The sequence below is a fragment of the Triturus cristatus genome, chromosome 1_2, assembly GCF_964204655.1.
Source record: "Triturus cristatus chromosome 1_2, aTriCri1.1, whole genome shotgun sequence".
Classification (NCBI taxonomy): Eukaryota; Metazoa; Chordata; class Amphibia; order Caudata; family Salamandridae; genus Triturus; species Triturus cristatus.
Genome location: NC_140580.1, coordinates 13,098,685 through 13,675,400, shown reverse-complemented (window position 1 = coordinate 13,675,400; position 576,716 = coordinate 13,098,685). Strand labels below are relative to the sequence as shown.

The 576,716-nt window shown below is 45.3% G+C and overlaps 1 protein-coding gene across 1 annotated transcript; it reads right to left on the bottom strand.

Annotated features, from left to right (window-relative positions):
- Positions 1 to 232,415: 232,415 nt before the first annotated feature.
- Positions 232,416 to 533,446, bottom strand: LOC146866641 (omega-hydroxyceramide transacylase-like). The gene is made up of 6 exons (XM_085614403.1): positions 533,324 to 533,446; positions 530,565 to 530,795; positions 285,105 to 285,170; positions 273,141 to 273,350; positions 253,560 to 253,620; positions 232,416 to 232,457 (listed from the first exon to the last, which is right to left on the bottom strand). The coding sequence occupies exons 1-6, from the start codon at positions 533,444 to 533,446 to the stop codon at positions 232,447 to 232,449; spliced, it is 702 nt and encodes a 233-aa protein (XP_085470529.1). The 3' UTR covers positions 232,416 to 232,446.
- Between the last annotated feature and the right edge of the window lie 43,270 nt (positions 533,447 to 576,716).

Genomic DNA, 576,716 nt, shown 5'->3' with positions numbered 1-576,716 from the left:
CTCATTATCAGAAATACATGATCCCTTCAGCATCAATAAATATCTTACATGCAATTCGGAATATGTGGTGTACGCTCTCCTGTGCCCATGCAAATTGGCCTACATAGGCAGTACCATACACAGGGCTAAGAAACGCATACTCGAGCATATGCGTGCTATCTGCAACAACGACAAGAATTATCTGGTAGCACGACATTTTCAATCAAATCACGCGCAAAATAGCAATTTGCTGAAATTTGTGGTGTTAGATACTGTAACTAAAAGAGTGAGAGGGGGGATCGCACTAAAGAATTGAGAAGACTAGAGTCCAGGATTATAATTAAATATGACACTTTATACCCGAATGGTATGAATATGGATGAAGAAATGGCTGTCCACTTGAGTTAAACTGTGTAGAATGTACTAACATCACTCTTTCCTTCTGTTATAGGCTTGTGCCTTTTTTAAATGTATGTGTCTTATCAAAAATTGGTTTTAATTATTACTTGTTTGTATTTGTTATAGATGAAATCTTCTAAGCAGTGACACCGGCACATCTAGAATGAGTCAGCAAGTTTATGAATATGCTGTGATACAGATTTAGGAAATCCAGCGAAGTAATAGTGATTAGGCGGTGCGCCGTACTTTTCTCGACTTTATTTTATTTCAGTAAGGACGTCAATTGGACATCCGACTTTAATAATCATCGCCCACAGGGGCATTATCGAAGATAGTCATCGAGGGCCAATTTCCAATGATATTGATCTCAAAACAATTTTTGTGTACATATGCAATTTCGTTATCTTAGCCTTGCTAATTCTGTAAGGAGACACCTTGAAAGAGTATTTCTCATTACTAACCGTTTGTCTAAATTCGATCATGTACATAAGGCCACTAGGGCATAATTGAGTATGCATGCTTATCTGTAACTATCCTTTCAGACATGAAATGCCCACTGGGGCTCTACTTGCATTATACTGACAAAAGCGCGTTTTAGGTCGTTTAAGGTAATGCCTTTACCAAGGCATTTCTGTTGAAAGGCAGGCATGTGCGTTTTTATTACATGTTGATTGCGCAAATGTTTATCATATTTTTTGTGTATTAACCTCGTCTGTGCCCATGACGAGATAGTCTCGTCATGGAGCACGGTTGCGCTGTGCCCATGACGAGACTATCTCGTCATGAACCCCACCCACTAATACAACGCCCGGCACAGGAGGGGGAAAAGGCGTGGCACTGAAGGGGTTAAGGCTCCCCATACTCACATATATAATTTTGAATTGTTGCCTTTTCACAGCATTATGCAATTATCCTTGCCACAATCGTCATATTGAAACTGCGTAACTTTATTGACAAAAATGCAATGACACTCACTAGTATTTTTTTCTATGTTTATGAACTGGCTTGCACACTATGTTTCTTTAAATAGAGTGAACAAACGCACATGCCTAACCCGTGAGCAAGGAGTGATTGGAACTCCAAAACGCATTGGGCTTTGTTATTTTGTAGCCCGTGTATGAAATAAATACATACTCTTTGTTAAATCGAGTGGCAGTTCTGGTGCATTTGTTTCCTGGGAGACGTATACTGGGACTTGTAGCAGTTGTTTTTGGATACATATATATATAGATATATAGATATATATATAGATATATAGATATATATATATATATAGATATATATATAGATATATAGATATTATCTACTGGCGGTCGTTAGTAGATGGTTATAGTTAGGACCTAGTTTCCATAAGAAACTCATTATTTGTTTTCCCAATAACTTTGGCGCCGGTCGACAAATCTTCGTGAAATTTTCAAAACTTATGGCCCGTTGTGGTCAGCTCCTATCCTGAAAGTTTCAGGGTGATTCGCCAAGCGGGAGCCGAGAAAAAAGGGGGGTCTCCATGTTATTTCCCATAGGAAACTCTAGACACAGCTACAGCCCGAACTGCTGAACGGAATTACACCAAATTTTGCATAAAGGTAGCTCTTGGTTCAGAAAGAGACCTTTTTTTAAATGGTGTAAATCCGTTCAGTAGTTCCAGAGAAATTCCAAAAATAGAGGTAAAAAAATCAATTTCCCATAGGAAACTTTAGACACGGCTACAGCTGGAACTGCTGAACGGAATTACACCAAATTTGGCAAAAAGGTAGTGCTTGGTTCATAAAGCGACCTTTTTTTAAATGGTGTAAATCCGTTCAGTAGTTTTCGACATATTAAAGGAAAAAAATATTTTTATATCTGGGCGGGACCTAACTACACAAGCACGAGCTTGACTCTAATTGGCTGCCAACACTTCACTCCAGGAAGTGTTGGCAGCTATCTTAGTGCAATTCTTTTTAGTTCTCGCCTAGCGACGCAGCGCATGCGCTGTCAATACACAACCACTGCACTGCCCTAAACCCTAAAACACTACCCCAGCATGACCCCCTACACTGCCCGAACACCACTGCTCTGCCCTAAACCCTAAAACATGAGCACCAGCACGACCCCCTACACTGCCCGAACACCACTGCACTGCCCTAAACCCTAAAACACTAGCCCCAGCACGACCCCCTACTCAGCCCGAACACCACTGCACTGCCCTAAACCCTAAAACACCAGCCCCAGCACGACCCCCTACACTGCCCGAACACCAACCCAGCAGTACCCCATACACTACCCAAACACCACAGCACTACCCAAAACCCTAAAACACCACCCCAAGCAGTACCCCCTACACTACCCAAACACCACTGCACTACCCTAAAACACTACCCCCAGCACGACCCCCTACACTACCCTAACACCACTGCACTACTCTAAACCCTAAAACACTACCCACAGCACGACGCCCTACACCACCAAAACAACACTGCACTACCCTAAAACACTACCCCCAGCACGACCCCCTACACTACATAAACACCGCTGCACTACCCTAAACACTACCCCTACACTACACAAACACCACTGCACTACCCTAAACCCTAAAACACTACCCCAGTACGACCCCCTACCCTACCCAAACACCACTGCACTACCCTAAACCACTACCCCAGCAGTACCCCTACACTACCCAAACACCGCTGCACTACCCTAAACCTTAAATCTACCCCCAGCAGTACCCCCTAAACTACCCAAACACCACTGCACTACCCTAAACCCTAAAACACTACACCCAGCATGACCCCCTACACTGACCGAACACCACTACACAACCCTAAAACACTACCCCAGCACGACCCCCTACACTACACAAACACCACTGCACTACCCTAAAACACTACCCCCAGCATGACCCCCTACACTACCCAAAGACCACTGCACTGCCCTAAACCCTAAAACACGACCCCTACACTATACAAACACCGCTGCACTACCCTAAACCCTATAACACTACCCCCTACACTACACAAACACCACTGCACTACCCTAAACCCTAAAACACTACCCCAGTACGACCCCCTACCCTACCCAAACACCACTGCACTACCCTAAACCCTAAAACACCACCCGCAGCAGTACCCCTACACTACCCAAACACCACTGCACTACCCTAAACCCTAAAACACTACCCCCAGCAGTACCCCCTACACTACCCAAACACCACTGCACTACCCTAAACCCTAAACCACTACCCCCAGCACGACCCCTACACTACCCAAACACCACTGCACTACCCTAAATCCTAGCACACTCACCCAGCACGACCCCCTACACTACCCAAACACCACTGCACTACATTAAACCCTAAAACACAACCCCAGCATAACTCCCTACACTACCCAAACACCACTGGACTACCCTAAACCTTAAATCTACCCCCAGCATGACCCCCTACTCTACCCAAACACGACTGCACTACCCTAAACCCTAAAACACTACACCCAGCATGACCCCCCTACACTACACAAACTCCACTGCACTGCCCTAAACCCTAAAACAATACCCCAGCAGGACCCCCTACACTGCCCGAACACCACTACACAACCCTAAAACACTACCCCAGCACGACCCCCTACACTGCCCGAACACCACTGCACTGCCCTAAACCCTAAAAAACCCTTCCCAGCACGACCCCCTACACTGCCTGAACACCACTGCACTGCACTAAACCCTAAAACACCACCCCTAGCACGACCCCCTTCACTGCCCGAACACCACTGCACTGCCCTAAACCCTAAAACATCACCCCCCTGCATGACCCCCTACACTGCCTGAACACCACTGCACTGCACCTTAAAACACCACCCCAGCACGACCCCCTACACTGCCCGAACACCACTGCACTGCCCTAAACCCTAAAACACCACCCCCTACACTACCCAAACACCACTGCACTACCCTAAACCATAAACCTACCCTCAGCACGACCCCCTACACTACCCAAACACCACTGCACTACCCTAAACCCTAAAACACTACTCCCAGCACGACCCCCTACACTACCCAATCACCACTGCACTACCCTAAAACACTACCCCAGCACAACACTACCCCAGCACAACACCCTACACTATCCAAACACCACTGCACTACCCTAAACCATAAACCTACCCTCAGCACGACCCCCTACACTACCCAAACACCACTGCACTACCCTAAACCCTAAAACACTCCCCCCAGCACGACCCCCTACACTACCCAAACACCACTGCACTGCCCTAAACCCTAAAACACTACCCCCAGCACGACCCCCTACACTACCCAAACACCACTGCACTACCCTTAAACACTACCCCTAGCACGACCCCCTACACTACACAAACACCACTGCACTACCCTAAACCCTAAAACACTACCCCCAGCACGACCTCCTACACTACCCAAACACCACTGCCCTACCCTAAACCCTAGAAAAGTAACCACCACCCCATGCCCAATCCCCCTTACCTCTCACTCCTTGTGGTTCCTCTTTCCTTGTGGTTCCTGCTTCATGTCATCTCTGAGGGGCGGTGCACGTCGTTGTGAGGAAACGGAACAGCCTCTGTTTCCTTACAATGCGTGGATCGTCTACAGTTTTTTTAGAACTCATGGTCCTTTACCATACATACCTTTACAATAAAATTAGTTGTAATGGCATGCGTGGTAAATGACCATGCGTTCTAAAAAAATGAGTAGTAATGACTTTGTGATGTACAACGCATGCGTGGTAATGGTATCGTGAAGTAAAAAAGTTGTTGTAATGGCTGTTTACCGATCGAAGCTGGCCCCTGTTCTTCAGTGAGTCGTTTATTTGATAAATTAGGAGGAAGGAATGTGTATTTTTTACCAAAAAGTGCATTCCTGGCTGTTGTATTGTGAAAGTGTCCGCGTGGCCTGGTTTCACTTCCGGTGAGAGAGTGAGTCTGTTTGGATCTAAAGGGGTTCTACTGTTGGACGGGGCCGGCGCGACATGTCATTAGAAAACACAGCTAATGGAAAGCGTTGTCCCCGAAGTGTGGAGCAGTGCCATGAGAGGTCAACGAGTGTGCGACTCACCGCAGTATGACCACACCGCGTTACCCATGTGTCGCCTCCAGTGTACGGAAGACAGAAGCGGCATCCATTGCAGGTCCTCTTGAAGACCGTTATGGCACTAATTCTATATCTTGGAACTAGGGCATTTTAACCTTGTTGTTCCTGCCAGATACAAAGAGAAGATCCTGTGTTATTCAGTGCCCTTGTCACCTTTTTTGTGGGTAGTAGTGCTTGTCACTTCGCTGCCCCGCCGGTGCACACGACTGGGCTCCCCACCTCGTGTGCCATCTGCAGGGCCTCTGTCCTCGGATCACTGGTTTCGGTTTCTGGAGTGGCAACAAACAGTTGCTCCCAAAGGACTAGCCTGAACACTTAGGTGAATATCCCCTGCACCAGCATTCTGTGGAAATTCTTTCCCAGCTCTCTCACGTCAACGACGATGTCATAATAGCACGGCTCCGCTCGCGACACCGTATGACGTCATAGGAGCCATAAGAGGACCTCGTCGGCGTGCTGACGTCAGTTCCACCAATTTTTTCCGTGCCACCGAGGTAAACAAGTTGGCCGACACATTTTCACATGTATACATAGTATACTAAATATATATATTACCTACTGGCGGTCGCCAGTAGGTAGTTATAGTTAGGACCACGTTTCCATAGGAAAACCTCAACATTCTATTTTGAATAACTTTGGCGCCGGTCGACGAATCCTCGCGAATTTCTCAAAATAGGTGGGGCGCTACGCTCCGCTCCTACCCTGAAAGTCTCGGGGGGATCCGTCAAGCGGGGGCTGAGATAAAAGGGGGGTCCCAAAACGCGTTTTTCCCATGCATTTTTCCATAGGACCTTTAGAACGAGCTACAGCCCGAACGGCTGAACAGAATTACTCAAAATTTGGCAGAGAGGTAGTCCCTAGGTCAAGGAAGTGCCTTTTGTAGGTTTGGTGTAAATCTGTTCAGTAGATTCTGAGAAAATAGCCTTTAAATCAATATATATATCTGAGCCCGCTTACGGTACGCTTACCGTACGCTTACGGTAAGCGTACGGTGGCGTGCGCGAGCGCGATTCTGATTGGCTCTTAGATCTTAGTAAACATTCGAATCGGCCGAAACCAGGAAGCGGCGGCCGCCATTTTGTGTATTTCACTCTGAAAAAAAAGAGTGAAAACAAGGAAAGGGGGCAATGAGGAGAGTTACAGACCCCCTAACATTTGTAAGGGGGTCAAAGAAGGACAGAAAAGTACAAAAAAAACATTTATTGATTTTAAAAAAAATCACGGGGTACGCGTACGGTAAGCTTACGGTAAGCGTACGGTAGAAAAAAAAAAAAAATGAAAATCAGATTTAAGTGTTTAGATATTAGGGGGCTCTAAAAAGAGCCTTCATCATTGAAGTGCACACCATCTCCTCTATAAATGTCTTGCATGTCATAACGCAAGTTGTTGTGGTAAATGGCACCCATACCATAGTCACGGAGGAAAGCAGAAACAGATTTGTTGACGTGCTTTCTTGCTTTGTCATCGCACCGCGTGCCCACCGTGCGTGCACGGCACTAACTGCGTAAAGTGGGCGCGCGGTGCGCGAAGCGCACCGCGTGCTCACTGTGCGCGCACGGTGCGCGAAGCGCACCGTGCGCGCACGGAACGAACTGTGTTAAGTGGGCGCGCACGCCACGAATGGCGTAAAGTAACTTAGCATTTAAAAAACCGTACAAATTCACTGAAAAAACCATAGGTTTCACACACGTTATAGTTAGGAATTAGCATTTAAAAAACCTTGCAAATTCACTGAAAAAACCATAGGTTTCACACATGTTATAGTTAGCGGAAATTTTACTGATAAAAAACCAATGAAATTCCCCCGTTATAGTTAGTGCAGGCAACTATAACTCACGCGACCGCAATCCTCTGCTGATGCTAATACTGTATTTAGACACTTATTTGCCCATGTCTTCTTCCATACATTTTTAGCTATACATATATTACAAATATTTTTTTTTCATAAAGACACATATGTCATCAGCAGAAGATTGCGGTCGCGTGAGTTATAGTTGCCTGCACTAACTATAACGGGGGAATTTCATTGGTTTTTTATCAGTAAAATTTCCGCTAACTATAACATGTGTGAAACCTATGGTTTTTTCAGTGAATATATATATATATATATTTAGTATACTATGTTCACCAAAAGCGCCCTCAGCTTTGGGAGCGCACTCGACTTTGCTCTGCCTACCGGCTTAAAGATGCAGTCTGCCGTCGTGTGCCACGTTTAATTTCTGCTGCCAACGCGTTTCAAGGTTTTTCATCCCCTTCTTCCTGGGCAATTCGAAAAATGACATCTGAGGCTCGCAGCTGTTGCATTTCCATCAATTTATTCAGCAAAATGACGGCCCCCAGTGGGCGGATACAATTATTCAAGTCAATTGCATGATGGGACATCGAGTCAATAGTGCGAGACAAACACTTTTCCTTTGGTAAGTTCAAATGTTCAGTCACATACCTCCCACCCACCCACACACACACTCAGGCAGCCATACAAATACACAGGCAAGCAATCAATAACCCATATAGACACGCATGCAGCTACTCAACAACCCATGCAGCAGCTTACACAACAACAGACAGACTGATACAGACTTTCACACAGTTTAGTCACTAACCCATTCATTGGTCAAGACACATTTAATCACTCACTTATACAGTCAGTCCCGTACCTACTAAATCCTACATACAGACACTTATACACCCACTCATTCCTCAATACAGCTTGGCATATAGATAAAACAAATTTAAACTTTACAGTCACTGGATGATGTCATCAGTGATGTCATTTGAGATGTCATCAGTGATGTCACTGACCATGTCATGAGTGATGTAATATGTGACGTTATCAGCAGTGCATTGCGGGGGCGCGAGTTATAGTTAGCTGAACTAACTATAACGCTGACATTTCTATGGTCTTGTACGAGTGAAATGTCCAACTAACTATAACGTTCCTGAAACCTATGGTTTCTTCAGTTAATATATATATATATATATATATATATATATATATATATATATATATTAACTGAAAAAAACATAGGTTTCAGGGGCGCTATAGTTAGCTGGACATTTCCCTCATACAAAACCCTAGAAATTCCCCCGTTATAGTTAATTCAGCTAACTATAACTCGCGCCCCCGCAATGCACTGCTGATGACGTCACATATTACGCCACTCATCCATAGAGTTACTCACACACATAGTTACTCATGCTAATAAAGAATCGAACATCCATTTACTTGCATATACAGTTATACACACACCACCACACTTAATTCTACAGAAACTTACACATACTTAGTCTTTTAAACAATCACTTATAGAAACACATGCTTATTCATACAGGAACTCTTCCAATCTCTCACTCTCACATATACTCACTTATATACACCAATAGTCACATATACTAGTTTAAAACATATGTAGTTACTCATAAAGACACTATTGAGACAGCCATTCACTCACAAACACACCCATACACACACTCATCCACACATACAGTCCTGCACACATGCTGTCTTCAACACATACAAACAATGAGTCACTCATTCATGCACCTATGCACTACGTAATACCCCCACCGAACCATACAGACACTCAGATACTCATAGTGATACTCAAAAAACAACTAATAACCTATATAGACACTCATGTAGCTACTCACCAACCCATGCAGCCACTTATACACAAAGTGAGAGACTGATACAGATATTTACATAATGAAACAGTACTCACTAAGCCATGTATTCACTACGATACACTTAATCAGTCAGTTATACAATCAATTTTCCAAAAACAAATCATCCATTTAGACACTTATATACCCATTTATTCTTCCATCGACCTTGAGATATACATATATAAAACATATTTAATTTTCAGAAAAACAAACATTCACTGGATGATGTCATCAGTGATGTCATTTGAGATGTCATCAGTGATGTCATGAGTGATGTCACTGACCATGTCATGAGTGATGTAATATGTGACCTCATCAGCAGTGCATTGCGGGGGCACGAGTTATAGTTAGCTGAATTAACTATAACGGGGGAATTTCTAGGGTTTTGTACGAGGGAAATGTCCAGCTAACTATAACGCCCCTGAAACCTATGGCTTTTTCAGTGAATTTCTAAGGTTTTTTTAAATGCTAATTCCTAACTATAACGTGCCTGAAACCTATGGTTTTTTCAGTGAATTTCAAAGGTTTTTTAAATGCTATTTCCTAACTAGAACATACCTGAAACCTATGGTTTTTTAAGTGAATTTCAAAGGTTTTTTAAATGCTAATTCCTAGCTATAACTTATCTCTAAAACTATGATGTTTAATGATTTTCATAGGATTTCTAAATCTTTATATTTCAGTGTATCAATTCCTTTAAATATGTTTTTTTAATATTGTTTTTCACCATTTTTTAAAGTTTTTTTAAAAATTAAGTCTTTTAAAAATTAAAAAATATTATTTGTTTTTAATGATTTTTTTTAATTGAATTTTTTAAAACTATTTTTTATATGTTTGAAAATATTTTTTAAACTATATTTTTAATACTTTGTTTTTTTCTTTTACAATTTTTTCCTTGGAGTCGCGCACCCAACGTGCTAGGAACCGCGCCCCCAACGCGTGAGAAACCGTGCACCTAACGCGTTAGGATGCGCGACTCCTAATTTTACCGTAAAAAAAAATAGCCCCAATCACTAATTTTTATTATCCCGGGGTTTATTAAAAACATTGGGGACCGTGAGGGGAGCCCCAACGCCCCCACGGTCCCAGCCGGCTCCCCGCGTCCTTCAGCAGCTGGCATTGCTTTTCCACATGGGGAGCTGCTAACATGCAGCTCCCTGTGTGGAAAAGCAATATCGTTTGGATTTTGAAAGAGAGAGGAGGTTTCCCTGCTCTCTCTTTCAAAATCCAAACGAAGTTTGCTATGGGATGGCGGGAGACTCCCGCCCTCTCATAGCAAACAGTGTCCTGGGGGGTGGCGGTCCCCAGGGCCCTCAAGGGCTCCAGGAGGGGGACCACGCAGCCCCCCTCCCCCGTTCATTTGTAAAGATTTGGCCCCGGGGGCCAATTATTAACAAAGCACGGAAGCTTGCACTTCAGGGTTTTTTTTTTCCGTCCGGATCCGCGCACCCTGCGTGCATTTCGCCGATTTCTTTTTTTAAAAGAAAAAAGGGGGGCCCTAGGGGTTCCTTCTGGGACCCCCTAAGCAACACTAGAGGGTCAGAGTATTTATACCCAGCCCCCTTTACATCTTTCACAGACTTATTTCCCTTACTTAATCAGCCTCGCTTCTACCGAGGCACAAAATGGCTCCCAACAGTTCCTGGTTTCGAATGTAGACAGACACTTGACAGCCAATTAGCATTCAGCGCGTGATTGGGAGGGTGCGCACTCGGTTCGCAGAGGGTGCGCTTAGGGTGCGCGGATCCTCCGAGGCCATAGATATATGTATCTTTTTTACTCTAATTTTCTCAGGAACTACTGAACGGATTTACACCATTTATGCAAAAGGATTGAGTCTGAACTGAGGACTACCTCTTTGCCAAATTTGGTGTAATTCTGTTCAGCAGTTCGGGCAGTACCTGCGTCAACAGGTCCTATGGGAAATTGCACTGGGAAAATGCGTTTTGAGACCCCCCTTTTTTCTCGGCCCCCGCTTGAGGAATCACCACAAAACTTTCAGGATAGGAGTGGACCGGAGCTGGCCAAAAGTTTAGAAAATTTCACGAAGATTTGTCAACCGGCGCCAGACTTATTGGGAATAGAATGTTGCGGATTTCCTATGGAAAATAGGTCCTAACTATATATATGTTATTACCTACTGGCAGTCGCCAGTAGGTAGTTATAGTTAGGACCTATTTTCCATAGGAAATCCGCAACATTCTATTTGGAATAACGTTGGCGCCGATCGACCAATCTTCGTGAAATTTTCCAAACTTTTGGCTAGCTCCGATCCGATCCTGAAAATTTCACGCCGATTCGTCGATCGGTGCCAACGTTATTCCAAATAGAATGTTGCGGATTTCCTATGGAAAATAGGGGCCAAGAAAAAAGGGGGGTCCCAAAACACGTTTTCCCCATGCATTTTCCCATAGGACCTGTTGACGCAGCTACAGCCCGAACTGCTAAATGGAATTACACCAAATTTGGCAAAGAGGTAGTCCTCAGTTCAGACTCGTACCTTTTGCTTAAATGGTGTAAAAATAAAGTGGTAACACTTAAAACATTTAATTTACAAAGGAACAAAATGAGGGGGTTCATTTTGCCATAGAAATTATGATTAGTGCTGCAGAAAGAAAAATTAGGGCACATTTTGAGTTCTTAAATCCTCTTCTATTTCATACAAAAATTCTGACATGCAGACTGAAACATGCACTTTGAATACCAGCAGCAGACTTCCCTAGTGAGCAGTAGCTTTACTACAGTGATCTAATGAGCAACTAGAGTGCTAACATTCAGAATTTATGGCATATGTGTGACATATCTGAATACCTTCTTGATGGAATCAAAGTAAAAAACTGAAAGCATTTCCTACCGAGGAGACTGTAGTAAATGAGGAAATTAGGAAACTTCATAACAAATAAATCTCCCAAGATGGCCACCAGAGACAAAAGAGCCCAAATGCAGCCCAAATATCACTCAGATGTAGCCCAAGTCTAGCCCAATGACAGAATGTCCCAGAGTGTACTTAACAACTAGAGCGCTTACTGTCTTACTTATGACAAAAGTATGGCACACCTGAAGCCATCTTGATTGGAATAAACTGGTAACACTTAAAACATTTAATTTAAAAAGGAACACAATGAGGGGGTTCATTTTGCCATAGAAATTATGATTAGTGATGAAGAAAGAAAAATTAGGGCACATTTTGAGTGACTTCTCAAATCCTCTTCGATTTCATTAAAAAATTCTGATATGCAGACTGAAACATGAACTTTTAATACCAGCAGCAGACTTCCGTGGTGAGCAGTAGCTTTACTACAGTGATCTAATGAGCAACTAGAGTGCTAACATTCAGAATTTATGACAAATGTGTGACATATCTGAATACCTTCTTGATGGAATCAAAGTAAAAAACTGAAAGCATTTCCTACCGAGGAGACTGCAGTAAATGAGGAAATTAGAAAACTTCATAACAAATAAATACCCCAAGATGGCCACCAGAGACAAAAGAGCCCAAATGCAGCACAAATATCACCCAGATGTAGCCCACATGTAGCCCAATGACAGAAGTGTGCAAAACACTTATTTTTTGTGTATTTGCAGTTTTATATAGTGCAGACTTGTCAGGTAGTGGACTGCTTTACATGAGCATTGGTTACATCACACAAGATCAAATTCATTTTGGTTGTAGACATGGGGAGATTAAGTGATTTGACCAGAATCACAGAATGTTGAGCTGAAGCAGAAACTCCAACCTGGTTCCCCAGTTGCAAAGTCTGCAGCTCTGGAAGTAACACCACATCCTCTCTCCTAAGTGCAACATTTAATCAAGTGGTCAACTGGATAAAAAAACATAAAGATAACAAATAATTTAAAAGTGCTTTGTCGCTATTTGAAAACTCAGAAAATATGTCCTTATTTTAGTCTTTTAGAGCACTAACCATAATTTTGATGCCAATAAGACCCTCTCATATATTTAATTTCTAAAGGAAATGCTCTAGGTATTACAGTTTTGATTACATCAAGATGACGTCAGGCGTTCCACACTTTTGTAATAAATATAGAATGTTAGCAATCTAGTTTTTCATTGGGATACTGTTGAGAGGCCAGGGGCACGGACTCTGAAAATTGAAGGCAGGTAGGAGAGTGCAGAGGCAGGTAGGAAGGGCAGTGGCAGCACAACAGACTATGGAGGGCAGTGGAAAGGGGGGCAGGGGCAACAAACCAACAATACAGGACTGTCAAGAGAGGCTGTGGCAATATAAATGACCATTGTGGGCAGAAGGAAGAGGCAGTAGTACAACCATACATGCCCACAGACCCGTTTCAGCCAGGAAACGTCCAATGTTTTTAAGCTCAAATGGGCTTTATTTGATCTGTCTCCTGTCTACAATCTCCTCTTTTTCAATGTAACTCAAAGGGGAAAATCAATACCCCAGTTTTTTTTTCAAAATCTCCCTCTTACCAAGTTCAAAATGTTCGCAAGTATGGTACATTGGATCATGTTAGGCAGGAGGAATTGGGGTAGGGACATGGACTCGGATAACAGAGGACAGGAGGGACATGGAGAGGTGCACCGAACTGACCCTACAGGGCAGGCACCAGGGTTTGCAGCAGCACAATACACCACACAGCGCATGCGGGACGGGAGTGCAGCGCAACAATCCATAGAAAGCAATAGGGAGGGGACAGGACCATGCACATGGACAACAGAGAACAGAGGGGAAATAGGCAATGGTAGCTAGCTGACCATAATGGACAGACAGGAGAGAAAGCTGCAGCATAACAGACCATAAAGGGCAGGAGGGACGGATCAGGGGCATTACAATGGAACAGACAAGCCAGGAGGGAGGGACTAGGGGTCTGCACATTGAAACAGAGGGCTGGGGGCAAGGGGGCAGAGCAGGAGCAGCAAGGCAGGTGGGAGGGGAGTGGCAGCTCAACAGAACATTCAGAGTAGATAGGAGTGGCAGGTCCATGGAACATGGTGGGCAAAAAAGATGGAGCAGGGACATGCACAAAGACATTGGAGGGCAGGGGGAAGGAGAATAGAGGCAGCAAGCTAAGCACAGAGGCTAAGCAGGAGGTCAATGATGGGCCATAGAATTGGGCAATGGAGGGCAGGAGGAGTGGACTGGTACATCATCCTAAATGGAGGGCAGTGGCAGCACATCCGACCATGCATGGCAGGAGGGAGGAGGCTAGTCCATGGATTCAGACAACAGAGGATAGGGAGGAGGTGGATGGGGCAGCAAGCTAACTGTTCAGAGAAGGTGGGTATTAGGAACTTTATTGTTTTTAAAATGTGTGTCTGTGCGAACTACTTACAATATGAACAAGTATGCAGCATAATCTCACTTTTATTTAGGAAGAAGAGGACGTTTGTGACTGTGACTCCGGGCTCACTTGGCAGAAACACCCCCTGACCCTCCACCCGCCATCGTAAAATGTAATGCCCGTGAAAAGGGTAGGTGGACGCCGTGTTATATAGAACATAGTCCTGAGAGCACGATTGAAAATGAAAACTAGGTATAGTACATGGTATAAACCATGCACCAAAAAGTGTGATATAAGATGAACTGGGGCGTGCAATATAATATGCAATACATTGTGCGCAATGACAGATTCATTGGAGAGCGCGCGATAGCACAGGCACTAGCGCGTGCCATGCAATATGTGCCTTGGAGTGTAATATGCACAGGGCAGTGTTGTGTAACCTAACTAGTCTCTAAAGTTGTAATATAAAATATGTGCGGGGGAGTGTAACGTTGCATATGCACTGTGACAAAGATATGGATCCCAGATTGTAATATGTATGGCATAGCGCTGTGCGTTATAACATAGGCATCGAGGAAGGCACGTTAGATGGGGCAATATCACCCGTGCGAAGGCAAGTGTGGCATGACATATTCACGGGGTGGTGTTACAGTGCACATGGGCTAGAGAGTGTCATAGCATACGCACTAGCTGGTGGAATACAACATAGAGGTGTGTGGCACTCGGCAGGCACTGGTGGGTGTAACACAGCATTAGGCTCAGCCAGGAGCACGCTGTGACTCTCAAGTGAGGTTCGTCTCCTTTCCAGAGAGTAAAATAAAAAGTATTACACATCCGGCTGTGGATGTGTGTTTTTTTAACCATGAAGGGGGTTTCTTGCATAGTTTGGTCGAATCGATAAACGACAAGGGTGTCTACTTGGAGAGTACCCACCGGCGGGGGCGCCGGGATTAGGCACGGTAGGGCGTCAGACACGTCAGAGCTTCACTAGCGGTGTAAATACATCCCACGTGGATTCATTGTATGCATAGTCGCCTTTTAATTAATATCACGCAAATCGTCATGGTGATAGGTACATACGGTTTGTCCAGAATGTCCTAGGTGTTTCTATAAATATATATTTTTTTAAAATAATAAAAAACAAAGGCTGGCCCTGGGGAATGGGGTCCACGGGGCCATAAGTGGCCTGAGGAGGGGGGCAACGCAGCCCCCCTCCTAAAGAATAAAAAAAAAAAAAGGCCATGACCAGGGGGTTGGGGTCCCCGGGGCCGATTAAGGCCTTGGGAGGGGGGCCACGCGGTCCCCTTCCAAATTAATGTTTTTCAACAAAATAAATTAGGGTGCAGGCCCTGGGGGATGGGGTCCCCAGGGCCAATAAATTAGAAAAAGAAGGTGGGCCACACAGCCCTCCTTCTTAAAAAAATATAATAAAAGACCGGCATCGCGCCGGAGGCCATGCCCCCTCCTTGCAGCACTCTGCAAACGCACCCCCTGGCCAGTTGTAAGTCGGGGGAATTAATTCCCCTTCAATACTGAGGGTCCCTGAGGGCTAACTAGCCCAACAGGTATCTCCAGTATGCGACAGGGAGCTGCGTTGCAGACAGGTGTTCTGAGGCCACACCCCTTTTTACATTTCTATGCAACGCAGCTCTGTGGCGCTTACTGGAGGTACCTAGTGGGCTAGTTTGACCCTAGGGACCCTTAGAATTCAAGGGGACTTAATCTCTCAACTTAGAACGGCAACAGGGCGCGTTTACAATGTGGTGAAGGGAGGGGACGGGGCCTGAGGTGATGTGTGCAAACACGCCCTGTGGCGCGTTTTAAGTTGGGGAAATAATTCCCTTATAATCCTGAGGGACCCCGGGGGCCAACTAGTCCACCAGGTGCTTCCAGTAAGCGCCACTGCTCTTCGTTGCAGAGAGGTGGTGCAAGCCGTGTCCCTTTTTACACCTCTCTGCAATGACGCTTACTGGATGTACCTAGTGGGCTATTTTGCCCCTAGGGACCCTCAGGATTCAAGGGGACTTAATCTCCCAACTTAAAATGGCCACAGGGCGTGTTTACACAGTGGGGAAGGGAGGGGACGGGGCCTGAGGTGACGTGTGCAAACACGCCCTATGGCGCGTTTTAAGTTGGGGAAATAATTCCCCTTCAATCCTGAGGGTCTCTGGGGGCTAACTAGCCCACCACGTGCTTCCAGTAAGCGCCACTGAGCTGCGTTGCAGAGAGGTGGTCCAGGCCGTGCCACTTTTTACACCTCTGTGCAACGCAGCTCTGTGGCGCTTACTGGAGGTACCTAGTGGGCTAGTTGGACCCTAGGGACCCTCAGGATTAAAGGGGACTTAATCTCCCAACTAAAAACGGCCAGAGGGCGTGTTTACACAGTGGGGAAGGGAGGGGCCTGAGTTGACATGTGCAAACAAGCCCTGCGGCGCGTTTTAAGAGGCAGTTTTAATCCCCTGCCCTATTATGTACTAGGGGCTTACAGAGGAGGTCATGCTAATCACAGGGGGACCCCAACGCATAGTGTTCCCTAGTGTATGTAGGTGTTTTCACTGTATTCTAAGTGTCTTTTAACATAGCACTGGCTCTAGGTCTGGTTAGTCAGACTCAGTTACCACCAGTATCCGTCTGAAAAAGTTGAGGGTACATGAAGATTTTGCAACAAGGCTTCTTTCTGTTCTTCTGTTTGTTCTTTCTGCACGTTATCCTTCTTCCTGCACTGTTCTTCGTCTTTGAAAACTTCTGTTGCTTCTTTCTGCATTTCTTTTTATTCTTTCTGTGCGTTTTTTCTTCTTTCTTCACATGTCCTGTCTTGGTAGGCATAGTTAGAAATTAGCATTTAAAAAACCTTAGAAATTCACTGAAAAAACCATAGGTTTCAGGGGCGTTATAGTTAGCTTGACTTTTCACTCGTACAAAACCATTGAAATTCCCCCGTTATAGTTAGTTCAGCTAACTATAACTCGCGCGCCTGCAATGCACTGCTGATGACGTCACATATTACATCACTCATGACATGGTCAGTGACATCACTCATGAAATCACTGATGACAGTGAATATATATATATATATATATATATATATATATATATATATATAATCCAACAATTTTATCCCAAGACGAAGGGCGCACACGTTAGCTGGTGCTTGCGGCAAGGCTGGACCAGTCCTTGAATAATTATTTTCCACCAAGAATTAATCAAGCAGAACTCTCCAGAGGTTTTTTAACTTTAGTTTAATGAGCCAGCCTTACTCCACCTACGCGTTTCGACCTACTGGTTCTTCTTTTTACATCTTTGCCTACATTTAGACTTAGTGGGGCATATTCTCAAGGATGTGTGATAACCATCGCAAAAGTTACTTAACGCAACCTACAACATCACAGTCTATCGCGGGAAATTTACGCTGTGTTAACCAAGTATTAACAAAACGGCGGTACCATGCGATAGTCACCAGATAACGCGCCAAATGGCCGTGTTAAAATCAACGCCATGCCGCAGAAATGCGAAACACGAACACCTAAAAAGCTGAGATTAGGCCAAGCGTGATAGAAAAAGCTACGAAAACCAGCAACAGGCCTGCAAATCCCACACGCCTAGCGGGAAAATGCACTATAAAAGCAGAACAAGAAAAAAACACCAGAAACAATCCAAAGTGCGCAGAACCATTAATGTACCCCGACCCAGCGCAGAGGCCAACGCTAACCCCACAACCCCCACAGACCAACAGCAAGGAACAACGGGGACGGGGACGGCCGAGGAGAAGAGGGAGAGGAAGACTGGCTGCAGTCCGCAGCGAAACCAGATCAGAGACACGGAGGTGACAGAACACTACCATTAACTGACACACAAGTAGATCACCTGGAATGCAGTTGGAGCCAAGAGGCGCTGGCATGATGTGAGAACCCAAATCAGGCACAAACCCTCTGCAAACAGGAAGGCTGCAACGGCGACAAGAGGTGGCACTCCTGCACCACAGGAGGAGCTGGAGGAAACCACAGTCATCAGTGTGGAGGTGCAAGGAGTAGGGAGTATGGACACAGTTCGAGAGGACCGGACACAACATCAACCGGGTGAGTAACGACCAGGGACTGGGGGGACGGGGGAGATGGGCACAATGGCACACATGCACAATCAAGTATAGCACACTGCACACCCACAATTACCCTGGATCATGTCCTTGATCCCCTTGGCACACTGCAGCACACACACATAGCAAGAACAGCACACCCACATTGACGACAACGTGGCACAATGCACAAAGCCGACACTACAGAACAGAGGACACAACTGGCTCCGCACATGCACAGAAACATACATGCTTCATCTGACAGAGCAGGAAACTGTGAAATGGAAAAGTACCCGTACGACCTCACATTCGTCATGTAGTCCAAATGTACACTGTGCTGCAGCAGTACTCAGCACCTCCCAAAAATTCACATGTACATTGTCATACAGTCTGCATGTAAACCAGAACTATGCGCCAACATACATGTCAACACAATGTCAACATGCATCTCCACTTCACATCGCAGAGGGGCACACAAAACCTCCGGCAGAGCACAGAAGAAAGCACATCTGTGATGCCGGAGAGGACCACCACACCTTCGACACTGACACCCGCAACAGCCCATGGACATCCCATGCAACCCACCACCAGGACCCGGGCAGCCAAGCTACTTAGAGGAGAACACAGAGCCTGCAACAGACCACACAGCAGGAAGCACCCGCAAGCACAGCTGGCTCACAACATTTCGAATTGGTACCCCAATGCCATGTGTCAGCACGCCAAAAGGAGGTTGCCGTACTGGTGTGGGTGGGCTCCGAACCCATGAAAGGTGAACTAGATCACATATGTTGGTGTCCATTACCCTTCAGGGACCACCTACACCCCACAAAGGCGACCCACACTGCCATAGACACATGCAGATGCACATTTACAGTACAGAACCACGCCCAGGGGCACGCAAATAGCAGTCACACACCCACGTTGGCTCTGCGTACTACGGCTCAGGCCACTTCTCTTACGAATTGAGTGGGTGACAACAATCTACACGTCCAGGCTCTAACCCGCTGCCTGCAGTGACATGTCTGCGTCCGCTGTACACAGCACAATGCAATGTCTTAGGGCCTAGGGCCCTCATGCATACAACAAGACCACAGGGACACACGCAGATAGCATGTTGAACTGGCTACGGGCACGTGCGCCCGGCCCCTTTATTGGCAGGGCCACATGTACAGTGATGCCTGTGCTGGATGTATGTGGGGTGAGTGTAAGCCAGTCCGCACGGAATGCTTGGTGCTGGCAACCACTTGAACAGTGGACACCAGTGCAACGGAAACTGAAAACACCTTCTTAACAGAGTCAACTGCTGAGCAATATGGAGGGACCCGGAGAAAGTCCAGAGGACACCCAACATGCAAACAGAAGTGTCCGTGAGTTGCAGTGCACTGAGGTTGGGGCACTAGAGATGAGCGGCGTCATGTGAAGACAAAGTCTCGGATTGTGTCTCTTTGAGATATTCCTGATGCGGATGCAGTGGGGTGTGTTCGACCTGCATCATCTTCCTCTTCAACATCCCAGGTCACCCACACTGCTTGAGGTGACATTGCTGCGCAACCTCTCCACAGCACAAAACTCAATCAGCAATGGCTGATGGCTTGCGGTGCACTGAGTTAGTGGCATCTGGAGTGCTAAGCAGGGTGTCAGGCCGATGATGGCATCCACGACAGGTGTGAGCAACTCCGTAAGTCTGTCAGGACCACCGTTTCTACTCTGGCAGATGGTGGTTGGGGGTGGTCCTTGCGGTGGTGGCGTGTGCCTCCTGCAGTGATGCGACATACGGGCCTGTCAGGACTCGATTTGATGTGTGAGCCCTGGTGGGGCCCTGGTGGGGCGCGGTTGAGTCCGGAGGCAGCGGACAGCACAGGGCCACAGACACATGGCGTTGATGACCCCAAGGTCATCGCCTTAAAGGCCATCCAATATCTCAGAAGAAGGGGTCCCGGACCTGACCAGCACAGAGTTAGTGGCCACGGATGCACAACGGCCGGCACATGCACCCTGCCACGGGACAGTGACTTGCTGTGTACTGAGGTAGGGCCTGGCACAGTGAGCAGGTCCTCATCGATGTCGAAGGTGAATGTGGTGGAGGCTTGCAGGGGACAGAGGAAGGTGTCCTCCAGGGCATGATGTGGAAGGTCTAATGTTATCCGGAAGCAGCAAATGGTGGAGTGGAAAGCGACAGAATCGTTTTCACCACCAATTCAGCTACATGAGGATGAAAACTACCCCCTAGTCCATAGGCTCCGACGCCACCAATGTACGACCAGAGAGTGTCCATGTCTGTCGGGGAACAGACTTAGTGGCACCGGGGCTGAGAGGGGATGCAGTCTGCGATGATGCCAGTACACTGATATGAACTCCGCCATCGCTAAATCAAAACTCTGTGACATACGAGACCGCAGTGCAGGCTGGAGGCAGAAGTCAGCAGTGGCCCACAGCCACGTGTCATTGGCTTGCGATGCACAGAGTAAGTGACACCAGGGCAGTTGTTGGTAGTGTTCGATCACCTTCGTAACGATGATCCTTTTTTCCTCCTGACTGACACGCGTCATCCCCTTACGCATCTCCTTGCGTGCGATGATATGTATCCTGCCTTTGAATAATCTGTTCAGTTCCAATTCTGTGACCTACTCGTGCGCAGCATAGGCCGAGGACGGTAGTCCGCGTAGGCCCACAGACACATGTGGTTGTAATGCTATTGACACAGACTTGGTGGCACCACATCGAAGGGAGTATAGTGACATAAACTCTGCCTTAAATGATGTTCACTGTCATGGTGTAATCAATACTCAGTTCCAAATGTGTGACCTACTTGACCGTAGTGTTGGCCGGATGCAGCAGTAGGGTTCATCAACGAGAAAAGAGTAAAGCTGGCCTGTGTTGTGGAGGCCGTGAGGGTCTGAGGAGGCTGCCAGTGTCGCGGGCCTCGGGCTTGGAGCTTGTACCGGCACGTGGTGGGCCCTCCGTGACACACGCCGGTGTCGGCAGGTGATCAGTGTGGCCTGCCTGCGCAGGGGCGGGCCTGACGGGTTCGGGGCACAGCAGGCCAGGGTATGGCAGGCGCACAGGATCGCAGGCAACTCAGCTTAGGAGGACGGCGTCGGGCTCGTGGCGGGGTGAGAGGCGCCACCCTGGCCGAGACGTTGGGCATTCGGGAAGAGGACCATGCCCAGGGCTACGTGCTTTTTATTTACACCCCTACGCTGGCCTGGCATATGCCGGGCCATCCCACTCTACTCACGTTTACTGGGGGGACGTAACAGGCAACGCCGTGGACTCCCCCACTGGCTGGGGTGACGTGGTTGCGCCCACTGTCCAGTACACTCCATACACCAGCGGTGAATGTCGCCATGGATATGGGTGTGTTCTGCATACTGCTGTCTGTCCAGCACATCGCCACCACTCTTGGCATTGTGTACTTTCCCAATCATTGTTCTCCTGCCTCCTTCACACCTGCCTGGTTCCCAACTCTCCCCACATTCCGCTAGTGTGTGGCTGAGATGCCATGCCATTGATGGCTCATGTTCACGGCTTGCCCAGGTTACCATTGTAAGTTGTTCTGTCGTGTCTGGTGGGTGGGCATGTTGAATGTTGTATGTGAGTTTGTGACCTGTGCATTGCCAGAGTTGTGAGTTGCATGGTTGTGGAGTTGATGTGTGTGGGAAGTTTATTTGGTACTTGGCAACGGGCAGTGCATTCCCAATGGTGCCATCCTGGGAGCACGGGTTGATGGTGGACTGTTGGAGGATGATGGAATCGTACACACTGACTGGGTATTTGGCGACGACGTTGGTGGAGATTCCATGGTGTTCGGATGTTGCCTGCACATTGATGTGAGACGTGTGCTTTCTGTTGCGGTGATTGTGTGCTGTGTCACCCAGGGGGGACAAGTAGGACATGTGTGCTGTGGATTGCCCCCAACACGTACGTGCATCCAGCTATGGTGTATGGTCCTGGCTTGGTCTCCAGCGGATCCTGCGCATTGTGGTGGACGTATAGATACTGGGTACCAGGCTGATGATGGCATCCAGGACAGGTGTGAGGGATTTGGATGCGGCTGGCTGTGAGACTCCTCCGACTCTGGGGGGTACCAGAGGCCAAAATGTGCAGCACAGCCAGCAGCTTCGTGTGGGGTGGGATGTTGGTTGTCAGCTGTGTTGGTGCCATCGGCCTGTTGGGCGATGATGGTCAGGGTGCATGGGATGGTTGTCCTTTTGAGCCTGTAGTGGGCAATGGCATCCTCTGGTGTTGAGTCTGAGAGGCTGGTGCATTTCCTGTGGGTTTGCAGTCTTTGTCCATGCTGCCTCTGTGGTGGTCCGGGGGGGTTGGTTGTGGGCCTGGGTGTGGTGGGGGTAGGTGTTGTTGCCCTATTGGGGCTTTGGGCTGCATGTTCAGTTGCTCGGGGCATCTGTTGTTCTTCATGTTTGGGTTTGGGCTGTGCTCCCTTGGCCGCTGCCGGTTGTCATCCCACTTTACACCAGGTCAGAGCAGGTGTTAGTTTCCTGCTGCTAACGTGCCTTATCGCATGTTTTGTGATCTTATCACCGATCTGGCTAGTCGTTGTGAATGTTGCGGAGTGGTGTTGTTTCGGCTTTTTGCATGGGAACGCCTACTCTGCATCTCATTAGCGACAGTTGCCAGGGCTATCTGTGGCGATTGTTTCTGTGGATGCTGTCGCCGGAAAACTGGTGCTATGGGCTGTTAACACCAGCTTGTGAATGGGGAGATACATTTATCGCGACTTTGGCTGCGCTAAAGTGACGTTAACTCGGAGATAGCTCCTTGAGAATATGGCCCAGTGTCTCTTGATTTCAATATCAATCCGTAATGGATCCAGAGTAGGATAAGGACTCGTATTGTTTTTTGGACAATGAATCGTTATATAAATGTGGCTGGGCATATAGCCTGAGAAGAGGTTACCCTTAGGTCCCAACAATGGTGGGGAGGGGGCACTAAGCCCACTATAAAAATATGAATTGATATTGAAGTACCAGCATATATGAGACTAACCACCTATGTGCATTACCATAATACAGAAATATATACAATATAACGGTAACAAGAGTCATTGCGGGTTAAAACATCCTTACTCTGTGATAAATTGTAAATCACTCAAAAATAAACCAGTGAAGAGATTTGTAAGTACTTTTATATATATATATATATATATATATATATATATATATAATGTTTTATATTTCTGTGGCATAAATTTATACAATGTAAAAACTACCAATCCCACAATGCATCATAATAGGCAAATTGGGAATTTTGGTATAAAAAGTGGAAAACAAAGATGGACTACTGCCATGTACCGTGATCAAGACCAGTAGGTCGAAACGTGTAGGTGGAGTAAAGATGGCTCATTAAACTAAAGTTAAAAAACCTCTGGAGAGTACTGCGTGATTGATTCTTGGTGGAAAAATATATTTTTATATATTTAGCACCAATTCCGGTTAAAGGATATGCCTGGCTAACTCACGGGCGGTCTGAGTTGGGGCTACCGGAAGACCAATATATCAAAACTCCGTTCTGCTCCTCCTAACAGACGTACTCGGACACAACACGATGCTAGTGAAGATATTTAATTGCAGGAAACAACGCGTTTCAGCTCTCGCCTTGTTCACGTTTCAACATTGTAACACACAGTGATTGTTTTTATCCCAAGCCTACTATAGTCATAGGACTAACACCCCATATGTGTAGCATTTTTTGCACTCATGGCATCCATTTTGAAAATCTTTAAGCTTATCATTGCCTAATGAGCTTAAAAACAATTTCCAAATTATCGTTGATTACCCAGGAAGTACTTTTTAAATCTTATAGTGCTGCTCAACCCGATATTTACAATATTCTTTGTGTCGTTAATAAAACATTACGAACTTTCATTCGCTATGGTATACATCATAACGGCCAATGCGTTTATGGTAAATCTAAAAAATTTTCTCTGTATTCGCATTAGTGAGCATTTCAATCCTTCCCGATGTCATATGAACTAATAAAGTTTATCTGTTTTGAACGTCAATCAAATATTATGCCCTCTATCGATAGCGATCTCGCCCCAGTGGGCTTTATGCACTGCAACTGATAAATACTGTTCATATTATTCCATATGAAGAACTGCAAAGCCTGTCAGAGAAGTACGGACTGTTTCACACTGAAGATTCCCAATACTGAGAGAGAGTTTGTAATACGTAAGGCTCTGACATGGAATTCTATGTATTGTGTTTACGTATTAATCTGCCCGTGTAACAAGTGGTATGTGGGCAGCACAATACACCGTGCCAAAAAGAGAGTAATGGAGCACGTTCGTGCAATCAAGAATAACAACAAGCAATATCCGGTAGCATGCCACTTTTTCGACTGCCACTTTCAAGATGAGAATCTTTTAAGGATGTAGTGATTGAGATGGTTGACATGGGAATCAGAGGTGGGAACAGAGAGTTATCCTTGTGGAAATTAGAGTCAAGGTACATTATTGAGTTTGATTGTATGACTCCAAATGGTTTGAACTCGAGCGAGGAACTAGCAGTGCATTTGATAGAATGAACTGTATATATATATAAAAACATTAAGCGGTGTTCGATCTGATTTTAAAACGTTTAAAAAAAATTGTGTGGATTTTTTAGGTATGAAATGGCATCTTGTTGATCATGGTACCACAATGAAATGGATGGCCCTATAATGTTTTCGGCCGATGTACATTATTAAAATAATTGACTTTTTCAAGCAAATTGATTTTGGTCTATTTGCCCACTGGGGCGAGATGGAATAATATGAACAGTATTTATCAGTTGCAGTGCATAAAGCCCACTGGGGCGAGATCGCTATCGATAGAGGGCGTAATATTTGATTGATGTTCAAAACAGATAAACTTTATTAGTTTATATGACATCGGGAAGGATTGAAATGCTCACTAATGCGAATACAGAGTAAATTTTTTAGATTTACCATAAACGCATTGGATGTTATAATGTATACCATATCGAATGAAAGTTCGTAATGTTTAATTAACAACGACACAAAGAATATTGTAAATATCGGGTTGAGCAGCACTATAAGATTTAAAAAGTGCGATGTTTAAAACTTCCTGGGTAATCAAAGATAATGTGCAAATTGTTTTTAACCTCATTAGGCAATGATAAGCTTTAAGATTTTCAAAATGGATGCCATGATTGTGCAAAAAATGCTACACATATGGGGTGTTATTCCTATGACTATGGTAGACTTAGGATAAATACAATCACTGTATGTTACAATGTTGAAACGTGAACAAGGCGAGAGCTGAAAAGCGTTGTTTCCTGCAATTAAATATCTTCACTAGTATTGAGTTGTGTCCGAGTACGTCCGTTTGGAGGAGCAGAACGGAGTTTTGAGATATAGATTATATATATATATATATATATATATATATATATATATATATATATATATATACACACATATCTAGTCCAACAAAGGCCGAAGCTTCTCAAGATGCACTCGACAGTGCATCTGCCATCTGGCATCATGGTTCAGCCCGCCTCAGCCATCCAAGTTCATTGTATTGCCTGACGCGTTTCTGTGTCCAACATACCACTTCATTAGAGGCATTTCTCCTGTGTGCATAATAAATGTATTATATTGATGTTGGGTCCAACAAATTGCCCGAAAGCTTCAGGAGGGCACAAGCAGCTCACCTACCATCCGGTGTAACCTTGCATCATTCACACCAATTCCCAGGTAAGTTCAGAGTTAGCCGACGCATTTATTGATGTTGGGTATAGTTCTCTTTTTGTTTGAAGAATTTGTGGAGTTTCACTTTCCTTGAAAATTTGAACAAATCTATACGTGTCTATGTGTATTCAAAGTTCTTGGCGGGACAAAAAGTCAGTCCTAATTGAAGAACTGATTCCTCCGCTTTAGACAACGTTTTGAATGTCAGATTGACAATGGTCAGATTATTTGTTTTTAATTTTGTTTGAAACCTCTCTTGCTCCTGGTTTGAAATGCAACCCCTTTGTTTTGTTCTCTTATGTTTTTTGAAGCTCCCTCTTCTCATCGTTCTTCTTGCCCAAATACCTTCCGTTCCAGTGGTTTGTCTTTTACACCTCTGTGCCACGTTTGTCTTAAGAGTTGAAACTCTGGCTTCAGTGTTTTCTTCTCTTGATTGTTCTGTATCCGTGGCCACATCTAATTCTGAGGTTTCCCTCTGTTCTATTGTTGTACGGTTCACGTTACTTCTCAGCGCTCTTCTTGGGACGTCAAACTTATGATCAAAGGTTACTACTCTGCCATGATCATTATCATCACATCTCGATTAAATTTCATATGTTTACGTTTTTTTCCTTATATGAGGAGTCTCTTTATCATCGATTCTCTTAATTCCTCTTGAGTTTTTTATCTTCATCTGCCGCAATTAGTGTTTCTAATTCCACAATCTCTTTCTGATATTTGTCTCAATCACTCCAGGCACATTTAAAAAAAACTTTTAACATGTCTATGGAAGATTCAGTGGTGTATTCGGCCCATTCATCTAACAACCAAGGACCCAGATTTTCATAAGAGGGAACAGTATATTTTCTTAGACACCACGGGATCTGGTGCACTTCAACATAGTGTTGTAGAGATGTTGCCTCCCACCATTTGCGCGTTTCGCGTTCATACAATCTTTTCAATTCCACAAACTTCTCCTTTAGATCGTTTTTAATCACAAGTTGTTGTTCCCTATTTGTGTTCTGAATAGTTGCTCCTCTTTTGAAGATATCGACACCCACATTCAGTACTATATGGTTTAAAAGTTCTAACTCTTTAAATCACTGTTCCCTTCTCCCTGCTCTTCTGTCGGTTGGGCATGCATATTGTACAGTCTTTGCGGGAATTACAAGCAGGGACTGGGGAGTCCTTTGACTCACTTGTCTGTCCGTGTTTATCCGTCCTCTTTGTGATTTACGGGTTCTTTAGTGGTGATGTGGCAGTTACTATCAGTGCTCCTTATTTCCACCAACGAGCCAATGCATTCTTGGGCGGGGGCCAGTTATACGTGAGGGCGGAACTCACGTCTTGTATATTTGCTGCACCCTAGAACTGCATAAGTCCATTTCTTTGGGCTATTTTAACATGCCCTACATTTTGTGCAGAGGAGAAAAAATGAATGTTTATTTAGCAGTGAAATAATCATGAACTCTGTGTAATGACGTTAAGTATTGGTAAATCGGATGATGTCGGTATATGTTACAATATGTGACTATGTTAGCACAGTCTTAAATACAGCCTTAATGGAGGACTTTGTCACTGTTAATGAATTGTGATGTCACAAAGGTGCAGACCGATGAATTGTAATATTTTGTAATACAGGGTGCATGCCACTGAACGTTGAGAAAGGCGATAGCTGAAATACGTCCTTGTCTCTGTGAATAAACAGTGTTCCCCTCTCCCATGACTGTGTTCTTCTTTTGTTAAGAAGTTTGCAGCAAATATATCTATAAATATATATATGTATACACATATACCTAAACACACACACATATATACATATATATATATATATATATATTTATATATAACCTACTGGCGGTCGCCAGTAGGAAGATATAGTTAGGACCTAGTTACTATAGGAAAATGGCAACATTCTATTCGCAATAACTTTGGCGCCGATTGATGAATCTTTGTGAAATTTTCAAAACTAATTCTTTGTTGAGATCAGCTCCTATGTTGAAAGATTCGTCAAGGGGGGGCCGAGAAAAAAGGGGGGTCCCAAAACGTGTTTTTTCAATGTTAATTTCCATAGGAAATTTTAGACAAGGCTACAGGTCGAACGGGTGAACGGAATTACCCCAAATTTGACAGGGTCTTGGTCTAGAAAGCACGCTTTTGTTTATTTGGTGTAAATCCGTTCAGTAGTTTTTGAGAAATATTGAAATGTACAGATATCGATATTTGGGAATTCTGCCATCTGATTGGCTGAGGCGTTACGAGTACGAGCTTGCTGCTGATTGGCTGCAAGTGCTGCGAGCTTTTGTAACTAGGAAGTGTTGGCCGCCATTTTGTGATTCCTTTGAAGCGAGTAAGGGGGAAAAAGGGGGAAAAATGTGGGAAAGAGGAGGGTAGGAGCACTGTAACCTTTGTAGGGTGTTTAGGGTGTTCTATAGAGGTGGTGCAAAGTGAACTAATCATACCTACCGGTGTGAAAGTTCTAGGCTATGAAAATTAAGTGAGGTATTGGCTAGTGTGTGATGTTTCTAAGGTGAGTTGTGCGCGACTCGAGGATTAAAGCGTGAGCCCACACTGTGTGTCTTATGCTGGGAAGTCATGTTCCCTGGCCGCTGCAGTACTGTTGTGGAAGGAGTGTCAGCATGTGTTTATACCTACTAGGATGAACTACTGACCCGTAGTGGTGTGAATGTCCTGGGTACGGAAAATATGTGAGGTATTGTCTAGAGTCTCATGGAAAGAGGAAGTGTTGGCCGCCATTTTGTTATTCCGTTGAAGCGAGTAAGGGGAAAAAAGGGTGAAAAAAGTGGGAAATAGGAGGGTAGGAGCACTGTAACCTCTGTGGGATGTTTAGGGTGTGCTATAGAGGGGGTGCAAAGTGAACTAATCATACCTATCGGTGTGAAAGTACTAGGCTACGAAAATAAAATGAGGTATTGCCTAGAGTGTGATGCTGCTAAGGTGAGGTGGTGCGGGACTCAGGGATTAGAGCGTGAGTCTAAATTGTGTTTCTTATGCTGTGAAGTCAAGTGCCGTGGCCGCTGCAGTACAGCTGTGGAAGTAGTGTCAGCATGTGTTTATAACTACTAGGACGAACTACTGACCCGTACTGGTCTGAAAGTTCTGGGGTATGGAAAATATGTGAGGTAGTGTGTAGAGTCTCATGCTGCTAAGCTGAGCTGCTGCCGGACTCGGGATGAACGCGTGAGCCCAAACTGTGTGTCATATGCTGTGAAGTCATGTGCTCTGGCCGCTCTGCCACATCTGTGCAAGTAGTGTCAGCATGTAGTTATAGCTACTTGGAGAAACTTTTGTTTCGAACATTGTAACTTATGTATGTTGCTTATGGGGTGTTATATAGGGAGTGCGAAGGTAAATTCGTGTGTATCAAATGAATTTGGTATTTGGAAAGTGGAAAGCACTGACTCCTATGGGTCTGATGGCGCTGGGGGCATAAGGTGAGGTGCTGCTGGAGTTGGGAATAAAGCTGATGAACTACTGACCCCTATTGTTCACTTTTAACGTGAACGTGCCGTTAAATGTTCTATAAAATGTTGCAAAAGTGTATCGTTAGGTTAAAAACAAAAATGATGAACTTTTAACCTGCAGGTGTCCTAGAAGATTCCAGAAAGTGTGGTGATAAAATAGGTTGAACTTGTGACCTGTATGTGGCGCGGAATAATAAGTAGCTTTTCGGAAGGAAAATTCAAAATTAACCAATGGAGGTAAGTTTTGGAATGTCGTTGAAAGAATGAAGTATTCTGATTTGTTCTTTACATGTATATGTATTTATGTGTGGAGCGATAGAGAAATTGTGCCATTCCTGGTTTCATTCTTGATGAAGTCGGAGCTTTACATATACTATGTGAGAAAGGGAAAATATGCATGTGTCATTTGAAATCTGGATAACCACTACAAAGGTGAGTTAGAAATGAACAAGGTGTGTTATGTGTTTTATAGTATTGATTAAGTATTTGAGGTGATGTTTTTAATTTTGAAAGTATTTTTCATTTCAAAGTAATATAGTGTTAGTAAAGTGTGGTGTTTGATATTGGTTATGAAATATGCATAAAATGTGAGCTGTTATATAAGTATTTTATATATGTTTAGGAATTTTTCACAGAGAAGAAGTGTAGTTAGTCATCTTTATAGGACTGTATTGTTTTGAAATTGATGTACAGCGTTAATTTGAGTTTGTAATGTATTTGGGGAGATAAAGAAAATGTCGCACGTTTGCAACTGATACTTTTTGTGGAAATAATGGGGTGGGGGGTGGTGGTAGGAGACATATGTGTTATTAAGTTAAAAGCGATAAAACAAAATGCAGAAATGTTATGTGGGCAGGTTGTGGTCTTATTTTTGACACTGAGAGGTAGGTTTGAATGTAAGTCAGAGTAGGTTGTAGTACAGTGGGGCCGTGTACAGTGTTTGGAAATTACATGGAGAGGAGATGGAGATAGGAAAAGTGATACGTTCCTTTTATATGTACGCATAGTTGAGATAAATATGAATATGGTTTCTGGTTTGCATTTGGGTATAGTGAAGCTTTTGTAGTTTCTGACTAGTGAATAATAAAAAGGTAGATATACTAAAATATATGGTAGTAAACATATTAATTATTGTCTGTTCTTATGGAATAGAAGTAGTTGCGGAGTGCTTCTTTAGAAGAGATGTTTAATAAATGTGTAAGAGATAAAAAAATGTAAATGTGCAGTATATTTTCTGTATGACTTTGTTGACATTAGAGAACTATATGTGATTATAAGTGATACTATTTGTCAGGCTGTGTCGCTGTGGCGGATATATGTAGGTGTTGAAGTGGTTCGTGTTTTACTGATGGTGAGCTTCACTATCCCTTTTGAGACACTCCTCAATTTATTCATTCCATTTAATATCTTTAATATAGATACAGTAAAGGGACTGTATATCAAAAGTTTGGGAATTAGAACTTTGTTTACTCTCCCCATGCCCTGCTATGCACTCTACAGAGTGTTTAAACGACTTTCGTAACATATAGATGTCTAGCTAGTAAAGGTGGTGTAGTTTGACTGGGCCCATTTATAAACCGTGCTATGAGATGGTTTATGTTTTACCCGCCAATATGCATGTTTGAATACTCTTTGCTGATAAGTGTTCCAGCAGACACCTGTTAAAATTAACGTCGTATATGGGTATAGTGGCGCCACTGGGAATGGTGGGGGTTTCTGTTTGATTTCGTATGGTTAAGCAAGGGCGGGGGTGGGGGAGGTAGTTATGTTGCTGTTTGAAACACAGAATATAGTTACGTGCAGATGTCGAGCTACTAAAGGTGATCTAGTACCACTGGGAGCACTTATAAAGCGCTCTATGGCATGGGATATGTTTTAGTCGCAAATTTGCATGTTTTAATATGTTTTGCTGATGAGCGTTTCGGGTGACATCTGTTGAAATTAAGACTCTGTTTGGCTGGGGCTCTTTCTTTTATTGTGTAAAGTTAAGCAAGGGCGGGTGTTGAGGTGGTGCAATGGTACTGTGACTATTTATAAACCGTCTTATGGTATGGTGTATGTTTGAGTTGCAAAATTGCAGGTTTTAATAGGTTTTGCTGATGAGCGTTCCGGTAAAGGTAATGTAGTTTGAGTGAGCCTATTTATTAACCGTGCTATGGTATTGTTTGTTTTTCCCGCAAATTTGCATGTTTGAATACTTTTTGTTGATAAGTGTTCCGGCACACACCTGTTAAAATTAAGCCTGTGTATGGGTATAGTGGCGCTACTAGGAATGGTGGGGGGTTCTGTTGGATTTCATACGGTTAAGGAAGGGTGGGGTGGATGTGGGGGAGGTGGGTATGTTTCTGATTAAAACACAGAATTTAGTAACGTGCAGATGTCGAGCTACTGAAGGTGATGTAGTACCACTGGGAGCACTTATAAAGTGCCCTATGGCATGGTATATGTTTTACCCAGAAATATGTATGTTTTAATACGCTTTGCTCATGAGCGTTCTGGTAGACAGTTGTTGAAATTAAGTTCTTGTATTGGTATAGTGTGTTTACTAGGTTTGGTGTGGCTCTTTCTTTAATTTTGTGAAGTTAAGGAAGGATGGGGAAGAGGGTGGTGCAGTGGCAGTGTGTCCATTTATGAATCTGTTTATGGTATGGTATATGTTTTTCTGGCAAATTCCCATGTTTTAATACGTTTTGGTGATGAGTGTTCCAGCAGACAGGTACAGAAATTACACAACATTTCTGTGGATAAGACATCTTCGTGCTGATAGACACTCTTGCACTGTGGTAGAAGGCTGATAGCGTTGATGGAAAATTATGAAACTTGGTGCCATTGTAGATTTTAATGGAAGGTTACACTGTTTGTTTGTTACTATGGTGTAGTTAGGGTTCTAAGTGGGAGAGAAAAAAGTGGGGGTGCTCTAAAAGGGGGGCAAAGCTCTTAAAGGGGTATGGGCTATGCAGGTTGGGGCGTGGTCTAAATCAAGATAAGTATCATTGTGTGCTTTAGAAAATCCTCTCCGATTATCGTAGGTTCGGAAAAAAACATTGTTTAAAGGATTTCCCTTTCTTCTACAACATGGGTAACCTAGCGTGATGTCTCCAGGTCTCAGTAGTGAGCATGCTGTCACTGCAGTGTAATAAAAAAAAAAATGTTTACTATCATTGAGAGGGCCGAAAATAGAGCCTGGTAGAGAGTCGTTTGGAGGCTGCCTGAAAATAAGTGCAGGTCCCCAAGCCATTCATGCAGCGATACGCCAATATGTGCATAGATATATCTGTCCCAGAATCAATTCTAAGTATTTATCAGCCCACCCGTCTATCGTAACTACTGGTCTTTGCATTCATTCATCCTTCCATCCACCCATACATTGATCTATGTATCTATCCATTGATGCATCTGGCCATGCATCCACTCGCCCTTTATTCAACTATACGTTCTTATTTCCGTGCATCGTTCACCCCCGATCTTAAATATGACGTATTATACTCATCCAGCTACCCTCTTAAGGCGTTGAAAAGGCTTGCGAAAAGCATTGACAGGCAGATTTTTTAATAAAGAATAACAAAGCCTTGAGTTACTCTTTGTGGAGCATACTTCAACGCCCTTCTCTGGTGGTGTTTTAAACAAAGGTACATCTAGCAAAAGTGTAATACGTTAATTTAGAAACAAAGTTTTGTCGAGTTGTTTATAGGTACACTGTTTTAAAGTGGCCGTGACTGACAGATACTGAATACCTGTACTTCTTATATTTGAGAAAGTGTACTAGAGAGCTAATTTGGGGTGGTGAAAACCTTGAGTTCTATATTTCCATGTGAAGTACAGTATAGGAATATAAAAGTAATTGGAAAGCTTTTATGTTCATATTAAAGAGGGGGTGTGAGATCTTAGTGAGTCAGGCAAAGTGTGTGTTTTCGTAGCACTAAAACAAGACCGTGTGTAAGCTGAGAGCAGGTTCGTGCTGGAGTTGCCTTGTTGTGGTCGTTTGCAGAGGCGCAACCAGAGGGAAATTTCAGGGGAGCCTAATTCTTTCAGCAATAGGCAGAGTGGGCATGTAGGGGTTGTAAAAAGCGGTGAAAAAGAACAGAGTCTCCTTTACAAAAAAATGATGTTTTGAAGACCGGTGAAGTACTCGGGTGCGGCTCTGTGTGTGCGCCCTGGAAGCTGTGTCAGAGAGTCCTGGGCAATGGGCGTTGCGCGCCTGGTGGTCTGTCTGCTAATCATCCCACGATGATGTTGCTGGTGCGTTGCAAAAAGATAAGGGAAATTCTGAGAGAAAATGTCTCTCTTTAAAGGATTTCCCTTCTCCTACAATGAGAGTCACTTGGCATGATGTGTGCACTTCTAAGTAGTGAGCAATGTGCATGCTCTCAGTGTCACTTAAGTGCAATAAAGAAAAAAAAAGGATTAAGTTTGTGAGGTCGGAAAATAGAGCCCTATAAAGACCCGTTTCGAGGCTCCCAAAAATAAAGTGCTGGTGGTCACATCCCCATAGACACCCTCTCCAGTTAAAGCCCTGGGTGCAGTGTTATGTTTGCGAAGATGTTGATAAAATTGTTAGGTAATAATGCAAATTTTTATGTGTGCTGTTTGGTTGATAATATCATTCTAAGTACATAGATTAAACATTTTAAAAATACTATTTATAAAGTTGTGTGCAGTGGGTTGCAGAGAAGATGGTGTGGGGTGGTGGGATGTGGCGGGGATGTGAAAAGTATGAGGTAGTGCAGTTATATATAAATTGTAAAGGAGAATGTAAATAATTAAATAAAAACTTGCTGTATGTTTTATGGCACTACTTGTCATCCTAGTGCTCCTCTGTCGTGCTCCATCACGTTGCAGCACTGGGTCTGGAAGAGGTAGTGGAAGTTTTGCAATTGTATGTTATTATTTTAACATAGTGAAGAAATGTGAAAAATAATTGAATCTTTCTTTTGTTTTTCAGAAAATTATTTTGTTTGGATTGAAATTTGGAAATGCCTAGAAGAAGTGAAAAGAAAAGAGAAGAAAAATATATATTTGACAAAAAGGAAAGATCTTGAACTAGAAAAAAATGTGACTAGTAGAGTAACTGTTTGTTTGAGTAAAAGCAAAAGACAATTTTTGAAAAAAATATTACGAACATTTAATGAGAAACATCACACAAAGCAAAAAGAAGAATTTTTCAAGTAAGGTGAAGCAGAGTTCAATTTCAAATACGAGGAAAAGGAAAGATGATAAAGAAATAGTATCTGGTACTCGGAGATTAAAACAATTTCAAGAAATTCGTCAGACTTTTTCGATCTAGAGTGATTCAGAATTTATTGAAAACATGCTGCAAATATAAAAGAAGAATGTTCCAATTCAAAAAGAAGCAGCGTATTGAAAGTATAGTGGATACTGCTTTCAATTTGAGACAGAAGTTGTTCATTTTGATTTTAAAGAGAATGAAAGTATTGGATAAAATAGTCAAAGTATTGAAAGACAAAAGTAGAAAAAAAAGACTTGTGAACAGAACCAACTTTAAAAAAATCTTTAGTGGACATTGGAGACATACTTCTAGTACTGAGCCTTTTTTTAATGAGGAAAGTTACTTCCAGGAAAATAGTTTATCATTTGCAGTTGATACTGGAGGTCGTTGCTACGAAGTTCAGGATGGTGTTCCTCTTCCAAAGGAGGAAATGGTTGGTAAAAGTGCAGAAGAGTTAATACCTGAAGAAGTGCAAGGGAAACGTCCACGAGCTCCTGTGTATAAGTGGAGTTGTAGTAGCATTTGTAGAATTCGATAGGAATCCATTGATATAATGCGAAATTTGCTACGAGAATATACTCAGAAAAGTATAAAACAGAAGGTTAAGTTGTTACAAGGACTAGATCCATGTAATGTAAGAAAATATACTGAGAAGTATGGGCATTCTCTGGCTTGTCTTTCAAGAAAAGTTTGCATAAGTGTTTTTCATCATTTGAGGATGTTAGCACTAGCAGTACACCGTTCAGAAATGCGGAACTTTGTAAAGAAACTGTTCTATGTAAAAAGTCCTGCATTAAGTTTAAGTGAACTGAATGGAAGTCTTTTATATGGTTCTTTATCAGATGTTCAAAAAAAGTGTGATGATATTGAAATGCGATATTTTGGTTCAGAAGAGCAGTTCATAGAAAGAGAAAATTTGACAATTACAGATGTTGGAGGAGATGAGAAAGTGATTAGCACTGATCAGTTTGAAGAAGAAATTGGAAAGTTTAATGTAGTGTGCTCTGAAATACCAAACTATGTTTGTGTTTGTTGTCGACGTACTCATTATGAAAGTCAAAGTAAGAATGTTGATTTGTATTTGAAAAGTGAAAAGGAGAACAATGGTAAGTGGGAAGAATTTGCAACTTACTTGTTTGTTGAAGGTCGATTTGAGTTAGGTAGTGATCAACGTATATGTAAATATTGTTACAACAAATTAGAAGAGAACAAAATGCCTGCTAGAACAGTGCATAATAAGTTGGAGTTAGTAGCTATTCCGCAGGAGCTGGCCAAATTAAATACATATGAGTCGGTTCTAATTTAATCTGTCCATCCTTTTCAAACTATAATTCGGATGGAGCCTAAAACAGGTAAACTGCCACCAACAGACTTGCAAAGAGGGCTGAAAGGAAGAGTGGTGTACTTACCTTTGGATTTTAAGAAAAACATTGAAACTATTGCTGGAGAGAAAGAGGAAGATGAGGCAGTAGTTATTTTAGTAAATGGTGTACCCACAAAGAGTCGGAAAATATGGCAAGAATTTGTGGATGTTACTAAAGTTGAAAAGGCTACCTTGTATCTTATAGAGAACAATATTTATTACAAAAATGTAAATGTGGATGAACAGGGAATACGTTTAGAAGATGATTTTGAAACTTCAAGTGGTTAAATGGAGAAAGTAGACAAGTCAAGGACTGGAGAGATTTATGAACATTATACAATATGTCCTTTGCATTCAAAAGAAGTGATAGGAAGTAGCATTTAGTTATTTCAAATGAAAAAAGCACAGGGAACTCCAATGAGTGTATGGGAGAAAAGCTTGGAAGCTCGTTGTTTTCCACAGTTGTTTTCTACTGGAGAAGGTGGACGATATGATGACCGACCTGTACAGATTCCAGCTTCAGAATATCGGTCAACAAGATTATATTCTGAAGATCCTAAATTTCGACAGTGCATTCCATACACATTTCACCTTTTGTTTGAAAGTGATCTGTCTTCTCTCTCGTATGCAGTGAATCATATACTTAAAACTGGAGTTCATGAATCACTTCTTTCTGCGAAAGAATTTGTGGAGAAAGTTCAAGAAACAGTTAATCAATTTGATGGCATGTCAACGTGGAACAAATTAGTATTGGTATCGTCGTCATGGAGAACTCAAGTGTATGTTACAGAACTTAGGTACACCAACATTGTTTGTCACACTTAGCTGTGCAGAGTATGCATGTGAAGATTTGCTTGAGTTTTTAAATGAAGTGAATTCTAATATAATTTTTTTTTAAATAAAGACTCCTGGTGAACTGTGTTCATTGGATCCTGTAAATGTGTGGAGATATTTTAATCATAACTTTCAAGGTATGATGTCTTTTATCTGTAATAAAAAGAATCCACCTCTTGGAGAAGTTACCGATTTCTTTTGGAGAAAGGAGTATCAAGCAAGAGGTGCACCTCATATACATATACTAGTATGGATCAAGGATGCACCTAAATTTGGAAATGATTCTGATGAAACAGTATTGTTTTTCATCGAACAGTATGTGACGTGAGATTCCAAGATAAGGAGGAGATAGAAGCTTGAGACAGCAAGTTTTACATTTCCAAAGTCACCGTTGTGGAAAGTATTGCAGAAGAAAATACAAGTCTAAAGGAAAATCTTACACCAAATGTCGGTTTGGGTTTCCCCGTCCAGTCATTTGTAAAGGAAGAGTAAATTCTTTTTTTTCTTCTGTGAGGCACATAATAACTCAGAAATTTCCAAAGAATACCTACAACTTAAAAAGAACAGAAGTGTCAAAGTATATCAATGACTACAATCCAGTCATTTTAAAAATGTGGAATGCGAACATGGACATCCAGTATGTTGTGGATAACTCAATTGCTGTTGCACGTTATGTTACATCGTACATAACAAAATCTGAAAAAACAGAGATGAAACAAATGTGGGAAGAAATTGCACAAGAGAATAGTCTTAGCAAAAAATAGTACAGCTTTAGTTTGAAAATGCTTTCCCACCGAGAAATTGGATCGTATGAATGTTCAGACCGCTTGTGTTCTTCAGGTTTATATTCAAAGTCACGAGGAATCATTTGGGTAAGTTTAGGTCTTGCCTGCAAACGAAATAGTGTTGACATCATTGGAAGAAATTGAAAAATTAGCAGCAAATGAGCCAGATAGTATAGACATTCTTAAAACTAATATGTTGGACACATACTATCTGAAAAGGAGTTAACGTCTGGAACAGCTATGTCTGTATGAAGTACTTCAACATTACAGCTTCAAAAGAAATGTTAAAGAGAATTTAAAAGAAGGAAAGTTTGCAGTAGTTGGGTGTCATGGTTGTTTAGTAAAACATACAAAGGGTAATCTTATAAACCACAAGAAACGTAGTTGTGAAACTCCAGATAAGCGAGAATTTTACTATTTAGCACTTCTGCAGCTGTTTAAACCATGGCGTAGCGAAAGTGAATTACTTGGAGAGTTTGACTGCTACGAAGATTCTTTTAATGCTTGTAAAGATAACATTCGATGTCCAATTTTCCCTACATATTTAAAAATGTTGAATGATGAAGTTGAACAGGAAAAGACTATTATAGCTGAAATAGCTCATGAAAGTTCTCAAGATAGTCAAAGTAGTAGTCCATGTAGTCAAGATCCTCTTGGATAACCAATGCTGGAAAATGAAGCAGCGATTGCTATGCATGAAGTCGAAATTGCAATGCAACAAGCAAACGAGGAGAATATAACATTGGAAAAGTTAGAAGAACAAGTAACTGTTGATCAGAAAGAAATATATGTGCAAGTGAGAGAACGGATAGAACATGGTTTGTTGCATGAAAAAAAAGAATGTCTGTGTTCATCTTTTAAACCTCTTCTGATGTACATCAGTGGTCAAGCTGGGACAGGTAAAAGTTTTTTAATTAAAGTTTTGACCAGTTATCTTAAAAAAACTACTGGTTCACATTTATGTTGTGTGGTAACAGCTCCAACTAGCTGCACACAGTGCTAAAGGAGTTACTTTGCATAGATTATTGATGTTACCAGTGGAGCATGATAATAAATTAGAATATCAGAAGTTGTCTGGAGAAGCTTCGTATGAAGTGTCAAGAGTGCTGAAGAAAATGAAACTTTTAATTATTGATGAGGTGAGCATGGTCTCAAACTTAATGATTGCTTTTGTACACTTAAGAATGCAACAGGTATTAAAAACAGATTACGACGTCCTCTTTGGGGGAAAACATTTAATCGTATTTGGAGATCTGCTACAACTAACCCCTGTAAAAGGAGAACCAGTGTTTAAAACTCTTCTACATGAAGACACTAAGAAATCTTTGGAAGTATTGGAAATGTGAATCTGTGGTTACATTTTGAATATAAAGAACTCACTCAGAACATCCGACAAGCAAGAGATGAAGGTTATGGAAATATTCTAAAAGATGTAAGAATTGGTGTTCTAAGCAAACATGGTAAACCAGCTTTTCAAAGTCATCTACTAAAGAACTTGTTTACAAATGAAAACACACCCTGTTATACATTTAATTGAGAGCTTATGAAATTGGAAAATCAAGAAATAGGTCACATTGAAGCTATTGATAAAATAGAGCATCGAGGAATAACGATTGTTCTTTCAGAAAAACTACAGACTAAATTGGATTCTTTGGAAAAGTCTGTATAAAAAACTGCTGGCTTAGAAAAAAATTTAGATGTATGTTTAAACTGTCGGGTAATTTTGAAGCGTAATATGAAAGTAGAAGAAGTTTAGTGAATGGAGCAATGGGGAAAGTTGTTGATTTTGTGAAATCTCAAAATAGAAATGGAATTGAATTTTTGAAAGTTAAATTTGATCAGATTGCAGAGGTAAGACAGATTGCACGTTCTGCCGCACGTGTTTTGCTTGTAAAAGACTTGTATGTTCATAGAAAACAGTTTCCCTTCTGTTTAGCGTATGCAATAACTATTCACAAATCACAAGGTTTAAGTGTAGATAATGCTTTGGTAAATGTTGGAAAAACTGTGTTTAAAGAGGGAATGGTATATGTTGCATTATCTTGAGTTAGAACATTGTCTGGTTTGTATTTAATTGATTTTGATGAGAACAAGATTAGTGCTGATGTTGATTGTGTAAGAGAATATAATCGTTTGAGAAGGCTTTATGATCCCCATTTAGGTGAATATCCTATTTATGAGAAATGTGTTGTGTGTTCAGAAAGCAAATATGTTGAAGAATTAACTATAGTTGAAAAGCAGAAAGAAAATCAACAGAAAAGATGTAAAGAAGCAGAAAATACAAACAAGTGATGATGTTGTTGGATACCAATTAGAAAATGCTTCTAGTGTCAACTGCTATGGTAATGTCATTCTAAATGTTATATTTTATCTTGAAGATGTTTGTGGTGAAATTATGGAAAGTCAGGAAAAAACTTTATGTTCTGCACTCAAGAATTGAGAACTGATAGAAGTAGGATTTATTCTGCTTCTGGTATTCGCCAACTGTTGGATACATGTACTGAATCTTTAACGTTCAGTGCTAATATTCAACAAGATGCACAAGAATTTCTGATGGTTATGCTTGGAGTACTAGAAGATGAAGGAATTCAGATTGAGAGTTTATTTGGACTCAGTTACAAATGGGAACATAAATGCGAACAGTGTTCGTTAACTTCAAGCACTATAGTTGACCGAGAACGATTTCTATATTTGATAATACCTGACTGCAAATCTGTACCATGTTCCAAATTACTAAAAGAAGCAGATCACAAGATGATCTGTTCTCGTTGTAAATCAACAACCCTATCTACATTATACCTACAAAGATATGGAAAATATTTGATTATAATGGTACAACGCTGTAGACCAAATGGAAGAAAAGTGGAAACCAAAATTAAAATATCTATTTCTGGAAGAACTTTTGCAACAGTTGCTATTGTTTTCCATGCTGGAAGTACTACCACAAGTGGACATTATACAGTTTATTTAAAGTGTAATAATGGTTGGAGTCACTGCAACGATACACACTTGGAAATGAAACCGAGATTGCCTTATGAATTACCCAACTCATACTTGATATTTCTGAAACAAAGACTTTAGATACACCATTCGGCTTTGTGGGAAGGTGTAAAGATACTTTAAGGAATTCATACTGGATGCTTTCAAAGTGAAATTTTTGATACATTATTTGGTGTATTGCGAAAATGTTCACAAACTACAAAGGAAAGGTAAGATTTGAAGATTGGAAATAGTATTTGATGTGTTAATTGTGTTGATTTTGTATTATATTTGTGAGAATTAGGGATTTGTTTTTTTTTAACAATCTAGTTGATTGTTTTTTCCCCTGCTGTTTATGATGAAACTACTGTGACATCACTGTGAATAGTGAAGTTAAGTAGTAGCTGATGACAGCAAAAAAAGGGAGAAAAATTGTTTTCTGAATGTTACATTATTTTGTATTATTTAAAAACTCACTGTAATGTGTAAAATATATTGCATTATATAGTAGTTTTGCAGTTTATTGTATGTAGTTGAGATTTAAAAAACCTTTGAAATTCACAGAAAAAACCATAGGTTTTACAGATGTTATAGTTAGAAATTTGCATTTAAAAAACCTTAGAAATTCACTGAAAAAAAACATAGGTTTCAGAGACGTTATAGTTAGTTGGACATTTGACTCACATAAAACCAGATAAATTTGCCTGTTATAGTTAGATGAGCTAACTATAACTCACGAGCTCACAATGCACCGGTGATAACGTCACATATTACATCACTCATGACATGGTCAGTGACATCACTCATGACATCACTGATGACATCTCAAATGACAGCTCAACTAAATATAACAGGCGAATTTCTTTGGTTTTATATGAGTCAAATGTCTAACTATAACATCTCTGAAACCTATGGTTTTTTTCAGTGAATTTCGAAGGTTTTTTAAATGCTAATTTCTAACTATAACGTCCCTGAAACCTATGGTTTTTTCAGTGAATATATATCCAGATACATAACAGGTTACATACCCCTGACTATGAGTGCCAGTTCCCTTTCTCGTAAAGAAGCTTGGGGATATTCTTGGGGATATTTCTAGCTGTGGCGCTGTTTTCCATGCACATACCCCCTTTTTCCTGGAGATATATATATATATATCCAAAACCAAGGTCCCCCACCGTCCAAACTCCGATGGAAAGAAAGGGTACAGACTCCTCTTTTCGTGCCAAACTTTTGTTTATGCAAACTCCCGTTCCAGCTAGTTTTGAAGCGTTTCGGTCACTGCCGTGACCTTGATCACACATATATATATATATATATATATATATATATATATATATATATATATATATATATATATATATATATATTCACTGAAAAAAACCCAGGTTTCAGGGACGTTTTAGTTAGTTGGACATTTCACTCGTACAAAACCAGAGAAATTTGTCAGTTATAGTTAGTTCAGCTAACTATAACTCATGCCCCTGCAATGCACTGCTGATGACGTCACATATTACATCAGTGACATCACTGATGACATCACTGATTACATCATCCAGTGACTGTGTGTTTCTATAAAGTTAAAATCTGTTTTATATATATGCCAAGGTGTATTAAATAATGAGTGGGTGTATAAGTGTCTGGATGGATGATTTAGTAGGTGCGTGACTGACTGTTTAAGTGAGTGATTAAATGTGTCTTACTGAATGCATGGGTTAGTGACATTCACACAGTTTAGTTTGTCAGTTGGTGTGTAAGCGATTGCATGGGTTGGTGAGTAGCTAAATGAGGATCTATATGGGTTATTAATTGGTTGTCTGAGTATGGGTGCCTGAGTGTCTGTGTGGGTGGGTGGGGGTGTGTGACTGTGCATAGATGTGTGAGTGGATGATTCACTGGGTGTATGGGTTCAAGAGTGCATCTGTGAAGGGCTGTATGGGTGGGTGAGTGTGTGTATGGGGGTGTTGGTGAGTGAATGGATGCCTCAGTGGTACATGTGTGAGTAACTGCATAAGTGAAAGGCAGTATATGTGAGTGTTGGTGTGTATAAATGACTATATGTGAGAGTGAGTGATTGTGAGAGTGGCTGTATGGAGCAGTGTGTGCTTGTATTAGTTATTGTATAAGATTGTAAGTACATGTTAGCATATGTTTGAATAAGTGTATAACTGTATAGGTGAGTAAATGGGAGTGAGATTGATTCTTTGCATGACTGACTAGGTGTGTGAGTAACTATGGATGAGTGGCGGTGTGTGAGTGTCTGTATAGATATGTGAGTGCATATGATAATGCCGTATTGATGGTTGACTGCATGTATGAGTGACTGTATGGGTGAATGAGTGGATGTGTGTGTAGACCTAGGAATTAGTGAGTGGGTATGTACTAACTGATATTGGTGTGTCTATGGTTTCAAAAATGGTAGTCTGTATTTTAGAGTGGGTGTATCAAAGGTTATATTAGGGTATGAGGAGGTGCATCAGATTATCACGTGGATGATGTTATCAGTGATGTCATTTGGGATGTCATCAGTGATGTCACTGACCATGTCATGAATGATGTAATATGTCACATCTTCAGCAGCGCATTGCGGGGGTGCGAGTTAGTTACCTGAACTAACTATAACGGGCGAGTTTTGTATGAGTGAAATGTCCTACTAACTATAACGTCCCTGAAAACCTGTGGTTTTTTCAGTGAATTTCTAAGGTTTTTTAAATGCTAATTTCTAACTATAACGTCCCTGAAACCTACGTTTTTTCTCCAGTGAATTTCAAAGTTTTTTTTAAATGCTAATTTCTAACAATAACATCCCTGAAACCTATGGTTTTTTCAGTGAATTTCAAAGGTTTTTTAAATGCTAATTTCTAACTATGCGTACAAAGGTAGGACATGTGAGGAAAGAGGAAGAAAAGCGCAGAAAGAAGCAAGGCAAATGCAGAAAGAGGCAACAGAAGTCCAGAAAGACGAAGAAAAGTGCAGGAAGTAGGAAGAGATGTGCAGAAAGAACCAAGAGAAGAGCAGAAAGTACTCCTTTGCCCCCAACCTTTTGCTGACGGGTACTGGTGGTAACTGACTCTGACTAACCAGACCTAGAGCCAGTGCTATGCTAAAAGACACTTAGAATACAGTGAAAACACCTACATACACTTGGGAACACTATGCGTTGGGGTACCCCTGTGATTAGCATGACCTCCTCCGTATTAGCCATGAGTTAGTGCCTGGGTCATTGCATGAGTGCATGGGTAGTGACAAGATGATTAAAGTGCTGCAAAGAGAGTGCTTGTGTTTTGGCGCAGTGATTAGATAAGGACATGGAACTGACTGGGTGATTGGAGAAGTGCATGGGTAGTGACAAGGAGATGGCTGGACTGCATCAGTAGTGCTCAGGGGATTGTAGCAGTACATGTGTTAGCGCCTGGGTCTTTGCATGAGTACATGGGTACTGACTGGATGATTAGATTACTGCAAGGAGAGTGCATGGTGAATTTATAAGTGCTTGTGTTTTGGCGCAGTGATTAGATAAGGACATGGAACTGGCTGGGTGATTGCAGGAGTGCATGGATAGTGACAGGGCGATGGTGGGACTGCATGGGTAGTACTCAGGGTATTGTAGCAGTGCATGTGTTAGTGCCTGGGTCCTTGCATGAGTGCATGGGTACTGACTGAATGATTAGAGTACTGCAAGGAGAATTTATAAGTGCTTGGGTTTTCGCTGAGTAATTGGATAAGTACACACATGTCACATCATGCCCGCCCCCTCCCTTCACCACTGTGCAAACGCGCCCCCTGGTGAGTTTTAACTTGGGAGATTAATTCCCCTTGAATCCTGAGGGTCCGCAGGGGCCAACTAGCCCACCAGGTACCTCCAGTAAGCGCCACAGGACTGCCTTGCAGAGAGGTGGTCCAAGGCCACGCCCCCTTTTTACACCACTCTGCAAAGCAGCTCTGTGGCGCTTACTGGAGGTACCTGGTGGGCTAGTTGGCCCCCAGGGACCCTTAGGATTCAAGGGGACTTAATCCCCCAACTTAAAATGCACCACAGGGCGCGTTTGCACACTTGTCACATCAGTCCACGCCCCCTCCCTGCACCACTGTGCAGACGCGCCCCCTGGTGCATTGTAAATTGGGGAATTAAGTCCCCTTGAGTCCTGAGGGTCCCTGGGGGCAAACTAGCCCACCTCCAGTAAGCACCACAGAGCTGCCTTGCAGAATGGTGTACAAAGGGGCGTGGCCTTGGACCACTTCTCTGCAGCGAAGCTTCCTGACGCTTACTGGAGGTACCTGGTGGGCTAGCTGGCCCCCAGGGACCCTCAGTATTCAAGGGGAATTCCCCAAATTACAGGGGGCGCGTTTGCAGTGTGCTGCAGGGAGGGGGCGGGGCCTCCTGCGAAATGCGGCTTATTTTTTCCCAGAAGGGGAGCTGTGTGGCCCCACTTATTTTCACACTTTTGGGGCACTGGGGACCCCATCCTCCATGGCCTGACACCTATTGTTTAAAAAAATAAAAATAAACGGGAAGGGGTATGCGTGCCCCCCCCATCCCTGAGGCCAATTTCTGCCCCGGGGACCCCATCCCTGGGGCATGGCCATATATAAAAGAAAAATTGAAATATTTTGAAAGGAGGGGGGGCTGCTTGGCCCCCATCCTGAGGCCTCTGTTAGCTCCAGGGACCCCATCCACCGGGGCTCTACCTCGTTTTTTAAATTTTTTTAAATGGTATTAGGGAGGGGGGCTGCGTGGCCCCCCTCCCGGGCCACTTCTGGCCCCGGGGACCCCATCCCCAGGGGCCTGGCATGTCTATTGGGGACTGTGAGGGGAGTCCCAATTCCCCCACGGTCCCACCAACTCCCCGCCTCCTGCAGGAGCAGGTATTGCTTTTCCACACGGGGAGCTGCTGACATGCAGCTCCCCATGTGGAAAAGCAATCTGCTTTGGATTTTGGAAGCAAGAGCTTCCAAAATCCAAAGCAGAGTTTGCTATGACAGGGTGAGAGCCGCACGGTTCCCGCCCTGCCATAGCAAACAGCAGTGTCCCGGGGGTGGGCATCCCGGGACACTGCAGGAGCCGGCCCGGGGGGGTGGCGGTCCCCAGAGCTATTACGGGCTCCAGGAGGGGGGCACAGCCCCGGGGAGGTGGTTGTCCCCGGGGCTCGGGGGTCTGTAACGGACCCCCACATTTGCATTTTAGTGTCCCGGGGAGGTGGCGGTCCCCGGGGCATTTGGGGGGACTCAAGCCCCCCCACAGTTTTTTTTTTTAAATATGCCCTGGGGGGTGGCAGTCCCCGGGGCAGCGGGGGGCCATGTGCCCCCCGCAAATATTTAAGAAAAGCCCAGGGGCATTGGTGGTCCACGGTGCTTGGTGGGGCCTTGGAGGCCCCCACACATTCAAAATTACGCCCCGGGGTGGTGGTCCCCGGGGCTGCGGGATGGCTGCGTGCCCTCCCGCATTTCATTAACATAGCCCCGGGGAGGTGGTATTTCCCGGGCTGTGGGGGACCCCCGCAGGCCCCCACAATCTTTAAATAATTAATTAGGCAATGCCCCCGGGACCTGGCCCACCCGGGGGCCTCATTTAATGAAGCGCAGGAGACCGCGCTTCATTTTTTTAATAATTTCGGCAGGATTCGCGACCCCAGTGCGAATTCCGCCGAAATTATTTTAAAAAATGCTTTTTGGGGGCCTGGGGGTCCTTGTGGGACCCTCTGAACAGGCCTAGAGGGTCAGGGTGTTTCTACCCTGCCCCCTTTTCTTGGTTTTCACCTTTTTCACTGTTTTCTTGTGATGGTTGCCAACACTTCCTGGTTTGGAGTGTTGGCAGCCAATCACAGTGAAGCTCGTGGTCGGGAGGGTTCGCGAACCCACCGTGGCCATAGATATCGAAACTTTTGTTTTTTTTTAATTTCTCAGCAACTACTGAACAGATTTACACCACTTAAAAAACGGTCACTTTCTGAACCAAGCACTACCTTTTTGCCAAATTTGGTGTAATTCTGTTCAGCAGTTCTGGCTGTAGCCTTGGCTAAAGTTTCCTATGGAAAATAACATGGGAAAAACGCATTTTGGGGCCCCTCTTTTTTCTCAGCCCCGGCTTGGCGAATCATCCCAAAACTTCCAAGACAGGAGCTGACTGGAGCTGATTACTAGTTTTTAAAATATCGCGAAGATTCGTAAACTGGGCCCAAAGTTATTGGGAAAACAAAAAATGCTTTTCCTATGGAAACTAGGTCTTAACTATAACTACCTCCTGGCGACCGCCAGTAGGTTATATATATATATATATATATATATATATATATATATATATATATATATATTTGAAGGCTCCGGCAAAAGCACGTTGGCATTTTCAGTTTGTTCCACCTGTTTCCTGTGAGTCTTTGCATGTATGTATATATGATACGTGCACCGACAAAGCTGAGGGTCCGCTCTTCAGTATTCAAATTGTATTAGCAACATAGTATGGCATGACACGATTTGGCAGTCACAGCTGCCTTTTTCACAATACAAATACATCTCAATGCTTTCTGTTTTAATACACATCATTCAGTCTTTCCACGCCTACAGAGTGAAGATGGAAAACATACTTCCAGCTTTGTGCTTTTACCATTTTACAAAACATTACATCTTAATAACGTTTTTGAGAACTTCTTATTTTAGTTATAAAGTGCAAGCGCTAAAAATACCCAGTGTTGGATAAAATTCCAATAAATAAATACATTATTTTAAACTTTTTTTAATTTATGTTTGACATAAAGTGCAAGGGCTAAGCCAAAAACTTCTCAATTTACTTCAATTACCTTAAACTTTCATATATCCATTGTTTCAACTTTTGTCATTGAGTCTTCATTTTAACTCAGTCACAAAGTGCTAGTGCCATAGCATTACTAATTATATTGTCCTCAACATTTTGATAACATACTTTCTTTGTATGCTAACACAAATGGGGACCTTATGAATATATATCCTCAGTTTTGTTTTCATCTCCATTCCTTAAAACAAAAAGGTGCTCTGGTGCTCTATATTAGTGCCTACTGAGTGTCATTTTTTTTTATATATAATAAAATCTTGCATCTTCTTCTGAGATTGTTTTTCTTATTTAAATAAGAACGAAGATCCCACCCTGTACAGATTTTAAAATATACACATAAAGATCTTCGTCTGGGTTCAGACCTGAGGGAATTTTGGTATTGAGGAGAACAACAATATACCTGGCATCTAACTGCCTTAATTTAAGCTCCATATCTCCTCCCCTCCTATTTTTTGGTACTGAATCTAACAAAAAATTCTAGGTGGAAATAAATAGCATAGCAAACGGATCCTTCCGTCAACATAACGCAAATATCCTAGAGGCAGACTGGATAGCCCATCTAAATAAAAACCACAAAGATAAGATCATCAATCACCAAAATAAGAATTCAGATAACAACGCTGCATATCAACCAAAAAATGATAACAAAGAAAATCAGTTTGAGGACCACTGGATTCGATCCAACCAGATTGAAATGATCATAAAAAAATTAAAATCCAACGGAGCGCCAGGTCCAAATGGCCTACCGTATGGTCTATTTAAACACAATAGATCATTCTGGGCATATTATTTTACACCACTGTTCAAACATGCTTTCCAAACTAACAGCATGCCATGCAAAATTATATGCATCAAACCTACTTATAGCTTTAGAAGAATGGGTTTCTTCTAGCAAGATCATCCCAGTCACACAGACAGGCTTCAGACCTGGTACAAACACGATGTGCAACCTTCTCGCATTGAATCTCTTGGTTGAAAAAGCCAAGCGAAAATCCACTAAACTGTACACCTGTTTTATTGACCTAAAAGCAGCATTTGACATGGTACCCAGACAACTGCTGTGGCAAAAAATGCCGAATTGGCACATCCCGCCACTACTACTACTACAGGCCATCGTCAATTTGTACTCATCCACATGGGTCGGGATAAAACTGGGTAACGGAGAATGTACCATGGCAAGGATTCCAACGCACATCGGCCTAAAGCAGGGATGCGTGCTGGCTCCCACTCTTTTCAACATCTTCACTGCAGACCTGGACAAGAGGTTCTCAGAAGTTCAAAGTGACCCCCAAAAATCGCTCACTGTAAAATAAGAAGCCTGCAATACGCAGACAACATCATTCTATGCAGCCAGACACCAGCAGGCCTACAGCGCTCGATCACAAAGCTAGTCGAAAATATAGAAGACCACGGCTTGTCCTTGAACCTGAACAAAACTAAGGTTATGCGTTTCTCAGCAAAAGACAGCGTCAAACAGGAAAAAATACTAGTGGTATGCAGCAGGAAACAGAATAGAGCAATGTGACTCCTACAAATACCAGGGAGTAGTGGTCGACAAAAGGTTCTCTCTTAAAGAACATCTAAACTTTAGAAAAGCTCAAGCAAACAAACTCCGTTATGCATTAAACATGTTAAAACTGAAACTACAGTGTCCATCAAACTCGCACCTACTAAAAGTCATTATTGCCAAGTTTCTCCCGACCCTTAATTACGGCTTCCAATTATTCAAAGGTCAAGACGCCAACTTCCTGCATCTCCAGCAATCCGGTTTATTCAACTGAATTTTCCAGATTTCGCAGTTCATGTTACAAGCTCAAGTTCGCTTAGAATTCGGGTTATTAAATCAACATCCTGTCAGACAAGCTGCAATAATAAAAATGTGCAGGAAATTAAAAGCAGCACAAGAGGATTCCTTGTTGGGGTATTGTTGGACAGAAATGAAGAACCAACCCTAAGGAACAAAAGTCTGGCATACCGTACTTGAATACGCACTAACAATGCTAGACATGCCCAACGCCTGGGACACTGATTATAGTTTCACTGCATTAAAAAAAATAGTCAATAACGCAGCAAAACAAAAGGCTTGGATAATGGACAAAGCTGCTCTATCAAAGAAAAAACATGGCTGGATGGTCCTATCTACATATGAGACTCGATCGCCCCAGCCATATCTTGTCCAGCATATAACTCCATCAATGCAGCATCAGCTACTCTTGGTCAGATTGGGAGCATTTACACCAATAGACCAGGTCCCAACATGGAAACAATCATGGCCAACCATGCATTGCAGACTTTGTGGACAGGCAGGTATATGGTAGTAGCAGCACAACGATAAGTACATATGTCATTTGCATATGGCTTTTAACCATACCTGCTATTTGCACAAAACTTTGAACCCTGTAATAGATGGCTGATAACTGGAGGCCTTGTAATATTAAGTTTACTTTTGCAATTTGTACATGACTTTAGTCAAGTATTTGAAGACTTTTGCACACTTAGCACCTCAAACACACAACCATTGCTAAGCACATGATTTTAGCTATGTCATTGAGGATCCAGGCGCATTCGCACTTTTCGCTCACAATCATTACAAAGAAAGTTGACGACCACCAACAATGAGCGACAACATCGTATTGTGAAATTGCAGCACTGCCTTTGATTTTAGCACATGATTTTAGAGATATGACAAAAGATGGACAAAATAGAGAAATCATTTATAGACAGATTATTGTTGACTTACGTTGATGAATGTAGAATTTGATAAAAAAGGACATTTCCTACTTTTATTAACTATTCATTGTTCCTGACAAATCGATGATTTTTAACACAAATTGTAATGGTTTTAATTAACTATATGCAATAAAATTACTTTCATTGAGACTTTTTAACATTTAGTACTGAACCTATGATCAAATACTACACATGTTCGCATCTGTCTTTGTGGTATTCATGTATATGGCGGGCCACAGGATAACTTTTATCATAATTTCTTATTGCCCTCAAATGTTACAATATTCTTACATGAGCCATATGTATGGTACAGTCTACGTAAAGTTTTGGCCAGGGACATTGCAGTACATGCACCCTGTATTCACTTCTACAAGTGTAGATGTTACGTATCTTAACAGGGTTTTTCTAAAGTGGTGGTGACTTCTCTTCTATTTACACCATATTTACATGCCTTACATTTTTTACATTTCCAAAATCCTGGACTTCCTTTCAGCCATGTCTTCTCTTTTTGCACCTCCGGACAAGTCACTAGTAATACTTGATGCATAGTCTTCGCTCACTTACAAGTTAATGTTGGTTTACTAGTTACTATGCTTCCTATTGTTGAGTTGCTCTTAACTAAATGCCAATACCTGGTCAGAATCGGTCTTACTTTCTGGTGATATAGATTATACCCTGTTATCATCCTTGGTGTGTCTCTACCACTTGCCTCCTCTTTTTTCTTTTTCTTTTTACTCTGGGCAAAAAGCAGTGACTCTCTGGACACTTTATCTGTCTTCTCCTTTGCGTGTTTCAGGGTTGCTTTACTGTAACTCCTTTCTGTGAACTTCAATTCAAGTTCCAATTGAGCCTCTTCTAAAGTACCCTTATCACTGCAATTTCTGATAATTCGCAAGTGTTCCGCGTAAGGGATACTTTGTTTCAGCTTAACTGGGTGGAAGCATTTGGAATGCAAAATGGAGTTGCCAGCTGTCGGGTTTTTGTATGTTTTGGTATGTAACTTATTGTCCTTAAAAAACACACAAAATCCATAAAGCATACCTCAGTCTTATTGATATTGGCGGTGAATCTTAAATTTAAGCTGTTTTTACTTAATTTTGAAGCAAAGGTCTGAGCAGATTCAGGGGTACCGTTCCAGAAAATAAATAAATCTTCTATGAATCAAGTCCATAGTACAGTGTTATCACTCCATTCTTTCAGATGTTCCACCGTGCCATGTGTAAATTTGCATAAATTGGGGTGACGCAGGTGCCATAGCGGTACTCCTCGTCTGTTTGTAGGTGTTCTTCCCATACATAAATAAGTTGTTTTCTAGGCACCACCTTGTCATTTTGAGTAGCATATTTGTGTGTTGGTGTAATGAAATGGGCCTCAGCCCTAAAAAATGTGACATGACTCGAAGGCCATCCTTGTGAGCAATACTCGTATAAAGAGATGTTACATCTAACGTCATTAACACAAAAGACTCTTCCCAAACAATATTGTAAATTATTTTCAGAAAATCCCTTGTATCTTGTAGATATGCTGGAGTGATCCTGACAAACTCCTGTAAGAAATGGTCAATTGCAGATACAATCGGCCTACCTGGGGGATTAGTGCAATTTTTATGGATTTTTGGGATCAGGCAAAGTATAGGTGTTGTTGGTGCCTTAACTTTCAAATACTGATACTCATCCTGTGATATTATCTACTGGCGGTCGCCAGTAGATAGTTATAGTTAGGACCGTGTTTCCATAGGAAATCCGCAACATTCTATTTGGAATAACTTTGGCGCCGATTGACGAATCCTCGCGAAATTCTCAAAATAGGTGGGGCGCTCCGTTCCGCTCCTTCCCTGAAAGTCTTGGGGGGATTCGTCAAGCGGGGGCTGAGAAAAAGGGGGGGTCCCGAAACGCGTTTTCCCCATGCATTTTTCCATAGGACCTTTAGTCCGAGCTACAGCCCGAACGGCTGAACAGAATTACTTGAAATTTGGCAGAGAGGTAGCCCTCAGGTCAGGGATGTGCCTTTTGAAGGTGTAAATCTGTTCAGTATTTCCTGAGAAAATAGCATTTAAATCAATATATATATCTATAGGCGTGCTCCGAGCGCGTACCGTAAGGTTACCGTACACGCACGCTGCCGTGCACGAGCGCGATTCTGATTGGTTGTTAGATCTCAGTAAACATTCGAATCGGTCGAAACCAGGAATTGTCGGCCGCCATTTTGTCTCTCGCAGTCTGAGGGGGTGAAAAACAAAGGTGGAGAACGTGAAAAGGGGGCAGGGTGGACAGTTCCTGACCCCCTAGCCTTTGTCAGGGGGTCCCAGAAGGACCCCCAAGGGCAAAAATTAATTTTAATTTTTTTTCGAAAAATCGCACAGCGTAAACTGAAAAATTCTGCGAGAAAAATTCTGCGAACTTCGCGTAGCTCTTACGCGTACCGTGCGCGCACGGCAAAAAAATTTTTTCAAAAAGGAAAGCTTAAAAAAAAATTTAAATTGTGAGGTAAGGTTGGCTCTTAAAAGAGCCGTTGGGTTAATACAGGGATAGAGGAAAGAAAGAATGGGAATATTATGAACGTCTACAAACGTGCTGGTCTATCTTATTGTTAATAAGGGAAACACTGGTTTCCCCAAAAACAATAAGACCACAACACGTTGTACACCTCATTGAAACCCTCCGAAATCGAGGGTTAATGTCCAGAGGAGCAGAAGAAGGTGATGCTCCCACCTCAGAGGAAGGGCTCAGCTGAGCTGCCGATGATGTACTCGGCTGAGCTTCTGAGGTTGGGCTCTGGTGACTTACTGAAGAGTTTTCTTCAGTATGTCGAGCAAAGGTCCTGGGATGTTTATCCCTAATGTGTCATCATAGAGTGATTTCCAAAGGAATACTTCTTCCTTGGATCTCCTCTAGATAAAACACGGTCACAAAGTGTGCAAGTGACCAATGGAGCATTGACCTTTTTCTGCCCCTCTGGAAAAGAGAAATACTCCCACACAAAAGAATCCTTTTGTTTCCTCCTTCTCTGTCTGATGATGGTGCTGCTAGGCTCACTCTCAGAAGAGGTCTGCTGCTCTGCCATTGTATCTCAATGTCAAATCAGCTCCTTCTCCTAGGGGATCTCAAGCAGTAATGAGGGGAATGGGTGTGGTGTGGGAAGTTTCTGGAACTGAAAGTAGTTTCAACCAATGAAAAGTGTTCTTTGTGGATCACATGACCTACCGTGCGCGCTCCGTAAGCTTACGGTACGCGCTCGTAAACAAGTACGCATGCGCAAATGTGACGCTTACGGAGCGCTTACGGAGCGCGTACGTAAGACGCACTAGCGCATGCGCATTACACGCCCCTGCGTAACCGCGACGTTGCTTCCGCGCAACGCGCATGCGTGTACGCGTACGTCACGTACGTATCACGTAAGCGCACTGTACTTATGACGTACGGAGCGCGTAGCGTCAGCTTACCGTACACGCATCGTATCACGTAAGCGCACCGTACTTAGGACGTACGGAGCGCGTAGCGTCAGCTTACCGTACGCGCACGGCCAAAAATGCATAAAAAAAAAATACAAGTTTCAAGAGTTGTAGAAGATAACTGTGATGTACAACTGTATGTAAACATTAATTTAAAAAAAATTAACCATTCCATAATGCAGGATATAGTACATATATTATTTTATACATAGGTTGGATATTATTTTTAACCAAAAATCTCAAAAAAAAATTTGCATTTAAAAAACCGTACAAATTCACTGAAAAAACCATAGGTTTCACACACGTTATAGTTAGGAATTAGCATTTAAAAAACCTTGCAAATTCACTGAAAAAACCATAGGTTTCACACACGTTATAGTTAGGAATTAGCATTTAAAAAACCTTGCAAATTCACTGAAAAAACCATAGGTTTCACACATGTTATAGTTAGCAGGATATTTCACTCGTGAAAAACCAATGAAATTCCCCCGTTATAGTTAGTGCAGGCAACTATAACTCACGCGACCGCAATCCTCTGCTGATGATGTCAAATATTACATCACTGATGACATATGTGTCTTTCTGAAAAAAAATTATTTGTAATATATGTATAGCTGAAAATTAATGGAAGAAGACATGGGTAAATAAGTGTCTAAATACAGTGATGTAATATTTGACATCATCAGCAGAGGATTGCGGTCTCGTGAGTTATAGTTGCCTGCACTAACTATACCGGGGGAATTTAATTGTTTTTTCACGAGTGAAATGTCCTGCTAACTATAACATGTGTGAAACCTACGGTTTTTTCAGTGAATATATATATATATATATATATTACCTACTGGCGGTCGCCAGTAGGTAGTTATAGTTAGGACCTATTTTCCATAGGAAATCCGCAACATTCTATTTGGAATAACTTTGGCGCCCGTTGACCAATTTTCGTGAAATTTTCAAAACTTTTGGCCAGCTCCGGTCCGGTCCGCTCCTATCCTGAAAGTCTCGGGATGATTCGTGTAGCGGGTGCTGAGAAAAAAGGGGGGTCCCAAAACGTGTTTTCCCAATGCAATTTCCCATAGGACCTTTAGCCGCAGCTACAGCCCGAACTGCTGAACGGAATTACACCAAATTTGGCAGTAAGGTAGACCTTGGTTCAGAGTCATGCCATTTGTTTAAATGGTGTAAATCCGTTCAGTAGTTCCTGAGAAAATCAAAAGTAAAATCACATATATATCTGGGCGGAGCCTAACCACACATCTCATCCTGAGATCTGATTGGCTGGCAGCACTTCATCCAAGAAGTGTTGGCAGCCATCTTGGGACCAATATACATGATAGCACCTCATTAAAAAGCATTGCAGTTAATAGAAGGTTTTAAGACTTCAGTTACATTATAAATCATTTGTTGATGGCACCATACTCATTTTAGGAATTGTGGTATGTTCTAAGGTGATTTTACCATGTGAAAAAGCCTTCTGCTGGGATATCATGAATCATGTTTGAGAGAGAACTTTTTTCGCATGCTTTTCCCACAGAGGTTTTGAAGGTGATCTATAAGCTAAACTGAGAGCATATTTTCAGTAAATTCACATTATCTTTCTCAGTCATGTGAGAATGAAGTCTGACATTCTCAGTAAAACATGTATATCCAACAAGGGCAGAGACTGTCAGTTGATTCCTTTGTGTTCTACTGCAGCTTCCCAGAGTGTTCCAAAGAACTACTAGAGCGCAAACAGTCCTACTTTTGATAAACGTATGGCACACCTGAAGCCATCTTGATTGGAATAAAGTGGTAACTCTTAAAAAATGTAATTTAAAAAGGAACAAAATGAGAGGGTTCATTTTGCCATAGAATGTATGATTAGTGCTGCAGAAAGAAAAAATAGGGCAAATTTTGAGTGACTTCTCAAATCCTCTTCTATTTCATTAAAAGATTCTGACATGCAGACTGAAACATGCACTATCAATACCAGCAGCAGACTTCCCTGGTGAGAAGTAGCTTTACTACTGTGATCTAATGAGCAACTAGAGTGCTAACATTCTGAATTTATGGCAAATGTGTGACACATCTGAATGCCTTCTTGATGGAATCAAGGTAAAAAACTGAAAGTATGCCTACTGAGGAGACTGTAGAAAATGAGGAAATTAGGAAACTTTATAACAAATAAGTCTCCCAAGATGGTCACCAGAGACAAAAGAGCCCAAATGTAGCACAAATATCACCCAGATGCAGCCCAAGTATAGCCCAATGACAGAATGTCCCAGAGTGTTTTAAAGAACAACTAGAGCGCTAACAGTCTTCATTATGACAAAAGTATGGCACACCTGAAGCCATCTTGATTGAAATAAAGTGATAACACTTAAAACATTTAATTTGCAAAGGAACAAAATAAGGGGGTTCATTTTGCCATAGAAATTATGATTAGTGCTGCAGAAAGAAAAATTAGGGCACATTTTGACTTCTCAAATCCTCTTCTATTTCATTATAAAATTCTGACATGCAGACTGAAACATGCACTTTGAATACCAGCAGCAGACTTCCTGGTGAGCAGTAGCTTTACTACAGTGATCTAATGAGGAACTAGAGTGCTACCATTCAGAATTTATGGCAAATGTGTGACACATCTGAATGCCTTCTTGATGGAACCAAAGTAAACCAGCATTGAAAATGCAATAGGTCTCGCCCTCGTTTAAGTTAAAGCAATTCTGTTTGTAATTAGGTGGCTTTTTAGCTTTGCTTTTATTAGTGTTTTTTTAAACTTTCATGTACATAACATGCATATATGTATATGTATGTATGCATGCATTTATACAGATATGCAGATTATATATGTTTATATCTGTATGTATATATATATATATATATATATATATATATACATACATATACATGCATGTGCATATGTGTGAATGTAGAGAGAGGTAGAGAGAGGTACAAAAGTAGAGGATGAGTAATAGAGAGTAGAAAGTAGAGAGTGAGTAGTAGAGAGTAGTAGAGAGAGTAGCAAAGAGTGAGTAGGAGTGAGTAGTAGAGTGAGTAGTAGAGAGTGAGTAGTAGAGAGTGGGTAATAGAGAGTGAGTAGTAGAGAGTGAGTAGTAGAGAGTGAGTAAGAGAGTAGTAGAGAGTGAGTAGTGGAGAGTGAGTAGCAGAGGGAGTAGTAGAAAGTAGTAGAGAATGAGAAGTAGAGTGAGTAGTAGAAAGTAGTAGAGAGTGAGAAGTAGCGAGAGTAAGAGAGAGTGGTAGAGTGGTAGAGAGTGAGTAGTAGAGGGAGTAGTAGAGTAGTTGAGAGTGAGTAGTAGAGAGTGAGTAGTAGAGAGTGAGTAGTAGAGAGTAGTAGAGAGTGAGTAGTAGAGAGTAGTAGAGAGTGAGTGAGTAGTAGAGAGTAGTAGAGAGTGAGTAGTAGAGTAGGAGAGAGAGTAGTAGAGAGAGTAGTAGAGAGAGTAGTAGAGAGTGTAGTAGAGAGTAGTAGAGAGTGAGTAGTAGAGTAGGAGAGAGTGAGTGGTAGAGAGTAGAAGAGTAGTAGAGTGAGTAGTAGAGAATAGTAGAGAGTGAGTAGAAGAGAGAGTAGTAGAGAGTGAGTAGTAGAGTAGGAGAGAGTGAGTGGTAGAGAGTAGAAGAGAGTAGTAGAGTGAGTAGTAGAGAATAGTAGAGAGTGAGTAGAAGAGAGAGTAGTAGAGAGTGAGTAGTAGAGAGAGTAGTAGTAGTAGTAGAGTGAGTAGTAGTAGTAGAGAGTGAGTAGTAGAGAGTGAGTAGTAGAGAGTGAGTAGTAGAGAGTGAGTAGTAGAGAGTGAGTAGTAGAGAGTGAGTAGTAGAGAGTGAGTAGTAGAGAGCGAGTAGTGGGGAGCGAGTAGTGGGGAGTGAGTAGTGGAGAGCGAGTAGTGGAGAGCGAGTAGTAGAGAGCGAGTAGTAGAGTGAGTAGTAGAGAGTGAGTAGGAGAGAGTGAGTGGTAGAGAGTAGAAGAGTAGTAGAGTGAGTAGTAGAGAATAGTAGAGAGTGAGTAGAAGAGAGAGTAGTAGAGAGTGAGTAGTAGAGTAGGAGAGAGTGAGTGGTAGAGAGTAGAAGAGAATAGTAGAGTGAGTAGTAGAGAATAGTAGAGAGTGAGTAGAAGAGAGTAGTAGAGTAGTAGAGAGTGAGTAGTAGAGAGTGAGTAGTAGAGAGTGAGTAGTAGAGAGTGAGTAGTAGAGAGTGAGTAGTAGAGAGTGAGTAGTAGTAGTAGAGAGTGAGTAGTAGTAGTAGAGAGTGAGTAGTAGAGTGAGTAGTAGAGAGTGAGTAGTAGAGAGTGAGTAGTAGAGAGTGAGTAGTAGAGAGTGAGTAGTAGAGAGTGAGTAGTAGAGAGTGAGTAGTAGAGAGTGAGTAGTAGAGAGTGAGTAGTAGAGAGTGAGTAGTAGAGAGTGAGTAGTAGAGTGAGTAGTGGGGAGTGAGTAGTGGAGAGCGAGTAGTGGAGAGCGAGTAGTGGAGAGCGAGTAGTAGAGAGTGAGTAGTAGAGTAGGAGAGAGTGAGTGGTAGAGAGTAGAAGAGTAGTAGAGTGAGTAGTAGAGAATAGTAGAGAGTGAGTAGAAGAGAGAGTAGTAGAGAGTGAGTAGTAGAGTAGGAGAGAGTGAGTGGTAAAGAGTAGAAGAGAGTAGTAGAGTGAGTAGTAGAGAATAGTAGAGAGTGAGTAGAAGAGAGAGTAGTAGAGAGTGAGTAGTAGAGAGTGAGTAGTAGAGAGTGAGTAGTAGAGAGTGAGTAGTAGAGAGTGAGTAGTAGAGAGTGAGTAGTAGAGAGTGAGTAGTAGAGAGTGAGTAGTAGAGAGAGTAGTAGAGCGAGTAGTGGGGAGCGAGTAGTGGGGAGCGAGTAGTAGAGAGTGAGTAGTAGAGAGTGAGTAGTAGAGAGTGAGTAGTAGAGAGTGAGTAGTAGAGAGTGAGTAGTAGAGAGTGTGTAGTAGAATGTGAGTAGTAGAGAGCGAGTAGTAGAGTAGTAGCGAGTGAGTAGTAGAGAGAGTAGTAGAGAGTAGTAGAGTAGTAGCGAGTGAGTAGTAGAGAGAGTAGTAGAGTAGAAGAGAGAGTAGTAGGGAGTAGTAGAGAGCGAGTAGTAGAGAGCGAGTAGTAGAGAGCGAGTAGTAGAGAGTGAGTAGTAGAGAGTGAGTAGTAGAGAGTGAGTGGTAGAGAGTAGTAGAGTGAGTAGAGAGTGAGTAGTAGAGAGTAGTAGAGAGTGAGTAGTAGAGAGTGAGTAGTAGAGTGTAGCAGAGAGTGAGTAGTAGAGTGTAGCAGAGAGTGAGTAGTAGAGTGTAGCAGAGAGTGAGTAGTAGAGAGTGAGTAGTAGAGTAGTCAGTCAGTGTCAGTCAGTGTCAGTCAGTCAGTGTCAGTCAGTCAGTGTCAGTCAGTGTCAGTCAGTCAGTCAGTGTCAGTCAGTCAGTCAGTGTCCAGTCAGTGTCAGTCAGTGTCAGTCAGTGTCAGTCAGTCAGTGTCAGTCAGTGTCAGTCAGTCAGTGTCAGTCAGTGTCAGTCAGTGTCAGTCAGTGTCAGTCAGTGTCAGTCAGTGTCAGTCAGTCAGTGTCAGTCAGTGTCAGTCAGTGTCAGTCAGTGTCAGTCAGTGTCTGTCAGTCAGTCAGTCAGTGTCTGTCAGTCAGTCAGTCAGTGTCTGTCAGTCAGTCAGTCAGTGTCTGTCAGTCAGTCAGTCAGTGTCTGTCAGTCAGTCAGTCAGTGTCTGTCAGTCAGTCAGTCAGTCAGTCAGTGTCTGTCAGTCAGTCAGTCAGTCAGTGTCTGTCAGTCAGTGTCAGTCATTCAATGTCAGCTAGAGCAGCTCTGCTGACCTGGTTCTCTGGCTCTAAAGCAGCTCTGCTGACCTGGTTCTCTGGCTCTAGAGCAGCTCTGCTGACCTGGTTCTTAGGCTACAGAGCAGCGCTGCTGATCTGGTTCTCTCTCTCTAAAGCAGCTCTGCTGACCTGGTTTCTCTGGCTCTACAGCAGGTCTGCTGACCTGGTTCACTGGCTCTAGAGCAGCTCTGCTGACCTAGTTCTTAGGCTACAGAGCAGCGCTGCTGATCTGGTTCTCTGGCTCTACAACAGCTCTGCTGACCTGGTTCTATGGCTCTAAAGCAGTTCTGCTGACCCGGTTCTATGGCTCTAAAGCAGTTCTGCTGACATCATTCTCTGGCTCTAGAGCAGCTCTGCTGATCTGGTTCTCTCCCTCTAAAGCAGCTCTACTGACCTGGTTTATCTGGCTCTACAGCAGCTCTGCTGACCAGGTTCTCTCCCTCTAAAGCAGCTCTGCTGACCTGGTTCTTAGGCTCTAGAGCAGCTCTGCTGACCTGGTTCTTAGGCTCTAGAGCAGCTCTGCTGACCTGGTTCTCTGCCTCTACAGCAGCTCTGCTGACCTGGTTTTCTGCACTCACGATGCACGCACCCGACTTCGCGAAAATATATTTAAAAATAATACAAGTTTATTATAAGTACAAATATATTATTTTTATGAATATCTTACATAATCTCTTGCCCTAATATGTATATTAAAGACACATACATATCATTTTGGAACATAAATTTTGTTTGCGGGAGTCGCGCGCCCCAGCACGTATATGATGTCAAGCGGGACCCGCAACCGCGCAAACATCTCGTACCGCAATGCGCATGTGTCGCGAATGTGCGGGAGCAGGAGTCGCGGACTGGTCGCATACCGATCGAACACATCACGTGATATTAAATGTATATGATGTAACTGAAAAACACGCAGCCATCGCACACCATACGTGGATCCTTCATGACTTTTCTAAAATGGTGGCTAGAATGCGTGCACCCACCGTGATGTGTACGCTTTGAGTGCGCGACTCCGAAAAAAATTAGATTTGTTTTTTAAAGAAAATAATATAAATATATTAAAATAAAAAATGAAAACAAGAAAATGAATCAATCTTTGTTTTAATTTTTTTGTTGTTGCAATTTTCAGAAAAATATATAATGTTAATGAATAAAATATTTATAAATAAACAGTTAAAAAAATAGTAGAAAATCAGTACAAAAAAATAGGTATAACTATCACACTGAAAAATTAGCATTTAAAAAACCTTTGAAATTCACTAAAAAAAAACATAGGTTTCAGAGACGTTATAGTTAGAAAATAACATTTAAAAAAGCTTTGAAATTCACTCGTACAAAACCATAGAAATTCCTCCGTTATAGTTAGTTCTGCTAACTATAACTTGCGCGCCCGCAATGCACTGCTGATGATGTCACATATTGCATCATTCATGACATGGTCAGTGACATCACTGATGACATCTCAAATAACATCTCACGAGAAACCAATCTGGACACCTGATCAAAATAAGTCTTGCTGAAAAGTTGGATTTTTTACCCTGCGATTGGAGTCAAACATTACGGGCGCGAGGTTCGAATGCACAAGCAAACAGACGTAACCAAAGACGGCGAGAGAGGACAAAAATCCAAAGAAAAGAAACAAGGAGCCAAACTGAAACGCAAATAGAAGAGAACAAGAATACTGTGGTCAATTTATCAGATATGGTTTTAAGTGAAGCTGAAGTGCAACTTTTAACATCAGGGCTATCATACTGCCCACAAAATGCATTCAGTTACTGTCAGACCTGAATTGATGTGTACAAATATATACAGAATTAAACTAATGAAATATCATATACAAAAGCCACAAACCATATCAACAACAACATCAAAACCAACTGTAATGTCCAATGAGAATAACAACACCCTACAAATAAAGAGATATCCAGTTAATGCATGATCTACAAGAGCTAAAGAATGAAGGGTCAGGTGTTGATAAAACATTGTCTACTCAACAATTCATTCAGGAACAGTCAATTGAGATCTTTGACTCAGTGAAGACTTCTTTCAAACTTAAATCGACATTCACGCCTATGATGTCACGTGATGCCATTGATATCTTCAGTAACAAAATCATTGAGAAAATTAGGAAACTTAATTATAAATCAAAAAGAGCACGAAGAGAATATGCAGAACATGATAGAAAGTACCAGACCCTAATTCAAAAACTACAAAACAACAAACAAATCATAATCAGCAATGCAGACAAAGGCAGCAATATTGTTTTTCAGCCTATATCTGAATGTCTAGCAGAGGCCTACATACATTTAAATGATGAATTATGCTATAAAAGAAGCAATATACTACACATAAGAGATAATCAATTCATTTCACAAAGATAGTACAGAATGGAAAAATGAAGGACTATTAACAACAGAGGAATGCCAGTTTTTTCAGAATGACCATCCAATTATGCCGGTCTATGATTTAATTCCTAAAATACATTAAAAAAATACTCCAACACTAGGCAGACCGATAATATCAGCAAGGTACAGTATATCTTCCAACAACTAAGAGGAGTTGCCATGGGTGCCTGTTTTTCACCCAGTTATGTGTGTCTTCACTTGGGCTGGTCGGAGGAGCAGGTACTCATGGGGGAGCATGGTGGAGACTGGGAGGACCATATCATCTGTTGGTTATGCTATATAGATGACATATTTGTAATATGGAATGGGTCACTTGATAGTGCAGATGAATTTGTGGAAAAATTCAATGTCAATTCTTTAAATTTAGAATTTACAGCTAATATCAATCAACAGGAAATTGATTTCTTGGACGTACAGGTTTATGTAGCTAACAATAAAATTGAGACAAAGCTATAAAAAAACTACAGCTGGGAATTCAATATTACATGGTAAAAAGTTTCATACCAGACATCTTAAGGACGGTATCCATTATGAGGAAATGTTCAGATTGTGAAGAAATTGTAGCCAACAAAACGATCTAGTCAAGTGCCAACAGGAGGCTAAACAAAGATTTCTGTCCCGTGGGTATGCAACAAAAATCCTTGATCAAGCCAACTCAAGGGCAAATCATGATCCCAGGAAATCTATTCTCTTTAGGGACAGTATGACGACCAAGAAGGCAGAAAACATTTCCAGTAACCATGAATCTGATGTGAGATTAATACTGTCTTTTAACAAGGAGAAACAACAAATCGGATCTATTCCCAGAAGGCAGTGGTCCATTATTTTGACAGACCCAATCATAGGATCAAAACTTCCCAAAAAGCCCACAATAACCTTTAGAAGAGCTCCCAACATGAGCAGTGCATTAGTGAGCAGTAGCCCTGACGTTATTCAGACTGATAATTAGCTTTCAGCAAGGACTGTTTTTTACAAATGTAGTTGTAAAGAATGTCGCTACGGGTCAAATACAGCGCAATACCGAACTGACTTTGAGAATAAGCCTGTCAAAATCACTCATTTGTATACTTGCAAAACTGATTTTGCAGAATATATCCTGGAATGCACCTGCAAATTTCGGTATGTGGAAAGTACCAACTTACAGGTGCATGTAAGGATTCTACAACATTTCAGAGCTATTGTTAATTCTGACCCTAATTACCCAGTGGCTTGACATTTCAAGCAGCACCATAATAACATTCTTAACTGTCTGACATACTTTGTGATTGACGCAGCCCCTAAACGTAGGTGGGGTGGAAATAGCGAAGCATGGCTCAGACAGTTAGAAACTCGGTACATACTTAATCTTGACACTAACTCACCAAATGGTCTAAATATCAGTGAGGACTAACGAAATGTTCTGTATCCGTATAGATCTATTTATGGACTGCTTGAATAGATTGATAGTATGTATATAATACCGGCAGTTAACTTACACCTTTCTTTATGGGGAAAAACTAATTTCTTTTTACACTGTTATTTTTAATCAAGGATTTGTCCAGCAAAAGCAGACAGTGCATAGATCTAATCAATTGTGGAGATGACAATATGAAGCACAAAAAAAGTGAATAGGTAACATCTCATAAAAATGGTAACATAAATTGGAACAGATTATGGACATATATTATGTGATTTAGATATGAACATTGGCAGTTACGGTTTATAATCATTATGCCCACTTTGGGCTTTATTCCTGCATATATTTCAAATAATATATGGGGTGGCAATTAGTAGATCCTGTACATTTTGTGAGAAAGTCACCTACACTGATGCACTTAAACATTACGATAAGAGCTATTTTATTCTAGCATATATCTTTTGCATGTATGATCACTTTGTACCTTATTTTTGCCTTGCATTAAGTTGTGCACCATAATTACCATCCTCGTTCAAAATGCATTCTAATGATAGACAATATATATATTTTAATTCTATGCTTTTACCAAGTGATATACAATTTATATTATGTATCCTAACAAGTGATATCATTTTTTAAATGCTGTCAAACTTTGGCATTGTGCCAAGGCATAGTCTTTTGTTAATGGCCATCCTTTGAATAAACTATATGACACAAGATACCGGAGTCTGTACCTGACCTGATGAAGCAGATCGGACCGTCAGGAATATATATATACTATTCTTAACTCCACATCTCGAAGATACATAGATCTAGGCTTTAAGATAAAGTAATGTGGTGTTGAGGATGTAAATAAAATTAAAATTAAAATTATCTTATCTAAAATACTTATCTTCATGATTTTGTGGTATTCAATATTCTGGATACAGCATTTTGCTGAATGATATTTAAAACTCAATACAGTAGTAGAACACAAACCACCACAACAAATAAGATAAGGTTACTTACTAAAAGCAATGTCAGGAAAGTAAGTGAGAAATGAAATAACAGTCACAAAAACAAGTGCCTATTCGCAGAAAGGAAATACAGCTACAAAATCTCCTAAGTTTAGTTTGAACCAGCATTCAAAGAGAACCTATAACTATGTTTTGAATTTTTTATCATTTTGTTTTCAAACAGCACTATATCTGTTTCTATCAAATATGCACTTTACATATTGCAAAGCTTGTCTTTTTCTGAAAAAAACAATTTTTGCCTCAAAATCCAGTTTTTATGAATGGCCTCCATATGCCAGCTTGAGATTTCCAAAATGTTAATGCACCACATTGACTGATTCTGCTCCAGCTGTATAGGTGTTACCATCACATGCCGGGGATGGCTGCCAAAAATGCCAAAGATGTCTACATTATGCCAAGGACATCCACCATTATGTCAGGGCTGCAATTGTGCTATTGTTGCCCATCATAATGCGACAGCATTATGCCAGCCATGGGCATTATGTCAAGTTTTACCAATATTTTGCCAGTCCCAACATTGTTAGGAATGGTCATAATAGTTACAGACATGAACTCCTTATATCTGGGTCTCATATATTTGGTGATCCCTGACACCAGGAATGGCTACCATGGTGTCATAATTTCTTTCAAAGAGGTACACAATACCATCCACAATCACAACATACATAACACGCACATAATAGAGCACATATTCACAGAGAATCATTTTATCAAATACACAGATACACATGCTCACACCATTCCCCAGTTTGCCCCAAACCAGGCCGTCGCATGTCTCCAGCGCATCCTCTACTCTCCTTGCCTACAGGGCTGCTAAAGCATGGTTATCACATACTTCCTCTCTGTCTCTGGCAGTCCCACACTCTAGCGACTCCACTTTAACTATTGCTGGCACTTCTTTTTTGGCCCAGTTTTCACAGGCACTATATGATAAATATGTATTTGACAAAGGGACGGTGCACTCAAGGAAAAAGTCTTTTCAAATATCCCAAAGATTGTTTCTTTATTCTTATTCAAAATCCAAGGACAGTCAAGCTCAGCCAACGCGTTTCGTTCTTATAGAACTTCGTCAGGGCTGTAAATCAATACAAATAAAAATAAAAACATACATGTATACAAAAACACCTCTTATACCACATAGAACACAACAACCTACATTGCCAACAGTACATATATATCCTGACAATACCATATATTACATACAAATAATTAAAATAATAACACAACACCAAACACATACAAAATAAGTCTCACAAGTAAATACATTATATACAATTTGTACTAAAAAAAGGGGGGGGGGACATATTTAGACAAATGTACGCTCAGGACAAAGATAAAATTATCACACGAAGAAACAACATACACATCCTACCTCAACATGCATGTTATTCAATGTTTCTAAGAAACAAAAACTACCATTTAAAGTGTATATGAATGAAAGCCTAAACCATAAGTGAATTCATGGATATACAAAAGGGAGATGTAGGGGTCCGTATGCCTGATAGGTAAAGGTGGTTCGTGTGACCAATAACTTATTCAATGAGAGAGCTATTATAATATTTTCATAAATTCTTACCATGGATACTTTAAGAAACGGACTTCACGAAACTCAAAGGGAACGGTTTCCAATGGACTCCGTATCCTAATCTTCCCGACTTTTGAGGATCTGAGTGGAGATTTACTTAAGGAATGGGAGTGTAATCTGGAGGGTGCATCTACCACAATGATGAAAATATTAGTTAGACATGCTGCAGAGAAGGGGGAGAAACTACAAAAAGAGATTGAAATTTTGGAAAAAGAAATTAATAGTATGAATGAGAAGGATCTGATTGAGAAGAACTATCTGATATTAAAACAGGTGATGGATGATCATCAACAGTATTTGAACAAGAAATTAAGTAAAATAAGAAGGGATGATAGGGACTACCAAAATGGCAGAATATACACCTTCGCTAAGAAGTTTGATGGGCTACAGGGAACTGAGGATGCCAATAAGAAGAGAACAAGAGATGATAGAGATATTAGTGAGGAAACAGGTTCCAATAGCAACCTATCCTTTTCCTCCTTGGGTAGTTCCACATCAAGCAATGTATTACCTGATGTCCCTTTAGAAGAGGGGGCCTCGTCCTTTCAAAAAGAACTAGCCAACCTCCGGATAAGCAACCGCCTCCAACAAAAAAGAGACCAAACAAAAAGAGGCGGGGAGGGAGGCGAACAAAGAATAAACAAAAAGGGACCCCTGCCGAACAAGTCAGGTGCAGTGCCCAAAGTGAGGAAATAACGGGGGGCGGACTTGGAAGGACAGGGCACCCTATGACCAGTCAGAATGCAAATACTGATTTGAAAATTATAAATCTCTCAAATAAAATTTTGGACAATGATGAAATAAATCTATTGAGTAAGGGTCTTAATTTCTGCCCCACACAGGGTGGAGATTGTGCAAATCTACATATTGACCTTTTCAAATTTACTAGGATATTAAAACTAAAGGATTTCTTTGCGACTAGACCACTTGAATCTGGGGGTGAGAGGGATTCCCAAGGTGGTGGTACACACACTATACGAGAGGTCCGTGATATACACTGTCTACTTTCCCTAAACCCGGATGATGAGGTAGATATGATCACGGTCCTAGATGATCTTGACATCAACCATAGTGCAAGCATTGATAGTGGGCTACGCCCCAAGTCAAAATTTATACCTACACACTCCTATCACCACAACATTGATGAGTTTTATAACCGAGTCACAGAGGAGTTTTATAACATCGAAACTCCTCAAAGATTTACTCCTAAAGTAGTTAACAATATTACAGCAAATGAGAGGTCAGCCCTGACGAGGTTGAATAAGGATATAAATATCGTTATAAGAGAGGCCGACAAAGGCGGGAACATCGTTGTAATGAATCGTGAGGACTACATGCAGGAGATCTCTAGACAACTGAATAATGAGGCACATTATCGAAGGATGAAGGAAAACCCCATCCCTAGCAGTACAATGAGGATCAATGCTAAATTACTGGAATGGAGGGAATCGGGCCTTCTCAGTGAAGATGAGTGCCGCTTTATGTGGGTGAATTGTCCTAATTATCCTTGCATCTATGGATTGCCAAAGGTACATAAGGGTGGGAAATTCCCTCCAGGCAGACCAATCATCTCCGGGGTGGGTTCACCAACGGAGAAAATGTCAGAATTTGTTGACCTTAAACTCCAGAAATATGTCCCTAATTTACCTTCATATGTAAGGGACAGCAAAGATATCCTAATGAAATTCAAAGATTTTGAATGGTCTGAAGACCTGATGTTTGTTACTCTAGATGTAGAGAGCCTTTATACGTGTATTAACAAGATCTTTGGTATTAAGGCAGTCGAATCCTTTCTGGATAGGGAGGATGCGAAATTTTATGACTACAATGAGCTGATTATCACTATGATTAACATCATCCTGGATAATAACTACTTCCTGTTTGATGGTGAATGGTTTCAGCAGATACACGGTACCGCAATGGGTTCTAGGTTTGCTCCCTCTTACGCCTGCCTTTTCATGGGTTGGTTTGAGAGGGAGCATGCCTGGAACAGAGATGCCTCCCCCTGGACAAATTACATCGTGTACTGGGGGAGGTATATTGATGACGTGATTTGCCTTTGGTCTGGATCGGTAAACCAACTTGAACAATATGTATCCTTTTTGAATAATAACATGTACAATGTTAAGTTTACTATGATGTATCACAAAGAACGCATTAATTTCCTTGATATCCAATTCTACATTAGACAAGGACAAATACATAGTAATCTGTACAGGAAGGAGACAGCGTGTAACGCTGTGTTACACGCGACCAGTGCGCATCCCCACTCTGTAAAGAAAAATATTCCCTTCGGTGAAATGGTGAGGGTCAGACGTAATTGCAGCGAGGAGGATCTGTTTCACACACATATCAATGACATTAAGAACAGATTCCTCAAGAGGGGATATGATCAGATGACTCTGGATAAAGCCGAACTCAGAGTCAACAAGATGAGTAGGAATATGACACTAGAGGATAAACCAAAAAAGCCTGTAATTAACACCAGAGCTAGATTTATAACTCAGTATACTTACCACAGTAACATCATTTTCAGTATATCCATGAATTCACTTATGGTTTAGGCTTTCATTCATATACACTTTAAATGGTAGTTTTTGTTTCTTAGAAACATTGAATAACATGCATGTTGAGGTAGGATGTGTATGTTGTTTCTTCGTGTGATAATTTTATCTTTGTCCTGAGCGTACATTTGTCTAAATATGTCCCCCCCCCCTTTTTTTAGTACAAATTGTATATAATGTATTTACTTGTGAGACTTATTTTGTATGTGTTTGGTGTTGTGTTATTATTTTAATTATTTGTATGTAATATATGGTATTGTCAGGATATATATGTACTGTTGGCAATGTAGGTTGTTGTGTTCTATGTGGTATAAGAGGTGTTTTTGTATACATGTATGTTTTTATTTTTATTTGTATTGATTTACAGCCCTGACGAAGTTCTATAAGAACGAAACGCGTTGGCTGAGCTTGACTGTCCTTGGATTTTGAATAAGAATAAAGAAACAATCTTTGGGATATTTGAAAAGACTTTTTCCTTGAGTGCACCGTCCCTTTGTCAAATACAAGTTTGTATATCTGGTTTTCCAGTGGAGCACAAGTGCGGCCTGCTCTGGATGTGTCTTTGCACCAACTAAAGAAACTGCATTTGAACTAGGATTTGGTGTGCTGAACATTGGTCAGCCGTACGGGGTTTTTTTGTTCATACTATATGATAAATAGACTGAGCCTTGGAAAGTGACCAATCTCCATGTGTCTTTGGAGACCAGTGATCATATTGCAGGTACCACAGGCTTTTACAGTGATTGTGTGTAAGTGTGCCGCCCTGCCATTGGTTCGTCAGTGGACACTCTAAGGCTATAGAGATGAGTAGCACTGCCATCTTCAAAAAACTGCTAGGTCCATTGAATTACATATGGTGCTGGTCTGTGCTTAAGGAAGCTACTTTCAGGTCACTGGTGATCTGGGTGCAGGTGATTGTGATAAATGTTGAGATTTTGATCAGTCCATCACATAAACCCAGCATATTTAGTGAAATATCCACTATTTGGGTTCCTCCTGCTACAATAGGAAGATGCCAATAATGATGGAGTTAGTCCAGCTGCTAAACATTGCTCAACAGACGTGTGGTGGTTGCTTATGTGAGGCACTTCTTATATTTTTTACTAACACTCCTTTATATTCACCCACTGCACCATATCTTTTTGCTCTAGTATGCACCTTGGCAGATGACCTAACTGAGTTGTACCAGAGATTCCTAGAATTGATTGTGTCATAAACTTTGAATCAAGTGATTGACATTGGTGTTTTCTTTTTCTGATTTAGTTTTGAGTGGAGGTCGCACCTCTGTCTTACTGTTCATCTTAAACTCCTTAGTTTGTGCCTAATGTTGTAAAAGTACCTGTACTAACACATCATTGTTCCAAATACATCTTTAACAAAGAATTGGGTTTGTAATTAAAAATAATTTAAAGTCCCATAATTAACTTTGTAGCTATTTCCAGAGTACAGATAGCAATATTAAATTGCATATTGCATACCAATGCTTTTCCATGGAACAGCTACTCTTAAATATCATGCACCCTGTCTTAATGGGCAATAAGGCCTACTTAGGAGTTACTTACTAATATTTGAAAGTAGGGTTTAGGTCCATCAATCGGGGTTAGTTTGACAGGTTGAATTTGCAGTCACTGTGCTACACAGGGCAGGCCTGCAGTCTGATTATACGGTCACTGCACTGAGTGGCACAATATGTGCTGCAGCCCACTGGTGAAATTTAACTTGCAGTCTCAGGGGTACACTTTAGATATGCTATACTAGTGATTATAGGTAAGTTAAAGATGCCAATGTCATCATGTTGCAAGCAGGATTACTGGCACTTTTCTACTTGTTAGCAAGGGTTAAGTGCACAGTGTTCTACAGCCAGCAAAAACAGTCAAGGCAAAAAAACCTGGGGGTACATCACTCAAAAGATGGTTATTTCCAATACTAAACCCATTCTTAAAAATAAGGATTATATATTATTCCGAGTAGCAGCTACAGACCCGTTGCTGGGCTACCTAAAAAAATGCCAAAGAAGTGCTAATCAGCTGCAGTCAAACGAGGGGGCCTAAGATCTCTTAAACTATTATCAATCTGTCTTTCAATCAAATTATAGGAGAAAGAACTGCTTTCTTGGATACAGCAGGACAAAAACCTGTTCAACTGTTTCTTTAGGGTCAGCTAGCTTTGCTGCTCTGCAGTATTTGATACCGTGCATGAGGCATGTGATTCTACTTCAGATTGTTGTCAGTAGCCAACGTGAATGGGGCCACACCGAAATAATTTAATTTTTTTTAAATAATCAGAAAACAATTGTCAACCTGGGGACTTTCCTATCAAAGTCAAGCAAATCAGTTTGTTGATTTCCACCTGTGTTCTAGTTTTTATTAGCTATCTCTGTTTATTGTTTACACTGATCAATAGTCACAGCCTATATTTTCAGTCTTATGTTGCTGACACCCAAGGTGTTGTAGAACTAATCAAGACGTGCAAGTAATATTATCAATTGTTAGCTGCCTCCCTGATATTGATAAGTAGGTGTGGAACAAATGGAAGCAACCCAATGGCAACAATACAGCAGTTTAGGTATGTATTTATTTTGTGGTTTATATAGTATGAACAAACCCCAAGCATATCAGAAAACCTTTTAAATAAACAATTTTCTGTTAGGTATTAAATCAATTGAAGATCACACAATAAAATATAACAGTACCCGTTGCAATGATAAGAGGGGAGGACTATCTATCAAATATCAAACTCATCAACCCCATTCCTGACTTCTTTAAACAGTGGTGTTGGTATCCCAAATTACATACTTAGGTTTCACAGTAGATAATTCTTCATTCATCATGAACCAAGCAGTCCAACATGTAAAATTGGCATCCATTCCATTTATGGATGTTGATACTTTCTCAGCATTCTTGTGTGAAACATAAATATGATCATATTTTTGATGCCAAGAGAAATCTTGATTGTCTCAAAGTGGTTAGGGCACTCATTTAAAATGGGCAGAGGCAAAGGTTCTTTTAAATGCTATACACCTCCACAAACCTGCTACTATCTGGGTCGCCTTTAAAAACTGCTGTTGACTATAGCGAGGAAAGCACACCTCTCTGGCCACAATCAAACGGCATTGTTGAGCGATTAATGTGCACCCTCAAAAAGAATGTTCAGTGTGCTGAGTTGGAAAAGCTTGATCTCAAATCAGCTCTTCATTCTGCTCTTTGTGCGTACAGGTCGACTCCCCATTTCACTACAGGTGAAAGTCCTGCCACCCTGATGGTCAGGAGAACCATGAAAACCAAGTTGCCAGAATATACCACTAAAAGAGTGATTGATGATGATGAACTTTAACAAGCCGATTCCTGTCACAAATGCAAAATGAAGACCTATGCAGACAAACACCGATGTGCTAGGAACACTGGTCCACATGTATCAACCAATTTTGCATTCACAAAAGGTGCGAATTGCAAAATTTGACCATTTGCAAATGCAAAATAGCGTTTTAAGATATATGAAAGGCTTTGGCAGTGCATTTTAGGGTTGTTGCAATTTTTTGTGATTACCTAGATTTGCGCCTACAAATCGGGATTCGCAATTTGCGATTCTCTAAGCACATGTACCAAGTAGTTTCTAAATGCAAACTGTGCATTTAGGAAATAACTATGTGCAATTTTTGAAAATGCACAAAAAATGCATTTTTCAAAGTGCCCATAGGGCATGTGTGTGCTTTACATGTGCACATTCTTTTTTTTGAGGGGGGGTTGTTTCTGGGGGGGGCTTAGGCCCCCGGGCACCCTTGGTTTTGCTTGACCTGATTTGCGATTACCAATTAGGTAATTACAAATTAGGTAATGCAAAACCATTCACACTGAAGGGCCTTTAAGCCCATAAGAACGATTAAAGTAGTATTACCGAATAGCAATTATCGAACTGCAATTGCAACTCTGTAGGAATCGCTATTAGGTAATCGCTATTTTCTTACATACCATTTTGCATTCCTTAAATAGCGATTACCTAAAATTTGCTATTTAGGGTATGCAAAATGGATTTTTGATACATCTGGCCCACTGTCTTTAAAGAGGAATACAGAGTCCTTGTTAGACAAAAACGGAAACGCAAGTCTGATGCTCCTTTTAGTATAGGACACATGGTGACTGCTCACAGTCCTGAAAAGCCTGTTACAAGAGATTCTTTGCCTTTCAAGCACCTGCCTCGATATTCGCCAGTTCCAGACATCTGAAGTGAGACTGCTCCACCTGAGAGTTCTGAGAGCCCATAAACTGCATCTGTGTCAACAGTGCTAGCCATGGACGCCTCTTCTGTACCTCCAGAGATTCACATGACAAGATCTGGATGATTGGTTTGAATGCCACAATGACTTATTGAAGAGTTATGAAATACATATGTTTTATTTGTACTTTTTATGTCTTATGAGTTAGAGATGACGGGACCCCTTTGGTCCCTGATGGACGCCGTTGAATAGTGACGTAAGTGATTGGGAGTGATTAATAAAATTCATGATGCAGAATGTTTGAGTTAACAGTTACACTCTGATAAATAACGATGTGTAATACCGGCTTCGCGTGTGGTGTAATCATTTGCATACTTCAGACCTGGGGAGGATGTTACAGATACCAGGAACAGTGCTCATTGAAAAGCCCATACCTTTTTCGTAGATTTATTTTTTTAAATAATTCCCTAGTTTGTAATCTCCTTGGGCCTGTCGTCATCTTGCATCTCCTACTGGGAGATCTTTGCGTATTCCTCCATGAATCCCTTCTGAATTTTCTCTGGTTGTGTCATTTTTCTTTAGCAGGTTCTTCTGCTTCTGCTTTGGTTTAAAGCTGAGGTTTGGGTGGTCACATACCAAAGGTGTTGCTTCTCATTTGTGATATTATGATGAATAACTCCGCTTTCCCTTGTTCATGAGGAATAGTGACAAGTCTCTAAAAAACGTTAAATAGAGATGCTTCACTCTTTATATTACCTATAATTATTTCAGAAACGGTCTCATTGCTCCTGATTAATTGCATTCCTAGCTGTAAGGTAGGTGACACCAATTGTTCCTCCTGAATGTGTTTTAGGGCCCACAGTAAAACATGCAGGTGCAAGGGGTCTCCACTCTATTGTATGTAAACCATAGCCTCTCAGCTACCTGTAGACAATTATTAATTCCTCTAATATTGCTTGGGAGCCCAGGGGATTTTGTTGGTCCCAATCTGGGAAAGGCGTGTGCCTTGCAAACTTTGCCCTTTGTGAAGTCATTCATCAGCATAAAAAATAATAATGCTGCCCCCTCCTCCCTTAACAATGGTAATAAATAGCATGTTATTCACTGTGCATCCACATATGTGATATTTGCTATGCTTTTCTTTCATGAGTTTTAGCTGTAAACCCTAGAACTAAACCTCTATCTCATTGCCCATAGACCACCAGCGTGAGTAGTGACAATGCAAGCGCTTAGGATGATCCAGCAGGTCCAGAAGAAGAACTTCTCCTGCAAGAGTTAATAATTCTCTATTCACTTTTCTGACATATAAAAATAAATATGTGGTTCAATAGTGAAATCTACCAAATGCAAGAACAACTTAGCAACATTCTCATTTGTATCAGATTTTGAGTGTATTTTGCTTCCTCGTCCTAAGTGCGCCGGGTATGCCCAGATGTGGGTCCTGGGCTTGTTGTGCCACAGGATTCAAGCTATCCCAGGATGCTTGTTTCCGGTCCAGGGAGGACCTGGCTTGGCAGTTAGGGCTCGACTGTTCCCATGAGGCACAGGGTCAAGATTGATTTGCATATGACCAGGTCTAAACTGGGGTGGCATGGTGAGCAAAAGAATGATGGATTTAACCCAGATCTCTTGACTGGGGTTGAATGTTTTGAATTGTTTTGCATTCCGTTCATCAATTGTGTGTCTTATGCGTCCTTGACCTAAGTGCGCCAGGTATGCCCAGACGTGGGTCCCGGGCTCACTGTGCTGTTTGATTCAAGCTATCCTGACTGATGAGGGGTGAAACTCCAAAACAGGTCCTAGGATGCTTGTTTCCGGTCCAGGGAGGACCTGGCTTGACAGTTCTGGCTGGACTGTTCCTACGAGGCACAGGGTCAAGACTGATTTGCATATGGGCAGGTCTAAAATGGGGTGGCATGGTGAGCAAAAGAATGATGGATTCAACCCAGATCTCTTGACTTGGGGTGAATGTTTTGATTTGTTCTGCGTTCTGTCCATCAATTGTGTGTCTTTTGCTTTCTCGATATAAGTGCACTGAGTATGCCCAGAAGTAGGTCCCGGGCTCACTGTGCCACTGGATTCAAGCTATCCTGGCTTATGAGGGGTGACACCTCGAAACCGGTCCTAGGATGCTTGTTTCCGGTCCAGGGAGGACCTGGCTTGGCAGTTCTGGCTGGACTGTTCCATGAGTACAGGGTCAAGACTTATTTTTATATGGCCAGGTCTAAACTGGGGTGGCATGGTGAGCAAAAGGATGGATTTTACCCAGATCTCTTGACTGGGGGTGAATGGTTTGATTTGTTCTGCATTCTGTCTATCAATTGTGTGACTTTTGCTTCCTCACCCTAAGTGCGCCGAGTATGCCCAGACAAGAGTCCCGGGCTCACTGTGCCACTAGATTCAAGCTATCCTGGCTGGTCAGGGGTGAAACCCCAAAACTGGTCCTAAGTTTTTGGTCCAGGGAGGACCAGGCTTGGCAGTTCGGGCTGGACTGTACCCATGAGGCACAGGGTCAAGACTGATTTGCATATGGCCAGGTCTAAACTGGGTTGGCACGGTGAGCAAAAGAATGATGGATTTAACCCAGATCTTTTGACTGGGGGTGCATGTTTTGATTTGTTCTGCAATCCATCCATCAATCGTGTGTCTTTTGCTTCCTCGCCCTGAGTGCACCGGGTATGCCCAGAAGTGGGTCCCGGGCTCACTGTGCCACTGGATTCAAGCTACCCTGGCTGATGAGGGGTGAAACCTTGAAACCAGTCGTAGGATGCTTGTTTGCGGTCCAGGGAGGACCTAGCTTAGCAGTATGGGCTGGACTGTTCCCATGAGGCACAGGGTCAAGACTGATTTGCATATGACCAGGTCTAAACTGGGGTGCAAGATGAGCAAAAGAATGGTGGATTTAACCCAGATCTCTTGACTGGGAGTGAATGTTTTGATTTGTTCTGCATTCTGTCCATCAATTGTGTGTCTTTTGCTTCCTCTTCTTAAGTGCGCCGGATATGCCCAGACGTGGGTCCTGGGCTACTGTGCCACTGCATTCAAGCTATCCTGGCTGATGAGGGGTGAAACCCTGAAACCGGACTTAGGATGCTTGTTTCTGGTCCAGGGAGGACCTGTCTTAGCAGTTTGGACTGTTCCCATAACGCACAGGATCAAGACTGATTTGCATATGGCCAGGTCTAAACTGGGGTGGCATGGTGAGCAAAAGAATGATGGATTTAACCCAGATCTCTTGACTGGGGGTGAATGTTTTGATTTAATCTGCAATCCGTCCATTAATTGTGTGTCCTTAGATTTTGAGTAAAGTCACTAATAATTTCAGAAATGCTGTCTGAAATACTGTTGTGCCAATCAAGGTAGTTTAATTGGCATATTCCCTTTCTGACTGTGAACCAGAGGGGTGTAAACATTAAACAACACCAAATAAAAATGTGCCCCTAATTATCATTCTATGCATGATTAAAATCTGCATGTTGGCCGGGAGGTATCAATTTTCTAGTTGGCAATTTTTAAAATTAAAGAAACAGACGATCAAGCCACTTAGGGAAGACCCCGCTCAGATTTTTGAGGTCAGAAACACGGGAACCACTCTAGCAGTACTTGCCAGATCATTTGAAGTCAAATGGAATTGTGCATTTTAAGGAACTCAAAGGGGGCGGTATGAAAGCACAACGCACCCTAGTCCTACTGCATTTCAGTATGCCATATGCAAAGCTACAGCTTTGAATCTAGATCTGTGTGAGCGAAGGAGACAGGTGCTCTCCAAAGTGGTATGAAGACGCACCTGCCACTTATGCCCAATCATGGGCACACCTTTCATGATCCTCCTCAAAAATGGTTTAGTATCACATAGAGGAGTGACTTGTAGACAAATTCCATGCTGCCTTCATATTAGTTTTTGAGAAGGTCAATGAATTTTCAGAACACTTTAATTTCTAAGAGTCTGTGCTGCGTTGCTCTACAACCCAGTGCAGAATGTTCTATTGCTTTCACTGGATCACCAGCTGGCAGCTAGAAACCAGGGTACACAGCCTGCTAAGCTAGTATTCCCCAGGTTGTAAAACAAGTTTTACTGGGCCATATTGATCCACTCTATTATTGTCGATTCTGTTCTTGTCTTAGGACTGACATTCTTAAACTCCAGTGAATTGACGTGACTGTAGTTTAGATGAACAAGTACAGGATAACTTCTCGGTAGTTCTTATACATTGCCCCTGTGTATACCTCAACATGTGAAAAGTTATATTTTGTTGAACAGGAGTGGCTATCTTTGGTTTAAGCCCCCCCTTACTATTTTCAATAGAGGTTGTAACAGTATTGACCTCACACTTAATGACAAAATAAATCCTTGGGCTATAGCGGTCAAACAACCTATCCAACCAGTGTGTCCTCTATGTAATGTAATGGTCTTGCTACCTTTATCTAATATGGGTTTCTTGTCAATCATAGAGAGCATACCATACAGGGGCTTGTCCGTCAGGTATTTGCATGCTCATCAAATTCTGCTTCTCACATTTGCACTTTTTCTGAACTCATCTGTTTCCCGTTGCTTCCCTCAATAAGCGCTCCACAAGATCTCCTGTTGATCTGTGGTAGGTCAAACATAGGAAAATGCTTTATTTTACAGCTTAGGATGTGAATCCCTAAATTTTGTTTAAAAGTTAAGTATTTCTGAGCTTTAAAGGATCTCTTATGATTTGTTCCCTTGATTCTTGATTTAACCCACTGGACACTCACCTGAGTGCCCTCTATCTAGAGAAGTACAGGACCTGTCCCCTAAACACGTTTTTTCAGCAACAGCTCCCTTGTTGGTGTCGTCAGGTGATACAGAATTGCCATCACTTCCATTTTTGGGAGCCACAACTTACTCTTATTCTTTCAAGGCAAGTTGACCCACGCTTCAAATGCCTCCTTTCTGTCCTTATACAAGAACTATAGGATATAAGGCAATGTACTTTATTTAGTAATGATTAATGAGTTAAGATGACTTTTAACCCCTTTTATTTTATAGCATACACCTTTCTCAGCTAGGCTCATTTGACTTCTGTTGAGTCAATCTGAGAAAGTAGACTAATGACAATTTGAATTTGTCTGATTGGGCATGAAGGACACTTGCGGTCCTATTACGAGTCTGGCGGTCTGAGGACCGTCAGACTTGTGGTGGTGCAGTGGATCCAACCACCACCGGACCGGCGCGCCGACTGTTTGTTTACAACCGGGGACTTCCGGCTCTCCCAGGGAACTGCCGTTTCCTGGCATTGGAGCGGCGTTCAGCGGCCACAATATGCTTGGCGGGACTGCAATGGTCCCAACAAGCATATTATGAGTTACGGTGCAGAGATGTGAAGGGGTCACAGCTGGATGGCCAGGGGAAAAGGGGCCCTCTAAAAGCAGTTACCATCAGCAGTTCCATGTTGTAAAGGCCGACATTAAACTGCTGTCAAAGTGCCATCATAATCCCAATGGGTGAAATGCCATTTGTTAGGGATTATGAGGTCCTTCTGACAGGCTGACGGGCTCCCCGAGCCCATCGGAATCCAATCGGATTAACCGGCTGGTTTAAACTCCGACCACCGTCTTGTAATATGGTGGTCAGAGTTTAAACCTTAGATGTCGGTCAGAAAGTCTCCAACCTGTGGTCGGATGATTTCCAACTGACATCCAAATCAGGCCCTAAGTATACAATTTAATAGTTCATGGTTGCTCTGACGTAGCATGTACCGACATGTCTACCATGCAATGTGAGATCTGAAGATCCAGCATGATATAGTTTATCTTACTAGTATAAAGGCCACACTTAAAAGTGGTCTGAGCCTTTCTATCCGAAGGTGAGCGACCATAACAAGCTTGCATACTATAGGAGAGAATCAGAGTGGCTACCTAAATAGCAATAAGGTTCCAACTCTTCCTAGAAGGAGCTATCATGGTCGTTGTGCCCCAATAATCATCCTCATCGTACGTGGGGTCGTTACACATCAGCAACCATCCAGCAATCCTCCTGTTCCAGGAACAAATCCAGCAATGTCAACCAGGATAAACAATCGTTATTCATGTTATGCACACCTGGTACACACTTCATTGTAAAAGAAAATACCCTCTAGTCTAAAAAGCCATCTGGCGATGCGAGGAATGGCTCTTCCTGATGGTAAAAATATTTAACAGATGTTTAAGGTCAGTTCTAAGTCTTTGTTGCAAGTGAAATAATTCACACTGAATAGAAAGCTGTCCACTCCAGAGATGAGGTTGGAAAGTTTATTGGCGCAGCAGCATATGATCTTCAAAACCCTGCAACTGCTCCAGAGTAGATTGTCAGGTCTACCTACAGAAATAATTCTGTATCCTGTCTTTCAATTGTACTCTTAAAGTAACACAGCTACAACACAAAACAAAAAACCTAGCATGACCATATATTTTCCACATCTAAATATACTACAGTTTCTGCCAATGGCTGTCAGGCCTCCATCTTTCTGATTGGCGTGCCTGTAGAATGTGCGGAATATAACGTTGGTTTATAATTTCTTTCCAAAACATGGTAGTTCCCTCTCATTTCCCTTACTGAATAACATATCTTCTGTTGCTGGGCTGCAGACTTTCCTGATTGCCTGGCCGCGACATAGCATTGAACATGACATGGCAATTCCAGTCAGTTTTCATCCCCTTTCAAAGACTAAACCACATCTCTTTCCTATGTGTGGATTTTCAGTGGGTTTGAGCAAAGATTCATGCACTACACACCAATGAATGTTCTGGATGGTTGCACTTACTTACAGGCTGTCTGCAATCTTTGGACCTAGAATCAGATGGCACCCAGAAAATCCACCAACCCTAGATTTTTCAAAAATGTGCAGACATAGTGGAATCCAGTATGATGTGCCATGCATGAATCCTAGCACCATGATTTACCTAGGACGGCCTAAAAATTTGAAAGTATGGATCAACAAAAATCATTTTATGTGACTGGAAGTCCAGAACTTCCAGCACACAATTCCCATCATCCAGGATTCCCACTTCTCTTGGAAAAAAACAGTAGTCCACATGTGTGAGTTAGGAATAGGCTGAAATCTCAAATATGTGAAGATCTTATTGACACAACAGTGATTTAACTTGGTACGTTTTGACTTCTTGCTGTCTGTTAGACCTGACATCCTTGGTGTGGCATTCACCCAGACTTTTTGCCTTCACTCTCCTGTTTGCGGAATTCGTTTTTGTTGGCATTAGGACTCTGTGGACTTTACCCTTGATAACCAGTGGTAAAGTGCTTGTGCTTGCTAACGTAAACATGCCAAAATTGGCCTAAACCTAATTGGAACACTTAATTTACTTATAAGTATCTAGTAAATGGTACTAAAGGTCCCCGGGTTCTGTAAATTAAAGGCTACTAGTGGGTTGCAGCACTTATTGTGCCACTCTGCAAAGTTACACTGTAAAACATGCCTCCGGCCTGCCACTGCATCCTGTGGTGTAGTTTTAAACTGACATTGTTACCTGGCAAAATAAACCTTTTACCAGGTCTAAACCTTCATTTTTAATATTCATAAGTCACCCATATGCCCTTAGGGCTCATAGGGCAGGATTCATGTTATTTAAAAAGCAGGACAGGGGGGGCGTGGCTAAGGCGCCGGACAAGATGGCCGCCTAAGGGATCCGCTCCGCCGCATCGGGACGCACTTTGGACTCGTCGGTGCGCTTTCCGTCCAGCTCTTCAATGGAACTTGCCCTCATTCTGAACCGGAATGTTTGGGGTCTCCGGTGAGATAATTTTTGGACTTAAGCGTGTCACGCTTAATTGTGTTTTCACTGCCGCATTTGTTTCCTCAAGACGCCCGCCATTTTAGGTGCGCGTCCCATCAGTCAAGATTCCAGCACGCTGACAAGAATGCTGCCTATGCACAGGCCCCCTCGATAGTCCCATGAGTCTCATTGACTTTATCACTATATGCAACATCTTCTATAAGTAAGGATACTGTTGGCCATATGCAGCGCGACATTTGATTACAATTCTCATTTCTATATTCTACATAGGATGTCTGTTATTGTCTGTGAGCAGCGCATTTCCTTACATGCCTGAAATTGTTCTTGCCTTTTTCAAGGAACACCTGGTTTTCTGGATTTACTCTTTTTATTGTCTTCCTCAAGTGTTCAACCACATTTCTTTATCAGCCAACTTAAAAGACAGTTTTCTTGGAGAATTTCTGTTTGTACTGCCTCCATTACAGTTGTGCATCATTCAGTCTATGCTCTGAAGGTCAGATATTTATGGGAAAGTTGCGCAAACCGAAGTTTGTTTTTGTTCCATCGAGGCGTACTTCTTTGGCATCACCTTCACCTTCCTCAGCATCAGACTCCTCTTCTAACACAGGTCAAATGGCTGGAGTCTCCTCTAACCGCTCTGCCTCGACGCAACCTAATTCAAGCAAATCCTCTCCACCTACTACCTCATCTAAACGCTTGAAACATGATCCTCCATCTCCAGACAAAACACCATCTCCCATTTCTATGGAGTTGCTTTTAGAGGAGATAAGCGCCTTGCGACCGTTTGTGGAGGAAACCAACAGCAAAATGCAACTTCTCGAGGAGAAATGGTCTACTATGGCTAACAGAGTGGCTTCGGTGGAGCAGCAAGTTTCAGAGATACAGGTTAATTCTCAATGAATTTCCTCGTTGGAAAAGTTGGATCTCACCCTTCAACAACATACTGAGGACTTAGAAAATAGAAACAGGGGGAATAACCTACGCATATATGGTTTACCGGAATCTTTGGCGGGTGATGACCCAGTATCATTCTTCGCTTCCTTTCTTCCGAAACTTCTAGATATGTCATCTACTAAATCTCTCAGCATCCAAAGAGCTCACAGGCTCGGTCCTCGTTTAACTCTTTCAACAGCTCCAGCTAAATCATGAGATGTCATCATTCTCTTTTTGAAGTTTACGGATCTTCTCTCAGTTCTTTCTGCAGCTAGATCCAAGCGTCAAATTTCCTGGTTGGGTCAGAAGGTGATTTTGTCTCAAGATGTCTCCACTGTTTCTGCGTCTAGAAGAAAAGAGTTCCTGAATCTTCATGCTCCTCTTCGAACTCTTGGTGCTAGATATGGTTTATTGGGGCTGCAGGAACATGGCGGCCGGCTAACGCGGGTCGCGGGAGCTCCGGACCTCCGGGAGAAAGATAACCACGGATGACGATGACTGACTGATCGCTAGACGCCACTTCTAAACCTAAAAGGTGTGAGAAATGAATACGTTTTCTCCTTAGATCTTCCTGAATTAAAATCCCCTTGTTATTGTTTGTCCTACGGTATACACTTGAGACGCAGGCGGTAAGACCCGGGAGGCTCGGCCACGGATGGGGGCGGATGCGTCTGCTGAGCTGAGCGTCAGAGGACGCTGTACGAGGGAGGCCAGCGGTGGATGCCGAGCAAATCTTTGGAGACGGAGCAGAGCAGCTGCGGCCAAGATCGATTTTCGCCCGCTCCAGAGCAGCAGCATTATACGGTCAGTGACGGGAGAGTCTGACAAAGGATATGTGACCTGGGGCGCATTGAATTCTCTGTCATGGCGGTCTGCAGTTGCAGCTAAAGGTTGGGAGAGCCACGGAGCATACGCTGTGTCTATGTTGTTGTTCCATACAGGTATGGACACTCTGTCAGAGAAAGGATTAACTGTAACTGTAGCTGGTGCTGAAAGTTCGGTTTGCAGCAAGAGGGGCCAAAAATTGAAGGGGATTCAAGTAGGAGAGACAGGTGAAGAGGAGGAGGGTGCAGGAAGGGGGACCTCAGAAACCGGTACAGGTCCTCTGACCGTTGAGGGGGCAGGCACGGCCATCCTATCACCTGGAAAAACTGCTAAATCTATCCCAATAGCCCAGAGAAATAGATACCAGTTACGCTCACAGATAGAAAGTGAGCTGTAGTCTGCCCTCTCTGGTGAGGCCAGCACGGTAATTCCGATTACACCTAGACAGAGGAAAAAGAAGGAGAAGGGCGGGAAGACGGGAGAAAAAAAAAAACGACAGGTTGTAGGAGGCCGAGCTCCCTTATTTAAGTCGACTCCCTCCTTAAAAACCTTCTTTAATATTATGGAGCAAGCCGCTAACTCTAAGAACAAAGTAACTCCTTCCGCCGCACCTCCCTACACATTGGATCCCTCTAGCTCATTTAGTATCCTAAGCAAAGAGGTCGACCACACAAACCTGGATCCAGTGCCCCCCCAAGTACGGACCGAAAATAGATTCTCCCCCTTGATGACTGAATGTAATGTGACGGCCCAGACGGCGCAGACAACCCTCCCTGCGGAAACTACTGAAATTACTTCGGAACCTCGAACCCTGATAAAATTAGCCCACTTGCCAATACCAAGCCCACAAAATGAAGTTAATGCGACGGACATGGTAGAAAATGAGAGGTGCTATCCAGGGGGCTCAGTAGATGGAGGTAGCCAGCTCTCACAACTTCTACAATCTCTCCGTGGGGAAATACTGTCTAAGTTTGAAATCTCCGAATCCAACCAAAAAGAGATAAACGAGAAGTGTACAAGTCTGGAGCAGAAGCTGGACGATATCAGTAATCGAACAAAGGTATTGGAGACTGAGGTTGCCACTTTGTCTCAAATCACTCAAGACCATTCTAAGGACATAGTAGATTTAAAGGCTCAGAATAAACTACTACAGACAGATATCGAAAGACTAGAGTTACATGCTAGAAGAAATAACCTCAAATTTTTGAAGGTACCAGAGGGTGCAGAGAATGGTGATGTCAAAACTCTAATTTGTAAGCTCCTAAGAGAGGGGGTGTTAAGAGATAAACCCGAAATCGACCTTGAAAAAGAAATTCAGAGAGCACACAGAGATCCTTATAGGCAGCACCCTAATAGGAAAGCCCCCAGGAAAATCTTGGTGAACTTTCAAACATATGCAGTCAAGGAGTTAATTCTGAGCCGCGCACTAACTGACAAATCCCTACAGATAGAATCCACTAAGTACCTCATTCGCTCAGATGTGGGCCGGGCTACGGCACAGAGGCAGTGGGAGCTAGGTTCTAGGATGCTTGATCTGAGAAGTATGGGAGCTCAAGTACAAATGAAGTTCCCAGCAGCTTTACGGGTTGTCTGGTGCAATAAAACCCATATCTTCACATCCCTGCAGGAAGTGGACACATTTCTGTCGGATACTAGAAAATCACCCCACGTTTAAAAAAAAAAAAAAAAAAAGTAAATAATAATAATATAAAAAAATATACATATAAATATATAAAAGGGTGATATTCCTTCTCCCCTCCGACAAAGTTGGGATGAAAAAAAAAAAAAAAAAAAAGAGGGGTGTAGTTAAAAAAAAAAAAAAAAAAAATTTTGAACAGGAATGAGTGAGGGGGGGAAGGGGAGTAAGAGACGAGAAAATGGGTAAGGGGTGAGAAAATGGGGGAAAGCCAAAGCCAAAGCCAAAAAAAAAAAAAAAGGCAAAGAGTAAAGGAAAATGGCGTATAATTTTATTACAATCTTAATATCCATGGATGTCCTATCCCGGGCGGGTCCTAGTGGCTCCCGACAGGCGACAAGATCGCCAAAGATCCTAAGGGGGGGGTTCCTCAAGGGTGGAGGGGGGTGGTAGGAGGGGAGGGTAAGGGAAGTAAAAAAGAAAAATTTCCTCATATAAGATTGGACACGAATATATGGTATGGAATAGGGGCAAGCATAGACTCAGAAGGTAGAATGATCCGCCGTAAGAGAAGCTCAGGTGGAAAAAAAAAAAAAAAAAAAAACCCAGATGAGTAGTACATCCAATAGAGTTAAAATTATCAGCTGGAATGTTAATGGACTAAGAGGCAATAGGAAAATGGCTAGAGTCTGTGAATTTTTAAACAAGACAGAGGCGGACATTTGCTTACTGGAAGAGACCCATCTGGAAGCACATGAGTGTGAGGCAGCGTTTGGAAAGTTTAAATGGATTCAAGAACTACGCTGCTCAAAACAGATAGGAAACACTAGGGGGGTTGCAATTTTAGTTAGATCAAATAAGGGGATTAGAGTTGAAAAATCGGAGACGGACCACTCAGGGAGGTGGTTAGTTATATCTCTCCTAGTTGAAGGTTCTCCATTAGCCTGCGCAGTTTATTATGGGCCCAATCAGGATGCATCTGGAGCTCTGATACATTTAAAAGCTAGTCTCTCTGCCTCGACATCCCCAGTGGTACTGGGAGGTGACTTTAACCTGGTGTTGGATGAGCATTTAGATCGCACTTCTAGGGCTAAATATATTCCTCCCAGAAAATCACTGGTAGAGTTGAAAAATATAATTAAAGATTTCAACTTAATAGATATTTGGAGGGTAAAAAACTGCAACAGGAAGGACTTTTCTTTTTATAGCCGAAAATACAGGCACCACTCGAGGATCGATTATTTTCTTTTGGACCAAGTACTGTTCCCTGATGTGGAATCTGTAATATATATCCCAGCTATACTCTCCGACCACTCTATGGTCGAACTGACCATAAATCTGAAAAAGGAAAATCAACAGAGAAGGTGGACATTGGATAGGTCCATACTACTACAAGAGGAGGTGATAAACAACTTAAAATCGGGTATAGAGGAATATTTTAGGCTCAATTCCGGAACAGTAACTGATCAGATCACTTGGGAAGCATTTAAAGCTTACATAAGAGGTACCATAAGTGCATGGATGATCAGGAGGAACAAGGTTAGAAGACAGACCGAAAGAGAGAGCATTGCTAGGATTAAACAAAAGGAAGAGCAGCTACAGCAGGCCTCTATAGATCTTCAAAACAATATACTTCTTATTCAGAGTGAGCTAAACGATCTACGGGCAGAATATCAGGCAAGTTTAGATAAAATCTTAAAAGATAGGTGGGACTCAAGTAAGCTCCAGAATTTCTCCTATGGGGAGAAATGCGGCCGCCTCCTTGCCTGGAAAGTCAGAACTGATAGAGTTAGAAACCAGATTGGGTCCATTATGCTTCAGGAGACAGGAGTCATCACCCATGATGACGCCCTTATTAGAGAGGAGGCTAGATCATTCATGCAAACTTTATATAAAGAAGATGTATGTCCCTCCATCTGGAAAATAGAAGACTGGCTAAATCAAGTAGAGATCCCACGGTTAACAGAAACAGACTGTATCTTTTTAACTTCAAGTATCAGGGAAGAGGAAGTCTCCGCCCAGATAAAAAAAATGGCTAGGGGTAAGGCAGCAGGTCCGGACGGGCTCCCAATCGAATTGTATCAGATAGATTCGGAGGAAGTCGTCTCCGCCTTGACGACTCTGTTTAATAAAATTTATCTATCGGGTGACACTATCCCGGATACCTGGTCTGAAGCAACAGTCACTCTGATCCTGAAGCCTAATAAAGACCCTTTGAAAATTGAATCTTATAGACCAATCTCGCTGCTGAATACTGACTATAAAATCTTTGCAGGGGTCTTGGCAGCAAGGTTGGCCAAAGTCATCAAAACAATTGTGCATCAGGATCAGAGAGGTTTTATTCCCGATAGGCAGCTAAATGAGCTAACCTACCAAGCTATCGCAGCAGTAGATGTTGCAGTGGCTAAGAAGCTCCCGTTGACCCTTACGGCAATTGATGCCGCTAAGGCTTTTGATCAAGTAAATTGGTCATATTTATGGTTGGCTCTAGCTAGGTTCGGACTCCCATCCAACTTTGTTTCAGCTGTCCAGTCCCTATATAAGAGCCCCAGAGCAAAAGTTCTGGTAAACGGAGTGCTTTCAAATTGGTTCTTAATCTCTAGAGGAACGAGACAGGGGTGTCCCTTATCACCTCTGCTATTTAACCTCTATATTGAACCTTTTGTATGTCAGCTCAGGGCTGACCCTGGGATTCATCCTTTTAAAATTGCAGACCTAGACCTAAAATTTGCCCTATACGCCGATGATCTTCTTATGTTTACTTCAAATCCAGACGAGGCTATTCCAAGACTGTTTGAGCAAGCGGAATTGTTCGGAGAAATCTCGGGGTATAGGGTAAACAAAGATAAAACTGAGACCATGCACTGGAACCAGATACGAGGGGTGGCCGGAGCTAAGACGCATATGAGGTACCTGGGTATAATTTTGGCCCAAAATATCTCAGAAATAGCCAAAATGAATTTGATGAGGGTTTATAAGGATGTTTGTGGTTTACTGCAGCGTTGGTCTGGTCTCTCTTTGAGTATTTTTGGCAGAGTAAATCTAATCAAAATGGTCATCCTGCCGAAGATCACTTTTTTGTTTGCGTCTATCCCACTGACATTTCCAGCACCGGATATAGCTAAAATACAGGGGAAAATAGGCTCTTTCATATGGAATACTAAGACACCGAGGATCTCCTGGAAAAAGTTGAGGAGAGGCCTCGCTATGGGAGGGCTGACCTTACCGGATTTACTTGCCTATTGTCACTCTTTCCATTTTAAAAACTTCAGAATGTTAGCCGGAAAGACGGATGCATCCTCTTTGGGTTTATTGTTTCAAGCCCTATTACACGGTATACCTCAGGGGCAAGAATATTTCCTATTTAAATATGGCGATCCACGGTTTTTTAAGAGAGTCAGGCTAAAAATCCTTGACACTGCTCTTAGGAACTGGTTGTATGTCAGAAAGATACTAAAAATTCCATACTATGCTCCTCAGGCCCCGATATGGGATTCCCCGGGTACACCAGAATGCCTGAACGATCAATTATCCCGTCCTCTTAAATTGGCAGGCCTGCTTTTCTGGCAAGATCTAGAGAAAGACTCGCGGCTCCTGAACTGGGAATCTTTATCCTGCCTGACAGGTGGGACGCTATCAAGGTACAAATACTATCAGTTGTCAGGATGGTGGGCAACTAAATCTTGGGGAGCTGAATCATTGAATCCCAAATTTGATTGTGTATCTAGGAGTGGTAGATGGAAGCAGGAGGTTTCCTTTTGGTATTGGGCCATCCTTGAGTCGGAATCAATAGCAGAACCCGAACTGCATAAGCTTTGGGGGAATGCTATAATTTCAGACTCCAACCTTATGGAATTATGGGGGGATTCATTTACCATGTTACATGCAGTGGTCAAATTAGCTGCACTTAAAAGAAATCATCTATATACTGCATATAGAGCCTATATCTCCCCAAAGAAGCTAACAAAGATAACAGGCCTTTGCCACCTTTGTCCAAGATGTAAAATGCCTGCAGCTGACGATTGCCATATGTTTATAGATTGCCCTGAGATAGTAAGCTACTGGGCCACGGTGCGAGATTTTTTAGCTGAGGTATTACATATACATATTGAAGTCACGCCAGAAATGATTATATTTGGATTGCACACAAATTACCACCTCAATGACTTGATATCCAAATTTATTTTTTATGTAGTTATTCTGGCTAGACGAGAGATATGTAGAGCCTGGAAAAGCATAAAGGCTCCAACCTTTATAGAATGCCTGAAACATATAATATATACTAGTGAATCGGACATGGCTTGCGATGGAAACAGCTATGGAAAAATTTGGGCACCACTTGTTACATGGAGGAATAGATAAAAAAAAAAAAATAAATAAAAAAATAAATAAATAAAAAATAAAAAATAAAACATTCCAATGATTTAACCTGGGCACTGTTGGTTTGATCCCTCCAAAATAGCGTGGGGTTATTCGATTTGCGTGAAAAGGAGTGGACGTTCAAAAACAGTGGTTGCTTGTGAGTTTGAGCCTCTCTCTCTCCACATCGGTCTCCAACATCAGGGCCTGGTCATTTGAACGGTGGAGAGGGATGGTGGCCACTCATCAAGAATGCCCTTCTTGGTATATGAGGAAAAGAAAAAAAAAAAAAAAAAAAAAAAAGATATGGTTTATTTCATCCATGTATCTTCAAAGTGACATACCAAAACCAAACATGGACCTTTCAAGACCCTGTGGAACTTAAAAGCTTTATCCATATTCATACTACCAATGGCATGGATACTTCTAATTCTCCTAGTGGTTGATCATTTAATCTTTATTTTTTTCCTTACAAGTTTCCTGTTAATGTCTCCACATTTCTTTTCTTTTTATCTGTTATAAAGTAGTTTTGCCTTTTGATGTTCCTTAAATGGATTTAGCAGTTTTCCTTTTATTGTTTACTTCTCTTTGTACTTGCTCTTTTTAGACAACATAAGTTCCTCAGGTTTATCATGTTTCTCTTTGCATGTTAGCTGGTCGTACTTTTCCTTATGTATTATCCTAATGTTATCTGTCTCTTTTGTTCATTCATACAGATCTGTTTATTTCCCTTCAACCCATATGGTTCCCTTCCTATTTTCTTCTCATCCTGGCGCGGACCGGACTCCCAGTTTCGGGAGGCTCGCCTTGTCATGTGTCGCCATTGCCCCGCTGTCCTTTTTTTTGTCCCCCTCAGGTATGTTATTCTCAGTCATCCTTTTTGGATATGTACTGTCTCTTCTTGTACTTCTCCTTTCTTTCCCTGTCCCTCTTTTCCTTCTCTCTCCCTTTTTCCTAATGGATATACTCCTCTTTCTTCTGCCTATATCTCTTTCCTCCTTTTCCACATATGCAGCTTTAATCTCTTTTTCCTCATGCTTCTTCAACTCCTTCTCTATGCTCCCCTTCTTTATCATTCTCTTTTTCTTTTATTTTTAGGCATTCTCTTTTATCTCTTTATCACTGTAGCTTTTGTTTCCTTTAAATTTGTACTGTTTTTATATTCAAAGTTATCTCCTGGAATGTAAAAGGTTTTATTAATCCTGTTAAAAGACAGAGAATCCTTTACCACCTCGCTTCATATAACCCTGACATAGTTCTTTTACAAGAGACTCATCTTACAGAAACCAAATCACTTACATTAAAAAGAAGCTGGGTGGGTACGGTTTTATTCTCACCATCTACCAATAAAAAAAAATGGTTTTGCCATTCTATGTCACAAGAAGTTAAAATGTAAAGCCAGATCACAAGAAAATGACACTGATGGTAGATGGATATTAGCTAAGTTGTTAATTAATTCTGTGCCTTTAACTGTCTTTATAGTCTATGGTCCTACACAACCTGATTATTCTTTTTGGCCTTTGATCACGCAAAAATGAATTCAATTTCGAGATGATCTGTTTATTCTAGGTGGTGATTGCAACCAGATTGTAGACTCGTTTCTTGATCGCAAGTCAGCAGTCCGTTTTATACCCCATAAGATCCACAAACAACTCTTGGAGACTTTCTCATCCTGATACTCTTGACTATTCCTTTTTCTCTCCTCCTCATGCATCTCTTTCTCGTCTAGATTACATATTTCTCTCTCAAGCTTTGTCTCAAAATCTACTGTCTTCTTCTATCGAACCCATAGTCATCTCGGACCATGCCCCAATTGTAACAGATCTTGATCTGCTTCCCCCACATCCAAAACCTTCCCGATGGCGTTTTAATAACTCCTCTCTTACTGATCCTCTTTTCTCCTCCTCCTTTCGCTCCTTCGCTAATGAATTCTTTATGCTTAATTGCGACTCCAGTACTTCCCTCCATCTACTTAGGGACTCCTTTAAAGCAACAGCAAGAGGGTTCAGTATTGATTTTGTCTCTAAGAAGAAGAAACATTTTCTTCAGAAACAGAAAACTATATTGGCTCATATTAAGCTTTTGGAGCATGAATTTTACATCTTCTCAAGTAATTTAATTTCACCGGATCTTACACGAGCTAAACTTGAGTTTAATAAAGCTACTACTGACAACGATCATCAACACTCCTACGTAGTAGTGCTCGTTATTATGGCAGTCGCTATAAATCAGGAAAACTTCTGGCTAATTACCTCAAAACACGTAAGGAACGTACTCTTATAGACTCTATTTACTCTTCCGATAACTCCCTTCTGCATAAAGATCAGGAAATACTTGATGAATTTCAACTTTTCTATCAAAACCTTTACACAACAGAATCTCCTCCCACTTCTTCTCTCATTCAGACTTATCTTGAGAAACTTTTTACTTCCAATCCTAATATTCTTGATCTTGAAAATGATCTTTCCCTTAATGAACTTTCCAAAGCTTTGAATACCCTCACTAAAGGGAAATCACCTGGACCAGACGGGTTTTCTGTTGAATTTTACATGCATTTTTCTAAACTCTTACTCCCTAAACTTGTAATGCTTTTCCAATCATTTTATTCATCTGATAAGACAGAAGGTACTTTTCAGGAGGCCACTATTTGCCTCATTTCTAAAGAAGGTCGTGAGCCCCAATTTTGTAAAAACTATCCGATCTCTTTAGTCAATGTGGATTATACATTATTTGCAAAATTGCTTGCTTTACGCTTAGACCCCCTTATGCCCCATCTTATTGGTAAAGAAAAATGTGGCTTTGTCAAGGGTAGACTTACCTCCGATAACTCTCGTCTCTTTCTTAATGTTTTAAAGAAAGTCTCCTCCCTTTCTATTCCTCTGGCTGCTATCTCTGTTGATGCAGAGAAAGCTTTTGATAGAGTTGATTGGTCTTTTTTGTTTGCATCGTTGCGCTGGCATGGTTTTGGTCCTAAATTCATATCCCTTATCTCCTTGTTGTATTCTGCTCCTAAAGCCTCGGTCCTAGTTAATGGTTGCGTCTCATCTTATTTTCCTCTTCAACATGGTGTTCGTCAAGGTTGTCCTTTAGCCCCACTTCTTTTTGTTCTAGCCCTTGAACCCTTTTTGACTTCTATTTGTAACAATGACTCCATCTCCGGTTTTCCTTATGGTGACTGTCAGTTGAAACTCTCTGCGTATGCAGATGAAATTCTGTTATTCATTTCTGCACCCGAAACATCTATACCCCCTTTATTACTTGAATTTAATTCTTTTTCACAGTTTTCCCGGTACAAAATTAATTCAGATAAGACTGAAATTCTCCCTCTTACAAAATGTTGTCTTCCCCATTTCTTCTCCTCCACTGGGTTCGCCTGGAATAGTTAAAAAATTAAATACTTAGGTATATGGTTCTCTAAGTCCATCGCCTCCTCAATTAAACTAAATATGTCTGCAGCCCTATCTCGAATTGAAAAATCATTCTCCACTTGGAATCCTCTCTTTCTTTCTTGGTGGGGGCGGTTGGATTCGATCAAGATGACGATAGCCCCAATTTTAATCTATATTTTCTCCATGCTCCCTGTTCACATTCCCGCTACTTATTTTAAACGTATTGACTCGTCTTTCTAGATTTCTCTGGAAAAATAAAAAATCCAGAATTGCTTTATCATCTCTTCGAAAGGCAAAATCTAACGGTGGAGTTAATTTCCCGGATTTTCGTCTTTATCATAAATCCTTTTCACTACGCCAGGCCTCAAGATGGCTTACATCAGACCCTTCTCCCTTTACTCCCCTTTGGTTCTCCATTGAACAAATATTACTGTTACCCTTCTCCTTCAATGAAGTTATTTGTTTCTCCGCCAAAACTTCTTATACTTCCCTCCCCTTATTTAGACATACTTGTTCCTTTTTAAAACCCTTGATCCACCCCACTACTATTTCCCGTGAATGTTTCTTAGATACCCCTATCTGGCATAATTTGCTTATTCTCCTCAACAACAGACCCATTTTTTGGAACGCATGGCGATTAAAAGGTGTCCTATGGGTTAATCAGCTTTTTGATGGAGTCTCACCTTGCTCCTTTCCCCAATTTCAGTTCTTATTTCATTGCCCTCAATCCTTTTTGCAGAAATTCACCACCCTTATGGCAATTATTCTTGACATTTATCACTCCCTTACTTCTTCATCTTCATCTGTTACCCAAAATCCTCTCCTCAAAATACTTCTTGCCCTGCCTAAAGACTCCCTTATCTATAAATTCTTCTCAGCCCCCAATCCAGATCGCGTTAAATCTAAACTAGAACTTTCTTGGGAATCGGATTTGGGATTCGATTGATCTGTCACGTTTTGGGATAAACTTTGGTCCAGATCCTTAAAAATTTCTCGTTCTGCTTCTCTTACCCAATCTTTGTTCTTCCTTTATCACAGACTTTATCTTTCCCCAACTTCTTTATCACGTTTCTCTGTTTCTTCTGACTCTAACTGCTGGACTTGTGGCTCTTCTAATGCTGACCTTCTTCATCTCTTCTTTCTCTGTCCTACAGTTTCTGAATTCTGGGAGACGGTTTGGTCTTATATTTCTCGCCTATTTACAATTTTCACTCCTTATTCTATACCTCTCCTCTTTGCGGGTAGCCTTTCTGACTCTCTAAACCTTTCCCCACATTGCCATGGTCTTTTTGACCTCATGCTTGCTCTTGCCTTTCAACACATCTGCTTTAATTGGAAAACTCTCACAAATCTTTCCATACAATTTTGGTAGAATACTCTCTGTCATTTCCATAGACTTGATGTTGCCTTTGCCTCCCCTCGTAACCCAACCATTAATAGAGACCTGTTCTGGTTGCCTCTTACCACCTATTTAGACCGTATGGCCTTAGGGAATACTACACATATCAACTATACTATAATGAAGGATATCATCTCTGTCCTTCATTTCTTTCTTTCTTTACCCGGTTAATATATTATATGAACTTCTATGCTCGACAATATATATTGATTCATTTACAGTATTTTGCTAGTATGCCTTACTCGTCTTTATTACCTTATTTCTTTATATTATAGTGTTAATATCCCCTCTCCTCCCCTTCATACCCTTCTTCTGCTTCCCTTCCTTCTCCCTCCCCCCGCCATATATAAAATTTCACAAATTGCTTTTACTCTTTTCTTCCTGGTATCAGCTAAGTTCTTGTTATAATACTGTTTTTGAAATTTTCCCTGTATTTTGCTGGTATCTTTATGTATTAACAATTTGATCAATAAAGATTTTCAAACCTAAAAAGCAGGACATATGTGCTTAAGTTTTACATATCCTAACAGTGAAAAAACCCTAATGTCTTGTTTTACTGTTGTAAGGCTATCTATCCCATAGACTAACACTAGGTTACCTTATCCCACTTAATAAGTGATAGTTTTTGGTTTGGGAACAGATAAAGAAATGATTATTCCACTTAAATGAATTTTGATTTATCATCCTCTTTAATGAAAGGTCTAATTTTAAATTAATATTCTGAAAATGCCACTTTTTTAGAACATTGGGCATTTTTCTGCCTAAACCAAGTGTGCTAATCTGCCAGTGTCCAGAGTCACATGCCTGTGAATGCCAGCTTACACCTAGGCCTGCCTGCAGTTGGTTATCTTAGACAATTTAGAGCCTAACCCAGGAAAGGGAAAAGGTTGGACAAAGGGGGGCATCCCTCACCCACAGGCAGGCACTGAGGATAAAAGTGGCACCTTCAGGACTTCTCATCAGAACACTCCTGGACCTGTGGAAGATTCAAAAGACTGCTTTTCTGTCTGCAGATGGAAGACTGGACCTGCTTGTCTTGAAACCAGGCTCCCCAGAAGTAACTCCAAGAGCCAGCTGGCTAACCTCCTGTTTGAGCTGCAGAGAAGCAACAAGCTTTCAGAGTCCTACCAGCAACTGCCCAGCTGACCAGCACCAACTGGACCTACCTGAGGCCTGCTGCTGGCCTCTACTGTAGTGAGTCCTGATCCCCAAATATTACCCTCCAGATCTTGGATCCTGGGATTGCATCAGAGTATACGTCTCCTGCCTCAAAACTACAAGTCCTGAATTCCAGGTGAAGATTCAGAAGTTCTTTGGCTTTTTGGCAACTGGAACAGAGTTCTCGTATCACCCATGACCATCTGTGTCACCCGCCGGCTAGAATCTCCAGCAACAACCTGCCCTTCACATCCACTTCGAGAATCAGTGTCTACAGAAGCCGTCCATGTTGGCTGCTAATGCAAAGCTCCAACGATGATTGATTCTTCGTGCCAAACAGCGATACCCAACCTGTTCCTCAAGCTGACAACAGTCTTTCTGCACTGATCGCCAGCATGAAACTCTACTGCAGCTCCCCGTGTGGAAGGGGACTCAGAGAAGGTAAACTCTTCAGCGGGACAAACCTGGGCCCTGTTTCAAACCCATGCTCCATCACGGGCCGCCTGAACTTGTAACTTTAATCCGGTTCAGGACAACCAGATAACCACAATTGTTTTTTTGTGCTTTCTTTTTGGTGCTATTTTCACCAGACATTTAAAAAATACATAACTCTGGTTCTACTGATTGGATTTTTAAAACAAAATTATGTCATTTTCTTTATTAAAATATACTCTACTTTTCTAAATTGGTTTGAGATTTTCCTTGTGTTGTGTTTTCACATTATTACTATTTAAATCCTGCATAAATACTTTACACATTTATTAAAGTTTAAGTTTGACTGCTTTTGTGCAAGCTACCACTTGGTTAAGCACAGGTTGTTTTCGTGATTTTGTGGTTCACCCTGACCACGATTGTGTTCATTATTTGAGTGGGGCTTCTACCCCTCAACTAATAAACCAATTTCTTACACTGTCCATTAAAATAAACTAACATTTGTGCGGTCCTGTTTTAAGCAGTATAATAATAATAATCTTTATTCGGCATAAACAAAATGACCATAAAAGAGACAGTTTAGAAAAACACATACATCAAGTGCATACATTCTCTATAAAACAGCCAGATGTACACAATAGTCAACACAACATTTATAATGTCTTATTGTCCCAGCAGGTGTCTTAAATTCATGCTGCTCCCAACTACCCTTTCCACAATTAAAAATATAATCGATAAAATCCTGATTTAACATTAACTAACATAAGATAACTACACATCAACCTTAAAAGTAACTCACAGTTCAAGACATTTATAGTAGGGTAACAAAGTGCACAGTTCGCAAACGATTTATGGACCTTTAGTCACTTCTAGTGGTTGTTAGCCTAAAAGCAGATATTAAAAAATTAGAAACACAAAAGAGTGTATAAACATCTGATGAGAGCTGTAAAAACAGTAAGGCAACACGTGCCTGCCTAAAGCTAAGCTTTTTTAAAAGCCCTTTGAGGAAAACTCGTCTAGGATGAGAATATTATGCACAGAGGAGGACAAAATGGAGAGTGTCCTGTGGAGACCTATTGTCGCAGCCCCAGGGTCCTCTATGTTCTGCCTGCACAACAAAGCCAGGGGCTGCAGCCAATAAATGGTGAAGTACATTAATTCTAAAACTGGTAATTAAAAATCTATCTTGAGCACCAGTTATAAGAAATAAATAAGGTTCCATGCCCTGCACTGATTTTTTTTAAATGTGTTCTCTGACCGTGGGTTTCCTGAGCTCCTTGCCCTCACGTTGTGTCGTAACATATTTAAAAAACAGGTCTTTGAAAATCGCCCTCTCTTTGGATCCTACCTATCATGACTAGTAAACAGATCTTCTCATGCTAATACAGTGAAGGTGTCCTTTACATAATTTAGGCACAGGATTTTTAGCGCTTGGTCAAGAGAAAGGCAGTCCTGGATTACCATCCTGTTAAAACCTACCTCCTCGTTGGACCAGATCTTTACCCAACACAGGAGGGGTTTGACAGCCACCATGTCAGAGATATACTTAGACCCTAATTCCTCGTGTACAGAGTACACAGGGGTACTATGAGGAACTTTCAGAATCCGCCTAAAATATTTATTTTCTATGGATTGTACTTTGTTAGCCATCATGTAGCCCCACACCTCACTACCATATAAAACTTAAGAAATACAAAAAGAGTTGTATAACTTTCAAATTATCCCCGCTGACCAGGTGCCTAATCTATGAGTGTAAATTACAATTGCTCCTGTTGACCTTTTCATTTCTAAACACTTCTCCTCTAATACATTTTTAAAACACAATTTCTCATCAAATAAAATACAAAGATAAGGAAAAACTGTGACTTTCCCTAGAATATGTGTATCTACTTCGTATGTATTGAGCCTCCTGTTCTGCTTTCCAAATTCCGTTATATAGGATTTAGTTGAATTAGGTGACAAATCCATCGTATCCAGAAAAGACACAAACCCATCCAGTAAAATCTGCAAGCCATTCTGGGCGCGTGCGAGGAGTACTGCGTCATCTGCATTTAGCAAGAGGGGAACCGGTCTTGTACCTATCCTTGAAGTGTCAGCCTGTATGGCCATCAGGGCAGAGTCAAGATCATTAATATATAGTGTGAACAGAAATGTAGCTAATATACAACCGTGTCTGACCCCACTAGAACAGTTAAAATGACCAGTGGTTTTCCCATCCTGTGTGTATCTGATTACTGCAGTGGTGTTAAAATGTAGGGCCATTAGGGTATTAGTAATTGCCGGGTCGACCCCAAGCTCTCCCAGCAGTATAGAGAGTTTGCAATGGTTCACCCGTTCAAAAGCCGCAGTGAGGTCCATAAAACCCAGAAACAGCGCCCCCTGTTTGGCTATTGTATATTTCGCAATTATGAGATATAAATTGAGGCATTGATCTGAGGTGGATTTACCAGCGTGGAACCCATATTGTACGCCCAATATTGTTTGATAGTCTCTGCCAAATCGGACAACCTATTCAGTAAGGCCCGTCCCAGAACCTTCACTGTAACGTCAATAAGGAAAATGGGGCGATAACAATGTGGGCTGTCCCTATCTCCCTTCTTAAAAATCGGTACAATGGTGGCAATAGACCATGATGCGGGCATTACTGTTGCAACTGGCGCGTTTAACACACTAAGGAGGAGAGGGGCCCATATCTCTGTATTACAACGGAAAAGGTCTGGCAAGATCCCATCTGGTGCTGGCTTCTTATTCCGAGAAAGTCCCTCAATTCCCAATCTAACCTCGTCCAGAGTGAAGGTAATGGGATCAGATCTGTGGTAGGGGTATAATTCCTGTGATGGTTCCCTTCTGCGGCAATGATTGTAAACTCCCTCAAAATGAGCCTGCCATTGCTCTGGTAAAATATTATGACTTAGCCCTGGTTTATTTGAATCTTTAAAACATGGGTTATTAATGACACTCCAAAAGCGGGTACATTCCTTTTGCTCACATTCCTCTGTAAAGTCCTCCCAGGCTTTTTTTTGCAGTAAGAGTTTCGCCCCTTGACGGCGCACGCCGCCACCCAGCACCTATCTCTCTCTGTGTATGTTTTAGGGCCCTCTTAAGGGCTCTAAGGGCCCAAGAGCACTCCCGTCAAACAATCTTGGGATATCCTTGCGTGAGGAGTTTTCCGGAACTGTTAACAAACGGTTCACTACTTGAGTTATAGCAGTAACTGCTTTAATTATTTCTTTCCCCTGTGCTTGCGGGTCTAAACATTTCAGAATCTCCTATTTACCTATACTAAAAATAATTTATTAAAAGCAATAATATCAACCTATGACCACCTTAAAGGCCTTCCTTGGTCAGTAGCAGAGACCATTCCCCCAGTTATTTTATTTGCGGTACAAGGGCTACAAGTGACATAATCAGGCGATTGTGGTTGCTGAATATACTGTGATGTATGACAAAAAAAGATATAAACCTACTCAGTGTAAAAGACACAAATATGAAATCAATAAATGTTGAGCAGCCGCTACCTTTATAGGTCAGGGGCAGGGATGGGTCCGGGTGGGTAGCGATCAGGTCCAACGTGTGTGTTAGACCATAAGTATTTAGGAGGACATTCAAATCCCGCCCTTCCTTAGTGTGTTACATGCGCAATCCCTTACTTATTGTGCAAGTTAACCAGTCTCGGTGGGTTACTACTAAGTTGGGAAACAGATGGCAATTAGAATCTCCCATTAAAATTAATTGAGACTGCGATAGGCCTTCCTCCTGGAGTTGCTCCAGGCTTGTGCTTAACTCCTCAGGGCTAGCTGATCTCTGTGATTGTAGTCTTGCATTATAAAAATTCATTAGAACAAATCGATTTGATTTTCTCATTAATGTAAGTCCATGTGCGACATTAGAGTCCCACATCAGGGTCTTCCAAATACTATGGATCCTGAGGTCTCTAAACATGATTAGGCTCCCCGTCATGTCCCTGATTTTACTGTTAGGCAGACAAATGTTTTATAGCCTCTAGAAAGAAATTAGTAACTGTCTCCCACGTTTCCTGAATACATATTGGGGCATATTACCAAGAACGTGTGATAACCATCGCAAAAGTTACTTAACGCATCCTACAACTTCACAGTCTATCGCGGGAAATTTACGCTGTGTTAACCAAGTATTCAAAACACGGCGGTACCATGCAATAGTCACCAGATAACGTGCCAAATGGCCGCGTTAAAATTAACGCCACGCTGCAAAAATGAGAAACACGAACAACAAAAATGCTGCGATGAGGCCAAACGCGATACGAAAAGCTGCAAAAACCATCTATATGCCTGCAAATCCCACGCGTCTGGCGGGGAAATGCACTATAAAAGCAGAACAAGAAACACACACCAGAAACAATCCAAAGTGCGCAGGACCATGGATGCACCCTGACCCAGCGCAGAGGCCAACGCGAACCCCACAACCCCCACAGACCACCAGCAAGGAACAACGGGGAGGGTCGAGGAGAAGACGGAGAGGAAGACTGGGTGCAGTCCGCAGCAAAACCAGATCAGCATCACGGAGGTGACAGAACACTACCATCAACTGACCCACAAGTAGACCACCTGGAATGCAGTCGGAGTGCCGAGGAGGCCAAGAGGCGCTGGCATGATGTGACAACCTAAGTCGGGCACAAACCCACCACAAACAGGAAAGCAGCAACGGCGACAGGAGGTGGCAGTCCTGCACCACAGGAGGAGCTGGAGGAAAGCTAGGCCACAGTCATCAGTGTGGAGATGGTGCAAGGAGTCGGGGGTACGGACACAGGCCAAGAGGACTGGACACAACATCAACAGGGTGAGTAACGACCAGGGACTGGGGGGACGGGAGAGATGGGAACAATGGCACACATGCCTAACCAGGTGTAGCACACTGTGCACCCACAATTACCCTGGATGATGTCCTTGATCCCCTTGGCACACTGCAGCACACACACATAGCAAGAACAGCACACCCACACTGACTACAACGTGGTACAATGCGCAAAGCTGACACTGCAGAACAGAGGACACGACTAGCTCCGCACACGCACAGAAATATGCCTACTACATCTGACAGAGCATGAAAGTGTGCAATGGAAAAGTATCCATCATGTATTCCAAATGTACACTGTCCCGCAGCAGTACTCAGCACCTCCCTAACAGTCACAATGTACATTGTCAAACAGTCTGCATGTAAACCAGAACAATGCGTCAACATAAATGTCAACACAATGTCAACATCTCCCCTTCACATTGCAGAGGGGCACACAACACCTCCAGCAGAGCACAGAAGACAACACATCTGTGATCCCGGAGAGGACCACCACACCTTCGACACCGACGCCCTACAACAGCCCTTGGACATCCCATGCAACCCACCACCAGGACCCGGTGAGGTGGACTCAGAGCCTGCAACAGACCACACAGCAGGACGCACCCGCAAGCATAGCTGGCTCACGACACTTCACCCACCCACCCATGGCACCTCAATGCCATGAGTCAGCACGCCAAAAGGAAGTGGCCGAACAGGTGTGTGTGGGGTCCAAACCCATGGAAGGTGAACTAGATCACATACGTTGGTGCCTATTACCCTTCAGTGACCACCTACACCCCACAAAGGAGACCCACACTGCCATAGACACATGCACATTCACAGTACAGAATCACGCCCAGGGTCCTGCAAATAGCAGTCACACACCTACGTTGGCTCTGCGTACGACGGCCCAGGCCACTCCGCTTATGAATTGAGTGGGTGATGACAAAGCTACATGTCCAAGCTCTAACCCGCTGCCTGCAGTGACATGTCTGCGTCCGCTGTACACAGCACAAGGCAATGTCGTTGGGCCCAGGGCCCTCATGCATACAACAAGACCACAGGGACACATGCATATATCATGTTGAACTGGCTACGGGCACGTGCGCCCGGCCCCTTAAATGGCAGGGCCACATGAACAGTGACGCCAGTGCTGGATGTGTGTGGAATGAGTGTAAGCCAGCACGCATGGAGTGCTAGGTGCTGGCAACAACTTGAACAGTGGACACCAGTGCAACGGAAACTGCTGAGCAACATGGAAGGAGCCGGAGAAAGTCCAGAGGACACCCAACATGCAAACAGAAGTGTCCCTGAGTTGCAGTGTACTGTGTTTGGGGCACTAGAGATGAGCGCGCTCATGTGAAGAAATATTTTAGGATTGTGTCCCTTCGAGACATTCCTGATGCAGATGCAGTGGGGTGTGTTAGACCTGCATCATCTTCCTCATCAACGTCTCAGGTCTCCCACACTGCTTGAGATGACATTGCTGCACAACCTCTCCACAGCACAAAACTCAATCAGTAACGGACGATGGCTTGCGGTGCCCTGAGTTAGTGGCACCTGGGTTGTTGAACAGGGTATCAGGCCGATGATGGCATTCATGACAGGTGTGAGCAACTCCATAAGTCTGTGAGGACCACCGTTTCAACTCTGGCAGATGGAGGTGGTCTTTGCGGTGGTGGCGTGTGCCTCCTGCGGTGATGCGACGTTCGGGCCGGTCAGAACTCGAAGTGATGTGTGAGCCCTGGTGGGCCGCAGTTGAGTCCGGAGGCAGCGGACAGCGCAGGGCCACAGACACATGGCATTGATGACCCCCAAGGCCATCACCTCAGATGGCATCCAATATCTCAGAAGAAGGGGTCCCGGACCTGTCAGCACAGAGTTAGTGGCCCCGGATGCACAGCGGCCGGCACAGGCACCCTGCTACGGGACGGTGACTTGCGGTGCACTGAAGTAGGGCCTGGCGCAGTGAGCGGGTCCCCATCGATGTCAAAGGTGAATGTGGCGGAGGCTTGGGGGGACAGAGGAAGGTGTCCTCCAGGGCATGATGCGGAAGGTCTGATGATATCCGCAAGCAGCAAATGGTGGAGTGTAAAGCGACAGCCTCGTTTTCACCACCAATTCTGTAACAGCTACATGAGGATGAAAACTACCCCCTAGTCCATAGGCTCAGACGCCACCAATGTACGACCAGAGAGTATCCATGAATGTTGGGGAACAGACTTAGTGGCACCGGGGCTGAGAGGGGATGCAGTCTGCGATGATGCTAGTACACTGATATGAAACTCCGCCATCGCTAAATCGAGACTCTGTGACCTAGTGGACCGCAGTGTAGGCCGGAGGCAGTGGTCAGCAGTGGCCCACAGCCACGTGTTGTTGGCTCCCGATGCTCTGAGTTAGTGACACCAGGGCAGTTGTCGGTAGTGTTCGATCACCTCAGTAACAATGATCCTATCCCCTCCGGACTGCAAAGCGTCATCCCCTTATGCCTCTCCTTGCGTGCAATGATATGTACTCTGCCTTTGAATAATCGATTTTCAGTTCCAATTCTGTGACCTACTTGTACGCAGCATAGGCCAAGGGCAGTAGTCCACGTAGGCCCACAGACACGTGTGGTTGTAATGCTATGCACAGACTTGGTGGCACCACATCGAAGGGAGTATAGTGACATAAACTCTGCCTTAAATAATGTTCACTGCCATCGTGTGATCAAGACTCAGTTCCAAATGTGTGACCTACTTGACCGTAGTGTAGGCCGGGTGCAACAGTAGAGTAAGTCAACGAGAAAAGAGTAAAGCGGCCTGTGTCGTGGAGGCCGTGATGGTGATGGTCTGAGAGGCTGCCAGGGTCACGGGCCTCGGGTTTAAAGCTTGCGCTGGCACGTGGTGGGCCCTTCCTGCAACACGTCGGTGTCGGCAGGTGATCAGTGTGGCCTGGCTGCGCAGGTGCGGGCCTGACCGGTTCGGGGTCCAGTAGGCCGGGGTACAGCAGGTGCACAGGATCGCAGACAGCTCCGCTCAAGAGGACGTCGGCGGCCTTGTGGCGGGGTCAGATGCGCTGCCCTGGCAGAGATGTTGGGCATTCCGGAAGAGGACCACGCCCAGGGCTACGTGCTTTTTATTCACACCCCTACGCTGCCTGCCGTATGCCGGGCCATCCCACTCTGCTCACACTTACGTGGGGGACATAACAGGCAACATTTCCGCGTACTCCCCCACTGGCTGGGGTGACATGGTTGCGTCCACTGTCCTCTACACTCCATACACCAGCGGTGTATGTCGCCATGGATATGGGTGTGTTCTGCATAGTGTGGTCTGTCCAGCACATCGCAGCCACTCTTGGCATTGTGTATTTCCCATTAATGATTCTCCTGCCTCCTTCACACATGCCTGGTTCCCACCTCTCCCCACATTCCGCTATTGTGTGGCTGGGGTGCCATTTCATTGATGGCTCATGGTCACGGCTTGCCCAGGTTAACATTGTAAGTTGTTCTGTCGTGTCTGATGGGTGGGCATGTTGTTTAGCATGTTGTATGTGATTTTGTGACGTGTGTATTGCCAGAGTTGTGAGTTGCATGGTTGTGGAGTTGAGGTGTGTGGGGTGTTCGTTTGGAACTTGCCAAGGGGCTGTGCATTTCCCTTGGTGCTATCATGGTAGTGCTGGTTGATGATGTACTGTTGGTAGATGAAGGAATCATGCACACTGGCTGGGTAGTTGGTGACAACATTGGTGAAGAGTCCCTGATAGTCCACTATTGCCTGCACATTGATGGTATGCGTGTGCTTTCTGTTGCGGTGATTGTGTGCTGTGTCACCAGGGGGCACAAGTCAGACATGTGTGCTGAGGATTGCCCCCAACACATGCGTGCATCCAGCTATGGAGTATTGTCCTTGCTTGGTCTCCAGTGGATTCTGCGCATTGTGGTGGACGTATAGATACTGGGGTACCAGGCTGATGATGGCATCCAGGACAGGTGTGAGGGACTTGGATGCGGCTGACTGTGAGACTCCTCAGACTCTGGTGGGTGTTGGTTCCCCCAAACAACACCCGCCAGATTCTGAGGATTCTCACAGCCAGCCACATCCAGGGGAGGGGGGTACTGGGTGTGGTGGTGGTGAGTGTTGTTGCCCTATTGGGGCTCCGTGCTACATGGCAGTTGCTCGGGTATCTGTTGTTCTTCATGTGTGGCTATGGGCTGTGCTCCCTTGGCTGCAGCCGGTTGTCGTTCGACTTTGCACCAGGTCAGAGCAGGTGTTAATTTCCTGGTGCTAACGTGCCTTATCGCATTTTTTGTGCTCTTATCGCAGATCTGGCTGGTCGTTGAGAATGTTGCGGAGTGATGTTGTTGCTGCTTTTTGCTCGGGAATGCCTACTCTGCGTCTCATTAGCGATAGTTGCCGGGGTCATCCGTGACGATGTTTGTTGCAGATGCTAACGCCGGAAATGTGGTGCTGTCGGCTGTTTGCATCGGCTTGTGAATGAGGCGGTAAATTTCTCACGACTTTGGCTGCCCTACAGTGCCGTTAACTCAGAGATAGCTCCTTGAGAATATGGCCCATTATGTGAAAGTCTCTGATGTATTGGAACCACTGCTCATCCCATAATTTACTAGCTAAATCTTCCACATTCCAGGAGATTATTTTTAAATCACCCCCCCGAACCCACCCTGAATAAAGGAGGGGGCAATGCAAACCTTCCCTGAGCTACCTGACTCCATGTAACTTTGGTCGCTAAGCTTGTAAGGGGAGCCTGTTTTTGTCCAGAATTGGTCTCCCCCGTCACATGAGGTTCAACAGGAGGTTTGACCAAAATGTCACTGACTTTGCCCGTGCCCTCCCCCATCGTAATAAGTCTATATCATTAAGATACCTCAAGGGAGTAAATGAGTTAAGAGATATCGGAAATCCCCCACAAAGAATAGAGCCCTATTCTTGGTCAACAAGACCTTGGAGATGTGTAGAACTAAAAGGTAGCCTATAAAAAAAAACAAAGGTAGGGGTTTAATTCCAGATTCAACTGAGAATGATTGTGAGGTATAATACAGGATCTTATGGGCCAATTCAGGGTATCTAAGCATGACAATCACGCTATCCCCTTTTAATGTTTTCTTGGTCCCACCGATCCAAGCAACCCTCCTAGTCATCAAAATATGCCTGTGATCAGCCATGTTCAACCTTGCATATTTACATACCCAGTAAGTTGCTTTATTATTCAACTGGTCGGTGGACTCATTCTTTGAGCTATATGTATGGTGGCAGCTAGCTGGTGGGAGGTCTATAACTGGTAGGTCGGGGCTATTTAGGGCAGACAAACTATCAGTGTTGACTGGCCATTGCCGTGGCTGGTGACCCATTTCTTTGAATCAGACCACCATTGTGGATTAGAGGGGGTCGGGATAGGCTTGACCCAGGGTTCAAAACCTATGCCACAATCCCTGGTCACTAGAGCTAACTGGAGGGGTCTGGGTAGAGGTATGGGCGGCTTCAGGGAGGGTTATTGGTTGAGCGGCCTGATGTTGGGAAACTAAGGTCTTCGAGGCCTGAATAAGGGGAGACAATGCATTATCAGCTTTGCCAAGTGTGACTCTGATATCATTCAAAACTTTATAGATTTCCTTACAAAGGTTATTCAATAGACCAGTCACTGCTTCCACATTTTTTTGTTTCAAGGGCGCCCACAGTTCTTCAAAGACCTTGGTGTCCTTAATGTCCATGCCTGCGATGCCTTCCCCTTTCTTTACTTGAACTATTTTCCTATTCACTTTCCATTGTTTTTTAGGAGCAGTAGGGCCACTTGAATCTGCACTATAGGTGGGGACCATCAAAACCCTATTCCATGTGTTCTGACCAGAAGCAGTGTTAATTTGGCTAGGGCTAGAGAACCCGGGATCCTCCTTCTTGTCCTTGACCCAGTGCTCCATCTGAATATTTTTCAGCCACCGGACCCAAGGCCTCCCCCAGCATTGGCAATGCTATTCCTGCCATGTCCAGCAATGTCCAGCGAGAGTCGCCTCTCCGCTTTATCTATTGCTTTAGTAATTGTGCCCACAGCGTTTATCAAAAAATAGTCAATGGTTCCTTATTCAGGTCCTGTAGAGAGCATTGGGTTCGGCTTTCCTCATCCCCATGGTACTCTTGACCTATAAAACCACCTCCCAAAAGTGCGGCAGAGTGATAATGCTGAACCTGAAGAGCAGAACAAGTACTCACTTGTACAAGTTCTGTGATCACTGTCCAGTGGTCAGCCACAAACCAAATCTTTAACCTCCTCGCTCCTTACCGGTGTTCAGCAAAGCAAAGCAGCTCCAGCCGTTAACGTCAGCTGCCGGTCCGGTAACAAGGAGCCATGATCGGCCGCTGACTGGCACAGACGGGCCTGCTCTTGGCCCGGGCTTCGTCCTGGCACGTCCCGGGCATGCCCGCCTGCGTCGCGCTCTATGGGAGACCCGAGCTCCTTAAGGGGCCTCCTGGCACGATGACGTGCCGCAAAGCAAGCTGGGGGCATGAGTCTTGCCACGGCGTGCTCTGGTGATAACGGGCTACCGCGCTGCGGGTGACCCGAGCTTCTTAAAGCGCCTCGTAGCGCGATGACGATGGCGGCGTTGTGCCGCAAAGCAAGCTGAGGGCTTGAGTCCTGCCCCGGTGAGCAAACATGAGTATAATATGGAAACAGTAGGTCTAGGAAGGGAGGTACTTAGAGAACAACACACCAGAGGAAGGAGTCCAGATTAGGTGACAGACAACTTTCTGCCGGGTCCCACGTCTTCTCGGCTCGTGCTCTCCTGCTTCTGGTGGGTTAATATGTGTGACAATATATTATGTGACTGCCACTCTTAAAATCCCACCTGGTCAAAAGTAAATAAACCTCATGTTAAATTGCTCTATATCTTCCTGGGGTCTTCATTCACCCACTCTAAGATCTCTAGTTGTGTCATTATTTCACTTAAACATAGCGACATGGATGATGGTAGTTCGAATCAACTTGGGTGGACATACATAGAGAAGGAGGTAAGTTTACTTTAGAAAAGGAGGTAAGTTTACTGTGGGTAAATTAAGTCGAAAACAAGACATTACATAAAAATAACCAACTTTACCGTAATACCTTGCTGGCAGGTAAGGATATAGTGACTAGAGGGGTGTAGACATTGATCGCATTTTTACATTTACGTAAAATGGATCTGGGCTTACAGAGTTGCCTTGACTGTATCGAGTGAGGAGTTTGCACACACGTCTGTTGGGAGTGCTGTCCAGTGGAAGGGCATAGTGTGTAAGAAATAACATAGCAGATTAGGAATTTAGAGGCATAGTGTCATTAGTGCCTTTTGCAAAACTAGGCACAGCACCTCATGGGCAAGTTGATTGGCTGACAAGAACCAAGCCTGATGATTACTGAGGACAGGGGAATGCATGTGAAAATTGTACCGGTTCCTTGTGGTACGGTTTAGAACTTTAAATACTGTGGCAAATGAGTAGGGGGTAGATCTGTTTTTAAGCAGTTCCAATAATCAAGATTGCTATGGACCAATTATGTGATCAGTCCTTGACTGAGTAAAATAAAATATTAGGGTAGAACTTGTCTATATTCAAGACTTCATACATAGCTGCTGTGACCGTTACCTTTGCAAAATATTACTGTCACTTTGTGGTTTTGAAAAGCATGTTGCAGATTTCGGCTGGTGGAAATATTTGTGTTGTAGATGACTTCTGCATGACTGACTGAAGAGCCATAAACTGGTAAAATGTTGTGAAGTAGTAAGAGATACTGTAGAGCTGTGGGTAAAAATGAGGAGAAGTTTAGGCAATGGCGGCTCTTACGCAATGGTAGAAGAGCGCCGCCCCACTGGATCTAGCCAGCAGTTGAAAAATAAAACCATTACCTAAATCGTTTTATGTTTCATTTGCCAGCTCTAAGCCAGCATGTTCAAGGAGGGGCGGGCTGAGGAATAAAAGGGGGGAAGACGAGTGCTATGTGTACTCTGTAAATGCGCATTTGTGTTTGGCCGGCCGTCCCAGGCCGGCAAAACTCATAAGCGCACTTAAGTTTCTCCAGCCAGGCTGCATTGAACAGCTGGGCTGGAAAAACCCCACAGACTCCCTGGTCTGAGCGGAGCATCTCTTCAGCACGCTCAGACCAATCCCTGCGACCCATTCTCACATGAGAACAGCGTGGGGATTGCAGAGGAGGTCTGTCCCAGTGTATGCTGGGAGCTGGTGTCCGGGAAGGAGGCGCGACAAGATGCGGGAGGCAGCCGCAGCGGTAGGTAAGTGGTTTTTATTTTTAATATTAACCCCCCCCCACGCGCTCCCCCTACCCCTCCACCCGCCCTACCACCTCTTCATTGTGTCAGTTGTTACTGAGTTTAGGGTATATCACACTTGCACAATAGGACAATCCAGAGGAAGAGGTAAATTCACCAAATTAAGTGGAATACATGGAGATTTAGAGTGAACCTGTCATTTGTTTAGTTATTGTTTGATTGCAGCAGTTAAAGAAAGCTTGTCACATACTGATCAAACAGATGGCAAAGTCAACATATTTTCTCTTATAAAATATACACTGTGATAATTTTCATTAGTAAATTGCTTATTTACAACATGTCCATAATATGGTTGCAGCACTAGCCCTAAACGTAGGAAAATGTGATAGTATATCAGCAAGGATGAACTTATTACACATGCTCCATTAAAATAAGTGCAGTGTCTTTATATATACGTTTGCTTTCCTGGTACACATGTACATTAAGGTTAGGGTACCAATGTACTTTCATGAGAAAATGTAACTATCAGCCCATCTGTAATCTCACATCAGGACTTCTTGGTCTACTGCATATGCCACTGGGCTGTGTCACATTGAAAGGGGATCTTCTAACAATTTTTGTTGGGTTTGTGTCTCAAATGCGATACAAACTGGTGTACACTGTTAATTGGTGATTTAGTGTCCAGCGCAAAACTTTATATGCACTGGAAAGTAGCTCTAAAGTAAGGCAAAGTAGGGCTAGCTCTGCTTTACATTGCTTTGGTACATAGGGATTTCCATGCAACCAACTATGGGTTCTGACTAAAAATGGTAGACAGGGCTTTACTCGCAAAAATAGGGCATCTTCGAAGCAGGCATGAAAAAGAAGAAATGTTTTCATTTCTCCCATTGTTTCCAGTTTTTCATGTGTGCTTTACTGTACATTAAATATCCATGTTGGAAACGTTTTAAACTGTTTAGGCACAGCATATGGAGCAGCAACAGTATCCTTCCAGTAGAAAACCTATGCGAGACAGCACAGCCACACCTTTGCACTAGTGTAAAGGTCTGTACAAGGCGCAATGTAAGGTCAAAGAGCGCGCTGGTGAAGGCTGAGAGAGAAACCGCTCCATAACTTAGCAAATGTTATGCTGTTCTGATCTTGTCCTTTCGCAAAACTCAGTGCAGCAACTATAGTTGCTGCGCTGCATTGGGCAAACTGTTAGTAAATCTCTTCATTTGTATTAGGTCTAGGTGTTTGGAATTCTCAGCCACTAAAGCATCACTCAACAGACTCCAGGTGGTTCAAAACACCACCGCTCGATTGGTCTCCAACTCTCCAGCCAGAACCGCTTCCTTGCCCCTACTCCAGGGACTACATTGGCTGCCTGTTTGTAAGCGGATTTGTTTTAAAATATGCTGTACAGCGCATAAGGCACTTCACGGCAATGCTCCCAGCTATCTCAGTGATACACTTATATGGTATCAGCCCTCTAGAACACTCTGATTCGGATCAAAATCGCTCCTTGTGGTTCCTCGGATAAATAAATCACGTTTAGCGGGGAAGGCCTTTTACCACTTGGCCCCCTCATACTGGAATCAACTTCCTCTTCATCTTCGGGAATGCACTAACTATTTGCAATTCCGTCGATCTCTCAAAACCAAACTTTTCCAGATTCCCTCGTCGACTTTGTAACTCTTCTTCAGTCTCCCTATGCTGACCTAACAGCACTCCCATAGCATGGAGATACCCCTTTGGGGGTGATTCGGGCGCTCTATAAGACACATAAATAAAGGAACATGCTTGCTTGTGTTCTGGTTCGGGAAGGGCCTGGCCTGACAGAGTGGCTGGACTGCTCCCACTGAAGCAGGTTCAGGGCTTGTGTGCATATGACTGGGTCCAAAGTGAGCGACATCGTGGGCGAAAAATGAGCGATTGCTGTGCAGCCATGATTGATTGCCAGTAGCTGAGATTAATTCAAGCATTCCATCTATCACCCTGTTGCTGTTGCAGTTGATGCCCTAAGTGCGACTGGGTTTTCCAGACATGGTGTCCATGATTACTGTGCCACTAAAACCAAGCTATACCTGGCTGCTGAACCCTAATAATTGCAAAATTGATCCTGGGTTGCTTGTGTTCCGATTCAAGGGGGACTTAGCATGGCAGTTCGGGCTGGACTGCTCCCATTGGAGCAGAGTCAAGACTGACAGCATATGGCTAGGTCTAAAACAGTGGCGGCTGGTGAAGTTTGAGGGTGGTGAGGCTGGGCTGCAAGTGGGGGACGGTGTTGGGGTTCACTTTAAGAGGACACAACATTTTTTGGTATGCCGGTCGCAATTTCCCATGCTAATCTTTTTAAAAAAACAATGGGGTAAAGTGATGCATTTTCCAGCAAAGATTTCAAAATAACAAGAACAAAAAGCAATAGCTTTTATGGGGTTTTGTACACAAATTTGGAATTTTGAACTAAGTGGATATCTCTACCAGCTGGCTGAACATAACTAAAGTAGACCAGTGCTGACCCAGACTTCCCTGATGCATTGTTTTTTTCTACTGCAGCTTTTATCTGTCAACAGTCCTTGACTTGGCTAAAGCTGCATTGAAATTTAAAATGTGAAACCCTCACATGTCCCCTGGGTCCATCGTCCTTCTATATGAAAGCTGCTGCATTCTTCAAAGCCCTTCAGGAATGAAGTAGAAATTTGTGAACACGCCAGCCATCACCTTCATTCACAATCCCTCTGCCCAATGATAAAGTATGTCCATACTCTCACTCATTTGTCCATGATTAAATACGAATGTGATACTGATGTCACTTTAGGGAATCGAGCACTGGCAATTGAGATACAAGAAAGAGTAAATCCTTTTCCAATAGGCAGCTCCGATAATGTACCCAACCCTGCCATAAAGCTTCCTATACTTTCCCAGTATTGGGGTCCACGCACAGCTGGCAATGTACCTCAAACCTGCCCTGCAGCTTCCTATCCTATTTCAGTAGCAGGACCCACGAGCAACTGTTAATGTTTGTCAGCCCTGCTCTCCAGCCTTTCTTATTCTTCATTTATACTGTTAGCCCCACAAAACTTGGTCAGTGCAACCTCACGCCAACTTGTAGTAATTACTATCCTTACAAGTGACAAAGCGCACATCTGCAAGAAAATCAGCAGTTTAGGCCCAAGTTTAACAAATTGTGCTGAGTGTGCACCATACAGGGTAACAATATCAAACAAAAGTTCACAAACCACGCTGGGAATGTATTTAAATTCTCCAGCAGACTGAAATGCCATTGTCTTTTCCTGCTGCGAGTTCAAACGTTCAGTTTGTTGCTTAGGGAGTGAACGTATGCTCTTATATGAATCGAAGTTGAGATAATGTTTTAAAGAACATCATAACAAATGACCCAAATAATCAACTCTTAACCAAATATAATATAATGTATAGTATATGTATTGTGACACAAGTCAGCAAAACAGTTGTACATAGGTATTTTAAGATGGGAGTGTTCCAGTAAAACCCGGTAAACATTTAAGAAACCGCCTTAGAAAAGGATTACAAAATCCTTTTAGCCAAGTAACTTGCTGCTGAGGCTACAGTTTAACAATAGAGAGCTTCTCCGTGTTGCTAGGCCAGCTGCTAGGATTTTTATGCTTACCTACTGTTGCGGGGATTCTGCTCATGCACAGAACTATGCGCAGGAAACCAGGACCTCAGTGAATTGTGGTGTACCAAAAACTCACCTCAGTACCCAGAAACCCTATCTGACTAGCATCAGTGTCTCATTCGTTCTCCGTACTATATCGAAGCTACCAATGATTAGACAACCCAGAACAAGCGACTTAGAATACTCTCAGGAATGGTGGGAATCAAGAACACCTTTTCGTTGTTATTCTCATAGCAGTCCACAACATGAGTAATCAGAGACACGGAAAAGTTTAAAATGTTTATTTTCAACTACGTGCTCTAAGATGCAGTATTTTGACTAACATAAGCAAACAAATGATCAGAAATAAAACCATCAGCATTGTTACAATCCCATAGAAAACAAAGGGAGAAATCATATTATAATGATAGTGGAAACAGGTCCTATAATACCTTGTGTACCACCCTCCCCTGGCTAATAAGCTAGTTTTATAATAATAATAGAAGGTCTCTAGGTTTGAATGGGGAACCCCATACCTCAAAGATCAGCTTAGGTGAATCACATCACAGGATCAGCACTGCTCTCTGTGTCTGGAAAGGTTTTCTCCAAGAGTGCCAACATCATGCATGCAATGCAATATTAAAGGCACCCGAGTTTCAGATATTTGCAGCTGTGTGCTTGTTGTGTCTAGAGCATGGGCCGATCAACCTGAATTCAACAGCATACATTGTTATTTGACCTTGACAGTTTCTGCACACATTGTTCAGACTAAGGTCGCGGTGCACGTCTAGGGATGTGAAAAACTGACTGTTCTCATGTGAAGAAAAAGCAAGCAAGCAGTTTTACAGATAACAGCTACCTGTAGTGTCGTGTACAAAAGCGGCAAAGTGGCAAGATGGCGTTAACATCTAAAAACGCTTATGCTAACATAGCAATGTGTGCAGGCAAAACCCTGTCTTCACTACACTACTTTGCCTCGCTTGACAACGTCACTGTGGTTCACTCGAGGCATTAGGGGCTGCAGGAGACAGTCCGTCCGGAGTGTCAACTTCGGATCAGGACACCAGAGCTGGAAATGAATGATGGCTTCCATACGGTCCTGCAAATAGCTGCACGGGGAGAAGATTCCTCGAGTCTGTGCAGTGTGTCTTCAAAAGTCCTGAAAACAAACTGCGCAGACTCAATGTCTCAGCTTCCTGCTTGCCTGCAGCCTCTACCCCACCCTTTACAAACTAGTCACAGGGAGGGACCCACCCCCCAGTGACAAGTTGGAAAAGGGTGGGATGACTTTCCTTTCCACTCCATGACTGACGTGAAGCTCTGGCACCACAGGGCTTCGGCCTTATGCGTCCGGTTGAAACTTTACTCTCACATCATTAGGGGATGGAGACTGGTCCTCGAGGCTATGTCTTTGCTGAGCTGATGACTTCACAGGTCTCAGGGTTGTGAGCTCGTCAGCCCAGCAATACTGTAGGCTCAGGTCAATGCATTAGTGTTGCTGGCGGTTTCACGTGACTCATGAGTCATGATCACAGCAGTCCCGGCCACGAGCAAGAGGTTTGTGTACTTTTAAAAAAAGAAAGCATATAATTAAAGTATTTGTTTATTTTTGCCATGGCCGACCCTGGGGGAGGTGAAAGTAAAGGGGGAGGAGCCCCGACGCCCTCACACAGAAACCGCCTCTGGGCTAAACTGGGGTGGCATGGTGGGAGAAAAACAATGGATTGGGATGTGCCCATAGCAATTTCCAATAGCTGAGACCAATTGAAGCATTCCATCCATCACCTTGTTGTAGTTGCAGTTGAAGCCCTAAATGTGACAAGTATGTCGAGATATGGGTCCCATGGTCACTGTGCCCATAGAACCAAGCTATACTTGGATGATGACCCCTAATCAGGGTAAAACAGGTCCTGGGCTGCTTGTGCTCCAGTTCAGGGAGCACTTGACCTGGCAGTTTAGAATGGGCTGCTCCCATTTGAGCATGGTCAAGACTGATGTGCAGGTGACTAAGTCCAGGCTGTAATGGCATGGTGTCTGAAAAACAATGGTATTTGATGCGACCCCAAGTGATTGCCAGTGACTGAGATTAATTCAAGAATTCCATCCCTCACCCTGTTGGTGTTGTAATGGACATAAAAAGAACACTGATGATATTCTAGAAAATGATCAATTGCTTTGTCAAAAATATTGATATATTTCAAATATATTTTGAAACTGTCTCTTTCACTTTAGATGATGTGTATGGTCTAGCTTAAGTGGTTTCAGCAATGAGAACAGATGGTTAGCATGGCACCTAGAGACAATTATATTTGAAGAATGTGCCTTGCAATATAAATGAATACATTAATGAATATAGAAGACCTTGCAGTGAGCTTTATGGGACACTGGCAGGTTGATCAGTTGTCAGGAACAGAAACAGGTTCAATAATACTGAGAGATCAGACAAGTGGGAGATGAGCCAGCCAAGGTATTATCAAGGTTGTAGGGGTAATAGCAAAGTGAAATTATTAACAGTATCGAAAGGTGCAAAGGAGTATGAGGACAGGTGAAAGGTCAGTGTGATGATCAGAGTAAATAAAGTTAGTCATGTGGTAGAGTGCACTTTCAGTGGAGTAAAGCACTTGAAATCCCACAACTGATTCTCAGTAAGTTAAATATCAGGCATTGCAGAAGTTTAGAAAATAAGATGTGTTGGGAGACTCCGCGGTAATTAGAAGGAGACGGAGGAGTAAGCAGTAGCTTTTTAGATGTGATATGAATACTCTATGTATGTATATGGTATTTCTGCAACACAAACCTAGCCAAAAAGCCGGGGAGCGATGTACATGGTCAAAGACTAGCATCAAGTCAGTGAGTAATAGGACAGAAAGTCATGTTGGAGATGATTAATGCATTCTGATGAAGCTCTTTAAGGAGGTGAGTCTCCAACTCTTTCTTAACTTAGAGCACAATTGGGGTGGTCCTGATAGATATGGGGATATTGTTCCAGATCTTGGGTGCACAGATAGAAAAGGCCAGTCGTCTTCTTTTTTCTTTGTTACACTTCTTAGTCTGCAATCTGATGGTGTCCTGGCTGTGAGTGTGCCTAGAGCCACTGCAAATCCATAGCGTGTTTGCAAAATAAGCCAGGGTACTGGTTGTGATGGCTTTCTAAATGATGCAGCTGGTTTTGAATATGACCAGCAAGAGGAAACAATTACGTTCCATCAGGATGGAGGTGATGCAATCCTATTTCTTCAGGTCCTGGATAAGACATGCTGCCAGTGTGTATTGTGGAAGGACATGGAGAAGGATATTACCACCATCCAGATGCAAAAGCACAAGGGCTTGAACAGCAGTTCTGAAGCTGCTTTGTGAAAGAACCAGTTTGACTGTCACAACCGTGTGATAAGTTTGGTAAACCAATGTAAGAGCCTTAATAGTCATCGGGGGGAGCCAAGACTATACTATGAAGATGATGGTATGGAGGAATAGGTTTATGGATCAAAACAATGAAGTTCTTCAGGAGGTTGAACAAAAGCTAGCCACCAGGAGAGTACGAGGTATACCCTGCAATTAGCCAAAAATAAATGTAACTCTTCACGAATAGCAAAATATGTCAGTCACATTGTGCAGGCCTTTCTGTTTACTGAAAAACAGCCTTGTAAATGTGGAATCTTCTGGAAATGGTCATGCAAGAGTTAAAAATCTCGGGTGACATTTTGGACTGCTGACCTAAAAATACCACGCCTTGGCAGACACACCCTTTCTAGGCAATGATGCAACTGTCAAGGCAAGAACTCCTGTGAAATCCAGCCCTTACCTGTGGACAGTGAAGGAAGCCAGCATTCTGCCATGGATCTTTGTAGGAGAGGTCCTTCAATCGCTTCCAGTAAACTCGGTCCTGGACAAGTAAGAGAAAAGAACAGATATCTGAGAAAAGTAATGATTATTTAAAAACTAAAGAACAGCCTAATATGAAATAAGCAATCATTAACAAGTTTTGTGGTGACATGTTTCAAAAGATATTGTTCAACAGTGTAAAGCGCAACTCGAAGTCTCAATAAACACAGAATGTCGATTCTCAAAGGTTTACTGCATTAGGAATCAAAATTTCATTAAAGACAAGGAGGACAACATTTGATAAACCTTTATTCACTACCTCTGAGCAGCAAACACTTCAAAGATACAAGAATAGAACACAACATGAACACACAATCTAATATAAAGACCGACAATCCATATAAGCTCCATAACCACCATTTCCTTCCTCTTTTGTGGCTGCTGATTTTAACCAAATTGTTTCATGAACCACTTCCCCTTAAAAACATAATCATCCTTCTGAAAATATCACTTTTAAAGAAAAAACAACCAAGTTTGCAATTTATTCTTTTACGACCTTACTTGAAAGCAATATTAGCTTTTAAGTGAAGTTGTAAAAAGACGCAGATTGTTAAGAACGGGAGAATTGATCTAGAGGATGCCCGGGTGACGGAAACAGCTGTTTATCTGGGCATAAGCATAACATCTGAGTTGGGAAAGATAGTGGCAATGAATATTGAGCCAGACATTAGGAAGGCCAAATTAGACTTTGATAGAATTATTAATTTACATATGTCTCTGGTGGGGCGGTGTAACATGGTAAAAATAATATTTCTGCCCAAAATACTTTACCTGTTTCGGGCAATACCCTTAGAATTCAAAAAACATTGGTTTGTGGCACTCAATGGTATAGTCAACAGGTTTATCTGGACGTATGGCAAAACTAGGAGGGCGTCTAGGCTTATGTCATTGCCCAGGGATAGAGGAGGCTTTGCTGTGCTAACTATAACTTACGCCCCTGCAAGGCACTTTATGACCTTACATAGTACATCCATCACTCATGATATGGTCAGTGACATCTCTCATGACATCATTGATGATATGACCGATGACATCATCCAGTGATTCTGAGTGTTTTCGAAAAGTTACCGAGTGTTAAACATATTTACTAAGGTAAGTGGCTGTGGGAGTGGCTGTATGGGTGAGTGAGGGGTTGTGTAAGTGGTGCATAGAAGAGCGAGTGGGTATGTGAGAGACTGTATACATGAGTGAGTGACTGTGTGAGTTTTGTATGGGTGAGCAAATGGGTGTGTCAGTGGCCGTAAATGGTGAATGAGACGATGCATGAGTAGCTGAATGGGTGAGTGAGCAGGTACAGAAGTGTCTGTATGGGTCAGTAACACAGGGTACATGAGTGACTGTATGGGTGCATGAATGGGTTTGTAAGTGGCTCGAACGGTGAGTGGGTGTATGAGTGCCCGTATGGGAGAGCAAATGGGTGTATGAGAGACCTTATTGGTGAGTAAGTGAATGTGAGAGATTATATGTGAGAGTATGTGCTTGTCTCAGTGACTGTATAAGAGAGTGAGTACATGCGTTAGTATATCTATCAGTAAGTGAGTGGATGCCTTAGTGACTCTATGGGTGAGTGAGTAGGTATGTGAATATCTATATGGGTGACTGATCCAGTATGAGAATGGCTTTATGGGTGTATGAGTGGGTGTGTAAGTGTTTGCATGTCTGCATGAGAGGATATGTGAGTGGCTGTATTGGTCAGTGAGTAGGTGCACGAGTGGCTGTATATGTGAGTTAGTGGTAGTGATAGTGGCTGTATGAGTGAGTTGATATGTCAGTGGCTCTTTGGATCCGTGAGAAGTTGTATCACTGTTTGTATGGGTCTCTGAATGGGAATGTCAGTAGTTGTGTGGAAGTGTGTGAATGCGATGTCGTATGTCGGGTGTAACTGGGTATGTGACTGGTTCTGTGGATGATTTCATCAGTGATATCATCAGCAATGTAATTTCAGATGTCATGAGTGATCTAGTGAGTGCTGTAGTATGTGAGGTCGTATGCAGTGCATTGCAGGGGGTGTATGTTATAGCTGCTGAATTTTTCGTTTTTTGTACCAGTACAAAGTGAGCCTAGCTATAATATCCCCCATAACCTTTGGTTACCTCAGTGAATTTGTAAGTTTTTTAAATTCTATTTCTTAACCATAACATCCCTTTAACCTTAGTTTTTTCAGTGAATTTCGAAGGTTTTGAAAATTCTATTGCCTAACTATAATGTCCCTATAAGCTTTGTTTTTTAGTGAATTTCTAAGGTTTTTTAATGTTAATTCCTAACTATAACATCCATGTAACCTTTGTTTTTTAGTGAAATTCTAAGGTTTTTTCAATTCTATTTCCTAACTAGGGGAGAAAGGGGGACAGACCTCCGACAAACTCGGCAATCCTGCTGTGCGGGACTTACTGGAGGTAACAGAAGAGGTTCTTGGCCCTCAAGGACCCTCCGCATCAAAGAGGAATTCATACCCCAACCTGTAGTGCACCAGGAGTTGTGTTTGCAGAGTGGTAGAGAAAGGGAGCGGGCCTCCCACAAGCTCTCAGCAGTTCAGCTGTGTGGGATTTACTGGAGGTAACATTAGGGGTTCTTGGCCCCAAAGGACCCTCAAGGCACATTTGCAGAGTGTTGGAGGAAGGTGGCGGGGCTTCGAATGAGCTTTCAGCATTTCCGCTGTGTGGGACTTACTAGAGGTAACAGGAGGGGTTGATGGCCCCCAAGGACTCAGATTACACTCATACAAAACCATTGAAATTCACCAGTTATAGTTACCTGTGCAAACTATAGCTTATGCCCCTGCAATGCACTGCTTATGACCACACATATAACATCACTCATGACATGGCCAGTGACATCGCTCATAACATCTTCAATGACACCACCTATTACATCATCCACATAACCATTCACACACCCACTCACACCCCTATACAACCTCTCAGACATCCACTCACACACCCACACAACCACTCACATACCCATTCCCAGAGTGGTGAATTTTACTAGTTTTGTATGAGTGAAATGTGATCCTAACTATAACGGCATGTAACCTTTGGTTTTGTTAGTGAATTTCTAAGGTTTTTTATTCTATTTCCTAACTATAATTTTCCTGTAACCTTTGTTCTTTTCAGTGACTTTCTAAGGTTTTTTATGTTGTTTGCTAACTATAACATCCTTGTAACCTTTGTTTTTGTAGTGACTTTCTATGTTTTTTAATGTAATGTTCTAACTATAACGTCCCTGTAACATTTTGTTTTTTAAGTGAATTTCTAAGGTTTTTTAAATTTTCTTTCCTAACTAAAACCTGCAACCTTCGAGAGAATGTCAGTGTGTGAGTAATTGCAAGAGTGTCTCAGTGGGTTTGTGAGTGAGTGTGTGAGTATCTGAGTGGGTCTATGAGTGGGTGCCTAAGTGTCTGAGTAGGTGTCTGTGTGGGCACATGAGTGTCTGAGTGAGTGTCTGAATGGGTCTGTGAGTGGGTTTGACAAGATCTGAGTGGGTTTTTGAGTGCCTTCATGAGTGAGTAAGTCAGTTTAGGAGTGGGTAAATGAGTGTATTAGTGGGTTTGTGAGTAGCTGTGTGTCTCTCAGTGGGCTTGTGAGTCGATGCCTGAGTCTCTGAGTAGGTCTATGTGTGTGTGTGTGTGACAGAGTATGAGTGGTTCTGTCAGTGGGTGAATGAGTGTCTAAGTGGGCCTGTGAGTGTGTGTACATGTCTGAATGGGTCTGAGAGTGGAGAGTGTCAGAGTCGCTCTATGAGTGCGTGTGAGTAGGTCTGTGAGTGGGTGTGTGAGTATCTGAGTGGGTCTGTCAGTGGCTGAGTGAGTATCCGAGTGTGGCTGGGTGTCTAAGTATCTGTGTGGGTGTGTCAGAAGCTATGTCAGTGACTGGGCTATTAAAGAACCGCACCTGCCCCTTTATCCAAAAAGAGTCCACAATTTTGTGTAAAATATCTACCTAAGAGGAGTACGTTCTACCGGTTAATTAATTAATGCTAACTCCTTGGATAAATATCCAGTACATATTCTACACTACAGCTGCATAATGGAACACAAGGAAATGTACGCCACTGACCTTGTGTGTTTTGGCAATATAGAGAAGACGCCGAAAGTACAAAGAGGTAAATCTCCAATATACAAGGGTCCTTTTTCTTAACTATATGAAGTAAGTACTTCTTACTTTGGCGGAGATGCCCTCATGGTCCTCTGCATCAAGAATGTGGGAAACGCACTGGGGGGGCCTTTTGGTAAACTGTCCATCATCCTGGCAAAAGGTGGGAAGACCTTTGCATACTTGTAGTGATTCTAAAGGGAGAACCATGGACTCTGCTTTCACCAGGAGAGGGCAAGGAAGTCACAGTCACATACAGATTGTGCTCCAATAAATCAATGATGCATTCACCTCCATGAAGGATTTCACATAGTCTTTCAATGTGGAATTGCTGAGAAAACATGCCTTCTTTGCCTTTGTCAAGCCCACGAGTTAGGATCATTTGTCTTTTACAGAAGTAGAGCTTCAACTGGGGCACTTTTTATATTTATATATGTAAATGCTTCCTGTTGAGGTTCAATTTCTGTGAAATGAGCATCATGGCAAGAAGAGGGAAGTTCACCTGGCCATTTATCGAACAAGTCTCCACAGTTTTGCACAAAATGTCTCCTCAATTGGAGTACTTGCTACTGGTTACTTAGTAAGTACTACCTCATTGGGTAATTGTCCAGTATTTATTCTACACTACAGCTGCATAATGCACCACGAGGAAATGTCTTCAGCGTACTTGTTTGCATTTGGTAATGTAACTGTTCCTTGTGTGGCTTTATGGGGCCAGGCCTCAATTCAATGGGGGGGGGGGGCATAGCCCCTCCCTGGGCAAATTTAAGCCTTGAGGTTCCCATCCCCAGAGCCCGGCCTTAACTGAATGAGGGAGGGGGGTTTCGTACCCCTTCTCCCCAAACTGATGTTGGCCCTGGGAACCCCATCCCCTGGGCACCCCATCCCCCAGGGACCGGCTATGTCTCCATGGGTGCCCTGGTCCCATCAAGGGTACCCAGTGAGGTATGAACTGTGGAGGGAGCCTCAAGGCCCTCGCAGTCCCAGCTCTCTCTGCTTCTCCTGCAGGAGTCAATATTGCTCCTGCACACAAGGAGCTGCTGAAAATGCTGTGTTGCATTTGAGATGTCATCAGTGATGTCACTGACCATGTCATGAGTGATGTAATAGGTTACGTCATCAGCAGTGCATTGCGGGGGCACGAGTTATAGTTGGCTGAACTAACTATAACGGAGGAATTTCACTGGTTTTGTACGAGTGCAATGTCCAACTAACTTTCCCTAAAACCTATGGTTTTTCCAGTGAATTTCTAGGGATTTTAAAATGCTAATTTCTAACTATACTGTGCCTGAAACCTATGGTTTTTCCAGTGACTATATATATATATATATATATATTACCTACTGGCGGTCGCCAGTAGGTAGTTATAGTTAGGACCACGTTTCCATAGGAAAACCTCAACATTCTATTTTGAATAACTTTGGCGCCGGTCGACGAATCCTCGCGAATTTCTCAAAATAGGTGGGGCGCTACGCTCCGCTCCTACCCTGAAAGTCTCGGGGGGATCCGTCAAGCGGGGGCTGAGATAAAAGGGGGGTCCCAAAACGCGTTTTCCCCATGCATTTTTCCATAGGACCTTTAGAACGAGCTACAGCCCGAACGGCTGAACAGAATTACTCAAAATTTGGCAGAGAGGTAGTCCCTAGGTCAAGGAAGTGCCTTTTGTAGGTTTGGTGTAAATCTGTTCAGTAGATTCTGAGAAAATAGCCTTTAAATCAATATATATATCTGAGCCCGCTTACGGTACGCTTACCGTACGCTTACGGTAAGCGTACGGCGGCGTGCGCGAGCGCGATTCTGATTGGCTGTTAGATCTTAGTAAACATTCGAATCGGCCGAAACCAGGAAGCGGCGGCCGCCATTTTGTGTATTTCACTCTGAAAAAAAAGAGTGAAAACAAGGAAAGGGGGCAATGAGGAGAGTTACAGACCCCCTAACATTTGTAAGGGGGTCAAAGAAGGACAGAAAAGTTCAAAGAAAACATTTATTGATTTTAAAAAAAATCGCGGGGTACGCGTACGGTAAGCTTACGGTAAGCTTACCGTACGCGTACGGTAGAAAAAAAAAATAAAAAAAGAAATGAAAATCAGATTTAAGAGTTTAGAAATTAGGGAGCTCTAAAAAGAGCTGTTGTGTTTATGAAGTCATTTTGTTAGTGGTACCTACAAGTAAGTACCGATGCAGAGTCTAAGGTTCAAGAGGAAGACTCTGTTCCCTTCATCATTGAAGTGCACACCATCTCCTCTATAAATGTCTTGCATGTCGTAACGCAAGTTGTTGTGGTAAATGGAACCCATACCATAGTCACGGAGGAAAGCAGAAACAGATTTGTTGACGTGCTTTCTTGCTTTGTCAATCTGTGGACAGAAATGATTGGACCAGTTCCATTTTTGCCTTTGGCATATGTTGGAAAACACAAAGGCAGTTTTAGGGAAAAGTGAAAACAGTTGTGCAAAGGTGTCCTTCATAAGCATTTCCAGACCTACCCCAGTCAAAGTGCCTAGGTCATTGCCACCACAGTGCACTATTATGAGGTCAGGGTGTTGGATTTGAATGAAGGATTTCACCAATGGCATCAATTGGTGCCACTTTAACCCTCTCTGACCAATCCATTTAATGTCTACATTTGGCAAAGCAAGGTCTCTCACCATATCTGTTTTCTCTGCATACTTTTCACTCCAGAAGACATAGCTGTGCCCTACAATCCACACTGTGAACATCTTCAAAGGAGAACTGGATGCACTCAGGAGGTGTCTTTCAGTAGAATGGCAATATGAAAAGAAAGACAGTTTGGAAATGGAGGCATACATATTTTTTTAAAACAAAAAGAACTGATTGGCTGTTTCATACCATTCTAGAATAAAAACTAGGCTGTATGTGAAAATTAATAGAAGCATGTTTTGTATTGGTACAAAAAAATGTGTAACCAAAGAACAGTACTATGGATTTGCTGTTAGGTTTGAAAAGTCAAGCACTCTTGCTCTGTGGAATTGAAACATTGTGTGTCGAACTTCTGACCTAACTGCACACAGCAGTGTTCCATGAGCTGTTGCTATGGTAGCAGGCAGAAGTCAAGTTGGGGGAAGGGTACTAGGCAGAAGTCAAGTTGGGGGAAGGGTACTTTTGGAAAAGGGTTGGTTTTCAACCAATAGAAATGTGTGATTACATTTGAAAAAAAAGGGGGAAGCACTGAGATTTGAAACTTACATGTATATGTGTGGAAAAATAGAGGGAAAGTTTGCCATTATCTGGTTCTGCTGAGAGGAGAGAGGTGAACACAACAGAGATCCTGGCTCTGATAATCTGCTGTTTGAGTGTCACATTTCTTTCACAACTAACTAATTTTAAAGGTGAGTTTACAGTTTGAGAGGGTATGTATGTGGTAACTTAAGAAATGAATAATAGAAATGGGAATTGTTTTTGTTGTAGTTACACATGGTGGTTTCATAATGTGTCAGTCTGTAAAAAGTGATTTACACTTGCCCCGAAAAAAAAAGAGCAGTAAGTGTGCTTTCAAAATGGCAAAGAAATTTCGTTTTGGGACTAATGTGAAAACATGACTCTGTGTGCATAGAAGAATTATAGGCAGAGATTTATTGCGTCTTGCTCTGGTGATTTCACAGTTGCATTAGATGGAAAGGGGGAGCGAATTTTTGGGGGAAGAAGCAGAGGCTTAGCACACACCCATGTGCTTGCCACGTATAGTCATGCACAGTATTTAGAAGCGAGTGGGGTTTTCAGGTTTAAGTCTGTAATGCAAATACATTCAGCATCACTAAGGCTGGTTGCCCTTGCTGGAGTGTAGGCAGTCACAGAGAATACACATGGTGGTGGTCTGAAAAAAAAACAGCTTGGACATGTGCAATTAAATACATTTTAAAAAAAGGTTTCATATGGTGTCATAATGTGTCAGTCTGTAAAAGTGATTTACACTTGCCCCGAAAAAAAAAAGAGCAGTAAGTGTGCTTTCAAAATGGCAAAGAAATTTCGTTTTGGGACTAATGTGAAAACATGACTCTGTGTGCATAGAGGAATTATAGGCAGAGATTTAATGCGTCTTGCTCTGGTGATTTCACAGTTGCATTAGATGGAAAGGGGGAGCGAATTTTTGGGGGAAGAAGCAGAGTCTTAGCACACACCCATGTGCTTGCCGTGTATAGTCATGCACAGTATTTAGAAGCCAGTGGGGTTTTCAGGTTTAAGTCTGTAATGCAAATACATTCAGCATCACTAAGGCTGGTTGCCCTTGCTGGAGTGTAGGCAGTCACAGAGAATACACATGGTGGTGGTCTGAAAAAAAAACCGCTTGGACATGTGCAATTAAATAAATTTTAAAAAAAGGTTTCATAATGTGTCAGTCTGTAAAAGTGATTTTCACTTGGCCCGAAAAAAAAAGAGCAGTAAGTGTGCTTTCAAAATGGCAAAGAAATTTCGTTTTGGGACTAATGTGAAAACATGACTCTGTGTGCATAGAGGAATTATAGGCAGAGATTTATTGCGTCTTGCTCTGGTGATTTCACAGTTGCATTAGATGGAAAGGGGGAGCGAATTTTTGGGGGAAGAAGCATGAAATCAGATGTATTTTGGAGTTATTTGAGATATAATATTGTGATTATACTTCTGAAACAAACATATCAGACGGTATTTTAAAGAAATAAGTATTGGTATTAGATGATATTTTTTTACAATATTATGCATTTCTATAATGTAAAGTTTAAGTAAAAAAAGAATCGGGGCTTTTTTAATACAATCTTTGTGATTGGTTTTTTTTTTTTTTGCCCGCTGTAAAATGATGAATGCAATTGCTTTCACAATTTATAGTGAAATGCAATATATTCTGAAAACAGCAAAAATAAGGCAAAAATAATTTTTGGTAAAAAATGTAAATATGTGTACTGTATTATAAAATGTTTAAAAAATATTAATACTTTTTTCTTTTTTTCCAGATAGATTTAGAAAATTTTCGAAAACTACAAACATTTTTAAAACTATTTTTAAAAAAAAGAAATGAATAAATATTTTTTCAGTGAGTATGGTAAGTCAATAATAATAATTGTAGTCTCTCAAGGACAATGTAATGTGATAAATGATTTTTAGTGTTTTTTTAAAAAAATGAAAAAAGGTACGCGCACCGTACGCGTACGGTAAAAAAAAATAAAAAAAAGTTTTTAAAAACATTTGTAAAAAAAAGATGAAAGATAAGGTTGGCTCTTAAAAGAACCGTTGTGTTCATGCAGGGACAGAGGAAAGGAAGCATGGGAAAATCATTCAAAGCTACAAATGTGCTGATCTATTTTGTTGTTCACTAGGGAAACACTGGTCTCCCTATGGCAAATTAGACCTTTACAAAATGTGCAATGAATATCAACCTTCCGAAATCGAAGGTTCATTTCCAGAGGGCCAGCAAAAGGAGATTCTCCCCCCACAGATGAAGGGCTCACCTGACCTGCAGAAGAAGGAGTAAGCCCTGCAGATGATGGTCCAGGCTGAGCTGCTGTGGATGTACTGGCTCGTCTTTCTGAAGAGTTACCTCCAAAAAGATGACCATGTGTCCTTCCGTGTACATCCTGGAGGTGCCTCTTCATGGTGTGATTCCCAAAGGAATACTTCCTGTTAGGATTACCTCTAGAAAGTACACGCTTACACAGACAGCAAGTAACTAAGGGTGCATTCACCTTTTGCTGGCCTTCTGGAAAAGTAAAATAATCCCAAACATAAGAAGGCTTTTGTTTCCTCGATCTCTGCCTCAAGACAGTGCTGCTGGTGCTAGGCTCACTCTCAGAAGAGCTCTGCTGTTCTGCCATCGTATCCCAAAGACAAACCAGCTCCTTCTCCCAAGGGATCACAAGCAGAAATGAGGGGAATGGGTGTGGTGTAGGAGAGTTCTAGAACTGAAAGTAGTTTCAACCAATCAAAAGTTGTGTTTCATGATCACATGACCTACCGTACGCTTACGGTACGCTTACGGTACGCTTACGGCAAAAAGTACGCATGCGCGTAAAAAAGACACGCGCTTCCGCGCATGCGCATAACAGTCACTCCCCGGCACTTCCGCGTAACGTGCGCGTGTGGCGTAAGCGCGCACGCGTCCCACGCGCAGTTCGCGCGGCTACGCAAAGTGCGTAACTATACGCAAGCAGCGTAGATAGATGACGGACGTTGCGTAAACCGTACGCTTACCGTGAGCTTACGGTACGCGTACTATAAAAAAAAAAAAAAAAAAAAACTGGAAATAAATTTTACATGTTTATTTTAAAAAATATATTAAAAAAAAAATATTTAAGGATTTTTAAAATTTAAGCATAGTCTTTATAAAAGGTAAGAAAAATAAATTAAAAATATGTTTGAAAAAAATGAAGAATAAAAAAAAAATTGCATTTAAAAAACCTTGCAAATTCACTGAAAAAACCATGGGTTTCACACACGTTATAGTTAGGAATTAGCATTTAAAAAACCATAGAAATTCAGTGAAAAAACCATAGGTTTCACACATGTTATAGTTAGCTGGACATTTTACTCTTAAAAAACCAATGAAATTGCCCCGTTATAGTTAGTTCAGCTAACTATAACTCGCGCGCCCGCAATGCACTGCTGATGACGTCACATATTACATCACTCATGACATGGTCAGTGACATCACTCATGACATCACTGATGACATCTCAAATGACATCACTGATGACATCACTGATGACATCATCCAGTGAATGTGTGTTTTTCTGAAAATTAAATATGTTTTATATATGTATATCTCAAGGTCGATGGAAGAATAAATGGGTATATAAGTGTCTAAATGGATGATTTGTTTTTGAAAAATTGATTGTGTAAGTGACTGATTAAGTGTATCATAGTGAATACATGGCTTAGTGAGTAATGTTTAAATATGTAAATATCTGTATCAGTCTCTCAGTTTGTGTATAAGTGGCTGCATGGGTTGGTGAGTAGCTACATGGGTGTCTATATAGGTTATTAGTTGTTTTTTTGAGTATCAGTCTGAGTGTCTGTATGGTTCGGTGGGGGGTATTACGTAGTGCATAGGTGCATGAATGAGTGACTCACTGTTTGTATGTGTTGAAGACAGCATGTGTGCAGGACTGTATGGGTGGATGAGTGTGTGTATGGGTGTGTTAGTGAGTGAATGACTGTCTCAATAGTGTCTTCAGGAGTAACTACATATGTTTTAAACTAGTATATGTGACTATTGGTGTATATATGTGAGTATATGTGAGAGGGAGAGATTGAAAGAGTTCCTGTATGAATAAGTATGTGTTTCTATAAGTGATTGTTTAAAAGACTAAGTATGTGTAAGTTTCCGTAGAAGTAAGTGTGGTGGTGTGTGTATAACTGTATATGCAGGTGAATGTATGTTTGATTCTTTATTAGCATGAGTGACTATGTGTGTGAGTAACTCTATGGATGAGTGGCATTATGTAACAGGATGTATAGGTGTATGAGTACATATGATGAGTGAGTACATGTATGAGTGACTGTATAGGACTGTTGGTGAATGAGTGGATGTGTATGTGGATCTTAGAATTACTGGAGAGGTTGTTGTAACTGGTATTGGTATGTCCATTGTTTTGAAAATTTTAGTCTCTATTTTTGAATGTGTGTATCAAAGCTTATATTAAGGTGAGAGGAGGTCTGCCACTCTATCACAAGGATGATGTCATCAGTGATGTCATCAGTGATGTCATTTGAGATGTCATCAGTGATGTCATGAGTGATGTCACTGACCATGTCATGAGTGATGTAATATGTGACGTCATCAGCAGTGCATTGCGGGCGCGCGAGTTATAGTTAGCTGAACTAACTATAACGGGGCAATTTCATTGGTTTTTTACGAGTAAAATGTCCAGCTAACTATAACATGTGTGAAACCTATGGTTTTTTCACAGAATTTCTATGGTTTTTTAAATGCTAATTCCTAACTATAACGTGTGTGAAACCCATGGTTTTTTCAGTGAATATATATATATATATATATATATATATATATATATATATTCACTGAAAAAACCATGGGTTTCACACACGTTATAGTTAGGAATTAGCATTTAAAAAACCTTAGAAATTCAATGAAAAAACCAAAGGTTTCACACATGTTATAGTTAGCTGGACATTTCACTCGTAAAAAACCAATGAAATTCCCCCGTTATAGTTAGTTCAGCTAACTATAACTCGCGCGCCCGCAATGCACTACTGATGACGTCACATATTACATCACTCATGACATGGTCACTGACATCACTCATGACATCACTGATCACATCTCAAATGACATCACTGATGACATCATCCTTGTGACAGAGTGGCAGACCTCCTCTTCCCCTAATATAACCTTTGATACACACATTCAAAAATAGAGACTAAAAATTTCAAAACAATGGACATACCAATACCAGTTACAACAACCTCTTCAGTAATTCTAAGATCCACATACACATCCACTCATTCACCAACAGTCCTATACAGTCACTCATACATGTACTCACTCATCATATGTACTCATACACCTATACATCCTGTTACACAATGCCACTCATCCATAGAGTTACTCACACACATTGTCACTGATGCTAATAAAGAATCAAACATACATTTACTTGCATATACAGTTATACACACACCACCACACTTACTTCTACAGAAACTTACACATACTTAGTCTTTTAAACAATCACTTATAGAAACACATACTTATTCATACAGGAACTCTTTCAATCTCTCACTCTCACATATACTCACTTATGTACACCAATAGTCACATATACTAGTTTAATAGATATGTATTTACTCATAAAGACACTATTGAGACATTCACTCACTAACACACCCATACACACACTCATCCACCCATACAGTCCTGCACACATGCTGTCTTCAACACATACAAAGAGTGAATCACTCATTCATGCACCTATGCACTACGTAATACCCCCCACCGAACCATACAGACACTCAGACTGATACTCAAAAAAACAACTAATAACCTATATAGACACCCATGAAGCTAATCACCAACCCATGCAGCCACTTATACACAAAGTGAGAGACTGATACAGATATTTTCATATTTAAACATTACTCAGTAAGCCATGTATTCACTATGATACACTTAATCAGTTACACAATAAATTTTTCAAAAACAAAGCATCCATTTAGACACTTGTATACCCATTTATTCTTCCATTGACCTTGAGATATATATATATTAAACTTTTTTAATTTTCAGAATAACTCACATTCACAGGATGATGTCATCAGTGATGTCATTTGAGATGTCATCAGTGATGTCATGAGTGATGTCAGTGACCATGTCATGAGTGATGTAATATGTGACGTCATCAGTAGTGCATTGCGGGCGCGCGAGTTATAGTTAGCTGAACTAACTATAACGGGGGAATTTCATTGGTTTTTTACGAGTGAAATGTCCAGCTAACTATAACCTGTGTGAAACCTTTGGTTTTTTCATTGAATTTCTAAGGTTTTTTAAATGCTAATTCCTAACTATAACGTGTGTGAAACCCATGGTTTTTTCAGTGAATTTGCAAGGTTTTTTAAATGCTAATTCTTTTTTTTTGTTTATTTTTTTTTCAATTTTTTTAACATATTTTTATTTTAATTTTCTATCCTTTTTTAAAGACTATGGTTAAATTTTAAAAATTCTACAATATATTTTTTATTCCATTTTTTTAAACTAAACAGGTAAGATTTATTAGTATAACATAGTGGTTTTTTTCCCCTTTTTTTTTTATTATTTTTTTAACGTGCGCGTATGGTAAGCGCACGTCTTGCTTTTATAACGTTAGATTTCTACGCTGTTTGCGTTCATTTACGCAATTTGCGTAGACGTACGTCACGCCCGCGCAGCGCGTAACGCATACGCTGCACGCGCATGTTACGCGGAAGTGAAGGGGCGTGCCTGTTTTGCGCGCGTGTCTTTTTTACGCGCATGCGTACTTTTGCCGTAAGCGCACCGTAAGCGTAACGTACGCGCACGGTGGGTCATGTGATCAAGAAACACAACTTTTGATTGGTTGAAACTACTTTCAGTTCTAGAACTCTCCTACACCACACCCGTTCCCCTCATTTCTGCTTGTGATCCCTTAGGAGAAGGAGCTGAGTTGTCTTTGTGATACGATGGCAGAACAGCAGAACTCTTCTGAGAGTGAGGCTAGCAGCACTACCTTGAGGCAGAGAAGGAGGAAACAAAAGAGCTCTTTCATATGGGAGTATTTTTCTTTTCCAGAGGACAAGAAAAAGGTAAATGCACCCTTAGTGACTTGTAAGCTTTGTGGCCGTGTACTTTCAAGAGGGAATCCCAACAAGAAGTATTCCTTCGGGAATCACACCATGTTGAGACACCTTCAAGATGTACACGGTAGGACACCTGCTCGACATACTGAAGGTAACCCTTCAGTAAGTCAACCAAGCACATCCACAGCAGCTCAGCCTGGTCCATCATCTGCAGGGCCGAGTCCATCTTCGGTAGGTCAGCTGAGCCCTTCATCTGTGGGGGGAGCATCTCCTTTTTCTCGTCCTCTGGAAACCAACCATCGGTTTGCGAGGGTTTTAATTCGGTGTGCCACTTGTCATGATCTAATTTGTCATAGGGAGACCAGTGTTGCCCTAGTGAACAATTTAATAGATCAGCACATTTGTCGTACCGACTAATATTCCCTTTCTTTTTTTCCTCTGTCCCTGCATGAACACAACGGCTCTTTTAAGAGCCAACCTTACCTTTTAACTTTTTTTTATATATTTTTTAAAACTTTTTTTTTTTTTTACCGTACGGTACGCGTAATTTTTTTTTTTTTTTTTTAAAAACACTAAAAATCAATTATCACATTACAAGGTCCTTGAGAGACTACAATGATAAACTGAAAATGTGATTGTGGAGAAGTGGAAAAAAGGGACCATGAAATTTTTGACTTACCATACCCACTCAAAAAATTATTTATTAATTAAAATTTAATTTTTATTGTTTTAAAAATGGTTCAAGTTTTCGAAAATTTTCTATCTCAATCTGAAAAAAAAGAAAAGTATTAATATTTAATAAAACATTTTATAATACAGTTCTCATATTTACATATTTTCCATAAAATTTTTTTTGCCTTTTTTGCTGTTTTCAGAATATATTGCATTTCACTATAAATTGTGAAAGCAATTGCATTCATCATTTAACAGCGGGCAAAAAAAAAATAACAATCTCAAAGATTGTTTTTAAAAAGCCCAGAATCTCTTCTCACTTAAACATAACATTATAGAAATCCATAATATTCTAAAAAAAATATCATCTTATATCAATACTTATTTCTTTAAAATACCGTCTGACATTTTTGTTTCAGAAGTATAATCACAAAAATATATCTCAAATAACTCCACAATACATCTGGTTCCATTTCCTTTAGACAAATAGTAATTTTAAAAATCTTTTTTTTTTTTATTTTCCAATGTTATTCCAATAAAATTCCAAAATTTAAATTGTACAGATCTCACCGATTCTCTGTAACATTTTGGTTTCCGAAAGATTAATTAATAATTAAATAAGTCCACAATACAATTGTTTACCTTTCCTCATGGCCAAATAGTAATTAAAAAAAAAAAGTTTTGAATAAATTTCCAATGGTAATCCAATAACATTCCAAAATTTAAATTGTGCAGATGTTATCGATTTTCTCTAAATTTTTGGTTTTCGAAAGTTTCATTAAAAATTAAAAAAGTCCACATTACAATTGGTTACCTTTCCCTTAGGCCAAATGATAATTTGAAAACTTTTTTTTTTGAAAATTCCAATGCTAATCCAAAAAAATGGTAAAATTGTTTTGTACAGATCTTGCCAAGTCTCTCTAAAATTTTGGTTTCAGGAAGATTAGATAGGAATTTGCTAAATCAAAAGGCAAACGTTGCTTGAAAATCAATTTTGAATCATTACACAGTGTCCAGCCTTTTTCACATTTAAGATAAACTGTGTAATGTCCAGAAGTAACAGTAGGTCCTTCATGGAAAATTATTGCAACTGTTACAAAAGTTTTTCCTGAAATTGATAATTGCTGTCCTGTAAACTTCTTTATTAAAGTATCCAATTTTGAACCATCAGCTTTACATCGTTGCATCATTAAAATTACATACTGTCCGTATTCCTTTAAAATTAACGTTGAAAACATTTCAGATTGACACTCACCGCATTCCATGCTATGATTAGCATCTTTAACTAATTTAGCAAAAGTGACTGTTTTACTTTCTGGCAATGTTAAATAAATAAACCCTTCAGAATCAACATTAGAGCCACATATATTGTAACAGTTTTCACAACTATGTTCCCATTTATAAGAGACACCAAACATATTTTCAATGGGAACCCCTTCTTCTTCCAGTACCTGAAGAAAAAACATCAAGAATTCCTGTGCGTCTTGCTGTACATTTTGAGAAAACTGTGTTCGTCCTGAACATACATCTAAAAGTTTTCTAATTTCAGTAGCACTTTCTATTTGAGTTTTATCATTACTCAGCTTTTGAAAAAGGAGACTCAACTCAGAACAGAATCTTTTTCTCTGATTTACTATTATCTGCTCTTGCACACTTTCCAGATAAAATGCAACATTCAGCACTACATTAGCGTAGCAGTTGACACCAGAGCTATTTTCAAAATGACAACCTACAACCTCTTGAACATTTTCCTTTTTCTTTTTGCTTGCAATTACATCACTCCTCTTTTTTTTTTCCTCCTCTCTACATCTTCATTACAGATATTCTCATTTCTCCTTTTACGAGAAACTACACGTTTCTCCAACACAGGATACTGACCTAAATGAGGAGCATAGGTTCTTCTTAATCTATTATACTCCTTTACACAATTTGTATCAGCACTAACTTTTGAGTCATCAAAGTCTATCATGAATAAACCAGATAATGTTTTCACTCGTGACAAAGCTACATAAGCCATACCTTCTTTGAACACAGTTGAACCAATGTTCACAAAAGCACAATCTACAGTCAATCCTTGAGACTTGTGAATAGTTACAGCATATGCTAGAGAAAACGGAAACTGCTTCCTACGTACATACAAGTCTTTCACAAGCATGAAACGAACTGAACAACGACAAATGTCTTTAACTTCTTCTATCTGATCAAATTTTATTTTTAAACATTCAATTCCATCTTTTTTCTGATAATTAATAAAACCCACAACTCTTCCCATAGCTCCATTAACTAAACCTTTTTCAACATCCAAATTTCTCCTTAAAAATACTCTACAGTTCATGCAAACATATAGATTTTTTTCTAATCCAGCTGTTTTGGAAATGTTCTTCTCTAGTGAATCCAATTTATTTTTCAGTGTGCCTGTTAATGTGATAGTAATTCTTCCATCCTCAATTTTGTCCACTGCTTCCGATTTCCTAATATCTTCCTTTTCCAATTTTAAAAGCTCCTCATTGAATATTGAGCATTCACGTAGAGTTGGCATTAAGCAGATGACACTTTTCTTTTCTGCAATGTTCTTGTATATCTTCTCTGCAACTATTTCTTCCTTTGGAAATAAATTATGTAGCAGCCGACTCTGTAATGCTTTTTTGCCAACTTCTGTGAGTAGTCCAATTCTGATATCTTTCAGAATACTTCCATATTCTTCATCGTTTGCTTGCCTCATATTAGTAGTAAGTTCCTTGTACTCAAAGAAGGACCAAATATTTGCAATACCGATGCTTCCCAATGACTTCTTTGTGTCTTCATGTGTCACAGTATTAAACACTGGTTGTCCTTTAACTGGAGTAAGTTGTAGAAGATCCCCAAAAACTATGACATGTTTTCCACCAAATAACACGTCATAGTCTGTCCTTAGAATTTGCTGCATTCTTAAATGCACAAAGGCAAGCATTAAGTTTGATACCATGCTCACCTCATCAATAATGAGAACTTGCATCTTCTTCAATACTCTTGAAACTTCCAAGCATGCTTCTCCAGTTAGCTTGTTGTATTGTATTTTGTTCTCATGCTCCACTGGTAACATTAGCAAACGATGTAAGGTGATTCCTTTTATGTTATATGCTGCTAACCCAGTTGGAGCAGTAACCACACAAGACAAAGTAGAATCCGTTTTTTGCTGTAGGTAGCTTCTGATGACTTTTATTAAGAAACTTTTTCCAGTTCCAGCTTGTCCGCTTACATACATCCTGATTGGATGAAATGATGTGCATGAGCACTCTTTTTTTTCATGTAGAAATCCGTGATCAATTTTGCTTCTGATCTCTTCATAAATTTGTTGCTGCTCTTCATTCAGTTGTCTTTCCAAATTTTGTAAGTCTATAAATTCTTCTTGAGCTTGATTCATAGCCGTTTCCACTTCATTCATGGCTATTGATGCTTCATTTTCAACGATTGGTTGTCCTAGGGGATCTTGACTGAGTGTTCCTGAACTTTGGCTGTCTTGAGAACTGTCTCTAGCTACTTCAGCTGCAATTGTAGTTTCCTGTTCAATTTCTTCATTTAACATTTGCAGATAAGTTGAGAATGTACTGCATTGTATGCTGTCTTTGCAAGCATTAAAAGATTCTTCATAGCTTTGAAATTCTCCCAGTAGTTCATCCTCTGTACGCCATGGTTTAAACAGCTGTAAAAGAGCCAAGTAGTAAAATTCCTTTTTGTCAGTAGTGTCGCAACTCAGCTTTCTGTGATTTATCAAACTTCCTTTTGTTTGCTTCACCAAACATCCTTCCTCACCAATGACTTTATATTTTCCATTGTTGATGTCTTCTGCGGCTTTCCGTGAATAAATGTAGTTCTGCAGCACTTCATAGAGACACATGTTCTCCAGATGATGACTTCTTTTTGGATAATATGTGTCCAACATGTTTGATTTCAAAATATCTGTACTTTCTGGGTCATTCTCGGCCAAATATTCAGTTTCTCCAACAGATTTCAGTACTCGATTTCTCATTGCTGCAAGGCCTAAACTTGCCCAAATTATTCTTCTTGATTTCGAGTAGAGACTTGCAGAAGATAACCTATCTGAACATTCGTAGGATCCAATTTCTCGATGCGATAACATCTTTAAACTGAAACTGTACAGCTTCTTACTGACAGTCTTCTCGTGAGAAATCTCTTCCCACATTTCTTTCAATTCAGTTTTTTCAGATTTAGTAATGTAAGACGTTACATATCGAGCAACAGCAATGGAATTGTCAGCTACATACTGTATATCCATGTTAGCATTCCACATGGATAAAATGACTGGGTTGTAGTCATTTATATTTTTTGATTCTTCTTTTCTTTTAAGGTTGTAGGTATTCTTAGGTGATTTTCTTGTGATAGTATGTCTCACAGATGACATAAAACTATTTACTCTTCCATTTGAAAGAACAGGTCTAGGAAATCCAAATCGACATTTAGTGTAGTATTTATCTTTGCTCTTGTATTTCCGTCGACAGTATTTTCCACACCGATGACTTTGGAAACGTAAAACTTGCTCCTTTAACTTTTTCTCTTCTGTGCTTTTTGGTATAGCACATGTTGCATATTCTTCAATGAAAGATAACACTGCTTCATCAGTATCTGTTCCAAACTTTGGGGCATCCTTGATCCACAACAGCATATGAATATGAGGAGCACCTCTTGCCTGGTACTCTTTTCTCCAAAAGAAATCCACTACTTCTCCAAGGGGTGGATTTTTTTTATTGCAGATGAAGGACATCATAGCCTCAAATCTATGATTGAAATATCTGCAAACATTAACCGGATCCAATGAGCACAGTTCTCCTGCTGTCTTGTATTCAATGTTTTTAATGTTTGAATTTGCCTCTCGTAGAAAATCCAGTAAATCATCCCAAGCGTACTCAGCACAGCTTAGGGTAAGGAACCATGTTGGTGTTCCTAAATTCCGTAACATGCATTTTAATTCACCATGGCGTCGGTACCAATATTCATTTGTCCCACGCTGACAAGCCATCAGATTGATCAGTTGTGTTTCCAAATGATCATCTCGGTGCTGCACTTTCTCCATAAAATCCTTAGCAGACACATTTTGTAAATGTCCTCCACTTTTTAAAATGTGATTTACTGCATATGATAATGCAGAGAAGTCGCTTTCAAATAAAAGATGGAATAAATAAGGAATACTTTGTCGAAATCTTGGATCTTCTGCATATAGTCTTGTAGTCCGATACTCAGAAGCTGGAATCTGTTCTGGACGTTCATCGTATCGTCCTCCTTTTCCTTTAGGAAACAGCTGGGGAAAACATCGAGCTTCCAAGCTCTCCTCCCATACACTCACGGGAGTTCCTTTTGCTTTCTTCATCTGAAACAGATCAATATTGTCCCCCAAAACTTCTTTTGAATGTAGAGGATGTATGCTAAAATGTTCATAAATTTCTTCTTCCTTTGACTTGTCCACTTTTTCAATTTGTCATGTTGGTGTTTCTGTGTCTTCTGGTAATCTTCTTCTTCTTCTTCTTCTATATAAATTGATTCATACCATTTGTTATTCCTTTTCAAATACAAATTTGCTCTTTGTACTTTCCGTACATCTACCAGCTCCTGCCAAATCTTCTTATTCTTTGTAGGTACACCATTAACCAGAATAATTAATGGTTCAGTTTCCAAAGTATCTGCATCAATAGTTTCCATATTTTTTTTCAAATCCAAGGGCAAATACACCACTCTACCTTTTAAACCTCTCAGTAAATCTGAAGGAGGTAATTTACCAGTTTTGGGCTCCATACGTACTATGGTCTGGAACGGATGAACACATTGAATAAGTATAGACTCATATGTATTTAATTCAGAAAGTTCGGCAGGAATAGCATCCAATTCTAAATTATTATGTACAGCTCTGGTTGGCATTCTATTTTCCTCTAACTTGTTGTAACAGTATTTACAAATACGCTGATCTTCACCCAATTCAAAACAATTTTCAAGAAATATATATGTGGCAAAATCCTTCCACTTATAATTATCTTCATTTTCACTCTTTCTGTAGAGATCAACATTCCTGGTTTGTTTTCTATAATGAGTTCTGCGGCAACAAATACAAGTTATATTTGGTCTTTCATTAGAGATTATTGCAAATTTTGTTATGTGATCATTAAATGTTTTACTTACAGAGGGTTCTACATTCTCTTCCACTTCTTCCTCATTTACTGTGTCCTTTTCTGCACTGTCTTGTTCAGGACCAAAGTAACAAAACTGAATTTCATCAACAACCTTCTCTACATCTGATACCGATCCACGGAACAGAGCCCTATTCAATTCATCTAACTTTATTGCTGGACTTTTAGCAAAATACAACCGTCTCACAAACTTTCTCATTTCAGTATGATGAACAGCCAGCATCCTAAAATGATGGAAAACACTATTACACACTTTTCTAGATAGACAAGCCAGAGAATGACCCTGCAAACCAGTATTCTCTCTCACTCTGCATGGATCTAGACTTTGAAGCACCTTAATCTTCTGTTTTACACTTTTTTTACTATATTCTCTTAGAAACTCACGAAATTTATCAATAGATTCCTGACGCACAGTGCAAATACTACTACAATTCCAAGTGTACACTGGGGCTTAAGGACGTCTCCCCATAGCCTCATCCACCATCACTTGTACCTCATCTCTTGGAACCATTATCTCCTTCTCCATTATGCAACCATTTTTCACTTCATAAGCACGACCTCTGGTGTCAACTGCATGCAGCAAAGTATTACTTTGAAAATAACTCTCTTCATTAAAAAAAGGTTCACTACTTGAACTATGCATCCATTTTCCTAAAAACACTTTACAAAAGTTTGTTCTTTTCACTACTCTTTTCCTTTTGCTTTGTGATTTCAGTACATTGACCATTTTATCTAATGTACGTATCCTATTCAAAATTAAAATGGTTTCCTTTTTAATTCTAATGCCTTTGCTGCAATGGCTTCAATTTCTTTTTTTCTCTTGTAATATTTTGCCTTTTTCTTATATTTCTTCACATCCTTTATCAAATTGGACATAACTCTTCTCTGAAACATTTTTCTACGTATCTCTTTAAACGCTGTTTTTCTGTTTAAGTTAATCTTTGTTATTGCAGAAGGTATATTTGCATTAACTAAATGCTCAATTTTTTCCTGTTCTTTTCTATTGAAAACATTCTTTCCAGTACAGACATTTTGTACATTTTTCCTTTTTTTGAAGATGTTCTTTAAAAAATCTTTTGTCTGCTTACCAGAAGACTTTCTCTTTTTCCCAACATGAGCATCTCCAACTAACTTAGGTCCTCCAGTTGTCTTCAAATATAGTTTTTTTTTTTTGTGGTTTTTCGTTACTCTGGATTTTGTAGGCATCTTAAATTTAGCTCACTGCTCTTCAGCAATACCTGAAAAAAACTAAAAAAAAATTCCTTTTTTATATTTAAATATATTACTACATTTTTTATGATCTTTTCAAATCTTAAAATACTAAGTACCCCTTTCCTAGAAGTGAAAATCACAATAACACCTTCACAAATTAAATATCTAAAAACAATTCCTGTGTGCACACAGAGTCATGCTTTGAAATTAGGCAAAAAACGAAATTTCTTTGCCAATTGGAAAGCACACATTCTACTACTTTTTTGGCAAGTAATAAGTACTTTTACAGTCTGACACATTTTGAATCCACTTTTCAGATTCTGATAAACGCACATGTCCAAACTGCTTTTTGAGACCAGCACCATGTGTAACCTGGGTGACTGACTACACTCCAGCAAGGGCAACCAGCCTTAGTGATGCTAAATGTATTTGCATTACTAAGTGCAACCTCAAACCCCACTCGGTTGTGAATACTGTGCATGATTCCACAGGATAAGCAGCTGGGTGTATGCTAAGAGTCTGCTTCTGCATAAAAAAATAGCTCCCCCTTTCCATCTAATGCAAAAGTAAAATCACCAGAGCAATACCAAACAGATTTCTGAGACCAGCAACATGTGTAACCTGGGTGACTGACTACACTCCAGCAAGGGCAACCAGCCTTACTGATGCTCAATGTATTTGCATTACTGACTGCAACCTCAAACCCTAAAAGTATTCCTCATTTATACCACTACACCTTAATTTATGGTGAAAACATAGTCCATATTATTTTACATGTTTTTATTTGCATTATTAAGTGCAACCTCAAACCCCACTCAGTTATGAATACTGTGCATAATTCCACAGGATAAGCAGCTGGGTGTGTGCTAAGAGTCTGCTTCTGCACAAACAAATAGCTCCCCCTTAACATCTAATGCAAATGTTAAATCACCAGAGCATAACGCAATAAATCTCTGCCTGTAATTCCTCTTTCCACACAGTCATGTTTTCATATTAGTCTGAAAACGTAATTTCTTTGCCAATTTGAAACCACACTTACTACTCTTTTTTTTAGGCAAGTGATAAATACTTTCAGTCTGACACATTTTAAATCCACTTTTCAGATTCTTAAAAAAGCACATGTCCAAACAACATTTTCAGACCAGCAACATGTGTAACCTGGGTGACTGAGTACATTCCAGCAAGAGCAACCAGCCTTAGTGATGCTGAATGTATTTGCATTACTGACTGCAACCTCAAACCCCACTCGGTTGTGAATACTGTGCATGATTCCACAGCATAAGCAGCTGGCTGTGTGCTAAGAGTCTGCTTCTGCATAAAAAATAGCTCCCCCTTTCCTACTAATGCAAATGTAAAATCACCAGAGCAATACGCAATAAATCTCTGCCTGTAATTCCTATTTGCACACAGTCATGTTTTCATATTAGTCAAAAATGAAATTTCTTTGCCAATTTCAAAGCACACTTACTACTCTTTTTTTTGGCAAGTGATAAGTACTTTTACAGTCTGACACATTATGAATCCACTTTTCAGATTCTTAAAAAAGCACATGTCCAAACAGCTTTTTGAGACCAGCAACATCTGTAACCTGGGTGACTGACTACACTCCAGCAAGGGCAACCAGCCTTAGTGATGCTGAATGTATTTGCATTACTGACTGAAACCTCAAACCCCACTCGGTTGTGAATACTATGCATGATTCCACAGGATATGCAGCTGGCTGTGTGCTAAGAGTCTGCTTCTGCAGAAAAAAATACCTCCCCCTTTCCATCTAATGCAAATGTAAAATCACCAGAGCAATACCAAACAGCTTTCTGAGACCAACAACATGTGTAGCCTGGGTGACTGACAACACTCCAGCAAGGGCAACCAGCCTTACTGATGCTGAATGTATTTGCATTACTGAGTGCAACCTCAAACCCTTAAAGTATTCCTTATTTATACCAGTACACCTTAATTTATCGTGAAAACATAGTCCATATTATTTTACATGTTCCTCACATTTAACCCCTTCGGTGCCCGCCCCTTTCCCCGCCCTGTGCCGGCCGTTACATTAGCGGGCGGGGTTTGTGACGAGCTGGACTCGTCATGGGCACAGCGCCACCGCGGCCCAAGGCGAGTCCAGCTCGTCACGGGCACCGAAGAGGTTAAATTTCTCCCAAAACAGAAAATGATAAACACAACTTCAACAAAACGAATTCCATTTCTATTATTAATTTCTTAATTTACCATATACATCCCCTCTCAAACTCTAAACTCACCTTTAAAATTAGTTAGTTGTGAAAGAAATGTGGCACTCAAACAGCAGATTATCAGAGCCAGGATCTCTGTTCTGTACACCTCTCTCCTCTCAGCAGAACCAGATAATGGCAAACTTTCCCTCTCTTTTTCCACACATATACATGTAAGTTTCAAATCTCAGTGCTTCCCCCTTTTTTTCAAATGTAATCACACATTTCTATTGGTTGAAAACCAACCCTTTTCCAAAAGTACCCTTCCCCCAACTTGACTTCTGCCTAGTACCCTTCCCCCAACTTGACTTCTGCCTGCTACCATAGCAACAGCTCTTGAAACACTGCTGTGCAGAGTTAGGCCAGAAGTTCACCAAACAATGTTTCATTTCCAAAGAGCAGGAGTGCTTGACTTTTCAAACCTAACAGCAAATCCATAGTACTGTTCTTTGGTAACACATTTTTCTGTACCAATACAAAACATGCTTCTATAAATTTACACATACAGCCTAGTTTTTATTCTAGAATGGTATGAAACAGCCAATCAGTTTAAAAAAAAAAAAAAAAAAAAAAAAATTGTATGCCTCCATTTCCAAACTGTCTTTCATTTCTTTTTACCATTCTACTGAATTACACCTCCTGAGTGCATCCAGTTCTCCTTTGAAGATGTTCACAGTGTGGATTGTAGGGCACAGCTATGTCTTCTGGAGTGAAAAGTATGCAGAGAAAACAGGTATGGTGAGAGACCTTGCTTTGCCAAATGTAGACATTAAATGGATTGGTCAGAGAGGGTTAAAGTGGCACCAATTGATGCCATTGGTGAAATCCTTCATGCAAATCCAACACCCTGACCTCATAATAGTGCACTGTGGTGGCAATGACCTAGGCACTTTGACTGGGGTAGGTCTGGAAATGCTTATGAAGGAGACCTTTGCACAACTGTTTTCACTTTTCCCTAAAACTGCCTTTGTGTTTTCTAACATATGCCAAAGGCAAAAATGGAACTGGTCCAATCATTTCTGTCCACAGATTGACAAAGCAAGAAAGCACGTCAACAAATCTGTTTCTGCTTTCCTCCGAGACTATGGTATGGGTTCCATTTACCACAACAACTTGCGTTACGACATGCAAGACATTTATAGAGGAGATGGTGTGCACTTCAATGATGAAGGGAACAGAGTCTTCCTCTTGAACCTTAGACTCTGCATCGGTACTTACTTGTAGGTACCAATAAAAAATCACTTCATAAACACAACTGCTCTTTTTAGAGCCCCCTAATATCTAAACACTTAAATCTGCATTTCATTTCTTTTTTTTTTACCGTACGCGTACGGTGAGCTTACCGTACGCGTACCCCGCGATTTTAAAAAAAAATTAATAAATGGTTTTTTTGTACTTTTCTGTCCTTCTTTGACCCCCTTTTAAATGTTATGGGGTCTGTTACTCTATTCCTTGCCCCCTTTTCAAGTTATCACCCTTTTTTTCCTGAGTGAAACACACAAAATGGTGGCCGCCGCTTCCTGGTTTCGACCGATTCGAATGTTTACTAAGATCTAAGAGTCTATCAGAATCGCGCTCGCGCACGTCACCGTACGCGTACGGTAAGCGCACCGTAAGCGCACCGTAAGCTGACTCAGATATATATATTGATTTAAAGGCTATTTTCTCAGAATCTACTGAACAGATTTACACCAAACCTACAAAAGGCACTTCCTTGACCTGAGGACTACCTCTCTGCCAAATTTCTTTAAATTCTGTTCAGCCGTTCGGGCTGTAGCTCTGTCTAAAAGTCCTATGGAAAAATGCATGGGAAAAACACGTTTTGGGACCCCCCTTTTATCTCAGCCCCCGCTTGACGAATCCCCCCGAGACTTTCAGGGTAGGAGCGGAGCTCAACGCCCCACCTATTTTGAAAATTTTGCGAGGATTCGTCGACCGGCGCCAAAGTTATTCAAATTAGAATGTTGCGGATTTCCTATGGTAAGAGGGTCCTAACTATAACTATCTACTGGCGACCGCCAGTAGATAATATGTATATGTATATATACACACACGTGTGTGTGTATATATGTGTATATATATATATGTATATATATAATCTACTGGCGGTCGCCAGTAGATAGTTATAGTTACAACCTATTTTCCATAGGAGATCTCAAAATTCTATTTTGAATAACTTTGGTGCCGGTTGACGAATCCTCGCGAAATTTTCCGTTCAGCTCCTACCCTTAAAGTCTCGGTGTGATTCGTCAAGCGAGGACCGAGAAAAAGGGGGGGTCCCAAAATGCGTTTTCCCCATGCATTTTTCCATAGAACCTTTAGTCGCAGCTACAGCCCGAACGGCTGAACAGAATTACGTAAAATTTGGCAGAGAGGTAGCCATAAGGTCAAGGAAGTGCCTTTTGAAGGTCTCGTGTACATCTGTTCAGTATTTCCTGAGAAAATAGCATTTAAAACCATATCAATATCTATACACGCGCACCGTGCGCGCACTGTGCGCGCACCCGTAAGTGCGCGAGCGCAATTCTGATTGGTTGTTAGATGTCGGTAAACATTCGAATCGGTCAAAACCAGGAAGTGTCGGCCGCCATTTTGTCTCTCGCAGTCTGAGGGGGTGTAAAACAAAGGTGGAGAACGTGGAAAGGGGGCAGGGTGGACAGTTCCTGACCCCCTAGCCTTTGTCAGGGGGTCCCAGAAGGACCGCCAAGCGCAAAAAGATTTTTTTTGTTTTTCGAAAAATAGCGGATCGCGCACGGTGAAAAAACGGAAAAAATTCCGCCAAGTTCGCGAGTGCGCGCACGGTGCACGCACGGTGCGCGCAAGCTGAAAATTCCATAAAAAAAAAATACATACATAAATTAGCATTTAAAAAACCTTTGAAATTCACTGAAAAAACCATAGGTTTCACACACGTTATAGTTACCTGGACATTTCACCCGTAAAAAACCAATGACATTCCCAAGTTATAGTTAGTGCAGGCAACTATAACTCACGCGACCGCAATCCTCTGCTGATGACGTCAGATATTACATCACTGATGACATATGTGTCTTTCTGAAAAATAAATATTTGTAATATATGTATAGCTAAAGATTAATGGAAGAAGACATGGGTAAATAAGTGTCTAAATACAGTGATGTAATATCTGACGTCATCAGCAGAGGATTGCGGTCGCGTGAGTTATAGTTGCCTGCACTAACTATAACGGGGGAATTTCATTGGTTTTTTATGAGTGAAATGTCCAGGTAACTATAACATGTGTGAAACCTATGGTTTTTTAAGTGAATATATATATATATATATATATATATATATTACCTACTGGCGGTCGCCAGTAGGTAGTTATAGTTAGGACCCCTTTTCCATAGGAAAACCTCAACATTCTATTTTGAATAACTTTGGCGCCGGTCGATGAATCCTCGCGAATTTCTCAAAATAGGTGGGGCGCTACGCTACGCTCCTACCCTGAAAGTCTCGGGGGGATCCGTCAAGCGGGGGCTGAGATAAAAGGGGGGTCCAAAAACGCGTTTTCCCCATGCATTTTTCCATAGGACCTTTAGAACGAGCTACAGCCCGAATGGCTGAACAGAATTACTCGAAATTTGGCAGAGAGGTAGTCCCTAGGTCAAGGAAGTGCCTTTTGTAGGTTTGGTGTAAATCTGTTCAGTAGATTCTGAGAAAATAGCCTTTAAATCAATATATATATCTGAGCCCGCTTACGGTACACTTACCGTACGCTTACCGTAAGCGTACGGTGGCGTGCGCGAGCGCGATTCTGATTGGCTCTTAGATCTTAGTAAACATTCGAATCGGCCGAAACCAGGAAGCGGCGGCCGCCATTTTGTGTATTTCACTCAGAAAAAAAAGAGTGAAAACAAGAAAAGGGGGCAATGAGGAGAGTTAAAGACCCCCTTACATTTGTGAGGGGGTCAAAGAAGGACTGTAAAGTACAAAGAAAACATTTATTGATTTTAAAAAAAACACGGGGTACGCGTACGGTAAGCTTACGGTAAGCGTACGGTAAAAAAAAAAAAAATGAAAATCAGATTTAAGTGTTTAGATATTAGGGGGCTCTAAAAAGAGCCGTTGTGTTTATGAAATGATTTTTTAGTGGTACCTACAAGTAAGTACCGATGCAGAGTCTAAGGTTCAAGAGGAAGACTCTGTTCCCTTCATCATTGAAGTGCACACCATCTCCTCTATAAATGTCTTGCATGTCATAACGCAAGTTGTTGTGGTAAATGGCACCCATACCATAGTCACGGAGGAAAGCAGAAACAGATTTGTTGACGTGCTTTCTTGCTTTGTCATCGCACCGCGTGCCCACCGTGCGTGCACGGCACTAACTGCGTGAAGTGGGCGCGCGGTGCGCGAAGCGCACCGCGTGCTCACTGTGCGCGCACGGTGCGCGAAGCGCACCGTGCGCGCACGGAACGAACTGCGTTAAGTGGGCGCGCACGCCACGAATGGCGTAAAGTAACTTAGCATTTAAAAAACCGTACAAATTCACTGAAAAAACCATAGGTTTCACACACGTTATAGTTAGGAATTAGCATTTAAAAAACCTTGCAAATTCACTGAAAAAACCATAGGTTTCACACATGTTATAGTTAGCGGAAATTTTACTGATAAAAAACCAATGAAATTCCCCCGTTATAGTTAGTGCAGGCAACTATAACTCACGCGACCGCAATCTTCTGCTGATGACATATGTGTCTTTATGAAAAAAAAATATTTGTAATATATGTATAGCTAAAAATGTATGGAAGAAGACATGGGCAAATAAGTGTCTAAATAAAGTATTAGCATCAGCAGAGGATTGCGGTCGCGTGAGTTATAGTTGCCTGCACTAACTATAACGGGGGAATTTCATTGGTTTTTTTATCAGTAAAATTTCCGCTAACTATAACATGTGTGAAACCTATGGTTTTTTCAGTGAATATATATATATATATATATATATATATATATATATATATATAGCAACAAGTTAAATGAATAGTTACGCACTTTCAAAGGTCCAAATGCTTATTCCATAAGCTCTTTATTTTCAACCTTTATGCGTTTTGACACAGAGTGTCTTGATCACACGATAAGTTTGCTCCACAAAGCCGTGCATGTGTAAATAATAGACATGGAAATGGGACTTGCAGTACAGGTTACTCGCAGTCAACAGTCATTATGGTGGCCATTTTGTAACAAGCATAATATGTATATAGCAGTAGATATTTGTGATTTTAAGTTATCAATTCGCACCACAGTTATATAAACAGTTTAATGACTAGTATGTATAATTAATCAGGTAATTACGCTGTAGTTTCAAGGTCGTGTCGCTATATACCTAAACAGCACAAACTGATGTCGTATTGCTTCGGCTAGTAATGCGGTTTAGATCGTGATAAATTTGTAATTGTGGCCAAGTGCCAGCGAGGATATCACCATATGTGCTGTGGTAACAATACTAACGAACTAGTGCCTTAGTACATAAGCTCAAACAAAACTGGTAGCACATAATTGGTACCAATTGCTAATGCTCAGTATTTCATATGTATTTACATGTGTATTTACAGGTGAAAGCGGATTAGTGCCTATGATCTATAGAAAGAACGTTAGCTCAGTTCTGTGTGAGTGAGGGAGGCCACTAGGGTTTATAATCCTATGGCTGCCTCATGCGAGAAAAATCCAAAGCCAAGTGGTTATTAACCAGCTCAGTCCTCGCTTCTCCCATGTCCTTCAAGAAAGGTGAAAAACAAAACTACTTGATGTAGAACCTAAAGTGGTAAAGTTCAATTAAAATGTCTCTTATCTTGTGCTCGGTGCAGAAAACTGGTCCCGGCGAAGAAAAGGGTAGGGAACCTGTGACATGATTTGTAAGGTGGTGAGTCCCTTCCTTTCCTCTTGTGAAAAAATCAAGACAAGAGAAATAATTAAAATACAATATACAACTCAAACAAGTAATAAATGTACATTACTGCTATTAAAATGATTAAGACAATTCTCTATGAGAAGTATACAGCAATAGGTCATGACATGGAAGTTAAACAGTGGCTAATCTTCGTGTAGATGTTTTACCAACTCATCATCAAGGTTATGGGCTCCAGGGAATCTAGTTTCTAGTTCTAGTATCTATTTGGACTCCTTTTTCCTCAGCCCTAGTTCCCTGTTACCTCCCCATCTACCCAGATTTACTTACTCAATGGCAGAAAATCGTAGAGAGTTTTTTGATTGATGTTTTTCTTGAAAGTGTCGGGCAATGGGGTAATGTAGATCAAATCTCCTCAGGTACTCATCCCCTTTATAAAAGTCTAAAGTTATTTTAAATCCAAAATTAAGTTAATATTAATACTTACATGTCTGAAAATGTACAAACCCAATTTGGTGAACCAAAATTAAACACTTAAGGTCACATGTACGTTGGTTTAATTTTTTGAGTTTCTAATAGTGAATTTTTGCGATTTGCTATTAGGAAATTGCAAACACCTATGCACAAATGTGTCCTAGACACATTTAGCGATTTCTAATGGGGGTCACAATTGACCTACCTCATTAATATTCATTCACAATTCGCAGCTGATTGGAAATCGCTAAAAACACAAGATGTTCTTGGATACGTTTCTTGACCATGAAGGTCGTACTGCCTACGTATCTGAGTCTACACGAACATTCTAAGACACAGATGACGTAGTTACTGCTGCATGTAAGGAACTGTGTAATAATCCTGTTTTTTCTGGATCCTGGGACTTCAAATTCCTTGACCATGTGACTGGATTTACATGCTTTACAATGTCGCAGGGGTAAAAACCTTTAAGGTTATGTGTATTAGCTTTACGGAATTCTGTGATGTCACCTTTAACTAGAATGTCTCTCAGACTTCTGCCTCTCCTGTAGGTCGCCAATGGTCTATTACTTATGTTGGGACCTATGATATTATCTGATGTAAGGATCTTCCAGTTATCAGCTAGAATTTTTGGGACTTGTTTAGATTGGTGATTGAATGTGGTAATCACTCTGGTAATCATTTCATTGGTACCTTCTTTCTCAGTATATGTCAGGGACTTCTCCCTGCTGGTCTCACTTATTTTTCTCACCGCTTTACTAAGTGCCCATACTGGATTCCCTCGTTCCCTGAATCTTTTAAGCATGACTTCTTGTTCCTCTTTGTATGTGTCTTCTGTTCTGCAATTCCTTCCTGCCCTCAGTAGCTCCCCGTAGGGGATGCTCCACTTAAGGGCATCTGGATGGGCACTGAGGGCATGAAGAAGACTATTTCCTGCAGTCTCTTTAAGATGTAGATTTGTGACTATCTCTCCTCCCTTCACTGTGATCTTAGTATCAAGGAATTCTATGCTTTCTTTGTTTATGTTGTGTGTCAGTACTAGATTGTATGTGTTGTTGTTAAGTTTCTTGACAAAGTTGATAGCTTCTCTTTTGCTCCCCTTCCATACAATAAAAAGATCGTCTATGTACCTCACCCATACTACCACTTTCTCAAAATCCGACTGAAAAGCTTCCTCATTACGAATTTCCTCCTCCCACTTCCCTAGGAAGAGGTTCGCAAAGCTCAGTGCGAAGTACGTACCCATTGCCGTGTCCCGCACCTGCCTGTAGAGGTCACCACCAAACATAAAAATGTTATTGGTGAGACATATCCTCATCATGTCAGCTAGCATGTGAGGGTGTTCCAGGTAGAACATATCTCTTTCACTAAGGAAATGCATGCAGGCATCTAACCACTGTTGACTGCGAGTAACCTGTACTGCAAGTCCCATTTCCATGTCTATTGTTTATACATGCACGGCTTTGTGGAACAAACTTATCGTGTGATCAAGACACACTGTGTGTCGAAACGCATAACGGTTGAGAATAAAGAGCTTATGGAATAAGCATTTGGACCTTTGAGAATGTGTAACTATTCATTTCAAGTGCTGGATTATCGATGTCCAGTTTGGGTTTACCGGCACCACGCACCACCTGACAAAGGGACTGATCCCGGAAGGACCCGCTTTCGTTTGTGTGTGTGTGTATATATATATATATATATATATATATATCTATATCTATATCTCTATATCTATTCACTTAAAAAACCATAGGTTTCACACACGTTGTAGTTAGGAATTAGCATTTAAAAAACCTTGCAAATTCACTTAAAAAAACATAGGTTTCACACAGGTTATAGTTAGGTGGACATTTCACTCGTAAAAACCAATGAAATTCCCCCGTTATAGTTAGTTCAGATAACTATAACTCGCGCGCCCGCAATCCACTGCTCATGACGTCACATATTACATCACTCATGACATGGTCAGTGGCATCACTCATGACCTCACTGATGACATCATCCTTGTGATAGAGTGGCGGTCGCGCGAGTTATAGTTATCTGAACTAACTATAAAGGGGGAATTTCATTGGTTTTTACGAGTGAAATGTCCAGCTAACTATAACCTGTGTGAAACCTATGGTTTTTTAAGTGAATTTGCAAGGTTTTTTAAATGCTAATTCCTAACTATAACGTGTGTGAAACCTATGGTTTTTTAAGTGAATTTGTACGGTTTTTTAAATGCTAAGTTACGTATTTATTAATATATATACTTTTTTTAAGGTTTTTCACCGTGCGCGCACCGTGCGCGCGCTTTGGGCGCACGGTGCCCTTCACGCACCGTGCCCACGCGATGGGCACACGGTGCGCTGCGCGCACCATGCATCGTGCGCGCACCCCGCGATTTTCATTAAAAAAAATGTTTATTTCACCCATGGGGGTCCTTCTGTGACCCCCTGACAAAGGCTAGGGGGTCAGGAACTCTCTTCCCTGCCCCCTTTTCACGTTTTCCACCTTTTTTCCCCCTTTCCTTTTCAGTGCGAGAGACAAAATGGGGGCCGACACTTCCTGATTTCGACCGATTCGAATGTTGACTGACATGCAACAACCAATCAGAATTTCGCTCGTGCACGGTGCGCGCGTATAGATGTATGCTTTTAAATGCTATTTTCTCAGGAAATACTGAACAGATTGACACCAGACCTGCAAAAGGCACTTCCCTGACCTGAGGACTACCTCTCTGCTAAATTTTAAGTAATTCTGTTCAGCCGTTCGGGCTGTACCTTCGACTAAAGGTCCTATGGAAAAATGCATGGGGAAAACGCGTTTTGGGACCCCCCTTTTTTCTCGGCCCCCTCTTGACAAAACACCCCGAGACTTTCAGGGTAGGAGCTGAGCGGAGCGCCCCATTAGTTTTGAAAATTTCGCGAAGATTCGTCAACCGGCGCCAAAGTTATTCAAAATAGAATTTTGAGATTTCCTATGGAAACACGGTCCTAACTATAACTATCTACTGGCGACCGCCAGTAGATAATATATCTATATATCTATATATCTATATCTATATATATATATCTATATATATATATATATATATCATCACATGGACTCACGTCTTCACTTTCACCTCCACCCTTCCCACAATGAGGGTGGGAGGGAGGGGTAATGCTAGCCTCCTTGTCTTTTATAAAATCGCTATTCTCTATGCAGTAAACCTCTGAGAATCGGCATTTTATGGCAAGGCAGGAGGCTAGCATCATGCATGTTCAAAGTCTTGAAGCACGAAGCCAGAAACATACTCAGTTGATCTGAAGTAAAAATAAAAAAATAAAAATCAGCATTAAAACAATCAGCCACCTTCATTACCTTCTCCAGCCTTCCACTGGAGTTAGCATCCTCTGTAGACATAGAACCTCTCATTGAATGAGCATTAGACAAAAATAAATTCACCCCTGCTTCTTTCATAACATTCTTAACCCATCTAGAAATGGTTGCTGGAGAAACTGCACCAAAAGCTTTCACATATGAAATAAACAATTGATCCACTCTTGCACTCCAATGCTCACTCGCCCTAGTTTAATACTTTCTAATACACCTTACAACACAAAGGTTTGGATACTCATCGAAATTTGGATAAAAAACAGACGTTGACATAGTTTTAATCCAGAAGTGAATGTCCAGCTGCTATTGTAGATCAGTAACAATGAACAGGTGTACAACTTAGGCATTTCAATTCAGCTAGAATATTAGCAATCAAAACCTCATCAGCCTCCACATGAACCAAGTCCCTCTCCAAGCAACAAACGCGCCAGACTTTCCATGCCCTCTTATACATTTTCTTAGTTTCTTGTGACCAAGATTCATTGAGTAAGTCAGAAACTTCTCCAGAAATTTCTGGAAATCTTCCTGCAATTCTTCCACGAGAAGGCTGAGTGCTCCTGGCTCTACCAGAGGATGTTCTGCCCCATCTACACCCATAAGTAATCCTTTGCAAGTGTAGTGCCAGAGGCACTCCCATATATTGAGACCACATGGTGACCTTTGACTACCATTATTTTAATTGACTTTTGGTGTTTTACTTTATCCTAGCTTGAATGTACGACATCATTTTTCCTGCATGTGCCTTCTTACTTGAAGATTTCACAAAGTAGAACAACCTTGCCAGGAACAGAAAGTGTGGGATGTGCATTTGAAAGCTTGAGAGAGAGAGGTGTGGAATATACTTTGTGGTCTCGGAGGGCAGTGTTATAAGCAGGGGTGCTCAAATGTGCATTATGTCGCACATTGGGAGATGAAGTATGTAGTGCTATAAGCAGTGTTGCCCAAATGTACATTGTGTTGTACATTGGGAAGTATTCTGAAGTTCTTACTATTGGCTTTGACATGCCCTCATGCCATCTTTAATTTTGACTCTGTCTAGCTTGAGCTTTTGCACACACAGGCAGGCCCCCAGATTACTCAAGTTGTTTAGGCTATTCGCGTTCAAGGTTGTTTTTGGAGATTGTTTTCTGTACTGTTGGAGACTTTCATAAGCTTCATTAAGATAATCGGCTGGAACATGTGAGAGCACAGAAGGATACATGAGAACTCTTTTTCCTTTGGAATGCTTGCATTGAAAGCGGCCAACTCAAGTAAGTTTCTTTTGCGCAGAGGAGAGCCTCTCGGAAACTTCTAGTGTGCTTTGAGATTATAAAACTGGGGTTTGTTGACTTGGAAACCGGGATTTTGTTTGGAACCTGAATGAGGATGGACGTATCTACTTCAGTGTGGCAGAACCCAGTTTGCTGAGGCTCTTAACGCCAGCTGTGAATCCCCCCATTGTGGAGTGGGCTAAGATGCAGTGTTTGCAGCCGATGATGTGTTTTCTTTGTATATTGACTTTGTGATATGTGAGTGTGTCTGTGTGCACATTCAAGTCTCCAGTGGTTATAGTCATCTGAGGTGTTTTCATAGTGATGTGTGAGTGTGTCTGTATGCACATTCAAGTCTTCGGTCGTTGTAATTTTCTGATGTATTTTGTGTCGATTTGTGATCAAGACCCCGATGTAGCGGTCGAAACGTGTCATGGACGTATGGCAATTGCCTTAATAATTTGTTTCTTCAGAGAAACTATGCCTGAATAAAGCACTCTTGGAATTCAATAAGCATGGAGTGGTCCGTACCTGTTTGGCAGCAGTAATAATCTGGTGAGCCAGGATTGTGTTTGAGATATATATATATATATATATATATATATATACATACATATATACATTATCTACTGGCGGTCGCCAGTAGATAGTTATAGTTACAACCTAGTTTCCATAGGAAATCTCAAAATTCTATTTTGAATAACTTTGGCGCCGGTTGACGAATCCTCGCAAAATTTTCAAAACGAATGGGGCGCTCCGTTCAGCTCCTACCCTGAAAGTCTCGGGTGATTCGTCAAGCAGGGGCTGAGAAAAAAGGGGGGTCCCAAAACGGGTTTTCCCCATGCATTTTTCCATAGGACCTTTAGACACAGCTACAGCCTGAACGGCTGAACAGAATTACTTGAAATTTGGCAGAGAGGTAGCCATAAGGTCAAGGAAGTGCCTTTTGTAGGTCTGGTGTACATCTGTTCAGTATTTCCTGAGAAAATAGCATTTAAAAGCATATATATATATGTGGGCGGAGCCTAACCACACATCTCATCCCGAGATCTGATTGGCTGTCAGCACTTCATCCAAGAAGTGTTGGCAGCCATCTTGGGACCAATATACATGATAGCACCTCATTAAAAAGCATTGCAGTTAATAGAAGGTTTTAAGACTTTAGTTACATTATAAATCATTTGTTGATGGTACCATACTCATTTTAGGAATTGTGGTATGTTCTAAGGTGATTTCACCATGTGAAAAAGCCTTCTGCTGGGATATCATGATTGAGAGAAAAATATTTTCTCATGCTTTTACCACAGAGGTTTGGAAGGTGATCTATAAGCTAAACTGAGAGCTTATTTTCTGTAAATTCACATTTATCTTTCTCATTCATGTGAGAATGAATTCTGACATTCTCAGTAAAACATGTACATCCAACAAGGGCAAAGACTGTCAGTTGATTCCTTTGTGTTCTACTGCAGCTTCCCAGAGTGTTCCAAAGAACTACTAGAGAGCTAACAGTCCTACTTATGATAAACGTATGGCACACCTGAAGCCATCTTGCTTGGATTAAAGTGGTAACTCTTAAAACATTTAATTTAAAAAGGAACAAAATGAGGGGGTTCATTTTTCCATAAAAAGTATGATTAGTGCTGCAGAAAGAAAAATGAGGGCACATTTTGAGTGACTTCTCAAATCCTCTTCTATTTCATTAAAAAATTCTGACATGCAGACTGAAACATGCACTTTCAATACCAGCAGCAGTTTTCCCTGGTGAGCAGTAGCTTTACTACAGTGATCTAATGAGCAAAAAGAGTGCTAACATTCTGAATTTATGGCAAATGTGTGACACATCTGAATGCCTTCTTGATGGAATCAAAGTAAAAAACTGAAAGTATTTCCTACTGAGGAGACTGCAGTAAATGTGGAAATTAGGAAACTTCATAACAAATAAATCTCCCAAGATGGCCACCAGAGACAAAAGAGCCCAAATGTAGCCCAAATATCACCCAGATGTAGCCCAAGTATAGCCCAATGACAGAATGTCCCAGAATGTTCTTAAAAACAACTAGAGCGCTTACTGTCTTCATTATGACAAAAGTATGGCACACCTGAAGCCATCTTGATTGGAATAAACTGGTAACACTTAAAAACATTTAATTTAAAAAGGAACACAATGAGGGGGTTCATTTTGCCATAGAAATTATGATTAATGCTGAAGAAAGAAAATGAGGGCACATTTTGAGTGACTTCTCAAATCCTCTTCTATTTCATTAAAAAATTCTGACATGCAGACTGAAACATGCACTTTTAATACCAGGAGCAGACTTCCAGGGTGAACAGTAGTTTTACTACAGTGATCTAATGAGCAACTAGAGTGCTAACATTCAGAATTTATGGCAAATGTGTGACATATCTGAATACCTTCATGATGGAATCAAAGTAAAAAACTGAAAGCATTTCCTACTGAGGAGACTGCAGTACATGAGGAAATTAGGAAACTTCATAACAAATAAATCTCCCAAGATGGCCACCGGAGACAAAAGAGCCCAAATGTAGCCCAAAATCACCCAGATGTAGCCCAAATATAGCCCAATGACAGAAGTGTGCAAAACACTTATTATTTTGTGTTTTTGCAGTGTTATATAGTGCAGACTTGTCAGGTATTGGAGTGCTTTACATGAGCATTGGTTACATCACACAAGAACAAATTCATTTTGGTTGTAGACATGGGGAGACTAAGTGATTTGACCAAAATCACAGAATGTCAACCTGAAGCAGAAACTTCAACCTGGTTCCCCAGTTGCAAAGTCTGCAGTTCTGGAAGTAACACCACATCCTCTCCCCTAAGTGCAACATTTAATCAAGTGGTCAACTGGATAAAAAAAACAAAGATAACAAATAATTTAAAACTGCTTTGTCGCTATTTGAAAACTCAGAAAATATGTCCCTAGTTTAGTCTTTTAGAGCACTAACCATAATTTTGATGCCAATAAGACCCTCTCATATATGTAATTTCTAAAGGAAATGCTCTAGGTATTACAGTTTTGATTACATCCAGATGATGTCGGGCGTTCCACACTTTTGTAATAAATATAGAATGTTAGCAATCTATTTGTTCATTAGGATACTGTTGAGAGGCAGAGGCCAGGGGCACGGACTCTGAAAATTGAAGGCAGGTAGGAGGGTGCAAAGGCAACAATTTAACCACACTGAGCAGGCAGGAAGGGCCATGGAAGCACAACAGACTATGGAGGGCAGTGGAAAGGGGGGCAGGGGCAACAAACCAACAATACAGGACTTGCAAGAGAGGCTGTGGCAATGTAATAGACCATTGTGTGCAGAAGGAAGAGGCAATGGTAGTACAACCATACATGCCAACAGACCCGATTCAGCCAGGAAACGTCCAATGTTTTTAAGCTCAAATGGGCTTTATTTGATCTGTCTCCTGTCTACAATCTCCTCTTTTTCAATGTAACTCAAAGGGGAAAATCAATACCCCAGTTTTTTTCAAAATCTCCCTCTTACCAAGTTCAAAATGTTCGCAAGTATGGTACATTGGATCATGGAAGGAAATGGGATAGGGACATGGACTTGGATAACAGAGGACAGGAGGGACATGGAGAGGTGCACCAAACTGACCCTGCAGGGCAGGCATCAGGGTTTGCAGCAGCACAATACACCACACAGGGCATGCAGGACGGGAGTGCAGCACAACAATCCATAGAAAGCAAGAGTGAGGGGACAGGACCATGCACATGGACAACAGAGAACAGAGGGGCAAGAGGCAATGGTAGCTAGCTGACCATAATGGACAGACAGGAGAGAAAGCTGCAGCATAACAGACCATAAAGGGCAGGAGGGACGGATCAGGGGCATTGCAATGGAACAGACAAGCCAGGAGGGAGGGAGTAGGGGTCTGCACATGTAAACAGAGGGCTGGGGGCAAGGGGGCAGGGCAGGAGCAGCAAGATAGCCATGGAGGTCAGGCAGGATGGGCACTAGAAGCAAGACACACCATGAAGAGCAACAGTGAGACTGTGATGGCATACACACAGACCATGGAGGGAAGGTGGGAGGGGGTCAGGGGCAGCTAACTGACCACACGGAAGGTGGGAGGGGCCATGGCAGCACAGAAGACCACGCATGGCAAGTGGGAGGGTTAGTGGCAGCACAATGGCTATGATGGGCAAGAAGGAGGGTGCAGGGGCATGCACAAAGGACGATGGAGGATAGAAGGGAGGGTCAGGACCTGCGCACAGACAAAGTTCAGGGGAAGGGGCCTCACAACAGACCACACGGGGCAGGCAGGAGGAGCAGTTGCAGCACAACAGACCAGGGAGGGCAGAAGGGTGTGGCAGTACAATGGACCATGTAGGACAGGAGGAAGAGGATAGGGGCATGGCATGTGGACAGGCAGGGTGGAGGTGGCAGGGACAGGTTACAGTCATCTGACAATGCTAGGCAGGTGGGAGGGGAGTGGCAGCTCAACAGAACACTCAGAGTAGATAGGAGTGGCAGGTCCATGGGACATGGTGGGCAAAAAGGATGGAGCAGGGGCATGCACAAAGACATCGGAGGGCAGGGGGAAGGAGAATAGGGGCAGCAAGCTAAGCACAGAGTTTAAGCAGGAGGTCAATGATGGGACATAGAATTGAGCAATGGAGGGCAGGAGGAGTGGACTGGTACATCATACTAAATTGAGGGCAGTGGCAGCACATCAGACCATGCATGGCAGGAAGGAGGAGGCTAGTCCATGGATTCACACAACAGAGGATAGGGAGGAGGGGGATGGGGCAGCAAGCTAACTGTTCAGAGAAGGCGGGTATTAGGAACTTTATTGTTTTTAAAACATTGTGTCTGTGCGAACTACTGAAAATATGAACAAGTATGCAGCATAATCTCACTTTTATTCAGGAAGAAGAGGACGTTTGTGACGGACTCCGGGCTCACTTGGCAGAAACACCCCCTGACCCTCCACTCCCTATCGCAAAATGTAATGCCCGTGAAAAGGGTAGGTGAACACAGTGTTATATAGAACATAGTCCTGAGAGCACGATTGAAAATGAAAACTAGATATAGTGTATGGTATAAACTATGCACCAAAAAGTGTGATATAAGATGAACCGGGCGTGAAATATAATATGCAATACATTGTGCGCAATGACAGATTCATTGGAGAGCGCGAGATAGCACAGGCACTAGCGCGTCCTATGTGATATGCGCCTTGGAGTGTAATATGCACAGGGCAGTGTTGTGTAACCTAACTAGTCTCTAAAGTTGTAATATAAAATATGTGCTGGGGAGTGTAACGTTGCATATGCACTGTGACAAAGATATGGATCCCAGATTGTAATATGTATGGCATAGCACTGTGCGTTATAACATAGGCATCGAGGAAGGCACGTTAGATGGGGCAATATAACCCGTGCGAAGACAAGTGTGGCATGACATTTTCACGGGGTGGTGTTGCAGTGCACATGGGCTAGAGAGTGTCATAGCATGTGCACTAGCTAGTGGAATACAACACAGAGGTGTGTGGCACTCGGCAGGCAATGGTGGGTGTAACACAGCATTGGGCTCTGTCAGGAGCGCGCTGTGACTCTCAAGTGATGTTCATCCCCTTTCCAGAGAGTAAAATAAAAAGTATTACACATCCGGCAGTGGATGTGTGTTTTATTAACCGTGAGGGGGGTTTCTTGCATAGTTTTGGTTGAATTTTTGTCGAATCCCCTTTGAATGGCTTGGTGTGCATGTGTATTAAATGTGCCCGTCAATAGCTACCCATGTTTGTATAAATAAACGACCAGGGTGCCTACCGGGATTAGGCACGGTAGGGCATCAGACATGTCAGAGCTTCACTAGTGGTGTAAATACATTCCACGTGGATTCATTGCATGCATAGTCGCCTTTTAATGAATATCACGCAAATCGTCATGGTGATAGGTACGTACGGTTTGTCCAGCATGTCCTAGGTGTGTCTATAAATATATATTTTTTTAAAATAATAAAAAACAGTGGCCGGCCCTGGGGATTGGGGTCAAAAAAATATAATTAGGAGACAGGCCCTGGGGGATGGGGTCATCAGGGCCAATAAATTAGAATAAGAAGGGGAACCACACAGCCCCCCTTCTTAAAAAATTAAAATAAATAAAAGACTGGCATCGTGCCGGAGGCCATGCCCCCTCCATGCAGCACTCTGCAAACGCTCCCCCAACAGGCATCTCCAGTATGCACCAGGGAGCTGCGCTGCAGACAGGTGTTCTGAGGCCAAGCCCCTTTTTACACCTCTCTGCAACGCAGCTCTGTGGCGCTTACTGGAGGTACCTAGTGGTCTAGTTTGACCCTAGGGACCCTTAGGATTCAAGGGGACTTAATCTCTCAACTTAGAACAGCCACAGGGCGCGTTTACACAGTGGTGAAGGGAAGGGACGGGGCCTGAGGTGACGTGTGCAAACACGCACTATGGCACGTTTTAAATTGGGGATATAATTTCCCTTCCATACTGAGGGCCCCTGGGGGCTAACTAGCCCACCAAGTGCTTCCAGTAAGCGCCACTGAGCTGCATTGCAGAGAGGTGGTCCAGGCCGTGCCACTTTTTACACCTCTCTGCAACGCAGCTCTGTGGCACTTACTGGAGGTACCTAGTGGGCTAGTTGGACCCTAGGGACCCTCAGGATTCAAATGAACTTAATCTCCCAACTAAAAACGGCCACAGGGCGTGTTTACACAGTGGTGAAGGGAGGGAACGGGGCCTGAGTTAACGTGTGCAAAAACGCCCTGTGGCCTGTTTTAAGAGGTAGTTTTAATCCCCATGCCCTATTATATACTAGGGGCTTACAGAGGAGGTCATGCTAATCACAGGGGGACCCCAACGCATAATGTTCCCTAGTGTATGTAGGTGTTTTCACTGTATTCTAAGTGTCTTTTAACATAGCACTGGCTCTAGGACTGGTTAGTCAGACTCAGTTACCACCAGTATCCGTCTGAAAAAGTTGAGGGTACAGGATGATTTTGCAACAAGGCTTCTTTCTGCTCTTCTTTTTGTTCTTTCTGCACGTTATCCTTCTTCCTGCACTTATCTTCGTATTTGAGGACTTCTGTTGCTTCTTTCTGCACTTCTTTTGTTTCTTTCTGTGCATTTTTTCTTCTTTCTTCACATGTCCTATTTCTGTAGGCATAGTTAGAAATTAGCATTTAAAAAACCTTTGAAATTCACAGAAAAAACCATAGGTTTCAGGCACGTTATAGTTAGGAATTAGCATTTAAAAAACCTCAGAAATTCACTGAAAAAAACATAGGTTTCAGGGGTGTTATAGTTAGCTGGACTTTTCACTTGTACAAAACCATTGAAATTCCCCCGTTATAGTTAGTTCAGCTAACTATAACTCGCGCGCCTGCAATGCACTGCTGATGACGTCACATATTTCATCAGTCATGACATGGTCATTGACATCACTCATGACATCACTGATGACATCTCAAATGACATCACTCATGACATCATCCTTGTGATAGAGTGGCAGACCTCCTCTCACCCTAATATAACCTTTGATACACATATTCAAAAATAGAGACTAAAATTTTCAAAACAATGGACATACCAATACCAGTTACAACAACCTCTTCAGTAATTCTAAGATCCACATACACATCCACTCATTCACCAACAGTCCTATACAGTCACTCATACATGTACTCACTCATCATATGTACTCATACACCTATACATCCTGTTACACAATGCCACTCATCCATAGTTACTCACACACAGTCACTCATGCTAATAAAGAATCAAACATACATTTACTTGCATATACAGTTATACACACACCACCACACTTACTTCTACGGAAACTTACACATACTTAGTCTTTTAAACAATCACTTATAGAAACCCATACGTATTCATACAGGAACTCTTTCAATCTCTCACTCTCACATATACTCACATATATACACCAATAGTCACATATACTAGTTTAAAACATATGTAGTTACTCATAAAGACACTATTGAGACAGTCATTCACTCACTAACACACCCATACACACACTCATCCACCCATACAGTCCTGCACACATGCTGTGTTCAACACATACAAATAGTGAGTCACTCCTTCATGCACCTATGCACTACGTAATACCCCCCACCGAACCATGAGGACACTCAGACTGATACTCAAAAAACCAACTAATAACCTATATAGACACCCATGTAGCTACTCACCAACCCATGCAGCCACTTATACACAAAGTGAGAGACTGATACAGATATTTACATATTTAAACATTACTCACTAAGCCATGTATTCACTATGATACACTTAATCAGTCAGTTACACAATCAATTTTTCAAAAACAAATCATCCATTTAGACACTTATATACCCATTTATTCTTCCATCGACCTTGAGATATACATATAAAACATATTTAATTTTCAGAAAAACACACATTCACTGGATGATGTCATCAGTGATGTCATCAGTGATGACATCACTGATGACATCTCAAATGACATCACTGATGACATCACTGATGACATCTCAAATGACATGAGTGATGTCACTGACCATGTCATGAGTGATGTAATATGTGACGTCATCAGCAGTGCATTGCGGGCGCGCGAGTTATAGTTAGCTAAACTAACTATAACGGGGGAATTTCAATGGTTTTGTACAAGTGAAAAGTCCAGCTAACTATAACACCCCTGAAACCTATGGTTTTTTCAGTGAAATATATATATATATATATATATATATATATACACACACACACACATTTGAATGTTATTTGACATCTGGGAAAGCCTTTTTGTTAGAGAGTGTTGCACAAATAAAACCCCATGCATTATTCTGAAAACAGTCTTTTGTTGTGTCTCATTTTTTAAGAGTGACATCCCTTTCCTGGTGTTTTTATTGCTTCGCCGTGTTTGTGCCTCCGTTCGGGAGGGCGCTATTTTCTATTATTTGGGGGGGTGAAGCAATACAGCAAGACAGCACCAGAAATGGCACTTTCGACGCTAATTTCATCTCTGATGAAAACCAAGCTTGAGTTGTCCAAAACTGTGTCATCTGAACCAACTGACACTTCTGTCTCCTCACCTGCAACAACACTCTTTGTATCATCGAAAACAGAGGAAAAGCATAAACCTTGATATTCCTCCAAATCATACTGAAAGCATCTATTGGCATTGCCCCAGTATCTGGACGTCGACTCACATAGTCCTCTATATGAAAAGTTAAACATGATACAAATAGATCCACTTCCAGAGGACCAAAAACTCACTGAATCTCCTGAAACACCTGTGTCTTCCGCTTCCAATCGCTGAAGTCCACTACATTGTGTGAATTCCAATCCGCCACTAAATTCTTCTCCCCTTTTAAGTACAGAGCTTTCAAAGTTATCTCGTGCTCCAAATAATACTGTCACATTTCCTTATCCCAACTATATAAACCTCTTTGATCTACTTCTTCCCAATCTGTTGTTATATGTTACAGCAGAAACATTGTCCGTCTCATCTTCAATAAAACTGAACAGCCCTGAATCTGTTTCTTGAAACTCTGAATGGCAAAAACTCCTGCCTTTAACTTTAAGCAGTTTATATGATTCTGCCTCTCCACTAAACTTCGTTTTCCACCTCCCACTTGATCCTCTAACTGTGCTCTGCAAGCTAAATTTCTCGCATCTGATTCTAAAATAAAATCTGGGGCTGAACCAAATACAATGTGGTCATTCCAAGCCTGTAAAATCTTCATCCATCAAATTAACTCTGTCCAAACTTCCTGAGCCACCACTTCCCCATGCCAAAGACCTCTTGACAAACCTGATCTTTTCAGATTCTGCAGATCTCTGTAATTCAAGGGTCCTGGAAAAACTTCCTGAATTGATGAAGATAGAATCCCAATTACTTGAGCCAACTCCCTCAAATCTACTTAGTCTTTCGCCGACAAACGTCCTACTTTCCTTTTTATTAGACAAATTTCTTCTCGTAACTGCAGCTGTACTTTCACCATGTCTATAGTAAAACCCAAGAATTCCATCATCGGTGAAGGAATCAGAAGTGACTTTTACTGATTTTTTTTTTAAAGGTTTAGTTTCAAGGTCGTGTCGCTATATACCTAAACAGCACAAACTGATGTCGTATTGCTTCGGCTAGTAATGCGGTTTAGATCGTGATAAATTTGTAATTGTGGCCAAGTGCCAGCGAGGATATCACCATATGTGCTGTGGTAACAATACTAACGAACTAGTGCCTTAGTACATAAGCTCAAACAAAACTGGTAGCACATAATTGGTACCAATTGCTAATGCTCAGTATTTCATATGTATTTACATGTGTATTTACAGGTGAAAGCGGATTAGTGCCTATGATCTATAGAAAGAACGTTAGCTCAGTTCTGTGTGAGTGAGGGAGGCCACTAGGGTTTATAATCCTATGGCTGCCTCATGCGAGAAAAATCCAAAGCCAAGTGGTTATTAACCAGCTCAGTCCTCGCTTCTCCCATGTCCTTCAAGAAAGGTGAAAAACAAAACTACTTGATGTAGAACCTAAAGTGGTAAAGTTCAATTAAAATGTCTCTTATCTTGTGCTCGGTGCAGAAAACTGGTCCCGGCGAAGAAAAGGGTAGGGAACCTGTGACATGATTTGTAAGGTGGTGAGTCCCTTCCTTTCCTCTTGTGAAAAAATCAAGACAAGAGAAATAATTAAAATACAATATACAACTCAAACAAGTAATAAATGTACATTACTGCTATTAAAATGATTAAGACAATTCTCTATGAGAAGTATACAGCAATAGGTCATGACATGGAAGTTAAACAGTGGCTAATCTTCGTGTAGATGTTTTACCAACTCATCATCAAGGTTATGGGCTCCAGGGAATCTAGTTTCTAGTTCTAGTATCTATTTGGACTCCTTTTTCCTCAGCCCTAGTTCCCTGTTACCTCCCCATCTACCCAGATTTACTTACTCAATGGCAGAAAATCGTAGAGAGTTTTTTGATTGATGTTTTTCTTGAAAGTGTCGGGCAATGGGGTAATGTAGATCAAATCTCCTCAGGTACTCATCCCCTTTATAAAAGTCTAAAGTTATTTTAAATCCAAAATTAAGTTAATATTAATACTTACATGTCTGAAAATGTACAAACCCAATTTGGTGAACCAAAATTAAACACTTAAGGTCACATGTACGTTGGTTTAATTTTTTGAGTTTCTAATAGTGAATTTTTGCGATTTGCTATTAGGAAATTGCAAACACCTATGCACAAATGTGTCCTAGACACATTTAGCGATTTCTAATGGGGGTCACAATTGACCTACCTCATTAATATTCATTCACAATTCGCAGCTGATTGGAAATCGCTAAAAACACAAGATGTTCTTGGATACGTTTCTTGACCATGAAGGTCGTACTGCCTACGTATCTGAGTCTACACGAACATTCTAAGACACAGATGACGTAGTTACTGCTGCATGTAAGGAACTGTGTAATAATCCTGTTTTTTCTGGATCCTGGGACTTCAAATTCCTTGACCATGTGACTGGATTTACATGCTTTACAATGTCGCAGGGGTAAAAACCTTTAAGGTTATGTGTATTAGCTTTACGGAATTCTGTGATGTCACCTTTAACTAGAATGTCTCTCAGACTTCTGCCTCTCCTGTAGGTCGCCAATGGTCTATTACTTATGTTGGGACCTATGATATTATCTGATGTAAGGATCTTCCAGTTATCAGCTAGAATTTTTGGGACTTGTTTAGATTGGTGATTGAATGTGGTAATCACTCTGGTAATCATTTCATTGGTACCTTCTTTCTCAGTATATGTCAGGGACTTCTCCCTGCTGGTCTCACTTATTTTTCTCACCGCTTTACTAAGTGCCCATACTGGATTCCCTCGTTCCCTGAATCTTTTAAGCATGACTTCTTGTTCCTCTTTGTATGTGTCTTCTGTTCTGCAATTCCTTCCTGCCCTCAGTAGCTCCCCGTAGGGGATGCTCCACTTAAGGGCATCTGGATGGGCACTGAGGGAATGAAGAAGACTATTTCCTGCAGTCTCTTTAAGATGTAGATTTGTGACTATCTCTCCTCCCTTCACTGTGATCTTAGTATCAAGGAATTCTATGCTTTCTTTGTTTATGTTGTGTGTCAGTACTAGATTGTATGTGTTGTTGTTAAGTTTCTTGACAAAGTTGATAGCTTCTCTTTTGCTCCCCTTCCATACAATAAAAAGATCGTCTATGTACCTCACCCATACTACCACTTTCTCAAAATCCGACTGAAAAGCTTCCTCATTACGAATTTCCTCCTCCCACTTCCCTAGGAAGAGGTTCGCAAAGCTCAGTGCGAAGTACGTACCCATTGCCGTGTCCCGCACCTGCCTGTAGAGGTCACCATCAAACATAAAAATGTTATTGGTGAGACATATCCTCATCATGTCAGCTAGCATGTGAGGGTGTTCCAGGTAGAACATATCTCTTTCACTAAGGAAATGCATGCAGGCATCTAACCACTGTTGACTGCGAGTAACCTGTACTGCAAGTCCCATTTCCATGTCTATTGTTTATACATGCACGGCTTTGTGGAACAAACTTATCGTGTGATCAAGACACTCTGTGTGTCGAAACGCATAACGGTTGAGAATAAAGAGCTTATGGAATAAGCATTTGGACCTTTGAGAATGTGTAACTATTCATTTCAAGTGCTGGATTATCGATGTCCAGTTTGGGTTTACCGGCACCACGCACCACCTGACAAAGGGACTGATCCCGGAAGGACCCGCTTTCGTTTGTGTGTGTGTGTGTGTGTGTGTGTGTGTGTGTGTGTGTGTGTGTGTATATATATATATATATATATATATCTATATCTCTATATCTCTATATCTATTCACTTAAAAAACCATAGGTTTCACACACGTTGTAGTTAGGAATTAGCATTTAAAAAACCTTGCAAATTCACTTAAAAAACCATTGGATTCACACAGGTTATAGTTAGGTGGACATTTCACTCGTAAAAACCAATGAAATTCCCCCGTTATAGTTAGTTCAGATAACTATAACTCGCGCGCCCGCAATCCACTGCTCATGACGTCACATATTACATCACTCATGACATGGTCAGTGGCATCACTCATGACATCACTGATGACATCATCCTTGTGATAGAGTGGCAGTTGCGCGAGTTATAGTTATCTGAACTAACTATAAAGGGGGAATTTCATTGGTTTTTACGAGTGAAATGTCCACCTAACTATAACCTGTGTGAAACCTATGGTTTTTTAAGTGAATTTGCAAGGTTTTTTAAATGCTAATTCCTAACTATAACGTGTGTGAAACCTATGGTTTTTTAAGTGAATTTGTACGGTTTTTTAAATGCTAAGTTACGTATTTATTAATATATATACTTTTTTTAAAGTTTTTCACCGTGCGCGCACCGTGCGCGCGCTTTGGGCGCACGGTGCGCTTCACGCACCGTGCACACGCGATGGGCACACGGTGCGCTGCGCGCACCGTGCATCGTGTGCGCACCCCGCGATTTTTATTAAAAAAAATGTTTATTTCACCCATGGGGGTCCTTCTGTGACCCCCTGACAAAGGCTAGGGGGTCAGGAACTCTCTTCCCTGCCCCCTTTTCCACCTTTTTTCCCCCTTTCCTTTTCAGTGCGAGAGACAAAATGGCGGCCGACACTTCCTGATTTCGACCGATTCGAATGTTGACTGACATGCAACAACCAATCAGAATTTCGCTCGTGCACGGCACGGTGCGCGCGTATAGATACATGCTTTTAAATGCTATTTTCTCAGGAAATACTGAACAGATTGACACCAGACCTGCAAAAGGCACTTCCCTGACCTGAGGACTACCTCTCTGCCAAATTTTAAGTAATTCTGTTCAGCCGTTCGGGCTGTACCTTCGACTAAAGGTCCTATGGAAAAATGCATGGGGAAAACGCGTTTTGGGACCCCCCTTTTTTCTCGGACCCCTCTTGACAAAACACCCCGAGACTTTCAGGGTAGGAGCTGAGCGGAGCGCCCCACTAGTTTTGAAAATTTCGCGAAGATTCGTCAACCGGCGCCAAAGTTATTCAAAATAGAATTTTGAGATTTCCTATGGAAACACGGTCCTAACTATAACTATCTACCGCCAGTAGACAATATATCTATATCTATATATCTATATATATATATATATATATATATATATATATATATATATATATAACATCACATGGACTCACGTTTTCACTTTCACCTCCACCCTTCCCACAATGAGGGTGGGAGGGAGGGGTAATGCTAGCCTCCTTGTCTTTTATAAAATCGCTATTCTCTATGCAGTAAACCTCTGAGAATCAGCATTTTATGGCAAGGCAGGAGGCTAGCATCATGCATGTTGAAAGTCTTGAAGCACGAAGCCAGAAACATACTCAGTTGATCTGAAGTAAAAATAAATAAAATAAAAATCAGCATTAAAACAATCAGCCACCTTCATTACCTTCTCCAGCCTTCCACTGGAGTTAGCATCCTCTGTAGACATAGAACCTCTCATTGAATGAGCATTAGACAAAAATAAATTCACCCCTGCTTCTTTCATAACATTCTTAACCCATCTAGAAATGGTTGCTGGAGAAACTGCACCAAAAGCTTTCACATATGAAATAAACAATTGATCCACTCTTGCACTCCAATGCTCACTCGCCCTAGTTTAATACTTTCTAATACACCTTACAACACAAAGGTTTGGATACTCATCGAAATTTGGATAAAAAACAGACGTTGACATAGTTTTAATCCAGAAGTGAATGTCCAGCTGCTATTGTAGATCAGTAACAATGAACAGGTGTACAACTTAGGCATTTCAATTCAGCTAGAATATTAGCAATCAAAACCTCATCAGCCTCCACATGAACCAAGTCCCTCTCCAAGCAACAAACGCGCCAGACTTTCCATGCCCTCTTATACATTTTCTTAGTTTCTTGTGCCCAAGATTCATTGAGTAAGTCAGAAACTTCTCCAGAAATTTCTGGAAATCTTCCTGCAATTCTTCCACGAGAAGGCTGAGTGCTCCTGGCTCTACCAGAGGATGTTCTGCCCCATCTACACCCATAAGTAATCCTTTGCAAGTGTAGTGCCAGAGGCACTCCCATATATTGAGACCACATGGTGACCTTTGACTACCATTATTTTAATTGACTTTTGGTGTTTTACTTTATCCTAGCTTGAATATACGACATCATTTTTCCTGCATGTGCCTTCTTACTTGAAGATTTCACAAAGTAGAACAACCTTGCCAGGAACAGAAAGTGTGGGATGTGCATTTGAAAGCTTGAGAGAGAGAGGTGTGGAATATACTTTGTGGTCTAGGAGGGCAGTGTTATAAGCAGGGGTGCTCAAATGTGCATTATGTCGCACATTGGGAGATGAAGTATGTAGTGCTATAAGCAGTGTTGCCCAAATGTACATTGTGTTGTACATTGGGAAGTATTCTGAAGTTCTTACTATTGGCTTTGACATGCCCTCATGCCATCTTTAATTTTGACTCTGTCTAGCTTGAGCTTTTGCACACACAGGCAGGCCCCCAGATTACTCAAGTTGTTTAGGCTATTCGCGTTCAAGGTTGTTTTTGGAGATTGTTTTCTGTACTGTTGGAGACTTTCATAAGCTTCATTAAGATAATCGGCTGGAACATGTGAGAGCACAGAAGGATACATGAGAACTCTTTTTCCTTTGGAATGCTTGCATTGAAAGCGGCCAACTCAAGTAAGTTTCTTTTGCGCAGAGGAGAGCCTCTCGGAAACTTCTAGTGTGCTTTGAGATTATAAAACTGGGGTTTGTTGACTTGGAAACCGGGATTTTGTTTGGAACCTGAATGAGGATGGACGTATCTACTTCAGTGTGGCAGAACCCAGTTTGCTGAGGCTCTTAACGCCAGCTGTGAATCCCCCCATTGTGGAGTGGGCTAAGATGCAGTGTTTGCAGCCGATGATGTGTTTTCTTTGTATATTGACTTTGTGATATGTGAGTGTGTCTGTGTGCACATTCAAGTCTCCAGTGGTTATAGTCATCTGAGGTGTTTTCATAGTGATGTGTGAGTGTGTCTGTATGCACATTCAAGTCTTCGGTCGTTGTAATTTTCTGATGTATTTTGTGTCGATTTGTGATCAAGACCCCGATGTAGCGGTCGAAACGTGTCATGGACGTATGGCAATTGCCTTAATAATTTGTTTCTTCAGAGAAACTATGCCTGAATAAAGCACTCTTGGAATTCAATAAGCATGGAGTGGTCCGTACCTGTTTGGCAGCAGTAATAATCTGGTGAGCCAGGATTGTGTTTGAGATATATATATATATATATACATTATCCACTGGCGGTCGCCAGTAGATAGTTATAGTTACAACCTAGTTTCCATAGGAAATCTCAAAATTCTATTTTGAATAACTTTGGCGCCGGTTGACGAATCCTCGCAAAATTTTCAAAACTAATGGGGCGCTCCGTTCAGCTCCTACCCTGAAAGTCTCGGGTGATTCGTCAAGCAGGGGCTGAGAAAAAAGGGGGGTCCCAAAACGGGTTTTCCCCATGCATTTTTCCATAGGACCTTTAGACACAGCTACAGCCCGAACGGCTGAACAGAATTACTTGAAATTTGGCAGAGAGGTAGCCATAAGGTCAAGGAAGTGCCTTTTGTAGGTCTGGTGTACATCTGTTCAGTATTTCCTGAGAAAATAGCATTTAAAAGCATATATATATATGTGGGCGGAGCCTAACCACACATCTCATCCCGAGATCTGATTGGCTGTCAGCACTTCATCCAAGAAGTGTTGGCAGCCATCTTGGGACCAATATACATGATAGCACCTCATTAAAAAGCATTGCAGTTAATAGAAGGTTTTAAGACTTTAGTTACATTATAAATCATTTGTTGATGGTACCATACTCATTTTAGGAATTGTGGTATGTTCTAAGGTGATTTCACCATGTGAAAAAGCCTTCTGCTGGGATATCATGATTGAGAGAAAAATATTTTCTCATGCTTTTACCACAGAGGTTTGGAAGGTGATCTATAAGCTAAACTGAGAGCTTATTTTCTGTAAATTCACATTTATCTTTCTCATTCATGTGAGAATGAATTCTGACATTCTCAGTAAAACATGTACATCCAACAAGGGCAAAGACTGTCAGTTGATTCCTTTGTGTTCTACTGCAGCTTCCCAGAGTGTTCCAAAGAACTACTAGAGAGCTAACAGTCCTACTTATGATAAACGTATGGCACACCTGAAGCCATCTTGCTTGGATTAAAGTGGTAACTCTTAAAACATTTAATTTAAAAAGGAACAAAATGAGGGGGTTCATTTTTCCATAAAAAGTATGATTAGTGCTGCAGAAAGAAAAATGAGGGCACATTTTGAGTGACTTCTCAAATCCTCTTCTATTTCATTAAAAAATTCTGACATGCAGACTGAAACATGCACTTTCAATACCAGCAGCAGTTTTCCCTGGTGAGCAGTAGCTTTACTACAGTGATCTAATGAGCAAAAAGAGTGCTAACATTCTGAATTTATGGCAAATGTGTGACACATCTGAATGCCTTCTTGATGGAATCAAAGTAAAAAACTGAAAGTATTTCCTACTGAGGAGACTGCAGTAAATGTGGAAATTAGGAAACTTCATAACAAATAAATCTCCCAAGATGGCCACCAGAGACAAAAGAGCCCAAATGTAGCCCAAATATCACCCAGATGTAGCCCAAGTATAGCCCAATGACAGAATGTCCCAGAATGTTCTTAAAAACAACTAGAGCGCTTACTGTCTTCATTATGACAAAAGTATGGCACACCTGAAGCCATCTTGATTGGAATAAACTGGTAACACTTAAAAACATTTAATTTAAAAAGGAACACAATGAGGGGGTTCATTTTGCCATAGAAATTATGATTAATGCTGAAGAAAGAAAATGAGGGCACATTTTGAGTGACTTCTCAAATCCTCTTCTATTTCATTAAAAAATTCTGACATGCAGACTGAAACATGCACTTTTAATACCAGGAGCAGACTTCCATGGTGAACAGTAGTTTTACTACAGTGATCTAATGAGCAACTAGAGTGCTAACATTCAGAATTTATGGCAAATGTGTGACATATCTGAATACCTTCATGATGGAATCAAAGTAAAAAACTGAAAGCATTTCCTACTGAGGAGACTGCAGTACATGAGGAAATTAGGAAACTTCATAACAAATAAATCTCCCAAGATGGCCACCGGAGACAAAAGAGCCCAAATGTAGCCCAAAATCACCCAGATGTAGCCCAAATATAGCCCAATGACAGAAGTGTGCAAAACACTTATTATTTTGTGTTTTTGCAGTGTTATATAGTGCAGACTTGTCAGGTATTGGAGTGCTTTACATGAGCATTGGTTACATCACACAAGAACAAATTCATTTTGGTTGTAGACATGGGGAGACTAAGTGATTTGACCAGAATCACAGAATGTCAACCTGAAGCAGAAACTTCAACCTGGTTCCCCAGTTGCAAAGTCTGCAGTTCTGGAAGTAACACCACATCCTCTCCCCTAAGTGCAACATTTAATCAAGTGGTCAACTGGATAAAAAAAACATAAAGATAACAAATAATTTAAAACTGCTTTGTCGCTATTTGAAAACTCAGAAAATATGTCCTTATTTTAGTCTTTTAGAGCACTAACCATAATTTTGATGCCAATAAGACCCTCTCATATATGTAATTTCTAAAGGAAATGCTCTAGGTATTACAGTTTTGATTACATCAAGATGATGTCAGGCGTTCCACACTTTTGTAATAAATATAGAATGTTAGCAATCTATTTGTTCATTAGGATACTGTTGAGAGGCAGAGGCCAGGGGCACGGACTCTGAAAATTGAAGGCAGGTAGGAGGGTGCAAAGGCAACAATTTAACCACACTGAGCAGGCAGGAAGGGCCATGGAAGCACAACAGACTATGGAGGGCAGTGGAAAGGGGGGCAGGGGCAACAAACCAACAATACAGGACTTGCAAGAGAGGCTGTGGCAATGTAATAGACCATTGTGGGCAGAAGGAAGAGGCAATGGTAGTACAACCATACATGCCAACAGACCCGATTCAGCCAGGAAACGTCCAATGTTTTTAAGCTCAAATGGGCTTTATTTGATCTGTTTCCTGTCTACAATCTCCTCTTTTTCAATGTAACTCAAAGGGGAAAATCAATACCCCAGTTTTTTTCAAAATCTCCCTCTTACCAAGTTCAAAATGTTCGCAAGTATGGTACATTGGATCATGGAAGGAAATGGGATAGGGACATGGACTTGGATAACAGAGGACAGGAGGGACATGGAGAGGTGCACCAAACTGACCCTGCAGGGCAGGCATCAGGGTTTGCAGCAGCACAATACACCACACAGGGCATGCAGGACGGGAGTGCAGCACAACAATCCATAGAAAGCAAGAGGGAGGGGACAGGACCATGCACATGGACAACAGAGAACAGAGGGGCAAGAGGCAATGGTAGCTAGCTGACCATAATGGACAGACAGGAGAGAAAGCTGCAGCATAACAGACCATAAAGTGCAGGAGGGACGGATCAGGGGCATTGCAATGGAACAGACAAGCCAGGAGGGAGGGAGTCGGGGTCTGCACATGTAAACAGAGGGCTGGGGGCAAGGGGGCAGGGCAGGAGCAGCAAGATAGACATGGAGGTCAGGCAGGATGGGCACTAGAAGCAAGACACACCATGAAGAGCAACAGTGAGACTGTGATGGCATACACACAGACCATGGAGGGAAGGTGGGAGGGGGTCAGGGGCAGCTAACTGACCACACGGAAGGTGGGAGGGGCCATGGCAGCACAGAAGACCACGCATGGCAAGTGGGAGGGTTATTGGCAGCACAATGGCTATGATGGGCAAGAAGGAGGGTGCAGGGGCATGCACAAAGGACGATGGAGGATAGAAGGGAGGGTCAGGACCTGCGCACAGACAAGAAAGTTCAGGGGAAGGGGCCTCACAACAGACCACACGGGGCAGGCAGGAGGAGCAGTTGCAGCACAACAGACCAGGGAGGGCAGAAGGGTGTGGCAGTACAATGGACCATGTAGGACAGGAGGAAGAGGATAGGGGCATGGCATGTGGACAGGCAGGGTGGAGGTGGCAGGGACAGGTTACAGTCATCTGACAATGCTAGGCAGGTGGGAGGGGAGTGGCAGCTCAACAGAACACTCAGAGTAGATAGGAGTGGCAGGTCCATGGGACATGGTGGGCAAAAAGGATGGAGCAGGGGCATGCACAAAGACATCGGAGGGCAGGGGGAAGGAGAATAGGGGCAGCAAGCTAAGCACAGAGTTTAAGCAGGAGGTCAATGATGGGGCATAGAATTGAGCAATGGAGGGCAGGAGGAGTGGACTGGTACATCATACTAAATTGAGGGCAGTGGCAGCACATCAGACCATGCATGGCAGGAAGGAGGAGGCTAGTCCATGGATTCACACAACAGAGGATAGGGAGGAGGGGGATGGGGCAGCAAGCTAACTGTTCAGAGAAGGCGGGTATTAGGAACTTTATTGTTTTTAAAACATTGTGTCTGTGCGAACTACGGAAAATATGAACAAGTATGCAGCATAATCTCACTTTTATTCAGGAAGAAGAGGACGTTTGTGACTGTGACTCCGGGCTCACTTGGCAGAAACACCCCCTGACCCTCCACTCCCTATCGCAAAATGTAATGCCCGTGAAAAGGGTAGGTGAACACAGTGTTATATAGAACATAGTCCTGAGAGCACGATTGAAAATGAAAACTAGATATAGTGTATGGTATAAACTATGCACCAAAAAGTGTGATATAAGATGAACCGGGCGTGAAATATAATATGCAATACATTGTGCGCAATGACAGATTCATTGGAGAGCGCGAGATAGCACAGGCACTAGCGCGTGCTATGTGATATGCGCCTTGGAGTGTAATATGCACAGGGCAGTGTTGTGTAACCTAACTAGTCTCTAAAGTTGTAATATAAAATATGTGCTGGGGAGTGTAACGTTGCATATGCACTGTGACAAAGATATGGATCCCAGATTGTAATATGTATGGCATAGCACTGTGCGTTATAACATAGGCATCGAGGAAGGCACGTTAGATGGGGCAATATAACCCGTGCGAAGACAAGTGTGGCATGACATTTTCACGGGGTGGTGTTGCAGTGCACATGGGCTAGAGAGTGTCATAGCATGTGCACTAGCTAGTGGAATACAACACAGAGGTGTGTGGCACTCGGCAGGCAATGGTGGGTGTAACACAGCATTGGGCTCTGTCAGGAGCGCGCTGTGACTCTCAAGTGATGTTCATCCCCTTTCCAGAGAGTAAAATAAAAAGTATTACACATCCGGCAGTGGATGTGTGTTTTATTAACCGTGAGGGGGGTTTCTTGCATAGTTTTGGTTGAATTTTTGTCGAATCCCCTTTGAATGGCTTGGTGTGCATGTGTATTAAATGTGCCCGTCAATAGCTACCCATGTTTGTATAAATAAACGACCAGGGTGCCTACCGGGATTAGGCACGGTAGGGCATCAGACATGTCAGAGCTTCACTAGTGGTGTAAATACATTCCACGTGGATTCATTGCATGCATAGTCGCCTTTTAATGAATATCACGCAAATCGTCATGGTGATAGGTACGTACGGTTTGTCCAGCATGTCCTAGGTGTGTCTATAAATATATATTTTTTTAAAATAATAAAAAACAGTGGCCGGCCCTGGGGATTGGGGTCAAAAAAATATAATTAGGAGACAGGCCCTGGGGGATGGGGTCATCAGGGCCAATAAATTAGAATAAGAAGGGGAACCACACAGCCCCCCTTCTTAAAAAATTAAAATAAATAAAAGACTGGCATCGTGCCGGAGGCCATGCCCCCTCCATGCAGCACTCTGCAAACGCGCCCCCAACAGGCATCTCCAGTATGCACCAGGGAGCTGCGCTGCAGACAGGTGTTCTGAGGCCAAGCCCCTTTTTACACCTCTCTGCAACGCAGCTCTGTGGCGCTTACTGGAGGTACCTAGTGGTCTAGTTTGACCCTAGGGACCCTTAGGATTCAAGGGGACTTAATCTCTCAACTTAGAACAGCCACAGGGCGCGTTTACACAGTGGTGAAGGGAGGGGACGGGGCCTGAGGTGACGTGTGCAAACACGCACTATGGCACGTTTTAAATTGGGGATATAATTTCCCTTCCATACTGAGGGCCCCTGGGGGCTAACTAGCCCACCAAGTGCTTCCAGTAAGCGCCACTGAGCTGCATTGCAGAGAGGTGGTCCAGGCCGTGCCACTTTTTACACCTCTCTGCAACGCAGCTCTGTGGCACTTACTGGAGGTACCTAGTGGGCTAGTTGGACCCTAGGGACCCTCAGGATTCAAATGAACTTAATCTCCCAACTAAAAACGGCCACAGGGCGTGTTTACACAGTGGTGAAGGGAGGGAACGGGGCCTGAGTTAACGTGTGCAAAAACGCCCTGTGGCCTGTTTTAAGAGGTAGTTTTAATCCCCATGCCCTATTATATACTAGGGGCTTACAGAGGAGGTCATGCTAATCACAGGGGGACCCCAACGCATAATGTTCCCTAGTGTATGTAGGTGTTTTCACTGTATTCTAAGTGTCTTTTAACATAGCACTGGCTCTAGGACTGGTTAGTCAGACTCAGTTACCACCAGTATCCGTCTGAAAAAGTTGAGGGTACAGGATGATTTTGCAACAAGGCTTCTTTCTGCTCTTCTTTTTGTTCTTTCTGCACGTTATCCTTCTTCCTGCACTCATCTTCGTATTTGAGGACTTCTGTTGCTTCTTTCTGCACTTCTTTTGTTTCTTTCTGTGCATTTTTTCTTCTTTCTTCACATGTCCTATTTCTGTAGGCATAGTTAGAAATTAGCATTTAAAAAACCTTTGAAATTCACAGAAAAAACCATAGGTTTCAGGCACGTTATAGTTAGGAATTAGCATTTAAAAAACCTCAGAAATTCACTGAAAAAAACATAGGTTTCAGGGGTGTTATAGTTAGCTGGACTTTTCACTTGTACAAAACCATTGAAATTCCCCCGTTATAGTTAGTTCAGCTAACTATAACTCGCGCGCCTGCAATGCACTGCTGATGACGTCACATATTTCATCAGTCATGACATGGTCATTGACATCACTCATGACATCACTGATGACATCTCAAATGACATCACTGATGACATCATCCTTGTGATAGAGTGGCAGACCTCCTCTCACCCTAATATAACCTTTGATACACACATTCAAAAATAGAGACTAAAATTTTCAAAACAATGGACATACCAATACCAGTTACAACAACCTCTTCAGTAATTCTAAGATCCACATACACATCCACTCATTCACCAACAGTCCTATACAGTCACTCATACATGTACTCACTCATCATATGTACTCATACACCTATACATCCTGTTACACAATGCCACTCATCCATAGAGTTACTCACACACATAGTCACTCATGCTAATAAAGAATCAAACATACATTTACTTGCATATACAGTTATACACACACCACCACACTTACTTCTACGGAAACTTACACATACTTAGTCTTTTAAACAATCACTTATAGAAACACATACTTATTCATACAGGAACTCTTTCAATCTCTCACTCTCACATATACTCACATATATACACCAATAGTCACATATACTAGTTTAAAACATATGTAGTTACTCATAAAGACACTATTGAGACAGTCATTCACTCACTAACACACCCATACACACACTCATCCACCCATACAGTCCTGCACACATGCTGTGTTCAACACATACAAATAGTGAGTCACTCCTTCATGCACCTATGCACTACGTAATACCCCCCACCGAACCATGAGGACACTCAGACTGATACTCAAAAAAACAACTAATAACCTATATAGACACCCATGTAGCTACTCACCAACCCATGCAGCCACTTATACACAAAGTGAGAGACTGATACAGATATTTACATATTTAAACATTACTCACTAAGCCATGTATTCACTAAGATACACTTAATCAGTCAGTTACACAATCAATTTTTCAAAAACAAATCATCCATTTAGACACTTATATACCCATTTATTCTTCCATCGACCTTGAGATAATTTTCAGAAAAACACACATTCACTGGATGATGTCATCAGTGATGTCATCAGTGATGTCATTTGAGATGTCATCAGTGATGTCATGAGTGATGTCACTGACCATGTCATGAGTGATGTAATATGTGACGTCATCAGCAGTGCATTGCGGGCGCGCGAGTTATAGTTAGCTGAACTAACTATAACGGGGGAATTTCAATGGTTTTGTACAAGTGAAAAGTCCAGCTAACTATAACACCCCTGAAACCTATGGTTTTTTCAGAGAATGAATTACTGCAACTACCAGCATGCTTCTCACCAGGGAGCGCATGCGCTATGGATAAATAATGGTTGCAGGCTTTCGTCACTTTTCTCATTGCTGTCCCATGAGGAAGAAGCGGGAGCTTCGAAACGCGTCGGGACTTTCAACTTAACAGCTGTGGTGCGCAGTTCTCCTAATAAAGAAGGTTGGATACCTGCTACCTCGAGGAGTGCATCTCTAAGATCCGAGGCACCCTGTTTAATCATGTTTCACGCGGCGGCCTCAGCCGCGGGAGATGCACCACCCGCTGGGAATGAGATAGCGGGTCTACATGGCTGCCATCAGACAGCCTGCTTGTAGCGTGAGGGAGCCGTAGACTAGAGCTGCACACCACGCCTGGAGCCCACCGGAGGGCTGTGAACAATTCAAAGGCAATAAAAAACTTAGTTAAAGTGTACGGACTCCACTGAAGGAGAATGAATTACTGCAACTACCAGCATGCTTCTCACCAGGGAGCGCATGCGCTATGGATAAATAATGGTTGCAGGCTTTCGTCACTTTTCTCATTGCTGTCCCATGAGGAAGAAGCGGGAGCTTCGAAACGCGTCGGGACTTTCAACTTAACAGCTGTGGTGCGCAGTTCTCCTAATAAAGAAGGTTGGATACCTGCTACCTCGAGGAGTGCATCTCTAAGATCCGAGGCACCCTGTTTAATCATATATATATATATATATATATATATATATATATATATATATATATATATATATATATATATATACACACACACACACATTTGAATGTTATTTGACATCTGGGAAAGCCTTTTTGTTAGAGAGTGTTGCACAAATAAAACCCCATGCATTATTCTGAAAACAGTCTTTTGTTGTGTCTCATTTTATAAGAGTGACATCCCTTTCCTGGTGTTTTTATTGCTTCGCCGTGTTTGTGCCTCCGTTCGGGAGGGCGCTATTTTCTATTATTTGGGGGGGTGAAGCAATACAGCAAGACAGCACCAGAAATGGCACTTTCGCCACTAATTTCATCTCTGATGAAAACCAAGCTTGAGTTGTCCAAAACTGTGTCATCTGAACCAACTGACACTTCTGTCTCCTCACCTGCAACAACACTCTTTGTATCATCGAAAACAGAGGAAAAGCATAAACCTTGATATTCCTCCAAATCATACCGAAAGCATCTATTGGCATTGCCCCAGTATCTGGACGTCGACTCACATAGTCCTCTATATGAAAAGTTAAACATGATACAAATAGATCCACTTCCAGAGGACCAAAAACTCACTGAATCTCCTGAAACACCTGTGTCTTCCGCTTCCAATCGCTGAAGTCCACTACATTGTGTGAATTCCAATCCGCCACTAAATTCTTCTCCCCTTTTAAGTACAGAGCTTTCAAAGTTATCTCGTGCTCCAAATAATACTGTCACATTTCCTTATCCCAACTATATAAACCTCTTTGATCTACTTCTTCCCAATCTGTTGTTATATGTTACAGCAGAAACATTGTCCATCTCATCTTCAATAAAACTGAACAGCCCTGAATCTGTTTCTTGAAACTCTGAATGGCAAAAACTCCTGCCTTTAACTTTAAGCAGTTTATATGATTCTGCCTCTCCACTAAACTTCGTTTTCCACCTCCCACTTGATCCTCTAACTGTGCTCTGCAAGCTAAATTTCTCGCATCTGATTCTAAAATAAAATCTGGGGCTGAACCAAATACAATGTGGCCATTCCAAGCCTGTAAAATCTTCATCCATCAAATTAACTCTGTCCAAACTTCCTGAGCCACCACTTCCCCATGCCAAAGACCTCTTGACAAACCTGATCTTTTCAGATTCTGCAGATCTCTGTAATTCAAGGGTCCTGGAAAAACTTCCTTAATTGATGAAGATAGAATCCCAATTACTTGAGCCAACTCCCTCAAATCTACTTAGTCTTTCGCCGACAAACGTCCTACTTTCCTTTTTATTAGACAAATTTCTTCTCGTAACTGCAGCTGTACTTTCACCATGTCTATAGTAAAACCCAAGAATTCCATCATCGGTGAAGGAATCAGAAGTGACTTTTACTGATTTTTTTTAAAAACCCCAGAGACTCCAACAACTCCTTCGCCAAAAGCAACTGAGTTTTCCTAAGCTCCACATCCTGATTCATGTTCAAAATATCATCCAAATAAATTATTATTTGTACATCTCTCTCTCTCATAATCCCCACAACAGGTCTCATTACCTTTGAAAAATTCAAAAAATTCAAGTGTCTTATTTATGGTGAAAGACCTTAAAAACGACACTTGAATTTATATAACTGCCCCTCTAATCTAAATTGTAGGAAAATCTGACTGTCCAAAGCAGTGAAACTCAAAGTACAGCCCGAGGCCATATGTGGCCCTCCTGACCTTTATAGGCAGCCCCCTGGTCTCCAGCAGAACTGGGCTGCTGTTTATACAACTCAGTACTAACATGAAAAAGTTGTTCAATAATCAGACAAGACTTTATTTCAGGGTTAATTGAAATTAAAGAAGGGAAGTAACTAGGGTGTCTTGCACCATTTGACTTTACAAACACCATCATTTTTAAAGACATATTGCAGCAAAAGTTTAAAAATATGACAAAGTCTCTTCAAAATTAAAATATAAAATGTATTTAACATGCAGAACCACTTTTTCACCTTAGTAAATCAGAGCATTAAGAAGTATTAATTTAAAAGTGATAGTTTTCACACAGCAATTTAGAAACATTAATTTGTCCTCCACCCTGATAACAATTGGTGAACTAAGGTGGCAAGTCAGTTGTTATGTGCACTCTTTGGGTGGCCTGGGTTCCTACTATACATGAACAAAATATGTGATAATGAAGAAAAGGAGGGGGAATAAAATAAAACAATTGCCAAGTATGGCACAATTTGGTAAAGTGCGAAGCCAGTATTAATCCCATGTTTTCTGGTTTCACAGTTTTCAATTTAGTCACTAGATGTATATGCATTGCTTACCCTACACCCTTCTTAATGCCAAACCCCCTCACATGACCGCCACCCCGCTGGCATTAATGCGGCCCTTGGTCACATCATGGGCTAAACTTATAGGCCCTTAGCAAAATATTTGCGAGTACCCATGGTCTAAAGCAATCGGAACTCAAAAATATGTGTCTTCAGATCCATTTTTACCATCCAATCCAAGTCAAAATCCTGCATAACATCTATTAACAGATGAATCCTTTCCATCTTGAAATGCCTATACATCACAAAATAATTTAATTATCTCATGTTTGTCACAGGTCTCCAACCTTTGTCCTTTTTCCACACTACAAACAGGATACTCACAAACCCAACCTGATCCCCATTCACCTTCACAACTGTTCCTTTTTCTAATATCTGAGCCACCTCGTCTGCTATAATCTGTCTTAGATGTTGTTTGAAATGCAACTCCCTTGGAACTTTTCTTTGGATGGGTTTTGAATGGAACTCTATTATGTACCCCAAAATTGCACCAATCAGGATAATCTGTAATCTTTTCCCATTCTTGTACAAAACACTTCAACCTGCCTCCTATCTTTCCGTGAATAAAACCAGAAGCAGTCCTCATACTCACCTTGTCCTGACAAATTAACTTGTGCTCTTCCCCTCACAGATCTAGTTCTGCATCCTCTTCTTCTCTGGGGAAAAAACAGCTGATCCTTGACTTCCCGCGAATGATTCTCGTATGCTATTATAAAGGCTGTTTTGGTAGATTCTGCCGAAAGTTTGCCTTCTCCTTCCGGCCCTTCCATATAAACTTCCTTCACCATAGAACTGTGCGCCTTATCTAAAGCAGTGAAGGTCTGGACAGATTTCCCAAGGGATTTAACTAACCCTTCACCAAAAAGCAAACCTCTTGTCACTAGTCTCTGGGTCCATCATCTTAAAAAGTCAAAATCAATATCACTGCCCTTCACATATGCCTCCTCCACCATGTCAATAATTCTTTCCAATGTACTAAAAACATCCAATAACGAATCATCGCATTGTTTCAATGATCTCACTGAACTTTTTATTGGTTTTCTTCTCAATTTAAAAAGATATGTAATTTGATCAGGATCCAAATTAAGAGTCAATGTCTCCTTACCTCAATTACTTGGCGAGAACATTCAGCTTTCATTGTTTTCCTCTCCTCTTTCTCAAATGGTCTCCTAAGCCAATATTTAATATACTCTGCCACATGATCCTTTGGCCACCAATCTGAGGTTCTTGGATGTCTAATTTCTGAAGGGATGCTGGATCTGGTGTCCTTGGTGTGGTTTCCACTGACTTTTTGCCTTTTGACCTCCTGTTTTGTTGACTTCATTTTTGCAGGCTTTAGGACTCTGAGCACTTTACCACTGCTAACCAGTGCTAAAATGCATGTACTCGTTCCCTAAAACATGGTAACATTGGCTTGTCCACAATTGGCATATGTACCTTTTTTTAAAAGTCCCTAGTAAAGTGCACTACATGTGCCCAGGGCTTGGAAATTAAATGGTACAAGTGAGCCTGCAGCACTGATTGTCGCACTCCTTTCAGTCGCCCTTCAAACATGTCTCTGGCATCAGAGCCTGTGTGTGCAGTTGTAAACTGCCATGTCAACCAGGCAAGTTAACCCTCTTGCCAGCTCCAAACCTTCATTTTCTAATCCATAAAAGTCACCCCTAGGGTAGGCTCTAGACAGCCCTAAGACCAAGGTACAATGTATTTAAAAAGTGGGACTTGTACGTTTAAGTTGACATGTATGTTTAAGTTTTACATGTCCTGGTAGTGAAAAACAATTACATTTGTTTTTTACTCAAGCAAGGCCTATCTCTCCCAATTTAAAATCACAACTAAAGATAAAGTTGGATTTTAAGTTGAAAGTTTGAAAATGCCACTTTTAGAAAGTTGGCATTTTCTTACTTTAACTATTCGGTGCCTCTGCCTCTCTTTCAATACACGTCTGGGGTGGGTGACAGCTGGGCCTTGTGCATTACCTCTAAACAGCCACACACAAAGGGAGCTTAGGTGATCCTGATGGGCTATCCATATCCTGATGGGCCATTAACATTCTGATGGGTCAATCTGGGCAGGGAGGAGCTGAGACTTGCGCCTGTGCCTATCCCCACACAGTCGCTGCATATCCCCCTGTACTGAGTCTTGAGCCAGTACAGGGACGTTGTGCACTTCAAACACCTCTCTTTGAAGTAATCCCACTTTAAAGGCACAACTGGTTCTAAGTACTGGAAACCTGACACCACCTACTCGGTAGACTTCGGGACCTGAGGACATTCTGTCAGTAAGAAGAACTCTTGTGCTGCTGAAAGTACTGTCACTCTGCTGCACTTTAGTTGAATCCTGCTTTGCTGTGCCTGCTCTGCTACCTGCTACCCCCTAAGAGTGAGAAGGACTGGACTTGCATCTCTACATCCCCAGAACCAAAGTGACTCCAAGAGCTTGCCTCCTGTTCTGAAGTCTCGGGTACAACAAAGACTTTTAAAAAATCCTCCTACAGCCTCTGGACTCTGCCAACTGTGAGTCCTGCCCTGCCAAGTGGTGCCAATTCAGTCCTGAGCCAGTGGAAGTGAATTTTTTTGCTGTTTTCTGCAAAAAATCCAGCATCACCGCCGTTGCTCAGAATAAATCCATCTCCCCTTCACCCTGATGCATTGCCCCTGCCGCTCAGGACAAATACATCCCATCGCTGGCTGCATGGCTCGAGGACGTCTAGTAAAGGATCCGCCAATGCCCCTTTTCCGAGTGCGCATATCAGAACCGATGCATCGCCTACATACAGCGGGATTGACTCTGATGCATCGCGTCCTCTGCTCCTCGCATCGGGTATCAGAGAAAAATACCGAAGCACACACAGTAGTCCAAAAGCATGAAATGAATTCAATGAAAAACATGTTTCCTTCTGCAAACTTGAGGTTATTTTGCATGTCATTTATTGTCTCCACAGTAATTCACATTCCTTGATCCAGATGTGTTATTCAGGACAAACCGGGAGCTTACACTTGTTTTGTCATAAGGACTTTTTCAAGGCTGAAAATAACTGTATTCTAGCAAACACGTACTGAAAGCAAAGAGGAGTCAAAGAGCAAGAGTCCTTAATAATGTCCATGAAATGCATGTTTATACGTTAGTGTGGGAAGCACCCAACGTGACACCGGGCATTGATAAGCCTGTCCACTAGCAAAGTGTCCTGAGTTGGCTGCCAGAAACAGAGTCCTACTATTTCAGTGGCACAAGGTTGGTCCCTGAATCCGACCCGCACTCCATTGTGGATGTCCTGAACTTTTGGATTTACCCTGGTCAAGCGTGATCCGATAGCCCCGGTTGGCGCTTGATGCTTTTAAGCACTATATCTGCAGAAATTCTTTAAAGATTTAAAACTTACGTTCTACTGATTGGATTTTTGTCATTTTAATCTTGTTCTGTTTAATAAATTAAGCTCTATTTTCTATACAGGCGTGATATTTGTATGTAGTGTTTCCACTGTTTTACTGTTTTAAGTGTTGCACACATACTTTACACATTACTTCCTAAGTTAAGCCTGCATGCTCAGTGCCAAGCTAACACAGGGTGAGCACAGGTAAAGTAATGGTGTGTAACTGACTTACCCTGACTAGGATTGTGGTACCTACTTGGACAGGGTGCATACTTCTGCCAACTAGAGACCCAATTTCTAATAAGGGCTAGATTAATTCTGCCTAATAGGATCCTTGGTCTCTGTTCTCACATTATCTTTTAAACTCTCACCACATGCAAACTCATCTTCAAAACTATCATCATACTCCAAATCCAGGATCTATTCATCCAAATTCCTCTGTGTATCCTGCTGATATCCAACTTGGTGGAAAGCATTTTCTTTTGCAGGGTAAACCTTCCTTCTTTGCATGCCACGTGGAACACCACTCTTCTTTGAGATGTCAAGGACATTCATTCCTCCTTCCTCTGAAAAGCCTGATACTCCTGGACCCTTCGATACTTCCTCTTTTTCAAACATTTTCCACCTGGACCCCTATTTGCCCTGCCTTCGTCCTCCAATAATGACCAAAATTCCTCATCATTAACAGTATTCCCTTTCCTATTACCTTTGTTTAAGAAACACCTCCCCTTCTCTTGAACAGTATCTTAACTCTTCACAGATCACTATCCCATTTATCACCACTTGTTCCTCTTGTGTTAAAATATGACTTACTTCAGTCATCTTCTCTATTTTCTAATTTAACCAGCCTTGTTGTATGCTTATTTGCAAAAGTATTTTATCTAAATTCAATTTCTGGTGTTAAAACACCTCTTCTTTTCGAGTTAATATAAATTTTTGTCTGGATACACGTTCCTCGACAAAACTCTGTGGACAATAATATCATTGTGAAAGTAACAACCGAGGGGTATATTCACAAGAACGTGTGATAACTACTGCAAGAGTAGCGTAACGCAACTTTCAATATCGCAGCCCATTGCGGGGAAATAACCCCATGACATTGGGATTCACAACAAGGCGGTAGCATGCGATAGTCACCAGATAACGCGTCAAATGTCCGCGTCAAAATCAACGCCACGCCGCATAGATGCAAGACGCGAATGCGAAAAATCCTGCGATGAGGCCAATCGCGGTATAGAAATCAGCGAAGACCAGCCAAAGGCCTGCAAATCCCACACGTCTGGTGGAACAATGCACTATAAAAGCAAGAAAAAAAAGCCAAAAACCAATTCAAACTGCGTAGCAAAATGGATGCAACCAGACCGAGTGCAGAGGACAAGCCGAACACCACAAGCCCCACGGAGGACCAGCCAGGAACCCCGCATTTGGGGAAGGGCAAGGACAAGAGGAAGAGAAAGACTGGGTTCAGTCCGAAGGAAGACCGGACCATCGTCACGGAGGTGACCCAACACCATCAACAACTGTTCGGCACCTCCACTGCGGCACTGGCAACCCAAACAGAAATATGGCAGGCCATCGTCACCAACATCAATGCAGTCGGAGTGTCGTGGAGGTCACTGGAGGATGTCAAGAGGCGCTGACATGATCTTAAAAGGCAGAGAAAACATAAGCTCGCTCCCAACAGGGAGGCAGCAACGGCGACTGGAGGTGGGCCCCCTGCGAGACAGGAGGAGCTGGATGAGCTGTAACAAATGGTGGCCACAGTCAGCAGTGAGGAGATGGTGGCAGGATAGGGGGCCTGGACACAGCACAAAACAACTTGACACAACAGCAACAGGGTGAGTAACGACCAGCAACAGTGGGACGGGGGGAGATGGGCACAATGGCACACATGCACAATCAAGTGTAGCACACTGCACACCCACAATGACCGTGGAACATGTCCCTGATTGGCTTGTCACACTGCACTACACATAGAAATTCAAAGTTGGCCCCCGTCCACAATGTGCACAAAGGGGCCTCCCTCCCTATCACCAATATCACAACCGACTCATGCACATGTGCTGAATGCAGCAAAGCAGCGGCTCTGTGACCCACACTGACTATGCAAGTAACACTGCATGTTCGATGGCATGGCAGCAGCCAAAAAATTAAAAAAATGACACCGCCCACGATATGACGTGGAGGCAGCCCAGTGTAGATCACATCCGTAAAGGAGCAGGTCACACTCTGACATGTCCACATGCACCCACAACCCATGCCCTACGAAACACGCAGCAGACTAGCAATGCACCAGGCCACAAAATCTGTCCGAGAGCACATATGACCCAAGTCAAAAGCAAATCAGGCCCGATAAGCACACAATTCTAAGGCACTCCGCCTCAAAGGGAGATGGCCACATGAAATCAGAGCTGCAGGGGCAACTCCCCCACAATGCAGCACACACACATAGCAATCACAGGACATCAGCAACTACGGCAATGTGGTACAATGTGCAACACCAGCACCACAGGACAGAGCTCACAACAGGTTCCGCTCGTGCGTAGTAACTGTCCACTCACATCTGGCATTGCCTGACACAGTGTGATAATAAACGGGTACTACCACACATCCGTCATGTATTCGGAAAATGCACAGACTGCCATCAAATAGCCAGCTCCTCCAAAACACTCAATGTACATTGACATGCAGTCTGAATGTAAACATCTGCAAATCAACAACATTCATGTGAAACTCTGTTAACCTGCTTCTCCCCTTAACATTTCAGAGGGACAATCAGCACCTGCTGCAGAGCAGGACACAAACCCCATCATTGATGACATAGAGGACAACCTGCATATATGTCAAGATACCCTCCAACGGATACTGAACAGCCTCTGCACCCCATCCCCAGGAGCAGGCCAGGCCAGATGCCTCAAGGTGACCCCACCACCTGCACAGACCACACAGCAGGAAATGCACACCACCACGGCTGTCTCCCAGGACCCCCCGACCAATACATGGAGCACATACAATGTGTGGGTCTTCCCAGGTGGAGTTGGCTGAACAGCTGTGTGTGGGGTTCAAGCTCATGGCAGCCAAACTCGATGCCATATGTGGGTGTCTGAGTCCCATCACGGATCATGTACAGCCCCTATCAGACACCCCCTGTCCGCACCATGCTCAGCCACAGATGACTGCAGTGGGAACATCGACACACAGTTCCGACCCATGATCTGTCCGTGGCACACAGTGATGCTGCCCCTTCACCTTTGCAGTCTGATGTGTCAGTGGCACACAGTGATGCAGCCATCACGCCGCCACACATACCAGACACAGAACCCGTATCAAGGGAGTAGGAAAAGGATGTGAACTACTGTGTGAGGAACGAGGCAGTAGTAGCCTTCACCGCCATATGGCCTGTTCCTGCCTGGTTATGACCTATGCATCATGGCCTGGGAAACACCTCCTAGTGACCCCCGGAACACTCTGCGGCTTCCACCTGGACCCGGACATGGACTGCCATTTCGTCACCGAAGGCCAATTACACAGCTATCCTGCTGCGGACTGCACTCTCCCTCTTCCCAATCACTGTGCAATCCCCAAAGGACTCTGGTTGGCACACCATTGTGGCTGGATGTAGGGACAATGCTCGCACATGAAGGTCCACCCTGGTAACTGACATCTATGCGCATGTGTATCCCTTAGACACATGGCCAATTGGATGACTGTGAAGGCGAGAACTGGCTGTGACCCTGTGGGAGGGCAGGTCGGATATACAGATGCGGAGGCTTGATATACTGCCTAACAGCAGGTCTTTTTTTTTCAAGTGATACAGTTTGGGGCTGTAGGGAGTAGGTAATGGGTCTTCCTCCAAGTCAGAGTCCTCGGAATGGGATGATGGGGTTGTCGCCTCGGTGCCTTCAAGGGTTGGGCCGGTGGCCAGTGACTGGTGCTCGGCTTAGTCTGTGGTGGTATCTTGAACCGGAGGCTCGTAAAAAAGGAAAAACAATGGTGGCCATCAGTGAATTCTGCCCGGAGCTTGTACTTTTGTTACTACAGTCACCAACATCCGGTGCTCTTTAGGATCCTTTCACGGTGTACTCAAGGGGATTTGTGAAATGATAGGGAGACAACAAACATAAGGAAGGATTTAAGTGAAGGGGGGGGTCGAACGCGGTGCAAAACAAACAAAATGTAGTGTTTTAAGCGGGTTTTCAGGGTTTACTCACAGATTTTCAGGGTTTACTCGCTTCTGTACCCCAGGATGAGACAGCTCCCGCCCTCCCCTTTCCTTCACCCGATAGCCTCCCACCACCCTTGCCTAAACCTTCCCTGATTTCTCCTGAACTAGCGTCACTCACCGGCCCCACCGCAACTCTCCTGAGTTGGGGCCGCTCCTCAGCCTCCTCCGGTGGACGCCACCACTCTTCAGACCAGTGGTCGTCTGCTTCTTCTTCCTTGTCTTCTCTCCGCTCACCGTCTTCCTCGTCTTCTTTCCGGTCGCCGTCTTCACGTTCCCTTCTCTCCTGGTCGCCTCGCACTTCCACATTCGACTCCTCACCCTGGATTCCGCTTCCGCTGGACGACGACGACTCTTCCTGGGCGGTCCTCGCTTTCAAGGAGACCGCACTACAGCTTCCGGAGTCAACTCCTCCCCGCTGCTGTGAAAAGACATGAGAGGAGGGTGTGTCTTTTCCTCGGGCTGCGTTTTGTAGGCGTATGTCCCTGATATGTTCCTCCCTCGTCCTGAAGGAATGTGGTCTTGGTAGTCGACCCGTGTGGTTGGATGTTATCTCGGGGCCCAACCTCTCACATCCCTTTCCCCTTGCTGTCTTACTACTAGGGGTGTTGTCTTGTGGGTATCCGGACAGGAAGTCCACGTTTCCTTGATCTGTCCCTTTTCGGTGTCTGGTTTGGAACCTGTAAGGTTGTAATGCCAGGAACCACCTTAGCACTCGTTCATTATTTCCTTTGTTTCGTGCTAGCCATTCCAAAGGCTTTACTGTGAAAAGGGTGAATTCCCTTCCTTCCATGAAATATCTTAAAGTCTCTATGGCCCATTTGATCGCTAAAGCTTCCTTTTCAATGACCGCATAGTTACGCTTTCTTGGAAATAATTTCCTACTGATATATAAGATAGGCTTCTCCTCCCACTGTTTGGTCACCTGGGATAATATGGCCCCCAACCCCTGGTCTGAAGCGTAGGTCTGGAGGACCAAAGGGAGTGAGAAATCAGGACTGGCTAATACTGTGTCTGATGTTAGGGAGTTTTTAAGTGTCTCAAAAGCCTGTGAAACCTCCTGTGAGGGTTGTTTCAGTCTTTCTTCTGTGTGCACGGTTTTCTGCAATAGATTGGTGAGAGGGGCTGCTGTTTGAGAAAAATTGGGAACAAACCGTCGGTAGTAACCGAGTAACCCCAAAAATGGTCGGAGATCCTTTTTCGTTTTAGGTAAGGGAATCGGTGATATGGCAGTTAGTTTGGAATCTTGTGGTCGAATGACCCCATCTCCTAATAAATAGCTCCGGTATTTCACTGTTTGTGCTGCTAGGTGGCTTTTGGCTGGGTTGATCTTAAGGCCATGCTGTCCTAGAGCTTTTAGAACTAAGGACAGGTGCAACATGTGTTGAGCCCAATCATCGCTATAGATGACTATATCGTCGATATAAGCCCCAGCGTATTTTTCATGGGGTCGCAAGATCTGATTCATGGCTCTTTGGAACGTGGTCGGTGCTCCATGTAACCCGAAGGGTAATACTTTGAATTGATATAGCCCATCTGGGGTGGAGAAAGCTGTCTTGCTCTCTTAAGGGTATTTGCCAATACCCTTTACAAAGGTCTAGGGTGCTGATATATTTGGCCTTTCCTATTCTCTCCACCATTTCGTCCACCCTTGGGAGGGGATAGGTATCGAATTCCGTGATCTTGTTAACTTCGTGAAAATCGATACAAAATCGTACCGAGCCATCTGGTTTTGGAACGAGAACTATTGACGAATTCTATTTGCTGACGGAGGGTTCTATGATGTTCATTTGTAACATCTTGTCCACTTCCTCTCTGATAGTTGTCCGGCATGGCTTGGGTATTCTATATGGTCTGAGACGTACCCTTTTACCAGGGATTGTCTTGATGTCTTGCTATACCATGGACGTTCAGGCGTCAAAGAAAAGATATCACAAAGAGGAATGAGAACATCATATAGGTTCTTCTTCAATGTGGGGGAAAGTGCGGGATCCATACATTGCACAAATAAAGGAACCCCTGCCTCCGTCTTAGTAACAAGTACCGGTAAGGGCCCCTCCCACTTTTTCAGTACATTGACATGGTATATCTGAGAGGTACCCCTAGCCGGATCGTCACAACACGGTAGGTAACAGGTGTTACCCTTTCTGTTACAATGTAGGGGCCATGCCACTGCCTCAACAATTTATGGTCTGAAGAAGCCATCATGAGTAGGACGGGATCACCTATAGCAAAGGTTCTCTCTTTAGCCTTTTTGTCGTATTGGGCTTTTTGGGCGGCTTGTGCTTCCTCTAGATTAGTGCGTACAATGGACCGAATCTGTCCTAAGTGGGTCTTCAGATTGGATACATATTCAACTAGGGATTTGGTGTTATCTGGTTTGGTTGCCCATTTTTCCTGAGCCATCTCCAGTAGTGTCCTGGGCGGATGACCGAACAACAATTCAAAGGGCGAATACCCTGTACTCTTGTGCACTTTAAACCTTATAGCGAACAGAGCCAGGGGTAGCATGTCCTCCCATTTCCTTGTCTCTAGGGCTAGTAGTTTCTTAAGGGTGATCTTTAGGGTGGCATTGTACCGCTCCACCAACCCATCTGTTTGGGGGTGATAAGCGTCGGTCCGAATTTGATGGATACCCAATAGGGCGCACACCTGTCTCATAACCTTAGAGATGAAGGGAGTTCCCTGATCTGTTAAGATCTCTTTTAGAAATTCTACCCTTGAGAATACCGTTATCATGGCCTTTGCGATGTTTGTGGTATCTGAACGTCGTAAGGCTATTGCCTCCGGAAACCTAGTGGCATAGTCGACTATGACCAACACGTACTGACACCCACTTCGAGAGGGTAATAGGGGGCCTATGATGTCCATCCCTACTCTACTAAATGGCTCCTCTATAAAAGGGAGTGGGCGGAGGGGTACGGGAGGCGGTTTATACCTGCTACGTTTCTGACAAATGGGGCATTCCTTACAGTATCTCTTTACTTGCTGGAAAATTCCCGGCCAATAGAATCTTTCTGTTATCTGTCGCTCAGTTTTCTCAGCCCCGAAATGACCTCCCAACAGGTGGCTATGAGCTAAAAATAACACTTTTTCTCTAAAGGGCGTTGGAATCAGTAACTGAGGTGTCTGGATGGGATTTCCTTTTCGATACAGTAACCCATTTCTAGTAAAAAAAATAAGGACCTGCATGCAAGGGATCTTCCTGATCTAGGGCGACTTTCCAGGCTTCTTGCAATGCTGGATCTTCCTGTTGTGCGGCACGGAAGTTTCTATCTGTTTCCCAAGGGTTTTCATCGGGTAAGACAGGCATCATTGTAATGCTTTTTCCCTTTTTGGCTCTTTTTTATTTCTTGCTTTTCCTGGGTTTGGATTTTGGCCACTCCTGCTTTTCTTCTCCAGAAAAAGGCGCTGTGGCCCACCAGTTCTCTTCCTTCTCGGGGCCCTGTTTCAGCATCTGTGGTAGGTTAGGGTAGTCATTCCCAAGAATGACTTGTTCTGGTAAGTTGGGGATGAGCCCCACTTTCAAGGAGGTGCCAGGGTCGTTTGGATGCTGTATTTTGACTTTGGTGGTGGGATATTGCTTAGTATCTCCGTGGACACAGCGGATAGCCACGGTCGCATCAATGGGTTCAATCCAGTGTTCTAGGTCTTGGGGTCTGATGGCACTTTATCGGCACCCTGTATCCGCTAGAGCCATGGTGGGTTGTCCATTCACCCTTACTCTACAATGATACGGGGGAAGTCTCTGGTCAGAAGAGGAACAATAGTAATTACGAGCCATCCCGATTTCCATAGGCTCTTCTTTTTGGGGGCAAAATCGAGCTATGTGTCCCAACCCTCCACAATGAAAACATTGGGGTCCAGGTGGGTGAGGCCTGAAGACTGGTATTCCAGGAGGTCCGGGAACTATGGTTACAGGTTCCATTTTCTTTACCACCGGGGGACGAGGGGGTCAGTGTGTTCCTGATCCGCCTGCTTTCCATGAGGAGTCATCCTTTCCCTTTTGTATCTCCTAGGCACGACTATAGGCGCTGGCTATTTCTACGGCTGTCTCCAGGGTGAGATGGGCTTGTTGTCTCACCCATCTCTGTATGGGAGGATGAAGAGAAGCCAAATATTGCTCTTGATAATTTTTGGACATGATACCATCCTTGCCAGTAGTGGCAGGCTTCAGCCATCTATCGGTCATGTCTTTCACCCGAAAGTACAGAGCCCAATGGGTCTCTTGGGGTTCTTCCTTTATTTGTCTGAGCTTTATCCGGTAGGACTCGTCATCGACCCCTAGTCTCTCCATTATACATTGCTTAATGTCCGCATAGGGGACCGTTCGTTGTACGGTCGCTGCCTGGTAAGCTGCTTGTAGATCCCCTGACAGAAGGGGTCCCAGGTACTGTCCCCACTTGTCAGCAGGCCAGGCTGCAGCCGTGGCTATTCGCTCAAAGTTGTTAAAGAAAAAATCTGGGTCCTCCCCACTAACATATCTCTGTAGGACCATGGACGGAAGGGAGGTGGGCCCTTGTTGATGTCCCAGGGCCTCAGTGAGTTTGTCCATTGCTGTCTCATGGGCCTGTCCTTGTCCTGTCAACACTTTCTGCATCTTGTCCCGGTCTTCTTCCACTACACTGAGAAACCTCTCCATTACTTTACCCAGGTGTTCCTAGTTCTCTGCCATTTTTGCTAATGCAGCCTCCATGTCTCTGCGGATCCCACTTCTGACACCACTTGTGGGAGGGCAGGTCGGATATACAGACGCGGAGGCTTGATATACTGTCTAACAGCAGGTCTTTTATTTTCAAGTGATGCAGTTTGGGGCTGTAGGGCAGTAGGTAATGGTTCTTCCTCCAAGTCAGAGTCCTCGGAATGGGATGATGGGGTTGTCGCCTCGGTGTCTTCACGGGTTGGGCCGGTGGCCAGGGACTGGTGCTCGACTTCGTCTGTGGTGGTATCTTGAACCGGAGGCTCGTAAAAGAGGAAAAACAATGGTGGCCATCAGTGAATTCTGCCCAGAGTTTGTACTTTTGTTACTACCGTCACCAACACCCGGTGCTCTTTAGGATCCTTTCACGGTGTACTCAAGGGGATTTGTGAAATGATAGGGAGACAACAAACTTGAGGAAGGATTTAAGTGATGGGGGGTCGAATGCAGTGCAAAACAAACAAAATGTAGTGTTTTAAGCGGGTTTTCAGGGTTTACTTGCGGATTTTCAGGGTTTACTAGCTTCTGTACCCCAGGATGAGACCGCTCCCGCCCTCCCCTTTCCTTCACCCGATAGCCTCCCTCCTCCCGCCACCCTCGCCTAAACCTTCCCCGATTTCTCCTGAACTAGCGTCACTCACCAGCCCCGCCGCAACTCTCCTGAGTTGCGGCCGCTCCTCAGCCTCCTCTGGTGGACGTCACCACTCTTCAGACCAGTGGTCGTCTGCTTCTTCTTCCTCGTTTTCTCTCCGCTCGCCGTCTTCCTCGTCTTCTTTCCGGTCGCCGTTTTCACGTTCCCTTCTCTCCTGGTCGCCTCGCACTTCCGCATTCAACTCCTCACCCTGGGTTCCGCTTCCGCTGGACGACCACGACTCTTCCTGGGCAGTCCTCGCTTTCAAGGAGACCGCACTACAGCTTCCGGAGTCAACTCCTCCCCGCTGCTGTGAAAAGACATGAGAGGCGGGTGTGTCTTTTCCCCGTGCCGCGTTTTGTAGGTGTATGTCCCTGATATGTTCTTCCCTCGTCCTGAAGGATTCTGGTCTTGGTAGTTGACCCGTGTGGTTAGATGTTATCTCGGGGCCCAACCTCTCACAATCCCTATTGCACATCAACAACAATCTCACAACCCCCAACGTAGGCACACGTTCATGTACTGAATAGGGCTGTGTGTAGGACTGACCCAAACGAATGCAGGCCAGGAGTGGTGTCCTACACCACATATGACACCAGAAGTTCACGTCACATACCTACTCACACACAGCTGTGTGGACACATTCTGTTGTGGTATATGACATTGCTCCACATGGTCAGAGTTTGGACACCATACTCACATTGCTGTAGTCACGTAAGTGCACATGACATCCAGCACCGGCCAGCTTTGCAGTACAGCAGACGGGGTCTACCCTCTGAAAATAGTGGGTAGGCGGCATCTACCTGATTCTACACTCGACTCGAGCCTTGGGTACTCCCGCTCTCAAGCTACTTGGTTGCGTACGTTATATTTACATCCGCTAGTCTTATTTAGCAACGCAAAACATTGGAGTAATCCAATGAGCAGGGGTGGGGACGGTGTGGGTGTTTCAGGCAGAAATGCCCTGTGACTTTGATCATTTCTGGTTATTCCTAAAATGTAAAACCTCACATATTTACTCCTGTCAGTGGTGGAAGAGAAGCCCTTTTTAGGTCTCGCCTAGCGTTGCAGTGCGAATGCGCTGCCATCGCTTTGCAAGGCATGCAGTATATATTGTAGTGTGGTGTGGAAGCTTCGTGGAAGCTCCACCCACTCTCTGCCCATTGGCTTTTGTCTTAAATGCTGCCTTCCGATTGGTTTGAGGCTTGTTAGTCCCTCCTCATTCATCATTTGTATCCTTCCACGGCTATTGGCCCCTTTACTCCTAGCACTATTTTCTTTTAGGCCTCGTCTAGCATTGCAGTGCTCATGCGCTGCCATCGCTTTGCAAAGCATGCAGTATATACTGTGGTGTGGAAGCTTCGTGGAAGCTCCTCCCACTCTCTGCCCATTGGCTTTTGTCTTAAATGCTGCCTTCCGATTGGTTTGAGGCTTGTTAGTCCCTCCTCATTCTTCATTTGCATCTTTCCATGGCTATTGGCCCCTTTACTCCTAACACTATTTTCTTCCCTGTCTCCCCACCCCATCGCCCCCTCCCTCAGTTTGTGACTTTTCAACCTCCCCTGCCCCTCCCCCCCAACTCTTGTTCCTGTTTTCTTGCCTGCCGGCACTTCCGTTTTCATCTTTATTATTGCCACCTTGAAATATGCACGTTCAAGATGCGTGCTGTACAAAAACTTCTCTTGTTTAATGAACTAGATTTTAATGTTACTCTAAATATAATAAGAACTGACGCCTCCTAGTTCACAAATGGCATTGTTGTCGGGCAGGAGGAGCGGCAGTGTTTTAACTCATGCTTAAAACAAGTACTTTTAATAACTTCCTCTCAATTCAGTGCTATAATCTTGTGTACTGAGGTGACGTGCTAAAGAAATGCACTTTTTTGAATTCTGAAGAGACATTATCGCACATTTACATCATGTTTACTGTATGATTAACATGCCGATCATTTCACGTCTCTCCCACTGGCTCGTATACGCTTGGCTCTTCTCCGGCTGGCTCTACCTGCTAATTAATATATTGGCTTGCGCACCTCTAACAAAAAGAGATGAATGGATACATGACAGTGAGCCCGGTAGAAAAATAGACTGGTGCAGACAAACCGAGAAAAGTCAGTCTCCAATGCCTCACGTCAGAATCATCACTTACAATAACTTGGAAATCTGCCAGCAACTCCCGCATGCCCCAACCTCATCCCCCTCACTTATTCTTAGTAGAAGCGGCAGATTCTGAGCTGTGCCCTGCTGGTGCAGAGGAGCACTCAAGAGTCTGTAGAAGCGCTAGGATCCCTAGCCTCTCCCGGCGGGCACCTAAGCCTTCCGGGTGCCTTCAAACTCAGGATAAATGAATACATTTTGTTCTGTGCTTTAGTCGCCCCTCTGTGAGCACTGTCTGGTAGATGAACCTCTGTGTTAATAAACACATTCAAAGATGTGGTTGGGTACAAACAAACAACAGCCACAATACCGTACGTTTTGAACGTGTAGTTAAATAACTGCTCATCGAGTACCTCATTGGCTGATCATTCCATGGCACTACCAAAACTACATTTGGACACATTTGCTATACTGTAAAAGATTCCCTTCTATGGGTCATTTAACAACTCGGGGCTTTGGGATTAGGTAACCTACTTTGGATGCTGTGTAAAAGAGTAAATACAAAAATGAATGCAATGAAACTAAGCAACCAGTACTGTCTAAAACATTGTGAAAACTGACACGCATTCTGGCATTTTGTTTAGTTAATGTTGATTTCCTAATTGATGCGAGTAAAGTACTCTTAATAACTTAATGAAATCTGCACTCTTTTAACCCCTTCTGTGCCCATGACGAGCTGGACTCGTCATGGAGCACAGTCGCGCTGTGCCCATGACGAGTCCAGCTCGTCATGGCACCCACCCACGGGGGAAGCGCTGGCGTGAGTGGTCGATCTTTTTTTTTTTTTTTACTGGGAAGGCAGGGGAAGACATTCCCCTGCCTCCCCCCCCCCCCCCCCGCACAAGTGAGGAACCATTTTTACCGGGAGACACAGGTGAACGCTAGGAGGTGGGAAATTTGAGTGAGCCCGGTGATGCCACAACTTTCCCTCACAAAAATGTGTGAAAAAAGTGATTTTTTTCAGCTAAAATTGAGGTTTGCAGGGGATTCTGGGTAAGGAAACGTTGGGGGATCCACGCAAGCCATACCTCCCTGGAAGCCCCCGGGTGTCTAGTTTTTAGAAATGTATGGGTTTGGTAGGTTTCCCAAGATGGCCGCCGAGCACTGGGCCAAAAACCCAGGTGACCCCCCCTTGCAAAACCAGGTGGTTTTGAGATAGGCAATTTTGATGTCACCTCACTACGTTTTGGGCCCTTGCCTGTCGCGGGTACTTGGGCCTCCCACACAAGTGAGGCACCATTTTTACCGGGAGACCCAGGGGAACGCTGGGAGGTGGGAAATTTGAGTGAGCCCGTTGATGCCACAACATTCCCACACACAAATGTGTGAAAAAAAGTGATTTTTTTCAGCTAAAATTGAGGTTTGCAGGGTATTCTGGGTAAGGAAACGTTGGGGGATCCACGCAAGCCATACCTCCCTGGAAGCCCCCGGGTGTCTAGTTTTCAGAAATGTATGGGTTTGGTAGGTTTCCCTAGATGGCCGCCGAGCACTGGGCCAAAAACCCAGGTGACCCCCCTTGCAAAACCAGGTGGTTTTGAGATAGGCAATTTTGATGTTACCTCACTACGTTTTGCGCCGTTTCCTGTCGCGGGCACTAGGCCAACCCACACAAGTGAGGTACCGTTTTTCTCGTAAGACTTTGGGGAACGCGGGGTGGGTGGAAATTTGTGGATCCACGCAGATTCCGGAACTTTCCACTACAGAAATGTGGGGAAAAAGTGTTTTTTTTTGACAATTTTTTAGGTTAGCAAGGGATTCTGGGTAACAGACCCTGGTGGGAGGCAGTCAAGTCACCCCATCTTGGATTCCCCTGGGTGTCTAGTTTTCAAAAATGTATAGGTTTGCTAGGTTTCCCAAGGTGCCCGCAGAGCTAGGGTTCAAAAACTACAGCTAGACATTTTGCCAAAAAAGGGTCATTTTTCACTGCGAAATTGAGGTGTGACCACGTTGCGTTTTGCACCGTTTCCTGTCGCGGGCACTAGGCTGACCCACACAAGTGAGGTACCGTTTTTCTCGTAAAACTTTGGGGAATGCGGGGTGGGTGGAAATTTGTGGATCCACATAGATTCCGGAACTTTCCACGACAGAAATGTGGGGAAAATGTGTTTTTTTTGACAATTTTTTAGGTTTGCAAGGGATTCTGGGTAACAGACCCTGGTGGGAGGCAGTCAAGTCACCCCATCCTGGATTCCCCTGGGTGTCTAGTTTTCAAAAATGTATAGGTTTGCTAGGTTTCCCAAGGTGCCCGCAGAGCTAGGGTTAAAAAACTAGAGCTAGGCACTTTGCCAAAAAAGGGTAAATTTTCACTGCGATATTGAGTTGTGAACACGTTGCGTTTTGCGCCCTTTCCTGTCGCGGGCACCATGCCTACCCACACAAGTGAGGTACCATTTTTATCGGGAGACTTAGGGTAATTCAGATTTGTAAAGGAACTGTTATTATCTATTGACTTTCGATGCATTTCTGCCTTCCAAATGAAAGACATTGTGTAAAAAATAAGTCATTCTAAAAAATGACTGATAATTCTCATGCTACTATGAGTATTCCCAATTTCAGAAATGTGCAAATATCTACTGTTTCTAAACTCTATATTTTGTTCCCATTTCAGAAATACATAGGTGTCTTTCATACCGATTTTTCCATGTACACATTTTTACAGAATAATTACTATATACCCGGTACATAATAAAAAACCATTGCAAAATGCTGCTCAGTTTTTGGCTCTGGGCTCGTCGAGTTCTTGGTGAACCTACAAGTCCTATATATCCCCACAACCAGTAATGTCCAGCGGATGCAACGGCATATTGCTTTCAAAGAGCTGTCATAATTAGAAGAAGTTACAGGTGAAAACGTTGACACAAAAGGCTGTTTTTTTTCAACTAATTTTCAATTTATCCTATATTTAACTGTTTGTTTCTATAAAAAAACCTTCATGGATCTACACAAATGACCCCTTGCTGAATTCAGAATTTTGTCCTCTTCTCGAAAATGTATAGCTTTCCAGGATCCATTATTGCTTTTGTACCCATTTTTGCCATTAACTGGAAGGAGGTCAAAAGCACAAAAAATAGCAAAAGTAGGCTATGTCCCAGAAAAATGCCAAAACTGTGTAAAAAATGTTGGGTTTCTGACAAAAGTCTGGTATCCCCGAAAAGCTGGGAAAATGGTGATTTCAACCCCACAACCCCTTTTTTGATAACATTTGCAGGGAAAAACCCAGATGCCTTCATTTGCAGCCCGTTTTTCCAATTGTTCCGAAAAAAAACAAAATTTTGCTGTATTTTGGCTCATTTCTGTGACCCCTCCAGGGGAATCCACAAACCCTGAGTACCTTTAGAATTCCCATGATGTTGGAAGAAAAGGACGCAAATTTGGAGTGGATACCTAATGTGGTCAAAAAGTTACAGGGGCCTAAGCGCGCACTACCCCAAATAGCCAAAAAAAGGCTTGGCACAGGAGGGGGAAAAGGCCTGGCAGCGAAGGGGTTAACTAATAGCACCGGGCGACCTTTGACAACTAGGCAAAGAATACATTTTCATATACCCCCGAAGCCCCCCTGCCCCCGCCCCATTGGCAAACTTCATTGCCTCCCAGTGTTTTGGCGATAACCAAGACGCAGGATAGTGAGTCAAATAGTCCAGAAAATGAAAGAGAAGCCGGGATTAAGATTCACATGCTCCAATCCCAATCGCGTTGTTTAGTCTGTAAGCACTACTTTTATTAATGAGTTTTGCATTATTAAAGCACCACGGTGTTCATGTGTGGCGACACTTCACCCATGAGGTACGTACCAAGCAATTGTTGACACAATCCACACTGCGTCTTTTTCAATATATTTATTACGATGTGCAGGACCTTTCCAAGGGATTTTGCATACTACATACATTCACTCCAAAAATAAAACGTGTAGGTAAAAAAGAAATTGGCATTTACAACGTCAATAGCTCTAACTCACAAATGCGAGACTTATTTGCATTGCAAATGCTTGTTTACTTTGATTCCATCAAGAAGGCATTCAGATGTGTCACACATTTGCCATAAATTCGGAATGTTAGCACTCTAGTTGCTTATTAGATCACTGTAGTAAAGCTACTGCTCACCAGGGAAGTCTGCTGCTGGTATTGAAAGTGCATGTTTCAGTCTACATGTCAGAATTTTTTAATGAAATAGAAGAGGACTTGAGAAGTCACTCAAAATGTGCCCTATTTTTTCTTTTTCAGCACTAATCATAATTTCTATGGCAAAATGAACCCCCTCATTGTGTTCCTTTTAAATTAAACTACTCACTCGCTACTACTCTCTACTACTCACTCTCTACTACTCACTCTCTACTACTCACTCTACTACTCTCTACCACTCAATCTCTACTACTCTATACTCACTCTCTACTACCCTCTACTACTCCCTCTCTACTACTCACTCTCTACTACTTGCTCTCTACTACTCTCTACTACTCACTCTCCACTGCTCACTCTCTACTACTCGCACTCTACTACACTCTACTATTCTCTCTACTACTCACTCTCTACTGCTCACTCTCTGCTACTCTACTACTCTCTACTACTCTCTCTACTACTCTCTCTACTACTCACTCTTTACTACTCTCCACTACTCACTCTACTACTCTCTACCACTCACTCTCTACTACTCACTCTCTACTACTCTCTCTCTACTACTCACTCTCTACTACTCACTCTACTACTCACTCTACCACTCTCTACTACTCACTCTCTACTACTCTCTCTCAACTACTCACTCTCTACTACTCTCTGCTTCTCGCTCTCTACTACTCACTCTCTACTACTTACTCTCTACTACTCTCTACTACTCACGCTACTACTCGCTCCCTACTACTCTCTACTACTCACTCTCTACTACTCCACTACTCTCTACTACTCCACTACTCTCTACTACTCACTCTTTACTACTCTACTACTCCCTACTACTCTCTCTCTACTACTCACTCTACTACTCTCTACTACACACTCTCTACTACACACTCTCTACTACACACTCTCTACTACTTGCTCTCTACTACTCGCTCTCTACTACTCGCTCTCTACTACTCTCTACTACTCACTCTCTACTACTCCCTACTACTCACTCTACTACTCACTCCCTACTACTCTCTACTACTCACTCTCTACTACTCCACTACTCTCTACTTCACGCTCTCTACTACTCCCTCTTTACTACTCACTCTCTACTTCTCACTCTCTACTACTCTCTACTACTCACTCTCTACTACTCCACTACTCTCTACTACTCCACTACTCTCTACTACTCACTCTTTACTACTCTACTACTCCCTACTACTCTCTCTCTACTACTCTCTACTACACACTCTACTACACACTCTCTACTACACACTCTCTACTACACACTCTCTACTACTCGCTCTCTACTACTCGCTCTCTACTACTCGCTCTCTACTACTCTCTACTACTCACTCTCTACTACTCCCTACTACTCACTCTACTACTCACTCCCTACTACTCTCTACTACTCACTCTCTACTACTCCACTACTCTCTACTTCACGCTCTCTACTACTCCCTCTTTACTACTCACTCTCTACTTCTCACTCTCTACTACTCTCTACTACTCACTCTCTACTACTCTCTCTCTACTCTCTCTGCTACTCACTCTCTACTACTCTCTACTACTCACTCTCTACTACTCACTCTCTACTACTCTCTACTGCTCTCTACTACTCACTCTACTACTCACTCTTTACTACTCTCCACTACTCACTCTACTACTCTCTACCACTCACTCTCTACTACTCTACTACTCACTCTCTACTACTCTCTCTCTACTACTCTCTCTCTACTACACTCTCTCTACTACTCACTCTCTACTACTCACTCTACTACTCTCTACTACTCTCTCTCTACTACTCTCTCTTTACTACTCACTTTCTACTACTCACTCTCTACTACTCTCTGCTTCTCACTCTCTACTACTCACTCTCTACTACTCGCTCTCTACTACTCTCTACTACTCACTCTACTACTCACTCCCTACTACTCTCTACTACTCACTCTCTACTACACTACTCTCTACTACTCCACTACTCTCTACTACTCACTCTTTACTACTCTACTACTCCCTACTACTCTCTCTCTACTACTCTCTCTACTACTCTCTCTACTACTCTCTCTACTACTCTCTCTACTACTCTCTCTACTACTCTCTCTACTACTCACTCTACTACTCACTCTACTACTCACTCTCCACTACTCTCTCTACTACTCACTCTCTACTACTCTCTACTACTCACTCTCTACTACACACTCTCTACTACTTGCTCTCTACTACTCGCTCTCTACTACTCTCTACTACTCACTTTCTACTACTCTCTACTACTCACTCTCTACTACTCACTCTCTACTACTCCACTACTCTCTACTTCACGCTCTCTACTACTCCCTTTTTACTACTCACTCTCTACTTCTCACTCTACTACTCTCTACTACTCACTCTCTACTACTCTCTCTCTTCTCTCTCTGCTACTCACTCTCTACTACTCTCTACTACTCACTCTCTACTACTCACTCTCTACTACTCACTCTCTACTACTCACTCTACTGCTCTCTACTACTCACTCTACTACTCACTCTACTACTCTCTACTACTCACTCTCTACTCTCTATTACTCATCCTCTACTCTCTACCTCTCTCTACCTCTCTCTCTACTACTCTCTACCTCTACCTTTACCTCTCTACCTCTACACCTCTACCTCTCTACCTCTCTCTACATGCAAACATATGCACATATATATATGCATATATATGCATATGCATTTATTTATATGTATGTGTGTGTATATATATATATATACATATATAATAATACAGAAATAATACAGAAGCTTATAGAGCGCGACAGCTGCCCCAAACAGGGGCGTCCCGGCGCTGAAAACATCAGGCAATAGCACAGGCAAAGAAGGGTCAACAACCACCCCTGTTATCTGAGTCTGACTTGAACAGCCAGGTCTTTAGGGCTTTCCGGAAAACAAGTTCTGTGTTAGCCAGGCGAAGGTGACCTGGCAGGGAGTTCCACAGTGTGGCCGCTCTAACCGAGAAGGTTCTGCCCCCCAGACGGGCTTTCCTAAAGTGGAAAGAGTGGAGCAGGTTTTGGGCGTTGGAACGCAGTGCGCGGGACTGTTTATAGGGGCGTAGTCTGTCTTCCAGATAGCTCGGGCACCTGCCTCTTAGAGCCCTGTAGGACAGGGTCATAGCCTTAAAAATAATTCTCTTCTCAACTGGCAGCCAGTGTAGTCTCAGGAGATGTATATAATCTGCTTATCTATATAAATACAAATATAAATGCATGCATACATATACATATATGCATACATATGCATGTTATGTACAGGAAAGTTTGAAAAACACTAATAAATGCAAAGCTAAAAAGCCACCTAATTACAAACAGAATTGCTTTAACTTAAACAAGGGCGAGACATATTGCATTTTCAATGCTTGTTTTGGATGGGAAGAGAAAACCCACAAAACTGGAATGAGTTTAGGAGAAGGGGTATCTCCATAGGGCAAATCTTTTACAGATGGAAAAAACAGTAAATATGTACTTGGGTTGCTGATTTTCACATGCGAAAATAAAAGTGGGAACTTTTGCATGAGAGTAAAGGAGTCACCTATATGTGCTGCTGTACACTAGGAATTATGTATGCACTGTCTTTATAGTTTTTATGCAGTAGAAAAAAAATACTACTTCCGATGATGTCGCCCTGCTCCCTATTTTCTTGAAATGTTGCCTGATCTCCTGGTTTGTTACTCTTTGGCTTCATTTTTTGGGCTGCCTTGAAGCAAAGGAGAGCCCAGATAGTTATGGATGTGTGAGTATTGTAGGAGTCACTTTGTATATGGATTTAATGATGAAAAAAACATTTAAGCTTGGTCCAGTTCTTCTATTACATGATGCAAAGTGATTTTAAATGTATCTATTGATTGTATACTTTTTATTTATTATAGAATTTTAATGGTCTTAGTTTTAACGTTATATGTCTGTAAAATGTATTTTATGAATTCTTTTGCACTTTATATGCTATGAAATTTAGCAAAATAAGGACCATTGATTGATTAAGTAGGCTGGCCAAAGTAAATAAGCTTTCTGCTTTAGACATGAGCTGTCTGCTTTCTGAGCAGAAGATTTGTCAATATTTGCCAAGCACTCGACTAAAGCCAGATAGTACTATTTTTGTATCGATCACCTAGCTAATAAATTGGGTAATAGCAAATGGTGTAATGTACAGCTTAGAAATCTGTTCTATGATAGTGATCTGAATGCTTTGGATTTAAAGAACCCATCACCGTTTTTTAGGTCTCGTCTGACCCAGCGCATGCGCTGGTCTGGCGAGACTTTTTGAGAGGGCTCCAAAAAGTGCTACCAGGCCAGCCTAGAGCTACAGTGCATGTGCGCGGGCGCGCGCGCTGCACTTTACCGCGATTACTTTCACTTTCATGGCCGCTTTGATGTTTGATCGCGATCACTTTCGCGGCCGCACGGCCTCCCTATAAAACCTTATAGGTTCATTTGTCTCGTCTTTTCTTGGGTTTGGACAGTCTTGCTGTTCTTGGTGTTTTATTAATCTGATTTCTTACTGCATCTATTCACATTAAGGCTTAAAACAAGTCTGTGTCGGTTTTTGCATGCTGGCTTATATTTGCATTTCTTGAAATGGTTTCTGCTATTCATGGCGGTGTATTTTCAAAATTCCAGAAGAAAACTTATCTTACTTTTAATTTAGGTTTGTCTTCTAAAGGTGCCTCATTGCCACTCTGGGAACTTCAATCCCGCTATAACCTAACATCCCACATACTTCACGGATAGAAATCCTATCACCGTGTGCTTAGACGTCCATCCTCCAAACATCACTCTAAGGCGAGAACTGTATGAAAGGCAGCTCAGCATTTAATAACCAAGAGAGTGCAATATATAATCCTTTTTTTTTTCTTCAATATAGTTCTTCATTCACACTTATGCTGCTAAGAGCTGTGTAACTAACCAGGGTAGTTCTTCGTTAATTGAACGCTCCTACGTTTACCAGTGTTAGATTGATAGAGGACTCAGTTGTCCTTACTGGGATTTGGACTTGTGACTTGCGGATGTCCGCAGCTAGCGTTCACCTCACCGTACTACAATTTAATGATTCAGCCAGTGTGTGTGAAATCCCATCTACCCCATTATGTCTCGTCTGACCCAGCGCATGCGCTGGTCTGGCGATACTTTTTAAGAGGGCTCCAAAAAGTGCTACCAGGCCAGCCTAGAGCTACAGTGCATGTGCGCGGGCTCGCGCACTGCACTTTACCGCGATTACTTTAACTTTCGTGGCCGCACGGCCGCTTTGATGTTTGATCGCGATCACGTTCGCGGCCGCACGGCCTCCCTATAAAACCTTATAGGTTCATTTGTCTCGTCTTTTCTTGGGTTTGGACAGTCTTGCTGTTCTTGGTGTTTTATTAATCTGATTTCTTACTGCATCTATTCTCATTAAGGCTTAAAACAAGTCTGTGTCGGGTTTTGCATGCTGGCTTATATTTGCATTTCTTGAAATGGTTTGGCCCTAACCTGGGGGCAGCACATACCACGACACATTTCTTGGTGTGAAAAAGGCCGCTTTATTGGAAACAGGTGCACCTTACATCAGCAATTCCCTTGGCCTGTGCCGTACAAAACTAAACCTCACTAAGAAAAGTCTTCCTACCATCCCCCCACCCCCTCCCCTAACATGTTTCCCCCCCCCTGCAACCATTATAAACAACTGTCCATTCCTAACTTCTCTACACCTACCTAACTAAATAACTTCTTATATTATTCTCATAACTGTAACCATCCAACCCTATACTGAAACAACTAGGGAAAAACGCCACTCGAAGGGTGTCCTAGACAGCCTTCGACCCCCCCCCCTTAGGAATCCGAACGCTTCGGGTATCTGCTCACCCCTATTGCTCTATCCAATGCCTCCTTCAGCTGTACAATGTACATTTCCATGCCGTAGCGGGACAGATGAACTCCATCCTCCCGAAAAAAATATACTGCCGCATAGCGTCAGTCCGGGTGCTCCATCCTCCCGAAACCCTCCTTAGCGCAAAAGACTCGCATATCCCTATTAATCTTCCTACGCGCTCTGTCTATTGCCGCAGGACGCTCTTCCCCCCTCCACTTCCTCCTGGATATGAACTCAGACCAAATCACGTGGCACCCGGACCACTGCCCCCGTATCTCCCGCAAGTCCCGCTACATCTGCTTCAACAAAGCCAAGCCCTTACATTGCACCAAGTCATTTTCCCCTACATGGATGACCAATACATCTGGACAAATTCCCCCCGTACCACCTGATTCAACATGGGAATTAATTCATGCCATCTCATGCCCCCCTTTCCCCGCCACTGACAATTGAAAAGCCCAGGATCCAATCCTAAATTGAGATTCTTGTGCCTATCCCATTCAGAGTGCTCCACCCATTTCACAAAAGAATGTCCTATGATGAAGATTGAGATTCCCTCCACGTCCGGCCCCGCCACTGCACCTGAAAAGAGACACATGTCAACCAACGAACAAACCTCATGACTCCTCCTCCATCCCGTGTCCCCGCAACCTAATGTACGTCTTGAAACAATCTGACTTCCATCTCCCCAAGCACATCAGTTCATCCCTCCCCCACTCATTTTGCGCTGCATAGGTTGCCGCCCCTATGCGAAACGAGTGTGTCCCAAAGCGCCTGGGATCCTGCCGTAAGGCCTGCAGCGCCTGTCGTAGTACCCAGAGCAGCTGTGCCGCCGTCACCCGTCCTCCGTCCGCCCGGCGAAAAACCTCCCCGTCCCCCGGTTGCCCCCCACCAGCCAGCCGTTCCCCCCACAGCGCGGAGCACACTCCTCGATCCGCTACTGGACCCAGCACCACCCACTGCCCCTCGCCCCTCTGGTCAGTCTTTGCGCGCCGCAGCCGGACTGCCACCTCCCGCGCTCGCAATTCCACTTCCCCCCACCGCAGTCCTGGCTTTACCCGTGGCCCTAACAGCTCAGACACCCGAAATGCCCCGAAATACATCCACGACATCAGGGTTGCAAACAACAGAACCTCCTCCCGATTGCGGCATATCTTTGGCATGAGCTGTATCAAGCCGCCAAGCATACCGCCCGTGATGGGACCGCGCTGAGGTGCCCTACCTCCTTTCTCGCGCGCCCAACCTTCCAGCAATCGCGCGCCCAGTTCGCCCGCCGACGGCGCGTAGCCCCACAACATCTTTCCCATAAAGGCTATGGCGGATAGTTTGCCGGCAATCGTCACCTTCGACCGTCCCCTGTCCATCAGCGCTAGCATAAACTGTACCACTTGCTCATTCCGCACCCACGGATTGTCATGCCGGACCGCCCCACTCTCCAAAAACTCCCGCCACGCCTGTTCGTATGCCTTCCATGTGGACGGGGCCACCGACTGCCTTACCAATTGCGCGACCCTCTCTCTCCTGCGGACCACAGCCCCGCTGGCACCGGCGTCTTGCACTCGTCCGCGGCTAGCCCATGGAATCTCTGCCACTGTGAACGAGACAAAGCATCCGCAATGTCATTGTCCACCCCCGGTACATGACGTGCTTGAAACAGAATGTCATGGTCCAAACATTGCACTACAAACACCCTCAACAGTTTAAGCACCTGCGGATCCCGAGCCGACTGTCGATTAACGACATGCACCACTGCCATGTTGTCCACCTTGAACAGCACCTTTTTATGCGCGAGCTCCCGCGCCCACACCGACACCGCCACCACCAACGGGAACAGCTCCAAAAATGCTATGCTCCTCCCCCCGTTCTGCCAGGCTAGCGGCCAGGTCTCCGCACACCACCTCCCCTGCCAGTACAACCTGAAACCCCCGACCCCGGCCGCATCCGACGAGATGGTCACGTCCCATTCCCATTCCTCCTGGGGCACCATGGGAATCCCATTGAAACGATCCAAAAAAGCCCGCCACATACGCAGATCCTCCTTCGTACCCGCGGACAGGCGCAAATGGTGGTGCGGCAACGTCAACCCGGACAAGCACAGTCCCAAACGCCGACAAAATGTACGCTCCGCCTGCACCACTCGGCACGCGAAGTTCAAATGCCCCAACAAAACCTGCACCTCTCTCACTGTCATCTTCTGCTTTCCCAACAACTTATCCACCAGCCCCAGCATATGCATTTTCTTGTTCCTCGGCAATCGAGCCTCCATACCCTCCGAATCCAGTTCGATCCCCAAAAACGACAGCACCATGCTGGGACCGTACGTCTTCTCTGGCGCCAGGGGCACACCCAGGTAGCCCATGAGCTCTGTAAAACTGTCCAGCTGCTGCTGGCAGTCCGCCGAACCGGGCCATCCCACCAGGAAGAAGTCATCCAGGTAGTGCGTCACCGTCTCGTGCCCCGTGCGCCGTGAAAAAGCCCACTGCAGAAACGTGCTGAAACGCTCGAACAGCGCGCAGGGGATTGAACACCCCATGGGCAATGCATTATCCACAAAAATAGAGCCGTCGAACTGTATGCCCAGCAGCTGAAAGTCTACCGGATGCACCGGCAACAACCGGAAAGCTGACTTGATGTCGCACTTAGCCATGAAAGCCCCGGACCCCACCGACGCCACCAGACACCGCGCCACATCCACCGAAGAATAGGACACCGACGCCAGATCGGCCGCTATGTAATCGTTGACTGACGTCCCCTCGGGCCCTGACAATTGTTGGATCAGCCGATATTGATCCGGCTCCTTCGGCACCACCCCTACGGGGGAGATGATCAAATCCGTAATCGGGGGTCTGCAAAAGGGGCCCGCCATCCGCCCCTCCCGGACCTATTTGCCCAGTTTCTCCCGCACCACCGCCTTATGAGTCTGGGCAGATTTCAAGTTCTCCGCCCACCGAGCAATCCGCAGACCCTCGAACCCCAGCCGAAAACCTTGCCACAACAACCCGGCGTCTTCGGTCCGTGGATAAGACGCCAAGAAGGGTTCCAGCCGGTCCAGTTTAACTGGCGTACGAGCCTTTTCCCAAAGCCCCCTGTCCCCCTTTTCCTCCCCTGCCCCCGGGCTGCTGCCCCGTCGGAGTGGACTGCTGCCCCTGGCTGCCCCCTGTCCCCCAGCAATGCACCACCGGGTGGCGCTTTCCGCATTTTGAACACTTGTGGCGGAACTTGCAGTATTGCCGCGTGCAAGCTCCCTTGTTGTAGTCCCAACACGCTCCCACACTGGCCCCCCCAGTACTCTCTCCTTGCCCCACCCCCCCCCCCGGTGGGGTGGGGGTAGGCCGGAAAGGGGCGAGGCACCAAAGGTAGGCCACTGGCCGTATAAATCGTTTTTCCAAACTTAGACCCGCCCATCGTCTGCTGATACAGGTCCGAGTCAATCTCTCCCCATTTTGCCTCCGTGTCCCAGGCCAGGTGCGCTCGGAACTCCTCATCATAGTGCGACCAGGCATAACCCCGTATGTCGCCTGCGCCCGACGTATGATGTCCATGTATTTAAACAAGGCCACGGACATTTCCGGGTACTTATCACAGTACACACTCGCAAAGATCAAAAACCCCGCCGACCAGTTCTCAATATTCAAAGGCACCTTGGGCCGCCGAGCCAGCTCTAGCTCCAGCTCCTACTCCTTAGACCCTTCCTTCACCATCAGCTCCCTATGCAGGAGCTTCAAGATGTCCACATACTCTCCCTTCCAAATTTTCTCTTTGGTGGCCAAAGACAGATGCGCCCCCAGAGGCTTCGCAATACCCATGTACGGGAGTTTACACACTGGCACCTCATGACTCTCCTTCCCCGTACCCGTCACGGGTGCCTACCCAACCCCCTTATCGCGCAAGGCCCCCGTCCGCTCGCCCCCTGCACCATCTGTCCCCACCCCAGTGTCCCGTACGTATGCCCCCTTGTTCAAACGCACCCCTCCATCATCGTCCCTCACATCCGTGCCCACCGATACCCCCACCAGTGCGGCACCACTCGCCCCCCCCCCCTTTTCTCCCCTTACCTGGCGTCCAGGTCGGCGTCCTCACCGGATCCCGCCGCCTAACCAGTTGCGCAGAAGGGGCCGACACTCTCTCCGCCTGGAATTGCTGGGGCTGTAATGAACTAGCACAAACATCATGGCGCTCGCCCCCCTCCCCTCCCTCCCTTCCCGAATCTCCCCCTCTTCCACGCTCTCCTCATCCTCATCCCAATTGTAAGGGCCGTCCTCCTCGGACTCCAGCCCTGTCAGCCTCTGCTCTGGCCACCGACCGCCGTCTACGGGCTCCAGCCGGCTCAACCCCGCCCGCTCCCTACATGTATGCAGCAAGTCCTCTAAATCCACACTCCCGCTCCTCCGCCCTGTGTCCTGATGGCGTGCCCTGCCTGTACTGTAGCAACTTCGGCCTCCGCCCCCGGAGGCCGCATCAACCCTTCGAGGTGAGGCTGGCGGGGACCTACCGCCCCTACTCCTGGATGGCGCCCTTGACAGGTCCCTCGTGGGAGCGCGACCGCCCGCATGAGGCAGAGCTGGCCCATCCTCTCGTGGATTGGAGCCGCATGGAGCTCTCCCGAGCCCCTCTCCACGCCTACCTGTCGAAAGAAAAAAGTGGCGTCCGACATGCCGGTGGTAAACCTGTCCCCCGACCCGCCGCACCCCCCGGCGACCCCCTGGCCCCTTCCGCCCCCTGACCCTGAGGAATGACCCCCCTGCCGCGACAGAGTAGCCCCCCCGTGCCACCCCCCCCATCCGCTGCACCCCACATCCCCCCATCCCCCCATCCCCCCACTCTCCCTCCACTCCAGTGACTCCACCTCCCACTGAACCGGGCCGGCCCCCCACACCGCCCCCACGCCACCCCTCACCCCACCTCCGCACCCCCCTAACTGGCCCACTCTCGCCCCCCATCCCCCACCCCCCAACCCGGAACGAGGACCCCCCGTGCCAGCTCCCCACCCCCCCTGGAGCACCCCCCATCCCGCTCCCAGCCCTCCGCGCCCCCTGGCCCCCGTGAGACCTCCCTCTTCTCCCTTACTACCGGGCCCGTCCCCCCCAGAGGCCCCCCCGTGAACCCCCGCCCCCAACCCCCCAAACTCCCGCACCGGCGACCTCCCTACTACCGAAGTCCCCATCATGCCTCCTCCTTCCACCGCCCCCTCACCCTCGATCAGCAACGGGGAAACCGCCCCGCTGGGGCCCGCTATGGGGGCCTCCCCAGCCCCGACCGCCTTGCCCCCGCCGCAGCCCCTCCGCCCCTAGCCCCCGCACCACGCCTGTCCCCTTTGCTCCCTTGGCCCTGAAGAGGCATTGCTAGCTGTGGCAGTGTTTCCGGACCCACCCCTCGAGCCCTGCATCACCACCGCCCCCTCCATAAACCTCAATGCCGGCTTCGACCCAGCCCGCCTCCCTGCCCTCGAACGTTTCACCGGGGCGACCGCGTGCGCCACGCGGCCGCGCCCCCTGCATCCGCCAGTGCATGCTTGGGCACCCGCGGCTGGTCGCACGCGAGCACCGGAGCCGCCACTCTACTCGCGGCGTGCCTGGGGGGCCTAACCCGCACGCCGGGCCGCACGAGATCCATGCGGCCCGCGACCTCTAGCAAGCAAAGCGCTTCCGCCACTCGCGGATCGTCCCATGTGGCCATCGCACTCCTCAGAAAACCGCCGGTCCCCGCACTCAGGCTCCACACACGGCGATGACAACCAACGTTCGCCGCCAATGCCCTGCAACAAAATCCCCCTTTTATTATACTTTTTTTTTTCTTTTGTTTTTTTTATATTCACACACCCAACTGGGCAAAAACGCCCTGCCTTCGTTTGCAGAGGCCTAGACAATAAACAAAAACCGACACCACTGCCTGCCTCCCCGGAACCGGCTGTCGTGTCACGGCCACCGAAATGGTGGCTCGTGATACGAAGTGGCCGGTTTTAAGCCCTCCAGCCCAAAAAACCGCCCAACCCCAGCCCAACGAGCCCAAAAGGAGCCCAAGGCACGTGTCTACGGCTGCCCCCTCGGCCCAAAACTCCCCGGGGGTGGCAGGCCTCCCGTTGGTCGGCCGCCCCCCCCAAAACCCCATTCTGCTATTCATGGCGGTGTATTTTCAAAATTCCAGAAGAAAACATATCTTACTTTTAATTTAGGTGTGTCCTCTAAAGGTGCCTCATTGCCACTCTGGGAACTTTCAATCCCGCTATAACCGAACATCCCACATACTTCACGGATAGAAATCCCATCACCGTGTGCTTAGACGTCCATCCTCCAACCATCACTCTAAGGCGAGAACTGTATGAAAGGCAGCTCAGCATTTAATAACCAAGGGAGTGCAATATATATTCCTTTTTTTTCTTCAATATAGTTCTTCATTCACACTTATGCTGCTAAGAGCTGTGTAACTAACCGGGGTAGTTCTTCGTTAATTGAACGCTCCTACGTTTACCAGTGTTAGATTGATAGAGAACTCAGTTGTCCTTACTGGGATTTGGACTTGTGACTTGCAGATGTCCGCAGCTAGCGTTCACCTCACTGTACTACAATTTCATAACGCGGCAGCAAGGTTTGTTGTCAACGCCCCCAGACGCTCCTCTGGAACTGCCATCAGGAAACAGCTTCACTGGCTCCCTGTTCATGCCAGGATAAAATTTAAAACCCTGACTATCATCTATCGGGCTCTTCATGATGCAGGGGCAGAGGACATCAGGTCCTTGGTGTCGTATTACACCCCAGGTAGAGCTCTCCGCTCTTCCAGTTTGAAGTTGCTTACGGTCCCCCGTTTTGCCAAGGCAAGGTGGGGAGGCAGGGCCTTTTTTACCCTTGCCCCTAGACTTTGGAACGAGCTCCCTCTTGATCTAAGGAATCAGGACTCCTTTTTTCTGTTTCGTCGAGCGCTCAAAACTTTCCTTTTCGCCGAATCCTACCCCTAAAGCTCTCTTTTCCCTTTAGTTTTGGCTGATTGTTGTTTCCATCTTCTGCGCCTTGACGCCTCTGGGCAAAGTCGCGCACTATAAATCCCTGTTCAATCAATCAATCATTTAATGATTCAGCCAGTGTGTGTGAAATCCCATCTACCCCATTATGTTACCCGTATTTTTTGTTCTCTCCAACACAGCTCACTGTTCATTTGCCTAGGTGAAACTCAAAACAATAAAATGGATTTTGAATGTTTCGATAGTTTGTGAAAATGTCAAGTGGCTAAACCTTTTATACTTGCTATCTATCCGGAATAGACAAGTCAAGCCTAGTTTCGGGAGGGAATCCAATCATAACTTATATATCGCCTGATTTGGGAAACATCAGCCCTGCCAAGCATTTGCTCATCCTGACAGAATTACTGTGGAATCCTTTGCTATACGGAACAGTGCTCCTCCCGCTGCAACAAAGATCGTTGGTGCTGCACACCTCTTATGCACTGAGGTTACACTGGCCTTTTAAGTGGAAGGGGAGAAATAAATCAAAGAACGAGATCTTAAGACAGTAGCTTGAGAGATTTGGTTCGCATGATCCAGCTAATAATTCTATGATGTCGCACTACGAGAGCCTGCCCACATATGGAACCTCAAATTGACTTTTATATCTGGCATTAGCCAAGAGCATTTGACTTTAATAAAAGTTTTTTTACATATAAAAAATGTACAGCTACATATATTTTAAGTCTATATATATTTTTTTATGTACCCCCACACACACTCATATATGGGCTTGTATACTTTTACTGCGCAAAATGCAGTGGTATTGAAAAAAACCTATTTCACAGTGAACAACGGTCATGATTCACAGTTCCCTGTGAAATGCGGATTTCATATCAATAAGAGCACCCACACCACTATTCCAGAGGTATAGCATTGTATGGGCTACTAGGATTTTCCGGAATAGATTACCAAATTATTCAACAAGGTTTTTTACCTGTGTTACACGGTCTGCTTTATCTAGTCTATGAGCACTGTTTTCTTTAATGATTTTCCCCTATTCAACCCACGACGTGCTTTCCTACAAGGCAGCACACCGCCCTCTTTTTTATATTTTAATTAGTAATTGCGGTTTGCTTTAATTATAGCGGCGCGCTTCTTTATTTATTTACTTTGGCAGCGTGGTCTGCTTGAAGTATAGCCTCCGCGCTTCTTTATTTAATTTGCCAAAGCGGTCCGCTGTTACTGCAACGCTTCTTTATTTATTGTATTTGTCAGCGTGATCCGCTTTAACTTTAGAGGCCGTGCTACGAAACCTTATTTTTTTCATCTGTGAAAACGCCCCATAACATGCTTTCAATTTAATAGTGGCCACGCCCCTTTTTTAGACTTTGCTTGCGGTATTCAGGTTATAGCGAGCCGCGTCTAAACAAAGGGTCGCTGCCGCCATTAAAGTGAAAGCAAGGCATGGGCCGCCTTTACAAAAAAATATATATATTTGTGAACTTGGCAAACAAATGTTCATTTGTTTGTAAAAGCACCCCATGCTGTGCTTTCACTTCAATGGTGGCTGTGCCCCTTTCTTTAGACACAGCTCAATGTAACCTGAATACGGCGAGCAGCATCTAAAGAAAGGAGCATGGCCACCCTTAAAGTGGTGTTGCATTTACAAGAGTTTGAGCTATTGGCATTAGAGATTACAATGCCTTTTTAAATGTGTTGGTTTGCAAAACACATCAATAAATTGCATCGTTATTTACAATGCCAATAGTTTAAACTCTTGCAAATGCGAGACCTGTTGCATTGTGAATCCTTGTTTGCAAGTGCTTCCTAGGCATATACACAAAGTAGTAGTCCGGGCATTGATTTAATCACGTCTGGACTACTGCAATATATTTTATCTACGTCTCCCTGCTAAAACTGCAGCTGGACTACAAAGAGTACAGTACTGGGCAACAATACTACTAATTGGAATTAAGCGATGGGATTCAATCTTTTCAGCCTTAAAAGAACTTCATTGGTTACCAGTCAAAAACAGAGTACTTTTTAGGTCTCGCCTGAGCCAGCACATTCGCTGCACTGGCGAGAAATTTAGTGAGTGGGCTTTACAAAGCCTACCACAGCTTTTTGGGTGGCATACTGCGTGCGGTTACACGCACAGGCACGAGCAGAGGCGCCATCTGGCTCTCCTCTCGCTCTCCCAAGCACGCACACCTTGCTCCGCCTCTGTCTTGCTTGCCCCTCCCCCTTCTCCACCACACAGCGTGTCTCGCGGCCGCGCGTCTTGTTTCATGTAAGTGGGCTTTTTTGTCTTTTTCCTCTGCTTGTTTAGTAACTATCCTGTTGTGATTCACTTTGCTGCTGCTGCCCTCCCCATTGTCCTATTCCCTATGTTTCCTTTGATCACAGCCCATGGTCTGTCGTTTCATCCCCCCATCGCCTCCTCTGCTCCTTTGTCTGACGAACGCGCCGGGATTAATATCTTTCCCAGATTGATGAGTCCGGGCAGCGAGGCGACTGCGGAATGTTTCTCCCTTCTCCGCTAACACACCTTTCTTCTTCACTTGCTTCAACTCTGTCCTCCCTTCGCGCTGGACGCCGTCCCAAAGATATATAAAGATACCTCAGCTTTAAGCGCCCGGTGGTTACTCACACGAGCCGAATGCTACAGCCACACACTCCTCCCCCCAACCCCCCCCCCAAAACCAGATTATTTTGTTTCACTGCACGGCTGAGTAACACAGTCCAATGATCAGACACCAAACCCTCTTTCGAAGTCCAGTGGATGTGGTTAACTCGCTAATAACAAGCATTGGCAGCCGTAAAATGTGTCTCTACCTCAAACCTTCAGAGCATGTGAGCATGCCCCATGTCCTGACTCTCCACCCATCCTAACTCACCCCACACATCGTGACGGCAGAGCAACTAAAGATGCCGTATAACCTTAGCTGCACTCATTGACCCCTCCTTCCTCACCTGTCCCCCAGCCTCAAAAAGAGCTCTCAAAGTTAGCACCAAGTGCTTTGCCACCCACAGCTCCATTACTGCACTGAGCATGTTTTTCTCTCCCCCTCCCACAAATAATCACGCAGCCAGTTTACAGCACAACAATTTTGTAGAAGCGCTGGGCCCGGTGACCGCTCAGATTGTGATAGTGGGCTGCCCTGAAGGGCTCTGTCTGCATCCCAATTGCTGATAATGTCTCTTTCCTCTTCCCCCCTCCGAGTGCCTCCTCCATTGCCCTAATTTCCATCCTGCCCCTCCCCCCGCTGCAATACTTTAATCTACTTCTTTCTGTTACAGTCAGAGCCACCGGAATTATGCGGATTTTTGGCCGCCGTGTTTTCTGCATAATTATGGATTTGTGGGACTTTTTCGACATAATTCGTCATCTGCTATACAATCTAAAGATTTTAACAACAACAAAAATGTTTCCAACTCAAATGGAACAAACGTTAATAAAATCACGGTGATCTGTTTGCCCTGCAGTGGAAGGCCCTATGTTACGGTTGACTGGTCATCTTTCAGATGCTTATGACTGCATTTGGATGTTAAACTGGTAATGCGGTGAGACCTTTGCCCAGACAGTGATAACATGTGAAACAAGCATTGGCATAGCCAATAGGTCTCGCTTTTGGGACCTTATAAGTGTTTAGCCATGCAACAGTTGATGTTGTTGCACAAAGGATATTGTGCTGCATAACTAAATACTTATAAGGTCCCAAAAGCGAGACCTATTGGCTATGCCAATGCTTGTTGATTCTACGATGGGGTTTGCCTTCCGCTCAGCTGACTGCCTTAGATTTAAAGAACCCGCCGCCATTGTCTGAGTCCACGGCGTCACCTGCCTTTCCACACTGCTCAATGTGCCCTGTGAAAATGTCCCCCCAATAAGATCTCTATATGGCCCAATGTGCAGCCGAAATGGACATTTCAATTGTATGCCTCTGATTTAGAGAGCCAGCTGCCTTTTTCTAACTCTGCTGCACCGTTTGCCTCTCCCCTCAGCTTGACGTACTGCGCTGTGCACCGCTGACCAGGTGCTAGGATCCTAAGCTGCATATTCACTTTGCTGTGGTTTGAGGTGAGCTAGATGGGAATTTAAAATTCCCCAAAATCCAATTCTTTCTAAAGAATCCCCCCCAATAGGATTTCACTGGAAAACTTCAACTTCAAGCCCACCACTAATCTGTGGGTCATGTTGACTAATAAGCAAACACCAGTTAGGGCAAGAATATAGATTATAGTCATGCCTATCTTATGTTTGTTCTGTTGTGATTCGATTGCCACATCTCCTTTGCTTCGTGGAATAATCTTGCCTATATTATGCTTGATGTATTGTGATCTGATTGCCCTTTCCCCTTTCCTTTGTTCCTACTACTACTACCATAGCCCATGGTATTGATCTCTATACCACCCATTCTTCTATTTTCTCTATACCTAACTGTCTAATCTGGGCTCCTGGAGCTATGTGTCATTGCTTCATACTTCTGCACGCTTCCTCTTTAATCCTCGCTCTCTCCCCGACTCTGTTTCCACCCAGGTAACATGGTAGAGGTCACCTCTACCATGTTACCTGGAATGTCTGATCTAATGTACTTCGCTCGCTCTGTTGTAAAGCACTCTGACACCTCTGGGTAAAGTACGCACTGTACAAAAACGCATACATAAATAAACAAGTGCGGCGGGGATATATACATTGCTTTGACTTAAAGTGCAAAACAATGGCAAGTGTGGGGAGACTGAAGAGCTGTGAATGGGCTATAGTTAAAATGTAATTTAAACAGAATGCCCCATCCCCATTTTCTCATCCCTACAGTACTTGGAATAATTGGTGATCTCGTTACTTAACTGACCTTTTTCAGCACTGGGCTTATTGAGGGGAGTCTGCTCTGGTTGGAAGGAAAGTTATGAAGTCAATAGGTGGCCACAGATCTTGGTTGTAAACACACTATAAAAACTTCTGTGTACTCTGGAGACTTTTTCACTCGCTGCGAGGCGTATTTTCCTCGTTCTTGCAATCACCCATGTAATGCACAAACCTGCTTTTTGTTAACTCTGTCAATTATTTCCAAGGTTGATTAAGTGTGTGGGTACGGTGGTTGCGATTTGACGGGAAAATACTATGGTGTGTACCGATGGCGCTTTATTTCTGTCCTGTTTTCCAACTACACATGGAAGATGCTCGCTTTTCTAGTGGCAAGCAGGCAGTATTGTGGGAGGGGGTTGCGAAGAGGCAGCAGCGACTTGGGAGGGTTGGGCAAATAGTGTTGTGGGAGGGAGTTGCAGAGATGGGTGGAAGGAAGCAACAATGAAGGGGTTTAGGGCTTGGAAAAAGGTCAACAGAGGGGTGTAAATGGAGGCGGGGCAAACAGTACATGACGTCACTCCCTACAACCCTGGTGTTTAGGTGAACTGGAGTCCATGATTACAAATGAATAATTGGAAAAAAGGAGCATCCAGGCTGGCAATATGTCTATCCTGTTCAGGCTTCAAATACACTGCAGCAGTAAAACTACACTTCCCACAATTCCTTGGGAAGAGTTTGAACCAATGATAAAATTGTCACAAACACCAATTGTCAGTTAACAGAGCCCAAATGAACCCTGTCGGCATGCTGTGAGACATATTTTATTGCCACATTCTGTAGGTAGTCCTCGCTGTTAAGGAGATTGCAGCCTCCATAAGGGTATCAGCTTTTAAAACCAGCAGCAACAGGGGAGAGGAGTGGGACAAGCAATGATGCAGAGGGGGTTGGGATGGGCAAACAGCGACCTGGCAGGGGTGGTGGGAGTGGTCAAACACAAACAGGAAATGCAGTGATAGCTGGAGAGGTGTTGGGGGGACGGCACCACAAGCAGAGTCAAAAGTAGTGTGCCGAAACTAACTAAATGGCCGGAAGTTAACTGATCCATGTGACAGGATCAGTCTCCAGGACAGGAACAAAACAGCCAAAAGGTGGAACAAATGTGAAGCATTTATCAAAGAAACCAAAGGATAGGCGTGGTGAAAGCCCACCGATGTAGCTACACCATGTCGAGAGACGGGCCATGCGCGCTGCTTAGGGTCGACCTAAAAAGGTCTGGTCACAATATTAATTACAAAATACGATATGCTGCCACCACTGCTTTGTTTTCTACAGTCTGGATGGACGATAATGTAAAGATCCCTCCACACAGGAATGAAGTTGGAAATCTTTATTGGTAGTACAGAGTATCAGGTACCTCCAGCTTCCTTCTCCAGCATTTCAGCTCCAACCTCCCCTTCCTTGAACAACAACATTCCATCCGGTAAACAACCTTTACAACAACAACATTCCATCCGCAATGCTATTACAACGCATTTTTTACAACGCATGCATTTACAACGCATGCTGTTATATGGTAAGTACTTTTACAACGCATAGACCTTTACAACGCAAGCAATTTTTATTAAAAAAAAATGAAATGAAAAAAAATAATTAAAGAAAAAATAAATAATTTTTGTAATACATAATGATTAATACTTGAGTATTTATAGAGTATTTATTTAAAATGTTATTTTTAATATTAATTTCAAAATATGATTGACTAATATTTGAGTATTAAAAAATAATAAATATAATGTTAAATACTTGAGTATTAGCTACAAAAAATATTAAATAATATTTATTAATAAAACAGTATTTATTAAATACATATTTAATATATGTATTATGTTAAACAAATAATTAAAGATTTTTTAAAATAAATAAATAATGATTAATACTTGAGTATTTATAGAGTATTTATTTAAAATGTTATTTATAATATTAACAATTTAAAAATATGATTGACTAATATTTGAGTATTAAAAATTAATAAATATAATGTTAAATACTTGAGTATTAGCTACAAAAAAAATTAAATAAAATTTATTAATAAAACAGTATTTATTAAATACATATTTAATATATGTATTATGTTGGGTGTATATCAAATAAAAGACAATTTTTTTTTAGATTTACTGTACTAATAAATATAATCAAAACATTATTTAGTAGGATAAATAAAGTAAAAAAATAATGTAGAAATAATACAAGATATTAATATTAAAAATATTATGAAAAATAATAAATATATTTAAATATTTAAAAAAATTTTTTAATAAATTTAATGATTTAAAAAAAAGAAATAATTTAAACATTATTACTTGAATATTAAAAAATAAATAATACTTTAAATAATTAAAAAAAAAATAAGAAATAGGAAACTTAAACATATTTGCAAAAAATTCCCACGGTTTTGTATTGAAGTCTATGAGAATAATTGTCCTTCATTTATTTTGGCAGCTTAAGCAGATACAACCCGCGGAACAAGAAAGGAAGGAGTGAAAAAAGACGAAAAGGACAGTTTGGAAGAAAAAAGGAGGTAGAGTCGAGGTAAGGATGAAATTTAGTAAATTTAGAAATTATAATTAATATATAACATGTTTAAATAACAAATTAATAATAAACATAATCAAATAAGGTGTAAAAAATAAGTCTTTATTGAAAAAAGCGTAGGAATAACATTAAGGATTTATTCTTTTTTTTAACATAATGTACATATTTTTTAAAAAAATCACTTTATATATTAATAATTTTAAACATATATTTATTGAAAAAATAAATGAAATAGTCCCTTTTTTTCATTGCAGCACGCGATGACGTCATGACGTGAACGTAAACGTAAGGCGCCATTTTGGAGAGCATCGGAGGAGGAAGCAGCAGGAAGCTGATCTGCGTCCAGGTAGGAAACTTATTTACATTTATTGATAGATATAAAGTTAAAAATGGATACATATATAGTAAAGAAAGAATAAGGAGAGGTTGCGGAATAACTAATTGATGTATTAAATGTAAAAAAGCATGTCCACGTTCATGTCATTAGTGTATGCCTATGTCGGGTCGATGAAAGTTAATTTTACAAAAAAAAAATCGGGATTTAGTGTTACATTAATTAAAGTTTGATAAAAAATGTTCAGTAAATCATTTCAGATGAATTGGAAAATATTTTAAACTTTGTTTTGAAAAAAATAACGTTTTGCCATTTCGGCTTTTGTGAAAAAATGAATGTATTTTTACTATTGATAAAGTTTCATTGAACATTTCTTTTCCTGGTTTGACATAGGGATATTTGAAGAGGTAGAGACATTTTGGCTTTTTTGGTGGTATTAATTAAGGATGTTTACCAGTAATTAATATCTTGAATTTGAATATTGGAAAATGGGAAACCTATTCTAGGGAATTTGTTTTTGATAATTTGGTTGTTTGGAAAAAAGGAGATTAAAAAAGAAAAAGTAAAAAATAAGTAGACCCGACTAGTAATTTGGAACAAATGTTTGTGAAAAATTTGTATGCCAATTGTAATTAATGGTTAATTTATTTTTATGCAAAGCAGGAAAGTAAGTAGATATCTATATTAAAAAAGAAAGAATGTTAGCAAGATTTTCTAGGTAGTCTAGAGCCACACACAACGTAAATTGTTGTAAAATACCCAATAGTCTCTCAGACATTTCCTTTGTTTTTAGAGTTACTCGTGGGTTTAGACTACCAGCTAGTGTTTGGGAAAGTCTCATTTCTTGAAAACTTTGCTCCTTCTTCAAAGTTTCCAAGAAAGAGTAGAAATTAGGATGAGGTTTGCCAATTGTATGGTTGAAGGAGTTATGCCATCCCTCAATGGCATTATTTGTTTTCGCTTCTCCCTCTAAACAGCTCGTGTAACAGTTCCACCACTCCACATGGAATCGTGGCTTCCTCCTGCGACCCGATCTGCTCAGGTGCCCAATCCATGTGTCTTCAAAATAATTTAAAATGGGTGCCAATTTTTCTTCATTACTTGTAAAAAAATCAGATTCTGTAATAGCAGTGTAGTACTCGTCCACACTATCGGGAGGAACAAAACAAAGTGCTGTTAATTTTTTTAATTCAAACTGTAGTTTGCTATCTCGACAGTATTCTGCAACCAGGGATGTTTTTTGTAACTTACGCCAGAATGCCTGGGAAAAATGGAAAAAACATCCCTGAATTTGGGTATCCATGTACGTTTTAGTGATCACATTGATCATGCTCAATTCAAAATCTACTATTATTTTCCTAGGACTTTTGGAAGTTTTATTTTTAATAACTGATAAAAATTCAGAGTACGTTGCAGAAGTCTTATCAGGTAGCAAACTATATACTAAGGGTATTACATTAGTGTTAATTTTTGCATGTATAGTGTAAATTTGAGTGAAAGGATGGGGTGTACTTTTAAACGTCCCATCCATCATCCAAATTTCACTATTTTCTAACTTAGCAAGGTTACGTGGGGTACTAAAAATAAGAATTCGTTTTTGAGGGTTTTCGTTATCATGCAGAAGGAAAGGTTCATCAGCAAAAGAAATAGAAAGATCATGTGGAATTCTAATATCAGAAAATGTATGTGGTGTAGTTAATTGGATGTTACTTGCCTGCTTTTGTCTTTGAATAATTCGTCTCAAATTAGGAATTATAGGCATATTACTAGCAACATGACTGGGGACATGCTATGCAACCTCTCTTAAAATGGATCCTGTAGAATCATTGGAGGTGCTTGCAATGGCTTTCATTTCATTTAATGTTTCTCTTATTTCTACCTCCATTGCAGAGGCAGAGTGGTTATGTTCTGTTGTTTTTACAACGAAATTATCAAGTGTAACCGCTCTGCCACTGCAATGGGAAGAGTAGTATTGCACACACCTCCAATGATTTCTAGGAAAACTTATTCTTTCTTTACTATATATGTATCCTGCATGGTTCAGTAAATTTTTCCCTTTTCTAGATTTAATATATTTTGCAGCTTCAAGAGTAGACATTATCTGTGAAGAGAAGAAAAATAAATTAGTCTATAAAAGTAAATACACTATCCCTAATGCTGCACCTTCCTGGAGTTAGAATAGTAATTCTTACCCCTACACCATCCCACACTTTCCCTATTGTTGCACCTACCTGGAGTAAGAATAGTAATTGTTACCCCTACACCATCCCACACTTTCTCAACTGTTGCACCTTCCTGGAGTAAGAATAGTAATTGTTACCCCTACACCATCCCACACTTTCTCAACTGTTGCACCTTCCTGGAGTTAGAATAGTAATTGTTACCCCTACACCATCCCACAGTTTCCATAGTGCTGCACCTTCCTGGAGTTAGATTAGTAATTGTTACCCCTACACCATCCCACACTTTCCATACTGTTGCACCTTCCTTGAGTTCGAAAAGTAATTGTTACCCCTACACCATCCCACACTTTCCCTACTGCTGCACCTTCCTGGAGTTAGAATAGTAATTGATACCCCTACAGCATCCCACACTTTCCCTACTGTTGCACCTTCCTGGAGTTAGAATAGTAATTGATACCCCTACACCATCCCACACTTTCCCTACTGCTGCACCTTCCTGGAGTTAGAATAGTAATTGTTACCCCTACACCTTCCCACTTTTTCTCAACTTTTGCACCTTCCTCGAGTTAGAATAGTAATTGTTACCCCTACACCATCCCACAGTTTCCATAGTGCTGCACCTTCCTGGAGTTAGATTAGTTATTTTTACCCCTACACCATCCCACACTTTCCCTACTGTTGCACCTTCCTGGAGTTAGAATAGTAATTGTTTTCCCTACACCATCCCACACTTTTCCAACTGTTGCACCTTTCTGGAGTTAGAATAGTAATTTTGACCCCTACACCATCCCACACTTTCTCTACTGCTGTACCTACTTGGAGTTAAAATAGTAATTGATATTCCTACTACAACCCATAGTTTCTGTATTGTGGCAACTTATTTTAATTATTAAAAAAAAGGTTAGTGTATTATATTGTTGGATTTATAAGAGTGTTTATTTAAAATACCTTTTGCTTTTTGTGTTGTTTTCTTGGTTTTCCTTCTGGTATGGTTTTTGCCTGCTGGCTGGAGTTTTTGGGTGTGTGGTCTTCTGTTTTTCGACTTTTTATATGAAGTAGAAAAGATGTATCTGAGAAACAGAAAAAAAAAACATTTGAGAAATGGAAAACTTTGTCAATGTTTTCGAAAATTGCAAAATGTGAAAACTTCTGTGTATATTTGACATTTTATTTAAGTCTAACTACATCAGATATCACACATTCCCTGCTGCTGCACCTATCTTGAGTTAGATTATTAATTGTTAACCCCACCACAATAACACACTTTCTCTGCTGCTGCACCTAACTGGAGTTAGAATAGTAATTGGTGCCCCTACACCATCCCACACTTTCCCTACTGCTGCACCTTCCTGGAGTAAGAATACTAATTGTTACTCCTACACCATCCCACACTTTCCCTACTGCTGCACCTACCTGGAGTTATAATAGTAATTGTTACCCCTACACCAACCCACACTTTCCCTACTGCTGCACCTTCCTGGAGTTAGAATAGTAATTTTTACCCCTACACCATCCCTCACTTTCCCTACTGCTGCACCTACCAGGAGTTAGAATAGTAATTGATATTCCTACTACAACCCATAGTTTCTGTATTGTGGCAGCTTATTTTAATTATGAAAAAAAAGGTTAGTGTATTATATTGTTGGATTTATAAGAGTGTTTATTTAAAATACCTTTTGCTTTTTGTGTTTTTTTCTTGGTTTTCCTTCTGGTATGGTTTTTGCCTGCTGGCTGGAGTTTTTGGGTGTCTGGTCTTCAGTTTTTCGACTTTTTATATAAAGTAGCAAAGATTTATCTGAGAAACAGAAAAAAAAACAATTGAGAAATGGAAAACTTTGTCAATGTTTTCGAAAATTGCAAAATGTGAAAACTTCTGTGTATATTTGACATTTTATTTAAGTCTAACTACATCAGATATCACACATTCCCTGCTGCTGCACCTATCTTGAGTTAGATTATTAATTGTTAACCCCACCACAATCACACACTTTCTCTGATGCTGCACCTAACTGGAGTTAGAATAGTAATTGGTGCCCCTACAGCATTCCACACTTTCCCTACAGCTGCACCTTCCTGGAGTTAGAATAGAAATTGTTACCCCTACACCATCCCACACTTTCCCTATTGCTGCATCTACCTGGAGTTTGAATAGCAATTGTTACCCCTACACCATCCCACACTTTCCCTACTGCTGCACCTACCTGGAGTTAGAATAGTAATTGTTACACATACACCATCCCACACTTTCCCTACTGCTGCACCTTCCTGGAGTTAGATTAGTAATTGTTACCCCTACACCATCCCACACTTTCCCTACTGATGCACCTTCCAGGAGTAAAAAAAGTAATTGTTACCCCTACACCATCCAACACTTTTCCTACTGGTAAAGTTAATGTTTTTATTTACAAAAATAAAATTAGTAGAAGTTTAAAGGAATTTACCTTCACATTAATAAAGGTGAGTCGTGTAGCTTGTGTAGAAAAAATATTTTGTAAACGATATGTTGGTTGTCATAGAAAAACAAATTCCTGTTTTAGGTAAAAAAAAATAGATCATATAAGTTTGTATATATTAATTTTTCTTAACAAAAAAATATTGTTTAGGGTACATTTTAAAAAAAATTAAAATTATATTTGCTGCACTGTTTGGATGGAAATGAAACATGAATTAAGAGAAAACATGGTGTTTAAATATAATAGTAACTTACTTGTAGTAGGAAAGAAAGAATGCTTCTCCAATGGATTGTAGTGTTCTCTCAGTGTAGGAGTCAGAGGGTTAGGTTTTAGCATCTGGTCTCTCTGGGAGTTGATAATCAACTGATTTTAAAATGGTGTCTTGCTGGTATTTATAAGTTTTAGTCAGTGTCATTATTAATTTTTAAAAAAACAGCGTTCGTTGTGTTTTTTATTATACTTTGATTTGCTGTGGAAAATGATAATTTAAAAAAGCATTAAAAGATGTGTTGTTTTCACTTATTCGCTCCGTTTTGGCATCCATTGTGGAACATGTATTTTGGTTTTGTTTTCATAGAAAGTGTTTTAGGACAAGTTTTAGAAGTGGGATGGTTAAAATAGCGACTATGTGTATGTGTTTTGTTTTTTAATCAGTTTACTTATTTTGTGATATAATCATGATTTACATGTATATGATCTGTTGTTTAATTATTCGTTATTTGTGTTAAACTTTTAAATTTCTTTCATCGTATTTTTTTGGGGGAATAACAGTATTAATTTTAATACTAGAGTATTAATTTTAATACTCGAGTATTAATTTTGTTATGCATTTCAGTTAATTTACGTTCAGTTTTTCTCCACATTTTAATACACTTCCCCACCCAAAAACCCCAAATTTCCCTGCATCCCGTGCCAGATTTTATTGTACTTTAAAAAAAAATATATATATTTTGGCGTTGTAATGGTATGCGTTGTAATTGTTTTCGTTGTAATTGCACTTTTAAGCAATTTACTCACTTTTGCGTTGTAACAGTATTCGTTGTAAAATAATGCGTTGTAACAGTGTTTGCGTTGTAAAAAATGCGTTGTCATGGCATGCGTTGTAATAGTATGCGTTGTAACGTCATACATCCTTCCATCCTAGCAACATGTCTACCTTCCATCTTAAAGGAATCTCCACACATCTTCCTCCCGACACAGAATACAATTGAGAATGAAAAACGAAAATATACTCATTCAATAAATACAAAAAATACATTGCTATACAACTACTTTAAGGAGTACGACATTTGGAAACATTCCCAGTACTCCAAGCAGATCCATCCGCAAGAATGAGGATGTTTTTGTTTACAGATTTCACTTGTACAGGTTGCGAGAATTTACTCTCTCCTTTGATGACAACTCCACCTCTTCTCACCACAACCCAATCGCCTTCTTTTATATCAGTGTCCTTTACTGCTTTTCTCATATTGTAATAATTCTTAGCAGTTTCTTGCTGCCTCACCACACTATCTCCCACTGCAGCTCGGTCAACCCAGACGCATTCTTTGTTTTTAAGCCACCCAGGAAGTTCTTTTATTCCCGGCTCACGTCCTTTAAGAGATACGAACGGAGAGATACCAGTAATCGAATGTGGTGTTACTCTATAAGACCACACCAATTTCTTAAGTTCCTCAGACCATGACAACCCATTCGCTAACGAGAGCTGAATGTTCCCCATCAGCAAACGATTGACTCTTTCAACTAAACCCTTAGCTTGCGGCCTGAACATAGCAACCCTCTCATGAACAATACCTAAACTACAAAGAAAATCTGTCATCCTTTTAGAAACAAGCTGGACCCCATTATCAGAAATAAGAGTTTTGGGTATTCTCTCATTCATAAATGTTCTTTCCATAAATCCAATCACCTTCACAGTCAGTAGACTCAACGACAAATCATTTAGAATGGTAGTCCACAAGTACCATTAAGAATTTCCCACGTGAACCAAGCTTAGAAATGGGACCAAGAAAATCAATCGCCAATCTCTCCCATGGACGCTTTGGAAATTCCACACAGGTAAGAGGAGGTTGCCTTACAATCTTTGTTTTGTCACTCCTTGCACATGCATAGCATTCCTTCACAACTTCCTCTATGTCATTGTCCATACCTGGCCACCAGAGAGATTGCCGAATACGCCTTAGTCATATTTCTCCACAGATGTCCTTCATGAGCTATACTCATTATTTTTCCTCTTAAGGTAGCTGGGGGAACCAATTTGTTCCTCCTCCTCCACAACTTCCCTTCACTCACACACAATTCGGTTTCTACATGACGGTAACTCCTAAAGTGCATATCTTGGCAGTGACTCTCTTTCCATCCTCCTGATACACATCTCATGACTTCCAACAAGACCTCATCATTCGACATGGCAGACTCCCACTCCTCTTTACCAAAGGCTTGTTCTTCATTACACTTAATCACATCCACACCATCATCAAAATCTCCATCCACAACATCCACCGGCATTCTGGACAAACAATCGGCCACTACATTTTTCAAACCTCTCACGTATTCTACTTCGAAATTATACTCAAGCACAGATAATATCCATCTTGAGATCCTAGGAGTCACGTTACCTTCCAGACCTCTACCTCCCTTAAACAAGTGCACCAAGGGTTTATGATCAGTGCGGATCTTGAAGGGCAAACCCCAGACAAAGTAACGGAAATGTTTAATTCCCCAACAGCACGCAAGAGCTTCCTTCTCAATCACAGAGTATGAAACCTCGGCACCCTGGAGTCTTCTAGAACCAAACCTGATGATTCTTTCTACACCATCACATACCTGAGATAAAACTGCCCCAATTCCTACCGCACTTGCATCAGTAGTAATACAAGTTTTTGCATTGATGTTAAAGTGTCCTATAGTGGGTGCATGAAGGATACATCTTTTCACACCAGAGAATGCTTTCTCACATGAATCATCCCACTCGAATGCAGCTCCATTTTTCATCAACAACCTTAACGGCTCAACAATCTCTGTAAACCCCTTTACAAATTTGGAACAGTATTCCGCTAATCCTAGGAAGGACTTCAGTTGATCCTTATTGAGGGGAGTAGGAGCATTATTAATGGCAGAAACAATGCTTTTTTAGGCTTTATCCCTTCCTTTGAAATTTCATGACCCAAGTAGGTCACGCACTTCCTTTTTAGTTGACATTTTTCTTTTTTTATGGTCAACCCATTACTACTCATGCGTTTCAGCACTTCATACAATCATTCATCGTGATGGTCACTATTCTATCAATACGTCATCTTGAAAGCATAAGACATTTTTTACACCAAGAAAAATCTGTTGCATGACTCTTTGAAATACTGCAGAGGCAGATGCTAAACCAAAAGGCATTATTCGATAACGAAATACACCTAGGGGCGTTACGAATGAAGTAAGATGCCTTGATTCTTCACTAAGATTAATTTGGTGATATGCTGCAGACATATCAATAACACTAAAAATTTCCCCTCCACCCATGGCAGTCAACATTTCTGATATATTGGGTAGAGGTTGCCTGTCGACCCAAATGTTCCTGTTTAAGTCGCGCAAGTCAACACATAAACGAATTTTGGTACCACCATCCTTGGGTGCGACTACAATTGGAGCCAACCATTCAGAGGCTTCAATTGGCTCAATAATCCCCTCACGTAGTAGTTTATTAAGTTCATCTTGAAGGGGACCTCTCATCAAGTGAGGGACATTCCTCACTTTGTGAACAACTGGTGTTGCATTCCTCTTGAGAATTATTTTATGAGAAAAATTTGCAAGTTTTCCCAGCTTGTCAGAGAAGACGTTAGAATACTTCTCCATTACCTAAACCTCAAAGTCATCAACATCATGAATAACAGTGGATTTAACTGGTTCAATGGCATTAGGGTTTAGCATTATCCCTAAATCGTTCTGGTGGCGCCAACCCAACAGGTTGGAACCCTGTTTTGTCAGATTAGACCTGACTTTCCTCCCCCCAAACTCAATTACCATCCATTTCAGTCCCAAGATGTCAATAGTTTTACCTCCATAACCTACTGCCTTGATATCGGGTTTACACCAGGATTCCACATCACTTTTGTCACCCCATGCTTCAAGATACATTTCTTTGGACAGTAGAGTATATACACTTCCTGAATCCACCAGCATCCTTACATTATTCGTGTCAAAGCTTATAATACAATGCGTTTTTTCTAGTTTGTCTGTGCTTTCAGTAATTATATCAATATTGCAAACAATATTAGAACATTCGTCATTGGCAACAGAGAAACCTTCAATACATAACATAAGTTCTTGGATGCTTTCACAGGTATCATCAATTTCGTGCATGTAGTGGGTCTTAGAATGGCACACTTTGGCATTGTGACCTCTCTTACCACACGCTCTACATATTGTATTCCTGGCCATACATCTAGTGCTGGAAGCAATATGTCCAGGAGAACCACACCTGTAACATTTAAAAACACGTGTGTTGGTTCGTGGAGCCGTAATGCTTGAATTAGGAACATCCATTGCTTTATTGAAAGGTTTAGGATGTAGCTTCCCTGTAGGTTTCTCCATAGGCCTTGCATTTTTTGTCTCATTGACAATTGCGTGAATTTCCTGTATCTTAGAATCTAAATTTTTTGGAATTGAATCATTTGATCCTACATCTTTAGGAGTTATTGAATTAGTACATTTATCCATTTCTTTTATCCACAGGTCTGTGTGTTCCAGATCTTTTGCTATTTGAATTGCTTCTTCTAATGTGGAATATTTTATGAGTAACTTTTCACGTACTCTTTTATTGTTAGTGCACCTCACAATCTGGTCACGTATAAGTGAATCTGCTAACCCTTCAAAACGACAAGTTAAGGAAAGTCCCCTTAACGCAGCAACATAAGTTGCAATGTCTTCGTCTGTTTTTTGTGCACAACAGAAAAATTTGTGCCTCTCTAGCACAGTATTAATTTTTGAAACAAACCTTTTTTCCAACATTAGCATACTCATATCGTAAACATTAATGGGTTGTCCATCACCTACACCTAAAGATATTTCGGGGAGATCCCCATAAAGACGGCGTCCTTCAACTCCCAAGTGATGAAGTAGTATTGCCTGCTTCCGTACGGGGCCATATTTGTCTGCACCTGTTGCTAAGATATAGGTAAAAAAAAATGTTCCACTCTTTCCAAGGGATGGGAGGATCGCCAGGAGTGGGAAGAAAGGAAGGAGGGGCTGCTAGACTTTAATCAGCCATTCAAAGAGTACCTTTGGATATAATTATAATAATGAAGAAATTGACCTAGGAGAGAAAGTTTACATTAGTGAAAGTAATAAATTAAAATAACAAATTGGTGTAAGAACTGTGGAAATATCAGTCACTGTAAAGAAATATTAAAATCAGGTACTGTCACAAATGTGGTGAAGGATCTACCAGCTGGGTGTTGATACGAAGCCTTCAGCTTTTTGAGGGATAGAAGTGAACAGCTGCAACGCGTTTTGAATGTTATTATTAGAGGAAGTTGAGCGCACACGCTACAAAACAGGAATTGCGTGTATAGCGCATGCGTTGGCAGAGTCTCCGCTTACTGTTTGAAGAAAGTTGAGCACACTTTGTTTCTTACGATGTAGAGTGTATGCATTCACGCATGCGCATACTCTGCGCTTATTCTCTGAAGAAAATTGAGCACACTTTGTTTCCTGCAATGCAGAGCACGCATTCACGCATGCGCGAGCGAGCGTAAGTTTCGTTTCGTGAGAGAGTTCCAACTGCTACACGGAGCAAGGTTATGATGGCGTTCAAGTGCCTCTGGAGACCCGATGACGGCGTTCGAACTCTGCCAACTCGCGTGCAAACCTTGAAGATTTAGAAAATGCCTTCAGTGTCACCCTCAAGGCAACGGTAGGTTGCTTGAAACAATCTGTTTTTTCTAAGCTTACGATGTCGTTTAAAAGATGTCGCACGTTCAATTCAGCATTCGGGACACCTCGACGCTTAGACAGATGCTAATGAAACACAGTCAATATGGAATTTGTTTTCAAATGGAGTAATACTGAGACAATAAGTCGCATGACCAAATTTCGGTATATGAGTTAGAAAAACGTTACTTCAGATGTAGGAGCATAAAGTTCATTTTTCATCCCATCCCATTTTTCATGTTTCATCCCATCCTCGTCGCCAATGTTAAGATCCCTCCACACAGGAATGAAGTTGGAAATCTTTATTGGTAGTACAGAGTATCAGGTACCTCCAGCTTCCTTCTCCAGCTCTTCAGCTTCAACCTCCCCTTCCTTGAACAACAACATTCCATCCTAGCAACATGTCTACATTCCATCTTAAAGGAATCTCCACACATAGTCCTCTGTCCACTATGAGGGTACTCTTGGTGCACCCTCTGTCCACTATGAGCGTACTGTTGGTGCACCCCTCCAGGTCACTAAATATGTCCTAGACCTAGACACATTCAAGGACAATCCTAGGCCTTGACTTTCACGTTAGATTAGTGTGATGTCAAGTTGAAAAATAAACTTCAAGGCATCAGATAAAACACAGTCACTCATGGCAGGAGAACTCACAAAATACTGTGCAAGCAGCAGGACACTCTTGTCCCAGTACGTCACTTACAAGTGAAATTAAATGAAGTTAGGAACTCAGTAAACTGCTGTTAGTGCACATTTGGTCCAACTTTGAGCTCGAAATTCAAACTTTATCCCACACCTGATTTAACGTTTCCCTATATAGTTTTTTATTTTCCACAATTTGCAGCTCTTATGACAGCAACAAGACTTTACAGTTTATAAACAGAACTGCATTTTTCATTGAACATTTTGGCCTATGGTTTGTTGAAATGATGATTCCTTCTTCACCGGAAGTGTTTCAGACAAAAGGCGTTGTGCAATTATGTGAGCCAAAGAGCCCATCATGTCAAACTTCTTCTGGTGTGGACAGACAGATACAGCTGAAATACAAATCAGAAGAAAGAATCAATACATGAGCGATTTAAGTGTAAAGAACTTAGCAGTGATTATGTCAATTGGTTTGGCTTTTATATAGTTCATACACCAAGGAGTACAGTACACGTGGACAGAAAGATGAGCAAATTAATAGATGAATGTAAAAATGATGTCCTTAGACCCTCAAAGGAGGCAAAAAAGTTCATGATGGAGAGAAGAGTGGCGTGTCCAAGCCTATTCAATCTATGACTTCACCTAGTAAAAATCATCTTTATTTGGTTATGGTATACTTTATTTTCAATAGTCATCTGTTCTTTCCCTTCTTTGGATCCTCTATAATTATAAATCCAGTACACTCTGCATCTCCATTCCACCCTTGACCTTTTTGACATAATCATGCCTATGCAACTGTTCAGTGCAGTATTTTAATGTCTCTGACACCTGCATTGCAACTGGAATTATTACATTTACTCAGTTTAATATTCAACACAAACAATTTGATGATTATGATATTGACAATTTTGAGTATTCAATGAGGTGCATGCTCGTGCTCATACAGAGCTTTATTTTTTCTAGTGTCCCCACCATTAAAACAGCAGACACCGCATTATTGAGTTAAAAGACGACATTTCATTTTTGATGCATGGCACTTCCATGTGTCTTGTCCACAAGCAATCATAATGCTGGCAATTAAAAAGAAAGGGATTGACAATTCTAAAGGTCTGGCTTGTTATTAATAGTATATATAGCAATTGTTAGTTTTGTTGAAAAAATGTTGAAAGAAAAGCACATTGTTATATTTTGTTTAGTAATGAAATATTCAGTAGAACAACATATTTGAATTATAATGGAAGCATATCTCTAATTTGGATATAAATAATGCAATTGAAATGTATGATGTTTCCAAGGCAAATTTGCAAGCTTTGTTTATGTATTGTTTTAGGTATGTCTTTATCTTAATTATAGAAATCTTGCAATTGTAAAAATAGTTTTAAGTTAGCAAAGTAGAAATAGAGTAGCACAAGTGTATTAGTAGATAGGCTTGTTTTATTTTGTAGGAATTTAAAAGGTAGAGCTGAGATTAGTAAGTGTTGAAGTAAATGGAACTGGAGTTAAAATGTTTTACAGTGAATGTTTTGAGGCAGTTGTTATTAGAGAGTTGATGTGTTGTTAACTTTACTTTGTTATAAAGTGCTTTATGGGTGTTTGTAAAAAAATATACTTGGTGTCATTTGGTTTTTGAGAATGTTGTACAAATGTCAGTTTGTGTTATAGAGAAGAAGGTTAGGGTTTGAGACATATGTGAATTGTGTTACTTAAATCACAGGATTTCATAATTCCCAAAGTACAGCTGTTGCAAAAGACTACTAGACATGTAAAAGGGAAGTGTTTGATGGCTTCTTCTGCAATATTTCCAAATTCAACATGGCTATAGTTTGACACTGTTGACAAAACCGTTCCCTAAGGGTGGGCTTAATATATATGCTCTACAGAGGCGGAAATAGATTATGTATGGTGGGTTAGGTATGGTAGAAATGGAATCTAGGCTAGATATGGTAGGTTAAATGTGGTATGTTGGTAGGTTTGGCAGATTGGTTTGATGAGTAGGAAGGGTTGGTTAGATATGTTAGGTTAGATATGATAGGTTAGGTATAATTGGCAAGTATGGTAGATTGGTTTGGCAGGTAAGTACGGTATGTTAAGTATAGTAGGTAAGGTAGGTGAGATCCATATGATAGGTAAGTATGGAATGCAGGTACTGTAGGTAGAGAGATATGGTAGGCATGGTACTTATGATAACTACATAGAATGGAATTGTATGGTAGGCTAGTTATGGAAGGTTAGATGTGGTAGGCATGGTGTGAATGGTAGATAGGGAAGTAGGTTAGTGTTGAACCTGGCATCCTTGGTGTGGATCCCCTGACTTTTTACCTTCTGGCCTCCTGTTTTGTTAACTTAATTTTTGATGGCTTTAGAACTCTGGCACTTTGCAACTGCTAACCAGTGCTAAAGTGCATGTACTCTTTCCATAAACTCATAGCAACATTGACTTATCCATAATTGGCATATTTAATTTACTTATAAGACCCTAGTAAAGTGCACTAAATGGGTGCAAGGCTTGTAAATTAAATGCTATTAGTGGGCATGCAGCACGAATTGTGCCACCCACTTCAGTAGCCCTTTATACATGTCCAAGGCCTGTCATTGCAGAGCCTGTGTGTCCAGTTTTAAACTGCCATGTCGGCCCGGCAAGTTAACCCTCTTGCCAGTGATAGAAGGAAGAATGGGATGCATCACGTAGAGACCCACACAGTTCTTAGACCCAAGGCCCCCATGTGAATCATTCAGGTTAGAGATAGTTTCAAACCTTTGCAATCATGAACAGGCCAGTACATGGAAACAAATACATATAGCAGTGGGTTCAGCAGAAATAGACAGTACATCACGCATTAGTTTCAGGAAACATCTAGTGGTTAGTTCAAGCTGAGCCGTTGCATGAAAATAGGTTACATTCACCTTCAGTTTCAGGAAACTTGACAGAATATTTAGTGGTATGTTGAGATGAGCCATCTACCAAATAAGTCACAATTTGGCCACACAAACAGTTTACTGCAATCACCATCTGCAAGGGGAACAAGCTGAGATGCACCAATCACATAAGTCAGACTGGCACCATCAGTGCTGAAGCCGGACCTTGTGTCCACTGGGATGCTAAGTCTGCTGCTAATTTTCTGGTCCGTGAGGTAATACCCCGGTGGGGTGCTCCTGAGAAGATCAGATTCGACAATTGCTCACATACTTGACCAATATTATCTTCTCCCACCTCACCACTTTGTTAGGAAGGGCACAAATTCTCTTCAACTTACCACCCTCAAAGCAATGGCATCGTGGAGCACCTCAACGGCCTCCTAAAAAAAAAAAAAACAGTAAACATTGAGTTGTACAGTCTCCCACTAGCAACGTTCGACTTAAGATACACCTCAGGATCAGGTGATCCTTTGATCCCACATCAGATAGTGGCAAAGAGAGTAATTAACATATTTGTGCCACTAACTAGACATAAGTTGCAGACTGAGAATGCACCTGAAGTAGTACAGAGAGTACACTTGAAGTAGTACAAACTGAGATGCCTGTTTACTTGTCTCAGCTAACCAAAGCGTCACAGTTTGTTTCTAAACAGGTTACACATGTAGCTGATACCTGCATTAATGTCCCTTCAGCTGACGCCCCTCCAGTAAATGACCAACAGACACACTTGCCATTGGGAACTTTGTTTGCAAGTGGAGATATCCTAAGTCTCAAGGAGCCTTCCCTGTAACAGACAGCGCATCGACTGCAGTGAAAATTTGTGGTCACAAGCCAGGGATCTCTCTCTCCAACATCTGCCTGGCCCCAGCTGTGCCATCTATCCCTTCAGAAACTGAGCAGGAAGAAGTGGGAGAAAAGGAGAAGCAACTAGAGTAAAGCCTCCCTCTACCACTTCAACAAGAGACAATATGTATTTCAAGTTGTGTGTTCAATTTTTGTTTTTCTTCCTCGGTGTACTGATACTGATGCTTTTAGTCCTCACATATTTATAATTCTGTTTTTCCGACATCCACTATTACTCACAGGCACAGAACCGCTAATAATGATACTGACCATCACCCTCTCCACACTGCTTTGAATGAGAATATTTGGTACCAGCACATGCATAGTATAGGCATATCCATGTCCAACACCAGCTGTTATGTATGCTCCCTCATCCCCCGGCAGTAGACACATTGCGTTACCCTAAAGAGGTATCCCCAAACATTACATGCTGTCTCTTGCAACTCTTTTTATGTAGAATAAAAGCACAGCTTCAACCAACACACTTTAGCCCCATTCTTGTGCAAGTTAACACAACTAGATTTTATACCACCTCTGAAGTACTGCAGATCCTGACAGATGAGAGTAAGAGATCAGGTATCAAAAATTAGGAAAGCACGTCATAAGAGAGATTGGTCAAAGTGGGAAAAATTGATATTAGACCAGGGCATCTTAGGGCTTACTCAACCCTGGTCCAGATGTAATAACTATAAGGCTAAGCTACTACCCCTGATTGCACAACAGACCAGATCTCAGCATCACAGGATCAGTATTTGCCCACAATAAATGGCATAGTGGAGCAAATTTCACATGTAGAGCACTATCATTATGGAATGGTACTGAGTCAGACAGCCCTTTAAGATTTGATAAGATAATTGGACAGTGTCAACAAATATGGGCTGTGAAAATACATACACCGAAACTACCACACACCCTAGAATAGCAATGGAATTAACAAAGTTTTCTATTTGTTTCAGAGGAAATGGGACAGTAAAAGTGGGCAGGAACCTCAAGTGCAACATCACTACATACAATGCCAATATGCAGAGGGGCACCTCCAGCTTGATGGACCATTACTTGACTCAACTGAAAGGGCATCTACTCCCTTGTGACTCTACACATCCCATCCCTGGTGATACCAGTAGTGGACATCTCAGAGTTACATGACCATCCCATGAGCCGTCCAATGACCTTATTTCATCACAACTGGAAGAAAACAGCTGCCGAATTCTTTGGCACTGCAGTTTGGGAAGTATTTCCACAAGAACATAGTCTTTAACTACGCCCAGTGATCTTCTGGAGTATCCTACCATCTTTTCAGGCAAACGCAACTGCCCGATGGCTGCAAATAACCAGGTGGGAGTTGATGAAGACTATTAATGCAACAAGGGACATCTTAAGGATTTTGGTATTTTGGGGGCCCCTGTTCGGAACAGCTTCAAGTTTATGATCCAATTTCAGCTCTTTCATGCCCTCTTTGACCAGGTCACTCACATTGCACAAGCACAATCGTCCAAATTCTAAATGTGTTTACATCTAATATTCAGGGATACGGATGCGTGTTTTCAATATTGTAATACAGCAGCAGCCCACTAATATTACTGCAGATAATCTCTGAGACACCCTCCCATTCCTCATAAGTGAGGTCCTGTATCGAACTAAAAAACTTTTTTATGGATGTTGCATGAAACATAAGCACACTTTCGCTACAAAATGTCTATAATAGACTCTCACACTCACATAACCCATGTTAAGAATAAATTAAAGGAAAACCATATTTAAAACAATCTACTCAAGACTTAGTAAAGGTCCTTAGGGAAGACTGCAGAACAGAGAACTCTATCAGGGGGGCCCCGGAAAGGCTGGGGCCCTAGGCCAGAGCCCACTTGGCCCATCCCTTAAAACATTTCTGAATGCAACAAAAGATGGATTTAACAACATTAAAGAAGAACTATGTGCCATTAGATTGATGGTAATGCAGCACAGATACATGCTGAACCTAATGACAGCCATGGAAGATGCGAGAAGATTGGGTCGACCTGCTGTGCGAATGTGCTGGCCAATGATGCAGACAATGGTACATTGACTGAGGCCATTCAGACATTGTATGACCTACAAAACAAAATGGTTTGTGAGGGGGTGCCCCTGACAGGTGGTTTGTGGGTTGATTCGATTGAGTGCCGTCCTGGATGTCAAGGTAGTTTGCGGCCTTGTTGCCTCTAGTGTTATTGTTGCTCTTGACATCTCTTAGTTTTCCGATAGCAATAGCATGCTGCAAGAGGATGACAGCTAAAATTGAAGGAGTGTTTATGGTTAGGAAACATACTAAGGAAGCCAAGGGACAGGGTAGTGAGTATGAGATAATCCCCATAGGAGATGATAGGTTAGGAGAGGTAATTGAAGAATCAACTAGAGGGAGGAATAATAGAGGGAAGAATGGAATGCATCGCATAAAGACCCCAGACCCCCATTTGAATCTTTCAGGTTAAAGATAGTTATAAACCTTTGTAAGCAATGACAGGCATGTACATGGAAACAAATATGTAAAGCAGTGCGTTCAGCAGAAATGGACAATACATCACACATTAGTGTCAGGAAACATCTTGAGGTTAGTTCAAGCTCAGCCTTTGCACGAAAATAGGTCACATTTACTTTAAGTCTCAGGAAACTTGACAAAACATTTAGTAGTGAGTTCAGATGAGCCATCGTACCAAATAAGTCACAGAAAAGTCAAACAAATAGGTTACTGCAAACCCCATCTGCTAGGGGAACAAGCCGAGATGCAGCAATCACATAAGAGCCTGCTTCCTCTAAAGGTTTGCAGACTCTTGCACCATTTGCCTAAACATATGTATAGGAAGAAATACCAGGTGCGCATCCTGCCCTAGAACATACTGATGCACATATGCACGCTTCTGCAGAAATCACACGTCCACACCTAAAGATCAGGTGGCAGGTCAGATAGCTTGGGCCAATTAGCATTTAGCACAATATAACCATGCACTGTGCAGTTACATAAATGTATCTCTGCTCCTTTAAATTCTGAGAACCGAAACACACACAGGGTTTCCGCTCATCATGTGAGGCTAGGCCAACGTATGTGTGCATCTGAGAAATTGCTACATCTACTGATGTTATCTTGTATGTCCTGTGGGAACACTGATTACACAAAAACTGTGATGAACTTGTCACCTTTTCCTTTGTGGTTTGGTTGAATAAATATCACTGCCCTGTGTACAGTACTTCATACATCAGACTCATCTTCATGGAGGTGTCTGATCTCCCCAGCAATTGAATAAACCTATATTTTGTCTATTTGGCCAACTCTGGTCGATGCGGGATTCCTAACGTCAGCAGGTCAACAAATACAACACGCACAATTGATCAGCGACCTCCTTCAAGCCTTACTACTACCATTAGAAGTGGCTATCATAAAATGTGCAGCACATTCTTCATCGAAAGACTATGTCTCAAAAGGAAACTCATTCATTGATGGAGAAGCAAAGAGGATAGCGCTTACAGGCTGCCAACTAGCGATGGTACAGATGATAAACACCAAAAAAGACACAGATATTAGCAATGACTCACTGCATTTTGACCCCATGCACATACAAGAAAGGGTTGAGGAAAATGAAAAAGAGGGCCAAATGGGAGAATATGCCTGCCTTCATCAATGCTTCCCTCTATGGCACGCCTCTTTCACGGCCCGTCCCACGTGGGCCGAGATGGCATGATCAGACTGTTTTCCCAATGTTGGTACAACAGCAAGTTTCGCCAAATAGCAGAGATTTTGTAGGCAATGCTCTATTTGCGCACAGTATAACACTGGGAAGGGTACACCAACTGTACCTGGCCATTTCCCACTGCCCCACGGGCCATTTGAAAGCCTCCAGATGGAATTCATAGACATGCCCCCCACCCACAAGTACAAGCATGTGTTGGTAATTGTGTGCATGTTCAGTAAGTGGACCGAGGCCTACCCGACAAAGAACTGTGATGCACATACTGTTGCTAAATGCCTCCTACAAGAACTTATCCCGCGTTTTGGAATTCCAGCCCTTCTGAGCTCAGACAATGGGCCTGCGTTCATTTCTCATGTGATAGGGGAAATATGCAAGGGACTTGGGGTCACACAAAAACTACACTGTGCCTATCACCCACCAGTAGCGGGTGCGGTGGAAAGAAAGAATGGGGTGTTGAAAAATAAAATTGGAAAGATTTGTGCATCAACTAAACTCTCATGGGTGGATGCACTACCACTAGCCCTGCTTGCAATGAGAAGCACACCAGATAGGGTAACAAAACTCAGCCCCCACGACATAGTGTTTGGACGTTCAATGAACATTGCAGGCCATATGTCCACAGCCCCGCTATCAGTTACAGATGATCTGCTTTTATGTTATTGCAAGAAACTAACAGAGACTTTAAGTTTATCTTCATCGCCAAGGTTCTGCAGGCTCTTCCGGAAGCAGCAACCCCACCGCCACATGACCTGCAGCCTGGTGAGTGGATCTGGGTAAAGGCCCACACCCGACGGCACTGCCTCCAGCCAAGGTGGAAGGGACCTCACCAGATACTACTAACAACAACGACAGCAGTGAAGTGCCAAGGTTTGACATCCTGAATCCACAGTTCCCACACCAAGAAAGCAACAGGACCAGACAGCAGTGAATCAGCTCCACCAGCACCACTGATGACATCTGAGGCACCTCGCCGGTACAACCTTCGCTCCACCACGCAAGACAAGACCAACAGGAAGTAAGAGGCAGCTACCTGCTCGTGGCAGGCCAGGCCTCCGATGGAAGACATTATATACCAGAGCCGAACACTTGCTGTGCATGACAAGCCAGGCCTCTGGGTATCATCCATACGAAGACACCTGTATCTGTTACTTTTCTAAGGTAGTGCCAACTGTCATGTGCTAGTAACCTCTGACAGTATATCGCACAGGCGCTAACGTCACCTTTTCACAAGTGTTGCTGGCGTCTGTACCAAAAGGCACTTAGCGGTACAGAACCTGCTAGGTAGATACCATAAGACAATAATGTTAGGTATAGCTCCAAGTGGACATTGTCATAAAGACATAAAGACCGTGTTACTGATTTGGTCCACAGGAATAGAAATAACAGGTGTTATAAGATTGGCTGTGCCAAAACCCCCGCTGCTGAGTAAACTGAGACTTCTGATACTGTACCTTATTTCATTTCCAAGTTTTGGAGATCAATTACCAGAACAAGACACAGAAGAAACTCGCCTGGACATTTTACATTGTGTTGTATATACACTTGAAAACAGTGGAATAGGCATTATCAGAGATACCCAACTATGAAGAAAAACTAAACCGGACACACCTTTTTCCAAATAGAATATTGGGATAACCAGTAAACAATACACCAGATAGGATTTATGTACATATCACCTTCGTAGCTCCCTGCTTAGAAACCCCTTCAATATTATCTAGCTCTTGGCCAAGGAATCCGCTTCAAAGTAAAATAGCGTTTGCCTGTCTGGGTAGGCCACTGCAGTTCCCAGATTTGTTATCACCCACAGGCGTGTATACAGGTCCACCAGCCGAAGACCTCAAGATAGGGATCTATCGCACAGTCCTCCGGGCAGTAGGAGACGAGCTAGTGAAGGACCTTGATTCAGGCACTTGGGAGGATAAGACAGTTGCTTGAGTAAGGGCACGGAACACGAAAGGAAGACACTGATCAATACAATGCAACGTTGTGAGGAGGGAAGACAAGGGTGGTCAGCAGTGCTACTGGCAATACTGTCACCAGTACCAGGAATTATAGTGACGGCAGTGATAATAATATATGCAAGGGATCTTGAGATACCGTTCTTAAATGGTCAAGTTGGGAACAGGAGAAATGCAAATGCAACCTTGAATGGCAGCAAAATAGATTTTCCGGAAAGAAACATTTTGGGCGGGGTTGACATTAAAGCAGGAGGGGTGAGAAAATTGTGGGATGAATACAATGGGAATCAATATGTTGAAATGATGAAAATGTATGTACAATTTATGAACATATCCGAATGTTATGTATGCACACATCTGCCTACAAACACACAAAACAGCATGCGTTACAATGCCCTGCCTGTTACTAAATATGTGGGCTGCGTCCTGATGCGTGATATGCTCTTCATTCAACACAACATTCCGCATTAGTAGCACCTCCTGAGAGTAGCACGGTTGCAACAGAACAAGGGACGATACCACCCAAAAGAAAAAGAGTCCCATGCATGAACATGCAACCAACAGGAAGGGACAAAGAGATGCTAGAGGCATTTGACAAAACAACTAGGAATGAGGAATGGAAAGGCAGAGATGGTCGGGACAAAGGGGCGGAAGTAAAGGTACCAAGATTTAGGGTGAAACAACAGCTTGTTGCACCCTCATGCATTCGGAATGATAGGGGAACAACACCTGCAAAGAAAGCAGTGCAGGTGCGCCCCTTCCAATTCAGGGAACCATGCACATTTCAACAACTGCTGAAGGGGAGGGAGGAAATGAGCTGCTGTTTGGGATGTGACATTGCAGATTTAGTAAAGGGTGAGCAGGGATTAAGGGAATGTTATGCAAGGTATGATAGAACATTCGGCACTTCAGAAAGTGAAGGGTCAGTAACACCTCCAATAACACCCTCAACCTTCGTTGCTGAAAGTAACTGCCCACACACAACAAAGCTGTCACGGATTAGATAGAGCGGTCAGAAGTTTTCACCTGGGCTAGTGGGTTTCAAGGGAAAGTTTTTTGTCTGTGGGAAATGGGCATACTTTTACTTGCCCCCAGGATGGTACGTCAGCTGTTATCTTGCCTTTATCATACCACAAATGACTTACTTCTCCGACTTAGCACAGATCACACATCAAGGCCGGCTGCCACGGAGAGTTAGTAGGACGCTAGGATGGGTAGACAACGTCATGACCGGTCTTGGGGCAATGGTCCCTGGTGCAGGAATGATATATACCTAGGCTGTCCGGAATTCGGTTTAAACCGACTCTGACCAACAGTACCCTACCGGATGAAAATCAGCTGACCCGGTTTAAACCGAGTGTCACTGATTTTCATAGTTGACGGGGGAGAGGAGCTGTTGTGGTTTGCCGTCTGTCTAACTGCGGCTGCACCCGAGTTCTTCACAGGCCACACAAAGACAGTAGAGCTGTTTGTGTCGTGTTTTGTGATGTGCTTCAGTAAAGGCGGGAGCCGGCTCCGCTGCGCAGCGCTCTACGTTCACATCTGTGTGTTGTCGCCTTTCAGAGCCGGCTGCTTGTGTGAGCTGCAGCTCGACTGTTTATGCTGATTTGCACGGTGGTGCTGCCGTGTTCCTTTGCTAAGCGGAATAATTAGTTATTTCGTGGCACACCTGTGACATTCTTCCACACTAGCTGGCTGGTGAGACGCCCAGCTGGAACTCTATTTCCAGACGGCTAATGGTGCTCGCTGCGGAGTCAACTCTCCTGAAATGAAGGGAAATGAAGCGCAGCGATGCTTACGTTTCAGTGTGGAGGGAAAGGCTTGAAATCGAGAAATGTTTGAAGTCAAGCGGATTTTTTTTTTTGTTTCACTCCATTGTGGGCATACAGTCACCCTCACGTAATATGCACAGCACACGGCAGGATAGTCAATTTAAATATCGGTTATAAAAGAGGCTTTGTAATTCTAACCGCATAAACAGTGTGAGAAGGGTGCCATCGCAGTCAAGCACTAAGGGTGCGTAGGCAAGAGGCGCAACTAGAGTCACTAGAGTCACTTTGACCATATAGGGTATTCCCCAAGAAGTGTTTGTGACATGGGTTGATGAAAGGAACATTTGGTGTTTCTCACCAACTGGCGCTCTTCATCGTTAGTGTTCCTCCATGATTACACAAGACTGTGCCTAGCAGAGCAATGTGTATGATCGACTAACCCAGTTTATTTCTTCCTCATCCATGGATTCTTCAGTGATGCACCTTCACTGGATGATTGTCCATCAGAGTATAGGTGAGGGGTTTGCTGTAGTACCATTCCTCGGGTACCTACTTGTGGAAGCGCAGTAGGCATGCATTTTGTTGAAGTTTGCACACCACTTGGAGCTCACACGTGTATTGAATACGGCACTGTGCATAAGCCCTGAATCCACATGCTGGCATCTTGGTGGTATGTTTTTTTTCCCTGAACACTGACATTGAGATATCTTATCCTAGGAGATAGGATGTGTTTTATATCACAGTGTTAAATGGACAGTGTAAGACTCAACGTCACTCAGGTTCTACTTTTCCATGTGCGTGGATATGGTTCTCCATTGTCATCCTAGTGCAGAGCCTAGCTCCTCTTGGATTCCACTTCAGTTTTTCTCGACGTTTCGATCTCCAGTTTGTGGCCATTAAGTCTGTGCCTGGTGACTGTCTGTCTTTGTTGGCTTCCCTTTGGAGCTGTTGTTTGTTTGGCCATAGCCCATGTTAAGGGATGGCCAACAATCTAGCTTTGTGTTCATCTCAGAAATGGGGCGGCACTCTTTTTGGGGGCAGTGGATGTGAGCAAGTCGTGTCTGTCAACTAACACCACCACACGACCCCTGTGAACAAGTCGTCAGTTGGCTGCCACCCCTCCCGCACCCAGAGAACAAGCTGTCTGTTGCCCTGCTCTTACCTGCACCTAAACTTAGGGGCTGCCCTGGGTGGCAGTAGGTCTAGCTACCCCACTGGCTATATTTAGTGTGTACATCAAGACCACTGAGCTTACCCTGGCTCTCACACCATTTCACTTCTCCTCAGAGAGCACATGTGGTATAAAAACTTGAAAATATACCAAAATATGCTGTAAATCAGGGCAGGCGTTACGCACTACTGAGCCATGCTTGAGGACAATTCTGTCCTAACTTTATGCCTCCACATATTGTCCATGATAAATTCAACATGAATTATTTTTGTAGCTAGGTGAAATTTCATCCCTAATCACGGACCAGATATGGCCCAAACTCAGCTCTCAGTGATCCAATTTTCCAAATACAGATCAACCAAAAGTTCAGAAATTTCTAAGGAGTGGCAAGTAGAGCGGGCATTTAAATAAATCTAAATCAGGGCGAGTCAACTCTACCAACCATCTTGAAACCTTCGACTTGTAAAAATGTATTTGGACCTCATATACACTGTATGTACACTGTCTATATACCATGCATCAATGAAGAAATCAAGCAATAATAAAAGCAAAACGTTCCATAAACACCGGTAAAACACAGTTTCAGTTGTTTTTTATGGCGCGAAAATGAGTAACCACTGAAAAGCACTGTTTTTTTGAGGTATTGAAATCACTGGAAAACACTGAAAAAACACCACCAGAATTCACCAAAAATAGAATCTGAAAACAGGAAAGCCTATATATACCACACAAAGAATACATGAGTTAGCAAGAATGATTGAGGACCTCGCTGACTCCACAGCAGCAAGGATGGGGAATATTACGGAAGAACTGAGTGCCATGAGGGCTGTAGTGATACAGAACAGAGTTGCGTTACACATCATCCTGGCCAAAGAGGGTGGAGTCTGCAACGTCATCCACCAGCAGTGCTGTTCGTATATACCTGACAACAGTGGGAATATATACAAGGCGATAGAAGTAATAGATAATGTCAGGGACGAAGCACACAGCTTACATATAGGAGAAATGTGGGAAACCGTTCTACTATGGCTACAAAGCTGGGGATCATGGATATTGGAGTTGGTCATTATAATAACGGTTTTAATTACCCTATGCATCATGATCAACTTCTGTACAGCGTGCTGTGCTGCCTTTTCTGCAGCCTGTGCTAATCGTGTAGCAAGAAGTAGTAGTGATAGACACCACCTACACGAAGATGAAGGGATCGAATTGGAATCGCCAAAAATTCCATTATGTGATTTGGTATCAGATGGGGCGATGTAGAAGCCGTAAGCTTCCAGGCCATGTTAAGTTGACATGAGAATCACGGCACAAGATGCTTGTACTTTTCTCTTTCCTTAGAGACTCAGCTTTAGTAACGCAAGGCTTGCTCAGAGAACAAAACACAAACGTGGCAAAAGAAGATGCTCGCTCCCACAATGAATGTTCTAGCATATCACATTTCGCAATGTTTTTGGGCACTGTTATTATGGTGCAATGATGATCTTCAAAGGACCAGAATAGATATTGTACTGTAGGGTGGAAAGTCCCAAAAAGCTGCCCTTGTGGGACACGTGGTCATCAACAGTACACCTTAGGACCATAACATGCGTAAAATCACACTGTAGGCCCATAATTATTGGACAATGAATTGTGCTTAAGTTGTGCTACGTATGATATGATGCTGCATCCTTTTGCGGTTTGGGCCTATATAAACTATCACATACGTCACATCATCGGACACTCAGTATCTATGCTGTCTGTGTTCGTGCCACACGTACCCTATATTGTTTGTTGGTCTCCAATAAACTCTGCTATCTTCTGCGCTGATAGAGAACTGTATTTGTGGTATTATTTCTTATTTCTTTTTCAGCATCCACAGTGGTGTTTCTTTTTTGGATTTTCCCTCCAGCACTAGGCCCATACCTTACTTTTTAAAAGATATAAGTCACCCCTAAGGTAGGCCCTGGACAGCTTCAAGGGCAGAGTGCAGTGTATTTAAAATATTGCACATGTACTTTTAGTGCACTTCAGTACACTTCAGGATCTGAGGATGCTCTGCCAGGAAGAAGGACTTTTGTGCTGCTGAAAGGACTATCACTCTGCTGGACTTTGCTGGACTCCTGCTCTGCTCTATCAGCCCTGCTGCCTGCCGCCTTCTTTGCCTCGGAGTGAGAAGGACTGGAGCTGCATCCCTATACCCCCAGAACAAAAGTGACTCCGAAGGATTGCTGGCTTGCCTTCTGTTCTGAAGTATCAGGGACATCAAAGATTTCCATCAACCCTGCTGCAGCACTTGGACTCTGCCAACTGTGAGTCTTGCCTTGCCAAGTGGTGCCAATCCAGACCTGAGCCCTTGGAAGTGGGTTTTCTGTGCTGCAAGTAACAAAATACACACATCAAGGTTGTTGTGCTGGTCGGAACCAACACATCTCCTTTGGCGCCAACATATTGCCTGCTTCCAGGACATTGCATTGCCGGCTGTGCGGCTCAACAACGATTCATCGCCTACATTGGAGAAAAGCCGACGCATCTCAGTTTGCATGACTCAGAACCTAAGCATCGCCTACATCCAAAGGGTTTGTCGACGACACATCGCCTAACCGGGTCCACTCATTGGGCCCTGTCGACTGCGCAACAAGGTACTTTTTTCAGCAGGACAAAGTTGGTCCCTGGATCCGACATGTGCTCCATCATGGTCGGCCTGAATGTTTGGATTTGACCCATTTAAGTGTGACCAGATAGCCCCGGATCACATTTTATGCTCCTAAGCACTATATTTGCATATTTTGTTTAAGAATTCATAACTCCAGGTCTACTTGTTGGATTTTTCTTGTTTTGCTCTTGTTTTGTTCATTAAATCAAGCTCTTTATTTCTAACCTGGTGAGGATTATTTTTGTGCAGTGTTTTACTGTTTTAAGTGTTGCACAAATACTTTGCACATTGCCTCTCATGTTCAGCCTGACCGCTCTGTGCCAAGCTACCCGAGGGTGAGCACACATTAATTTGAAGTGTGCATCTGACAATACAATAGGGGTCCCTAATTGGACAGGGTGCATGCCTCTGCCAACTAGAGACCCAATTTCTAACAGTTAGGTAGGTAGGTAAGTATGATAAATAATTTAGGTTAATATTGGTAAGTTAGTAATTTGTTAGTAAGTTCTAAGTAGATGCAAAAGGTATGATACATAAGTAGGTATGATAGGTTACATAATGTGGTCTCTAGACTGGATTATGGCAACTTCCTATATCTGGGAGCCGACAAATCCACTATCCACAGACTGCAACTTATGCAGAATGCAGCCGCCAGGCTCCTCTATCAACTACCAAGTTTACCTCGGTCTCCTGCCTTCTTCGCAATCTTCACTGGCTGACTGTGTTGAACTGAATCAAGTTCAAAGCTCTTTGCTATATGTGTAGGGTCAAATATGGATCTGCTCCTAAATACCTTCTTGATTTAGTCCACCTATACCATCCCACCCATCCCTTGAGATCCTTTCTGCAGACTGGGTTCATTGTACCTAAGACCCGCCTGGCTCGTATGAAAGGCAGTTCTTTTTCCTACTTAGGGCCGCTACTATGGAATTCCCTGCCAGCTCCCCTGAGAGATTTGACATCCCTTCTTGCTTTTCATAAGGGTCTAAAAACCTTCCTTTTCTAACATATATGTAGAACATTTCTTCCTTTTCTCTACTCCCGCCCTGCACCGGGAAACCCCTAGGCATAGCTGTGCACATTATAAGTTTTGTCATAATAATAATATTAACAATATGTTAGGTCTAGTATGGTACGTGGATAGGTTTGGTACTCTGCTTATACCATTATGGCATTTCCAAATTGCACAAATGGTAGTGCACTGAAAAGTTAAAGTTCATTTAGATACCATTCCAAATTTGAATTATATGTTTTCCAAGTTGTCTTTATTTATCTTTGGTGATAACAAAAGACAGCCAAAGCATTGCGTTACCCCATGTGAACTTCCTCAAGGCAATTGTGATTATGCATCCGCCAAACAGGCATCTCGTTCCTCTAATCCACACGTTGTGAACTCTGTCCCTTTATGTGCATCGGATCCTCATATCTACCGCTTATTTCAAGAAGTCAGTGTCGGCTATTACGTCTCGATCATCAACACCTTATTTCGTGTCCTCAGATATCCAGCTACCATGGCGTACGGTCTCACGTCTTGCAAAAAGCGTACAAAGGTGGCATTTGTTAAGGAAAAACTTGTCCTTCATGCGCGGGTGTAGGCTGTTGCTCCAGTTTCCTTTAATTAAATCTTAATCAATCACCACACCTGAACAGTATTTGTGGAACCAATTGTTTACACTGTTAATTTTGGGCGACTTCCTGCATCTAGTGCTCACACTTTTGGATGGTATTAAATTCTACACAGTTTGCCTTACAAATTGTTCTATTTAAGCCTTTTCAAAAACATGTTTATCAGCCTGTCACAACTTGTTCTCTTCATTAAGTCAACTGATTGTTATTTATTTAAATGAAAGGTGCACATCTAATTTTGAAGGCACTGATGCTTGTATTGTAAATGTGTTTACTCATAAGACTCATTGGCTTACTGGAACATCTACAGAATCAAAGGCAGGCCTTGATAATGTTATGTTCCATGTATGTACCCTATATATTCTTCCCTACAGTACATACATAACGTTTCTAAGGGACTGACCTTTTACCTAGATTCAACACTGCATTCAGAACGCGGGTTTTTCCCTAGTTCAAATCTCATACATTATGCATGAGGCTTCTTGAAAGCACAGCAGGACTAACGGCAGGACGAACATCTTCTGCATAATGTCTCTATATAAAGTTCAGGCACAACATCATCCTTTAGGCCAACACAGTAACACAGCAAGGTAAGACCCCTGGGCAGATCTATGGGTATATATACTTCATGTCTTGCTTAGAACGATAGAGGAGACCGAGACTTCCCGGCTGACACACTGACCAGAGACGCTGAAGTTCCTGCATGCAGACACTCCAGCTCGTAGTGGTCTAACATCCCTCGCGGGGTGTCCAACTCGAGACCAGGATGGGGTCCCATATTCTCTCATTCTCAGGTAATGGGGTGGACTAGATCCTAGAGGGATTCTTGGCATAACACCTACACTGATGCTAGGTACATTTAGGTACATCTAGTTAGGGAGGCATCGTAGGAGTACGCACTTTTTATCATGTGTTTTATATACTTGTATGTATTCATGTGATTGTTGCAAGATGGTAGAGCTATACCATCCATTTACTTTCTTAGTGCTTCTAATCATATATCTCTGCTACTGTGTAATGGTTGTTGCAGCTCATCTGTTCAATAAATTCTTATTGAAAACACCCAGCCTGTTTATTCTGTGTATCTCTCTGAGACAACTAGGTGAGCACCAGTGACTGAGGCAAAGGTAGTGTATTGTTTCCACGATTCTGAGGGATCAGGGTTGTCATGTTTGAGGTTGCCAAGAACCATTCTCTCCCCAATAAGAGGCGATTATAGTGGCACATGTTTACTTTTTGTAAGATTGTGTGTAACCATTTGCCTACTGATGCTCAATACCATAAACCAGTGGCCTTGAAACAAGTTATATGGAGACTCACTCTAAATAGCAGATTTAAGTCTGAGCCCCCAAGTTCCATAATATTTAGGAAAAGCTCTTGGACATTTTCTATGGGTGCTTCCCACTGGATATTGAGGAAATAGTAATTTAATCTGCTTAACCAGTATTCCCTATGGGAACAGCTAAATCCAAAACAGTGAAAGAAACTGTTGGTGATGTATTCACTGTAGTTACATGCTAACATTAATTTAGGCATGTGCCACTTCTTGAAACTATGCCTGTACGGGAAATAAGGTGACTTTAGGGGTGACTTATTTAGATCTTAGTAACAGGTTTTAGGGCCTCTATGAGCCATTTCACTGGACCAGAGCTTCGTCCTTGACTAATAGAAGCATGCAATGCTAAAATCCATGCTACAAACATGAGAGCTTGCAGGCTGCAGGGGGCCTGGCCTCACTAGAGGTTGGTGTCATGCTTCCTGGGTCACAAAGTAGAAGGCACAATATCATGCTTCAGTCCACATGTGCCATTTAATTTTACATCACATATGTGTAGTTTATACACCATATACAATGGTCTTGTAGTAAAATTAGATATGACAAATGGTGTTTTAGGCCTATTTTGACTTTGTTTTAGGGGTCAGCGCACATCTAATTGGCACTGGATAGCAGTCCCTGTGTTAGAGTTCAAAATAACCAGCAGGTAAGTCCCCAAAAAACTGAAAAATGAGTGTTGATCACCCAAAAAGGGGTCGCTCTGCAACTTTAAGCACATATCAAACTGAATAAAGTTGACAGGAGGTGCTGATTACATAGTCATCAGCAAAGGTGACGTTCGTCAAGAGAAGTTGTCACTGCAATCCAATCGTGCAACCAAGAAAAAGCAAACAATACCTTACTGCACAGCAGAGCCATGCTTCAGCACAGGCGAAAAATGGCTTAGAAATACATCCAACCAGGGAAAAAAGTCCAGAGCGTGATTTAGAAAGAGAAATGAAGAACACGGGAAACAAAAGATACCTAACTGCACGGCCAAAGACCTGCTCTCTCCCTCTGCAGCTCTGCTGTGCCGCTGCCCTGTGCAGGTAGGGGTTCGAGCCACTGTCTAGAGTGTATTGTGCCCGTCTTGAGTCCCTCTGCAATTGTGCCTTGTACTTTGGTTAATATTTGTTGCCTTATGTTTACTGTGCCCTTTTTTTTCACTGTATTGTTGCCTTGCCTTATTGTGCGATTTTCTGTTTTGCCTTATTGTGCCATTCTCTGTTTGTTGAGCTCTCGGCCTGTTTCTCGCATCCCTTTCCTTACGCTGCTGCCCCCATGGCCCCTCCCCTCTGCCGATTCCCACTCCCGCCTCCCAGCTGCGCCTCCCTCCTCCCTTCCCTTTAATGGCAGCCGATGCGCTGCCGTGCCGCTAGCGCGCCTTTGCAAGCCAGTCTGCGCCCGTCCGCGACCCGACCTGGACCAGCGACAGGGACCCTGGCTCTCCAACCATCTACCACTATGATCCAGCTGCCCTCCTTGCACTCAACCCCTGAAGGAACAACAACTGCCAGCTGTCGACGCCAAACACCACCCATGGCCAGTTCTCCTGCTGACAATCCTTCACCATCCAATGCACCCCCACGACCTCCGCACCCAGGCCAAATGCCCGCACCACCGAGCCCTGAAGTGCATCCTCCTCTACGTGTTCTACCTGCACAGACATGCCATAGAGATCTGGGACATCCTCGACACCCTCTCGCCAGATGTCGCCTTCTTCACGGAAACCTGGACAAACGACACCTCCGCCCCCGACATCATCACCACAATTTTTGACGGCTACAAGATCCAGAAGAAGGACCGCCCCCACCACCCAGGAAGAGGACTCGCCATCACACACAAGACCTCCCTCCGTCTCTTCACCTCCAGCACAAGCGACTGCCTCTCCAACACGAACACCTCCACTTCCAGATCCAGACTAGCCCCAGAACCATGCGTCACTGCACCCTTGCCTACAGACCCTCAGGGCCTCGCACTCCTTTTACCACCACCATTGCCGACCTCATCCCACTCCACGCCATCGCCTCCACAGACTTCATACTCATCGGAGACCTGAACGTCCACCTTGCCAACCACAGCGACCCCGACTCCACCGCCCTCCTGGATAACCTCGCCAACCTCAGACTGAAGCAGCTCATCACCACCCCCACCCACAAGGCCGGTCACATCCTCTAACCCATCTTCACAGGAGGGACCCACATACACTTCAGCTACACCTCGCAGCCCCTCTGCACAGACCACCACTGTGCACACTTCTCTTTCAGCACCACCACTGCAAACAAGCCAGCCCTGTACCCGCCACAGAGGAATTGGAGCAATGTCACAGTGGAGCACCTCAACTCCACCCTCATCCATGACCCCCCCCTGTGCCACGACCAATGCTAACTCTGCAGCCACGGAACTACACCCCTGGATCACCAGCTGCGCAGACAAGCTCGCACCCCTCTGCCACCCCGACAGACGACACCCCAGAAGTCCAAGAAGCCAGATGCTCATGCAGACGACTCGAGAAACAATGGAGAAACAGCAAAACCAACGCAGACCAGACCACCTACAAGCCACCATGACAGAATACCACCACCTCATTAGAGCCACCAAGAGGATCTTCATCCAGAACAAAATCTTCACCAATGCCAGCAACTCAAATGAGCTCTTCAAAATCATCCAGCAGTTCACCAAACCCCCCAGCGAAGCCACTGACATCACACCGTCCCTGGACCTCTCCAACAAGCTCGACTCCTACTTCCACCTGAAAATCAAGGCCCTCTAGACAACTTCAGTGAACAGGCCCTAGAAACCAGCGTCGCCTCCAGCAATTACAGCCAGCCCACCATCACCACCTGGACACCGGTCACCACCGAAGACACCACCACGACAATGAAGAGCACTTATTCAGGAGCCCCGACAGATCCCTGCCCGCCTCCACATCTTCCACAGAGCTGTGACCGCCATTTCAACCAAACTACGCCACACCATCAATGCCACATTTGAAGCCGGCATCTTTCCCAATGACTGGAAGCGGACAAAGGTCAAGCCCCTCCTCAAGAAACCCTTGACTGACCCAGCAGACCTGAAAAACTTCCGACCTATCTGCCTCCTTCCCTTCGCAGCCAAAGTCACCAAGAAATTCGCCAATGCCCAACTGACCACCTTCGTCGAAGAGAACGCCATCCTCAACTCCTCCCATGCAAATTCCGCAGCAACCACAGCACCAAGACCGCCATCCGCGCCGCCACAGACGACATCCGAGTACTACTAGACCAGGGCCACACAGCGGCCCTCCTCCTGCTAGACCTCTCCGCAGCCTTCGACACCGTCTCCTACTGCCCTCTTGCAGCCAAACTTCATGACACTGACATACGGGGAACCGCCCTCGACTGGATCCGATCATTTCTCACCAGCAGAACTCAAAGGATCAGACTCCCACCGTTCCTCTCCGAACCCACAGAGATCAACTGTGGAATACCCCAAGGATCATCACTCAGCCCCATGCTCTTCAACATCAACATGGCCCCCCTCGCTGCCATCGTCAGACAGCATGCGTTCAGCAAAGTATCCTACGCCTACGACACCCAGCTCATCCTCTCCCTCACGAAAAACCCGAAGACAACAGACTCAGCTTCCAGGAAGGAATAAAAGACGTTGCAGCCTGGATGAGTAACAGCTGCCTAAAACTCAACTCTGAGAAGACAGAGGTTCTCATCCTTGGACCCTCCCCCACCACTTGGGACATCATCTGGAAACCCTCCTTCCCCGACGGACCACGCCCGGAACCTCTGCATCATCCTAGACTCCTCCCTCACCAGATCAATGCCGTCGCCTCCACCTGTTTCAACTCCCTCCGCACCCTTCGCAAGACCTTCAAGTGGATCCCCCCGAACCCAGGAAGATCGTCACACACGCACTCGTAACTAGCAGACTGGACTACAAAAACGCCCTCTACATTGGAATCAACAAATCCCTGCTACACAAACTCCAGACCATCCGGAACACCGCAGCCAGACTCCTCCACGGCACTCCATGGCATGAGCACATGACCCAACACCTGCGAGACCTCCACTGGCTCCCAGTCGAGAAGCCACTCACCCATGCTCCCAGTTGAGAAGCTACTCACCCACACCTACAAATCCCTCCACAACATCGGACCCAAATACCTCAACGAAAGAATCTCTTTCCACATACCAAAAAGAAACGTCCGCTCCGCCAACCTCACCCTACCAGAGACCCTGCGCATCTAAAGAACCAGAGCAGGCGGAAGAGCTCCGAGTCAACATCAGATGTTCCCCTAACCTGCACACCTTTAGGAAGAGCCTTAGGACCTGGCTTTTTTGCTGACACGGAGCTGCACCAAGTCCCCCCCGCACCCTCCCCCCGGCACCTTGAGACCCTCACGGGTCAATAGCACACTTTAGAAGCCCCTGATTGATTGATTGTTTTATTCAGAGTGAGCCAAATACATAAGGTATCAGATAGACGAATTAACATTGCAAACAAATTAGCGCTCACATGAAGGGGTAGTTGGAACTGAACTGTAAGAGAAGCTGGAGGGCAGAAGGCTTTGGACTGCTTACACTATATGGAGAGAGCGCAATCCCGAGTTCATCTGGTCCTGTGACTAAGCTTAATTTGCTGAGGTGACGAGGTGTATGGGGGTTTCCCCACCATTCTCACTCTTTCAGATTCAGCAGCGACAATGGCAGATGGTCAATGAACACCTTTTGGTAGGGCTCATTGTGTTTGATGGCATATGAGGACAAAAAAGAAAAATCACGGAGGCATGGAGGGGTAGTATTCGTCTAGGGTGAAAGGCCAGGATGGGGGTGTTACTGTGGGTGCCAATGGCATCACTGGAGTTTGTCATGGTTGGAGCATTCCTGTGAGCCAGGCATTTGGCTCACGGGGGACATAGTTTAGTAATTAACACATTCATACCTTGTTCACCGATACCAGGCTTGCAATGTATAGGTTTCCCTTTGCGCCCATGCACTGGTTAGTCTCTTCCAGGTTCTCCTATTTCTCTGGCCCCAGCAGCCCTTCACTTATCAGGTTTCCCTCCCTTCCCAGCCTACAGTACCAATGCATTTCTATCTACCTGTCACGTAGGCTTTCCCATTACAAGTGTTTCTCTTTCCCAAGGCATCAATGTCCCCTTTGTCTCTCCACCACTTCGTTCGATTGATATGCCTGTCTTCGGTGGTTTCCCCCTCTATTCACTTCCTAACACTACTTTTCCTTCTTCGTGTTTGTTGAACCGATTGGTCTGCCTGCTGAAGGACACGCTGTGACGCACTCTGCATGTTCCATGGCCTTTGGGTTTGTGCTATTCCTTCCCTCTCTTGCTTTCGATGACCCTATGTTTATTTCTGCACGATTCTTGGTCCCATGGGTCTGCCCCACACCACTCCTGCAGCATTATATGACGATTTGGGCAACGCTTTCAACTTGTCCCAACAAACCTAACCTGAATTTCCCACCCACCTTCCCTGGCCACGATGCCATTGCCTAAATTACATTGCCCTTTTTCCTCAGGGTACCCAAGGGACTGGCTGCCATGATCTCATGAACATGACTCAGCCAGCCCCACAATGTCCTTCGCCCCTGTCGTCCACCCACAATCTCCTCCTCCTGTCTCATTGGTCATTGGCTCCAGCAAGCCTTCCCACTACACCTATTCTATGGGACCTGTTCTGTTCTTGGCGGTGGGAGCCTGCTTCTTGTGGGTGACCCTTCCTCCCATGAGCTCTGTGGCCTTTCTTTTCTTCCTGTATGCCAAGGTTATCCTGTAGCCAAACACATCATTCAACAGCATTGTGCTTCAACACGGTGGCCGAGCTAGACCGAGATTACCATGGCCAGTTTTATTGTAGCAATATAATCAAATGCAATGCTTGATGTATCAGCCTCAAAAGGTTTGCATCCTACCCAATGTTTACACTGTTTGCATCACTCTAATAGGACAGTTCAGCAAAATAGTACAAACATTTAACACAGGTCAGATATGCCTTATAGGCGGGTATCGGTGATGCGGTGATGCACTTCATACATCAGCTTTAAATTAAATACATGAACTTGAGAAAAGAGACCTTGTTCATCTGTAATGGAAAATAATGAAATGAAAACCAACTCCTCTCTTTCTTTCTCTCTTTTTCTCCTTATTGAAACTTTTTGTCTCCGCTAGACGGTGCCAAATGCTTGGCAAAGACAGGGGAAAAGCACTTTTCAGTTTAAGGTGGGCCTGATCTCAAATCCATCATTATAGCGACACCACAGATGGTTACATTATATGAACACCTGCCAGCTAAGACAGGTGGGTGCAGATAGAATTCTATCAATTAATTGGTTATTTACTTTGTAGTAGGCATTTCATGATCTAGCAAATTATATATAGACAGATGCGGATTCATGCAATCCATATACCCCTGGTTCTCTAAACTTACTGTTACTATGTAAGAAAAGAACAGCATCCTTGTAGCCTTGATAGTGGAAGTCATTCAGAACCTGTGGGACAACAATGCATTTTAGTAACTTTAATCAAGAAACTTTAGGACATGTTGAATTGGCATTTATTTGGAATGAACATGAAAAAAGTCACATATTATAATGCTTCTGCCACTAATATTCAAGCACATATCAAAACACAAAAGTGAATGGTTAATGGCAGGCAGCTGGTTCTCAATGAATGGCATTCAAGCCGGTATCCTTCTTAAGGACCTGAAACCCTGGGACTGGTATCACCGCCTGGCCCCTCTGTTTCTGCTCAGCCCTCACACACCTTTGAACACTGTCAGGAATGTGGGCCTCATCTTCGACACACACTGCTCTCTCTTTACCCAGGTGAACTCGGTGACACAAAACATGTTTTTCCACCTCTGTCGCATGCGCTTGATGCTCCCTCTTCTGCTGACTGAAGGCCATACTGTTCTGATCATGGCAGTAGCTCTATCATGTATCAGTTATTGCAAAGCCATCTATGAAGGTTTACCAACCAAAGCACTGATGGGCAAGCACCACATTTTGTCACCCGCTTCTTCTTTACTTTGAAATACTCTTACCATGTGACTTCAGCCCAGAGAATGCTCAACAAGCTGCCCATTAGTAGGAGTAAGACATGGTTTATTTCGGAAAATTATTTCCTCAAAAACATAATACAATATAATACAATTCATAGAATAAACTTAAAAACCAGATAACTTGTCATTCATGATTATACAAAAACAGGCCACAGACTCTTAGAGAAATTGTTCTTCGATTCAATAAGACTCGAGGAGAGCTGCCCCACGGGTTGCTAATGCAACAATCTACTAGACACCATCAAGGTACATTTATCTATTCTAAATTCATGATGCTTCGCGTTACATTTAAAACCAAAGTTCCCATCTCTAATAACATAAACTTAACACGAGCCAACTAGGACATTTTAACAAATATGTTAAAAGTTAAAAAGTTAAAAAGAATGTACAGTTTTTCGAAATTCCATTATATTTATCCCCCTTTAATAGTCCACCAGTTATACCCATCACTTGATAATATTTAAAACTATAAAAAACTTAAAGTGCACGTACTTTATGAATACCACCTAAAGCGGGCGTGGCTTAGCGCCCGGAGAGAATGGCGGCGTTCGTGTGACGCTCCGGCAGGCGGATCGGAATAACCGCGTCCTACGGTTCTCCGGTACAAATGGTGTGCGGTTCCTGACGTCGGATGGTATGCTGTCACCAGCAAGCCTCTTTGCGAGATTCTAGGCAGCCTGTGTTTCCGTGAATCCACTTTATTATGCTCCGTGTTTCTGAGGAGATGTCAGCGGACGCCATCTTGGATTCGACGTTCTTTCTGTGAGGAGAACTCCCGGTGACAGAAATGTGGTACGCTCGCCCATCTGGTGTTTTTCTCCTTCTGGCCACCTAAAAGTTGTACAAACTGAGGTCTCACCTCCTTTGGAGCCCCATGTCTGGATTACTTTTCCCCTGAGTCTTTTGGTTCATTCCCTCATATTATATTCTCTTGCATTGCACCTATTAGACTCTGTCATGGACGTCATCATTTTCTTTTTTTTTTTTTTTTTTTTTTCTTTTTCTTTTTGTCATTGAGCCTGGGAGTATATTTCGGATGTTGTGCTTCCAGACCCTATGCTGGCTTTTCATGTGTGGCGAAATAAAGTTTTAATTGATATCGCCTACACTTAAGGAACCAGGTTATTCTAGTCATGTTACCGGCGATTCGCAAGGTACAATAAAGATTTCTTCTCTGGATACTGGCAATCCTTTGACGGGGAGCACGAACTCACACCTTATGTGTGCGGGATCGGATGAGGTAACCTGTTTGTTTGTTTGAGGTACATCTCTCCTCTCTCCTATGGGCAGAACATATAAGGAATTGCACAAGCCTTCTCCAGCTCCTCGCAAATTTCTCCTTCATACCAGCTCTAGATTTCAGTGTCTGGAAATGGATGACTCCTCTGACCCTTCTGCTAAACTCTCCTCTTCTGCTCCAGCTTCACAAACGAGCGGCGTCGCCAAGGGCTCAATCAAAAGACTCAAAAAGGACCCCTCTTCTCCTCCTAAACAAACTTCACAAGTCACAATGGATATCTTACTGGAGGAAATTAGGGCTTTGTGTCCTTTTATCGAAGAAACTAAAACTACTCTTGAGGAAACTAAATCTACTCTTCAGCTGCTGTCTGATAAATGGTCTAATATTGATGGTCGTGTAACCCTTCTAGAACAATCTGTGGATACTCTTACCTCCTCTGTTGCCAAAGTTGACCCTTTATGCGTTCAAATATCTGCACTCTACAAACAACTTGAGAGTTTAGAGAACAGAAATCGGAGGAACAATCTTCGTATTTATGGCCTGGCAGAAAATTCAGAGGGGTCTGATGCCCTTGCCTTTTTCAAGTCCTTTTTGCCGAAGATTCTCAAACTGCCAGATACCACTAGTCTCAATATTCAGAGAGCTCATCGTTTAGGTCCTCCTCCTACAGGCTTCTCTACTACTCACGTTAAAAGGCCGAGAAGTGTTATCCTCTATTTCCTAGAATACACAGATTTACTAACAGTGTTATCTGCGGCCAGGGCTCTTCCTAGACTCACCTGGTCTGGTAATCAGCTCTTCTTTTCACAAGATTATGCTAAACCTACGGCTGATCGGCGCAAGGAATTCCTTTCACTTAGGCCTCAGCTGCATTCTATGGGAGCGAGATATGGTCTTTTCCATCCCTGCCTTTTCAAGGTGACTTTTAATAACAAGACTACCACTTATGATGATCCACTGAAATTAAAGAGTTTTTTGTACTCTCATAATGTCACTGGAATGGACACTGCTGCTTCTTCAAGTTCTTAATTTTTTAGTTTTGTTCTCATATGTTAAGGCTTTTATGCCTTATTTCTTGTTGGTTATCCAGATTGTTCTGCTTATATAATGTTTATTAGCTGTTTGTTTTATGTTCACTTTTTATATTTTTAACATTTCACATTTGTACTTTTTCCCCTTTGCACAGGTATCTTCGTCCGTACCGTCACCCACCTTCATGTTCTTGGAGTTCGTTGTGGTTGTTTCCCTTCCTTGCCTTCCCTTTGGAGCTCACGACCCGTCATTGTTCTATGTGGCCCCCACCCTCCCCCTCGTTTGTTCATTTTCGTCATTATGTAAGTTTTTTACTCTTTATCTTCTGTTATTTTGTCTTTACATATGCTCTTACCTCTCTCTTTCTTTCTTCTTTATGTTTTTTAGCTAATTCCCTCTTTCATATCTTTGTTTCTTCTCAGCATCTTACCTGTCTACTTCTCTTGATCCAGTTCTTTTTTTTACTATCTTCTTTGCTTGTATTTTTTCTACATTTCTTCTTTTTCACTCTCCTTTCTTCTTTTCGTCATGTAAGTGGCTTTTTCTTTGTTGTTTTTTATGCAATTTTCTTCTCTTATCTCAGATGTATAGTATTATTATGCTTCTATGCTTTACTTGCCTTTTTGTTTCACAATCATTTCTCAACTGGCTTTTTGCTATGCATATTTAATGTTGCTTTATGCCTTTGAATTTATTCTCCTGGAATGTTAGAGGTTTGCATTCGCCAATTAAAAGACAGAGAGTATTATCCCATTTGACCAAACTCAACGCAGATATAGCCTGTATACAGGAATCACATTTATCGGCAGTTGAATCTGCTAAACTGCAAAGGGGTTGGGTGGGTGAGGTTTATTTTTCTCCAGGTGACGGTAAACGTAACGGTGTTTTGATCTTGTTTTGCAAATCTCTCCCAGTTAAGTCCGTAACGCATTTTGCTGATATTTCAGGTAGATGGGTATTAGTTACTTTTATTTTAGATAATGTCCCTATGTCTATTTTAAATGTGTACGCTCCAACAAGTGGGGATGCCTCTTTTTGGACTTCTTTGGCTCCGCTAATCACTCAACATTATGTTGCTAACTTTATTTTAGTAGGCGATTGTAATGAGGTGTTTGACCCTTTTTTGGATAGGAATTCAGCTAGCGCATACATACCACACAAATCCCAAAAATCTTTTACTCACCTTATTGCGCAATACAAACTCACTGATGCTTGGAGACTATGTAATCCCACTTTGCGAGAATATTCTTTTTTCACCCCCTCACCAAACTCAATCTCGTCTAGACTATTTTTTTTATCTCGCATCACCTCACCCAGTCCCTTATTTCTTCTGACATTGGCTCCATTTTGATTTCAGACCATGCCCCAGTCTCCATTGTTCTGGATGTGGTACAAAGGCCTCCCTCTATTAAAAAGTGGTGTTTTAACAACACTCTCCTTCTTGATACACATTTTGTTTCCTCTTTTACATCCTTTTTTCACGAATACTTCCTATTTAATCATATGTGTGAAGTTTCATTCCCCGTAGTCTGGGATGCTTTCAAAACAGCGGCCAGAGATTTCATCATGAATTTTGTGTCTCGTAAGAGGAAGAAAGCCCAACAAGATACCAATGTCCTACTTTCTAAGATTAAACGATTAGAACATCTATATTATACCTCTAAATCAAACGATTGCTTAAATGACCTCATTTCTGCTAAACTTCAATTTAATAAGGACTCTACGTTTAATGCTTCTAATTTTCTCTTAAAATCTAGTGCCAAGTTTTATGGTGGGCAGAATAAAGCAGGAAAGTTGTTGGCTAATTATTTAAAGGTGAGACAAAATAAAATCACTATTGAATCTATTTACGGCCATGATGGGTTATTAAAACATAAAAGTGAGGACATCTTACAAGAATTTGTAAATTTTTATGAAACATTGTACTCTTCCGAAACATCTTCGTCTGACCAATCCATATCTCAATTTTTGTCGACCATATCTTCTCCCTTTGATACTCTTCCGGACCTTTCATCCTTGGAAGCTGATCTTACTCACGAAGATCTCCTCCAAGCTCTTCATACTCTTAAACACGGGAAAGCTCCGGGCCCGGACGGTTTCACTGTTGAGTTCTTTTCTTATTTTTCAAAATTGCTCATTCCCAAATTACATTTACTTCTCTCTACCTTCCTCCAAACTGGTTCCGCTTCTGTATCCTTCTCTGATGCCCTTATCTGTATTATTCCGAAACCGGATAAGGATCTACAATATTGTAAAAATATCGCCCTATATCCCTAGTAAATATTGATTATAAAAAAATTTCCAAAGCATTAGCGATGCGCTTAGACTCTTTTCTTCCCGAGCTCCTGGGGAAAGAGCAGTCTGGTTTTGTTAAGGGCAGATTGTTATCCGATAACACTAGATTATTTTTTGATATTCTTTCCAAGTCCTCTCATTATCCCCACTCCCTCGCAGCCATAGCTCTGGATGCGGAAAAAGCTTTTGATCGGGTCGAATGGTCTTATCTATTTAAAACTCTGAAATGGTTTGGGTTTGGTCCAAAAATTTCCTCCCTAATTTCCTTCCTTTATTCTCGCCCTAGAGCAGCAATTTCTGCAAATGGGGGCTTATCTCCTTACTTTTCCTTAGGCAGAGGTGTCAGACAGGGTTGCCCGCTTTCACCTTTTTTGTTTAATCTTGCTTTAGAACCTTTCCTTTTGCGCCTTCGTCAGAATGATAGTATTCACGGTTTTAATTTTCATACTGCTGACATTAAAATGGCCGCTTATGCGGATGATATCCTATTATTTATTTCCCAACCAGATACCTCTCTTCCTGCATTTTTAGATGAAGTCCATTCTTTTGCTCAAGTATCGGGCTATGAACTGAATAAGGCTAAGTGTGAAATCCTACCACTTACTAAAGTGACTTTCAAGGATGATTTCTCCGCTTTAGGTTTTTCTTGGAGTCCTAACTATATTAAATATTTGGGCCTTAATTTCCATTCTTCCCTTTCTGGTACAATCGCTAAGTGTATGGAAGACTGTATACAAAAATTGACCACTCTCACTAACAAATGGCATCCTCTCTATTTGTCATGCTGGGGAAGATTAGACACGATTAAGATGATGCTCTCTCCCATTGTTTTGTTTACAATTTCCAATATACCACTTGCTATCCCCATGAAATATTTCAAGAAATAAACTCTATCTTATCTTCCTTTCTATGGGGGCACAAAAAATCTCGTATGTCTTTGTTTAAGCTAATGCGTTCCAAAAAAGAAGGTGGGGTGAACTTCCCAAACTTTTCTTTGTACCATAAATCCTTTCTCTTGCGTCAAGTTTCTCATTGGATTGAAGATTCCTCATTATCCTCCCCTCTCTGGTTGACCTTGGAGAAGTCTGTCATTTCTCCCTTCTCCTTCAAAGAATATCTTATGTTTTCTCGCAGACCTCAGTCTGTTTCAACTCCTATTCTTAAATATACCTCCAAAATTCTTCCTGATGTACTTGTTCCATCAGTTTTTGATCAACCTATCTGGCATAACGCGTCCATCTCAATTAATAATAAGCCAATTTTTTGGAAATCCTGGAGAACACGAGGCCTTATATGGGTGCGCCAATTGTTCCATCAGACTCAGATCATTTCCTTTGATTCAGCTGCCACTTCTTTCAATTTACCTCTCGCTTGTCGAACTAACTATTCGCTATTGGCACACGCACTACAACAGGCCTACGATGCTCATCTTGGTTTACATCTTCCATCTACTCATATTCTCCCTGATACTACCTCCATACACTCTTTACTTATTAAGCACTCTAAGGCTTCTAAGATATATGCTTTTCTTCACACTGTGTCCTTTCCTCGCATTAAAACCACATTAGAGGAAGATTGGGAAAAATATTTTGCAATTTCTTGGCCCATTGAGTTGTGGGATAAGTTGTGGTTGAAGATACGTAAATCTTCCAGAGCTGCGAATACTACTCAAACACTATTTTTTATTTATAATCGTTTATTATTTACACCACTTACTCTCAGCAAACATTTCCCGGAAGTTTCTGACAAGTGTTGGTCCTGTTTTTCACCACATGCAGATCTTTTTTACATGCTTTTTAGCTGTCACTTTACTTTTTGCTTCTGGAAACAGGTTTGGTCTCAAATTAATACGATTTTTTCGTCCACTCACTCCTTTTCTTTTTCACACATCTTTTTGGGGAGTCTCTCTTCCATCTGGGATCATTGCACCCGTAGCACTAGAATAATAGACTTGTTATTAGCAGTGGCATTCCAGCAAATAACTAAAAATTGGAAGGATTACTCTAAATTATCTTATAAGGCTTGGTGGTATGCTGTTTGCTATAATCACAGATTAGATACGACTTTTGTTTATCCCCTAACTTTAGCTGCTAAATGAAGAGACTTGTGGAATCCAGTTAGTTTTTTTTTATTTCAGTGCTTGTACTTCTCTGTCTTTATCCCCGTTACAGCAAGAAGTCCCTAAACCTCCATAACTTCCTTTATCTTATGCTTATAATTTATATTTCATATCCCTTTTTATTGCCTCGTTTCATGTCACTTGCCAGTTTTTGCCTAAAATTATATTCAACTATTGGTGTTTCATATCATAATCTATATTTTTGTTCTCTTTTTTGCCATTACTTACTCTAATATGTACTTTTACTTGTCACTTTTCTTGTTTTTCTCTTATTTTGTAACATTTGAGCATATTCTTTCAATAAAAAATTTTCTGAACTATGGTATGAATACCACCTAAATTTGTCTGTACAGTCATAAGATTCTTACTGGTTTTTTTTTAAACAGTCATAAAACACAAACAATAAAGGAGGTTCAGCTAGTCATCAACATTGTAATAGCATCTTTGAAAATGTAATACATTTTTAAAAAATTCATGCCCCGCCCTCCTGCAAATAAATAGCTACTTAGACTAAACACTGCGTGAGGGGATGTGTCACTTTTCAAGACCCTTAATATTTACTGAACCCTAAATAAAGATATAATGGACGTAACCATTTCTTTTTTGGCCTCGCTTACAGTGCGCAAAAAAATAAATATGTGCCATGTTTTCTTTGACATTCAGTTGCACAAGGTATAAATACACCTTCCAGAGTCATCTTTGCCATTTTTCCTTTTCGTCATATCTGACTAAGCGCCAGATGTATCAAGCGTTTTCCCGTTCGCAAACGGGCCGATTCGCAGAAGTGGCCCGTTTGCAAACTGTAAAAAAGTCTTTGGGATGTATCATCCGAAAAGGCAATAGCAGAATAAGGAAACACAATTTTTGTGATTACCTATTTTGTGAATGCATTTAGAGAATCACAATTTGCGATTCCCTAAATGCAATGCAGGAAGCACTTTTAAATTTGCGACCCTGCTTTAAGGGAATCACATTTTACCACCAACTTCAAGTTGGTGTTAAATTGCAAATACTTAGAAAAATGCACAATTTTGCATTTTTCTAGGTGCCATGTGGCGCACAAACATGCCGTTAGGGCATGTATGTGCACCACATGTGCACACATGCATATTTCACGGTTGCAACAGGATGTCCTTTTGGCACCCTTGAAAATGCATGCGCAATTTGCGAGTACCTTTTGGGTACTAGCAAATTGCGCATGCAATTCCCATTCATTCCTATGGGTCTCTAGGCCCATAGAAATGAATGGGAAGCCAGTCCTTATTCGCGAGTCACAATTAAGGAATGAGTAGGAATCGCAAAATATTTGCAGAAACCTACAAACATTGCATTTTGCGAGCCTATAATGGCGAATCAGTAAAATTCCCTATTATAGACTTGCAAAATCCAATTTTGATACCTCTGGCCCTTAATTTCTTAAGTGTCATAGCAAACTTTATAGAAAGTGTCTTAGCCAACTGGGCTTTTATGATATCCAAAAACATTTCAAAATGTGGTCTAGGTTTAACATCCAAAAATTGGGCTGGCAATCTCCCAGCCTGGAACCTTGATATAGGTTATCAGTAACATATTACCAAAAAGTTGATTTCGATCACTTTTAGAGAGCATAGTCAAAGAGTGAAGTTCAGTCCAAAAACACCTTAGCCTAATTTGACATGCCAGAATTCGACATGTTGGAACCACGGGAAGATGGCCACCTTATCTAACTTCAGTAGTTCCCTCATTCCCTGCCTCTATGGAGCAAGCTCCTGTACTGTCCAAATCCTCACCCAACAAAGCAGAGGTCTTAAGACTGCAGCATGCTCTACTCTCTTAAGGGATAGATCATGAAACAGAGGCAGAAGAGGGATACTTTTGGGGAGATGTTATAAGGACCTTCCAACGTTGTTCTCACTCAGTGTCAACTTTTCAGCATTTTCTGTTCCCCAAAGTTCGGCGCCACATAAGGCAGCTTGCCATTCTCTGGGCTTGTACACTTCAATGGCTGGGACATGGCTCTGGATATCGGTACCTGATGCTTTTTGAGTAATGCCATGGTGCTTTGTTGGTAAACGACTCTACCATTTGGTATATGTGGAGTCCAGGACAACTTGCTATCAAGCATTATACCCAAGTACTCAGATTTGGTGACACGTTCAAGCCTTTTCTGTCGGAAGCATAAATTCCCTCTAAAGGTCTTATGTGGTCTGAGCACCATGTATTTGGTCTTATTTATATTGATTTCTAATCCCTTATTTTCTCAGTATGCATTAAAATTATCAACTGCAGACCCTTCGGCATTCGTGACAGCAAGAGCATATCTTTTGCAAATAGAAGTGCAGGCACCTGCGCCCCTTCTGGCTTGGTGGAGTCACGATTACACTCTAGAAGAGCTTTGAGAACGTCATTCACATAAAGTGAGAAGAGCGTAGGCGCGAGCATGCCGCCTTGTCTCACTCCCCTTTGTATTGAAATACAATCAGTCAGTTCACACTGGGGTCCCCAGTAGACCTGGGCATAATTCTTGTGATGCAGTATTATTTACATAAGGAGAGCTACAGGTATTCCTAGCTTCTTCGACTTGAGGGCAGCATTTGACCTAGACCCAAGAGATTTGTTATGTGGGTCCCTAAAGAAGCTAGGAGTACCTATTTAACAAAGGCTTGCCTGCTAAACCATGTGAATGTTACAAGTCATTGCAACCAGAGCACCAAAGCACTTCTCAAAATTATTCATACCATATCGACTGACCAGTAGCCTAAACGCAGACTCCTAACACTGCCTTCCATTGTTTTCAGCAAGATAGAAGAGGTTTGGGAAATATCTTTCCAACTGTAGGGCTCATCCTCTGAAACTTCTATCTTCCACATATCCACATTGAACCCAACCTCAGATACTTGAGGGGATAACTGAGGATCCATCCATTTTTCTATATGTTAATTTTTAGATTACTTTCTACCTCAGTTAGACCAGGCCCTTTCTTCAGGGTCTCCCTCAGATGTGATCCTTCCCTTGCTGGACCCCTTTTCGTTGGCTTTAAGGACTCTATGCACTCTGCTCCTGGTAACCAGTAGTACAGTGCTTGTGCTGTTCCTTGAAAACATGGTAGAAAGGGCCTAAGCCTAAATGGTACATGTAATTTACTTGTAAGTCCCTAGCATATGGTGGGTCCCCGGATCTGGAGCAGATAGTTCAGGAGAGACGCAAAGCCCTGAAAGTGGTGGCGGGCCTCTGTCCCGCCTCCCCTACAACAGACATTGAACGGGCCCCCCATATATTTACATCGGAGGAGGAAGGGTACAGTGAAGCGACGCAGTCCGGGGTGGACTCGGTGGCTCTGCCCTCGGTTACCCCGCGAACGGCAGACGACTTGATATGAATGGACCCTTGCAACATGCTGAGGATTTAGGGCGAGGGGCGATGCCTTCTGCATACTGATACTGATAGCCCTCGTAATACATGCGCCTTCCCGCCACCTTTGGGTCTACTCTTCCCAAATGCAAATAGGCAGACCAGCAGACAGCCATAGATTGCGCGCATAGCCCACATATCGAGACCCCTCGCGGACACGGGCCGGCACCCCTACATTATGTTGATGCTCTCGCACCAATTGAGAGCTAGTTTGGACACATTGCCCCTGACGATAGATCCCCTGCGTTTGGGCAGGTTCTTTTCGCCCCACCCTAGTTTCCCCTTTCCCCCGAACATACCTATGACGCACTGTATCCCCGCCCACAAGCCGCTGAGCAGCTGCGCTGACATCCTAGTGGTGCAGGCATTGGAGTAATGGGTTAGAGCTCGGGTCTTCCAGGGAAGCCCACTGGCCCATCCTGCCCTATACGCCTTACGCATGCACCGATGGCACACACTGGTAGAACCACCATCCTTACACTGAATGTGCGCGGTATGCGCAAGAGATACTCAATATATGCTTACATCAAACGCCACCATGCACAAATCGCGTTCCTGCAGGAAACGCACCTTACAGCAGGAGAGGTGGCGAAATTGAGCAGGCGATGGAGGGGTATCATATGTGCCACGACATATTCGGCCTTCGCCCGGGGCACCCTCATATGGGTACATCCCGGTGTTCCATTTCAGGAGCAGCCTCACACAATTGATCCAACCGGCCGATACGTTCTATTGCAGGGACGGTTGGACGGTCAGGCAGTACTGCTGGGGAGTATCTATGGGCCCAACGCTGACCAAAATAAATTCTGGGACACGCTTTCCACCCCCTTAAGCACATACACACAAATACCCTGGATCCTGGGTGGGGATTACAACTGCGTGCAAAACATAGCACTGGATAGGTCCCATCCTCCTCATCCAACGTCCCCCATTGTAGCGCAGGCAAAACGATTTGTATCATGGGCACAACACTGGTCCCTCGCAGATGCCTGGCGAACCCGGAATCCTACGACTAGACTCTACTCGTTACATTCAAGACCTCACAACCTTAGGGTGCGCCTGGACTGCTTCCTCTGCTCCCCCACCATCCATCCTACCTATCATCTCAGACACGGACTATCTAGGCAGAATCAGATCACGACGCCCACACAATAATGGTCCGATGGCGTCCACCGCACCCCCCTGTCCCTAACTGGCGCCTCCCTAGGGACTGTCTTGACGACCCGGTTTTTAAACAAACTCTAGCGGACCACATACGCCATTACTTTCAGGAAAACCCAAACACGGTCACTACACGCGGGCAGGAGTGGGATGCCTTTAAAGTCGTAATGCGTGGTACCTGCATTCGCCAAATCACGGGAGTCCGACAGGTCCTGGAGCGTGACATCCAAAAGGCAGAACAAGCGTTGGCAGACCTTACTAAAGAGGCCAACCCGGATAACGCCACACCGGCTCAGATTGCTAGTGCCAAAACTGCCTATGCGGAGGCGTTGGCAAGTATGCGCCGATATAACTTCGCGGCGTAAGTGACCCGTGTCCATAAAGAGGGAGACAGGGCAGGCACATTATTGACTCGGCTCGTTAAGCAGGACTCGACCCTTCCACCCATCACGGCCATTTGTAATGCTCAAGGCATTCTTTTATACCCACAGGACTTGATCCTAGAAGCCTTTCAAGAGCACTACACACTATTATATGTCAGTCCCACCCAGGCACCTGAGGAAACCCTTTCCTATTTTCTAGATTGATTCCAGCTACCCCACATAGATCGCAACACCTGCCAAGACCTCGATGGGCCTATCAAGGCGACGGAAATCAGACACGCAATGAAGGAGTTAGCTACCCAAAAGGCCCCTAGTTTAGATGGCCTCCCGCTAGAATTTTACCATGCCTTCGCGTCCCAATTGGTCCCCCAGCTGGAGTCGCAATTCCAGGCGGCCCTAGATGGGGGTGCTTTACCCCAATCCATGTGCGAATCAGTCATAGTGCCCCTTCTTAAGCCAGATAGGGACCCTCACCGGCTGGGCTCCTATCGGCCCATAGCCTTACTGCCGGCAGACTATAACATTTACGGAAAAATCCTGACGGATAAGTACGCCGCGGTCCTTCCACAGCTGATCCACCCGGATCAGAATGGATTTGTTCCGGGCAGACATACCTCTTACAACATCCGGCAGCTGTTCCACGTGCAGGACCAGATACGTGATCGATTCCCCTGGGCAGCGTGTCTGGTGTTGGACCTCGAAAAAGCTTTCGACACCCTCTCGTGGGCCTACTTATTTCGGGTCCTGCATCGCATGGGCATAGGACCCCGGCTACTAGCCTACAATAAGCTCATTTACTCCGCGCCCAGCTCCAGAGCGAGGCTAGGCTCCCTTATTTCTGCATCCTTTCCAGTCCGTCGAGGCACCAGGCAAGGCTGTCCACTCTCCCCCTTACTTTTTGCCATGGTAATGGAGCCTTTGGCAACCCTCCTCCGTGCCGCGGGCGAGGAGTGGGGTATCCCAATCGACAATTCCACCCATGCAGTGTCGCTATACGCTGATGACTTGCTCATTTATTTCTGGGATATTACAGCAGATTTATCCCCTATACTATGCATCTTACAAGACTTCGAGGAAGTGGCGGGACTCAAAGTCAACTGGCCCAAATCCACTGTATATCCCTTGGTGCAGGCCATGCCCCAATGTCAGTTACGAATGGGTAACGTGGACATCTCATGGAGCCCCCAAGCGGTCCGCTACCTAGGAGTTCGACTATACCATACTCCACAGGACATATACGAGGGTAACTACCGCAAACTGATGGCTAGCATTTGATCCTCTGTCCACTTTTGGAAAGATCTCCCACTGACCGTCACAGGGAGGATAGTGGTCGCAAAAATGATCCTCGTTCCGCGCCTGCTATATTTCTTCTCCAATCTTCCGGTGGTCCCCCACGATCCCTATTTCTTGAGCTCAACACCCTGATGGGGATCCTCATCTGGGGCTCCGGCCGCCGGCGTTTTGCCCTTGCAAAACTGCAACTGCCCCTTGATCAAGGTGGACTAGCGGCTCAATCCTTTGAGGCATACATCTTGGCCGCCCAGTTGCAATGGGTGTCCCGCTGGACGGCGGGCCGGGCGCACAGGGAACTGATCACAACGACAGGGCACTAAGTCACTCCAGGTGATGACTGCGCGCGCCTGTCTATCATGCATTCATAGAATTAATCGGGCTGCACCTCCGTACTCCCCGCTTCTGCCGCTAGTAGGGTTCCCCAAGGGCCGGGTACACTACACAGAGAGAATGCTGCACATATGGACTGACTAAGCATTGACAGAAGTAGGGGCGTTGTATTTTGAGGGACCATTATACAGACTTTTGAGGCGCTTGTCAACGACTTTGAACTTCCCAGGGGACAGTTCCTACTGCATAGACAGCTCCTAGAAGACTGCCGCAAGCAGTGGCACACGATTGACATGGAACCCCCCACACATCCGGTAATCCATGTGATCCTGCAGATGGGGCCAGGGCGACACTTAGTCACCTGGATATATAAAGCCATATGAACTCTTAAACACGCTTGCACCCCTCAGAGAACAATGGGAAACCGACTTTCGCAGACCACTGCATGACAGGGAATGGACTAGGGCCCTTGAGCATACCAAAAAAGTATCCCATAACTACCGCTTCAAGAACATTCAATTGCACATCCTGCATAGGGCTTACCTCACTCCCGAAAAATTACAGAAGTATTTCCCAGACAGCTCCTTTGCCTGCCCCAGATGCCTGGAGCCGAATGCCTCATTTTTACACATGTTATGGGATTGTCCATCACTTCACAGTTACTGGCACACGACCCACACTGCCCTTCGAATGGTCACGGGGCTACAGGACCTATATACATGAGAGGCTAGCGCCCTGGGTATTCATAAGCGACACAAACACATGACGGTAGAGAGGCGATTTGCTTCCTTGATGCTGCTCCTGGCCAAACGGTGCATCACTATGCATTGGAAGGCACCGGAGGGTCCTCCCCTGGCGGCATGGGTGGTCGCGGTCAAAAAGTGGGGTACGGCGAAAGGACTACTCTGAGCGGAGGAAGTCCAGGGACTTCGCAAACACCTAATTTCCATGCCCTGGGCCATGCTACTACATTCCTTTGCTCAAGAAACAATAACAGAGGCGGGACCGCGGATGATCGGTTTCCCCGGGGCTCCAATGGCCCGTGAGACTACCCAGGGAGATGTACAGGGGGTCCAGACACCCCACAGGTCGCAACTGCAGGCCACGACTGATTCATCACCACGCCCTCGCACGGGCAGTGATCAGTGATCCCACCTCCCTCTTCCCCCCCCCCCACACCTGCGTAACTCCAGCATGATACCTCGCAATGGTATAGCTCTCAGGCGAAATACTATAAGTAATCATCATCTGCGACACGGTGCACCCCAGTTTTATATATCCCCAGTTTGTTCATGGTTAACACACGGCTGGCATCCCATAACCCCTATGATAAAGTACAAGGGGGGAACAGACACACCCTACAACCCCAGCAAGGCGCAGCGACCACCATGCAAGCTGGTTAGCTATACTTCGACACAGGCCTCTTGGGACTGTCGCCAGCTCAAAGACTGAGTGGGGCCCTAAATACTCTAGGTCTACACGCTCGAACGTCAACACAGGGCACGATTGTGCGATCTTGCTTGTAAGTCAATATCAACTGCACTAATGTGCTGTATGTACTATTACATAAATGCCAATAAAAAGGTTTATAAAAAAAAAAAGTCCTTAGCATATGGTACGACAAGTACCCAGGGCCTGTACATTAAATGCAACTAATGGAATGCAGCACTCATTGTGCAAACCACTAAAGAAGCCCTTTAAAACCTGTCTCAGGCCACTGCAGTTTTAAACTGCCATTTCGACCTGGCAAAATAAACCTTTTGTCAGACCTATACCTTTCTTTTTAATACTTATAAGTCACCTCTAAGGAAGGCCCTAACGGCTCATAGAGCAGGCTGCAAGGTATTTAAAATGCAGGACACATGTATTTAAGTTGTAAAAAGTGTCCAGTAACAGTTGCTTCCGATTGATCCTATTTAGCTTTGTTTGCTGCACATACATTACACTGGCCATGTTACACAAATTAGGTCAAAGGACTCCGGATATGACCAGGAAGGTGTGCAACATACCATCACCTCACATGGCAAGGTCATAACGGTCAGAGCTGTTAGGAGCATGCTGTGAACACACACACATGGACTGGTTACAGTTAGAACACCCATTAGTGCTGCAAGTATTTCTGTTGGGCAGTGCATCCTATCATACAAGGAGCACAGTGAAGATAAAAGTTTGTAGACCTCACTCAATGACTGGACAGAAGAAGTCTGGTAATACACTGGAATCCAAATACCCCAGAGGTGGCCAGGTGTTTGAGAGATGTTGACGAATGGGATGTGGCGGAAGAAACTAGAATGAAGCTCGTATGGTCTGACCTCAATTTACCAGAGGACCCAGACTTGTGACATGCACTAACCAGGGACCCAAGATTCCCCCAAGGCGAGCGTTCACCACGAGCAGCTAAGAAATAAGCATACTGCAAAACACAACCTCTGCAGATAGGTAACAAATGCACAAACACTGTCCAGCCACAACGAGACACGTCAAACCTACTGCCCACACTACATCCCAGACACTCTTGAAAGGACAGTACACTGCCCACTAGAATCTCCGGCAAGAGTTTTACTGTTATGTATTATTAATGGTCTTTGACGTTAAGACTAAGAAACTATTAAACTTTCCCTACTACCTTTAATCGATAGCAGGTACTGTTGAGCTTCCCTGCGCAGAATCAAGAAATCATGTGCTATAAATTGAACTCACACATCACAGAAGCAACCATAAAACAGAAGCTTGACAAATCATAAATCATCTAAAGAACTGTAGAGCTACACCTAGTGCTCAAAAAACGACAGGTGTCTATATATGGTGCCACAAAGTTCCCTTATGGTCCCGAATGCAAAAAGTGGTATGCCGCATGAGTAGATAAGAATTTTCTTCAGCAAATGCATTACTCATTTTTGTCTTTAACCGGACGTCTCTCATAATTGTAGTTGATGATAATGGCAATTTATAGCGTTTGCAGGTATTTCCAGAAGTGTCCTGGCACGAGACAGCAAAGATCGGAAGAACAACAGACGATTAGGTCTGCACAAAAAGCCAGGTTTACGTTTTTTCTTAAACATTGCCGCGTCATTCACTGCCCACAGCTCCAGAGGTAGCTTATTTCAGAACCCAGATACATTAGAGACCTTCCTCCCACTCTTGCACATTGAATTCTGGGAATTTCTGCCAACAATTTGTTGGCAGATCTCAACTGTCTCATAGGGTTATAGAAACCAAATCTGGCTCTGAGGTAAGAGGCCTCCTATCAATATAGAGCATCATGCATTAGAACAAGAGCTGTGAATTTAATCATTCCCCGATGGGCAGCCAATGTAGTGTCCACTAATAAGGCGAAATAGGTATTCTCAAAGGCACATTTAACAGGAGAGGGGCTGCCGCATTTTGGAGGACTTGAAGTCTGTCCAACTGGTACTTCGGTAACAGCAGCTATCTCATGTTAAACAATCAAGACTGCTGTGGTTTGCAGTAGGCCTGGGCGAAAATTTCGTTCCGTACGCGGAAATTGCGATAATTTGACATTTTCGCGTTCCGCGGAGAGCGCGAAAATGTCAAAATTTCCGGTTTCTGCAGCTTGGCGATAATTTGTTTCTTGCTCGCGCTGTAAAATAATACATTCTCGCGCGCGCGATCGCCTTACCTGAATCCCTGCGTTCGCCGACAAGTTTTCTTGATCCGGTCGCGTTCTCCATGAGATGTTGTATTGTTTTTAGCCATTTGTGCTGTCTCGCGACAGTTTGCCCCCGCAGTGACGTCATGCGTCGCGCGATCACGTCTTTCTTCTCGCAATCATGCACCGCGAGACAACTCAAAACAAGATGGCCGCGCCCGCAAGCAACTACATGGGTAAGTTGGCGACCCGCAACCATGCAGAAAATCTCGCGAACATGCGGGAAAAAAACTTCCGCATCTTCGCGATATTTCCGCTTGTTTGTGATCATTTTAAACATTTTCGCGATAATTTGCGAAAGTTAATTTCGCAAATTCCGCCCACCCCTAGTTTGCGGGCGGGAGTCCCATACTTGGTAACAGTTTTCCAGCACATAAGTTGCTGTATCTCACTCGAGGTCCGAGCCACCTGCAACCTGAATGGTTCTCGGGCGGAAGTGAGGGCCACCTCCTGTTGGAATAAAAGGGCTTTGAGCCTGCTCAACTTGTTGAACCCTGCTTTCAAAGTCGGAATTGAAGGCCAAAGTGAAGAATCTAAACTCCCCTGTGGGGGCGGTATAAAGGACATTTAGCTAATAGGACTCCACAAGTTTGGATTCCTCCAAGCTCTGCCAGCCCATGTGATGTACTGCTCTGCCCTAAGCCAAACCCTTTATAAATTATACATTACCCCTTTGGCCCAACCAGCCGAAAATTTGGGAGATAAAGTGATGCGCAACTGCTTTTTTCTTCGTATAAGGGAGAAGAGTTGCAGGGTACAGAGATTAAAAACTTGCCTTACAGCAGTCTTTCACTGGTTAGCAACTGCTCAACTTAAACGCAATGAAAAGAAAACAGAAATTCTCTTCTTTGGTAAGATTTCACCAGATTTTTGGTTACCCTTTTGGCCAGATAAGGCCTCTCCCCCAGAACCCCAGAAAGACTCAGTCACAAATCTGGAGATTAAATGTGATAACAGCCTGTCTTTTAGGCCTAAGTAAAAGCATTGGTAGGCACCAATTTCGGCATTATGATGTACCTAAAGAAATGTCTTCCTCTTTTATCCTTTCTGGCGAAGAAGTTGGTCATCCAGGCTTTGATAGCGTCAAGAATCGACTACGGTAATTCACTATACAGTTTAATCTATAAGTCTTCATCTAGCCTTATACCTGATGACAAACGGGCTTGAATACTTAAGATCTTTGTATTGAAAAAACTACTGAGCTGTTCACACTATTCTGCAGAGACTTGATGGGAAGTGACTCATGCTGATGGGGACAGGAAACTCTTAACAATTGAAAAGATTTCTCTAGGCCTATTCCCTGCCTTTCCAATCATTTCCTCATAATAAGCTTGTTTGGCTGTAGTAGTTGAAGTATGGTATTCCTTTAATGCTAATGTATAGGCCTCTCTATCCAGTAAGTTCTAATCCTTACTCGATTTCCGTTCCAGCACCTTACAATGTTTTGTTCTTCTTTAAGAGTGTCAGAAATCCAAGGGCTGTAAGGCTTCCTGCTGCTCAGAAGAGGCAGTGATAGTCCCTCCGTAGCATTTCTATTCCAAGTATCAAACCTTGTGATATCCTCCTCAACCAAGCCTGAAAAGCCGGTATGTGCTGTTCCAAAACACGCATGAACCCCGCCGGCTTTATCTTATGAGAGGCTTTCAAATTGTGACTCCGCCTGCCGGAGCTGGGTCTGTATGGTTCCTAATGCAAACAGTTTTATGTTACATCAGCAGATGAGAATTTTATTAAGCAAATGCTTTACTCATTTTTTTCTTTAACCGGACTTCCCTCAAAATTATTCCTGTCTTATTTCAACAAATAGTCATTCGATGGGCTGTACTTAAAAAGATAATCCCCAGTCCTTGTCTTTCACTTAAGAACTCAATGAATTATAGGGGATATGTTCTAGGTTCGCTTTAATTGAACCAATGGAATAAAGTTCAAGATTACAATAGTTTGTAGATGGAAAAAGTGAGTTGGAATATGGCATACCCTATAGTAACCTGATAGCATTATCTACAGAGAAGTATAGGTTTCCTAGAAAACTTACCATCGACTGGGGTGGGAAGAGAGAGTAGGTAATTCTGGAGAAGTTCTCTATGGAAAGCTGGAAGCTGGTGTTTAAGACTTCTAAACAGCTGTAGCTAACAGGGCAGTCTCTCGGACAGATGTCATGTTCGCCAGTGAATGGAGATATTGTAATTAGGGACTTCAAGCCAAAGAGCGGCTGCATACTAGTAAATCCCCCGTCGACATATCTCTGTGGAAAAAAATAAGAGGAATCACTTAAGTTAAATTTTAACTTTAACTTTTACTTTGATAACTTAATAAAATATGTGACCATGGAGCATAAGGTCTTGGACTTTGCTTTTCAAGCTGGATTATTATTAGTAAGGCACCAAAATGAAACTACATAGTGTCTTCAAAGTTAAATGAATCCAGCTGAATTGTTATCAATAGAAGCCCTGGTTATGGATTCTCAGACCTGTTGATGTTGGAACAGCTATGTCAGTCTTTTTTCAGCTCAATAACTCTAGCTGTAACCTCTTTGGCCAATTAAAAATAACACTTATCTTCAATTCAAGATGTAAAGCACAAACTTACTCTGTACCCAGGCAATCTCGAAATTGAAACTCTCCCTTACCCCCTGGTTTTTAAGTCATCGTTAAGTCCTGGCCCCTCTCACTGTGACTCACAGATTTCACTGCCAATCTCACACTCTGCTTTCAGCAAGAAATTGACATGGCCTATTATTGAAAATTCATATTTAACTTTTGAGAAGGTGCAGGTGTGTGATTTAAAATCTCTCATCTGATAGATCTGTTTAAGTTGACTGAGACGACAGGAAAGCTAACAATAATAAAACTGTTAAATCTTCATGAAGTCCATTTGGCCCCTCAATAGGTATCGGTAACTGAAGTTAAGGGATTTTATTTCCAATTTTAATAGTCAATCTAATATATATGCACATCAGTAAAATATTAGAAAAATAGAAGATTACAACTGGCAAGCTGAAATATCACAATCGGTTAAATCTCAGTAGAATAAGGTACAAATAAATCACAGCAATACAGAAACTGAGAACTAGAAAGAGGTGTTCTGTAAAGAAACTACAATTCTTTCTCCTAAACATGGATACATTCTAAAAGCATCTAATTAAGGTTATAAGTTTACAATAAGGATGGTCTATACAAGAATGGGGTCTCAAGGAAATTCAGAATTGCGAGAAGGAGTCAGCATAGTGAAGACTTCAGTAGAAATCTTCCAAAATGGGAATAAGTGTTTAGCATAAAGCTTCACACTTGCAAGAATGGAGGAAGCAGAGAGGTCTGTACCCCTCAATGTCTAATGGAATCTGCTCTAACTCCTGGCAGTGTGTACATTTATTAAACTACAGAGGATTCAACAACAGTTGTATCTCTTCCCATCCCTCTAGGAACCAATCATCTCAATCCTCATGATTATCCGTTCGTTCCTGATACACGATGAATAGGAGGCTTTATCTGCTCATCAGAGCTCCACGTTCTTGCTAAGATTTCTATTCTCAGGCCTTACTATCAAGAAACAAATTCAAACACCAATACTCCTTCCTCTAGGAAATGAAACCTTGAGAATGCACCTGCAAAAGAAAAAGCATGCAAACCAAACAATTTCAGAATTAAGGGCTTTTTTCAGGCTAACTTTAACTAAGCATTTAAGGTGCACTTCGATTTCCTGGTTTTACGTACGCAAGTGTAACTTCTAATAAACTGAACATCATGAGCAAAGGAATACATGTTTACTTACACAAATACAACTCGAAGTGTAAATGTAAAATGTGAGTACATACATGATTCGTGTTATGTTGAACATTACTGCATACATTTATAAATCTCTAAGTCCTACATTGAATGCATTTCAGTAATGCGTTTACCTGTGTCACACACGTTAATATTAAGGCACACAGTAAATATGTCAGGTCCACATATATAAATGCACTTCTGTGACGTGTAAGGTAGAGCCTAACTTATGCTGCTGCACTTTATCCCCTTGCATCTTTCCTGCTCTATTCATCCAGCCCACATTCCTCTCCACCCTCTTCTCTTTTTTTCCTTCACTCTGAAAGGGTCCTAGGGCAGCATATAAGCCACATTGCAAGCAATGCAAGCTCAATCACTTTCAGAGCTATATGTTAAATATTAAAACCCAATAGTAGGCAGTGTGTTAATGTTGCATAGGATGTAGGTGAAGTTTGCGACTTCACAAAAGAAGAAATTTAGCATTAATTGACCCTAATTTCAAGCATCCAAGTATCATGCTCAAGAAAGTGGCAATTCAGGCTGCAGCGAATTGGATGTTGAGTGGGGGGAGTTTGCAGTAACTGCTGCTTTGTAGCTGTGCACTGTTAATTTCCTCTGCCAAAAGTTTGGCCCCCAAGAGGAGAACTTCTGGCTGAGAGAATAGAAAGTGCTTGGCTAATGGAACAATTACTTACCAGTAATCTCCATTTCCCTGAATCACACTCCTCCTTGTCACAGTACCGACTTTATATGGGTTTTATCTCCTGCACAGGATTATTCTGAATAAACGTAAAATAATATAAGTCTCCTTTCTATTACAATAGCATAAGACCTACCACCTCCTTTAAGCCTAGATGGCAAATGGATACTTTTAATAGCATGGGAAACTGAAGAGGAGGAGGATTGAGTGGGAGATGGAACGGATCCCTGATCGACATTTGCATTATTTTGGAGAATCAAGGCCTTCTCAGCCACAATGGAGCAACTAGGATTTCTGTCACCCCTCCTAGTGAGTCTCCTGAAGCACCCTCTGGAAGACGGGAATCAGAGGAAAGGTGTACAAGAGACCCTCTGGCTACAGGAACGATAGAACATCTATTGCATAAGCTTGGAGACTCGAGGCAATGCAAACAAATCTATTGTCGGCAGGGCTGGACTGTGAACAAAAACTGGCCCTGGCAATTGAATCGGACCAGCCTGGGGGGAGTTTGGAGAGTGTGTGCGTTGACAACACTTAACCTGCTTTTGTTACAGGGGGCCGATATTGCAGCTATGCTACAAAACCGGCACCGGTAACGAATACAGCCCCTCAGGGGTCCCAAACCGCCCCCACGCTCCTTGGGACCCACCAGGGAAATGCCCAGTGACCGCTCGGCCATTCCATCCCTGATTGTCGGCGTGCGAAACAGGAAGTGAGTCAGGGATAAGTGGTACAAAACGGTTGATGGAAGAATTTGACTCAGGAAGACTCAGGAAGCCCACTTAAAAATTTAGATCGCACTGAATGTAAATCAATGTGATTGCCAGGAGATGGATGTCCGCCTCTTGGCCTAGCGAAAGCTTTTTCTATGTCAATTGCCAAAATCCCTGCACTATGCTTATCAGGGGTCTCCGCTTCAAGGACCGAAAAGAGCCTACGGATATTGAATTCCGTATTACGACCCGGGATAATCCCATATTGATCGGTATGGATCAATTTGGGCATGAGAGGCAGGAGGCGGGTTGCCAGTATTCGGCTTAGACTTTCATAATCCATGTTCAGCAATGATAAGGGGGGACTAACATCCTGAGGGTGATGGCCCGGTTTTAGCAGTGGGAAAACAAGAGCCTCTCCAGTAGGTATTGGGAGCAGTACCAACTCTCGGGCCACTGCACGGAGGGTGACCAACTGTGGTTCTAGTTCCTCAGCGTAGGCTGTATAAAATTCCACTAGTAAGCCATTGGTCCCAGGAATTTTACCTCGAGCCATGGCTTAAATAGCAACTCACACTTCTTGAGCATAACTGCTCCCCCCAAGGTTTCTGCTTCCTCCTGTGTAAGCATAGGGAGAGATAATGGGTCCAAGAATTTGCTAATCTGTTGGAGGTAAACATTAGTGAGGAGGCGTATAGCATGGTATAGTATTTTTCAGATTTGCTATTTATACTTTCTTGGGTGTAAAGGCATTCACTCATTTCTGATTCTATTTCTATGATTAGGGAACTTCTAGGAGTAGGATTAGCCTTCAAGGCCAGCAGGGTTTTTGTCTTATCACGCTGAGCGTGAGCGCCTATCATATACTTGCAATAGTCCAAACAACAGAGCTTTTAAGTATGATCTGTCAATTGCTCCTTAGCATCTAAGAGCTGCTGTTTTAAACCCATGTTCCCAGGCCTAGCTAGTTGCAGGTCTCGTAGCTCTCTGTCAAGTTTTTTTTACCTCTTCTACAAGTGTTCGCCATACCCCCACTATCCCAGTTACACAACGTCTCTAATGAATGCCTTAAACTTATCTCACTCGACCAGGGGCGAAGTGGTGGTGGCCCCATTATCCACAAAGTAATTTTATATAGCTTCTCCTATAGATTGTAAGAAAACGGGTTCCTTTAGAGTTTCAACACGTAGGCACCAGTCTGGTATTCGTGGTTGCTCTTTGTGGCAATTCAAAGAGAATAATACTGAGTTGTAGTCCAAGACCATCCGACATAGATACTTAATGTCCTGGACTGACCTGTGGACTCCCGGGAAGCACAGGAAAGCATCAAGAAGCACATGTAGCTCATGTCTTTCTGAGTAAGACAAATAATCCCTGGGTGCAGCCGTCTCCAGGAATCGATCAACCTCCATTCCTGCTCCCAGGTCGAGAAAGCCTAAGCTAATCGGTTGACTGGGGAGTCCCCCAATGGTGGGTGATGCCAATCAAGAATCGTGCCTGCGACACATTGGTAATCCCCTCCTATAAGTGTATTCTGTGTCGCGTATGGGGCCAAAACCCCAGACAGGTCAGCGTGGACCCTCCTTGGTCCGTGTTAGGAGCATAAATCCCCAAAATGGTGAAGTCACCACCATCGAGGTGGCCCGTCACTATCACATATCTCCAATCAGGGTCGATCAATTCCTGTGTCTTCTGGAATGGTATACCAGGGAGAATCCACAGTAGGACCCCTATGGCGAAGGCCGAATATGAGGTTTCGTATATCTGACCCTACCATCTCTTACGTATTGCCTCTTTCTCAGTGGCATTAAGGTGGGTCTTCTGTACGAGGGTGTTAGACCTGACATCATTGGCGTGGGTTTCCCCTGTATTTTTAACTTTGCCTCCTGTGTTTTGCTGTGTGTTGGACTTCGTTTTGCTGGTCTAGATGATTTGGGCACTTTGCCACTGCTGTTCAGTGCCAAAGTGCAAGTGCTTCCTGTAAATTGTTGTTATGGATTGGTGAATTCATGATTTACTAGTCAGTCCCTAGTACAGTGCATTGTGTGTGCCTAGGGCCTGTAAATCAAATGCTGCTAGTGGGCCTGCAGCACTGTTTGTGCCACCCACATAAGCAGCCTGTAAATGTAACTCAGACCTGCCACTGCAGTGTCTGTGCGCAGTTTGGTACTGCCATTTCGACTTGGCAAGTGCACCCACGTACCAGGCCCTAACCTTCCCTTTTCTTACATGTAAGTCACCCCTAAGGTAGGCCCAAGGTACCCCTGTGGGCAGGGTGCAGTGTATGTGAAAGGTAGGACATACCCCGATGTGTGTGGCATGTTCTGATAGTGAAATACTGCCAATTTTGTTTTTCACTATTGAAAGGCCATCTGTCCAATAAGATAGAATGGGGAGTTTGCTTATAACATCATATAAGCATACTTGCCCATGGGAACAAGATAGGAAATTAAAGTTTGATATGCCTGAACTCACCATGTTAAGATGCATATTTTGGTGAGGATGATTTTTACATTCTGGGTTTGAAAATACCACTTTTAGAAAGTAGGTATTTTCTTGCCTAACCATCCAGTGTGCCGCTGCTAGGTTGTGTATTGACTGTCTGGCTTTGGAGTGAAAGGGGCTGGGGATGTGCATTCCATTCAGACAGCCACTTGAGGTGTGCCCTGCCTTTCCAGGGTGAGTCCGGGCTGGGCTGAATAGACCTGGGCTGCATTCAGAGTAGGGGGAGGAGATTTCTTTCACACCTGAATGGGCCTGGTCTGCCAAGGACAATGCTGTCTCCACCTCCTGCCAGGAAGCTGCACCAGAGAGGACAGAACTGGTTTTGGCTGGGCAAAGAGCTTCTCTGCCACAGAGAACAAAGGATTTTGTAGTATAAAAAGAGGGGCCCAGGCTTTTAGATAATTTCTGGGAAATCAAGAGGAACCTTTGCCAAGGAGAAGAGCAAGAGACCTGCTCTTGCTCTTCTCCTTGGCAAAGGAGAAGGAATTCTGCCCCTGTGCTGTTTGTTGTTTTGGGTTGGCCCGCTGTGGCTACTTTCTGCCAAGGAAAGGGAAAGGACTTCGCTGTGTGATGTGTCCCCTGCTTGAGAAAGATCTCCAAGGGCTTTAAGAAGAGCTTGCCTCCAGTTCTGAAGTCTCAGGGACATAAAGACCTCACCCACAGCTCCCCTGAACTTCCTTGCTGGGAGTTCTGACCTGCCAAGAGGTGCCTGTAACTGTTCTGGGCCTCTGGAGGTTGCTCTGGCTGTGGGAGCTGGAAAAGCAATGCAATGAAGATAAGCACAACACATCCGTACCTGTTTCCGACGCATCACTGAAGAAACAGACGCAGTGCCTGCCCGCGGCTCGAGAAATCGCCTCCACCACATGGAGTGCACTGATCTCTGAAGTCCGAGATGACCGCACCAATTCCAACGCAAGTCCTGCTGTGCAGCGGCAAGAACCCATGCATCGTCCTGGATTATCACACATCGCATCGAGTCACCAGGTCTGTTGCATTGTTGGGGGACGCAGTAAGAAACCTACACATCACCTGCCCACGCAGTAAGAGACCGATGCATTACCCCCTCTCTGGTAAGGAACCGACTCATCACCTCCCCTGCGCAGCAGGAAGGAACCAACGCATCACCTCCACCAAAGCAAAGAACCGAAAAAGTACACCAAGGTGTTATGCTCTACTTTTTTTCCTGTTCATCATTTGCGAGTACAGATTTGCAGCTAAGTGTAGACTTACACGTCCATGCACTCTTATGTGCGTGGGTCGAGCCTCCTATAACCAAATTTAGGAGACTAATAAGGCTACTAGTAACCTTTTACCTGTTGTTGGAGCTCTCCACAAGTGAGGTAGAGATAACTCTATGGGAAAGTAAAGAGAAATTTAATAAAGTTGATTAATGAAAAAATAAAAAATAAATAAAAAAAATATTTAAACATAACGTGTAACAGAAATGTTGAATAGTGTCAAATAATCAGCATTAGCCCAAGGAGTTTCAGTGGTGGCTAGAAAGCGATGTGTCCAAGAGCCTGGAAGGTGGAATCTTCTGAGAAAATTCATTTTCAAGGGAGAAAGTTGTGTGGAGACTAATTGGATCAATGGTCACAAAAGCTTTTAAAGATAAAAATCATGTCTCGTCATATAAAGGAAAGTCCTCTTCATGTAATTATTTTAACAAGAAATGATATTCCTACAACAGATATTGCAGGAGCATTTTCAACCCAAAAAAGAAAGAAAAATCTCAAGGATCCTTTTCTTTTAGAGTGCAGTGCAAAAATCGAAGGTCCTGACTATCAACAAGAAGGAAAGGGGAGTCTTCCTACAGGAGGTCATGTTCACCATATTAAAGATCAATAGAGAGTAAACTTAGCAGATCAGAGGGCACTGAATATTATTCAGAGAGACTATATGTCAGAAATTGATTTCAGGCCTTCATACTCAGAAACATCCTTACTCCCATTAGAAATAACAAGTTGAAAGCATCACCTTTGATGGAAGGAATTCCTTCACGATTGGTAAAGAAAGCCATTGTTCCAGTACCTTGGGAAGAGAGAGGAAAGGGATTCTACACTTGTAAAGAAGCTAATAGGAGGATGCAGGCCAGTTTTGTACTTGAAAAGAGTCAATCAATTGATAAAGACTATTTATTTCAAGATCGCTAATTCTTTCCTCTGGCAGAATTAACCTTGTTTAAAGTATTTATTTGAATCATTATACAAAGAACAACAATTGGATCCTAGGCAAGGCCGTATATATTCTCTGGGTTTCTCCCCACTACAATGGAAAATGAGGCATATATTCTCAGTGAGCCTATCTCTGTAGGGGAAATACTTATGGTAATTAAACAGTTAAAATTGGGGAAATCACCGGGCACAGATGGCTATACAGCTGGCTTCTAATAATGTTTTGCCCCACAATCTGCCTCTTTGCTAGCAAGCCTGTATAACAATTTCAGACTTATGCAGTGTCCAACACAGTCAATGGAAGAGGCATCAATTGATATACTCCTACACCAGTCAAGATCCTCTTGTGTGCTCGTCATACAGACTGATCTCTTTGGTGAACACCAAAGTAATAATCTATGTTAAGGTCTTAGCGACCTTCATGGGAGCTATACTACCACACCTAATTCATGTGAATCAGGTGGAGTTTATGCCAGCTCGAGCCACTTTGGATAATACCAAACAGGCACTTCACTTAATCAAGATCACAAGAAAAAGGTGCAAGGTATTGATTCTCCTCTCCCTCAATGCTGAAAAAGCGTTTGACAGGGTAGACTGCGGTATGATGACAATGACCCTCCATAGAGCGGGACTGAGACCCAGGTTCCATGATGGGCTGACACGCTGTGCACAACACCAAAGGCTAGGTGGGTTCAGGTGAATGGCATAGGTACTCCTAGAATATAGATTCAAAGGGGCACAAGGCAAGGCTGACCATTATCACCAATGTTTTTTGCCTCTACATGGAACCCTTACTACAAAAGATTCAGGAGAATGGGGTGACTTCAAAGCATACCATTTAGCGGAGCCACATACAAGATATCTGCCTTTGCTCACAACATTTTGTTGTTGCTCACAGCCCTCAGACAATCCCTTGAAAAACTAACCTTGCTACTAGAGGGCTACCACCATAGCGGATCTCAAAATCAATCTAAGCAAATCCCAGGGACACGTCTTAGCAGGGGGACAATCATTAGTCAGCTCTTCACAGAATGAAACGCCTTTCCAGTGGACCTTGACTAGACTTACCTATCTAGGGATCTTTTTCTCTCCTGACCTCCATGAGTATACAAGAAGCAAGGTTAAGCTTCTCTCCAAGATGGTTAGAAACCCTCACAAATCGTGGTGCTCACATGCACATTTATGGCTCAGCAGGATAGCATCCCTTAAAGTGATCATCCTTCCCAAAATCCTTCATCTGATTCAAAACCTCTTACTCTTGCTTACAAAACATGAACTATCCCAATTACAAGACATCTGCACCAGCTTCATCCGGTTTGGGAAAAAAACCACGACTTAAACAAACACATAAGAGGGTGCTTCCCCAAAAGGAAGGCCTAGGGATACCAAATATACATAGCTGCTACCAAGCAGCATAATTAAGATATGGTAAAGAGTGGCTCAGGGAGGAGACTGAAAAATGTGATGCAAATATGACCAAAGCTTTACGTCAAACCTCCTGGCTCCCTGGCGGAGGTACTATAGATACCCAAATGGCAGTGCTGCCATAATTAAATGTGCGTCAAACCTTAGGGTCAATCTAAATACCTGGGACTACTCAACTAGGCATAGGGACTTCACTACTCTGTAAACACTGACACCTCTACATGTGATAAATCCTGATGAGATGTCATGATAGTTATTACATGTAAGAGGTGAAGGAGGGAGTCCACATGGCCATGGCGACAGGGACTGTAAGAAGCCAGGCTTGGCTATTGTGGCAAAGTAGATTGTGTTCAAGGGATACTAAGTCCCCGCTGGTGATGTCTAGTATCTGCAGTCAGTGACATCAACTGCATGCACCTTCACCTCTTACGTGTGATAACTATCATGACATCCCATCAGGATTTATCACATGTAGAGTAGGCCTGGGCAAAAATTTCGTTCCGTTCGCGGAAATTGCGATAATTTGACATTTTTGCGTTCCGCGGAGAGCGCGAAAATGTCAAAAATTCCGGTTTCCGCAGCTTGGCGATAATTTGTTTCTTGCTCGCGCTGTAAAATAATACATTCTCGCGCGCGCGCGATCGCCTTACCTGAATCCCTGCGTTCGCCGACAAGTTTTCTTGATCCGGTCGCGTTCTCCATGAGATGTTGTATTGTTTTTAGCCATTTGCGCTGTCTCGCGACAGTTCGCGCCCGCAGTGACGTCATGCGTCGCGCGATCACGTCTTTCTTCTCGCGATCATGCACCGCGAGAACAACTCAAATCAAGATGGCCGCGCCCGCAAGCAACCACATGGGTAAGTTGGCGACCCGCAACCATGCAGAAAATCTCGCGAACATGCCGGAAAAAAACTTCCGCATCTTCGCGATATTCCTGCTTGTTTGCGATAATTTTAAACATTCTCGCGATAATTTGCGAAGGTTAATTCCGCAAATTCCGCCCACCCCTAATGTAGAGGTGTCCGTGTTTACATCCCAATGCCGGGACTTCACGCACTTGGAATCACTCCACTGCATGACCTGTGTGTCCGACTATGATTGTCTAACTTCGGCCTGCAGACTGATAATGTCGGTCAATTGGGTACTTCCTTCACCCCTTTTTACAGGGGTAAACCATCCAATACAGCACCCACCTTCTGGATGCTATGCACATTCCACGTTATAAGATGGCCGCCATAGCTTTAATCAATAGCTTTAAGCTTGTACCCCCTTCAAAGATGGCTGCCGTATATTTATTGACCTGTGGATGCCTGCCACATGCATTCCACGTTCTAAGATGGCCGACACCGTTTTAACTGGGCGCTTTTAGCTTCAAAGATGGCCGCTGCATGTCCCTCGACCTTCCACTTCCGGGTTGTTTCCCTGCTACTTAAACCCACTGGCTTCACACACCTCACTTCCTCCCAATGAGGCAGAGCAAGGGGTAGGTTCCAGGCACCTGTTTTCCAGGAAAACTGTAAGTAAGTGGTCCCCGCTGTTGTTGCCCCTCCCCCCTTTGGCACCAGAGACCTATGCCCCTTTGACAGGATGCTCATCCTTGGGCAGATTTCCATCTTCGCTTATACCCATTGTGTTTTTATCTTCCCCCTTTCTCTCCTCAAACCAGCATGATGTTAACTTTTGTAACAATCGTTGCTCTGCCTAACTATTGATGAGGCATGACTTGAACCCGAATTGGGCGAGTTCCATCGCACCATTTCCTACGGTGGTTGGTTACCACCAATGACACCAGTATGTTTTGTTTATGTCATGTGTGCCACAAGTCTGCTTATTATGTTTGTCTGGCTATGCACCTCTTGAGTTGCATTAATCACTTGTGCATGTGTTTATGGCATGTTTTTAATTTCATTCTGGAGGTATTATTACTGTATGTGCATACCTTATTCATGTACAGTTGTTTTTCTCTCCCTGTTTTGGATCTCATTAGGTTGGTCCCATGATTTGTATTATTAAGCTACCTCATTGAAAGGTCATCAGAGTAATTGGTTCATTTTCCATAACCAACCACCCGTGTAGATAGTGCATCAAGATAGGTCCTGAAGAATTGCCGAGTGATTTACACACATATGGCAAGAAACATGTTGGCCATGACTACACACATATAGACACCTCCAACCATTATAATCTGCGGTATCTCTATTCTGGTTTTAATTGAGATGAGTGGGCTCGCAGATTAAAATTCATTTTGGAGCACCACCTTGCCTCATTTTATTTCTCCTCACATCACCTCAAATCTACACCACTAGGTCCTTCACACACACCTCACTTATACGGCTTGGGAAAAAGATCTCTGACAAAGAGACCCTCATAGGGTGCCCATCAGGCATTACAGTGCCGGCCTGATGAGGAGCAAGCTCTATGATGAAGCATGACACCCAAATGGGTGTATGAAGGCCCTACTTCCCAAATTGGGAGACACCCACACTCCACTACTGAGTAAGGGTGTTGACCAACCTAGCCTCCTTCTCTTCTTTCCCCACCCTACAGGAACTGCATCTCCTTCGGTGCTACACTGCTAAGTCCGAACCACGTCTGGTTAGAGCACCTTTAAGAGCCAATAATTTGTGACTTCCAAGTCCAAACATGCATACAGTGAGATTAACCTAGAATGTTAATAGTAGCTTTGACTGAAAATACATTTAAAAAGACACTCACCACACCTCGAAATGATGGAGGAATGAATCCACAATAGACAGGAACAAAGCAACTACAAATCAGTGCCTGTGGACAGAAAAGTTATTGCTGAATGTAACATAAACCATTTATAAAAAAAAATCAACATACAAAGGATACATGTCAGGTAACCATGTATGGTTTGGTGTGTATTTCATGCAGCAAACTTACAGCAGTCTAAAGGAACCTAATGAATGGGCCGCATTGACAAGCCAGCGCAATTCTATGTTTTAAAGACAAGCATGGGGAAGATCTATAAGAACGCCATTCATCCATGCATCTCCGTCTCACATCTCTCCACCTTCCCCTTGCACTCCATCACACTATCCTGACCTTTCACTGGTCACCAACCTCCATCACAGTTCCAACACTTACATGGCACCTCTTGCTACCTTCGTCAGATCCCACGGCATGAACATAATCTCCTATGCAGATGACACTCAGCTCACCCTCTTACTCTTCTCAGACCTGAATAACACCAAATCCAAATTCCACAGGTGCATGACCAGATTTGCAAGCTGGATGTACAGTGGATGCCTCAAAGTCAACTCAGAGAAAACATAAATACTTATCTTTGGAAACAATAAATCCCTGTGGGACGACTCCTAGTGGCCCACGGAGCTCGGCCCGGCACCCACAGCCACAGAGCATGCAAGAAACCTCGGAATAATACTCAACAGCAAGCTCTCAATGAGGAAGCAGATAAATGCTGTCTCATCCTCCTGCTTTCTCACCCTGCGCCTGCTCAGAAAAATCTTCAAATGGCTCTTCTTCAACATCAGACACACAGTCACCAGCCGCCTGGACTACTGCAACTCCCTCTACGTGAGAATCACCACTCAACTTCTTAACAGACTCTAAACCATCCAGAACACAGGAGCCAGGCTCGTCTTCAACCTCCTGAGAAGGACTCACATCTCCCCACACCTCAAATCCCTACACTGGCTCCCCATCAGCAAACGTTGCCAGTCCAAACTACTTCCCTGCACCTACAAAGCTGTTCATAACAAGGGTCCAGCCTACCTCAACCACAGGGTGAACTGCCACCAACCCATCCAGAAACTGTGCTCCTCATCTCCTGGCACACACTCGCCGCATCCACCGAAGCAAGAGCAGTGGCCTACCCATCTCACATCTGGCAGCCAAGTACTAGAATGACCTCCACCTCCGCATATCACCCAGCCTGCAAGAGTTCAAGAAAGACCTGGAGACCTGGCTCTTTGACAAATTAAGCAGCAGCACCCGCCGCCCCCAGCCCCTGGATACCCTCAGGGGTGATAAGCAGTTTTCCAAATCCTATTTGATTGATTGATTGATTGATTGTCCGTTCCTTTTCCCAGACATGGCTGCATAATCTCCGACCCTCCCCTTTTCCCTACTAGATCTGCTTCACTAGTCCTTGCCCATGTGTTACAATCCTCTTTGTTACAAACCCTTGACCCAAGCCAAAGTTTTCCACCACGCCCTCATAAATAGGTGTCTCTCCAGCTCCCACTCCTGTTCACCAATTCGTCTACCTCATATCCTGAAAGAGGGATGGCAGAAGAGAACATTTATTTATTTATTTATTTATTTTTGAGATTTTTATTGCGCAAACAATTACCCGGAGGTGTCTCGGCGCATGTGTGAGCTAGCAGGATCATAATAGTAGAGTTCACTGATCAAACAGCCATGTCTTTACGAGCCTCCGAAAGCTCATCAGGTTGGGGGCGTTTTTGATATTTAGTGGGAGAAGGTTCCAGAGTCTTGGTGCAGCCACTAAAAAGCGACGATCTCCCCAGGTTGCCGTTCTGGTGCGAGGTACGGGCAGAAGGCAAGTGTTAGCCGATCTCAGCAATCTTTTGGGGGTATACAGCTGGAGTGCCTCAGTCAAGAATTTAGGTCCTGTGCCATGCATGGCCTTGTAGGCAATGCAAAGGGCCTTAAACTTAATACGGCTCTCTACTCTGAGCCAGTGAAGCTGGCGGATGGCTAGGGTGGTAGGCTGGCGGTGAGGGATGTTTAGAAGAGTTCTGGCAGCCGCATTCTGTACAGACTGTAGTTTTGACAGCACTGATTTCTGGGTGTTGAGGAAGAGGGCATTTCCATAGTCCATTTTGGAAAATACCAGAGTGGTAACTAAAGTCTTCCCAGCAGAGGAGGGAAGATAAGGCAGCAATTTCTTTATTTTCTTTAGCATGAAGAGAGCAGAAGAGACAACCTTGTTGACATGAAGGTTGAAGGTTAGTTTGCTGTCGAAGATGACTCCCAAGTTCCTCGCTTTTATCACTGGGACAGGAGGAGAGCCCAGTTGTTTGGGCCACCAGGTGGAGGACCATTCTGGGGCGAGGTTGCCGAAGGTCATAACCTCGGTTTTATCCGAGTTAAGCCTTAGGCAGTTGGAGGACATCCACGTACTGACAGCAAGCATTGCTTCCTGAAAATTAGCTGCCACTGCTGTGCCATTCTTATGGATCGCCAGCACCAGTTGGGTATCGTCTGCGTAGGAAGTTAATCGCACCCCGTAGGCCTTTATTACCCTCGCTAAGTCCGCTACGTAGATGTTAAATAACGTGGGACTTAGCGAGGAACCCTGTGGTACTCCGCATGGTAGTGCAGAGACGGGAGAGTAGAAATTACCCAACTTGACTGTCTGGGTGCGGTCGGCCAGAAAAGATGAAATGAGATTTCTAGCCAGGCCGTCAATCCCCAGAGCTGTGACACGGTCGACCAAAATGGCATGGTCGACCGTGTCAAATGCTGCGGATAGGTCCAGAAGAATTAAGATGGCCATTCCTCCCTGATCCATGATGGTTCTGATTTCATCAGAGGCTTTTATTAGAGCGGTCTCCGTCCCGTGTCCCTTCCTGAAGCCAAACTGCGTTTCGTCTAATAGTTGGTGCGTATCGACGAACTCTGAGAGCTGTGTATTCATCAGAGCTTCGCAGATTTTGGCCGGGAAGGGAAGACAGGCAATAGGTCTATAGCTGACCGGGGCGGAGGGGTCCAGGGAGGGCTTCTTCAGAAGAGGCTTGATCACAGCCTTCTTCCACGGGGCTGGATAACATCCGGATTGAAAGGCATTGTTGCAGATTTCCATAAGTGGGTGAGAAATCACCTCACTTAGATTAGCCATCACAGAGGGAGGGCATGGATCCAGAGGGGATCCAGACTTGGTGATGGAGATGAGTCTGCTGATTTGGTCTTCTGAGGTGTTAGCAAATAAAGAAAGACGGTCATGATTGATGAGGGGGGGTTCCTTATTGCTGGCAATGGGTCTGGCCCCTGTATCTCCACCAAAGGATGCATAGATATCTGCCACTTTAGTAGTAAAAAAGGTGGACAATGCGTTACAGAACAGTTGGGAGGGTTCTACTCCGAGACCCGATGGAGGTGTAGATAGGGAGTTGACTACTGAAAACAATTCTCTGGCCGAATTCCTAGCATTGTTTATTTGGGTCGAGAAAAAAGTCATCTTCCGAGTAGTGATAGCCTTTTTATATATGGTTAAGGCATCTTTGTAAGATTGCTTGGCAATGGGGCAGTAGGATTTCCTCCAGCGTCTTTCTAAATTCCGACAATGTTGTCGGTGAAGTCTAAGTTCTTCGGTGTACCATGCCGCCGAAGGCGACTTTCTATTAGGTTGGATAGATTTTTCTGGAGCGACCTGGTCAGCAGCATTCCTAATCCAGTCTTGGAAATCAGAGGCTGAGGGGACAGGATTGGATTCTATAGTAGGGGAGGATGATATCAGAATATTTGCCATCTGGGGGATGTCAGCATTCTTCCAGGCACGAATTGCTGCCCTGCTAGGTGGTCTGGAAGCGGGAAGGTTGACTGGGCGTGTGTCAATACCAAATATAATAGCTCTATGGTCAGTCCAGGTAAGGGGTAGAGTGTCTAGTATCGTAATAAGAGGGTTGCTAGTGAACACACCGTCTAGTGTGTGTCCCGCCTGGTGGGTGGGTCCCTTGACCAATTGTTGAAGTCCTAAAGTAAGGAGATCAGCAGTGAGTTGGAAGGTGTCGTGATTTCCCTGCTCTTCCAGAGGGAAATTGAAATCTCCCAATACTGTGTAATCAGCGGAGCCTATAGTGTAGTTATTTAGCTCAAAGAGGGACCCAAGAAAAGAATTCCGAGGTCCAGGAGGTCGGTAGAGCAGAGTACCTTTAAAAGTTTGTTTGCAGTTAATGTTGATTGCAAAAGTTGCAGCTTCACAATTAGTGGATAAAATGGGGTCAAGCGTGGTACGATACTGATTCTTATAAATTATAGCAAGACCTCCACCTCTTCCTATTTGTCTGTCATGTCTCACAACGCTATAACCATCCGGGGTGGCCTGACAGAAGTCAGGTCCTGAGCCCGCATCTCCCCAAGTTTCGGTGGCAAAAAGAAAGTCGAGATCGTGAGTAGTTATGAACTCACTGATATCTAGACTATGACAGGGGAGAGAGCGTGTGTTAATTAACGCTGCTCGACATCCCTGGAGAGGGGTGATGGGCAGACTAGAGGGGGCGTCGGCACCTAGCAAAATGGATAAAAAAGGAGTTGGTAATTGATAATTACACCCAGGACAAGGGGCGGGAATAATACCCACGGTGGTAGGAGGAGGCAAGGGAGTACAGTTATGGCTAGGAAGGGCCGGATTGAGCAATCTAAGTAGGGCCGCGGAGTAGCACACAGAAGAGCCAGGGGTCATGGGCCTGGGCCGTGTCCGGTCGCGGACGGGCGCAGACGGGCTTGGCTTAGGCGCGGCTTCGGCGCGCGTCCGGCGCGCCCGCTGCGCCAGCCCGCTGCGCCGTCTAGCCATGACACTGCTAATATAGGGTGTAAGGAGGGTGGGAGGCCGGCGCGACTAGAGCGCAGCCCCAGCCCCAGCCACACCTAAGATGGCGCCCGCCGTCGCTTGCAGCCGATTCAGTAACCCCCCATTAACATTACCCCCAGGTCCCTTATGTCCTCGTCCCATTCATTACAAAGTGGAGATAACCATCTCCCGACAGAAAAAAACAAGAGGCATGCTGGGACCCTAATACTGCCCCTCCCACCGGGAGTACATAAGCAGTACTTACCCAGCATCCCGCCTGTTCTTTTTTTCTGTCTGTCGACAGAATGGACTTGACTGTGCTGGTGCTGCTCCTGCTGGGCTGGAGTGGCGGTGCTTCTCTTCTCCCCCCGCCCGGCTGCCTGGCTGTGCGGGCGCGGGGTTTCCTGGGCTGTCTCCTGGCCTGCCGGGCTTGCTGGGAGTCAGTCTCTGTTGGAGCCGGTGTCCTGCTTCCTCTGCGTGGCCTCCCGGCCCTTTGCGGCTGGGGCTGGAGCTCCCGGTTTCTTCCGGGTCACGGGCTCGTCTTCCTGTGCTTGGCCGGGTAAGACGTGCTGCGTTGGATGGGCTCCTTCCGGTCTCCTGGTGTGTTGGCGATTGGAGTGGGGGCCTTGTTCCTGGGGTTGGCCCCCACTCCGGGTGAGTACCGCTTGTCGGTTTCATTTCTTCCCTGCCTGTTTTTTCCTCTGCTAGAGCTAGGATGAGCGCCACCCCCGTTGGAGCTCCTATGTGTACTCCAGTTAGCGGCGGGTACAGCAGCCTGATGCTCCGGGCTGGAGGGATTGATCGAACTGAGGCTGGAGGTCGGTTGTGGGCTTTCCTGCTTTCTCGTCTGTTTCCCTTCACAGTGCGCTGGCGGTGGGGGCGTGTTGACTGGTGGCCCCCGCTTCCTCTTTCCAGATTCCTTCCCTGACATTGTCCTTCTGGGATTTGCCCGGTTGGGCTGCGGGGCTTCCTGGCTCTGCCGGGGTTGTTCCCAGGTCCTCCTGCGTGGGATGCTCGCGCTCTGCCTGGTCCGGTTGGCTGCGCTGCGTACCCGCTTCTGCAGCGCCTCTTTCTGTGGGAGTGCTTCGTTGTGCTGCTGATGCTGGGGTGTCTGTGTTTGGTGCTGGGGTGCCCGTTTCGAATCTCGGGTGCCTCGGTACAGGGTGTGGATGTTGCCTGGGGGTTCGACTTCGCATCTGGCGATCCAGGGTTTGAGTCCCGGCGACGACGCTCGTTGGGCAGTTATTCTGGGATTTGCTCTTCCAGTGCCTCTTTGGCCACATGCTCCATCTGTTCTTGTGCGCCGTTGGTGCTCTCCCCGGGCGTGACCTTTGGGGGTGTTCCTCGGAGTTCCTATGGCCCGTCCATCGGGCCCCTGATGGTGCGGGTAGTTGGGCGATATTCCCTCCTGCTGTGGGGTTTTGCCCCTCTTGGGGTGCTGGCTCTGGTGCCTTCTGTCGCTTTTCTATTGACGGCGTCGGGTTTTCCTGGTTGTGGCGCTCCGCGGCGGAGCGGGGTGCACCGTTTCTCTACTGTTGGGGTCCTGCTCTGCTGTTCAGCCCTACCTTGTTTCCTGCGGGGGCAGGGGGTTGGTTACGCCATTTTGTGGCATGCCTTTCTCGCACTCGGCTCTCGGGCCTTGTGGGTGCTTCCTTTTTGGGGGCTCATGGGGCTGTGTGGTGTGCGGGTTCCTGGTGTTTTGGCCTCTGCTGCTCTCTGTGGCACCTGTGGCTCGTGGGGGTGCCGGTTTTGTCCCGGGCCATCTTACCTGCTTCCTGGCGTTCTGCCCCCTGCTGCTCTGCGGCCTCTCGAATCCTTTGGTGCGGCCTATTGGGGTGCGCTTCTGGTCCTCCTGGCTCTGGGCTCCTCCGCGGCTCCCTGCCCCCGGCTGGTGGTGGGAAGGTGTTTCTGCTCCTTGGGTGGCTGCGTGGGGGGGGGGTCCGGTTGGCTCCCCTGGGTTCCTCTTGGCCTGCCGGGGTCTGCGCTGCTTTCTTATGTGCTGGGTCCGTCTGTCTGCCTGCCAGTTTTCAGGGGGCCTTGTCTCCGCTACGGACGGCCTGTTTGGTTGTGGATTCTGCTCCGCTTGGGTGTGCTGGGTGTTCGCCTCAGCTTCCTGGCTTCTGCGTGGTTGGTCGGAGTTGGTGCACGGGAGCTCCTGGTTCCTGGTTTTGCTCCTCCCGTACCTTGGGCTGTGCCTGGTTCCCCTTGGGGCTTCCTTGGGTCGTGCCTGGTGCTCTCTGCGGATCTTTGCCCCCTCTGCCTGTGGGTCCGGTTGATCCCGTTCTGTGGGTTGGCCTCCCGGGGTTTGGGTTGCTCGTGCCTCCTCTTGTGCGGCTGTTCTGTTTTCCTTTGCTCTGGCGTTGGCCTTCGGGTGTTTGCCCCCGGCCTTCTGTGTGCTTGGGTTTCTTCTGGGGTCTGGCTGGTTGGTGATGTCCCCACCTGCTTGCCTCTTCCTTGCTGGGGGTGCTTCTGTCTTGGTTGCTCCTGCCCTGGCGCGCTCTGTGCTTGCCTTTTGGCTTGCTTCGGTGTTCCTGGCCGCCCCTCCTGGTTCTGCCGACTTTCCTGCTCTCATCTGGTCTCTGGGGTTCCGTTCGGTCGGGCCTGGTTTGTTCCTGATTGGGGCCACCTGGGGGTGCCTGGTGTGGGCTTTTCGGGCTGCTGTGGTTGGGCTCCTGCTCTTCCTGTCCTTTGCACCCTTCCTGGGTTGTGTTTCCGGTGGTGATTCGACTTCGGTCCCTGGGGTTCGTGTCGCGACTGTTTGGACCTGGCTGTCTTTCGCTGCTGCCGATCCCTGGTTTGGCGCCTGTTTCCCCTCTTCTGTTCTGCGGTTCTCCCAGCTGGGGGTCCGACTGTGCTCTGGTGGCGTTTGCTCCCTGGGGGGTCCTGGTCGCGTCTGGTGCCCACCGTGGATGCCATGACTGGGTGTCTGCTGGGGTTTTCCCGCTCCTGCGGGTTTTTGAACGCCTGTTGGTCGCCTTTTTTGGCTCTGCGTCCTTGTCTATGCTCTCTTTGGGTGTCCTGGTGGGGCGCTATGTGGGTCTGTGGCCGTGTCCTGCTGGGTCCTTCTGGGCCTGCTCCGGCCGGCGGTTCTCTTCCCAGGCTTGGTTCGCCTGTGGTTGGGTGTCCGTTTTTCGGCCTGGTCCTGGGGTTTCCGCTGTTTGCTGTTTGGCTTCGGGTTTCCCCTTTGCTCCGGTTCTCCTTTTCCTCCTGGGTTGCGGTTCCCCTGTTCCGGCCTGGGTGGGGTTCCGGGTGTTCGGTGCTTCTGGGTTGGCGTGTCCTGGGCTGCCTCCTGTTGCTCTGGGTCTGCCGGCATCCTGCTGGTTTGGGGTGGCCTCGGGCTGTGCTTCCTTGACTTGCTAGCTGTGCTGTCGCTTTTCGGCTGGTTTTGGGGTGTGTTTTGCTGGGCGTTCCTGATCCTTTCCTGGATCTGGTGTCCTGGCTCGCTCCTGTTGTCCATTGCTTCCCCGGGCTCTGTTCCAGGTGTGTGTCTGTTTGGGTGCCCGCCCCCCCTTCCCTGGGTGGGGTGCGGTTCTGTGGTGTTCCTCTTTCCTCTGTGGGGTCTGCCCTCCGGGCTGCGGGTTGTCTGGGATTTGCTGCTGCTTGGGCCCCTGCCCTCACTGCTTCCTCCAGTTTCCGCTTTGGCGGTGTCCTTTGTTTCTTTTCCGGCCTGCTGTGTTGTCCGGCTGGGGTGTGCTGGGGGTCTCTGTTCCTCCCTGCCTTTTGCTTTGGCTTGGGCGCTGCGTGGGTTCCTTCCGGGGGTTGGTTGGGCCTGCGGGTCCTCGTGCTTTGTCTGGTTGCTGGGCTCCGGTCCTGGCTTCCTGGCTCTGTTGTTCGGTGGGTTCGTGCCTGGTCTCCCGTCCTGCCTTGTTTTTTCCCTCCCTTTGGGGTTTGGGGTTTTGGGGGTTATGGCCGGTGGCCCTGTCCCCGCCCTTGCTGGGCTGGTTTGTTGTTGGTTCCAGTCTTGTTGGCCCTCCCGTTGTTGGTTGGCTTTCGGCTGGTTCTTTCTGGGGGCGTCTCTGGACGGTGGTCTTTGGATTGGCCTCCTCTGCCCTTTCTGTTCTGGGTTGGTGGCCTTCCTGGTTTGGTTTGCGGACTCCTTCCATGTGGGGCTTTTGGCCTCCTGGGGTTTCGGGTCTCTGTCTCCTTCCCTGTCCTTTTCGGTTTGGTTGGGGTCCCCGCTCCTGCTCCTCCCTCTGGGCTGGGGGCTTGGTGGTTGTTGTTTGGTGGACCTGGGGGTGCTGTTCTTTTTCTTTCCTGGTTCCTGGGCCTCCTCGGCGAGGTTTGGTTGGCTTTCATCTCTGGGCTCTCTGGGGCCGGGTCGTTCGCTTTGGTGGCGGGCCGGTTTCTGGCCTGTGCTTTCTTCCTTCCTTGTTGGTCTGGGGGCTTGTGTCTGCGCTCTGTTAGCCGGTCTTGGCTTCTTTCCTGGCCTTCTTCGGGACGGTCATGGTTTGCTCTGTGGCTGTGTGGCTGCCGGGTCCTGTGTGCATTCCTGGGGTACTGGGCTGGGCGGCCTTGCCTGGTGGGTTCCTTGGCTGTGTCCTTTGGGTCTTGCTCCGGGTTGCCCTGTCTCCGGTTTCTCTGGTTGGCGGCCTCCTTGTTGGGGTCCTGGCCTTCTGTTTTTTTCTTGGTTGTCTCCGGTCCTTGTTTGGTCCCTGCTGTCCTGTTCTGGGTTGCGGGCCGGTTGCTTCCTGTGGTCCCGCTTTCCCTCCTTATCGGTGCTCCCTTCGGTTGCTGCTTTGTTGTGGTTTCCTGGGTGTGCTTGTGGGTGCGGAAGGCCGGGTTTTCTGCTTTGGTATTCTCCACTTTGTAATGAATGGGACGAGGACATAAGGGACCTGGGGGTAATGCTCTATTACTTACCGGTAATCTTCATTACTCCGGGTCCCGTTGTCCTCGTCCCATTCATACACCCCTCCCTCCCTCCCGGGCGGCCGGCCTTCCTGTCTGGGCTTGGTTGTACAGCCGGGATGCTGGGTAAGTACTGCTTATGTACTCCCGGTGGGAGGGGCAGTATTAGGGTCCCAGCATTCCTCTTGTTTTTTTCTGTCGGGAGATGGTTATCTCCACTTTGTAATGAATGGGACGAGGACAACAGGACCCGGAGTAATGAAGATTACCGGTAAGTAATAGAGCATTATCATCAACTTATATTGTAGGGGGGACAGGCAGGGAGGAGTTCGAAATAAAGGCAATGCTGTGACTTGTAAAACAAAAGAAGTGCGCTTTCCATTGCATCTGTACTATATGATTAATAAATGGTGAAAAGCTGATACAAAAAGTATTGGAAAATCCAACAGGTTGGGTTTTAATGTCCTAAGGCATTCAGAGGGATCACATCAGATGAAGACACGTGGGAGCCAGCAGGACTTGATAGGGAGGGCTATAGCTGTCAAGTAGTTCCTCGTGCAGTTAAAATGCAAGCACTGCGTGAAGGTAGAAAGCCTCGCCTAACTAGCCAATAGAATTTGATGAGATATGTTTACTTCACTGTACAGAGCAAAGACGTGATTGGCAAGGTTGAAAGAGGTGAGTGAGAGAAAGCCAGCGGTAGAAAGGAGCAGATTAAAAACCCGCTCTATGTTTATTGTTAGGAATAAGTCTGTTTGCCAGATGTGCTATTACACCTCTGGCCAAACCAGGAGATGGAACAACGCACCATTTTACAGAGTGAATCTCGGTTATTACTGTTGTCGGTTCCACCAGACTCCGAAGACATCCAGAGAAACTGAGAAAGCACAGGCGGAAGCATTGTTAATTTTTGTCCTTTCTAAATGTATCCCATTGAGGCAAAATTAAGCTGAAGATGCTAACAGGAAGTGAAGGTTATTAGCTTCATACTTATCAGTAATTTTCTGAAATGTACTTAAATTATGCACAGGAGTGGAAAGCTATCTAGTAGCTTATTATCCGACGTGTCCGGAGAATTACTTTGTGGCTCTAGGTGACCCATTTAGTTTTTGTCACGCAAAGCACGCACAAGTCCACAGGTACCCTGACAAACATTAGCCCTTTAACCATGCGTGGAATATTATGGTCATGGATAACTCATCATAGGGCATCTGGAGTGGAATCACAAAAGCTCAAACCTGAGATTTCAGAATGAAAGTATATTTTTGTGCATGATAGTAATATTTATTTAATTGTTTAGTCAATTAAAACCATTACACTGTAACTCATTAAGTATCATGAACATGAACAATTACTTTACTTTCTATCTAACATTGTCCCAGCATGTTTAATCAAATTGTTTTCCTATAAAGGAAAATACAAATAAAATCCTAAATAATCATTTAAAAACAGATGTTAAAATCATTGATTCTTACAAAACGTTTCTCTTATTGCAGCAGCTTTCTATTAAACTGCCATTTTGCTTCTAAATGATAGTTATCTCCCACCTAGATCAGCCTTCAATGAATGTTGTTTGATTTCATTGTTCTTTGAATTTCTTAACTGCAGTAGTAATTGTTTTTCCTTTGTAACTAATATAATCCTAGGATTTAAACTGCAAGTGCCATGTGCAAATTAGTCAGTTACTTTGTTCTTACGTATTCTCCATTTGTCGTATCCCAATGTGCGAGTGCCTTATGTCGGTTTTTTCATTACTTTGAAATTTGCATTTACAAATTTTGCACCCCTTCAAATAAGGGTTATAGAGGAGCTGCCAAGTGATTACCGCTTGTCTACAGGATCAAATTTTCAAGTTTCTAAAAATTCCTTTCAGCATTTTTTTCAGGAACTTCAGGCATACGCAGAAGATATGGATCAAGTTTTCTTGGTTGTATTTACACAATCTGCATTCTTGATTTTGCGACTGGTCTTTCCAAGTTGGGATTAGATCTTTTGTTTCCCACATTCCAAATCGAAATTGCCTAAACTGGTGTTTTATAGACAGTGAGAAGTGTGCTGTGAGATACTCCTGGGGCAGCAGTTTTTTGTATGAATTCATTACTGTCCAGGCATGTCGCCTTTGTGTGAGGGTGTTCTTGTCTGTTAGGTGCGACAGTTGCTTCGTTGTAGCCTTTATTACAGTGGCGGCTGGCCCATTGCGGAATGGGGGCGTCGCCCCACTGCTTTCTCGCGGTGCGAGAAGGCAGAAACATAAACAGTAAAAACTACCATTTATGTTTCTGCCTTCTCGCATTGCGAGAAAGCAGAAGTGCCTGGTTGGGGGCGGGAGGGTGGGCGGGAGGGTGGGCGGTCCTGCTCGAGGGCAGGGGGGGAGTGGCTTACCCACTGTTGTGGGTACTGACTATTTGGTCGGCCCAGGAGCCGACCAAACAGTTAGTACCCACAACAGTGGGTAAGCCACTCCATCGCCTGCTGCGCCTAGCAGCCTTGTGATTAGCTTGAGTTGTTGCGTAGGGGAGTGAAGCTGCCTCCTGCAGCAGGAACACGCAGACCCACCAGTACAGTGTGGCCGGCATTAAGCGGAGGCAACTCAGGTAGGTACTTTTTTTGTTGTTTTTTGTATTCCCCACCCGCGACTCCCCCCTCCCTCGAGCATGCCGGCCGCCATTGACTCTGCCTGCCCTGCACACAGAAGGGTGTTTGCGCGGTTCCTGCCCACACTGCACGTGTCATTTGCGCGTTAACTCTGCTTAAGAAAAATTTCTTACTGAAAACGCCGAACAATTGGCTTTGTAAAGCTGCTTTGTTTCCTCATGTTTTTTGTCCTAAGTAAGCTTCCTTACACCGACCGTCCTGTGTGCTCACTGTTTTCCACACAGCGAGCGGTGCGTGTTCTGCTAACCTCATTGCCGGCTGGCGGCAGAGTACGTGTTGCTGTTTGGTTATAGTTTGAGTGAACTTAACCTTTAATGAACCATGATAAATCGCCGTGTTCGTGCTCCGAGCCCTGTCTAAATATACCACAGTACCAGGGGCGGCTGGTGACATTTGAAAGAGGTGGGGCGTAAAATGATTGGCATACTGCACATACCATCAGGAGAAATGCCAACCCGCAGAGGCGACTCGTTTAAAGAAATGGCAGCACACAATCAGCATGTTTACCCAGCTAACAACTTCTGAAAGTGCCCAATTTCCCGGTCCATTAGCCTTGTTGAAAAGTGTAACCGAAAAAGATGCGCACAAACTCAGGAACAGCTGTTGTTGCATCACCTGTCAGCCACATGCATCAGAACCCATCAGCCACATGAATTCACTTCACGCAGTAATTGCCTAATACAAACAAAACCCACTGGTACAAGGGTCTGTTTAGCTTCATTAATTCATTTGGTATTGCTCTTTTCATGACGCTAGCGTAACAAGAAATACTATTTGCAAAACATATAGGGCCCTAATATATGAACGGACCACCCCGCACCCCCAATCAACATGTGTTAATAAAAACCAGCTATAATTTGGGGATGCAATGGGCCCCTCTGATTCCGGGGTTGTGGTGCCACTGACCTTGCTGCACGTTTGATATCTACGTCTCTTGCTGTAAGGAAGGGAAAGTAATGAAATCAGGAATGCGGATAATATACACCAAATCGCTTTATTTATGTAAACATTGTTTTTTTACCTGGGAATGGGACAGCAAGCCGTTGCATACAAAAAGGCAAGAATCAGAAAACTCTGCAGTTACGAAGCGCTCTATAAATTTCCACACAATGGAATACAATGTTCTGGTAAATGGCGCTGTCTCTTAAAAAATTAAACACTGTTGAGACACACTGGACTTGCATTGATTAATTAACACCACAAACAATGCAGGCTGTTAACTTGTAAGACACTACGCTAATGGAGTAGACGTGGGCTCATGGATGTTCTTCAAGTGACAACAAAACACAACCAGAAACAGCATAGAGTCCCCCCCTCCGCGTACCACCAACAGAAGAAGTGCAGACAGAGATCATGAGACGCCAGCTGTCCAGCGACAGGACAGCCTACCCAGTCAGTAAAACACAAAACTTTCAATCCCAGTGATAGAACCCTCTCAACCAAAAACTGAAGCGCCAAATACCGCACAAAGCCAATGATAGCACGAGAAACCAGCAAGGAGTGGGGAGCACTGGACCACACGCACGCAGTGACTGGAGAACCAACAGACAGTGTCAGTGAAAGCTCGAGAACCCACCCGAACAGGGACAGGAAACTCGGCAGGGTAATTACAAGAAAACGCACCCAGGCAGGGAATTAAGATCCCACCCAACTAAATCACTGACTTGATTCACTTCACATCAATAAATAATACGGGGGCCGGCGCCGCGGCCAAAGGCAGCGACGGCCCGGGTCACAGTCAGGAAACCACCCTAAAATAAATTAAAAAACACTTACCTGACCGGTGACCGCCTCGTCTTCTCCTGGCCCGCGTTGGCGCCTCTCCTTCAAACGGTCCGGAACACCACGTCCACGTGACGCAACAGTGACAGTGACTGCCTGCAACCCGGCCCTCAGCCAATCCTGGCGTTGCAGCAGCGCCAGGATTGGCTGACGGCACCGCCTACTCCTCGCCCGCCGCCTGCCCATTAGGAGACCGAGGGGCTCCTAATGGGCATGCGCAAGGCAGCAAAAACTCAAGTACGCATGACTGGGCACGGAGTAAAAATTAAGCTCCATGCCCACTCATGCGCACTTGTGCTGCCTTTCCTAAAGGCGTCTGACAATGATGTCAGTCAACATGACGCCGGACCGCCCACGGTCCGACGTCCTGCTGACTGACATTCACAGAGGAGGGAGAGCCTGACATTCACAGAGGAGAGGAGGGAGAGCTGCAGGCGCGAGGCGCGGGCGGGGGGGGCTACGCCCCCACGCCCGAATGGACGCACCGCGCCTGCACAGTACTCTCGCTCGAAGCTGGGAAGCCACGTGCTTTCATTTACTAGAACGCGCAGTCTTGCAGTGAACTCCTCCCCTCATAAGTATTTATTGGCGATGGCCTCTGCTGTCATCAACAGGGCCGGTATTGTGTAATATCTGGTATCCCCACGGTATCGTGTATCCCCTGCACTTCGGGACTTTTCGGAAACGAAACTCAGCCCGGGCAGGTTCAGACAGAAGCAGCTGATCACTGCTCGGGCTGAGTTAGGGGATACACGATTCAACAGGATGCCAATTGCCAAACTCGGCTCTGGCGAAAAAAATCACCTGAAACATTTGCACTAACAAAGACGGACAGAAATAATAAATAGAGAGAATGAATCGTAATGGAAATGACAATTAATTAAACATTGTGAAAGCAAAGAAACTATTGCTGAAGCATATCGAATTGTAACGAAATAAGACGAGGGGAAGAGGATAGAAACAATTGGCAGGGGTTCAAATAAGGGGAAAAATAATATCAAAACGAGCGAAAGATTAAAGGGTAAAAAAAAAGGCAATGAAAAAAGCAAAGTATTAAGATGGGGAAAGAAAGTGTTTAGATTTTCATATAATGAATATGTTGAAAGGTGTTAATGATAAACATATAACTTGCACAATAAGTTGAATAACAGTGCATGTTTAGTTTGACTCATACAACATACCTGGCATTTTACCAGCTGCCCTATCTTTCTGTGTCCATGCTAATTAAACAAGCATTGGCAACGCAATCATTCTCATACTTTTGTGAAAGTTAGAGCTATTGGCGTTGTAAATGACCATTTTTTAAAATTATTTTTTGGGTTGAGCCTGGGCAGCGCATGCGCTACTCTGTGGCATGATGTATTGGAGCATAGAATAGAAGCCCCGCCCACTCTCCTCCCATATTTGCCATTGGCTTTTGTCATTGTCCTTCGTAAATGCTGGTTTCTGATTCGTTAATAGGTTTGTAAGTCCCTCCTTAGTACCGCCTTGTCTTCATTTGTAACCTCCCATGAGGACTGGCCCTTTTACTTCAGTTGTTACACGGTACATCTTTTTTAGTCTGTAAGCACTATTTTCTTTAATGAGTTTCTCCTACTGCAGGCACAACATGCTTTCCTGCAAAATTCAGTGCACCATGCGTGCTTTCACTTTCCGAGCAGCCAGAGATAATGGCGGCCGCTTCTTTGAATAGGTCTCGTATTTACAAGAGTTTGAACTATTGGCATTGTAAATTACGATGACTTTTATTTATGTGTTAATTAGCAATACAGACAAATAAAAGCCAGCTTCCTACGTGGCAGGTTTTTGACAGGAATTCTGGTTCACGCTCATGTCACTCACTGCACAGCACACTCTAAAGCTGGTTTTCCACATAACCGAGCAGGTTTTCCTCCACAAATCCTGGTGCGCTTGTGTCGCATGCTGCACAGCACACTCTAATGCTACTTTTCCACATGTCTGTTTTTTATGCACAGATTCTGGTGCACGCTCATGCTGCACAGTACACACTAATGCTGGTTTTCCACAGGGGTATTTTTAATGCATTTATCCTGGTGCACGCTTGTGTCTCACGTAGCACTGCACACATTTTGATGCTGGTTTTCATACACGGATCCTGGTGCACGCTTGTGTCTCGCGCATCACAAAACATTCTAATGCTGGTTTCCCACATGGCTGGCTTTCGCATACAGATCCTGGAGCACGCTCGTGTCTCATGTTGCACAGCACACACTAATGCTGGTTTTTCACAGGGCTGGTTTTAATGCACGGGTCCTGGTGAACGCTCATGTCTCGTGCTGCACAGAAAACTCTAATGCTAGTTTCCCGCTTGGCTGGTTTTCACACACGGATACTGGTGCACGCTCATGCCTCATGCTGCACAGAAAACTCTAATGCTGGTTTCCCACACAGCTAGTTTTCACGCACGGAACCTGGTGCACGCTTATGCCTCATGCTGCACAGCACAATCTAATGCTGGTTTTCAAATGAGTTTCTCCTGCTGCAGGCAGAACAGGCTTTCCTTCAACATTCAGCGCTCCATGCGTGCTTTCACTTTCCAAGCAGCCCGGGACAATAGCGGCTGCTTCTTTGAAAGGAAATAGGTCACCTATTTACAAGAGTTTGAGCTACTAGCATTGTAAATGACAATGGGGGATATTCTCAAGAACGTGTGATAATTATCGCAAAATTAACTTAACGCAACTTTCAACATCACAGTCTATCATGGGAAAATAACGCAGTGTTAATGTGGTATTCTCAACACGGTGGTATTATGCGGCAAATGACCATGGCAAAATTAACACGATGCTTGAAAAATGAGAAACACTAACGTGAAAAAAGCGGTGATGTCCCAAACCGTGATACAATATTCAGTGATTACCAGCGACAGGCCTGGAATTCCGACGCGTCATGCGGGAAAATGCACCAGAAAAGAAAACTGTGAGATGACAATGTACGAGTACAACCTCACATATGTGACGTAGTACAAATGTCCACTGGCCCGCACCAAAAAGGCATCTCCTCACAAACAGCCACAATGTACATTGACATGCAGTCCATATGTAAAGTTCGCCAATGCGTAAACATACATGGAACACACTGTGAAACTGCATCTCCCCTTTACATTGCAGAGGGACAATCAACACCTCCTGCAGAGCAGACCCTACATCACGTCATTGATGATGGAGATGACCCCCAGGACAACAAAGAACTCCAACGGTTCATGGACAACCTCCAAACCCCACCTCCAGTAGCAGGGCAGCCCAGCACCATCGAGGTGAGCCCACCCCCCTGCACATACCACACAGCAGAAATCGCCCACCACCACGTCTGGCTCCCAGCAAGCACCTCACCGAAGAACACATGGCGTTTCAACGCCGTGTGTTAGACCGCCAGAAAGAGCTTGCTGAACAGTTGCGGGTGGGGTTCGGCCTCATGGCAGCCAAACTAGATGCCACACGTGGGTTTCTAAGTCCCATCAGGGACCACTCACACTCCCTAACAGACACCCACAGTCCGCCCCATGCCCTCCAACAATTCATGGCTGGCGTCGCTGGAGTCATGACTCGGAGACAACAACTGTCTAGTCAGAGTGGCTACAGCGATGTCATCCGTGATTTGGGAAACATAAGGAGGGTCATGGAGAACATGGAGCGGATGCAGGCGCAAAGGATGGCTAACACAGCTGCACACGAGCAAGCTGTAGATGGGATCTTCCATGCCCTGCAGATCCTCATCATGGGAGTGATGCTACAAGACAGTGTGCAGATAAATGCTGCTGCTACTTCTACATACACATCTTCGGCCCCTGATGTGTCAGTGTCACACACTGCTGCAGACCAAACACCACCACCCACATGTGAGGCACATGAAACATCAGAGGACGAAGATAAGGATGAATCTGCCTTAGTGGTAAGGAGGAAGCAGTAGCACTCATCTCTGCCATATGGCTTTTTTCTGCTTGGTTCTGCACTCTGCATCATGCCCTGGAAAAACACCTTCCACAGGCCCCCGATACACTCTACGACACTAACCTTGGACCTTGACATGGCCATATTTTGCTTGCTTAACAATGACACAGCAATCAGCCTGCGGACTGGACTCTTCCCCTTCCGAGTAGCTTGTCAATCCCAAAGGAGTCTGGCTGGCCCTCCACGTGGCAACATTGTAAAGTGTTGTCTGCATGGCCCAGTACTAAGACAGCTTCAACACTCCACTGAACGTGAATAATACATACTAATACACACAGATGTGTCATGTCTATGATTAATCAAGTATGAAAGCATGGATGAATGTAGTGGCAGTGATATCCCCTTAAGCCTATGTTGCTTATGTCGTGGGACTTGAATCACAGGGTGCAACCCTGCATCAAGGTGGTACATATCTGACCCAAAAAGAAGGCCTGTTGTCAATTGTAGGTCACAAATGACAGCCTATATGTAATGATTTGGGACACATGTGAAATGCTGATGAGTGGGATTCCGTACTATCTTTGACACACAGAAATGGCATTTTGAATATGTGACGCCCCAAACAGCCTCTCTGTACAGAGGTGACACACCAACCATCTATTTTAAAATTATGAGACTGTTAGCACTTCATGTCGCACTCACACTTGTCTGAGTGATGTGCCTGTACAGAGGAGTGACATGCACTCAGGGAATGTGTGTTGGAATGAGTTTATTTGCACATGCTGTGCATGTGGTCATTTTGGACTGCCCATGATTGGTAAGGACTGTGACAATGTGACGTGCTCATGTGAAGAAATTGTCAATGATGGTGCTCCTACGGGCTATTTATGCTGTGGCTGCAGTGGGGTGTGGTCCACCTGCCTCATCTTCCTCATCATCGTCCGGTGCATCTGGCACTTGCATCCATGGGGCATTGGTGCATACACATATGTTGTGCAACACACAACATGCAACGATGATCTTGCATACGATGTTTGGGCTGTACAAGAGTCTTCCACCTGTGATGTCCAGAGACCTGAAACGTGACTTCAACACGCCAAATGTGCGTTCCACGGCGCCCCTAGTGCGTTTGTGGGCCGCATTGTACTGTCTCTGGGCCTGTGTGTTTTGGGCTCGGAGGGGTGTCATCATCCAAGGGCAGAGTGCATATCCTTGATCACCTGTGACAGTGCTGAGAGACATGAGTCAATAGTTGGTTATGCATGATATGTTGGCAGGCTCACTGGTTCATTGGTGTGTGATATGTGTAACTAAATGATTCCTGTTTGACATGTACTGCTGGTAGCAAATGAGGGGCATCAATGTGTATTACGTAGCCTCACTGCTGCTCCCCCTCGAGCCTATTTACTAGTGTGCGCAGCGCAGTTGCATCACTTGCACTCCTACGGCACATCATTGTCATGGCTCTCTGTGCATGTCCACAAGCCTGACAACGACACTGTGATGTTGTGCGTTGAAGGTGGGAGGCCACTTGTGTGTGTAGGCCTATGGTAAGGATTGGGCAGACACAGATGTAGAGTTCATGGCTGGCTGAACTCGCGATGCGGTTGTTGGTAGACCTTTCGCTTATGCTGAGGTAATAGCAACACACACACAGCAGTTGGCATGTATGATCCCTGACCCCGAGCTGGCTTGTGCTCCCTCATTTTCCCCATCGGCTGAGCCCGCACTCCCGGGGCATGCTACATTGCAACATTGTCCATTGTGGGACAGGTGGCGCCGATACTAGAACAGAGACACACGCATTAGTTACTTCCTTGGCAAGGCCAATACTTAACCACACCCAGAGCCTCGGGTTGATGAACCACACCACTACGCTGGACTGTTGTACGCCAGTCCACTCCGCTTACGCTTACTGGGGGGTACGACGCAGCTACATGTCCCAGGTCTACCCCACTGCCTGAGGTGACATGGTTGCTTCCGCTATACACAGCACAATGTTATGTGTTAGGGCCCAGGGCCCTCATGCATACATATTAACCACACGGACCTAGTTTGTGGAACTGGCTACGGGCACGTGCGCCCGGTCCCTTTTATTGCCAGGGTCACATGTCCAGTGACGCCTGTGCTAGATAAGTGTGGGGTGAGTGTAAACCAGCCCTCAGGGGGTGGTTGGTGCAGGCAACAACTACAACAGTGATCAGACAATCAGAAGTTAAAAGTTCAAACAGCAAGGGTCCATGACTTGAGCTGCTCAGAGTTAGTGGCCCCAGATGCACTGCGGCCGGCACAGGCACACCGCCACGGGACGGTGACTTGCGGTGCACTGAGGTAGGGACACGAGAGCTGAGCGATTCCTCGTCGATGTCCAAGGTGAATGTCGTGGAGGGTTTTTGGGGACAGTGGAAGGTGTTCTTCCAGGGCATGATGCAGAGGGCAGAACCAAGCAGGAACAGGCAATATGGAGGAGATGAATGCTGCAGACTCCTTCTTAACACCAAGTCAGTATCAGCTACATGATGATGGAGACAACCCCAGGCCATATACTCAGACGCCACCAAAGTTCAACCAGAGAGTGTCCATGAATTTCGTGGCACAGAGTTAGTGGCACCAGAGCTGAAAGGGGATGCAGTCTGCGATGAGGTCTGTACAATGATATAAACTCTGACATAATTAAATCAAGACTCCTTTCCAAATGTGTGACCTACTCGACCGCAGTGTAGGCCGGAGGCAGCGGTCAGAAGGGGCCCAAAGCCACGTGTCGTCGGCTTGTGATGCACAGAGTTAGTGGCAACAGAGCAGTTGTTGGTAGTGTTCGAACACCTCCGTAACGATGATCCTTTTTTCCTCCGGACTGAACCGCGTCTTCCTCTTATTCCTCTCCCTGCGTACAATGATACAAACTCTGTCATGAATAAATCAAGACTCAGTTCCAAATGTGTGACCTACTTGACCGCAGTTTAGGCTGAAGGCAGTTGTCAGCAAGGGACCACAGACCGGTGTTGTTGGAATGCTATGCACAGAGTTGGTGGCACCACATCAGAGGAAGTATAGTGATATAAATGCGGCCTTTGACATATGAACTTGGCCATCATGATATCAAGACTCAGTTCCAAATGTGTGACCTACTAGACCTCAGTGTAAGCCGGAGGCAGCGGTGGAGTAATTAAACGAGAAAGGATAATTGCGGGCCTGTGTTGCAGAGGCCGTGATGGTCTGAGGAGGCTGCCAAGGTCGCGGGCCTCAGGCTTGGAGCTTGCACAGGCACGTGGTGGGCCCTCTTTGACACACGCCGGTGTTGGAAGGTGAGCAGTGAGGCCTGGGTGCGCAGGGGTGGGCAAGACGGGTATGGGGACCAGCAGCCTGGCGTGCAGCAGGAGCGCAGGCGTCGGCCTCATGACGGGGTGAGAGGCGCCACCCTGGCAGACACGTTGGCCATTCCAGAAGAGAACCACGCCCAGAGCAATGTGCTTTATATTCACACCCCTATGCTAGCCTGGCGTACGCCGGGCCAGCCCACTCTGCTCACGCCTACAGGGGGGACGTAACAAGCTACTTTTCCGCTATCTTCCCCACTGGCTGAGGTAACATGGTTGCGTCCACTGTCCACTACACTCCAAACACCAGCAGTGTATGTCAACATGGATATGTCTGTGGTCTGCATACTAAAGTCTCTCCGGCACATCCACGCCACACTTGGTATTGTGTACATTCTCATTCATGGGTCACTTGCCTCCTTCGCACATGGCTGGTTCCCACCTCTCCCCACACTCTGCTATTGTGTGGCTGAGGTGCCATGCCATTGATGGCTTATGTACATGGCTAGCCGAGGTTACCACAGTAAGTTGTGCTGTCATGTCTGGTATGTGGGCATGTTGTTTGGCATGATGGATGTGAGTTTGTAACATGTGCATCCCCAGAGTTGTGAGTTGCATGACTGTGGAGTTGAGGTGTGTGGTGTCTGCGAAGAGCAGGGGCGACAGTGGGCAACCCTGCCTCGTGCCTTTACCCACTTTGCAAGCAGCAGAGATCAACCCTCCCGTTCTGACCCTGGCCATGGAGTTGTTATACAAGATCGCTGTCCATTCCACGAAGCGGTCTCCCAGGCCAAACGCCCTCAGGACCACGAACAGATATGGCCACTCTAGACTATCGAAGGCCTTCTTTATGTCAACCGTAAAAATACAAGCCTCCTCCATGCAATATGTGTCCGCCCACAAGATACGCAGTAGCCTCCGTACGTTCATCGCAGTGTTCCTAGTTGGGATAAATCCCGCTTGGTCCACGTGAACTAACGTCGATATGTGGGCCATTAGCCGACTAGCCAGGATTCAGTTTAGTATATTATAGTCCAGATTAAGCATGGCAAGTGGTCTGTATGCAGTCCGGTCCCAGGCCAGTTTGAGGAGAGGCACGTTGATTGCCTGCCTCGTGAAAGCAGGAAGGCAACCCTCCCGTTGCGCCTTGTTATATATTACGACTAGCTTCGGGGCCAGGATATCTACAAATTCAGAATAGAATTCCATTGGAAGGCCGTCCGCCCTCGGTGTCTTGTTCCTAGCCATATGCTTGATAGCGCTACGCACTTCCCCCACATCTTTACCAAGCTCCTCCGCCGCCTCGTTATCAATCTGGGGGAGTTCTATCCCCTCTAAGAACCCAGTTCCGTTGGCAGCCCCAGGATCAAGCCTACTCTGATAAAGAGTGGTATAATAGTCCAGAAAGTGTGTGTTGATGGCTTGTTGAGTATAAGACGCCACCCCCGATCCTGAATCTCCAGGATCGGTGCACCTCTACACGCGGGGTTCACCAACCACGCCAGCAGTGCCCCAGACTTGTCCCTTTCTGCTTGGGCCCGAGTGGTGTAGACCCTATGATCAAAGGAGCGCAGCCTTTCCACCTGTGTCGCCACCTCCTCGGGCGCTGCAAGCAGGTCTTCCTGCCTATCGGCCATTCTGGTCTCTCCTTTTACAGGTCACGGAGCCTATTCTCTGCCCGCAGCACATCCTATGTCAACACCTTTTGGACTCCCACCACCTACCCAATGCAACGCCCTCTGATTACACTTTTGAATGCGTCCCATTCGATAAGTAGGTTCGATGCAGACCGAGCATTATCTAGGAAGTAGTCCTCAATCGCAGAGCCAATCGTGTTTTTATCTCCAAATCTTCTAGCGCCTCCTGTCTCAAACACCAAGTAGGAATGGCGGGCCTCACCCATATTCAATCCAGCGATATTAGCAACGGGTTATGATCAGAAATCGTTCTGGTCAATTATTCACTATGGGTAATCCCTCCGTGGACATCTGGAGAGCAAAGAAACGAGTCCAGACGAACATGTAACTCGTGCAACCCAGAGAAGTATGAGTAGTGCCTATCTCCCGGGTGGTGAGCCCTCCAAGTATCTATCAGTCCCCACTGGGACAGCCACGCCCGCGTAGTCACTGCAAGTCTGTGCATGGGAGCATCTGGGAGAGGTGGATGAGAGCGATCCAGGTCCACGTCAGCAACGCAATTAAAGTCACCCCTCAGCAGCACTGAACCTGTCAACAGGGGCGACAGCTTCCCGGAGAGGCACGCAACGAAAGCATCTTGGTTTACGTTGAGGGAGTAGGCCTACTCCAGCGTTTCTCGGGTTAGAAGTTTCCAAGATTCAATTTGACATCGCCTTATGTTGGATGGAGGAGCACAGTATTTCCATACCAAATGGCACCCTTCCTTTTGCTTTCCAACATCATTTACTATGGGGATACTGTTGGACTTGGCCCTTTTTGCAGGGTCATCCCTAAAGTTTTTGCCTTTCTACTAGCCTTTTCTCTGACATGGTGTTGGTGGTTTTAGGCCCCTGGGTACTTTAGCACTACTGTCCAGTGTAAAGTGCATGTGCTCTGTGTTACATATGGTAAGATTGGTCTAGACCTGTTTGGCCTATTTAATTTACCTGTCAGTCCCTTGTTAAGTGGTATCTCAAATACCCAGGGCTGGTAAATTAAATGCTACTGGTGGGCTTGCAGCGCTGAATGCGCCACCCACCAAAGTAGCCTTGCAAACCTATCTCAGGCCTCTGCCATTGCAGGGCCTTTGCGCGCAGTGTTACTGCCGCTGTGACGTGGCACCTAAAGTGTGTGCCATGTCTGTGACCCCCCTTTTACTGCATGTCAGTCACCCCTAAGGTAGGCCCTAGCTAGCCCTATGGGCAGGGTGCATTGTAGGTAGAAGATAGGACACGTACCTTAAGTGTGTGACATGTGTGACATGTCCTGGTAGTGACAAACAGCCATTTTGGTTTCTCACTACTGTGGGGCTGGCCTCCCATAGGAATGCATTGGGGATACCCTGATAAGTGTTTCAGTGGTAATTCCTGATATGAGAGGAGCAGCATTGTCAGGTTTAGTATATTTGGAATGGTAACAATAAATGCTGCGCAATGGTGTGCACAGATTTATTATAACTATTTTAAACATACCACTTTTAGTAGTTGGCATTTCTGTGTGCTATGTGTTTGCCTGCCTGATGTCTGGCTTTTGAGTGACAGGGGCTGGGAGGTGTTTGTGGCTCCAGGAGGGGCAGAGTGAGTCAGCACTAGGCTGAATAGGACATCAACATGTGGAGTAGTCGGAGGAGTAGTCCCCTGACCCTGAATAGGATTGTGCCTGCTCTGTACAATGCTGGCTTCGCCCCCTGTGGTGTGTCCGATCACCGAGCCCCGACCTGACAAAGGGGAAGAGGAGCCTGGTAAACAGTGCTCCAATTCCCCCCTGAACCAGTTTTTACTGGTTCCCCCAAATCCTGTACTGCAGACAAAGGAATGTGTAGTATAAATATAGGGGCTGGTGACCCCATGAATTTTGTGCTGTTACCTGACTTGTTGGGGGCGTGCTGCTGCTGGGGGCCCAGGAGGAGCCGCCACAGGGTATTGCCTCCCTGCTGGAGGACCCTGTGTGCTGGCCTCCCTGGGCCCAGCTATGCCCCACGGACCTAAGGACTTTTGTTGCATCCAACGCCTCGTGAGCGCTGTATTTTTCTTGCCCCAGATGAGGAGCGCATGGGCTTTGCAACGCGGAGCTGCAGCCCTGTTAGAGGGAATCCCGACGTGGGGATTCCCCCGCATTTTGTGCCTTTTTAGGCGGGAGCCTACCCCACTTTATGAATATTCTATCAGCGGGTGCCCACCCCGCATTATGGTGCCTTATTAGACCCCAAGGGAGATTTCTTCAGTCCTCTGGTCTTGAGCAGAGCGTCGAAGGTCCAGGATTCAGCGTCAGAGTTTCATCCAGGGTAATCTAAAGTCCTAAGGACAGGGGTCCCATACTTACACTAAGGTAGGGGGTTGGACATACTCTGGGGACCCACCTATGGGAGGGTTTGGAAAGAGGGGTGGCTACACCCATTTCCTTTGTCCAGTTTCGTGCCAGAGCAGGGGCTGGAAGCCCCTGGACCGGTTTGAGCTGGACTATGCACAGGGACACCAAGTGTGCCCCCAGTGCAGGACTTCAAAGCACTCAGAGAGTGCTCCCACCCAGCCCTAATACACATAAGCCTGTCTGGGAGGTGGTTACACCTCCCTGTGACAGGAAACCTATTGTCCAGGCATCCCCTGCCTGAGTATCAGTCAGCAGCAGGAGGCCAGACCCGTGTCTGTCGCTGCAGCATCCATTTTGTGATGCCAGGGCTCTATTAAGTTTATTACCGGGTATACCAGTGCTGCCATGTCTCTCCCTCTAGAAGGGTGGAATCATACTCCCACACCAGTCACTGGTGTGGGGGTATTATTCCAAGGTGTTTGACACCAAACACGACATGTTTCTGTACAGCCAGTCCAAAGTTAGCATTTATCGTTTGGTTATAATGCACTTAAGAGTATATGGTCAAGCTGCACTACCAACAGCATCAGAGAAGGGTCTCCGAACGCTGCAGAGGGGCTCTGCTCATGCAGGGGCACCCTCTCACATAGGAACCAAACACTCTGCCTTCAGGATTGATAAGGCCTGCCATAGGACTGACTTATAGGTTTATTTGTAGGTATATTGTGAGATATAGTGAACCTATATCTCAGTAAGGGGTGCTTGCACCACCTTACCCAGGCTGCAGTAGCAGACCTGTGGTGTCATTTTGGGTGGTTTTCCAGGGGTGACATAATACATATTTCAGCCCCTGGTAGGCCTCTGGGGTACCTATGCCCTGGGTACATAATATACCATATACTAGGGGCTTACAAGGGCACCTCAGTTCCAATCTGAACTGTACCTAAAGTACATGGAATCATTTTAGAGAGGAAGCAGCTAGGCTGGGGCCCTGATTAGCAGGGTCCCAGCCAGACTAAAGTCGGAAAACAGTGAAACACCAGCAAAAAGTGGGGGTAAACATGTAAAGCAGATCTTACTCTCCTACACAGGGCAGCTGCAACGTTGGCCTCATTTTTGTTGTAGAGTCACTGAGTGGGACAGGAGAGGCACAGTCGTGCCAGGGCCTTGTAGTGTAGTTCTCATATCCCTGATAGGCTCTGCGCATTGGAATAATATACACTATAGTTTTGACATAGGACTGAGGTCAGTATGTCTCTATTGAGTACATTAAACTTAATTACTTGCGTGTGCCAGCTAACTCAGAGGTCACTAGAAATTTCTCCAATATACAAGAAGGGATTCGTTTCTGACAACCGCATAAACATGACAACTTTATTTCCCTTAGAGTCGGAACAATCTCAGAACCGTGGAAACAATAGATAACAGTTTCACTCAGTCAATCGTGCATGCTTGGTTTCTACAGAGTTGAACAGAAACAGAGAGCTGGGCGTTTCAATAAAAAAGGGTTTATTGAACAATCTTATTTCTCATGCAAGAGATATGAACTGCTTCAACCGTAAGACAGGATGCAAACTACAATACGTACAGGGTTAGCAGTAAGATAAACGAATACTGCAAAGAGCATGGTTTGTAGCTATGACATATATTAATAAAATACATACATAAATAACCCAGGCTAAAATGTGAATACTCATCTGATGCTTCTAAATAGTTCTACCCCAGTGTACCTAACCTAAGTGTAGTACGAGGTAAGAAGTAGGTGCTGTTTTCTAAAGTATAGCTAGCTATAGTTTTAGTTTTGCCAAGAGTTGCCAAAATTTCTCTAAGTTCTAGTCTGCTCCATACCTTAGAATGTGTGAGGTTGGAATCTCTTTCTGGGACTTGATATCTAACACCCCGCAAGGGGAGTCAGAAACACTGGAGCTGGATTCTCTGCGAGGAGGATTACAGCGTCTAGTCAGTGCGTCAGGCGGGAACTCGATCTCCTTCCGAACTTGTCGTGGCGAACCGCAAGTAGGCAGTCGAACTGGACCGTACCGGAACCGTGGTTTGCCAGGGCAAGTGCAGGTATATTTATACCTTGAAGGTGTTTAGGAATGCCTGAATTGACGTAAAAGCCGGGCATTGGAACGTCATGAATGAACCCCTAAGGAATAGATGTTCATGCATAATAAATGAGTTCTTGGAGAAATCAATATACAAGCAAGGGAAATTCCCAAAGGCTTAAGAGTCTGGTTTTCCAAGAACTCGCTGTGACGTGGATTGACGGATGTAGGAGACCATGCCTGTATTTGGTTAGCATGGACAATGCCTAAATAAGGGCTGGATTTTCTACGCAAGGTCACAAATCTTCCCGTCAGCACGCCACTGCGACCATTGTTGTTGGATCTTGGCAAAAAACCACTAGAACATCTGGTGAAGCTTCGTCCAATTTTATATTTACGTCGACTTTGGTGTACAAACGAACTTATTCATTACAGGAGTGGCTTTGTGGATATAATAGAGTCTGACAGGTCCCAAAAAATATCTTGGTTGCTCGGGATCAAATCTCTGTTGGGCAGTATAGGCCTAATCGAACTATGGACAAACCCTGCAAATGCTGTCTTTCCATCCAAAGAAAAGTTGAAAATAATATATTGGGAATGGGTTTACAAGTCGGAAATTACCCAAGGTCTTTCTAGCCATTTAACGAGCCGCTTTCTCGATTTAAAAGCCCACCCCCTCTTTGAGAAGTTTTGGGACCTTATTGAAAAAACCTTAGATCGCAAGTTATACTTCCAATTGCGGGTGGGTACATTACCCGTTGCAGAATTTACTTCTAGATGGGGGGGACAAGGTACTAATAACGATATGTGTTATAAATGCGTAGAAGAATGCGAGAACATAGGACATGTATTATTCTTTTGTCCAATGTACGTAGCACCCCGAAAAATATGGACAAAACCAATCTGTAGACTTCTGGGATTTAGAAGTTATGTTACCGCCCTTCGCATTCTGTGTACTGATTCCGCTCCCCCGATCTGCATAGCGGTGGCCAAATTTTTAGGATGGGCCTGGAGCATAAGATCAAAAGCTCTGAGGCATGCTGCAAATTCTTCCTCCTAAAACAAAGCTACAGATTGACAATAACATCTGATGTAGTTATTATATGTAGGAAGCCAAAGAAATGTGATTATAAAGATATACTATGTAACTATCTGGATCACACAAGCTGACAAGGGTTGGCCCCATTTTTATGTTCCTGGTATTTTTTTCTCTTTATATTTTTTATAAGAAAAAGTTTAGCTTGTCGGTTGATTGAAAATTTAATTGTGACTTTTACTCTTTTAGGTAATTTATGAACTGTTTTTATGTATGTTTGAAAATGTGCTTTTATGACTTAATTGCCGAATAAAGCTCATTGAATTGAATTGTACCTATATAAGGGCATAAATCGGGAAACCTATATACGGAATCTAAATCTACACACAACATCCTCTTGATTAATTACCCACAGCTGCCCCGCACCAGCGCGGGCAGCTGCAATGATTGGCACTATTGTTTTAGAGTCCCAGTGTGGCCTCCTGAGGGCACTGAAGCACCAGTGCCTGATTCTTTTCCCGCAACGTGGGGCACATTTGCTTACAGAGTCCCAGTGGGGACCCACCCAGAGGACACAGTGACACATTTTGCTTCACAGATGCACAGCATTTAGTGGCAGCTGCAACGTTTAGGCCAGTGCAATTCCGCACTTTTGGATTCTGCTGCGGTGGCAGCACGCCCTGACATTTAGGACATAGTGCATTTGAGCCCTTTGAGAAGGCCAGTTGGCCAGGGGGTCATTCAGGTTGGTAGGGCGCCAGGCCCTAATGTGATTTATGTTCTAAAATGCTAAATGTGTTTCATGCACCATGATTTATGCCTCTGATGTTTATGTTTAGGAGGTTATTCCCTAATCTGAGGTTTAGGTGTATGAGATTATTGCATAATGTGGTTTATGCTTGTGAGGGTTTTCTCTACTGTGATGTATGCCTCTAATCTGGAAATTATGCTTATGCGATTATTGCATAATGTGTTTATGCCGGTGAGGATATTATTACCTAATGTGTTTAGGTTTATGAGGTTGGCGCAGAATGTATTTTAAGCCTGATATGATATGATTGCATAATATGATTTATGTTTCAGGATATAATGCTGAGTACAGTGTTTTGCCAGTAGTTACTGATTGTGTTCTACATTTACTAATTGTGCTTGTGATGGTTCGGTTCTGACAGTGGCCCAATTGGCCCTGTCATGTGTATATAATCTCCTGTACATATTGCCTAGTGCCAGTTAGCACAGTGTATATGGTGTGATTACAACTCTAATGTGTTTTCGATAATATGAAGGCTATTTCTATATATAACCTTGTGTGGAGTTCCTTTTGTCTTGTGCCTAGTATGTTGCTGCTGTGTGTGTGTTGCACAAACGCTTTACCCATTGCCTCTGGGATAAGCCTCACTGCTCGTGCCAAGCTACAAAGGGGGTGAGCAGGGGTTATCTTCAGCTTGTAACTCCCTTGACCTGACTAGAGTGGTGGTTTCTGCCTCACTTAGGTGCAAGCCCTAGCCAACCAGAAACCCCATATCTAACAGATACCAAATATTATGGCGCACGCATTGCGGTAATATATCGTACCCCCTATGTTTCATGGGTTACCCTTTAGCCATTGACTAGTTGAAATCGCCTATTGTTTGATAGCAGACTACAGTATCTTTTCACATTTTGTACCTAATTCCACAAGATTTTGCATCCATACCCTTAAGGGATACCAACTATAAATGCCTGAACGGCCTTTAATATTTGGTATCCCCAGTGTTTCTCAGGTTAGAAATTACCAGGATTAAATTTGACTTCGCATTATGTTGGATGGGGGAGGACAGTATTCCTATACCAAAGAGCACCCTTCCTTTTGCTATCCAATATCATTTACTAAGGGGATACCAAATATTATGGCTCACACATTGCCATAATATCTCGTATCCCCTATGTTTCACGGGTTACCCATGAGCCATTGAATAGTTGAGATTGCCTTTTGTTTGTCAGCAGACTACAGTATCTTTTCACATTTTGTACATCATTCCACGAGAGTTTGCATCCGTACCCTTAGGGGATACCAAGTTTAATAGCCTATACAGCCTATGATATTTGATATCCCCATTGTTTCTTGGGTTAGAATTACCAGTATTCAATTTGAATTTGCCTTATGTTGGATGCAGGAGCACACTATTTCTACAGCAAATAACACCCTTCTGTTTGCTTTCCAATATAATTTACTAAGGGGATACCAAATATTATGGCTCTCGCATTGCCATAATATCTCGTATCCCCTATGTTTCATGGTTTACCCTTTAGCCATTGACCAATTGAGTTTGCATTTTATTTGATAGCAGACAACAGTATCTTTTCACATTTTGTACTTCATTCCACAAGATGTTGCATCTGGTACACTTAGGGGACACCAAATATAATAACCTATACGGCCTATAAAATTTGTATCCCCAGCGTTTCTTGGGTTAGAAGTTACCAGGTTTCAATTTGACATCACCTTCTGTTGGAAGGAAGAGCACAGTATTTATATACCAAATAGCACCCTTCTTTTGCTTTCCAACATCATTTACTGTGGGGATACCAAATATTATGTCTGACGCATTGCCGTAATATCTCTTATCCCCCTTGTTTCATGGGTTACACTTTAGCCATTGACCAATTGGATTTCCCTTTTATTTGATAGCAGACTATAGTATCTTTTCACATTTTGTACATCATTTCACAAGATTTTGCCTCTTTGACTCCGGTACCCTTAGGGGATACTACATTTAATAGCCTATACGGCCTATACTATTTGGTATCCCAGGTGTTTCTCGGGTTCGAAGTCACCAGGCTTCAATTTGACATCGCATTATGTTGGATGGAGGAGCACAGTATTTGTATACCAAATAGCACCCTTCCTTTTGCTTTCCAACGTCATTTACCATGGGGATACTAAATATTATGGCTCACGCATTGTTGTAAAATATCCCGTATCCCCTATGTTTCATGGGTTACCCTTTAGTTATTGACTAGCTGAAATTGCCTTTTGTTTGATAGCAGACTACAGTATCTTTTCACATTTTTGTTAATCATTCTACAAGATTTTGCATCCGTAACCTTAGGGGATACAAACTATAATAGCCTATATGGACTATAATATTGAGTATCCCCAGTGTTTCTCGGGTGAGAAGTTGCCAGGATTCAATCTGACATCGTCTAATGTTGGACAGAGGAGCACAGTATTTGTATACCAAATAGCACCCTTCCTTTTGCTTTCCAACATAATTTACTAAGGGGATACCAAATAATATGGCTCATGCATTGACATAATATCTTGTATCCCCTATGTTTCGTGGGTTACCCTTTAGCCATTGACCAATTGAATTTGCCTTTTATTTGATAGCAGACTACTGTATCTTTTCACATTTTGTACATCATTCCACAAGCTTTTACATCCGGTACCCTTAGGGGATACCAAATATAATAGCCTAAAGGGCCTATAATATTTGGTATGCCCAGAGTTTCTCGGGTTACAAGTTACCAGGATTCAATTTGACATCGACTTACGTTGGATGGAGGAGCACAGTATAGCTATACCAAATAGCACCGTTCCTTTTGCTTTCCATCATTATTTACTATGGGGATACCAAATATTATGGCTCATGCATTGTTGTAATATCTTGTATGCCCTATGTTTCATGGGTTACATTTTGAGCCATTGAATAGTTGAAATTGCCTTTTTTTGATAGCAGACTACAGTATCTTTTCATATTTTGTGCATCATTCCACAAGATTTTGCATTCGTACCCTTGGGTGATACCAACTAATAATAGCCTATACGGACTATAATATTTGGTATCCCCAGTGTTTCTCGGTTTAGAAGTTACCAGGATTAAATTTGACTTCGCCTTATGTTGGATGGGGGAGGACAGTATTCCTCTACCAAAGAGCACCCTTCCTTTTGCTATCCAACATCATTTACTAAGGGCATACCAAATATTATGGCTCACACATTGCCATAATATCTCGTATCCCCTATGTTTCATGGGTTACCCATGAGCCATTGAATAGTTGAGATTGCCTTTTGTTTGATAGCAGACTACAGTATATTTCCACATTTTGTACTTCGTTCCACAAGATTTTGCAAACGTACTGTAAGTGGATATCCACTATAATAGCCTATACGGCCTATACTATTTGGCAAACCCAGTGTTTCTCGGGTTAGAAGTTACCAAGCTTCAATTTGACATTGCCTTATGTTGGATGGGGGAGCACAGTATTCCTGTACCAAATAGCACCCTTCCTTTTGCTTTTCAACATAATTTACTATGGGGATAACAAATAATGTACCTCATGCATTGCTGTAATATCTTGTATCCCCTATGATTCATGGGTTACCCTTTAGCCATTGACTAGTTGAAATTGCCATTTGTTTGATAGCAGACTACAGTGTCTTTTCACATTTTGTACATCATTCCATACGATTTTGCATCCGGTACCTTTAGGGGATACCAAATATAACAGCCTGTATTGACTATAATATTTGGTATCCCCAGCGTTTCTTGGGTTAGAAGTTACCAGGGTTGAATTTGACATCGACTTTTGTTGGATGGGGGAGCACAGTATTCCCGTACCAAATAGCACCATTCCTTTTGATTTCCAACATCATTTACTATGGGGATACCAAATATTATGGCTCATGCATTGCTATAATATCTCGTATCCCCGATGTTTCATGGGTCACCCTTGAGCAATTGACTAGTTGAAATTGACATTTGCTTGATAGCAGACTACAGTATCTTTTCACATTTTGTACATCATTCCATGCGATTTTGCATCCGGTACCTTTAGAGGATACCAAATAACAACCTGTATTGCATATAATATTTGGTATCCCCAGCGTTTCTTGGGTTAGAAGTTACCAGGGTTGAATTTGACATCGCCTTGTTGGATGGAGGAGCACAGTATTTGTATACAAAATAGCACCCTTCCTTTTGCTTCCCAACCTCATTTACAATGGGGATACCAAATGTTATGGCTGACGCATTGCTATAATATCTTGTATCCCCTATGTTTATTTGGTTACCCTTTTGCCAGTGACCAGTTGAAATTTCCTTTTATTTGAAAGTAGACTACAGTCTATGTTCACATTTTGTACATCATTCCACAAGATTTTGCTTCTGGTACCCTTAGGGGATACCAAAAATAATAGCCTACACGGTCTATAATATTTGGTATCCCCAGTGTTTCTCGGGTTAGAAAATTACCATGGTTCAATTTGACATCGCCTTATGTTGGATGGAGGAGCACAGTATAGCTATACCAAATAGCACCGTTCCTTTTGCTTTCCATCATCATTTACTATGGGGATACCAAATATTATGGCTCATGCATTGTTGTAATATCTTGTATGCCCTATGTTTCATGGGTTACATTTTGAGCCATTGAATAGTTGAAATTGCCTTTTGTTTGATAGCAGACTACAGTATCTTTTCATATTTTGTGCATCATTCCACAAGATTTTGCATTCGTACCCTTAGGTGATACCAACTAATAATAGCCTATACGGACTATAATATTTGGTATCCCCAGTGTTTCTCGGTTTAGAAGTTACCAGGATTAAATTTGACTTCGCCTTATGTTGGATGGGGGAGGACAGTATTCCTCTACCAAAGAGCACCCTTCCTTTTGCTATCCAACATCATTTACTAAGGGCATACCAAATATTATGGCTCACACATTGCCATAATATCTCGTATCCCCTATGTTTCATGGGTTACCCATGAGCCATTGAATAGTTGAGATTGCCTTTTGTTTGATAGCAGACTACAGTATATTTCCACATTTTGTACTTCGTTCCACAAGATTTTGCAAACGTACTGTAAGTGGATATCCACTATAATAGCCTATACGGCCTATACTATTTGGCAAACCCAGTGTTTCTCGGGTTAGAAGTTACCAAGCTTCAATTTGACATTGCCTTATGTTGGATGGAGGAGCACAGTATTCCTGTACCAAATAGCACCCTTCCTTTTGCTTTTCAACATAATTTACTATGGGGATAACAAATAATGTACCTCATGCATTGCTGTAATATCTTGTATCCCCTATGATTCATGGGTTACCCTTTAGCCATTGACTAGTTGAAATTGCCATTTGTTTGATAGCAGACTACAGTGTCTTTTCACATTTTGTACATCATTCCATACGATTTTGCATCCGGTACCTTTAGGGGATACCAAATATAACAGCCTGTATTGACTATAATATTTGGTATCCCCAGCGTTTCTTGGGTTAGAAGTTACCAGGGTTGAATTTGACATCGACTTTTGTTGGATGGGGGAGCACAGTATTCCCGTACCAAATAGCACCATTCCTTTTGATTTCCAACATCATTTACTATGGGGATACCAAATATTATGGCTTATGCATTGCTATAATATCTTGTATCCCCGATGTTTCATGGGTCACCCTTGAGCAATTGACTAGTTGAAATTGACATTTGCTTGATAGCAGACTACAGTATCTTTTCACATTTTGTACATCATTCCATGCGATTTTGCATCCGGTACCTTTAGAGGATACCAAATAACAACCTGTATTGCCTATAATATTTGGTATCCCCAGCGTTTCTTGGGTTAGAAGTTACCAGGGTTGAATTTGACATCGCCTTGTTGGATGGAGGAGCACAGTATTTGTATACAAAATAGCACCCTTCCTTTTGCTTCCCAACCTCATTTACAATGGGGATACCAAATGTTATGGCTTATGCATTGCTGTAATATCTTGTATCCCCTATGTTTATTTGGTTACCCTTTTGCCAGTGACCAGTTGAAATTTCCTTTTATTTGAAAGCAGACTACAGTATATGTTCACATTTTGTACATCATTCCACAAGATTATGCTTCTGGTACCCTTAGGGGATACCAAAAATAATAGCCTACACGGTCTATAATATTTGGTATCCCCAGTGTTTCTCGGGTTAGAAGTTACCATGGTTCAATTTGACATCGCCTTATGTTGGATGGGGGAGCACAGTATTTCTGTACCAAATAGCACCCTTCCTTTTGCCTTTCAACATAATTTACAATGGGAAAAACAAATATTGTGCCTCATGCATTGCTGTAATATTTTGTATCCCCTATGTTTCATGGGTTGCCCTTGCGCCATTGACTAGTTGAAATTGCCTTTGTTTGATAGCAGACTTCAGTATCTTTTCACATTTTGTATATCATTCCACACGATTTTGCATCCGGTACCTTTAGGGGATACCAAATATAATTGCCTATATGGCCTAACATATTTGGTATCCCCAGAGTTTCTTGGGTTAGAAGTTTCCAGCGTTCAATTTGGCATCACCTTATGTTGGATGGAGGGGCACAGTATTTCTTTACCAAATAGCACACTTCCTTTTGCTTTCCAACATCATTTACAATGGGGATACCAAATGTTATGGCTCACGCATTTCTGTAATATATCATATCCCCTATGTTTCATGGCTTACCATTTAGCTAGTGATAAATTGAAATTGCTTTTTATTTGAAAGTGGACTACTGTATCTTTTCACATTGTGTACATCATTCCACAAGATTTTGCATCTGGTACTCTTAGGGGACACCAAATATAATAGCCTGCATGGCCTATAATATTTTGTATCCCCAGTTTTTCAAAGGTTAGAAGTTACCAGATTTCCATTTCACATCACATTATGTTGGATGGGGGAGCACAGTATTTGTGTACCAAATATCATCCTTCCTTTTGCTTTCCAACATCATTACTATGGGGATACCAAATATTATGGCTCATGCATTTCTGTAATATGTCTTATCCCCTATGCTTCATGGGTTACCCTTCACCCATTGACCAGTTGAAATTGCCTTTTATTTGAAAGCAGACTAGAGTATCTTTTCACATTTTGTATATTACTCTACAAGATTTTGCATCCGGTACCTTTAGGGAGTACCTAATATTATAGTCTATACGGCATTTATATTTGATATCCCCAGCGTTTCTCGGGTTAGAAGTTACCAGGATTCAATTTGACATCGCCTTACGTTGGATGGAGGAGCACAGTATTTCTATACCAATAGCTTTCTTCCTTTTGCTTTCCAACATCGTTTACATAGGGGATATCAAATATTATGGCTCATGCATTGCTGTAATATCTCGTATCCACTATGTTTCATGGGTTACCCTTTACCCATTGACCAGTTGAAATTGCCTTTTATTTGATAGCAGACTACAGAATCTTTTCATATTTTGTACATCATTGCAAAAGATTTTGCATCCGGTACCCCTAGGGTATACCAAATACAATAGCCTATCCAGCCTATAATATTTGGTATCACATGTGTTACTTGGGTTGGAACTTACCGGGGTATAATTTGACATGGTCTTATGTTGGATGGGTGAACACCATGTTTCTATGCCAAATGGCACCCTTCCTTTTGTTTTCCAACATAGTTTACTAAGAGGATACCAAATATTATGGATCACGCTTTGCTGTAATATCTTGTATCTCCTGTGTTTCATGGGTTACCCTTCAGCCATTGACCAGTTGAAGTTGCCTTTTATTTGATAACAGACTACAATACCTTCTCACGTTTTTTACATCATTCCACAAGATTTTACATCCGGTTCCCTTAGGGGATACCAAATATCATGACCTTAGCAGCTACAATATTTGGTATCCTCAGTGTTTCTCAGGTTAGACGTTACCAGGATTCAATTTGACATTGCCTTATGTTGGATGGGGAAGCGCAGTATTTTTACATCAAATTTTACCCTTCCTTTTGCTTTCCAACATAATTTACTATGGGGATACCAAATATTATGTCTCAGGCATTGCTGTAATATCACGTATCCCCTTATGTTTCTTGGGTTACCCTTTAACCATTGACTGGTTGAAATTGCCTTTTGCTTGATAGGAGACTACAGTATCTTTTCACGTTTTGTACATCCTTCCACAAGATTTTGCATCCGTACCCTTAGGGGATACCAACTATAATGGCCTATAGGGCCTATAATATTTGGTATCCCCACTGTTTCTCGGGTTTGAAGTTACCAGGATTCAATTTGACTTCGCCTTATGTTGGATGAGGGAGCACAGTATTTCTATACCAAATAGCACTCTGCCTTTCGCTTTCCAACATCATTTACTAAGGGGATATCAAATATTATGGCTCACGCATTGCCGTAAACTCTTGTATCCCCTATGTTCCATGAGTTACCCTTTAGCCATTGACTAGTTAAAATTGCCTTTTATTTGTTAGCAGACTTCATTGGCTTTCAAATTTTTTACATCATTCCACAAGACTTTACAACCGGTTCCCCTAGGGGATACCAAAAACAATGGACTTTACCGCCTATAACATTTGGTATCCCCTGTGTTTCTCGGATTAGAATGTACCAGGATACAATTTGACATGGTCTTATGTTGGACGGGTGAGCACAATATTTATATGCCAAATAGAACCCTTCCTTTTGCTTTCCAACATTGGTTACTATGAGGATACCAAATATTATGGCTCACGTATTGCTGTAATATCGCGTATCCCCTTATGTTTCTTGGGTTACCCTTTAACCATTGACTAGTTGAAATTACCTTTTGCTTGATAGGAGACTACAGTATCTTTTCACGTTTTGTACATCCTTCCACAAGATTTTGCATCAGTACCCTTAGGGGATACCAACTATAATGGCCTATAGGGCTTATAATATTTGGTATCCCCACTGTTTCTCGGGTTAGAAGTTACCAGGATTCAATATGACTTCGCCTTATGTTGGATGCGGGAGCACAGTATTTCTATACCTAATAGCACTCTGCCTTTCGCTTTCCAACATCATTTACTAAGGGGATATCAAATATTATGGCTCACGCATTGCCGTAATCTCTTGTATCCCCTATGTTCCATGAGTTACCCGTTAGCCATTGACTAGTTGAAATTGCCTTTTATTTGTTAGCAGACTACATTAGCTTTTCACATTTTTTACATCATTCCACAAGACTTTACAACCGGTTCCCCTAGGGGATACCAAATACAATGGACTTTACCGCCTATAACATTTGGTATCCCCTGTGTTTCTCGGATTAGAATGTACCAGGATACAATTTGACATGGTCTTATGTTGGACGGGTGAGCACAATATTTATATGCCAAATAGAACCCTTCCTTTTGCTTTCCAACATTGGTTACTATGGGGATACCAAATATTATGGCTCGCGTATTGCTGTGATATCTTGTATCCCCCTACATTTCATGGGCTACCATTCAGCCATAGACCAGGCCAGCTGAGGTTGACATTTATTTGACAGCAAACCACAGTAGTTTTTCACATTTTATACATCATTCCACAACATTTTACGTCCAGTTACATTAGGGGATACCATATAAAATGGGCTATACTAGCTATAATATTTGGTATCCCCTGTTGTTCTCGGGTTAGAACTTAACCAGGATTCAATTTGACATGGCCTTATGTTGGATGGGTGGGCACAATATTTCTATGCCAAATATGACCCTCCCTTTTGCTTTCCAACATTGTTTACTATGGGGGTACCACATATTATGGCTCACACATTGCTGTTATATCTCATATCCCCTATGTTTCATGGGCTACCCTTTAGACATTCCCCAGTTGAAGTTGCATCTTATTTGATAGCAGACTAAATTAGCTTTTCACATTTTTCACATCATTCCACAAGACTTTACAACCGGTTCCCTTAGGGGATACCAAATACAATGGCCTTTCCCACCTATAATATTTGGTATCCCATGTGTTTCTCTAATTAGAATGTACCAGGATACAATTTGCATGGTCTTATGTTGGGAGGGTGAGCACGGTATTTCTATGGCAAATAGCACCCTTCCTTTTGCTTTCCAACATTGTTTACTATGGGGATACCAAATATTATGGCTCACACATTGCTGATAAATCTGGTATCCCCTACATTCGATGGGCTACCATTCAGCCAGTTGAGGTTGACATTTATTTGATAGACTACAGTAGATTTTCCCCTTTTACACATCATTCCACAACATTTTACATCTGGTTCCATTAGGGGGTACCATATATAATGGGCTACACCAGCTATAATACTTGGTTTCCCCTGTGGTTCCTCGGGTTAGAACTTACCAGGATTCAATTTGACATGGTCTTATGTTGGATGGGGGAGCACAATGTTTCTATACCAAATATCACCCTTCCATTTGCTTTCCAACATCGGTTACTATGGGGATACCAAATATTATGACTCACGCATTGCTGTAATATCTCGTATCCCCTACTTTTCGTGGGCTACCCTTTAAACATTCACCAGTTGAAGTTGTATTTTATTAGTTAGCAGACCACATTAGCTTTCCAAATACATCATTCCACAAGATTTTACAACCGGTTCCCTTAGGGGATACCAAATACAATGGCCATTACCGCCAATAATATTTGGTATCCCCTGTGTTACTCAGGTTGGAACTTACCAGGGTTTAATTTGACATGGTCATATGTTGGATGGGTGAGCACAGTATTCCTGTGCCAAATATCGCCTTTCCTTTTGCTTTACAACATTGTTTACTATGGGGATACCTAATATTATGGCTTACGCATTGCAGTAATATCGCGTATCCCCTATGTTTCTTGGGTTACCCTTTACCCATTGACCAGTTAAAATTGCCATTTATTTGATAGCAGATTACAGTACCTTTTTATATTTTGTACATCATTCCACAAGATTTTACAGGGGATACCATATATAAATGGCCTTCACCGCCTATAATATTTGGTATCCCCTGTGTTTCTCGAGTTAGAAGTTACCAGGATTCAATTTGATATAATCTGATGCTGGATGGGTGAGCACAGTATTGTTCTGCCAACTGTCACCCTTTCTTGGGTTTTCCAACACCTTTTACTATTGGAATACCACATATTAGAGCTCTTGCGTTGCTGTAATATCTTGTAACCCCTTCTTTCCAAGGGTTAGCTTTTAGCGATTAAGCAACTGGAGTTGCCTTTTATTTGATACCAGATTGCAGTCTCTTTTTGCAATTTTGATTTCATTCCACAATCCTTCACATCCACGTCCTTTGGAGGATACCAAATATAGTGGCTCAAAGGCACTATAATATTTGATTTCCCCTATGTTTCGCTGGTTAGAGCTTATCAGGATTCAATTTGACCTGGTCTTCTGTTGGCTGGGTGAGCACAGTGTTTTTCTGCCAACTGTCACCCTTCCCTAACTATGGGGATACCAAATATTACGGCTTATGCAAGGCTATAATATCTTGTATTACCTACTTTTCATTGCTTACCCTTTAGCTATTGAGCAACAGAAATTGCTAGGCTTAAAGTATGCTCTTCTCTATCCTGCTAAATTTAAGGTGATGGACGATGAGTGAACAACTTCTTTCTTGACTCCTGGAGATGCATAAACCTGATTACATGGTAAGGAGAATTGCAAAGCCTACATCAGATGACTGGAACGCTCGTAAATGGCTGATGTTGCGTAGGAGGAGTGGGGAACCCAGAGCCCCCCCTTCAAAGCTGAGGCAGCCGGGGAGTGAGCACAGGCAGGGGAAGTGGTGCTGCAATATGGCCAGAATTCTTTTGAGGCATTGCGGTCCGACCTTGCCTCTGACAGTCGGATACTACTGGCTCTATAGCCTCTGCTGGGGAGGACTCCCAGGACCCTGAATTGACGCCATGGCTGGCGGATGATCTACTATGAGGGGTGGGGGTCTGTTCTTTGCTGTGTGATAAGTGGTGTGGACTGCTCACTGGTGACTATTGGAGACAAATTGGGACCTCATGAGAAAAGGTTGGATGGCCAGATCATTAGAGAGGGCCGGTGTGTCCATGAGACCTGACCTCTCCAAACAGGGCATGTATTGTATTACACATTTGTCTTTGGTTGTTGTTCATTCGTTGGATGGTCATGGCTGGTCAATCAGAGGAGTCCTGGTCAGGGACGTGGGGTTACAAATCTTGTTATTTCTTTTGACACACAGATGAAGTTTCCTGCATATAATTCTGTGGCATGGCCCTGTACGGCACTGGTCTCTTGATTGTCGATGGGGTGTTTGGGGGGACCCACACACTGGAGTGTGGGGCATGGGAATCACGGAATGCGATGCAGCACTACTTACCACCATACCCAATGGACACACCTACAGGCTACACTACCCCACACTATAACTTGCTAACATGGAACGTGTAGGGCATGGCCACAACCACAAACAGGTACTGGGTTCATACATATCTTAAGCACCGCTGCACATACATAGCTTTGTTGCAAGAGATGCATTTGACACAGGCAGAGTTACAAATGTACATGCAAATTGAAGTGGCCAAGTCTATGGCACTACGACACTGGACTGCCCTGGGAGTCGCATTTGTGAAAGCCATACACAGAGCTGACACTGAGGGTAGGTACATGATGGTGAAAGGACATATGGATGGTGCCCCCCTCATGCTGGTGGTTGTTTATGCCCCAGCAGTAATCACTCTACTGTTTTTAGGCCTCTTCACCCCAGCTCTTTTCTGGGACTCACACAATCACAGCATAACTTGCAGAGACTTTAATAGTGTTCCGGATGTTGTCTGGGACTGCTCCAGCCCTCCGCTGAATGGTGCTATGTGTATCATGGTGCCACAATACTTTCTGGACTTGATGTTTAATAATAGAATGTTCGATATGTGGCACTTGCACCATCCAGACACCAGTGACTTCTTGTTGTATTGCCTGGTCCATGACCTCCAAACCAAGCATGCTCTTTTTCTCTGCAATGAACCATTGGGCACGCAGATAACTATGATGGAGTCTTTGGCGTGTACCCTCTCATATCACTGCTCTCTACTTTTGACATTTTTGATTGCTGGTCTTATGGGACATTTCAATACCTTACACAACACTTTATTATCAGCAGCACAAAGAATCATGTTCTTGCAATAACAAATTGCACATTTTACACTACACCTTTGTAAGAAAACGCATCTTTTTGGATGTGGATGATCACCCCATTTGTTTTGGACTGATGCTGCTGGTAATTTGACTCTGTGCACAGGGATTCTGCTAGTCAGGCCCTGTTGCTTGTACTCTGATGCCTAAAACAAATAGGGCCTAATTTATGATGTTTTACCGTAGGACAGCGCCGCAGGCCTTCGTGCGGCACTGCCCTATGGTAAAAGGAAAGGGCAGGAATGTACCATATCTATCAGATATGGTGCATTCCTTTCTTTTTCCCCTGTGCCGGCGCACAATGGGCTGCCATGCGCAAACGCAGGCACCTTTGCACTATGGTGCAAGGGTGCCTGCATTGCGGGGTGATTACTTCTGTGCAGGAAGGCAAACCTTCCTGCACAGAAACCATCAGAAGGAGCTTTTTCCTCTTTCTATGTGTGCTGCAGAATGCAGCACACATAGAAAAAGGAAAAACTAGGAGAAATAACAATATTTCTCCTTGTTGTACCTCCCTTACGCCTCCCCTGGGGACGCGTACGTTTTTGGCGCTGTCTATGATTTAAGACTTCATTAAATTTGGAGCAGTATCCAAAAGCCATGGATGTTGCTGGAAGGCCTCCAGCAACACCCATTGTACACCCCTTTAATGCAGAAAACTGAGTTAAAGGGAGCCATATTTATGAGGCAGCATTAAGCCAAAAACAGTGACTTAGTGCTGCCACGTAAATATGGAGAAGGCTCCTGTGCCATGGGAACGTCACAAAATGTGACGTTCCGGCGGCGCAAGGGGCCTCATAAATGAGGCCCGTAGTATTTAGCTATTCTCCTAATTGGCATATTTAACTTACCTATAAGTCCCTAGTATAAGGTACAAAATGCATCCAACACCTGTAAATTAAATGTCCCTAACGGACTGCATATCCCATTATCCCAACCACTACAGTGGCCATGCAAGCATGACTCCTGGCCTCCCATTGTAGTCTGGCTAAGCAGTTTTATAACTGCTAATTCGACATATCACAATAACCCATTTCGACGGGCCTAAACCTTCTTTTTAAATATTAATAAATCACCCGTAAGTAGGCCTTCAGCCCAAAAGGCAGGGTGGATGGTATTTAAAAGTAAGACATGTAAACATTTAATGTAAAACATATCCTTAGTCAATAGGCCCCAAATGCTATTTTCACTCTAGCAGATTTAGATGTTCCATAGGAAATGATTCAGATATAGTATTACATGTAATATTAATAATTTGTTCAGCTAGGAAACACCTATAAATATAATACTTGGACTTATAAGACAATGTGTTACAAACTCAATTCACTGGTAAAATAAAATTTTAGAAAGTTACTTTTTTCCTGCACAAAGCCTCAGAAGGCACGTGTGCACAGTGCCAACTGTCACTGAGTAGCGGAATAGCTATCTTAATGAGGTGTGAACTTGATCCCAGAGCTGGTACAAGGGTCTTGGGTGTGGTAAGGTGTTCTCTTCCTTCAGCAGGATGACCATATGACCACTGCCCAGGAATTTGATTAACTCAAAGAGGCCTATCCTGCCACAGGCAAATATTAGCTCACACTTTGGCAGGGTCCTTCTTTGTGGTTTGTGGTTTGAAGAGTGGGGCAATGTGGGATTGCTTGCTTAAGGGCACAAATGAATTGCTGAAAAAGTGTGTTGGGCTACCCCTAGGAACCAATTTGTAAAAAACAGAAGTGCCAGGGCTCTCGTCCGCTTCATGCGGCCCATTTCTCCTGTTAGCTCTGCCTTACGCAGAAGCAACAAACCCTGCAAGTGGGGAGGGGATGTGGTATATTGGCCGGAGCTGCCAACTTTGGAGCTGGGGAACCAGATTCAAGTCTTGGCGTCGGCTCAACATCCTGCGATTGTGGGCGACTCACTTAATCTCCCCGAATCCACCAAAAATTAATGTGTCCTTAACTGGTGCCCAGGTGCTGGTGTTGATGATTAAGTGCTGGTGCTAAGCACCGGAAACCACTGGTTCAAATTAGGCACTGCTAGGAACATTTTCCCTATTGGTTAAGGATGGTTCCAGGGGTCACCCTTACCCACTGGCTAGTGGCAGGCATAAATGTGACACCCAAGGAAACCCTCTTAGAAACACTGTGAAAGACAGAAGAAGGACTGAACTGGTTCTTGAGACCTGTTGGGGGACCTGAAAGGCTGGACCTGCTCCCACTTGTACCCAGGACAAAGAAAGGGACTCCAATCATCAGTTGGCTGACCTCCTAATAAGCTACAGGGACAAAACAAGCTACAGGAAGGCCTTTTCCTGAAGATCCCAGCTGACTACTCCCAACTGGACCTGCCCTGGACCCATCTGGTAGCTCCTGCCAGAGTGAGTCTTGCCCCCTCAAGTGCTGTTCCTGAGTTTCTGGGACCCTTGGCAGTGTCAAAGTGTATTCTACCTAACATACTGAGAAACCTTGGACTTTATGCTACAAGTACCTTTGGAGGACAAACCTGCCAAGTCAATCTAAAAAAGGTGAATTGATGTGGGCCAAAGATTCAGGTTGCTCCAATCATGCAGCAAATCCATGCCAACCCCAGGTCATGGGAAGGTTATCTGGCATTATTAGATGTGGTGGACTACCATCCACTCCAACTAATAATACACTTTCTCACAACCCTACTGAGCAATGCAAAAGCGTTCTTGCTAATTGCTTTATCTCAGCACTCACTTGCAGTATTGAATAGTATTTCCATTTTTACTCTGCATTTTAAAAATGTATACTGAGAGCATCACAGCACTGGTACTAATCTTAGAAACAAGTATGATTTTTCTTTTAATAACAATTTATAAATTAATTCCTTGTTGTTTCAGCTAATTTTCTGCTGCTTCGTTCATAACTGACTAGTCATTGCACTTTTTCTGATTACCTCTTCCTTTAATTTGTCCTTTGCATTAACCGCTGTCTTAATGGACCTATGCTGCATGATGATTCTTACCTGCCTGTGACTTAAGTTAAGCTTAGTTACCTTCTCTCAATGTCCTGGGGCTTCGCTTCTGGGCTCCAATCAGATACAGTGCTTATCTGTGCCATGAACTGTGTAAATGTATTACTGAGTAAAAACATATCTATATAATATTTGTGTTGAGAGAATACTGATTTGTCTGTAATGTGCCCTTTTTCTAAAGACTACTAAGAAGTGGTTCCCAGATGGTCCTGAACCAATATCCAGTACCTATCCTTAACCTCTGTCTCCAGTGTCTTTTCTTTCTCCCATTTTTTCACTGGTACCTATTTGAGACATTTACTCATACCATATTTCAGACAGAACTGGTGTGCTAGTGGGATTCTCTGAGGGCCTAATAAAAAGATAGGACAGGCTTATCTTTTTATATGCAGAGTTTACTTTACGACTGCAGATTCTCCCCAGTCATAAAGTTACTATAAAATCATAGTTTTTAAATACAAAAAGAGTACATATACACAAAAGTGTAATTTAACCTTTGTGAATTAGGCCCTCAGTTTCTTTGATCATCATAAACTTTCTCAAGGTATCAACAGCTCCCAAATCTTATTGGTGGGCAACACATTACTGCTCAATTTGATGTGGAAAGGGCTGATGCATCATCTGACTTAAACTTGACAGTTTCCATAAAGGCTAGTTCATTGGCAGAAAAATGGTCGGCATACCTGTAGTAATAGCCTCAGTGTAAGAGACTGGACTATTATTTGAGGTGTTTTACTACCAACCTCAAGAAATTTTCACGGGGGCGTGGCTAGCGGCCGACAGGAATGGTTGCTCCTTGAAACAGCTTCGCAGCCCTCGCCTAGAACATCCGGCAAATATCCGCTTACAGCACAACAGATTCCCCCTGTTCCAGGGGAACCGCTATCTGAACCGGTCTGGCAGATAATAGCTGGATGATGACAAGATTCCTCGGCTGATGTACGGCGGAAACGACCTCCGTCGGAGCGACCGGGAGCCTCCCAAGATGGCGATCGGCTTCTGCTAGGTGGAGAAGATTGCTGCCTCCTCCCTGGCAACGAAGCGGCGCCAGCCCACGGCCGCTGTGCGAGCACGGGGCCTTGCTGCTCCGGCGCTGAGCAGCACCGATCCATCACCACCGGAGCCAGAGGTGAGAGTGACCGAGGCGGGCCGCGCAGGCACGGTGGAGATAGGCTGCCCCGTAGCGCGAGTTCCCCGGCTTAGAGGCCCTCCCGCTGCAACGCCCATATACTCGGGAAGAGGGGAAACATTATAGTGGCCCCTCCCCGGGCGCGAACTGCATAATGCCCTCATTGCTCCTAGCGGGGCGGAAAGCGACGCACTGCCATCCCTGCTTCCGGTAACTGCCTGCCTGAAGAGGTGCAGCCCTCTGCCAAATTGAGGCCCTGGCTCCAGGCCTACTCGGCTCACCACTGGGACGGCTGCCCTGCACACAGAAGCTGTCACGAAGGGGCCTGTGTCCACATCTCCCTGGCCATAAGAGACTCACCTGAGGCCATAGTGGCGAGCTGTGTGTTGTGTAGGTGGGCCCTGGACTGCGGTACTGACGGAGGAAGAAGGGGCCATCTCATTGACCTGCGAGTGCGGGCGGGGCGGTAGGGCCTACTGATATCTCTGCAATCTGGGCTGACGCTGACCTCGGGGGGGACACTGCTTGGATGCGTCCACAAGACCCTACCTGCTGATCCACGGCGGCAGAGCTGGGTATCGCTGCCACACCGAAACACAAGCAATAAGTGGAGGACAGTCCTTGTGCACGGGGGGTGCAACCCGACTTGTCTGGCTTCCCCCAACCACAGAGGGGTGTTATATGCTCTCGCCTCACTGTGCAACTTAGGGGCCGCTCCATACCACAACCCTCCCCGCGCCGGAGAAGGTACCATCCCCCGGAGGCGGTGGAGTTCACAGGGGTCTTCTGCTAGATTACCAGATAAATCCCTGCACGTCTCCCCCCCCCCCCCCCCCCACCCCGGCTGACTTACCTGGAACCCCAACAGGCCGACGGGGGCTTGCTTTTCCCTCATGCTGGCGGCGGATATTACAGGTGGGTCCAACTAACCTCCGAGAGCAACCTTGGAGTTTTCTGGACTCCCTTGTTTCCCCTCTACAACCATGGCTACGAATAGGGGGCTTAAGTCTCAGATGCAGAAACAGCTTGCCAAGTTTGCTTGGTCTCGGCAGGGGGAGGAGACTGAAACTACGCCAGGCGAGGACCCCAAGACCCCGCAGCCCCATTCCTCATCCAAAACTCTCACTCTAGAGCACAGTTCTTCAAACTGTGGGGCGCGCCCCCCTGGGGGGGCGTGGATGGGTTCCCAGGGGGGGCGCTAAGGCCACTGCAAGCACATGTAAATGAAGACGCCTAGAAGTGCAGCGAAGTTTATTTGCTGCATTTCCAGGCTGTCTTCATTTACTCCGAAGCCCTCAGAGTGCCGTAGGGTCAGAGGTCAGTGGGTGTGCTGCTGGAGGCTCAGCTGGGCAGTGTCTGGAGTCTTATTAAGACTCCAGCATGCCCCGGTTTTTCACAGGTCTTTAAAGACCATTTGCATACCTTTGGAAACTGGTTACAGAGGCTGTTTTTTTTTCCTTTTTCCAGTACCCCCTGGGCCGCGACTCAGCCTATTCCTCCTTACATTTGTATTTTACATATACTGCTGTAGTGTGAAAATGTATTTCAAGAAAAGGAATATAAAAAAGGGTTGCCAATAGAAAAAATGCCAGCCATGTATGTTTAAAGAGCCTGCAAAGACCTTGCTTTGACACTAAATAGGGTCTTAAATAAAAAAGTATGTATTCATTTGTAATTTGACTTTGTCTGTTCGTTTTATTTTCAGTCATGAAACATTCAGGCAGCTTTAGAACACATTTAAAGGTGCTTTATATTTGCTTTTCGAAGTATGCACAGATAAGTGCTGAAAATAGGGCTTTAGGTGACTGTTTATTTTTGTACCGTCTGCAACATCAAAATAATGAGCTGGCAACCCTGATCATAAGACTGGAAGTTTGTTGCAGGATCAGCACATTATTTATTTCCTTCACCTTCGATTCCCTGGTTTAATTCCATAGTAGCAATAGTTTAACTTATATCTGAAACCCTACGCCCTGTCAATAACATGCTGATTAACTTCAAGTGTCTGGGAATTCACCCTGCATTCAGACAACTCATTCCTCATTCTCACCCTTCACTTTCACACTCACCCTGCACTCACAGCGCATAGTTATGGTTTTCCCTCATTTGCCACACAATCCATCATCTGCTGTATAATTTGCAGATTGAAAAATGCAGACACACATGTTACCTCACAGTGGAAGGCCCTTTCCACACCGCTGTCCCAGGAACGAAGCCTGGGGGATGACCCCTTGGGTTGACACTGACCCTTTGCACTGAACTCGTCTTCTCCTCTGCGGACTTGGCTGGGGGCCCTCTTGTACCCTTGGATTGCATTCTCAGAATTATCTGTGGTCACTACGTAATATTCTACGGTTAATAATGAGGTGATGTAATGGATCAAATTTGCAACCACGACACAGTGGTTGGGCTAGTAACGTGTTTGTAATCTGTCCTCGTTCAAAATTTGTTCGGCAACAGATCGGTTTACTAAGTGAGGATCTAATACACGCTGAGAAACCCATTATCTCTGATAAGGCGAGGGGTGATGGCGGCTGTCCAGACACCCTCTCAAGGATGGGGCAGGCGACAGGCACTCTGCCTAGTTGGGGAGTGGAAAGTTGTAATTCCATGGGCAGGAGGTGGCAGATTCATTTGCCGACCATCTGGAGCTAATATATTCTTCAAAAACGGTTGTCTCCGCCTGCAACTCCCATCAATTACTGGAAGAAATTACCCTCCCCGTAATCTCAGACAGTGACAGAGAGGCCTTAGATGCTGACATAACCTCAGAAGAAATCAGTAAGGCGATATTTGCTATTAAATCTGGGAAAGACATGGGGCCCAACGGAATTCCAATTGAATCCCTCAAGGGTATGGCCCCCAAAATAGCTCCACATTTAAAAAACCTGTATGATGAAAGCTTAGAGCGGGGTGATCTCCCCTTGGACCAAAGACTGTCATCGATCGTCGTTATTCACAAAACCGGTAAGCCAGCGACAACTTGTAGTTCAGACAGGCCCATTTCTTTAATTAGTTCGGAGGCCAAGGTCCTGGCTAAACTCCTCGCTTCACGTTTGCTGACGGTTCTCCTCTCCCTGGTCCATGGGGACCAGTCTGGATTTATACCAAGCCGCAACACGGCCCTCAATATTTGCCAAGTCCATAACATCCTGGGCATGCAACCATACTTGCAAGAAGATGCGGTAATGCTATCATTGGATGCCGGAATGGCGTTTGACTCGATTGAGTGGCCCTACCTATTCGAGGTCCTGACCAGGTTCAGATTCGGTCCTCGATTCCAACAATGGATCACGCTATTGTATACCGCTCTATTGGCCCAGGTTCGAGTCAACAACTGCACTTCGCGGGTGTTTGCACTGCAGAGGGGGACAAGACAGGGATGCCCCCTGTCCCCTCTCTTGTTCGCATTGACTCTGGAGCCGCTTGCACACTGGATTCGTAAAGATGCTTCCATACGTGGCCTGTGATGGAGGAGGATGTAGAGGATAAAATATTGTACGCGGTTGATATCTTAATTTATATGGCATCTCCACGGGCTTCACTTAATAGCCTATTCCACGTCATCACTAACTTTGGTAAATATGCAGGATATACTATTAATTGGTCAAAGTCGGTACAATATGTTCTTCATGGCCCCCCGCCTCGGCTGCCATGCGGATATGACGTCGCCGTGGTCACCGACGGTTTTAAATATTTGGGGATTTATATTACCACCGACCCCAAAACATTCTATGATCGTAATCTTCTTTGCCCCCTTTGAAAGTTGCAGGATGATGTGCAGCATTGGAGGTCGCTGCCCCTATCCCTCCTGGGAAGAGCAGCCTTATTTAAAATGCTTGCATTAGCTAGATTTTTGTATGCCCTCCAGAACTGCCCTTTCCCCATAACTGACTCGTATTTTGCTGCCATAGAGGGAGAGATCTGGACTCTATTATGGGACGGCAGGGCACCTCGAATTGCCCTCCGCTAGCTGACGCAGGGGTGGTATGATGGGGGCATCGCTCTCCCTGACCTTCGCCTATACTATTGGGCCTCGCAACTGGTGGCCTCAAACTACTGGATTCACGGCTCCCCATCGAATCCTGCCTTTCATCTGGAGAGGTATCAGATGGGGAGGGAAGGCTATCTAGGTGCCCTATATAGTAAGGCTTGGAGGGTCCGATATTTTGGACCCATGTAATTGACGGTGGCCGTCTGGCATCAAGCCACCAAACATCTAGGCTGGGCAGATAAGCTCACGAAATCTACACCGCTCTGGTCCACGCAGAAACTGGGGCTACTCTGCCATCATATGGGCTTTGATAAATGGGACATGATCGGTATCGCAACTATTGGCCATTTGGTAAATCGAGGGAAACTCCTCACATTTAAAGAACTGCATACGAAACACGATCTTGCTCCAAGCGAGGTTTTTTGGTATCTGCAAATTCGACATGCCCTTCAGACTACTATCCCGGACTTGTCCTCTATACCAGATCTGTACCAGGAGAGCTTCTTAGCCCCCAAAGCCCCTCTGTAGTAATGTGGACTTCATCCCCCATCCCATAATCTGACTGACTGACTGAAGAACTTATAAAGCGCACTTTTGCCAAGGCGTCTTGGCGCTGGGTGAGTATGATGCCGGCAGCTGATGGATCTTAAGACCTTGTAAAGAGCCAGGCTTTTATCTGTTTCCTGAATAAGGTCCTGTTGGATTCTAACCTGATAGTTACGGGAAGGGAGTTCCATAAGACGGATGCTTGGTAAGAGAAACCCTTTCCTCCCCATCTACCTCTTTTTATTCTAGGAACACATAGCAATCCTGTGTTGGCTGACCTAAGACAGCGTTGGGGCTGATATACAGAAAACAGGGTTTAAATGTCCACAGCCTTCTTTTCTATATGGCCTTATGCGATAAGCACAGGGCTTTAAAATTCACTCTCTGATGGACTGGGAGCCAATGTAATGCTTGATCACTGCTGACGTGGGGTGGTGTTTAGGTAACCCAAGCAGAACCCGGGCCGCTGCATTCTGACGTGATTGAAGTTTTGTGATCTGTCCCTTATCAACCCGTAAGAACAGGGCGTTACAATAATCGACTCTGGACAGGACTAAAGCTCCAGCCACTGTTTTCATAAGTGATAGAGGTATGAATGGCAAGATTTTCCGCAGGACTTTTAATGTAAAAAAGCATGCAGAGGAAACTTGATTTATTTGCAAGGCAAGTTTGAGGTCCTTGTCAAGCACAAATCCAAGGGTCCTGGCCTTGGGCACAGGGACTGGACAACTGCCAGTTTCAGGAGGCCACCAGGACTGGCTCCATACTGATGATAATTGACCAAACTCTAGGACCTCGGTTTTTTCGGTATTGATCTTTAAAAAGTTTGCATTCATCCATGCCATCACATCTGTGAGGCAGTTACGAAACCTTTCCGCTGTTATCCCCACACTTTGTGTCACTGATACCACTAGTTGAGTGTCGTCGGCGTACGACACCAACATAATGCCATGTTCTTTAATTACTTGTGCCAGAGGTCTGACATATAAATTAAATAGTGTAGGGGACCAGGCCGAATCCCTGTGGGACACCACATGGTAGTCTGCCAGGAAGCTTGTTTGCAGAGTGGTGGAGAAAGGGGGCGTGGCCTCCGAAGACGTCCTAGCAATCCCACTGTGTGGGACTTACTGGAGGTAGCAAGAGGGCATCCTTGGGGGCCAACTACCCCTCCTATTACCTCCAGTAAGTCCCACACAGCAGGATTGCTCAGTTCTCATAGCAGGCCACGACCCCTTCCATTTGCCCACCACTCTGCAAACGCGCTCCTTGGCGCGCTCTTGGATGGGAATTGAAGTCCCCTTCACTGCTGGGGGTCCTTTGGGGCCAACTAGCCTACCTCTTACCTCCAGTAAGCCCCACACAGTGGGATTGCTGAGAGGTGGGCACAGGCCATGCCCACTTTCTCCACCACTCTGCAAATGCACCTCCTGGCGTGCTCTTGGTTGGGGGATGAAGTCCCCTTTCCTCCTGAGGGTCCCTGGGGGCCAACTAGCCCTCCTGTTACCTCCAGTAAGCCCCATACAGCTGGTTTGCTGAGAGTGCTCAAAGGCCATGCCCCTTTGTACACCACTCTGCAAACGCGGCTCCTGGCACACTGCTGCTCGGGGGATGAAGTCCAGTTGTGTCCTGAGATCCTCAGGACACTTTGTGGGGCTTACTGGAGGTACCTGGTGGACTCGTTGGCCCCCAGAGACCCTCAAGAATTAAGAGGACTTAATCCCCCTCCCAACTATTTAAAGCCCAGGGGAGGTGGTGGTCCCCGGGGGTCCACAATGGACCCCTGTATTTAAATAATCAGTGCCACGGGGAGGTGGCGGTCCCCGGGGCAGTGTGAGGGGGGCAGGAGCCCCCCCACTCCTTTTATTAGATTGGAGCCCCGGGGAGGTGGTGGTCCCCGAGGCAGCATGGTGGGGACAGGAGCCCCCATGCATTTTTTTGAAAAAAGCCCCGGGGAGGTGGCAGTCCCTGGAGCTGCGAGGGGACCACGTGCCCCCGCAAATTGTGAGCAAGGCCCCGGGGAGGTGGTGGTCTCTGGGGCTGTGGGGCCCACCACTAGACCCACACCATAATTATAAATTGCCCCCGGGACCTGGCCCACCCGGAGACTTAAAACTAACGAAGTGCGGGAGCCCGCGCTTTGTACTTTTAAATTTTTTTGGCAGGATTTGTGCACCCACCACAAATTCTGTTGTTTAAAAAAACAAACAAATGCTATTTGTGTGCCTGGGGGTCCTTGTGGTACCCCCTGAGCAGGCCTAGGGGGTCAGGGTGTTTCTACCCTGCCTCTTTTTCTTGTTTTCTATCATTTCTTAACTGTTTTGTTGTGACTCGGTGAGCGAGTCACAAGATGGCTGCCAACACATTCTGGTTTGGAATATTGGCAGCCAATCAGAATGAAGCTCGTGCTTGGGAGGGTTCACGGCTCCTCCTCGGCATTCAGAAATCGATATTTTTATTTTTTTAATTTCTCAGGAACTACTGAGCGTATTTACACCATTTGAGAAAAAAAAAGGTCGCTGTCTGAACCAAGAGCTACCGTTTTGCCAAATTTGGTGTAATTCCGTTCAGCAGTTCGGGCTGTAGCCTGTTCCATAAAATCCTATGGAAATTAACATGGGGAAAACGTTTTGGGACCTCCCTTTTTTCTCAGACCCCACCTGATGAATCACCCCAAAACTTTCAAGACAGGAGCTGACATGAGCTCGTCATTAGTGTGCGAAAATTCGTCAAACGGTGGCAAAAGAAAAAGCACTTTTTGAAAAGAAACAAGGTCCTAACTATAACTACCGAGTAGCGACCGCCAGTAGGTAATATATATATATATATATATATATATATATACATATGCTTTGGTTGCCACTAGGTTCTCACTTGGGGGGCTTATTTACGAGACAATGTCGGAGTGCGGAGCTGCCCCAAATTTGGCAGCGCCATGCTTTGACATTTTCAAAACACAGGAATGTGCCGTATTCACAAAAATACGTTGCACCCCTGTGTTTTCCCTAGAGCTCGTGCTAAATTTAGCTGCCTAACGCCAATGCAGGCAAGTTTGCACCATAGAGCAAGGGTCCCTGCGTTGCAGGGAATGATTGTTTGTGTAAGAAGGTGTCCCTTCCTGCACATAAACAATCATAATGGTGATTTGTTACTTTTTTTTAAGAACATATTTTATTAGTTTTCTTAGTACAACGACATCCAGTATAGAAGGCATTCACAGGTACGGCACGATTGACACGTCAATATTTGTTAGTGTCCGCACATTACATACTCAGTGACATTCGGATGCGATTTACAGTACGTAAGCAACAACAGCAATTATAATGCCTGTACATACAACGTGATACAGTATGAGCCAATGAAAGACAACCCACCCACCACCCACAGCTACTAACATAACAATAGTGTCCCACCCCCTACCCCTCTCCCTCAGACTCATTCAATAACACACCTAGGTCTTTAGCCAGAGTTCCAATCCTATTTTATGCATCAGTTCTTTTGGAAGATTCATTGTTCCTGTACTATCTGTCACTATTGGGCGTGATCAGGGCTGCCCCATGACTATCCAGTTAAGAGCGCCGTTCAGTGTGTTAAGTTATCCATTTTCATGCACTGGTAGTTCTGTGTCAATAAACCCCTCCAGCATTGTATTACCATTCCAGCGAGATGGGATTCTTTCTCAGTCCTCTATTTTCTTCCCTTTTTATTTACATACTTTCAGCTCTGCCCCATCTAACGACCTCATCCTACCATCCTATTACTGTCGTGCTCTTGCAGCTTTCCATCTCATCGTGATTGGCCGTTTGACCAGAATCAATGCCATATTGGCAAACCTATTCTGTGGTCCCTTCTTCTTGTGTTTAGGGCCTTGCCCCAATATGCAATATTCAAGCATATCCCCTCCTACCACTGGCGCTACTTCACTTAGTATTTTTTTCACTTTTGTCCAGAAGTGTATGAATCGCAGACAAGTCCACAACATGTGCACCAAGTCCACTTGTGGTGCATGGCACCTAGGTCAAGTGTCTGCCATATCTAGGAACATTCTATTCACCCTATAGGGAATCAGGTAAGCTCTATGTGCCACCATGTATTGTATAAGTTTAAACTTGGGGTTTCGAGATACCTTCTTTGGGTACTCTAGTATCACCCCCCATTCTTTGTCCGTTAGTTCAGCCTATGTCCCCATTCCATTTATCTCTGAGCTCCTGTAATGAGGTTGCAGCATGAGTCCATATACACCTATACAACCATTTGGTCAAGTGTCTCCCATTCCCCATTAGGTATTGCATGTGCACTAGCTCATCCGTCGGGGTTCCTTTCCGTCTAGAGCCAAGGTATGCTTAAAGTACCTGCTAATGCTAGCGTGGAGAAAGTAGAAGTTGTTGGGGACTCTTTGCTCCCTTACAAATGTATCATGATTCATTAGCATATTATCAGCAAACAACATCCCAACCATATTCACTCCCTCATCTGACCATTTGGAGATACATTTCAAGGTGGTTATTCTAGATGGTGTGGGGAGCCCCAGTAGTGGAATGTTAGGGGCATATGGGAGTACCCCCTTAGTGTAGCGGATCGCTTCCCTCCAGTACGCTAAAGCCACTTTTAATAGAGGAGGTGCTGTTGTCGGGCTGCTTTTAGGTAATAGTGTGTGGAGCGCTCCTCGCTCCCACATGTGTTTTGACATACCTATTTCTTGCAGCTGGTGGCCCGCAATCCAATACGATAGCCATTGTAATTGGCTGGCGTAGCAATATGCTTTAAAGTCCGTGACTCCCAGTCCTCCTTTGTCTGTGTCTTACTGGAGTTTGAACAATCCTATTCTTCTACACCCCGTTCCCCAGATCATTTCTACTAATAATGTATGTCTCATTTTGAACACGTGTGTCGGGATTAGTATTGGTAGATTTGCAAAGAAATATAATAATCTGGAAAGCATTACAATTTTAGAGATGGCCACTCGTCCTGCCACCGATAGTGGCAAAAAGGGTCAGAATGTCACCTGGGCTTTTAATGCTGTATCAGCCCGGGTCAAATTACCATCCAATAAATCCTGCCCCTCCCTGTAGATGTGAATATCGAGGTATCTGAAAGTGACTGGTGCCGTTGGAAACGTCCAGTCACCAAAGCATACAGGATTTACTTGAGTTACGTCAGTAAAGAAGTATGCATATGATTTGGTTTCATTAATGGATAATCCTGACAGTACTTGAAAGTTGTTAAATACAGCATTATGTCATCTGCATAGGCAGAAATAATACATGTGTCAGTCCCAATTCTAATTCCCTTATCTTCTGCAGCTGCCCGGAGCTTGATGGCCAGTGGTTCAAGCACTAGTATAAAGAGCAAGGGCAAAAACGGACATCCTTATCGGGTACCTCTTGCCACTCTGTATTGTTGTGAAATGTGAGCACGCGCTGTCAGATTTGTGTACAGTAAGGTTACCCATTTTACATATTCGTCCGGAATTCCAAACCTCGTTAGGGTTCACAGATTGAAACTTCAATGTAAAGAGTCAAATGCCTGTCTCAGGTCCAGGGACACACACCTCATTGTGGCACTATCTACCTCCGCCTGTGTCAGCACTTGATGCAGCTGTCTGATGTTGAGTGCGGTTCTCCACCCAGGCACAAAACCGCACTGGGCCGGGTGTATCAGTTTTGGAGTGTACTGGAGAACTCTGTTTGCTAATATCTTACTCAAAATGTTATAGTCAGTATTCAATAGTGAGAGTGGGCGGTATCCTGCCATATCTTTGGGGTCCTTGCCAGGTTTCGGGAGGGATGCAACCAAGGTGGGAGGGAACCCGTTTCCATTGCTGCTTGGTACAGTCGTTCCAAGTGAGGGACCAGAAGGTTTGAATATGCCTTATAAAACTCCAACGGCAATCATCCTGGCCTGGTGTTTTGTAGCGGGGGAGATCTTTAATGGATGCTCTAATTTCAGTTTTTGTGATGGGTTTTGCTAATTCTTTTTTATGGTCGCCTGTCAGTTGGAGAAATTGTAGCCCTTGAAGAAAGGATACATAATCCTCCTCTTGAAGTTCTGCCGGTGGTGCATACAGTGTCTCAGAATATCTCCTGAAGGCTGCGTTAATATCTAGCTGCGTGGTTGCCGTTGTGCCCTCTAAGGTAATCACCTCTGTTATGTGGGCTGTTAGCGGACTCTCCCTTATGATACTAGCTAGTCGGGAACCCGCCCAGTCCCCTTCGGCATGCTGCTTCTGTGTGTATGAGCGATAGTCAATGATGCGTAGTTGTTCAAGGAGTTCTGCATGGCATATATGTGCCTCCTGTAGCCTTCCCAGAGCACAACGGGCACCCACTTTCGTACTAATAGGCACCCCACGTATTACCGTTTTAAAGGCCTCCCACTCCATCTGCCATGAGCTAGCGGTATCTGCGTTTTCAACGAAATAATTAGTGATGGCTGTGGATAGTGGGCTGTGGAATAACAGAATCTTCTAGGAGTAAAGGCTGTAGTCTCCATGTGGGAACTCGTGTGGGAATTTTCCCCCAGGAGAATGTAATCTCCAGTGGGTTGTGATCGGACAATGTTTTCCCTAGATATGTAGTATTGTCCACGGTAGCAAGTAAATGCAATGAGCAGAACACTCTATCTATATGAGTATGCCACATGTGGGGAGTTGAATAGAATGTGTACTCCTCGCTATCAGTATTGCGTGCACACCACGCATCACACATGGTCCACCCCTCCGCCCATCCTTTTAATGTCTTTGCCAGTTTCTTACAACTGGCGCCCTGTAATGGTGGGTGGGAGCAGTCCAATTCCACATCCAGTACTGCATTGAAGTCCCCTCCAATGATCCAGGGGTACCCATCCCACCCCACCTCCGCTGTGTTAAGTGTCCCTAGAAATTTGTCTTGTTCTGTGTTCAGGGAATAAATACTACCCAGTACTACGTGCTCCCCGTTTAATGTACCATGGAGCAACACGTACCTGCCATTTGTGTTAATTCTCTGTTTGAGAACTACAAAAGGGGTGCCATTCCTAATCCATATTGCAGTTCCACGGGCAAATGCAGAGGGAGACCTGTAGAATAACTGCCCTTCCCATTTCTTCTTTAATTTACCGGCCTCAGAATTGGTAAGATGTGTCTCTTGGAGAAAGACAATTTGGGTTTTCCTCCTATTGAGTTGGGCATATATTCTTTGTCTCTTGTGCACAGACCCTATTCCTCTAACGTTCGAGGTCACGCACAAATATTTACCAGTCATAGCCATGTGGCGTTGGGTGATGTGATATTCGGAACATTCCCATATCTGTGTGCTGACTAGTTAAGGATACAACTATGAATGAGTCTGCCCATACGTGTCCCCTAATAACTCCCAATACAAGGTTCACCCTTAAAACGATAGAGGACCAAACAAGAAAAACAAGTTCAACTTGAACACTTCGTATCTTATAACATTGTGCAGTTGCCATGGGGGAGGTGGCTACCATCATTCACTGGATGTGTATTGGTGCAATACACCTGATAACTCCAGTGGCCGAGCTCAGGACCTATCATTGTACAATTACAATCTACACTGCGACCATCCACATACATATGTTATACCAATTATACTCATCTGTACGACGAGGGACATGCTGATTATAACCCTGCTCTTTCAGCCCACATAGTTAATTGCAGTCGGTGGGCTAATTGAAGGGAATAGAACCATACTGTTCTCAGAGTCTGGGCGTAGGTTCATGTCTTCTCTACGAGTCAGCTACTGCTATCGCATCTTGGTCGTCCAACACCGACGCCGCTAGTATTGCTGATTGCTGGCTCTCTAACTTCTGCTCTGGAGAGGGGTTTGTTTTGGTAGCAGGACAAGCCTTCCGACCTCTGCCTAGTCTGTTTCTCCCAGACCTCTGAGTTTTATACGGCTTCTGCTGCCGCATTTGCGATGAACCTTGTGATGCATCCAGCGACAGCGTGACCTCCGCCAATTCCGCCGCTTCTTCCGGGCTATCGAAAAAGTGGGCCTTCTGTTCATAAAGAACCTTCAAGCGGGTGGGAAACAATAGAGCGTATTTCAAATTATGAGCCTTGAGTGTTTTTTTAACATCCTAAAATTTGTCTCTCAGTCGTTGGACTGCCACTGTGAAGTCCGGATATAGTGAGATGCTTTTATTTTCGAAGTGAATTGGAGCTTTTTCTCTGGCAGCGCATAACAGCGTGTCACGGTCCTTATAGTTCAAGATACGCGCTATGATGGGTCTGGGCGGCACGCCGGGAACAGGTGGTCAAGACGTTTTCTGTGCGCTCTCTCTACACTGTTTAAATCCGTAAGGCCTTCCGGTGCAATATTGTTGCGCAGCCATTGTTCTATGAATTGGGTAGGGTTCGAGCCTTCGCTGCGTTCTGGTATTCCTAGTATCCGCACATTATTGCGCCGAGACCGCCCCTCGGTGTCGTCCACTCTGTCCTGCAATCCTGCAAGTTGACGCCGTAGCTGTTCAAGTTGTGTCATATGGGCCTTGTGTTGTGGCAATATCTCTTCTAGCAGCAATTTTGTTACTTTTCACTGTTTCTGCCATTTTGGTCTGATCCGCTTTCAATAGCGTGAAGCTTTTGGCTAGCGCCCTCACCTGTTGTTCAATTGCTGCTCCAGAGTCACGCACTTCCTTGAGAATCAAATCCAGTTTGTCCACTGGATTCCCAGGCGCTGTTGGCGGGACAAAATCCGGGCTAGAGGCTTGTAATAGGTCATTCTGCATAGTGTTGTCAGTCCCTCCAGAAGTGAGGGGTTCCATTTGTTTTCCTCTGGTGCGTTCCATCCCCCAGCGCAGCACAAGCTTCAATCTGTTCTTGCACTGGGCCGACTCGTAACACACTACGCGCTAGTAACTACGCACTGTCTCTAGCGTGGATTTCCAATGCACCCTACTGGTCCCATCACTCTGTGTTTGCTGCTTGCAACATGCGATTATGGCAAGTCCTCACCTTCAGTCAGCGACTAGCAAAGCCCACGCTGCGATGTACTCCGAATGTAAATGTTCTGCGCTGCTTTTGGGGCCCAACGTGGCAGCATAAGGGATCTTATGTCCCAGCACTTTCCTGGTGATGTCTCTCAGCTGGGGGGAGGGGGCCCATGCACCAATGCTATGCACCGATTCCGGGTTGTATCGTCCTATCTGTGTTTGCCCCCTTTCTGTGGAGCAACATTGTTGGCGGCGGAACCAATGGTCTCTGCTTTCAGACCGGACCTCTGCACAGCGCTGCCATCATTACTCGCATCGGGTGCTTCACCCCACCGCTCCCATGTCGTTACGCGGTGAGTCCTCCGCTCTCAATATTGCTGCGCATTTCCCTCCACGGTATACTGGTACACAGTCAGTTATAACTGATTTCAGGGCCGCCCCACGTCTGATGCCCCGATTCTCAGTCCGATGCCGTGAGTCTGCAGCAACAGCCGTTATATGCAGCCCGCTACTTTTCAGGCATTTCAGAAGCCAATCGCTTCCCGGGGTGTCAGGCGCCACTACCGCAGGGGTATTGTGCGTAGTTTGGCTCTTCGGTTACACTGCAGCTTGCCGGGCATTCAATTCTCGGCCTCCATTGCCCCCACAGCCCGCCGCACTAGTTTCTGTTGCTCCCGTATCCCTGTACCTTGAGTTTGCAGGCAATGGCCACCGGTCTCGCCGGTCCGCTGTTTTCAGGCACCTTAGAAGCCGATGACTGTCCGGACCCGCTCCCGCAGGTATGCAGCACTTTCTCCGGCCTCGCAATGACTCCTCCGGGTCCAGGGTGCGATCCTTACGGTGTCCGCTATCCTTGTGGTATAGGCCGCAGCCTATTCCTCCGGAGCCCACACAAAGGTCGATTTTCTTTCCCTTCCGCTATGTAGCCCAGTGGCACAGGAGTCCGCTTCAGCTAGTTTTGAGTGCAGATGTCCAAGCATTGGCAGAGTAGCAGATAGGATTCAGGGCCCGGCTCGCAGCTCATCTAAACCACGTCTGCCCTGCTTGACGGTTAGCCACGCCCTCCTGATTTGTTACTTCTTTGTGCACTGCTTAATGCAGCACACATAGAAGTAGCAAATCATCATTATTTAATGAATGTTTATGGGCAGGAAGAGACACCTTCCTGCACATAAACAATCATTAATGGCATTTCTCCTTCTATGTGTTCTGCAGAATGCCGCACACATAGAAAAAGCAAAAACAAGGAGAAATAAAAGATCAAGTAGTGGAGGGCGTCTTTTTTTTCTTATAATGTTGCTAAATTATGGAACTGCCTTCCTCCCCAGATTCGTCTTGAGGCTAATTATCTGACCTTTCGAAAACAAATTAAAACCTTTCTGTTTCCCTAACACTGCTTGAAGTTTTTGAGAGCACTGCTAGCAGCGCTGGGATGCCTACGGGTAACCATGCGCTTAAGAAATACAGATTTGTTCATTAATTTCTCCCCGTTTTGTCATTCACATCATGCCCTTGGATGGCTATAGTTTTTGGCGCTGCCTCAGATTTACACCTCCTTGTAAATCTCGGACAGCATCAAAAGCAATGGTTGTTGGAGTGGAACACCCACAGCAACACCCTTTGCACACCCCTTTCACACGAAGTGATGCGTGTAAAGGGGCCTTATTTACAAGGCAGTGTTACGCCATAAAAAGTGGCTTGATGCCACGTTGTAAATAATGGAGAAGGGCATATCACCAACAGAACATCGCTAAAAGTGACATTCTGGTGGTGATCCCCTTGTAAATATGCCCCTGGGTTTCTCTTGCCACCATATGGGAGGCCCTGTATCCTTTAACGACTGATTGACAATGCCAGGGTGTATAAAACAGTAAACTAGTATGTGGCTTGAGCTGCATGGTGATTGGTTGTGTAATGACATTGTAAGTGTGATACAGGGACTATAATTTGCTTTCAATCGCTGGCATACAGCAAGCTGCAGGCTATGATTTCAGACCCCTGATCAATAACAGAGTGCAAGTGTGTTAGCATTCTATACAACACAAATAGTGCATGTGTGATAGACTGAGCATAGTCTACCGATCATTCAAACAGGCAGTTTTTTTTTTTCATGTCACTATAAGGTTCTGGTACTGTGGTGCTAAAGCAGTTCTGCTCAACTTCAGACTATTAGAGTAAAACTGGAACAAGTCTAATGATTGACTGCATGAACCCCCATGAAGTGAGTCATCTCGGTTTTAGAGCATGCGGCTGGAGTATCTCAACAAAGTCACTATGGAAATATATGCTTTGAAAGTGCCCAACGACTCCCAAAGTGATCTTTTGATACTGATGGCAAGGTGTATTGTTAATTAACTCAGGGGTACTCATTTTATCGACTTAGGAAAAAGATAAGCAAGGGCAAAAGTTAGTTTACAATGGCATAATTTCACAAACTGTCCTGCATTTCACATCAGACTTGTTCCACAAAATGCCAAAATTACAGTATTACACCATGTTGCTTATTCGGTTTTCATTTATTTAAAAATGTGATTGTGTGAGCACGATATCAATGTGAATTAATAGAACATGAGTAGCTGTTCATGTCACATGCAGTGTTTCACTTTTCTTTTTTAGTGTCAAATGGGCCCTCAAAATGAATGTAAAGAAGTATTTCATGCTAAAAATAGCACAAAATGTCGCCTCAGCATTTTGCATAATTTCTTAAAAGAAAACTGTTGGGACGGAAAAGTCCTCGCATGGTAATGAACTTGTACCCCTACCCTGAGTGCCCAACTGTACTGTTGTCTGGATCCCTCCTGCTGATTTTTGTTGTCATACGCAAACACTGATCATACGTGCGTGCCATGACATAGGCCAGTCTCACTGATTGGGGTCTTGTTGGACTTGGGGTGCCCAAAGAGCTACCCTCATTGTGTTGGAAGGATACCGCCTTCACCAGGAGTTAAGCAGTGCAAGCGTGGTAGTGGCAGTAGTAGTGAACAGGTACATTTTACCCTGTCACAGGTTCAAGCACCTTTTTAAAAGTTTTGCAGCTGTGTGTTTAACTCATGCTTACTCTACATCAGAGTGGTGACTCCGCACTGGGTATATGTGTGCCTGGGAAGGGTACAATATAGGGATAGGGCAGTGCTGAGAAGTGCATGCATGGTGAGTGTATGTGCTGAGTGTTTGTGTACCTGGGAGGAGAACAGTACATGAAGGATGTAGTGCTGTAGTGCATGCATCGTGAATGCATGTACTAGGTGTATGTGTACCAATAAGGAGTACATTACATGAAAGAGATAGTGTTGTGCAGTGTGTATATGGTGATTGTGTGTGCCCGGTGTATGGGTCCCTGTGGTGGCACAATACTGTTGCAGGGATTCTGCACATATGCAGAACTATGCGCAGGAAACCAGGACCTAAGTGTGTAGTGGTGTCCCAAAATACCCACCTCGGTGCCCAGAGCCCCTATCCGACTAGCTACAGTGTCTCATTTGTTCTCTGTGCTACAGCGAAGCTACCAATGATTAGACATCCTAGAACATGTTACTCCCTCCTCTCTCAGGATACGTGGGAACAAGAACACGCTTTCATTCAAACTCTCGTACTTGTCCACAACATGACTAAATAGAGTCAAAGTATAGTTTAAAATGTTTATTGTAACTAACGTGCTCTATAATGCAATACACGTTTCAGTACTAGCAGTAAAATTCATAGGATCAAACAAATCAGCATAGTTACAATTCCATATAGAACAATAGGAGAAATCATATTATAATGGTAGTGGAAACAGGACTACAGCGCCTTGCCACCCTCCCCTTGCTAGAAGCTAGTTTATTATAATTATAGAAGGCCTGTAGGCTTTGTCAGGGGACCCCATACCTCTGAGTTTAGATTCAGGAATTTACATCTCCGGACCAGCCCAGCTCTTCTATCCTGGAAAGCGTTTTCTCCAAGTGTGTTAACATGCATGCCCAGCAATAATAAAAGCACCAGATTTCCAGGGTTGCAGCTGTGTTCTATGTTATGGCTAGGGACATGAGACTGACCAAAGCAATTCAACAGAGCTCATTGTTTTTTTACCTTGAACACGCTGTGCAGACGAGGAGCAGAGTGTTCAACTGAATACATGAAATACAGACAGTTCTCATGTGAAAGCGAGCAAGCAAAGTGTTTACCCGGACTGTGCCATGTAGTAACGTGAGCAAAAGCGGCAACATTACGTCCAACTTATGCTAACTTAGCAATGTATGTAGGTGGATCCTTATCCTCACTACAATACACAGAGGTAACAGTTCTGGACAGTGTGTGTACTGTGGCTGTGTACGTGCACTGAGTGCAAGTTTGCCTGTAAAGGAGGAATTTAGGTTCCCTTTTGGAATACCCAGGCCTGCATGGTAAAGAAATGAGGCGTTAGAGGAATCTTACCAGACAGATTTGTGTATTGCTGCATTTCTGTGAGCTTGGTGGGACACACCTGGGAGAGGAGAGGTAGGCACTAAATATACTCTTCAAAAGGTGTTCTTTGATTCAGTGAAGCAGTGAGTTTGTATGGAAAGACTGAGAGAGAGACAGAGTTGAGATAGAGAGTGATAGAGGTGATTTGAGGTTGAGAGAAAGAGGTGAGGTAGTGAGAGAGGTAGAAAGATATGGGTGTGAGAGAGGTATATTGATAGTGAGGTTGAGTAAATCTAGGTGAGGGAGAGATTTCAAATAGAGTGAGAACTGTGATAGGTACATAATGTAGAGTTTGGTAGAGAGGTAAAGAGAGAAAGATAAGATAGGAGAGGTGATGTGATGATGGAAAGAGAGACATAAGACAGAAAGTTTATTCTTTATCTCGATTACCACAAAATCCCTGAGAGCATGAGGGTTAAGGTGCGGTAGGTGGTTATGCAGTTTAACATTCTCTGAAGTGTGCATGCTCATCAGACAAACAAAATCTGTTCTTCTGGCTATCTTGATCACTTTACCAGGGGGCCCTTTGGATGTTGGAGATCTTGGGCAATCGCCCTATTTGCCCATGCCTTACAACAGCACTGCAACAAGCACCAGAAATCCAAGAAAGATAAGAACTGGTGCAATTTCTCACATAAAGATATGGAAGAACATGAGTGAACCCAAGAGCAAGGGGCAAAGGCTATATGTCTCAGGGGAGCATAGTGTAGTGTGCAAGAAAGGTTCAAAGATTATGTGTAGCAAGGGACTCCCTTGTATTCTGCAAGATGGAAGAGCAGGATAACTTGCTTCAGTTCAGGGAAGTGCAAGCTGATGTACATTGGGAGCAATGAATGTTGTGTATCTGGAAGGACGGGGTGATTGGCAGTAAGGGGCACAGACGGATATACATTGGAGGACATAGGGTGATGTGGAGCAGTGAGCACATGCTGATGTGCACATGCTTAACGTCCACTGGTAGATGAGCACGTGGTGATATCAGAGCCTTCTGCAGAACAAAATACATGGGTGTTGGTCTGTGAACATGGAGCCTGTGTGCACGCTTGTGTGCATGAGTATCTATATATATATATGTTGATCAGCAGCATGCATGATAACCTTCTCTCATTGACAGGAAAGACTCCCCGCCATCCATGACATTTATTAGATTTTAACAGAGAAGAGATTTTAGCTTTAGGTGTTTGTAAGATCTGTTAGACCTGGCACATTGGCGTGAGTCTCCCTTCCATTTTTCGCTGTGCCTCATGTATTTTTTGCTGGTGTTAGTTGCTCAGGGCACTGTGCCACTGCTGTCCAGTGCCACAGTGCAAGTGCTCCCTATTGTAAATTCATGTATAATTTGTGATTCCATGATTGGTTGGTTTGGTTTACTTGTCAGACCCTAGTACAGTGCACCAGGAGTGCCCAGGGCTTGTAATCCAAATACTGCTGGTGGGCTTGCAGCACTGGTTGTGCCACCCACAGAATCAGCCTGTAAACATGTGTCTAAGGTCTGCCATTGCAGAGCCTGCGTGCAGTCTGGTACTGTCATGCTGACTGGGCAAGTGCACCCACTTGCCAGTCCCTAAACCTTCCCTTTTCTTCATATCAGACACCCCTATGGTAGGCCCAAGGGCAGGGTGCATTGTAAGGATAAGGTAGGACATGCCCTGATGTGTGTGGCATGTTCTAATAGTGAATTACAGCCATTTTAGTTTTTCACTATTGCAAGGCTACCTGTTCTCCATAGGCTACAATGGGCAGTTTGGTTATTACATTTTATAATCCTAACTGACTCAGAGAGCATGGTAGAAATTCGAATTTAGTATGCCTGAACTCAGGATAATAAAATACATCTTTTAGTGAAGTTGGTTTTAACATTCTGTGTTTGAAAATGCCACTTTTAGAAAGTAGGCATTTTCTTGTCTAACCATTCAAACCTGCCTCTGCTAGGCTGTGTGTATTCCTTTGTCTGGAGTTTGAGTGACAGGGCTGGGGAATTCCAGGAGACAAGGTGAGGTGTCCCAGTGGTGAATAGAGAGATCTGTATCCAGATGGGTGGGAGGAGTTGCACCTGAGACCTGAATAGGGCTGTGCCTGCCTTCCACAATGCTGGCTCCACCTCCTGGGGAGCGGCTGATGTCTCTGCCCTACACAGTGAATGAAGAGAAGGAATCCTGTCAACAAAGTGCTCCAGAGCCGTACTTGCCTTCCACAATGCTGGCTTCACCTCCTGTGGGGCATCTAATGTTTCTGCCCTGCACTGTGAAAGGAAAGGAGAAGTCTGGTACACAGAGTGCTCAGGAACTGGTTTGGACTGGGCAAAGGCCCCTCTGCCGTCAGAGGACAAAGGATTTCTGGGTATAAATATTGGGACCCTGATCCCAAGAAATTAGATCACTTTGGGAAAACAAGAAGAACCTCTGCTGAGGGAAGAACCAGAAGAAGCTGAGGAGGAAACTATCCCTGACCTGGGGGATTGGCCTGCAGTGGTTGCCTTACTGCCAAAGAGAGGAGAAAGGAACTTTGTGTGTACTTTTGCACAACTTGTGAAGGATCTCCAAGGACTTGGAAAAGAGCTTGCCTCCTGCTGAAGTCTCAGGAACAACAGACTTCACCCCTCAGCTCCCCAGAGGTCTTTGGAAGTGCCTGCTGCTGTTGTTGGGCCTTCTGAGGGACTGCTTGTCGCAAGGAGCTGGAAGCACGACTCAAGAAGGAGAAGCATGCCGCTGTCGGAGCGGTTGTCGTCGCATCTCGTAAAGTGTGTCGCCGCATCAGCATCGCATCGAGCGGAAGCGTCTCGCATCATCCAGGAAGTGTCTCGCAACGCCGAAGAAGCGTGTCGCCATCATAGCTGATGCATTGCACCGCATCAAGAGAAGAGTCTCGCATCGAGGAAGAAGCGTGTCGCCATCGCAGCCATCGTAGTTGTCGCATTGCACCGCATCAAGAAAAGCGCCTTGCATCCACGGAGAAGCGTGCCGCCGTCGGAGCTGTTGTCGTCGCATTGCGTAAAGGGGTTTTAGCCCCTGCAGCACCGCATCGAGCGGAAGCGTCTCGCAAACGTCGGAGAAGAGTGCCGCTGCCAAGGCCGCTGTCGTTGCATCGCGTAAAGTGTGTCGCCGCTGCAGCTGAAGCATCGAGTCGAGTCTTCTCGCAACATCGGAGAAGCGTGCCGCATCTGGAAGATCTTCACGTATTTATTTATTTGCACCAAAATCTTCATCGCATCAACATCATTGCAACACTTTCGTTGCCCTGCGTGTCGCATCTAAAAGGTACATTGACTTAAAGTGTTGCATTTAAGAACTTAAGAGAATTAAGCAAAATCCTACCATCTAAAGTAACAGTATTGTGTGTTTTTGTCGTTTACTGGTCTTGTGATAAATCTATATAAAGAATACATATTTTTAATATAAAGCCTGTGTGGTGTCCATTTATAGTGTTGTCACTTGGTTACTGTATGTGTTCAGAAATGCTTTACACACTGCCTCTGAGATACGCCTCTCTGCTCGTGCCAAGCTACCAAGGGGGTGAGCAGGGGTTATTTTAGGAGTGTACCCCCTTACACTGACTAGAGGAGAGGGTCCCTATTTGTCACAAGTGCATACCTGTGCCAACTAGGGACCCCCAAGTCTAACAAGATCTAAATTCATAGATGGACAGAGGGACCTCTAACTTTAAACCAACACTACCCTTTACCAGTATTTCATTCTTTCAAAACAACGGTTCTATCCTTTAGAAACAATGACTATTGAAGGTTTTTAAATACCACTTCCAGCTCCAGAAGAAATTCCTACCAGAGGGAGTCTACATACAGCCACATGGGCACACATTGATTAGACTGTTGGCAGGTGTGCATAGGGCCTGTATCTGTTAGTCTGTCTGCATGGGGGTATTCATGACTATGCATACTGATTCTGTCCATACAGGGGTCTTTATATCTGTGTGCATGGTTGTCCATATTTTTCTGTGTGTAAGTGTCTATATCTGGAGTCTCTAGAGCTAGTTGTACGGAGGTTTCTTGCGGGATAGGAAAGTAAAATTAAAAGATGTCAGGCGTGGCTCTTGCTCAAGCTGGCATAACATATTGAGCTACGGCCCAGACCCCAACCCACCACCCTGACTGGGATCCTACTGCTGTCTAAGATGCCTGCCTGACTGTTTTATGGCAGAGCTGGTTGAAGTATACTATTTACATGAGATCAGTGGAGTGAGTGAGGGTTTCATAAGGCCTGTATACATATACACTGTCCTTCCATCATTGTCTTGTAGTTCTGGCTCTTTAATGAGCCTGTCTACAGGCTGAAATGCGATGTGCACATGTCTTGCACCTTTAATAGAAACATAGTGCACATACACAGCCCAACTTAAACATGCCAACACTTTCAATGGTTTCACAACAGAGGGTCAGTGACAGCATTTTCTTTTATTTGTTTGGTTTTAGATGTGCTATTTAAAATACAAAAAACACAGCTGTTACATAGAAAACTGATGCCGTGGGACTGCCCTAACCACATATTAGGTGGCCCCCCCTTTGTGGGCTCTTGTCAATGGCCCATTTTGACTATGCTTTAAAACATGATTGACTCCTCAACTATCCCAGTCTTTGCTGGACAGATAAGAGAGGCCCAGAAGCAGTGTGTTCACGCTGCATGTCATTCTGCTGCCTGCATACAGTGCCCTCACCAATGGTAGTGAGGCTCCAGGAGAGGTAGTTCTTATGATTCATAAGTCAATATTACTATCATTCAGTGCACCCGGGTGTGCACGACAGCCTCAGCCCAGCCCCCCCTTGCTTCTGTCTATCCCTCTGCCTCAGTCTCTTACTCTGGAGACAGATACGGTTCTTTCAGTTTCAGTATTGGTAATGCTGGCAGAGTTGAGGCCGCATATCATTTGCACCGTCTCAAATGTCAAGCTCATCCATATGTTTATTAAATAACAGAAACTGAAAGGTCGGGGCTTTCAGTTGGAGGGCCAGAGCACATTATGGCCCTGGCAGGGCCCCACTCACCCCTCCGCCCCCCATGGCTACGGCCCTGCCTGAGTCCCTCTGCTGTGGGCCTTGCTCTGCCAAGTGGTGCCAAATCCAGTCCTGGGACCTTAGAAGTGGGTTTTGTGCCACAACCAGGAAACCGATGTGTCGACTCCAAAGTGTCATTATGGAACCGGTGCATCCCTGCAAAACTGACGCGTCGCCACTGCGTGCACCAAAGTCGTGGACACCGTTCACCAAGTGCACGACGTCACAACCTCAACTTTCAACTAAGCCCGACTATGCCGCAGCACCTCCGATGAACCACTGCTGCATGAGTCTCGGACACCGCATACCGACATTCGTAGTGTACCATCCCGACTCTGACCCATTCCAGGCTCTGCAAGTCTTTCGACCAATGCATCGCCTTCACTTCAGCCCAGCGGTTCGACTACGACACAACGAAATTGATGCACACCGCGCTCTTGACATTGACATATCACTGTTTCTGCACCGCCTTCGGAAACCAAAGCCTCGCACATCCAACTGATGCATCACCTCCTTTGCGCAACACATCGTCCCCGGATGCCAACGCCTCAACAACCTTGTACTTCCTCCAGCATCCGACATATCACAAACCATATTAAAATAACACCAAAACAAATGAAATCCTATCACTATACCCAGATTCTTTTGAAGTGTTTAGTGAAATCTAGCACCTAAAAGATCAAAATGTCAACTGTGTGTATCTGGTTGCGTGAGACCGTGACAGAGTCAAAAGTTAATGTTGACCACAATGGAACACAAGTCAGATACACAAGGTGGATTGGGCCTGGTCTTGGCTGAACTTTGGACTGAAGAAAAAGTCCAGGAGAAGGTAGAGTGCAGCGGGGCAAGGCAGCAGGCTGCATCCAAAGAGGAGTCATCATCACCGGGAAGCACTGGATGAAGTCTCAGTGAAGCCATTGACAACAGCATGAAAAATCTCTGAGCAGAAATAGAAGGATTTCCAGGCTGAGGAGTTTGTCGTTATCAATGGGGAGCTGGTCACCATCGAGCCCGGTAAAGGTTTTTACCTTCAAACTTCAGCAACTTTTTAGCAGCCAAAAACCTCCAGCGGGACACAGCTCCAAGCTGTAGCAGAAGAGGGCTCCATGAAGCCAGACACTGTCACTGGGAGATCTTGGTGAACAGGATTTGCTGCTGCATAGAATAATGTAGCAGGAGCTACTGCAATGTCAAACCAACTGGCAATGCACCTTGGGTGGATCGACTGTCAGGTAGCTTTTTGTCTTCTTCAGTTCTTCTGGTACATTCTGTGATCTCTAACACCACTTTCAAGAGTACAGGACCTGGAAGCCACTACTTGGTGGGGGGGGGGGGACTAAAATTCACTCCAGCAAAGAAGAGGTGCTGAGTTCAAGATCTCTGGAGCTTTTTATGCCCCTGTAGTTCACACAGAAGGGCAGCCAACTATCCCTTGGACTCATGTCTGGTGGTCCTGTGTTCATGAAGATAGTCCAGTTCTCCTTCAACTTACAAATATACAACAATATCTCAACCGGATTCATTGAAAATAATTAGGCTTGTATGTGCAAGACATTACAATAGAAGAACAAAGGTGAGAGACTCCAAATTATTTGCTGAATGTGCTCTTAGGTATCATATATTTAGAAGATTGGAATACATAACAGTTATGACAGCACTGTTAAGCATGTATGCAGTGGCAACCCAAAGGAAGTGCACATTGTGCTCGTGATAGAACATGACAGCGCAAGTGACAACGTGAGAAAAACACAGCGCAGGGCGCAAGGTGAAGAGTAAAATAGCATATATACAGAATTATTGGTTCACATCATGATTATTTCGTAAAGATAGGCTATGATTTTCAGCGATTCCGAGAACCAAAGTATGGTGTGCGCCAAAAGATTTTTGCTGATGTGGGAGGGTTGATGGCGTTTCGATCCTTTCAAGTTAGGATCATCATCAGGACCGGGTAGCCAATTGATGAGTGCTGTGACATGAAGAGATCAGTGCATGCGGGAAGAAGGGACGATTTAGGATGCCAGGAAGGCGTCGTAGGACTGCAGCTGTGTAGGGCTGATCGTACGAGTGAAATCATCCAGTGGAGGAGTGAGGGGTTCTTTGGAAATTGAATATTCGCTGCAGGGTCGGAGCCCCGATCCGCTGAACAGGAACCGGGAGGAGTCCTCGGTGGGGCGTTCAGAGCGAGGGAATTAATCCAAGAAAATCCGGGGAACGAGTATCGCCGCGCCACCACGAACGTGTGCGGGTTTCAGCCGGTGTCTCCTTCAAGCATCAAGGCAGGCCTCTCGAAGCAGGGAAGTCCTCTGGTGAGCAAGGCATTCCTCAAGCAGCAGGGCAGTCCTCTGGTAGCAGCAGAACAGACCTCTAGGAACCGGAGAGAGGATGTGGCCTAACAGCTAGATCGGTTGACCTCAGAGTAGGAGAACCGGGTTCGAGCCTCGGCAGGGATGCTCAACATCCTGTGATTCTGGGCAAATCACTTAATCTCCCTGTGCCTAACAAAAATGAATGTGTCCTTCTGTAAGGCAACTAGTGCTCATGTAAGAAGTCTGATACCTGTGGGTCTAGTTCATGCTATATAAAACGAAAAAATTAAAAAGGCAGGCCTCAAGCAGCAGGGCGGTCCTCTAGGGGTCCAGGAAGTCATTCTGAAGTCTTCCACAAGTTCAGAAGTATACTAAAGAGGTGTTCTGGAGGTGCAATATTTATACCTAGAGCCAGCCTTTGAAGCTGGGGAATTTCCCATGCTACCGTCACATCTGGTTCTGGAAAGTTCTTCCCTTAACCTTCCAAGAAGTCTGGGGTGGAAAAAGGTCGGTGCCAGGTTCCCTGGTTTGTGTGCTGGAGGCAGCCCTTTGAACTGTAGGTGGGCAGGGAACAGCCAAGTCTGCCAACATCTAATCCCTTTTTGTCTCACTGGGAAGAATACACAAAGCCCAACAGCTAAGCTAATCGCAGTCACATGACCAGCCCATCCAAGAACCATGCATCAGGCGTTAGACTAACGCATTTTAGAGTGGTGGCCCGCATCACCGCACTGAAATACATTTTCACACATTTATAGCACCTCCAGAACAAGCTGGAGCCAAGCGCTGCTAATTAAACCACACTGACAGAGTAAAGACTTTTAGCTGACAGCAGCGCGTCTGCACTGCTTGCAGCAGGCTTGAAGGCTGAGTCAACTCGCTCAGCTGCCTACAAAGTATAACAAGATATTTACCCGACACTTTAGCGCAGCACCTCTGATTAACTCAGGACGTCACAAGCATAGTTGCCCAATCCCTGCTGCTGAGACAGCCTGCTGAGACAGCCTTGCAGGGAACACTGTGCGGGAAGCACACCTATAGGCTTCAGGCACGCTATAGTTTATCTTTGGAAACCTGCCTCACAGCTGGGAGCCTGCCTCCACTGCTGAAACTCCCACCTCGCAAGCCAGATGGGACTTAGGAGCGTAATGATCACCGGGACCGAATCCCAGCTGACTTGTGGCGGCCACCGGAGAGGTGGCATGGTGCCTTAGCACTGCAGCCTGGCCCCCAGGTTAGTGATTTTCACAGCTTCAAAGCCTGGCAGCTTTCTGTAATGTAATTCCTTTCGTAATTCACATCTCTTTCTCTGATATCAAGGTATGAGGTCCTGTGTCTTTAATAAAGCTACCGATTCTTTTGGGCAAGGCTCCCTGATGTGATGGGCTCTGCTCTCCCAGCACGCAGCTCCGCCTCAGCTCTACCTGCTAGTGCCCCTGCCTCCCACGCAGGAGAGCACGGTTCAAGTCCCCAGGATTCCCCTTTCTACCTTTGACTTTGTCGTCAGGCATCTCACCTCACTTTTGCCTACTTTCTTTTTTCTTCTTATTGTACTTTTGTCGTGCCTTTGCCCTCATTCTTTGTTACTACTTTTCACTGTGCCTATTTTCGCAGCTTCCCTTTCCATTTTTTTCTGCTTCCCGTGGCCCCTCCCACTCCTGCCTCCCAGCTGTTCCTGCCCTTCCCCTACTTAATGGCGGCTGCTGTGCGGCTGTGCAGCGGGCATGCTACTAGCACACCGAAGGCATGCCAAAGGCAAGCCCGTCTGTGCCTGACCAGTGCCAGGAACCCTGGTCCTCCGGCCACCAGTGCTATGACTCAGCAACACTCCGCGCACTCAACCCCGGAAGAAACAACAACTGCCAGCTGTCAACACTGAACACCGCCCAAAACTAGTTCTCCTTCCGACAGTGCCGCTGCTCCTTCACCCACCTCCAGATGCCCACAGCCACCACCAACCCACCATACGCCAGCACACCCAAACCCCTAAGCTGCATCCTCCTCAACATTCGCTGCCTGAACAGACACGCAGTAGAAATCTGGGACCCTCCTCAGAACCCTCTCGACCGTCGTCGTCTTCTTCACAGGAACTTGGGCCAAAGCCAGCTCCGCACCCCACAGCCATCCCCAACGGATACAAGATCCAGAGGAAGGACTGCCCCAACCGCCCAGGAGGTGGACTGGCCATCGTACACATAAACTTCCTTCGACTCACCACATCCAGCACGAACGGCTCTACATTCCCCATGGACACATGCATTTCCAGATCAACCCCAGAATGACTATGCGGCACCCTCACCTACAGACCTCCCGGATCACGCACCATGTTCTCCACTACCATCGCAGACCTCATTGCACCCCACACCATCGCATCCACAGACTACTTATTCCTCGGAGACCCGAACTTCCACCTCGACAACGCCAGAGACCCCAACTCCACCGCCCTCCTGTACAACCTCAACAACATCGGACTGAGACATCTTGTTACCACCCACACCCACAAGGCAGGACATACCCTTGACCACATTTTCACTGGAGGACACAACTCTCGCTTCAGCCACACCACAAAACCCATCTGGAGGGACCACCGTTGCATCCACTTCTCCTTCTCCAAGCCCACCACACACAGGCCTATACCTCGCCCCTCGTGCAGGAACTGGCGCAAGATCACCGAGGAGCAACTCAACTCTGCCCTCAACCACGCTCCTCTCCCACCACAACAGACGCCAACTCTGCAGCCGACGCACTCCAAAGCTGGACCACAGAACTGTGCAGACAGTCCAAATAGCAAGACACTCGATGTGTCCTGCTATTTTTGTAATGTTCTATTTTGTAACATTTCTCTCATGTAACGTAACTGGTTCTATTGTACAGCGCTCTGACACCTTCGGGTAAAGTCCACGCTTTATAAAAATGCATTAAATAAATAAACTCTTGCTTCCCTTCGGAACTCCCACAGACAATACACCACGAAAGCCACCTGGTTCACCACTGACCTCCGAGAATCCAAGCGCATGTGCTGATGACTTGAGAAAGCTTGGAGGAACAGCAAAACCCCCAAAGCACGCTCCGCCTATGAAACCGCTATGACAGAAAACCACCAACTCATCAGAACTATAAAGAGGAACTTCATCCAGAACAAAATAGTCACCAACTTCCCCAACACTAATGAACTCTTCAGCATCATCCAAGAATCCAAACCCCAAAGCGAATCCTCTAACGCCCCTCCCTCCCTGGACCTTTGCAACAAACTCAGCTCCTACTTTCATATGAAAACTCTCGACAGCAACTTCGACGAGCAAACCCTAGACACTGACCCTACTCCTCCAACCAACACCGCAACCTAGCTCACCATCACCACCTGGACCCAGGTCACCACAGAAGACACCGCGAAGACCATGAGAAGTATACACACAGGAGCACCCACCAACCCATGCCTAACCCCGCATCTTCCACAGAGCCGCCTCCACCATTGCACCAGAACTACGACATACCATCAACTGCTCTCTCGTAACAGGCACTTTCCCTGACGACTGGAAACACACAGAGGTCAAGCCCCTCCTCATGTGCCCATCGCAGACCCAACGGACCTCAAGAACCTCTCTCCTCCCCATCACGGCCAAAGTTACAGAGAAGATCTTCAACAACCAGCTCACTAACTTCATAGAAGCCAACTCGATGCTTGATTCTTCCCAATCCGGATTCCACAGCAACCACAGCACTGACACCACCCTCCTAGCCACCACCGACGACATCTTACCCTCCTTGACCAGGGCCACATGGCAGCCCTCATCCTACTAGACCTCTCAGCAGCCTTCCACACTGTCTCCCACCGCACACTAACCGCCAGACTCCATGACACCGGCATCCGGGGAACTGTCCTCAACTGGATTTGCTCCTTCCTCACCGGACGAACCCAAAGAATCAGACTCCGACCCTTTCACTCCGAACCCAAAGAGATCAGCTGTGGAGTACCCCAAGGATCCTCATTCAGCCCCACACTCTTCAATATCTACATGGCCCCCCTCTCTACCATCGTCAGAAAACACGGACTCAGCAAAGTCTCCTACCCTGATGACACCCAGCTCATCTTCTCCCTCACCAACGAACCCGGCATCACCAGACACAGATTCCAGGACGGCATAAAAGACATTTCTTCCTGGATGAGCAACAGCTGCCTAAAGCTCAACTTAGAGAAAACAGAAGTCCTCATCCTCGGGTCCACCCCCTCAGCATGAGACAACACCTGGTGGCCCACCACCCTTGGCGAACCCCCCACACCCACAGACCACGCTCGCAACCTCGGCATCATACTCGACTCCTCTTGCACCATGCACCAACAGATCAACGCCATATCCTCCACATACTTCAACACCCTCTGCATCCTCCACAAGACCTTCAAATGGATCCCACCCGAATCCAGAAGGATCGTCACCCACGCACTCATAACCAGCAGACTTGACTATGGGAACGCCCTCTATGCCAGAATAAACAAATCTCTACTCCTCGAACTCCAGAAAATCCAGAACGCCACAGCTAGACTTGTCCTCAGCATCCTACGACAAGATCACACCACCCAACACCTATGAGAACTTCACTGGCTCCACGTCCAAAAGAGAGTGACCTTCAAGCTCCTCACTCACGCCTACAAATCCCTCCACAACATCGGACTCCAATACCTCAATGAAAGAATCTCCTTCTACGCACCCAAGGGAAGCCTCTGATCCGCCGATCTTGCCCTCGCCGAAATACCACGCATTCGCAGAGCCAGAATGGGGGGAGGTGATCCTTCTCCTACATCGCAGCCAAGACCTGGAACAAACTCCCACTCAGCATCAGACAAGCCCCCACACTGCAAGCTTTCAGGAAGAGCCTCCAGACCTGTATCTTTGGATGAGACAAAGCTGAGCGAATACCCACCCCCTGCGCCTTGAGACCCTCGCGGGTGAGTAGTGTGCTTCACAAACCCCTGATTGATTGATTGATTTTGATCACTGTGGTGTCACAATAAACTGAGGAGGCCTTGTGGGTGAGTCAAATAGAAGAAGGAGGAGTCAGTGACAAGAGATCCCTTGGAGGGGGCGCAGTGCGTGCAACCTCTGCTTCCGAATCTCTGGTGTAATGTAGCACCTCTTCATTCCATCAGAGTAGGTGCTGTCAGGGCAGAGTGCATGATTCTGTAACCTAGTCTGGTGCCATTCGGTGGTCTAGAGGAACCCTTGCTCACCTCCGAGAGGCGAGAACTGCCAGAGTGGAGGACTGGATCCACGCAGCCTGGCTCCCCCTGACTAAAGCTTCCAGCAGAACTCGGGACCAGTCCATGCGTATCTGTAGGCCCCCAACACCAGAATCCCCGTGCAACCCCTAGAAAGGTAAGAGATGCCACAGATGTAGCAAGGGTTGCAAGCAGTTGCACCCACATGACATATCTGTGATGTTACATGTGCAGAAGGGATAACGGCGTACTCCAATTAATAACATGGAGACCTAGCAGGAGATAAGTAGGTAATAAGGGTCCATGCACGAGCAATAACATGCTGAGTGAATTCTTTTTGAGAACAACGGATGCATATGCTTTAAGGAATCAAAGATTTAGCTTGAATGCATGGTGTCAGCAAGATGTACAAATGGGTTCTCTCTGATGAGTGCACAAAGTGTGAAGCATCATGTTTCAATTATATTCCATGTCTTCTTGTCTTTAAAGCAACTTTTAATTATCACTGCTCGATCTGTTGTATCAAACATCTTCAGTAAGGTCTGGCTTTTTAGTCAAAAGTGCACAGAAAAGTTACACTACGTGTCCCCGAGTGCAACTTTATATTGGATAAGAAATGTCAGAAATGGCTGAAAATATAACACATTATAAGACCACTTTTGAAAGCAGTTTACCTGTCTTGGTACAACTGAATGTTGCTCTAAAGCCATCAGCTCAGATCACACTCCCTGACCTTCACATGTGTGCACCCGGCTCCCGAACCCGCAATTGAAACCATCTAGTTAATCGAATTCAGCAATGCGGCTTTTGTTTGTACTTTTTTTTAAAACTTATTTTTATTATAGTGCTGCGTTATTTGACACAACAATTTGCACCTCATGCAGTTTACAATTCTCCTGATCTGCCCAACGCGTTTCCATCAAGACTGCATTTCGACATATGTGATGTATCTGGGTTTACTCACCCAGACCATGGATGTGTGCATCATCATACAATGTTATCAGAATATGAATTGCTGAAAACATAACTATTGCAACAAAGAAAAACAACAATTTGCAGCAGTGTCAAGTGACGGTATTTCTTTTCAAAGTATTTTTACCATATCTTTAGTGCATTTATTTGGAGCTGGAGTCTGTCCACAATTCAAAGTGAAAGGGTGTTAGGTCTTTGCAACCCCTCCAGCATGTACCCCCAGTTTTCAATAGCTTGTTCTGCATTCTCGTCTGTGCACACTGTTTTTAGATGGCGTTCTTCAACCACACCCCACTCTCGCATGTCCGATAACCATTTGTCCAATCTTGGGGGGGAGAGTTTAAGTCCAATCTATTGCAATACGCTGCTTTGCTAAAACTAGGCCTAGCAGTGCGAATTTGTATCTTGTACGCATTCTTTTCTTTGGGGTCGGGCTTACCCCCAACAGGCAATGCTTAATGGATGCTTCTATATTAATGGCTGTGACAGTGCGTAATATCTGGATTACCTGGTGCTAATACTGCTGCAGACGAATACACAAGCAGGTCATATGTAAGAAAGTTGCTGGGTCTATACTACATCGGGGACGGTTGGAGTGGCGTTCCATATTAAAACTGGCAAGTCTCTGAGGAGTCAAGTAAGTGCGTTGCATATAGTGAAATTGAATATGTTTAAATCTGGCATTACTGGGCATCTCCCGCACATGCACAAATACTTTTCTCCATTCTCCTTCCGTAAGGGGGACCGGAAGGTCCTCTCACCATCAGCCTTTTATTAATGTATCAACCATGCGGTCTTCTTTGAGGGACTTGTAGCAACGGGAGATTAGGCCTTTAGTGGATCCTGGGTTGAGCATCAATGCCAGTGTATGTGACTCTATTGGCTCCTCTGGGAAAGAAGGCCATATTTTGTGAACTGTGCAAGATATTTTGGTATATTGAAGAAACTGACACTCAGCGATTTGATACCATTCTCTTGCTTCATCAAATGTCAAAAATGTCCCATTTGCATATAAGCCTCCAGCCGACGTGCAATCCCCCTCGCACCATTTGGATATATCCATGACAGATTTGATTTGAGAGAATCCCTGCAACCATTGTATAGGGATTGAGTTTGGGTATGGTGCTCTGCGAATAACCTGAGTGACCGCGCGCTCCCAGAACGCCGCCACCCGCCTGATTATATATGGACATGTATTAGGAACCTGCATGCCCATCATTAGGTACCACGGGAGGTCTGAGCCTCTATGTTTGTCTGCTTGGAGCGCTTTTTCTATATTGTGCCCCTCCTTACACCACTGTGCGGCGTACTGTAATAGTAAATGTCCCAATGCCCCCATTTGCATCTCCAGTTTAAGCACATCTAATTTCACCCTGCTCCAGCCGTCACCGCCCATAGTAGCGATACCAGTAATTTATTTAATGTGGTAAACGTAGAGGTCGGGATATTGCAGAATGTATTTTGTAGCGCATATAGACACCGAGGTAGCATGACCATTCTGGCAAGTGCACCTCGTACCATAATAGAAATGGGGAGTCTGTTCGAAAGGCGGATTGACTCTTTCAGATTTGTAATAACTGCACCAATATTTAGTGCATATTGGTCTTGGGGACTATGTGTCACCTGCATGCCAAGGTATCTGAAATGGTTTGTTTCCCAGCTGAACTCTACCTTAGGAAGGCCTTACATTTCTTCCCGTGCTAAGGCGGCTAATGGAAAGATGAAGGGTCTTCCGGCGGTTAATATGGAGCCCTGATACTTTTCCAAACAAATAAAGTACTCCTAGCAGGGCCGGTATAGCTTCTTCTGGAGAACAGATATACAGAAGCGCATTGTCTGCGTACAGTAAGATCATGTGTGTTCGCCCGTCAACAGTGATACCCCACCCCTCCATATTTCGCCGCAATCTAATGGCCAGAGCTTCCATAGCCAAAGTAAATAGCAACGGGGAGAGAGGACACCCCTGCTGTGTGCCAACTTTTCCTCACTTTTTTCCTCAACTTTTTTTCTCAACTTTTTTCCTCAACTTGTTTCTCCTTCTCGTTCACCCTCACATTGGTGGGAGACCATGTACAAGTAGACAGCATATACCACAGTTACAAATAGTGATTTTGGTCACTGTCGGGCAGAAGTAAAATTTGGATTCTCTGCTGTGACACACAAAGTTGTGTGTCTTCTTTAAAAGTATATGGTGAAGGTTGATATTCGTTCACACAATAAGACGGAACAGGTCTATTGTTGAGGTGAAGTTAATGAGTGGGGGGCGACCTGTTCTTTTTTACCCCCTAAGCTCCCAATTGTGGACCCCACTCGAGTATGACAGGGGCGTGGTCTGATAGGAATTGTGTGAGTATGTGGGTCTGCACAGCGGCTGTTATGGCCTCTCCTAAGAGAAGGAATCAATCTAGTCTTCTAGAAACGTGCCGAGCTGGCATGTAACACATGTATTCCTGCAAGCTCAGGTGGGTCTCCCGCCAGATATCTACACATAGCAAGCGGCGCATCACTTCTTAAAGAGCTGAGGTAATGTTAGGTTTGGTGTGCATTTTTGAGGGGTGCCTGTCAAAATTGCCATCAATTACAAAATTAAAGACCCCCTCCCATATAAGAGGAATTCCAGCATGTGGAATGAGATGTTTTTCCAGTTCCAAGAAATAATCTCCATCGTCTGCGTTTGGGGCATATGTGTTCACCAGACAGACCTGAATCCCATCTAGTGTGCCATGAATTACTATATATCTACCCTCAATATCCGCTGTATAATTGTGCATCTGGAAACAAACTTGTGGGGCCACCCATCCTAATACCCCCCTTGCATATGTGGAATATGTAGAGGCATATAGTTGTCCTCTCCATTTCTTGTGCAGCTTTTCAATTTCAGAGTGTAGTAGGTGGGCTTCCTGCAGCATCACCAATTGTGTCCCTTGTCTGTGCAGGTAGGAGTGTACTCTGTACCGCTTTGTAAATGAATAGAGACCCCTCACATTCCAAGTTATCATCTAAAATTGTCCCATATCTCTGTGCATCTACACATGGCTCTTCCCTATTATTTCTTTGTTCCATCACTTGCACTGCTTTCCTATAACTAGTACATTTACCACAACATTCAACTTTTCCCACCCCCTTGCGTAAACACTATATCAACAATTCATGCATTCCCAATCCTATTAACCCCTTCCAACCCTCCCCATTTCCCAGTCCCCAGACAGCCTCAAATCTATTAAAACTAACATGACATCAGTGTCATTATGCGTGTAGGTCATGCTCTTAACCAAATCTGTTGTGGACCGATCAAATCTCATTTACAACTGTAACACTGATTCACACTCAATCCAAGTTACTTATACTTAATACACAAAGTCATCCAAAACTATATACGGAGCAAAAGTGTAATGAAATGTGCCAATCCACACCAGTGAACCACTCCGCTATCTCATCCCAACTCTTGGCCTCCATACATTCAACAACTCGCTCACTTCTCTCCTATCTATCCATTCATTCCACACACTCACTCTCAACACGTTACTGAGGGCTCAATGAATAAAAAAGAAAGAAATATAAACTAAGTGAATTAAAGTGCAGCTGAGTGAGAAAAATAATAGAATGATAGATTAGATAGGAGGAGAAGAGGAGATAAGGTAAGATGAGATGGGAGTGTGTGCAGCTCCACCCGTTTATCAATTTAGTCCAGCCAATCACTCACATCCACCAACATATATCTCATATCACCACTAATGCTCGTCTTTCACATTTGGACTAAGCGCATGGCTCATATTCAGTTATCCCACACATACTAGCTTCCCACTCCTGGTACTTCTGTTTGTCCCGCTTTGGGTCAGTTCAATGTTCATCTAGTTGTGTATCCTCTATCGCGTCTCCCATGCTGCTGTCTGAGTTGGACGCTGTAACCACCTCCACCAAGGCTCTCGCAGCCTCCCGTTCAGTTTGTTGTAGGTGAGGATCCACACTGGATTCACTCTGGCCCTTTCTGCCCATGTCTTCGTGCTCCAAGTCCCGGGATCCATCTTGGCGAACCACCACTCGATGGGTCGAGCTCGATGACTTTTTGGACCTCCTCCCTCTCCTTCCCCTTGTAGACTGATCTGGCTTCACCCCGCACCTACAACCAGTCCCAGGCATCCTCTCAGGTGAAGTGAAAAAATGCACCCGCTCATTATGTATCACTTTTAGTTTAGCGGGGGACAGGAGTGCATACTGTAGGCCCATTGCCCTGAGATTTTGCTTTACCCCACCAAAGGATGCCCTTTGCCGCTGAACTAGGCGTGTTTAGTCTGGGAAAATACAAATTACATTGTTCTCATAAGTAGGGTCACCCTCCAGTCGCGCTGCTCTTAGTATACAGTCCCTGTCTCTGTAATTGAGCACTTTGGCAATAAGGGTCTTTAGAGGTGCGCCTGCAGGCGGTTTTTCTATAAGAGCTCGATGCGCTCTTTTGATCACAAAAATAGTAGACAGTTGTGCTGCGGGACACGTGTCTTTGATCCATCATACTAGAATCTGTTCAGGGGCATTACCTTTGGCGCCTTTTGGAAATCCCACAAACCTAAGGTGCCTCTCTGTGATGGTCCTTTGGCATCTTCCGCTCTTTGTTACAGGGTAGTCGTTTTGGAAACTAAGTCTGCTAGTGTTGTTTTTATGTGAAGACTTCATTTTCCAGTTAAGTCACGTTTTGTTCTGTGGCCAGGGATCTCTCTGCAACCATACGGAGGTTGACTCGTAGTAACCCTATGTCCAGGGACATGGCATCAATTTTTGTCTGGACCGCTGTGCTGGAGGACTCAATGGCCGCAAGGATTTGGGCCCCGAGGGGCCTGGCTGTGTGTTTACATGCTCTGAGGTGGGGGCCTCCCTTGGAGGATCAGGGTTTGAGGGCCCTCCCTGTGCAATGAACTGGTCCATCTTTGTTTGCTGTACTCCTCTTTGTGGCCTGTCTTTGCCCATATTTATTGCAGCTGAGGACCCTAGAGGCGGAGAAGCATGGACAACACCCAACCACAGCAGGGGCCAGCTTTGGTCGTCAGAGAGGTCTTCCCAAGTATGGTATAAGTATAGTGTGCCAATCCGGGCCCTAGCTCCAGTGCCACGCTGCCATTAATGTCAGTGTACGAGTAGAAAATAGAATAACTGTGGCTGAAGGAGGTATACTTATTATTAGTATTGACCGTTCTGGGGCTAGAGAAACACCAGACCCCAAGCTCCGGCAGAGCAGGTGCCGCAGATCCAGCAACAACACGCAAGAGAACCCGGTGGCGCAGCAGTTCACGTCTCCCTTATATACAGTTCAGCAGAGTACCACAAGGCTCCATAATCCTCGAGATCCGCTAGGAGTTTAGGAGGATCATGTGTTCCCTATTACATTTCCAGCCACTCCCAACTTTAAAACTATGGTGACCGTAGCGGATTAGTGTTCATTTGGCAGAACACCTATTAAATGGACGTCTCTGCAGGGGAGTGGGCTTTTACACGTTGGCCTTCCGGTGGTTGTATAACGTGGGATGGGGGTCGGTTCCCCATGTAGCATTGTGGCCCATTTACAACGCGATGCATCTAGGGAGATGCGTCACGTTGTAAAGCCCTGTGTCACTTTATACGTGCGTCAGGTATAATGTATGCAGGGTGGGCGTTCCCATGCAAAAAAGTCTCGTAGAAATGATGCAATGAAATCTCCAAGATTTCACTGCGCCACTTCTAGGACGCCACTGAGTCAAAACCAAATGCCTGCTTGGAGCAGGCGTAAGGAGTGACGCAGCACAATGAGGATAGACCTCCCCATGCATTGCTGGAGTTGCATCGTGCTTGTGACACGACTCCAGCAATGCATGACTTTTGCACTAACAGATGCATCAAAATTTCTGACACATCTGTCAATCCTTACGCCATGGTGCACTGTATTGTAAATACGGCGCATCCATGGTGGCGCAAGAGTTTCGAAGGGTGGCGCAGGGAAAGTGGCGCATCTCTACAGATGCGCCACTTTTTTGTAAATCTGCCCCAGGGTGTTCTCTCAACCCCAAGCTCAATCCCTACATTTACACCTATGTCATGCCACCATGAAGACCTTTTCAACCTGAGGTTCAACCTGTTGTGTATGTCGCACAACATGAAGTGGGTGACCTCTGAACCCTAAGCTCAACCCCTACATTTACTCCAGTGTCAGAATAACATGAAGAGTCTATCTCCTCAAGCTGAAGCTGAACCTCTTCACAGCGCGGTGTGTTGCACAACTTGAAGCAGGCGTCCTCAAAACCCCCAGCTCATCACTTTCATTTACACCAATTTGTCGGCTCAACATGAAAGGTGCACCCTCTCAAGTTCTTCACAGCGGGGTCTCTCACACCAGGTAAAGCGGTGTCCTCTCCACAGCACCCTCAACCCCTTCAGTCACAGCAGTCTATCAGCACAGCAAGAGTATCTGCTCACCCAGAACCCAAACCCTCTACAGCAGGAGAAATTGTACATACAGCATCATCAGGCCCCATCCTCCAACCATTGCAGGCCCCCTTCACTCGCACCAGGCAGCTTTGTACCATTCTCTACCTAAGGGAGAAGAAAACACACAAAAGGGAAAGTCACAGCACACACTGTAAAGTGTGTTACCTACTGGTGCGACGTGTGGAATGGCTGAGCGTCCACTGACCCAGAGTGACTCACCTCTATACTATTGAATCGTTCTTTTAAAGTATTTTCAGGCTCTGCTGGGGTGTGGATGCTAATCAGTGGTCGAAGTGGGGAAAAAAAAGTAGAGGAACTGTGGGTGGAGACTAAGAGGGCGGGACTAACCCGAGGATGGAATCAGTGGGCGGAGTCAGAGGTGTGACCAGAATGCACAAAACATATCAATTTTTAGTGTTTGTTTAGCATTTCACTGCTCAGTTACAGCTTATTATGTTATTTAATTCAACCAATGGATACACATGCTACATTAATCTGACAATTTTAACAAATAAACTATTTGTAGCTCAAACGGATCAAAAGTTACTAAAAAATGTGACATTTGTTGCTGTGCAGTGGAGGGCTCTTTGCAAAGGTTTACTGATCACTTTTCTCACTGCTGCATTTGTATGTTACACTGGTACTAATGAGGCAAAATCTTTCCTGAGACTGCCCCACAAAACTGGCCAAGACAGAAAAATAAAATGATAATAACATTGTGTAATTATCATTTTAATTTTCCTTTTTTGCCGTGTTGAAAGGCAGTGGGGCGACGCTCCTCGTCCTTAGCAGAGGAGCCGCCACACAATACATTGAGACAATCAATTAGACATGTGTAAATCACTATTAGGAAAGGTTACATAAGACTAAGGGCTACATGGTTGGGGGTTCTCTTTAATAATCAGAATTGATTTCTTTCCAAATTAACACTTTTTGCAACATTAGGATAATCTAAGACTGGGGGAAAAAAACCAACGCTGTAATTTATACCTTGCAGTTTGCGTGCAACTCTAAGATGACAGTTAATAGCTCACTGTGCTATGTTAGGATTTTGACTTATAGACTGCAAGAAACAAAAGGATCTCTCTTACAAAAGCAGTAACCCACAGACCTATTTACAATATGTGCACTTTGTGATTGGCATGGTAGATGTTCTTTGCAGCAGGCACATCAACCCTCTGCGCTACCTTTCTATGAGCCAAAACTTCCACTAGACAAAACTTAGATCTTTCTCTAGGAAGAACATTAATCACTGGAGTTATTTTTACATTTTTATTGTTGCTGTCGCCCCCACCCAAAGTCAGCGCCCAGTGCAGTCACAATGGTCGCACTGCCCTAAAGCCGGCCCTTCTCAAGGGTCCTGTCACCTCAGTGACGGAGTCACTGTCACTCTAGGATGTGCTGGTTCATAGGCCTTCCCGCAAGAATGGAGGTGAACTTCAGTATGGATTTGTGGTGGACAAGCCTTCAAGGTTATCCCATACTTGCCCCCACTAGGGTCCACCTCCTGGTGCTAATATACCAGGGCTTCTAAGGTGTTGCGGGGCATTCTAAGGTCTAGCATGGGAATGTGCTCCCTCAGGAGAGTGGTCTGGGGGACTGGTCATGAAGGCTGAACCCAGTTCCCAAATTGGCAGCTCTGACCATAGTGCCACATACTCTCCCCCACTGAACACCATACTGCCCCACTAAGAGAAACTTGCACTGCCTTCAACTACCACCCAATTGTGCCCCACTATAAACACTTGGATGCGACTCAATTCAAATTACGCATTAGACGAGAGTAAAATGCTGCGTAAAACAAAAAGTAACAACATCCTGGAAATAGCGAACGCCCATAGAGAATTATGTAAAGCATGTAAAATGTATGCTGGAACAACATGGCTACCTTAACGCTTTTACACTCGCTATTCTGAAATCAGTGTAAGGTTTTGCCTGAAAACTTAAGGACATAACTACAGGGCCCTGAAGGGACCCATTTCAATGTCCAGTCCAGTGCTTATATTGTGACAAAACGTAAGCACTATGGTTGAAAAACACCACATCCGTGAACACAAAGCCGCGGTACACATTTTGTTTTCCGATCCGCCCATCAATTAGGTGCTTCACTGGCAAACTCTGTGAAGTGGCGCAAATGTGATTGGGAGGAAAGTAAACAAATCTGGACATTTTGCAACCACTCTTTCTTGCGTTATTTAGTTATTTATTTTCCATATTTTGAACCTTGTATTCTCTAGGCTGCTCTTTGGAATAGAAAAATATAAAAAAAAAGAAGACATTTCCAGCACAAGTGTTTTTCTCATTTTTTGGATCCATTTCACAAGGGAACAAATAAAAGAAAGGAGAACAGAGAGGATGAGAACCGTTTCTTGAAGTCACAGTTTTCAGAAAGTGAGGAGGAGCGAGGCAGAAAGAGAGGGAATAAGAGGAGGAAAGAGAGGAGGGGGCAGCTGAAGGGACACTGTCCTGGTCTTTTCTGGGCAAAGAAGGAAAAGACAGAGTCCTTTTCCTTCTCTGCCCGTCTGGCCGTCACCTAACAGTCACAAACGCCGAGCCATATCTGTAGGCCTTGGCTATTCATGCTGTCCTGGAATGCATGTTGAATATAAAAAAAAGTAGGGGAATGGTATCTTTGGACTTAAAGAAGTAGGGGCACGCCGTGCCCTGCCGATCCCGCCCACTGATGCTAATACGTTACTCCATACCTTATTTTTTTTATGCATCTTTTATATAGCGCGAACTCGAACCGAAGGTATTGGAGCGCTGTACATGAGCACCGTATTTACATTACATATTCAGGCATGGGGAGATTATTTACATTACATATTCAGGCATGGGGAGATTACGTGATTTGCCCAGAATAACAGGATGTGGACGCGACCTCGCGGCTCGAACCCTGGTTTTCTGCACCAAAGTCGGCAGCGCAGCCGACGGACCACATCCCCTCCTTATGTATTTTTCCCTTTGTGGGTGATTCAAAACTAATTACACTTGAGTACAGAACGCTTGCAAAATACTGCTTTCACGTGACAGCCCAGCTCGTGCTCAATTTCGTGACCTGCGTGCCCCTGTAAGCTCTTAACAGAGAGGTGTGCTTTAATGACAGTTGCTCGGCTCGGTGCGCTGCTACTTCTGCCTGCTAGAGCGAGGGTGGTGGGAGGGGCTGCTCGTGGGCCTGTTTGAGCTGTCCAATAGGTGAGACCTCCGAAGTCTCCCGAAGTCAGGGGATACACGATTCCAAGGGGATACCTGATATTACACAACACCGGACTGGGAACCAAAACCGGCCCTGGCAAAGTGCTCGGCCGGCCCCCCGGGTAGGGTGACCAGACGTCCCGGTTTTGCCCGGACGGTCCCCGTTTTTTGTGAAATGTCCCCGTGTCCCGACACTGTACTCCAATGGAGTCAAATGTCCCCGTTTTAGAACAGTGTCCGGGTTGAACAAAGAAATGTCCCGGTTTTTCACTGTTCCGGTTGCGCGCATGCTCTGTTTTCACAGCTTGGTGACGTCACTGAGGTGAGCGCTGTAGTAGGAAGGGAAATCCTTTGAAGAGAGACATGTTCTCTCGGGATTTCCCTTCTCTTTGTCTACACAGCGCCACCTACGTCATCATGCAGCTGGTTAGAACCACCTGTGACCGGCATGACCCTGATTTTACAGCCTGCAGCAATCCACCGTGACCCTGCTCTGCCTTAAAGCGAGCGAGGGTCGGACAGTCTCAAACTACAGCAGAATCCAGCAGCAGCTTCGTGACGCCTCCCCAGCCCTACCAGCACCGTCGGGACACTGCCTTGCATCAGAGCTGCATCATCCAGGAATCCTTGCCCTCCCAGCCTGCAAGCCCGCAACGTGTAATTTTAACCCTGAGAGTTTTATCCGCACCATTGCTGGCTTCCTGGGGGCGCCGTGTAGCGTTTCTTTCCCCCAGCAATTACCAGGCCTCACATAAATGTCAAGAGTGTGATTAATTATCTTCCTGGAGACAGATCAGCATTTTGTATAGTTGAGGTTTTGACTTGGCTGAAGTTAGTGCAGAGGGTTAATATGCCTGCTGCAAAGAACGTGTACCAAGTAGATTACAGAGTGTGTATGATGTAAACAGATCAGCAGGGTTACTGCTTTCACAAGAGACATTTTTTTGCTACTTGCAATTTATAACTTAAAGTCCTAATATAGAATAGTGAGCTATTAACTTTCATCCTAGAACTGCATACACACTGCAAGGTATACATTATTAGAACATTGATTAATGTTTCAAAAAGGGTTAATCTGGCTAGAAATCGATTCTTAATATTAAAGAAAACTCCCAACTATGCTGTTTCTTTTTCGACTCTGCGTTTGTGCTTCTCCACACCAAGCACTCTTAAACTATACTGCCTACCAGTATGGATGACATGTGACTCCTACACTTTCAGTCCTTTGGCTTATGTAACATTTCCTATACACTGATTTACACACGTATGATTGATTGTCTCTGTGTAATGTGTGTGTGATGCAAAGTGCTTGGACACCCTACACTGGTATGAGTGGCGCTATATATAATGCATCTGATAGAGTGTGGTTATGGTGACTTGGTCACTGTTAAAGGGTGCTAGTGAGAGAATCCGTGGTGGAGGTGGTCATTGGGGGGGGCGCCAACAAACATTGTCGCACAGGGCGCCACCAGCACTAAAGCCAGCCCTGTCTTATATGTTCTAAACTATTTACTATGCTAATGTGCGTAAATGTTTCCACGTAAATAAAGCAAACATTATTTATAATTCAGTCAACTGCGCTGAACGTAGGGGGAGTGCTTTATGGGAAGGAGTATTCTACAAACAGCAGTATCTGATTTTGACGATGACAGAATGTGTGTGTGTGTATATGTGTGTATATATATATCTACCAAACTCGCTAGCGATGCACTCGTTCACTTCCTCGTGGCAAAAACAAGAGCACAAACTCCTCTTCGATTGTGCAATTTTCTTTATTGTTCAGTTAACAATCCCAATATATATACTTATCTAATAAGAAAACAAACTTGGACTAAAGCAAATGTTGAGGCAAAGTCTGTTTAAATGGAATTAATGCTTACTGCCGATAAAAGACCTCTGATTTGTCATCTGTAATGCTTCATCTCGGTCTTGGAGGGAGCTGTCGTAGTCCTTTTTCTATGTTTATCACAGCTGTCAAATAGTCCTACTTTTATGTCGGTGGTTACTGCAAATCGTAGTCCTACTTCTATGTCTATGACCTGTCCCCGTTTTTTGTTTTGAGAATCTGGTCACCCTACCCCCGGGGCTTGGGGGTGCCGCCGAGCTCTTTGCCATTGCCGGTTTTCTGGCCGATTTTGTTACAGGGACGATTTTGCAGCTATGCTGCAAAAACGGCCCTGTAACAAAAACGGCCCCCAGGGGCCCAAAACCGGCGCCCACCCGTGCGGCGCACCGGGGGATTGCCCGGCTACGGCCAGTCCGGGCCTGGTCATCAAGGCAGCAAGCCGGTTCCATAAGCTTTGTCTGAGCAGATCTACGGGCCTCCATAGCAGGCACATTTTCTTAAACTCGCACATCAGTCAGTGGCAGCAAGCTGGTGACACATCTGAAAGTGGTGTGACGTAAATACTGCACTGTGGCGAGCGAGTGTAGCGAACGCTCCCGAACAAACAGGATTAGGTTTCCTCCCTATTCTGTGCTCGCACAATTAATTCAGGTGTTCCATAGAGGAGTGCTCCCCTCGGCTATGCGCTCCCCCTAAGCATGTGCGCATGCGTATTTCTTCGCGCACGCGCGCATGCATCAACAAAACATTCAGGCTGTATTCAGGCTATCAGTATCTGCTCCCCAGCGCACAAGTCAACGCGCATGCGCGGAAGCATTGCCCTGCCTTTCGACTGCGCATGCGTCATTGTCATGTATTCAAAGCTCCGGTGGCAGCGTTACTTATTGTGGATGTTGGTGCGTTGTGGCAGCCTTACCTAACCGCTACCAGTGATTGTGGATGTTGGTGCGTGGTGGCAGCGTTACCTGTCGGTCACCTTAGTGATCACAGTACCCAGGTGAGCTGTGGCCGTACGGCGAAATAGTGAACGCCTATATATAGATAAGGTTCGCCCCTTTGTGGGCGTTCGGGACGGGCGGGTGGGCAGAAAAGACTTTTCCTTCTTGCCCAGAGAAGACGAGTACAGTGTCAGCTTCCGCTCTGCTGCTGGCAGCTGCCCCCATCTCTCTCTCTTTCTTCCTCTTCCCCCTCTTTCTGTCTCTGTCTCGCTCCTTCTCAGTTGCTGAAAACCGTGACTTCAAGCTCTTACCCTATCTTTCCTTTAATTGTTCCCCTATGAAATGGATCCAAAAAATAAAGAAACTCTTTTACTGTAAATGTCTTTTTCTGACATTTTACTATTCTAAAGTGCAGCCTCGGGCGGAGGTAAATAAGGTCAGAAATACGAAAAATAACTAAATAAAGCAAGCCAGAGTGGTCGCAAAGTGGCCAGATTGGTTGTATCCACACCCAAACATATTAGGGCCACTTTACAGAGTTTGCCAGTAAAACGCTTTTTTCATTTTCTCATCTTTCTTTGAACAACGGGGCCTATTTACAAAGAAGTGACAGAGCAGCGGCGTTAGCCTTCTTGGCTAACGCCCCGCTACGCCACTTCTGAAACGCAGGGCTGCACCCTATTTACAACAATAGGGTGCAGTCCTGAGTCTCCCCCTGCGTTTGGCGCTAATTTCAGCTGCCTAGCGCCAACAGTCACTCTTGCACCATAGTGCAAGGGCGCCTGTGCTGGAGGGAATGATTGTTCATGTTCAGGAAGGTGCCCCTTCCTGCACATAAACATTCTTAAATGGTGATTTATAACTTCTATGTGTGCTGCTATGTGCAGCACATATAGAAGTTGCAGCGCGTCAATTTTTACATTATTGATTATGTGCAGGAAGGGACACCTTCCTGTACATAAACAATCATGCATGGTCTTATGCTGTTTTTATGTGAGCTGCACAATGCAGCACACATTAAAAAACAGCAAAATCGAGGAGAAATAAAGCAGTCCTCCTCGTTGCGCCCTGTTAAGACCACGTTGTTCCTGCTTACATTTATCATGCTTTACTTAATCTTGCAATCCATATGAGTAATTGCTTTTTGTAAGATGTTATTACTTTTTTCAGGCAGCATATTACTCTTGTCTAGTGCATAATTTGAATTGAGTCTCATCCAGGTGTTTATAGCGGGTCAGTGCAGTGCGAGTTTCTCTCAGTGGGGCAGTATGTTGCTCAGTGGGGGAGAGGATGTGGCACTATGGCTAGAGATATCAAATTTAGAACTGGGGAACCAGGTTCAGCCTTCACAACCAGCCCACCAGATCACTCTACTTAGGAAGCACATTCCCATGCTAGACCACAGAAGCCCCCGTCAGACTGTACAAGTCCTGTTGTCTTCGCACCAGCAGGTGGACCCTAGCGGTAGCAAGTGTGGGTTAACCTCGAAAGCCTGTCCATCACAATCCGTGCTGAAGTTCACCTCCAGTCTTGCGGGCAGGCCTACAAAGCAGCACACCCTAGAGTCACAGTGACTCTGTCACTGATGTCACAGGACCCTTGAAGCCAGTCCCCCTCACCCATTGGTATCTCCATAGGCCTTGTTTCAGCAGTAGTAGCTGCCACTCACCAGGGATTGGCAATGCAGGATTTGCAAGCACACCAAACTAAGTTCACAAACTTCACGGTCTCTGCTTCATGCACAAGCACTTTTAATATGGGCTGCCTGCTTTGGGGCCAACAACATTATGCAGCAATGGAGAATAAAATGATGCCGCAGTCTTGACTAAATTAAGGCTGTAGCGTAATACAGTATATTTTCTGATACTTTATTATTTTTATATGTACTAACAGTCTCTGCACATATTTTGTCTCATTAGTTCCAGTGTAACATACAAATGCAGCAGTGAGAAAGGTGACCAGTCAACCTTTTCAAAGGGCCAACCACTTTTCAGCAACATAAGTCAAATTGTTTAGTAATTTTTGATCCGTTTAAGCTACAAACAATTTATTAGTTAAAATCATCAGATTATGCAGCAGAGGATGTATTATGTGGCAAATATGGCAAAGCAATAATTATGTTGAAAATATTTGAAAACTAGGATATATTGCCGTTCATGTTTGAATTGCTCTTATGGAAAAAGGGAGAAGTGATGATAATAGAAACTGCATGGCTCGGACACAAATGGGTTGTGATTCCACTTTGTTGCATATTTAGGGCATTCTGTGATTGGAAACATATCCCACTTTTTGAATATATTTTAATGTCAATAGCTCATTAAATCTTTAATAAACCAGTGTATCCATTGGTTGAATTAAATAATGCAATAAGTTGTAATTGGCCAGTGAAATGCCAAACAAATATGAAAAATTGGGATGTTTGGCTCTTTCTGGCCACACCTCTGACTCCACCCACTGACCCAATCCACAGGTTATTCCCGCCCTCTGATTCTCCGCCCACAGTTCCCCTACTTTTTTTTCCCCACTTCGACCACTGTGAAAACCACCCACTTGTTGGAAATGTTGTCTTTTTATGACCGTTTTGAATTCCAAAGTACAGCCTGGCGACGGATAGGAAAAAAGGTTCAACATAATTAAATAAAGCAAGATAGAGTGGTCGCAAACTGGCCAGATTGGTTATTATTCACCTCCAAACATATTAGTACAGTTTGCCAGTGAAGCGCTATTTTTGTTTTTTGGTATGTTAGTTTGAACAATATTGTTTTCCCCGTATGGGGAAGCGCACCATTCCTGGAGGTACTGCAATACTTAGTTGGCACGTGGAGTGGAAATTGTTTATTGTGATCTGTGTCAGCTGTTTTTCTTACTTTAGTTTATAAAATGTGTACCGCTGCTCTGTTCAGGGATGTGGTCTTTTTAAACCATACTGCTGTCATGTTAACTTTTCAGGCAAAAATACTCATTGATTTCTGAATAATGTAAAAAAAAGTTCACGTTCTTCCTGCTTACATTTCACTCGCGTTACTTAAACTTGCATTCATTATAAGTGTTTACTTTTTCGAAGGCTGTTTTTTTTTTTCCAGGCAGCATATTACTTTTGTCTAGTGCGTAATTTGAATAGGGTCTCATCTAGTTGTTTATAGCGGGGCACAATAGGGTTGTAGCTAAAAGTACTGCAAGTTTCTCTCAGTGGGGCAGTATGGTGTTAAGTGGGGAGAGGATGTAGCACTATGGCCAGAGTTGTTGAATTTGGAACTGATGTATTATTGTTCAGCCTTCATGACCAGACCACTACCCAGAGGGAGCACATGCCTATGCTAGACCTTAGAAGGCCCCACTACACCTTAGGAGCGCTGCTGTCTCATAGCACCAACAGGTGGACCCTAGCGGTGGCAATTGTGGGTTAACCTTGAATGCCTGTCCACTAAAATCCGTACTGCAGTTGACCTGCAGTCTTCCGGTCAATCCTACGAAGCAGCACATCCTAGAGCAACAGTGACTGTCACTGAGGTCACAGGACCATTGATGCCAGTCCGCCTCACCCTTTGGTACCTCTATTGGCATTGTTTCGGCAGTGCAACTCACCAGGGATTGGCAATGCAGGATTTGCACGCACACCAATCTAAGTTTGCACGCTTCAGGCACAAGCGCTTTTAACTAATTGCTCTAGCAGGGAAGCCAGGAACAAATACTAAGTTTTCAGATTTTTACATTCCTCATTCAGCTACCAGATTATCATGTCTTGCCCTCTTATACTTTACATTTAAGGTTAATTTTAATAAAGTGTTTTTCTTTAATTTGTGGCGCTTTAGTTTACAGCGTGTGACATCCAAAAGCCACAACGAAGGTCAGATTATTTGAGCTCTGGCTCAAAGCTCTCAGTGGCTCGCACACATTTTAGTTTAATCTCACACCACCTGCACTCGGTGGGAATGTGGATACTGCCAAAGAGTTAATTAGCTTCCCTGTTTGTGAGGGGAAAAGTAGGCCAGGAAATCAGATTTTATAGGGAACACTCACCTAGAACACTCTGGTGTGTACTGGGTGCAGTGAAACTACAAATACTGGTTCTGCCACTGTGGGACGGATCACATAGACCGCCCTTTAGTTATGTGTTCTGCTGATATGATTCATTACTTCCCTAAATTCTTGGTCTTTGCAATGTTTGTAGATTGTCCAGTATTTTAAGCCATCTTTCTCATTGTTGTTTATTTTCCACTTTTCCTTTGGATTGTTTAGGACTCCCAGCCATTGCCACCCCTGTTTATTTAATATTTGTCCTGTATCTGACAAATGGAAGCATTTTGATGTTGTTGACCTGTTTAGTGCTCCCGTACCGAGGGGGTTGGGACACAGGGCGGGAGCGTGGCCTGCTGGTAAACGGATGGTGCGTGCATTCTTTTAAATGGAAACCTCTTGAGAAGGGCGACTGATAAATAGGGGCCTGGGGGAGGAGGGATGTGACGTTTCCCTCATTGGAAAGTCTTTCATTAACTCTTCAATACTCTTGTGATTCAGTCGCACACAGAATTCTATTGAGTGGTTGACTTGCATCAATGCACTTGCCTTTCTGTCAGTGCATTAAAAAGCCTTCCAATGTGTCCATAATTGTTTCCTGAGTCAAGCATGAGTTCCTGAATCAGACTGCATGACCCAGTGTGTAATAATTGTATTGCTCTTCAATCCCTGGCGGCACAGCGTCCCGTATAATGTGCTGCACAACTGAACACTTATAAGGTCCCAAAAGCGCAACCTATTGGCTATGCTGATGCTTGTTCACTCCAGTGAACTCCACAAAGAGCTGATGACTCACCTGATGGTCTTTTGTACAATCTGTATAGAAAGTCCGCACTCTCGTGCTCCAAGTACTCCACCAGGTGACACATTTGTCCTAACAACTGGCTTTATTCATTTTACTTAAAGGATGCCTGGCTGCCAAGAGGATATCCACCACCTCTGGAGTAAGATCAAACGTGTTCAGCTGTCGCCGCTCAATCTCCATGCACGGACATGGATTTTTCAAATGCCTAGGCTGAGAACCCAGCCCTGCTAAAGCAATAGCAGGTTCTCCCGTGGACACAGCCACATCAGAGGACAGATACTCAAACCCAGGAATTCTGATTATCATACCCTCTGTGCCCAATTGGGGTCCTCTGAGTCCAAGTTATCCAAGTTGGTCCTAATATTCTTGAGCGTGAGACAGGAGTGGTATCGACAGGAAGGCAAACAGGAGTCCCACATAAGGCGGAACGCATATCTGAGTGAGAGATGCCTTGGAAATATTGTTCTGCAGAAGTGCTGACATTGCTAGTTCTTGATGGTGGCAAATAGATCAAGCCAAGTTTCTGCCCATTCGTGGAAGAGAACCTGCCGTTGCCTCCAGGTGCAATTGCCGCTCGTGATCCACTAGGCGCTGTCTGCTGAGCCAATCCGCCAAGACCTCTGGCCTCCTGGTCAGAATACTGCTTTTCCCCTCATGCAGCACCCCCGTTGAGTGCCTGCCCCCAGCGCTGCAAGGTTGGTGCTCGAGGCTTCTGTGCCTCCTCCCGCTCGTCGAGGCTTCTGTGCCTGATTCTTTCCTCCTTATTCTTGTCTTTTAATTTTTCTTTTCCTTTTCATGTTCTTTTTTGCCTTTTTCTTGTTCCTTTATTTATTCTTCCCAATTCCCCCTTCTTTTTTTTTTTCCTGCATTTTTCGTCGCTGCTGCCCCCACGTGTTGGCGCTCCCGCCTCTCAGCTGTCCCACCATCCCAATACTTAATGGCAGAAGCGGGTGCACCAAAGGCAAGCTGGTCTGCGTCCCGACCAGTGCCAGGGACCCTGGTCCTTCGACCCACCAGCACTACAGCTCCCCGATCCTCTACGCACTCAATGCCAGCCAAGACAACTACAAGCATTCTTCACTTATCGACACACACAGACCTTTTACCTGCTGCCACTGTCGACACTTCTTCGCCTTCACTGAGACCCAGGACCCACCTCAACCCACCCGCCACAACTCCACTGCACCCCAAACCATGCAATGAATCCTCCTCAACGTGGACTCCCTCCACAAACATATCGTTGACCTCCTTGACAGCACTTCCACTGACGTCGCCTTCCTCATAGAAAACTGGACGAGCGCCGTCTTGGGCCCGGACATCGTGATCGCAATCTCTGAAGGCTCCAAGATCACCCGGAAGGACCGCCACGGAGGAGGCATCGCCATTGCTCACAAATCCAACTTCCGACTGAGCACCTACACTTACGGGCCCACAGACATGATGGAACACCTTCACTTAAAGATACAGCCCAACCCGACCACCATCTTCCGAGGCACCCTCCTCTAAGGACCCGCACACCTTTCTCTGACTCCATCACCAACATCACCCCGCATGACATCGCCTCCACCGACCTACACCTTGCAGGGACACCTCAACTTCCACGTTGACAACCTCCAAGACCCCAACTCCTCCTCCCTCCTGGACAACCTCATCAACATCGGATTTAAACAGATCGTACCAGAACCCACACCCTCATCAAGACACACCCTCGACCCCATTTTCACAGCAGGAAACTCCATCCCCTTCAGCCCCACCACTCAACTCCCATGGATGGACCATCATTGCGTCCACTTCACCTACAAAGCCAACATCACTCGCAAATGTCCACACCAGCTCCAATGCAGGAATTGGAAACCACATCCCCGATGAACAGCTCACCGCATCCTTCATCTGCTCTGCTCCCACCACCGTGGACGACGACCCAACCACGCCTTCTTCCACCACAAAATTAGGACAACCTCCAGGACACCCTACACGCGGAACCTACACCCACCATTCCCTACACCATGCGGCCTACACTCGACAGCTGGACTGCCCTCTCCATCAATGACACCCTGAAGACTATGAAGTCAGTCCACTCTGGGGCCCCACTGACCCTTGCCCCCACCACATCTCCCACAGAGCTGCCAACATCATTGACCCACTGAGCTTCTACGAATCATCAACCACTCCTTCGAGACCTCCTTCCCCGGTGACTAGAAACACGCCAATATCAACTCTCTCCTTTTAAAAAACCCTCAGCGGACCCCACCAACCTCAAAAACTTCAGACCAATCTCCTTACTCCCTTACCCGGCAAAAGTCATTGAAAAAGTCTTCAACAGCCAGCTTGCCTCCTTCCTAGAAGAAAACAGCTTCCTCGACTCCTCCCAATCTGGCTTCACGTAAAATCACAGCACCGAAACCGCCCTTCTCGCTGTGACAGACATCTTCTCCCTCCTCGACAGAGAAGAGATTGTGGCCCTCATCCTCTTGGACCTCTCCGCAGCCTTCCACACTGTATCTCATCACTCCCTAGCCCAAACACTACATGATTCAGAAATCCAGAACAAGTCTCTATACTGGATCCGCTCATTCCCATCTGTCAGTATGCAGCAGGTCAGACTCCCACCCTTCCTCTCGTATCCCACACCGACCATCTGCGGAGATTTCCAAGTATCCTCCATCAGCCCCACCCTGTTCAAGATCTACATGGCCCTGCTCGCACCCATCGTCGGATCCCACGGACTCACTATCCAATAAACCCAATATCTCCAAACACAACTTCCAAGAAGTAATGGAAGCTGTCGCCAGGTGGATGAAGAACAGCTGCCTACAACTCAACGCGGACAAAAGTGAAGTACTCCTCATAAGCCCACACCCAGATGCCTGTAATGACTCCTTGTGGCCCCCACCTTCTGGAACCCTCCCTCCCCCACCACCACACACGGAACCTCTGAATCATCCTGGGCTCAAAACCACCAAATAAACGCCTTCTTCTCCTGTTTCCACACCCACCGTTCCCTACGAAAGACCTTCAACTGGATTCCTCTTGAGCACAGGAAAACTGTCATCCACGCCCTCCTCAGCAGCTGTCTGTACTACGGCAATGCACTCTACGCTGAGATCAACAAGAATCTTACCCCAAACAAAACATCCAGAACGCCTGCACTAGACTACTACTCAACCTACCTCGCCACATCACCCACCCAACGCCTGCGGACACTGCATTGGCTCCCCATTAAGTATAGTATCCCCTTAAAGCTTCGCCCACAAAGCCCTCCAAAACACCAGACCTACCTATCTTGTTTTACGCACCCCAAAGATCCCTCCGCTCAGCCCAGCTCTCCCTTGCTATGGTGCCGCTCATCAAGAAGACTAGAACAGGAGGCAGTTCCTTCTCCTTCCATGTGACCAGGGTATGAAACATCCTCCCTCCTCACCTCCAACAGACACCAACACTCTCCAAGTTCACGCAGGACCTCAAGACCTGTCTCTTCGACTCAGTGAACATCCGGGACCTGCACGTGTCCCCTGCCCCTCCCGAGCGCCTTGAGACCCTTCGGGTGAGTAGTTGCGCTTTACCATCCTTGATTGATTGATGGCCCTCTACTCCAGAAGGTTGATGTGGGGCTGGGACTTCGACAGAGGCCACTGATTGCCCCCCCCCCCACCTTTCACAGATCGCCACCCTCAGAAGCAACGCATTGGTCACTGTCCGCTCTGGGTAGAGAAGGCAAGAAGGCTGTACTGCTGACTCAATCACAGTTCAGTAAGAATCACTGAAGATCTTTTGCAGTGTCTCCCAAAATATCAATTTAGTCTGAGATGTCCCCTTGATATTAAGCCCACTGAGACTTCCGATCCCGCTCCAGAGCCCACATTTGCCACTTGATGTGCTGGAGGCTATCAATTCCGCAGCCTTAGAGTTGGCCTTAGTCCAGTACCACAGTGTTACATTGAAGGATGCTACTTTGATGTTCAAACATGTATGTAAATATGTGTACTAAAACATGCGGCCTAAACCTGTATATTATTTTTAGCTTTGTACATCAGGCTTTCCATCCTCCTGTTAAACATTGAGGGATTCTGCTTTGTGAGGTTTGAGTGTGGCAGGCAGAAGCCATGTGGAGCAAGTGAAGTCTCTTCAAAATTCACATAACCACACTTCTTGTTGCTTTGTTTTCCATGGAAAATAATTTCGTGTTTTTTGGTATTCCTCTCTGCATTTCTTTAAGATGCGGGAGATTTTCACCTTATTCTTAGATTTTCTCCTACACGTTGTACATTAACTGTTGCACCTTATGTGTTTGAGCATGACTGTTCAGAATCCACATGCAGCAGATGATTGATCTTCAAAATTCCTCCAACTTTATTTTTTAAATATGGGTATTTTCAACTTTTTACATTAGATTTTCGCTTGCCCATTCCACATGAAGAGTTTTAGATTTTTCTCTTGCCTGTTTTATATTGGGTTGCTGCTTTGTGTTCCCCCCGATATAGTGATATCACCAGGTCTATGCAGCCTCACAGATCATCCCTAGTAATTGACCCCTAGCAGCCTGTTGTATTTTGGCAAGCCTCGCATTGTGGGCCGACTGGTGGATGGCCACTACTGACAGCTAAGCAGTCATGGGCCTAGACCTGCCATGGCTTGGTTGGGTGCAGCACTCTGATTCAGCAGTTCATGCCTGGTGGGCTCCTGCAGGTCCACTCTATCTGCACATTTTCGCCCACAGACACAGGCCAGCACGGACGCATAGGCCGTTGCTGCCGATTTTGATTCACCACTGAGGCTACGCGGAGCGACCTCTGCCTCGGGTCCAGAGAGGGCCCTGTAAGACCTGGGACACTTTTCTTGTCATCTTGCTAGGGCTGTGGTGCGTCCATCCCTGTTCTTCTCCAGGTCTCTTCTCCTCTCTAGGAGTTATTCTGAGCTCTAAGAGCAGCCACCTTCTCACGGTTCTGCTCCTGCTGCCTCATACCGCATATCCTCATTATGCTTTGCTCTTTCCTCTGCCTGTTTGCTATACTGCTGTTACCTCCCATGTGTGCCGCGTTCTCTCGTGCCTGATTATTAGATATCCTAGTGTTCCGTGCTCTCCCTACTGAGCAGACGGTAATACTGTTTACCCCTTCATTGTGCTTTGGCCTCTCCACTCCTTATTGTTAGACTGTGTTTGTTAAAAATCTGGTACATTGTCTCCCCTCATTATTTCTCTCTCTCACCCCTCCCTCTCTCTTCCCCCTCCCTCCCTCGTCACCGATTCTACCTGTAGGAGAGTAGGATCTGCTTCTTATAGTTACCCCCACTTTTTGCTGATGTTTCACTGTTTTTTGACTTATGCTGGGGTCCTGATTGGCAGGATCCCAGTCAGACTATCTGATTTCCCTCTAAATTGATTCCATGTACTTTAGGAACACTCCAGATTGGATACTGGGGTACCCTTATGAGTCCCTAGTATATGGTACACTATGTACCAAGGGCATAGGTACCCCAGAGGTCTTCCAGGGTCTGCAGCATATATTATGCCACCCCTGAGCAGCCTTCCAAAATGACACCACAGGTCTGCTACTGCAGCCTGAGTAAGGTGGTGCATTCACCCCTTACTGTGGTATAGGTTACCTATATAACTTTTGATCTCACAGATATAAACCTATAAGTCTTAACCAAGCACCCTGCCTTCAGGATTGTTATCATGTGAGAGGGTGCCCATGCATGAGCAGATCCCCTCTGCAGCCTTCGGAATCTATTCCCCAGGGCTGTATGTGATGCACCCTAAGTAAGAGAGAGGGTTCCCTTAAGGCAAAAATGAAAACAGGTATAAAATAATGTACCTTATGATTTAATAAATACATACAACAAAATATGGAAAAGTTAAAAGTTCATTTATTTGAATATATAAAAAAACAGTCAATAGGGATAACTACACTGAATCCCTAAACTAAAACAAGATAAAATTGAGACAATATATATAATTGCGACCTGCACAATTACAAGCAGACAGAACAGTTACAACACACATTTGTTGAATACAGGTTTGTATATTCTTTCTCCGCTCTAATGACACCAGAGTAGTATCACTACCAAATCAGCGCATCTATTATGGTGTTGGAGACTTGAATTATACGCTTTAGGTTGCGTCGACGCGTTTCGGTGATAACTCCTTCTTATAATCACCTTTATCAAGACATACATTTTGTCTGCCAGAGCCAGAGGGTATGTAAAATCGCCCCTGGAGTAATATTGATGATCCTTTATAGGGATCACTTCACGTTTCCTAATTGGAGCGTGGGCTTCTGTAGTCGCCTTATACAATGCTGCTGGTAGAAGTATATTTCTGTTTCTGTTCTAAATAAATACGATCTTTTGTTGTAACCCTGATCATGGAAGACCAAGGGAAATTGGTTGTGTTGTAGACCATAAGTGTTATATACAAACAGGCCACAATTGCCATGTATAAATATTAATATCACGAATTCTCCACTTCTGACGGGTTATGTTGCAGGAGGTTGTGGTTATAATTCTCTTTTAGGCTTCACAAAGATAACCTATGATATATGGCCCAATATAATGAGTCTACCTAGTTAGTAGATAAGGGTTCTGCTCTCTGTAAGGGTCCGAGTCGTGTGTATGTGATGCAGCCAGACCATATACTCTTAAGTGCATTATAACCTCGCGGTAAATGCTAACTTTGGAATGGCTGCACAGAAACATGTTGTGTTTGGTGTCAAACACTTTGGAATCATACCTCCCTGCCAGTAACTGGCATGGGAGGTATGATTCCACCCTACTAGAGGGAGAAACATGACTACACTGGTACCAGCTTAACAGACCCCGGGCACCACAAAATGGATGCTGCAGACACAAGTCTGCCCTCCTGCTGCTGGACGAAACTCTGGCAGGGGAAGGCCTGACGATCGGTTTCCTGTCACAGGGAGGTGTGACCACCTCCCAGACAGGCTTTATTGTATTGGGGCTGGGTGGGTGCACTCCAAGAGTGCTTTGATGTCTGCACTGGGGCACGTTTGGTGCCCCTGTGCATAGTCCACTTCAAACCGGTCCCAGGGGCTACCAGCCCCTGCTCCAGCGCAAAACTGCACAAATGAAATAGGTGTAGCCACCCCTCTTTCCTGACCCTCCCATAGGTGGGTCCACAGAGTGTACAATCCCTTCCTTGGGTATAAAGTAGGAACCCCTGGCTACAGGACTTTAGATATTCCTGGAAGAAACTCTGACACTGAATCCTGGATCTTCGACGATCTACAAGACCAGATAACTGAAGAATCTCCCTTGAAGTAAGGGAGTTACTCCCCTGCTTGTCAGGCACCAAAAAGACGCATCTGTTCAGAGTCCTCAGGAGCTTCGGAGATGCCAACAGAAGACTGTTGCCACACAGGAGGTGGGTTTCCAAGCATCCATGAGGCTTACATGATTCCTCAGCACACCTGAGACCCGTAGCCCTTGTGGGGACCGTGCAACCCGAACCCCTGGACACTGTGACCATTTCCAGCTGCACACTCTTCCCGGCATTCCCCGAGGCTGTGCTTTGGGCTACTTGTAGTCCAGACCCCGAGCAGCGATTGCACTGAAGATCACTAGCCTACACTCTCCGAGTGTTCCATGGGCTGGTTCCAAGTGTTTTCTCTCAACACCCCTTCGAGATCTCTTGTCCGTCGACTTGTGGGTCCTTGAGAAGGGCAACTTTACTTTTAGCAGGCTTTCCTGGTTGTTCCACAAGTTCCCTGACTCTCCATTGCTTGGGGAGTCCCCTGGACCTCGCTGGTCCCCACCGAAGCCTTTGTTCTCTCACCGCGTGGGTTGCCACTGCCAAGGCTTGTTGGTTCCAATCCGGTAACTGAGACCCCATCACTGGACATCCTTTGTGGGACAGCTCGCCTGCGGATCCTTGTCGTCGTCAACTTCTCCTGGTCCTCGTGGCAGCAGAGTCCAGCTTCACCTGTCTTCAACTGAAGCACACGACATCGGTGGGCATTCGCCTATCTTGACCCTGGTCACTGGCTAGTGACCCAGACTGTCCCCTCTGCTTTCAGGTTCTTCCCATCTCGGATCCAAGCATGGATCTCCTTGGACACTTCTCTTCACGGCAGCAGCACTTTACAGCATCTCGCCATTGAAAACAAGGACGACTTCCGACACCATTTCACACCCATGCACCCGGCTTCCCTGGGTTAGTTAACACGAGTACTCCGGTGCTCCCGTGGGTGTTGACATTAGAACCTTCGAAGTCCAAAAGGGTTTGTTCCTAGTCCTCCTCTAAGTGTCCTTAAACTCTAATTTCTCAACCGCAACTTTGTCATAGCATTGTACGGGGCTCGCACCTGTCCCCTGTGGGTTTCCTGTGTCACTACCTTGGGTGGTTCCGTGGGGTCCCAGCAAGTCTACGTGCTCTAGGGACTGTGACTAGCCAAGTCGTGGTTCTTATACCACTTTATTTAGTATATGGTCTCTTCTCCCCCCACCCCTCCCCCCCCCCCCCGGGGCCTGTAGTATATTGTGCTTATTTACTGTGTTGTATTGATTGCAACATATGTGCTTTGACCTCTAATCTCGTAAAGAGATTAGTAGGGAGTGTTCAGAAATAAATACATATATATATATTTGCTCCTCTGTCGGGGGAGATTTGGAAAAGGTTTGAACGGCTTGCTTCTGCCGTTGAGGTACGCACCAAGAGCAAGTGTGCCAAATTTGCCCGACCTTTAACCATTTTTGTTGCCCGCGAAAGCGTAAGGGTGAACTGGCGCTACCGAAGACTGTCTCCGGTATAGATCCAAACAACCTTGAAAATGGGTTGAACACGGAGCACAAGTATGTGCTGAAATTAACAAATGTTAATCATTTTCCAACAACGAGGAACCGCCCACTGGAGGGTATGGACTAAAAACTGTTCAAAGAACCACAAGTTCCAGGATGCCTTTCGAACTGTGATCGCGCCCACTAGAGGGCTATAAAAATAAATTGAGGCAATCATTGTGGATTTGAGCAGTGCCGTGTGTGCTTGGTTTACCTTTGAGAAAGGTCTTTGTAAGACCGAAACGCGTCCGGATTGCCAAAATTATTAAAAAGTTAAAAGCCAACTGTGCGAGTGCGCCATCTTTGCTCCTCTGCCGGGTGAGATTTGGAAAATATATATCTATATATATATATATATATATATATATCACACACACCTGGTGTAGATCTCCTTTCATTTGGTTATTTAAGAGATTATAGACTGGTAAAACAAGCTGCTTTACATTCCTTCAAAACTTAGCTTGACGGCTGCTCACCATAGCTACCACTAGGATAGCTTTCAATAAAGGTTGTCTTTAACCTATCATCAATAAGGGTTGTTTGGACTGGTGCAAGGTGCCCACTAGAACTAGTGGACAGCATATACCAGGCCAACTTCTCACACTACCCACATAGCCGGACACACCCCATTTTCACGTCCAGAGACCTGGTCAAGTTCAACCACATCTCGCAGCTCACCTGGGCCAACCACTAAAGCATCCATTCCACCATCTCAAGACTTACCAACACTGGCACCATGCTCCCCAACTCCATGCGCAGAAACTTGAAAAATATAGCAGAACAGTGGAACAATACTCTCAACTCTCACCTCCCACAATAAGCTGTGAAACTTCTCCCAGTGGTTCATAGAATCCGTCGACATAATTACCACTGCCAAGCAAGCCAGACCCAGATAACCTGTCAGAAGAGCTAGCTGGTTAATCGCTGAGCTGAAATCCACCACATGCAACTGTTGGCAAGTAGAAAGAAGTGGCGCATCAGCAATGAGATGGGGAATCGCACCACCTTCAAGACAGCTCTAAACCAGTACCACCCCCTCCTGATAGAAAAAAAAGAACGCTCTAGCTGACCGCATAGAGGCCAGTACAAAACGAAGCAAGGAGCTCTTCGACATCGTGAATGAGTTCTCTAACTCCCCAGCCACCAAGAACGACACCACCCCCTCCATAGAAATGTGACACCCTGACTAACTACTTCCATGACCAGATCAGTCAACAACGAAAACTTCAAAAGCCTAACCCCCAGCTGCCGACATAATCAGCCTGCTCACACCCACAAACAGAAACCCCCAACACCTGCTCACCAATTGGGACCTTCACAATTCAAGCCACAATCTCCCTTATGAACTCTATGTAAAAAGGTTTACCCACAGACCACTGTCACCACCCCGTCTTCACCCTCAGGAGCAAGACTATTGGCGACAAGCTCAAGAAAGTCCTGAACACCTTCGTTACCTCAGCATTCTTCCCTGAAGACTGGAGACACGCTTAAGTGCAGCCCCTCCAGAATAAACGATCTGTTGATCCAGGAGAACTGAAGGTCTACTGGCCCATCTCCCTGCACCCGTTTCCAGCAAAGGATCTCAAAGACATTCAACCAGCTACTCGCCAAACACCTAGAACACAACAGTCTCCTGGACTCCTCTGAATCTGGATGCCGAATCAAACACAGCAGAGACAGCCCTCATTGAAGCCACCAACGACATCGGGGCCTTCATTCTCTTTGGCGTATCAGCTGTCTTCAACCCAGTCACCCTTCACATCTTGATCAACAGACTTCACCACATCAGAATCCAGTGAGACGCTCTTAAATGAATCACCTCTCACAGAAGAACTCAGAGAATCCTTCTCGCTCCAGTCACCTCTGAGCCGGAGAAGATATGCAGCATCCCACTTGGATCGGTCATCAGCCCCACTCTCTTCAACATGCACATGACCCTCCCCCCCGGCCAACACAGTCAGATCGCCCAGACTCCACATCATCTCCTATGCCATTGACACCCAGATCCTCTTCACACTGTCCGAATACCCCTCCCCCCGCAGAGACAACTTCCACAGATGTATGAGAAACGCAGCTGATTGGATGAATGGCAGCTCTCCCAAGCTCAGCACGCATAAGACTGAAGTCTTCATCTTTGTCGACAACACCTTACCATGAAACCATGCATGGTGGCGTGCTTAACTTGGCCCATGCCCCGCCCCGCCCCGACAGACCATGCCCGCAACCTCTGCGTCATCTTGAAAAGCCATTCATCTATGAAGAAACAGGTAAACGCAGTCTCATCCACCTGCTTCCACACCCTACCCAGCTTGGCAAGGTCTTCAGTTGGCTCCCATTTAACACCAGAAGGACCGTCCTGCAGGCCCTTGTCACCAGCAGTCGGGAACACACTCTACAAAGGAGTCACCGCACATCTTCTGAAGAGACTATCGACAATACAAAACTCAGCGGCAAGACTCTTCCTCATCTCGCAGACAGACCAGCATTACACTCAACATCAAGAAATTACACTGGCTCCTGTTTCGGAAGAGATTCCGGTTCTAGATGCTGATCTACTCGTACAAAGTCCTGCACAACGAAGGACCAGTATACATCAACAAAAGCATAACCTTCCACTAACAGACCAGACACCTGCGATCGGCTTCCCTCTTCCTCGCAGACAAGCACTCTGTTGCCCCGTGGTTAATAGTCGAGGACGCTCCTCACACCTGGTGGCCAAAGCTTGGAATGACCTTCCCCTGCACCTTCTGGCCGTTCCGGCAATTCAGAAAATGGCTCAAGTCCTGGCTGTTAAAATGAAAAGAGCACCACAAAGCAGTTCAGCAACTCCGGTGCCTTGAGACCCTCACAGGTGAGATGCCTTGCTTTATAAATCCTTGATTGATTAAGAGGTCCTAGACTGTCCCCTCGAATGCTCTGTGGCACCTGGATAAGTGTAGGGAACTGCAGAAGCCTGAATCCTGCTCTGTACCTACTCAGAGCCTTGCACAGCAGCAATGACTCTCTGTGGTCCACCTCTTGTATGCCTTTTCAGGCTGCTCGAGTCAAGCGGGCCGGTTGGGGTGTGCCTATACCCTCCCAAGGTGAATATGGCTATGCTGTTGGAGAGGGGCGTGACTAGCTCCCACAGCCGAAGCTGGCCCAAAGACAAATGGACCAGTACATTGAACCTACTGTAGATACCCGGTGGACCGCAGAGCACCTCCCCATCAATAACAATAAACAGACATGCCCATCATTCTCAAAGCAATTCAAGGCGCCTGGTATCAGTAGAGACAAAAGTGAATGTGGTCTTGGTGGATGTCACCCTCCTGTGCCAATATACTCACAAAATAGCAGACCGGTTGACTGAGGCTGAAGCCGGGGTCTCAACGGTTGAGGATGAAGTGACGATCCTTAAACTCCAGGCCTCCAAGTTGCTCTCCACAATGGATATACTGGAAGAACGAGCACAGGGTGCTGAAAACCAATGCCTGAGAAAGAGCCTGTGGCTCGTTGGGTTCCCAGGAGGAGTTGAGACCTCAGTGACAGACTGCTTTCTGGAGCAATGGTTCCATTCTTGTGTACCATTGGATAAGCTGTCTCTTAGTTTCGTGGAGGAGAGGGCGCAGCGGGTCATGGCTAAATGTCTTCCCCCAAGGATTTTCTCATTCCATGATGGGCCACATCTTCAACCACCACTGTCGGTATGTCATCTTCCAGGAGGCTCAAATCACCAATATCTGCGCTTCACCACCAAGCTCATGTTCTTCCCAGACTACACCTGGGCAGCCCAGCAATGCAGATGCTTTCTTTAGGTCGTTAAACATAAACTTGTGGCCCTTCAGATCCAATATATGCTCCCATTCTCTGTCCATCTGAAAGTTATTTTCAACCGGTCCACCTATTTCTTTGAAATTCACCAACAAGCATGGAAGTGGGCGATGGAGCAATGGGTACTCTGGCCCACCAGAGTTGGGGAGGCAGCAAACTCTAGGACAGCTGGGTCCCACATGAGCTCTCTCAGGTACCCCTGGGGAATGAGAACCCACTCAAGGAGAGACAGACCGAACCAGCACAGGGGACTATGGTTATTGAACCCATCTCCTGCTGGGAGTCCACCAGGAGCTCTGGACCCAAAGGCGTCACTCTCAGGCACCTCCACTCTCTTTCAGACTAAGATGGCGATCATGAGCCACTCAATTGAACCCTGGCAGGTGGAGAGGTGCAGAATGACCCGGTCATGGATAGCCAACCATTGTTGCAGACGCTGTGAACTATTCTATTGCTATATTGCATAAAAATGTTTTGGATGTGGGGTGGAGGGAGTGTTTTCCTGTGTTCTTTTGTTTTATTGTATGAATTAGAAATTGTTGTCGGCCAGTGTGATCCTTCAATTGAGCAACAGGGAGCCTCCGATGGATCCTGACCCACCCTACTAGTTTCTTTATGTTGAAATGTTGGGCGACAGATACTTTATAGTTGTAAGTATGTGCTGGAGGTGGGGCTGTCGGGTGGGATGGGTTATTGTTCTGTTTTCCTTTTATTCTTGTTTTCTTTTGCAGGCATTTAAATCAAATTTCGTCCACTGCGGGCACTCTCATACAAAATGCTCTACGGCTCCATTAAGTCTATCCCCCTTTGGACCTGGAGTCCTCTCATGAGGAGAGGGGCTAATTCACCACTTTCCAGTACAGCCCCCAAATGGCTAAGGTAATTTCCTGGAATGTAAACCATGTCCTCAGTTTATAAGAGATCGGCAGTACTTTGCTATATAAAGCGGTTTAGCAACAATGTGGTCCTGCTTTAAGAAACGCATCTTTTAGGTTCCCACTGTCCCTTCGCATCATGTTTGGCTATGACTGAGTTTTTCATGTTGGCTTCTTAAGAGGTTCACGAGGGGTCGTGATCCTGCTGCATATGTCCTTCCTAGTTGCGGTGTCCTCCTCATACATTGACCCGCAGGGGAGGTACATAGGGATGGAGGGCCCTCTAGAGACTAGACACCAGTACTTCATATCGGCCTACGTTCTCCAACAGAGGTTGCACTGGACACTACAGGCTCTCCAGGACCTTGTGGTGCCTCTCAACCCCCTGGGCTATCTGATTGGGGGTGTGGGTTATTTTTAATGCCGTCCAAGACCCCAGTCTTGATATTTTCGAGGCCCTTTGCCCAGGCTGAATTGCGCGCTCATCACAACTTGCATTGTAGGCCAACTCAATTGGCCTATGCGATGCTTGGAGATTATGTAACCCCTCACAAGGGCTGTACACTTGCGTGTCAGCAGCGCATAAACTGGGTCAAAGACCTTGAGACCCTCATTGTTGAAGCATCTGTGTTCTACAAATCATGATTGATTTAATCCGTCTGACTTGGCTCCCAGCCAGTGACCTCCCTTGTATTACAATGCAAAAAGATCCTGACCTGAGTCATCTCAGAACACACACCCCTCTTTAAAATGGAAACCCTTTTGTGCACCTTATGACCTATGTAGCGCATCAACGCCTGGCATCTAGTAGACCAAGACTGTATCGACTTTATAGAGCACTAAAGATCTTCTTTAAGCTCAGCTGTAATACTGTGGCCTCTGCTGGAACCCCTATGGGCGTCCAGTAAACCCACCCTGAGGGGGTCTGACCAAGGGATATGTAGGGGGAAAGAAGACACGCCAACTGGTACAGGTAATGGATTTAGGAGCCCATATCCTCTCCTTGGAGTGGTGGACCTGTGGCTGCACCTCGGCTACATTGAGCGACAGCTGCAAGTCCACCACTCTAGATAGAGGATCTGGACTGCCCACCCTTAAACAGATCTTTCTAGAGGGAGTGTGGGAGAGGGTTGGCCCAGCTGGTCTACGAGCATAGATACAAATCTAGCAAGCTCTTATTTTGGCTGGCAGCTTATGCTGCCTCTACTAGAACTGTACCGGCCATTCGCAATTTTCATGGAACCCTTCATGAAAGTATGCCGAGGTTGCTCATGTCATTGCAGTGTAAAAAAGACTTCTATGGTGCAACCCCTGTACCCCCACAGGAGTCTGCATTCCCACTGCTAAAGGAGATTTCCCATGCACTCGATTCCCTGCCTTTTATAGCCAAAAAACTTGACCAAATGATCACAACTGAGGAGATAAACATGGCAATTTCAGATCTCAATTTGGGAAAGACCCCTGGCACAGACTAGTTCAGCATGGAATTCCTTAAAAGTTACCCGACCCGTTCGCTCCCTCACCTACTGGCCCTCTAAACTGAGGGGGCAGAGCATTGATCATTCACCCCAAGACCTGGCACTGCCATTATTGTGGTGATTTCTAAGGCCAACCAAGCCGCAGAAGATTGCTCCTCGTATATGCCTATCTCTCTCAAAAACGCAGACATCACATATTTTCGAATGGCCTAGTGACTACATTGTCAGACACTGAGTTACCTAGTCTACCCCAAATGTTGAGTCATGCCTGGCAGGAGCACCCGCTGTTGCATACGGAGGGTACAACTCACCCTGCCCCAGGCGTGCCGTTTGAGCAGCCCCCCCTACCGAATTGAATTTGAAACGGCCTTTGACACTGTTTTGTGGACCTTCTTGGAAGCTGTGCTGAAGCACGCAGTTTTTTTAACTTACTACTTTGGGCTCATCAGCCTGCCATACAATGCCCCTGCATCCAAGTCCAGGTACACTGAGTCCTATACCCGCCCTTCCCAGTAGTCAGAGGCTCCAACCAGGTCTGTCCTCTGTCTCCATTTCTTGGCTTAGTCATTGAACTCTTGGCACGTCTTATCAGATGCGACTCCCAAATTCTGGATGGCTTTAAGATGAGGATCCTGAAGAGCGCACAGCTCTGTATGTGGATAACATCCTATTACTTCTGGTTTACATTCAGTCTTTCGTCCCCAGACACCTCCACCTACATGGTGAAGCCTCTGGTCTGCAGATAAACATGAACAAGTCACTGTTGGTACCAGTTGAAGACACGGGAGGAAATTCCTGGTGCCCTGCGATCCCGATATGCTTACTCCTTCGAATAGTTTGATGTCTGTATATTCTACACCTCCCAGCCCTGGCCTGGACTCTTAATTTTCAGCCCCTTTACTAAAACCTTGACTAGGGACCTATAGAAATGTGGCCTCCTGCCTTTAAGCGCTATGGGCAGGGCCGGACTGATAATGCCGGGCACCGGGCAATCCCCCGGTAGGCTGGATGGGTTGGGGGCCGGTTTTGAGACAGGGGGCCGGTTTTGAGACGAGCCGATTTGGACCCTGTCCCTGACCGTGACCGTCCGACCGACCTGAGAGAGTCAGTAGTAGTCTGACACACATTCAGACTAGTACTCCGCCTCATCTCTGCTCCCTCCGCTCAAGGCAGCAAACATTCAAGTACAAGTATGCTGCTGGTGCTGCACGCACCGTCCGTGTCCGTGACCCAATTTTATTTTAATAAAAGAAATCCACCTGGCTGCACCTACGTGCAGCGCGCAGATTTCTCTTGCCGCCCTGAGTCTGCGTGCCGCGGTTTCACAGTTGACCCACTTAGCAGGGGTGGGTCTGGTGATGATGATCATGCGCATTGGGGCTCGCTCAATAAAATGTTTATTGCGCGAGCTCCAATGCGCATGATCATCATTACAAAAAGTGCGCGTGACTGGGTGAGGCGAGGTCGAAGAGGAGGCAGTCATCTCATGAATGATATCAGAGGCCAGAGAGACGACGCTGAGGAGAGCCCCCCATAATTTAATTATATCTAGACCCCCTGTCTGCCGCCCGCAGGTGAGTCCAGTCGTTTGCATACAAATATGCAATTCCTGATTATGGCACTGCCTCAGGGGCCGGCCGGGCCGGAATTAAAAAGAAAAGGTTAGGCCCCGGCCCGGTTCCGCAGCCAGCGCAGTGGATTTGTGACTGTGAGCAGGGCGGAGACGAGCGAAGTGGTGGCTGCCAGTCTGACCCTGGCATTCGGTGGCAACGCAGTGCTACGTGGATAAGAAATAGTGCTATGAAGACAGGGAATCCCTTAAGAAGAACATTAACAATGGAGACCAAATCTTCACGAACTCTCATTCTGCTCATGATATAATGTTTACAGTCCCCAATATATGCCATGCTCTTTATGTCCCGTCTAGTACCAAAGGCAGTTCTGCCAGACTCAATCTTGCTAGAATTGTCAGTTTAGTTGCCATTATGACTACCATCACCAGGGCTTTAATTGGTCTGCGTCCTGTTAGTGCTCAGCCCAGTTTTAAAAAGCAGGCACTGAGACGGGTCCATATCGAGCCCTCTATTTTTACGCTCAGCATGAAGAAAATCTGGCCTCAGTAGTCGTCCCGGGGTCTGTTGTAAACTCAAAGAGATTGCTTTGTTAGGTCTACTGCCCCGATCAGCAGCTAATTGGAAGGTATGATCACATGATGATGATCTGAAAGTGCATGGCCACAGAATCTGCAGGGGGCAAGAAGGGTGGGCATGGTGGACAGACCTCAAGTGATAAAGCTGCTGCTTGGGCTCCTGCCGCCCAGTATTAGCAGCTTCTGGATATTTTATAAGCCCAAAATAAATTTTAAAAGGACATACTTTCCAAGGGTTTCACTTAAAGTTCCTAATGGATCACTATCATTCTACATAGAATTCCTGTCCATCAAGAGAAAGGACGCGCCAAATATAGGCACATTTTCAGATGATGAGACTAAAGAAGAGGGCTTAAAACGGAGAATACATCAATCTTTTAAATTCCTTCCTTCTCCATGGTACTGGGAATCAGTGTTCACTGCAACCATGTTAAGTTGTGTAAAGTTGATTTTTGTTTTATTTCTCGTTTATGCTCTAACGTCCTGCTTAAGTGACTGTCAGCACACATGCATAAACATTCCTAGCCTATCACACTCTGCTCTCTTTCTCTAACTGAACCCTGATCACTGGGTATTTATTTATTGTCATTGCTGCTTGTCTCTCGTCGAGTTTTTTTAAGCGCTTCATCCAGTATTACTGTTTTCTTACTTTTCCCTGACTGCCGAGGCTTTAAGGAAAACCTGTAGGACATCTACTGGGAATCATATTTCTGCATAGTATTGTCAAATGGAAAGGGAACATTTCTGCTTCCTTTGCTGATAAATCAAAGTAACCCAAACAATCTGTTAGGCGTTTGCATGCAGTATGAAAATGGAAAGCCTGTAGTAACTAACCCAGAAAATTAGTTAGCTGTTTAAAAATACCTGTATTTTTCTCCAAAATGTCCTTTTCAGACTTAGTTTCTAATGGAAGAGAACAATGTTTCTCTATCATTTTAAATATATTGGTGCTTAACGTTTTCAGCTTATGGTTTTGTGAAAAAAGTTTTTGTTTATGAACTTATGCAGTGCAGGGTTGTATTCTACTCTATTAGGCCACACCCTTCGTTACATAGACCCCCTCCACACACACACCTTTTAAATCCACCTAACCATCACTAAGGCACAGGAGTCCTTCCTTTCACTCCAGCTAGTCTCAGGGCGGCGCCAGGGACATCTTAAGAATTTTGGGGGCCATGGGCCAAACGTATTTTGGGACCCTATTCGGAACAGCTTTTAATCTATAATCCAATTTCAGATCTTTCATTCCCTCTTTGGCCACGTCACTGAGTGCACCTGCACTCTTGTCCTAAATCTAAATGTGTTCACATCTAATATTGATAGTGACAATATTGTAACACATTAGCAGTTCACTAATATTACTGCAAATAAGCTCTCTGCCCGTAGCCTTTATACCCGGTCGCAGTATGAGACACTCTCTAGACTAAGACGTCTAATTGTCACCCTGGAATGATCCCAGTACTGCAATAAGAGCGGGCCCTTGTCTTAATTGATTTTAAGAAGGCTTTGACTCAATGCACTGGTTTTGTTCCAACTACCAGCCCGGATGAATTTTGGTAAACGTTTTCAGAGGAATGTGAGGGTCCTCACTAAGGACACCTGGGCGGCGGTCTGGGTCAATAGGACATTGTCTGTCTTCCCCCTGCCCCATCCAAAGGGGCACAAAGCAGTCATGCTCCCTCCTGCCCCTTCTGTTTACACAGGTTATTGAACAATCAGTCGCATGGGTCCGGTACTATTGTGTAGATCATTTGTTTTGGTGAAGGGTCATCCAAGGAAGACAGGATTTTGCCAAATTCGGATAATATTTTAATATGCATAGAAGACCGTGAACGATCTTTGCCAAGATATACAAATATGGGATATATGTGGGGATACGTCTGAATTCTTAGTTAAATGGGAGAAAACGATGTATATGCTGATAGCAGGTGACCATATAGACGTAGAGGAAGTGTCTACCCTTCTAAGGGCAAATTATAATTTTAAATACCTTGGCAATGTGACAATCATCATAATTAAAATGTTTGATTTGGTGCGTGAAGGCATTGTGTCCGCCCTAACAAGAAGTGGAGATGGCTACTACGGTTTTATTCGGCTTTGTACGGGTGGGAGATGGAACAGATCTGCCGGATTGTAAACCCAGATTTTGTAATTGAATGCATTAACAAAATGAGTGCATAGGCCGTGCAATTATAATATATGATGGTGCACTGTTTATATTTTGAACCAGCGAGGTCTTTATCTTAAATATACTGTAATAAAGCTGTCAGGCCAAACTCTTACAATGTCCTTCGCAGACATCTTTTTCCTCTCATCAAAGCTCATTCCTCCATCCATCCATCCAGCCATCAATCCATCCATATATCCATACATTTAAATGTGATTACTCTCCGTAGACCCCTCCAGGTTCTTTTGAGACTCAAAAGGCCGCGCACATGCGATGCACATGTAAAGCACATGCCTGTCATAAAGTGTCCTACAAGTTGTCACACAAGTGAATTGTCACACAAGTGCCCTTGACGACAACCTATGCTTCATGTTCATGGTTGGGCTAAATGGTTGGTGATAGGGTCTGTAACTATTTGCTGCTGATACAATGGCAGTGGGATATGCCAATTATTAACTCCTCAAAGTAAATGGACATACATATCTGCTAATCTGCTTCACATAACACTCAGAATAGTTTAAAAGAACTATAAAGAATATGCATCCGTAAACTCTCTCCTGTAGTAAACATTTAATGAAAAATGTGTTGAAAAATGCTTTGTTTTGGCCTTTCCGTCTCCAACATTTTCTTGGGGGGATAACCCCCAAACTCCCCCTAGTAGTGGGGGCTGGTCTCACTTTTACTTTGTTCTCTCTGATTCACTACTCGTGTCTGTTTTTGGTGCTGTCTGAAAGAATGTCTATGGGGACATATGACTGGGTGGGTAACCTGGTGCTCTTTAAGGTCATCATCTACTATTTACTGTGCTTTGAAAGTTGGTACAATTGAATATGTAATGAAAAATGTGCTGTAAAATTCACCATTTTGGTCTGTCTTTTTCCAAAATTTTCTTTTGGGGAGAACCCCCCCAAACCTCCCTAGTAGTGGTTGGCCTCACTCGCTGCGCCCGCCCGCTACACGCTCTGGACGGGGGCTGGTCTGGCAAACTTTGCCAGGGCTGCTTTCAGTTCCCAGTCCGGCCCTGGCTATGGGGCGAGTAGCTTTATTTAAGCAGATGTGCCTCCCGCTTTTTGTATGTCAATGTGAACTTCCATCACATAATCCTTTGAGGACAGCCCTGTTGTGCCTTTTGGAGGAAGTTGGTTGACTGAGACTGGAGAGAACCTTCATCGGCATGGCCATAGAGAGGGTTGGCCCAGCTGGTCTACGAGCATAGATACAAATCTAGCAAGCTCTTATTTTGGCTGGCACTTATGCTGCCTCGACTAGAACTGTACCGGCTGGATGAACGCCTCCTCGGCGCCCGACATTGTCACAGCCATCCCGGACGGATACAAGATCTCCCGGAGAGATCGCGTCAACCAGATTGGAGGAGGCATCGCCATCGTACACAAGAACACCATCTGCATCACGACCAACTCCGACGACACCTTCACCGCCGCCGAACACCTCCACTTCCAGATACACTCCGACCCCAAGACGACCCTCAGAGGCACCCTCATCTACAGACCCCCGGGACCACGCGCACAATTCAGCAAAGACATCGCAGACTTCATCAGCCCGCAAGCCCTCCCCTCCGCTGACTACATCCTCCTAGGGGACCTCAACTTCCACCTGGAGAACAACAAGGACTGCAACACCACCACCCTGCTGGACAACCTCGCCAACCTCGGACTCAAGCAACTGGTGAACAGCCCCACCCACTACGCCGGCCACACGCTTGACCCCGTCTTCTCATCCAGCAAACGCATCTCCTTCAGCCACTCTACCGGACTTCATTGGACTGACCGCAGCTGCGTCCACTTCAGCTTCAGAAAAACCACGACCCACCACCACCTGCAACGGGTTCCTCGCCGAAGCTGGAGCAAGATCACCGCCGAGCAGCTGACCACCTCCCTCAGCCGGAACCCTCCCGCCAGCACAACGGACCCTAACGAAGCAGCCAGCAACCTCACACAGTGGCTGACCGCCTGCGCCGATGACCTTGCACCACTGAAAGCAAGAAAGCCCCCTGGTTCACCGACGAACTCAAGGACTCCAAGAAGAACTGCCGCACTCTCGAGAAAGCCTGGCGCCACGACCAGACCACAGACAACATGACCGCCCTCAAGCACGCCACCCGCAGGCACCACCAGCTGATCCGCACCACCAAGAAGACAGCTTACAAGGAAAGACTGGACAACAACGCCCACAACAGCAAGGAACTATTCAGCATCATCAAAGAGCTCTCCAACCCCAGCGCCAGAAACAACGACATCACTCCCTCACAAGTCCTCTGCGACTCACTCGCCTCGTTCTTCCACCGCAAGATCGCCAACATACACAACAGCTTCGGCACACCAACCACGCACCCAACCACCGAACCAACGTGCCCCACCACCACCCTCTGCGCCTAGACACCGGTCAGCGCCAAAGACACCACCCGCACGATGAACACCATCCACTCCGGATCACCTGCCGACCCCTGCCCCCACCACGTCTTCAACAAGGCCGACTCCATCATCGCACCCCAACTACGGGACATCATCAACACCTCCTTCCACACCGCCACCTTCCCGGAGAGCTGGAAGCACGCCGAGCTCAGCGCCCTCCTGAAGAAACCAACAGCGGACCCCACCGACCTCAAGAACTTCCGCCCCATCTCGCTTCTCCCTTTTCCGGCCAAAGTCATCGAGAAGACCGTCAACAGACAGCTCGCCGCCTTCCTGGAGACGAATGGATCCCTCGACCCCTCGCAGTCCGGTTTTCGAGCCAACCACAGCACCGAGACCGCACTGATCGCAGCCACCGATGACATTAGATCCCTGCTCAACAACGGGGGCACAGCGGCCCTCATCCTCCTGGACCTCTCTGCAGCATTCGACACTGTCTGCCACCGCACCCTAGTACAGCGCCTCAGCAACATCGGGATCCAAGAGAAGGCACTGGAGTGGATCATCTCGTTCCTCACCGGAAGAACCCAGAGAGTCCGCCTACCCCCGTTCAGATCCAAGGCCACCGTAGTCATCTGCGGCTTACCACAAGGATCATCCCTCAGCCCAACCCTCTTCAACGTCTACATGAGCCCCCTCGCAGCCATCACACGCCAACACAACCTCAACATCATCTCCTACGCCGACGACACCCAGCTGATCCTCTCCCTCACCAACGACCCCGCCACTGCCAGAACCAGCCTCCAGGAGGGGATGAAAGACGTCGCCGAATGGATGAACAACAGCCGCCTGAAACTGAACTCAGACAAGACGGAAGTCCTCATCCTGGGATCATCACCCTCCGCCTGGGACGACTCCTGGTGGCCCCCTGCCCTGGGCGCCACTCCCAAGCCTACGGACCACGCACGCAACCTGGGCTTCATCCTGGACTCCTCCCTCTCGATGACCAGACAAGTCAACGCCGTCTCATCATCATGCTTCAACACCCTACGCATGATCCGTAAGATCTTCCGATGCATCCCCAACGAAACCAGGAAGACGGTCACCCAGGCACTCGTCACCAGCTGACTGGACTACGGGAACACCCTCTACGCCGGTACCACAGCCAAGCTTCAGAAAAGACTCCAACGCATCCAGAACGCCTCCGCACGACTCATCCTGGACATCCCCCGACACAGCCACATCTCCGGCCACCTGAGAGACCTGTACTGGCTCCCCGTCAGCAAGAGGATCACGTTCAGACTCCTCACCCACGCACACAAGGCTCTCCACGACCTTTGCCCCAAGTACCTCAACAACCGCCTGACCTTCTACACACCCACACGCCAGCTTCGGTCGACCAGCCTTGCCCTTTCCGCCGTACCACGCATCCGCAGAGCCACCACCGGAGGAAGATCCTTCTCCTACCTGGCAGCCAAGACCTGGAACTCACTCCCCATCCAACTTCGGCTGACCAAGGACCATCTCTCCTTCAGGAAGCAACTCAAGACCTGGCTTTTCGAGCAGTAACGGACCCCTCTCCCCCAGCGCCTTGAGACCCTCCGGGTGAGTAGCGCGCTATACAAATGCTATGATTGATTGATTGATTGATTGTTGGGCAAACAAGATATCGCCCGTAACTGGAAGTCGCTGTAACCATGCCTCATTTGAGGGGTAGAGGGGGGTGGACTGGTGTGCCAGCCATGAGAAGCCGATTTACAAGGCCCTGTTTTGCCAACGAAATTATAAGATGTGGAGCGGGTTTTGGCTAAATCATGGCCTGAATGGGTAATGATGTTGATGATAATGTATTTACTATGTCTATATCTCTAATGCATTTTTTTTTAGTCTTGTAGAATTTTGTGGAAAATGAAGAAATCTAAGAACTTGGGTATCAAAAAAAGAATGATGCTTTAAAGTCCCACAGTTTCCTGGATAAGGACAATGTGTCCAAGTGCCGGCAGTGCTAAAGTTAAAGTAGCTGCCACCCATGGGCTGTGCACCACAAAGTTTTATCTTGCCCGCACCACAGGAGACCTAGCCGCAGGCCCATAAACATTTGGTAGTCTGGCTTACAAATCTACAGTGGCTGGTGCTGGAAAAGAATTTCCGCCTATTTGCAACCATTTCTGGACTTGGATCTTCACGCTGCTCTTCAGAGTTGACAGTAAGTTCCTTTGGTTTCTGACAAAGATTTTGAGTGCATCAGTGTTTACAAAGTTTATTGAGCAGATGCACTTATTGTGTGAGTCTCGACCCACGCTGGTGTTCAAGATCTCCTCTTGCAAATCTCAGGTGTCTTTCACACACACAAGACGACGTCCCAATTCTGGTCACATCACTGCCTAGGGTGACAAACTGGTCTTCTCCAGCAGCAGTGTACCAATGGCGATGGCCCTTGAATCCCCATGAGCCTTTCCTGGTATACAGAGGTTGTGTTACTCGCCTAAGGAGGCAAGCTTCTTGGGGTCACAGCTGTAGCCCTATTATTTCAACATCGCTGAACCAGGACAACCGTCCCTAAGCTCCTGTTGCTCACTCTTGTGCAGTGGTTGTCTCTCACATTTATGGCAGCCCTATAGTCTCTGGTGTATTGTTAAAACGCGATGGCCCTAAAGTTTCAGTCCCCCATTTTCTAATTCAGGGGTCATGTCTCGCTTGCAGACAGGTAGTCCGATCAGTGCAGTGGTCCGGATGCACCCTAATCTTTCATTCTGCCTCTCAGATTCTTGCACCATGACTTCTAGATCTTGCTACTGCCTAGCTCTGACCTGAACCTCACAGAGTTCACTGGTCTTGGGTTAGGTAGAAGTTTGTGCACTAGGTGAGAATTCTTGATCCTCTTGGGTGATGTTTCCTCAGCAAGCATGTGAGATTGGACGACCCTCTGGGTCACAATCCTGGTTGCAACAAGCTGAACTCTTGAGTTCTTACATGCTGATGATCAGCTTCATTTGACCAAGTCTTCGTCTCAAGCCTCCTATTTAAACATTTTCCATATACACTGTTAGATTTTGTCTCTCTGCTTTTCATGTTCGTGTAACGGGTGGCCTATTTGGAAATGCCCACATCTTATGACACTGTAAGTCATCTATCACTAAAGAACAGTCTTCAAATTTGGAAACTCCCAACACAGGCCACCTTGATTTTTTCATCAGTGATATGTGGTTTTAAAGGTTACCCGTGACATTGGTCCCACTCGTTGTGATTCCCTTATCAGTCCTATAGTCTTCGACAGATGTGCTCAGGCCTCCTTTGACCAGTGATTCCTTACGAATAAAAGAGTTACCTTTTGAAATGCAGGGCAGACCCTTGCTCTCCCTTCACCCTGTGTTTTCCCTTCCAGTGTGAGAAAATGCAATCCACATTTCTATTTTTAAGATTTATTGATTGACATCTGAACTTAGTGTTGTTTACTGTTGATTATTATTAGACTTTTTTGACTACAGTCTGTCACATGACTTCTTCAGACTTCATGGCAGAAGACAGAGTGCAGGAGTTGCTACGCTTATTGCGAGAAGCAGGGTGCCTTGATTCCTTGTTGGACATGGGAGCGATCTCTGTGTCAGTTCATCCGGCTAGCCGCCGCAGTATTGGCATGCACTCTAAGGCAGAGCCAGGGGACATTATGAAGCCTAGGTAGTTGGATGGGCCACTTGTGGGTTCAGGGAGGGCCTCTGAAAGCAGGGAGATGTCTGAGTGAAGTGAGGGTGGCAGGATCGCAGACAAGTGGTATAACTCAATGCACTTACAGTGCAAGACGCTTCCCGCTTGGACTCATGGCCCGCAGAGAAACAGAGATAGCTAGCATAATGAAGCGCATGTGGGGGTTGGGCAAAAGTCATGGCAAGCGAGTCCGGGCACAGAGGTGTCTTGCCCAGGGTAGTAAACAAAGACTGATGCATTGTGGTGCGGCCACAGAAGAAAGCAGGCTAAAGCAATTCACAGGCAATGTTGCACAAAATAAGGTTACAGTTCCTCATATAGGGTGAGGGGGTGATATGACTGATAGAAGGAACGGGTGGGTGTACTGGGATTCGGTTACAGGGGGGGGTCTAAGTGATCATATCTGAAAGCCATCAAACACCCAGAAGGGTGTCCAGCTTCATCATTGAGCAGCTCCTCATTGGGCTGATGATGCAGTGCCTGACCGGCTCGTCAGTGGGGTTCTTTAGCTTTGATCTTAGCCGTATTGATGAATTCAAGTGAGTGGGTGTAAGAGAAGGGTGGTGTCTCGGTGACCGAAAATATCCTAAGGAGTGCCGAGGAGACTTTTACTAAAGTGGTCCCCTTGACAAAGTAAAAACAATGGAGCTGTCACGGGTAATGATGTACCAAGATAGCTTCAAAAAGGGTGACGTGGGATCTGCCTGACGTAGGCCAAGCACATAGTCCACAATAGCTAGGTGGGCCTCTTTGAGAGTTCTCTCCCAGCCTTTGCTAGACATGGTGGTCCCCTCACAGGATGACCAAACAGAAGCTCAAAGGGACTAAATACCACTGCTTTCTGTGGCACTTCTCTGTAGGTAAAAACCAGACATGGCAAAAGGACATCCGTAACCTTCTGAGTTCATCAGAGAGTCTTGTGATCAGACCTTTTTTACATTTTCGTGAATACGATAACAGAAAGCGATCCCAGAAGTACATCAGTGTTGAGCAGACGACGCAGTAATATAAAGAATGCAAAGCATCTACTCAGTATGTTACATGGAGATACGTCAATGCAATTAGGTGCATAAATAGACACGATGTTTGATCAACGACTAGCAGAATCTAGTACGCACAGGGCTACAACACATGCAGTGAATAACAGGGTTGTTGTCAAATCATCCCACAGGGTGAAACCCTTGTCTCAGTCTGCACCATCAGGCACGACCATCCCCTTCAGTCACATCCATCTCTTTTCCCCAAAAACGTTTAGGGCGATTCTAGGGCGATAGTAATTCACTATACAATTGATTGTGTAGTACATTAAACCATATCTTTTGACCAGTCTTTGACAGTAGGAGCTTGTCCTCGAACCCAGCGCATCGCAACCCTGCGTTTTGCAAGCAGTAGACCCACGTCTATTAATCGGCGTGTGTCTTTCAGCAGTCGCCTTGTACAACCCGGCAAAGCCAATAGTGGGTCCAATGGCAGTGGCAACCCTGTGATTTTGCTCACCATGCAAAAAAATAATCTCCAGTGGTTCGCAATCACTGGGCACGACCAGCGATATGCAAGAACACAGCTGGCGTGACTCTACACCGCTCACATTCTGCAGAGTCACGGAGGGCATATCTGTGCAGCCTGTCAGGCGTATAATAAACTCTATTAAGGAACTTAAAATGTATGACACCGTGTATCCCATTCAAGGAGACATTCTGCGTGACCTCACAGCAATATGGCCAGGTGATGTCATGGAGACCCTCCCCAAGATCATTTTGCCATTCCAGCTAGCCTTGCTGAAGTGATTCCTACGATAGTCCTGTGATACGTTCTAAATACTGGAGACTATCTTACTGGGAGATTCCGTACACAGAAGGAAAGAAAAGGAGGCTATCTCGGGCAGTTCCGTCATGTCCTCCCCAAGTGTTCTGCGAATGGCATGCCTCACCCTGTGAAAGTGAAACTTCACAAGCTATGTGTGAACATGCACTTCCGCCTCATTATCAGCTCATCCTCTAGCCGTGCCTTCAGAAAGTAGCTCCCCAATTTTAACAATGTTAATTGATACCAGTGCGTGGACCACCTCTCTTTCACGGTATGCTTGCAGCCAATGGCATCACTCCAGCGGTGTTGAAGGGAAATACAAGATAGTGGCCGCCTGCCTTTTTAACAAATTTTGACATGCATGAGTACCCGAATTAACGGAGTCCAAAATACCAGCTCGCCTGAAACAACAACTATGAGAGAGGAGGGGGCGCAGCCGCAACCATTTCAATCTGTACATGTGGGAGGCCAACTTGCTGGTGTACCCAGTGGTACGCATGTGAACCTTGTTCCACACAATAATTTAATTCTAATTCCGGGGCCCGCCTCAACACTACCTGCATGAAAGGATTTCTCAGCGTCGAGAAAGACCTCAGCAGCTTTGGTTTCTGGCTTAATATGCAGCAGCTTTGGTTTCCGGCTTAATATGCTGTATTGTTCCAAACTCAGTCGGTAGATTGTATGTAAAGGTATGCCCTGGGACAAACCCTGATTGTTCCGGACCAACAAAGAAAGCAACCAGCGGGCCAGCTGGTTAGCTAAGATTTTAGCGAAGAGCTTGGTATCCACATTAAAAAGTGACAGGGGCCTAAAGGATGAACATTCATTAGGGAGTTTGTCTGGCTTTAATAATGTAACTGTTAAGGCTTCCCTCTTTGAGGGGGCATTCCCCCCCACCCCCTATCTCCTCAAAAAGAGTAATCCGGTGTGGAGTAAGCAACTCCTTAAAGAAAGCAACAGTAAGGCCATCTTGCCCTGGGGTGCTTCCAGCACACATTGCATTTAGCGCAGCAAGCACTTCACCTGCATCTAACGGCCTCATTAGGTGCTCCCTATGCTCATCAGTCAACCAGGGCATCCAAATATGTTCTAAGTATTCTTTGATTGCTGCATCATCAGCAGTCACTCTAGAGTGGTACAGATAGGAACAGTACTGATCAAACGTATCTGCTATTGCTGTTGGGTCTCTCAGTAGCTCGCCACTCTCTGCACGCAACTCAGACACACAGCACGACTCCCACCAATCTCTCTGCACAGCTTCTTACACTGACCCCGGCATTTTCCCTCCCCATATGTTTTGGCAAATGCGTATTTCCCAATGTGTTTAACCTCGCTGTCGGCGATTTCGTGGTACTCCTCCAATGAATTTAATTATTCCGCTACCCGAGCATCCCAACTCACCAAGGCCTCCTGCTCTATCTCGATCAACCAAACGATTCTCAAGGCTAGCCAGTGTAGGAAACTGGCTCTGTATATACTATACCAAAGTGAGGTATAGTGTGCAGAGAGTCCAGTTGAACCACAAAGGTAGGCAGAGGTAAAGTTAGATAGCACCTCACTCTCTATTTGTGGTAGTGTGGTCAAGCAGGAAGGCATTATCAGAGCACCCTGTTAAGCATTTGTTGCACACACCCAGTCAGCAAATTAATTCACACACTCAAAGACTGAACTTCAGACCAATTGGTTTTGTATAAAATTACTCTTTGTTATTTTATTTCCTAGAACCAAGTAAGCCTGGCACAGGTAAGTTGATAATTACTTTGCAGTAAATATACAGTTTGAAATGCCGTTGAAAATGTACTTTGGAATGGTTACAGTTTGAATTAATGGTTATGCAATACTATGAACTGCTGTACATATACTTTGTATCGATCTTGCAGTTAAAATTACAGGTAAGTTATTTTTACGCTACTTTCAGATTACTTTTTAGATTAATTTTTCTACTCCGTGTGATATGCCTAGCTATCACACTGGGACATTTCCAAGAGAAAAAGTAAGTTAAGTCAGTTTTGCACAATTGTTATTTTTCAGGTTTCCATACAATTCAACTCCACACTTGGAACATTTTTCAGAGAAAAACAGTCAATAGGTTCCTATGGAGAGAAATTAAGTTAATGGTTACCAGGTAAGTAATCGGTCTTTGGAGTTGAGCTTCTGGGTTAGAACAAGGGTTCCCCCCAGGGTCAAGGATTCACTCTCGTTACACCCTCAGCGGCACTAGGGCGGCCGGGTTAAGAGTGCTGAGGCACAATATTATCCGATGGGGGTTCTCTGGTTGGTGGCTGCTGGCTAGCAGGCCAGTTGGCTGTGTGAGCAAAGCTCCTGAACTTTAGCTCAGGGCAAATGGGGAAACAAAGGTGCACCCTCAGCGGCACTAGGGTGGCCGGGTGCAGGGTGCTGTTTCGACGTCAGGCACCCTGTTGTTTGCTATGGGGAACCTCCGGTTTGAAAAGGCACTGCAGGGAAGAAGGTCTTCTGGGTGCGACCACCACTTCAAAAGGTAAATTGGGGGTTGGCTAAGCACCGTTGGTTGGGCCACCCAAGGCCACGCGGCGTCGGTTGCTGGGATGCCTTTTGGGGTCCCTTTTGGGGTAGGATCTTCTTACCAGCTCCTGGTCGCGGTTGAGGGGTCCTTTTGGATTTAGGTTGCAGGCGTCGGCTGGAGGCTTGAGGCAGGTCGGGCATCACTGGATCTCGGGTCAGGATCACCAGGGGGACCACCTCGTGCTGTTTGCCCACTCGAGCTCCGGGTGCAAACTTGTGCGAATCCTCAATTTCCGGCCGAGGCCAGAGATTGCAGGTTAACAAATCCGGTGTTCAGGGGAGACAAAGTCTTTGGGGTTGAAGGCAGGTAGGTCCTCCGGGGTTTTCAAGGTTGCTGGCTGCAGGACACAACGGGATTTTGCAGGAGCAGGTTCGAGGGGGAGACAGGCCGGTAGGGCTGGGGCCAAGTCAGTGGGCGTCTTCCTCTTGTGAGGTTCTGCACGGCTGTTCAGTCCTTCTTCTTCTTCTTCTTCTTGTAGTTTCATCTTGTTTGAGGAAGCAAGGTTCAGGAGTGCCCCTAAATACTAGATTCAGGGGCGTTAGTTTGGTAAAAAGGTTGGGACCAATGGCTCCCTTCCCTGTGGTGGGTACAGCCCCTATTATGCTACCCTACAGTGGGAGGGGGCATAAGCCTATCCCTGGTTAGCTGGGTCCCCCCATCTGCAGGATGGCAGGGACTGAGATTTGTGCTTCACCTCGCTTCCCCCACCTGAGGGGTGAAGTTGGCAGAGGTAGGCACTTTTCCCGCCCAAAGTGGGGTTCTAAACCAGTGGGGGCCAGTTGCTGCAAGTGGCCTAGGGAAGCTTACAAAGGCGGCAAGCCTTTGACGCTTCCTCTTCGTGAACCCTGCCAATCCTGGGGGAGGAGGCTTTGTACCTCGTCCCAGGATGTGCATTGTTTCAGGCCCCAAAGAGCAAAAAGCTCTTGCCCCAGGGGTCCAGAAACATGTCTGGTGGTGGCAGCTGAAACACTAGTGGTAGGTTAGTTTTCAGTGGGCCTCTCTAAGGTGCCCTCTGTGTGCATTTTTCATTCAGTCCCACACTGGCATCAGTGTGTGCTTAATGTGCTGAGAAGTTTGATACCAAACTTTTCAGTTTACAGTGTGGCCATTATGGCGTTTTGGAGTTCATAATGACAAACTCCCAGCACCATATACTCTTAATGGCAACACTGCACTTACAATGTCTAAGAATGGACTTAGACACTGTAGGGGGACATGGCTCATGCACTGGTATAGTCCACCCAGCTAGAGGGGAGGCTGACCTATGCCAGAGCAGTGGGTTGCAGGCATGGCACAAAGAGAAGTGTGTCATGTTGACTCTTCACTTTGGTCTGCACCAAAACACACTGCCTGCAAAGGCAGTGTGTGAGTGAAATGGTACAGGACCTCTAAGGGTGGCACAATAAGTGCTGCAGCCTTTAGAGGCCTTCTCTGGTCACAGTGCCCTGGGTACCTGTGGTACCATTTACCAGGGGCTGACCCTTGGCCAGAGATGCCAATTTGGTTTAGGCTTCAATGCAGTTTTAGGGAAAGAACATAGTCCCTGGGTACCTGATTAGCAGGAGCCCAGGGCACACTCAGTCAAAGCACATCATCTATTCAGAAAAAGTGGGGACAACCATGCAGAAAGAGGGCACTTACTCACAGCCAGTCTCCCTCTAAGAGAACAGAGGACCCCAGAATGCTTGGACATGGCTATCCCCTGTATATAGACTTTTAAAGTCTCCCATACTGTATAAAACTGGCGAACAGAGCCAATATTTGTTTCAAAGAAGCTCTCTATGTCCGCAGCCATCTCGGATTTGAAGACCCTGTCTAACAACGAGTATGGCGGAAACTGCCATGTGAAGGGAGCAGGCCTCTTCTCAGGTCTCTCTATGTCCAGCATTATTAGTGAGTGATCTGAAAAGGAGTGGGGGTGAGTCAACCAGGCGCAAATCTGAGGATACAAAGGTCTAGCGACCAACCAATAATCCATTCTGGTATGGAGGTCATGCAGGGCTGAGTAGTGGATAAAGCCCCCGACAGCCGGTGAGAATGTCTGCCAGACATCCAGCATATTCAACTGAGTTGCCACATCAGTAATCACTATCCGCAGCTGAAGGGCAACGAGCAGGGCCCCAGGATCGGTCCAATGCCTGGCCCAGCACGCAGTTGAGATCCCCACACCATATTTGCGGTAGAGAGGACTCCCCTTCCAGACCCCCAAACAAGTTGTGATAGAATTGGTGATTATCGTAGTTAGGTCCATTGATCTTAACTATAAGTATGTCAGCTCCCTGCCCTAGAAAGCTAGAGATCACAAACCTGCCCCCTTGGGTCTGCCTCAAGCACCTCCAAATGTATTACTGATCTGGGGTTGACCCAGGTGAGCACCCCCATGGCATGCGTAGTGAACCCCGCCGCATGAAAGGTACCATGTAAACGCCGAAGTGTAAGCATTTTACTATCTATGGGCAAATGGGTCTCCTGTAATAAGGCGATATCAATCTTGTGCCTAGTAAGATAAGCTATCACCTTTCGCGTCTTTCTAAAATCATTAAGGCCCCAAATGTTCCATGTGAGGAAGCGAGCTCTATTGCCCTGGCTCTGCGTCATTTCAAGCTACATTAACTAGATCTGCACTATCTATAGGATCCATGCGTCTCCACCCCTCTCTCATATAACACTGTTACCAGCTCACCGCTTGGAAATCCACAAAGTCAGAAATAAGACGTGGCCATTTGAACACTGTTTATACACCCATCGAGCAACAGTTAACTGGATCCCCTAAAAGTTGAGGTAGTCTCACTGTCCCCAACTCAGAGGCCTTCCTGCCAGGCCAGAGAGGACCATCCGCAAGCTGCGGCAGATCTAAAGTCTCGATGTCGATCTCAATCAAAGCTGACCGCATCCCCAAACCAGCATATGAAGTTATCCCCTCAAACTCTGGGCAGCAGGCATCCATGAATCACCTCTAGTGCACTTCAAACAACAGTACATATGTTACATACCTGTTCAGAGAAATGTAAGAAAACCAGAGGACAACCGTGTTATACTTGCCCCTCCATATCAACCCAAACGCCCCGGCCAGCTCCTCAGTGTCTCTTATCCGTCCATCAGTCTTGATGTACTCCTTGTTGGCCTTCTGCAGTGACTTTGGGTCAGTGAAAATATTTGATCCGCCATCCACGATGACCCTCAATTATGCTCCTATAGGCAACTCATCAAGGGAGCAAACTGTTGCCTTTCCTCATGCACTCTCATGGTGAAGTCCGGGAAAAGCAAGATCGAGGAACCCTCAAATTGTATATCGAGTCTCTCTCTAGCTTGCCTCAACGCAGCATCCCTGTCCCTTTAGTTCAATAATTTAGCAATAACAGGATGTGGGGGAGCACCAGGCGGTTTCCTAGGACCCAGGGAGCCTTGGGCACGACAAATATGGCTGAAAATGTGTCGCGACCCAGGAGTGTCACCAAGAGCTGCTCAACTAACGCCTCCATATTGCCCATTGCTGGAGATTCATGAAGGCCTGTGATGCGGATATTACATCTCCTTGATCTAGCCTCCAAATCTTCTCCCTTGTCCTGCAGGACGGTAATGAGCTTCCCCATCTTTTTCTGGGCATTAATTGTTTCCATCTCAGCGTCTTCAGTTTCGATTAATAGTCTCTCCGGCATATTTAGGCGCTCACTATGCTCAGACATGCGGTCCATCCGGTATGCCAGAGAGTCACTTTTGCCATTTATCGTAGACCAGCTTTTCTGTCTTGCCCTCAAAATTTGACAGATATCACCTTCAGACTCCTCGGTGTTATCACTCTGCACATCAGGAGACTTGTCAGCGCCTATATCCCTCTGTCTCGACTTGCGCTGCTCAAACTGCAGCTTAGACTGTGATTTGTCCATCTTGCCCATAGTCTTTAAATGTCCAAGCCCCACCACAGCTGCCACAAGGCTCACAGTCTCGTAGTACTCTGCCCACGTCAGCAAGGGTCCACAAATCAATCCGCTCAATCTTCAGGTCCAAGCAAGAGTCCTCTGCTTAATAAAAGCCTACACGGGTAGCACAGCAGGGATACAAACAGGAGAAAACCATGGGGGGAAAGGCCAACCCCTGAGTTGTTAGTAGATCGCAGCAGTTGATAGTGGGCATGGGAACTCCCTAGTCTATCTTCTGGTGCCAGACAGGACAGAGTAACAAGGCCCTCTGTGTGCAGCGATAACGTCTAAACATGTCCCTCATCCCCCGGCCAGCAATTTAAGTCTCCCCTCACCGATCCCTAGCAGTCTCACCAGGCCTCCCCCAGCAATCCAGAACCAGTATAACAGGGCCCAAGTTGCTATCGCTGCAATTGCTGTCAGAGAGGCGCCTGGGGGCTGTCCACCGGCGACTCGCAGTGCACTCCCTGTCTGCCAGCAGGAGCGTGCTCGATCCGGGCAACGTCGTGGATATTGCCCAGCCGCTGACAACCAGGACCCAGCACCACCTGCCGTCCACCGGTTGGGCACAAAGATCGCTCACGTCCAACGTGGGCACAAGGTTGCGGTTTTGGGCTACAGGGCAGCCATGCACAAGCAAACCACACCTCGCTGCACAAGCAGCTTGTCCGTGCCCAGACCGGTCAGCAACGAGCCAGATGCCGCCAGCCCCAAGGATGCCATCAGAGCAAGTTATGTGCTCCGCTCACCAGCGGCGGTCAGTACGGGCCACAGGCCCTGAGACTACCGGTGTCCGTGCTGCCACATCTCAGCCGGTAATAGACTGCAGCACTCGTCTTCACTAGGCCCTTGGAGGCCGCAGCGCTGCCCCGTCCACCAGCAACTCGGACAGACACGATGAGCACGCCGATGGGCAATGAACCTCAAGTGCTTTACAGAGCGGCAGCGAGCATGTAATTTGTTGCTTGTATGTTGCCGGATTCCTGCCGGATAGTTATGATGGCATACGGAGCTCACCTAGAAAGCGGACATCTTGAGAACAGGCAAATTGGTGGGTTGTATGGACTTTGACTATGAGAAGGATAGCCTGGAGGAGGACGAGGTCTTGGGCAGTTATGTAATTGATAAGGCGTCACAGACGTGGTGGCAACAAGGGGCAGGAAGGTCAGTGGGTGGTGGGGGCTGGATTTGTTAATCAGTGTCCACCTAGTGTTTTACAGGTTTAAGACACAGTATTGTCCAGATCCACTGACACAAGGTTGGCGGGCAGGTGACTTCTACTGGCAAGGCAACAGAAGCAAGGCAGCAGACTACGGAGCGGGTACTGACTTTAATGCCAGGTAAGGATGTTAGTGCCACTTTCTCTGCCACTGTTATGTTTTCAATTGTGGTGGAGGCTGAGAATGGAAAGTAGTAAACATGTCTACAGATGTCCTGGTATGTTAAGGACACTGGGTTAGGCACGGAGGAGCGAAGCTCTGATACAAAAGAAGAAGGTACACAAAAAAAGGAGGCTGCACAAAGAGATGGAGGATCTTGTGCACGGACAGGTAAGTCAGCAAGAGAACAACGAGGGGGCAAGGTCAAACACGGGAACTGATGCTGTTGAACAGATTGTGATGAGAGGTAGAAAGGTACGGTCAAAATAGCGGAGTTCAAAGAAAGAAAGGATTTGAAAAAAGTTGTCATACATGGTGACAAAACAGATGGGGGCACACAATCTGTTGTCCACTACAGAAAAGATCTGGCAGGGATTATATGTCGGAATGTTTAAGCTGTTGCATAGGGAGCTGAAAGCTACAGAAAGGTCCAAGGAGGAAGAATATGACCGGTTCACTGTTAAAATATCGATGCAAAAAATATCGATAACCAATATCGCAGTAAAAATATTGAATACCAAAATATCGACTACCCAAAACTTGAACAGGTAAGTACAAAAATATAGATGTAAATAATATAGATTTTTTATGATATATATATAACAAAAAATATAATATATTAAATACGAATGTTATTTTTAACCAAACTAATTAAATTTAATTGACATTTTAACTAAATATTACAAATGAACTTAGTTAAAAAAATATAAACACACAAACAATAATTTATACATATATTTACTTAAAAATAATTTAACAATTATCTTTATTGAATTTGTAAACTTTTAAATTACATAAAATTATTTCTTATATCAATAATTTAAAATTTAAACATACCATTTTATAAGTAATTCTAACATTTACCTATTATAAAAATAATTACAACATACACTTCACAGTAAAATAAATACAACAGTAGGGAAAATGTTGGATAGCGGAGGGGTAAAAATTACTATTCCATCTCCAAATAGTGCAACAGTAGGGAAAATGTTGGATAGCGTAGGGGTAAAAATTACTATTCCCACTCCAGTGACTGCAACAGTAGGAAAAGTGTTTGAAAACACAGGGGTAAAACTTACTATTCCCATTACAGTGAGTGCAACAGTAGGGAAAGTGTTGGATAGTGGCAGGGAAAAAATTACTATTCCAACTCCAAAGAGTGCAACAGTAGGGAAAATGTTGGATAGCGGAGGGGTAAACATAACTATTCCCACTCCAGCGAGTGCAACAGTAGGGAAAGTGTTGGATAGCAGAGGGGTAAAAATTACTATTCTCACTCCAGTGAGTGCAACAATAGGGAAAGTGGTGGTGGTGGTGTTATATGGTAGGGAACAAAATAAATACATTTATGTTTTAAATGTTTTTTTGGTTTTCAAATTTTAACGTAATTATGATTTTACAAATTAGTATAAAAAAAGATTAATACACATTTGTTGAATGCACATTCTTTAACACTATAATATGCACAACACACCGAAAATAAAGTAAACAATTACCAAAATTACTTAATAATTTTTTTTAACTAATTATTGATTCAGAAATTAAAAATAAATTACTTCTCACCCCTCTCATCATTTACACCTATAAACACCACAACACACCTAACATTAATTGCACAATTACCATAATTAATTACTAATTAATTCAAAATAGTTAACTAGTTAATTTATCAATTAAAAATATACTACTTCCCACTCTTCTCACCATAACACAAATAATAAAAATACAAACAATTCTTATACAAAAAATACATGCATCACAAACATAACATATTTACTAAATACATAACATTAATACAAAAATTGATATTTTTAACATCTATATTTCTGCAAACTATATTAAACACTTAGATATGTTTTACATTTATATTAAATACACAAAATTGATAGTCTGCAGCACAATATTTTTCTTTCGATATTCTTGACAAACAATATTTTTAGCACGATGTTCTGGCTCTGCACCATATGACCTGCCAAAAACAACCTAGGGTTCCCATGACAATATGAAACTGAACAGCAGTATTTTTCCTTTTCGCTAGTGTATATTTAGAAAAATCTCCAGAGCAGAGTGTGGTCCTATTTAAAAAGTTGGATGTTGGCAGAAGCTTGCTCTGTATATGGTATACCACTTAGGGGCCGATTCCGATCTCGGTCGGAAGGGCACCGAATCGGTTTTCGGCATTAGCAGATCCGATTCGGAGGCTGATTTTCAGTCCGAGTCTTACACGGGTCGAAGTACGATGCGAACAAGCGCGAAATCTCCGTCCGAATCTTTTCCGGTTCCGAACCGCTAAGTACAACTTGGTCACAAGCAAACCGTGGCGTGCAATGGAGACGTTTCATGACGAGCTAGTATGATGCTCGATTCGGACAGCCGGATCGAGTCTGAGCGTCCGGCTCGCAATAGCTCCCGGAGTTGGACTTCGGGGGTCCGCGACGGACCCCCCCACCCCCCGTCACCCGCAGACTTACAACTCGGACACAGGGGGAGACACATGGGTCTCCCTAACACAGGCATGTACGGTTCGGATGGCACCGACGTGTACCCACTGTAGGGGGCGCACTTGTCCGCGACGTACCCATTCAGTCAATGGGAGCCCATGTACGACCGGCTACCATTGACTTCTATGGGAGTTCGACTGAACCGAGTCCGACAGCATACGGCCGCATCGTACTCGCTCGGTCGGACTGTAGGACCCCGGCTCGTTTGGAAAACACTCCGGATCTGTCTCGGTCGGAGTGCTGTCCGACCCGGATCGGAATCGGCCCCTTAATTGTAAAACTCATTACCCAATGTACAGTGTTACCGCATTATTTTTTTCTACATTTTGCAAAAGATTTTCTCTTTTGCATTAAGGAGCACATTTAAGGACTTCATCTTGAAGTAGATTACTGGTATAGCAATAGTAATAATAATGTTACAAATATACTTTGCATGTTTTTCATGGTCATCCAAGGGTTCAGGTGTTAAAAACGTTTTGAAGGGTTTTAGTGTAAGTACAGCCAAACAAGGATGGGTTCCAGGACATCTGGATAACTACATAGGGGGTTAATAACACACTCCACAGGACGATATGATCAGTGTCCAGGGCTGTTCCTTAGACAATGTAAAAAAAATTAAAAAATCAAATAGACCTAGTATTTCTGTACTACTATTAGGTCTTGGACACTCATGGTCTAACCATCATTAAATCAAGGAATTGTGCTTTGGAAATTACATGGAAAATCACTATTGAAGAAGGGGCCATTGTTCTGGCTGACTCAGGTGTGTCGCACAGACGTCGTAAGGTTCTGGATGTGTTACCTATGGTGCTTTTGAAGTGGGACATGCTCTCTCCTCCTTGTGAAGAGCCTTAATTAATCTACAAGTCAATATTAGGAAAATATTAAACCTATTTTGATTTGGCATTGTAGGAACCTGGATCTCTATGTAGTGCACCCAAGTAAGGTATACTGTGTAGAGTTAAGATGACCCTTCTTGCTTTACAGGGCTCAAATGACGACCACTACATGCTCTATTTTGTGGCAGTGTGGGTGGGAAGTTTAGGCTTATCAGAGGTTATTGCTAAGCATTTATATCAATTTAGATACCACAAACTTCGTATATAGATATGTACTTTCTGTGTTATTGATTTTAGCAGGTAAGTCAAACATAAAATACATTGCGTCTTTACGTGTAATGCATTCCTATGAGACGAATAACATTTACTGCATACAGATACTTGTAATGCATTTCCGTGGGACCCATTTCGTACGTGACACGGTTGAGGGATCAGGACCAAAGTTTCATCAGCCGGTTGGTCATATCTGCCCTGGTGAGGGTTCGCTGACAGAATATCGACCGCAAAATATTGCGATACATAAATATTGCAACCAACAAATCGATTACAAAAATATTCTCATCCTATGTTCATAATCTGAAGTACAGAAATATCAACAAAAAAAATGTATGTAATTACTAGCATTATACTTAATATTATTTATTTTATAGACTTTTAAAAAATAAGTTAAATAATAACATTCAAGAAAGTGAAACACATATATAATAAATATATAATTTTTTAAGCTAATTTTAATTTGTATCCATTTCAAAAATAATTATATATTGTAAAAAAATACATATACTAATAAAATCTTTACTAAAACACCATTCTAATTAAAAAACAAAACAACTTTTTTAAAATTTGGTAAAAGATATTTCACTCATGAAAAAACAATAATTAAAATTATCATAATTTTGAATAAAAAAAAACAATTGAAAAAATATGTAATAAAATATAACATTTAATACATATACTATTCACAATAAAATGTTTTTAAAATTACGCAAAATATTATAATAAAAAGTTAAACGTACAATTCCCACTTTACGCAACGCATTTATTTAATTTATTTTTTTAAATCTCCCTCCAATAAATACGATAATAGTGAAAATGCTTATATTTCCTGCCAGTAACCACGTTACACCTAGTCCTACTCTCATTTATCTCTGTTATGCAATGAGGCCCGTGTGCCTCGTAGACACACTCCCCTACCAATATAAAAAGACATCGCCCAGTACACAATACCTGTATGTACCAAGCCAACATAGCCAGTTGGCCGGGCCATCAGGAAGAAGGGTGAGCCGCAGTGGAGATAAGCGAGAGCAGGACTAAGAGTAATGTAATTACCGGTAAGTAATATTACCTCCACGTCCCTCTTGCTTATCTCCATTACGCAATGAGCCATACCAAGTCAAGGAAAAAACCAGGCCAACGGTCCAAGCATCATCCCAGAGCACCACAAAAGATGCCCAAATGAAGGGCAAACAAACAGAAAAGATAGGCCAGTCCCAACACTGTGGACCGAATCACGGAGGTACGCCCGGCCTAAAACACAGGAAAGAAGACGACCCACAGATAACGAGCCGAGGACCCCCAAGCCTGCAAGCCGACACAAAAGGCAACCCGAAAACAAAAGGAAGAAAACCAGCAGAACCAGAAGGTGCAACCCCCACAGATAAACGCGACAAAAGGACCGGTAGAACAGACCCAGACTGATCAACAGACCCCAGCAAGAGGACCGCTAAGCCCCTAAAGTCCAGCCGGAGTGCCAGAGAAACAGAAAGGAACCACCAGCACACCACGTCCCAGCCAACAGTCGACGCAGAGCACCGTAAGACCAGACAGGCCCCCAAAAGGCACTCTCACAGAAGAGGCGACCAAAGCCGAGAGACCAAGGCACCATCGTCCACCATGCTCCATCTGCAAGACGCCCACTTGGGAAACACCCGAGAGGGCACCAGGAAAAAAGAAACCACAGGGCCACAGTCACCAACGGACTCGAGATTCCAGACCCACCACCAACTCCAATAACAGAGGGACTAAAGGGACAGGACAGGACAGGCCGGAGGCACCAGAAAACCGGACTCACATCCCACTGAAACAGAACCCTGGAACAAGTCCTAGAGAGAGAAGCCACCAAGAGGCACGCAGGTCAAGTAAACCGCAGAGCAACCCCCCCACATCCACAAACCAAAGCGGTAAACCATGTAAAAGAGGCGCCTGAACAGCCCCTAGGGCAACCCACACCCAGGTGATCACAGGAAATAGCCCGGTCGCCAGGAACCAGAAAGGCTCAGAGATCACAGCGGACCCCCCAAAAAACGCAGAAGACATGGACCAACGGGGACGTGCAGGAACGTAACCAGCAAAAAGAAGCAGGAACGAAGACCCAAGTGCCAACGGCAAATGTCCCTCCCCTGACCCAAAGCCGGCGGAACCAAGGGGGCCTGCCAGGGTACGGGAGCAGGGAGGCACTACAAACTTGTTTGGAGGAAAAGCCGGGAGACCCGAACAATCCAACACACCCACTAGAAGGAAAGGCAAGCCCCCAGCAGGATTACCCACGGCAACCAACCAGCCACAGGACAGGTGCACACTGGTCACCCCAGATTAGGCACACAGCCAGAGGGACCTTGCAGTACAGCGGAAAAACAGACGCCAATCTCATCCGGGCAGAAACCGCCCCACAGAAGGAAAAGAAATGGGGGACTGCATGCAGGAAAAACCCATGGGATGCAGGCAGCCAAGCTAGAAAACGAGCCGAGAGAAGACCAACTGGACCAGGAGGGCAACAAAGCCTGGCAACCTGGTAAACCAAACAACCGGACACCAAACATGGAACCAGCAGGCCAGGACAGCAGAGGAGGCCGTCACCGATGCCCCACGAACCCGAAAGAAGAAGTGGCAACAAGAGGGGCCATGAAGGAACCAGGCAAGACCTCTGAACTCCTGTTCAGGGACTCTGCCCTCTGCCCCAGCAGCTCCGCTAGTGTGTCGCTGTCGCTGCCCCCTCACCTCGCCTAGTGAGTAGGTGTGGTGCCTGGTGAGCGTTGATCCACCAGGATTCGTAATTGTGCCTGTATTGTAATAGGGATTTTGTTTATATCTTTCTGTTGCCTCGCTGCTTTTGCCATAGTTGTGTCCGTTTGTTGCCCTTTCCTGCCGCTGCTGCCCCTGCAGCCCCTCCTCCCTGCAGACTCCCGCCTCCCAGCTGCGCTTCCCCCCCCCCCTTCCCTATTTAATGTCAGCCGCTGCTAGAGCGCGCAAGCAAGATCTCTGACCTCCTGTTAAGGGACTCTGCCCCCTGCCCAAGCAGCTCTGCTAGTCAACCGCTGCCCCCGCCTCTCCTAGTGTGTTGGTGTTCGAGTCCTGCCTCCCGTGTTGTGCCCGGTGAGCGTTGTTCTGCCTGAATTTGTAATTGTTCCTGTATTCTAATTGTAGAAGTGATTTTGTTATCTTTCTGTTGCGATGCTGCTTTTGCCCTTGTGCCCCCGTGCCAGTTTGTCACCCTTTCCTGCCACAACTGCCCCCGCAGACCCTCCTCCCTGCCGACTCCCGCCTTCCAGCTGCGCTTCCCTTCCCCCTTCCCTGTTTAATGACTGCTGCCCGCTGCTGGTGTGCCAAAAGTGTGCCAAAGGCAAGCCCGTCTGCGACCAGCGGCAGGAACCCTGCTTCTCTGAACATGAGCCACTACGACTCAGGAGCGCTCCTCGCACTCAACCCTGGGAGGAACAACAACTGCCAGCTGTCTACGCCAAAAATCACACACACCCAGTCCTGCTGCCACTCCCAACAGACCTTCACCACCCTCCGCAACCCCACAGTCTCCTCCCCCACGTCGGACCCCAACACCACCGAAGCCCTGAAGTGCATCCTCAACATGCGTGCCCTGCAGTCACGCCGTACAAATCTGGGACCTTTTAGACACCCTTTCGCCAGGCGTTGCCTTCTTAACAGAAACCTGTTCCAACACCGCCCCCAACATCACAACCGCCAACTCTGACAAATACAAGATCCAGAGGAAGGACTGCCCCAACCGCCCAGGAGGAGGACTCTCCATATCACACACGAGCTCCCGCCGACTCTCCACCTCCACTTAGAGATTCAGACTGGCCCCAAATCCACACTTCGCTGCACCCTAGTCTACAGACACCCCGGACCTCAAGCTTCATTCACCACCATCACCGACCTTATCGCACCCCACACCATCGCCTCCATGGACTACATACTCATCGGAGACCTGAACTTCCACCTCAACAGCCCCATCGACCCCCCCCCCCCCCCAACTCCGTCACCCTCCTGGACAACCAAGCCAATATCTGACTGAGACAGCTCATCACCACCCCCATCAACATGGCAGAACACACCCTCGACCTCCTCTTCACAAGTGGGAACAACACCACGCAACCCCCATGGATGAACCACCAATGCATACACTTCCTCGCCAACAAACCCATGCCACCCAAAACTGCACGCAGAAACTAGATCAAGGTCACTGAGGAGCAGCTCAACTCCACCCTCAACTACGATGCCCCATCACCCTAACTGACGCCAACTTGCATCCAAAGAGCTCTACAGATGGATCACTAACTGCACAGACTAGCTCGCAACCCTGACCGACAGCGCCCCAGAAAGGCCACCGTGTTCACCGCCGACCTACAAGAAGCCAGACGCACCTGCAGAAGTCTCGAGGAAAAACTTGGAGAAACAGTAAATCCTCGGAATGTCGCTCTCACTATACAAGAACGCCATGGCTGAATACCGCCAACACATTAAATCCACCAAAAGGACCTTAATCTAAAACCGGATCATCGTCAACTCCAAGGAACTCTTCAGCGTCATCCATGAATTCACAAAAACTCCCAGCAAAACCAGACATCACCCCCTCCCAGAAACTCGGTAACTACCTCTGCTCCTACTTCCATCTGAAAATCAAGTGCCTCTACGACCACTACAACGACCAGACACCTGACTCCATAACCAATCCACGCCCCCCCATACCTCCTCCAGCAACGCCAGCCTGCCCACCATCTCCTCGTGGACCCCAATTACCACTGAAGACACCGTGTCGACCATGAAAAGTATCCACTCAGGAGCCCCCACGGACCCCTGCCCCTGCACATCGCCCCGTAACTCCAACGCATCAACGCCGCCTTCGAAACTGACATCTTCACCGACAACTGGAAATGCGCAGAAGTCAGATCCCTACTAAAGAAGCCCTCGGCAGACCCCATGGACCTCAAAAACTACTGACCCATCTCACTCCTCCCATTCACAGCCAAGGTCACCGCGAAGATCGTCAACGTCCAACTCACAAAATTCATCAAAGAAAACTCCATCCTCGACCCCTCCAACTTCGGATTCTGCATCAACCAAAGCACGGAGACCGCTCTACTCGCTGCCACAGACTACATCCGCACCCTCCTCAACCAGTGACACACCGCAGCCCTAATCCTCCTCGACCTCTCAGCAGCCTTCGACACGTCTACCACCGCACTCTCACAACAAGACTCCACGACGCCGGCATACAGGGAACCGCCCTCAACTGGCTCCGCTCCTTCCAGCAGAACCCAAAGAGTCCAACTACCACCCTTCCTATCAGAACCCACGGAAATCAATTGTACCCCAGGGATCGTCACTCAGCCCAACATATACATGGCCCCCCTCGCCGCCACTGTCGGACAGCACAGACTCAGCATAGTATCCTATGCCGACGACACTCATCGCATCCCTCCCTCACCAAAGACCCCATCACCACCAGACTCAACTTCCAGGAAGGAATGAAGGACGTTGCAGCCTGGATAACCAGCCGCTGGCTAAAGCTCAACTCTGAGAAGACCAAGGTCCTCATCCTCAGACCCTCCCACTCTGCATGGGACAACACCTGGTGGGCCACTGCTCATGGCAGCCGCCCCCCCACACCGAAAGGCCATGCCTGAAACCTCTGCATCGTACTTGACTCCTCTCTCTCCATGACCCGGCAGGTCAACAATGTCACCTCCAACTGCTTCAACACCCTCTGCATTCTCCAAAAGACCTTCAAATGGATCTCCCCCCAAATCAAGGAAGACCATCACCCACGCACTCATAACCAGCAGACTGGACTACAGCAAAGCCCTCTACGCTGGTATCAACAAGTCTCTGCTACGCAAACTCCAAACCATACAGAACACCTCAGCCAGACTCGTCCTTGGCATCCCTAAAACAACAACACATCACCCATCACTCACCTGTGCAACCTCCACTGGCTCCCAGTTGAGAAAAGAGTAACTTTCAAGATGCTCACCCAGGCCTACTAATGCCTACAGAACACCGAACCCCAAAATCTCAACAACAGAATCTCCTTCCACGTACCCTAGAGGAACCTCCGAAAAGCCGACCTCACCCTTACCGAACCCCTGCGCATCCGTAGAACAAGAACGGCTGTCAGAATCTTCTACATCACTACCAAAGCCTGGAACAACATCCTGATAGTCATCGGACGCACCCCCACCCTGCACATCTTCAGGAATGCCCTCAAGACCTGGCTCTTCGACTGACCGGAGCTGCTCCCCCCACCCCCACCCCTGGTGCCTTGAGACCCTTACTCACGTGCTTTAAAACCCCTGATTGATTGAACAAGGCCACAGCACCTTCCCCAACCACCCATAAACTAGAGAAGGAGGAGCTGGAGACCACTGCCCCACCATGGAACCAAAGAGGGCAAAGCCCAAGCCGAACCACAAAACACAGCCCTCCGGCCAGGAGGGCAGAGGAGCCAGCGAAGCTTACAGCCCCCGGCAATCCCAGGCAGATTCCCAACCAGGAACGAACCAGGCCTCATGTTGCAGAACGTCCCAGAACATACGAGGGCAGGTGCTTGCAGGGTCGTATGGCCAAAGGACACAGACACCCCCAACACATGACGGGACAACAGCACATGGGAGACCAGCACACTCCCCACTGGCACAACAAGGCAGACCAGGCCAAAACCAGAGGTCCGCAAACGAAGCACAAGCCACCACTCGCCGGCAAACCACCGGAACAGCAGGCAAAGAGCTCCAGTACAAGAAGCAGCCAACAGGCAGGAACAAGACTGAACAACCAGGCAGAAAGAAGCAGCCACGGCACCCCATGAAACAGCGAGCAGGGGAAGCCGAAAAAAATGATCACCGCCATACCAAGGAGGGAGAAATCGCACAATAGAGAAGCCCCGAAAACGACATGCAACAGCTCTTACAGACACCCAAGCCACAAACAGGGACCCTGGCAGGAGCGCTCCCCTCCCCAAAGGCACCCACAGCCAATAGGAAGCGGAAAACATAGGAAGTGCAGGGAAAGGGCTGGCACAAGACTCTGCCCTGCAACCGGCATGCGTGCCCAGCATCCTGGGGGACTCCCCAGAAGAAGCAGCGCCAGGCCTGCAAGCACTGCACCGTAGGCGCAGAGGCAAGGCACAGGAAAACCGACAGGCAAGGGGGAAAATGACTGGTTAGGAAACAGCCCAAACAGACAAAAAAAAAATGCACAGCTATACACACCACAAAAAAGATGACCAAACGAGAGGCACAGGCCAGCCCTGACAACAGACCACCCCAACCCGAGGAAAGCAGTCTACCTCCCTGTTAGAAAGAAAAACAGGCATTTGTGTTTTTTTTTTTTAAATGTGGAAGTGAGGAAGACACAGCGGGACAACAGAGTCCCTGCACACCACCGCAAGCCAGACGGAGGTAAGCATTGCAGACCTCCATCCCAGCAAGAAAAGGGAATGAGAGGTGCCCCACGCTCGCAAGCAGACCCACTCCCCCACCTCACCTGAACAACATCTCCCTCCCCCCTCCACCCAGCACGCCTCAAGACATGACAACCAGGAGAGAAGAACGCAGAAGCCGGTCCACACCACCGCCGGCACAGAGCGGCAGGAAACCAAGCCACAAGGAACGTCATGCGTGCCCAACCCAGAATAAACTTCTTGCAGCAGGAGCCACACCCCACCCAGTGCGGTAAACATTTAGCAACTGACACCGCCAAACAAACTCACGCTGGAGTGAGTGCTCCGCACATATCCTACTGTGTCTGGAACCAAAAGAACAGGTTTTGTGGAGTGGGTGGTGCCTATATATTGGTAGGGCTGTGTGTCTACGAGGCACAGGGACCTCATTCCGTAATGGATAAGCTAAAGGGACGTAAAGGGAATGTTTAACCCCTTGCGTGCGTCGCAAATTCTGCCGCAGTACGGCACATTCCTATCGCGGGCGTGGTCATGATGTCTCCCGGCCGTCGTCCGCATGCAGGGGGTTAATTGCAGATAGGTTTTATTTTCTATTACCATTTGACACACTCCAACAGTAGGGAAAATGTTGCATTTCAGAATGGTAACATTTAATATTCCAATAAAAACACCAGTAGGGAAAGTGTTGGATTGCGGAATAGTAAAATTTACTATACCCACTTCAATTGGTGTAACAATAAAAAGAAACAAAAGTACGACAGTAGACAAACTCTAAAGGGGTAACATTTACTATTTCCACTCCAATAAGTGCAACAGTAGGGAAAGTGTTGGATTGCGGAGGAGTAAAATTTACTAGTCCCACTTCAATTAGTGCAACAATAAAAAAAAATCCAAATATCTTCAACAAAATTAATTTACTTAAAAAAAAATGTTAAAAAATATATAAATATTAATCCAAAAAGTAAACATGTTATAATGTTACATTCAGAGCACGAATATCTACAAATATCATAAGAAATAAAATTTAAAAATTATTTTTATAGAAACTTTTTTTAAAAATATATATATTTTTTTTTACAACACACCATAAAACACCACCAAACTCAACCTACACCATACAATGTAATTTAAAAAGGAATATTTATTCTATTAATATAAAGTGGAACAATCCAAATATGATATATTAATTATATGTACTTTACTTGGCACAATATACCCCCAAAAAACACACATTACTCATACAATTTAACAAAAATGATTAACACACTAAACATGATTATCAAATTATTAATTAATAATTTTAAAATAATTTACTTTAAATAGTTTACTTCCTACCCTATACCCTCAAAAAACAAACACAAAATCTAAAACAAATAATTTAATAACACAATTGTCAATTATATATCAAAAACAAAAGGGCCGATTACAATGTCGATAGTAAAGCTTCCGACCGCTAGTCGGAAGCTTTACGACCGCAGTGTCGGTTTGCATTCCGACCGTTCGATTGCGATGTCTGTGGTCGGAACGTAAACCATTTCTGTTGGTTGGAACTGCACCGCAATCCCCTATGGATGTTGTTTCCGCCATCGGGAATATGTCGGTTTTTGAAAGCCTTTCCGTGCCGGCCTTTCTGACATGGAAAGGATGTCAGAAAGCGACTCTGGGGACCCCTAACAGGGCCCCCTTGCCTTCGTGGCCTATGGTTGGTGTTCGAAAGGGTACCCACCTGTAAAACCCTGTACTGTTACAGGCACCATGGGGTGCCTGGGACAGGGTGCAGGGTTTCTCAAATGCACACCCATTTCTCAGTAGGAGCCTGTATTACGGCCCGTTTACAACTGTAACGCAAGCTCCCATAGAGAACTTTGGAAATCCGACCGAACAGTGTTTGTTCGCATCGTAATCAGGCGGTTGGAACCGCCGATCTGAGGTCTGTCGGTCCCGAGTCTGAGACCGTGTTGGTCGGAGGCAACTCAAACCGGCATCTTAATAAGCCCCTTAATATTAATTCATTAACATTAATTATATTTCCCACCATTTACGCATATAAACCTCATAACCCAGACCTAAAATCAAAGTAATTTTTTTTTACACAATTGAAACAATTCTCAATTAAATAATTCATAGTATCTAACTAATAATTAATTAGCATTAATTTACTCCCCACCCTTTACCCCTATAAACTCCACAATTCTCACCTAAAAATATTTAATTTCTTAAACATAATTAATTTTTATTTCAAATTAACAAAAATGTCTTCCTAACCATCACCCCTATAACCCTGCAACCCCAACAAATAAACAATTAATATAATTATCATTTATTAAACAATTAATAAGTATTTAATAAAACATAAATTACTTTCCCCCCTTCACCCTCAAAAAACCACATACCTTGCACATAAAATTGACATTAGAAAAAGAACATAATTAACATAAATAACAATAAAATAAATATTTTTATATTTAAAAAAATATATAAATAAGTAATAATTAAATTACTTACTTCCCGATAAAACTCAAAACATGCTATGGTATTAAACACAATCTAATTTCAATAAATTTGATAGAATAACTACTACAAACGTAACCAATCTATTTAAAAAAAATAAAAAATTATACAAAAAAATTACAACATATGCATATAAAATATAAACTAAATCGCATAACAATAATTTAACAAATATTTTAAACTATATTTTTGCAAAGGATATTAATGACTTTGATATTTAAAAAATCGGCATTACTCAACTTAAAATCGATATTCGTGACATCGATAGTTCCATGTTACGATATTTTAGAATCAATATTCTTGCACATCAATATTTTAAACTCCAATATTTTTTCTGAATTCCCTGGAGAGTCTGGTTGCAGAGGTGCTAGACGGGTTGGTAACCTTGCGTGCGACTCGTTAGAAAGGAAGAGGGACCACCTGGAAAAAGGCTGCAAGTGGAGACTTCGGAGAGCTCCACCCTTGGGATCGGGTGGAGTCGTGAGGGTCTGGGCACATGGGGGAAGCAGGCAGTTTCTTTAGGCTGGACAGCTTAGGTGCAGCGTGTTTTTGTCAGATGGAACTTGTCTGTCAAGGCGCTTGCTGGTTTTGGTCAAGACCAGTAAGAATGAATAAAAAAGAACAGCTGGGCCACTTTTGGTGCTGGCCTCTGTGGTGCCGATGTCACTCATCGATTGCTTGTCGGTGCTGTCGCTGGAGTAATGACTGGTATTTCAACAAGCGTTGGTTGCAGAAATGGTGGCTGAAGTATACAACATAGCCCTGCCCTATCTGGCACTTGCTTACCTTGATAGTGAGGCCTGCACTCTGCAGACCCTCAATGTTCTTTCCAAGTTGGATCAGGTGATCCTTCTAGGTGGGGATGTAGACAGCAGGGGATGATTCTCCAAGGTCTGGCGTGGGGCAGGATGGCCACCATAGGGCTGTGACTTTCAGAGGCTCCAGGGCTATGAATGACCTTTTTTGATTAAATACCCACTAAGTCAGCCTTTTGTGCCCTCCCACTTTTGCGACCCAATTACTAACTGCTCAGCAGTTTTATAGACCTGATTTAGATATGCAACAGTACCTGATCGCCTATAAGCTCGCCACGTTGTCCATCAAGTGGTCTGAATTGTACTCCCGGAGGCATGGGAAAAGTGCCCTAGAGTACGCAAGGCCCCCCTCACCCCACCCTTGCGACATCTGTTTATTCCGATTGCCTGTGCATAGTCTCTCAAAGCAGACCACTACTCTACAGGTGGCTAATAAGGTCCTGGAATCCATTGGTCGATGCTGGTGGTCCTACAGTCTGGTGGCTGCTGCCCACTGGAACAGCATGGTGGGGACCGGCTGTGGCCCGACATCGCTTGTCTGCATCTGACCGACACTTTGCTTTGCAGTGCTGTTCATGGTAGTATGGAACGGTATTGGGCACAATGCATGATGATCCCTGTTTCTCCCCTTTCTTGGACCCCATATTTATTATGATTTTGAATGTCAGCAATGCCCCATGTCCTTCCTTCTGTGACTCCACAGAGAAATTCATAGCCCGATATCCCCCACTGTGGGGGCTCTGCTTTAGGCAGTGGATCTGGGTGATGAACAATCCATTATAGAGTCGACCCTGCTGAGTTCTTAGGGGCTGATTACGAATATGGCGGTCGTAAGAGCCCCAGACTCACGGTGGTCCGTCCGCCACATTACGACTTCAAAAGTAGTTGTAGCGGAGGACCACCGGCTGTGCCATGGAACCATCGTTGCCTGGCAGTTGTGGAGCTGCGTCCCAGTGTAACATGGTGGGCAGAATTAGCGCAAGTCCCACTCAGCATATTGAGAGTTACGCCAGCTATTTCATGGCAGGAGACCACCCCCCCCCCATGAAAAATTTAGGGGTGGAGGAACAAAGGGGACCCTACAGCCTCCCCATGGGGATACAATCATGGGGGCACAACAGGTGCCCTCTTGCTTATTCCCCCGAAGTTCCGACACAACATGGACATCACCACCCCATGCTGTGCTGGAACTCTTCTGCCATTCCCGTTGTGGTGCTTCGTTTATAGGCACCACCATGGGAAAGGCGAAGTACCGTCTACCTTACATAAATTAAACTTGTAATAAGGTGGGTGGTCCTTGTGCTGCTGTGTTGGAGGAGAGTCGGTGCAACTGCGCCAAAATTGTAATCCGGTCCTTGGACTGCTGAGGTTCAAAAGGCAGTATGCAGCCATCCCATGAATCCCCTAACTCTAGCCTAATGGGTAACCCAGCACCACCCCTCCCTGCCAAGATCTCCAATATCTTACTGCTCAGCCGTGCCCCGACGTATTATGTTCTTCCTAGAGGGCCAATGCAGAGCTCAGTGCTCACCAGACTTTACCAGAATCTAGTATCACAGTGATTCACTTTATGAAGGACTGAATATGAGCACGGTGCCTGCAGGCCTCTCACACGCGATCGAGCCACTCCTTCCACATAGATGCTGTGGGTTATCCTCCATTTGCATCCAATGCCTCGAGTTGGTGCAGTCTTGCCTGTTCCTTTGATTGGGGTTCAGGGATGTCCTCTTTGTAGTGGACATTTTGTGACTCCCAGGTTAAGGTATTTTTACATGAATGAGCCATAGAAATCAAGAGGGCTTCTTCCCTAGGTAGGACCTTTCCTTTTGGGATAGACATTAAAAGAAATAGAAAGAGGACTAAGCTCCCTACTCCTCTTAGGGGGCAGACATCCTGGAACAAGTCCTCTTCCATTACGGTCCTACAACTATTCCCTCCGTCACTACACTAGCTCCTTCCTGCCCAGTGAACTCACCATGTAATCATTCCCCATCATTATGTTGAACCACTTACTATCTCCCGCTGGGCACATCTCGGTCCAAATAATTTTTCCTCCTAACTTTTACAGAAACGCAGCAAAAAATCTCACAAAAATGCTCAAATTGAATAGAGAAGCACTATTCATAAATTCAAATTCCTGCTAAAAATAAAGAATTGATAATCAACGATCTAATTTGTTTTTTACCAACAAATGCTTACCAACCGACGCTCCAGATGGAAGAAAGCCTTATCCTCTGTACTCAGTCACCTCCACCATAAAGATTCTGCACAGACTCGAACTTGCTATCGCACCCTCATCTGTGTACAGTGCTGAAACCACCGTTTTCATTTACAACTACGTCCCTGTACGCAGCCAATCATTCAATCGGTATATTAACAAAATATTGAATCCAAAATATGAAGCTACACAAATATTAAGTTTGTAATATTGTGTTACTTAAATATTGTGATCCTGAAATATTGATTAAAAATTACAAAAATTCTTTGGGGTAACTAATATGGTTGTCAAAACTGAGTTGTAAATATCGTTGACAATGATATAGTTGTAAAACGTTTTAAAAATATTTTTATATATTTTAGTTGACATTTTAATTGTATGTTATAAACTAAGTTTTTTTTAAATAGGATTTGTATTTTTAAGTTCTTTATAATTTTAATCTAATTGCTAATTGTAATTTATGGTAAGGTAGCAGATTGTGAGGTTTCCAGGATTAAACAGTTTGAAGATAATAACTATAATTAATAATTAAATATTGATGTATTCTTTAATTCATCATTATGTCAGTTGTGTAATAAATTTTTCAAGGTTATTTAGAAAGTTTTATATAGCGCGAACAAGACTCTTGCGAGTAACAGAGCGCTTTACAAGTCATAAGAGTAAATCCTGAGCTAAGCATAGCGAGATCTAAGTGATAGTTATACAGATCTGAAAGTCATAAAGATTAAGCTAAACAGAAGGACAACTGAAGAGAGTAAAAACAGCATACATCAAACATAAAATACAGAAAACCGTTAAAGAGTTCAATTGAATTTAGCCATGAGGAATGCATTCACTTCTTTTTTGAATGCGGCAGAGGAAGGGTTCATTCTTGTATCACTGGGTAAGGCATTCCAGATCCTAGGAGCCATACAAGAAAAGGGTAGGTTATAGTTTTTTGTTTTTTTTTGGCAAATCTTTGAGGTTTCAGAAGAAGAGTTTTGGCACTCCTGGAGGCTCTGCTGCTCGATGAGAGCACCAATTTCTGAGCTAGGTAGTGGGGGGCATTGTTGTGGAGGGCCTTGTGTGTCATACAAGTGATTTTCAGATGTATTCTGGCCTCAAACGAAAGCCAGTTGAGTGCTCTCAGGTCTGGTGAAATGTGGGAGTTTCTCTTTGAGCCCGTGATGAGTCTCGCAGCTGAGTTGATCGTGGCTCTTAGCGGGGCCGTCGATGCCCTCGGAAGGCCACATAGGGTAACCGCCCCATATTCCACACGAGGGATTACTAGGGCTTGAACCGCTAGTTTGAAATCTTGGGCCGGTAGAAAGGGTTTTAGTTTTCGTAGAGTCTTCAGATGGAAGTTAGCTCCTTTTGTGGCGGCGCTGATATGTTTCTGCATCTTCAGGTTACTGTCCAGCGTGACCCCCAGCGATTTCGCTGAGTCCACGACTAGAGGATGTCCATTAATAGCTGTTAGGTTTTTCATACAGTCCAGTATAATTGGAGTTTTGTTTGGGGGAGCGATTAAGAGGAATTCAGTTTTGAGGGAGTTTAGTTTCAAGTGGTTTTCGGCCAGCCAAGTTTGGGTTTTTTGTAGCGTGGACTTGAGTGATATGATGTCATCAAGTGAATGAATCTTGATGTAGATTTGGGTATCGTCAGCGTACATGTGGAAGTGAATTTTGGGGAGGCTGAGAAGATCGGTAAGTGGTTGCATAAAGAGGTTGAAAAGGGTGGCAGAGAGAGAGGAGCCTTGAGGAACTCCTAACGTGACTGGCATGGGGTTGGACAGGGTTTGGTTGACCTTGAAGCTTTGGGATCTATTTTGTAGGAAAGAAGTGAACCAGTTAAGTACAGAACCAGAAATTCCCATTCTGTGTTTCAGGAGTAAGAGCAGGTTGCCGTGTTTGACAGTGTCAAAAGCTGATGATAGATCGAGTAGAATTAGTAACCAGGCTTCGTTTTGGTCTAGGATTTTTAGCGCGTCGTCCAGAATATGTGTCATAGCAGATTCAGTGCTATGATTTGCTTGGAAGCCTGATTGAAACTGGTTAAGTAGGTTGAATTTAACAATGTGGCTGTTCAGCTGTGAGTTAACGCATTTTTCCAGGAGTTTGGCTAGCATTGGAATGTTGGAAATCGGGCGATAGTTGTATATTTTAGACGCAGCTTGTTTGGTTTTGTAGGGGTACAGGGTGAAAATGTAAACAATTATAAATATTTAACATTTATTAATTATTATGTAATTTTTGAAATTATGTTTTTTAAATTATATTAGATGTGGGTTGTGTTGGAGATTTTGGGTGCGAAGTTAAGTAATTATTGATTATTTAATTGAATAAAATGTAAATTGTGTAACTATCATATTTTTAAAGTTACATTTTAGCGGCAGGTTTAGTTTGTAGGTCAAAATGGCTTGGCAGGTAGTTAAATAATTATCTAGTAATTAATCTTTATTGAAATATTTAATTTAGTGATAATTTGCAAAATTCTATTTGCACTTTTTACATTGTATGTTTGGTGTTTTTTTGTGGTTGTAGGAGAACAAGGTGGGAAGTTATTTAGCAGCTAAATTAAAAATAATTTATTTTATTTATTACTTGGGGCCACATTACGATCTCGGTCGGAAAGTAAACCACCTGACTTCTTGTCGGATACGGTTCCAACCGACTCGTGGTTAGCTGTTACGCCTGACTGATTATTATGCTTCCGAACACCGTTTGGAAGGACTCACATTGACTTAAATGGCAGCCTGTGTTCCTACCAACAGCACAGGTGCCTTTATGGGGAAAATGGGTGTTTGCAGAAAACCTTGCACCCTGTGGCGGTGACCACACTGCATTATTTTACAGGGGGGTTCCTTGTCTACCCCCTTGACTCCAAACCGGAGGACTCAGGATGAGGGTGGCCCTACTAATCACTTTACCACAGCCTTTTTGTGTCGACCCGACTCGGACATGCTGTTTGAAGCCGACATCGTAATTGCTCATCTGGAAATGCAGTCTGTAGGGTTGTATGATGCGGGTCTGACCGACATGAATGCTCCGAGAGCTGATAATAATCGATTCGGAAAGACCATTTGGTTTGAAATCCCACCGTGAACATTGTAAGTGGTCGGAAGGTTTCTGACACTGTCTAGGGGAATCCAACTGTTGGGAGGAGGCTTTACGCCTGACATCGTAATGAGGCTGTTAATTGTAATTGATCGCTTAAAGGTTATCAAAACCGGGATGAGCGTTGAGTAGTCCTCCACCCGTCCTGTTACCAATTAGAGAGCCATTGTGCTAATCGTCACGGATAAGGTTTAACACACCTATTTCTGAAGCTAATTCTGCCGCAACTAGTTGAATTACGGATTGAAAATTTCAGTTTAAGTATCCATGCAATAGATGGTTGGAGGCGTGTTTTGGGAGCCACGAATGGCGACGTGTGAGCCAGTAGCTCCGCGCCGGCCCAACAACTTTAATGCCGTAATCAAGCTCTAGCCCGCAACGCCCGAGATTGAAACGGTGGCGCAGGAAGGGGAAAGTCTGCTGCATCAATTGAGACGCTTTGATTCAAGGCGAGAGGAAGAGACACATTATTACGAGGCTTCATCTGCCCCGTCGCCACTGATCGCGATATAGTGGCAGTGATGTGTGGATGTAGAGATGTGGCCCTCCCTCCCTGCTGGTAACATGAGGTCGTGTCTTGTTGAGGGCCTGAAGGACTGCTGAGCTGACTGCCTGGATCCCGTGAACCACACGCTTTGCCGAAGATCAGGCCGTGAGTGTTGGGAGCCCGAATGGGTCACCGGCCCAGAACCAGTTTGGGAGCGGAGGGCTGAGGCCTGCTGCTGGTGCGTACCACCGGATCTGCGACGGGGGGGAGGAGAGATTAGCCACCCGATTAGCTCCTGCGACACCGCCTGCACCGGAAAAAGGTGATGCACCTTGGGGAGCCGCACAACTGCCCAAAACGGCAACAGTCCGATCTGCCTGCGGGGAGAGTCCTGTACTGGTCTGCAACCCTCAACTGAGTGAGAAGTTGAGCCCTGCCCCAAACACCTCGTAACGAAAGTAGGACTTGGGGCGGGTGAGGTGGCCTGCACTAGAGACTTCAAACCTCACTGCCCAGTTGACAATTTTGCCCAGGTGGAGGGAGGCAAGACCTGACAGCCCTCCACAAAATCAGGGAGATGCAAGATACTAGGGCCTGCAAGCTGGAAAAATCACTGGACGCCACTAGTGGGGAAATGCAGCGGTGTGCCTCATTGGACCTAGTAACTGGAATGTGAGAGTACTCATCCAACCTCATGCGTGGCCTGGAGGGGCAGGCCTGCGCCTCCCATACTGCTCAACCTCGATCTCCATCATGACCCCCACAACCTGCGGAACTGGGGGGTGGGCTCAGAGGACAGAGATCTAGCCCTGCCTCGGATACACCGCGGAGGAGGGTCAGCTTTAATTGTTGGGGGCACGTCCACTCGCATAAGCCCTTGGGGACAACTATACATTTTGTTTGTTTGGAGTTATTGCCCCTTCCCCCCCCGTGGTCGACAACCACCCCCTTGGTGCCTGGAGATTAGCCCCGCTGATGACACTCTTAAGTACACGATAAGACCCTAACATGGGTAAACCCAGAACAAAGGCGTATAAAGGTGAAGACCCAGCAGACCCTCCACAGGTCTCGGAGGCAACGCCATCAATGGCCGACCCAGTACAAGAGTGACTAACTAAAATCCTGGAAGCGATAGCGGACACCAAACCTACCTTGCACAGGGTCCCTCCTCGCCCCCCCCCCCCACACCACCCCCCGGCTTCGGGGCGCCCAGCACACGCATTGGTAGCGAAACCCCTTCACTATAAAGATCGACATCCTACTGCAGAAGACACGTACGGATGGCCCATTCACCGTGGACAACTCCTGGGTCTCAAGTTTCCCCGACTGCACCACTGAACTACAGAGAAGATTAGCCTCATATTTGGCAAAAAAAAAACAACTTTGAGATGAAGGCTTACAATACTCTGAAGTTCCCAGCTCGTCTTCGTATAATACTAGATGGGAAAACTTACTTTTTCAGCCTGGGAATGGTTTGAATCCTACAAAGGTGATAAAGACCCAGGTACAGTCTTTGATGAGCGCCCACAAACTATAGCGTAACCAGGAAAGAGAACACAGACCCATTCAAGACGGAAACCACCAAAAAGACCGAGCCCTCCCCCAACTGTGAAGGAGAGAGCTGCAGCCCTACAAGCGGTGGCTGACCTCATGAAACCAACTGACTGTCTCAGAGCCCGGAACTAGACCCCTCAAATGAAATGATAGCTCAGAATCGGACAGTTCTGAAGCAAATAGTGCCATAATGCCAGATGTTACCGCTAGAACAGGTGATGACCTATAGCCAAGAAGAACCGCCACGTTAGGGGTCCAAAAGGAGAAGACATCATGAATCGTCTCACCATGACCAAGGACACTACTGCTGGAAACGTTGAATGCATGGCCTGGCATTGGCTACGTCGGACACAGGACTTCGTGAAATAAACAGTGGTTTGTCCATCAATAGCCTGCCCCTGTGGAAAGCTCCACCCACCCATGGATGGAGCCTGCCGAAGTCTTGGACAATTGGCCTGTAGGTTGGGCGGCTGGCCGTTGCCAGGCTGCTCCGGGGAGAAGGGAGTTTTGGTTTGTGGGAATTTTAGTTTTCATATCCATGTTTTGGGTTTTTATGTGCAAGTGGGACCCTGGCCCATCGCCTCTGTGTGTGGGGGGGGGGGGGGGGGGAGGCAGACCTGGATGCCTCGATTCTTACAATGCCCATGGAAAGGCTTACACTATAATTTGTAACATAGAACATTAGTCGAATGGGCTCTACCGTCAAGCATCACAATATACATAGATATCTGCGCATGAGGGGGTGCAGATTGCACTCCTCCAGGAAACACACATTACCTGTGGGTAGGGTGAGAAGCTGCGCAGACGATGGAGAGGGCAGGTATTTGCGACCTCTTATTCTGCATACGCGAAAGGGGCATTGATTTGGATCAGAACTGGCATACCATTCGAACCCTTGCACGTACTGTTTGGTAGAGAGGGTAGATATGTAGTGCTGAAGTGCAGAATTTATGGACAGGAACTCACATTGGGTAGTATACATGCCCTTAATCAAGATCAAGTGCAGTTCCTCCATAGGCTTACATGCTCCTTGACTGCGGTGCTAACCCCAAGCGTACTACTGGGAGGGGGCTTCAATTGTGTTGCTGACATGGTTCTAGATTGCTCTCACCCCCCACTGTCGAGTGCCCAAATACATAAAACTGCGGCGGGGTTCCAAGATTGGAGAGGACACTAGAGGACATGCCAGAGACCGAGACTACTCATTACTCGCCCTTACATCACTTGAAACAAAACTGAACTTCTTCTTGGGTACACTGGGCCTGAGTCGCTTAGTTACACACAGAATATTTGGGGCGGACGCTTTCTGACCATAGTCCCCTTTTGCTAGCAGTCCAGCCGGAGGAACACCGCCCGCAAATTCCAGTGTGACGGTTGAACACTCTGGGTCTTTAAGATACTTCTTTCAGAGCGACCATAGGCACAGCTATAGACTTCTACTTCGACAGCAACAGACAGACTGCCTCCAATACACTGATAGAGTGGGAGGCTTTCAAGGTAGGACAGAGGGTGAAATGTGTGGGGGAAAGAGTGGGAGCCCAGAGGGAAGTTCACCTGGAAAGTGGACACCTAAGAAGGTGACCTACATAGACAGGAAAACTAACAAGGAACTAGAGGAGACGCATCCAACTCCCTCAAACATGCACGTCATATCAAGCTCTTGACCGACAGCTGTGTCACGACTTAAGGAGTTACCTCACCTAGGTGCAAGAAGTAGTTTGGGGTTGGGTAGGTTGTGGCTTGGCTATTGTAACCGGAGACTCGGGGATCCCCAGTAACGCAAATTATACCTCCTGAGGGCGACCCATTTTATGGTCCGTAGGCCCTTCATGCCTTATTTTGTGACTACTATTCATCACTAAGGCACCTCCCCTGATATACAGAAGGAATTCCTGAAGTTGCTGTGCCCCCAAATCCTTGACGACCACATAATTGATATGCTGGTAGGGCCTCTGACAGTCCCCGAGATCCGGGCTGTGAGGAAAAACCCCTGGACCTGACTGTCTCCCGGACAAATTCGACTCAACTTACACTGCACAGCTTCTGCCGCAATTGGAGAAGCTCTACGCATAATCCCTGAAACTTTGATGCCTGCCAGAGACCACAGGTGATGTGCTGGTCATCCCCCCTCCCCAAAAGCCTAAACAGGTGGCTAAGTCAAAGACTTCTGGGCACTTTCTATGTTAAACATGGATTTCAAGATCGTTGGTAAAACTCTGGCGCTCTGCCTCCTATCCCACACGCCGACCCTGGTTCTCGCTGACAAGAATGAATTTATTCCGGCCAGGAACACATCATACAGCCTGCGAAGGATGTACTTGATGCTGTTCCATGCAGAAACTTGTTATTTACAGCATGCAGCCTTCTTGTTGATAGATCTCGAGAAGGCCTTCAACCTCATGCAATGTGACTACTTGCTTGAAACTATTAGACACATGGGCCTGGGGTAAAGCTGGGTAAACTGGGTGAGGGTGCTTTATGAACGTCCCACAGCTAGGATACAGACCGGGAAAACTGTCCCACAGTATGAGATCTTCCGAGGAACACAAAAGGGATACCCATTGTCACCTCTGTTGTTTGCACTGTCAATGGAACCATTGGCAGCATTATTCCACCAATGCGGGGAGGGACTAGGCATCCCATTAGGGGGTAACACTCATAATATCTCCCTGTTTGTAGATGACTTATTGATATACCTCAGTGACGCAATGGTGGGTACCAATACTGCACTGCGCCTGATAGAGCAGTTTGGATTCCTGTCTGGCCTCCTAGTTAACCGTGGCAAAACGTAACTCTTCCCCATCTTTGCCGATGTGATTCACCCATTAGATTTTATGGTGGGCATTACTGGGCCCCCACAACCTTCAGTCATCTGGGGATTCCGGTCTTCCACTCGATGGACTACTTACGTGAAGGTAATCTTGGCATGGCCCTCCGGTCTCCGAGATCAAATGTTTCCTTCTGGTGCACTCTACAACTGCCGATCATGGCTTGGGTTTCCCTTGCAGAAATGGTCATGCTGTCTCGCCTGCTGTACTTTTTCAGCAATCTCCCCATAACTGTTCCCGTTTCGTGGTTTGGACAACTAGATGCTCTACTGCGGGATATGATATGGTAAAAAGGGAGGAGGCGGTAGCCCTGTCGATCCTACAACGCCCACCTGCGGAGGGAGGACTCTGAGTGCTTAAATTTGAGCTCTACTTTTTAGATTCTCAACTCCAGTGGCTGGTGCAGTGGTTGGCAGATACGGGCACAGTAGGCACTGACCAAGGGATCTGTACGGATCTGATGCTGGCAAAGATGCTGGACGCGGACATCACCATCTCATCTATCCCTGCTGCAGACCACGGCTCTACGCTGCTGGAAACGCTGCCTCTTTAAAGAAGGGAAATCTCCCCTATATGCCCCGGCCCTGCCCCTGGTGGGCCTCCCCCACGGGAACACCAAGCAGATACTAACCCCAGCAATGTTGAAGCCCTGGAATAATGCCAGACCATAACTGGTGGGGGATTGCTACCAGCAAGCAACCCTGGCTCCATTTGAAGACCTACTTGAGAGCTACGACCTACTAACAGGCCAATTCTTAACCTATGAGATAATACTGTGCACCTTTGGAGGGCTATGGGAGGGAGCCAACAGGAGCCTAAATCACAGTCGATATTACACTCTGTCCTTACATTAGGCACTGCAAGACACCAGGTAAAATGGTTCTATACATCGCAACTGGAGATGGTCTGCACAACCCTAACGAAACTGCGCACCTGTTGAGAGACTGCTCTGGATAGACATATCACAGACCCAGAATGGTCCAAAATGTTGCCATACCCTAAGGAAGTGTTACGCAATACTAGATTGAAGTACACACAGTTCAATTACATAAACATGACACCTCACAAACTTCAGCTTGCCTTTGGAGACACTGGATACAAATGCCAAATATGCGACCGTGTAGACGCAGACTTTTTATACATGACTTGGGATTGTGGCCCACTACGCAAGTTCTGGGAGGAAACAATTCAATTCATGTGTGCAGCTGTGGGGTGCATACTTTAACCTTCAATGGGAGTGTTCCTGTTGGGGCTCTTTCCCTGTTATCCTAAAAGGAAATTGGGAAACCGATTCCTAGATTTAACCCTGGTATTAGCCTGGAGATGAATAGCACTGGCCTGGGAATTCGTACATGGACCAGCAATGGAAGGCTGGAAACACGATGTAATCCATTGGGCGGGGGCAGAAATCATAGTACTGACGAGTTTAAAGGTGCTTGGATTGTGGCAACTCACCATTGCCGACCTCCGGAAAGATACTGGAGGCATGGGAAAACACAGACCGAGACAGGTGCGACATAGGGGGGAGCGAAAAGGGAACACATACGAGCGGCGAGGAGGATGACCAAAGGTATGACGCCTAAATGAAAACACTGAGTTGACCTTCATAAAAACACTACTGCAAACAGACCCTGATATACCACACGACAATGGCCAGATAGGGACTGCACACACTACCCAGCTCACACATAAAACTTGGGGACATTGTGAACTTACGGCCCGACATGTGGATAATGACCCACTGGTGGTCTAGCGCCCACCCGGCCCCCGCCTCCCATGCGCATGCCCTACACACCCTGCTTAACGTATTAGCAAATACACAACCCTTGGCCCCACTGCACAGTTAGTTAATTACATAGTATGATTCACGAGTTGTATAGTTTTTTTATTAAATCTGTGAGATATTTACAGACTGGCATATAATATGTGATAGTATACATTAACCGAAATAATCTTTTCCTAAAAGTTACAGGCAAAATAAGACTAACATATGAGACTATGATTCATGTGCAAGAACTTTAATGGATAACCTGCTCTATGGCTTCTTCGAAATGTAAATAAAGTTAGTACAGGACGATTTTATATATTCTATATGCCAAATAAGTGCTGTATAGTGATATATCACTAATTGCTGAACTATACAATTATGGATGTATATTAAAATAAATGCCAATAAAAATGTTTGAAAAAAAAAAAAGTATCCATGCAATAGATGTCTGGACTTAGCGGGGACAGGGGCGGAGAAGGGAGGAAAAACGTACTTCATGCGAAACTCAGTCGGGCTTAAGTTCCCACCAGAGTGGGTCTCTTTAGTTCGAGTGTGACGTGCTGGTCAGGTAACCTGGCAGTGGTTTGTATTGACAGTATAGTTCAAAAACCCTGGAAAGCGGCCGGTGACTAGAATGCTAACTGCAATCTGGTACGCTAGTGCGTCTAGGCATGTAATTTAGTACGCAGATTCACCAGCAGCAGCTATGGAGAGCCATTCTGTACAGTGGACTGGAATGCTGACTGCTGTGTTGTGCACATGCGTGAGTTTAGCAAGTAATTTATTGTGTAAATTCAGAGACCCAGTTACCTTAGAGCGGCACAATACATGCTGCAGCTATAAGGGGCCTTCCTCAGGACACATGCCCTACATACCAAAAGATAGCACTTATAGCGGTGCAAAGGGCCTTGCCAATTGTGGCACAATTAAGCATTTACATAAATTTTTGGGAAATAATACCGGCACTGTGGAACCTGGTTAGCAGGAACCCAGTGCTCTTCAGTCAAAGATGCATCAGATATCATGCAAATCATGGGCTAACCATGTCCAAAAGGGGCACTTTAATACAGGCCTTTCCAAAAAAAAAAAAACTCCTCAACATGACTAGGGGCCTGATTACAACTTTAGTGCAGCAGCAACGGCACAATGCAGCCTCTGCTGCACAAGCACCGCCGACCGTAGTACGAGTTGCAAATGTGCAGCTCGTAAAATGGTCGGCAGTTCTTTGGCCTTTTCCATGGTGATGCACCCCAATTGGGGAACTGCCAAAAAGTTCCAGCAATGCATGGGCGTTGACTTCCATGCTGTGCTGGAACTGTGGGAAATACAGGGGGGGGGGACATGTGTTGCCCCCCGAATGTACACCCTGTAGTACTAGCAGCACCAGCTTTTTCATGGTGGACCTGTGCCATGAAAATGCTGGTGGTGCAAGAACTAAAAAATATGCTGCCTCGGACTGCGCCAGTCCCTGCTCAGTATATTGTGTTGTGGCGCTGCAGCACCACCGCCACTGTTCCCTGGCGCAGCAGGTGTTCCACCGGCGCCATTACGACTTTGTAAGTTGTAATCTGCAGTACAGTGAACCGTCCCCATCCCTCACCCTCCTCCCGTGCCACCGCAAGACGGCCAGACTTGTAATCAGGCCCTTAGTTAGCAAAGCTAAAACTTTTGTTATGCATAATAAGCAAACTGTCTAACATATTTTTGTTTTATTTGTTCCCTTTTCCCAGCAGGTACTATGTATTTAATTCTTCTGATGGATACATTTACAATGCTTTCAAACAGAAGAGGCAACCTTACTAAAGCAATAAGGCTTTCAATGTAGTTATTAATAATCTTTGGAGTATTAAATGCAGAAGTATAACCCCATTATGCTCTCAGTGGATCGAATATAAATATCATGATACATAGGAGGTAGAATCTTAATGTGTTTAAAGTAATATAAATATTTGTTGTGCTCATTGTTATGGTTTTAAAAGTAAACGTTTAATTTCATATTTATCTACCAATTGTAGCACCCTTTTTGTACATAAGTGAAAAGATTACAGTAAACATTTGAAAAGTGAATTGTGGTTTTCCTTTATACTGTCTTGGGTGTGTCAATCATTTTTTTATATGCAATGACAAGGTGATTTTCCACTGACAAAGAGAATCTGGCTTTGCATAACAACGAAAAAAAGGACCTTTTTCAACATTTAAAATAATGTAAATGCATGGGAAACTACTGCCATTTTTTTAAAGATTTTTTTTTATTGCAATAAAGGCTTGGTTTTTTTTCTTAAAAGGTGTACATATATTTATTTTTGCAAATTGTCAATTCATCAACTAATTTAAAGAAATAAAAAAAAGTGGTGTTTATTTGTTTCCTGTTGCTCACTCTAAAATAAGGTGTTTCGCTGTAATTATTATTTATTCATAATGATTGTGGTTTAATATTTAAATGTCTGTTGAAATCTCACTGTTGTATTCATTTTTCCCTTTAAAATAAATTTCAGTTAGTATGTAAAAATTAAGTATTACCTGGGTATTAATGTACTACCCCGCCCATTACCCCTATATCCCTTATATCCTGTCACTAAAGGTGAATATAGTAGTGCAATTAAATTATTGAAGTTTAATGCTAAAATTAAATGTATTTAACGACCAAGGGGCATATGACGAACTCTATCATATACCCTCCTACCTTAGGTCAGAGGCTTTACGACGATATCGCCTGTTTCAGTTCTGACCAGCTGATTACAATGCAGCCGGTCAGAATTGAAACTGGCTGGTCATTACAGCTGAATTGAGACAGGCTCTAGGAACCCATTGGCCATTCGGAGACCGGCCTGTAGTCCCATAGGAAGGCGTTTCCACCTTCAGTATTAGGATTCTTGTGTTCCCACAGTCTTTCTGACATGGGAAGCCTGATGGAAAGCGAGTTTGGGGGCCCCGTTGCCCTTGCTTCTCCACCTTGAGGTTCCTGCCAAGGAGTGCAGGGATTAACACAATCTCTGATTGGGAGTTTGTGTTATGCTCGGTTTACGGGCGTAACACAAGCTCCCATAGAGAAACCGGAGAATGTGACCGCGCATGGTGCGGTCTCATCGTAATAGCGGTGTCTGACATCGTAATCGTGTCCCTAGTAATTAGTACTCTGGAATTAAAATTTATGCCTGGGTATTAATACAATTTCATCTCCCGTTACCCTAATATTATTTGCACTTTGTCCCTAAAAGTGTTAAAGTTGGGTTTAAAAAAATGTATGTTTAATAATTTTTTCAGTTAAAAGCCTATTAATTAGTACACAGGTATTAAAATGAATTCTCTTTCCTAAAGGTGAATGTTCATCAGTTCAAAAATATATTTAAGTTTAAAGATTAAATAAGGTATATTGTGGTGACATCCACAGGTGCTCAGGGTTTCCAACAAAATAAAGACGGAGGAGAAAAACCTAAAATAAAGGCTTACTCTCTGAAATGGCTTCCTTAACCATAGGAAAAGGATGGTTGCACCCCAATGTACAGTGTGCTACAAATATGGGCACACCAAGGGTAAACGCAAATGTCCCATAAGGGCACACCCCTCTACCTGTGGGCAGACACCTGGGTTGTCGAGTCTAGTGATCGTGAAGGAGGTAGTCACAGTTACTTTTGGGGTTGACAGGCAGAGGTGACCCTAGTTTCCATGGATGATAGAGGAATAGAACCATAATCCAAAATGCCTTCAAATGTTTCCAGATATAGGCAGTGGGACACCATTAAGAGGTGGAGGCTCTGTGAGACACCGAAGCCAGCATGAAAACTGTCAAGTGTTAGCTGTTGACTGCAGAGCAGGTCCTACAAACACATTCCACAAAGTCCTAATTTTCTTGCTCCCATGCGAAACATCTACCAGTGTCTCCAGTCCCATTTGAGGGGTGGGGGATCGTCATAGGTTTGCAGGTCAATGTTGTTAACATACAGCTTCACAATATAAGCAAAGTCGTGCAATAGAGAACGCAGGATTGACGCTCATGGTAGATGGGGGACATGGCCTTTCGATTGAAGCTAAGCATGGATGAAAAGTTATTAAAAAGCTGAAATGCTCCAAGCTCTGCTGGGTTGAAACAGGTGAACTCCAAGCGGGTGAGATAGCAGATCAGCGGTTGCCAAATCTAATGAAATGTAACTTCTATGTGAGGTAAGTTGTGGAAAACTTGTTGCATCACCATCCCCTCCCATGGGCGGTGAAACATTAAATTATTGGGAGGGCAGTTGTATTTTTCAACTATATTAATACCAGCTGAGCAGCATTCAGTATGTGGCTAATAAGCTTCCAGTCAGCGTGGGTCAGCGCATCAAAGGCAAGGTATTGCACACCTAGTGTAACTGAGGTGGTAAGAGGCAGGGAATGGTTCCCCTATGGTGACCTTGTTCCAGAATCACTTTCCAATATGTGGTAATGAGGCTGCAGGAGCACCGGAGGTGGTAAGTATATCCCACTACTAGCACACACTGATGGCAGAGGGAAGATGTTGATGGGTATATGCTGGACAAGTAAGCTGGTGTATAATACCATGGAACCATGATCTTGTAAGCCATTTACCTGTGGGATAAACTGCGGTAAGTTTTAGGAGTCTCACCAAAGGGTTTCCTATTGCTTAGACGAAATGCCCTCTATATTGGAAGTCTGCAAGAAAGTTTGAAATGTGTGGGTTTGAGGGGGTGTGGAGTGTTGAATGGTCCGGTATATGTTGGCAATTAGTCCCTTAGAACCGTCATGTTTGCACTCATTTTTCTGATGGAATATACAATATGGTAGCCCTATAATAATTGGAGGGGTGCAACACTCAATGATACAGCTGGCGATACTCAAGCCTGGTCGTTTCAGGGTGATGGTAATCAGCCTTACATTGCTCAAAAAACGTTATGGAGGCTCCCACAAAGATCAAATTTGCATGCAATCAGACTGAGGGGGAGGAGAAGATAGTAAGCCCCTCCATTACTCCCAATCTGTCCCATATGTTGAGCACTGTCCTAGTGGGCATAGCTGTTCAGACTGTTTTGGTGCTACCAACATAGACATATATGCACACACACACATACCTATAGGTGCTGCACAGTCGAGCGTGCTGGCATAGCCATGCTAGAACCCGGATTGTCCGGCAGGCCACTGCCAGATCCATGTGGACCCCATTTTTCACACACTAGCGGACCACCCAAGACATGTAAGTGGGCGGCCCAATAGTGCTAGAGAATATTAGGGCAGACCAGTCTACCACTTTCTCTAGGGAAGAGTTGCAGATCTTTTGGCTGCTTCCCATTCTGGATAAAAGAGTGAATGCCCTGTTGCATGCGAGTGTTATAATCTTGGGTGATCTGAGTAGGCAGGGACTGGAAAAAGATATATGGCCCATGGGATGACATTGATTTTTATGGCATTAATGTGAACCACTTAAGAAACAATGAAGGGTTTCCAATGTCTTAGATCTGCTAGGATGGACCTTCGGAGTTACTGCCATTTGGTCTGTGTCGAAGAGGACCGCGTAGGGCTAGATTATCACCCAAATATCTAATTGCGTTGGGTGCCCATTGTAACTGCGTTATGGCTTGCAGAGTAGGGAGGTCTTACCCGGCTATAGTTCGATTGAGCATGCAAGATTTAGTAATGTTGATTTTGAAGACCGATACCGCCGCAAATGTGGCACGTCTGTCAACTATAGCCAGTAGGGAGGTAGTGGTCGAAAAGAAGTAAGCAAGGGATGATTTGCAAACAAGTTAACCTTATGATCTCAGCCACCAAAGGAGATGCTCACAATAGCAGGATTGCAGCAGATGGAGATGGCCACTGGTTGAGCTGCTAGGGCTTAGAAAAACCCGCTGACCAGCATTTTTAGTATGTATCTCGTCTATAGCTTTATTGATACCACTAGAGGTCTTTACATTGGTAGGCATACACTTGACTGTGTTCTAGTTTAGTTATAATACACCCTGCCAGGGGAATTGGAGAAGGAATTTTGTATAGTCAGTAGTTATCCACAGGTAACTGAATTCAGGTACCTTTTTCACTTGTATTAGCAACCTTTCCCTTCCCTTCCACAGAATCATTGCATACGTTATCCTCAAAACATGGTGTAACCTGCACTTTGTCGATAATACTCTCTGTTAAGCGGATGCACCTCCTTGATGTGGCCTTGGTAGCAGTTACCTGTTCCACACAGAGCATGACTAACCCAGGGACCAATTAAGATGCGGCCTGTCAGGGCTGCGAACATCGACCGAAGAACTACAGCCCAGATCGTATTCTCAGTTTTGATTCTGTACAGACAGACCCTTTTCAATAAATTAGTTTGGAAGTGAGTCCAATTTGTTTTTGAAAATATCTTACAACGGGCATTGATAGCCCGTCAGCCATTCAGAAGTCCTGCAGTAATCGCACCCCCTGCTATATTACCAAGGTCGCACCCGCAGCTGACTTGAACGCTGCCGCGGCGCTTTGGGAAATCTTGTAGCCGCCATTAGAGGGAAGTGAGGCCACGCCCCCTCCCACCTATATAAAATGTGCCTCAACCGGACGCACAGCGGGCGCACCGATGGCGCGCCAAAGGTAAGCCCGTCTGTGCCCATCCGGGCCCAGCCGGCCCTAGGCCCAGAATCTATGCCCAAACCCACCAGCGATCGCTATAGCTACACCCAAGGAAACCACCTCTCACTCAATCCCATGAAAAATGCAAACCGTATGTACACCTATACAGGGGAGAAAACCTTTATCAACTGCGATCTATGTAACCCAGCCCACACCAGGGTGGGACGTCATGCCCTGCAACTGGCCCTCCTGAATTGCAGGTCTCTCCCGAAACATTCCCTAGAGATAAACCTCCTTATACAGGACTATACGATTGACATTCTGTTCCTCACGGAAACATGGTTAACCCCAACTCAGAATCTGACATTGTCAGCACCCTTCCCCTAGGCTACCTAATCTATTCTCAGAACAGACCCCTCGGCAGAGGAGGTGGCCTTGCAATAATATATAGGGAGCAGTTCGTTTGCAGAGCAAAAAACGGGACTATTGAAGACTGCGAGAGCTGCCATTTCGCTTTAGAAATCTCACCCACAGTCTCCCTATCCGGCTTACTCATATACCGCCCACCTGGGGTCCCGGCCAAGTTCTCTAGCGCCCTTATAGAAACTGTCACTTTAATGGCAACTTCATCCCCCAACTTTATAATCTTGGGAGATCTCAATCTCCACATTCGAGACTCCCAGGACTTGACAGTGTCCGATCTGCTACGTGACCTCACTTCATACGATTTAAGACTAGTGAACTTAGAGGCTACGCATGACAAAGGTCACCTTCTTGATCCCATTTTCACCAACATCAATGACCTTAAAACTACACCCCCCCCTCCCACTCCCGTGGACAGACCACTTCCTGGTTCCTATCTCTTGGCAATCCAGCGCCCCACCATCTCAATCCCTCAAAGCTCGGGTCACGGATAGACCCTGGTCCAAACTCTCGACTGAAGACTGGTCCGCCAGGCTTACGCAGTCTTTTCCCCCCCTCGGCACTAGATCCAGTAACCGCTGATGCGCAATTCAAAATCTGGCTCACCAACTCACTCGATTCTCTTCTTCCTAAAAAAAGCACCCTGAAACTAGCCAAAAAAGCTAACCCCACCCCTTGGTACACCCCAGAGCTAAAACTACTACGGAAAGTGTGTAAAAAACTGGAGCACTCCTGGAGGAAAGACAGAACTAAATCCAGAAAAGACACATTTCGCTCCTCCATGAGAACTTATAAAACTGCCTTGCGTAACACTAAAAGCCAATTCTTTGATGAGAGAATTAAAAAGTCCTCCAGCTCCGCTAGAGAAACTTTCATCATTATGAAAGAGCTCCTCAAAGTGCCTGACCCTCCCCCAGTTCTTGACACCTCTGTGGACAAATGCCATAAACTGGCAAAATATTTTGACGAAAAAATTCACAATATTCTTGCTACGCTGCCTCAAGCCATCCCAAGGACAGACGCTAACGGTCTACGTAAGTCTGGAACAGACTCAAATCCTCAGCCGGCCAAACTTGACACTCTCCTGGACAAGTTTGGTCCGGTAACAGTAGAAGAAGTTCTCAAAACGCTGGCAACGGTAAAAAGCGGTTCTCCCAGCGATCCGGTTCCCATTCGCATCCTAAAAACGGTGGCATCCACAATCGCCACTCCCCTAACTGACCTCATTAATTCCACTCTGTGTCAGGGAATGGTCCCTCCCGGCTGGAAGGCTGCCGTCGTTAAAGCCCTTCTCAAAAAAACGCTCCTAGATCCTTCGGACCTGGCCAACTACAGGCCAATCTCCCTTCTCCCCGGAATCATCAAGATTACGGAAAAAATAGTTAACAAAAAACTCTCCCATTTCTTGGAGACTAACAACCTTCTCTGGAAATCTCAGACTGGTTTTCGCCCTGGACAGGGCACGGACACCGCCCTCCTGGCTGTGGTGGAGGAGGCCAGATGCATTCTGGATGCAGGAGGATCAGTGGCAGTGATCCTCCTGGACCTCAGTGCGGCCTTTGACACTGTTCACCACCAGGTCCTCATCCAGCGACTTAATGACATTGGGGTGGTAGGAACTGCTTTGTCATGGCTCACGTCATTCCTAAACAACCGTACTTTCCAGGTCTGGGAGAGTAACACCCGCTCCACCGCGATTCCCCTCCAGTGCGGAGTACCGCAGGGCTCCTCCCTTAGCCCAACTTTATTTAATGTCTACATGTCCCCACTGGAGGAGGTGGTCGCCCCGTTTGGAGTAAAAATCATTAGCTACGCCGACGACACCCAATTGGTCGTCTCCCTCTCCCAACCTGACCAAGGACCGCCCAATCTTCACACCTGCCTTTCTGAAATCTTCATCTGGATGAGTGACTCAGCCCTAAAACTCAATGGGTCCAAGACGGAGGTCATGCTCCTTGGGCATAAAGGGTCCACCCTTCCCCTGAACATCTGGCCCACATGCCTGGGAGACCCCCCCCTCCCAAAGAGGAGATCAAGAGTCTAGGGATCTGGATGGAAAAAGACCTGTCCTTTAAAACTCAAGCTAAAAAAACTGCGGGTATTTGCTTCGGCCTTCTCAGATCAGTCCGTAAAATTCTACCCCTTCTCCCGGAAGCTGCTCATCCAAGGATTGATACTCTCCAGACTGGATCATAACAACGCCATCTTCCTGGGAGCACCTGAATCCACCCTCAACAAACTACAACAAATTCAGAACGCCGCAGCCCGGCTTCTCACGAACACCCCGGCTAGAACATCTGCCAAATCAGCTTTGAAACTACTGCACTGGCTCCCAATAAGAGAAAGGATAAAATTCAAATCCCTCTGTCTGGCACACAAACTTCTGCAGGACAAGGGCCCCCCCATCCTCAAAAACCTAGTCACGCCCTACAAAGCTAATAGGCCTCTCCGCTCGGATCATGAGCATCTTATCACAGTGCACAGAGTAAAAAAGGCACGCACAGGAGGTCGGCGATTCTCGGTGAACACGGCTAGACTGTGGAACGCCCTACCTCTCAAACTTAGGAGCGAACCCTGTCATTTCCGCTTCAGAAAACTCTTGAAAACCCACCTCTTCCCCTGATCCCCCTCTCCATGGTTACCACCTCTGAATCGGCTGTTTGGGATTTCTTTTCTTTGTTTTTTAGCGCTGGGATGCTTCCGGGTTACTACGGGCTCTATAAAACTCATATTCATTCATTCATTACTGTAGAAAAATTACAATGGCGGATTACCACTGCCATTCTGTGCAGGCCTTTCTGACACTGAAAAGCATTGGAAATCTATGTTTGTGGCCCCCCAGGATGTACAATATGAGTGAAAGGATGCAGATTGGCAACCTAGGGGATACCTGTGACTCACTACTTTAGATCAATGGATACAATAGGCGTTAAGTTAAGGTACCTGCGCCCGGGTGCAGAACTGAAATGCACCCATGATCTTTACAATGAGAGCATGCATTGCTTAATTAATGCAAGCTTTAATTGTAATGCAAAGGATTGCGACCGAACAAGGTTGAATGGCATTGTACTTGCGGAGCTGTAGCCAACTCCAGAAGGTCATTCAGTTACTGTTCATAACCAATGTGTGATGGTCTCCGGTCTGTCAGGCATCGGAATATGCCCGTCAGACAGGATTGTGTGGGTGCTGTGATACATGCAATTAATACAAATCCCACAACCCGAGTAGCCACTTGGCACAGAAAAAAAGAGGTGTGACCATCCTGTTATTGAATCCCTGGTGCTCAGATCATTGTGGACACGGATAGAACCAATGGGTAGATATGTCTAAGTAAAAATCTGGACAACAAATAAGGTCCTGAAAAAATTGTAAGTTTTCTGCTTTCGGATGTGAAAAAGTGGGCTTCCTTGCCAAAATCCACAAACTACCTCTTTTTTTTTTGGCAACAGCGATTTGCAATGTCTAGAGTGCTCATGGTTGTGTGTTTCTGTGTGGGAGGGACCTTGACACAGATGGTAATTTGATGGTGCTACCCCAGCGGAACAGATTCCTGTTATCTGACATTAGAGCTGTTAATGCCATGACAGATCCCTGTTGAAAGACACACCAGAGAGGCAAAGACCACCCTTTGACCTTATGCCTCCAAAGCACAGGTTCCCATATCGACTAATTTTTACTCCCTAGCGCGCTGCTTGTTAAGGTAGATTTTACTGAAAAAAACCCAAAAAACAATATGTCCTCACCTTAAAATCTCAGCAAAAATATTTAAATATGTAAAATCTATTCATAATATATCTTAGCACACAAAATCACAATCATTGAAGTTAATTGTTCGTTGCTACTAATAGCATTTGAGCAAATATATATTTTAGTTTATATGAAAATCTCAATTGTAAGCATAAAATAAGGCAAATAAGAACACACATTTAAATACCATGCAAATTATATTATGGTTTAGAAAAATATCTATTAAATATCATTAATTACAGAAATTCACAGAAACACACACATATTTAAAAATATATATATATATAAAACTATAAATATATATATATATATAAGCATATATATTTATGTATATATAAATGTGAATATATATATATATATGTGTGTGTGTATATCTATATATATATATATATATATATATTTTTTTTTTTCAACCAAAAAAACAAAGTAATAATTTAATTAAAGATGTAGATGCAAAGTTAAAACTATTATACAGTAAAACGTTTTGGCAATTTTGTTTGAAATTGAATTGTATATTAAATACCAAAAAAAGTTTAAAGAAAAATAAATTACATATTAAATGAATAATTTAAGATTTGAAAATTCTTTCTAAACATAAACGTAATAATAAAAATTTTATAAATGTAGATTATACTATACAATCTGTCAATTGAGATATAATATTCACACTAAAAGGTATTAAAAAGTTGTAAAAATGTAAATCTTATAATGTGTAAAACGTACGCAAACCACAAAAGAAAATCACACATTAGTAACAAAATAGGATTTGTCGAGGGGTAAAAAAAAGTATTTCGATTTCAATAAGCACACAAGTAGGGAAAGAGTTATTTGACAAAGGGCTAAAATTTAATATTGAGACTCTAGTAAGCGCAATAATAGGGAAGTAGTTGTATTGCATAGGGGTAACTATTATTAATTACTACTCCAGTAAGTGGAATATTATAAACAGAGTAACTTACTTAAACAAAGTATAACATGTTTGAAATAATACTAAATACACATAAAAATTAAATGTGAAAATACATAATATCAAACAAAAGTTTTAGAATAACGTAAAAAATATGATAAGCATTTATCTCAAACAAAAATACCCAAAAAATATATATATTTCAAAAACTATATTATATATATATGTGTTATAACTCTAATTATAATATCGGTAGGACCGTCAGTATCTGTAGTACTTTGATCTCTACACACGGGCGAGAGCCACATTAGGATGCAGTCCGAAAGAATTGCCGAAGGATCAACCAAGCCAAATCTTCCAATTGCCTCAAGTAGAACAGCGGACGGTACGATTGAATTCCACCACAATGGGTTATGATGCAACATTCTGCCAACCACTTTGCTTAGCTTGTGCTGACTTAAAAAGGCTGGTGGAACAATGTTCAAATCCTTCCATGGTGCAACACCTAAACATACTTGCATGCCATGCCTGCAATGTGGTACAGGGATGTTTAAAAACAGGCCTCCTTGGATTGAAGCTGGTGATGCGGAACTTTGCCATGCTTCAGTACAAGCCTTTATAAAATAGACATGTTTAGGAATGACTGAAAGGCAGTCTGATGATAAATTTGGTATGGTGGGACTAATGAGTACCTGTTGGTCCGTCACATTCTTGCAACAATGGCGGGAGGACAGTTTTCCAAATGCAATCATAATAAGACATAATGTTATTTACAAGCAAAATCACACGACAATAAAAATATACAATAACCAAAAATTGTAAAAATACAAGTAATTCTAAAAACCTTTATTATTAGTTTATAAAATGTATACACTTTACATATACAAAGTACACAAAAATAATCGTAAACAAAGTATTCAAATGATGTAATATACACATGTTATTAAAATTGTAATATGTGAATATATTAATTTCAACTAATAATATAACACACTATTTCTAATTATGAACATACATACAGTTAAGAGGATAGAATAAGAAATCAACCAAAACATAATATACAAATTAAGATAATATTCAGTGCTGTTTAGATGATTACCAGTTTAATTATTATTATTAGTTATTAACTAGAGCAAATGAATTATATTACATTAACTTAATTTCAATAATGTTCCGACAAATGCCAAACGTCACACCGATTATATCAAATAAACATTATCACAAGTACAGAATAAGAATAAATATTTAACATTTCATTAGTTATTAGGGATCAACATTGTATTTAATGATTAAAATTACATTACTTCAGAGGGTTTAAACATACTGGAATAACATATTGTATTAGAGTCACTCAATCAGTACATTTGTAGAGCACACAACTTACCTGTGAGGGTGTCTCGACGCTGGGGGGAGGGAGTGTTGGAGCCGGCCTTGTGGCGTGGTCCTGTTCCCCCTCGCCAAGCCGCACGAGGTCTCCTGCACCTCGGGGCTCCTCCATTTTGGATTGTACGTGACTCTGCGCCCCAGCCTACGTGACCCCGCTCAACCCGGCCTCGGCCCCAGCAAGCCCCGACATCAAGGCACCAACAACTGGCCAGGGGGTACCACGTGAACACTTCCCCACTCCCGGCGGAGGGCGGTATCGATGGGACCCCCAACCGTCCTCCAACACCTAGGTGCGATCGCCCACAGCTCTCCTGGGCCTGGCGCCTCTCCTGCTGAGCGTCTGGCCGCTCCCGACCCGGCCTCTCCACCCCCCCGGGCGCAAGGGTCCGGACATCAAAGGGCTCCAGACCTATATCTGGGGCGACCCTGCAACAGGACAGCAGTTGTATCCCGGAGTCAAGAGCCCTGCTGATCGGATCGCGGCTGACCCTACGGAGAAAGACTCATCCTGGAACCACGCTCTGAGCCCTGCTGACTACGTCGCGGCTCCACAGTGCTTAAAGACCTTCATGAACCTTTGGGGCCCTGCTGACGCTGTCGCGGCCCAACCTTGTTGATCTTGCCATCAGAGCCCAGCTGACCCCGTCACGGCTCGACCGAAGCGGACCTACCACCGGAGCCCTGCTGACTGTGTCGCGGCTCGACCCGAGCGGAACTACCACCCGAGCCCTGCAGACACCGTCGCGGCTCTCCACGTCCGAGCTGCTTTGAGACCAGCACCTGCCGCTCCGGTCCCCGGAGCCACCTTCGGCCTAACGCAAGGTCTGGCGCAGAGCTTCCCTGTACCAGGCTGGTACTAAGACTGTCCCGCTACCCTGTCCCTACAAAGACATTGAGACTCTTTCTGGATCTCTCGATCCCCCTGTAAATATTTCGAATGTGCTACTATTGATAAAGTACCTAGATAAGCAACTGATACGGAGTCCTGTGTGGTGGTGTTACTGGGCCTAGTACGATCATAGGAGAAAGACCTCTTCTAGGAGGCTTCTCAGCGGCGCTCGGCTATAACTTTGCGGTAGGAAGGTGCCCCGGAGTGGTCCCCCTGACTCCCCGGTGGTCCTCCCTCCAACATTTGGTGGCCAGCGACGGGATCCGAGGCAGACGCAATCGTACAGGCAAGTAACACACCCGCTGCCTAACCAGACGGAAAAAGAAAGAGAACCATGAGCAGCCAAGAAACAACCATGGCCGCAACCTTCCAGCAAGAAAGGTTGGAAGAATACACCCACAAATAATTGAAACAATTCTGCAAGGACAAAGGGATCCCAACCACAGGATTGGGCACCAAGGAAGAAATGCAGAAAGCCCTGAAAGCCTGGGCAGAATCCGAGGCCACTCCACCCCGAGGCGAAGGGACCTCGGCCCGGGACGAAAACCTGCCGCCGACCATGACCCCGGCAGATGGGGGGGGCGAAGCATTCCGGAAGCCGGCCTATCCCACGAAGAAATGCGAGAACGGGAGAGGGTCGGGACACACGAATTGGAACTCGCACGACTCCGGCTGGACGGTGAACTCCTGCTGGCGGAGAAAAAGTTGGCCTTGGAGCAACTACGGCTGCAGGAGGAAATCGAAGAAAAGAAACGGCATCGAGAACTAGAAGAGAAACGGCTAACCCTCGAGCACGAGAGGGGCCTCAAGGAACTCGAACTGAAATCCAAAACGGGGGAGACCAGCACCCCCGGATCCCGGGACGCTCTGCCACTGACCGAGCCAAAGGTTCATATCCCCAAGGATGTCGTCAAGGAGTACTATAAAAACGATGACATCCAGCAATGGTTCCGAGCATACGAGGTAGCCATGACCTCCCATCGGGTACCCCGGAAGGATTGGGGTGCCGGCCTATGGGGGAGGTTCCTCAGCGAGGGCCGGGATACCCTGCTGCATCTCCCCGACGCGGTGATGACCTCGTACGACCACATGAAAGAGGCCCTACTCACCCGCTACGGACTATCAGCCAAGATGTACCGGCAGCGCTTCCGGGACTGCAAGAAGCTCCCCGGTACCACATGGGTCGAATACGTGGACTTCTTCAGCAGAGCCTTTGAAGGGTGGATAAGAGGGAGCAAGGTCACCTCGTACAACGAACTGTTCGACCTCATGGTCTGGGAGCACCTCGCCAACAACTGCTTTGTCGAACTAAGGCAACACCTCCTTGACAGCAAACTGACTGAGCCCCGGAAGCTCGCCGCCGAAGCCGACCGATGGGTCAACACCCGGGTCCCCCGGAACCCCGTGGGGGACTACCAACGGAGTGCCACGGGACCTCCTCGCCAGCGGGGCGGAGGAGGAGGGTCCCACCGCAGTCGAGAATTCCCGGCCGGGCCGCCCCGAAGCCCGCCACGAGGCCAAGCAGCCAACCACACGTCCCCGACCCTGGTCCGTAGGGGGACCCCCATCGCCAGGCCTGGACCCCGACCAACAGTGACCTGCTTCGGCTGCCAACAGACAGGCCACTATGCGAGCGACCCGGCCTGCCCCGTGAACAGACGAAACGGGAACGCTGGGCCCCCTCCCCGACAAATAGCCGCCGCAGCCCTGGGGGAGGGGGAAGGAGAAGAAGAGGAGGAAAACCGCGACGTCGGGTCCCCCGAGTGGGAACCGGCTGCCATGTCACTCGTATGCCTGGGCACCCGAGAAATGGTGCCCCGAGCCCCCATCCCGAGCAACACCCAGAAGTACCAGCAGTGGGTCACCACCAATGGGCAACGGGCCGAAGCCCTCCGGGACACTGGGGCCAGTGTGACCGCTGTCCGCTGCCACCTGGTGACCCCTGAACAGATCCTGCCGCATGTCCTATGCCCTGTCCGGACCACGGACAACACCGAAAGCATGTGCCGGATGGCCCGGATCCCCTTCGAGTGGGGAGGAGTGTCAGGCACCCTGAAAGTAACTGTCCGCGACGACGCTCCAGTGGACTGCCTCCTGGGGAACGACCTGGAGAGCTCCCCCTGGGCCCAGGTGGAGCGCCGAGAGCATCTGGGGATGCTAGGGCTGCCCGAATGGGCCAGCGCCACCACCCGGTCCATGACCGCCCAACCAGCCGCTGCAGCGGCCCCCGTCGAGCGTGCGGGTCCAGAACTGCCACCCTCCTCCGGCACGGAGGAGCCGGACGATGAGGCCGGGCCAGCCGAACTTTCCCCCGACGAGGCCGCCTCCCTCAGCGAGATCCCCGAGCTGGCCCAGTGGCGCCACGACGGGGGCCCCACCCCCGAAAAGTTCCAACAAGAACAGAAAGCCTGCCCGTCCCTCGAGGGGGCCCGACAGCAAGCGGCCGCCCAGGCCACGGGGGACCCCACGGGAACCCACTGGATCTACTGGGACAATGACTTGTTATATAGCGAACAGAAAGTCGCCGAACTAGGAGCCGGCCGTGTGTTGGTGGTTCTCCTCCGATTCCGAGAGTTCCTCCTGAACCTGGCGCATGACGTGCCCCTCGCCGGACACCTCGGGCGAGACAAGACCTACAGCCGCTTGGTGACCCATTTCTATTGGCCCCGAATGCGGAGAGACATGGACCACCACTGCCGGTCCTGCCAGACCTGCCAAGCCAGCGGGAAGACTGGGGGTCGAGTCAAGGCCCCCCTCCAACCATTTCCAGCCGTCCACACCCCGTTCGAACGGGTAGGGATCAACATCGAGGGGCCCCTCGACCCCCGAACCGCCCTGGGCCACTGCTTCATCCTGGTACTGGTCGACCACGCCACCCGATACCCAGAGGCCATCCCCCTCCGAACTGTGACAGCTCCAGTGGTGGGCCGGGCCCTGATGGGCATCTTCTCCAGGGTGGGGTTTCCCCGAGAAGTGGTGAGCGACAGGGGTACGAACTTCATCTCGAAATACATGAGATCCCTCTGGCAACAATGTGGGGTCACCTATAAGTTCACCACCCCTTACCACCCCCAGGGGAACGGACTGGTCGAGCGGTTCAACAGAACCTTGAAGGGAATGAACAAGGGCCTGGAAGAGCCCCTGAGGAGGAGATGGGACGTCCTGCTGCCATGCCTCCTATTCGCCTATCGAGAGGTTCCACAGAAATCCCTGGGCTTCAGCCCCTTCGAACTGTTGTATGGGCACCCCGTCCGAGGGCCCCTCAGCCTGGTCAAAGAGGGCTGGGAGGCGAGCATCCAAGATGCCCCCCCGACGTCTACAGGTACCTCTTGACCCTGCGGAACCAGACTCGGAAGTTCCGGGCCCTGGCAGAAGCCAACCTCGAAGCCAGCCATGAAGACATGAAACGCTGGTATGACGAAAATGCCTCGACCATCGAGTTCGAGCCGGGGCAGCAAGTCTGGGTCATGTCGCCCGTGGACCCCTGCGCCCTTCAGGACAAATGGACCGGGCCCTTCAAGGTGGTTGAGAAGAAGAGCCCCGTCACCTACTTGGTCGACATGGAGTCCCCAAGGAACCCCCTCCGGGTCCTACACGCCAACCGGCTCAAACCCCACTTTGCCCGAACCGAACTAAGCCTGCTGCTGGCTACCGACGATGGGGGCGATAGCGACTCCGAGCCCCTACCCGACCCCCTGGGGTCCTCGGACCAAGACGGCTCCCTGGAGGGCGTCAAACTCTCCACCACCCTGACCCCAGAACAGCGCCATGACTGCCGGCAGCTGCTGCAACCCTTCGCTGACCTCTTCTCTCTCACGCCCGGGGTGACCCCTGGGGCGTCCACGACGTGGATACCGGGGACAGCCCCCCTGTGCGACACCGCGCCTACAGAGTGCTTGACTGGGTCCGAGCCTGCATACAAATGGAGGTCTCCAAGATGCTCGCCCTCGGAGTCATCGAGCCATCCGACAGCCCGTGGGCCAGCCCTGTGGTCTTGGTGCCGAAGGCCGCCGCCCCCAGCACACCCCCGGAACTCAGATTTTGTGTGGACTACCGGGGCCTAAACGCCGTCACCAAGACCGATGCCCACCCCCTGCCACGGGCAGACGAGCTGATCGACCGCTTAGGGGCCGCCCGCTACCTAAGCACTTTTGATCTCACCGCTGGGTACTGGCAGATCAGGCTCACCCCCGGCGCCCAGGAACGATCCGCCTTCTCCACCCCCGATGGGCACTACCACTTTCGGGTGATGCCCTTCGGTATGGAAAACGCCCCAGCAACCTTCCAGAGACTGGTGAACAAGGTCCTGGCCGGACTAGAAGCCTTCAGCGCGGCCTACTTAGACAACATTGCAGTCTTCAGCAACCACTGGGCGGCGCACCTAGGACACCTCAGAGAAGTCCTGGCCGCTCTCCAAAGGGCCGGGGATTACGATTAAGGCCAGCAAGTGCCAGATCGGTCAAGGATCAGTGACCTATCTGGGCCATCAGGTGGGGAGTGGCCAGGTGGCGCCCCTCCAGTTGAAGGTCGATGCCATCCAGGCGTGGGAGCCCCCCGCCACCCAAACAGCTGTCTGGGCCTTCTTAGGCCTCACAGGCTACTACCGGCGATTTATCAAAGACTATGGCAGTATTGTGGGCCCCCTCACGGAGCTCACTTCCAAAAAGCAGCCCAAGACGGTGCACTGGACACCCCGCTGTCAGACCGCTTTTGAAACCTTCAAGGCGGCAATGTGCGCTGCCCCTGTACTACAGGCCCCTTACTACGGCAAGGAATTCGTGGTTCAGACAGATGCCTTGGAGTACGGGGTTGGGGCGGTCCTCTCCCAGATGGACACCGAGGGCCTCGACAGACCTGTGGCCTTCATCAGCCGCCGACTGCTGCCCCGAGAACAGAGGTGGAGCACCATCGAGCGGGAGGCCTTCGCCGTGGTATGGGCTCTCAAAAAGCTCCGGCCCTACCTTTTCGGCACCCACTTCAGAGTCCAGACTGACCACCGGCCCCTGCGGTGGCTAATGCAGATGCGATGCGAGAACCCCAAATTGTTGCGATGGTCCATCTCGCTGCAAGGGATGGACTTCACCGTAGAGCACCGGCCCGGCAACGACCACACCAATGCCGACGGCCTATCCAGATTCTTCCGCCTCGGCGGGGAGAACCCCCAAGGAGATGGGTGACTCTCCCTGCCTTCAGCTGGGGGGGGACGCTTGTTGGAGCCGGCCTCGTGGCGTGGTCCTGTTCCCCCTCGCCAAGCCGCACGAGGTCCCCTGCACCTCGGGGCTCCTCCATTTTGGATTGTACGTGACTCTGTGCACCAGCCTACGTGACCCCGCTCAACCCGGCCTCGGCCCCAGCAAGCCCCGACATCAAGGCACCAACAACTGGCCAGGGGGGTACCAAGTGAACACTTCCCCACTCCCGGCGGAGGGCAGTATCGATGGGACCCCCAACCGTCCTCCAACACCTAGGTGCGATCGCCCACAGCTCTCCTGGGCCTGGCGCCTCTCCTGCTGAGCATCTGGCCGCTCCCGACCCGGCCTCTCCGCCCCCCCGGGCGCAAGGGTCCGGACATCAAAGGGCTCCAGACCTATATCTGGGGCGACCCTGCAACAGGACAGCAGTTGTATCCCGGAGTCAAGAGCCCTGCTGATCGGATCGCGGCTGACCCTATGGAGAAAGACTCATCCTGGAACCACGCTCTGAGCCCTGCTGACTACGTTGCGGCTCCACCGTGCTTAAAGACCTTCACGAACCTTTGGGGCCCTGCTGACGCTGTCGCGGCCCGACCTTGTTGAACTTGCCATCAGAGCCCAGCTGACCCCGTCGCGGCTCGACCGAAGCGGACCTACCACCGGAGCCCTGCTGACTGTGTCGCGGCTCGACCCAAGCGGAACTACCACCCAAGCCCTGCAGACACCGTCGTGGCTCTCCACGTCCGAGCTCCTTTGAGACCAGCACCTGCCGCTCCGGTCCCCGGAGCCACCTTCGGCCTAACGCAAGGTCTGGCGCAGAGCTTCCCCGTACCAGGCTGGTACTAAGACTGTCCCGCTACCCTGTCCCTACAAAGACATTGAGACTCTTTCTGGATCTCTCGATCCCCCTGTAAATATTTCGAATGTGCTACTATTGATAAAGTACCTAGATAAGCAACTGATACGGAGTCCTGTGTGGTGGTGTTACTGGTCCTAGTACGATCATAGGAGAAAGACCTCTCCTAGGAGGCTTCTCAGCGGCGCTCGGCTATAACTTTGCGGTAGGAAGGTGCCCCGGAGTGGTCCCCCTGACTCCCCGGTGGTCCTCCCTCCAACAGGGAGGGCGGGGATGCTGCTAATGCTCAAACAGCCAGGTCTTAAGCAGTCTGCTGAAGGCCAGCAGGTCCAGGGTCTGTCGTAGGCATGTGTGTAAGGTGTTCAAGGTTTTTGCGTCGAGGTGGGAGAACAATCTGCCGCCAAAGGTCGATCAACAGATGCAAGGGACTGTGGCGAGTGCGAGGTCAGCATAGCGAAGCTGGCGGTTCGGGGTATAGAAGGTGAGTCGTTCATTTAGTCCAGAGTTGTGGATTAATTTGTGAGGGTGGGTGAGGAGACTGAAGGTGATCCTCTTGTTGACAGGGAGCCAGTGCAGGTCTTTCAGGTGGGCTGTGATGTGGCTGTTAAGTGGGTTGATGAGGATGAGGCGTGCAGAGGCGTTCTGTATGCGTTGTAGTCATTTCTGGAGTTTAGGTGAGGTTCCTGCGTAGAGAGCATTGCCGTAGTCCAGTCTGCTCTTGACGAGGGCATGGGTAACTGTTCTTGTGGTACCGGGGGGGGATCCAACTGTAAATCTTGCAGAGCATGCGGATGGTGTTGAAACATGAGGAGGAGACGGCGTACACTTGATGAGTCATTGACAATGAGAAGTCTAGGATGATTCCCTGGTTGCGTGCGTGGTTAAAGGGCTTCAGTGCAACTCCTGGTGCGGCCGGCCACTATGAGTCGTCCCAGGCAGAGGGGGTGGATCTGATGATGAGGAACTCCGTATTGTCCGATTTCAGTTTAAGGCGGGTGTTAGTCATCCGTTTGGAGTTGGCCTTCATTCCTTTGTGTTGGTCGATTTAGCGGTGGTGGGGGCCTTGGTGAAGGAGAGGATCAGATGGGTGTCGTCAGCGTATGAGACGATGTTGAGGTGGTGCGATAGGGTGATGTTGGTGAGAGGTGCCATGTAGATGTTAAAGAGTGTCTGGCTAAGGGACGATCCTTGGGGTTCGCTTGGGGTACGTATTCCAGAATAAAATCAATAAATTTTCAAGCTAACATTGAAAATCAACTAATAATAATAATTACATTCAAAATCTTTGAATAAACATCATATGCACCTGCACAACACAAAAGACTGAGCACAAAAATAGGGGTGAATTAGGATAGCAGAAAAATGGTTGCCTCAAGGCCGGCGGTAGCAACCACCAATCCAGCGGCGGCCATCCGTCTGCGAGCGAAACCCGAAACATGGATGGTCACATTAGCATTACGGTGATGGGCGTGGCGGTGATAAATTCCACAGGCCACTTTTACGCAGTTAGCAGTCCTCACGCTTGCATGGTGGGCAGAGATGGACTGCTAAAATGGTGCATATGCAGGGGGAGGCTCTTCCGGCACTATTATGACAGTTGAAGCCAGCCTTTCCCCAGCACTGGAACCTCCATTGAAAGGATGGCGGAGACATGTTCCGGTGGGCCAATTGGGTGCCCCAAATGTTTTGGGGGGGGGGGGGTGTGGGTGTGGGTGTGCTGGGGGGCTAATATGTACCTGTACCAGGTGGCAGGCACTGTGCAGTGCCTGCCACACAGTGCATGGAAATCAGGACATACTCCTTTTGATATTGCGGCGGTTCTGCTGGCAGCAGCAACCAGAGCAATGTTAAAGGCCAGGATTGTACCGCGGAGGTCGGATTTGGACTGCGGAGCATACTAATTGGACCGTTAGTAATGCCGTGGTCCTTGTGGGCGGTCTTTTTCCGCTACCATAAAGGTCGGGGTGATTTTGCGACCTGCATCCTAATGACCCCCATTGTGAAAAATTGTAGTATTCAATTGACATACATATTTCTCAAATAAATAAGTAATACTAACCAAAACATAATAATTAACTTCAATTCATTACATACCTTCACTATCTATACACCTAAAAAACACATGCCGCTAAATAATCTTTATTCAGAAATAACATGTAATTATATGAGCGACGATTAATGTTTATTAATATTTAATAAATAATATATATTAAGTTTGCTGATGAATTATAATTTATTTAATAACCACCCTAAATGGTTATGAACCACACAACCATTGTGTATTTTAACATTACAAAAATAATAAAATGTAATTAAAAAAATTAATTACATTTTAAAAACACTAATAGAAATAAAAATAAGAAAAAACATCTTATAACAGATAAAGTAAGAAAACATTTAAAAAAAATCTTTAATATTCTTAAATTTCAAATTTATCTAAAATATAGAAATAATTTCAATAATACTAACAAATGTATTAATTCCATCAAAATCAATAATTCTGATTCTTATATTCTAGCACAAATTATTTCTATGTGACAATATTTAATACTCGATGTTTATGCATGGCAGTATTTTATGTAACATATTTTCTTCCAAAAACAAAATATATTCAATACCTAGATTGGAGTGAAGCACACATCTAAGAAAGAATGTGTGTTGCTGTAACTTGAACTGTGTCTCCTGTAACCCGACCAGGAGCCCTGGATTAGGACCAATATACAGTACAAGGCACCAGAGGACAAGCATTGGTGGTGCCACTAACTGAGATTCTATTTGGTATTAGAATGCTGTATTAATTTGCTCTACACAGGTACTCTGTACAGACAGATATTAATCCGTGAGAGGAAATTTGTTGAGAAACTCAACAGCCTGCAAGCCACGTTGTTTGAAACAATGCAAGTGGTTGACTGGCATGATCATTTGCCTAAGTATAGCACATAACAGTTTACCAACCCACTCAGTACATATCGAAATTAGAAAAACCAAGATCAATAGAATCACTTATTGTAAGGAGTTAAAAGAGAAAATACATTTTTTATTCAAGCTGCAAATTAAAAAAAAAAGGATAAAGGCTGGATGTTGATTTGCCGCAGAGTTTTACCATGCTCAGTCGTGTGCAATGATAAAAACAATAAAATAAACGTGATATGCCAGTAACTGGCAAGCAAGAAAAATTGCGTAAATATGTGCTTATTAGCAAGGCACTTGCCTACTTAACTAGGCAATAACCTTCTTTAACAAAACTAGTGTTTCAATCAAATTCACAATTAAATTTCCAAGAACGCAACTGTGAAGGACACGGGAAAAAATAAATTTTTCCAATTGCATTCAACGAACAGACTTAACACATTATAATGCATTTTTTACATCAAACTGATAAGATGTATATCCAGCATCCCAGATAATCGTGCATTATTAAGTAGGGGGCTTATTTCCTTATTTGGTCAAAAATATAGATTATTTTAAAAAGGTTAAAATAAAAAGCCAATATATTAATTACCTATACCTTAACAGGTAAATTGGATAAATGTTGGAAAAAAACTAATTGAATTTAAAAATATTGTCCTGAAAATTATATATGTATGTGTATATATATATAATATTTTATATAGATATTTTATATATATATATATATCTGTGTGTGAAATAAATTAAATATATATATATATAATTAAAAAATTATTTTTTGATTAAAAAATAAAAGTAATAAACTTTTAACAAAATATACCTCATAAAAATTAAGGTAAAACAAACATACATAATCAACAATTGTATAGATATTAACTTTAAAAAAATATATATTTTTGTTTTTTTACTTTTAAATTTATATCAAAATATAAACACACACACACACACATATATATACACACATTTCAATAACATAAAAAAAGTAAAAAATAAATACAAAAGTCTTTTAACTTTAATATAGTAATACAGTCCGTGCAACAGTAAGGAAAATGTTGAATAACAATGGAGTTCAAAGTACTATTCACAATCTAGTAACTGCAACAATAGTAAAAGTGTTGGATAGCGGAGGTGTTAAAAAAACTTTTCACAATCGAGTACGTGTATTAGAAGGTGAAAGTGTTACATACGGGAGGGGTAAAAATTACTGTTCACACTCCAGTAAAGGCCCAATTCTGATGCGGGTTGGAAAAGCTTCCCAAACAAATCGTTTGGGTACTACTTTCCGACCCACTCGGATCGGGAGAGTCCAGCCGGCAGAGTACGATGCATCCGGATGCTTCCAGATACAATATGGTTGGACTCCCCTTGACTTAAATGGGAGCATATGTCCCTAACCGCATCATAATTGGACCCTCGGTCAGGAAAACACGTTCCTGATCCAATTTGGAAGGAGCAAATGCCATTAGGAGGCATTCCTAACCGCATCAAAATCAGGCCCTGGTTGGGAATGCTTTACTAACTGCATCAGAATCAGGCCCTCAGTGTAACAATAAGGAAAGCCTTGGATAGCGTGCGGGTAAAAAATAAATATTCACAATCCAATGAGTGCAACAATTGGCAAAGTGCTGGGTATCCGAGGTGTACAAACTACTATTCCCAGTGGGTACAACAGTGGTGAAAGTGTTGGATAGTGGCGGGGTAAAATGTACTATTGCCAACAAAATGAGTGCAACAGTAGGCAAAAAATTTAATTTGCGAGGGATAACATTTACTATTCCCACTACAATAATTGAAACAGTAGTGAAAGTGTTGGAAAGCAGAGGGGTATAAATTAAGCTTCACAATAAAATGAGTGTAACAGTAGAGAAAGTGTAGGATAGCGGAGGGGTAGAAATTTACAATTAGAAATGCAATGAGTGCAACAGTAGGGAAAGTGTTGGATAGTGGACTGGTAAAAAATAATATTCGAACTCCAATGAGTGAAAGAGTTGAGAAAGTGTTGGATAGCAGAGGAGCAAAAATTATCATTCATACTCCAGTGAGTGCAACAGTAAGGATAGTGTTGGATACTAGCAAGCTAAATTTTAAAATTCACACTGCAATCAATAAATATAATTAATATTATCACTACAGTCAGTAACAAATTATAAAGAATAAAAATATTAAAAACAGCAAACTTATTCACAACAAATCTATATATATAAATCTGATAAAAATTCAATTGAAAATATATTTAATATTACATATTGAGCAAAACATATACTAAGGAAATGCATATAACACATGACTATAAATATTATATTGAATTAAAAAAACTTAAGAAATTGGCTTGACCCAAAAAAAAGAAAGTAAAATAACATTTTTTACTTAAACGTACTTATTTTTATTACCTCCCCTATAACACTACAAAATTTGAAAAGCCTCCTCTAAATTTAAAAAAAATAGTACTTACCTAATACACTTAGGTGCCGATTCCGATCCGTTAAAAATATTCCCCGTACGAATCGGATCCGTATTTTTTTACATACGATTCGTACAAGTCCCGTACAAACTGGCAAGTACGATTCGTATGTGAAAAACTACATGCGAATCGCATTGGGAAAATTCCTCGACACGTCGTCGGATCGGAAGAAGTCCCCGACACGTCCCCGTACATTTTTACGTACAATTCGTAAAATTGAAGCCCAAGCGTGCAAGTACGATCCGTCCCGTCCGTCCAAATGTACAACCGTATGGAAAAAACACCGTACGGAGCGAACTCCAATAGCAACCATGCAGACGTCTAAACATGTGCCCGCATACGCGCCGAACACCCCCCCCCCCGTATGTACGCGCCGTACCCCCAGCCCCCGTATGTACGCGCCGTACCCCCCGGTCCCCTGTATGTACGTGCCGTACCCCAGCCCCACCTATGTACGCGACGTACCCCCAGCCCCCGTATGTATGCGCCATACCCCCGGTCCCCTGTATGTACACGCCGTACCCCCAGCACCCCATATGTACGGCCTGTACCCCAGGCCCCTACACCAGCACCCTCACCCAGCATCGCGCATTTACGAATCGTACCAAACCATTGCAAATGTGAGCACTGTACAACAACATGGCCGATGTACGCACCTTACAGACGCAAAAACCACTCATACTGAACCAGGACACTGCAAAACACCACAAGGAGGGTCAATTCGAATCGCACAACACCACAAAACACGTCCAACAAGCCCAAATACATGGAATACACTGATCTGCAACATCCAAACAGGTAAACAGAGGCCCAAACCACAACCACATCTTATAACACACCCACCCAAAGTTCAAAAACAGCCACACACACAAATGGACCAATAAAAATGGCCCACACACACAAACCATGATCCTTTGCAACAGACCCACTGCTGACAGACCCCACATACAAACCACTGCACCATACCTGAATCCTGACTACACCTTACACTTGCACACCTTCACACAACCACCTTCACAAACACCCCCTAATCACATTCACACACACACACCGTCACATCCACAACCACACACCCACAACCATCCACACCCACACCCCACACCATGCCCACAGACAAGAATCCAAAGTTCACAAGGGAGGAGCTGGACATCCTTGTCAACGAAGTCATCAGAGTCGAGCCACAGCTCTTTGGAACATTGGTCAGACAGACCAGCATAGCGGAGAAATCAGCCATGTGGCAGAGGATCGTCGATCGGGTGAATGCTGTTGCGGCCATCAGAAGGCCCAGGCATGAATGCCAAGCCAGGTGGTACGATCTACGGAGGGCGGTAAAGAGAAAAATGAATGTAGAGAACGCCCAGACAAACATCACTGGAGGCGGTGCCCCCCGCAGACCAGTACATTACCATCCCTGGGAGGAGAAGGTGATGGGCACGCTTCCGCCGGTGGGAGTATATGGACTTGAAGGAGTCGCATAGCCTGGTGAGTACACAAACAACTCACGTTACATGGGGGAACCGCATCCGCAAGCCAACTCCAAATAATGCACGCAACTACCCCAAAGCCCACACCGGACACAACCACACTCAAAAAACACGCACATGCCACTAACGGGTCCATGCCCCATTCAACAAGCAAGGCCATGCCAAGTCACAGGCCACACAAAATACCAACACAAGACTGGATGTCCGCGATGCGGGGAGGGTGGGCCTCTCAAAACACATTGTGCAACTCCGAAGCAGACACCAATGCCCTCAGCCCATATGGCCTAGGGCAGAGCTTTCCAAACAGTGTGTCCCGACACAGTACTGTGTCGCCTGAAAATGGTGGGCGCGTCGCAGGATGACATCGGTATGAACGGCCATTTTGCACATAACAGCAGCTAATGAAGAGGCATCCCTTTGAAAGAGTGTCAGCACACACCGCCGCAGCAGCGCAGACTCGGAGACACTCTTCTCTATGGGGGCCGGGAGATTCAGAACTAAGCCTCATGAACAAGCAAATGGCCTGTGAAAGACCTGCAAAGTGTGTGTGCCCAGGAAGCTGGGCTGAGGTGACAGAAGGTGATAGACAGACGGAGGGAGATAGAGGGAGGGAGACAGACAGAGGGAGGAGGGTGACAGAGGGAGGGAGAGAGGGAGACCAAATCCCCCTTGTGTGGTTTGGACTTCCTCGCTCGTCAGCAGGTGGACTGTGTGCATGGTTACAAGGTTTGGCAGTGCGTGAACCAGCCCTTCTTGTGTTGTAAATCACTGGGGCATGCGTCAATCTGTGCATGAGTAGATCCTTGCTTTAGGCACAAACCTAACCTTACACCCAGTTTTGCCACTCACTGTGTTTGTTAAAACTGATTCACAAATGCATAAGTAACCTTCCTGCTTACTCCAATTGTTTTGAAAATGCACCATTTGCCCACTTAAAGTGCAAACCGTCAGGCGGTACTGCCTCGCTCGCTAAGCTCGCTCGCTAAACAGACTTACTGAGTCCCAAAATGATGCATCTACAAAAAGTGTGTCACCAACAGGAAAAGTGTGGAAAGCAGTGGCCTAGGGACATAACCATGCACCATGCTCAATGCACAGGGACTTGCCAAGTACAGACAAGGTAGATGACACTTGGCCCTGCTGTAGACAGCACAAGGACCTCCTGTGACCACTGTACACTCAAACACCAACTCCACATGCCTCTACCTACCACAGGAACTCACATTCACTGTCATGCCAGCATGCACCATGAGGGGATAGAGACATCACCTGGTAGACCCAATGACAAATCACACCACACCCAACAGCATGCCCGGTCACACCCCCCCTTACACAAGCACACACCCCCATGGCAGGCAACGGATTTTGACACTACCACAATGGACATGTGACACAACAAGACCAATCCATAGCCAAATAAGCATCCTACCATTCATTAGACAGGCCAAAGACTCAGGAGTACATATCAATCTGTCCCCTGCAACATACCCATCCACAAGTGTAATTTGAGAGGAATGCTAGCCATATCCAACTACCTAGAGGAACTGTGCCAACATGAATATGTATGAAACATGGATGTCGCATGAAACACCATTAACATTGTCTCTCTCTCACACACAGGGCAACGTCATGGATCTCCACCCAACACTGGGGGGGAAGAATCACAGGCCCAGGCTCGGCGTCAAGAAGACCCCACCGGCAGTGACGACTCTCACCACTCCGTGGATGACCCCGACCAACCTGGCCCCTCTGGTGCCCAAGCCCCTTCAGCACCTGCATCAGGTACAACTGTGCCAACCACCACCCCCATTCCTGCCACATCCCAGGATACACCCAGGAGCCCTGCTCGCACTGGACAACACAGCCAGTCTGACCAGGAGGGACAAGGTTCTCCGGGCACCCAGGAGGAGGCAGACGACCCCGCAAATGCCATCCCTCAGGGATCCCGTAGACCTGATGTGCCCACAACGGCAGGCCAGGCTCGTGTGGGCAGGGGTGGTGGGTGTGGAGGACGGCGGAGGCGAGAACCTGACCAGCCAGCTGAGGTAACCGGTATGGCACATGTACGCCACATCCTCGACACATACCAGCGTGACACCAGGGGCATCAGCCAGGTTGTGTCGACCCTTACGGACATCAAGGGGACCCTCGAGGAGATGAAGACCCTGCAGGCCGAGCAACATGCCAGTCAACGACAACACCAAGGACGGATGGAGGCAAGAGTGTCTGAGCTCGTGGCGGTGCAAACGGACATGAGCCGTTCACTCCGTCGGATTGCCGACAACATGGGCAACCCTTCCTGTGCCACCAGGCGAAGATCACCACCAGCCACAGGGAGGGATGAGGAGGAGGAGGATTCGTCCGACAGAGCATCACAACCATCGTCACGGCCTGCATCTGAGGGTCCCCAGAGGAAGGTGGGTCTTCCACGGAAAAGACCGTGAGAGTCAGTGGACCATCAACATCTCCCAGGTCACCTGGCCTGGCACCTGGCCCGGCACCTGGCCCTCTGGCGTAACAGCAGCACCTCATCCAATGACATTCTCTGCCACATGGACTTGCTGGTCACAGTCTGACCAATGATGACCAAGACTGTGCCATGGACTTTGCTGACTTCCAATGCCAAGGATACCAACTCCCCCTGTGAACATTGGATTCTAGACACCCTGCGAGCACCTCTTTTCATCCTCCCAAACACGTACCCCAACACAAATAAAAATCGTCACAATCATGAGATGATGCCGTCATTTTGCATTATTCCATTACATGTATGTGTTGTAATGTCAAACAATGCCTGAATGTTGAAGTAACTCCAACCATCCATACCCTGGGATCTCAGTCTGGCACAGGACACACATGGGTTACAATGTATCCTTCAATACAGACATGGAGCACTATACTCACCCGTGATGGGCTCAACCTGCTGAGGGGGGGCTTGCACAACTGTGTGGACAGACCTATTTTGAAGAGCATCTTTCATGCGCAGAGGTCAGGGCTCATGTGGAGTGTCCTGGGGTGGGAGTCCCAGGTATGTGTAGCCAGGTGGGAGAACTGTGCCCTGCATGCTGGAGTAAGATGGATGTGGAGAATGGTGGCCAGGCCAAGGTTGGAAGCATGGAGATGGCACAATGGGGTCTTGGATGACAGTGCCACAAGGTTGTTTTGGGCTCGTGGTTGTGGCCTGCCTCCTGAGTGTGGGTGTGGATTGTGAAGGTCATCCTGCAGCAGACATTGATCCATTGCAGCTATCTCTGCTGGACGGTGATGTGGCTGGGTCGCCGGATGTTGAAGCACAGCTGTGCAGATGCACCCTGGATGTGGACAAGTATAATGGGAGTTGTAATGTACTTGCTCCGTAGAGGGCAGGGTAGGATTTGGCACGGATGTTGTAGTGGACCTGGGGGATGGTCTGTCTTGCCTTGAAGTGGATCGAACTGGGGATCATGTGCATAATGCAGAGTGCGCTGCAGCCTGAGGTACAGATGCTGTTGATCAGCATAGCACATGTGAGCAAGCAATTCATGATGCACACCAGCTTGTGTGCGTGGCCACTGTGTGCTTGTGCAGGGCCCTTGCGGGTGGGACACAAGCAGTTGACCCAGCTGTAAGGGGACAATCCGCAGATGATCACCTCAGTCCTGTACAAGTCCAGCATCAGGTGGCTCGTGTTCAGCCATTCATCAATGGATCTCATGCATATTTGAATGATGGAACTGTCAATGTCTGTGTCTTTGTTGAGGGTGTGGAGCACCTGGCTGTCAATGGCATACGAGCTGATGATGAGGTGCTGTGCGCATGTGATGGTGTAGAGGGGGATCCTGGACACATTGTAGACTGACACGCTGAGACATGATACCTCTGCCATGTGTCCGACAACGACACCATACTACATGCAGATGCCTTGAGTACCACTCCCATGGGCTTGTTGGGGTATATAGCCGGTGCGGAGTAGGAGGGACATGACCTGGTTGGTGTGACAGGGCCTGGAAGGCATGCCAGCGCTGTGTAAACAGTTGGAGTCGCACACTCATTATGCAAAGGTGTCGTGTGGGCGCTTAGTGCATGCCTGAGTGCAGGGGACAGATGTTTTGGATGGACATTGCTTGGAGGGTGGCTGCAACATCATACTGTAGCATGATGTGGCTCATGCAAGGACATGAGGATCGTGCAATGTGCACGTAGCATGTGCAGACGGTCCAGCCTTTGGCACCGCGTGGCCGCAACTGTGTCACACACAAGCTGATTACACCCAAATGAATGGGTGGAGGGAGGAAGGGAGGAGCATCTTAGAGGCGTGTGTGTGAGGCCAAATATAGAAACTCTGTGTGCCCTTGCTGCAGGGCCTGCAGCAGCAGGCGGCATGTCCTGAAAACCATGCCACAAGTTTCACACAAAGACAAGGATATCAGAAAGGATTACTGCAAAAGGTGTATGTTAAGGAAGGAGTGTCTGGTTCAACATGGCACACACAGAGACAATGGATGCACAATCAGCAAAGATGACTGACAATGGATCAGGAAATTGAAGGGTGAGCTGCGCACAGGAAACAAACACTCAGCAGGTGTTGAGTGCCCGTTGTGGGGACTGAGATGCAAAAATACCTACACAGCCATGGACTTCATGCACAATACAGATTCTAATCCCTGGCAAACAGCCTGCATCTTGCTACTCTACACATAGACTCATGCACAATCTCTGATAACGAAACAAGAGATGCCGCATGCACAGTGGCAAGAGACCTGCATTGACAGAGATGCGGCACCTTGGAGCCTGAGGGACACCTTTATTATTCATGCTCGCATGAAGGCAAATGCATCAATATGAACAGACGCACAGGTCAGGTGGATGAACATGTGGGGCCTACACTGGCAACCCCTTTGCACCACAGATGCTGGAAATCCATTGAACTGGCACACAAGTGACGGGGTTGAGCCAAACACCTCCTGCTGGTCACGGAGAGGCTGCTATTCACCATTGAGCCTCTAATGGGGATGTCCCACACTATGTCAAGCCGGTGCATCCCGTATGTTTCCGAGGGCAGTGTGACACACATTGATGCCTTCATCACAATCCACAGTCCCATTACAGATGACTGTCCCCAAGTGTGACTATCAATTCATGTGAATACTGCGACATGTCATGTGCCCCATGCTGAGTCGACATGTATGCATATTAAAAAAACAAGCACAGGAGCAGTGCACACATATTGTAAACAAATACCACACCCAAAAAGCCGTGCTGCATCCCTTACCCAAAGGAGACTTTTCACCATGTCCGTGCATGTAACACTGATTCAGCACAAAAAGGTTTGAATAATTGGTTGTTTATTATTTGTACCAAAAATTATACACAAATGTTGAAAAAGTAATAAAAAAAAGTGTAAATATAGAAAAATAATTTATGAAAAAAAATATTATTATGTATAAACCTGTATTTCAGGTTCAAGTGATAAATTAAAAAAAATATTATTTAAAAATATAACATAATTTAAGGGATGATTAGCGTGCAGCTGTAAAAGCCTCCGACCCTTCATCAGAGCCTTTAAAGATGCATCGTAATATGCCTGTAAGATTACTTTTTCATGATAGCAGTCGTAATGGAATTCAAACGGTCATTCAGGCTAACTTAGAGGCGTAAAAAAAAAAATTATGCCAATTCTGTATTGGACACCCGACCAAGTGAGGTATCATTTTACTCGGAAGACTGAGAGGACGCTGTGTGGTAAGACATTTGTGCCAGCATGGTGATCACACACAAAGGTGCCGATTTGGATCCGGTAAAAATAATTAGCGTATGACCCGTATCCGTATTATTTACCTACAAGTCGTACAAGTACCGTACAAACGGGCAAGTACGAATCGGTAGTGAAAAATAACTACGAATAGCGTCGGGAAAAGGGTACGACAGTGCGTCGGATAGTTTTTACGTCCGAATATCGTCGGGAAAAGTGTACGAGAGTGAGGCGGACATTTTTACGTGCAAATCGTAAAACACAAGTCCGAGCGGGCAAGTACGATCCCGACGTCTGTCCGAATACACATTTGCACGTAAAATGGCCCGTAGGGAGCCAACGCAGTAGCACACATGTACACGGTAAAGTAATGCTCATGTACGAGCCGTACAGCCCCCACCCCCAAATATGTCAGCACCATACACCACCCTGTCCGCACTGTACCCCAGCCGCGCAACTGTACGCGCTGTACCCCCCCCATGTACGCGCCTAACCCCCCCTGTCCGCACTGTATACCAGCACCGCACCTGTACGTGCCATACCCCCACCCCCCATGTACGCGCCTTACCCCCCCATGTACGCGCTTAACCCCCCATGTACGAGCCTTCCCCCCCATGTACGCGCCGTACCTCTGCATGAACGCGCCGTACCCCAGGGCTGCACGTGTACGCACCGTACCCCCACCACATGTACGCGCCTCACCCCCCCATGTACGCGCTGTACCCCCAAATGTACGCGCCGTACCCCAGGGCCGCACGTGTACGCACCGTACCCCAACCGCATGTATGCGCCGCACTCCAACACCGTACCCCAGCACCCTCACCCAGCATCGCATATGTACGGATCGTACCTACGCGAAAACTAGTCTTACAGAAGCAGGACACTGTAAAACAGCACAAGGAGGGTCAATTCGACTCGCACAACACCACAAAACACGTCTACATGACTAAATACATCTCAATGACTGACCTGGCACATCCAAACAGGCAAACAGAGGCCCTAAATCACAACCACCTCTTATAACACATCCACCAAAACTCAAACACAGCCACACCCAAAAATGGACCAATAAAAAGGGCCCATACACATAACCCATGAGCCTTTGCAACAGACCCACTGCTGCCAGACCCCACAGAGAAACAACTCTACATTACTCATACCTGCACTACACCTCCACTCACACACCTTCACACAACCTCCTTCACAAACATCCCCCTCTTCACATTCACACACACACACACCGTCACATTCACACCCACACACACACACAACCATCCACACCCACACGCACACCCCAAACCATGCCCACAGACAAGAATCCAAAGTTCATAACGGCGGAGCTGGACCTCCTTGTCAACGAAGTCATCAGAGTCGAGCCACAGCTCTTTGGAACATTGGTCAGACAGACCAGCATAGCAGAAAAATCTGCCATGTGGCAGAGGATTGGTGAATGCTGTTGCACCCATCAGAAGGACCAGGCATGAATGACAAGCCAGGTGGTACGATCTGCGCAGGGCGGTCAAGAGGAAAATGAACAAAGAATATGCCAACAGTAACATCACTGGAGGTGGGCCGCCCCGCAGACCTGTACACTACCATCCCTGGGAGGAGAAGGTGATGCACCTGCTGCCGCCGGTGGGAGTACACGGAGTCGAAGGAGTCGCAGAGCCTGGTGAGTACACAAACAACTTACGTAACATGGGGGCAATGGGGTTCACACCACATATACACCAAATGCATGCAACTTCCCCAAAACTTCCCCAAAAGACCTTACCGCACACAACCACACTCAAAAACCAAGCTCATGCCACTAACGTCACCATGCACCCTTCACAAATCAAGGCAAAGCCATGTCCAAGGCTACAACAACCACAAACACAAGACTGGATGTCCGGGAGGCTGGGAGGGTGGGCCCCACACAACACATTGTGAAAATGAGACGCAGATACCAATGCCCTCAGCCCACATGGCATAGGTACATACCCATACACAATGCACAGGGACTGGCAAAGTACTGACAATGTAGCTGACACTTGGCCCTGCTGTATGCAGCACAAGGCCCTCCTGGGACCACTGTACACTCAAACACCAACTCCACAAGCACAGGTATCTAGCACATGCACTCACACTCAATGTTATGCCTGCATGCACCATGAGGGGACAGACACATCACCTTGGAGACCCAATTACACCTCACACCACACACAACAGCAGGCCCGGTCAAACCCCCCCCCCCCCCCCCTAACACAAGCACACACCGCAGGGGCAGGCAACGGATTTACACACTCCCACAATGGACATGTGACACAACAAGACCAATCCACAGCCAAATAAGCATCATAGCCAACAATCTACAGGTCAAACACTCAGGAGAACATCCCAATCTGTCCCCCGCAACATACCCATCACCAAGTGGACATTGAGAGGAATGCTAGGCACATCCAACTACCTGGAGGAACTGTGTCAACTTGAATATGTATGAAAGATAGATGTCACATGAAACACCATTAACATGGTCTCTCTCTCACAAACAGGGCAACGTCGTCGATCTCCCCCCAACACTGGGGGGGAAGAATCACAGGTCCAGGCTCCGCGTGACGATGATCCCACCGGCAGCGACGACTCTCACCACTCCGTGGATGACCCCGACCAACCTGTACCCTCTGGTGCCCAAGCCCCTGCAGTACCTATGTCAGGTACATCTGTGCCAACCACCACCCCCATTCCTGCCACATCCCAGGACACACCCAGGAGCCCTGCTCGCACAGAACAACAGAGCCAGTCTGACCAGGAGGGACAAGGTTCTCCGTGCACCCAGGAGGAGGCAGCCATCCCTGCAAATGCTATCCCTCAGGGGTCCCGTAGACCCAATGTGCCCACAACGGCAGGCCAGGCTCAAGTGGGCAGGGGTGGTGGCAGTGGAGGCAGGCGGAGGCGCGAACCTGACCAGCCAGCTCAGGACACCGGTAAATCACACATACGCAACATCCTGGACTCATACCGGCATGACACCAGAGGCATCAACCAGGTCTTGTCCAGACTCTCAGAGATGCAGGGGACCCTCGATGAGGTAAAGAACCTGCAGATCGAGCATCATGCCAGTCATCAACAACACCAAGGATGGATGGAGGCAAGACTGGCTGAGCTCCTGGCGGTGCACAGGGACATGAGCCAATCACTCAGATCGCCCAAAGCATGGGCAACCCTCCCTGTGCCACCAGGCGTAGACCAGCACCAGACACAAGGAGGGAGGAGGAGGAGGAGGATGAGTCTGACGGAGCGTCCCAAGCATCGCCAAGGCCTGCATCTGAGGGTCCCCGGAGGAAGGTGGGTCGTCCACGGAAAAGACCGTGAGAGTCAGCGGAACATCCACATCTCCCAGGTCACCTGGCCTGGCACCTGGCCCTCTGGCGCAACAGCAGCACCTCATCCAATGACATTCTCTAACACATGGACTTGCTGGTCACAGTCTGACCAATGATGACCAACACTGTGGTCTGGACTCTGATGACTTCCAATGGCAAGGATACCATCTCCCACTGTGAACTTTGGATTCTATTCACCCGGTAGAGCCCCTATTTTCATCTACCAATACACGTACCCCACCGCAAATCAATATATTACTTTGGTCATGAGACGTTCCTGTCATATTGCATTATTCAACCACATATGTGTGTGTAAAAGTCAAACTATGCCTGAGTGTTGAACTAACTCCAGCCATCCATACCCTGGGATCAGAGTCTGGTACAGGACACACATGGGTCACAAGGTATCATTCAATGTAGGCATGGAGCACAACACTCACCTGTGATGGCCTCTGGCTGCTGAGTGGGGGCTTGCTAAACTGTGCGGACGGACCCATTTGGGAGAGTATCATCAAGGCGTAGAGGTCATGGCTCATGTGGAGGTTCCCGGGGAGGGAGTCCCAGGTATGTTTGGCCAGGTGGGAGAACAATGTCCTGTATGCTGGAGTACGGTGGATGTGAAGAACGGTGGCCAGGGCAAGGTTGTATGCATGGAGATGGCCCAACGGGATCTAGGATGACAGACAGTGATCCCTTGCAGCTATCTATGGTGGACGGTAAGGTGGCTGGGGCGCAGGGTGTTGAAGCTGAGGTGTGCAGATGCACCCTGGATGTGGACAACTTTCCTGGGAGTTTGGATGTACTTGCTCCGTAGAGGGCAGGCCAGTATTTGACACGGATGTTGTAATGGACCTGGGGGATGGTCTGTCTTTCTTGGAGTGGATCTATCTGTGGATCATGTGCATAATGCAGAGGGCGTTGCAGCATGAGGTACAGATGCTGTGGACTAGCATGGGAAATGTGAGCGAGCCAAACATGATGAACACCATCTTGTGTGTGTGGCCACTGGGTGCTTGTGAAGGGCTTCTGCGTGTGGGACACAAGCACTTGACCCAGCTAGAAGGGGACAATCCTCAGATGATCACCTCAGTCCTGTACAAGTCCAGCCTCAGGTGGCTCATGTTCAGCCATTCATCAATGGATCTCATTCATACTTGAATGATGGAACTGCCAATGTCTGTGTCTTTGTTGAGGGTGTGGAGCACCTGGCTGTCAATGGCATACGAGCTGATGATGAGGTGCTGTGCGCATGTGATGGTGGAGAGGGGGGTCCTGGACACTCTGTAGATTGACATGCTGAGAGATGATACCTGTGCCATGTCCCAGACAATGACACCATACTAGATGCTGAAGCCTTGAGTCCCACTCCCATGCCCTTGCTGTGCTACAGAGCCGGTGGGGAGTATTAGGGACGTGACCTGGTTGGTGTGACAGGGCCTGGAAGGCAGGGCAGCACAGTGTAGGCATTTGGAGTTGCACACTCAGCATGCAAAGGTGTCGTGTGTGTGCCCAGGGTATGTCTGACAGCAGGCGTCAGATGTGCGGATGGACATAGCTCGGAGTGTGGCTGCTACATCAGACTGCAGTGTGATGTGGGTCATGCAAGGACAGGATGGTGGTGCAATGTTCACCTTGCATGTGCTGATGGTCCAGCCTTTGGCACCGCGTGGCGGAAACAGTGGCATAGACAAGCTGAGGACAGCCAAATGAATGGGTGGAGGGAGGAAGTGAGGAGCATCTTGGAGGCGTGTGTGTTGCCAAATCAGGATACTCTGTGGGCCCTTGCTGCAGGGCCCGCAGCAGCAGGCGGTATCTCCTTGCAAAATGCCCGAATTTGCACACAAAGACTAGGATGTCAGAAGGATAACTGCAACAGGCGCATGTGTAAAGTAAGGAGTGTCCAGTGTCACATGGCACACCCAGAGACAATGCATGCACAATCACCACAGAGGCATGACACCGGATCAGGAAACTGAAGGCCGATCTGCGCACAGAAGACACACCCTCAGCAGCTGTTGATGGCCCATTGTGTGGACCAACATGCAAAAAAACATACACGACCATGTACTTCATGCCCAATATGGAGCATAATCCATGAGCAACTGCATGCATGTTGCAAAACTACACATGGACTCCTATGCATAATCTTCCACAACTATGCCAGATATGCCGCGTGCAAAGTGTCAAGAGACCTGCATTGACAGAGATGAGGCACCTTGGAGTGTGACGAACACCTTTATTACTCAGCCTCACACTAAGGGAAATGCATCGATTGGAACAGACTCACAGGTCATTTGGCTGACCATGTATGACCTACACTGGACACCCCCTTCAAGACAAAGATGTGGCAAGTCCTACAGAGCTGGCACACAAGTGAAGGGGTTGAGCCTAACACCCGTTGCTGCACACGGAGTGTCTGCAATTCCCCAATGAGCCTCATATAGGGATGTCCCACACTATGTCCACCATTAGCATCCCATATGTGCCTGAGGGACGTTTTACACACATTGATGCCTTTGTCAGAATCCACAAACCATTACAGATGACTGTCAGGAAGGGTGACTATCAATTCATGGGAGCCATGCAACACGTCATGTGGCCCATGGTTAGTCAACATGTATGCATGGTAACACAACATGCACAGGAGCAGTCCCCACATATCACAAACACGTACCACCCACAAAATGCCATGCCGCACTCCCTCCCCCAAATGACATTTCACCATGTCTGCTCATGTTACTCTGATCCAGCACACATAGCAATACTCATGAGGAATAGCAGGAGGGCAATGATGACATGAGCAGACGCCCGGCGCAATAACCTGTGGAGGACAGACACACAACAAGTCAGCAAAGAGCTAGTAATCCACAAGGAATGATGTTGTCACCATGCTCTTAATAATTTATTGTCCCAGCAAAAAGATGTGGAATGACATCATCACTTTAATGACATATCAGAACACAACTCCACGTCACTTAGCACACAGTCAGCTGGACACACACATTGCAACACATGCCACACAAGGCTCAAAGCGTGCACACTCAGACACAGGGACTCACCATCATGAGAAGAAGTTGCGGATAAGCTGACTCCGGATGTCCTCATCCTCACTTGCCCCATGCCCAAGCCCTTCATCCTCCACGGGTGGATGATCCTGCTCATCGGGATCCAGGATGAGTGGCACGGCCTTCTACACTGCCATGTTGTGCAGCATGCAGCACACTATGAAGATTTTGCAGACCTTCACCGGGGCATATGGGACTGCTCCGCCGGTCTTGTGGAGGCACCGGAATCTGCTCTTCAGGAGTCCAAACGTCCTCTCAATCACTAGCCTCGTCTGCCCATGGGTGTTGTTGTACCGGTGTTCTGCGGCTGTTCTGGGGTTGCGGAGAGGCGTCATCAGCCATGGCATGTTGGGATAGCCAGAGTCCCCTACATGGAAACAACATGTGAAGAAGTGGGTCAGGAGATGCCGTAAGATACAAAGATAGCCCTAAACACAGGACTAACAGAGTATACCCACCAACAAGACATGCTCATTCCGCGTGCAGCTGCAGCATAATTTCTGGCACCCTGCTACGTCTCATGATGTATGCATCGTGTGCGGACCCTGGAAAACATGAACAGACATGGGATATCAGCATGTTAGCAAGACACACCACAAGGGCATTAATGGAGTGATAATGTTTTCTGTTCCTATAGGCTACCTCCTGTGCCTGTGGTGGTACCAAAGCCACATGTGTCCCATCAATGGCCCCAATTACATGAGGCATCCCTCCCAGGGCATAGAACTCACCCTTGACACGTGTCAACTGCTCACGAGTGGGGAAATGGATGAAGTCATCCAGGTGCACCAACATTGCTTCTAAAACATCATGCAGGACACGGCTGAACATTGTCTGGGACATGCCACCAACATCAGCTATGGTCAATTGAAACGTGCCGGTGGCAAAAAAATGTAGGGCTGCCATCACCTTCATCTTGGGGGTCAGAGCCGTAAGATACCTGTGTTGTGGTTGGAGGTGTGGTGCAAGCCGGCGGGTCAAGTCCTCTATCAACTCTTGCGAGAAGCGGTATCTGCGTATGCACTCATGTTCACGCATGGCATACAGGTCTGGCATTCGTCTGGGGAGAGGCGGTGCCCTGCAGAGATTTGAAAGGAATAACAAAGAGTGAGTACATTACCACACCAATGTCACTGAGGTGAGCACATGTTCAACAGCTAATACACATCTGCTTAATACAGAGTCTGGCCTGTGCAATACATCCAGGACACGTAGGCCAGCCAGGTGATACTCCTAAGAAGTGCCAGCCACAATAGTTGCATGGCAATGTTGACGTGACATGCCATTAAAATAGCTGTGTGCCAGTGTAAGTGATAAGCCAGACACATTACATGAGTGACAGACATCCACATATCAGCATTTGAAGGATGTCATATCATACAGACAGCTGCCAGGAGTCTAGACGCACAGGTCACATGTCATCTGAATAAGAAACAGATAACACGCATTTCCATGAAGGGGTACATGTCAAAAACTGATGACACAGACATTGAGAGAACGCAGATCTTGCCTCATGTCAGGAAGTCATCTTCGAACCATCATGACACATGCAAAGTGTGAGTCCACATTTGGCATGGTGTGCGTATATGTGTGTCATGCAGATATGCACACAGACACATGTTGGATGCTGCAACAGCAGATGGAGTTGACGGAACACCAACGCCAAGCTCATGGGAAGACATGACACACACATGACAGTCACATCGTGGCACGCTGGTAGTCACATGTCAGGTGTAATTATCCATGTACCTGGCATCAGGGGACAGTTGCGGGTGTTGCTGACTGTGCCATACCAGTGATGCAGTGCTTGACACGTGTGTCCCACATGCACACATGTGCAAAGTGTGAAGGGGAAGTGTGCCACGTAGTGCCCCATCACACATGACATGTGTAAACAGCTAATCACACATCTATTGTGCCACTACATGAGGACACGTGCCACATCACTGCCTGACACACCTAGGCCCTGCACATGAAGGACTGCACTGACAATGACTTGATGTCCAGCCTTGTGCAAGCCTGACACCTCCATTCCTTTCGCGTGCGCCTCCTATCACCAGTGTAAGCTGTGAAACGCATTACACACGCTCTGAGGGCGTGTGTACGGCCCGTACTCAAATGTGAGTACCTGCCGTACACGCGTGAGTACGTGCCGATCACTCTGCCCTACAGTAACACAACTATAGTGATCAGTGTTCGGCACGTACTCACGCGTGTACGGGCCGCACACGCGTGAGTACGTGCCGATCACTCTGACCTACAGTAACACAACTATAGTGCTCAGTGATCGGCACGTACTCACGCATGTACGGGCCGTACACGCGTGAGTACGTGCCGATCACTCTGTCCTACAGTAACACAACTATAGTGATCAGTGATCGGCACGTACTCACACGTGTACGGCCCGTACACGCGTGAGTACGTGGCGATCACTAGGGCCGACGGTAACACAACTATAGTGATAGGCACGTACTCACGCGTGTACGGCCCGTACACGCGTGAGTACGTGCCGATCACTGATCACTATAGTTGTGTTACTGTAGGGCAGAGTGATCGGCACGCACTCACGCGTGTACGGCCTGTAAACACGTGAGTACGTGCCGATCACTCTGACCTACAGTAACACAACTATAGTGATAGGCACGTACTCACGCGTGTACGGCCCGTATCACTGTAGTGATGGTGCCCTAGGGGTACGTGTGTAACGCGCGCCGTACCTGTGTGGGGATGTAAGAATTACAATGGGGACACATGAGGGACAAGTATTAGGGCCTAAATGCATGCTAGTTGTCATGGATACCGAGTTTCAAGTTCAAATTTTTACATCATGTGGTCTGGAAAAATCAATTGGCCACATTATACATTGTTGCAAAGTGGTTGTTGACTTGACATGATGCTGCAAAATCGAAAGATGCAAAGGCTGTCACTGGTGTAGGTTTAAAGGGATTGGAGGAAACGTAGGATGCAAATGAGTCTGACCAATCACTCTATACTCCTGTAAATGAAATAGGCCAGCAAGGCAGATATAAGGCAGGCAGAACCCATGAGAGGGCACTTGCCTGCACAACATGTCAGTCGATACCACTGCTGCTGTATTGTCTCCGTCTGGCACCATGTCAAGGACTGTGGAGAGGGCCCAGCCTTTCACACAGGAGGAGAACCAGGCCCTGCTGGATGTGATCCTCCCACAGTATCCCATGCTGTATGGTCGACCAGGGGAGCAGGTGAGTTCTGACTCCACTACTTTTGCCTGTGCACCTTTATTGTGTCTGTCACTTCTGGCATTGTGTCCAGGTGTGACAGACATGCTATGTTGGTTGGAGTGGGTCCCAGGGGGGGTGGATGGCTTATGTCTCTCATGCAGGGCTTGATGTAGTTAATGTGTGCACTCATCACTTGCATTGTGCTTACTGTGACATTCACTGCTTAGTGCATGGCACATTCAGCCAGCCTAATCCTCTTGGGCATTCTTGTTCTATTGTCCTGCGGTGATGCAGTGGTCACCCCGGTGTGACAGGTGACTGCACCCACAGATGTGTATGAGAGTTGAGTGGAGCTGTGGTGAGAGTGGTGAGTGTCAAAATGATGTGTACGCCCCCTGAACATTGATGTGTGTGAATGTTTCTTGTCATGTGGGTGAGTGTCTATGTGGAGTGTTGCACCACAGCTGCATAGTGGATGCAACTGCTAAATCCATCTGATGTGTGAAGTAAGCCGTGCTGTGTGTCTGACTTGCTGAGCTAGCCCCACACCTGTGACCCCCCCCCCCCCTGGCAAGTGGCACATGTGCAGAGTGATGTTTGCATCCGCTGTTGCCAATGGCTGGTGATTGATGTGTGCCTGTGTGTGTCTGTGTACTCTGCTGAGGTTTAGTCAGTGGCCTGGGGCATGTGACTGCTTGGAGGTGCTGTCCATCAGCCTTGTGTTGCTTGGGATGCACAGTGTGTGCCATGATCAGGGATTGTTTGGCACCCCTCATGCCACCTGTGTACTTACTATGCCATGTAGTGCATTGTAGCGTCTCCAGTGGAATGAGTCCCTATGACTTAGGTGCTATTACTTGCCAGCATACTATGCCCTGTTCAACAAATCAAAGATGTTCAAATGTGTATCTCTGTGACATGGTGCAGGTGTAGTGATGTTGTCCCACTTTGTCATCCACACAGGTAACTGCCTACCACAAGGGGAAGATCTGGAAGGACGCCGTCAAGGCCGTGCAATCGGTGGAGGGTCGCAGTTGGCATTTGGCACAAGTGAGCAAGAGATGGCAGGACATCCGGTGCTGGACCCGGAGGATCGCCCGGGTCATGTTGAAGGATGAGTCTCCTCGCAAGCATGGCGGGCGCCGGCGCCTGACCCACCAGATGAAGCGTGTCCTGGCGGTGGTCTTCCCTGACCTGGATAGGCGGATACAGGAGTTACAGCAGCAGGAAGGGGGTAGGTACATGTGTGTTTGTTGTGTGTCGACAGCTTTTGTAGCTGGTCAGTCGCCTGGATGCACTGCCAGGCTATATAGGTGCAGTGCATATCCTGTTCCCCCAAGTCAACCTGTGCTGTTCTTCCTCCCATCTCCTCCTTGACATGTGTTATCTGGTCTGTGTGTTATCACTGTTGCACATGGTCATCTAGGCTGCCAGTTTATCAAGGTGCACACTGCTTTCAGCATCCTGTGTGGGGGTGGTCTGCCTGTGCCCTGTCCTGTTCAGTCATTTGGGGGTGCATTATTGTTGGCACTGATGCGGAGTCTCAACATAGGAGTGTGAGGGTTCAAATGAACAGACTTGCAGCATGCATTACCAATGTTGTGGCCTCAGACATGATGTGCATGAGTGGGATTTATGCATAGTGCAGGGACGGTTGCTCCTGTAACAGTCAGCTCATTCAAGGCCCATGGAGCAGTGTGGCCACTACAGTCCCCTGACACAGCCTGCCATCCTACTCATGTGTGTCATCCAACACTGTGCACATTCACTGTGGGTTCAGCATGGCTCTGCCTCTGTGGCCTTGTTCCCTGGCCTAGGTAGTATTTTTAACATGTGTGATACATTTGTCCACTGGACAGGGATACACCAGTTTGCTTGTGCATACTCACACTGGCCAGTGCCTGTGTGGCTATTCACAACAATCTGTTGATGTTTGTTTGTGAGCAATATGTTTTGGCAGCCCTACAAGGTGATGTCGTGTTGATGGAGCTAGTTTTCAAACACAGTTATTGTAACCCTGAATAAGAGGTGTCACTTCTTGATCGTTATCAGTCACATTGACTCAGGTATGGGTGGGTGTGTGCGGGAGGGGCGTACATGTTCAACCCCCATGTTTCATAGCCAGTTCTGACTTGTGTGTGATGATTCGCAGTACAGAAAGTCATCGTGCAGTGGCCCCGTGATGTTGGCCAGTGCCTAATGTTCGTGCTTCATAGCCTGTGTCAGTTTTTAACAATCATGTATCCTGCTTGTAAATTTTTGGCACCTGTGTGTGGTTCAGATGCTACACAGTTGTGACTTTGTGTGCTGACATCTGTGGGTACATTCTGGCTTGCCATGAGGAGGAACCCACAGTACAGCTAGGCTTTTTTGCTAAACTGTTGCAGGCCCATTAGCTTATGCATTGTCCTGGGTGTGGACATGTGTGCCACTCCAGTTGACACTCAGTAGGTCATATGTGTTGCCAACTGTGTGATCAGGTGACGGATAGCCATGTGACAAATGACATTATTCAAGTTGTTACTCAGAGAAAATTGTCCATTGGCACTCACTACACCTGTCAACATGTCTCAATGTTTCATATGTTTGACCTTGTTGTTTTGTTGTGAAGGTCAATAATGTGCCTGCATGACAGATGTCTCCCAAGGAAGTGCACAAGACACCACCTTTACACTTTACAGGGACACGCTGGCACATCTTAAAGTACGGCACAGTTTGAACATAACTTGTTTGTAGTTCATACATATACATGTTCCCACAGTGTGGTAGCATTTGGGTTAGTCCTTGGTTGTTGCTGATACCAACTTACGAGTGTCAAGTCATCCAGACGACCGTGGTGCCATGTATATGTACTTACTGATACGCCATTTCTGCCTACCTGTGGCTGATATGAATGAGTCTGGCAGCTCCAACAATGACTGTGTACATGTAGTTTGGTGTGCTCATCCTTGTGTGACTTATGCTATACAGACACATGTGTGTTATGCTCATAGAGTGCCACATTCACACATGCTAGACATGCCCATTGTGTGAAGGGTTGTGATTCTCCAGGAGTCACAATGTATTTCTTTGGGGTGTCAAAAGTACTCACAGGTCTCTGAGTGTGGGGACACCTTCTGCATTGGCATGTGTTATTTTGCCTTGGGTGCGACAATACTGTTTGGTTCACAGTGCACAAGAGGTGGCATTCCTTCATAGTCTTGCTGTGCTCAAATGATCCCAGACACTAGCTTTTCATGATCTTGGTATTTATAGTTTTTTGCTGTTGTGTCCCAATTTTCATTGTTCCCAAGTGGCATGGTGGGTCATACAACTGTGGAGTGCAGGGCTTACATATGTGGGGAGTATCCTAGATGTCACTCATGATGCCTTTCCTGATATGCACTGTTGCCTATTTTGTTTGGACTCATTTGTCAGATGTATACAGGTGACTGATTTCTTCCTGTCTCTTCACCTTGCCCACAGCATCATCGGAGGACACCGAGGGAGACACCGGCACGGACATGGAGGAGGGATCGAGCACTGGTGCCACCACTGCTGTGGAGTCGGCGGAATCAAGTGGCACGGAGGGCGAGGGGAGTGAGACGGAGGACCTGCCCAGTACCAACACTGACTACGAGGCAGACGGGTCCGAGGCTGAGCTCCCAGGGGGGGGGGGGCGGAGGCTGCTCCCACAGCTGAAAGCAGCAGTACATCTATGGCCGCCCCCTCCATTCCCATCAGCGCCCTCCCACTTGCTCGGGTCCCTTCTGTCCGTGCTAGGCCACAACGTGTCTCCTTGGTGCCAGGCACCGCACCCCCTGCCCCTGTCCCCCCTGCTGCCCTCACTGCTGAATCTGTGGACATTCAGCGGCAGTTGCAAGTTGGGCAGACATCGATCCTGACTGTCCTCCATGGCCACACCAGACTGCTGACCCAGATGGTGTCGTACATGGAGGGCATGTCATCAGCGATGTCTGACCAACGGATGTTGCTGAGGTCCCTGGACTCGTCACTGACGGCAGTAGCGAGTCACCTGGAGCGCTGCCTCCCCCCTACCCCTGCCCCATCCACAAGTTCCACACCAATGCCTGTCCCAAGCACACCAAGACATCCACACACACGCACCCCACCAGACACAAACAGCACACCACCACGTAAGGGCAAACGCACACCTCCTGACACGCACACTCAGGGGTAAGCAGGCACACCCACTGGGTCTGGGGCACACAGGCAGGCACGCAGCCACAGTCCTCGTCCACATGACTCACTCCCCAGTCCCTCCGATGTCACTCCCCTTGGCTCCCCTGCCCCAGATTCGGAGAAGGAGGCCTACTTTGCTGGGCTGGGCCTCAGCCCCACTAGTTCACCTGGCCGGAAACGGTCAAGGCACTCCACGGGTATGGGAGTTAAGTCCCCCAGCCTGTCCACCACCTCCCCCAGTAGCGCTGCAACACATCCCTCCGACCCACCCCCCTCCTTGGGGCCTGTTGTTTCTCTGGGTGCAGGGGAGACGCTTGAAGAACTGGCAGAAGTGTGCAGCGCCGAGCTCACTTCCACCTTTGGCGCTGCCCCACCCCCTGTGGTGGAGTCGTCCGTCCCTGCACCCACCACACCTACCCTTCCCCCTCCTGTCCCTGCGGTGCCTGGTCCTTCCCCACATGATGCCCCCCCCCCCCAGTCGACGACACAGAGGAGACGCATGGCCATGTGTCCCCCCCCAAGGACTGATGATATGGACTGGCCATTGGCCTTTGTGAATAGTCTCGTTTCCACATTATTATTTTCATGCTGAATAAAGCATTTTCTATTTTCGTTCGAAATGTCTTGTAAATCAGGTATTGATGTTGATGCTGATGCTACAGGAGTTGGGGTTGTGGGCATGTGTTATGTTTCAGGGAAATGTTGTAGTCTGCTGCTCATGGGGTGGAACCTGGTATCTGCGTGCCATCACAAGGTCTCTGCAAAGATTCTTTGTCGTGTATGCTCTTTGTGTTTGGAGACATTGTCCGAAGGAGTGTTCCTTCCTCTGTGGCACATGTCATCTTCCCTGCAGAGAGTTGCACAATATTTGTGTCGCCCTGTGTCGACATTTCCTTTGTTGGTGATGGATCCCTTCTACTCTGGCCATGTCTGCTCTGCAATGTCTCCAGCTGCATCGTCTGTGCCATCCTTGGTACTCACTGTACTTGTGTATTAAGTATTTTGCCATGCCTTCATGGTGAATTTGTCCCTTTTCCGCACAATGCATGTGTGTAATCCCAGGCTAGTACACATATGGGACTTGTTCTGCTGGGTATTTGAACACCTGCCTGACAATTGTGGGCATTGTATGTTTAGGAACTCCACCCTATTCCTTCCATGAGAGACAACATCTTGGTGGCTGGTCCCGGCACCTGAACATTCCTATCAGTCCTGGGATGTGCGTGACAGTGTGTGTTCTCTTTCTCTCTCTTAGTTTAGTGGGCAGTGACATGAGTATACAGTCTTGTGGCATGATCTCAGTGTGTGTATTGTGCTGCATCTGCCAGGGGTGGGTATGCATGTGTTATTTGTCCTCACACCCACATGTGGTGTGTCATGCAGTGGGGGAAAGACATCCATCATCCTGGGAGTGGGACACTGCTGTCAGTGATGTGTTGTTATGGCACTATCATCATTGTCCAAAGTTAGGGATGCGTACATACACCCATGGAGTTGTGGTCATCTGATAATTATGTACACCCCCCATGTCCCTGTCTACTGCTGGTATTCCTCTGCACCCACCCCCATGTCTCTGTCCACTGCTGGTATTCCTCTGCACCCACCCCCATGTCTCTGTCCACTGCTGGGAGTCCTCTGCACCCACCCCCATGTCCCTGCCCACTGCTGGTATTCCTCTGCACCCACCTCCATGTCTCTGTCCACTGCTGGGAGTCCTCTGCACCCACCCCCATGTCTCTGTCCACTGCTGGGAGTCCTCTGCACCCACCCCATGTCCCTGTCCACTGCTGGTATTCTTCTGCACCCACCCCCATGTCTCTGTCCACTGCTGGGAGTCATCTGCACCCACCCCCATGTCCCTGCCCACTGCTGGTATTCCTCTGCACCCACCCACATGTCACTGGGCACTGCTGTTAGTGATATGCACCCACCCCCATGTCTCTGGGCACTGCTGTTAGTGATATGCACCCACCCCCATGTTCCTGTCCACTGCTGGTATTCCTCTGCACCCACCCACATGTCCCTGGGCACTACTGTTAGTGATATGCACCCACCCCCATGTCTCTGGGCACTGCTGTTAGTGATATGCACCCACCCACATGTCCCTGGGCACTGCTGTTAGTGAGATGCACCCACCCCCATGTCTCTGGGCACTGCTGGTATTCCTCTGCACCCACCCTCATGTCTCTGTCCACTGCTGGGAGTCCTCTGCACCCACCCACCTACCCACTTGCGCACTTGCTGTGGTACACTGCTGTCCTGGGCATACTCCACCCCCAATTTATAGCTGGTGTGCTGCACCAAGCCTACATCCGTGGCGTGTGTACGCCTTGTATCCATCATGTAATGGGACTGTAGGGGTACGCGTGGTACGGCCCGTACCCACGCTCTGGGGGGTGTGGGTACGGGCCGTAACACCATTGTGGCGGTGACGTAGGGGTACGCGTGGTACAGCCCGTACCAACGCTCTGGGGGGCGTGGGTACGGGCCGTACCACCATTGCAGTGGTGATGTAGGGGTACGCGTGGTACGGCCCGTACCAACGCTCTGATGGGGCGTGGGTACGGGCCGTACCACCATTGCAGTGGTGATGTAGGGGTACGCGTGGTACGGCCCGTACCCATGCTCTGGGGGGCGTGGGTACGGGCCGTAACACCATTGTGGCGGTGACGTAGGGGTACGCGTGGTACAGCCCGTACCAACGCTCTGGGGGCGTGGGTACGGGCCGTACCACCATTGCAGTGGTGATGTAGGGGTACGCGTGGTACGGCCCGTACCAACGCTCTGATGGGGCGTGGGTACGGGCCGTACCACCATTGCAGTGGTGATGTAGGGGTATGCGTGTACGGACCGTACCCACGCTCTGGGGGGCGTGGGTACGGGCCGTACCACCATTGTGGCGGTGACATAGGTGTACGCGTGGTACGGCCCGTACCCACGCTCTGGGGGACGTGGGTACGGGCCGTAACACCATTGTGGCGGTGACGTAGGGGTACGCGTGGTACAGCCCGTACCAACGCTCTGGGGGGCGTGGGTACGGGCCGTACCACCATTGCAGTGGTGATGTAGGGGTACGCGTGGTACGGCCCGTACCAACGCTCTGATGGGGCGTGGGTACGGGCCGTACCACCATTGCAGTGGTGATGTAGGGGTATGCGTGTACGGACCACTGCAATGGTGGTACGGCCCGTACCCACACTCTGGGGGGCGTGGGTACGGGCCGTACCACCATTGTGGCGATGACATAGGGGTACACGTGGTACGGCCCGTACCCACGCACTGGGGGGCGTGGGTACAGGCCGTAACACCATTGTGGCGGTGACGTAGGGGTACGCGTGGTACGGCCCGTACCCACGCTCTGGGGGGCGTGGGTACGGGCCGTACCACCATTGCAGTGATGATGTAGGGGTACGCGTGTACGGACCGTACCCACGCTCTGGGGGCGTGGTTACGGTCCGTACACGCGTACACCTACATCACCACTGCAATGGTGGTACGGCCCGTACCCACGCTCTGGGGGGCGTGGGTGCGTCCCGTACCACCATTGTGGTGGTGACGGGTACACGTCCACTTCCGTTGTGGCCGGACGTGGGATTGGTGGACACGCCACCCGAAGTGACCAGACCATGGAGGTAATTAATGTGCAGGATATATTTGTTTTTGTTGGGGTGTGGGTTATGTTTCCTGCCCCTTGCACCCCCCCCTTTGCCCCTGGGGGTTGTTCTGACCTTCTGCGGCGTCTGCGTCGGTTTCTGAACACGAGGTCGTAGGCTATGAGGGCCGGGATGACGCGTAGGTTGGGGTCCATCGCTGTCCGTCGCGTACCGGTGCTCCTTGTTCGCATCGTCCTCAATTTCCCAACAGTTTTTGTCTCCCGTAAAAAATGCGACGTGCGGAGTGACGTAGGCACGAATCGTACTTGCTGGTCCGTAAAACGCTGCCTGACTCCGTCCGGACGTCGCGTATGCGCCGTCCAGATTCAGATTTGTATGTATTTTTTTGCCGGTCGGTCTTTTGTACTACTCGTACTGAAATGGTATTTCTGTGCGAATCGTATTTGCGTGTTTGTAAGGTGTTTTTCCCGGGTACGAGTCGGACGGAGAAAACGCTCCTTAGGACCATTTGTACCCGGGTTTTACAGGATCGGAATCGGCACCAAAATATGTGGAAAATGTGATTTTTAAAACTAAAATTGAGGTTTGCACGGAATTCAGGTCAGGAATATTTTTGGGGGGATACACGCAAGCCATAAATCCCTGTATTCGCCCAGATGTCTAGTTTTGAGACATGTTTAGTCTTAAACAATGTATAAATTTGCTAGGTTTCGCTAGGTGCAGACAGAGCTAGGATTCAAAATCCAAAGCTTGGCACTTGGAAAAATAAGGGTCAGTTTTCACTTTAAAAATGTGGTGTGTCTACATTGCATTTTGGGACATTTCCTGCTGCAGGCACTAAGTTTAAGGTTTGCAAGGGATTCTGGGACATAGAACATGAAGAGAGACACAGAAGTGACCCCATACTGGATTTCACTTGGGGGCTCATTAGTATGTCGTAACGTTTGACACCGCCGAGCCTGCAGTGGCGACCACCACCACATCGTAACAACTTAAACCAACCGTCATATTACAATGGCGGGGGTTCCCAGCGGATGCAAAGTGCGTCTGCCGCTTTTGCGCCGTCAGGCAATCATTCCAAATGCCAACTGGGCATAATTGGCCCCTAATATGGTGGAGGTGCCTAGCAGGCACCACCATCCATATTAGGATGGTGTAATTAGAAGACCTATCCATGGCGGCTTCACCGCCATGAAAAGGCTGGCGGGAATTGCTTTGGGGGTCTAGGGGTTAGAGGGGTGGGGGGCTGCACTTGGGGGCTACCTATGGTACCACCCTCATTGTCAACTACAAGGTGGCAGGCACAAAGAGGTGCGTGCTACGTTGTGCATGGCAATGCAAGACATGCCACTTTGGCTTTGCGGCGGGTGCTGCTTACAGGAGATGTGCAAAACACACTGCTTGTAAAAGCTATATTTTGTTTAAGAAATATTTGGCTTTCTTTTGTTATTATATTTATCTGTTTATATTTACCAAATGAATTGCGATAAACACAGTACACAATGAAACAAGTAGAAGATGCAGCTCAGTTTTTGGATCTGTGTTCCGCGGGTTCTTGGTGAACCTATAAGTCCTACATATCCCAAAAAAAGAAGGGTTAGGCGGATTAAAATGTTATATTATTTGGCATACTTTACATTACAGGTGAAAACATTGACACAATTGGCTATTTTCTTTTCAATATTAGTGCAATATTTTCTATTATCAAATGTAAATTTGTATATGAAATCATTAAAGGATTTAGACAAATGTCCCCATTACTTAATTCATAATTTTGTCTACTTTTCAGAAATGTCTAGTTTTCGGGGCTCCATTTTTGTTTTGAAACCCATTCCTACCACAGAAAGATTTAAAAACTTCAAAGAAAATTTTAATTACTGTCAAAAGTTTACTTGCCCCTGAAATCAGAGATGATAAAGATTTTATCACCACAAGCACATTGTTGACGCCATTTACAGGAAACACACCAGACGCTTTCGAATGCAGAAGTTTTTTATTTAAAAAGGTAAAACATTAAAATATTTAGAAAATGTATGGGTACCTTCCAGGGTAATTAAAAAACCCTGCATACCTTTCGAATACTCAGGTTGTTGGGAAAAATGGGAAAAAATTAACATTGATACCTTATGTGGACAAAAAGTTACAAGGGCCTAAGTGCGAAATAACACAAAAATAAGAAAAAAAGGATGAGCACAGGGGGGTGGGGAAAGGCCCTATTATATTTATGTATAAATATATACATATTTTTTGGAAAAATTATGGCATTTATTCAAACACGAATAAACTCCTTTTTTAAAAATCTAAAAATACTTTAAATAACAAAAATTTCGGGAAAGAAAAAATGTTCAAATGCCTGATGCATATGCTACATATGAAAATATATTCAAAAGTATTGCTTAAAAAAATAAAGGTTTGACTACTTTACCCATGCCATAACAGTTTTCGGTCAGGTAGGTAAAATAGCTGCAGCGCTTTAGGGGAGGCATAGACCTATGGCCAGGCACCAACAAGCATGAAACGTAGGGGAAGCACATACCGATGGGGGAGCACTGCTCGATAGATTGATGCTATATTTGTCAGCTCCCCTATGATGTAGGGGGAGCACATACCGATGGGGGAGCGCAGCTCCTTAGAACACCGGCAGCAGCGTGTCTCTGGGAAGTTTTGGGCACCGGAACAATTGTATTTACAAATTAAGCACAACAGACATCTACGAAGGTGTGGTAAAGCTAGCTGCTTGAAAGGTAGATTGTTGTCATGTCATCTAAACCTCACAAACCGCTCGCTGTACTCCCAGTTGACATTAAATTAAAGCCTCCCGATAGATCTTGCACTTACCGTTTTAAAAAATAGTTGCGCTAATATCCGTAATAAATGTAATTTTATCAAAGTCATATCATGTAGAGAAATCTTAATTTTTATTTCATGTTAGCTTTAAACATAACTAACATATGCCTCGGTTTCAAAATGTCTGCTCTTGTTTATCTCGATCTTTGAGACATTTAGTCGTTTTAGCTGTTTTCCTGCGCGCGCACACACACGATTCATGCAAACTGAATAAGCTCTAATATGCTGTAAACAGCTGATAAACGTTTCTTTTTCGCAAGCACTGCAGAGTGCTGTCTCATGGAGCAACGTACACGTTCCAGGTTTTGTTCCCAGCAATCATTATGTGTGGACCTATAAATGTATTCATTTTAACTCTTGCTGTAGAGATGTCAAATGTGCACAAGGGATGTTTATGCGGGGGACCCCATGTTAAAATCCTTGGGCAATAGGATGTGAATGTATCTTTAGAAACTATCATTCTTTCTGCTTCTTAATTGGATGAAGAGAATCAGGTATAACTGTTCTGAGTGTTTGAATCCTTTGTGTAAAACCGTAGAAAAGTTGCTCCAATTTAGGACATTATTGGCCATTCCCTTTGACACTATGCCTTGATTTATTTGCCCTAACCTTAGAAGTTTCAAGTTTTTGACTATTTCCTTAACTGTTATCATTACCCAGACACTAAAGAAACTCGTTTGGGGATACCATCATGTGTCGGAGTAGTGGGTGGGCCTTTTCCCGATGTTTTTCATCAATAACCTATATTTTGCACGGAGTGAACTTGCAAGTTTCAAAACCTGGGTTTTCCAGTCTTTCCTTTAGTACATGCACTTTTAATCACTGTACAGCCCAGGACACTGCTCTCTTGATAGAGCGTCTACCAGCGTATTCTTACATTGATGGTGTTTGCTATCGAAGGAGGCACCACTGCACCAGATGACCGGAACGAGGCCTGCAGCTCCTGCCACGTGAGACACAAAATTTGACACCATCAGATTTTGATCATGGCTTCCTGAGTTACACCTGACTCTGTCCCAGTGGCGTAGGGAGGGTCCTAATGCGAACAGGGATAAGGGGCTCCACCACCCCAGTTGGAATTGAAAATCACCTATAATTGGGCAACACTGCAGTGGCCACAGTGCAACTGCACCTGCTTCACTATTGACAGCTATTCGCCCTGCTCTGTCTAGCTCTCCGGAGACACAGGCATGCCATGACTGACACTTTCCCAGCCCTATCACCCTGTAAAAGGCTTGCCATCGACTATTTGCAAGAAGGGAAGTCCACTTCCAGTGCCTACCTCCTGGCCAGGAGCCTTCATTCTGTTTCCCACCCGTCTGTAGCCACATTGATTTTACATTCAATTTAATAAAATTTTTATACAGCGCTTTTAAGCTTTCAGAAGGTCAGGGTTGTGTTTAAGGTGATCAGACTGCATATGTGATACAATTTAAAACGTGGAGGTGGGCAGTGGGGACTTGTTATGACTAAGTCGTGTTGTAGGGTGTTATGTTCCATGGGCTTTCCTGGGAATTGCTGAAGCATGGGGGTTCGACTGTAGTCTGTTACCGGGCAATGTCAGGCCTAGACAGGCTGTAATACGTTAAACCTATGGAGTGCAGTGCAGCGAAGGGTGAGTGATGTCTGTGTGAGTGCAGGTTGAGCAGCGTGCCTGTGTGAGTCCAGGGTGAGTGATGTGGATGGGTGAATGCAGGTTTAGTGATGTCAGGGAAGGGTGAGTAATGGGTCTAGGACTGCAGGGTGAGTAGTGTGCCTATGTGAATGCAGGGAGAGTGATGTATCTGTGCAAGTGCAAAAAGACTTGTCTGGCTACTCCCAGAGATGTGTTTGCCAAGCCACCTCTTGCTCAAATTTGCTTGAGAATGCACCATTTGCACACTCTGTTTTTCAAAATTTTCTCGGGGAGAATACCCCCCGAACCCTCAGAAGGTGGTTCCGGCTCGCACGCCTGCCACAGTGCAGTATTTACGCTAACCACTTTCAAATGTCACCAGCCGCCACTGCGTTATTACTCAATAAAAAGACTGTTTCACAATATTCGCACTCCAGGCTTCTTGTACTCCCAGTTCCTTGATAGCCGGGTTTAGGTGTTGTCCCTAGGATCCATTTTTATTTTTCTGTTTTTGCTCCTCAATTTCCTGCCAACACAAATTGTTGATTGATTCACTTTCAGAAACGTGGAGTCTCCAGCATAGTTTTATGAAAGCGACCTTTACATTGATATATTTGATTCAACAATCCAAACGCTAAGAGCGCTTGGCCTGGGGATGCCGATTTGGGAATATTGAACACAGGTTTATATACTCTCGTTTGTATTTTATTTAAGATGTCTACTTCTTGACCTTTCAGCGTTTCCATGCCGTATGTCACTGTTGGCATTAACTGTGCACGCTTTACTGTTAGCAGATGGTCTAATGAAGGACAGCTCAGTTTCTTTTTTAATAATTTAAAGCCGTAGGTTAGTGATTGAGCTTTCGCTTGCATTGCTTCTGAATGTTGTTTACCTTTCATTTGGTTCTCCACATTAAATCCCAGGTATTTGTATGTATTGATTACTTCAACTTTTTTACCTTCAAGGAACCATGAGTGCTTCTTGTTAGTTGAGTCTAACAGCCGTACTACTTTCGTTTTTTTCAGATTTAACTCTAGCCCTTGTTTAGCCATTTAATTATTTAGGGCCTTCATGCATATGTTGCAAATATGTTTATGAAGTTTTTGGTGCTAGAGCATCAGGGATGTAAACGAAGAAACAGAAATGGGATCCTGCAAGGCATGACACAGAATATTTGGTATATCCACAGGCAAGCTTGTGAACCCTGTGGCTGCTGAAAGAACAGGCTATCAGAAACCTTCGTTTTTGGTATGTACAATGTTGGTCATGGAGTCTGAAGGATAGGAGTTCTCAGTATTGATGGAGGTATTTAAAATGAATAATGCGCAAGTTCCCATTTTAGGAAAGCTCCCCTGTTTGTGTACAGCAGAACGTCCATTCTGCATGTGTAAGGGGTGTATCCAAGAGCTCGTTCCATTTGTCCCTAGGGGGGTTTCTGAGCTGGACCTTGTCAGATTGTGATGTGTTATAGAGCTTAGTAAGTAAGTTCTGTATAGTTGGGCTGGTCAGAAGCATCTGCAGCACTGACCATGCTGGGGGTTCCTCTGGAAATTCTGAATATGGGGGCACAGCTCACTGTTTTCAATGATGCGTTCTTGATCTTGGCAACAGACTTGAAAGCAGATTTATCAAGAATTTTAGTACAGAGTCAAGCAAAGTGACAGAAATCAGCGCAAAGTCTTCATGAAGTATTTGCTTTCCAGCGCAAAGCTTTTTTGCACTGAAAAGTCCCACTCAAAGCAACACAAATAGCACTTTTCCCTGGTTTGCATCAAGGGAGCTTCTAATGGGTGGTCCATGCGTGTTCCTACACTACCACCCATGGTTTCTGATTCAAAACCGTATCTACTATAATTGGTAGACGGGGCTTTGTGCCAAAAAGTAATGCCTACTTGAGGCAAGTGTTCACAAGGAGAAATTTTTTCATTTGTAAATGATTTAATTTCTCCTGTCTTTTCTAACATTGCAGATGAGCTGCATGCACTGTGCAGTGCACTGACGCCGAAAAGGCACCCTTCCAATCACAAAAACAGTGCTAGACATCACACACACACACCCCTGCACTGTGGTGCAACCCTTTTTGTGCCCCAGTGTGAAGGAAGAAATCACCAGCTTCTTATCTTAGTATAAGTGCCTCTGTGAAGCTCTATCCTCCTAGTGGAACACAGCACCCTAACTTTGGTTGCTGCAACACATTTCATTAAAAAACAATACATCTGCGTTCTCAAGTTTGAGTGTGGACTTGGCTAAGCCACTTGTCTGCAGTCATCAGAAGAGAGGTACAAAAGAAGGGCTCCAAAAACAGAATAAACTAACACAACGACTTCTGACAGAAAAAAGGGAGAGTAGGTAACAGGTTCTCATAATGAGTGGGTGCGTTAATACTGTCTGGTAAAATACTTACACCGTAAAAAGCTGATTGCTATTAGAAAACAAATACAGTCGGAGCACCAACACCGCCCCTCTCCACCCATCACCTGTGAAGTGCACGCACATCTCTTCCTTTTCAGTCGACTGCCTTAGCGCCGGGACACCTCCATTGGGGGTAGCTGTGTGCTCTATAAATGTCTAAATAAACAAATAAAATGATAGTTACATGCAATCGGGGGACTATCCCGCCGTGCAAGCAGATACTGTCATCGGATCCCAATAGTCCTTTGGTCTCGAAGCATAAGGCAGTTCCTCGCATATATGCTCCGTTGGTCTCTGCAGTATGCAATATCTCTCTACCATCCCTCCAAATTAGGGTAGGCACGCTATCCCCAGTGTTTTGCAATCCATCTCATAGCCAGTAGCAGACTGACCACTACGACCTTACGGCAAGCTGGTTTTAATGTTTTCACATAGCCTAGTAGGCAAACCTTAGTGGTACAGTGTACAGGCTCTGCCACCACTCCAGTAAGGACGTGTGTTACTTGTTCACAGAATTGGAATATCGGGGGCAGCTCCACGGCAGGTGTAGAAAGTTTGCCCCCGGGGAATCACATCTGCGGCAATTGTCTTCTTCCCGAAGACCATATTTCCTGTGTCGGAGTGGTGTGTAATACATTTGATGGAGGTATTTAAAATGAATAATGCGCAAGTTCCCATTTGAGGTAGGCTCTCCTGTTTGTGTACAGCAGAACGTCCATCCTGAATGTGTAAGGGGTGTATCTAGGACCTCGTTCCATTTGTACCTAGGGGGATTTCTGAGCTGGACCTTGTCGCATTGTGATGTGTTATAGAGCTTAGTAACTATGTTCTGTATAGTTGGGCTGGTCAGAAGCAACTGCAGCACTGACCATGCTGGGGGTTCCTCTGGAAATTCTGAATATAAGCTATGGATAGAGGCGTGCAGGTACATGAAGTGCAGCAGCAGAGAGCCGTGTCCTCTTTGAGTCACGGCTGCCCATTTAATAAACTGTCCATTTAGGAACAGGTCCCCCATTGTCAACAGTTTTGCCTTTGCTAGTAAATTTAACGCCTTGGGTTCCGACGTGACTGATATTGCTGCGTGATGAGTCAGCGTTACTGCCTTTGTGTGCAGTGGGGTTTTGCCTGCTCTTTGGCTTAGTTGCTGCCACACCTTAGTAGTGCACTGTATAGTGGAGATTTCTGTTAACCTATTAGCCTTAATATCATGTGGGATTAGGTCTCTGAGTGGAATTGGATGTGCAGCTTCATGTTCAATAGCTATGTGCGGGGTAAAGTCCGGGGAAGAAACCCAGTAGAGTGCATACTGTGCTTGAGTGCATAGATAGTAGAGCCGCTTGTTCGGGGCTGTAAATCCTCCTTGCGCAAATGGGAGCATGAGCACCTTCCATGCTATTCTTGACTGTTTGCCTGCCCAGATCAGTGCTATTAGAAGGAGGTCGAGGGATTTGAAGAATTCTTGTGTGAGGGTGATTGGGATCGTGTTAAATAGATAAAGAAATGTTGGCAATATTATCATTTTCGTGACGGCTATTCTGTCGGCTAGGGAGAGCAGCAGACATAGCCATCTACGGACCCGTTCCTCCAGCTGGGAGAACGTTCTGCCATAGTTTTATCGTATCACCACTTCAATGTCCCAGTGGATCCAAATCCCCAGGTACTTCTCTGGGTCGCTATGCCACGTCAAGGAGAATTCTAATTCCCAGTGTGTCGTGCATAGGGGTGAGGGGCACTGCAAAGGATTTTGCCAAGTTAATACTGAGTCCCGACAGTCACTCAAATCGAATATATTCTTGAATGATTGGGTCTAGATATGCTTCCGGTTCCCGGACATAGAAAAGCATATCATCTGCATACATCAACGTCGCTATTGGGTAGGGTCTAAATCGCAGCACAGCTGCAGCATACCGCTGGCGTATTACACATGCCAGGGGTTCCAGTGCTAGGGTGAAGAGGATCGGCGACAGGGGCAGCCATGTCTCATACCTCTATGTATGGGTATTGCTTCAAATTTGAGCCTGTTCACCCTGAGACATGCTACAGGGTCCGTATATAGTAATCGTACCCAGTGTTGAAATGCAGGTGGTATCCCCATCTGGAGTAGTATAGCGAACATGTAGGGCCATTCAATTGAGTCGAATGTCTTTGCGGCATCTATTAAGATTGCTGCGGCATCTAGTAAGATTCCAGCAGACTTCAGGGAGGGGTCCAGTGGATGGGATAGTGCAAATATGGTGCATAAGTTCTGGGCTGTGGAGCGATTGGGCATGAAGCCTGACTGGTGTTGGACGACCATATTAGTGAGTAGCAGTTGCAGTCTAGTCGGTAGTATTTTGGTATCTATGTTAATTGGGGACAGCAGACAATACGAAGTGTATTGGTTCGCTGGTTTGGCTGGCTTTAAAATCATTATCATTAGGGCCTCCCTGAGTGAAGAGGGAGTGTGTGCCTATCATATGCCTCTGCGTATACCTAAAGCAAATTTGGGGCCAGAAGGTCCGCAAACTCCTTACAGAAGTTGCCAGACCATCTAGGCCCGGGGCTTTGTTATTATGTAGCGTGTTTATTATTTCTTTAATCTCCTCCTCCATGACTGGCTGCGTTAGATACTCTCTCTGGCCATCTGAAACCACGCCATGGTAACATCCTCTTGATATTGCGAGATCTTAGTCACTGCAGCTCTCTCACGGGGGCAGTATAGCTGGGCATAGTACTCGGAAAAACGTAACCAATGGAGGGGGTGTCATAGAAATACTCACAGCTGGGCACGTCTACCTTTGTGATATGAGACTGTGTCGTTTAGTTCCTATATTGCCCATACAGGACCTGCGCGTTCGGATAACAAAGTGTGGGTCTGGTGGCAGACTGACTCTGAGCACCCCCACCGAGAAATATTTGCCTGTTTGCATTAGCTAGCTCATAAAGCCACCAGTGTCTCCTCTTATCGGGGAGGGAATAGTTTCTGGCAACCTTAGAACATGACAACCCTGATCCCTCAGGTTAGTGGAAACAATGTACTACTTTTCACTCAGTCACTCGTGCCCACTTAGTTCGTTCTCAAAGAGTTACACAGAAGAAACAGCTGTCGTGTTACAATAAGTATTTATTGCACAGTTGTTCTTCTAGTGTAAAATAGATGTGCTGCAACAACCGTTAGACAGTAGCAGATAATCAGCAGTACAGTGAATATAAATGGATTGTACAGTTCTACCATTTTGTAATAATCATAAATACATACATGGATATAAAATGCATGATGAAAGAAAGCGCGTGCTCCTACGATGCCTATCTAGATGTACCTAAGTGTACCTAGCATATGAGTAGGTGTGAAGCCAATAATCCCTCTAGGATTTGGTCGAACCCCATTAACTGAAGTGTTAAAATGTAGGAGCCCGTTCTGGTCTCGAGTTGGACACCCTGTGCGGGATGGTTAGACCACTGTCAGCAGGAGCCTCAGCGTCTCTGGTCAGTGTGTCGGCCTGGAAGTCTCGGTTTCCTCTCTGTTAGAAATGGCGATTTCTGGTTGGCTAGGGCTTGCGCCACTGCCAGGCAGAAACCACCACTCTAGTCAGGGCTGGGGAGTTACACGCCAAAGATAACCCCTGCTCACCCCCTTGGTAGCTTGGCACGAGCAGTCAGGCTTATCCCGGAGGCAATGTGTAAAGCATTTGCGCGCACACCCAGCAACAACACCCAAGGCCCACCACAAAGGAAACTCCACACAAGGTATTATATAAAAATAGCCTTTGTATTATTCCAAAACACATTAGATAAAAACACACACTCTACAATGTGCCAACAGGCACGGGCAGAATTTACAAGGGATTATATGTACAGGGGACAGGGCCACATGGACCACTGTCAGGAATTAGCACTTTGTAGAAATAGCACTTAGAACGTAGGATATAAAATTACTGTAGCACAAAAATAGAACATGTAGCACACAACCAGTAAATACTGGTGTCTGGTAAGTACCACCTACGCAACCCTAACCACCTTAGGAGAATATCGCGCAGGGAACCAGAACCTCACTAGTACCACCTGTACTAGGAGAAAAACAACCACCTAAGTATCACAATACCTGTAGGGGTCTAAGCACAGTACACATGATGCATCGCAACATATTCAGAGGTGTAGGAAAGGAAAACACATGATGCATAAAATACATTCAGCGGTGTAGAACAAGGCACATGACGCATAAACACACATTCAGAGGTGCAGGAAAGATAACAATAGCGCAAAACTCAAATAAGCCACCACCTGTGGCAGTCCCTAGGCCAACTGGCCTTGAAGGGGCAAGGGCGCCCTGTGTCCAGCAGAGTCAGGGCGCGCCTGCGCAGGCTGCGCAAACCAGGGCGCACAAAGCACAACCTACACGTGGCAGTTGCCCACTAAGTGCTGGGCAACTGGAGAAATGCTGGGGCACCACTGTGCCTTCTTAAACAAATATGGCAGGGGTTGGAGCCTCTCCTGAACTCTAAATACGCAACACTTGTGGCCCCCTGAGCCCCTCTGGGCTCTACAACACAAAATGCCCCCTAGAGCCTGTCAGGGCTCTATGCAAATATTGCCCCCGTCGTCGTAGCGTACTCGCGCTCTGGACAACCACTGTCCCTTCGTTGGAGCGCCACTCGCGCTCGAGAAGAAGAATGTCCCCAAACGCTGCCGCTGCCCACTGTCAGGCGGGGCAGCGGAAAAATGAGCCTTGGTCCCGGGAGCGGCCCGCTGTTATCTGAGGCCGCTCTCGTGCAAAGAATGCCCCCAGAACGTTGGAGAGCTGAGCGAGGCTCTCTGTAAGGCAGGGGCCGCTTGAAGAATCAGCCGGTCTGGGACCGGCACCCACAGTACCCGTGCGGAGTCCCCCAGCCCTTCTTACTTACCGGGCTGTCCTCGGGGGGACTCCCGCGTCGTCTCCGCTTCTGGGGCAGTGGCCGGTAGCCCTCCTGCAGGGCAGCAGCGACGCTGCTGCGTAGAGACTCGCTGAATCTTCCTCCCTCCGGGGAAGCGCGGGGTAGGCTCCCGTCCGCTTCCCTTGTTCACGACGCGGCTTCTTCCTGGAGGCCCCGAACATGTGGGCCACACTCCCTCCCGCTGGACCAATCCCAGCGCGGCAGGGGGATGACGCGGCCGGGACTCCGGGCTGCGGCGGTGATTTGTTGGTCGCGGTGACGCGGGGTGGGCACCCGCTATGGGGGGGTCAATAACCGAAAGCGGCAAAGTCCCTGGCGGGGTGGGCACCCGCTAGTAGTAATAACTTCCCAATAAAGCGGGGTAGGCTCCCGCTCGAGCACCACAATGCGGGATGGGCACCCGCTTTGAAGATGGCTAAATAGCAGGGAATCCCTACGTCGGGGTTCCCTCGCTAATAATTGCAGCGCCGCGCTGCTGGCACAAGTAAAGCGCTCCCAGCGCTAGAAGTGAGAGCAAAGCGCTTCCAGGCGCTTTAGGGGAGACAGAAGGTCCTCAGAAGCAGGGGGGCAAACACTGGGCCCAGGGGCCAGCTCACAGGGCCCTCCAGCAGGGAGGCAGTCCCCAGTGGCGGTCTCTCCTGGCGCCCAGCAGCAGGCCCCCCTCAAATTAGGATCAGCAAGAGAACAGTTTCTGTGGGGACACAGCCCCATTTTTATACAGTAAAACCCTTTGTCTCAAGGTGCAGGGAAGGGGCGAACCAGTTACAACTGGTTCCTGAGCACTTTGTTTTGCTCAGCCCCTCTCCCTATTCAGAGTGCAGGCCAGGGTCATCAGTCGCACCACAGGGGGCGGAGCCAGCATTGTGTGGGGAAACCCAGCCCTATTCAGGACCCAGGTGTACTCCTCCCCCCCATCTAGCTGCTGATCTCCCCATTCACCACTGGGTGACTCCTCCTGACTCTGGGGATTCCCTAGCCCATCACATGACCTCACTCAGCCAATCACGCGACAGGCAGTCACAGCACATTTTACACTAATATGCCAACTCCTAGAAGTGGCACTTCCGCACATGACATAATCACGCATCATACATCATTGCGAAGCATTCAATCACACGAGTCCGCACATACCAAACTCGAGCCTGCACACCCCACGCATCAGGAACTACCAGGGACACATACATTCCCCATGCATTCCTATGGGAGGGCAGGCCTATCTCACCACATGCACTCAGAGGGCGCACGCACTTTACTCTGGGACACAGGGAAAGTGCCCAGAAACCAAAAATCATTACCACCAGGTCACCAGTAAAAGCAAAAGGTTCAGGGGTGAACCTGCCAGAAGGGCCAAGTCCAACACAACCCCCTTCCAGCCAAAACGCAGGGTAGACCAATCACCACCGTGATGGACTTCCCTGCTTGGGGCGATAGAACACGGACGCGGGCCCGCAACTGCAGGGACACCCTCCTGTTCTACGCCACGGTGAACCCATGGAATTCCTTCTAAAACCACTGTCCGGACCAAGGGGGCTACCCCACTGGTACTCCCAAGCTGTCCGCGGCCAAGACCAGGCCCTAGGCCACCCAGGTGCCACCGGTCCTTGCCTAATCACAGAGTGGGGGGTAGTAACCCCTGGCACATAGCGGCCATTCTCCACTCTTCCTGTCTGCAAGACATGACTAGACTGCCACTGGTTCTCCAGCCTAGGGTCTGCACCCTCAGGCGGACCAGGAGTCTCGGGGAAGGCTCTCCTCCCCCTACCTCTTCTCCTAGGGTTCCTCCTCCTCTGGCTAGTGGTACACCTAGAACGCCATTCCAACCCAGGGTTTAACCCCTCAGGTTGCACCGGGGTCAGAGGTGGGCTCTCCCACCCTCTGCACCCCCTTCCAGAACCCTGCTCCCTACCAACTGGGGCGGTACCTCTGGAAGAAGAACCGGTCGGGACGCTGGTTACAGACGTCCCACCCTTCAGGTCAGGCTGATCCCGAACCTGGCCTTCCAACCTCCGGCCTAGAACCTTTGGTGGAATAATTGCCTGGCACTCCAGGACTTCTGAGGATTTACACTCCATCCCCCTGAGGCTAACGAATGACACATATGTCGAGTGACTGTCTGTCTGGTGCAGATCTCCCGTCCCCTGTCCACCTGACAGTGCGCAGAGATCCCCCAGAACAGAAGGGGTGTCACCATGGTCACTACACGGGATCCTAGCCCAACTGGGTAGTCCCTGACCCACTGGCTCTTCCACTGGGGAACTCATCCCCCAATCACTCTTCACGCTGGACTCCTGTACCCTCCCTACCGAAGCGGTACTGCCAGACTCTAGAACCACAGGAGCCCTGTTTACAGGCGCTCCAGGTCCTCTACTCACTAGGTGATCTTCCTCAAATGGACTAACAGGACAGCCTAGGTCCCCAACTTGGTGTTCCCTCATGAAACCATCCAAGTCCTGAGGCAGGGTTTCGTGCGTCTGGGGACCCTCGGTCACCCACTTACTCCCGCTCCACTGAGCCAGGCCGTAAGCCCCTACACCCTCCTCGCTATCCTGGGACCTAGCTGGGCTACACTGAGCCTCTTCCACCACGCTGGGCTGGAAGATACCTGAACCACTACTTTTGGATTCACTCCCTAATGACTCTAGAGAACCTCTGGCACTTTCCCAGAGCTCTGCTTCATCCGCAAGTTCAAATGGACAAAAAGAGTTATACCTCAACAGGTGTTGGCGCAACCCCGGCACACAACAACTGAGCAGGTGTTCTTTGAGAACCAGATTACACAGTTTATCAAAATCAGATTCTGCGGGAACTTTTATCCAATCCAACAGTGCATCCTCACATTCATCCACAAACTCCTCCCAAAACTGGTGAGACAGTTTCCTACTGCCCCTGAATTTTAACCTTAACTCCTCCTCCTGGGAAACAGGTACCAGACTGGGGGAACTGGGACTGGGATTTCCTACACTGAAATCTATATAGCTGCCACCACTGGACTCAACCCTCCCTGGGGAGCCCAGAAAATTAAAACTGCGCGCAGGGGATAGTCTACCCTCCAGAGCTACTTTGCCTCTGGTGGAGGCCCTCTCAGCCTCCGCTACCCTCTCCTGAGCCAAGACCCACTCAGTCTCTCGCTGTTGCTTCCTGGCCTCCAGCTGCGCCATAGCCTGGGCATGCTCTAACCTGAGTTTTTCTAACGTCAGCTGGTGCTCCCTTTCTTTCCTCCTATCTTCCCATTCCTCTGGGGACAGGGAAAGGGATGAGGCGCTGCCTCCTACGCTGGACCCAGCAACAGCCTCCATTCTTGCGGACGTTCTGGTGAAAAGATTACACAGGGAACCTAGGGGTCTGAGCTTAACACAGGAGTACACAATTCACAAAAGATTCAGCAAGCTCTCTATACCAGAGAACTCACACTCACTTGGTCTAGTGCCACACACCATTCATCCACACACAACCCTCCCCTCGGACTGGTAAGGCAGTTTCTACCCCCCCCTGATTCCTCAACCTGACCACAAGTGACACAGGTACCAACTCTGGGCGCAGGGCGGGGAACAAATGTACTGGACACTATTATGCTGCCACCACTGGATCCTACCCTTACTGGTGAATCCAGAAAACACACTGCACTTAGGGGGATGATCTACCCTCCCGAGCTAGGGACACCTACCAATTAAGTCCCCACTGTAGGCCAACCCAAGAAATAGCAAACAGCACAGGGGCAGTTACCTCCTCCAGCTTCTACTGCAGGCCAACCCCAGAAATAACAAACAGCACAGGGGCAGTTACCTCCTCCAGCTTCTACTGCAGGCCAACCCAAGAAATCGCTGTCTGCACAAGGGCAGTTACCTCCTACAGTTTCTGGTTTCTGTCCTTGGCAGGACACTCAACTTAAAGTGCACAAGCAACACATTTCCACAGAAATGACATTTAAGAACAATAATCCCTATACCATGTGATTATCTAAATGCAGAGTTTTGTAGTGCGGCCAGTTGCCGTTGCGGTACAGCGCAAACGCAAGTCCAAATCCCACCGCTGATCACCAATGTTAGAAATGGCGATTTCTGGTTGGCTAGGGCTTGCGCCACAGCCAGGCAGAAACCACCACTCTAGTCAGGGCTGGAGAGTTACACGCCAAAGATAACCCCTGCTCACCCCCTTGGTAGCTTGGCACGAGCAGTCAGGCTTATCCCGGAGGCAATGTGTAAAGCGTTTGCGCGCGCACCCAGCAACAACACCCAAGGCCCACCACAAAGGAAACTCCACACAAGGTATTATATAAAAATAGCCTTTGTATTATTCCAAAACACATTAGATAAAAACACACACTCTACAATGTGCCAACAGGCACGGGCAGAATTTACAAGGGATTATATGTTCAGGGGACAGGGCCGCATGGACCACTGTCAGGAATTAGCACTGTGTAGAAATAGCACTTAGAACGTAGGATATAAAATTACTGTAGCACAAAAATAGAACATGTAGCACACAACCAGTAACTACTGGTATCTGTTAAGTACCACCTACGCAACCCTAACCACCTTAGGAGAATATCGCACAGGGAACCAGAACCTCACTAGTACCACCTGTACTAAGAGAAAAACAACCACCTAAGTATCACAATACCTGTAGGGGTCTAAGCACAGTACACATGATGCATCGCAACACATTCAGAGGTGTAGGAAAGGAAAACACATGATGCATAAAATACATTCAGCGGTGTAGAACAAGGCACATGACGCATAAACACACATTCAGAGGTGCAGGAAAGATAACAATAGCGCAAAACTCAAATAAGCCACCACCTGTGGCAGTCCCTAGGCCAACTGGCCTTGAAGGGGCAAGGGCGCCCTGTGTCCAGCAGAGTCAGGGCGCGCCTGCACAGGCTGCGCAAACCAGGGCGCACAAAGCACAACCTACACGTGGAAGTTGCCCACTAAGTGCTGGGCAACTGGAGAAATGCTGGGGCACCACTGTGCCTTCTTAAACAAATATGGCAGGGGTTGGAGCCTCTCCTGGACTCTAAATACACAACACTTGTGGCCCCCTGAGCCCCTCTGGGCTCTACAACACGAAATGCCCCCTAGAGCCTGTCAGGGCTCTATGCAAATATTGCCCCCGTCGTTGGAGAGTACTCGCGCTCTGGACAACCACTGTCCCTTCGTTGGAGCGCCACTCGCGCTCGAGAAGAAGAATGTCCCCAAACGCTGCCGCTGCCCACTGTCAGGCAGGGCAGCGGAAAAATGAGCCTTGGTACCGGGAGCGGCCCGCTGTTATCTGGGGCCGCTCTCGTGCAAAGAATGCCCCCAGAACGTTGGAGAGCTGAGCGAGGCTCTCTGTAAGGCAGGGGCCGCTTGAAGAATCAGCCGGTCTGGGACCGGCACCCACAGTACCCGTGCGGAGTCCCCCAGCCCTTCTTACTTACCGGGCTGTCCTCGGGGGGACTCCCGCGTCGTCTCCGCTTCTGGGGCAGTGGCCGGTAGCCCTCCTGCAGGGCAGCAGCGACGCTGCTGCGTAGAGACTCGCTGAATCTTCCTCCCTCCGTGGAAGCGCGGGGTAGGCTCCCGTCCGGTTCCCTTGTTCACGACGCGGCTTCTTCCTGGAGGCCCCGATCACGTGGGCCACACTCCCTCCCGCTGGACCAATCCCAGCGCGGCAGGGGGATGACGCGGCCGGGACTCCGGGCTGCGGCGGTGATTTGTTGGTCGCGGTGACGCGGGTTGGGCACCCGCTATGGGGGGGTCAATAACCGAAAGCGGCAAAGTCCCTGGCGGGGTGGGCACCCGCTAGGAGTAATAACTTCCCAATAAAGCGGGATAGGCTCCCGCTGGAGCACCACAATGCGGGGTGGGCACCCGCTTTGAAGATGGCTAAATAGCAGGGAATCCCTACGTCGGGGTTCCCTCGCTAATAATTGCAGCGCCGCGCTGCTGGCACAAGTAAAGCGCTCCCAGCGCTAGAAGTGAGAGCAAAGCGCTTCCAGGCGCTTTAGGGGAGACAGAAGGTCCTCAGAAGCAGGGGGGCAAACACTGGGCCCAGGGGCCAGCTCACAGGGCCCTCCAGCAGGGAGGCAGTCCCCAGTGGTGGTCTCTCCTGGCGCCCAGCAGCAGCAGCAGCAGGCCCCCCTCAAATTAGGATCAGCAAGAGAACAGTTTCTGTGGGGACACAGCCCCATTTTTATACAGTAAACCCTTTGTCTCAAGGTGCAGGGAAGGGGCGAACCAGTTACAACTGGTTCCTGAGCACTTTGTTTTGCTCAGCCCCTCTCCCTATTCAGAGTGCAGGCCAGGTTCATCAGTCGCACCACAGGGGGCGGAGCCAGCATTGTGTGGGGAAACCCAGCCCTATTCAGGACCCAGGTGTACTCCTCCCCCCCATCTAGCTGCTGATATCCCCATTCACCACTGGGTGACTCCTCCTGACTCTGGGGATTCCCTAGCCCATCACATGACCTCACTCAGCCAATCACGCGACAGGCAGTCACTGCACATTTTACACTAATATGCCAACTCCTAGAAGTGGCACTTCCGCACATGACATAATCACGCATCATACATCATTGCGAAGCATTCAATCACACGAGTCCGCACATACCAAACTCAAGCCTGCACACCCCACGCATCAGGAACTACCAGGGACACATACATTCCCCATGCATTCCTATGGGAGGGCAGGCCTATCTCACCACATGCACTCAGAGGGCGCACGCACTTTACTCTGGGACACAGGGAAAGTGCGCAGAAACCAAAAATCATTACCACCAGGTCACCAGTAAAAGCAAAAAGTTCAGGGGTGAACCTGCCAGAAGGGCCAAGTCCAACACTCTCCCAACCCTAGCAAGACGTGCTGTATTTATACAAAAAGTATCTAGGGTTTCTTTGTCCCTTGTCTCATGTAGTAGCCATTGTTGGATTTGAGGATGACGAATGGGATGAACCTTGTACGTAGATATGGTGGGGTAGGTGGTGTAGCCCCTGCCTGGTTTCCAAGAACTCTTATGAATATTCATTCAAACTGTGTGAGACTATTGATGAAGTTATAGGACTATTGTTTCTGCACCGAGGACTAGAACCAGGTAAAGGTTCAATCCTAAAAGCGTGTTACTGAGTAGTGTAAGGGTATGATATTAGGGTGTAGGTGACGGTGTATGATATTACCCGGCCTATATTAGGGTACCTATATGAAACATAACACCCACTCCTCTTCTGAATAGTCAACAATTATAAAAATGCTAGCGAACTACACTTTTTAATAAGGTAGGAGCGCATAAAAACTATTAGTGAGTCTTATAAAAACATTGTCTTAAAATCATTTTAAAAATAGCCTCATATGGGGAGAATTTTTTTGTTCAAAAGTATTGATTCGAATTGTTACTTAAGCCAAAGCCCTAGATGAGTTTGTTTGTATAAGTTCAGCCACTACAAGCGTACACATTTAGTTGAGTTTTGAAACAAAAAATCTGAATTCTTTCCCAGCACACGATGAGCCATTTATAGACTAACTGTCCTGGCTGGGAGACGCAACATCGCTGTTGCCCGCCGCTGCAGAGGACGGTCCTTGTAACACATCGCAGAGTACGTCAATGGAGCACAGATGATATTCAGAGCTGCCAATAGCTGGTATAGAGGCAGTCAGTGCTGTCGTTGAAACCTGAGTGCTAGTGGAAGAGCTGATGCTCAACCCAGTTGCAAAAGGCACCTGCAGATTCTGGAGGAATGCAGCCATCAATATGGGAATACGAAGGGGACATTGCCGAGCCTGGGCCCTCAGGGGTTCCAGCCTAGTATTTAAGTCTGCAGGCGTGTCCAATCCAAGTGTCAGACAGAGATCCAACACGCATTCTTCAATGCAAAACAGGCATCGAAGAACAGGTAAGATGCAGTCCATCCAGACTGGTCTAAACGATAGGAACCAAGAGACACTCAGCTCCTGTAGGCTAGGTGTGCCCAGATGTTGTACCATGGGCTCACGGTATTTGCGCTCCAGGAGTGCTTTTGCCATCTTGTTGGTGATTGTCATTTTTCTGCTCCGCAATGGACGGCCCAATCAGGATACCTGCGATAGAAAGCAGCATCAGCGGAAGACCTCCCAAAATGCTTCCCAATACAGAGTGTATAAAATTTTGAATAACTCCGAGGATTGTCTGAAAGGTGTTTAGAGGTAACATACTTGCTTTGTCTTCGCCAAGCCCAAGACGTTAGGTTTGTTGATGCTTCATAGCCCATCTGGTCCTCGGCAAAGAACCGCCAGCTCGAAAGGGGTGTTCCGGCATACCCGGTCCCTAGTAATCCGGAGGAAAGCTACCCCTCTTTCTGGGAACCCGTGCACACCGAGTGACGGAGGGGACCCAGGGGCAGAGGCGCCCGACGTCCCGGAGCCCTGGCTGGGATCGGGGAGGCACATGTGCTCCCATCGGGACTTCCAAGGCAGCCCGGCCATCTGGTCGCCCCATTGGAAAGCATTGCATGTGACCAGATGGCCGAGGGGGGAAAAGTTGAGACCAGATAGCCGGGACCCAAAGGACGCCTGCCCCGAGCCTTCCTGGTAGAGCTCCCGCCTGCCCTTGCAGTGCTCGGGGGCTCCGCTTCCCGGGGAGGGGGGCCGGGGACCCAGGCTGGGCCTCAGGCACAGGGCGGACTGCTGGAGCTCTTGGGCCCAGACGCCCGGGGGAGGACTGCCCAGGACCCATGGAGCCCCTCACAGGCACTTTGCCACACCGTGGGCCGGAGGAGGGAGCCCCTGGGCAGAGGGGAGGTGTTGTCTGGGCATAGCCCATCCGGTCCGCGGCAAAGAACCGCCAGCCAAGGAGGGGTGTTCCGGCATACCCTGCCCCTGGTAATCCGGAGGAAAGTTACCCCTCTTTCTGGTAACCCATGTGCACCGAGTGACAGAGGGGACCCAGGGCACGGAGGCGCCCGACCTCCCGGAGACCTGGCTGGGATCGGGGAGGCAAATGAGCCCCCATCGGGACTTCCAGGGCAACCCGGCCATCTGGTCGCCCCATTTGAAAGCATTGCGTGCGACCACATGGCCGAGGGGGAAAAGGGGCGACCAGATAGCTGAGACCAAAAGGAAGCCCATCTGCCCGCCCCGAGCCTTTGCGGTAGGGCTCCCGCCTGCCCTTGCAGGGCTCTGCACCAGGGACCCTTGTCCTGGGCAGATGGACCCTTGGCAGGCTGCAGAACGGGGGCTCCCACACCCCAGGTCCTGCCCGAAACCCCCACTTCTCAACCCATCCAGGCCGGGGAGACCGGGGAGCCTGCCTGGGCATGAGGGACCCCTGTCCCAGGAACACGGACCCTCAACTGGCCGCAGGACGTGAGCTTGTGTTCCACACATTTTTTCCCATAATTACGCGTAGTGGCGCTACGCCAACTCTGCCCAGCCCTAGGGTCAGTGTATTCCTAGCCTGCCCCCTTTTCTTTTGTGCTCACTTTTTTGGGGACTCGACTGAAATCGAGTTCCAAGATGGCTACCAACACTTCCTGGTTGAAGTGTTGGAAGCCAATCAGATTTCAACACAGGGACTGTCGGATTCTCAGGGAGAATTTTAGATTTTCTTTAATATCTCCAAACCTCCTGAACGGATTTATACCAAATATCAAAAAGGGTGCTTTCTTGACCAAGACCTACCTTTTTGACAAATTTAGTGTAATTCCATTCATCTGTTCGGGCTGTAGTCGTGTCTAAAATCCCTGTTTGTAATCAGAATGATTATGGAACACTGGAGTGTTCCTAAATAAGTAGACAATCCGTGAATCCAGCAAGCAGCCCAGTAGTCGATCCATCTGATTAGACAGGTCAATTTTATTGCAATTGTTGTTTCCTACAAATGTTTTTTGACTTATTTTTCCAAATGATTTATTAGTTTCACAGCACTCCTTAATGTTTGTCTCTTTCTTTATTATATTTTACATGATCATCAGCACCACCCAGGGGCAAGACGACAGGGTCCGAGTCGGCGGGACAACCACAGGACCGCTCCTCTACCGAGGCTCCTGCTGCTGACCCCAGTAGGTCCTCCAGTGGTTATATTAACAATTATATTTCCCTGACTTTTACTGCATCTTTTTTTTTCCAAACTATAAATTATGGTTCTACTTTCTAATTCTATTTTTTACAAAAACTTCTTTGACCTTGACTATCTGTTTCCAAATTCTGCTTATCCCTGCCTCTAACTAAGTTCCTTCTAACTGCCTCTGCTATGACTCTCTGTACTACTACTACTACTACTACTACTATTATTCTGGCGCTGTAGCGAAGCTTGCACAGTTGCCCACTCTTTATTGAAGGTTTTCTTTGGAATAATAAAACTCAGATTGACCAACAGCTCTAGCCACTGTGTCCTGTCCTTTTGGTTGTCCTCTTCTAGTCTTCTTAATGTTGAGGCATTGACAATGCCCACAAACAAAATGCCCAACCAGATATTTGACTAGTATTTTGGATCGGATAGTACATACTACTACTGTTGTAGTGATTCTGCAGAGCCACATACAGAACTATGCACAGCAAAATAGGATGTTGGTGATGGGAGGTTGGACCTTACTCATCACACCTCAGTCCGAAGAACCCACGATCCCCTGACCGACTAGCTATAGTGTCTCACATTAGGGCCCCACTCCCGCCCCCCACCACAAAGAAGATACACAATGATGATGACTGAGACAGACAACCCAGAACACCCCACCCTTTTGCTCACTCACTTGTGTAAGTCCACCCCACCACACCAAATACCACAGAGTATATGTGTAAGTTCAAAAGGTTTATTTGAAACAAGTAACAAGCTCTGTACGTCGTTATATGAAATTTTACTACAGCCATCGTCAATTAGCCAGCAAAACGCATAAGATTAAAACAGTAAACATTTACAAGTGCAGGACAACAAGAACAAGACAAAAGATCTGTTGAATTCTGGAAGACCCCTCACCGTAGAACGTAGAAATACTGGTTACATCATGCATCATAAGCTCTGCAAATCTCTGGTTTGTAGAAGGGAATCTTCTGCCTATTATATGAGAAAAATACTGCGCGTTAGGTAATATACTGCAATAATGCAAGCATTTCGCAATCATGGCAAAAAGTGTAACATGTATGTGATGGCTAAGCATTACAGACTAACCAAACTCCATAACAAAGTGGCTTGTTTTTCGACCTCTTCACTTGTACGCAACCGTCATGTGGCCTCAAAGGCGTCTACTGCACATGTCAATAAGCTGTGAGGTATAATTAAATATGCACAAAAAGAATAGTAGTCGACATGATGAATCTAAAAGGGTTACACGTGGCTCAGGCTAACTTTCAAAAGAGTAGAGTAGGACTAGATGACCCAGGGAACCATATCACTACTAGTGTCTGTCTACTGACTGTACTACTCTAGTGCTGATGTATGTTGTATTAACTTTTTTTTCAATCTTCCAAGTGAACACTAATAAAATAGGGGGAGGTTTCCAGGCATCTAAAAATGTGTAATGTTTTTTCTAGGCATACTACCAACCACCAGTGCCGGCGGGGCCAGCGGCGATGGCGGTGCGGCCATTCCGGAGGGGGCAGGAGAACTGGCGGCACCTTCAGGAGCGACAGGGGGGGAGCCAGCAGCAGTGGCAGGCGGTGGTAAGTTATATTCATTACTTCTTGACATTACTACTAGATGGAAGTGTGTTCACTTCTTCACTCACTGTACTGTGCGACTTATTAAGTTGTAGTGAACATTATACAACGGTTGAAGAAGACACCCTTTACTTAGCATTAGCAGCGTGAGTTGAGTAACCAATGGCCTCTTCTATCTAACTCCAACTCAGCTGTGAAGGTTTTATAGAGAAGACAAACTCAGATCAGATGACCTTGATGGATGTGTTGAACAAAGAGGGAAAGAAGGGTGGAAGGACGGGCGAGATAAATAATATGACTGACTGGCAGAGAAGGATATGTTGGAAGCATGCATAGGTGGGTGATAGTAATCAGATCAGATGCATGGGTTGTTGAAGGATGGGTGGAAGGTGAAAGAGGATGCCTGCCTGGGTGGGCGACAGTATAGGTGGATAGTACTAGATAGCAAGAATCAGCGGTGTTTGGTTCAAACTCAAAGCCAAGGCAAGCAAGGAAGGAGCGGACGCATGGGTGGTTGTTGGTGAAACCAAATAAGTTTGGTTAAGAAGAGATATATAAAAAAGAAAGATAGACATTTACTTTAATGGATGTATGCCTGGATGTACTATCATCAATAGACAGCATAGGTGGAGACTGTCACTGGAGAGTCTTACTTTGAAGAAAATGTAAAAGAAACGGCGCCAGAGTAGCAAAGCGGAGGGGAATATATAAGTAGTATTTTCAGAATACATTTGACTCGCAGTAGTTTGCAAGCATATCTTATATATATAAATATATTATCAAGCCGAAGCGCCTTCCTCAGACTCCGAGGACCACTCCCTACCTATGTTAATGTATTTTTGATTGTGTCAGCCAGCCTGCAAAGGGTGGCCTATCTGTTGGTTACACATACACAATCAATGAAAGCAAAGTACCCTATGCAGTAGCGATCGGTGTTGGGAGTGCTGGCGGGTGGTGACATGGGGAGGGGCAGGGTGGGTGGGAAGTAAACTATGTATTACGGCCAAATACAGGTGAGTAAACATAAAAATAAATAAAATGATTTTCATTGTGCGCACTGCACCGCCAAATGTGATGCAGTGCGTGCAACGAAATTTGTTTTATTTATTTATATGTATTGTTTAATTACCTGTGATTCTCCGTAATCCATAGTTTTCTACCCCCACCCTGCACCTTCCCACATCCCCGCCCGGCAGCACTCCCACCACTGACCGCTACTGACCTGATGTCGTATTACCATCTATAATATAAGCAATGATCATTGGATCCGATAAATATTCAGCCTTTTTGTAGTACCCAGGGCATGGTGAAAGTAAAATTGAGCATTTGCCCTCATGTAACAGACAGAGTATGGACAGTGCCACCTGCCGTAATACAAAAATATGAGCTTCCCCACCTGCAGACAGTAGTAGTAAATAAAACTAACGTGAGTCTGCATCATGTGACTCATATCTGTTTCTCTTGGGTGCAAGCTTAGCTGACTGAGCGGGCATGCCGGCTACAACAAGGTTATGTAATTTCGCTAAACTAGAGATAAGAACAACACGACTGGTGTGTACTGGAGTACATAGTACGAGTATAATGTCGGAAACTCCCACAAATGTTAGAGTCCGAGGAAGTAGGAGTATAGATACTTCCACCGAATCACAAATGTTATGTACTGTGCTTGCTAGTGATACTGTGCCACTATGTGTTGAATGAATTTTGTGTTTCTGTTTTGCTAAGAGTATAGGTTACAACATGTTCTTTTTCTTTCTTGATATAGATACTCCTTCCCAACCAAAACCAACGAGGAAGGAGTTGGCAGGCAGGGCCCGGCGCCATAAACTGGAGGCCATTTGCGATGAATATCGCCGGCTGTTGGCTCAGGTGGAGGAGGAGGAGGAGGTGGCTGCAGCTGCAGTCTCCTCCAATGCCCCGGGCCTCAGTCAGGCCCTGCCTCCAATATTACGGCGCCATGGTCCGGCAGCCGCCCGCCGCCATGCCTCAATATCTACCACTGCTGCCCCCCACCCTGCATGTAACTGCAGGGCATTTCGCCACCAGATGCTCCGCCGGATGGCCCGCTTGGAGGAGCACCTAGAGAAGCGTGTCAAAATATTTGTGGATAAACACCTGAAGGCCCGCCGACTATAGGACCTTGTCAATTTGCCCCTTTTTTAATTCCTTTTGGTGGTGGTTGGGTTTTGAGCATTGGGGTTTAACTTTTTTATGGACATTTTGGACTTTGACTTTTGTTTTGGACATTGGTTGGGGTTAGGGAGGGGGGTGGGTCAGGTCAGAGTGGGATAGTTTATTTTTGTTAGGGTATATTAAATTTTATATTATTTACTTAAACATACGATGTTAATGTTTTGTGGTGGGTTACTGCTTTACGAATTCAATTTATGTCACATGGTTTGTTACTTTGTTTCCTTGCTGCTGCATGCCCACAGCCAGTGTTTGATTTAAAAGATCTGCCGATTTTGTAACACACAAACAGATAGATGCGGTACCCCTCACTGAGTTATTTTTAATTGTCATACTAGTACTGTCAGTCTCTCCTCCTAGTCCATTATACCTCCCACCAAACGTATCTTACCTGTGATTGATGATGATGAAGTTTGGCACAGTGATGGCTGCATGGTTGGTTTCCCAAATGAATGGAGAAGATGCCATTATTGTGGTGGTAGTAGTAGACACTGGCAATAGCATATGAAAAAAGAAAGAGAAAGTTACTTGACTGAGACAGACTGTGGGAGGAGTAGTAGAACAAAGTAAAGTACAGCATGGGTGGGCAAGCAGAAGAAGATCCTTGCCCTGCCTTAGTTAAAATTCAATTAGTGTTGCGTTCACCACATTTGCCCCAGCAAGTGTGTGGTCACTTGTTGGTGTACATTTAATGTAGTCACATCACACCTCAATATAAATCACACAGCCCGGGGGAAGAGGGTTAGGGATTGATGAATGGATGGGAAGGGGGGTTTGGGGAAAGGTTTGACAAAGAAAACAGACAAATGCAATAGTTAGTGGTGCTCCAGTTCCCGAGTCATGGCGTGGAGCAGAAATCCTCCCAATTTACAAAAAAGGAGACCGCGCCAATCCTAGTAACTATAGGCCTATAAGTTTGATTGATTCTATGCATAAAATCATGGCCAGGTTAGTGTTGAGTCGTATTCAGACCTGGATCAATGATAAAGATATAATGTCTCCCTTACAGGCTGGCTTCCGTCCACACGTCAGTACAATAGACCAAGTGTTTAGGTTTATATTAATTTACTGGCGTGTGGCAATTATCGCAGGTGGTACGATCTACGCTGCCTTTATCGATCTCAAATCTGCTTTTGATTTAGTTCCACGTAATAAGTTATGGGGGGGCCTTGGAAGTTCTGGGCATGCCTCCAGAATTGTTATCTCTGGTGGTCAAGCTACATGAGTCAAATTTTGCCCAAGTAAGGTGGGGGTCCCAGGGTAAGACAACCGAAAGATTCGGAGTATCTAAGGGGGTCAGTCAAGGATGTGTTTTGGCGCCAACCCTATTTAGCTTATTTATTAATAGGGTTGTTAACTACTTTGCCTCCTTTCCTACTGATGCTCCCTCTCTTGCAGGCATGAAGGTCCCTCTGCTTATGTTCGCAGATGACACACTGATTATTTCAAAAACACAGAAAGGGTTGCAATGGGCACTAAACCGATTTGAGGAATTTTGTGCAGACCATGAGTTGTTGATAAACGTGGACAAAACTAAATTTATGGTCTTGCACAAATATAAATCAATTAGAGGGAATGTGTACCTGAATAACACCAAGTTAGAACAAACAGATAGAAAACTTAATTGGCAACCTCAAATTGACTTGATGGCCCTTAAGCATGCCCAACTCGCTGGTGTGCTGGGGAAAGAAAACAGATTATTTCAGACTAAGCCGGTAGGACCAGCTCTCCAGATCTACAATACTAAGGTTAAAGCCTCAGTTCTATATGGCGCTGAGTTATGGGGCTTTGACAACGTAACCCCCCTAACTGTGGCCCAGAATAAATTTATAAGAGCTCTAACTGGCCTCCCCCAATCTACTCCCCTGAAACCCCTCTACTTAGATCTAGGGTGCTATACGCTTGAGGAGGCAGCACGATATAGACCAGTAGCCTTCTGGAGAAGGCTTTGGTCCACTCCGGAGCTGGTTGTCTAGGCTAATGCATTGAAATATGTTATTAAAGCCAATGTATCCTGTAAGATGCATTGGTTACAAAAAGTTAAAAGTGTTCTACAAGACATGGGACTAAGCCATCCATGGGAGGATCCCGTCAGCAACCCCTTCCCTACTAAGAGGATTTTAAAGAAACTTACTGGAATATGGTGAGAAGAAATCAGTATTCCATCCTATGAATACCTCTTTGACTAGGTCATTCCTGGAGCACAAATGTGTGGCCCAATATGAGGATTACTGGGATTTTATATCTAAACCAGGTGATAAAAAACTTTATTTCCAGTTCAGGGTAGGCACTCTCCCGGTCAAAGCTTTCACCTGCAAATGGCAGAGTGTATTGGGCAACACATGTGTTTTTTGTCCAGTGCAGAGACGGTCCCCCATATATTTTTTGTTTGTCCGGCGTACAAATCTCCTAGAGCCAAATGGATTAAAGTTCTTTGTTCCAATATGAGCACTCGAATATTAATATAAAATACAGATGAGCATATCGTGATTGCCGGTGCTAAATTCCTGAGATGGGCATGGAATATAAGGGCGAACAAGATGAAGACCATCTGAACAAATGCCAGCACTTTAGGCCTAAGTTTTACTTTTTTTCCTTTTCTTATAAATTTTGGCCGCATAATTTGCACCTAGTGTATGGATTCATGGGTCCAGGGGGGAAAGAAAATTTCCAATAGTCATGAGTTGTGTTTTGAGTATTTTACCCCCGTTTTAATGTACTGTTTTATTACATAGTTTTATAATGGAATGTAACTTATTTTTAAAAAAATTCACTGATATGTTTTAATTGCTAGTGTTTTTATATTGCGTATTATTGGCAAATGAATTTATACAAAAATTGTATTATTCTATATAATGGTTGTGTCTTTTATGATCATAATGATCGAAATAAAGACGTTTTGACTGACTGACTGAAAAACAGACAGTATGCATGGACACAACAAAAGTAAAACACAATCTTGGAAGACGACCATGATCCATTATCAAAGAAACCTATAAAGTGAGAAAAAGGAAATGCATGCATGATGATGAAGAGAACTTGATGGTTAACGATAATGAGTTGTACTTACTAACTACTACTACACAATTAGACTGTACAGGGCAGAAATTATTAATATGAAATTTGCCTTGCCTGTCTGCCCCCAGAGCGAACCAAATTACATGCTGTACCGGGCTTACTTTTATTTTTCAAGCTAGCAAAGGAAATGAAAAAATAGTTGTAGGGATCAATTACCAAACAAACCACAACACACAGTCGTAATGATTGAAGAGAAAAAAGGAATCAAATAAATTTAAAGACGAATGATGAATGATACTAAAGTTACTGTATTATCCTGGTCCAAATGTGGAGTTGCATCATTCTCGTCATTCCTCTTGGTCCTCCCTTCCATGGACACTTCGCACATCAATCTTGGGTACCACTGCCTGCCTGATGCGGATTAGTAAGGTAAGTCTGAGTTGTTTCTCCCACTATAGCACAGGTTAAAGGCCGGCCTGTAAGTGTAGATGGAAAAACAAAAGGGGTATTGAAAAATAACTGAATTAAAAAAAATAAACTCAATTACAGTGGAGTGCAAGAAGAGAAGACAAGACTCTTGAGAGAACACTTTCAGACTGAAGCGGCTTGGATACATAGTGTCTACTCTACAGCATTAAGCTACAACAACAACGGGACAGGAGCCAGCACAGAACAGGCCAACCACAGCACAGGCCAGGCACCCTACCCCTATTTACCCTATTTGACAGAGCCAGACAAAAGGCATATGCACTGCAGCAACCTAGCATTTTCCAAATGAAGTGACTAAATCAATGCGCCACTGTCCCTCATACCACTACACTCTACTCCAGTCCACACCACTACACGGACATGTAGCCTAGGTCTGCTGTGGTTCTTGTTGAAACTTTTTACCTTTTAAGACAGTCCATGAAACGCAGTTATTCCATCAATTATCTCCGATCCAACTGACTGACTGTGTGCAAAGATAGTATGGTCAGCATCATGAGCGTGTTGTACGTATTCTCCAACACCAACTCAGTCCATAGTGACTGATTACGTTTATAATATATTCCATATTACAAAATTGCAACGGATATTGGCCGGCACCTGCAGTGGTAGGAGTACAATGTGGTTATTAAACAACAAGGAAACATTGACTGTCACCTGAGTCACTTTTACTTTGTAGATAAACTAGTATAGTTCGACTTCATGCACATTCACTCGTAGTCAGCAAGCATCCAATGCAATGCATGCCATCATTCAAAATAATCATTACCAGTCTTGCTCTTCTCTTTGGCTGTCAGATCAGAGGCCTAGCCTTCTGACAGTCAGTGATGAGTTTCTTTCGGCTTGGAAACAAAACGGAATATAGCTGTAGTCACGTTTCACTTCTTATGGAGGGACTGTTAGAGGCAACATGTATTGTACTATTCTCCATCTCCATCCAATGTCTGGCTTGCTTGAAATGTATTTAGGGAGAGTAAGGAAGATGGAGCAGGACTCTGAGTAGTGGAGTGGACAGTTATGCACAGACGTACAACTCCAATAGGGAAATAAAAAGAGGAGACTGTTGATGGATTTGTTGTGATTAGATTTGAACCAGAAAAACAGATACACACACAAATAAATGAAGGAAGAACTATTTGAAAGCCTAGTTGTCAGGGAAGAGGAGCTCGTCCTCAAACTCTGGTGGTTCGGACAGAAGTACGTCATGTAATAACCCACTACTTATGTCATCGAAGTCGCTCTCCTCTTCCTGCTGTGATTCACGTATTTTGTACTCCGGTGGTATAAAGTGCTGATTCATTTTGATCATGGTTAACCTCTCCACGCTTTTGGGCGAGAGACTGGTCCTTTTCACAGTAACAATGGCACCAGCAGCACTGAAAACACGCTCTGAAGAGACACTTGCAACAGGGCAAGCCACATACTTTATCGCCAGCCTGCTGAGCACTGGCCATTGGCTTCTTTTCCCATACCAATACACCAATGGGCGTTGCTCCATGAAGACATCTGTTGTGTCATTAGATAGGCCTGAACCATTCGCTCAATGTTCAGGGGTGCTCCGATTTGCTTGGCCTCTTTTGCCTTTGCATCAGTAATGGACGTACAAAATCCTTTCCGTAGAAACCAATCACCTGCCGTTTTTTTAATGTGGCTGATGATCCTGTTGGTGCTGTTGTTGATGTTATTGCTGGCAGTGTTGTTGACTGCTGGGAGGCAAACTCATTGCTCTCGGTCTCTGAAGTAGAACTTGACTCTGGGTGCCCTGTAGTACTTTTTCTGCCCTGGGGTGGCGGGGCTCTAATTAAGATCCGTTCGTTTTCAAAGTCAGTGGCTTCCTCAGCTATCAAAGTTTTGTACTTGGCAACATCCACTTCTGAAAAAGGAATTACTTCATTACTGCTCAGCAATAATTTGTAACATGGATCCAAAATTGAGGCAGTAATGTAATGTTGATGTAACACAATGTTATTTTGAATCCTTGTATTGTCAGATAAGCGAACAGCTAAGGTGTCTGCCAAATAATATGCGTCTACTTTGTCATCCACACCTGCGTACATTTCTGACACCTCCTTCAGCTCTTGCTCTAGCATGTACAACAGTGGGATAGCTTGGCCCATAGTACAGTCCTCCCCGCTGACTTCACGTGTGAAGACCTCAAAAGGAAGTAGCATCTCTGTCAGGCATTTAACGAGGTCCCATTGGGCCATCTCAACGGTCATGCCTTTCACAGTAGGATCTCCTGACCTTTTCATGACATAAGCATTGAGTGGTATGTACTGCTCAAACAGACGCTCAAGCATGTAATAAGTTGAGTTCCAACGTGTTGGCACCTCCTGGATAAGCGCTTTGACTGGCATTTTACGCTCATGTTGAATGACCCTCAGCTGCTTCCGGGCTTTAAAAGAATGGTTGAAATGTGTGCATATTCTTCTGCAGGTGGTCAGTAAGTTGCTGACTTTGCTTTCATTTTCAGAAAGTCTTGAACAACAATGTTAATGCAGTGTGCCAAACACGGGACCCTGAAATAGCCATCATCTTTCATGGCCCTAACTACATTACTGCCATTGTCCGTGGCAACAAAATCAATGTTAAGCCCTCTTGGTCGCAGCCACTCAAACACCTTGCTGTTAAACTCATTCAAAATGTTTGCAGCAGTATGAGATTTTTCCATAGCAAACATGGCTACAGTTGCATGTTTGCGAGTGTCTTCAAAAATCTCAGCGTTGTCAACAACACCTTCAGATATCTTATCTTTAACACCCGAAAAAGAGACCCAGTGTGCAGTGATGCACATGTAATCAGTGGCTTGGCAACTGGTCCACATGTCTGTTGTCAGGTGGATACTCTGAACAGCACTCTGTTTTAAGGCTTTTCCAAGCAATTCCAGCACGTCATGATATAGTGCTGGAACAGCAACTCTTGCGAAATAGTAGTGGCTGGGAACCTTCCATTTTGGGCAGATGGTTGTCACAAATTCCAGAAAACCCACCTCTTCAACAAAAGAAAAAGGGAGAAGGTCCAGTGCTAACATTTTAGCCAGCTTCGCATTGTACAAACGTGCTATTGGGTGGTTGCGTTCGTACTGCCCCTCCGGCCTAGTAAACATGCTAAGAATGGTAGGCTGCGTGGTATTCCTTCCTGTGCTCAACGTCGCACTTTTTTTAAAAGCAGTACTCCTTGGTGTCTCAGGCTGACACTTACTCTTGTGCCACTGAGATGTTGCTGAGGATGTGGGCGTTACCACTGCAGTGCTGGGGACAGGGCTACTTTGTGTACCACTACCACAGATAATGTCTCCCTCTTCTTCTTCTTCCTGTTCCACCGTGAGCGGACCTTCTACTCGTTTATCCCCACCAACAGCAATGGTTCCAGTTTTTATGCGACGAAGGTGCTCTTCCCATCGGATTGCGTGGTGTTTTTTTAGATGGGTCATTTGGCCTCCGGTACGGTAGTTTGTACCAAGCTTACCACGACTAACAGAGGTATGACAAACGGAGCATATAGCAATGTTCTCCTCCTTTCTGCTAACCGTAAAGAAGTCCCACACTGGGGAGCTTAACTTTTGTCTCCTGCTGGAGGTGCCACTTCCAATGCCGGATGAACTGGATGGTGTGTGTTGACTTTGACTCTGTGCAGTACCACTATCTACTTCTGCTGAGGTAGTGCTTGTGCTGGATGTAGGACGCTGCCGGCCCTTTGCTAATGTAAATATGGAAGCTGGAGGTCGTGTTGGTGTTACCTGTGTTGGAGGTATGTGTGCTACATCCCTCGCAGCCATTTTGGATAGTGTAAAAATGTTGGTCTCCATCTCCTCTGGGCCGGGAGTGATGTTCGTGATGACTGGCTCATCATCATCATCATCATCATCCTGCTCTTCTACATCAACCTCCATAAGTGTAAGGCTTTCTGGAACCTTCCTTTTCTCATGCCTGCTCTTGTGACGTGTCTCCCTCTCAGGCTCAGTTTGTGGCTTCCAAGTGGCATCTAGATCATCAGAAGGGGGGCTTGGCGAATAACTTGATGTACTAACCCTCCTTTTCGTTGCTGGGGATTTGGAAGACAATGGAACTTCTGAAGGAGTGGCTTCCTCTTCTTCCTCTGCATGAGGCTCAATTTCCTGAACTGCCCCAACTTCGGGAGGAACAACAGCTACTATTGCGGGCGGTGGTTGCGGCTGTTGTTGTTGACCACTTATCTGCTGTGTTCCTTCCTGCGTTGATTGTGCACTACTTTGAGATAGCGATAAGTTTAGTTCAGGCTCAGCATCACTGCTTTCCACCATTAGGCTGGCTACCTCTTCCACACTCAGCTGCTTGGGCATGGGTTGGTGGGTTGGGCCCACTGATGCAGAGGTGCTGCCCCCAGCTTGGCCCCCGGACACCGCTGCTGTAGGTGTCATTTTTGGTGTCCCAAAAAAGGTTTTGGGAGGCACACCAGACTTAAGTGACACTTCCTTCTTCTTCTGTTCCTTCTTCTCCATGGCAACTTTCTTGGTACCGGAGGACCTGCTACCTGCTTTCTTTGGGGGCATCTTCTTCAGATGTCAAAACAGCAGTCAGTTGCACAAGTTGCAGAGATAGCCTGTTTGCCCTAAATAAAAATGTGTGCATCGCATGGGATGGATGCAGCATCAGGGAGCAACAATGTTCTGTTATGTTATGTTAGCCTCATTTTATAACGCGCACAGATACTAAAAAAGTGTCCCGGCGCGGGAGCCTAATAGCAAAAGAGGAAAGACTGCTTGTGAACCACCGAGAACACCTACCCAAAAGGCATTTAATGGAAGAGTAAGGTTTTTAGTTGTTTTTTAAATAGCCTAGGGTTATCTATGTTCTGTAACTCAAAGGTGTTCCAATCTCTGGCTGCTTTCACCGAGAGAGAGCAGCCACCTAGCCTCATCAGATGGAACCTAGGGACCGCCGCGAGGCATTGACCCTTCGAGCGAAGCTGCCGTAGGGGCTCATAAAATGCAAAACGCCTTCTGATAGAGAGCCCCATGGACCAGCACCAAGGCCTTAAACCCAACTCGCTGTTCAACTGGGAGCCAGTGGAATGTACGAAGGCTCTGGCTGGCACTGGATCTAACTGGCAAGCCGAGTAAGGTTCTAGCCGTCGCGTTCTGAACGATCTGTAACCTTTTCAATTGGTAGGCCGGAAGTCCAAAATACAATGCATTGGCATAATCCAGCCTAGACAGAATAAGTGCCCGTGTAACCATTTCCTTGGCATCTTTTGGAAGTAGCGGCAGAAACTTCTTAAGTGGTTTGAGCATCCCAAAACACACCCCCACTAATTTGCTGATCTGAGTGTTGAATCTCAGATCCTGGCCAAACCAGATCCCGAGATTTTTTGCTGGACAGCCAGAGGCATTCGGAAGAGGAAAGCCAACAGGCCAAATCTCCTCCCTAAAATTGGAAGGAAAGGTCCCATAAAGAAGCACTTCAGATTTCTCCTCGTTGCACTTTAATTGGGCCTTGGCTAACCACTTAAAAACCTCTGCAAGGCATGTCCTGGCAATCGAGGGAGAGAAATCCATTTTACTCCATGTAAAGAGGAGCTGGGTATCATCAGCGTAAACTATAATTTTTGCACCCAGCTCCTCAGCTAAATACACCAAGGGAGTCATGTAGACATTAAAAAGAAGAGGGCTAAGTGTAGAACCCTGCGGGACCCCCGTATCCAAAGTGCGCGGAGTCAAAGAAAAAGGCGGCAACCACACTTGTTGCGATCTATTGGCAAGGAACAATTCGATCCATTTCCACACCCGCCCTGAGATGCCAATCTGGGACAACCGTGCCAAAAGTTGTTGGTGTGGCACGGTGTCGAATGCGGCCGAAAGATCTAAAAGCACAAGTGCTGCTTTGCCGCCCGCATCCAGGAAATCTCTAATTGCCTCAGTCACCTCGACCAGAGCTGTCTCGGTGCTATGGGCAGCTCTAAAACCTGACTGGGCATAGTGGAGAGCCCCAGAGGTCTCAACAATCTCAGAGAGTTGTTCATGGGCAGCTTTCTCACAGATCTTAGCCACAGCCGGAAGGAGGGAAATGGGCGGTAGCTGGCAGGACATTCTGAATCAAGGGAGGGTTTTTTCAATAATGGAAGAAGCTTGGCTTGCTTCCATTCAAATGGAATCGTGGCGGTCTGAAGAGACAGATTCACCATATTGTTAATTTCCGGGTTCACTGTCTCAGCCACCGCTGCTAGCAGCCTAGCACGGCAGGGATCAGTAGGGGAGCCTGACTTCAGTGACTTACGTATCGCCAGAGTGTCAGAGAGGGATATAACCGAAAAGGTGGTCAGAGAAGGACCAACCATGGTTGCCTTAGCCATCATGGGAGACGATTGTGTCTCCAGAGGCTGGCTAGAGGACCCTAAGCCATCCTGAATAGATTTAATTTTATTGCAAAAAAAACCTGAAAGTTTTTCACACCAGTCATTCGAGCCTGGTAGGGGCCTATGTTCAGCTCTAGGATCCAGAAAACTCTTCACAATTGAGAACATTTCTTTAGAGTTGTTTTTTGAGCGATACGCTCCGCAAAGTAGACCCCCAACAACGAACATATGCATATAAAAAGGCATTTATTTACAACACCCAAAGAGTGAAATATACCCCAGAAAAAAAGTAAAGCCCACATTTTGCAATTCAATCCAAAGCCATACATGATGTTGAAATTCAACGCACAACAGAAAAACAGTTTTTTTAACTTCCATGCACCTGTGATGATTCATGAGTAGTACCCCTTGGCCTACTGGCAGACTAGGCCACAAGCTTGGAGGCCTATGGAAAAAGCACAGTGACTGGTCCCACAAAATGGCCGCCACCACATGGCCAGGCCACCCACAAAAACAAGAAAAGGTCCGGAATACAGGACAGACAATGCAGGCCTATTGCAAAAGCACGATACCTGCCTTCACAAAATGGCCACCACCCACATGCTCAGGCCACCCACCAAAATAATAACAAAAAAGTGAATACAAAGGACAGGAACAGGAAGTTGGAGTCTCTGTGGAACTTACTTCCTCTCCTAAATATATTTAAAAAAAAATAAAAGTGACTCCGTGCTCCAAAACTACAGCAAAATGACAACCTGAGGAGTTTTTTTAGCAAAATGCACAACATCAGCATTTTCGAGAAGGTTTTATGTTGCTCGTGAGATATTGTTTGCCAGATTGCAAATTCTGCGTGTTCGGCATCGCGAACCGAACAAAAAGTCGTTATCACGTGCGCGAACACGCATATTGAGAGCGCGAAAATGACAAAAACTGTAAGTCCGCGTTGTCGCGCTGTGCAGAGTTGCCAAAAGTACGCGAGCTGTATTCCTAGGGTTACCTACTGGCTGAAAAGCCCTATCTATTTAACACACACCCAAAAACTGCAATTCCACCCCAAAAACACCTTTTGCAATTCATCCAAAGCCATCCATGGTGTTAAAATTCAACAGACAACACAAACTGTTCTTATGCACCCATGATTTGAGGATGACTACCTCTGGGCCTACAGGCAGACTAGGCCACAAGCTTGGAACAGAATGGCAAAAGCAAGCACACTGCTTGGATGGCTCCACAAAATGGCCGCTACCCACCCACAACAACAAGAAATGGAAGACAGACAATGTCTGCCTTCACAAAATGGCCACCACACACATGGCCAGGACACAACAACAACAAGCATAAGCCAAGGGGAACAAAGAAAAGAAATGCAGACCTTTATGGAAAAAGAAGCACACACTACTAAACTACCACCACAAAATTGCCACAAGCCGCATGGGCACTCAGTCACAACAGGCCATGGAAAACAATGAACTGAAGCAGGCTTATATATGACCAGACAAAGGAGGCCTGCTAAACAACACAGCTTTAATACAAAAATGAAAATCAACAGGGCTACGAAAGGATTGGAAAGAAGTTACACAACAAGCACACACATCAAACAAAGGTATTTAACACACACACACACACACAAACAGTGAAATACACCACAGCCACATTTAGCATTTCAATCATATGCCATCCATGCCCTACATGATGTTTAAATTCAACAGACACCACAGAAACATGGACCCATGGGTACCCTACTGGCTGAAATTGAAAAGAAAAACAACTAGGCCCCTATTGAAAGTACAGGCCACCCACAACAATAATTTTTTAAAACAAAGAAAATCCCAGAAAAATGTAGGTACAAACAAGCCCCAATGAAACAAACATGTACACCAATTCTCCAACTTACTTGTAAAATTAAATCTCAAATCAAAAAGTCCTCAAATAAATCCAATCCAATGGTATGATGCAGCAGACAGACACAAAAAGTGATCCTTCCAGCTCCAAATCCAAATGAAAGTGAACAGCACATGGACAAAGCACTGGGAGGAGCCTGATGGACAGGAACAGGAAGTTGGAGACTCAGGTGCACTTCCTTCCTCTTGAAAAAAAGAGTAAAAAAAAATAAAGGACTCCTTGCACAAAAGACTACAGCCAAATCACAATCTGAGGAGTTTTTCTGAGCAAAATGATAATTTTCGAGAAGGTTTTATGAAGCTCGAGAGATATTCTTCGCCAGATTGTAGTTTTTGCATGTTCGGGATCGCGATCTTACCAAGACAGCCGCGGGAAGTCAGCTCGCGCGTCCGAATGACGTGTTCGTGTTCGCACACTCTCGCGGGTTCGGGCGGCCATATTACAAATCTCGTGGCGAACGGACAGAAAAGCGAGTTGGCGAACGCAGAATCACGGTAAGACGTTACCGCGCGCACGAGAATGAATATTGAGCGCGCGAGGAAGCAAAACTACTACGCGGTAGATTGCGTAGCAATCTGCAACTTCGTGCTCTACGCAAATCGCGAAGTTAGCTAAACTTCGCAAGCTCCGCGAGCGGAGCGTAGTTCACCACCCAGGCTTATCCATCTCACAATCACCTTCATTTAGCGTGACCAGAAGGCTTCATGCCTCAGTAATGCCACATTTCTTTTTTATGCTTTCCTTTTACATATCAATTTTATATGGTGAGCTAGTTTAATGGTTTCAATTGATGAGAACCAATAATGCAGGATTCAACTCCCAAAATGCACTTTATTATTCAGTCGAAACTCAGGACTATGAAGGTGTGGTCATCATTACATCATGTCTTCCCCTTTCCACAACTGATCTTCATCTGAGCTGCTTGATGTGTGGCATGAGTCACAAACTGAACATGTAATGCAGTTTAGCCGACATACTCTGGCCTTGATTGTCTGATAGCTTTGCTTGTATGTGGTACACCCATGCACAATAACATATTAGGAATGCACGATGCAGCGCAGGGAGAGCGATATGAAGAGTTACCTATCATTTGTGAAATCTACAGAATAAAGCTGTAAGTTTCAGAATGCAATGCACTGTTGCATAAAAAGCTGGAACAGACCAAATATATCAGACATGACATGGGGCTGCTTTATTGAGCGGATGAGCTGAGTGTAGCTAATGCACCTTATGTCATACTTACATTAATCCATGAGCACAACCAGTCTTTGCACTTGTTCTACATTCTGGATTATGAGTGACTCCTGGGTCGTATATTGGAGAAAACAAAACTACATGTACCACAATACAAAGTAAAGCAAGGCTTCACGAGTTACCTACAAACCGCTGTGAGACAATTTGAGATTTTGGTTGTAGCTTAAAATATGTAGTTTATGTATTACTATTAACAATAAAAAGAACTCTGTTTAACTACTTAATTAATCTTGCATTAGGATCATGGAAAAGGCAAGCTATCATTGAAACTTTTTTTTTGACTGCTCATCGAGATATTTGCTTGATTTGGAGATTGGCAGACGGTTACTCTGTCACAACATAACGGATATCCAGTCCACCATGTGACAAATGCAATAGGATATAATGCATTTATAATAAGGCAGAAAAGCTCTATGCCATGTTGTGACGGAGTAACCCATTTGCCAAACTCTAAATCAGGCCCACAGTGCTTAGAGAAAAGCATGCAGGTGTATGTCCAACTAACCATGGCTGAAGTCCTAATATAAAGTAATATTACCTGCACAAGTTCCTCATTGGATCTGTAGTCGGACACCAGGACATTCTTCCTATCCGACAATCGTGTGAGAGCAATGTGGAGTCTTCCTGAAGCCAGTTGGTGGGCGTTAGCAGGCATTAACCTGTAGAGCCCTTTCCTTAGCATATGAAGCAGGTTATATGAAGGGAGCAGAGGACCACACATGGTTTCCCGGGCTTTCTTTGCTTCTTCAATGATAGCGTTCTTAAAATCCTCTGAGGAGAGAAATTGTTATTAAAGATAATTGCACAAGTGGTAAACGAAATACACTACTTTTAATGAACACACATGTTGCTATTAGTAGACACTAGTATTGCATACATGCAATTTCCGGTTACAATTAACATGTCTACAGGACATTTCTCCAATTTAAGACTTTTCAAAACACTGAAATAACTTCCCACTTCTGATATGGCTCTTAGTATAAAACTTAAAAACAGACATTATAGAGCGCACTGGAAAACGGGAATCAACCAATATTTATTTAGGTGTGCAATAAAATGTAAAAATAACTTTGATAATCTGATAATACTCTTGGTTTCATAAAATAACTAAATGCAAAATACTTGTAAGGAATTTGATAGAGAATGAACCCTCCTCTAAGAAGCAGTGTAGAACTTTTACAGAAAACATACTTATCGTAGCAGTGGTATCTCAAAGTTCAGGAGTTCTACATGGAACGGTAGGGCCTAAGAAGTACAGTAGAAACCAGAATTCAGAATCCAGGCAAGGAGAAAAGGATGTATAGAAATTTCAATGGACCATAAAAAGCATAGTTAGTTATTTATTTACTCAATATCTACAAGTATTCACAATTATAGGTACAAGTTGACAAGGTGAATTGAATAAAATCTCTCGGGTGTGACTTGATGCCGATGTAAGATAGTCGACAATGACCGCAGTAAATATATTTTCTACTTAACAAAACTAGAAGATAATAAGGTGCCTGCAATCCCCTTCATTAATTCGTAAACGGAAACTTTTTTCAGTGTGTAAGGCATTTTGCATGAAGCAACCAACTGTCTCCTCAGGTCATGGCCACCATTACATGTTATTCATGACATGGAGAGCTTATGGGTAATATTTCTGGCTTTGCTCTCTGAAGCTTTTCCTTTTTCACCAAATTTGTTTACTTTAGACCAGGGTTCTTCAGTATCAGTCTTGGAGGGCCGGACCTATGCCAGATTTTTAAGATAACTACATTTATCTAAATGTGGATATGCTAAAAATCTGGCATGGATCCGGCCCTCCAGGACCACAATGGAGACCCTTGCTTTAGACATGCACTTTAAAAGTTCTAACGCTGCTTAGATTAGTGTGCTTAAGAATTAAAAGTCATTACAATTAAGAGGGTAATCTTAACAAGTTGTGGCTTGAAAGTCAAAGGCAGGCCATAAATTGAAACACGTTTTACTGAAAAACCAAATAAGGAAGAAAGGAGTGCAATTTAATAGTTAGCTCCTGGAGTGCCCCGTTACCTTTTAGGCCTGGTGTTAGCCAAGATTTTTTGATTTAAAAAAAAAAAACATATGTACAACATAGTCATTTAAAGGGGCTTTCTTCATCCATAGGTCTGTTGGAGTGTCATTCACATTTTGCTACAGCGTACACCATGAGGCAGGGGGTCAGCCCACTTCAGGCACTGAATAACATCACTTTGAGTCATTGTATTTTGCTCTTTCACAAGGAGCACATCAGCACACAAGCTAGTTTCCTTCTGTGTCAATGTTTTTTTAATGTATTACTTTGATGTTGCCTTTCTGTTTAGAGTCCGATGTGACAGAAGGATGGTACACACGCCATACTCCATGCTTTATCAGTTTCCATCTCCTGCCAATGTTGTTATAAATTCCTTCTGGAGTGTTCTTCTTTACTATTTGACTGCCGGTATTTCACAGCATAACAGTTTATGACCATTTGAAACTGTTCTGAATTATTGAAAGCTTCAATATTATACTTGTGAATTCATAAGCAATTCTTCGGAACACGTTTATTCTGGGACCAATTTCATCAATGGTTCTTTAAAAAAACATTTCCCAGGAAAAAAACATCCTTTATTGTGTTAAATTCGCAACACCTACAACACTTTTTGTCGCCTTCTTTCCTTTCTTCATTTCCTTCTTCCTTCTTTTTTCTTTTCTTCTTTCTTTCATCCCGCTTTCCTTTTTTCTTTCATTCTTTCTATCTTTCCTTTGTCCTTCAATTTCTTCTTTCATTCTCTCTTGATTACTTTATCCCTTTTTTTTTCTTGCCTTCTGTTTTCTATTTTTCATTCCTTCTTTCAGTTCCTTTCCTTTTTCATTCTTGTATTCCTTCTTTCTTTCATTCTTTCATACCTTCTTTCCAAATTTCTTGCATTCTTGTTTCTTGCACTCCTCTCCTTTATTTTCTCTCTTGCCTTCTTTCTTTCCTTCCTTCCTTTCTCTTTTGCCTTATTTTTTCCCTTCTTCCGTGCTGTAGTTCGTTCTTTCTTGCTTTCATCCTGTTTTCTTGCTTTCATTCCTACTTTCTTGCCTTCCTTCTTTCTTTCCTTATTACCTTCCTTCGCTTTTGCCTTTCTGCCTTTCTTTCTTTCTTTTTAATTTATTATATCCTTCTTTCATTCCCTCTTTCCATCTTTCTTGATTTCTCTCCTTCTATATTTTATTTCCTTCCTTCTTTCTGTCTGTCTTCCTATTTTTTCTTTCTTGGCTTTTTTCCTTCCTTCTTTTTTGCTTTCCTTCTTTCTTTCCTCCCCTTACCTTCCTTCTTTCTTCTGTCCCTTCCTTATTTATTGCCTTCTTTCTTTCTTGTTTTCCTTCTTGCAGTTTATTTACTTCTTTCCATTCCTCCTTTCTGTTTTTCCTTTTCTTGTTTATGTTCATTTTTCCTCAAAGCTAAAAGGCTGGCGGCCAATGGCACAATGATTGCCTTTTTTAGGTCTGATTAAGCCAAGATGTTTTGAATTTACTATAATTATGAGTAGGACATAGCTACTTATAAGGGTTTTGAGCCAGACTTCATCCATTTGCCTGTGGTTGTGTCATTCCCATTCTTCTACAACGCACTTGAGTATGCATCAAGAGGCAATACGTCACCTCACTTTTTCCACTGCCTGACTTCACTGTGAGTTACGGCATGCTGCCCTTTCACACATCCATACACAATGCATTTCCCTTCAGGCTAAGGAACTTATATGGCAATGTAAATGCTTTTTAAGACCAAAAACATTTGTTGCCTTTAACCAAAGTTTTGTTTTAAAGATTGATACACTCCCGGCCGCTTCCCAAACAATAAAGTTTTGCAGAACCATGAAAAAACAAAAGAAGAATTTCCAAAAGGCTGGCAGACAACATATTTCTCAGAACAAAAGATATCATTTTTAACTTCATTTTCTATGAGGCTCTTGTGGAAGCAGAATTAGAGAATCACAAAAACCAAATGCTCTTTTCATTTTCTGCTATGTTCTGCTATCACTTCATTAATTCTTTCATCAAATGAGGGATTATACTTGGTCTGGGCGGTGAACTCCACTCCGCTCGCGGAGTTTGCGGAGATTTCCGCATTCCGCTTTACAAGGAGCTCGCAGAGCCTTTTCCCTTGCTCGTATTCATCAACGGCAAATTGGCGAGTGAGGAAAATCAAACTCCCAGCAAGATTTTTCCTCGTTCGCGATCGCCCAACATCAAGTTTGCGAGCGCGAGTGTGGAAAATCAACTTCCCGGCGAGATTTCTCAACGCAGTCGGTCAGATTTCTCATTGCGAGTGGTCGCGTATGCTCACGACTGTTCACGTTGAGAAACTGTCCGCTCGCGTCGAGAAACCTGCTGCTCAAGTAAAAATCTACTAGAGCGGCAAAAAGGAACCAGCGCCTGCTTGCTCTGTGCATGGTGCTGTTCACCATGACTGCACAGTGCAGACAAGCACCTGGCACTGAAAATCACTGTGAACAGCATTTATCCAATGTACTCAGCCGCTTGCGGAGTTCCGCGTAGCGGTAGAGAACTCCGCGAACGCCACCCAGGCTTAGATTATACTCTTCATTTATGATTTTTTTTCATTATTGACAAATACCTCTATCCGTGTAGATGGCTCAGGCTCAGTGAGGGCTGTTAATACCAATGAGTTTCTAGACATTATTTTCAAATTACTTTAGTTTCAAGTGAGATAACTTTTGTCATTAGCAGCCTGTGGATCCTCTAATTCTGAGATTTTTACCAATATTATTTCAGTCAGGTTTCTACATGGGCAAAATGAGAAAATGTAAATTAACTAACACTACTTCTTCTCAAACTTCTAGAAATACTTTTAACTTAAGAAGAATCTTCTCCTGAAACTGTGGAAGAACCTCATGTTGTCAAGCAAAATGCAAATGCCCCTTCCTTGTTACCAAAATTGGTTCAAGCAGGGGGGCGTGGCTAACCGGGCAGCGAGATGGCCGCTCTGTGAGTGAGCTCCGCCGGCTGCACTCATGAATCCTGCAAAAATCCTGTTCCGGACACACACAGCGTCCCGATTTGCACACCAGTTGACAGCGGAAGCCCTGGTGCCTTACCGATCGAACTTTGGAGGCTGCCGGATGGAAGGAAGCCGAGCTATGACCCTGGGCGTCCTGTCCGAGTCGACGTAGAGTCGGAAGCCTGCCGCCCTGGAGCCTGGGACGAGCGAGGGCAGCTACTGCGGTCCGGGGATCGAAGGGCCTGAAGGTAACCCCCGTGTCGCGACGTACCAGCCAGGGTACGGGAGCGGAACACCTCTAAGCAGCACCGGTGGGACACTAATACGCTGGGGCTGCAACGCCAGTCTATATATATCCGGCTGATAAGAGCGTAGTCGCGGATATCTCCCCCGGGCCTAACTTGGGAGCGCCCTGAAGGCGGGACCGCCATTTTGTGTGGGGGTTCAGCGCTCGGCTGGAGGCTGGCCGCGGGAGAGATCTCCCCGGTCTGGCCTAGGAGCTGCCCCGTATTGAAGCGAAAACACTGCGGAGAGAGCCGGTAAATTAATGTTATAGACTCACGCAAACGGTTGCCGCCGGAGGGTATCCTCACACGATCTGCGACCCGAAGACTAAAGCGGGGAGCGCAGGCACGGCACTCCCCCTTGGTCGGAGACTGGACCTGGGACGCGGCGCCGCTTCTGGGGAGACCGCACTGCACCCGACCCTGCCCCACCGCATATGTGCATGCGACATTCATGGACCACGCACCAAGTTGAAACCAAAGCTGCGCATGAGGGGGAAATCTGCTGATTGTGATCCACCTGAACTGTACCTGGAGCTATCACCGGTGCAAACACCCTGAAAGACACAGAACCCTTGCACCTACTGTATATTGGCTTAGTGAAGAGCCTTGTGGACGCCCAACATAGCGTGGACGGAGAGGCAGCACTCCTGGCTCCTTCCTGTGGACGACGCCTCAGACACATAACGTGAGTGCTACGCTGCACAGAGTCATTCTGCCAAACGCGGGCGGAGTGGCGGACACATTCACTAGCTGCAGGCTGAGTGAAGTTGCAGGCACCAGTGTGAGTTAAATAACTAAGGCACAACAGGGCCAGGACATAGGCCTCACGGGGTACTTGTATGATGGCACACCAGAGGCAGCGCTGCAGTACTGTACACTAATCCTTGGTCCTGCAGGGGTGTGGACGCTGCAGGACTACCGCTGTGTGCAAAGACAACTCTGTAGGACTGGGCACTAAGGCATCTGCGACTGTCCTGCCCTGGCCTGGTGTCCAAGAGAAGGGGTGCTCTGCCGCTGACATACAACCCACTGAGAACTCTAGTGGAGCCCGAGACCAAACCCTGCGCACTTGGTGGCCCTGTTGCGGCTAGGCAGTGTACGTGAGGAGTAGGAGGTGTACATCTGGGGGGCCAGGTGCGGCCTTTGACACTGCCGTATAGATAAGCAGCTAACAGGCATTGGTGTATAGCTCCGCCTGAAGTGAAACCCTGAAAGTGAACACGCCTGGGGCGTCGCAATGGGGGGGAAAAATGATGCAAGACAGCCCAAACTCACTTTCGAACAAAAGCGCCAGGCCAAACAAAACGCGGCAGACCTGGAATCGGCGGAGTCTTCCTCACAGGGAGCTGATTCGGACATTGATTTCAGGGCACTGATGATGGAGGTTAGATCGAGCCTCAAAAGCATAGATACCAAACTTGACGCCATGTCCTCACAGCTGGAATCGGTGAAACCACAGGTAGACACTCACGAAACCAGGCTGGACTGCCTAGAAAACAGGCACACAGAGTGCTGCGAGTTCCAACAGGACACCAAACAACGTCTTACAAATATAGGCAAAGAGCTGGAGTTCCTCCGGGCTAAAACTGATGATCTGGAAGCACGCTCTCGAAGATCTAACATTCGCATCACGGGCATTCCGGAGACGACGAACACTGGCAGAATGGAGGTGTACGTGTCAGACCTGCTCCACGAAATTTTCGACCCAGCTCTCTCACAGGTATTTACGGTCGAAAGGGCGCACAGATCGCTTGGGAAAAAACTGCCGGTGGGATCGGCACCGCGCCCCATTCTTGCTAAGATTCTGAATTTTCAGGACAGAGACCTTATCTTACGCCTGGCTCGAGAGAAGGGTAAAATCACGCACAAAGGCAACAACATCTCCTTCTACCCTGACTTTACTCCTTTGGTGCAGGCCGCCTGGAAAGAATTTTTGCCGGCTAAAAAACTGCTACTTCAAGCTGGCGTCCAGTACTCACTGCTATATCCAGCAAAATTAAGGGTGATGCATGAGGGCACCGCACATCATTTCACAGATGCCCAATCGGCACTGAAATTTGCCAAACATATCTGTGGTTCTGGGGCGAGAAAGAGGTCACCAAGATTAGGGGAGGAAGACGGACATCTGGGTGACAATGACTGATCACATTGCGAATATGTAGAGTGTAATATATGCATAGGTTGTCTTACTCTGAGGTTCAGATAGAAGCTCCTCTACACCTAAAGTTGCTCTGGTGAGCCTGTTTTGGATTATGAGAGGGCGCGGAGATATTGCCCCTGTTTTTGGTGATTTGTTGCTGGAATAAGCCAACATTATAATGCTCCGCCAGGGTGAAAGTTGTGAACTGTGTGAGGTGGTCGGCGCTGGTGATGTGGATGGACTGTTATAGTGCAGCCACCCTGTGCAAACAGGGGTGTACGCTTGGAGCACCACGCCCCCATGGGGTGTCTCCCACTGTTTTTGTTTTTAGGTTGCCAACACGCTATGCGTGTATACAGAGGGGATTTGCCACAACCTGATTGGGGGGTTGGTGCGGGTGGGGGGAGGGGGGAGGAGTTGGGAAGTTTAAAGTTACTTAAGTACTGGTACGATGGAAATGCTTTCACACAACGTGATATGGTTATGCTCTATCATTGCTCAAGCGGTGCATCCTGGTTGGTATATACTAAGCTATGCAGCAGCACTGTAAATATTACGCAGAGTGCGAAGTGGGATGGTAGGCGCTAGGATATTGACATGGAACATTAGAGGACTCGGGGACTACAAAAAGGCTAGATTAATGCATGGGTTCCTCTCTAGGCATAATGTGGATATATGTTTTATACAGGAAACACACATCAACTCCGCTCCATCACCCAGACTGAAACACTCAAGATGGGCACGGGTGTACTCCGCCATTTACTCTAATTACGCTAGAGGGGTGGCGATCCTCATCCGTAATGGGCTAGACTGGAAAGAGCACCACACTATCTTAGACAAGGAGGGTAGATACGTTATTACACATGGCACACTTCAGGGGAGAACACTGGTGCTGGCGGCCATTTACGGCCCTAACGTGGATGACCCAGAATTCTTCAGAGCTGTATGGGCACAGATCATGTTACTAGATTGTTCAACAGTTGTCCTGGGTGGAGACTTCAATGTTGTGCTGAATGATGCGTTGGATCGTAGAGGCGCAGTGAGGCCTACGCATGCTAGAGCCCGTCAGGATATCTTGGATATAATGGAAGAGGGTCTACTATCTGATGTGTGGAGAGCTAGGCACCCCAATGACACTGTAGGGACATGCATTACGAGTCAACATGCGGCTTGGTCTCGCCTGGACTACTGGCTGGTGTCACCAGATGTGGCCTCCTGGGTGGTGGGGGTGGACATTCAAGCCAGATCGCTCTCGGATCATGACCCTTGCTTGTTGGAGATAAAAGTACCAGATGCCCCTACTCGTGCGTTCTCCTGGCGTTTACCCCCTCATGCGCTTACCAACTCCGCTTTCACTGAAGAAATAAGAGCAGATATTGTGAAGTATTTTGAAGACAATGCAGGGTCGGTCACTGCCGAGGCCGTCCTGTGGGATGCATTTAAGGCGGTGGTCCGCGGCCAGTGCATCTCTAGACAGGCAGGTGTCCTAAAAGCAATCCGCAATACTCTAAGCACTTTGGAGAGGGAATTAAAAGAGTTAGACACGCGCTTCTGCAGTGACCCTTCACCCGAGTTAGCGGTACAGATGAAGGCTAAACTGATGAAATTCAATGAGGAGGCGCAACGAGAGGTAAAATTCCTAGGCAAACAAGCGGAGGGACGTACATACGGGGAAGGGGACAGACCAAGCAGAACCCTAGCGAGACTCATATCTCCACGCACACAGTCAAACTATATACACTCCATTAAAAACAGTGAGGGGAAACTCATTGTAGGGCAGGAAGCAGTTCTTAACACATTTGCAGAGTTTTACTCGACCCTATATACCTCCAGACAGACTACTACTCCGGCATCCCTAGACGAATTCCTAGACTCAATAGCCATCGTATGGTTTAACGACTTCCATCGTCGGTATATGGATGTCCCAGTTACTGCCCAGGATATAGCTCAGGTAATAAAAAGTATGCCCGCAAACAAGGCCCCGGGCCCAGATGGTCTGACGACAGCCTTCTACAAGGCCTATGTCGAAGAATTGGCCCCCAGACTACACTCTGTTTTTGCCGAGGCCCTGGAGACCGAATCCCTGCCCGACTCGATGCGCGAAGCATTAATAATAACGCTGCTAAAGCCGGACAAGGATTGCCAAGTATTAGACTCGTACCGTCCCTTATCCCTAATTAACGTGGATGCTAAAATCTACGCTAAAATCATCGCGGACAGGCTACAGCCCTTGTTACCAATGGTGGCACTGCCTGATCAATCTGGGTTTATCCCTGACCGGGCCACATCGCACAACCTCAGAACGATATTTTCAGTTTTACACTATTTACATCCTTCCATACAGGCGGCGGTCATTTTCTTAGATGCTACAAAAGCATTTGATTCGCTAGAATGGCCTTACCTTTTTAGGATCCTCGGCAGGATGGGTTTCAGCCCCCTCTTCATAAACTTGATAAGATTGTTATACGACGCTCCCAGGGCAAGAGTGCGTGTAAACGGACTTGTATCCCAGCCATTTGACATCTCCCGTGGGACTAGACAGGGGTGCCCCCTATCCCCATTACTCTTTGCTATAGCCATGGAGCCTCTTGCGGCTAGAGTCAGACAACATCACACAGCAAGAGGTATAGGGTTCAGCTCTCGCAGCCTGCTGATTTCCCTATATGCGGACGATGTCACGCTGTATGTCACCAACCCCGCTGTGAACTTAAACCCACTGTTGAGGGAGTTCGTCCGCTTCGAGGGTCTGGCAGGGGTATCCATCAACTGGTCCAAATCTGTCGCATTCCCCTTGACAGATACCACATCGGAAGTGTTATCTGATTATCCCCTACGCTGGGAACCTGACTCAGTCAAATACTTGGGGGTTTGGATCAGTCGCAACCTTCAAGATTTGTGGACTCAGAATTTTGGCGGAGCGGTGGACTGGCTGGAGGGGAAGATAGAACTCTGGAACAAGCTCCCCCTGTCTTTGGTCGCGAGAATAGCCCTAGCAAAAATGGTGGTCCTCCCAAAATTCTTATATCTATTCGTAAACATCCCAATACCCGGGGCGCTAGAGGGCGCCGGACTGCAATGGCCGCACATCCGTGAGGCTCCCGCCAGCCGGGCAAGATATAGCTTCATCAGCCCATCCTACACCCTGGAAATCCACTTCTGACCAGCGCCGAGTGTTGGGCTGGGGCCGCGGCGCACCTGTGGCGAGTCCTGGGCCGATCTGCCTAGTTCATCCGGAGAAATAGCCGCCGTTACTTCCAGCGGGAGCAGCTGTGGACCCTTCGACGCGAGGCGGCCGGCGTAGGCGTGAACGCGAAGCCGCGGCTTACACGTGGGCTGAGGGCCGCGGGACGCGGCGTCTGTAGGAGAGTGCGAGAGGTGATCGGAGCTCGAGACGGGACCTCCGGAAGCTGCGACTGCCCTCCCAGAGTGCCGGTAAGGCGGAGAAGAGCTGGAGGGTCGTTGGGGTTGAGCTGCTTACGGCCCCTACTTGCTAGAACTCGGCCTCTGGGGACGGGGGGGGGGCTGCGTCTCCGGCCCGACTATTGCCCTGGAGATACGAGAGGATTGGACACCTTGCTGCCAGGGCCCCCCCCCTTATTCCCCCCCCCTCCTCCTCCCGATCCACAACGGGGAGTCACTCGCTGCCTGGGTTACGCCACGCCTGACCCGTGGGGGACCCTACGGCGGGTGCGATCCTTCCGACACCAGCTAGCCCCCTGAGGTTCGGTGGGGCCCACGGAGAGTGGCGCTGCTGGCCCTCTCCATTGCCAAAGCACGTGAAGATATGCCCGGTGGACTGGGACCCTGACCCGGGTTGCTCCTCCTTGCTGAACCGGATGGTGACGTCCCCCCTGGGCTCCTGAGGACTTTGTGGAGTGGGGCTGGTGGGCTCGAGGCGGTGCGCTGGGCTCCCTCTTCGAGACAGGGCACTGCAGTTGACGCCTTGGATGGAGTGGCCCCCCCCCTCTTGACAATCTAGTGCCCTTTCATCCGCTGACAACAAGTGGGGCCGGGTGCGAACGCTGCTCCCTATCAAACTACACGGCGTGGTCATAGCAGCTCCGAAGAAGGTTTCCCATACCGTTGCACCTAAAGGGCACTTCAGACCTGATATCTTACTATAATGGGGAAGACAGATACTAAGCAGTCTCGGCTCCCCTTTGAAACTCCAAAGAAAAAATCCCGTGCCCCGCCGCCGGGAGACGGCGATTCCGATGGAAGGGATACTGAGGAAGTGGACTGGAAGGCGCTTCTACTTAACATGCAAACGAGCCTAACCTCCATAGACTCGAAAATTGACGGTATGTCCCGCCGCCTCGACTCAGTGGTGCATAGACTTGATCAACAGGAGGAGCGAGTTAAGGAGTCTGAACAGCGGATCTCTGGCCTGGAGGATGGGGCAACGGTCACCGAAGCCAAAGTATCGCAGATGGAGAGATTGCTTAAGGTGATCGCCGACAAGAATGAGGACTTAGAAGCGCGATCGCGCCGCAATAACGTGCGCCTTCTTGGGCTGGCGGAGTCTACCGCGGTAGGCAAAATGGAACTTTTCATTGAAAAACTGCTTGCTGACCTGTTTGGCGCAGATGCCTTCTCTCCACAGCTGGTGGTGGAGCGGGCGCATCGCACCTTGGGCCCTCGCCCGGTGCCGGGAGCACCCCCACGGCCTGTCATTATCCGATTTCTGAACTATAGAGACCGCGATACCCTACTTCGCCTCGCCCGGGAGAAGCAGCCTGTCCAGTTCGAAAACGCCACCCTTTCCTTCTTTCCGGATTTCACACAATCGGTGCAGGAGGCGCGCCGTAAATTTGGACCGGTCAAGAAACGACTCATGCAAAGCGGAATCCAATACTCCATGTTGTACCCGGCTCGTCTCAGGGTGTTCCATCAGGGCAAGCCCCACATTTTTCAGGACCCTTCTCAGGTGGAACTCTTTATGAAAGACCACAGGCGGGCCCGCGGAGCTGCTGGGTCCCCGTCGGAGAGGGCTGGCTCTCATTCGCCCACTTCTGCTCTTGACTGATCGTGATCTTCGCGCCTGCTGCTCTGGTTCCTCATTATGCTGAAGTTATGTTCTGCTCCCGCCTGGGGTTTAGGCCCGGGCGCTCGCTATGTTTGCTGCTCTATGCTCTAGCCTGGACTCGATGGGCTACAAACTGTTGAGCTTTAATTATCTCATGGTTTCCTGGATGCGTACTACACCTGTTTTTGCCCTGGCACCTACCTCCCCCTCCCGCGTTTTCCGCAGGCTACTACCTCTTGCGGACAGCGGGTGCAATACCGGGGGAGTTGGAGGCAGGTCCGGAGCCCTTGTGTCCCCCAATTGGGTATTCCCCAGTAGGATATGATTCAATGTTGTGGGATTAAGTGGGGTGGGGGAGATGCCCGACGGGTTGGGGATGTCGGAGTGAGTGGGCGGGGAGGATTTCAAGGGGTTGTTCTTGTTTGGTTTGAAGTAAATACTGATAATGTTACTCTGCATAGTGTTGTTACGCCGTTCGACACCTTAACGGCACACTGGCACCAAAGAGGGGACGGCACAGTGCGCCCCCTGACCTGTTCTTCACCTATCTGCAGACATGAGTCAAGCCGCAAACCTTGATATCAAAGGGGGGGGGGACTGCTCTCCGCTGTCACCTGGAATGTAAGGGGGCTGGGAGACCCTAGAAAGCGGAGACAAATTCTGGGAGCCCTTGACAGGATGGGGGCCCAGGTTGTCTTCTTGCAGGAGACCCATATGGATCCCCGATGCAGGGGTTCCTTTGCCACCAGGTGGGCAGCGCACTCTGCCTTTGCTTCCTACTCGTCCTATGCGAGAGGCACTGCTATCCTGATAAAAGAAATGTCCCGTACACTCCCCTGGGTGACGCTGTAGACCGGGAGGGACGGTATTGCATGGCTTGGGGTAGGATGGGAGTTGAAACTGTCACCTTGGCCTGCTCATATGGCCCTAATTTTGATGACCCGAGCAGCTTTATTGCTCTCTGGAACAAGATCAGGGAGGTGGGATCAACACATCTTATCTGGGGGGGTGATTTTAATGCTGTGCTTAATCCCGCTTTGGATAGGTCCAACCCCTCTGCCCAACACTACACCAACACACACAGATACTTACGTGACATTTGCGACGCTCAGGACATCGTAGATGCCTGGCGCCACTTACATCCGACTCAGAAGGAGGGTACACACTGGAATACCGCTCATGCCACGTGGGCCAGACTGGATTACATTTTAGTGTCTAGAGGTTTGGCACCCTCACTAGTCGCGGTCGACCACGTGGGTCGCACGTTTTCTGACCACTCCCCGGTGTTGGCTAAGCTCTGCTTACCTGATATAATGGGAGGGCCACCCTCCTGGCGACTCCAACCCAAAATCTTACTCGACGAATTATTCCGCTCTGAACTAGGTCAGGAGATTGCCGACTTCCTTACTCATAACAAGGGTTCGGTGGAGCGAGTTGCTACTCTGTGGGAGGCGCTAAAGGTCACAGTGCGGGGTATCTGCATCTCAAAGAGCTCCGGAGTGCTGAGAACTTTACGTGACACATTGCACACATTGGAAACTACATTACACACGCTAGAAACCCGACCTGACTATGCCACCGACTCGGATACACAGGCACAATACCGGAAGGCTCTATCAGACTACACCTCCACCGCCGAGAGAGAGGTCAAATTCAGGGGCAAATACTTCAGGGCGAGGGCTTATGGGGAAGGAGAGCGGCCCGGGAAGTTTCTAGCGGGAATAGTTCGGCCCCCACGAGGCTCAAATTTCGTTTTGGAGCTGGAGGGAGACGACGGGGTACCTCTGCGAGACACGGACTCGCTTCTGGCTGCCTTCACTGCCCATTATTCGGCCCTTTACTCAACTACTAGAGTGGGTGCACTGGATATGGACGAATACTTGAGGGAGCTGACGCTGGGTTGGCTTTCAGATCGTCACCGGGAGTTCTTGGCTGAACCCATAGGCCTGGATGAAATTAGGGACGCTATCAGTCAGATGACACCCGGGAAGGCCCCTGGCCTGGACGGCTAGCCTATGGACTTCTACAAGGCATACGTGGATCTACTTGCGCCGGTGCTTCGTGGAGTTTATATGGAGGCTCATGAGTCCGGCACACTTCCCCCCTCTATGCAGGAAGCTCTAATTACCTCGCTTCTAAAACCCGGGAAACCGCCTCAATACTGCGACTCCTACCGTCCCCTTTCACTAATCAATTGTGATGCAAAAATTTTGGCCAAAGTGATGGCCAATCGCTTGCGGCTGATACTGGGGGGCCTGGTACTGTCAGACCAAGCAGGATTTGTCCCCGGCAGAGCCACCTCCCACAACCTCCGGACCCTTTTCTCTATAGTGGACAATGTGGACCCTAACTTGCCTCTAGCGGCTGTCCTACTGGACGCCACCAAGGCGTTTCACTCCCTAGAGTGGGACTATCTCCAATGTATCCTGCGGAACATGGGGATGCCGATAGGATTCACGCAATGGATCGGTGTCCTTTACCGAAGGCCGGTGGCTCGGGTGGGGGTGAACGGTCGGATTTCTGAGGCCTTTGATGTATCGAGGGGGACTCGTCAGGGGTGCCCCCTCTCTCCATTGCTGTTCGCCGTAGCGATGGAACCGCTTGCTGCTCGTCTCCGACAGCATCACCGGGACAAGGCTCTGCGATGTCTTCAGAGGGAAGTGCTTATATCATTGTATGCGGACGACATCACGCTGTACATCCGCGACCCTGCTGCTAACCTTAACCCTATCTTGAGGGAATTCATTCGGTTTGCTGGCATGTCAGGTATACACATTAATTGGGGTAAATCCACTATATTCCCGCTCACCGCGGCCGCCCAGCCGTTTCAACTAGATTACCCCCTGAGATGGTGTGAGGATGAGGTCCGGTACCTGGGCATACTACTCTCTCGAGATCGGGAAGAATTGATGCGGATGAATTATGGCCGCACATTTGACCATATCCAAACTTGCGTGACCAGATGGATCACGCTGCCTCTCTCTTTCGCAGGGCGGGCATCTCTCATTAAGATGGTGATCCTTCCCAAGCTACTTTACCTCTTCTTAAATATCCCATATTACCCGGGCAGGTCCTTCTTCCGCCTTCTGCGCTCCGAGCTCATCCGGCTGGTGTGGGGAGGGAAGCGGCCGCGCCTGAGCTGGGACATCTTGACTCGTCCATTCGCGCAGGGGGGCTTTGATTTACCGGAGCTCGAATTTTACTACTACAGCGCTCAGGCCCACTATGTTCACCATTGGATCCACCCCACTCCCTTTATGCCACATATAGCGGTGGAACATTGGTTAGCAGATCCCATCCCATTGGAGGGGGCCATATTTAGTGCGCCGGAGGCTAGGGCTGCACACCACACCACAGTCTCCAGCTCAGCCCTCGCGTGGCGAAAGATAGCAAAAAAAAAAGCCCGTATAACACTGCTGTATTCTCCTCTGTTGCCCCTGGCATACCATCCCCTGCTACCCATTCTGCAGGAACAATTATTTAAGAAATTTATGGCCAAACTCAACATTAAGACGTGGGGAGACATATATCCGAACGGACGATTTCGGTCTCAGACGCACATGCTAGCAGACCTCACACCTACTCCCATGGATACATTTCTTTACATTCGTCTGCGTAGCGGTGTGCGTTCGCTGACCGAGGGATTTCCTGAAGAACCACCCACTTTAGAACCTTTACATCAGCTGCTCAAAGCTGCCACTCCGGCACACGCGGTCTCCAATCTATATCATTCTCTACGCACGGTGTCAGACCCGGGAATCTGCAGGGCACGTACTAAATGGGAGGCTGACTTAGGAATACCCATAGACGACGAACTTTGGAGTTATTGTTGTCTACAGACCGCACAGATCTCCTCCAGTAGTCGATTCAGGGTTATCCACTATAAGTTCCTGCATCGGCTTTATTGTACTCCAGCTCACATGTGTAGGGTGGGCCTCCGAGGGGATGATCTCTGTTGGCGCTGCCGCACACCAGCGGCAGACTTTTTGCACATGGCTTGGGGCTGCTGGGAAATAGCCGACTATTGGCGACAGATATATTCAGGTATTTCGGAAATGATAGGAGTCTCACTGACACCATCTTCGGTGCAGGCACTTCTGGGTTACACGAAAACCATCAAGAAACCGGTTCGTCGGTTTGCCACCGTTGCTTTCCTCATTGCGAAGAGGCTAATCGCCTGCAGGTGGGGGAGGGGCAGGGCTCCTAAATACAAAGACTGGATCGAAAACATGGTGCACTGCCAAGATACACTGCTCTGCTATGCTGAGCTACTGCCTACAGCGTCCAGACCGGTGGATATTTGGAGTCCCCTTACGACATATCTATTATCACACCCGCAGACATAGCAAACCTTCACTTACCCGATTGCTCGGATTCTACGCTGCTGCTTCCACTGGGTTGCACTACTTGAGCGGTGGGAGGTAGAGACTCGGTTGGGTAGGGGATGTCCTGGGTCTCACTCTTGACCGGCAGGCCGGCACTCCCGTTGATAAATGGTGGTCCCTCCGAGAGCTGGCATGCCCCACTTCGTTGGTGCAGGAGGGCGACGGGACTGTGGCCATCCCTCATGTTTCTATCGACAACTAAGCAGGTACCACTGTGACCATGATCTACTATATTCCTCAGGTATGGCATAAGAGGCCACTACACTATACGGATTCAACCTATGCACAAATTGTACTGGTTTATAAGGTTTAATGACAAATACAAACCACATGACGTAAAGTATGTTGCAGCCCCATTGAATATCATACTATTGCATTAATGTTTACTGTAACGCTGCCGGCCCCTGGAGGGGTTGTAGGCGGACAGCTGTGTACTTCACCATCATCCAGTTCATATATTACGCTGCCGGCCAGTTGCTGGTTGTAGGCACAGGGGCTGTGTACTGCTTATCTCAGACTGAATAAAGGTTTTGGAAAAATTTTTAAAAAAAAAAGAAAAAAAAGAAAACAAAAACATCCCAATACCCCTGACTGCACACTTTCACGCTCGAGTAAGATCACTACTGTTGACGCTGGTTTGGGCGGGTGGTCAGGCAAGGTCATCTTGGGCGCTACTTACACTCCCATTGAGGCAGGGTGGACTGGGGGCCCCTGATATGAAACTATACTCGCTATGTGCGCAAGCACAATTTCTACACTTTTGGGCTTTCCCCACCCCTTGTCAGCCACATGTTGCGGTAGAATTGGCTGTCGCTGCCCCATCGCCACTGAGCGTAGCACTATACGGGAAGGCGCCTCGTCCATCACAAGACGTGGACACAGTGGATATGCTCCGGTGGACGTGGCGGGAATTACAGAAGAGGGCAAAACTCCCACTTCTCTATGCGCCAGCCATTCCCCTGCGAGGCAATCCAATGATGCCCTGCCTACAAGATAGAGGGGGTGACGTCACTATTAGGGGGGAGCCCCTGCATACATTTGCCGACATCTACCCCAATGGCACCTTCAGGGATCCCGGTTCTGGAGAGGCTGACCCACCTGAGTCCTTCTCTGACCTCTTCACTTACCACAAGCTCAAAGAATCCTGTAAAGCACTGTGGCCTCAGTTTCCAGAAGAACCCCCACAGCTCCAGGCGCTACAAAACTTGCTCTCGAAGGCATCTTCTAAAAAACTCGTGTCCAGGTTCTACAATTGTATGCAGGAACAGTCCCCTGTCATTGTACCTTCTTCCATGCATGCATGGAATGCGGAATTGGACGATCCCTTGTCCGAAGACCAGTGGGCCTTCTGCTGCAGACAGCTAACGGAACTATCGCCTAACTATAGGTTGCGACTGGTGCATTTCAAGTTTTTACATAGGTACTATCGTACACCAACGTCGTTACACCGCATGGGTCTTAGGGAGGACGATACGTGCTGGAAATGCGGATCCGAAAATGCTTCTTTTATACATGTGGCATAGAGCTGCCCGAGGCTAGAAGAATACTGGTCAAACATTTTTATTGCTATTAACCAAATCTTACTCAGAACCGATACGCCATCTCCACACCTCGGGTTGCTGGGGTATGTTCAAGATACTATACCAAAGAATAGGAAGCTACATGCGCTATTGCTCCTTTATGCTAAGAGACAGGTGGCGGTGCGCTGGGGTCGTCGATCACTGCCAAAATTTACTGAGTGGGTGAAGGATGTGACATATGGTAACACGCAACTCGAACGCTATTGGGAAACGATGCCGACTGCTTCCCGGCCCAGAGACATCTGGGAGCCTTTCCTACAGTGGTCGCGAGAAAGAGCAAGCTCCCCTAATTCCACACATTCGCTGTCTGGAGAGGTCTCGGATGATATGGGTTGACACTGTCTGGCGGGAGAATGCGTTCACCTGTACTGCTGGGCTCTGTGCACTTTCAAATTTCATTGATGACTTCTGTAGGTGGTGGGATTGAGATCGAGCCTCATTGTCTAGAGGGTGTATTGCCACGAAATGCCTATCCCGGAGTCCGTATATTACAATGTGTAGTCCTGCGCCTATTGCACCGTACCACAGTCAGATCTATATGTGTATTTTTTGCTGCTGTATACAAAAACTAAATGCGAGATGCTTCCTTCGTAGGTTTTGCTCCTCCATTACTAGAGCAATCAGTTTTTTATCTAATGCTTTCCTTTTGTACCATCGTTCGTTTTGTTTATGTTCTTTCAAAAGTGGATTTGGGTGTAACGGGAAATCAATATTCGTTTACTTACTGTTTTACAGTGTCTGATTTGATTAGAAGATACTTTTTTTGATGGAAGTATGAATGTAAACAACTGTAATGTCATTGACTTGCTAACCTGAATAAACAACTTTAAAATGTAAAAAAAAATAAAAAAAACTGGTTCAAGCAGCAAACACTTTCAGCTCCCTTATACCTTAAGAGTCACTAAACCCTAGCAGCGCTATACACAAGCAGCCTAAAAATAATCCTCCTTCACCAGTCAAAATACATTTCTCCATATGAATGGAATTACTCCTGGAAAAGATCAGTGCTTTGCAACCATGAATTGAAGAAACTAATTGGAGTTTACAAACACTGGATGGCAAATGGACTCACTTGGGAAAAAGAATGACTGATATTGAGCAATGAGTCAAAGGGTGAGCGACCAAGAGGACTCTATTGCAAAAATCAACAAAATGAAGTTTCAAATATCTCTTCTACTTAAGGAAACGGAGGATGTGGAAAATCATAACAGGAAGAATAATCTTAGAATTTATGGTCTGCCAGAATAATCCTAAGGGAGTGATCCTATTCAGTTTATTCAAACCATTACACCTAGGTTGTTAGACTTGCCATCATCAGTTACTTTAAATATTCAAAGAGCACATTGGGGCATAAATCTAATTTTGCTTCTTCATCTAATAGACCTAGAAGTGTTACTATGCTTTTTCTTGAATATAATGTGTCGTACGGCTTATACTTTTTCAGTAAAGCTTTTTGTTCGTTGGGCACCAAAAACGTCAACACTGTGCAAGACTGATTCTAAGCACACCATCAGGATATGTTGGCCTTAGTACTGCTAGCTCACAGTGCACCATCTGTATCTTATCTAGGTAAGGTGACAGGTGGAATGTGCAATGTCGGAACATGACAACCCTGACCCCCAAAAGAAATTGTGGTAACAGATCTAGAACCTTTTCGTTTGGTTACTCATGCATATCCAAAGTGATACACAAGAAATACACAGCATGGCGTTTCAATATTTATTGAAGTATTGTGATTCTTGAGTAAAATATGTGCGCTGCAATAATCAGCAGAAGGAAACAGAATAATGTGGTCCGCATTACGAGAATGGTGAAGAAGATAAATATTTCTACCATTTCAGCATGGGTCAACCTCACAGTTCCAACAAAATGCTCCTCTGAACAAAGAAGTGATGCCATTTATATTATAAACATCAACCATGTTGCCTTGTCGAAGTCCCAATCATGCTGCCATTGTTGATTTTTCTAATGATAGCTCAGTTGCTAAGCGAACAATAAAAAGCAACAACATTTTGTGCAGTGAACTTAGCCCTTGTACAGAATGTTTAGGGTATTTGATATGTCTACAAAGTGGACATGTAAGTAAAGCCCTTTCAGAGAATATTATCCAGCACAGCCACATAAGCATATGTGTGTCAAATGTCAGCATGTTTAAGAAAAGAATGACATGAGAATGTAATGCAATAGCTCTCGCGTTAGGAGAATTTAGAGCTATTGGTGTTGCAAATGATAATTTTTTTGGGGGGAAATAATACCCCAGCAATAGCATAAGTCTTGATACAAAATCCACGAAGAAAGGAAAGGGTGCAGTATCACAGGCTGTAACTAGGTGTCCCTCTGGAGTTGTAAAGGAACCTCTATTAGCCAGATAAGGTACCTCACCCGTAATTAATAAAATTAAAGGATTAGAAGCAACGCTCGGGAAGTGCGGGGAAAGACAATACTGCAAAAAGTAGAAGTGTTTTTTGTGAGGATATTTTTAAATCCTCATTGTCTTGTGCCGAAATTAACAACCCATCAATTTTGCATGGAGTATGTGTTTGGATTGTATTTATTTGTTTTTCAAATCAGTCAGCTGCATGATGTGACCGTAAAGTACCCTGAATGGGGGGGGAAGCACAACGGTGGACCTCGCCCATTGTCGTAGCAGTTCGGAAACGACTTGTGCTAGGTATTGGGACAGCGTCATCTGTGTGTATAATGTTGTGCGAGCCTCTGCGCCAAAGTAAAGGAAGGCACGAGGGTGCTGTTGTTGAAGATCAAGCACAGCGTGCCGCACCTATTGCAAAAACATAACATTTAAAAAGACAGTTGGGCTTGTTGGCCAAAATAAAATCAAGCCGCACAGAGCCATAAAGATAAAGCAGGGCGTGCCGCACTGCATGAAAAAAAAAAAAAGGGTGAATGCCAGTCTGCTTACAAAGTTTGGTGAGCCACGCATAAGGAAACTAAAAACGCACGGCTGCCATTGTTAAAGGTGAATCATGGTGTCAGCGCTGCTTTGCTTGGATCAAGTAATTAAAAAAATAGTGCTCACAAACTGTAAATAACACATCCTGAGTAACAACACGTTACAGGTGCAGTCCTAATGGGAGGGTACCACCAGAGAAAAGGCAGTACTAAGGAGGGACTAGTGAAGATATTAACCAAAGAAACAAAAACAATAGGAAAAGGCAGTCAAAGGAGCCAATTAAAAACATGGACAGAGCTTAAAGGCCATATCCCGAATACAGTATGTCTCAAAGAGACAGCACAAGTGCTGCCTAGGCGAGACCTAACAAGACAAAAACATATGAAGAGCTTACCCACTTTAGGACATTTGGGGATGACTGCAAAGTAGAAGAGATGGAAACTTCTAAAGTTTCTCATTGACTGAAAGCTATTTAGTGACAGTTGTATGAATTCTCTTCACAAGCATACTGAGGCTGCAAATGTTTATTTTCTCCTTTATTTTTTTGTTTAACTTTGTTTTATTGAGTTTAACATAAGGCAAGCACAAAACAATGCTCTTGTGTCCCAAGAAACATGACAAAAATGAGACCCGGTACCTGCCCGTCCTTTACACAATAACACACATCCACCAAGGTGCTGTAATATAGCGCACTGTTGTGTGTGCTATCGGAGCTGAAACTCCTGCTATCGGGATTGTGCTGGCTCGTGAACCCCCCCCCCAAGAACAACCCCCCTGAAACTCCCCCCACCCCAACCAGTGTGCCAAGTCTTTACCTCCAGAAGGTGTTGGGCATGAAAGCAGCTAAGTGGTTACCTTCCAGAAGTGGCCTATTGGGTCTGTGCTTCAGTAAGTCGCAAGAGGCGGAGATACCTTGGGCAGGTTATTTAGTTAAATTCCATTGAGAGGAGCGACAGAATGGGCTGCCAAGTTGTATTAAAAGATGCAGTACATTGCGTAAAAGTGGCTTGGATGCGCTCCATGCCCAGCATGTACCATACTTTGTGTAGCCAGCCAGTGTGAGTGGGCCGAATGCAAGTACCCCATAGAGATAAAATGTGCTGAACAGCTGCGCTCATGACCAACTCCATCTGACGTCCTCTGATTGATTTCAGGGGAAATGTAAGTGCATTCGGAAGCCCCAGTAGTGTGTAAGCAGGGAAGCGGGGAATTGCGGTATCAAAGTGACTGTCAATATCATTAAGGACTGCCGTCCAATAGGTCTTGACCTCCCTACAATCCCAAAGCAGGTGTGTTAGTGTACATTCTTCGTCACACCCTCTCCAACAAGTCGGGCTGCGGTTAGGATTACCTCTATGTAGCCGCACCGGAGTCAAATACCGGTACGTCATGAGTTTCACCGCTGATTCCCTACTGGCAGTGTTCCTGGCCGTGTGATGGGCCCTGTAATATATAGCCTGCCATTCCTTTGTCGTGAGGGTTCTCCCCAACTCCACCTCCCAGCGCCGCTGCCCTGCTGATTTATGCCCATCTGGAAGAGGGAAGGTCATCTTATATAAGTCCGTGATAAGTTTGCGGTCCGACTCCTTGGCAACTAGCCACCTTTCAAATGTCGTCAACTTCCTACCGACTAGGGAGCGTATTTCGGGATGTGTTAGCCAATGTCGGAGTTGAAAGTATTGAAAGCGTTGCGGGGCGACGATATTGTGATGCTGTGGGATCTCGGTGAGCTGTAGAAACCCCTCAAGGCCAAAAAGATGACCCGCCGATCGGCATGCGGATACTCGCCATTGGAGGAATGCGTTCGCATCCAAGCCTGGGGGGGAAGTCGGGATTATCGAACAATGGTGTAAGTGGCGAAGGGAAGGTAGTAAGCCCTCGCTTAGTTGCCACAGAGTCCCATGCGTGTAGCACCTTACGAGTTATGGGGGATTTCTGAAGGTATGCAGGCCTATCCACCCGTTTTAAAAAGGGTATCTTCCAAAGCGAGGTTTGCGCCACCGCCCTGTCCTGGAAGAGCCATCTCTTCTCTGACTCGGGTCTGTACCACTCCACAAGGTATCGTAATTGTGTCGCTTGGAAGTATTGTTGTAGATTGGGGATCCCGAGGCCCCCCACATCTGGTGCCTGATAGGATAGGCTTCGTCGCATCCTTGGCCTTTTTTCCGGCCCATATAAACTGCTGCAGCTCGTCTTGCAGCCTCTTGATGGTGCCCCTGGGGGGGGGGGGGGGGGGGGGGGGGACTACTGGAACGGTTTGAAAAATATACAAAAGCTTGGGGAGAGTGGACATTTTGACCGCAGCAATGCGCCCCAGCAGCGACAAAGGCTGTTTCTGACATCTCCTAAGGTCCCTTTGAATTTGAGAAGTGAGATTGGTATAGTTCAGGGCGACTGTATGCTCAGTGGAGGGGGTAAGGGTGATCCCCAGGTATGGGAGCTCCGACTGGATCTGCAAGCCCCCGTAAGTTAGAGATGCTCCACGGGCGATTTGTGAGTTACTGCCCAGTGGTAGGAGCATGGATTTTCCCCTGTTCAGTTTGAGGCCCAACACCCTCCCAAAGACCTCTACTTTGGCTAGGAAGGCGGGGACTGACTGCGTGGGATTGTCTAGCGCGGCCAAGATATCATCCGCATATAAGCTGATTGGATGAGGTTCCCCCCCAAAGGTGGTCCCGAGGATGTTAGGGTTGTCTCGAACCCTCTGCGCTAGAGGTTCTATATAAAGCGCAAAAAGAAGGGGCGAGAGCGGGCACCCTTGTCGTGTGCCCCGTTGAATGTCGAAGGGTTGTGAGCTCAGTCCATTGACACAGATCCTTGCTCTTGGCTTGTTGTAGCAACTGGCAACCCAGGCTCGAAAGCGTTCCCCAGTGCCAAAATGTATTAAGATTTTCTCCAAAAAACCCCAGTCCACTCTGTCAAACGCTTTCTCAGCGCCTATGGACAGGAGCATAGAGTCTGACTGCACGTAGTGGGTTTTGTCTATTAAATGGAGGATGCGCTTAGTATTATCACTACATTGCCTGCCGGGAATAAATCCGGATTGGTCGGGTTCTATGATTCCAGGGAGTCGAGGTCCGAGCCTGGAAGCCAACACCCCGGTGAAGATTTTAAGATCAAGATTAAGTAGGGAAATTGGCCTATAGGCCGAACAATGAGTGCCCTCTTTACCCTGTTTAGGTAGTACAATGATGTCGGCCTCCAGCATGTCAGTGGGGATTGAACCTTGCCCCTGGAATGAGTTGAAAAGTCTGGTAAGAAGCGGCGCTAGTAATGGGCAGAAAGCTTTGTAAAAACTGGAAGAAAAGCCATCAGGCCCAGGTGACTTCAGGGGCTTGAGGCGGGATATTGTGCCGATCACTTCTTCCAATCTGATAGGCGCGTCTAGTGAGGCTGCGCCTTCTGCGGAGAGAACAGTTGTGGCCGCCCCTTGCAAGTATGTCTCACCATGTCCGTCAAGAGCAGGGTCTGCACTGTATAAGGATGCGTAATATTCTCTAAAAACGTCAGCAATTTGCTCGTCGTCTTCAAGCTGCTCGCCCCGATCATTATATAGGGTTGTGGTTTTGGACCGTTGGACCTTAGCTCTAAGAGCGCTTGCAAGGAGTCGTCCAGTTCTGTCGCCCCCCACGTAATATGTGTGTCGGAGCTTTAGCGCGGCGTACTCGGCACGATCTATATCGAGTCCCGCCAGCTGAGCCCTAGCAGCCTTCAGCTGTTTCAGATCCTCGGGGTCCCTGTACGGCTGTGCACCCTCTCAAGTTCAGTCACCTTGGCCGTTAGGGAGTCCCGCTTGTCTTTGCGCTCTTTAACCTCTGCCGTGGAGATGGCTATCAGTTCCCCATTCACTACTGCCTTTGAGGCTCCCCAAATAGCCGCTATAGGTGTATCAGGTCGGTCGTTAAGTGTAAGGTAGTCAGTGATGCGGTTGCGAAGTTGTTGGGCTATCTCCTTACGTTGTAACAGGGCTTCTCGTAGTCTCCACTTCCCCCTTGGCGCCCTAATGCGTGGAACCCATATGGTTGCCACCACCATGTCGTGATCGGAGATAGCAGCTGGGATGATGTCTGCACTCTCCACTAACACGCGGAGCTCCAAAGAGCCTACAAGACGGTCCAGCCTGGCGTATGTGTGGTGCACATGAGAATAGAAGGAGTAATGTCTGCTCTGGGGGTGCAGGTCCCGTCACAAGTCCACCAGCCCCCATTGACGCATCCAATCCTTACCATCCGGTGAAAGCGCCCCAGTGTTACCCAGGCGATGACCCGATCTGTCCACCTCCCCGTCCATGACTAAATTAAGATCCCCACCAATGAGTAAGTAGCGTTCTTGGGAGCGTAGGGACTCCGAGAGGGCGCCTTTAAGAAAGAATTCCTGACCGGAGTTAGGAACATACAGGGACCCCACAATCAAGGACAAGTCGCCCCCCGGACATTATAAGCTAGGAGCCTGCCCTTGATCTCACCCATCTTGTCCCCTATTTGCCCACGAAAGTGTTTAGCAAATAGAATTGTGACTCCTGCTTTCTTGTCAGTGGTAGAGGAATAGAATTGCTGAGGGAAGGCCCGAGATCTCATCTGGTGCCAATCTTTAGTTAGAAGGTGCGTCTCTTGTAGCAGGCATATAGATGCGCCAGAGTTCTCAAGATACGAGAGGACTGCTCGTCGTTTAATTGGATTGTTAAGTCCCTTCAAATTTAGGGTGAGAACCGCTAGGGTGGTCCCTGTCATTATACAAGTTGAACTGGCGCTAGCCTGATGTCAGAGGGGGCGGCCCCTGCGTGGAGGTGCTCACAAACTCCGTTCCCCCCAGGCACACTGGTTCCCATCCCCCTCCCAACGCCCCAACCCATCCCCAACACCCTCCCCCCTGAACCCCCAACCCTGACCCCGACCCCTTCTGAACCCTCGGCCCAAACCCCTCTTCCCCTCTTCCCCCCACCCTAACCCCAACAAAACAACCCCAACAAGTTACCATAGTCCCAAGCCTGTGAACTAGCGGCGCAGGCCTGCAGTGGAGTCAATTGAATGAGCGTGCAGCCGTGGCAAGTCCCCCAGCCCCTCCCCCCCAGGCCAGCTGTGCGGTAATGCGATCAAGTCCTCATCTCGCGAGTAGATTATTCTTTAGGCGAGGTATCTCTAGTTACTGCCTTAAGGGCCGACGCCCTTTCCTGAGACATGGTGGCTGGGCCCGGTTTCAGTTCCGCAATGGGAGAGCGTCTACGACCAACTCGTCACCAACCTTCCCCCGGAGGCATCTGGGAACAATCCGGGGAGGTATTCGTCTCTGTGTGGTCGAGCCCCAGCAGCGCACAGGTCTCCCGGAGGGATTGCAGCTGTTGCAGAGTTCCATTCCATTTAAAGATCAGGCGGAAAGGGTGACCCCAGGAGTATGGTATCCCCTTGGCCCTCAGGAACGTCGTAACTTCTCTGAATGCTTTCCTTTTTTGGAGCGTGATGGTTGATAGATCGTGGAACAGTGCTTGGTACTGAAGAGGTTGCTTCTGACGTGCCTCGCAAAGAATTCTCTCTCTCAGCGGAAAGTCCGGCAAGAAGGCCAGGATGTCCGGGGGTGGGGCAGGCACGCGCCTCGTCAAACCCACTCTATGGGCCCGATACGAATTGCAAAGTCTGTAGGTTCCCCTAATATCTCCGGGAAGAGGCCTTGTAAATACATGGTGATATCCGCTCCTTTTGCCTTGGATGGAACTCCCCGGATATTATTACGTCTAGACCTATTTTCTAAGTCCTCCGTGTGCGCATGCAGGTCTGCTTGTTGATCTCTAAGGCGGAGAATTTCTTGTTGGAGGTGTTCAACCTCTTCACTTCTAGTGTGGTCGGAGTCCTCGAAAGACGTCACTCGTTCGCCCAGGCTATCCACTTCACGGCGTATCTCTCTAAACTCCCCCGTCACCTCCTGCTTAAGGGTGTGGAAGTCATCGCGCAGGGAGTTGAAGAGGGTTTCCAGGAAAGACCTGGTGATACGTATCTCCCCGTCCCCCGGGTCCGTGTGTTGCTGCGACGTGTTAGGGGAAGGAGGCCCCCTGTTGCCCTTCTGGGGACCTTTAAGGAGCATGTCTGTGAGCGAGCGTTCTCCCTTCTTCCTCGAATTGACCATAAGGTGGCGTCGTCTATTGGAGCTCCCTTCCCCCTAGTAGCTCAAGCCGGCTGAGACTCTCACCGTGTAGCTTGGGTGTTGAGAATAGACGTGTCAACCAGGGAGACCTGCACGGGGGCACCAGAGTACCGCGCTTGCTGCCGTGGAGTGCTGCGAGGGAGGGCACGGGCCAACACACAGCCCTCCCGCCGATGTAGCACTAGACCTTGGATGTAGTCCTAGGTATGCCGCCGGTGTGACAATGTAAAAGTCCCCCCCGGGGGTTACTGTCTGCCGCTGCCAGGCACTTCCTGTCCCCCAATTAAGAGGACCAGCCACCCGCGCCCCCGTGTGTCCCCCCTCCTGCGGTGCTCCTGATGTAGGCAGGGGACGTTGGCGCTCAGTCGCTTGGGTACCCACTAGGCTGCCAAGTCTCTTAGTGCTTCAGGTATCGTCAGGGTGGAGGACCCCCACGAGGCCCGCGCTGGTGGTGATGTGGAGGCGAGCACCGCGCATCTGTACGCCGCCTCAACTGACGGCGCTCAAAGGCGGTCGGCACTGGGCGCGCACGCTGGAGAAGTGGCAGGCTCTGTACCTTAAGATATAGGAAAATGGGCCTCCTCGAAGTCTCTCCCCCGGCGCCTCTGAGTGGGTGGCACTCGGCTGCCGGCGATGGAGTGCCGCAGGACCGCAATCTGCCTCTCACACCTCCGCCTCAATGGGTCTTGCTGGGGGCCGCGTAGCCCCGCCGCGCCTCCGCCTGCTCCTCCGCTCCCCTCCGCAGTGGTTGCAGGTTGGCACCCGTCAAGTGCCCAGCCAGAGGTCTAGTCCCACTCCGCTGCAGGACGCTCCCGGAGGAACCAGCAGCATGTCCCCCAAGGCAGCCCCGGAGAAGGCCACAGCCAATCGCAGACCCGCAGGCCCAGGATCCCCGGCCTCGATTTCCACGCACCCTCTGGTGGTGCCGCCGCTCTGTCGAAACTTCAGCTCTGCTGCCGCACCACCGCAGCGCATCGAGGGCCGAAGGCTGCGACAATCGAGGCCCAGCCTGCACCGATTCTCGTCTGCAGTGCCGCCCCACGATGACCGTTTCAGCGGCCGAGCAGTGCCGGCGCCATTTTGTGGTCGTGACGCGGGAGCCACCGTGGGGCCGAACGGGAGCGGCACACTCCCCAAACTTGCTTTCAGGTTGATTCCCGGGCTCCGCGCCGTCCCCCGCCAATGTCGGAACCACAACTGGGAACTGTGTGCGCAGAAATCGGCCCGGAGATGGGTCCGGCGCGAGGAGCCCCGAGGTTCCGCGTCCTCTCAGGTCGCCATCTTGACCACGCCCTCCCTCTCCTTTATTTTTGCAGGTTATTTCAGTTTCAACCTTTGTCACTGTGTCTTTATGTTCCCTCATACATGGTCACATCCTGATCCGTCTTGGAGTGCAGGAGTGTCATCTTCATCATGTGGCCTCTCCGTCCTCAACCTTTTATTTTGTCTGTATCTATGTGCCTTTTCTTTTTGTGCTTACTGCTTTTCTTTATCTTCCATTCTCTTTTATTTTCTACATTTTAACTTATTTTTTTCCCAACATAGTACTGAGAGTAGCTTAATGGAATCTCAAGGAATTAGGCTCCCAATTAAAAGACATGGGGCCAGACGCAGAATTTCCAGTTTTGCGATCGCAAATGACCCATGTGAAATATAGAGACGGAAAAACCTAATCGCAAAATAAAGAATCAGCCCCAGAATGCATCTGCGTGAACACAATGACGGCCCTCTAGGTCATTGCAAGGCGGATGTGGATGCGAGCAGCAGCACTGAGGATCTGGAGACGACAGGAACGTGTATACAGAGTGCGCATTACACTATTCCAACTCGGAGGCAGAAATCCATGAGAGGTACAGGCTTCACCCCACCACCATCCTAGACCCGATACGTGACCTGCACCCAATCCTGGAGCACCAGACACCAAGGGCGCACGCAATACCACCACATGTACAGGTCCTTTGTTGCCTGTACCTACTTGCATCAGGTAGTTACCAGGGGGTTATAGCGGTGTCTCACAAAGTTGCCTGTCACGCTTTTTCAACACATTCCTGGATGTCATGATGCAAAGAATGCACCACTATATCCGGTTCCCCAGCACACAGACGGAATTGCATAAGACAAAGATGTACTTTTATCAGAAGGCCCAGTTCCCACATACTATAGGGTGCATCGATGGGACACATATTCCAATCTGCCTCCCCTTTGCTACTGAGTACATATATCGGAACTGTAAATCAACACATTCAATCAACGTACAGGTCATTTGTGATGCGTCTCACATCATCACCGATGTTGTAGCAAAATTCCCAGGGAGCACACATGACTCCAACATATTCAGGAACAGTGGGGTCTGGCTGGGGTGAATTCGGAGAAGGATACCTGCTAGGTCAATCAGTGTGACACACCCTGATGTATACCTTGGATGTATCTGTTGTTGACTGTGAATAATGTTACTTCCTTTACCACTTAGGTGATAGTGCATATGCGGTGCGGGCATTTATCCTGACTCCATACCTCAACCCATCTACCCCAAGTGAGAGGAGATTTAATGTTGCCTATAAATCAACGCAGAATGTGGTGGAGCGTACATTTGGACTCCTGAAAAGCAGGTTCTGCTGCCTCCACAAAAGAGGAGGTGCACTGCTGTACCGCCCTCTGATATGCTGCAAAATAATAGCAACATGTGCCATGCTTCATAACCTGGCCACAAAGAAGAGAATACCCGTGGAACTCACTGAATCCGAGGATGAGGAATGTCCACAGCCACTGCACGGTGCAGCAGGTGTCGTAGCAGCGCCAGATGGGAGACACAGACGGGCTGAGATCACACGCAACTATTTCTGAGTAAGTAATGAGACAAAGCGAGTAATTGCAATTGTGTGACGGTGTTTAATTGACCTTACATCAGGCAACAGGATTACACACCACCGCACCATATTGGCCTCTCAGTGCCTCAACAATCCCAGCATGGCATTGATACACTGCATGCTCATTGTCATCCCTTATCAGTTGGTTACATGGGTTACTTCACCCATCTCCCAATGTCAGCTGAAGCATGGTTTAGTTTCCTGCAGGCACGCACAGCACTGCTCCGCTCACTTTGCACACTGCCCTCCCTAGAGGACTGTCCTGCGGCTGGACCTTGCCTTGCACTGCACCTCCTGGACTCAGCAATTGGTGGAGTGATGCTGCTGCGGCTTGTTACCTCTTCACTTTCACCACCATCCCCAGACCCTGTGGTAGCGATGTGTGTTGTCTGGAGCACTTCTAACGCAGTGGTGACAGTAACCAACCCCCTTGCGAAATCCTAGCTGCAGTGGGCCATTTCTAACTGCATGGCCACTGAGTGTCTGCTAAGGACAGAGGTAGCATTGCATAGGCGGTTCAACGCCTTTGTGTACCCTTCCATGCGCTGTCTGTCCCTGCGCCTTGCCCCACGTTCAATGTCAATTTTGCTGCACAACAGCCTTACAGCCTCAGCCATGTCCCGCATGCCCTCTGCAACGGTGTTGCTAAGACCATTTATGCCCTCCTTCATGTCTCATGTGTTTGTTCATGACCACCATCTGACGTTGCATTGACCGCATTGTCTTTCCTTGCAGCCGCTGCACCTTCAACATTTTTCTCTCAAGACCTGCAAATACACTGGACTCTTCACTCTGTACATCTGTACTGTGTGCCCTTGGTCTGCGTCGTCGAGCACTTGCGTGGCAACGCTCCATGGGTGACTGTGTCTCTGAAGTCTGTTCTGCCTCTTCCTGCATGGTCTGTGGGGCTCCCGTGCTATCCTCCTCTGACCCCTCCATCTCCTGCAGGCTACCCACTGTGTACCTCCTGGGTCTCGGTGGTGGTGGGACATCTGTGGGTGACAGGATCTCTTCCTCCTGATTGTCGTGTCTCCTAGGTGCCTCTTCTGACTCCCTCGCAGCAGTCAGGGGTGTATGTTCGCCTGTGGATACATAATGTCAATTTACTGACTTGCCTTGCAGCATTTGTGTTTCATTAAATTACATGAATGCCATTCAAACTAACAGTGCCCAGCTTGCTTATTTACTGGCGTGGGTCACATGCACTTGCGTTCTGTGGACTCACTGGTATGCTATGTGTTAATTAGGACTACATATCCCAAGATGCATTGCTGGTTATTAGCAAAATACGGACTGGAGTGGGATTCATACTTGCTCATTGGGGATTGGGGTTTGGGGATTGGGGAGGGGGGGCACCACATGCTGTGCATGCATCTTACCTTGTCTGGTGTTTCCTCTGGCTGAGCTGTCCGCGTCTCCAATGCCAATGATGGTCTCAGGCTGGAGGGTGGACTCCACCAATTCTTCCAGGGGTGTTGTTTCTGGCGCAGTGGATGTTCCGCCACCTGTCTGATTAGCTTGTTTGAGCCTGTCAGCCACCCTCTCCTTGGCACGGGAGCGGAGGTCATACCAGCGCTTCTTCAGCTGGTCGATGGAGCGCTGGGTGACACCAATGGCATTCATTTTTCCTTGTATTTCTAGCCATATCTTACGTTTCTGCGATTCAGGAAATTGCAGAGATTTTTTCCCGAACAATTGGTCATGAGTCTTTACCACCTCCTCTATTAAAACCTCCAACTCCTCGCTAAATATGTGTTTCCTCTTCCTCTCTGCGGGCTCCTTTCCCTTCTCCTGTGTGTCCATACTTGAATTTGGTGTCTGCTTGGCAATTACCGTGCAGCTCCTGGGTGTGTGGTCCTGCTCCCTGCCTCTCCCACAGCTTCAGGCTCAGTGAAACAGCATGTGTCAGGCCACTTCCTGGTTGTGATGTCATCAGGGTGCACCGGAATAGCAGATTCACTAATTTGCGATTTTTTTAAATTGCGATTTCGCAAATACCGATTCGGTAATACAGATTCTGTATTGATTTAGCAATAATTACAGACTCGCTAACTTTTAGCAATTTTTTATCTACATCACAGTTTGCGAGTTCTTAATAGCGATTCGGTAAAAATCGCTATTAAGAACTCGCAATTTGGTTTTTACCTACATCTGGCCCAAAGAGCTTTAGCTTATCTTGCCAATCTAAAGGCAAATATTGCATTACTGCAGGACACACATCTATTGGAAAAAAATAAACAATGAAGCTTAAAAAGTGCTGGGAGGGTTATGTTTTTCCTCTCCAGGGTGGGTTATCTCTTTCCTCTCCAGGTCCCAAAGTGATCCTTTTATATGTTTAACATCTTGACATTCAACTTATGTCTCAATGGCTACTACCAGAGCAGATTCCGTGCTCCGATTTTTTCTAAAACCATGTTGTGTGTCATCCAAAAGGGAATTTCCCTCAATATATAGAGTTGTTCGTTCATCACTTTTTCTGCCAAGTTGGTAGCGAAAGGGAGCCTTGATATGGGACGATAGTTATTCGGATACAAGGTATTTAAGTTAGCCTTCTTTAGAAAGGGCAAAACAGAGGCATGTTTCCATTAGGTAGGAAAAATTCCCTCACTGAACATTTTGTTAAAAATTTGTCAGAGGTTTTGTGCCATTTGTGCAGAGATCTGGAGCATTACTTTGGGCGGAGAGGGGTCTTGTGGGGCACCATATTTGATTGATGGAATTAAGTTTATGAGTTGTTCTTCCGATGAGTCCTTAAAGAAGGAGAAACTGGCTTGTTTGACAGGATGTAGGATTTAAGGGTTCCGTTGGGAGGAGTGATTGCCTAAGTTAAAGTTATCATAGATGTTGGTAAACTTTTCTAAAAAAGTAAATTGGCCAGAGTATCGCAGAACTTTTGATTATTTACAGCCATATTGGAAATGACTGGTGTCACCAATTTTTTTATTACTTGAAAGTATTTTGTTAGCATCATGAGCTATTTTATATGCTCAGTGTAGTAGGAGGATTTTGCAGCTATGATATGTTTTTTGAGTCCTGCTAGTTTATTCTTATAGATCATTTTCTCCCCACCATCTTATTTTTTTCTCCATTTCTGTTCTTGCTTGTGGCAGTCTTGCCTAGATAACCTAAGGTTTTCATTATACCAGGGCTGGGAAACTTTCCTTTTAGTTATGGTCCTTTGTTCAACCGGGGCTACGATGTCTAGCGCCGAGTTTAATCATAGTGAGAGGTTGACACTCTGTTCCACATTTTCATCTGGTTGCCATGGTATCGAAGTAAGGATATCTTTCAGTTCATCCGGCTGAATCTTGTGCCAGGTTCTACTGGGGGTTTGTTGGCCTATATCTCTGTGCCTGGCAACTTTCTCCGTCTTTACCTGCCAGTTAACTTCCCAATGGTCTGACTAGGTAAGAGGGAGAGATGGTAATAAATTGATGTTTGTGTGGCTTGAAAAAACCCCATCAAGCCCTTTGTGTTGGATCTTTTGAAAATAGGGGTAATCCTAGCATGTTCATTGCATCAATCAATTTTTTGGAATCTGCGTTAAGTTCATTTTCCAGATGGAAGTTAAAGTCACCTATTACGGATTAAGGATATGTGATTCAAGGGTATGCAGCCCACAAACAGTAATAAATTGAAAACACAACACAATAATAATCCCAACCCAATTTAGAAAAATAGAGTACATTTAAATAAATAAAATGATAGCAAGATGACATAAAACCAATTAGTAGAACCAAAGATATTCACATTTTTTGTGACAATAGTGCTCAAAAGCAAAATGCGCCACGCATGGTTTTGTGGTTACGCTTGACCGAGGGGAAGTCACAAGTTCAGGCTGACCACAATGGAGCCAGCTGAAAAAGTTATCTTCTAAGTCTGGTGCTGAGAGTTTTGGTCATGTTGGAGGAGGCCACTTGGCGGGGATTGAGCATCGTGGACAACTGTCACTGAAGTTCCAAGAGCTGGTCAAGTGTCAAGGGTGGTTGTTGCTGTAGCTTCGTGTTGGTGTTTGTCACGGCTGTGGCTATTGTAGCGCGAAGCGTTGGTCTTGCGCTGCCGGTCTTCGCTGGTTGTCAATATAGGCATGAAGAGCAGGTCTCAGCAGTACTTCGCGTTAGCAGTCTTAATGGACGGCAGAGTCATGGCACAGACGGGCCCATTTGCGGTCACGTGGAGCCCACATTTTAGAATTTCTACATTTTCTTTAAGAGTACAATCTGATGCAAGCCAAGGGTCCAGGACCTGGGGACACCGTTTGTGGATCAGGAACTAATTCTAGCATACGCAAGCAGCAGGGCTCAGACAGGTCCAATTCCAGCAGGTCAGCTGGGCAGTTGCAGAAAGGCCTCTGAAGCTTGTTGTGTCCCTGTAGCTCACACAGGAGGTCAGACAACTGACCCTTGGAGCTCTGGGCAGCTTAGGATAAAGGCAAGCAGGCCAGTCTTTCTTCTCAGACAACAATGCAGTCCTTAAGCAGCAGAGCAATCCTGTGGCAGCAGAGCGACCCTTCTTCTGTACCTTCCACAGGTCCAGACGTGTTCTGGTGAGAGGCTCTGGAGGTCCAATATTTATACCTGGCCCAGGCTTTGTGTGGTGGTACTCCCTGCCCTACCCCCACGTCTGGTTCAGTAGAGTTCTTCCCCTTCCGCTGTCAAGTCTCCAAAGTCTGGAGGTGACAAAATTCAGTGAAAACCTGGTGTCATGTTTATTTATGTGCAGGAGGTAAAGCCTTTGATGTGTAAGTAAGGCTGCGTACATCCCCTTCGCAGTCATCGTGCTAGGATGGCACATCCTATCAACACCTAAGCCCACTTTGTGTTACTGTCTGGAAGCAAATACACACACCTCAACAGCAGAGCCATTCACAGTCATGTGACCCAAGGCAGAGCAGAAGGCACAAACGGTTAGGACAAGAAAACAGCAACTTTCTAAGAGCGGCATATTCTGAATTTGGACCTAAATATAATCAAAGAGGATTTAAATTACAATTCATTTGAGTATTAACAGCATATTTCTATACGTTCCCAATCCAAAAGTATTACTTCTTAAATTTAATAAGGTAACCCAGTGTTAATAAATGGGAGAGACAGGCCTACAACAGTGAAAAACAACCTTAAGAGTCTTTCACTGTCAACACATGTAAAACTTAAGAAAACATGCCCTACTTTTAAATATGATGCACTCTGCACTAGGAGCATTTACGGATGCACTCTGCACTAGGCGCATTTACGGCCTACCTTTGGGGTGACTAAAAAAGTATTACAAAGGAAGGTTGAAAAGGAAAGGTTAGGCCTGGCAAAAGGTTCATTTTGTCAGGTCGAAATGACAGTTTGAAACAGCACTACAGATTGCAATGTCAGGCCTGAGACACATTTTAAAAGGCAACTTTAGTGGGTGGCACGAGTGCTGCAGCCCACTAGTAGCATTTTGTTTACAGGCCCTGGGTATGTGTAGTGCCATTTTCTAGGAACTTATATGTAAATTAAATGTATATGCCAATTGTACCATGTCTTAGCGAGATAGCACGAGCACTTTACCACTAGATGCACCAACTTCACTTCATTCGTGGCACAAATTCACTTTTTTTTTGTTTTTTTAAATCATTGATGTGATTACTTCCAATCACCTTTCACTGTGCCCAACCCTTGTCACACTTAAAACACATAACTGTTGTTGTAACTTTAATGTTACCAGCACTGAGGTGCTTAAGCCATCCACTTTAGAGTATGGGATAAAGAGAATTTTGAGGGTGTGAGGTTTCAAGTCACTTAATGTCAATGCCTAGGGACGACATCATTTGTAGTATCTTCTTAAAAAAGAATTTTTTTACTGGAAGATCTTGGCTGTAATGGTATTAAAAACTTTAAAGAGAAAGCAAAAACTACGGGTGACCACAAGTTATGCACTTCAATTCCTAATGTTTGAATAAAAGTTCAATTCCTGTGCACAAATCTTCCAGAGTACGCCGTAGGTCGACTCTACTGTAGACCAGTTCAGTGAAAGAAAAGCAAAAGGGGAAGGTGCACCGGTAAGAAGTCCAGGTCCAAACAATATCTTGGATATTTCCTTTTAATTTTTTCGGAAAAGACTCACAGCCAACGCGTTTCGTTCCACACTGGAACTTCTTCAAGGCTGAAAACATGCAACGTAACAACATATAAATGACACCAATGACACAAAAGAACGTCACATGACACAAAAATACATTCTTTCCAATAATCAAAATTGACAGACCTACCAAATGCACAAAATACATAAATAATAAAAAATTATTATTATAAACAACATATATCAACTCCCAATAATTACAAGTGTAATAAAAAATTAGGAAAGACAAACATTTATATCACATATATATTGCACAATAAAAAACCACAAACAATATTGTATATACATATATAGAACAAAAATATAACATATACATATATAAAAGAAGCATATATAGTCCCTGTCCAGGGTATATGGCTATGTGGAGATAATCTTTTAAGGCAAAAGAGATTCTCCAGATAAAACCACAAGCTTCTACAAAGAAGGTGAAAAAAGGGAGGAAAAGGAAAAAGGGGAGGGGGGAAGGGGAGGAAGAGGGAAGAAGGGATGGGGGGATGGAAGTGGAAAAGGCGGGAAGGGGGGTGAGGAAGGGGAGGGGTAGGACACGTTCAACCAATTGACAATATAAAATATTGCAAAAAACTCACCAAAACAGCAACACGGGGTACAATATAATGATATCCCGCGTACATGAATAATTATCCACAGTCAATGTTCTGATGAAAGGAATATCTGCGTAGATATTTAAGATACTTGAATACCGCAAAGTCCTGATATAACAGGCCAATAGATCTAAGAAATGCTAAGGAAACGTGGTGATAATATCGGCAGTCGCAAGTACTAAATATGGACTTACCAAAGGGTAATTGGTTTGGCTTGTGGAATTCAAAACAACAGGGTCACCAAGACAGGAAAAATAACTTAAAATTACGGGCGACCACGGTGTCGGCTCCTTGGTACGAGCCCAAAAGGAATTCCAATATTCTACAGGAAAAAGCGCAAAGAATACACAGTGGTACTGGATGCAATATGATAATATCCCACGGACATGAATAATTATCCACAATCGATATTCTGAATAAAAAAATGTCTGCGTAAATATTTAAAATACTTAGGTACCACAACATTTTGATACCACAAGAAATGCTAAGGAAACATATAGATAGTACCAGCAATCGCAATTACTAAAAATGGACTCACCAAAGGGTAATTGGTTTAGCTTGTAAAATTCATAACAAGAAGGTCACCAAAAACAGGATAAATGGCTTTGAATTACGGGCGACCAGGGTGTCGGCTCCTTGATACGAGCACAAACGGGATTCCAGTATTCTACAGGAAAAAGCGCAAAGAATAACTAAATGATGTACTAAATTGCACCCCAGAGATAAGAACAGTTCCCTAATATGATAACAAATGGGAATATATACTATTTTATGGTCAATAATAACCCAAGAGCGACAAACATACCACAAATAACACGTAAAAGTATTTGGAAAATAAGACGAGGTATAGCCATTCACACCAAAGCTGGACATAGACTACCAAGATATCCCGGGCGGTAAAGCGGAAAAACGTGGTAAAAGTATACCCAATGACTTTATAATAGCCAATACCCTGATCTGAAAATGTATGTAATTTAATTTAATAAAAGGATCCCTGTTAAGTGGTAAGTTATATCATATACTAGAAGGGTATATAACTAAAGGACATCAGCAAGCTGTTATCAACAAGCGTATCAGAATGGAGGAAAACGTACAAAGGAAAATTACATAATACGACCATTCCCTAAGCTAAAGTGGACGTATTCTCATATATACGTAGCAGCAACTACTCGTACGAAATCCTGATACGAAAAAGAAGAAAGAGCTAACCAAAATAAGTTCCGCGACTCATACCTTGGAAATCCTGTGGCCCCGAAGTATCCTGGGGAAGCGTAACAGTAAAGGACAGAAAGCAAACAAACCCACACCGGGCATGTTGGATTTAAAATATCTACCATCCGTGGAAAGCGTACATCATCTGACATCTTGCATATCACATGATGTTACAATGGGGAGAAGGGATGAACGTCGACGCAATGATGGAATGGTATATTAACCCATTTTGAAAGATCATAAAGGAGTCAGAGAGCAAGTAAACCTTCATGGATACAAGCCCCCTGATAAATGCCGCGAAGGAGTGTATCCCCCCCTCAAAAAAAAGAGAGAAATGAGGGTGTACAACAAGCTATTAATAAACATAATTTCAACCACATATTGGCAAAAACACACACAAGGTGCGAGCCGTCATGATGGAATGGTGTGTAGTCATATTTGAGGTGAAGTAAAAGACGCCGAGCGATATGTGGATCTACATAAATAAAGACTGTATAGTAGGTGAATAAAAATTCCGAAAGAATAAAATCACGAAGAAATAATAAACATAAATATAAAAATAATAAGTATGGCAAAAAAATATGTATATTAGCCAAACTGAACACTCCATGCCAAAATACAACCTGGAAGCCAGACAGAACACTCCATGCAGAAATATAACCTGGAAACTGTGAGAGAGCGACAAAACAAAATAAAATAAAACAAGGGGCCCCGCAGTTTCTTAGCTACGGGGGATCTGGTATATACTGATTGTTGCCCCCCCTGCGGTAATATACCCGTAAGTAATGTAATCATTTTTCAGACTACGTAAAGGAAGTAAGGTACCAGTCACAACAAATGTACTGAAGGGAGCAATTAAACCTGATTGGAATTTGGACCTAAAGGAAATAATGCATCTCTGAATCTGAATTATGTCCCAGTGTAGTAGCACGCAATCGACAAATCCATTTGGATTCTAATTGTCTTAGGGCCAGTCCTCGATCAATACCCCTCTTACCTATAGGTACATTTTGTCCTCCTTCTAGGCATAAGATGTGGTACTAGGGATCTAAAATGTGATCCAGCATAATTATGACTATGGTGTGTATCAGACTGCAGCTATTTTTAAAGGAAAGGGAATTAAAATATTACATTAGAATGGAGCTCTATAGCCTTAGGCAGCTGGCAATCATAACATTGCATGTGCATATTAAAATAACACTAGTTGAGTCATCCTGCTTTAACAATTGTCAAAATGTTGAATTCCTCACCCAAATTTGCTTTTGGTCACTGCAACTTGCATATCATGGTATGATTACCTATGGCCACTGACAATGTTGCACTTAGTAGGTTCAATCACATCTTATATTTCAATCTATAAAATGTAGACGGATCGTCCCACTCTGAGCATCAGTGTATAGACCATTCTTCTGCACACTAAAGAAGTTCACATTATCCTCAAATAATGTATTAAAAAAGTGTTTTGCTGTTAACCCAATGTTTTTACGGTACATGTCATGCCCTGGCACAAGCCCATCTTGTGCAAAAATCAGGGCCAGTTCAGCCATTTATCCCATTTCGCTTTAGGGGCTGGAGCCATTGGAGGCTGGTTTTGTGACGAAGTCCTTTTGGCTGCTGAGGGACCTTGGGGCTTTGCTCATTAAGGTTTACTAATGCACAGTTTGCCTAAAAAGGCCCGCTATAGCCTGACAACATTGTGAACGCATGCAGGGAGCACAGAATAATACACTGTACATGAGGCCGCAGGTGCAGACACACCCTCGCATGGCCTGACCTCCTCTAGTCCCTCACATGCTCACCCAGCAGAGCTCGACAAAGGAATGGAGAATGTCGTCAGACGGGTTCATGGAGCCTGACGTACTATTCATGTGGCTGCCATTAGTTCATTCTGCATCGCCTTTCATGGAAAGCAGAAGTGTAAACATGCTCATCAACCCTGAGGGACAAAACGGCCTCTGTGTTGTGTCTCCAGACAACTGTTGCATGGTTTCCTATTCAGGCAAAGGGAGTCGCAAAGGTCATCAACATCCACATTCTTCTACGTCACAACACACAGAATGCGGAGGTGGAACTGTGGTAAATCGTATGACCATGTAAGGACTCAACTCTTAACCCTGTGACCATGTAAGGACTCAACTCTTAACCATGAGACCATGTAGGGACTCAACTCTTAACCCTGTGACCACGTAAAGATTCAACTCTTGACCCAGTGAACATGTAAGGACTCAACTCTTAACCCTGTGAACATGGAAGGACTCAACTCTTAACCCTGGAATCCAACATTGTATTAAATGGCACCATGAACAGCCATGCCCTGCATCCTTCTCCTGCATGTCGTGTTGTAGTATCCTATGTGTCCCTATTCTCTAGATGTCTGAGCTGAAGTCTGGAAGGCTGAGAGGGAATGATGTAATAGAACACTGGTGTGAGGCTTGGAGTGTGAGCTAGGACACATTCAGCTATCTCAGAAGTGGGCCAAGTCTGAAGAACGATAGTCTATGTTGTTATAAACCAAGTTGGTTTGTTAGAGTGGCTCCTTTGGGTTCGGTGTAAGTCAGTGCTTAATTTCTAAAACAAATATGTCAGGGCTCTCGTCAGGAGGCCACTGCAGCTTGCACCACACATTGCTCCTGCCCCTGCTGCCAATGATAGTAACAATACAACTACTAACCAACTATTCCAGGCCCCTAAACCTATATGAATGGCTTGGGCAGCAGGTAATTGTATTTTGTTATGTATATTGAATTAATAATTAACTGTTGTTGTGCTGATCTCTAAATTAGACAGTGCCACCATGTGGTTGATTGTCACAAGTGCCGGTCTTGACAAATAAGTGACATGCTGAGCACGGTAAACCACAGTCTCAAATTAAGCATTGGGAGGCTTATTTACAAGCCCCTTGTGTCACTGGTGCGTCACTTTTTCCCATATTAAAAGTGACGCACCGGTGGCACAAGGGGCTTGTAAATAAGCCCCTGGGTAAGTAACAATGGGGCATATGTACAAGCCCCTATCATCATCACAACTTCACTTTTTCCAACGTTGTGGTGGCGATAGGGGCTTAGCCTTATTTACAAGGCAGAGTTAAGCCACTACACGTGGCTTAACTCTGCCTTGTAAATAAGGTCCCCTTTCACACTATGGTTACCGTGAAAGGGGTGGGAGGTGGGTGTTGCAGTGGGCGTTCCACTGCAACACCCATTGATTTTGACGCTGCCCCCTATGTACAAGGGCAGCGTACATAGGAGGCAGCACCAAAATTAAGACCAGGGAAAATCTGGTCTTAAATTGTCGAAAAGACAAGAAGGCTGGCAGTAAAAGAGGTACAGTTACTGCCAGCCTTGCTTCTCGGAGGCAATAACTATAAGTACAAAGTGCATGTTTATGCACCGCTTGCAGGTTTTCAAAACACATAAATAAAAGGCATTGTCATTTACAATGCCAATAGCTCAAACTCTCGAAAATGCGAGACCTATTGCATTGCAAATGCTTGTTATCTTTTACCAGATGGGGAGACACTTACAAACTCTGGGCCATGAAAGTCGGACATGGGGACAGGAAGACACAAACATTAATACATGGTACCCTAGAGAAGGTAAACAAAAACATTTACATACATGGCAGCACATGCACCACAACTGGGAGGCACAACCTTTGCACAAGGAAGGCAGCAGAAAACGGGGCAAGGAGAACATGTATACTGGGTGAGGGAAACCTGAGCAATTATGCTGTGACAAAAGACACCTGAACGTCGAGGACATGACCACCAGGAAAGCAGACTCAAACACTGGGAAATGCAAAACTAGGGATAAGGAAAGAAATATGCTGGGATAGCAGGGACAAGTACTTTAGGATGGCAAAAACGCTCCCTGCAAAATGGAGGTTATCTTAGGAGGCGCTTCTATGTCACTCAAATGCTATTGAGTTGCATGTCCTGCCTACAGGAGGTCGATTCATAAGACTGCACAAGAACATGTTCTCCTTACACATTAAATAGACAGTTGGACAACAAGCATAACAGCCTTCATTCTGAGTACCATACTGACTTTCTCAGCAAACAGTGTCTTAGCCTGATTTTAGATCACAGGTTTGGGGCAAATGTGGCATGGAATTTCCTCAACGAAATACGTGCAAGAAATTATGCTGGCAAAGTAATGCATCTAGAACACTGCTTCATATAAAGACAGCCGACAAAGACCATGCCCTCACATTCTAAATATTTGCCCGTGGGAAAACTAGGAATCCGGTACAAAAAACAACCAGATACTGTGCAGTTATGGCATACTCTTGGGTGAATTTTGGTCCCAGTTTCAGCGTGGCACTTAAAAAAAGGCAGCAGATATCACAACAATAATATCTGTACCCAGGACAAAAGAAATTAAAAAGAATAACCAACTCTGTGTCTCATTTGGAATACAAACCACGGTCTGCCAGTCAATGTTCCCACTAATTTTTTTATTTGTGTGCGGCAGTGTAAGGTCTCTGTGCGCTGCAGCCAAGGCTATGTGCGCCAGGAACCTGACCGCGCGTGTGGGTGCAGCAACAAATATCAAGTGCAGATTGTGTGAGTAGTCATGTTAATTGCAGCACCAGTCGTGTGCTGCAATTAGCATGAATACATTCTCAGAGGCACACAATATGCCCCACACAGGGACGGACTTAGCGCTGGTGGCGGCCTGTGCGACACTGTTCGTTGGCGCCCCCCAATGACCACCTCTGCCAGTTATTCCCTCACTATTACCCTTCAACAGTGCCCCTCAAGTCTCCATTACCACTATTGGACTTGGCCCTTTTTGCAGGGTCATCCCTGAACTTTTTGCCTTCCTTCTGGTATTTTTTCTGACCCGGTGTTGATGGCTCTAGGACTCTGGGCACTTTATCACTGCTGTCCAGTGTAAAGTGCATGTGCTCTCTATGGTAAAACGTGGTACGATTGGTCTACACTTGTTTGGCTAATTTAATTTACTTATCAGTCCCCAGTAATGTGGTATCTCATATACCCGGGCCCAGTAAATTAAATGCTACTGGTGGGCTTTGAAGTGCTGCTTGCGCCACCCACCAAAGTAGCCTTTCAAACCTGTCTCAGGCCTCTGCCATTGCAGGGCCTGCGTGCGAAGTATACTGCAGCTGTGACATGGCACATAAAGTGGATGTCATGTCTGTGACTCCCCTTTTACTGCATATCAGTCATCCCTAAGGTAGGCCCTATCTAGCCCTATGGGCAGGGTGCATTGTAGGTAAAAGGTAGGACATGTGCCTTAACTGTGTGGTATGTCCTGGTAGTGACCGCCAGTCATTTTGGTTTCTCACTGCTGTGAGGCTGTCCTCTCATAGGAATGCATTGGGGATTCCCTGATAAGTGTTTCAGTAGTAATTCCTGACAATAGAGGAGTAGCATGATCAAGTTTGGTATGTTTGGAATAGAGGTAATAAATGCTGCGTAATGATGTGTGCAGATTTATTATCACTATTTTAGAAATGCCACTTTTAGAAGTGATCGTAAAATACTAACAGCTAGCATGCACTCAATTAAACTGTTACACCTGCAAAACTCAATGTACTGCAACTATTCTTACTTGGTGTGCACTACCTGTGGTGGTTCCACCCTACCACCAATTCAGCAAAGACTAGAGCAATGTGTTCTAGACTGGATGTGCACTACCTAATACACTCATGCATGAGTGTGCATTACCAATTCATCAAAGACTTAATTGCTTTACACAATGAAAAACAATGTTATTCACAATCAACATTCTATCAATCCAATATTACTGTTCAGACAACAAACCATAGGCGGTGTCCTTCTTCTTGATGTGCTTCTTTTATTGGCACGTCTATTGAAGATCCAAATCAAAATACATTTCAACAGTCCATAAAATGAATCAAAAACAATATGGTGGCACTCATTCCTCAATCCCAATGCATTTAGGGTGTATCCACCACCCTTCGTCAGGGGATATCTACGGGCAAAATTAATCACATTTATTACATTCAATAAACCTTGAGTATTAAACTAAAACAAGAAAAAGAGGTAAGATGATGGACCTCTGTAATCCAGGAGGGTTAAAAGCTACAACGTGGGTAAACTAAAGTGAGCAAGTTAGTAATTAGCCACAAAGTGAAATGCCTGTAATGTGAGACGATACCGGGGTTCGCAGAAAACCAAAAAGTGCCAAATCACCAAGTGCACGAAGTATGTGAAAAAACGCTGTGCCTAGTACCATGCAAAAGGAGTATCTACCTATTAAAAAGTCCACATGTAGAGCTGGGTCTAAACCCAGACCTGCTGTCAAAACGGGTCGTTGAAATCCTGTGAGACCAAAATAAGTGTAAGCTGAAAGGTGTCCGCGAGTTGCAAATACCATCAGATTGAACCAAAATACGAGAGAAAAGAACGAGAGAAAAAACTCACCAGGCGTCTAAAACGCCGTGAATATCCGAAATTCCTGCTCTGTAAAAAGAGAAATGAGACACTGCCGGTGCGTTATGAAATGTAAACACATGTTCAGCTCGTCTCCGTTGAATCAATCCGAAACACTACTGTAGCGTATTCTGAAAAATGAGTTTTTAAGTTCTTGAAGGTATAAGTCTACCCTCGCGTAGATTCAAATGAAGTGTCGCAATCATTAAGAGACTTACTGTTGTCGTCATATATGTTTCCTGCTCCAACTTTACCTGATCGCCAAAGTGTAGCCACCCGTTCTGGGATGTCATATGTAATCTATGTAATGAAAACAGAGGGAGGACTTGAGGTGGTGTCTTTCAAGGAAGTGTCGGCCATACTGGAAAGGTGTATTACTTGTCAGGTACCGAGTGCAGACGAAAGTACAAGAAATCTTAGAGTGTGCGCAGGATGTGCAGAAGGTTTCAAAGGTGTTAGTCCAATTAAAAAACAGTAAAATGAAAGAGCAAAGAAATGAAAAAACAAAGTGTCACCATACATCAATAGCATAATTGGTTTCAAATAGTGTTGACACATAAGGAAGAGAGAAACTCAATGACCATCATGACAACTACGCACAGTTATATAACCATGTCATGTTGCTAATCAGAATAGCAAGAAATGTAAACAACATAATAAGACCTATGTCAAAATAAAACTGTCTCCGTAAGGACTGACAGTACTTGCAGGATGTGTTCTACGATTGATGATCGTGAGTAAAATATGCAGTTAATATGGAGCATATTTACTTCATTAGGTCTTAAATGAAACATGCCTCAAAATTGTGAGTTAACAGCAAAGTCGATTAATAATACATTGCAGTAGTACACTGATTTATCGCAGTGGCATTAAACTCTAATGTTAGCTTGCATAAATACACGTCATTTTCACAAATGGTGATATTATACCACATAATAAATGAGAATACAATTCATATTGTATGCAGAACTTGTTTGTGAAAACACATGATGTTATAACCATAAAAGTACATTACACCCCTACGTTCTTTGGTGCATAAGGATACCAATTTATGCTAATAGAATGTGCAACTACTGTCTTTTTTGGATGAACTGCACTCATTGAAGTGAATACATATTGACCATGCTGAAATAACATAAAACCACAGCATTCTTAGGTACATGAAGGTACTGATGTATGGATTCGTATGTTCTACTGGAATATCTAATAAATGAAACAAAATGCCATAAATGCCTTCTTCAAAGTACTGCAAGTTACCGGTATCGTCTAGCTCCCTAAATTAGCTAAAAGTATAGACAGTCCAATTTTGCTAAACAGATGCCCTATAAAAAGCACAATAACTCCACTTTATCATTCAAACCCTTAGGGCTCATGGTGTCCAAGTACCTGATCCAAAATGTCTCCCTCTGGGTGATAAATTTCGACATGTCCCTGTCATTGTAATCCTGCACGACTTCTATCACACTAAATCTTAATTGTGCTATTGTGTGATGTGCATCAACCCAGTGACTTGATAGGGGGAGCTCAATGTTCTTGTACGAATCCTACTTTTGTGTTCTGTTATTCGGATCCGCAGAGACCTTTCGGTCTTCCCTACGTAATAAATGCCACAAAGACACCGTATTATGTAGATAACATTTTGTGTATTACAATTGGCTGTGAAATGCAATCCAATCTGTTTGCCCGACCAAGGGTGTGCTATGGACGTGCCTATGATCACATTATTGCAGTGTGAGCAATTGTAGCATCTCATCATGCCCTTATGTGAATGTGTGTCTTGGGTATCTCGTTTCTTTAGTAGTTCTTTTAGATTATTGGACTGTTTGTATGCAAAGATCGGCCGATCTTTGAAGAGATTTCCAAAATCGGGTTCTGTTTGCAACAGATCCCATCTGTTCAAAATGATTTTTTTGATAGCAGGTGAGTGGGTCGAGAAAGTGGAAACAAATACTTCCCTTTTCTCTGTGGTTTTCACTTTCTTCTCCAAAAGTGTTGGTCTAGGAAACTCCTCTAGTCTTGC

Excerpts from the sequence above, each read along its gene's own strand:
- LOC146866641 (XM_085614403.1), bottom strand. The coding sequence starts at position 533,446 with ATGAACATAAACAAGAAAAGGAAAAACAGAAAGGAGGAATGGAAAGAA. Across the intron at positions 285,171-530,564 it reads CCAATGAGGAACTTGTGCAG|GCACTGATTTGTAGTTGCTT; the intron begins GTAATATTACTT and ends TTCTGTCCACAG. Across the intron at positions 253,621-273,140 it reads TCTTCCCACCCCAGTCGATG|GTTCTGAATGACTTCCACTA; the intron begins GTAAGTTTTCTA and ends GTTGTCCCACAG.